At 36.5% G+C, this 561269-nt stretch overlaps 4 protein-coding genes and 1 long non-coding RNA gene across 26 annotated transcripts; 2 read left to right on the top strand and 3 right to left on the bottom strand.

Annotated features, from left to right (window-relative positions):
* The first annotated feature begins 48937 nt into the window (after positions 1–48937).
* Positions 48938–298649, top strand: MYO1E (myosin IE). 3 transcript variants are annotated; one of them, XM_056809198.1, is made up of 29 exons: positions 48938–49360; positions 74628–74667; positions 134053–134196; positions 146795–146884; positions 149110–149204; positions 165885–165972; positions 170350–170439; positions 175956–176087; positions 177903–178037; positions 180977–181109; positions 186545–186741; positions 188289–188369; positions 188691–188777; positions 190371–190457; positions 192103–192270; positions 193432–193517; positions 195472–195553; positions 215104–215210; positions 223025–223123; positions 231004–231148; positions 245963–246077; positions 246295–246464; positions 249633–249778; positions 265031–265177; positions 269471–269628; positions 272620–272712; positions 275005–275209; positions 293935–294104; positions 294487–298649. In XM_056809198.1, exons 2-29 carry the CDS (start codon positions 74665–74667, stop codon positions 294561–294563), a joined length of 3330 nt encoding a protein of 1109 aa, XP_056665176.1. In that variant the 5' UTR covers positions 48938–49360; positions 74628–74664; the 3' UTR covers positions 294564–298649. The 3 variants fall into 3 exon arrangements, with proteins under 3 accessions (XP_056665176.1, XP_007479721.2, XP_056665184.1); XM_007479659.3 differs by lacking the exon at positions 74628–74667 and having other exon boundaries at positions 48939–49360; XM_056809206.1 differs by lacking the exons at positions 48938–49360; positions 74628–74667 and adding an exon at positions 49402–50395.
* Positions 298650–300756: 2107 nt separating this feature from the next.
* On the bottom strand, positions 300757–368154 carry CCNB2 (cyclin B2). Of its 3 annotated transcripts, none has more exons than XM_056809283.1 (9): positions 368023–368154; positions 321523–321651; positions 321315–321428; positions 307222–307392; positions 306972–307130; positions 305771–306007; positions 305053–305193; positions 303845–303955; positions 300757–302748 (listed from the first exon to the last, which is right to left on the bottom strand). In XM_056809283.1, exons 1-9 carry the CDS (start codon positions 368080–368082, stop codon positions 302638–302640), a joined length of 1233 nt encoding a protein of 410 aa, XP_056665261.1. In that variant the 5' UTR covers positions 368083–368154; the 3' UTR covers positions 300757–302637. The 3 variants fall into 3 exon arrangements, with proteins under 3 accessions (XP_056665261.1, XP_001368039.1, XP_007479722.1); XM_001368002.4 differs by lacking the exon at positions 368023–368154 and adding an exon at positions 328499–328992; XM_007479660.3 differs by lacking the exon at positions 368023–368154 and adding an exon at positions 328642–328970.
* Positions 365341–449533, bottom strand: RNF111 (ring finger protein 111). 13 transcript variants are annotated; one of them, XM_016427863.2, is made up of 15 exons: positions 449061–449452; positions 448440–448508; positions 417308–418200; positions 402877–403003; positions 398694–398857; positions 396943–397134; positions 389909–390228; positions 388170–388422; positions 381848–382199; positions 379550–379675; positions 379176–379302; positions 373018–373110; positions 371859–371954; positions 370638–370741; positions 365341–368273 (listed from the first exon to the last, which is right to left on the bottom strand). In XM_016427863.2, the coding sequence occupies exons 3-15, from the start codon at positions 418179–418181 to the stop codon at positions 368156–368158; spliced, it is 2946 nt and encodes a 981-aa protein (XP_016283349.1). In that variant the 5' UTR covers positions 418182–418200; positions 448440–448508; positions 449061–449452; the 3' UTR covers positions 365341–368155. The 13 variants fall into 13 exon arrangements, with proteins under 13 accessions (XP_016283349.1, XP_016283347.1, XP_016283348.1 ...); XM_016427861.2 differs by having other exon boundaries at positions 370638–370765; XM_016427862.2 differs by having other exon boundaries at positions 388170–388425.
* Positions 449534–500690: 51157 nt separating this feature from the next.
* Positions 500691–502599, bottom strand: LOC103093391 (uncharacterized). The gene is made up of 2 exons (XR_001626032.2): positions 502033–502599; positions 500691–501855 (listed from the first exon to the last, which is right to left on the bottom strand). It is a non-coding gene; the product is annotated as an uncharacterized LOC103093391 (long non-coding RNA).
* On the top strand, positions 502595–543707 carry SLTM (SAFB like transcription modulator). 6 transcript variants are annotated; one of them, XM_007479665.3, is made up of 21 exons: positions 502595–503106; positions 504733–504823; positions 517010–517074; positions 519059–519253; positions 519749–519796; positions 523837–523864; positions 525290–525758; positions 526332–526381; positions 528323–528441; positions 531903–532052; positions 532162–532271; positions 532373–532536; positions 533421–533506; positions 533714–533871; positions 535531–535711; positions 536293–536417; positions 537032–537202; positions 537799–538113; positions 538210–538366; positions 539941–540101; positions 542683–543707. In XM_007479665.3, exons 1-21 carry the CDS (start codon positions 502939–502941, stop codon positions 542789–542791), a joined length of 3120 nt encoding a protein of 1039 aa, XP_007479727.1. In that variant the 5' UTR covers positions 502595–502938; the 3' UTR covers positions 542792–543707. The 6 variants fall into 6 exon arrangements, with proteins under 6 accessions (XP_007479727.1, XP_001377604.2, XP_056665278.1 ...); XM_001377567.5 differs by having other exon boundaries at positions 502703–503106; positions 538222–538366; XM_056809300.1 differs by having other exon boundaries at positions 502703–503106; positions 525344–525758.
* Positions 543708–561269: the final 17562 nt, after the last annotated feature.

Raw genomic sequence — 561269 nt, forward strand, 5'->3', positions numbered from 1 at the left:
CTGGGCAAGTCATTTAACCCCAATTGACTAGCCCTTGCCTTTCTGTCTTAGAGTGTTACTAAGACATAAAGTAAAGGTTTTAAAGGGGGAAAATTTTTATCAAAAAGGAAATCAATATAATAAATATTTTAGTGCTCTAGTATATATTGTCCAATAATGAATATTCTCCAGCCCCCTTATATTTATCATTTTTTCCATTTCCTTACTGCCTGTCTGAAATTTGTATTCTTTTCAGGCTGTAGTTTTTGATAATTAGTAGCCAGATAACATCACTCATAAAATATTGGTGCTAATATATATGAAATAATGTTCAAGGAGAAAAGTAGAATATATAATGATTTGAAAACATATGAAATTATATAAAAAGGATTTAATTTTTGGTAGGTTTCTTGTTATGGATATTTGTTTATGCTATTTTTTCCTGTGTATTAAATTACTTTAACTTCATACTCATATCATACAATATGGTTATTTTCTCCATTGGTATAGATTGTAATACATCTAAGGCTTCTTCTCTTGTATAATTCTAATCATAGAACTTCCATAGGTACCTTCCTCTAAGACTTCTTACAGTTTGTGAATACCAATATGCCATTCAGATTGTCTGCCCTTCCATCCCTCTTTCTGGACCATCTCTTTCCAATCATACATTTTTTCTGTAGAATATACCTTAACTCTACTTCTTGTACACCAGTCATCAACAGGAATTTATTCCAGTCAACTTAAATTCATGACTATATATGTAAATATTCTGCAACTCCCTGTTAAATTTAATTGTGGTTGGATTCTGAATATTTATATAGGTGGTCACCAGGGATTTAATTTCTGAATCCCAAAATGAATGACTAAAGTAAATGGAATTTATGGCAGTTTATTCATAATAGAGGGAAGCTATTGAGGAAGAGAGAAAAGGGGAGGGGGGGGGGCGGACTCCAACTTCCTCTGAGCCAGGTAGAAATACTAAGGCCCTAATCAGGGAAAAGAGTCTCAAGACAGTGGGCCTTTCTCAGAGGTTAAACCTCTGAGAAAGGCAGGGTTCCTAAGTCAGCCTTTCATTCACCAAGGGTGACCATCTAAAAGGAAAAGCAGTCTGAGGTCTCCTGCACAAGTTCCTCCAGGGGTTCAGTTCCTTTAGTCCAACTCCAAGTCAGAGAATCCTCCATCCAACTCAAATCTTGAATCAAATATTGAAATGAAAATATCTTCTTCTGGCCTCTGATTCTCTTTTTAAAGATCTTTTTCTCTTGTATCACCTCCCCTAAATTTCACCTAACTACCAAAAAGAAAGATGCAATGACATTTAATGATATTATAAATATAACTGCAAATTTGTAGCAATCTGAAAGCACTCTAAATAAACTTATTAAAATAAGTATACCCTTTAAGCCAATAATTCCAATCTTGATTAAAAAAAAAAACTTTAAGAGTTTTATCCAAAAGGTTATCTGTTCAAAGAGTTTCATAGTAATAGCAAAACTTGGAAACAACCTAACTACTCACATTTATGAAATGAAAAAATGAAAATGAAATGAAAGTGAACAAAGCACAACTAGACAATCATTTAGAATTTGCACTAATGAGGGCAGCTGGGTAGCTCAGTGGACTGAGAGCCAGGCCTAGAGATGGGAGATCCTAGATTCAAATTTGACCTCCAACACTTCCCAGCTGTGTGACCCTGGGCAAGTCACTTAACCCCCATTGCCTAATCCTTATCACTATTCTGTTGTGGAACCCATACACAGTATTGACTCCCAGATAGAAGGTAAGGGTTAAAAAAAAAAAGAAAGAATTTGCACTAACCACAACCTTATAGAGGAAAACTAAATTGGAATGAATGAACAAAGAAACCTAATAGTGACTTAGAAAAATTATTATAAATGACTGTTGAGTATATTTGCTTGGTTTTATTTGTGTTCAATGTTGAATTTTTAATAAAACATTTAATTTTTTGAATGAACTCAATTTATCCACCTCCAGAAAAAGAGCAAATGGAGTCTGGATGCAGATTTAAGCATATTATTTTTTACTTTATTTAAAATTTTTTTTTCCTTTGGTCTGTGTTATTTTTCACAACATGACAATGTAGAATTATGTTTTGCATGACTGCACATATATAACCTGTATCAAAATATTTGCCTTCTCAATGCAGGGGAGAGGAGGGGGGAAATTTAGAGCACATAATTTTTTAATGAATATTAAATATTGTTTTTAGATGTAATTAGAAAAATAAAATATTATGCATTTAATGATGGGAAAATTTTAACTCAATGACAAATGATTTTTCAGTACATGGAGAAAGTGACCAGGAGAATTCCTATTTTAAAACTGATTCTACCCAATAAGGTAGAAATGGCTAACAAAATAAAAATTACAAAAACTTTAGGAAAGAGAGATCACACCAAGAAACCAGCAAAACTTTCCAGAGTGTTAAACTACAAATGTTTGAAAAAACTAAAGCAAACAAGGAAGTTACTACGGTATTGGAATGAAAATGAGCAATTGTCCTACTGTTCAAACAGATGAAGATAGATTCTCCAAACTGTAGACTGGTGAATTCCACTTTGATTCTTGGTAACAATTTAGACTTTATCACTTCTTTAGTCAAGGAAATAAGGATCAGTAAGAGCCAACAACACTTCAAGAACCAATCAAATCAGACTAGTCGAATTACTTTTTGAAACACAATGACTAGACTGATATATTGGGGAATATCATTTATACTTAGCTTTTAAGCCGAGAATTGGACAAAGTCTCTCACAATATTCCTGAAAGATAAAATTTTTAGGTATATTCAAAGCTGGTTAAATCACAGAGCCCATTTCCAATATAAGCCAACAGGGTAACAGGGTAATTTTAAAAGTTTAAAATATCTTGGACTGCACTAATAGAAGTGTAGTTACCAAAACAAAACAAAGAAGGTTATAGTCTTTCCATATGCTATCCTGCTCAAACCATGCCTACTAGAGAAGAATATGTTCAGTTATAGGAGACACGCTTAAGGATAGACACTGTCAAGCTGTACTACATTTAGAGGACAACCAGGAAGGTGAGATGATGCAAAATCATGCTATATGGAAATTACTTGGAAAAACTTGATATGTTTAACCTAATGAAAAAAAATACTTGAGGACATGATAGCTGCCTTCCGTATTTGGAAGAAAGGTTAGACCTTTTTGCAAAGAGAAGACTAAGAGCAATGAATAGAAGTTGTAAAGAAACAGTTCTCAGTTCAACATAAGGAAAAATTTCCTAATAATTAGAACTGTCCAAAAGTAGAATGAGTTTGTTAGTAGTCAAGAGTTTGGGGTTTGTTTGTTTTTTAACCACTTGAGACCAAAGAGCTAGATAACAATTTCTCAGGGAAACTGTAGAGAAGTTAGAGTTAAATTAGATGGACTTTAAGATCCCTTTCATCTCTGATATTCTGTGATAGTCAGTGTTATTGGTAGTATTAAATGAAGTTATTACTATGTTTATTTTATATATATATATATATATATATATATATATATATATATATATAACTGTCAAATGATTTGCACATTCTCAGTCTAAAATCTCTAAGTATCCATTCATTTTTCATTCAACAAACATGCAAAGCACCATGCATACACTCTTTTTTTTTTTTAACCCTTACCTTTCATCTTGGAAGTGTCTGAGGTCAGATTTGAACCTAGGACCTCCCATCTCTAGGCCTGACTCTCAATCCACTGAGCTACCCAACTGCCCCTCATGCATATACACTTAATGGTACCTAATTTTCATATTTAAATTGTTTAGCACAATTTAACTAACATGTATTGAGTATTTACTATTTGCAAGGCACTTTCCTAAGAATTAGAAATTCAAAGATGCAAATGACAGAACAACCTTTGTCCCCAAGGACCTTTCAATCTAATAGTTACCTTGTAATTTATTTGATATTTGCCATTCTAAATGTCCTAACACTAGCAAAATGTATTCTTAAGTCTTCTACAGAATTATTAAGTAACCTATTACAAGCCACCTAAAAATGACCTACGAAATAAAATGTTCTATTTTTAGGGGGTTCATTCCACTAGACTGAGCATTTTGGAATTTAGTGGAGTAAGAAGGCACTATGATTTGAAGGTGGAAAAAAATATGCTGGAGGAAGGAAAGTCTTAAAGAATATAAGCATAAAATATAATTGCTAATTTTCAAACCAAGTTGATTTGAAATTAGAATCCTATTATTTATATTCTATTTATAAGAGAAAATGTAAAATTCTCTAAAAAGTCTTAAGATTTACTTTAATTTATAAAATAAACATGCTGCATAGCATTGCTAGCACAAGGAGGGGTGTCATAAAATAAAACAAATAATAATAATTTGGTCACAATTCTAAAAGGTTAGAGAAATTCTACTATAAAATTTATATAAGGTCAGCTAGGTAGCTCAGTGGATTGAGAGCCAAGCTCATGGATGAGAGAGGTTCTGGGTTTAAATGTGGCCTCAGACACTTCCTGGTAATGTGACCCAGAGCAAGTAATTTAACCCCTATTGCCTAGCCTTTACCTCTTCTGGCTTGAAATCAGTTGATTCCAATGCAGAAGGAAAGAATTTTTTTTAAAAGATAAAAACAGAATCTAGTGGCATAATCAGTATGTTAGGAGGCTATATGTTCCCAAAAAATCCAGATTTTAAGGATGAGATCAGAATGTCACCCAGTTAAATTCAAGCTAATTAAAATCCACAAGAAAATGGATAAGATTAGCTGGGTGCAGAGGCAATCCATTCTAAGACACTGTTTATAATAAATGTTTAAGAGCAGGTTGTCTCTCCATACTTATCAAAGATTAAGCTATATCCCACATCACATCAAGAAGATACTGATCCAATGCAATTAATGTAAAATAACTGTAATTTTGAAAATTGTAATTTGTGAATGGTAATGTAATATAAATGCAAACAGAAGGGTGAGTAGTCTAGAGTCTAGAAATAGGAAAGCCAAAATGTAATAATTTGTCAATGTGTCTCAAGCAGCGTCCAGGAGAGTGGGTGCTTTGATTCTTATGACTCATAACAGTTATCAAACCAGAAATATCCTTAGAGTAGAGAAGGGCAATTACCAGCCTAACAACCATAGCTTGATAGAAATGTCCCTTAAGAACATGAACCTAAAGAAATTGTACTCCCACCCCAATTTTAACAAAATTTTATCTTTCCTAAGTAAACTTTCCTAATAACTTTCTATTTGAATTGTTATTTAGACTTGTACTGGGGTGGAGTATGCTTGGCAAGTAACCAGGACTAGTTGTCTTGAAATTTTTAATTCCAAAGTAAAAATGGAAATATATTCAAGGTTTCTTTTTCCCCCTCCACTTGCTATTAAAATATTTCCCAAAATGGGAAAAGACCTGTTTGTACAAAAATATTTATAGCTACTCTCTTTGTGATGGCAAAGAATTGGAAACTAATGGTATGTCCCTCAAATGGGGAATGGCTGAACAAATAGTGATAGAATACTGTTGTGCTATAAGGAATGATGAACCAGATGATTTCAGAAAGAGCTGGAAAGACCTACAAGAACTGATGCAGAGTAAAATAAGCAGAACCAGGAAAACATTGTTCATAGTAACAGCAATATTGTGGAATGATCAAATGTGATAGTCTTTGCTACTAACAGCAATATAATGATAGAACAATTGTGAGGGACTTATGAAAAAGAATGCTCTTTACCTCAAGGGAAAAAACTGTTGGAGTAAGAATATAGATGGAAGCATATGATTTATCACTTGTGTATTTGGGTATATGTTTTAGGGTTTGAGTTTTATAAATAATTCACTTATAAAAATGAATATGGAAACATGTTTTATGTGATAATACATATATAACCCAGATTGAATTTCCTGCCAGCTCCAGGAGGAGGGGAGAGAAGAAGGGAGGGAGACAATTTGGTTTATATAACTTCAGAAAACCCATGTGGAAATTCATGAAATTTTTTTTAAAAAGACAAATTTCCACATTTGAAAAAATAAACTTTTGTAAATTAGTTCAATAAATGATCTATATAATACCTTATAAATAAATTTATACTGGTAAACTTTTATATATTAAAGGAAGACCTTCATTTTACCAAATATACCAGTTTGAATAAACCTGGTAGCTGTTAATACATTGCTTACTAATAGTTGATGTTACCAAATGTTTAATTTGGAACCATGCCCAAAAGGCCATAAAATTGTACCCTTTGACACAACAATATCATTACTAAGTCCAAATCTCAAAGAGATCAAAGATAGGGGTAAAGGACCTATTTATACAAAGATATCTTTTTGTGGTGGCAAAGAATCCACAATTGAACATATCCACCAAATAGGAATTGGATGAACAAGTTGTAATATATGATTATAATGGAATATTATTCTGCCATACAAAATGATGAACAGAACAGGCTAAATAAAAATTAAAACAAACAAACCTGGAAATACTTGTATGAAGTGATGCAAAGTAAAGTGAGCAGAACCCGAGGAACATTATACCCAGTAACAGCAATAATGTATGATGATCAACAGTGAATAACTAAACTATTATTAACAATGCAAGGATACAAGACAATTCCAAGAGACTCATGATGAATAAAAAACTATCCACTACTATAGAAAGAAATGGTGGACTCTGAATGCATATTGAAACATACCATTTCCCACATTATTTCCTTCATTAATTTTTTCTTATATAAGAATTATGTCTTCTTTCACAACATGATGAACATGGAACAATCTAATGCTTGATAGTACATGTTAAATAGAGGAGTTTATTTTTTATCCTAGAGGACTAAAACATCTTGATCATATCTGTATTTTAGGATGATAGGCTAGCAGCTGGCAGAAGAATAGACTGAAGATGAAGTGATTGGAGGCAGAGACCATTAGGAAAACTATCACAATAGACTCTAAATACAAGACATATGGGCAAAGAGGAGATGGCTATGAGATATCAAGGAAATAGAATTGATCAGACTTAAAAATTGATTGAATATTGAAACATAAACAGTAGAATGAGTCCTAGGTTGTAAACTTGTAGAACAAAAGGATGTTGTTATTAGCGAAACCGTGGGGTAATTTGGAAAAGAGGTGAGTTTGGGGGAGAAAGACAACAAGTTCTGTTTTGGATATATAGATTTTGAAATGTCTATAGAAATCCAATTAGAGGTGTCCAACATACAGTTGGTAGTATGGTATTGAAACTCAGTAGAAACTAGGGCTAGACCCACAGATATCAGAGTCATCTACATAATGATAGTCACTGAACCCATAAGAACTAGTGAGATCACTAAAAGAGAAGATATGTAAAAAGAAAAGGAGAGGAACCAGGAAACAAGGCTTGTGCAGAGCCACTGAGCAGCTGTATTCAATGCAGTATTTTAGGAAAACTTAAATGGTCATTATGTAGAAAAATGTTAGAGAAGGAAAAGATTGGAAGCAGGAAGACCAATTAGGAATCTACAACATGATGCAATGAAAAAAAGAACTGAATTTGTCATCAGAAGACCTAGGTTTAGTAAAACCCAGTGGAATTGTGTGTTGGATATGGGAGGGGGTTGAGGGGAGGGGAGGGGAAGATCATGATTTTTGTAATCCTGGAAAAATGCTCTAAATTAATCAATAAAATAAAATGAAATGAAAAAAAAAGACCTAGGTTTAATTCTGATTTTCTAAATTTCTACCTGTGTGACCATAACATCTCTGGTCTCTAGTTTCCTCATCTATAAAATGAGTATGCTGGACTAAATGATATTTATGGTCCCTTTCAAGTTGAAATTATGCAAATCCATTTTTATATTCCAAGAATTAAGTAATAAGATCCTAACTAGTGCTGTGGCAAAAGAAATAGATTAAAAATATATTACAGAGGCAGTTAGGTGACTCAATAAATAAACCCATGCCTGGAAATGGGAGGTCCTAAGTTCAAATTTGACTTCAGATACTTTCTAGCTGTATGACCCTGGACAAGTCACTTAACATCATTTGCCTAGCCCTTGATGCTCTTCTGCCTTGGAACTGATATTTAGTATTAATTCTAAAGCAGAAGGTAAGGGCTTTTATTAAATGTATATATATATATACATTTAATAAAAGCCCTTACCCACATATATGTGTGCGTGTATATGTTACAAAGGACTTGGCAAATGAGGAAATCATTGCTGGAAGTTATTGATAGCCTTTAAGGATTCCAATAAAGTGACTGGGGCGTAGAATAAAAAGGGGATGGATTGCCTTTGACCCAATGATACCACTGCTAGGCTTATAGCCTAAAAGATGCTAAAGAAAGAGAGAATGGGCTTATCTGTATAAAAAGTTTATGGTATCATTTTTTGTTGTAGCAAAGAAACAATAGACCTATTAATTGGGAAATGGCTGAACAAATTATGCTATATAAATGTAATGGAATATTATTGTACTACAACAAATGTTAAACAATCCAAAACTGATACAGAGTGAAGTGAGAACAATTTATACAATGATTAGAACATTGTAAAAAAACAACAATGAAGGACTTAAAAATATGACCAACAATGTAATCAGTTATCACTCCAGAAGAATAATGCATAATGCTATCTAGCTCCCAGAGAAAGGTAATGAACTAAAGGTACAGAATAAGACAAATTTTTAGTCTCAGAAATGTATGGATTTGTTTTACACAACTATATTAATTTGTTACAAGGTGGGGCTATTTTTTTTTAGAATATTGTGAGAAGTGAGAGGGAATTGTAGTGACACTTTTTTTAATGAGCACCAATCAGTTATTTTAAAAATAAATAGAAGAGAGCAGTATGAAGTTCAGAAGGGGACACAAACAAACAGGGACTCATCATATTAAGTTTAAATTACACACACAGAAGAAAACCAACCAATTTGTATATAGTGAGGAGAAAAAGATAAACTCTACGTAAGTAAAGTTAATACTTTCATAGCCAATCTCCTTTTTGTTTTTATGTCTTATTTTGGGCAAATTTAGAGATCAAGCTATGTAACAAATTACTCTTTGGTTTATAGGTAAACAAACTAAAAGACCACATAGGTAAACAAACTAAAAGATGTATCAACCACAAGTTGATACATCTGACAGATCATTTTAAGTGAGATTTTATTGTTATATTTTATCTTTACATCAACTACATATCCCTTTGATTCCCCTCCCTACCATCTATTTTTTAGTGATCCACCTGTTAAAATCGTTTTGTTTTGTTTCTCAAAAGGGGAAAGAGGAATTCAGGAAAATTAATCAAACTATAAAAAAAAATCTGCCACTCTTAATGGTTATTGTTGATGGATTTTTTTTTAGTGTTCTTGTTGATAGAAACATCTTAGAAATTGGGAAATCTGATTTTTTCTTTTTTCTTTTCAAAAGCATTGTCTTTTTTTCTTGTGTTTTGAAATGTGCTGAAATAAATTTAATTGTTTGGGTTAGCAACTTCCCCTTATATGGAATGTAATTGTGCCAAACACCTGGGTTTGTATAAAAAAAGATTTAAAAAAAGCTGCTTAAGAATTGTTAAAACCAACTAATATTATTGCAGAACCAGCAGAGGGAGCACCAAATGTAAAAATGTATTTTTGCTGGTCTTTTTGACATCATGCATAATCGCTGCTATATATATATAAAGACAGAATTAGCCTTGCCTGGTGCTCTTGTTGACTCTGTGATTCTATGCTTTCTCCTTTTGAAAATTCCGTTGTAGGATATTTAAATAGAATAAAGTAGAATCTTGTCATAGCAATCCTCACAAGAGAAGAATTTGGTATTAGCTGAACCTTAAGTAGATTTTATTACTCAAAATACCAGAAAATCTTTGTTAAAAACTGGTTTACCTGATGCACCCAGAGAGAGGAGAGATGTTCACATTTATTTTTAACCCAGAAAATTTCTCCATCAATTTGCAAAAATTTAGGTAGATTTTTTTTTTTAGGCAACATTTCTTTTGGTTGTTCTAGGGCTCCAAACTTAATACCACAATGTGAACAATCAGTTTCCCAAGACTTTGACTCTTTGACTTTCTGTTTTAGATATCACCCATCTTTTCAGTTTCCAAGGTTTCTAAGTTTGGCATTATCCTTTATTTTTCACTGTCCCTCACCCCCACCCCAATCCAATCAGATGCCAAATCTTGTAATTTCTACTTCCATATCATTTCTTACCTCCAACCTCTTTCCTCTACTCACATAGCTACAAATTTAGTTCAGACCCTAGTCACCTCTCATCTAGATTATGACAATAGCCTGGATAACTTATTCCCCTACCCTTAAATCTCTACCCATTCTAATAATGCTTTTCATTAAATGTACATCTGATCATGCAACTCCCCTTGTCAGTAATTGCAAATGATTCTCTGTTGCTTCTAGGATAAATATAAACTCTTCTTTTTAGTTTTTAATGACTCTACTGTACTACCACAGTCCAGCTAAACTGATCTCTCCATTCCTCACACAGGATGTTTCATCTCCCAACCTCTGCACCAGCTCTTCTCCATGTCTATAATGCCTTTTACAATTACTTCTACCTCTAAAGTCCCTCTCTTCAAGATGCAGCTCAGGCACCATCTTCTACATGAAACCTTTCCTGATCCCCCTAACTGCTTGTCCTCCCTCCCAAACCATGTTGTATTTTATGATTTCTTAGATATGTATATTCAGTTTATATTTGTGCTATATACATTTATATATGTTCTTGTTATCTTCCTCCATGAGCTCTTTTGTATTTGTAACTCTAGAGTCTAGTCCTATGTCTGGCACACAATAGGCACTTAATAAATGATTGTTAATGGACTGATTGATCTTTTTTGAACTCTCAATCATGGTTTCAGTACAAGACCAAGTGGCATGTGATGATTTTCTCTATTAAATTTTTCTTGATGTCACTAGGTAAAAGTTATGTCTCTTTCCAAATTTCTTATCACACTTTGCCTAGACTCTTCTTGTGCAATATGATACAGAGGAAGCAGCACTGATTCTGGAGTTAGAGAACCTGGTTTCAAATCCCAACTCCAACACTTATTTCTATGATCCAAGGCAAGTCAGTTAACCTCCCCATCCTAGGCTTCATTTTCCTCATATGACAAATGACTGTTGGACTAAATGTTCTCAGAGGTCCCTAATAGCTTATGATCTGTGATTTCATTCTCCTTTATATCATAGTTATTCATAGAATATGTCTTTTCTTTCATCAAATTATACTGTCTTTTGAAGTAGGATCTATATCCTTGAGTAGAAAGTATGCTTTGGCTTACTATTTGAAAACTAGATTGGCAACATCTCCCTCTCAGCATTGTAGAAGTTCCTCTAAGGAGATGGTTGTATCTCTTTTCTTATGTCACCCATCCAAGCTTCTTTATTAATTGTGTTTTCCTCATTGTTAAATACTAGTAACCAGTACCTCTGTTCCATTTACCCAATTAGTATCAATTAGTTTACTAAAGGATATCTACTTTGAAGATATAGCAAGAAAATAATTCAAAACTTTACCCTCCAATACCTTAGAGGCATGCTTTTCTCCATACCATATCAGTCTTTAAAAAGAATGGCACAGTGGTAGAAACTTAGCACAGTTTCTATATAGACTTAGTACTCTCCAAGTTCTTGTCCAAATGTGGTAACCCTGCCTGATGTATTTTCTCTCAGCTACTACTAGGCCAGATCCCAAAGATCCTGGAGTTGTATAGGCTGAGTTGGCCACTAAACCTAGCATGGACTCCAACTCCCAAATTCCCAGAGTCCCAGACTTACTGAAGCTCATTTGCTTAATCTTTTGGGATTCACAAGATTGGATTCCCCCAGAAGATTAATCTCCTTTAGCAGAACCAGGAGAACCTTATACACAGAGACAGATACACTGTGGCATAACTGAATATAATGGACTTCTCTACTATGAACTTTAAAATTACTCCACCCTAAGTTCCATGGAGCCTGGAACAACCTCCAGAAAGTGATGCAGAGCGAGAGGAGCAGAACCAGGAGAACATTGTATACAGAGACTAATACACTGTGGTATAATCGAACGTAATGGACTTCTCCATTAGTGGCGGTGTAATGTCCCTGAACAACTTGCAGGGATCCAGGAGAAAAAAACACCATTCATAAGCAAAGGATAAACTATGGGAGTGGAAACACCGAGAAAAAGCAACTGCCTGAATACAGAGGTTGAGGGGACATGACAGAGGATAGACTCTAAATGAACACTCTAATGCAAATACTATCAACAAAGCAATGGGTTCAAATCAAGAAAACATCTAATGCCCAGTGGACTTACGCATCGGCTATGGGGGGTGGGGGGGAGGAAAAGAAAATGATCTATGTCTTTAACGAATAATGCTTGGAAATGATCAAATAAAATATATTTAAAATTACTCCACCCTACTTAGACATACTTTAGGGGAAGATAAAGTTGTAATCTCCTGATTGAGCAATGAAGGTACTTAGTTCTCACCTTATAGTGAAGCTAGAACTTTAAGTTAAGTCTATTTTTAGATCTAATACAAAAAGGTGTTAAGTACTTATAAAGGTTAAATTAATCACAAAAAGATCAAGTAACTCACAAAAGGTGAACTTAACAAAGAAGTGTTAAGTAACTCTAAAGATATAATCAAATCAAAGAAGGTGAGAACTAAAAGTATGGGCAGTCCTGGAGAAAAAGCTTTAATGTGATTGGTAGATGTAAAAATTTAGAGGAGGAGAGACAAGGATGAAAGGTCTATATATTTGAGATTTTTCATACCTCAAGGCCTCTCTCTCTCTCTCTCTCTCTCTCTTTCTCTCTTTCTCTCTTTCTCTCTCTCTCTCTCTCTCTCTCTCACTCCCTCTCTCTCTCTCCCTCCCTCTCTCCCTCTCTCCCTCTCTCTCTCTCTCCCTGATTGGTAGAGAGTTAGCTGAGAGATGCTTGCTGAGCCTTTCGATATCTTATCGTGGCTACAAGCTTTAGTCTGGTTCAGTGGTGAGTTTCTGGCTGAATTTTCCTCCTTTACTTTCTAACTTTTTCCTCTCAGAAGCTTCTAATCTTCTTCAGAGACCTAGAGGCAAGGAGTTTAAAACTCTCCCTGGCATAGGTCAGGTAGGAGAAATCCTATATCCTCTTTCTTCCTTTTCCTTAAATTCCTTTCCTCTATATTAATTAAATTACCACAAATTTCCAGACTGACTTGGGTATTTTATTTGGTGACCATTTAAATCTAGATTTAAAGTCCCAACCCTAAAATTATACTAGCAGCAATGCAATGATCCAGGACAATTCTGAGGTACTTATGAGAAAGAACACTATCTACATCCAGAGAAAGAACTGTGGGAGCAGAAACACAGAAGAAAAACAACTGCTTGATCACATGGGCTGATGGGGATATGACTGGGGATGTAGACTCTAAATGATCACCCTATTACAAATATCAATAGTAGGGAAATAGGTCTTGATCAATGACACATGTAAAACCCAGTGAAATTGTTCGTTGGCTATGAGAAGTGGATGAGAGGAGGAGAGAGAAAGAACATGAATCATGTAACCATGGAAAAATATTCTAAATTAATTAATTAAATAAAAATTTTCAAATTAAAAAAAGATTAATATCCTTTGCTTAAAATGAAGGAATGAAGGGCAAGGCAAAAAAAAAAAAAAACCAAGGTCCACTTTGAGGAAGCAATATAGCCACAGAAAGGAGAAGGGCCCAATACCTTTCCTCTTAAAACATTGTCTCAAACCAAGTCAGTCAAAGAGCAGAAATCCACCATCAGGGAATAGTTGAAAAATGCAAGGCTCTGATCATCTGGTGCCTTGGGAAGACACTCCTAGGGCCAACACAATCAAAAAGGTCATTTCCCTAACCACATGGATAAGATTGGAACCTGTTACAGAAAGTTCAAGTATACTCCAAAGTCTCTATAAAGCAATCATGTTGTAGATAATCTCAATACTTCCAGAAATAACTTCCCCAATCTCTTCCACACAAGGAGTAATGTCTATGCTTATATCTTTCTCTCTTTATTGTACATTTTTTAGTGTGTCTGATTCTTTATGCCTCCCCCCCCCCCCTTTAGGGTCTTCTTGGCAGAGATACTAGAGTAGTTTGCTACTTCCTTCTGCAGCTCATATGACAGATGAGAAAACTGGGGTAAACAGCATTAACTGACTTGCCCAAAGTCACAGAACTAGTGTCTGAGAACAGATTTGAACTCATGAGAATGACTTCAGGTCCAGTGCTCGATCCACTACACCACTCCGATGCTCTTCTTCTTCCTTTACACTTAGATATTGATATTTAGTACCTGACACATTTCATCACACACTTAAGTATTTGTAGAGTAAATGAATGAATGCTATCTTTGGCATCTCATTGGTAGTCACCTGAACATTCTTTTTGACAAATGCAGAATTAATTTGTTCTCTAACCTAAAATACTGAGTCAGAATGGGATTGCTTAAGAGAAGTGGGAGTTAGAAGCAGTTGGAGATTTCCCATGAGACTCAAACCCTTACTATCCAATGTGACTGAAAAACTTGGCACCAACCCTCATTAAACATTGGGGGAGAGGGGAGGAATACTTTATTATTTATTAATATTCTTTGATTCTAGCCTTACATGCCTAGATAGATCATCCCAGAATTTCTACAGGGGAATTAGGGATTGCTGCAAGGAATGTTTGGACCCCACCAAGGTCTTATGTTAGAAACTAATCCAAAAGCTTATATTTTGGCTTCATTTAAACTTTATTGGATGTTTAGACTTACCTGCTGATATACATCTCATGCAATCCACTTGCCTTATCTGGAAAATGCCTCATCTAATTATATTCTTGTACTTGTGTTTGAACTCTATCTAATGTAAAACTTACATAGATTGGGAGGGTTAGGAAGAGAGTTAACTACATCTTTTTCCAACTCTCCCTTCTGCTGAATGACTTAATCATCATCATAACTAAGCTTTTGGTGCTTACTATGTGCCAGGCACTGTGCTGAGCACTTCATAATCATATCTCATTTGATCTTAATAACAATAATCCTGAAAGGTAGCTACTATTATGATCTCCATCTTACAGATGATGAAACTGAGGCAAATAAAGGTTAAGTGACTTACCCAGGGTCACACAGCTAGTAAATGTCTGAGGCCAGATTTTAACTAAGGTCTTCCTGAAGCCAGATTCAGCCTTCTATTCACTATGTAATAAACTTTCTAAAACTTTTTCAGGTGTGGATTTTGTTCTTGATAGATAGTACCCCTCATGCTGATGGCTTTAAGGAAAAATATCTTTTAGTTACCTTCTTACTATTCACTTTGCCATTTGCACATGGAATTTACTTCTTAACATTGACATATTTCTGTTTTGAGTATATATACAACAATCCTTTACCCTTAAGGAACTTAAAAACTAATTGTGAAGATAAGACTTAGGCACATGAAGAAGGCAGTACATGTATAAGGCAGGAAACAATGCACACTATAAACATTCAAAGCAGAGTTTACTTTTACTAAAGGAGGTTTCGTAGAGAGTTAGGATTTGATCTGAGCTTTAAAAGATGTGCAGAATTTCAATAGATGGCATTCCAGATTGGAAGAAAAGAAAGAAGAAAGACAAGGTGGCAAGAATATGGACATAGATTTATGTTCAAATGTCTTCATTTTCCAGGAGAATGAAACATTAAATGAAATAACATGGGAAGTACTTTGCAAACCTTAAAAGATCATATAAATGCTAGTTTTCATAATTGTTAATATTATTATTGGAGGCAGCTAAGTGGCTCCATGGATTGATAGCAGACCTGGAGATAAAAGGTCCTAAGTTCAAATATGACCTCAGATACTTCCTAGTTGTATGACCCTGGACAAGTCATTTCACCCGCATTCCCTAGCCCTTTACTGCTCTTCTACCTTGGAATCAATACAGAGTATTGATTCTAAAATGGTAGGTAAGGGTTTTTTAAAATAAATAAATATAGTTGCATTACAGGAGCTTGGTTTTAATTTACTTCTATGGTTCACTTCTTTGCAACGCATTGGTAATATTCACAAATTTTACCTCTAGTGGAAACTATCATAATTTGTTTTTTGTCACTAATCAAAAACATAATAATTTAGGTGGGTAGTTATTCTCTCTGCTGACTTCACTATTTTAATATGAAATATATCATCAGCTCCCCCAAGCTAAGGAATAACATAGAGGGGTGGATACCCCAAACCTAGACTATCACAGACCTGCAAAAACCCTATCCTCACCCCAACAGAGACACAAGGAAGAAAAATCCAGGAGATCTAAAATGCCAAACCACTTCTCCCAAACTCATTGCCCTTTTCATTTCTATTTTGCCCATACACTTTTCTTTTCTCACATACAGGAAAGTTTGATCAATTAGATATCAATTCTGTTTCTTCTTTCTCACTCTCTTAAATGCCCTGGCTAACTTCAGATCAGGGCAAAAGTGTTTCTGAAATCAGCTCAAAATTTACCCCAATTATTCTGGCTCCCCTGACAAGGCAGAAGTGTTCTTGGCAAACATCCAAAACAAATTTCATGCATTTCTCCCTGATCTTTCTCCACCCACAAGCTCTACTGTGTTTTTCTCTAACACTGACTCTTCATAATCATATGATCAAACTATCTACAATGACAATTACAGAATTTTAAGTTAATTTTAGTGGCAGTATTTATATTATTGCAAGAAGTTGTCTTAGAAATGGCTTTAGAGATAGCAATATAACCCAGTAATTCCATCTAAGTCTAAATAATCAGATGTAGATTTCTTTATAAATGAAAATATAACCCTCAAACCAGACCAATCATGGAGAATAGCATTAACCAAGGAGTCTTTCCCCAATTGTCCCATTTTTAGACCTTTCCTTGTTCATCTTTCCTTTTCCCTAGGCCCATTTCCTTATTCACTATGTTTTTCTTTTATTTAAAAAAAAAAAAAAAGCACCCAGGGGAAGCTATGTGGCTCAGTGCATTGACAGCCAGGCTTAGAAACAGGAGGTCCTGGGTTCAAATCTGATCTCAGATATTTCCTGTGTGAATTTGGGCAGGTCACAATCCAATTGCCTACCCCTTTCCACTCTTATGCTTTAGAACTAATACACCTTATTGATTCTTTTTTTTTAAACCCTTACCATCCATCTTGGAATCAATATTCTGTATTGGCTCCAAGGCAGAAGAGTGGTAAGGGCTAAGCAATGGGGGTCAAGTGACTTATCCAGGGTCACCCAGCTGGGAAGTGTTGGAGTCCAGAACTTAGGACCTCCCATCTCTAGGCCTGGTGGCTAACCGGCTGCCTACTTATATCTTATTGATTCTAAAGCAGAAGGTTAGGGTTTTTTTTTTTTAGCAATCAAATCAATAGTATCAAAGTAGAAAAACTACTTTGAAAAGGTGTCATTACCTAAACAGTTCAGAAAAAGAGAAAGGATCTTATTCAAAACATCCTCTTCAATTAAACAAGAGACCACACTAATAATATTTACAAAGCATTTTACCCACAGTAGTTCAGTGGTAGGGCAAGTATCATTATCTCCATTTCATAGATGAGTGTAAATCTTTTTTTTTTTGTATTTTCAGTAGCTTTTTAAAGAGTAGAACAAAAGTATATTCCTTATAATTGTATGCCCGGCCTCATTACTGTAAAATTTCAAAAATCTATCATTTCATTTCCTGAATTCTGTCCACCCCTACAAACCATAATCCTTCCACACTGGAGCAGATAATTTCAAGAATTGCTATGACCAAACCAAATCATCTGAAAACCAACCTTCTGGTGATAGTCTCCCTGGACTTAGGTAAGTGTAGACAACAGTCTCTCACCAGCCCATATCCAAAGGCATTTTGATAAGACCTTTAAGAATTTGTACTTCCCAAGTATGTCCCTTAAGAATTCAGAGTCACTTTCAAGTTAAATGAGGCACTAGAACAAGACTTTAATGGAAGCCAAGCACTATCCAAAAAAAGCTGAACGTGGCCTATATATTTTAAAATCTATAATCTCATTAGTTGATTATATCTGCATGTCATCAGATTCATGTACAAATTCAATTATGCAGATATTCTGGGACAGGCAGCAAGGCTTAGTCAATAGAGCACTAGACTTGGCGTCAAGAAGACCAGAGTTTGAATCTTTCCTCTGACACTTTAGTAGCTTTATGAATTTTTATAATCATCTACTCTTTCTAAGTCTCAGTTTCCTCACCTCTAAAATAGGGATAGTAAGAATAATGCCCTTCTGAATAGGGTTGTTATGAGGATCAAATGAGATAATGTATGTAAAGCACTTCATAAATAATTAAAATGCTATATAAATGTGAACTATTATCATTATTAGCATCAGCAGCAGCAGCAGCATCATTATAGAGAAAAGCTACAATTACTCCTGGCAATCTGAATTCTGAAGAGTGAGGCTCTGGGGATGCCAAGTTGAAAAACAGATAGCCATTTAGGGAAGAAGAAATGGCCATGTCACTGCCTACAGTACAGACAGATGATTAATTAAGTCCAAAAGTTTCTGAGGAGGGAGAAGTGAAAATAAAAAGAGGAATATACTCACATAGAAACAATTCAGAAGAAGGGAGTGGAACTTGCTATTTTTCATAACTGGGTATGATGGGGAGTAGACATCAAATGAACCAAATTCTCAATTTAATGAACAAAGGAACATCCTCAACACTCAAGCACATGTATGTGCAAAGACTTTGGTAAAGGAATATATCAAACCCAACAGAGAAATGGGCAGAGATGGTGGAAGGGGGTTAAAAAGAAAATGAACTTCCTAATCAGTAAAGGAGGAATTAAAAGATGGCGAAGAAAAAAGCTAGGATCTAAAGAAGTGCCTTAAATTGCTTCTTAGGCAACTGGGAAATGTATGAACTCATTGTAGCAGTGGGATATAATGGAATATATCCATATGATACAATAAAAATCCATGAGAAATTATAAAAGAGCCAACTTCAGAGAATCCTGTATAGTATGAACTGACACAGAGAGGAAGTGATCAGAATCAGAACAGTTTTAAAAGATATAGCAACATTGTAAAGAAAAACAACTTTGAAAGATTTAAGAATTCTGATTGATAAACAATGATAAACATTCTGATTGACTGATTGATAAAAATTCTGATTGATAAACAATGACTAGCCAAAAGACCAGTAATTAAGAATATTATCCTTGGCCAGGAAGTGATGGACAAAAAGGCATAGATATACATTTCTGGGTCCAGCCATTGTGTGAATTCACTTTGTTTTACTATGCTTATTCATTACAAGATTGGGTTTTGATTTGTTTTGTTTTGGTTTTTCTTTTCTTCCTCTTGGTTAATGGAGGGTAAGAGATAGGGGAATTGACAATAGTGCTATCCCTTCTCTACCCCCTCCCCCAACCAAAAAAAGAACATCATTGAAGCATTTTTTTTAATGCACAGGGGGAAAAAAAGTCCAAAAGGAAGTCTAGACAAGCAGGACAGCTTTTAAAATTGCATTTAAAATTTATAATGTCCTTTTTTTAAAAAAGCAAACAGAATGAAATGGAGATTTATAGCTTAAAATAGAATCCTCTTTTTTGTGTTCTGCTGTGTGTATAGAAATGCTCTCTTTTGGGGTATTTAAGTTTAAAATAATAAGGAAAAATAAGAAAGTGATGAATACCATCTGCTGAGTAACAACTGGGAAGTCAGCAATGGAGATGAAATACCAGAGACAGAATTCCAAAGGACAGTGGTTCTTAGTGGATCTTAGATATAGAAAATAGAGCTGTGGAAGATAGTTAACAGGCATACCAGCAGCTACTTGATTTTGCTGATAATGTTGTGAGGTTCAGAGGTGAACCCCTGGGGTTTGGGAAGGATACCTTTTCCAAGAATGCAAGACTCTGAAACTTGGCTTAAAAAGAAAGAGAAATTTATTAATTTGGCAAATAATGTTGAATCTGACCAGGAGGCAGTATAGGTGGAAGCCTGACTCTTAGGTGGAACAGCATGGGTGGAAGAGCTACTCCTCAAGAGGACAGCAAGACAGCATGAGAGGAACAACCAGGAGGGTGGCTCCCAGAATGCCTCAATTCCTGGATTTTTATATTCTTTTACAGCAGTGAAGACAGGACTCTGGAGCTAGGGGTTGGGGAAAGGAGGTTTGCCCAAAGGCATGGGGTGGTTCTCCTAATTTGGAGGACAGATGGATGAGATAGATATGTCTTTGTGGATCTCAAATCAATAGGACAATAAAAGGAGGATAATCCTCTCAGTCAGATGTTTTGGTTTGGGAGTCAGAGGGTGTAAGGGAGCAAAGGAATTTCCCTGATAATAGTTTGCCTGAGTTTCTAGGGGTACAATGCCCATGCCAGTAACTCCTGAAGGTAGTGTGAAGTGTAATTTGGAGCAATGATGAGTGATGTCTAGAAAGATCTGCTTGGATAAGAATAGTTCAGTGGACACAAAGGTTTCTGAGTAGAGCAAGGTCATAAAAGGAGCAAACCCTTGCTGGAAAGCCACTAAGAACAATACTTTAAATCTGAGAATGTATAAATACATCTGAGAGAAAGGGTTGATAAACTGGCTATCTTGAGTCTCAATAGGTTTAGATGTGTCTTTTCTGTATTCTTTTACAAAACTGTTTTTTGTTTTAAATCAGAGACAAGCTAAATATCTCTGAGGGAAAGGGTTGATCGACTGGAAAGCTCAAGTCTCAGTGGGCTTAAATGCAAGTCTTTTCTGTGTTCTTTTACAAAACTATTTTTTTCTTTTAAGCCTTGTTAGTATGTACTTGTAAAGGGAGCTAGTGACTATCTTTGTAGGAATGCCAGATATTGACATTCTCAGTTTCCACCTGGGTGGAGGAGAAGAGAAAAGTCTTCTAAGTATAGTCTTTTTCCTGAAAAGAGCTTCTGAAAAAAGAATTGCTCTTAAAAATTGTCAATTTGTTGCTTTGAGGCTGATGAATGATGAAATCTGTTGTATTTAGAATGGAACAGAGAGCACTATTTCAATGTACAAAGTAAAATGACCAAAAAAGTGATTTGTTAGTTACACAACTATGTAGAAGTAGAGAATAAGTCCTAGGAGGTAAGGTGACTGCATTAGAAAGGGCAGTGGCCAATGTGGTGCCCAGTAGTTTGAAGTGGTTTAACAGGGGGCTTACAACAGCATCTGCAGTAGCTTAAGGCATGTGAGGATCAGAGAGATCAACAGAGTTAAGGATATGTAACTAGAGTACATGGGAAATTCAAGGATAACTAGAACCTCTGATATGAGGGCTTCAAGCCCTTTTCAGGTCTGCTTTCCTCCTTTGATGTCTTCTAGCCAATTGGCTCTCACCTAGGGCTGGGAAGAAGCTGTAGAGTGAATAGCAGCCACATCCAGGTAAACCAGTGGTTCTCAACCTTTCTAATGCCGTGACCCCGCAATACAGTTCCTCATGTCGTGAAGACCCCAAACCAAAAAATTATTTTGGTGGCTACTTCAAAACTGTAATTTTGCTACAGTTATGATTCTGAATGTAAATACCTGATATGCATTATGAATTTTCATTGCTACAAATCAAACATAATTTAAATATAGTGATTAATCACTAAAACAGTATTTAATTATATGTTGAGAAATATTAATCCAGCAGGAGGCAGCCTGAGCCCTGGGGCGGGAGGTAAGTCCTGCTTGGGGAGGGGGCCCGCAGACGCTGCCTTCTTCTTCCTGTCGTCTCCCTCCAGCTTGAGCTGAAGCTTCACTTTGCTGCGGTTACTCGGCTCCATTATCCGCTCCAGGAGTTATCTGCTCCAGGACTCCTTCTTAACCCCTCGGGAGCCAGCACTCTCTCTAGGTCTCTGTTTGAGTCTGGTCTCTAGGCAACAGAGTGAATCCATCACCCCTCATAGGGGGAGGGCTGCTGATAGGTAACTAATATTAGTACAATGTGGGGGCAGCAGGGTCCCTGTTCTTTCCAAGATCTTGCTGTAAAGTAGCGCCATTTCTCAGCGGCTAAAGCCATCGGAAATATGTATTTTCCGATGGCTTTAGTCGACCCCTGTGTTTTGGTCATTCGCCTCCCCCCAGGTCACAACCCATAGGTTGAGAACTGCTGAGGTAAACCATCTTGGTAGGCAGGCTAAATCAAGTTGAGTGTAACCAATAGCCCTCAAACCATCAGTTTGTTAGGAGGGAGGTGTAGCAGTCCACCCCTAGCTATGGGCAAGGGGAACAGTTGGTATATACAGATTGCCTTAGAAGAGAGCATGCTCAGCCTTGAGCATGCTCAGTATTGCACGTGCATGTGACCCTTGACCCCAGGTTCCCCCAGGTTAGGCAGGAACACAGGTTTCTTTGTGCTAACCTGGTTAAGAGAAACCACACCTATACCTTGTCATTAACCAATGAGAATCATTCCTATGTACTGTGTATATTTGCATATCAAAGATTATAGATAGCCCAGCAAGCTCCTGCCTCTCTCTCTCTCTCTCTGTCTTTCTCGCTAGCTGATGGCTGTCCTGGCAGCCTTTAAACCTTCTCTATCTCTCTTTCATCTCTCCAACCTGTGTGGTATTGAATCTGGATCTCTGGACTGGTAAAAGCCTTCAGAAGGGTCCTTTGATCAGAGCTTTGGCTGTGGCTTATTGGTAATTAATAAAGACTCATTCCTGCCACCTCATATCTCTACTTTGACTCCATCATCCCCCTCATGGTATCTAAAACTTCTATCCTGTCTCTATCTTCCTACCTTAAAGCTTCTCTCCCCTCTGAGGAAGCTTTAGGAGGGTAGTCTACTCTAGGTATGTGAAGACTTCCCCTGGGGGAAATAGGTAGATGAAAATAATTTGTTCCAGCAGCCATGAAGAAAGCAGAAGCAGGCACTATAGAGCACTACAAGTTTGGTTAGAAAAGTCCTAAAGTTGTGAATCCATGTGAGAAATGATGTGATGTATGAACTGAAATTCCTCTTTAAATAGAGATTTGAGACTCCTGGCTCTAGTCTCCAACCAGAGGAACAGAGGGTGATAATGAGGTGGAGTCTCAAGGCTGAAGGGATATTACAAGAGGTTACAGTTTTCCCAATAAATGGTGCAGCCAGGTGAAAAATGAGGAGTATCAACTCATCAGATTTGGTCTTGTGCCACTTCCCTGTATCAATATTTTCTAATTCTGTTTCATATGCAAGGAAAAGAAAGATCCAGGAGACACAAGTGAACCTTGCATTTAGCATGTGAGCTTGAGAGTAATAAAAAGTAAATTGGTTTCTAGAATAAATTTCATGCTGTTTCATATCTTCAATGTCCAAAATGTCCCAGCCACTGTTTTTTCATTTCAACCTACCAGATACATGTATAGACTTGTGCATGTACACACACACACACACACACACACACACACACATACACACACACACAGAGGAAACATGGGATACCCAGGAATGTCCTTAGAATTCAATGTGCACATGTCTTCACATAAAAAAATTAATATAAGGATGTTACCAAGTTCACTAAATACTTATGTAGAGGGAAAAGGTAGGTTTTGTTTGCCAAAACACAAATGCCAAATCCTAAGAATGATCATGGATAATAAATACTCCATGATTTTGTCAGTGTGGGTATGTGCCTTGCTAATAAAGATGGCAACTTCTCCATTCTTTTGTAAGCAATTTCATGAGTTTCTATAGGTGACAGATTTCAAAATCTAATGACCACATATTTGATGATGGGCTTCTCTTAATTTATTTAGAACAGTTCTCAGAAGACAGATAGATATTATATCACTATACTTGAAGCTTCCCCTGGCCCTCATTGAAAGAGTTTGATAGAGCTCATATTCTGTTGACATGAGAACCCAGGATAACCTCCACACCATGGCATCAGAAGACTTTAATGAAAGCAACACAGGTTACACACATGCATACAAACACATATGTATGTATATATATGTGAATATATATATATTAAATTTTGAAAATGTTTAGGGCACATGGTTTAAGTCATCTATTGCTACCTTTCTTCCTAAGATCAATAATTTCTATATTTCTTTCCAAAATATATTCAAGATACATGTTTTACAAACTGGAAGTCTTACACATATTTATTATGAAATTCTATTTTAGAGGTTTTCAGACATATTATCATTAAGTAGAATAATCTTATTCAATAAAATATAAAACATGGTCTACATAGTAGAGAATATGTTTTAAATAGGTTTCAATAACTTTTAACAGACAAATATCAATGAATGTTTTTACCATTAGCTTTAACCAATTAAAAACCAATCACGGCAATGAATTTCTCATTAAAACATAGTCATAGACTTTTCCAGATTCATAGAGCTCCAATTTAGAAAATTATTCTTTTGGAACTATGCTAAGATTTTAGAGTAAAGGAAAAAAGAAAATTATATTTAAGTTTTGTAAAGGGTTATAGAAAAGAAAAGACCAGTCTAATTTTGTTTCAGAGCTCAATCTAAATCAAATGATTACCTACCAAACAAACATAAATTGTGATTTTTTTTCAAAAAGCCCAACAATTCTCACATATGGGAAATTTTAAAATAAGACAAATTACTTTATTCATTTGTTCTCTTTTTGTTAATTCAACAACCATTAACCAACTTGATCACTTATTAATATAGAAATCACAGTGTTTAAAACAAATGATATATTGGAGGAAGCTTTTCATACAAAAGGAATCTGGGTATATCACATACCAAGGACATCAGATAACAGACAGACTTCTCCAGAAAACAGATTTCATCACATGGAACCATCAGTGGGTAATTAGACAGCTGATTAATCTGTAGAATGATACCATGACTCATCTATTTGGATAAGGATGGAAATAGACAGCATAGGATTCTTGATTACTGGTACTCAGTGGATCTACTGGACAAATACTTATCAAAATATATGTTACCTATCCAGAGTCTTTGATCTGAAGCCCACTGTCTTCCTTCTTTTGAGCTGGTTTTGATTTTTTTCAATGATGGATATTTCTGTAGGGGCTTAAATTATAACCCAACATCTCCCATTTCTTAATATTTAATTATCAAGTTATCAAGCATTTATTAAACACCTAACATGCACTATGATAAGTCATGAAAATACAACTATAAAAATGAAACCTAGACATCAAAGAACTTCCATTCTACTAGGAGGATACAACATGTTCACAAATACACAATATAGGATATAAATACAAAATAAAATACGCAAATTGATTTGGATGGTGAAAGTCTGGGGAGATAACAACTGAAGGAACGAATAAAGGTTTCTTGAAGCAACTGGCTCTCAAGCTGAAACTTGAAGGGAGTTGGAGGTTCCAAGGAAAAGAGATGAGGAACAACATTCCAGACATGAATGACAGAAGATAAAACCCTCTTCCATCTGGACTAGGGGTGCCAGCCTAAAGTCCTTTGGCCTTTTCTTGTTTTCTTGTTGGGTTTTTTTTTGTTGTTGTTGTTGTTTTTCTGCCAGGCTACCTGGCACACAGGTCATGAAAGTAGGGTTGAGAGTAGGAAGGACAATCACTGGAGGTTCAACCCCAGAGACTGTGGGTTTGGACACTGCCACAGACCCTACCCTCATAAATATTTACTCCTTTATAAAATACTTGCAATGCCTATCTTAGCAGTGGCTGAAAAAAAAACAGGTTTTGAAAACTGAAAAACACTACCTAAGTATGAGTTTAATGTGTCACAAATTCAGCTTGTGTCCAAAGTCCGTCTGCAGTTCTTAGATGTTTATTTATACAATGTGGATTACTATTTTAAAAAAAAAGCTTTTCAGCTTTATAAATGACATAAATGTCCTTAAGTTTATAGAGAATTTGGAAATCATCTAGACTTGACCATTCATTTGTAAAATAAGGAAATGATTTCTGGAGTGGTAACTTAACTAATACTATGGAGCTAGTGAGGGCATAGGACACAGATCTAGTAATATCCCAATTTTCCAGTCCTAGATCTGTTATTTTTAGTGCTCCTATCATCAAATGCATTAGCTCTCTTTCCCTTTGTCAAATTCCTCACCCCCTTGCATTACCACCTCCAAAGAACTGTAAACAGAAGCAGGGCTTTGCATGAGATTGATATTCAATAAATATTTGTGGGATACAGGAAAACAGGTGAATGATCAGATAGTTACAGGCAGAAAACTATTTGTTAGAATGTTTATGAAGAGCTTGAAATAAAGAAATTCATCTTATCATTACCAAGAGAGAATCTGAAGTTGACCTAGAAATAACTCATCCTAAGCCCATTGTGATGAAATATATAAAGGAACTAGGCACTTTTTACTACAACTCCTATGCAAACTATAAGAAAATAGTCTCAATAAAGGCACAATGCAGTCCTTTTCACATTTAAAGTTAATCAAAGTAACCTTTGATTTAATTCTAATTCCTATTTTCCTTTCTTTTATTTAACCCTTACCTTTTATGTTAGAATGAATACTGTATATTGGTTCCAAAGCAGAAGGGTGGCAAGGGCTAGGCATTTGGAGTTAAATGACTTGTCCAGGGTCATATAGCTAAGGCAGTGTCCCTGGTTATATTTGAACCCAGAACTTCCTGTCTCCAAGCCTCGAAGCCACCTAGCTACCCCTCCCCCATTTCCTTTATTTCAAAACAATTAAAATGTATTTATCTTCTACCAAGGCTATGTTCTACTGGGACATGAAAAACAAAATAATCTATCTATGCCGAAAAATAGAAAATATGAGGGCTTATTACAAGGAATTTTTAACTTTGAGACTTCAAAGATTTATGACTACATTGATGAAGGTGCAACCAACCTTCCATGGACTTTAGTAGATCTGGTCTTTGAGAGTTATTGTGGCCCAAAAATTCATTATCTGCAGCCAGTCTCATGATGAGTCTTTCTGAACATAGCTAGGTTCATTCTTAAAAAATAGACATATATATCTTGCATAACCTTATGTGTATATTTGATATATTGCTTACCTTTTCAATGGATGTAGGAAGAGCAAGAGGGAGGGCAAGAATTTGGAACTCAAGAAAAATGTTTTAATAAATTAAAAAAAAACCCAAACTTTTCCTGGACCACTATCACAAAGTCTTACTCTGAATCCTCACTGAGTGTGGAAGTGACCTTGATTTCCAAAGACTTTGCCAACATAGGGCAAACTCTAGCAGGTCCTATCCCCTAGATTAAAAAAATGATAAAAAGAAATCTCTTATTTAAAATTCTGCAACTCATGAGATGCACAGGATTGCTAGAATTCAATATTTATCTTTATGTCTAAAATTAGGATTCAATTTAAATAAGTCCATTAAGAATTTTTTCAGTAATGACTAATAAAGGAAGAGATGCCTATAGTATCAATTTTTCATCTTTTGTGTGTGTTGGACCCCTCTGTCAGGTTAGTGAAGCCTACAGACTCATCAAAATAATGTTTTGTTTTGTTTTTTTTAAAAACCCTTCCCTTCCATCTTGGAATCAATACTCGGTATTGGTTCCAAGGCAGAAGAGTAGTGTGGGCTAGGCAATGGGGGTTAAGTGACTTGCCCAGGGTCACACAGCTAGGAAGTGTCTGAGGCCAGATTTGAACCCAGGAGCTCCCATCTCTAGACCTGGCTTTCAATCCATGTTTTTAGAGACAAAAATAATGTTTTTAGAGACAAAAAATAGAAGACATAGTATTACAAAGGAAATCAATTACACCATTTTCAAATGCCATTTTCAAAATATTTTTAAAACAAGTTTACAGACTCCAGGTTTTAAACTCTGGCTCTATAGTCTCCCTTTCTAGTCCATTCTCACAGATACATAATCAACTACAGCTCAAGGCAACATGTGATGCCATTGTGATTGGGGGAGGGGGGGAGGAAGAGGGGAATAATTCTGCGCCAGGGCTAGCAAAAGGACATGTAAAGCTGAGAGGTGAAGGAAAAGGTAGGTCAGAGTAAAGATAGTTGCTGATAAAAGATCACTCTGGATCCTTGTTTTTGTCATCTATGAACTTCTTACAAATCTAGGTGGTACGGTAGATAACACATTAGGCTTGGAGTCAGGAAGGTTTGAAGTAAAATTCAGCTTCAGACACATACGCTGTGGGTTACTGGGCAAGTCATTTAATTTCTGTCTGCCTTAGTTTCCTCAACTGTAAAATGGGCATAACAATAATATCTACCTAACAAGGTTGTTATAAGGATCAAATGAGATAACATTTGTAAAGAAATGCTTGCTATTGTCATTATCTTCTCTGACCTCTTTGAAGCAAACACTCAACAAGCATTTATTCAGCATCTTCTCTCTATCAAGTCCTCTACTGGTGCTGGGAAAACAAAATAAAAAATAAAATAGTTTCTGCCCCCAGAAAATGTATATTCTTTTGGGGAGAAACAACACAAATAACCTAGCCTCCCTCCTGTTGTAAGGAAAAGAGGATTTGAGCATATGAGGAGGGTCTGCAGGGATGCAAAGAAAAGATTCAAGAATGTGGGAGGGAAAGTGTGAGACAGTTAACGGAGGTTGGAGCTGGTCTTTCTCTGGTTTGACCTGGAGGGACTGGCTGCTTCCCCTTGGTGGCTGTTTCTACCTTGTCTTTCCCATCCTACTTGCTTACCTGTTGGCTTGTTGTCATCTACTGAGCTTCCTGGTGTGATCCTGAACCATTTGGCCATCTGTCTGTGAGATTAGGTCTGGGGTCCTTCTGGATCCAGGAACTCTCCTGGAGTCCTGTCCTGCCTAACTGCCAAACCCCACTAGCTCTATTACCACCAAAAGGGGGGGGGGGTTGGGTTAGTGTAGGTCTATATATATTAGGGTCTGGGATCTTAGACAAATAGGTAAGGATCAGTGTAGTTCAAATCAATGAAGACTCTTGGTGACAGGACATTTAGATCTGGGGGGGTTTAGGTAGTTGACATTAGCTTAGAACTATCCGAACCCCCTTTTCACCTTTCTATATACCACATAATAAATACAACCTCCAATCCTGTTATATAGTGGTCTGTGTTTGTTACCTCAGGACAGGCTTTGCCTGGACTGGACCTGTTAGCCTGTCAGTCCACAATTCGCCTTCCCAAAACAGTTATCCTTCTGATACTGACCTATAATTAAACATCTAATCTCATTTTCAAGTCCCACCATTGCTACCTAGTCTATCTCAGTCATGAATTGGAATATTCATATGTTGGGCACTCTTCCACTTTCACACCTGACTTTGCCTCAGTTGCCAAAATTCCTAGATGGCTGTCTAGTTCACCTTTCTCCATCTTATCCACACACAAAAAAAGATGGAGAATTTTGCTAAAACCTAGATGTGCAGATCTTCAGTATTCTTTGGATCTAGTTAGATTATCACAAACATTCTGTTCTTGATAAAGCTATTTTTGCTTCATTTGCAATCATTTTTCTTTGTGATAATTGTTGTCTTTTCTAAATATTGGCTAATCATATGCATAAGTAGTAATAAACTCTAGACTTTTCCTAAGAATCAAAGTCATCTTTACCACTCTGTAGTTTGAAGAGTACCCTCTATGTTTTTGGTTTTGTTTTTGTTTTTTTTTCAAGAATTGCGGCACTATTTCTGCTGTTCTCTGTGATTCTTCAAAGATTTCTGTCAGTCATTCAACAAAATCATATTTGCCAGTTTTTCAGTTTTACAAATCTAGTTCATCTGGGCCTAGTGACTTAAATTGATCAAAAGAAGCTAGGATCTCTCTTACTATGTCCTTAGTTTTCTTGAGTTTCAACTCTTGCTTATTCTTATTCTGCTCTTTCCAGGTTAAAAAAAAAAATTCTCTTTGACAAAGAAAACCGAAGCAAAATAACATTTGAGTAGCTCTCTCCTTTGGTCCTCCTCTTTCAGACAGTAATTTTTTTAAAATACAAAACCCTTACTTTCCATCTAGGAATCAATATTCTGTGTATTGGTTCCAAGGCAGAAGAGTGGTAAGGGCTAGGCAATTGGGGTCAAGTGACTTGCCCAATGGCACACAGCTAGGTGGTATCTGAGGCCAAATTTGAACCTAAGACTTCCCATCTCTAGGCCTGGTTCTCAATCCACTGAGCCACTCAGCTGTACCCTTTTCACATAGTATAATAACAAAACCTTTTTGTTACCTATATCATTCCTAGACAACCTGTGTTCTTTTTGAGCTTTTGACTCATATTAGAAGATTGTGACACTAGGTTTGTGTATTCATTTTCCACTATCCATCTTTGATTCACCTTTTCTATATGTCTTTTAAAAATCTGAATTAGTTGATAAAAATCTGTGTATCCAAATCTTTCTCTTTAGATAATGCCTCCTTTTCTCCTTCATCAGAATTTTTTCTTTTTGTATTATCAAATTTTCATTTTTGAGAACTTCCCATCGTTATTTAGACTTCCCCAGTAGAATTTTAGGCTATGAGATCCTGCCTTTCTTTTCTCTGAATCCTTTGACATCTGATTTCCTAAAATCTAAGATACATATAAGATTATGTGTCCCTCTCTAGGTCTTATAACAGATTCTAAGGTGGAGTGGTTGCTTCCTTTCAAGGATCCCATTGTTCTACTTTAAAAAGTTTTTCCTTTTTATGGAGAGTTAGATCCAGAACAGCGGATCTCCACATCACTTCCTCTGCCTTTTGAAGGATAAAATTATCATTAATGAAAGCCAAAAATGCATCAGCTTCTCCTCTTTTGGCTTAGACAAAGAGATGACCAGCAAATAGCTACATAAAGTCTCCTGCCACTATTGTGTCTCCATGTTAAGCTTTGATCACTTTCCAGATTCCTTATTTATTTCCCAATTTTGTCTAGGTAGCTTTTGGTATACCTCTAAGAAAATGCTATTTCTGTTTCTTCCTCCATTAATCATAACCCAAACACTCTCTACCAGGCTTCCCGTCTCAGGTTCCTGTATTTCCTCATGACTATATCTTCCACACCTCCTTTTTGTTAATTCTGTTCTTTTGGAGTAAGGTATATATTTCCAGATCCATATTCTGGTCAAGGGCCATATCTCATGAAGTTTCAGGGACAGTTATCAGGTTAAATTTGCCTCTTATATTAGGATCTCTAATTCATCTTGCTTATCTCAATCCAAAAAATACATACTGCTATCTAGACCTCATTCATTTATATAGTTTTTATTATGAGTTTTACTTATTTATTATTTATAGTTTTATCTATTATGAATTTCATTCCTGGTTATTTTATTTGTTTTGGCTCCTGTGAATTACTGGTCACCTCTATGGTCATTCTTTTGCCTACTTTGTAGTTTCTCATTTCTAGTTTGCTAGGTATATATCAGCAGTTTTTACCCTCTCCTTTATTTTTTCCCTTCAGTTTAGAGTCTCTTAAACTAGATCTCCAACATTCCAATCAAATTTCAATGACACTTTGTAATAAGAATTAGGCAGGAATGACATAATAATTTTCAGGTCTACATGACCCCTTTTTTCTACTATTTTATGGAGTTAATATTAGACAAAAATGTTATTAAATCAAATCATAGAAGCTCTGAGCCCCACTTAAGAAACTTTCTAACTTAGTATCAAAGATGTATAGTTTTAAATCTGAAAGAGACCTTAGGAGTCATCAAACCTGACCATCTCATTGTACAAATGAGAACAATGAAACATAGAGAAGTCAATTTATCCATGATCACATATCAAGTGAGACTTTGAGGCAGGATTTGAACTGTATTCATTTTGACTCCAGCTGTATCAATATATCCATTATATCAAGCTACACTTCCAAAGTATTATTGTCCCCATTTTACAGATTCATTCATTCAAGAAATATTTATTAAGGCCAGGAATTGTGCTAAATCCTGAGGATACAAAAAGAGACAAAAGACAGTTCTTGTCCTCAGGAATCTTACAAACTAGGGAAGAAAACACATGTAAATAAATATATGCAAAGCAAGCTATAAATAGGAAATAATTAAAAGAGAGAAATCACTGGAAATAAAAGAGATTCGGGAAGTCTTCATGGGAAATGTGGAATTTTAGTTAGGGATAAAGGGAGTTAAGGAGGTGGGGGACAGTCAGAGAAAATATCCAGAGCCCAGAGATGGAGTATCTTGTTCTTGTATAGCCAGGAGGCCAGTCACTGGATCAAAGAGTATGTGGCAAGGAGTATGGTGTAAAAAGACTGGAAAGGAGGTCATTGAATACCAAATAGAGGATTTTATCATTGATCTTAGAAGTCATAAGGAGTCACTGGAATTTATTCAAGAGGGGATGGCATGGGTGGACCTGAGCTTTAGGAATATCACTTTTGCTGCTGAGTGGAGGATACCTGGGAGTTGGGAGAGACTTGAGGCAGTCCAACCCACCAGCTGATTATGGCAATAGTCCAGAGTAGTGGCAGTGTTAGAGGAGAGAAGGGGGGATAGCCAAGAGCTGTGGCAGAAGTGAGCCCAGCAGACCTTGCAAACATACTAGACAAGGGGTGGGGAGTGGGGTGGGGCAGATGGTGAGGAATCCAACATAATTCCTAGGTTTCTAGGACAGTTGAACTCAGAGAGGTGAAATGAATGGCCCTGGTTCACAGAGCCAGGGTATAAGAGGCAGGACTTTAGCCAAGGTCTTCCTAATTCTGAGACCAGTTCTCTGTTTTGGTATTACACTGTCTTTTGATTTTAATCAGAGGTTTCTGTCTGCAATTTTTATATTCTTTTTGTTAAGCCTTTTTCTTAGTGTGTACTAAGTTTATCCATATAGAAGCTAAGCATGTAGATCATGACCAAACATTGATTTTGATATGAAACAAAATGAAGACAAAGGAAATAGCTTAGATTTTTAAAAAAGTTATAAAAATGTATATGGGAAGGGGCAGCAAGGTGGCTCAGTGGATTGAGAGCCAGGCCTAGAGACAGGAGGCCCTAGGTTCAAATCTGGTCTCAGATACTCCCTAGCTAGGTGACCTTGGATAAGTCACTTAAACCCTATTGCCTAACCCTTACTATTCTTCTGCCCTGGAACTAATAGACAATAAAAATTCTAAGATGAAAGGTAAGAGTTGGGTTTTTTTTGGGGGGGGGGGAGGTTAAGTATATAGGAGGCAGCTAGAGGGCATGGTAGACAGAATACCAGGCTCAGAGTTCAGAGGACCTAGGTTAAATCAGATACTTCCTAGCTGTATGACCTTGGGCAAGTCACTTAACCCCATTTGCTTAGCCCTTGCCCTTCCATCTTAGAGTTGTTGCTAAGACAGAAAGTAAGGGCTTAAAAAAAAAAAGAGTGTAGAATATAATGCCTACTCTCTGAGAAATATGGGGAGAGAAGTTAAGGAAATAATGACCTTTTGGAGCTTCCATCAGTCCTTGAAAGGTCATCACAAGTAGCAGCTTCTATTCCACTCCTTTGTTCCAAGATCACTATGCTCCACCCTGATTTCCCTGGTCTTTGTCTTTGATCATCCTTTGCCCTAAATTCACAAGCAAATATCTATAAGAAGCAAGATTTGAACCCAGGTCTTTTTTTAAATATATATTTATTTATTAAGTTAATTAGTTTAGAATATTTTTCCCAGCCCATTTCAGCAGCAAGAATTAGAAAGAAAAATTCCATTTAAAATCACCCTAGACAAAATAAAATACTTGGGAATCTATCCGCTGAGACAAACACAGGAACTATACGAACACAACTACAAAACACTCTCCACACAATTAAAACTAGATCTAAACAATTGGAAAAACATTGATTGCTCGTGGGTGGGATGAACTAACATAATAAAAATGACAATCCTACCCAAATTAATTTACTTATTTAGTGCCATACCCATTGAACTACCAAAAAACTTCTTTACTGAATTAGAAAAAAAAAACATAACAAAGTTCATTTGGAAGAACAAAAGATCAAGGATATCCAGGGAAATAATGGAAAAAAAAATGCAAAGGAAGGAGGACTTGCAGTCCCAGATCTCAAACTATACTATAAAGCAGTGGTTATCAAAACAATTTGGTACTGGCTAAGAGACAGAAAAGAGGATCAGTGGAATAGACTTGAGGTAAATAATGTCAGCAAGACAGTCTATGATAAACCCAAAGATCCCAGTTTTGGGGACCAAAACCCACTTTTTAATAAAAACTGCTGGGAAAATTGGAAGACAGTAAGGGAGAGATTAGGTTTGTATCAACATCTCACACCCTACACCAAGATAAACTCAGAATGGGAGAATGACCTGAATATAAAGAAGGAAACTATAAGCAAATTAGGTGAACACAGAATAGTATACTTGTCAGATCTTTGGGAAAGGAAAGACTTTAAAACCAAGCAAAAGCTAGAAAAAAAACACAAAATGTAAAATCAATAATTTTGATTACATCAAATTAAAAAGGGTTTGTACAAACAAAATGAATGCATCCAAAATTAGAAGGGAAGCAACAAATTGGGAAACAATCTTCATAACAAAAACCTCTGACAAAGGTCTAATTACTCAAATTTATAAAGAGCTAAACCAGTTATACAAAAAAAATCAAGCCATTCTCCAATTGAAAAATGGGTAAGGGACATGAATAGGCAGTTTTCAGCCAAAGAAATCAAAACTATTAATAAGCACATGAAAAAGTGTTCTAAATCTCTTATAATCAGAGAAATGCAAATCAAAACAACTCTGAGGTATTCCCTCACACTTAGCAGATTGGCTAACATGACAGCAAAGGAAAGTAATGAGTGCTAGAGGAGATATGGCAAAGTCGGGACATTAATGCATTGCTGGTGGAATTGTGAATTGATCCAACCATTCTGGAGGGCAATTTGGAACTATGCCCAAAGGGCGATAAAAGACTGTCTACCCTTTGATCCAGCATAGCACAGCTGGGTTTGTACCCCAAAGAGATAATAAGGAAAAAGACTTGTACAATAATATTCATAGCTGCGCTCTTTGTGATGGCCAAAAACTGGAAAATGAGGGGATGCCCTTCAATTGGGGAATGGTTGAACAAATTGTGATATCTGTTAGTGATGGAATTACCCTTGTGCTCAAAGGAATAATAAAGTGGAGGAATTCCATGGGGACTGGAACAACCTCCAGGAAGTGATGCAGAGTGAAAGGAGCAGAACCAGGAAAACATTGTACACAAAGACTGATACACTGTGGTACAATTGAACGTAATGGACTTCTCCATTAGTGGCAATGCAATGACCCTGAACAACTTGGAGGAACCTACGAGAAAAACCACTATCCACATTCAGAGGAAACACTGTGGGAGTAGAAACACCAAAGAAAAACAACTGCTTGAATACATGGGTTGAGGGGATATGGTTGGGGATTTAGACTTTAAATGAACATCCTAGTGTAAACACCAACATGGAAATAGGTCCTGATCAAGGACATATGCAATGCCCAATGAAATTGCACGTTGGCTGTGGGAAGAGTGGGTGGAAGGGAAGGAGGGAAATAATGTGATTATTGTAACCAAGGAATAATGTTCTAAATTGACTAAATAAACTTATTCAAATGGGGAAAAAAAAGAATATTTTTCCATGGTTACATGATTTATATTCTTTCCCTCCCCTCCTTCCCCCTCCAGGAGCCAATGAGCAAACCCAGATCTTGAAATCAGTTCTCTTCTCCCTGTAGAAGCTTAACTTTTTTCCCCTGCCTTCTTTCCTCCCCCCTTGTCTCTCTCCCTCTCCCAGTCTCTCTGTCCCTTCCCTCTCCACTGTCATGTCTTATCTCCTAACTTTCCTCCAGATAGGCATATGTATATGTGTATACACACACATAGACACACACAAGTATATACATTATACACATATACTCTTAGACTATAGACTGCAGAGAAATCATTCAGTCAAATTTGCATATGTAAGAAAAGAAGAAGGAGAAGGGAAGAGATGGAGATAAAAAGAGAATAAGCATTTATAGAATACCTACTATATGCCAGGAACTATGCCCAGGGCTATTCCCCTTACTGGCATTCCCACTGGCAGAATGCCCCTGATTTGGATTCTGGGGTACTCTATGGGAACTATTGTTTATGAGCTCTCACCAATGAGTTTCCAAATTAATAATCAGTCAGCTGACATAATTAGCTCTTCTTTTTCTTTTAAACCCTTACCTTCTATCTTGAGAATCAACTGTGTATTAGTTCCAAGGCAGAAGAGCAGTCAGGGGTAGGCAATGAGGGTTAAGTGACTTGCTCAGGGTCACACAGCTGGGAAGTATCTGAGGTCACATTTGAAGCCAGGACCTCTCCTCTCTAGGCCTGGCTCTCAGTCCAGTGAGCTCTTCAACTAATAGTTGAAGGCTTAGTAAAATAAGAACTTTGAAACATTCCCTCCTATAACCTGGAGTGTACAGTAAATATAAGTAATGTCTCTGGCAAAATTGAGTACAAACTGAGAACCTGGTGGTAATAAGGCACATAAGTAAGGAACATAGGAAGCCAAGGTAACACAACTGTGGTCCTGCTGGACCCTAATGTCATAGCTCTACTTGTTGAGTTCTTGTGTTGCTCCTTTCTCATTTATCAGAGCCAGCTCTCTCAAATCCACAGCTCTAATTTGAAGGGGGGGGGGGGGTTATATATTAACACCTTGTTAATATATTGACACCTAATTATCTGGGATCATTTCCTTTGTCTACATCAACTGGGTGGATGGGATGAAAGTCCCCCTTCCCATACACTATGTCCTTCCATAGATTTTTTTAAAGAAATTAATTCTAGTAATATATTTTGTTTTATACCACCTTCATTACTCAGGATGTCCTTCCCTCTGTGTTACCCAGAGAACCATTCCTTAGAACAAAGAATAATACAGAAAGAGAGGGGAAAAAAAGCAATTTAGCAAAACTAATCAACACAACAATCAACTCTTACTCTCCGATTTTCCAGTAAGAATATAATGATTTTATTACTGTAAGGTTTGTGTAGGTGGTGTTCCACATCTATAGCCCCATCTGCATATCCCCTACCTATAAAGAAGGGAGAAAAGTGTTTTCTAACAACTCTTTTTCAGGGTCTAGCTTTGAATTAGGTTGCCTTTCTTTGTTTTTGTTGTGATTCTATAATTGTGTACATTGGGGGCCGTTGGGTGGCTCAGTGGATTGAGAGCCAGATCTCCTAAAAATGGGAGGTCCTAGGTTCAAATCTGATATCAGACACTTCCTAGCTGTGTGACCCTGGGCAAGTCACTTGACTCCCATTGCTTAGCCCTTACCATTCTTCTGTCTTGGAACCAATACACAGTATTGATTCTAAGAGGGAAGGAGAGGGTTATTTAAATAAATAAATAAACAAATAAATAAACAAACAAACAAATAAATAAATAAACAAATAAATAAACAAACAAACAAATAAATAAATAAATAAATGAATGAATGAATGAATGAATGAATGAATGAATAAATAAATAAATAAATAAATAAATAAACAAACAAATAAATAAATAAATGAATGAATGAATGAATAAATAAATAAATAAATAAATAGTTGTGTACATTGTTTCCCATTATGGATGGAATGTAGACCAAGTAGAGAGGTTATATGACCTGTCTGGAAAGGAAGGCTGGAGTTAGACTGTAAAAGGCTTTATATCATGGGCAGAAACTTTAATTTGCAATAATAAGGAGCCACTGGAAATTCAAATTGTCATAGTAGGGAATAAATAGTGGGGTGTTGATATTTCTGATAAATACAGATATTTCTTTCTTGAAACCAATTCTATATTTGCCTCTTTGCAACTTCTACCCATTAGTTCCTGAGTCTGCCCCCCAGGGCAAAACGGAACAGGTCTAATCCTTCCTCTATATGATAGCTCTTCAAGTACTTGTAGATGGTTGCCATGTCTCCCTTCAGTGTTCTTTTCTTCACCTTAAAAAGTTCCTTCAACTGATCATTATATATCATGGGTACTCTCCAACTTATCAATGTCTGTCTCAAATTGTGGTATCCAAGACTGATTATAATATTCTAGGTAAGGTCTGACTGTTATGGGGTGCTAGAGGTGAACCCCCAGGGTTCCAGAAGGATATTTTGCAAGAATGCAAGACTCCAAAACTTAGCTTAAAAATAAAAAGAGAAATATATTAATTTAGAAATTAATGTTGAATCTGGCCAGGAGGATAGTATAGGTGGAACAGCAAGATGAAAGGCTGCTCCCAGAATCCATCAATTCTGGGAATTATATACTTTTTATAATAGTGGGGATGGGATGTTGTGTCATGGTGTGGATGTGATTCTAGAGTTGTAAACACTCAGGCATTTGGTGGGGGAGTTTTGGTCATCTGACTGGGGTCTTCCTGAAGACCCTCATAGTTTAGGGGACAGATGGATGCCTGAGATACCCTATGGTATCAAGGTGTAGCCTGGAGGTGCATCTCTATATCCATCTCAAATCTAAGGGTGATCCAAAGATGATAATAATCTCAGGGTCTTATAGAAGTTATCAGATGTTTTTGGGTTAGGAGTCACAAGGACAGAAGGGAGCAAAGGAATTGCCCTGCTTACAGTCTGCCTGGGTTTGGGGGGTATGATGCCCATGCCATGACAAAGGCAGAGTTTAGTGAATTATCACCTTGCTAGAATCTATACCTCTTCATAACTTTTAGGTTTGTTTGGTTTTTTTTACTTCCACATCATACTACTGACTCTTATTGAGTTTGCAGACTATCAAAAAGCCCCAGGTCTTTTATAAAACCAGTACAGTCAACCCCAATACCATCTTAAATTTTGGAAGTTGATTTCTTGTACCCAAAAGAAAGACTATACATTTGTTCCTATTGGATTTCATTTGACTAGATTTAGTCCAATGCTCTAACCTGTCAAGACACTTTTGAATCAGGATTCAGTCATCTAGTATGTTAGCAATGAATGAATAAAAAAACATTTATTAAGTGCTTACTGTATGCGAAGCCAAGATGGGTGGCAACAGGTGGTAAGAAGGGTAGGCAATATGGTTATACATGTAGTTTATGGGAGTGCATGATGGTCCCTAAACTTGGTGAACTTTCACCAGTTAGGAGCATATGACCACAGGGCAGAAGCTGGAATACCCAGTCAGAGATAGAATGTGGAACAAGGTAGGATGATATGAAGATGACTGGAGAGGGTGGTGGTGAGTCTAGGGAGTACCTAGTAGTCACATCCCCTAAAAATTCCCATCATCTTCACCCAACAACCACTTCCTCCCTATTAGCAGGAATCTGAGCCAGAATAGGATTTCATCTTGTTTGTTCCTTAACCTTTTTTTTTTTTGCCTTCAAATTGCTTTTAATCCTTTCAATGTCTTAACAAAAGACAAAAGGTTCCAGCCTAATTTGATAGCTTGGGGCCTGGGAGTAACCTTATCTTGGAAGCTGGCTATTTCAGCCTGACCTCGGGAGGCTAAGGGGATTGGGGAAATGATTTCACATATAATAAATAATACAAATGTTTAGATAATATTATGCCGCCATGACAGGATTGTAGCCTATTTTTCAAATTCTCAGGTGGTCTATAGTATGGCCAAGTCACTTTTGTTCTCTTTGGGGTTTTTTTCCCCCCTTCTTCCTTTACCCCAAACTTTGTGTCTATGTTTGGAATATATTCTGTTATTTTCTCAGAGCAAAAAAAAAAAGCAAATAAAAACTAAAATATAGAATCACTAAATATAGGAATGTTTCATTTGCAGTGTCATTAGGGAATGAGATATTCTATATAAGTGATTTTGCTGATTAACTAAATTTGATATTTACATACCTAAACCTTTAAAATTTTGAAAGGACCTGAAGGTACCAAATCAGTAATAATAAGAGAAATGCAAATCAAAGCGACTTCAAGGTTTCACCTCATTTCTGACAAATGGCTACAGATGTAGTAATGATAAAAAATGGAAATAGTGTTACAGAGACTATGAAAATATAGACACAGTGTTTTATTGGTGGAGCCTTTGAACTGGTCCAATCACAAGCAGTTTGGAACTGTGTCAAGAATGTGACCTTTTGACCTAGAGATTACTTTCAGAAATATCCCCCAAGGAAGAAAAAGCTAAAAAAGAAAAGAGACTATACATACCAAATATTTATTTTTTAAAGATATTTTATTTTCCCAATTAGATGTAATAATAATTTTCAACATACATTTTCTGAAATTATGAGATCCAAATTGTCTCCTTCCCTTTTCTCCCTCTCCCAGAGATGGTAAAGCAATTTGATCTGGGTTATAAATGTATTACTGTAGAAAACATACTTTCATATTGGTCATTGTTGTAAGAGAATATTCATATAAAACCAAAACTCAAAAAAAAAACAAATAAACTAATGTGAAAAAAATGCTTTGATCTGCATTCCAACTCCAACAGTTCTTTCTCTGGAGGTGGATAGCATTCTTTATTATGTCTTTCAGAATTGTCCTGGATCATTGCATTGCGGAGAGTAACAAAATCTTTCACAGTTGATCATTGCTATTACTGTGTACAATGTTCTCCTACTTCTGCTTATTTTGCTTTGCATTAGTTTGTGTACATCTTTCCAGGTTTTTCTGAAATCATCTTGTTCATTATTTCTAATACAAAGCACAATAGTATTCCATTACCATCAAATATGACAATTTGTTCAGCCATTCCCCAGTTGATGGACATCCCCTCCATTTCCAATTCTTTGCCACCACAAAAAGAGCTGCTATAAATAATTTTGTACAAGTATTTTTTTATGATCTCTTTGGGATACAGATCTAGTAATGCATACCATATATTTATTGCAGCATTTTTTTTTTTGCAGTAGAAAAGAAGTAGAAACAAAATAGATGTCCATCAATTGGAGAATGGCAAAAAACCAAAAGACCTGTGGTATGGGATGTGGTAAAGCTGTTCCTAAAAGAAACAAGTAATATGAAGAATATTGGGAGGCAAAGAAAGACTTAAATGAACTAATAGTAAGCAGAACTAGGAAAATATTGTTTGCAGTGACTACTAAAACAAAAACAAAGAATAATAACAAAATTGAACAACAAGAATGAATGCAATGTAATTTTTCTTAAGCTTTTACCTCCTGTTTTTGTATCAATTCTAAGACATAAGAATGTCAAGGGCTAGGTAACTGGAGTTAAGTGATTTGTTCAGTCACACAGCTAAGAAGTGTCTGAGGTCAAATTTGAACCCAGATTCTCCCACTGTGCTACCTAGCTGCCCCTAATGTGGTAATTATAATGACTAAACTTGACCCTGACAGAAGAGATCAAAGGAAGTAGGAAAGGTCTATATGTACAAAAGGCTTTTTCTAGAAGCTTTTTCAGTGATGGCAAAGAATTAGAAACTGAGAGGACGTTAATTAAGAAATGGAAAAACAAGATATGATATATGGATGTAGTGGAATATTATTGTGTTGTAAGATACAATGGAGGGGATGGTTTTAGGAAAATCTGGGAAGACATATAAACTGATGTAAAATGAACAGACTAGGAGAACAATTGATACAATAATTAAAAACTTAGGAACTCTGAACAATACAATGATCAATTTTAATTCCCTTCTCTCTCTTCCCTTGGCTTTTGGGATTATATACTCTTCTGGTTTTCCTTCTACCTCCCTAATTGTTTTTCTTTTGGATAGCTCCACTTCTTTCGTTTCCCTCCTAAAAATGAGCATTACCCAAGTTTCAGACCTCAGCTCTCTATTTTTCTCTTTTTATACTCTTGTCACTGGAGATTTCATTTATCTCCATTTTTTACTATATAGATCACTCCCAAATCTGTATTTCCAGTCCTGATTTTCTCCTGAACTCCAGTCCTATATCTTCTTATTGGATATTTCCACACAGATATCCTAACAATACATTAAACTCATCAAGTTCAAAACAGAATGCCTTACATTTTCTCCAAAATAGTTTTCCTCTCCTGACTTCCTGCTTTTGTTAGTTGTAATTACCGTTACTGGGAGCTAGTAGAGAGGGAAGCAAGAGAGATTAAAAATCTCACATTCAAATGTTGATAATGTTTCTCCCAATATGTCTTTTTTCTATATATCTATTAAAGTTCACTTGTACGAGCCAATCCTGGTCCTTATCATTTCATGCCTGAAATGCTATAAGGCCTCAGAATTGATTCTCATTCTCCTCCCTCCTTCCATTTATCCTGCCCACCATAATCAAAAGGCCAAGATTTGGAACTACAAATGAGCCTAGAGTTCAGTCTTCTCATTTTACAGACTTGGAAACTAAGGTCCTAAAACTTTAAGTGACTTACCCAAGGTCACACAAGTAGCAGTTAGTAGAGAAGCATTTCAAATCTAGATACCCAAACTCCAAATATGACATCCCTCAAACACTATTCTGATCATGTCATTTATTTGCACAAATACACACAATGGATTCTTATCATCCTTTAGAGAAATCCCAGGTTCTTTAACCTGGGTTTCATGTCCTTTAATAGTAATGTTCCAACCCACTTTACCCATCTTAATTTTCATCACACATGTACACAAACCTTATATTTTAACTTAAAAAAAAATTAACAATTAGCTTTTTTCTTTCCCTTCTTTCCTTTTCCCAATGGAAAAAAAAGAAAAAAGAAAAAGAAAAGAAAACCAAAACCCTTGTAACAAATATTCATACATAGTCAAACAAAATAAATTCCTTCATTAGTTACAAAAACTCTTTCCTCTACCTAAAACTGAAATGTCACTGTTCCCAAAACATCTCTTATACTTTCTTGGCTTCACTTTGCTCCCATTCCTGTTCTATTGACTACCCACCATGTTGGCCGTCTCTTTCCTTGCATTCTATTCAAATCCAGCTTGATCTCTTACATTATAGATCAACTTCTACTTCCTGCTCATTTTCCTTCACTAGAAAAGAATGAGTGTTCTCTCCTCAGAATTTTTATAGCATTTACTTGGTAAACACAACTTGACATATCACATATATTTGGCTTTTTTTAGATGTCTTTTAAAGTGATTCCCTTGTTACAATATGTATCCTGTCTCCCCAGTTAAGACTGTAGGGTCATCAAAATCAGAGACCATATCTTTGTATCTTCCAAGGTGCTTTGTTTTGACATGACATTTTATGGACACTTGTACAACACATTTGAGAATCTAGCAATTCTCATTCTCACTATGTGATGGACCTGATTTCTTTTCTCATCATAAACCTTTCTTACAGCATCCTTTATAGGGTTTATCTGGTGTAATTCTTTGTTAGTAATATATTGCAGCCTAATTATGTCCATCATGTGCCTCTCCATTGCTCTTTGGACAACCTGAAATACAATCTGAAATTGGCTCCTGTTGCATGGGAAAGAAGAAGGTTCCATCTTAAAATCAATACTGTGTATTGGTTCCAGAGTAGAAGAGTGGTAAGAGATAGTCAATGGGGATTAAGTGACTTGCCCAGGGTCACACAGCTAGGAAATGCCAGAGGTCAAATTTGAATCTAGGACCTCTCATCTCTAGGTCTGGTTCTCAAATGACCAAGCAACCCAGCTGCCCCCATGGACCCCTTTAAGAAAATTACAACAGCTTACATTTATAAAACATTTTAAGCTTTGTGAAGCATTTTGTGTATGTTATTTATTTATTTTTTGAAGCATGCCATTCTTCACTTTATTTCCTCTATGAATTTTTCTCTAGTGTAACAATATGTATCTTCTTGCACAATTTGATGAACATGGAAATATACACTGCATGAGAGCACATGGACTATCTATATATATCATATTACCTGCCATCATAGGGAAAGGGAAGGGGGTAGAAGGAAGTGTAAACTTTAAAAATCATTCCACCCTACTCAGACAGTACTTTAGGGGAAGATAAAGTTGTAATCTTCTAATTGAACAAGGAAGGTACTTAGTTCTCACCTTATAGTAAAGCTAGAACTGTTAAGCTAAGTCTATTTTTAGTATCTTAATACAAAAGATGTTAAGTACCTATAAAGGTTAAATTAATCACAAAAAGGTCAAGTAATTAACAAAAGGTGAACTTAACAAAGAAGTGTGAAGTAGCTCAAAAGATATAATCTAACCAGAGAAGGTGAGAACTAAAGAGTGGACAGTCCTGGAGAAAATCTAACCAAAGAGGGTGAGAACTAAAGAATGGGCAGTTGTGGAGAAAAATGTCTGCTGTGATTGGTAGATGTGAAAATTTAGAGGAGGAAACACATGAGTGAAAGGTCTATAAAAGAGGACGAAAAGTTCAAATTTGGACATTCAGAGAGACAGGCAGTTTGATATTCAGAACTCAGCCTGGAGGAGCTCACTCAGACAGCTTCCTTGAGAAGGTCTTGTGGTGAGTGATAAGACTGATTCCTTTTCCCTTAGGCTCAGGGAGGCCACTTTGGCCTAGGCATTTAACTCCTGCCTGGCTCAGCCTGAACCTGAGCTGGAGCAGTTTAGATTAACTCTTTCCTCTCTCTCTCTCTCTCTTCTCCTTAATTCCTTCTCTCTATATTAATTAAGATCACCATAATTTCCAGCTGACTTGGGTATTTTATTATTTGAGATTTTCCCTGGCGACCAATTAAATTAGATTTTAAGTCACAATGCTAAAAATATCCTTACAGAAGGGAGAGAATATGTATTGTGAAATGCCAGAAAAATAATGAAAATTGTATCAGCCTTCATTTTTTGTCATGTTAGCAAGTCTGGTGGATGGGAGGTGGTACCTCAGAGCTGTTTTAATTTTCATTTCTCTAATTAATAGTGATATGGAGCATTTTTTCATATAACTAAAGCTAGTTTAAATTTCTTCATCTGAGAATTGCCTGTTCATATAATTTGACCATATATCAGTTTGGAAATGCTTTGCATTCATATAGATTTTTTAAAAGAACTTATTTTTTCCGTTTTATTTATTTAATTTTAAGCCTTTAAATTAATTAATTAATTAAGAACATTTTCCCATGGTTACATGATTCATATTCTTTCCCTCCTTCCTCCCTGAGCTGATGAGCAATTCCACTTGGTTATACACGTGTCATTGTTCAAAACCTATTTCCATATTATTAATATTTGCAATAGTAATCATTTAAAGGCAAAATCCTCAATCATATACCCATCAACCCATATGATCAAGCAGTTGTTTTTCTTCTGTATTTCTACTCCCACAGTTCTTTCTCTGGATGTGGATAGCATTCTTTCTCTTAAGTCCCTCAGAATTGTCCTGGATCATTGCATTGCTACTAGTAGAAAAGTCTGTTATATTCAATTGTGCCATACTATATCAGTCACTGTGTACAATTTTCTCCTGGTTCTGCTCCTTTTGCTCTTCATCAGTTCCTGGAGGTCTTTCTAGTTCACATAGAAATCTTCCAGTTCATTATTCCTTTCAGCACAATAGTATTCTATCACCATCAGATACCACATATGTTATTTCATTTAAATACTTGGATCTATTATAGAGGGAAATCTTTTTACAAACATAAATTGAACTAGATTGACACAAAGGTCCATTCCAATGCTGAAATTCTGTGATTATAATTCTTAACTTTAATCTTGTAGAGATTATGGTATTCTATGACTCACAACCACATAGCATTATTAGAAAAATATGTCATTCTGTTGCCAAGTCCTGTTGACTACCTTTGAAAGATTTCTTATATATGCTCTCTTTCTTTCCTCTGATATGGCCACTACCCTGCTGCAGGCCTTCATCGTCTCACAACTGGATTATTGTAATACCCTGTGGATAGGTTGACCTGCCTCAAGTCTCTTCCTTCTCCAGTTCATTTTCCAATCAGCTATCAACAAGATATTCCAAAATTCAGGTCTGATCATATCACCCTCCTATTCAAACAATTCCAGTGTCTTCCTATTACTGCCAGGATCAGCCATAAAACCATCTGTTTGGCTTGAAAAGCCCTTTAAATGTTGGCTCTTTTTTATTGTTTAGTTATTTTTCAGCTACTTTAATGACCCCATTTGGAGTTTTCATGGCAAAAATACTGGAGTGGCTTGCCATTTCTTTTTCCAGCTCATTCTACAGAAGAGTAAACTGAGGCAAACGAGGTTACTTGATTGTCCAGGGTCACAGAACAAGTATATGAGGTCAAATTTGAACTCAGATCTTCCTGACTTCAGGCCTAACATTCCATCCACTGGGCCACCTACCTACCCAATGATTTAGTAAAACCTCATTACCTAAAGTTCTCTCCCTCCATTTTTTTCACTTGCTAGCTTCCTTTTAGGTTCTAACTAAAATCTTACCTTTTGCAAAAAGCCTTTTCTCACCCACCCTCAAGGCTATTGCCTTCCCTTTATTGATTATCTCCAATTTATTCTGAACATATCATATATCTTGTTTGTATGTAGTTGTTTACATGTTGCCCACACTGGACTTTGAACTCTTTGAAAGCAAGGACTGTTTTTGCCTTACTTTGTATCTTTAATGTTTAGTACAGTACCTGGCACATAGCAGCAGATAATTTTTGACTTGACTTCACAGTATTGATATAAGGTATCCAAGACTAATTATAGCCCTAGTTCTGGGTAAAAGTACCCATCTGTCTTCCTGTTATAGTTATATGTTATATGATGGGGACCCCAGAAATAGAATTAATGCTGCCTCTCTCGTACACAGAGAATCAAAATCACTGAAATTAGAGTAGGAAGAGATGTCAGAGAGCATCTAATTCAACTTGTACCTAAGCAGGAATCCTTCCTGCAACATCCCTGGTAAGTGGTGATTCAATTTTTGTTTGAATATCTTTCTACTACCTCCGAAGGCAGTTCATAGAATGTAAAGCTGAAAGAGACTTGCAAGAGCACCAGGTAAAACATCTTCAATTTACAAAGGAGGAGACTGAGGCTCAGGGATGTGGAGTGATTTATCCAGTGAAAAGAGCATTGACTTTGGAGTCAGAGGATCTAGTTTCTAAACCGTCCTCTGCTATTTATTACCTTTGTGACTCTGGGAAAGTCACTGAATCTTCCTTAGCTTCTATTTATCTATAAAACAAGAGGAGTAGACTGAAACACCTTCCAATTCTAGATATATACTCTCCCCACATAGCTAGTAACTAGTAGAGGCAGGATTCCACTTTTGTCCAAAAACTGTCCAGCTCTAGCTGCTAACTTTTTCCTTACATGAGTCAAAAAACCACCCCCTACATTAGTACAAATCATTGAAACAAATAATCAATTCATTCAATTTGTTTAGAAATGTCAGTTGCATCCTCAGTCTCAGACAAGCCATGTTCTCCTCTCCGAAAAGCACTTATTAAGCACCTATGTACCAGGTGGAGATAAAAAACAAAAATGAAATAGCTTCTTCCCTTAAGGAAGGTTTTTTTAATTGGGGTGGGGGTGGGGACAGGATACCAGATAGGTAAAAAACTAAAGGCAACATAGATACAAGTCATTCTAGGGTGAAGGTGCTGCAGAATACCATTTGTAAGATTGTTTCCAGCTTCAGAGGGTAGAACTATGGTACTGAATGAACTAAGTAAGCCTTAGGGATACACTAGAGATGTTCTCTTTTGCAGGGAAGATAAAATAGTTGCAAAAAGTAGTGTTTAACTAGGGACAATAAGTTAAAAGTGATAACATTGATATTTATTTAACAATGATTTATTTACTATGTGCAAGTCATTGTGCATGGCACTAGAATTCACCTTTACCTCTAAATCTACACCTACTCCGAATTTCCATTTCTCTACCAATGCCTTGAAAAATGGTCTACCAGCACTATTCTCCAAATCATTCAGGCTCATAATTTCAATTATTTTTTCTTCTTCCTCATACTCAGACATTTTAAGTCTCCTGGAATTCACTTTCACAATATCTCTTAAACAGGTCCTCTATTCTAGCCATCACCTTTACCATCTCTGGCTTCTATGTTTCCAATAGCCTCCTAATATGGTCACCCCCTTTTTTTGTTGTCTGTCTCTGCCTCTCCCCCACCCATACTGCACAAACACAGCCAGATTCATTTTCTTAAAAGTACAGTTCTCAAAACATTCTATCTCCAAACCTTCAATAGCTCCATATAGCTTACTGATTAAAATGTAAATACTTTAACTTGGTTCCCCTATAATCTGGCTCCAAAATGTCTTTCTTGGCTCATTTTGCTATTTCACCTTCAGAACTCTATAAACTAGCCATTCTGAACTGGGTTCTGTTCTCTTAGCTCCTTTCACTTTCCCATCTCCCTGACTTTGCACATGTTGCTTTCTCTGTCTGCAGTAGAATAACAGAATCATGGAATATCAGAAATGGAAAGTAGCTGAGGTCATGTAGTCCAATACAAACCCCTCCACAGTGCCCCAACAAAGAGCTTTGTAGCCATTACTTGAAGACCTTTAGTGATGATGAAGATGATGATGGCAACTAGGTGGCGCTGTGGATAGAGTGTTGCCCTGGAGTCGAGAAGATTCATTTTCCTAAGTTCAAATCCGGTTTCTGAAATCTCATAACCCTGGTTGCCTCAGTTTCCTCATATATATAATGAACTGGAGAAGGAAATGGCAAACCATTCCAGTATTTTTATCAAGAAAACCCCAAAAGAGGTCAGAAAGAGTCAGACACTATTGAACAACAGAGATGATGAACTCATTGTTTCAAAAGACAGTGTACCCATTTTCTAAAAAGTCCACTTCTAGTACTTTCTGGCTTTCATATTTACAACAATGGTTAAGAGCTAAGGGAAGGCAGGGGTGGGGGAGAAGGATATGGATCACCATTTTGATTTCCCTTAAAATCCTAGACCTGGGAAAGAAAAAGGATTTCCTCTGGGCTTCTGCCATAACTCTGATCTTCTTTGCTGATAAAATATTTTTCTTCTTTTTCATTGTTCTGGTTGCTTCTCTAACCTGGAAGATAAGCACAGCTCAGACTTTCATGTTGAAAGAAGTTTGAAGCTTTTCTTTTTTTCTTTTTTCTATTTTGATGAACTTTTATCTTCTAAAACTACCAAGTCTTTTAACTGGGAGCTTAGGTCAACAAAGTTCTTTGGAAGCTGAAGGGGAGGAGAAAGGAAAGGGCCAGAGGACTACAGGATCCAGAAACCTTTGGAATCCCTAGCAGCTCCATGCTTGTTGGCTGCTGGAGTTTCCCTGAGGAATGACGCTATGAAAATAAACCCTGATTCGTCAGGGCCGAACTGAATTCTCCATTTAAGGACAGATTGCCTGGCCCCAACAGAGGCTTAGCCTGGGGAGTACATAGTGAGAGAGTAAAGAAAGAGGAGGAGCAAGACTGGCGGTGGAACTGCAACTGCCGAGACTGCCCCTAGCTAGCACTTCCAAGTCCGGCGGCCGGAGGAAGCTTCAGCTTACTGCCGAGTCCTTACTGAGCTACTCATAGGATGAACAGGGTCTGCTAAAGGAGACCCTCCGTCCCCAACCTACCCTGCGGATCCTGCTTGGATGGAGTCCTCTCACTGTTCCCATTGGCTCCTTTGAGTGTTTGGGGTGTTGGGAGGATTCTTTTTTTTTTTTCCTCCAAAAGGAACCAACTTTTGAAGTTTGAGAAGGAAATAACATTCCAGACCCTCCACTCCCCCACCAATCGGTTTGAGGTGGAGGAGCTACCGCGACTTTAATTCACCATGGTAAGTTGGCTGGGGCTTGGAGCTGTCGGCGGCGCCGGGGTGGGCAGAGAACCCGGGGGCTGGAGCAGGCTGCCCAGAAGGGAAGTCCACCTTGCTGGGCCACTTACTCATCGATCCCGGAAAGTCCATCTCGGCCGCTTATCCTCCTGGGAAAGGTTGAGAGAAAGGAAGTAGGGGTCCCTACTCCTTTCTCCCACCTTTTTTTCAACAGGTTTCCGGGAAAAGAGGAAGCAAAAAGTGCCTGAAGTAGATTTCTTCGTCTCTAAACTTGTGTTTGTATTGTGTGTGGTGTGGTGTGTGTGGTGTGTTTTTGAGTGAAAAGCTGACTGTCTGCATCTGGTCGCTGCCAGTTGCTGAAAGTGTGGGGCTTGAGCAGGAGGGGAACCAACCACATGTGTTTTCCAGTGGGCACCGCGGGCACGGCCCCTCTCTCGGTGCGTAAGTCCCCTTTCTTCCTCTTAGAGAGCCTGGAGAATCCGCAGGGTGCAGCTGCGCTCTTAACCTGGCCACTTCTGCCAAAGGCGAAGTTGCAGTCTAACCTCAGCCCACCGGCCCCGAGCCCTGGGCATGGTGCTTTGCGCCGGCCGCCTCGGCTTGGGGCTGTTTCTTCCCAGAGCCTGCTCTCTCTCAGGGAGCCCGGATTCTCTTAGTTCCGCCGGGGCCAAGACAGGCTTCCCGATCCGGGCTGGCATTTGCGAGGTCGTGTGGGAAAACCAGTCTGGAGGTTGTTTGTCGGCCTGTCCTGAAGAGAGAGAAAGAGGGTGGGAGAGAGAGAGTGGGAAGGAGAGGAGACAGCGCCACCGCCGCCGCTGTAGCCACGGTCACAAAGGGAGGAGGAGGAGGGAGAGTCCAGGTAAAGAGTACCTGGAGATCAGCTTATGGGCTGGGCTGGACGCACCAAGCGAAAGTGACAGACTGGCAGAGTCAAAAATCCTGTGGGTTTAAGAAAACTGAGCTGGCAAATTCTATAATCAGAAATACAAAAATAGCTGTTAGTATTTCCTAAACTGCCGCCCGGCTCCCCACAACTGCAAGGTAACAGTACTTCTGTGTGTATATATAACCGCGAAAGTTTTGAAGGTTCTTCCCTCTTGCTCAAGTTTTGCATTCTGTCTGTCCTTTTACATATCTGTGAAAGTGTCCAATTCTTCACTCCCTACCCCTAAAGACACAACAGTGTCTTGGACTTTTCTTGGATCTTTTCCCCTCCTTGAACCGTACCCCCACCACCACCACGTGAAATATTTATGGGAGGAGAGTGTAAAAATAAGACTGGAAATACTACTGCTAAAAGATCGGAAGACTAGAGAAGTTGTACTAATGCCTTCATATTGGGTATTTTTTTATCGGAAATAAGTTTGGACAGGTTAGATGGGCTGGACTCCTGTGTGTTGTTTGCTACCACTGTGTGCTTACAATGATTGTAGAAATGGAGTTAGTTGAAAATCATCTATTTGGTACTGTAGAATACTTGCTTAAAATGTAGATACTGTAACAAAGGGCAGGGAAATGTAAAGAAAGCCTGTGGGCCTACATTTGCTGCTTCTTGTCTCTACTGACTTGGAGGTTGTGCTTATTTACAAAAGATTCATCTTTATCCTTGGGAAAATCTCTCTAGTCTTGAAGGGAACATTCCAGAGCCCATTATCAATAGGCAATGAAAAATAGCATCATATTTGTCCCTAAAGAAAAAAAACATTAAAACGCACATCAATTTTCCTTTCAAGTATCCATATTCAAGAATTCAGTTAACCCTAAATTACTTTGGAAATAGTAGCTTATTTAAGTAGAGAGTATGTTTGGGATTTCTGCTTCCTGGTTAGAAGTAGAGTTAAGAGAAATGATAGTTTTGGTATTTGGGAATTTCTGAAATTGGTTTCCACAGTTCAATCTAAAAACTGGGGAAATGAGATTATAACAAAACATAAATATTCTCATAATGTTTCAACAGAGGGGCAAAATCTTGAGGGAAAATCCAAAATGTTAGATGCTTTTTAAATTTTTTAGAAGATGTCCCTATTTAACCTTTTCTGAGTGCCTGAAAAACCTATATACATTGCTGGATAGAGGGGCCTCATAAGTATACTTATGCAAAGGAAGGATATTCCAGCAAAAAAAAAAAGATATTTCTAAAATTCTATAAACTATTAATTTTAAGTCTTTCATTGTTTAGTGCACATGGCAGCAGCAGGCAGGAGTATGACTTACCTATTAGTGGGCACTTTGCCATGGACACAGATGGGCATGTCTGTGGGCAGCCAAGAGACTCTGTGTATCAGATATGGTTGTTGAGGCCAAGGTTCCCTGTCAGAAAAGTTGAAACAGCTGGCTGTCCTGAAATAAGAGATGGGCCATCATGAAATCAACAATAATCTAAATTAATTTGCAAAAATAAAATAAAATAGATTTTTTTTTCTATTACCACAAAGAATTTGGTGTGCTCGTTTTTATAAAATGTGGAGTTGTGGATTTGTTATTAAAGGTAGTGAGACTTTGTTCTAATAAAAAAATATGATATTTTGTTTACATTGGATCCCATGCCAACTTGGGCACTGTATGTGGATTATGTCATCTGATGCTGAAACCTCAAAATGCACCTTTGTTCAGCAGGGCACAGCTGCACCCCACTGTAATTTAGGGCAGGAAGGGAAGAAGCATTCAGTGGTCAAAAGTTAGGATGTAGTCAGTAATTGGTAAAACTTCAGCCAGGATCTAGGGATAACACCAGAGCTGGCCAATTTTTTAAGTGAGATTTTTCAGGAAATATTGTTAGAATCTTAGTCTTACACCTCATCAAAAAGAAGCCCCACCAGTCCTGAAATCCTGACCAGACTGATTCATTCCTGACTCATAGAGAAGATGGCCATTTTCTGACTCACTAGGATAAGCGACTTGCTTTTGGTATTCCCTATTAATGATTTTCTGGCTTATGAATTTTCTTTATCTTTCGACCATTTGATGGCAGAAACTTATATCTACCTGGTAAATTTGAATGTAGAACTAAGATTATGCAATCCTATAAAGGCATGAATATCTCCTTCACCTAGTGGCCATTTAAATTAAGTATCCTCTCTGCCTTTTGTAAACTTCCTTGGAGAGACCATGTGATATGGTGGATAATGGGGCATATCAGTCCTAGAATTAAAGACTCTGGGTTCAATGTTGGCTCTGTCACATTTACTGTGGGCAAGTCATTTCACTTCTCTTGAATTTCAGTTTCCTCATCTATAAAATGGGAGGGGAGCTGAGGAAAGGAAATAACACTTCTGTCACTCATCTTAACCTTGTCATGGAATTCAAATGAAATTTATGTAATGTGAATACCAGATATCCCAGATTTTTTTTTACCTTTGCCATCAATGATAGTTATGCTTCTTTAATCTTAACCTTAGGTAAATAGGTGTACATTCATTGGGTTCCCAAAAATGGCAAAAATCCTGTTTTACTCTTTGTTATCAGTTTCAGTAAATTAAATAGTTAAATCTTTTGGGTCCAAATCTTCACACAAATCTTTCGGCCATACTTCTATAACAATGGAGTATTCCATTGTTCCATAATGCCAAAAATCATGCAGAACATATAAAAGATATCCAATGTAATCTGCTGTTTTACAGGCAAGACCCTGATTTTTGCTCTAAAGTCTTTTATAAATTAGTTTAGTTTCTCAGAATGTAGTTTCCAGTATGTGTATAGGTTTTTGTGAAGTGATATAAGGATCTGTTTAACACATACTTCTGTGATGATAATACTCAAACCAAGTATTCATATATTGAGGACTGTCAATTCTAGATAGAGAAATATAAAACCTTTTTGTAGGCTTGTTAACTTATCTCTTTGCCAGTGATGAAAGTTGTGGATTTTGTTGCTTGAAGTAGGACAACTGAAAGTCCTATAACATTTTAACTCATTTTGGAAAGAATTCCTGGATGGGATATAGTTGAAACTTTGAGGGGTTTTTATAGAAAAAAAATGTCTCTTTTAAAGAAGGGAAAGTAGTGGCCAATTATAGATTAGAAACCCATTAATTATGGGCAGAAGTACAGAAATATTGTAGTAGGAAAAGTGGAATGGGATCCATCTCTACCTAGAGTAAAGGGGAGGAGAGAGTTAAGCTTCTGAAAATCAAAGATTAGTGCTCTCCATGTTCACATCCAGAAACATATACTCTTAAAGGCTTAAAAAAAAAAAGCCTTAAAGAAGCCTTTATAGTCCCCTTTCTGATCTCATTCTGCATTAGTTAGAAGAGAAAGAATCAGAATACTTTTGCATGAGACTTTCTAATGCATTCAAAAATAGGATCGGGAAAGTACTTCTCTTAGAGAGACTCTTCTAGGGCTTACATGTTTGAGAAGCTATTGTAGTTGACCTGTAGTTTTGTAACATTCTCTAATTTTAACTAATAACTGTCACACCCAGCAGCTAGGGAGGTATCTTGGTGGATTAAGAGTCAGGCCCAGAGATGGGAGGTCCTAGATCTGATCTCAGATACTTCCTAGCTATGTGTCCCGGGGCATTACCTAGCTCTTACTGCTCTTCTGCCTTAGAAGCAATACACGTTATTAATTCTAAGACAGAAGGTAAGGTCTTAAAAAATAAATAAATGTCACCCAAAAGGTACCCATAAAATCAAAGTAAAGTAGAAATCTAAAACTCTGGATGAAACAGGATATGGCAGAAACTATATAAGGAACTTACTCACTACTATGGAAATGGCTTTGATTTTGAGCTGTTTTATCTTTGGTAATTTTTTCTTGTGGCCAAGAATAAAGCTTTTAGACTATTTCATTGTTATATGCCCAATAGTGATTTTTAAAAATTACCTTCCACCTTGGAACCAATACTTAATATTGGTTTCTTAGGCAGAAGAGCTATAAAGGCTAGGCAAATTTGGGGTTAAGTGGGTTCAGATTTGAACCTAGGACATCCTATCCCTATGCCTGGCTCTCAATCCACTGAGCCACCTAGTTGCCCCACAGTAGTGATTTTAATTGCTTACTAGGTTACATTCGAATAATATATTGATAGAATGCTAGATCTAGAAGATAACTAAGAGATAATCTAATAGAATGTATTCAATTTATAGTTGAGAAAGCAAAGAACTCAAAGTGGGCAAATGACTTAACCAAAGTCATTGTTGGTAGCAGAAAATCAGGACTAGAAACCAGGTTTCCTGACTTACATTTCATCTTGCCATTATGTCACATTGTACCATTCCTATGCATAGTCATAGATCTAAAATTCAATTTAGCAAATTCAGTAAACATTTGTTAAAAACCTACTATGTGCCAGGCACTGTGCTTATCAGCACTGACTGAGGATACAAAAAGAAGCAAGAGACAGCCCCTGACCTCAAGAAGATTATACTCTAATGGTGGGGAGATACCATTCAAACAAATATACAAAGCAAGCTATATATAGGATTAAAAGAGAATAATTAAAATAGGAAAAGCCCTGGAGTTAAGAGGAGTTGGTGAAGGCTTTCTGTAGGAGGTAGAATTTTAGTTAGAACATGAAGCCAGAGAGGTCCATAGTAGAAAAAGAAGAGCATTCCAGGTATAGGGGAAAACTGGAGAATACCTAGAGCCAAGAAATGCACTGTCTTGTTCAAGAAACAGTCAAGAGGCCACCAGTGGAGTACATGTTGGCAAGCAAGGTTTAAGAAGACTAGGAAGGTAAGAGAGGGCTAGATTATGAAGGGCTTTGAATGCCAGACTAAACATTTTGTATTTGTTCCTGGAGGCAATAGGAAACCACTGGAGTTCATTCAGTAAAGGCAATGGTGTAAACCAGAAGGGAACTTAAGGGCTATTCAGTCCAGCTCCCCTCCCCTGTTTTTCGGATCAGAAAACTGAGTCCCAGAGAAGTTAAATGACTTACCTAAGTTACAAGTATAATGTTAGAAGCAATATTTGAATCCAAGTTCTCTGACTTTAGAATTGGAGCTTTTTCTTCTACAACACACTGCCTTCATTTGAGCAGATAGTATAGTATTATTTAAAGTATAGTATTATTTAAAGGGAGGGAGGATACTGAAGGTTTCTTTGGCAAAAAGTTTTTTTTTTCCACAGAAAAATTTCCTGGAAATTAAGTCATGTAGATGTCACTTTAATGTTTACAAAGTGCTTTACTCACAATAGCCCTTTGAGATAGATTGCTTACATATTTTTCCCCATTTTATGATGAGGTAACTTCTCTCACACTCATTCTGAGTGACTTATCCATGGTCACACACTTTCAGAGCCAAAATTCAAACTAAGATTTCCTTCCTTGAAGTCTAGCACTTTTTCTACCACATACTTACACCAGGAAGTTAAGAATCCTTAATTAGTTTTTTAGGTGACTTGGAGATTCTACTTCTCTCTCTCCTGTGACTCCTCCCACCTTCCAACCTCTTCCTTCTCACCCTCCCTTTGCCCATCCTTTGCCCATCTCCATCTCACATTCAATTCACCTAGTGACCCATAATGTGGTAAAAAGCTGACTGGAATTATATCCATTTTGAACCTTATATACGATTTTTTTTTTAAGCCCTTACCTTCCATCTTGGAGTCAATACTGTGTATTGGCTCCAAGGCAGAAGAGTGGTAAGGGCTAGGCAATGGGGGTCAAGTGACTTGCCCAGGGTCACACAGCTGGGAAGTGTCTGAGGCCAGATTTGAACCTAGGACCTCCGGTCTCTAGGTCTGGCTCTCAATCCACTGAGCTACCTAGCTGCCCCCATATACGATTTTTAAAAACCCCTTTCTGTCTTAGAATGTAAGTTCCAACGCAGAAGAGCAATAAAGACAAAACAGTTGGGATTAAGTGACTTGCCCAGGGTCACACTAAGAAGATATGAATAGAGCTTATATGCTTCTAAGTCAATACGCCTGTACCCTATTTGATATCATCCAGACTGCAGATGGAATAAGGGTATTTCCCAAAGGACTCAATTTATTCTGTTTCTTGTCCTTGATTTTGCATTTTTTTAAATGAAGTCATCCCCACAGTTCACAGAATACTAGAATCTATCAGAAGTCATCTATTCCAATTCCTTCAGTGATTTCTGAATCATCTATGCAACATATTTGACAATTAACCTTACTTAATAAGGTAGCTCATCCCATTTTCTGACAATTCTAATTGTTAGGTAGCTCCTTTCTTTTTGAGCCAAAACTTCTTTCCCTGGACCTTCCATCCCCTCATCCTAGGTCTGCCTTCTAGAACTTTCTCCTCAGTATATAATTCCCCCCCCAATAGTGCAAGATAAAAAACTTATTTCTTACTTCCTGACTTTAAAATATCAAATTATTTTAAGTTCTGTTTTTTAAATGACATATGGAGCTAAAGAGAGTAGAAGCTTAACATGAACTGCATGAGACTTTCATATAACTTCAGTACTTTGTATTTTGTATTAAACATAATATGAGTGAATTTTTATGAGTCTGAACTGAAGAAATTGCTAATCACTTTGTGTTTCATAATTGGATTCTGAATTTTATACTCCATGAAAATTTATAATGACTCCTCATCACCTTTGAAAGGTATTGGAGTATAAAATCCCACATAAATGGGAGGTACTATCAACTGCATTGTGGAGATTATAAGATTCTTTGTGTGACTTTTTGCAATTTGAAGTCCTGTTACTTTTTTTTTTTTTTACAAAAAATGTGGTTAATTTATTATTATGCCTTGCATTTTTGTGAAGACAATATTTACTTTTTAAACATGTTTTTCATTCTGGCTTCATTTTTTTGGCTTCTTATTAATCTTGCTGACTAAGACTTGATATTTACAGAACAAAGAAGAGGTTTTCAAATATCAAAAGCATTAAAAAATGTCTCAGCTTCTGGGCACATTTTGTGCTACGTTAAGCAAATTATTTTTTCAAACTTCAGTTTCATCATTTAATGTGGCAGGCAAGAGGTTCTGCTACAAGATGACTTTAGGAATTTTGCATTTGGACACCTGTGGATTATGTTGTTGTTCAGTTGTGTCTGAGCTTTGTGGCCCCATTTGGGATTTTCTTGGCAAAGATACTGGAATGGTTTGCTATTTCCTTCTCTAGCTCATTTTATAGATGAGGAAACAAGTCAAGTAAGGTTAAGTGACTTGCCCAGGGCCACACAGCTAGTATGTGTCCAAGGTCTGATTCAAACTCAGATCTTTTTGACTGTAGGCCCAACAATCTGTCACTTTATTCACTGCCATCTAAATGCCTAGGGTTCTGATTCTCCTATTGTAAAGGTATCCCCAGTTTTTCCAGGATAATTGTCCTCTGGAGGGATAGGTTGAAGGAGTTTGAAGCAGATTGCATAGCATGATTATAAAGTAATGGAACAGATTTTTTTTTTAACAAATAAACCAGAACTTATATATCGAAATGAATGTTGTTTTTCAGTGCAAGTTACTGTGGGAAGCTGCCTTTTCAGACCTTTGGTACTTTTGCTGTTGCTTCAAGCATCTTTAAAAGTCCTGTGGAAAATTGCTCATTTGCCTTCAGAACTACAGAAAAAAAGTAGTTTCATTATTTTGTAAGAACAGCAATATAGAATTATTTATTCTATAGTTTGGTCATCCACCTCATTCTTAGGCTTAGCATTAAATAATTTTGAGTACTTGAAAAAATTAAATTAAACTGCAGAGCCTGAAAAATTGTGATCTTAGAGAAAACTCAAAAGAATGTGTGGTAGTCTTTGAAGGCCCCTCTGGAAGAAGAGGTTCCCCCCCAAAACGTTTTGAGCAATGGAAGTAGTGTTATATTGAATGTACAGGACCACAGAGGAAGAGACAGCACCTATTTAGATTTACTTTATATACAGGCATTTTGTTTAAAAATCTATTCACATTGCTTTGTGGTCATGCATATCTCCAAATTAAATATAAAACCATCCCATTTTAGAGTAAGATGGGACTCTTAGAGGTCATCGAGTCCAACATTACTTAAGGATCTAAAACTTGATGTTGAGATTGACTGTGACTTGCCCATGATCATATAGCAATTATTTTAGTGATGGATCAGAACAATAAGTCATATCTCCTACCATAACTCATTGCTGTTTCTGCTGTACCAAGCTAGTATGAAATCTTAGTCCAAGGTGGGTAAATAACTCTGTCCGTTACAGTAAGAGGAGACCTTCCTGGACATTGAAGAATGGACCAGAGAATCTGGCATAGTGAAGGGCTTCAATAAACTAATTCTCCAATTAGTAAATACAAGAGGTGGCATAGAGTGGATAGAGTGCTGGACTTGGGAGTCAGGAAAACCCAAGTTCAAATACAGGTTCAGACACTTTACTAGCTGTGTGACCCTAAGCAAGTCACTTAAACTATCCCATTAATAATACCCCTCTCAGGTTTGTTGTGAAGTGTGCTGTAAATATTTACTGTTATAAGAGGATTTAATGGGAATGATGCCTTCTCTAGGTTTAGGTGTTGGAAAAAATCCTCCCTCCATTCTGTATTGCCCCTGCAAAAGATATGCTTACTCTGGCATTACATGTTCTGAGATTATTGCTAGGAGTATTACCCAGAATGCATAGTCAGGGTTCTTTGTACTCAGTATCAAGTCCTCGGTGTACAGTGATCCTGATGGGCCTTCACACTCTGTGACATTGTTCCTAAGCAGACAAATATGTTGGAGCCAAGGATTGTTAAGACTTCCAGCCTCAATTAAGTAAACATAAATCTGATTTGAGCAGAGACTTGAAGAGGGCTAGGGGAGAGGTTCATTTCCCTTTGTATGGCTTGGAGGTAGAGTCCATAAGAGTTGAGCAAGATGATCATGTTTCAGTTAACATGTCAAGCATATATATTCTGAGAATGTGATTCAAGGAGCAGCATGACTACATTATTTTCAAACTTAAGAAATTCTTGATCCAAGGGGTCTCATATAATATATGGTAGGTTTCAGTTTATAGGCTATAAATATCCTTTTTTTCTTATTAAAAAAAACACAAAAAACTTAGCTCTTGGCTTTTTGACTTTTGCAAAGGTATATTTTTTTTATTAATATCAACATTTCAAATGGTTTATGTAACGGTTATTTAAGGTGTAAATGTTCCCAGGCAGACGGGTTTATATTAGTATTTACTTTTTGATATAATTTTATTATTTTTTAAGTAACAAGTTTTCAGATTTTATCTGTCCCTTCTACTCTCTCCAACTGGGCAAATTTTTAAAGATAATATAAGATAGTTATTGATGATACAATAAAGGTAAAAGAGCAAAAAATTATTATACACAGTTGAGTCCATCTACATTAGACAGAAAACTGAACAAATTAGAATGACCAATAAAATCTTCTTGGATATTCTGATTTATTTTGGTCAGCACTTATGCTGCCAGTAATTCAAGTTAACGTGGAATTTGGTAATGGGATATTTTGGACAATACAGCTCTGCCTCTGAGGAGTAATGTTCAAGCCAATAAATAAGGTTTGGTTGTTTCCTGTTTCCCAGCAGGTAGAAGTAGGCTCTTATCAAAGGACATTGTGGATTTAGACATGGAACCATTTGTTAAACTATTTTGAAGTTATGAATGGTTTAAAAAGGATATTCAAGAATCATTTCCCATGAAATGTGGACATATCCCCCCTCCCCCTGCCATTATTTTAAGAGCCATAGCAAAGGTTAATTATTCCCAAATATTAGAGTATTATTCCCTTCCCTTTAACATGTTAAGAGCTTTGCAATTCAGATTCCTATTCCTTCAGATTTACTGTTCTATTTTCCACAGTGACCCCCAAGGGGGGGGGGTGATAACTGGGTACATTTGTCCTCACTGACCCACATATTCAAAGTTAAGACCCTAGATTGGGGGAAGCTCGGTGGCACAGGGGATAGAGTACTAAGTCTGGAATCAGGAAGACCTGAATTCAGATTTGGCCTCAGAAACTTATTAGCTGTGTGACCCTGGGTAAATCATTTAACCCTATTTGTCCCATTTTCTTCATCTGTAAAATGAGCTGAAGAAGGAAATGGCAAACCACTCCAGTATATCTGTCAAGAAAATTCCAAAAGGAATCATAAAGAGTCAGACAGGACTGAAAAACTACAAAACAATAATAATACCCTAGTTTCTATTAATAACTACTTATTGCCAGGATTCACATCTATTTGGCAAAAACCCTTATGTTGATTTGGTTTTCGTAATTTTAGTGTACCTGAGACAAAATTGGACTTTTCCTGAATATGTATGGTGGACCAAAATTTCCCATCCTTTCTACCTCCCTTCAGGAGTGTCAGGAAATTCAAAAGTATTTGGCTTCCTACTAGCACCCACATTCTTCATAAGTTGTGGGAAAATGGACCCAATAGATGCTTTGCACTTGTATAAACTCAGCTATTAAAACCAAAGCTGAGACAATCAAGAAGGAAAACAATATTTAAACTTTTTTTAGAGTTAAAAATAAGAGCACATTTTACACTATACATTTTCATAATAATGAATCATACCTAACCAGAGAGGACTATATGATGCTGGAAAAATAAACAATTAGGACTGACTGCTCAACTTCACATGTAGCTGGAAAATGAGTCTCTTGCTAACATCTTTCTGATTGGTGACAAAAGCCAGCATTTCTTTGCCCAAAGGAAAAGAAGTCAATCTATGAAAAATAAAATTTAAGTGGCATAGTTTTTAAAAATCTGCTATGACTCAAGAAAAAAAAATAGTAGCAATTTGCCAACTCTGCATTATGTATAGATTATGTTCTGTGGGCATGCATTTAGGCATAATGTAGGTTTCATACCCGAGGAAGGAAGATGACAAACTATAGTGAGTGCAACCTCAGCTAATGAGTGTCATAGTAAAGGGCTGGAAACCTTGTCAGAGGAAGAATTCTTGAGGAATTTGGGGAGGTGTTTAAGATAGTGAAGAGAAGCGTTGGAGGGATTTGAAGAATTTGTCATGTGGAAATGGGTACCCTTTCACATTGTCTCACAAATAAAGCAAAAATAAGCCTGTCCACTGTTGTCATCACTGGCTCAATGCTAAATTAAAGACTCTTAACCTTGGGAAAAGAGTTGGGGGGGGGGAAGGGGGAGAGACATAGACCTGTTCTATAGTCTTGTACAGCCTGTGGACCCCTATCAGAATGATATTTTGTTACAGTTGCATTATTTTGGTTGTATCTGACTCTTTGTGATTCCATTTGGAGTTTTCTTGGCAAAGATAATGGAGTGATTTGCTCTTTCCTTCTCCAGATGATGAAATTGAGTCATATAAGTGTCTTGCCCAGTAAGGGTCTGATTTGAACTCAGATCTTCTTAACTCTGGTTTCCACATTCTACCCACTGCCCCCCTTTTATGTTTTGTTTTATTTACCTACATTCATAATTATAAGAAGTATTATATTTCAGTTAGAGGTTAGTGAAAATGAGGGTGTGATTTTTTTTCCTATTTGGGTCCTGAGACCCTCAGAAATCTAGGAGTCCATGGACTGCTACTCTTTTTTTCTGGGAATTTGTGTTCTATAACATTCAAAATGTTTGTTTGTTTTTTTAATTCTGGAAAATTTAATTAACTAAGAATATTTTTTCATGGTTACATGATTCATGTTCTCCTCTTCCCCCACAATAGCTGACACACAATTCCACTGGGTTTTATGTGTATCATTGATCAAGACCTATTTCTATATTATTAATATTTGCACTAGAGTGATCGTTTAGAGTCTAAATCCCCAATCATATCCCCTCAACCCATGTGATCAAGCAGTTGTTTTTCTTCGGTGTTTCTGCTCCCACAGTTCTTTCTCTGGATGTGGACAGTGTTCTTTCTTATAAGTCCCTCAGAATTGTCCTGGATCACTGCTTTGCTGCTAGGAGAGATGGACTGCTACTCTTAAATATAAGTAGCAGAATCCTATAAAACCAGAGCCTCCTTCAACATGCATGGCTCTAGCCTCCCAGGGCTAATCTTACCTTTACCATGCTTTAGAGGGCTTTGAAGCTATAATTGATTAGTCAGGTAGGAGAGAGCCACATTCTACCGCAAACCTACATCCATAAGTGCACGTCAACTATCCTACAAAAGCTATGTTTAAGTGAGTGGTGTGTGCAGGGGTAAAGAGTTCATTCCAAGGCTGCTTTTGTAGCCTGCAAAACTTTCATTCTTTGTCATGATACTTATTAATAACCAGGATACATCATGAGCAAAGGCCTTAAGTCAGATTTGAGGATGTAAAATCCGTATATGGGACTATTAATGTTGTCTAAGATTCCTTCAGACTTTCTAGAACTCGCCCCTCTATGGACCATTCCACCTTTGAACCCTTCACCTTTAAAATCCATTCTCCAACTTGGGACATTCAGAAAGAGAGGAGAGGCTGGAAAAGGAAGTTGTGAATGAAAGGCTAGAGGGAGAGTTGTCTGCTTTAGAAACTAGAAAGACCTTAGTGAGAGCTCTGAGGGTTTACAAAGTACTCTGAATTAAAGAATTTAAGATTCCAAAGGAGCATTCACCTGTCATCTCAGATACTCTTTCTTCTACCTTAAGTTCTATCTATTACTAGTAGGATTATGGAATAGTAATATAACCTATTGTCTGTACTTTGTTTTGCATGGTTGTTTGCATGTCATCTATGAGCTCTTCAAGGGCAGGGACCATCTTACTTTCATTGTACTCCCCATCTCTTAGCACAATGTAGCAGAATAGGCTGGTGCTTAATAAATGTTAACTCGCTGGCTTCTCTCATTTTTTTTTTAATTTTATTTTTTTAATAAACCCTGTCTTGGAGTCAATACTGTATATTGGTTCCAAGGCAGAAGAGTGGTAAGGGCTGGGCAATGGGGGTCAAGTGACTTGCCCAGGGTCACACAGCTAGGAAGTGTCTGAGGCCAGATTTGAACCTCCTGTCTCTAGGCCTGGTTCTCAATCCACTGAGCCACCCAGCTACCCCCTTCTCTCATTTTTTTAATACCCTTATCTTTTGTCTTAGAATCCATACTAAGTATTGGTTCCTAGGCAGAAGAGTGGTAAGGGCTAGGCAATGGGGGTTAAGTGACTTGCCCAGGATCACACAAATAGGAAATATCTGATGCTTAATTTGAATCTAGAACCTGTTGTCTCTATGTCTGGCTTTCTATCCACTGAGCTACCTAATTGTCCCTGGCTGCTTGCCTATTAAAACCACTTAGGGGAAGAGGAGGAATTGATTCTAAGATGGAAAATTAGAGTCATTCAATTGAACAAACAATGGATTATCATTGTCATTGACATATGATTGTCAAATTATGTGAATACATGATTTTTCTCCACTCTTGCATATGTCATTTGAAAGGTGAAGAATTTTCATTTCCTTAGTAAGAAAATCTTTTTCTAACCTCAGACACTTCCCAACTGTGTGACCCTGGGCAAGTCACTTAACCCCCATTGCCTATAAAAAATATATTTAAAATGGGGACAATAATTTGTTTGGGAAATAGGCTGATGAGAACCATTTGTTCCAACAGCCTTGCAGAAAACACTAAAGTTGCCAAAGTCATCTACTGCATCCTGGGTCATTGCCAGCTGCCCTAAATTTTGTCTTGCCACTGGTCTTTGATGCCTTGAAGAGAAAGTGAAGCTGTTGACTTTATGCAACTCTGCCTCACTTAAGTCCAGTTCATGCATGAGTCAAGACATCACCTCATGATGTCATGGTCCTCTTAAAAAACAAAAATCAACAACAACAAAAAATAATAATTATATCTGCAATGTCTGTCTCCTAGGATCATACTTTGGAACTTTAAGGACCCTTCAAGAGGCCATCTAGTCTGACCCCCTCACTTTGCAGACGAAGTATTCACCCAGAGAATGAAATGTGACTTGTTCATTGTCACATGGGTAGTAGGGGGAAGAACTAGAATTCAACTCTAGGTCCTCTGACTTCAAATCTAGGACCCTTTCTTCTGTTCTGGGAAAGCAGAGGGTTGTATAAATGTTAGCTTGAGTTATTATTACTACTAGAGTTATTGCTTATTATTATTACTTATTATTTCTTGAATCATTATTATACCCCCTAGTGATAGACTAGTTATTTGAGTAAACTATATCTAGAAGAGGAGGTTTCTCAGATTTTCTGTAGTTAATCTAATGTTTAAAAGTATCCTGAGACCCTTATCTTTTGGATAAATGTAGTGGAGTGAGGAATTATGTAAATAAAGCTGCACTCAAAATCTACTGTTAAAAGCAGCTTTTGATTATCCAGCCTAGTGAAATGAGAAGAAATTTGGCTTCTATTAGTCAAAAAACAAAAACAAAATCCAACCAAACAACTGGTGACACTCAGTAGTGCTTCTGCCTTTGGTTGGGGACACTACCAATTTACTGCTTCTTTAGAGATTGTGGATTGATGGAAGGATAAATTGGGTAGGAAAGGAAATGGATAAGCTAAATAGAATTACTCATTGTATTCACCCTTGGGAGCAGGTGACAGTTGATTCAGATTGGTGTCTTCCTCAGTCATTGGTAGTATGCTTTTTTCACTCTGGGAGGTACCATTGCAGTTGAGCTCAAAATAATTCAAGCAGTGACCTGCTTTGGAGCATTTGTCAACAAAGAGCTTCTCTATGACTGTTAGGATTAAAATTCTCTGTAGTCTGTATCTTAATTTATAATCATTTATTAAACAAAATAAAAGGGGAGGCCAGAGAATGAAGAGGCCACTTTGGCCAGAAGTTAACCTTCCTCTTCACCTAGTTAGGGTTTACCTGAACTTAACTAGCTCATCTCACCATTCTTAATGGGCCAAAAAGGCTTTCCTTTCCCCAGACCTGAAACTTATATTATAGCCTCCCTAATGCCACTTTTCTGGATCTTTCTGATTGGCTTGTCTTCCAGACACCAGGAATCACCTGGGAGAAGAGGCAAGTGTCTTTTGGGTGTCTGGGAGCCACAAGGCTTCTGGTGTCCTCCCAGAGTGCCCATGTGCTGCCCTTATCCAGATAAGTTTCTTGCCCCCTGTTCTTAATCCAATCAAGAGATGGGGGCTGAAAGGAAAGCCAATTCACTAGAGAAAGGGTTTTCAAATTCAGTTTAAAATTTTCCTTTTACAACCCCAAGAATGATCTTAGGGTATCAAGAAAAAGGGTGCAAACTGGTGTTCAATTCTCACTTAACTAACTGTTGAGAGCACTACCAGTCATCTGGATTCACCATCTATTTCATTCTCTATTCATCATTTGCTGTCTTTCACCCCCATATCCAATGTGTAGCCACGACGACATGTTAGTTTTATCTTTGTAACATCTCTTCTATATGACCCCTTTTCTCCTCTGATTTCCACCACCCTGGTGCAGGCCTGCATTGACTATTATAATAACTGCTGATTGGTCTTCCTGCCTCAAGATTCTCCCCACTCTAGTCCCTCTTCTACTTGACTTCAAACTGATCTTCTACAGGTCTGATCACATCATCCCCCTATTCAGTCCACTCACTTGGCTCCTTATCACCTCAAGGCTCATTATAAAATCCTCTGTTTGGAGTAAAAGATTTTATTAGTTTTTATTTTTTCAATTATATGTAGAAATAATTTTTGACAATCATTTTTTGATATTTTAACATTTAAGATTTTCTCTACCCCCAACAATGAATAGTCTTCTTCTAAGTAATTACTGATATTTTCCTGTAATACTATTTCCATATGAGAATGGATTTTAAAAAACTTTTTTTCCATACATTGTTTATTTGTTTTCTCTCCATCCAATTGTAAGTTTCTTGAGGGCAGGGATTGTCATTTCCTTCTTTTTGTACCTGGAGCATAGTAGGCACTTAATAAATATTTATTGAATGAATGAATGAATGAATGAAAATTCTGGCTTTGCTCCTTATTACATGGGAAAATCAATGAATAATGATAACTAGTAAGTATATGTGTGTATAAAACTTTAAAGTTTGGATAGCACTTTTATGTATATTGTCTCATTTTATCCTCACAACAACCATATTAGGTGCTATTATCATTCCCATTTTACAGAGAGGCAGATTAGGACTGGAAGAAGTTAAGTGGCTTATCTAGGACCACAGCTAATGTTTGAGGAAGGATTCAAGCCCAGGTCTACTATACCGCCTACCATTCTGGGACTCAATTTCCAATATATGCAAAAGCACAAAACAAAAACATGATGGTCTAGAATATGTCTATGGTCCCTTTCAACCCTAGATTCTGTGTGGAGAAAAAGGATTCTTTAAAGACCGTATTAAGTCCCACCAGATGGCAACAGATGTTCTTCCTTTTTAGTTTACTTTTCCTCTTAGTAGGACAGGATGATAATAAGTTAATCTCAGTTCATGCATGAGACAAGCATCATCAGAGGAAAGGAGACTTGGTACTTCTTCCCCAACCACTTTTCCTAAATTACCTTGGAAATCGTTAAGCCTCTAGTTTCCTAGTTTAACAGGTTAAAAAACCAAGTTCTAAGATTGAAGTGATTTTGCTTAAAGCCACACAGTTAATCTAGGCAGAGCTGAGATTAAAACCCAAGCCTCTGACCCTCCAATGCTTTAACAGCTCACCAGCCTATTTTTACTGATACTTTTCAGTGGTGGAACACACCCCCACCTTAAGGCTACCATCATAGTATGGACTTTATTTAAACTGTTTTTATATATACACTCTAGCTCCTAGGAGAATGAGCCTCCTTCACCCTGGGGTCAGCTGGTATTGATATGTATTCACGCTTGCTATACAGAGCTATGGTTCAAGCCCATTTCTTTTGGTCCAAATCTTCCCGATGTGGTGGGGAAAGAAAATCCTTTCTTTTGCTGATACAAGAACATCCGACTATTGCCTACAAATCTTCTAATCAGCAAGGGAACCTTGACTCTGAAGGAATATTTGTGATACTGGCAGAGTTCCATAGACCTTATCTAAATGTAGAGGATCCTTTAGAAAACCATTAAAAACCATTAGATTCAATGACTGACTAAAGCTAATAGTTCACTTTGTATAGAGACTCAAGGGTTAATGGAATAAAAAAACTGGTTTCCCTAGTGGGAACTAGTTAAACCATCTTTCTAACTGCAAGAAAACCAGAATTTCAAGCTCATAGAGGATGTCTTGGTTGTGTGTGCATGTGTGTCCGTCTTTTTTGAAAACTAATTTCATTATCATGAATGTAGCTATTTCATATTTGCATTTTGACAAGACCTTTTTCAACGAGTGATTCATTTAACAAAGATTTCATTGTGTAGAGAGCCCTGTGTACAGAGCACCTCTTGGGGAAGATATAAAGTTTTGTTGTTGTTCAGTTCATCATGTCTGACTCTTCCTGGTCCCTTTTGGGGTTCTCTTAGCAAAGATTTTAGAGTGCTTTGCCATTTCCTTTTCCAGTTTATTTTACAGATGAGGAAAGTGAGGCAAGCAGGGTTAAGTGATTGCCCAGCATTACACAGCTATCTGAGGGCAGATTTAAACTTGAGTTTTCCTGTCTCTAAGTCCAGCTCTCAATCTCAAGTTTAGCAAAAAGTAATATAACTCGTGTTCATAAGTACTTTCTTCATGATAGCCCATTTTATTCATTCATTCATTTTTTTTAACTCTTACTTTCCATCTTGGAATCAATACTATGCATTGGCTCCAAGGCAGAAGAGTGGTAAGGGCTAGGCAATGGGGGTCAAGTGACTTGCCCAGGGTCACACAGCTGGGAAGTGTCTGAGGTCATATTTGAACCCAGGACCTCCTGTCTCTAGGCCTGGCTCTCAATCCACTGAGCTACCCAGCTGCCCCCTATAGCCCATTTTATGAATGAGAAAATTTTCAGTTCATAGAGATTAAGTGATTTGCCCAGAGTCACACAGCACCAGGACTTGGAATTTTAGGTCTGACTCCAAGGCCAAACCTTTTTCCTATGATACCATTAGATCACAGAGGAATAGTAGTTGGAGAGCAGATCTTGGAACAAGGCAGACCTTCATTGAGTCCTGCTCTGACACATCTGTAACTGTGACCCTAGGTAAATCATTTTACCTTTCCATGTTCTAGACAACCCTGTAAGAATGAGTTACAGTTGGGGCAGCTACATAGACTCAGTGGACTGAGAAGCAGGCCTGGAGACAGAAGGTTCTGGGTTCAAATATGACCTCAGATACTTCCAAGCTGTGTGACCCTGGACAAGTCACTTAACCCCTATTGCCTAGCCCTTACCACTCTTCTGCCTTGAAACCAATACAAAGATGGAAGGTAAGGCTTTTTGTTTTGTTTTAATGAATTGCAGAGAAGATGCTAAATTGATTTCATAGTAGTTTTATCCAATTAAGAGTTCCCTATGCCAATGAAATCATAGGTCCAGTCAGTCCCTCTATATATAGCTGACTGCCTCAGAGTGGTGGCATGAGGTTCCCATAAGTCAAAATACTTGCTAAAAAAATACTTTCTTGAACATTTACTTAAAAGTAGCTTATAAAGTAATGGTTTCCTGTCCAAAATATTGAAAATTCGCAACAGATTTCTTTACCTCAATATATTCAAATGAAATGTGGATAGTGGAGGCTGTTACACTTGCAAGTGTGCCTTGCTTTATGTAATGAATATTTTTGCTTGTTTGTTTGGTTTGATTTGAGTTTAAATTAATAAAACAAGTTTTACACAGTGGAAAGAGTGATTTGAGCCCTGGAACCTTGGTTCAAATTCCACCAGTGTTGCACAGTGGGAAGAGCATTTACTCTCAATTCAGAGCAACATAATACAATGAAAAGAGTACCAAATCCACACAATGAAGTTTTGAGGTGGGGAATGGAAATTGATGAGATGGCTGTCCTGGGCTTCCTCCTCTTTGAATCCTGATTCAAAAACAAAAGCTGTATGGGCAAGTCCTTGAACATCTTTAATTCAGTGAATATGGGTGGTATAAACGTCAGTCTGGACAATTGTAGACCACATTAGTTGGTTTATTTTTTAATTATCTGAACAATGAAATATTTCTTTTTCTTTTTTTCTTAAATCCTTACCTTCTGTCTTAGAATCAATACTGTGTATTGGTTCCAAAGCAGAAGAGTGGTAAGGGCTAGGAAATGGGGGTCAAGTGACTTGCCCAGGGTCACACAGCTGGGAAGTATCTGAGGCCAGATTTGAATCCAGGACTTCCTGTCTCTGAGCCTAGCTCTCAATTCACTGAGTCATCTACCTGCACCCTTAAATATTTCTTAAATTTTATTTTCCCTTTCCTATATGGAAAGATTCTTATTTAGAAATAGTGGGGGGGAGGGGGTTGTGGGAGGGGAAGCTTCCTCTGCCTGGCCTTAACTCAGGATTAAGGAGAGAATTTAGAGTGTTTTTTTTAGACGTTTTTTTCAGCCATATTAAATACTATGCATTTTTAAATGTTTAAGAAGTAGGTTCCCAATCCACATTAAAAACAAAAGAGGAAGATAATCTCTAGCAAAAGTGTTGTGTAGTTGGATGACCTGAATGATGACTCCTGGGATGATTGATTACTCCCACTTTAGGCAATAATATCTCTGTAATCCTCCCTTACCAGAATTAGAATGCTATTGGAAACCTGGAAGTACATTCCAGGAAGTGTGATAAGGTTGGGTTCCAGTACAAAATAATGAAATGCTAAGTGGATAATATCAACCAGGCAGGAGTCAATATGTATCTGGGAGCCTTTAGTCTGAAGGCTGGAAGAGCAAGGTTTAGATTTAATTTAAGAGGTTAGAGATATGACTAACATGGTTTGGGCAGGGAAGAGAAATAGGTCCATTTACTAACTTTTGTAAGGGTAATGTATAGTCCAGTTTCTTGAAATAAAAGGCCCTTTGGTCAGGCAGATCAATCTTTTAAGTTGCATTAGAGAAGTGGCTTTCTCCAAGAAAGTAAGGAAATATTGGGTAGTCAAGAGTGGGGGAAACCCATAACCATATTTTGTGACCCTCCACCATCTATCCTAAAATAACAAAGTCAATTTTGTCTTCAGAGTAGCCTGAGTAGGTCTTATTTCAGGGTACCCCAGCTTTTTTCTCTTGTTTGCTAAAATTCTTTTGACTGCTCGTTTGAGGTGAGAGGAAGCCTTTTATTTGAGAATTGAGATAAAAGATTGACAGCAAATGTTGGTTGGGGTAATATTTCATCCAGCCTGACTGAGTTTGCCTGCCATTTGAGTATAAATGACATATTAGATTCTTGTCTGTTTTGATGGGAGAGGTTAAGAGAGGTTTTAGAGTCAAGAAAGAATGCAGAAAGGAGATAGAGGAAGACAAAACTTACTCATTTTCATGATTTTTCCCTAGGGTGAGTACTATTTGCTTTCATTTAGGTGGAGACATAAAAAAGCATGCCTTGAGATATAATTATCATGCAGCAAGCAAAGGCAGGAAGCTCTATTTGGCATGATTTATGAAGATATATACATGTACGTGTGTTTATTTATAGCAATCTGACTTCCCCAATTCCCAGGGAATTTTAAAATCAAGATACTGCTCTATGTAAAAGCCTCTATATTCCTTAGACATACTTGGAATCATAGATTCAAAACTGAAAAGAAGTAAGCCAGCAAGCATCTATTAAGTACTTAAACTATGTGCCAGTCACAAAAAAAAAAGGTAGAATATAGTCACTGCCAGGAGGAGTTTATAGTCTAATGAGGGGAGATATCATGAAAATAGGTACAAACGAGATACAAGATAAATTGTAATAGAGGGAAACTTTAACATTAAGAAGGATCAGGAAAAGCTTATAGAAGAAGAGATTCTATCTGGAACTCAGAAGAAAATCAGGAAGCAAGGAGGGACAGAATTCAAAATGCCTGGATGGAGTCAGGTGATGAAATATGTTGTTTGAGGAACAGCAAGGAGATGATTATCACTGAATTGCAGAATTTGTGGGGATGAGTAAGGTGTAAGAAGACTGAATAAAGAAAAGTGGGAGTCAGGTTTTGAAAGGTTTTTGACGCCGAACAGAAAGTTTAATATTTGATTCTAGAAGTGACAGAGAAGGAGATACTGGAGTTTATTGAATAGGAAGATGATATGGTCCATCTTGTCTTGCACTTAGAAAGATCGATCAGATAACAGAGTAGAGGAGAATGGTCATTTAGTTCAACTCCTAAATTTTACAGGTGAGGTAACTGAGACCTAGAAAGTGTTAATAATTCCCCCATCATCATGGGGAGGAAAGTGGAAGATTCAGGATTCAGACCTATGTTCTCTCTGCCTCCAAATCCACTATTGTTGCCATTGCACCATGTTTACTTCCTGGTAACCATTGTATGAATGAAAAAGTTTAGAAAATTGAAACAAGTCTGATCATTTTGCTTCCTAAATACTCTGGTTCATTCCCCTTTTGGTGAAGAAAAGCTCAGGGAGGAAAAATAGAAAATTGCTCTGAATGGGCTAGTTTGTAGAGATCTAAATTGAAGATAAATTTCAGAGTGAAATAATCTATACCATTTGAAGCTAAGAAATATTTTTCTAAAAAATCCATAGTGATGAAAGTGAGTCACTTTTTTAATTGTCTTGGGATATTATTCCTTCCTTAACACCTTTCCTTCTTACAGTTCCCACTTGAGAAATTTCCTTTTCTAGGGGAACGCTAGGTGGCTCAGTGGATTGAGAGAGCATCTTCACGAGGTCCTAGATTAAAATCTGAGTGACCCTGGGCAAGTCACTTAACCCCCATTGCTTAGCCCTTACCATTCTTCTGCATTAGGGCCAATATATAGTATTGATTCTAAAATGGAAGGTAAGGGTTTAAAAAAAAAAAGAAAAGAAATTTCTTGCCAATTTCCCATGAACTTTGGACCACATGTTAGAGGATCTAACAGGATACAAAGTGCAATGAAATTTGAATATAATTTCTTTATATAAGCTCTTATAGGAAAAAAAAAAAGGTCTCATTTCCTTAAATAGGTAAGTCAGTCTGAACTCAAATGAAGCCAATGCAGGAAAACTCTGCTGGTCTCAAGGTACAAGAAGTTTTAGCTTAGGCCATCATGAGCTTTCTGAATAGATCCCCTTTACATTGTTGAGCCTCAGATTGCAGCGTGTAACTGCATGATGTCCTAGATACAAAGCACGGGTGATTATGGGTCAACAAATACATATTTTTTTAATATCCAAGAAAAAAGTGAAAAGCAGTAGCATTGACATTCCCACTCCTATTTTCTTTGACTTCTTCCCCAATATCATCAATTGATATGTTCTCTTTGTTCAGTTAGGCTAGTTTATGCCTATTGGTGTCCATCTGGAAATCTTCCTATTCCTGATCACTTGAAGAAGTTGCACATGGAACTTGAGAGTGGTTTGGGGGCAGTTAGGTGGTGCAGTAGATCAAATGCTGAACCTGGATTCAGAAAAACCTAAGTTCAAATTTAGCCTCACTTAGTAGCTTTATGACCTGGGCAAGTCACAACCCTCTTTGCCTCAAAATTTAAACTATTTTTTTTTTAATTAAAAAGGAAGGAAGGAAACATTTGGGGCAGTTAGTAGGTAGCATAATGGATAAAGCACCATATCTGGAGTTAGGTTCTGGTTTCAAATCTAGCCTCATATTTCCTAGCTATGTGACCCTTGGCAAGTCAATACACCAATTTACTATATTGATTCTAAGTCAGAAGGTAAGGGACCACTTATTTGTCTTTGGAATCCTAACATTATCTATACCTATCCATACCTCAGGAACTATATATTTACTCATGTTCCATTCTATAATTCAACATATTCAGAGTTCAGTTTTAACATGCACTGTGTTTGTGTGTAGGTATCCCTTCCATATCACAAATTTCCCCATTGCAATTTCAATATTGCCAGTTGGCATAAGAAATTAAATGGGAATTTGGGGAGTATTTTGTGGAAGCCACAGATGACAAAAGACCAGCAGATGTCGTAGAAAAGGTTTAGAAACTCAGAAATGCATGAAATATATGTATAGTATTGTATAATTTTTATCTTTTAATACCATAGTCATAATTTCCCAAATTTTACAACAAGGTTCTGCAAACACCCCATAAAAGAAATAATTCAGATTTCTCTGGTAATAAAGGAGGGGCAAAAATTATGTAGATTTTCCAGATTACAAAGGTCCCTAACCCCACATTCCTAATCCCCACAATGTAAAAGGGATACCTAATATGTGTATGTGTATGAGTATATACATATATGTGTATATATGAGATAACATATGTATACATTAGAGAATATTGTATACATATGTGAGTATACACATATGAGAGAACACTTAAGATTATATAGTTCAGGGTGTATTTGTTTGGTTTATTGTTGTTGATTTTTTTTTCAGTTAATAAGCATTTATTTTCTCTCCTTTCTACCTGTTTCCCACTGGGAAAAAAAATTCTTCAAACATCCATGGTCAAGCCAAACAAATCCAACATTGGCAATATCCAAAAATATCTCATTCTACAAACTTTTTTTAAAAGCAGCTCACCTGGTTCTGCTCACTTCATTCTGCATCAGCTCATACAAGTCTTCTGTGGTTCCTCAGAAACTGTCCTCATCATTTCTCTTTTTTTTTCAATTTATTAGTAAAGTATTTATTATTTTAAAAAAATTTTTAATTTAAATTAATTTATTTAGTCAATTTATAACATTATTTCTTGGTTACGAGAATAATATTCTTTCCCTCCCTCCCCTTCCAGCCTTCCCATAGCTGAAGCACAATTTCACTGTGTATTACGTAATGTCTTTGATAAAAACCTATTTCCATGTTGTTGGTATTTGCACTAGGATGTTCATTTAGAGTCTACATCCCCAACCATATCCCCTCAACCCATGTATTCAAGCAGTTGTTTTTCTTCTGTGTTTTTACTTCCATGGTTTTTCCTCTGAATGTGGATAGTGTTTTTTCTCGTAGATCCCTCCAAGTTGTTCAGGATCACTGCATTGCCACTAATGCTTCTCATCATTTCTTAACTAAAAATAGTTTTCCATTATATTCATAAAATGTAATTTGTTCAGCCATTCTCCATTTGATAAGTAACTCCTCATTTTCCAGTTCTTTAACACCATGAAAAAAAATGCTTTAAATATTTTTGGGCATATGGATCATTTAAAAATGCTTCTTAATTGATCATTGATCCTTTGCCTTTGGTTAAAATTATTTCATAGCTACCTTATTCATCAAGGTGGCCAATGTCCTATGACTTCTTCCCTTAGAAATCCTCTAGCTGACCTTTTCTTTGGTTGTAGGCATTGCCATCTAATGCTTTTCCCAAAATGAACCTTTCAACTGGATCTGCATATCCTGGATTCTCCTCAGTCTCTCTTTCATCACCTTCTCTCTCCTGACCTTATCTTTAATGTGATTCAAGTGGACTTTTCAACTCATCCTGTGTTTCTTTTCTTTTTGAACCAGCACTTTGTCTTTGAATCTAGCTCACAGAGCTGGGCACATGGTAAGTGCTTAATAAATGTTGATTGATTGGTTGAACTCACCATTTGTTTTTAAAAAACCTCTTGATCCTTCTGCATGTCTCAGGACTGTCTTCTCTTCATTGCTCAGCTAACTGATGCTTATAACACCAGCCCAAAGTTGAATTTTTAGTACATGGGCTCTTTAATTTCTTTGAAACCTGAGAAGCAAACTGTCGCCAAGACACATAAGCCATTGGCTAGAAAGAGAGCTCACTTTACACCCAAGAATGGCAAGAAGCATGTTATTTAATATTTTTTCTGCCCTTTGAAGAAAGATACTAGGTAAATTCAAGTATCATTCAGCACAGCCTTTCTGTCAATTTCCTAACTTCCTTCTATTAATTTCCAAATGGTTATTGGACCTGGAAGTCAGTAACCCACAATTTACTAGTCCCCAAATTCTGTGACATTCTAATAGTGTTCTACACATTTTTAGGCTTGCAATGGGTGTTGACTAGCTGACTCAAATAAGCAGTCTCAACATATCTGGGATGTGATGGAGTGATTTTATATATGACTTGTTTCATTACAAGTTGTGTATGAGGTTGGAGGAGCAGTAAAAGCCCCTGAAGTCATCCTTTACTGATCCTTCTAGAAGCCTCATTTATTAATAGAAAAATTATATAAAATTCTTAAGTGGAATATTTTTAATATATTAATATTATAAAGTCACAAACATAGAGGCTCACTCTCAACTTTGTCAAGAAAATCATTGTGACTTTTGGATAAAATATTAGTGCTAGATTTGATGTTGGAAGGACCTACATCCAAATCCAGACTCTGCTACTTATTACTACTTCTTAGCCATTTGACTTTGTTGGGCATAGTGATTCATGTCTCTGGGCCGCAGTTTCCTCATTTGTAAAATGGAGTTAGACTCGATAATATAAATATATAACCCTGTAATCTCTTGCATTCTTCAAATGTTTTACTAGATAGATGTTTCTGGGTTATGGTTTATGCTTTTTAATTTAATTTATGTCATTCTAATTTCTCCAAATATTCTTGGATTTGCATGAGAGGTTTGCTGTGATTTGATTGATGGCATGCTCATCGAATTTACAGATGACACAAACCTAGGAGGGGAAGCCAAAACATTTGAAGACTTTCAGTAGCCCAAAAGGTGATAGACTAGAATGATGAGCCCCCACCTATAATGATAAAATTAAATTGTTGTTGTTTAGCTGGTTTTAGTCATATCTAACTCTTCGTTGGGCCTTCTTGGGGTTTTTTTAGCAAAGATACTTGAGGGATTTGCCATTTTCTTCTTCATTTTACAGATAAGAAAACTGAGGCCAACAGGGTCAAATGACTTGCCCAGGTTCACATAGGTAGGATGTGTCTGAGGCCAAATTTGAAACCAAGTTCTCCCAACTCTAGTCCTGGCATTCTATCTACTATACTTCCTAGATGTCCCTCTAGCTAAAGAGAGAAGCCTCCAGAGAGAGAGTGGGAAACTGAGGTTTATGCCATGCAAGATTGAAGAAACTGAAGATATTATGCTTAGAGGAGAGAAGACTTCAAGTATCAATCAACAAGTATTTATTAAATGCCTACTATGTGCTAGACACCGGGGATACAAATACAAAGAATTGAACTATCCCTACTCTCATAGACCTTGGACTGTCTTCACAGGTATTTGAAGGGCTTGGCCCCAGAGAACAGAATTAACCTAGGAGCAGTAGGTAGAAGTAGAAGAAAATATAAATGTAAGAGAAAATGTGTGGGATGACTAGATATCTCAGTGGATAGAGAGTCATGCCTGGAGGGAAGGTCCCGGGTTCAAATCTGGGCATAGACACTTCCTAACTATGTCCCTGGGCAAGTCACTTCACCCCAACTGCTTATCCCTCTTCTGTCTTGGAATGAATTCTTAGTATCCATTCTAAGACAGAAGGTAAGAGTCTAAGAGAAAAAAAAACATACTAACAATTATGGCTACCCAAGAGTGAACTGGAATACTTTGGGAGATCATGTGCTCTGTCTGTTTTCTGTATGCTAGCCATCAATATGCTTTATTATTTGTGCTGTCTTCCAGCCTGAATTGATCCCCTCTAAGGAGCTCCCTTGTTGACTTGTTTTCTGTCTTTCAGCTCTGAGACTTCTTGAGTCTATTTTTGCCTTCTTTTGGTAACACTTTAATTACATGTCCAGAATCAGTGCTTAATAAATGCTCGTTGATTTGACTTGACTTCTCTAAGATTGTTCAAAGCTCTAAGTCATGCTTATATGATCTTACTTGCTTTACCTCTCCATAGATCATTGGGATTATAATATTGGCTCATTTCAAAAGGATATAAAAATTCACTGTTGATTGTAAAACACTTGTAAATCAAAAAAGGCTATTAAATACCAAAAGAGTAACAATTATATTAATAATAGTTGTTGGTTTTCCCAATAGTATTTGAGATGTGTGATTCATTCCATATGCTAGCTTCCTCATTGTTCCTATGTTGTATTTTGGTTGTAGCAAGCAGCAAATTCTATGTAGTGGCACTTTATTTCGTGTAGAAAATTTTAGTTTCATTAATTTATGCTCTTGGGTATATTTCTCATTTGATGGGAAGATAAAATTAGCTTTGTTTGACCACATTGGCCACATTATGGAAGGGAAATTTTAGGCAATGTGTTTAAGTGATTTGCTTTAGGATTTAAAGATCTTTATTTCTGAGTTTAGATTTTTACTTCTCCCTAAAATAAGTTTATAAGCAAGATGTTTTAGACTTTGGTGGTTGGAATACTCTTTTACATCTGTTGCCATCGACTGAGGCCCCCATCTTTTGCCAAATGTGAAATTGTAGAATAAAACCAAGCATGTGCTTTACATTAGGTTGAATTATATCTGTTAGAGGTACATGTGTGGAAAAACCCGGAGAGTTCGAATTTGGCAGATATGTGCACTACAGGATAAAAGTACATATTCACCAATGTTTTTCTTTCTTTAAGGAATTCATACTGGGAACTCTTTATTGTGTTTCCTAGAACTTCAACCCTGTGGTGAAATCCTGTTGATATTTGTGTGTGTGTTTATATGTATATGTTCATATAGTATTAAGTGACTATAGTTTTTTTCTTATTTTCAAGGATAACTGTTAATGGAAAAATGGAATCTATTTCATTTTTTTAAAACACTGACATTTTATTTATTAAAACTTCTGAGAATATAGGCTTGCTCAAAATAGTGACCTTCAAGGTAGGACCTAAAAAGTTTCAGGTGGTTCTAGGTACCAAATTTTTGGTGAATAAAAATGCTTCTTCTTGGTTTTTTCCCCTTAAAAATGTCTTTTAAAAAAGACATTTTTCTTAGACATTTAAAAGCACCCAAATGAACCTTTAAAGGATAAAACTATGGACTAGACATTTACCCAAACAAAAGTTCCAATATTTTTCTTTTCTTTCTATGATACTGCCATTTAATTCAAGAGTTGCCTGGCTAAGGAATGGATCCAAGTTGCCTTGTGTCCTATCAAAATGCTTCTTAAATTCCCAGGTCTGGAGAAAACTTGTACAAAAGAAAGATTGTTTTGACAAGCCTACAACTAAATTGAGGCAATCAACACAGCTTTTAATCTAGTATCATTGTAGAATGGTAACACTTTGCAGGACTGGTATGTTGTTTCAAATGATTAATGTGTTGTTACCTTTGTTGGGATTTATTGACCAATAAATGATAAGTGTAACTATCAATGTGTTTCTCCAAGGCACAATAAACAGTTGAGTTTAAATATTGTTATAGTGTAATTACTGAGGCACTTTATAGGTAGAAAGAAGTCTCTGATATTGAAAAGAAACCTGGAAACAGGACTAGTATAATACTTTGGTGGAGAGTCCCTTAGAGATAATCTTCCTTTATTATGAACACTGGCATATGGACATGATTCAGACGATAGGACTGGAGTCAATCTCTTTTTTTAACCACATGACTTTCATTCAATAATGAAAATGTTTCCACTTCAGAATACATATATATTCTTTGAAAAACTATTATAGGGCAACTAGGTAGCTCAGGCGATTGAAAGCCAGGCCTAGAGAGATGGGGAATCCTGGTTTCAAATTTGGTCTCAGACACATCTTAGCTGTGTGACCCTGGGCAAGTCATTTAACTTCCACTGCTTAAGACTTACCACTCTTATGCTGGAGGGGATGTGGCAAAGTAGGGACATTAATTCATTGCTGGTGGAGTTGTGAATTGATCCAACCATTCTGGAGGGCAATTTAGAACTATGGCCAAAGGGCAATAAAAGACTGTCTGCCCTTTGATCCAGCAATAGCACTGCTGGGTTTGTACCCCAAAGAGATAATAAGGAAAAAGACTTGTACAAGAATATTCATAGCTGTGCTCTTTGTGGTGGCCAAAATTTGGAAAATGAGAGGATGCCCTTCAATTGGGGAATGGCTGAACAAATTGTGGTATATGTTAGTGATGGAATACTATTGTGCTAAAAGGAATAATAAAGTGGAGGAATTCCATGGAGACTGGAACAACCTCCAGGAAGTGATGCAGAACAAGAGGAGCAGAACCAGGAAAACATTGTACACAGAGACTAATACACTATGGTACTATCAAAGGTAATGGACTTCTCCATTAGGGTCAATGCAATGTCCCAGAACAATCTGCAGGGATCTAAAAAACACTATCCACAAGCAGAGGATAAACTGTGGGAGTAAAAACACTGATGAAAAGCAACTGCTTGACTACAGGGGTGGAGGGGATATGACTGAGGAGAGACTAAATGAACACTCTAATGCAAATACCAACAACATGGAAATGGGTTTGAATCAAGGACACATGTGATACCCAGTGGAATTGTGCATGGGCTATGGGAGAGGTGGTGGGAGGGGGGGAGGGAAGAAAAGAAAATGATCTTTGTTTCCAATGAATAATGTTTGGAAATGACCAAATAAAATAATGTTAAAATTAAAAAAAAAAAGACTTACCACTCCTGCCTTCAAACCAATAAGGGTTTTTTTTTTTAATTATTAAGTTTAAAATGCTACAAATAAAGAAAAATAATGTCATTCTCATTTATATAAGGTAGGATCTCAACCCAGGCTTCCTAATGCCAAGTTCACATTCTCTGTACTATATAATTCACTGCATCTACATCATATTCAGTCCCAGAAGACATAGCACAATATAATGGGAAAATACAATAAGAGTCATAGGCAAAAGATTATACTAGTTAAAAGAAAGGCAACACTACTTCCTGCAGGGACTATTTTATGGGCAAGACATCATATGAACTGTGCTTGGAAGATAAGCTGAAATTGGACAGGGAACATTTAATGAGATTGCTATTTTTACCTAGTTAATCTTCTCACCAATCCTGAGTAACTTTCTGTTAGTGGGGTATACTTAGATGCTTTTAAAGTAGTCTCAATCTCTCCTTCCACATTTTCCTTGATTCCACTGGCTCCTGGGTACCAAAGGAAAGCCCAAAGAGATGGGCTATATATGCTTGTGCTATTAATTGGAGAACAGGTTGCAAATAAGCTTTTTTTCTTATTAAGACAAAAAGGGGTGGGGGACTATTTCAATACAATTTATTTTTTTGAAAAAGAGAAAACTTGTACAAGTTTAAATATGAAAGGTTGTTTGTTTTTTTCAAATTTACATCTGATCCTCAGTGATCCAAGGCTCAGGTCTGGGGACAAGATTTTGGAAGTAGCACAAAATTTGGAATCCTGGTACACAGTAATTTCCCAGTTATTGTACATGCTTAGTCCTTGCAAAAATATTCCATATTTCATAGATTCAAAGTATCCTGAGGTTAGAAGATATCTCTTAGAAGTCTTCTGGTTGTTTCCTGCCAAATGATTAAATCATTTAAATTTCACCTTAAATCAGTACATTTATCATTTGGAACTCTGAATTCAAAGGTGTGTAAAAATAAGATAGTGAAAGATGCTTATTAATATTATCTGGTATCCGTTTTTGGTACCAGTAGAAGTCAATGCTGTCCTGTTTTTATGAGAATCAATTCCAGTATTTTGGTTTTTTTTTTAATTCTAGAGAAATACTTTTGAGTCACTTCAAACCATGCGGAATATCTATTACAGCTAAGGAATTTGTTGTGGCTTTCTTTGATTGTGGTTTCAGTCTCTGGTATATGTATTAACTTATCTACACAGAGCAGATGGACCTGTGCTCAGAACAAAGAGGATTTAATTTTTACATAGTTGGCATTAGTTAATGTCATCTTAGGACATGATCTGTTGACACTGGTAACTTTGAATACTAAAGAAATATTTTGTAGTTGCTCTTTAAATATTGAAATTCAATTCATTTTTCCTTTCTTGTCTTGAAGAAGTTTGATTTCCTCTGCACCCCATTTTTTTAGGAGACTTTCCTATTGGTAACTTATTAATCATCATTCTAGTGTTTTAATGTTTGAAATACCTGTCCACCCTGTCCATGGGGATTAGTTCTCTGTCTATAATCGGCAGAGGGTTCTGGAAAATGGGAATAGTTGTGGCTTGCTCTCTCACAGCCTTTCAGAAACAATCAAAAAGCAGTGGTTATTAAGGAAGTTTGCTTGTCCAGGATTTGACAGTTACCAGTTGTCAAATAGCAGTTTCCATATCAAACCATGTGATATCATGAACTTGGAAGGAATAAGATTGTGGGAAAGTTTAGGGGCTGGGGGTTTTGTTTTTTGTTTTTTTCTCAATGGTTTTCAGAAAGCCTGGAATGTCCTTTAAAAGTTTTCCTTGCAGCTCAGTGAGCTTTGAACATATTTCAGGATCTGTCCAACTTTGGGGCTGGTCTGAATATTTACATGCTGAGTGCTGTAGATGTTTTTCTCATAGTTTGTACTCAGTTTCTTATTTGGGCAATTAATCAAATAGGACAGTCAAGTCAACAAGCATTTATTAAGTACCTACTATATATCTGGCACTGTGCAAAGCACTGGAGATACAAAACAGCCCCTGCTCTCAAGGAACTCAACGTCCAAGAACCTACTTGTAGGTAGAACTCTGGCCCTCAAACTATTTCTGACCCCTTCCACTTACTGGATGAATAACTCTGGAAAGTTTCCCTTATGTTTGTGTTTTTGCTTCCTCTAGCTCTAAGAAATCTCTTAGTGGTATCAACAACCCACTGCCCTATTTCACAGCTACATTGTAGGTAGATGTTTGCTTTCTGAAGTCTGCATGGCATGGAGGAGGACTGGATTCAGGGTCAAGGGATCCTAGTTATATTCCCAACTCTACAACTTTATTATCCATTTGATCTTTGGGCCTATCACTTGACCACTCACCTTGGATTCCTCATAAATAAAATGAGAGGTTTAGATGAAATGGCTACTGTAGTCAGGTCTAGTATGGTTTGTGAAACTTAAGTGGTAAAGCTCTCTCTCTTTTTTTTCATCTCAAGCTTTGTTTTATTTTTGGTCTCCTCCAACAAATGGTATTTTTTTACAGCCTGGGGACCACATTAATACATATTTTCAAGAGACAGATCTACAAATGGCTAGATTACTCTATCCAAGTGGAGAGAGCAAAGAAGCAAAATTCTACATACGGTCCACAGTATTAGACATAAATGTACTTGTCAGTTTCTCCAACTAGTTCAATAATTATATGTATACATTTATGTTTATTCTGTAGCCTATATTAAATTTTTTTCCGAAACCTTTCCCTTCTATCTTAGAATTGATACTAAGTATCTGTCCCCAGGCAGAAGAGGTGTGAGGGCTAGGCAACTGAAGTTAAGTGACTTGCCCACGGTCACACAGCTTGGGAATGTCTGAGGCTACTTTGAACCCAGGACATTCCATCGCCAGGTCTGGATAGGAGTCACCTAACTGTCCCTGCTGCCATTTAATTATAAACTCAATGAGGCCAGAGATGAGTTATATATTCTAATTACTTTATAACTTCACACAGGCTTTATACTATGGATCTGCACATAATACGTCCTTGAATAACCTACCCCTTTGCAGATAGACATGGCCTTCTTTAGCCTTCCCTGTCTACCTAGCATCATTCTGGTTTCCATTCCACTGACCAAGATGCCCTCCCAGGTTAAGCTCATCACCCCTAATTTCTTCCCATACTTGTAAATTTAAGCCTTGATTGGCACCACCTCCCTAGCTTCCTCTCCCCTCTAATTGGAGGGCTAGGGGGTGGAGTACCAAATAAATGCCTTCTTTTATAGAAGACTGACAGCTCTGCTCCTTCTACTGCTCCAGGTGCTTTCAGTACCAACTTCCTTTCCCCACTTCTTTCTTGTGTCTATTTGGGTATTGCCCTCCCCCCCATTAGATCGTGAGCTCCTTGAGGGCAGGGACTATCTTTTTTATTAAATTGTGTCCCCAGTGCTTTGCACAGTGTCTGGCACACTGTAGGCAGTTAACAAATGTTTATTGGATTAGATTAGAATAACTCATATTTAGTTTGCTTTATATGTCTTCCCCTTCAGCAACCAAGAGGCAGCTAGGAGGTGGCTCTGTGGATAGAGCCCTCAGCCTGGAGTCAGGAAGACCTGAATTCAAATCCTGATTCAGATTATCACTAGCTGTGTGACCCTGGACAAGTCACTTAACCTCTATTTGCTTTAATCCACTGGAAAAGGAAATGGCAAACCCACTCCAGGATCTTTGCCAAGGAAACCTCCTCACAGACTCACAAAGAGTTGGACATGACTAAATAACAGAAACCAAAAGGAAAAACAAACTTTCCCCAATACACTTGGAAGCCATATTCCTGGGATTATAGATTTAAAGGAAAATGGCAAATCACTCTAATTTCTTTGCCAAGAGAACTCCAAATGGGGTCACAAAGAGTCAAACATAACTGAAAAATGACCAAACCACAAGTAGATATAAAGCTCTAAAGAACCTAAGACCCTTTTAATCAAACTGACATTTTATAATTGGGAAAATGAAGCTTAAAGAAGTTAATTAACTTTCCGTGGTCACACAAATACTGGCAGAGTTGGGATTTAAATGCAGGTTCTTTGGCTACTCATGTTTTATAAAGGAAAGAGATAAATGGAAACAGGGAAGTGATCTGCAAAAGACAGATCTGTAAGTTAACAACTTGCACTCTGAACCAAAGAATCAGGCTTGCTTATCAGATCATAAAGAAGATAACTTATTAGTAATTTCTCTTAAGACAACTATTACTAGAATTGGAAAATATAGATCCTAAAGGTAGGTTAAAGACTTCCACAAAGAAATGGAAAAGACTGTATGAGAGTTTAAAATTCCTTTTTTTTAATTAAAGCTCAGCTATAAAAACAATTAATAAAATGTAGCAGTGCATTTCATCAATAGAAGAGTGTGCATGAAATTAATGATGGGATGATAGAATCATAAATTTACCATGAAAAAGTTCTTCAGTCTAAGCATTTTAAAGCCAACAATTCAGTTCATATTTCTTGATGGAAGTGACATTGAAAAATATGCTGTGATTTTGGAAGCGTGAGCCAATCTATTAAGGCTGCCCAGTGTTCTGTGTTCTGTGGTTGAATTTTCCAGAGGAAGAGAGAATCATTTGTGAACGAATAGAAATAAAGTAATAGCTCCTATTTATGTAGGAAAAAAATTATGGTTAAGAAGCTCTTGACAGACATGAATTAATTTGATCTCAATGAAATTTACTGAGTTGCCAGGGTCAGCTAGTTGGTTCAGTGGATAGAGAGCCAGGCCTGAAGAGGGGAGGTCTTGGGTTCAAATATGAATTCAGACACTTTATAGCTGAGCCTAGGCAAGTCACTTAACCCTTATTGCCTAATCCTTACCATTCTTCTGCCTTAAAATCTATTTATAGGAGAAAGAAAGAAGAGAGAGAGAGTCTTGGAGGTCATCGTCATTAGTGTTCTCATCTAAAAAAAAGATTTAGACAAACAACTTTAAAGGTCTCTTCTAGTTCTAAAACTATAATCCCATAGCTCCTAATTTTTATAAAGTGAAGCAACTACCTCTTAGCTGTTTGGGAAGATTGTACTATTGTTTCCTTGACCATAGTCACCTACCTATTTACATTATTTTTCTATATTTGTAGCACAGACAATTGGTCCTCCTAGTTCAGTTCTCGATTTGCCTTTGCTTATATAGTTCTACTATCTGTTGAAGAAACATGAGAAACATGAAACAATAATAATAATAATGAGTAGCTAGGTGATTCAGTGGATAGAGTATCAGGCCTGAAGATAGGAGCTCCTGTGTTCCAATCCAGCCTCAGACTCTTCCTAAGTGTGTTACCCTGGGCAAGTCACTTAAGTCCATTTGTCTAGCCCTTATAGCTTGTTTGCCTTGAAGCCAAAATTAGGATCATTTCCAAGACAGAAGGTAAAAATTAAAAAACAAAAAAAAACAACTAATATCTTGGATCTGTTTGAGTTCTTGACAGAAGCTCCCTCAATTCTTTGTAAGTAGAGAACTGAAGAGGTTTAAAGAGATGAATAAAAGTTATAGCAAAAGATTGTGCTAGTTAAAAGAAAGGAGACATTCTCTAACTCTAACCCTAACCCAGAAGAAAATGCTGAGTTACTATATCATTCATCTCAATTGAAAGGATTTGGTAAACGTAATTCTATAGGTAAATCACCCATATTTATTTTTAAGGATTTTGCTATTGGGCATTTGGAAACACAGAACAATATAGAACCAGGAACCAATGTTTTAAAGACTGTTACATCTAGTCAATGATTTATCAATTCCGATGTGTACAGTGCAAAGAATGCTGCTAGTTTTGGTATCACAAGTCCTGAGTTTGACCCCAGCTCTACCATTGACTTTCAGCCAGGTATTTCACCTCATTTGTAAAATGAGATAGCTCCTATGGCCCTTTCCAGCATCTGTGGTCTTCATGTAGAACCACAGTTTACTGGTACCATCCAACAAGAATTTGACTTCCCGACCTGCAAATCAGTAAGTCAGAAAGCATTTATTAAGTGATTTTCATTAACCTGGAATGGTGGGATAGGACATGGGATATTAAAGAAAAACAAGCACAATTCCTGCCTGTAAGGCATTGGAGAGATAACATATGCAATGAATGTATAAAGGTTGGAACACATTAAAAGCTGTGGAACCCAGGAAAAGCTCCCTGGAAGAGGGGGGCAGAGCTGATTGTTGAAGGAAGCCAGGCCATTCTAGAAGATATGAGGGGTCACGGAGCATTCCATCTATAGAGGGTAGTCAGAGCAAAGACACAGAAATAAGAGATAGATTCATTCCTATAATATTCTCAGCATTGGATATCTTGAGATGAGAAGGGAAAAGTTAAATTAAGTAAAGTTACTGAAGTAGAGCTTAAAACCAGAACAATAGAAAAAATTCCACTCTATAACCTTTCTTTCTAAAAAAGCTTAAATTGCTCAAAATGAATTACAATTAACATTTTATAATTTCTTTCTAAAGGAAGCATCTTGTGGTTATACTTCCTTTATTATTATCTTAGTAAGTCAGATTCTCTCCAATACTTGTTACCTCCAAACAGAATCTACATGTTAGAGGAGGCATTTAACTACACTGTGAGTGTTCATGGAGTACTACTGTGTACAAATCATCAGGAAAATTTAAAAATTGGGTGGTAAGAAGAATCCTTTTTAAAAGTTTACATGCACATGTTTTAAAGCCCCCCCAATGTTTAAGTCACAATGTTCAAAACTGCTAGTGTATATATGTATAGAGAGCACATCCATATGGTAAGGGACCTTATGTTACATTAGTTGCATGAGAACCAATAGGCTTATTCTTTTGTTCATGTCCCAGAATAGAGACCATCCTGTTGCTCACTAAGTGCCAAGTAAATCAGAAATGGTAGAGGCAAATAAGGGAATGTGGCATTCTTGATTGCTCATTTAAATGATGTCTTTACCCTAAGTCTACTGAGCCTGAGAACCTACCTCTTCAGCAAAAAGTTAAAGTCTGGAACATAACTACAGGCCCCTTTTGAAGTAATAATATTTGGCCAAAGAATTATGTTTTTTCCTCCAGTTGACCTTCCACAGAAAATGATAGTAAGATCTAAGAGTTAAAATCAACCTTGTTATTGTTTAGTTGTGTCCAAGTCTTTGTGATATGTTTTGGAGAGTTTTCTTATCAAACACTGGAATGGTTTGCCACTCTCTTCTCCAGCTCATTTTACAGATGAAGAAACTGAGGCAAACAGGTCAGAGAATTGCCTCCTCATACAGCTATTAAGTGTCTGAGGTCAAATTTGAACTCAGGTGTTCCTGATTTTGAGCCACTGTGCTACCTAGCTGCTAAAATCAGCCTCAGAGAGTCACTCATTCAACTTCTTGCCTAATGTAGGAACTCTAGAATATCCTTAGATTGTGACTGTTCACGATATTTGAATATTTGTCATTGCTGAGTGCTCTCTACTTCTCTAATCAGTCAGGCAATAAATCCATTCCATTTAGGGGCAAGCACTATTTGTTTTGTTGTCATCTTCATGATCAGGAGGCAAGAGATTGATTATACACTTTGGTTTTTGTGGTCTTCAAACTATGTGCACACCTACACACACACAATTGAGCCTATAACCTACACAAATCTCTCAATACATATTTACACAATCAAGCAAAACAGAGTCCTACATGAGCCATGTCTGAAAATGTATGTCTCTTTGCATTTTAATTTTTTCACATCTGTGTCAGGAGGAGAGAAGTGTGTCATTTTCATTCTTTTGTACTCTTAGTTTATCATGGCTTCCAAAAGCTTTTTGTGAGAAAGCTTTTCCTTACATTGAGACCAACTTATATAACCTACATCCAGAATAAGTGCAATTCTTCTTTCAGATAATAGGTCTTCAGTCAGGTATCAGCAGTCACAGCTCTCGTGCCTACTCTCTGCCAAATTAAAAAGTATTTTGAGTTCCTTTAACCGTCCTTTATGATCTGCTTTCCACACTACTCACTCACCATTTGGATGCTCTCCAGTTTGTTAATGGCTCTTTTAAAAGTTTTGGCACCCAGAAGAGAATGAAATACTCCAGATGTTATTTGGCTAATGAAATATTCAATGGGACTGTTGCTTCCCTTATACTAAATTTATAACAAAGTTGCATTAGGTTTGGGGGGGGGGTATAGTTATAGCATACTATATATTGAGCTTTTATATCAACCAAAATCTTCACGTGTTTTTCACATAATCTGTTATGAAGTCAGGACTCTTCACTCCTTTACTTAAGGAGATTGATATTTTCCATGTATGTACACCTTTATTGTTATTAAATGTTCTTGCCTTAGTTTGGGTCCATTAACTCAGATCCTTTTGGATCCTGGCTCCATCATCCATCTGTCCCTCCCCATATTGGGTCATCCATACATTTGGCATTGGAATACTGCAGGAAGTAGGGAGAGATCATTTTTGGCTGAGATTATCTGAAAAGAATTATCATTTGAATTGCAAATGGAGATGGAGAAAAGAAAGCGAACCAAGGTAAAATAGTAAAGATGTAAGACTTGTTATGGACAATAGTAATTAAACCATCTTGACTAGAGCATGATGTTGACTTTGGTAGCAGCAGGAGATAAGACTGGAAAGGTAAATTAAGGCCAGATTTTAAAGGACTTTAAATGCCAGCCTAAGGAGTTTGTATTATGTGAAGCATGAACTAATGTTAGCTTCAAACATGTATTACCTGTTGACTATGTGTAAGGAAGGAACTGATAGTTTTTTGGGGGTGCAAAGACAAAAAAGAAGTCTATTCTGTTCTCAAGGAGTTTTCATTCTAAGATAAAAAACATGTTCAGATAAGTAGGCATAAGGTAAATTGAGATGGGATGGCATCAAGAATGTCTGCAAGGCAGTAGCTTCTAAGCTGGCAAGATTCTGCAAGGTAGAAAAGACAAAGAAATGCATTCTGGGTAGGGGAGGATATCTTATTGAAATGTGCTTAATGGAGATAGGGAATCAAATGTCAAGTCTGGTAAACCATTTCATTGGTGTAGACTATATGAAGAGGAGTAAGATGATGAAAGTCTGGGTGTGAAATGATATAAAATAAGCTTCTCAAAATGACCTAATTTCAAGGGACTTCATTTTTAAAAAGAGAAGTAAGAGCAATGACTCATCTCATCATAGATGGTCCTACTTTCGGTTCCTTGGCTAACGTGGATGTAAGTGCATGGTTGATCTCCAGTTTGTGTCTTCCTAGATTTTGTCCACTGTCAAGGGATCTTCCTGATCTCCTTCCTACCAGTCAGACATTAAGGTTTTTTTTTTTTTTTTTATCAATTCCATCTTTGCTAGAATCTAAACAAATAGCATCTGTAACGTTTTCATCTAGGATGATGGAAATATGGCTTCTGGTAGGACAGTATTTACTGGTCTATGTGGACCACAAAATTCCAATCCACAAGCAAAGTGAAGCAGAGCCCAAGGAACCCTAAGCAATTAGGGACCCTGGTCCCTAAGCAATTGGATCCAAGACCTTCCTCACTGCCAAGGATCCTTCTGCTTTATCTCGATTGTTTTTTTACACACTGTGGGAGAATGAAATAGAATGAAGCATTACAATTCATTGATAGTCAGTTCCCTAAGTAGGGGAAATCTCATCATTGGCTAAAGGAAATGTCCATCAAACACTACTGTTTGGTCAAGGTCAGTGTATGACTCTGGGACTTTCCACAATCAATTATGAACATTAGGCATAAAAGAACAAAAAAACAGGGAAATTTTTTTTTTCATTATTCTCAAAGAAATGGGGATGGAGGGAGGTAATGCTACTGTAGCAGATGTCTATCTCATTAACACAAATTAATATAGGCCTAGCAAATAAAACACAAATCTAGAAAGTATAAATCCTATCCTATAAACCAATCATAAATAGTATAATCCAGAATGGGTTAATTAATTGTAGATTACATAATTCCTATTCTAATATATTAACTAAATCAAGCTACTTAATTCACTAATACAGTCATTGATACTCAATGAATCACAATAAGCTGAATAAATACTGATTAAAGTGAGTAGAGGTAGCAAAATTATTCTCACATCAAGGGTCTCCTATGCCTATCCAAGCAAGTAACCAGATATTTGAACCAATGTAGAACACTTGTAATGCTCTCTATCCATGTAGGTCAGCTAGTCTAAAACTGGCACGAGTCTGGGAGGCAGAAAATCTGAGTTTGAATCCAGGCTCTCCTATTTGGGATCTTGTGTGAGCTAGTCAATAAGCAGATCATTTCAGCACTCTGGGTCTGTTTCTTTATCTGGAAAATATGTGGGTTGGACTAGCTCATTAAGTAAGGTCTCTTTCAGATCTACAGCCCTATGAAAATAAGATGTCTAGCCACCTTGAGTAACTTGTACTTTCTGTACTATAAAAAGGAGGGAAACTGCCTTCTGGCCTGTCATCATGGAAATGATCCCAGCCTGCTTTGTGAAGGTCCTTGGATCCTTGCCTTCATCTCACATTCTTTTCTCCTTTGATCCTACTTGGTAGCTGTGATATCAGTTTGGGATTTGCCACAAGCATTTTATTTGACCCTGAGACTCAAGTTTATAATTCTGTGTGTTTCCCTCCTTTTCTTCCTTCTAAATTTCTTTAAATTAGGACTTCTTAACCCATGGTCCACAAACTTTAAAAAAAAAAAAGAATTTGGAAACTTTCGATATAATCGGTTTTCTTTGTAATTTTATGTTGCTATTGTTTAGTCATTTTGCAGATGTGTGTGATTCTTCTTGACCCCATTTGGAGTTTTCTTGGCAAAGATACTGGAGTGGCTCACCAGTTCCTTCTCCAGCTTATTTTACAGTTGAGGAAACTGAGGCAAAGAAGGTTAAGTGACTCACCAAGTATAATAAAGCAAGAAACTATCTGAAGCCAGATTTGAACACATGAAGATGAGTTCCTGACTCCAGGCCTGGCAATCTGTCCACTGTGTTGCTATTTCTATCTCCAGGGTGTCCTCGTTTTATAGATTTGGAATGGAGGCAATTAGGAGTTAGTGATTTACCCAGAGTCACACAGCTAGTAAGTGTCTGAGGCCAGACTTGGTGTCATGAAGATGAGTCTTCCTGCTTTCTCTTCCTGCACTCCCTAGCTGCCCTCTATCTTGGGAAATTTGTTTTTAAAAGGAGTATTCCTAGAAGGGCTTCCAGGCTTCACCAAACTTTGAAAAAAGATGTCAGTGACAAAAAAGGTTAAGGAAGCCTCTTTTAAAGCTTCCCATCTTTGATATACATTATTGCTAAAAAAATTACAATATTGATAAAAAATGATTTATTTTACAGGCAGCATGGCATAGTGTGGTTAGGACATTGGACTGGACTTAGAGGCAGGAAGACCTGAGTTCAAATGTGGCTTCTGTCCTTTAGTAGCTGTGTGACCCTCAGCAAGTAGGTCTGCCTCAGTTTCCTCTACTATAAAATGAGAATAGTAATAATAATAGCATCTACCTCTCAGGAGGATCAATAGTGTGAGGATCAATAAGATAACAATATTTGTAAAGTACCTAACACTATGCTTAGCATATAGTACTAAATGCTGGTTTCCTTCCCTCCGCCTGTGACATACAAAACTGATTTTTAAAAATGATTTACTTTAAAGGCAGCATGGCATAACTGACACAGGGCCCTGGGTTTGGAATCAAGAAGTTCTGGGTTCAGATCTCACTAGCTAAGTGACCCTGGGCAAATCACTTAAATCTTCTTGTGCCTCCCTTCATTTTATCCTTGAGGAAACTGAGGCACAAGGAGACTCAAGCATAAAATGAAAGGTTAGACTCAGTGACCTATAGGGTCCCTTCCAGCTCCAAATCCATAATCCAGTGATTTTTTTTTCCTCCTACATCTAAGCCAGGTTTTAGAATCTCTACTTCTGGGCTGCTGCTACTATTTATTCTAATCTCCTGCCTGGAGAACCGTAAGACAATTTGGGGCATTTAAGAAAAATTCTCACTATCCTCAGCCTTCAAAGATATTTGCATTAATGCTAGCCTCTTATTATTTCATTTGCCCCAGTTTTAGAACATTATTCAGTGACGACAAAAATGAGACTTGAAAATCTTGCTCCAAATTTACATAGCCTGCCATGTAGAAGGAAATTATGTAGACACCTCATAAAGTAGTTTATGTAAGTGGAAGGACAGGTGCTCTATGTAGATGGAGTCAAGTCATTTGAAATTTTCCCTTATTTTCTGCTGAAGATCACTAACTATCCATAGGCTGTTCAAGATGGGATCAGGAATAAAAGAGGATAAACAACAAGGAAAAATATGCAAAAATTCTTGAGGAAAACTTGCTGCCACTTTTTCTACTCTGCCATTCCTTTTCTTCCTTTCTTCTGACCCATCTCAGGGAGAGGAAGCTTGACTACCAATTCTTTTGGCTGTTGTTGGCATAAAATAATTAGAATTTGGCCACCCGACAGAATAACAAATCTTACTCTTTCCTTTGTATGTAATAAAGTGCCATTAAGAGCCTTTTCCAACAGGGGTGAAAAAAATGGCACCCACTCCCCTGAGTTTTATGAGAGCCAAGTAGACATTGACAAGAATCCAGCCTGCAATGGACTTGACCTCATACCCAAAGAACACAGGACTTTTGACTGTTTTAGGGCTGCCTATGAGGACTGAGAGGCTAAATTCTTAAGCTAGTGAGAACTTGTTGGAGCTCTTTAATAAGAACTGCTTGTATTCTTTTCTTCTTCTCTCTTTTTTGACATATGTTTGTTCCCCTCTGGTCTCTCACTCTGCTAGGAATCGAACAAAATGAACTGGATAGCCTCACGTACACAGTTTTAACACATTCTTTAAAGAATAATGGCCTGATATCCTACAGGATGAAATGTATCCTCACCAATCTACCAAGTTACTCCAGGGAAGGGACTCTTCTGGGCCTTGATCTATTTTTATTTTAATAAAAAGAAAACTGTCATGAGAAACATTTAGTAGGATGTCTTCTTAAAGACTAGAAGTCTTTGGATTGGGTTTGTAAAAGCTTCTAAAGAAAAACCAAGGCCTTTCTCCTATGGGTAAAATTCAGAATTTGAGATCACTTAGAAAGACAGCAGTCGCTGGTTTTACTTCACATTCTCTCTAAAGAAAAGGCTTAAGAAAATTACTACAAATGATTTAGGCAGTAGGTGGGAGGGGTTTTGAAGGTCCATTTTATTTATTTCTTGCTAGATAGAGGTTTAGTTCCCCCCGTCATGAAATTTAATGCTAAAAGAGACACACTAAAGGATCCTCTCTTCCAATCCCTTCATTTTACAAGTGAGGAAGCTCAAACCCCAAAAAGTAACTTGCTGATCATCACACAAGTATTCAAAATCATGGATAGGATTCAAATGTAAGCCTTCTGGTAACAAATCCAGCAAAATTTATATAGGAATTTTAGCTTTTCTAAGTGCCATTTGTCAATTCACTTAATCCTTTATGTGCCCCAGTGAGAAAATATAGGCCAGATTTTTTATTATCATCTTTATTTTATAAATGGGAAAATTGAGGTACAGAAAGCACAAATAGCTTTTTTCTAAGGTCATGCAGCTAGAAAGTCTCAAAACCAGCCCTGGACAGAACCCAGGCCTCCCCAAACTTGGTCTTGTGTTTTCTCCTCCCATAATAATCAGCTTTCAATTTAGTACTCAATGTCCACAGTGGGTAATTTTAAATTTATGAACAAAAATCACTGAACCCGTGTGTGTGTGTGTGTGTGTGTGTGTGTGTGTGTGTGTGTGTGTGTGTGTGTGTGTGTTGGCCATGGTTGAGCTGGCAGCAGGATGCCTCTGTCTGACTCCTGGGGCACAGCAAGTTGAACTGCTCTGGTTAGTCTGGGTGTAACCCAGCTATTATGGCTTCTGCTGGGTTTCTAATACACAAGAACAATTAAGGCAGTGGCATAATTTAGTGTGGGACAGAGAGTCCAAAGCCCAAAATATACTCCTTGCTTCCTACTTTTAGAATTTGTAACAATTCCCTCTCCATCCAGCCCCCTCTTTAGACATAAACACAGGAGCATTTTTTTAAAAATTCTTTTGGCTCTTTTCTCCCATTTTTTTCTTGTAAGTAGGGGAAGTTTGGTTCAGGAGACTAGAGTGAAGTAAGTACACCAAGCTCAATAAGATCAGGGCCAAGGACCTGTCAAACCTCACATCTCCACCATCACCCAACTTGGTACTCTGTATCCAATATAGGCTTTAATAAATGGTAGTTGAATTTGAATCTGAAATAAAAATAATTCTTTCCTATAGATAAAATAGGGACTCTTGAGGCCTTTAAATATATAATTCTGAAACAAAAACAAATAAACCAACCATGACTTGACCTTTTGGGTCATGTGTTAACATTTCCAATATTAGTTGGGATTTCACTAATTCAGAAATGATGAATATTGAGATCACCATTCTTTCCCCACCCCCCCTTTTTTTAAGACCAGAGTTCTTACCCTGGATTTCATGAACTTAAAAACATTTTTTTAAATTTTATTTCAATATATGATGAGTTCCATTTGAAGTCCTTTATGTTTTATACATTTAAAAAACATTCTGAGGAGTCCAAAGACTGCCATGTGTCCATGACACAAAGAGATTAAAAACCCCTGATATTGGTAATGGCTAAAGTTTTTTTTAAACTATTCATTCTTTCTGAGGAAAGGACTTACTGAAAAAAATTATTATAAATTTTTAGAGAATGTTTAAAGTCCATAAGAAAACAAATTCTTATGAGCACCCTTAAGAACTTCAGAAAAATCAGTTCATATAGAAGTAATTGACATACTGATTAGGAATTCTTATCCATTAAAACTTTTTTCATACATTTCCTCTGCTAGACAATATAGTGCCAATTTAAATATATTATTATTTTTTTTTAATCTGAAGACCCTAAGAATTGCCTTATTCAATCTCCTCATTTTCCAAGTGAGGAAGTGTGGCCTATGGAGGTTAAGTGGCATGTTGGTAAACCTATGGCACACATGGGGAGGCTGCCCCACTTCCCCCTCTTCCACTCCCACCTGAGGACATTCTTCACATCACTCATCCCTCTGCCCTGCAGCCTAATGGGAGTGCTCCCTCCCTCCCCTGTCTGGGGTAAGGGGGAGCCTCACATGCAGCATGAAGTGCAGTTTCAGCACTTGGTCTCTAAAAGGTTCGCCATCACTGCTGTAGAATATTCATGGGACATATTATCAAAGAGATTCTTGTTCATTCAAAAATAGTTGCCTAGAAATCCACACAGGAAAAGCTAACTATTCTTATTGCCCAGTTATGATATATAAGTGGATGGCAGATCATAGAACTAATCAATTAGCAAATATATCTTGGATAGACACTGCTGAGGAATGATGAATTGGGTCCAGAATTAGCCCAGAGAAAAGAGCAGAGTTATTTGCATTTTCAAAAAAATTCTCAACCCACTTCCTGCCACAAGAGCTCATAATTTTAACACTATTATTTGCCTGCTGATGCTACATGACTGTAACTAGTCATACAACCACCTTAGCAGAGTCAAAATCACAGGTGACTCAAAGGGAATGGAAAAAATGCAGGGAAGGTATAAGTAGGCTTACATCCTTACCAGGAGGCAGCTTGGTAGTTCAGTGGATAGAACGCTGGTCCTGGAGTCAGGAAAACCTGAATTTAAATCTGGCCTCAGACACTAACTGTAAGACTCTGAACAAGTCACTTAACCTCAATTTTCCTTGATCCAGTAAAGAAGGCAATTGTAAACCACTCCAGTATCTTTGCCAAGAAAACTCCTTGGACAATATGGTCCTACGTGGTCCCAAAGAGTCTAATACAACTGAATGAACAACAATGCTGATATTACCATGAATAATAAAAACTGGTATAAAAGAAATCCTCATGGAGGACATGTCTGATTAGAGAAAGGGTGGGCTTGTCCTGTAGCAAGAACGAGTAATAATAGCACATAGAAAGCTTGATGACTGCACTAATGTCTTCAAAATATGAAAAGAACCAAAGGAAGTCCCACTTGTGCATTGAGGACAACTCTGAAAGCTTTAGATTCTTTATAGGGGATTAATAGAAAGATATGGATAAAAATCCTACAGGATGAGAAAACAGGTGTGTTTTCATCTATCTACACATCAGTGGGAGGTCATGGATCCATTGGAACAAAACAATTACCTTGCTCTAGTGGAAAGAGCACCAGACCTAACTATGTTAATTTAACTGCGTTAAAACCTTCTAAAACCTAGTATATAGTAGGGAGAAGGAGGTACTACTGGACTCAGGACGAGGGTTGAAATACTATTTTGTACAATGTGTAAGATTCCCTGGGGTTGTTTATACAAAGAACAGGTGGGTTGACTTGATGCTAGCAGGATTCCTTGGATCATTCCAATGACTCCTTAAGAATAATAGCTTTGAGTCAAACTGTGTCACAGTAATGGATTCATGTATCAAGAATACGGAACTATTTGTTTTGCATAAACAAATAATAGCACAGTGGATAGAGTGCTGGCCCTAGAGTCAAGACTTGAGTTAAAATCTCAGATATTTACCAGCTGTGTCACTTGTTGGCCAGTCACTTAACCTCTTTGTGCCTCAGTTTTTTTAGCTATAAAATAGGAATCATGATAGTATTTGCCTCCCCAGTTTTTGTGAGGATCAAATGAGATAATATTTTTAAAGCTCTTAGCACAACACACTTTCTCTACAAACTGATACTTAACTAGCTATCAATAATGGGTAAATTTCTCTCTGTAAACCTCAATTTCCTCATCTATATAAATCTGGGATAATTTTCCTACCATGAAATTAATGAATAAGAAGTATTAATTGAGCACTTGTTGTATGCCAAGTGCTGGGTCTATAAATACAAAAATTAAGAAATCCCTGCCCTGGCTACCAGAAAGTAATCTCTTTGACATCTGCCTTGATATCCACGCCAGAGAATATACATTAAAGGAACTTATGCTCTTGGGTCTTTCTGGATTTCCTTTTAGGAAAGCCCCAGCCAGGGCTTTATGACACTTCTTCCTCTCTAACCTCCACATTTGTCCCTACCTTTTCATGACTAGTCTTGGAGGAACTTCTCCTTGGTGGCTATGTTTTCCTTGCCACCCCTCCCTTTACTCTAGACCTTTTTTTTTTTAAATTTAATTAGTCAATTTAGAACATTTTTCCTTGGTTACAAGGTGCCTCTACGTCGCCTGTGTTCAATGCCCTGTGCCTGGCACAGCTTTGATGCCAAAGTACTCCCTCCGGACTAGTGCCCTTGCCTGCCCAGAGATTCCAGCCACCCCTGGAGGCTCAGGGCTGTAAGTAGGGGAGGGGTCCTGGGACCTTCCTTCTTCCTTCCCCTTAAACTCACATGTTCTAGGATTCAAGCTTTTGGGGGGGTACTTTTTAAGTTGGGTCCAGGAGGGAGGGTTCCCTAGCTCAGTCCTGTTGTTAGATGTGGTTTTCAGTCTCTTGGAAGCATTGTGTTTTTAATCTGGTGTGGAAGGGTAAGGACTTCTGAACTGGTGCTGTCTTTAAGCCTCCCTCTTGACTCCCTAATCTAGAACTTTTGAATCTTGATCCAATCAATTCTGTTTTTGTTCCTGGATAATTCCTTGTTGTCCTCTCCTAGGGATTCCTCCCTATTTGTGGTTGCCTCTATTGGTACTTAAAGTTCCTTAAGCTCTGAGACCATCTTTATTTTTCTTTGAGATCTTTGCATTTGAATGTCACCATTTAGCACCTAGCCTGGCACATTGAAAATCCTCAAGAAATATGGTTTCATATAATTATTCTAACTGGAGGAGACCATACCCCGAGTTGGGTAGTAGCCCAAGAAAGATACTGTGACCTGAAAAGTTATGGAAGTTGTTTGGGAATGGTAGGGAAGTCCATTGGTATATTTCCAAACAATATTGATGGTATAGCTTCTATCAATAAATTCCTAGAAAAAGAAGTGGAAGGGCATGTGTTGGGGCAGAGAGGTATGGATAGCTAGAGATGTCAGCTGGTTGGACTTTGAATGATGGTCTTAGTGGCTTGGGATTATGTGAGTTTGTCTCATTCCTTCACCCATTGGGACAGTAACAAATAACCTCCATCCCCCACCCCTCACCTAGGCTTGGTCTCTAGAGCTCCAGAGATACAAAATGTACCATGGCAGGGCAGATGGCAGGAAGATTGAGGTGGATGGCTGATGGAATGTGAAACAAAGCAGAGTATGGTTCAGAGTTGTTTTCAGGAAGGTACTAGGCAATCTCCAAAGCATTATATGTTTGAACTATTCTTAGTAGAAGAGGCTGCAGTAGAAATCAGATCATATGACACCGAGAACCTATACTCTTTTTCATGATCAACATTTAAAAAAACTAGCATATGACTTTAAAAGTTCTGCTAACTCAGACTGTCCCTTTCCCCTTCCCTCAGTTCTTTTGACTGACAAAGAAATCCACTGCATTTATATCATTTGGGAGCATGCCAAAGAGAAGATGTGGAAAAGGTTAATGCTTAACAGTCCTCCCAACTAGGGCTTAGGTGTTTACCTAGCCTAGTGGATACTTCCTTCATCTTTCTTTGGGAGCTAAACCCAGATCTGCTCAACTTACACAGTACGACAAGATCACAGAACCTGAGACGGAATGAATAGCTGTGTATCAAGGTGACTTCACACATTCTTAATGAAGTCAAGTGAAGAGGTCCAGGCATAAATGAGCAGATCACTCCAGCTGGCAGCCAAATCTATTTCTGCTGTCCATTGCAGGTTTTCTGTTTGATCATTTGGAGGTAATCCTTCAAACTAGTCTAAAGAGTTTGTGTTAGCCTTAATCAAGGATTTATTAAATGCCAGTGTGCCAGACATTCATTATTAAGGCACTGGGGAAACAAAGCAAAAAGGAAACAGTCTCTGACCTCAGGGAGTTTACATTCTACCTGGGGAGGCAACATGTATATGGGGTTATAGGACCCTAGATCTAGACCTAGAAAGTACCTCCTTAGAAGTTACCTAGTCTTACCCCCTCATTTTAATAATTAATAGCTATAGCAAACATTTGTGTAGCACTTTTAAGATTTGCAAAGTGCTTTCATATGATTAAATGGATGAGTAAATAAGGCTCAGGGAGGTTGTCACTTGACTAATATTGAATAGCTAGCAAATGTAGGAGTTGGAATTTGAAACTGGGTCCTTTGATTCTAGTCTCTTTATAAAACTAAAACAGATCCAAATAAATTACTCATGCTCAAAAGCAGCTATGTAACAGCTAGGTAATCCCCTATCTCTAAAATATATATTTTTATTTTATTTATTTACTTATTTTCAAAAACTTTGGTATTGGTTTCAAGGCATAAGAACATTAAAGGTAAGGAAATGGGAGTTAAATTACTTGCAGGATCACAGTGCCGGGAAGGATCTGAGGTCAGATTTAAACTAAGGACATTCCATCTCTAGGCCTGGCTCTCATCCACCGTGCCACCTAGCCACCCCCTTAAAAGATGTATTTTTAAACATGAGCCTTTATTTTTCTGGGCTCCTTAAATTTATTCTACTCTTCCTACCCTGCTATTCCCATAGACTTCAACCTCCATGGCTCACTTAATGGGCTTGCATTTCTGCCTTGATATGTATGGTTTGGTAGAAGATGGAAAGGAAGATTATAGAATCTCAGAAGTTTAGAGTTGCAAGAGACACATCTCTTTGCCATCCTCATGCCAGATAAATGGAATGATTTTCCCAAGTTCACAAGCCTACTTAATTAATTGTTAGAGCTTGGACTGGAACCCATGATGCTTGAGGGTAAAAAAGACAGGCTTTTAATTGATACAGTAGTTACTGATTACCTTTGTTATTGGTCACTCATTTTTCAATCATGCCTGATTCTTTGTGACCCCATTTGGGGTTTTCTTGGCAAAGATATTGGAATCGTTTGCCTCTTCTTTCTTCGATTGAATGCCTACTCTGTGATTAATATTGTGTTAGGTACCTTGGAATTTAGAAATGGGTATAGAAATGTGAGAAAAAATGGGTATAGAAATCTGAGGTTCCTTGAATGGTGAAATTTGCCAACATATGATACAGTTTCTGACATCACAGACTTTGTAATCTCAACAGGGAGTCAAGATATATGTGTGAGTCAGAGGACAATACAGAGTGGTATCTAATTAAGTGTGGGCACACATTGAAAGCATTATGATAGCTTGGAGGAAAGAGAAAAATCATTTTTGGAAGTTGAGGATAGTTTCCTGCAGGAAATGGAACTTGAAGGATGGATAAGATTTACACAGGAAGCAGAGAAAGAGAGTGATGCTGGAAAGGACTTTTATTATATTTATTATATATAAAATATATAATATATATATTTGTCATTCCTTCCCCCCACCCGCTTTTCTAAACTTCAGTGATTATCACTTCAGCTCAAATATAAAATGCTTAGTCAAGCTTCTTACTACTTGGCCCCTTGCTACCTTTCTAGTCTTTTTATACCTTATTCCACACACACACACCATGACCCAGTGACCTGAGCTTCTTTGCTGTCCCTTAAATTAAATATTCCACCTATAAGCTCAGGCTTTCCTCCTGTCTATTCCCCATGCTTAGTATACTCTTCCTCCTCATCTTACCTCCTAGTTTCCATCAAGTCCCAGGAAAGGCTTCTACAGAAATACCTTATTGACAATGCTTGTGGTTTTTTTTTTCCCCTATTGATTACTTCCATTTAATTCTTTAAATACATCCAGGCCCAACACAATTCAGATCACCATGTGGTTTCCCCTCTACTATTGCTGACTTATTTGATATTAGATGCTGGCCTGTTTGCCTTTAGTCCTGACTATTTTAGACTCTGCCTCCAGATTCTTCATATTTTTGTTTTGCCAATGTGACCTGTAAGGACTTTCTTGCCCCCTGTTCTTGACTTTAAAAAAACAAACAAGCAAAAACCCTTACTTTCTGAATTAATAATAATTCTAAGATAGAAAGGCAAGGGCTAAGCAAGTGGGGTTAAGTGACTTGCCCAGGGTCACATAGCTAGGAAGGATCTGAGGCCAGATTTGAACCCAGGTCTCCCCAACTCAAGGCATAGAACTCTGAGCCACCTAGTTGCCTCTGTTCTTGCTTTTCTAACCACTTATGCTGTCATCTACTTAAACATTGAAGTTAGGGAGACCTGAGTTCCAATCTAGCCTTATATACCTATTCTAACTGTCACAACCTCTGGCTATCCCAGTCTTCTCAACTATAAAGTAGAGATAATAGTAACTGCTTTCCGGGGTTATTGTAAGGATTGTAAGGATCAATGAAGTAATATTTATAAAGCACTGGGCACAATGTCTGGCACATAGATGTTTGATAATTGCTTATTCTCTCACCCTTTCTTCCCCCCCTCTTTCTCTCCCTTACTGTCTCCCTTTCTTTCCCTCCATATCTCCCTTTCTATTTCTCCCTCCCTATCTTCCTTTCTTCCCCTCCTCCCTCCCTCCCTCCCTCCCTCTCTTTCTTTCTCCCTCTCTCTCTCCTCACTCTCTTTCTCCTACCCCCCTTTCAGACCAACCAGATTATGCCTCATGTCTCATCTAGCTGGCCACATTGCCACCCCAATCCCCTTCAGCTTTTCTTATGGAAAAGTAAATCATCCGTCCCACAAGATCTGAAGATCAACTATGTGTGGGAGGCAGCATGATGTCACCTGGAGTGTTGATTTGAGAATAAGGATAATCTGTTTCCAAATATTGCCCCCATCAATGACACTTGCTGTGTCACTGAAAAAATCATTTGCCTGTCAGAGATTAATAATAAATGTAACACAAATTTCATAGGGTTGTTCTGAGATATAATGAGATAATATATGTAACTTTTCCTCATCTCTTAAGCTTCTGTAATTGTTGGTTATTTTGAGATTAGTCAGAGGAGATTAAGCCATTTCACAACCCTAGTCATGGCACAGAAGCCATAGAGGAGACCTTGACCAATTGTAGTTTGTAGAAAAGCCGCCTTCTCAAATGTAATGGACTTCTCCATTAGTGGCAATGCAGTGATCCGGAACAACTCGGAGGGATCTACAAGATAGAACACTATTCACATTCAGAGGAAAAATTGTGGGAGTAAAAACACCAACGGAAAACAACTGCTTGAATACATGGGTCAAAGGGATATGATTGGGGATGTAGACTCTAAATGATCATCCTAATGCAAACACCAACAACATGGAAATAGGTTCAGATCAAGGACACGTGTAAAGCCTAGAGGAATTAGGTGTTGGCTACGGGAAGGGATGGGGAGAGGGGAGGGAGGGATAGAACATGATTCTTATAACCAAGGATTAATATTCTAAATTGACTAAATAAAATTTTCAAAAAAAAAAAAAAGAAAGAAAAGAAAAGCCACCTTGGCAGAAGATTGTGCACGTGGTCCTATCATTCAGTCAATTTCTTGTGCTACTAAGTGCCCTGGCATTGCAGGCCTTTTTCCACAAATGTCTTTAAATATATCTGAGCATGCTCCCATTCTTTATCTTTTAGGTTAAATCAAGTTTGTAATCCTTCTAGGGTCTATCTGTATTCTGCCTTTATTGAAATTTTTTATTCTAAAAGTGTAAATTTCTGGTTAAGTAGGAAGGGCAGGTTAAAGAAGAAAGTCAGTTCTGGACTTTGGCATTATAATGAATCCCATTAAATATATCTTACTGAGACACTTCCTAGCTGTGTGACCCCGGACAAGTCACTTAACCCTCATTGCCTAGTTCTTACCATTCCTTTGTCTTGGAACCAATACACAGTAATGATTCTATGATGGAAAGTAAGGGTTTGTTTGTTTTATTTTTAAATAAAAATAAAAGATCTTGCTGGCACTTTTGTGGTGGCAAAGAACAAAAAATAAAATAGATGCCCATTGATTAGGAAATAGAGAAGTAAATTGTGGTCCATAAACATAGTAAACAGTTACTGTATTTTAAAGGATGAATATAAATTTAGAAAAACCTAGAAAGACTTGTGAACTGATACAAAGTAAACAGAACCAGGAAAATTGTATATATTTGTGCACGTGCGCATCCACACACACACACATACACACACACATACACACACACACACACACAAAATGACTGTACCATGTTAATGGAAATACTCTTTTTAAATGAAAAAAACTGAATCCCATATAATAATCAAAATTCTCCCTCTTTGTTACAAGGGATAACTCTGAATGACGAGAAATCTATTCAGAGTTTAAACATATTAAAACAAAATAAATCTGTAAAAGTCCTATTAGAGTGGGGCTACTTTATTTCACTTTGTATTGAAATTATGTTCCTTACTCCAACCTATCTTCTGTCTTTTTGCCAAGATTTACTACTTTAATCATATTGCTCCCTAATTGAATTGCTCCCCTTCTGAACCAAAAAGGTACAGATGCCAACTCTTTAAATCCACCATTCAAGGCCCTCTTCAGTTGGCCTCCATGCTTCCCTTCTACCTTCATCTACTATTGGTCCTTTTTCCCCTACCCACTGAATGTAGCTTGGGCTTTTTCTAGCCCAGGTGCTTTGGCTTACATTGTTTCCTACAATATTTGCTGTATGCCCTCTTTCATGGTATAGAGGTCCTGTGATCTAACTCCTTCATTTTATAGATGAAGAAGCCAAAGTTTTGAGAGGACAAATTGACTTTCTTAAGGTTTCCTCAAAGTCAACCCAATAGAAACCCTAACCATCCTCTTTGGGACTTGGATCAGGTCCTACTCATTCCTCTTCTTCCTTCTGCCTTCTTGCCCTCTCCTGAAAAGAGAAACAGAAATTTTCCTTTCTCTGGACTCTCTTATTATCTAAAGCTTCTTTGATGACTATCTTAGAGTGAAAATTGTAAATTCTTGAAAGGCAAAGAAAGGTATGTTTTCTTCCTCGTATTTCCCACGATTCTCAGAATAAAGTCAAATGAGGTCAACACCTAATAAGATGTCAACAATGCCATTTTTATTCATTCAGCTAATATCTTTGCCTCAAGAGGACTATGATTGGGAAAAGGAGAGATTATGGGCAGCAAGGGAAATTTAAAGAAAGCAGAGTATACTTTTGAGCTGTGAATGGGAGATCAGGGAAAGCTTCTTGATGTGGGCAGGAATAAAAATGGGAAAGCAGGAAAGGAAGAGATTCTTAATTTCTATTTAGATAAATTGTATTTTAGGTGAAATCAGAATATTCAGAGTGGAATGTCCTTTGGCAACTGTGGGAATGGTGCTTGAACTTGAGTTTGCTCTGGAAACTGAGGAGTTATGAATAATGCTTAGCCCATTTATCCCGAGATCCAGGTTTTAGATGTTGTTCTCATGACTTAACCCCCTTGTGTGATTAGCATTTGAATTTCCTTGTAAACCTTTCTTGAACATCACTCAACTTTTGTTTCTCAGTTCAAAAAATTAGGTGATATCTAGAGAAAGAAGTCTTTGATTTGGAGTTAAGAAGACCTAAATTTCAGTACCAGACTTGCTATTAATGAATTCTGATAGTCAGGAAAAATCACTTTATATTATCAAACCTCAGTTTCCTCATCTATACAATGGTTCCTTATCAATACAATGGTTAGGGAGTTCCCAACCAGTGGTAAACACTTTACTATCCATTGGGAAACTTGGGAAACATTGGCCCAGGACTATTCAGCATGATCTGTCTGCATCAAAGAAGGCTCTGGGAGCAAAGCAGAATTGCAGTGGATCAAAAGAAATTTGAGATGTGTAAATTTAGAGATGTTTCCATTCCAAATGTTCATATGAACCATTTATGCCTGTATTAGAGCCTTCCCAAGTTCACATTGGTCTGATCAGCCACAGTTAGGCACACTGTATGTTAACCCTGATATAGTGATGTCTTTTTGGTCCTCTTCCAGTAGGAAGTACAAAACTAGAGCATTCATATCTCTAGAGAACCTTGGAACATTCTGCAAATAACTACATGATTTATCCTATTATAACAGGAAGCATCTATGTGGCTCAGTGGATAGAATGCTTGGCCTGGAGTCAGGAAGACTTGAGTTCAAATCCAATCTCAGCTATATGACCTTGGGCAAGTCACTTAGTCTCCGTTTGCCTAAATACATTGAAGAGGGAAATGGGAAACCATTCCAGTATCTTTACCAAGAAAACCCCATGGATATTGTGGTCCATGGGGTCATGAAGAGTCAGACACAACTGAACAACAAAAATCCTATTACAATAGTTAGTGGGGGAAAAAATGTAGGTTGGAGAGGGAAGGTTAATCAATCTCCTTTGGTAACTGGAAACTCAATGAATTTCCAATCAATTTACAAAGTTACATAATTTTAGATATTACTTTGGAGAAACAGTTCACTTCTTTGTTAAAGTCTCTCAAGGGCTTTTATTCCATTTATTATATCAATTTATCTCTATGAACAACTGGAGGCTGATCTAGATAATGCAGATATCTTACTAAAAACAAAACAAAGCCAACCATGCTGATATCAAAACTGTTGGTTACATAAAACAAAATCTCAGGACTTACTAATTTATTTGGTTATCCTGATAAACATTTAACAACTTAGACGACAAAAAATATGTACAAAATATGTATGTACAGAATAAAATATTACTTTTTGCAAATTAGTCTATTTTATTTCTAACATGCATATGCATGGAAAACTCTGGGATTTAATTCATTTCCTATTGAATAGTCAATAAACTTTTATTAAACTCCTGGTATATTTCAGGCATCATGTTAAGTGCTATGAATATAAAAATAGATAATTGACAGTCCCTGGGGAAAAATTATCAACAGTTTCTCAGCTAGAGATTAAAATGATGAAAGGGCAAAATGACAGATGTTGGAGGGGATGTGGAAAAGAGAGGACACTGTTGGTTGAAACTGTGAACTGACCTGACCATTTTGGAGAGCAATTTGGAATTATGGCCAGAGAGTTATAAAACTGTGATACCTTTAGACACAGTAGTTCTTTTGCTGTTTCTGTTTCCCAAGGAGATCAAGGAACCTATATGTTCCAGAATATTTACAGCAGCTCTCTTTGTGGTGGCAAAGAACAGGAAGTTAAGGGGATATGCATCAATTGGGGTATGGCTGAACAAATTGTGGTATATGATTTTGATGGAATACTATTGTACTATAAGAAAGGATGAACTGGTTATGAGGAGTGAAAAAAGTAGAACCAAGAGAACTTGGTTATATATAACTACAGATTTAATATTTGGAGAATAACTTGTGAATATCCATCTCCAGAGAATGAACTGAAAAATGGAAATGTGAAAGACACTACATATCCATTTCTTTTTGTCAGGTGTACCTTCTATTGTGCAGAGGGAGAGAGGGGGGCTGAAATAACTAGAAATAAGTTCTACCTTAAATAATTTTTTTTAATAAAGGGGAAAAAAAAGACAATCCTTGCCCTCAAGGAGCTGATGAGTAATGGGAAAAGTTTCCTAAAAACCAAGGGGGTTAAAGGAACCAAAAATGATTGAGAGCCCCTATGCTATATGATCCCTCAGCTGTCTTCCATCTCTAATTCTTAGAAGTAGAGGATTAGTTACCTTTCTTCAACTTCAAAAGGAAGTATTGTCTGCATTAAATTAAATGATGCTTAATTTTTTTTAATTGATTTTATGGCAAGCAAAGTTTTCTCTTGGTTTAGAGCAATTTGTTTTTTACAAGATATCCTCCCTTGAACCTAGATCTGATAAAAGGATGCTTGCTCTTTCCCAGTAAGTAGGCAATTTCATATTTAAGAGGAGGAAATATGTTCTTTACTACCTGGAAATTCCCTAAGGACAAGTGATATAGATCAGAAAGGATGACATTTCTGGAAGTCAATTCGGAAACAACAATTTTTTTTTCTTACTAGACCAGATCCTTTCAATCTGCAGACTTACTGACTCCTGAATATTTTTCAACTGGTATATTTAGGTGGTAATTCTATTGATATAAAGATATGGTTTCTAAGCAGATATTTCACAAGCAAAAGCTGCCTTTGGAGTTGTTTTTCTCCTATGAAGAGGAAAACAAAATATCAACAGACAAATGTGAGAATTCTGAAAGAATTTCTAAAGCAATTGAGCTTAATTTACATTAATAATATCACTTTATGTGTATTATTTCAGAACATTTTAAATAACTCAGGTCAAATCTTCATAATTCCTATCTTAGAGAAATTTTTATTGAGGAAAAAAGGTTTGGAGACTGCCTGACTTAATAACAAAAACACTGGTTTAGAAATCAGGAAATGTAGATCCTACTCCTGGCGCTTCCACTAATTAACTGTGTGATCTCTAGTCAAAGTAACTTTACTTCTGGGTCTCCACCAGAGGAGTGTTGGAGTTGGCTCATACAGGGTATAATTTTAAGATTAAGCTGCATTATTAACACTTGTTTCATCACTTTCTTAAATCTGGACAACAAAACAATTTATCAAGCCCTGATTTGTAGCATTTGTCAATTTAAAATAAATTTCTTTTGGAAAGTCTGTTATTAAACATTTACAAGCATGCCCTAATACAGTTTTCTCTCATTTGTAAAGGTAGAGTTCAATAATCTCAAAGGACTTCTAGCTCTACCATTCACTGATACTGTAGAAGATAAAGGGTGCTAGAAATAGATGAAGACATGCATGCATTATTAATCAGATGTTTATAAACAGAGAACCTACTATGCTTTTAGTACCATGCTTACATGGGATGCAAAAGAAGGATTCCTGCCTGGAAAGACTACCTGGTGAGACAGGTGTACATGCATAATTAGTTTTAGAGTTTTCATGATGATTGGATGAAATTGAATATTTTATCATTTTAATGTAAATTATAATTTGGAGCTTTGCAGAGGGATTATCATTGTAGTCATGGTATGAATAGTTAAGTAAATTACCGTGAAGGGGTTTTTTTGTGGGTTTTTTTGCTTTGTTTTGTTTTGGTTTGGTTTGGTTTCTTTGTGGAACAAGGAAAAGTTAGGAACCACTTGATGGATAGGGAGATCTGTAATGGGTAAGTAGATGATTTTATAACCAAGAAGATTTGGATTCAGGGCTGACTTTGATCTTTTTTTTTCTTTTTAAAAAAATTATTTAATTGATTAAGAAAAATTTTCTATGGTTACATGATTCATGTTCTTTCCCTCCCCTCCTTCCATTCCCCTCCCATAGCCAACCCTCAATTACACAGTCACCAGTCCATCTTGACTGTTGACTTGCCACTGGACTTTGATGACTGGGCAAGAGAATGAGGTTGATGACTGTACAATTCTGTCTCATTTAAATCCAATTCATGTTCAAGTCAACCTGGTGATGTCATTGGTTCTCTCTGAAAAGCAAAGGAGGAACATGTGACCCTGTGCAAGTCATCAGTCCCAGGCCCTAGACAATTCTAAGATTAAATTGCCTTGAGAAAGTAGTGACCCACTTTGGAAGGAGTCTGCTGCCATTTAGGAAATTTAAAAAAAAAATAAGAGCAGGGACCATTAATCTTGGTATTGCTAGGAATTTTAAAAGTTTTTATTGTTCAAAGGCAGACTTTCTTTTCCTGAGTGAGTTATGAATTCAAATTAATGTAACTATTTAATACTGATGGAGAATGGGATAAGACTAGTCCTTTCCAAAAAGTATAACAACAATAATAACTCATTTACAGAGCACAAATAGGTTTATAAAGCACTTTACAAATATTATTTCATTTGATCCTCACAGCTTCACTGTGGCATAGTTGTTATTTTCTACTATTTTACCTACAAGGAAACTAGGACTGAAAAATTCAAATGACTTTCCCAGGGTAAAATAGCTAGTAAATTTGTAAGGCAGGATTTGAACTCAGATCTATCTTGATATCATGTAGAGGTGCTCTATGTTGATACGACCTAGGTGCCTCTCATCCTACATCTTTGATTTATGATGATAAAAATAATAAAGACATCATTTCATATGACTTATACAGGAGAAAAAGTGAGCTTTTGCAGATGGTTTTTAATTCACCCCAAATTTCTAGATAGACTGGTCTTGCCACACATACTGGTTGAGAAACATTGCTCTAATTTCTTTTCCATGAAGAGAACCACATATGAAACTTAAAATACTTAACTGTTTTGACTGAGGATTTTCTGTCAAGTGGTTAACTGGTCTATAATTACTGTATTAGTTTGAATATAGACCATCCAGCCACATTCCTAAAATTAGATCTCTGGGAAGAGGAAAGAATACATAGGTAGACAGTTGCGGGGTGAGGAAATAGCAATGATCATGGACCATCATCAGGTTTCTTAGAAGCTCGCTCTGGAGGAAAAGTGTGACCTCTGTTTGGACCAAGATAGTAATAATGGGCTAGTTAGAGTTACAACAAAATATGCTTGAGAAGATCTAAAATTCATACATCAAATATTTCAGGACTTCAGTTGTATTATTTAAAACCTCTAATAAAACTCTCTGATAATGACTCCAATTGATCATGTGAAGGGTTAGATGGCTCTCACGGCATCTATCACATCCTTTCGATGTTTCCCCAGTTTCTTAGGATATTGGCTATTGAGGGTCCCCAAAAGTTTTGAACATCTCTTTAATATGATGTCTTGGGTCTGGAGATGAGTCTATAGAACTCTAACTGACCCTTCTAATAAAAGGGAATGTCTATAACCAAATTCTTTAATTAGTGTCGCTTTTGTTGTCAGCTATAATCGTTTGTTTGAACTAAGTTCTCTATGTTATTAATGTCATTACTGTCTGACGGTAAGCAGTACTATTTCACAATTATAAGAATTATTCGTTTCCTTTGAGGGACTGATGCAGTATTTTTACATAATGAAAAGGAATCGAGTTTTCTCAACAAAAGATAATTCTTTACATTGTTATGACAAACAAAACCAAATTAATTAATTTCTAAATAGTTCTTCACTATTTGTAGTCATTGATTCAATTAAAAAAGCCTCAGGAACACAAGTGAAACAGTGAATATTGCCAGTCATAATTGAAGGCATGCTCAATGAGCTAAGGCCCTGAATTCACTAGATTTTCTGCATAGTAATCTCAAGGGCATGTCTGGCTGTGTACTTATTAATTATATGAATTTACTTCTAAGTCTTGTCCTGTGGGGTGGGGAGATGAAGAAGTCATTTGGGGTAGGAAAACTATATTTGATAACCCACATGTGTCCAGTGGAAAAAGTTCAATTTTTTCACAATGCAACCAGATTTGTTTTGTGGGTTTTGAAAATCCATACATGTAGACAAGATCATAGATTCATGGAATATGAATTTTTACCAGTTGCTATTAAAATGTTATTTTAATGGATAATTATCTGAATAAATCTCCAGACTTTTGCAAAAAAAAAATTACTGGAATATTCTTAGGGCAAGATGTTTAATCTCCTTGGACATAATAGAATCTCCCACTTCTGAGTTTCCTCTCTTTTGGATGGTAAATTTTATATGTGCTTTTTGTTTTCTTTTTGTAATTATGGGCAGATATAGAGTAACCATTCCAACACTTGGGGGTGAAGGGAAATGTTGGCTTGTATTGCCCGGTTCTCTGTCTTCCTGATTTCCAGCAGGCAGAAAAGGCTGCCATATTGTAGGTAGTCTGCAACAGCATCCAAGTAATTCTCTTGGAGGTGTCCAAACTTGAAAGGTATAGAACGAAAAAGAGAGGGTTTTCTTTTCATGGTTTTGGAGTAGGAGTTGCATTGGAAAGATCCCAGGAAATAAAGTCACATCTTGGTTCAAATCCCTATAAGGATCTTTATGGGCAGCAATTGACTTTGGGGTTTATTTTGTTAAGTAATTCCTAATTATAATTTTTTTTAAACCCTTACCTTCCATCTTGGAATCAGTATTGCATATTGCTTCCAGGGTAGAAGAATGGTAAGGGCCAGGCAATGGGAGTTAAGTGACTTGCCTAGGATCATATAGCTAGGAAGTATCTGAGACCAGATTTGAACCTAGGACAGTCCATCTTTAGACCTGACTCTCATTCCACTGAACTACCTCACTCCCTCCTAACTATATTTTAAGCTAGTTTCCCCAGACACACAAAAAATCAGGAATGTTATGGGTCTTTGACACATCTGCTCTAGACCAAATTAGTTGTCTCCTCTGGGTTTCTGTTTCCTTGCCTATGAAATAATGGAGATTGGAATAGATGATTGTCAAATAACTCAGTGGCTCAGTAGATGGAGAACTGGGTCTGGAGTCAGGAAGATTTGAGTTCAAATCCAGCCTCAGATACTTCCTAGTTACATGTCCCTGATCAAGTCATCTAATCTCTGTTTGCCTTAATCTGCTGGTGAAGTAGATGGCAAAGTACTCCAGCATCTTGTCAAGAAAATCCCATAGTTAATATGGTTCATGGGGTCATGAAAAGTAGTTCACAACTGAATAGCAACAAAAATCCTATTGTAATAGTGTATAAAATAATAGTTAGTGGAAAAAAATTGTTTGTTGGAGAGGGAAGGCTAGTCAATATCCTTTGGTAACCAGGTGCTCCAAATGGATTTCCAATCACTTTACAGTTACATACTTTTAGGTATATGTTGGAGAAGCAAATCCTTTCCATTCTAAAAGTGTTCCAAAGGCATTTACATCAATAACAAGAGACTTTATTTATGTATTCACTGTTTTAAATTTACCCATCCCTTCCTCATTGAAAAAAAATGATTTATCCCTGTTAAGAATCTACTTTGAAACCTCTCTGGAAGAGGTCAGTTCATAAACTCCCTTCAAATAAGAGTACCTTCTCCAGGAAGGAGGAAGTCATCTTGGTAAAGGATGTGATAGAATGTCAAAGAGAAATGTTCAAAACTTCCCAATTCATCCTAATAGTGCATTCTGGTCCCTATACCACGGATATATTCTGTTACTTGTACAAATGTACATTTGTATAGCATTAAAAATTTTTTTTAATCCCCCAACATCTTGTTTTTACTACATCATTTCAAAACAATCCTTTCCTCTTCCCCAACTCAGCTATCCAACCCTTGTAATAGAAAAAAGAAGAGAAAAGAAAAGAATGCAAATTAGCAAAACTGACATATATATCTACTGAGTCTCCATAGCAAGAGTCCCCTCCAATGAAGGAAGAAAGGAGCATCTTTTCGTCTCTGAGCTGGGTCATTATAATTACACTGCATTCAATTTTGTTCAGTTGTGTTCTTGTTGGACAACCCCTTGTGCTAAGGAGGGAGACAGGTAGATGTGTGAAGGGAACACCTAATAGGTTGGTTTGACTGGAATAGGGTGTGGATCAGTTATGATATTAGGAAATAAGAAGGTAGGTGGAAGCTGGTTTGAGGATGGCTTTAAATGATCACAGTCTGTCATTTATTGCAGGAAAGACACTCAAACCCACATTCTGTTCTTATTTATCCTGAGTTTACAATGAATTCCAAAGCTAGGTTTCTAGTTAACAACAAAAGAAAATAAAAGAAAATCAGAATTCAGACCCCCCCCCCCCCAAAAAAAAAAGACGGCATCCTTGGCCTATATAGCAGACCTTAACATCCCCTAAGGACAATTGTTTTTATTCTTACTTTTCTGTCGTAGAATCCGTACTGTGTACTGGTTCTAAGGTAGAAGAGCAGTCAGGGATATGCGGAAGTTTTAAGTGACTTGCCCAGGATCATATCAAATCTGAGGCCAGATTTGAACCCAGGTTTCCCCAACTCCAGACCTGGCTCTCAAACCACTGATTCAACTACCTGGTTCCTCCTAAGGATATTTTAAGATGCTTTCTACAGAGCAGTACAATAGCTGAGGTTTATAATTCTACTCAAGCATTAAGAAAAGATTAAATTATATTCAAGATGGCCTTAGTAAGAAGATTGAGAAAGGAATAAAATATTTTATCTATTTATTACCTTCTGTGTTTAGTACCAGTTCTTTTTAAATTTTTTAAAACCCCACCTTCTGTCTTGAATCAATACTAAGTCTAGGTTCCAAGGCAGAAAAGAGATAAGGACCATGCAATCAGGGTTAACTGACTTGCCCAGCTAGGAAATGTCTCCTGACTCCAGGTCTGGTGCTCTCTCCACTGTGCTACCTAGTTGCCCTGGGAATAATATATATAATATTATATTACTATATTATATAATATATATTATAAAGTTTATATATTATAAAACATATTTATATTTTGTAGAGTTTATATATTATAATATATTTATATTTTATAAAGTTTATTAATAATCACCAGAAGTAAGAGAATAAAAAAGTAATTATCTAACAAAATAAGACCATGTGACCAAACTCTCCTTGTCTGTTTAAAAAGTCTGTGTATATTTCTGAAAGGCCAGCTTAAACACTCTGCTTTTCATGAAGAGTTAAAATTGTTTTGTTTTTCAATCATTCAGTCATGCCCCCATGAACCATAGCTATCCATGGGGTTTTCTTGGCAAGGATGCTGCCTTTTCCTTCTCGATCCAGTGGATCTCTTTTAGTATTTAGAGCTGCTTCAAGGTTTCTGAATAGCTGGGGATTGACCCATAAATAGTATTTTCCCTAATACCTTCAAAATGGTGCCCCAAACCTCCCTTTTGGTTTGGAGGAGATGCTGTTTTCATTTACTCCCTCCCTTTCTGAGAACTTCACCTCAAGCCCATGATCTCTGCAGAAAGGAGCTTTCTTCTTTGTCAGTAGGAATGGCCGCAGGAGAGTCCTGGATGAAGGGGACAGTTACTCTCTCCAGCACTTAAAACCCCTCATGCCTATCTCTGCCCTGTGGAGTCAAGAACTCCAGCTCAGTGATTGGAATAACAGCCCCAGATCGGGGTCAGTAGGAAAACAGATCTGTTTTCAGTTGTAGTAAATGCACTCAATGTGATGAGTGACCAGAGAAGAATGTACCCCAGTAAAATGATGGCCTGTGAATCGTGGGTTTGGTTCTGAAAATTCATAAGATACTCAAGCAGAGAAAACAGGAAACATCAGTTAAAATGGGAAATAGCTGTGGGCAGAATTACTGTAATTCCCCATTTTACTTTGTAGTTGGCATCGGATGGCAATGTACTATAGCCGAGTGAGTGACTGAGACTGTATTACAGCGCCTTTCAAGTCTGTCTTTTCTTCTGTGGAAGGTCATACACAGCCTGGCTGATCATCCTCAACCGATGCCTTTTTAGAACTCATAGAAGCTGTGATTCAAAATGTCATTGTTGCATTGTCTTATAGCAGGAAAACAGTATAGGTCTGTGCCTGGCTCTGGCTTCCTCTTCCTATCCCTTGTCCCTTTCTTAGCAGGCAATATTCAATATGGTGAGAATCCCCACACAGTCTGGCTGCTTTTATTGTTTTGTAAAGATAGCTTTTATTCTTAGATTTTCCCTAGATCTTTCTCCTTCCACCCTCCCAACAAATCATGTTGGATTTCTACCAAAGAATTGACAAAGAAAGAAAAAAGGAAAAGGAAAAATAGCAAAATCAATTCTTAACATTGAAAAAAATCTGGTATTCCACACCTGTGGACTCCTACTTCTGCAAGAGAGAGAGGATGTGTATCTCTTCATCTCCCTTTCTCAGGAACATTTGTTCTTTAGAGTTTCATTGCTTGGATATTGTTAAACTAACCCTGACTTTCTCTACCCAACTTCCCTCACCAAAGCAGCTGAACTCAGGAGAGGATAATGCCCCATTTTACAATTCTTCTTTTTTTTTTTTTTCCATTTTACAGAGGTGGAAAACTGGAGATTAAATGACTTCTCCATGGTCCAAAAATATCTGAGGTGGGATTAGAACCCCAATTTTGTGGAAATATTCTTTCCTCTCTGATATTTAATTTCTGATGGTATTTTCATATTTCAACTCTTCTGCTGAATTAGATGGTAATTTCCTTGAAGATAGATACAATACTATTCCTTTTTTTTTTTACAATACTGAAATAAAAAGCTTAAGGTTTTTTTTTGGGGGGGGGCATCTCTCATACCACCTATTATAGCATTAGGCCACAGCATGTACATAAAAAATATTTAGTGGGAGCTGCTAAGTGATCTTGGGTTCAAATCTAGCCCCAGGCACTTCTTAGCTGTGTGACCCTGGGCAAGTCATTTAACCCCCATTGCCTAACTCTTACCACTCTTCTGTCTTGGAACCAATATTTAGTATTAATTGTAAGACAGAATGTAAGGTTTTGTTTTGTTTTTTTAAAGATATTTAGTTATATGAATTGCTGGAAAATTATATATCTCTTATAAAACATTATGTGAAATTATTGAAAAAATATTTTTGCTCCTTAGAGATGTAGCTTATAGGTTCAAACATCAGAATTAGAAAAAACCTTAAATATTGTCTAGTCTAGGAAAGAATCAAATTCCCTGAAGCTAAGTTACCCAGAGTCAAAACAGCTATCTTTCTGAGCCTTCTGATTGACCATCATCCCAGTGCAGTACTATGCCTTATTTATTCCAAATCAATTCATAAGCTCTTTGCCATTATTTTATAAATATAGTTTTCTGGAATTAGTTTCAGGTAGAAAACTATTTTTTTGAGACAACTCCTTTTTTTTTTTAAGAGGTGTAAGGGCTTGGGAAATTGATGATTAGAGCTGACCAGCAAGTTATCCCTTTCAGTCTTTAGAAAACTGTGTAGTTATTGTGGATAGAAAAATATATCACCCTGTGACCAACCTGGTAATGAACATCTTTTACAGTAGCCTGGTTGATCCTCTGATGATAAGATCTACAGCCTATCCACCTATTTTCAACATCTTTCCCACTTGCCTTAGGACCTTCTAGACCTTGACTTCTATAGTTATGGACTTTTAAGTATCCAGAATTATCTTTACATCTTAGTAAAATATCAAAGTAATAGAGTTCTTCCTCCAGTCTGGAGACTAGCTTTGGCATTATGACGGTCCTTGATGTTTATTTAGGTGCCTATCTACCCAAGCCTTAGGATACATACTTTATCATTTGGTCTGGCTCTTGTGTTCCTATCACCCAGCACCATGTTGTTTTTCTATGCACAGTTGGGGCATAATAAATGGTTTAAATGAATCTAAATGTCAGTAACAACCTCACTTGTTTTGGTTTGGTTTTTTCTCACATGGGATAGTCTAAAAGGTATTCTTTTTAACTTAAAAATTAATTTTTAAATTAAAAAATTTTTTTTCAGGTACACCTAGAAAAAATTTTGGACAGTTGTTTTGTGATATTTTGTGATTCAGATTCTTTCTTCTCCCATTCCCCGAGGCAGTAAATAGTCTGATATAGTTTACAGTCTCCCTCATGCCATAAAAAAAGACGTATATCACATATACAATAAAAACTCATTAAGGAAAATAAAGTGAAAAATGACATTTTGATTTGCAATCAGCTAAAAGCAGTCTTAAAGCAACTACTTGTCAGAGTTCCATGTTGGCAAAGCTATGGCACATATGCCCGAGCGTGCCAGAGTGGGGGGGGGGTGCTCCCATCCCCCTCTCCACATGTGCCTGAGACATTTCTCGCATCATCCACCCCTCTGCCCAATGGGAGTGCTTCCTCCCTCTCCTGTCTGGGATAACGCAGGGGGCTCACATGCAGAGTGAGGGTTGCAGTTTGGACACTCAGTCTCTTAAAGGTTTACCATCATTGGCATAGCTGAATTTGGACCCAGGGTCATAGTTTAAATCCTACCTTAAACATTTACTAAGTCCTGGGCAAGATGCTTAACATCCCTCAGCTTTGGTTTCCTCATCTATAAAATGGGGATGATAATAGCACCTTTGAAATAATTTCAATAAGGCATTTCGCAAATCTGAAAGCATTGTCCAAAGATTAGCTACTAAAATTAGCAGTCATAATAATTATAAAGTATGACATGCACACAAAAAATTTTGAGATAATAACTTTCCAGGTCTAAAGCATAATTTTATGTTTAAAACAAATTACATAGAATGAGACCACAATTCTTTCTAACAACAGAGGAAACAATTCTTTTCCCTGACCTGTTTACTTATGTGGAAGTTCTGCACCAGTCATAATAATTCCCTTCCTGGCATGACTTGTGTACACTGTTTTTCTTTGGCATTGACGTCTTGACATCAGGTTGAACAGGCTTCCTGGGCCCTGATTAGCATGGGCCAGATTTGTCTGAGTGGGAAGATTTTTCTTATTTTAAGGCATATTTCTTGGTTGTCCAATTAAGAGCCTCCCCCCCCCCCCCCCCCAGCCAGAAGTTGGAGCAGATAAAAGTCAGGGGATCTGAGCTCTTGTTCCTTCTGAGCCACTCACCTGTGACCTTGGAAAAAAGGCTTTCTCTCTTCCCCACACTTACCATCTCAAACTCCTTGGAAAGGTGTTAGGAAGAGTGACATTATCAATAGAAGAAGTTAAAAGAAGCAACAAGATTTATTGTTGTTTTTTATTCTATCTTGTAGCAAGTTACATTCTTGGTCAATCCTGAGCTATTTGTTCCCAGCAGAGCCCATAATTAGAATGTTACAGTACAAACAGAATAGGAAGTGGTCAGGAATAGATGTATTTTTTGGTCGTGGTATTTGATTTATCTTTGTAGTTTTTCTTTCCCAGAACTGAGTATGCTAAGAAGAAAACAGATAAGAGTTGATATGGTCAATTAACAAGCATTTTTTAAGCATATCTTATGTGCTAGGGACTGGGGATACAAAGACAAATAAATCCCTGCCTTCATAGAGCCTATAGTCTATTAGAGTAAGATGAGATGTGTGTCTTTGAAACCCAGTTTCACTGGTTTGGCAGGTGGTGCCATGAGTTGAGTGCTATGCCTAGAATCAGAAAGACCCAAGTTCAAATCTGGCCTTAGACATTTACTAGCAGTGTGACCCTGGGCAAGTCACTACACCCTGTCTGCCTCAGTTTCCTTATGCATAAAATGAGCTGGAGAAGGAAATAGCAAACCACTCCAGTATCTTTGCCAAGAAAACCCAAAATGGGGTCAAAAAGAATTGTACATAACTGAAACAACTGAACAATAACAAATGAATAGTCCTACCACTCTGTCATCAACTGCATCTCAAGTATTTGTCCTTAGTTCTCAGTACCACAATTTAGGATAGACAGTAATAAACTGGAGAGCATCCAGAGGAGGACAGCCAATGGAAAGACCTTGAGTTCATGTCATATGAGAATTGATGGAAAGAAATGAGAATGTTTGGCCTGAAATGAAGAGATATATCCAAATATCTGAAGGGTTGACCTTACTGGGTTTATTCTGCCCTTACCAGGAGCAATGAGTGGAGACAGCAGAGAAAAAGTATTTAGACTTGATATAAAGGAAAATATCTTAACAAGTAGAGAATTATCCAAATATGGAATGGTTCACCTCTGAAGATAGAAGGTCAAGTCAACAAAATTTATTAAATGCTTACTATGTGCTAGTAGGTACTGGGACAAATACCAGCATTACAGAGAAAAGCAATTTTTAAAAATTACCCCAGTCCTTCCAAGAGATGCCAGCCTAATGGAGAAGACAACATGAAAATAACTGTGTACAAAGGAGATAGAAAGAGATAGAAAATATCTTTATCCAGTAAATTGGGAATAACCCACAAAGAGAAGACACTAGCATTAGGGGAAAGGCTTCTTGAACAAGATGAGATTTTAACTGTTAAGAAAACCAGGGAAGTGAGCGAGTAGAGATGAAGAAGGGGAGAAATCTGGGGATCGGGAATAGCCAATGAAAATGAAGAGTCAGGAGATTAGAGTGAGAGGAACAGCAAGGAGACTACATGAAAGGATGGAAGGTGTAAGAAGATTGGAAAGGAAGAAAAGGACTGGGTTCTAAAGGGTTTTGAATATCAGACAAATTATTGGAGTTTATTGAAAGGTAGTGGGGAGTGACATGATCAGACCTATACTTTTTAGGAAGTTCAATTTGACAGCTGAGTGGAGGATGGATTGGAATGGGGAGATAGTGAGTCTAGGAAGGAGGTGACAAAGACCTGCACCACAATGGCTGATGTTTCAGAGGAAAGCAAAAGGGAAGAGCAATAGGAAGGTAGAATCACAGAGATTCCAGTCCTTTCCACTGGGGCTTTTTTAAATCAATTTAAAAAAAAATTTTAAACCCTTACCTTCTGTCTTGGAATCAATACTATATGTGTATTAGTTCTAAGGCAGAAGACTGGTAAGGGCTAGGCAATAGGGGTCAAGTGACTTGCCCAGGGTCATACAGGTAGGAAGTATCTGAGGCTAGATTTGAATCCAGAACCTCCCATCTCTGGGCCTAGCTCTCAATCCACTGAGCCACCCAGCTGCCCCCTCCAGTTCTTTTTAAAAGGTTAGATAACCATTTGTGGAGTGTGCTGTAGGGGAGATATTCAAAAACTGGTAGCCTCAGATGACATCTGAGGTCCCTTCCAACTCTCAAAATTCTGTGGTCCAATTCAAGGAATACTCTGCCCCACCCGATGTCTGACCCATACTCCCAGGGGTCAGCCAAAAGGACCTATCCAACCAATACACTTGCCATAGACTTCACAATGAATTCATTATCTTGCCCTTTTTTATTTCACTCATTCATCCTCCGGTTGTAGCCACTGGAAACACAGTGGCATGTTGGCCCGTTCAGATTACCCAGGTATCCTAAAGGGGTAGGCTTGTGTCTGGATTGAGGAAACCCCCCCTTACCCCTCACCTACCCCCCAGCAGTGTGTTCATTTTGCAGCCTTATTTTTTTATGGCCTCATTTGCAACTATAGTAATCCCACAATACAGTTGAGATTTTAATCACACTGGTCAGGAAATTCATAGTGAAGGTTACTACAGCAACCTTAAGTCTGCTCTGGTAAGCATATTCCTTACAATGGGGCCTTTCATTGCTGTTCTCCCTCAACTGGGCAGTGAAACATGCTATTCAAAAAACAATGAGACAGAGTAGAATGGAAAGGAACTGGGCATTATACTCTCCCCGCTAATGCCATATGTTGCATTTTGTCTTACAGTCCAAGCTTATTGCAAACATTAATTCCATTTCCCAGTAATGTGCTTTAAGGGTCTTCCTAACTCGCATGCCTAACATCTAGAATAGGTTGTGTTGAACTATTATCATAAAACTTCCAATAATTCCTTCTGAAGTAAGTGCATTGTAGGAAAAGAAGGTAAAGGAATCCAGTGAGGCATCCAATTGTGGTTCCCTCATGTGCCTTTAAAAACTACACATGTGTGCACTCATGTACAAATTCTTCCTGACTCAATAATGGAGTTTACATTACATTCCCAGATTTTTTTTCAAATTGCATTTTTCCAAATAAAAAAAAATTTTTTTTATTCCCTCTGAATAGCATATAGGAACTATCTGTGAAACAGTTTGGGCTGACTCTTGGAGAGATGTTTTTTGTTTTTTTTTTAAATCTGGGTTTCTCATAATAAAGCATTACTGACTTTTTAGTTTTTAGTTGATTTTGTGAGTTGGCACAAAAATGCTTTCTGTGTACTTCACATTTGTACCAACCCCCAAAGATCTGTAGTTTTCTTTAGAAAAGGAGTTAGATTTAATAGGAAAGGGAACTGAGAGGAAATCATTTTTTCCCTTCTGCTTTTTCTTTAGAACATTTATGGTATTTTATTTTATTTATTCATACTGTCTGCTTTATAACCAAACAACTTTTCTCTATTGTATCCTCAGTTCTCTAGGGTTGCTTTTATTTCCTTCCTTCTTTAATGTTTCCCTCATGTATAATTTAAATCATTTGCCTTTTATCTTTCCCAATCTCTTAAGCTATTTCACCTTCTCCCTCTCTCCTCAGCATGTTTCTTTCTTGCTTGGCTCAATTTTTGAAAATGAAATTATATTGCTTTCCCTTTATTTCTCAAATAGAAATACAGCCGTTAGTTGGACTACCCCTCCTCCGCCTTCCATTTTGTCTTTCTTTCCTGATTCCCATGAACCCTAATTGATGTGCAGTCACTCCCAAATATCTGGGTGTTGGTTATTTGATTAGTAACTAATCTGTAGCCTTGGCATGTCTCCCGGGAAGGGATCCGGGTCAATGCAGTGTGAAGAACCTTACTGCAGTGCAGAGAGCTTGGAGGAATCCGCTAGAGTTGTTTCCCCTCTGTGCAGCTTTCTAGACTGGAAAAATGGTGAAGAGGGCTATTGTGGGAGTTTTATATTACTGGATCCTAGCAGTGTTTGTCAACTAACCTCTATGCAAATGTCTATGCAAAGGCACATGTGAGCCTCATAGAAATTTCATACAGACTGAAAGAAAACAGGCCTCTGATTCATAGGGACTCTCTGTGTCACTCTGTAGACCAATCGTATCCTCACTTTGGGTCTCAGTTTCCTCATCTAGAAAGGGGGAATTGGACTAATAGCAGGAGTTTTTAACCTGGAGACCATATCCATAAACTTAAAAAAAAAGTTTTATAGCTTTCAATGACATTAATTTTCCTTTGTATTCCTATGTATTTTATTTTATGCATTTAAAAATATTGTTCTGAGAAGGACTCCCTAGGCTTCACTTGATTGCCAAAGGACTCCATGTCCCAAAAGTCAAACCCCTGGCATAGATGATTTCTAAGGTCACTTTTGCTCCAAAATTCTGCAATTCTGTGACGCTTGACGTATAACATCCTACTTAAACTCTCTCTCTCTCTCTCTCTCTCTCTCTCTCTCTCTCTCTCTCTCTCTCTCTCTCTCTCTCCCTCTCTCCCTCCCTCCCTCCCTCCCTCTCTCTCTCTCTCTCTCTCTATTTCTCTCTTTCCCTCTCTTTCTCTCACACATTTTCTCTCTCCCTCTCCATCTCTCTCTCTCTCTCTCTCTCTCTCTCTCTCTCTCTCTCTCTCTCTCTCTCTCTCCCTCCCTCTCTCCCTCTCTCCCTCCCTCCTTCCCTCCCTCCCTCTCTCTTTCTCTCTCTCTATTTCTCTCTTTCCCTCTTTCTCTCACACATTTTCTCTCTCCCTCTCTTTCTCTCTCTCTCTCTCTCTCTCTCTCTCTCTCTCTCTCTCTCTCTCTCCCCCCCCCCCCCCTGTCTGTCTTCATCTATGTCTCTGTCTCTATTTGCCTCTCCCTCTTCTTCTCTCTCTCTCTATCAAAGCTTTTGGAGTGATTTTCCTTCCAGCTCATTCTACAGATGGGGAGCTGGGATAAACAGGGATAAGTGAATCTACTGTATCACCTAACTGCCCTTAAGATCTTTTTCAAGAATGTGCTGTAACAAACTTGAAGATGGATTCTGAGGGACCTTATAGCAAAAGGCAGAATTTAGGGCAAGACTTTTTCAGAGTGAGAGTGTTATAGTCATTTAGGGATCTCCTAGTTGTCTCTATATATGAATTAATCAACAAGCATTTACTAAGCATCTCCTGTGTGCCCAGAGGGCATCCAGGTGGCATAGTGAAAAGAGTACCAAGCCTGAAGACAGGAAGATAAATCTTAAGTCAGGAATATATCTTCTTGAGTTCCAAAATGGCCTCAGACACTAAGTAGTTGTATGACCCTGAGCAAGTCACTTAATCTTCTTTGCCTCTGTTACCTCATCTGAAAAATGAGCTGGAGAAGTAAATGGCAAATCACTCCAATATCTTTGCCAAGAAAACCCCAGATGGGGTTACAAAGAGATAAAACTGAAAAAACAAAAAACAAAAACAAACTAAATAACTGTGAGCCGACAATGTAAGGTATGTGCAAAAAAATTGTGTAGAGAGGTGTGCACAAAAGAAGTAAAATAATCTCTGGTCTCAGAGTGAGAACAAAAATATTGTTTACTTCAGACACGTCCCAGCTGTGTGATCCTGGGCAAATCACGCAACCCAATTGCCTAGCCTTTACCACTCTTCTGCCTCAGAACCAATACAGAGGCTTAAAATACACACACACACGTATATATGTGTACATATATACATTTACATATATCATATAGTTTTCTGTGGAGGCTTTCAACAGATTCAATTCAATTCAGTAAATATTTATCAAATGTCTTTTATAGGCAGGGCACTTACTGTGTGCTGGGTGTTAGGGATGCAAGGATGAAAAATCCCCGAGTCCCTGCCTTCCATTAAGGACTTTACAGTCTAGTGAACTTTCTTTTTTTAAGTGATATTATTTGGTTTTTACATAACCTTCATTTCTGAACAAATCCCCATCCACTTAACCTACCTAAGCAAGATGCCTGCGATGGTACCAGCGGGATACGTCGGTGAAAGAACGTGGGCATTTTTTGGCCAGCTCTTTCTTCCCTCATTTGGCTTCGCAGTTTGCTTGGGAATCACAGGGGCAGCTCTCTGAACCAGCACTCCAGTCCCAGGAGACTTGGCTAGGCACAGACTGAATTTTGCTGGGCGGTCTGCCTCCTGTTCAGGCAGCCATGTTGGCAGGAAGCAAGACACTTGAGTTTTGGCTGGTCCTCCCATTGCAAATACTTCTGCAGGTCAACCCCACTGGGGCCCATCAGCTCAGATCTAGCAGCCAGGACTCTGTTCTAAAATGGATTACAGTTGGCAAATAGAAAGCTCCGGCGTTCCCAAACTCCACAGGCTCATTTTGGACAGTGTAGTAGAATCGATGTGATCCTAGACTGTGTCCCAGTCCCAGCAGTCTAATGAGAATCATGAGCTGCTGAGGGTTGATAGTTTGGCATCTGTAGGTTCTCCACTTGCCTGCTATTAGTCGTTACTGTTTTTCCCTGATCTCAAAGTTTCTCTTTCATTGAATTTTAATTAATTAATTAAATTAATTTAATTTGTTAATCTGGTCAAAAGACTTTATTTAGCATACTTCAAAGACATTTATATTTCATTCCACCTTTCTGATTCCTTTGAAGCAACTATGCCCCATGTCCAAGCTTGGGTCTTTGGAAGTTCTCATCTTTTTGAAGATCCTAATGGTTTTAGTATAATCTCTCTTTACTTTTAACTTAATTTGTTGGGCTAATCAGGAAATAACTGGATTCAGAGGATGCCTCTGATAACTCAGAAAGTAAAATGGGTTGAGGGGGAAGCCTAGAGACAGGAGGTCCTGGGTTTAAATTTGTCCTCAGATACTCCCTAGCTGTATGACCTAGGGAAAGTCATTTAACTCTCATGGCCTAGTCTTTACCACTCATCTGCCATAGTACTGATTCTAAGATGGAAAGTAAAAGTTGTATAAAAAATAAAATAAGATTAAATGGATCTAATAATGTCTGAAGTACGTATGTCAGTGTTGTTACTAGGTTCTAATTGGATAATGTATGAAAATGCTATATAAATCTCCATATCAGGGAATTCTGTTACTTTTATATTTGTTAACCACTTCTGAAATCAAAGCTTTCTTATTGTTTATGAATCTGATGTTTGCTGACTTCCTATATCTATGTGTTTGAGAGCTGAGATTATAATACTATGGTCATTTCGTGAATCATCCAGCATTCTGATGAGAATAATCTCATGTTCCATTTGTAATCCCAGTTCTCTTGGCAAAAAGTCACTAAATAATGACTCTAAGAAAATCTATTTTATTCACCAAAATGGATGGAAATCATTGATAGATTTCTTTTTATTTAGCCTCCAATTCACTAAATCTTTATTATAAATCTCCTATATTCCAACTATGCTAGACATTAGGAATACAAAGACAAAAGGTTGGCAGCCTTTACTCCCAGGGAGCTTTTATTCTAAGGGATTACAATATATAAACAAATAAATTCAAGGTAATTCCAAGAGTGAGAACTTTACCAATCCTACTCAAAATGGAACAAACATTGAAGATCCAAATTAAGGATTTAACTTGGAATGTCCATGTGACTATGAGCAAACCATGAGCTTCATGGATCCTCAGTTTCCTCATCTGTAAAGCTAACTTGATAATATTTCTACTACCTATTTGTAGGGCAGTTGAGGAAAAGAAGGATCAGAGAACTGAAATGACTTGCCCAAGGCCACACAACTAGTTATTGGCAGAACCAGGAATAAAACTCATTTGTTCCCAATCCAATGACTTGTTTATGTATTCTTATAGTTGTTTTTTTGTTTGTTTGGTTTTTTTTGGTTTGTTTTTGGTTTGTTTTTACCTGAAACAGGAATGGTATGACCTATTCAAAATGAGTACATTTGGCCATTTAGTTGGAAAGTTACAACTGAATTTGATCAGATCCATTTTGCACCTATTAATGGACACAGGATTCTTTATGTAAAGATACCTATAATAGTGTACCTCTTTTGATCTCCTTTCTTTATCAAGATTGATTGTGATAGGAAGCTTTGATTGGTCTGTCTGAAAAAGTATGTCACCTGAGGACCATTCTCCCCTTCCATAGGCCACTCAGGGATGGGGAATTGGTACTTTTGACCTTTCTTCTCATTATTGGAATGACCAGTCTAATCTGCACTTCATTGTTGGTCATTGTTCCTTTCTGAAGAGGGAATGCTGAGGGTGTGTTTTCCTCTCCTTATATCTTATCTCTCTTCCACTCCCATCTTCCCTCAGTCCAGGCTTCTGGTGAGAACCACTGCATGTAGTAGCTTTCATCCTCATGAACCACCTTTCCCACTCTCAGAACAAAGGCATCTTCTGCATCTTGAGTGATTAGTTGGGGCAGCCTGGAGAAAATTTTAACTTCTTCTGAATGGATGCCTTTTAGGACACACCCAAAACAATAGCCCTAATCCTAAGTAGGAGACAACTCCTACAAAGTAAAAGCTATTGATTATATACCAACTCTGTAGGTAATTTATTAGAAGATCAAGTTGTAGAAAGCTTCTAAACTACTCACAGCTGAAATTGAAAGCAATTAGAAGGTACTACATAGGTGGTAGCTTAATGTATTAGACCTCTGAACTTGGAGTCAAGAAGACTTGGTTCACATTCTGCCTTAGCTCCTTACTAGATAGGTGATCTTGATCATGTTACTTCTCAATTTATATATAAATTGGGAATAGTAGCACCTACCTTATCAGGTAGTTGTGAGCATAGATGAAAGATTGCATAGAGATAGAGTGGCAGGAACAGGAGTCAATAAGACCCAACTTTGTGAGTCCAAATCTACCCTTACTAGCCACGTAAACTGATCAAGTCACCTAGCTCTGTTTGCCTCTGTTTCCTCATCTGTAAAATGAGCTGGAGAAGGAAATGGAAAATTATTCCAGTACATTCACCAAGAAAACATCAAATAGGGTCCTGGAGAGTTGGGGACACAACTGAAATGCAACAAATATGTGACAGCACTGCATACAAGTTAATAATATTGTATGATTTTTATAATTAAAGGTCAGGAAATGGATGGTATATTTGTTTCAAATCATGTCTGGAAGTCATATTCCACAGATTTCAGCTATGCAAAATTAACATAAACTGTAACCCCTTACCTGGGCATGAATGTTGATTCAGGATACCAGCAAGTCACTAAAGTGTTATGTGGGTACCTGGAGGATCTGACTTCTGGAAGGGGCTGGTGGAAGTCCCTGTGTGGCATGTCCAGAAGTCAGGACTCTGATCTGGACTGAAGTTGAAGGCTGGTTAATCTGTGATGCAGAAGGAATGACATCATTGACCATATGAGAAAATATATGGAGCAATAATGTGCTCTTTCACTGAGGACTCTCTCTCTCTCTCTCTCTGCCTGAACATGAGACTTGCTCCCTTCTCTGGAGCGTTTAACACTTCTCTTAAGCCTCAGAGGAAGTGTGGAAGTGTTTTTTTTTTTTAGTTAGGGTAACATGATTCTCTCTCTCTCTCTCTCTCATAAATAATTTAAGTTAGCATATAGTCTCCAAGGATTTTTAATCATAACACAACAGAGACTAAGAGGCAAAGCCATACTCAGAGGATGCCTCTCTCAAAATTGGGGCTGTTGCTGTCATCTGCTTACTTGTGACTTAAAAAAGGAGTTGATCTAGGAAGAGAAACAAAAACATTCAAATTGGATTATTTAAGTATCTAGGCCATGTCTAGCTCATTGATCGATTATCATCTACCATTTGTAGGGAAATAGCTGTGTGGAGATACTGAACTCAAAAATGATCAATAGAAAAAGAAAAATAACCCTTATTCAAAATGGAATGTCTCATCCTTTGTCACATTGAAGCAAGAACTACTGTTTTTAAGAAGATAAAAATGGAAGAGGGGAGTAGAGAAGAGAAACTTTTTGGGGCTGCTTTATGGCCACAGAGGCAGTAGCAGCTCTATAGAGCTTCTCTCCTGTGAGTAACACTGAAACGATTGGAATCCTATGAAATTGTAATGTTTATAATGCAGCATCCAGGGTTCCAACTTTTGGTCAGTGTATCTTTGATCTTTATGGATTGGTTGGATTTCAGACTGATGGGGAATTGAAAATATGTGTTGTTTCTTTGCCTACTGAGGCCATTATTAATTAGACAACCCTGAAATAATAGAATGTTAACCCAAGACTGGTGGTTTAAAGGGAGCCAGAGAAGCTAGGAGATGAAGAGGAGGGGAGAGAGTATTCTAGATGTGAGGGCCAGCCAGTGAAAATATACCCATCATAAAATATTCTTTACATGCAGCATTTAATGGCTTATGCTTTTTTTGGGACTGACCAGAATTCCCTAGCTTTGCCAGTGCACATGGCTGTGTGTACGTGTCTGGATGAAGAGAAGAGTAAGTTGTAGGACACTTGCAGAAGTCCAATTGTTCCAAGAGTTGGTTTCTGTAACTGCTCTCTTTCTGCTGCCCCAGTTCCAGCACAGAGTTTATACTTTCAATGAGGGAATAATCATAGCTTTGTTGAATGATTCACCTTTCCTCTCCTTAGGTCACACCCTGGTAAACACACACCATTTAGTGACATTGCACCAATGAAAGTCTACCAGGGAATCAGCAGAGGCTTTGGCTCTATTTTTAAGGGCACCCACAATTGCCTTTACATGCCTTGGTGAAAGCTTGTTCTCAATGTATGGGGAAGAACTGACTCACGATGAGTACAAGCTGTACTTCATTTTATGTAATAGGTGTGTTCTTTCAAAGTCATGCATAGATCAATTTTTTATGTGTGTAGTTATGCATTAAATTTTCTAATCAAAGAAACTTTGTTCCAAACCCTTCCTCTAAGTCAGAGATTCTTAACCCTTTTTTGTGTCATGGATCCCTTGGGATCAAGGCTTACAGACTCCTCAGAATAAAAAATTTATGAAATAAATATATGAAAATAGAATACATGAGATTATAAAGGAAACCAATTCTACTGAAATTGAATTATCAGAATGTTTTCAAAAACAAATGTACAATAGAGACTGATACACTATGGTAAAATCAAATGTAATGGACTCCATTTACAAATCTAATTGCTACTAGTAGCAATGTAATAATCCAGAACTATTTGGAAGGACATATGAGAAAGAACTCTATCCACATCCAGAGGAAGAACTGTGGGAAAAGAAACACAAAAGAAAAACAACTACTTGATCACATTGGTAGATGGCACTAACTGGTGAAGTAGACTCTAAATGATCACCCTAGTGCAAATATTAATAATATGGAAATGAGTCTTGATCAATGACACGTTCAACCCAGTGGAATTGTATGTCAGATACGGGAAGGGGTGGGGTAGGGGAGGGAAAGAACATAATAGAAAACAACCCTTTTCTCTAAGTGAATGAATAATCATTACAAATTTTGTTTTAAATAATTTTCTTAATTTAATTCATATCATTACTGACTGGCTATGAAACATATGAAAAGTCAGAAAAACTTTTTTTTTTAAATTTCAGAAATGACACTTAGAATGAGTTACATAGAAGAGAAATCATATCCTAAGATATCCTGAATCTAGATGTAGATGGTTGGAATTAACAGATACTGTTTCCTATTTAACCAGTATCTTTTAGCTATCCTTCCCAAGCTTCTGCTCCCCTATATCAACTGCCTTTCCCAATTAAATTGTCACTTAGTGACTTAGTTGCCCAACAACTATTTATGTATTTATTTAAAATGTGAGAAACACAGAGAATAAAGGTCCTAGATCTCAAGTGCAGGGATATTAGGACTGAAGGGAGGATCAGTGGCAGCCAATGATATCCTTTTCCTCAAAGCCTCTTTATTATCACTGACGTTTTAAGTAAAATTACTTAAGTAATCGCCTAACTCTTCTACCAATAAGCATTTACTAAAATAGCACTAAGTGCTGGGAAAAAACCAAGTCCCTACTTTCACATTATGGGAGAGACGAGATGAGCACAACTCTACTTACAGACAATATATATGGAGGCTAAATTGAGGATAGTCTCATAGGGAAAGTACTCATTGTGAGTGTCTTTCATTTGGGAAATGTCTGTGCTTTTTTTTTTTTTTTTGGTATCTCCTCCAACCCCCTTTCTTAGCACATGGCTTGGCCCCATAGCAATTTAGTCAATGCTTTTTCTTTCATTCATTAGTTCCATTCATCATGCTTGGCTATTTGTGCTACAACTCTGGGAGGGGGACCTGCAATAGTTCCCTCTTGCTCCCAATCCAGCTCTGAATGTTAGAACTAGAAGGGTCTATAAAGATCATATAGTGTTGCCTAGTGATCAGCCAGCCATCTGTGGCCTCTGAGCTCAATATGGCCTGCCATCTGTTTTTTGCATGGCCCGTGGGTTAAAAATGGTTTTTGCATTTTTGTAAAACTACAAAATTATTCTAATTTTTTAAACTGTAAAAAAAAAACATTCTTGACTTGCAGGCCATATAAAAATGGGCAACAGGCCAAATATGGTTTGCAGGCCATAGTTTACCAAACCCTGGATTGTAACCCCTTCATTTAACGTGTAGAAACGAAACCCAGCAAAATGAAGTAATTTGCCAGTTCCCAAGGTAATACTACTATTCTTTCCATTTCAGAAGTGGTATTCAACCTTCTCTCTCCTCCCATGACAATTAATGTTTAATGAATGAATAAATGGAAAATATCCCCATCTACCAGGTTCTTACATCAAGGTGCTTTCCAGAGTCCCTCAATTCTCTGTCTACCTACTTGAATGATGAATCATTTTCCCCCAGGAAGTATCTTGTCCTGGTTTCTTACAACCTTAAATAATGACCATGCATTGTACATACAGCACTAATGAGCAATTCTGCTTCCAAAGTAACAGGAGGGTCTTTTCACTACATCATCCCGGGTTGGGCTGGGTTGGGCTTTTTGCCCCTATGCTTCATGTGAAACAATAACCAAAACATTACACGAAACATTTATTATATGTGCCATAGGAATTCAGAAGGAAGATCCAGGGGAACAGTGTGGGGAAGGTGGGCACTTTGCAGGATCTTGAGAATTCTATAAGTAAAAGAGAGAAGGGAAAATAGATCATATATAACCTCAGTTTCCTCATTTGAAACATGGGGACTAAATTAAATGATCTCTGGGGCTGTTTCCAACTCTAGATTTAAAATTAAAATCCCTCAAAGGATCAGAAATTTAAAATAATAGGGAACTTCAGAAGTCCATTTTCTATTCCTCATAGCATGTTGTCTGACTCTTTGTGGACCCCGTGGACTGTGGCTATCCATGGAATTTTCTTGGCAAGGATACTAGAGTGGTTTGCTATTTCCTTCTCCCAGGGAGCCTTTAGTTGGGCATACAGATGTTAAGTGGCTTGCCCACACAAAGCTAGGAACTGTCTGAGGCTTCTTGACTCAAGTCTTCTTAACTCCAGGTCCAGTGCTCTAACCACTGAGTCACAGCTGTCTCTCTTCCTCATATTACAGATGAGGAAACTGGGATCCAAAGAGGTTAAATAACTACTTTTAGGCTGGTACTGCTAACAAGTGTTAAAATGAAGACTCTTTTAAGTAACCACATTGACTTATGGTGGTAATGCATGAGGCATGACCCAGGCAGTGATAGTGAAGAAGCCAAATGGGGAAGGGATAATGAAAAATAGGATGGGGCAGGGGTCAGATAAATGGAGCAGACTGTGGAGGACCTCAAAAGCTAGACAATGTGGAAGGTGGTGATATGATCAAAGCAACAGAGTTGGGAAGGAATATTAGGAGAAAAGTTATTGCCAGGGAAGCTTGAAAAAGTTAATGAAAGAAGAGACAGAATGAGCTCATTTTTAAAAATATCTGTATTATTTTAAAATTTGTCATTAGATCAGATAATTTTACTGTTTTATTGCAAAAAATGGTACTGATGGATTTGAAAATTGAAGTATCACAAACCAAAAAGAGAGAAGGCAATCAATGAAAACAATATTATTTTTTAAAAGCCTTAACTTCCATCTTGGAATTAATACTGTGTATTGGTTCCAAGGCAGAGTGGTAAGGGCTAGGCAATGGGGGTCAAGTGACTTGCCCAGGGTCACATAGCTGGGAAGTGTCTGAGGCCAGATTTGAACCTAGGATTTCCTGACTCTCAATCCACTGAGCTACCCAGCTGCCCCCAAACAATACACTTTTAAATTGTCATTATGAACTAGGACTGGTTCGACATTTGAATTATTATTAATCAAAATTAAAATCCCATTATCGTATTAGTGAAGTCCAAAAAAGGCTTTTAATAAAACATTGTGTGGAAAACCCTAAAAAGCATAGGAATAAAAGAATCTCTACTTCATATGGTCAAAGCATTTAAACCAGCTCACATTATTTGTAAGTGAAGAAAACCTGGAAGTTTCCTCAGTAAGATAAGGAATAAAAGTAAGAATGCTAAATACCTTTTATTTAGCAAAGTGTTGAGGTGCTAGTTAGAGCAATACCAGAAGAAAAAGACAATAAATACAGGTAAAACTACCTCTGATTATATTAATGGCTTACTTAGAAAAATTCAAAGAATCAACTGAAACAATAGCTTTAGTAAACCATCAGAATGAAAAATAAATCCACAACAATTATCAGCTTTTCTACATGCAGTAGATTCTTGTCATTTGGGGCAGTTATGTTCTACAAAGTCACGATGAATATTGAATTAATGAATATTGTACGGTTCCTCCTAAGGGAAATACAAGATTAAGTTCCTTTGAGTCTCTTGTCATAGGATTTATGTTAGCCTCATTTACAGATCAGTGAATTTCTTCTTCCTTTTACTAGATGTGCCATATTATTCATTTATTAGCATTAAACTCATGGCCAACGGCATTATAACTCATGCCTGGTTGAAGCTTATCTAACACATATTTTCTTTTTTTTTTTAACCCTAACTTCTGCCTTGGGATACATACTAAGTACTGATTCCAATGTAGAAGAGTGGTAAAGGATACGCATTTTGGGTTAAGTGATTTGTCCAGGATCACACAGAAGTCAGATCTGAACCCCTGTTTCCAGGCTTGATTCTATCCACTGAGGCATTTAGTTGTCCCTGGAGTTTTAATATTTTAAAAGAGGAATTTGACAGGATTTCAAAACATCCCAGCTCTTCCCTCTGCCCCACCCTTCCAAGTATGCTGCTCCTTTTTCCTTCCTGGAGGTGATGTGTCTGGGCTAGAAGAAATATCAATGATTACAGGGGTGCTAAGGAGCAACCACAGAACAAGAGAAGCTTACAAAGGCAATGCCAATAAAGCACTTGGATTAATACGAGGCAATACATGATCACTGAATACATTTGCAAAATGGATGTTCTAGAATGATATTCTTATTCCATATGTTGCATGTATTCAGTGTAATAAATAAATCTCTAATAAAGTAGTTTCAGCTAGGTCCAGATCAGTGGGAATAATACATTTCCCTAAGTGGTGGCAGGTATTTGAATTCACATTATTTGAAATTATAATTATGCAAAATGTTCATTGATTCCAGTCCAATGGAAATACACAATAAATTGTTTGTGTTAATTAGAACTTAATTATATTTTTATACTGAATAAGCCACCTATGTTCAGGAATATAAGCAATGACTTATTGCCCACTATGTGCCAGGCACCAATGGGGGACATAAAAATAGTGGCCCTTGCCTTCAAAGAGATTATAATGTGACAAAAGTGTGAGGGGGGCAATTTGGACAAGAGAAGTAAGCACAGATTTATACAAATAAAAAATTATTTGGAGGGAATGGCAGATAGGTGGTACAGTGGACAGAGCACTAGGTCTCTAGTCAAGAGGACCAGAGTTCAAATATGACCTCAGATATTTGATAGCTGTGTGACTCTACACAAGTCACTTAATCCTGCTTGCCTCAATTTCCTCATCTGTAAAATGAGCTGGAGAAGGAAATGGCAGACCACACCAGTATCTTTGCCAAGAAAACCCCAAATGAAGAGTCAGACATACCTAAAAAACAACTGAACAACAACAGAACAACAGTGCTGATAACTGGGGGGATTGGAAAAGGCCTTCTGTAGAAGATGTCACTTGAACTAAGCTTTGACTGGAACCAGGGATTCCAAGAAATGAGGCTGAGAAAGGAGAGAATTTTAAGGATCTGGAAGAGCCTGTCCAAACTCATGGAGGCAGGAGGTGGCATGTCACAGTCTAGGCAGTAGCCAGTAGGCTAGTTTGGAGATTAGCATATGCAATAGGGGGAGACATGAAATTAGTCTAGAGAGATAACTGGGAGCCTATGAAGTCTTTCTTGATCTCTATCTAGAATTGACTTACAAATAATGCTCCCCTCCAAAAAAAAATCACATTTATTTTGTAAGTATTTCTGTGCACATATTATCTCCTTTAATGGCACATAAGCTCCTTGAGAGCAGGGACTGTTTCATTTCCAAACCTTGCCATCAATGTGCTCCAGCCTTACTCTTAATCTTCCTTCTCCTTCTCCCACTAGAACCCTGGGCTCTTCCTCTGGGACCCTGAGTTCTGATAAATGAGCTTTTGCCTTATCTTAGTCAAAGCATGCTCCTACGTGACTTCAGTTATTTCCACATTAGGCTGCCAAGTATCACTCTTTCCAGCTTCCTTTTTTAGAATGGAAGCTCCTTGAAGACAAGACAATTTTTTTTTTTGCTTATATTTGTATTCTCAGTATTTGTCACAGTACCTGGAATATAGTAGGCACAAATTTGCCCCAAGTGAAAGTGGGTACTAAGATAAAGGTAAAGGTTTTTTTAAAAAGAAATTCTGTGGACCACTCAGACTCATTCAATCTCAACAGTTGGCCAGCATGCCTCTTTTCCAATCATGCATTTCTTTATTTTTTTAATGAAATTTCTCTCAATCAAGTCCTCATTGGTAATATACTTAAAGTATGTATTGGTTATATAGGTTTCTTCTCCATTTTCATGAAATCATGGTAAATTGTGGCCTTTAGTTTATATAGTGTCACTAGAGGGTATTTACTGTGAATAATGAATCTTTTAAAATGCCATTTTATTGACTATTTTCACTTAAATGTATATGCATATAGAAGCTAAGTGGCACAGTAGATAGAGTGCTGAACCTGAAGTTAGAAAGACTTGAGTTCAAAGCAAGCTTCAAACACTGAGCAAATTGCTTAACCTTGTTTGCCTCAGTTTCTCATCTATAAAATGAGCTGAATAAGAAAATATCAAACCACTCCAATATCTTCACTGAGAAATGGGGTCATAAAAAATAAGAACTAAAATTCAGAAATATAAAACTCATTTAGCACAGTGCCTGTGTAATAAATGTTATTCTATTTCATTCATTCATAATATGCAAATAAATCTTTGTGGAAAAGGCTTGGAAGTCAGAAAGTGATCATATTTTTGATAATCATGTTTTGGGGTTTTTTTGTTTGTTCTTTCAGGGAAGCAAAGGACACTACCGATACCACTGGCAGAGTCACAATGTCAAGCACAGTGGTGTGGATGACATGGTGCTCCTGTCCAAAATCACTGAGGACTCCATCGTTGAGAATCTGAAGAAAAGATACATGGATGACTATATTTTTGTATCCTTTGAGGGTTTGATCAGTATGTATATAAATAATTTTGTAATGTCCACAATATTAGAAGGAAGATGATACTGAATTCTGCCCAATTTTCTTGATATTTAAAAATGTAAGTTTTAAAGTAATTTCCAATAACTCCAAGCAAAATTTATTAATAATCACTTGAAGTAAAAGAAATATAAAAAGAAAAATATAAAGCTAAGTAAAACCAAGTGAGTAAATTTTCCTGCCAAGCTCTCCCTGCAGATTCCACAAATGCATTCTGGGAAGAAGAGAAAAAGGGCATAGCTACTGAAAAACTTTATCTCCAAAATATAAGGATATAACATAAGAATGAAGATGGGATGCTGGGAGAGAGAGTCCTGGAAAGACAATTCTAATTACACACAGGATAAACACAGATTCAAGTTAAAAAAAAAAAAGGAAACAAGGTTAGAAGCTTCCTTCAGTGTAGCATCAAGGGGACCCAATGTTTGTTGTTCAGTCATTTAGTTGTATCCAACTCTCCTTACTCCATAGACCATAATACCCCAGCCTTTTCTAACCCTAAGTCTGTCCAAGCTCATTTTCATTTCTTCTATGACACTGTCTTTCCATCTTTCCCTCTATCTTCCTCTTCTTTTGCTTTCAATCTTAGCATCGGGATCTTTTCCAATGATTTCTGCTTTCTTATTATTGTGGCCAGAGTATTTAAGGTCCAGCTTCAGTATTTGTCCTTCCAAAGAATAATTTTAATTTCTTTTAAGTATTTACTGATTTGATCTCGTTATCCGAAGGACTTTCAGAAATCCTTTCCTTCCAACATTGGAAAAGAGTCAGTTCTGTGGTGCTCACCTTTCCATAGAGTTCAACTCTTACAGTCATACGTTGCTACTGAAAAAAACCATATCTTTAACTAGTCATTTTTCAGAAAAGTGATGTTTCTGCTTTTTAGTATGCTGTCCAGATTTGCCATAGCTTTCCTTCCAAAGAGCAAGCACCAGAAGTGATTTTTGATTCCTGAGAACTTAAAATCAGACATTGCTTCTCCCACTCTATTTCCCAGGAAGTGCTGGGACCAGTTGCACAATGAGAGACCTTTTAAAATGACTTTTTACAAATTCACTTAACTTTAATGCCAGAAAATTCTACTCTCCATGGCATTTATTTTGTGATATCAAGTCATGTGTAATGTTGAGATTCAAATCCTTTATGCACAATAGTGCCCAAGATACGAATTTTTTTAAATGTGTTTTATAATATCCTTTGTCTTTAAATCATTTAAAACTCCTTCCTCCATCCATCGAACCCTTCCCTATGACAAGAAAAGAAAAGCAATTAAGTGAAAACCTCTAGAACAGTGATCACATTTGCCAGTCTATAAAATATTCTATCCTAATGGTCCTCTGCCATGAGAGGGAGGAGGTATGTTTCATTAGCCATTCTCAGAGACCTTCACTGATTTTTCAATTAATCAGTTGGACTTCCTTTTAGTATTATATTCATTGACTTCATAAAAGAATGTCAAATATGTATACTTTTAAGACAGTTAATATTTTTTTTAATTTAGTTTTCAAAATTATCCCCTAGCAAAAAAAAAGGTAATTTGCCAGTTTTTCTGTATTCTTATGTTTGTCTAAGGAAACCTCAGCAGCAAATGTATTCTGAGGAAAATTCTTGTCTTTCATTGTATTTCACTATTGACATGCCAAAAATAACTTTTAAAAGTTTTTTTTTTTAAGCAATGTGGAATTTTAATACAAACTTGAGTTACCTTTATTATAATGGAAGATCAGCTAAAGCTAGCATCATGGGACTGGGACTGGGTCTCCCAACATCCAGGGTGGTACAGTTCTTTCCTCTAGGATCATCCCTTCCCCAACCTCACTGCTCTTCTCTTTTGAGCACACTTTCTATAAACCTTACTCTTGTGATACTGTGGCAAAATCAATGAATTTAGAGTCGGGGGATCTGAATTTTCATTTAATTTAATTTTTCCTACCTGTGGGAGTAAGTCACTTTTTTTCTTTCCATTTCCTCATCTGAAAAAATTGGAAGGCCATTTTAACTCTTAATCATTGATTTTTAAAAACATTTATTTTAATATGATTTTATTTTATTTTTTTATATTTTTCCATGGTTACATGATTCATATTCTCTCCCTTCCCCTCTAGAGCTGACAAGAAATTCCACTGGGTTATACCTGTATTATTATTCAAAACCTGTTTTAAAAACTTATTTAGGTTGCTCTAATTATAGATAATTAATTTCACTTTGATTCTTTCCTTGGGTGATTTCAAAGTTTAGTTCTTAATTTGTTTTGTTTAGAAAACTGAAATTTTTGTCTTTATAAGGTATATAAATACTGGCCACTTACACAATGGGCCCTGCACTAAAGGGTCTACAATTTTGCCTATATTTCTGGATTATGTCCTGAAAAGACATTTGCAATTCAGCTGTTTGGAAATGGGAATGTATTTTCCTATATATCTCTAGTGGTTAAGTTAGTTCTCAAAACAGCCCATAAAATCAGCATGTCAGCTCCTATTATGGATAGCTCAGCAAAAGGGAATACTGGATGACTGGCTATGTGGCTCCCCTGAACCCTGGAGATCTCCTGCAGTAGCCACACTGGTAGTTACTCTTACAAAGAGAAGGAAACTCGGGAGCACCTTCTTTGCCAACAATGATTATCTCCCCCAAGGGAGATAGTAAGTTTCTTGAAGTCAGAAACTGGTCTTATTTATCTTTTATATTTTACCCCCTCCTCACCCTCCTATAGCTTCTGGCTCAGTGGCCAACCATTTGTAGATTCTCAATGAATATATCTTTTTTTTTTTTACAATTAATTTGTTTAGTCAATTTAGAACATTATTCCTTGGTTACAAGAGTTACATTATTTTCCTCCCTCCTCTCCCCCCACCCTTCCCACAACCGAAGCTCAATTTCTCAATAAATATCTCTTGATGGATTGCTTATCAAGACATAGTCTTTAAGTTGACATAGCAGGATGGAAACCATGATTCATTTCTGTGGGCTAAAGTATATACCTTTATTTCAGTTGCCTAAGTTTCTGCTGACTAAGAGTATGTTCATCAGCATGTGCCCACTTGGATGTTGAATTCTCAATGAAAAAGGAAACGAGTTATTTGAGCCCTGTTGCCTTTAGGGGAAATTTTTTTTATTGATTTCCTTTTGTTTTTGTATCACAATCATTTTCAGATATATCATTTCTCCCTTCTCTCTTCCCATTGCTCCCAGAGGGATCCTTCCTCTGTAACAAAGAAAAAGAACCAATTAAACCAAATTAACCTATATATCTGCTGACTCTGACAATGTTTACAATATTCCATGCCCATAGAATTTCCATCCTTATTATGAAAAGGGATAAGGTGCATTTACTCATCTCTTCTATGGGGCCAAGACTGATTATTTAATGACATAATATTCAGTTTTGTTTTGTTGTTTGTTTCATGTAAATTGCTTCATTCTTTTTATCTCTCTCCTCATTCACTTTATTACTATTATTTTTGACTCTTTTTATTTCTCTGAATTCCTCAAATTTCTAGTTTCTCACAGCACTAAAATATTCTACTACATGTATATAGCATAATTAGTTTAGACATTTCCTAATCAGTGGGTATCTCCTTTCTATTTTTTTTAAACCCGTACCATTTCATCTTAGATTCAATACTATGTATTGGTTCTAAGGCATAAAAGTGGTAAGGGCTAGGCAATGGGACTTAAGTGACTTGCCCAGGATCACACATCTAGGAAGTGACTAAGGCCAGATTTGAACCTCCCATCTCTAGGTCTGGCTCTCAATCTACTGAGCCACCCAACTACCTCAAAGTATATTTAGGTCCTTTATTTCTCTCTTCAACTTCCTTGAAGTATATGCCAAACAGTGGAATTTCATTCTTAATTCAAATATTATAAATAATTTTGCTACATATTTTCCCCATATAATTCCTTGTTATTTCCCAGAATGCTTGGACCAACAGTGGTATTAGTGACACTTTGGATTTTTGAGAGGCTGAACAGAAAGAACACTGTACTCATAATCATAAGACCCAATGTCTAGCTCAAACTCTTGCTACTTGCTAGCTATGTAACCATGGGCCAAGTCATCCTTGAGTCTCTATTTTCTCACCTGTAAATTGGGCTTTTGTGAAGTTCAAATTATATGCTGTACAATGAATTTTCCAACCTTAAAATATAATATAAATGACCAAAAAAAAACCCCAAACCATCTTTAATTGCATCAGTGTGTCAGTTCCTTAGGCCAAACCCACTGCTTTGCCTGTTTTTTTTTTATCCCAATGAGCAAATAGTTTCTATATTTTTTACTACTAGAAAACTTTTATTTATTTTTTTAAGTTTTGGTAAATTTTATTTAATTAATTTAAAATATTTTCCCATGGTTACAAGATTCATTTTCTTTCCCTACCCTCTCCCAGTCCCCCTCCTGTAGCTGACACACAATTCCACTGAGTTTTCCATGTGTCATTGATCAAGACCTATTTCCATATTATTGATATTTGCATTAGGGGATTGTTTAAAGTCTATATTCCCAATCATATCCCCATAGAACCATGTGATCAAGTAGTTGTTTTTCTTCTGTTCCCACAGTTCAGAAAAACTATTTTAAAATGTAAAAAAAAAATAAAATAAAATAAAAAATATATATATATCCTTAGTTCCTGGGAGGTAGGCCAATAGTTTACCAACCCCAAATGTGATATAGAGAACACTGGGAGGGAGTCAGGAAGATTTCAAATCCCACCTCAGAGATATGTGACCCTTGGCAAGTCTCTTTGTGACTTCTTTAGACCTTAGTTTCCTGACCTGTAAAATGAGATGGTTGTATATAATTACCTCAAAGTTTTTTTGCTCTAAACCTGTAATCCAATGATCCTTATTTCTAAAATGAGAAGATTGCCCTCTGAGTTCCCTTCCAGCTCTGAATCTAGGATCTTTGGATCCCTTCCATGGTACAGAATAGAAACCATCCACACTGTCCTGCCTGTATGACTCCCATTTTTATCCTCTGAGAATAAGATCTCTACAGGGGATTCTCCCAATATTCTAGAAATCCCCTCCACCCTCCAGTCCTCTCCTCAATGCATGCAGATGCTCATGGATTTCATTGCTCTTGATACATACTCAGCCCATCTTCCTCACTCATGCAGTTAGTATTTATGTTATAGAAATTAAGAACCATTAAACAATAGTGAAACAATAATGAAAGACAAGAATTTTAGATATTTCTCAGAATCCATTTACTGCTGATGTTTCCTTAGACAAACATAAGAATGCTGGAAAACCGGCAAATTACCTTTTTTTTTAATGGGATAATTTTGAAGACAAAACAAAAACTCCTGTTTCTATAGCACTTTAAGGTTTATCCAGTGTTTCATTTTACAGATGAAAAAACTGATGCTCAGGAGAAGTTAAATGATTTGACCAGGGTTAAACAACTCCTACATATTGGGTCTGAGTCTTCTTGCTCCATATATACCTCACTGCCTTAACTTCAGTAGATGTTCATATAATAATACCAGTAGCTGGGTAACATTTTCTCATATAAAGGCTTATTTTATTGCCTTTTCTAATAAGGTAACGGAGATGTCATAGTAATAAGAAGAGCAGGGACAGTTAGGTAGCACAGTGGATAGAGAACCAGCCTGGGAGTTAGCTGTGTGACCCTGGACAAGTTACTTAACCCTGTTTGCCTAGCCCTTTGCCACTGTTCTGTCTTAAGAGGGATACTAAGATAGAAAGTATGGGTTTAAAAAAGAAGAAAAAAAGAAAAGAAAAAAGGAATCATAGAGCAGCATTACCTTAAGTCATTCATTTGGGTTAGGTTCTAAAAAAACAAACATTAATGATTAAAGCCAGAATGTACTATATTTCACATTGAGTTTGAAGCTGCTCCCAGCAGCCCCTTTCCTAGGGCATTTTTTTTTAAATTGGAGATCAGCATTTGAATCAATCATTTGTTAATGCCTCCCTTCTGAATGGCCATTTCTTTGGGCCACATCTGAGCAGGATTGCCTGGGAAAATGCTGACCTTGTTTACTAACAAAATCCCAACATTTCAGCTGTTAATGTTCACAAAAGCATGCTCTATCATCCATATTTATTTCCTGGAAAAATTGTCACGGGTCTTGAAATTTAAATTCTACATTCTGTGAGAGAAATATTGCAGCCTCCCCCACCCCCAACCCCACCAAACTGAACTTGTCTGGCTTTCCCTGGACATGCTTGGAATGATTTAATGTCTAGCTTCTTGGCTGCAAATACCAGTTACTCGTGAAAGTCACTCAGTGTTTTATATTGGGCACTTCTTTCCATCAAGGCTATTTTTGCTCTTCACCAACTCAAGTTATATTTAGCACTTTGAAATATTTACAAATGAGGATTTATAGACTTTGCACATAGGTCAAGTTAAAAAACATTTATTATTTGCTTGTTATATACCAGCCACTGTATAAGTACTAGCAGTACCAAGAAAGGCAAAAACAGCCACTGCCCTCAGGGAACTCACAGTCTAATGGCAGAGATAACATGTAACCATGTACATACAGAATATACTGGGTGAATTGGTGTTTCTCTCAGAGGGAAGGCATTAGCCTTGAAGGAAGACCGGGACAGGCTTCTTGGAGAAAATAAGACTTTAGCTGAGACTTTAAAGTCACTAGGCTAAAAATGAGAAAGGAAGGCATTCTGCACTGAGTATGAGCAGCTAGATGGATCAATAAGTCTGCAAGTCAGTTCTAGGGACAGGAGGTCCTAGGTTCAAATCTGGCCTCAGGAACATCCCAGCTGGGTGACCCTGAGCAAGTCCCTTAACCCCCATTGCCCAGCCCTTACTGCTCTTCTGCCTTGGAACCAATATACAATATTGATTCCAAGATGGAAGGTAAGAGTTTAAAATAAAAAGGAAGGAAAGAAGGGCAAGAGAGAGTGAGAGAGAAAGCATGGAATTGGTATATAATAATATTCAGTCATTTCGGTTGTGTCTAAGTCTTCCTGACTCCATTTGAGGGGATTTCTTGACAAAGATAATGGAGTGGTTTGCTGTTTCCTTATATAGCTTATTTTGCAGATGAGGAACCTAAGGGAAAAGGGGTTAAGTGACTTGTCCAGGGTCACCAGGCCAATAAATGTCTGAAGCCAAATTTGAACTTAAGGCTTCTTGAATCCAGGGCCAGCACTCTCCACTGCCCCATATATGAAAATATACTCACTATTTTTCATGAAAAAGTTTACTTTTAACAAACTTGCAAGGTAAATAATTTGAACATCACCCCCATTTTACAAATAAGGAAACAAAGACCCAAAGTCACAAAACTAATGGCATGGTTAGATGCACTTACCCTGTCCAGGGTGTTTTTATCCACTGTATCCGTCGATCCATCCATCCATCCATCTATCTATCTATTGAACATTATTACTCTATCATCAGTCAATCCACAGAAACTTACCAAGTGCCAGTCACTATGCTAAGCACTGGAGAAGAACAGAAAAAGTCCCAACCCTCAAGGAGTTTACAGTCTAATTAGGGGAACAATATATGTGAACAGGTGATGCAAGATAGGAAATAGAAGAAGTAGAAGATTTAACCTGAGAGGGGAAGGCTCTGCCTTTTCAAGGTCAGCTGAATAAGATAAGCCCAATGAAGAGCCAGAGAACTCAGCAAAACCATTTGTGCTGACAAAAATGGTTATAATTTGTTTTCTCATTCCTGTTTGAGATTTTGGGGGAAGCAATAAGATATAGTGGAAAGACTGAATCAGAAAGCTGAATTATTAGAGCTCTGTTGCCTACCAAGTGTTCTTTCCTCCTTGGGCAACTCATTTCACTTATCTGTGGCTGTTTTCTAACAGCCTACATTTATCGAGTTTGGAGGGTCAGTTTATAGGATACTTCATACCATATTTTCCAAATACGGAATCAGAAAGATGAAGTGTCCAAGGCGACCCAGCTATTCTGTAACAAAACCGGCACTGAACCCACATTTTTTGGTTCTGCCTCCAGCCCTCTCTCTTCCATACCTTCCCTGCCATTTTTAATTTGTCCATCTGTAAAATGAGAGGAATGGTTGAGGCACTCTTTTTCCAGTCTAAAATTCTATTGAACCTGATCATCATTTGGCATGTGGTACACCTTGTATTACAGAAAAACACACTTTACAAATTACCCTTTTAGACCACACCTATATAGGTAAAGGTTAACCAGTGGGCTGAAGCAATTAACTGGATCTTTCTGAAGGACCACCTGAATTATGCAGTGGGATGTGGGAGTAATGGATTATATCGATGGTTATCTTAGATTTCCACTTTGCTTACTCTCATCCTCTGTTTCCCACCCACCCCACCCCCAATAGTCAATCTGCTGCCAAGGTCTGTCTATTTTACTTTCATAACATCTCTCATATACTCCTCCTTGTCTCTTCTGACACTGCCACCACCCTCGTGCAGGTCCTTATCACCTCACACTTAAACTACTGCAATAACCTACTTATGGCTTCTCTATCTCAAGTCTCTCTCCATGGTAATCCATCTTCCATTCTGCTGTCAAATTAACCTTCCTAACATATTGTATTGACCATGTCTATAAACTAATGGCTCCTTCTCACCTCCAGGGTCAAATCTAAAAGCCTCTTTGGCATTCAAGACCCTCAGAAACCTCACCCCCTCTACCTTCCAGTCTTCTTGCACCTTGCATCTCTCCCCGCCACATCCCAGCAATAGTCATTAAGTCAGTGACACAAGACACTTCACTTCCTAGTCCCTGAAGCCTGGAATACTGTACTTTCCTTCCTAGTTCCTGCTTCCTTCCAATCCTCTCCAATCCTCCCTCCCACAGGAAGCCTTTCCTAATCCTCCTTAATTCCAGTACCTTCCCTCTGTGGTTTGTCTCTTTTTTATTTTTTATCCCATCTGTATTTGGTTTATTTATTAATTATCCTATCTATACCTTGTTTATACTTAATTGTTTTCATGTTGTTAGATGAGAGCTTCTGGAGAGCAGAGATTGTGGTTTTGCCTTTTGTTTTATTTTAGCACAGTGCCCAGCACATAGTGAGTGGTTAATAAATGCATATTGATTGATGATTGACTGTGTCTGTCTATCCAGTTTAGTTCTGTAGACAAAACCACTGAAGACTGCAGAAACTTATCCAAATAATTTAGGTCAAAATCTTGTTGGCAAAATCTCATCATCCTCCAAGATCCCATCAGCTATGCTATTCCACCTTCTCTCCACCCTCTCTGATTTTCTCGTAGGAGGGTGGAGGCATGAAATCCCAAACTGCCATTTAAGGAGAGAGCTCAACTCAGAACACTTCCTCATTTCCAATCTTCATTACTTTTTCTGACTTTTTTATTCTATGGTGACTCCAATAGGAGATACCTTCCCCACCCCTACCTTTCTTGCTTTTCACCTTCCTTTTTTTGTGACATTTTCCTTCTTTAGACTATAAGATCCTTGAAAGAAAATAGAGTTGCCTTTTTATTTTTATCTCCAGGGCTTAACACAAGTGCCTTTGGCACATGATATGTGCTGAATAAATCCAGATTTATTAAAAACCCCTGGATTTTTACCCTGGAAAAAATCTAAACCTTGGGCCAATGGGTCTGGTAGACCCACTCTGTTCTGACTTCTGATGTTGTCTTTGTTGCCTAAATCATTCTAGTAACTAACTGAACCCAGCCCTGGTAGCACCAGAATAAATTGATACGGTCAATTTTTTTGATCCAGAAGGAACATTAATGATGATCATTTTATTGATGAGGAAAATGACCCTAAAGAGGGTTATAGACTTGTCTAGAAATATATTGGGGGGGGGGGAGAGATAGGATTAGAACTCAACTTAGAGATCCAAGTTTAATATTCTTCCCACTGTACCTACTTACTGGAAAGAATTTTGTAGGGATGAAAGCTAACCAAGTTCCATCTGTAATAGAGGGGTTTTTGAGATAGGACCAAATGGGATATCAGTGGATTTCTTTGGGGCACTATCAAGGTTTCCACACTGTAGTTTGAAGGGCCTAACTGTTAGCCCTGACCAGGCCACAGCTCAATCATAGAGCTGGATATAGTAAATGGAAGAGAGAGAGGTTTGAAGGGTTTCACTACCTGCAAAACCCAGACATGAAACCTCCATGGAGGGTCTTCAGAGATTTAATAGTCTATACTTATCACCCTCTCCTCTCTAACCTATAAACCCAGTCCCTGTTCTGAATACCCTGCACTAAAACCCTCTCTTCGTGCTGATCTGTGACAGATTTGGCAGGGACCCCAGGGTAGGTTCCAGGTCTGAATGGACCTGTACCACAGCTTATAAACAGGGCAAATAGCTGGTTCAGCCTAAGGTCAGGATCACAGAGTTTTTCTCCCAAGGAAATAGCCACAGGATAACAACAAAAACAGCAAGCAGAATAGGAAGTAGAATAGGAATCAGAAACCTCAGGACAGGCAGCCACCCTCCCCAGATTATATCCCAGCTTAACCCTTCCTTCCAGCATTCCAGAATCTTTCTCTGCAAGTCTCATGCATCTATCCTTTGCAAACCTTCATTTTCCTACTAAACTTAACTCTTCCTCATAACACATCTCGTGATTTCAGAGGAATAACTTTGCTCTTACACACATTTGCTCTTACAGCACAAAGTATATACAGAGGTAATATCTTAAGTCAGATTGAAACAAAGAAAAACTAGCATTCAGAAACTACCCATTAAACATCCCAAAGAGATACAGAAAGAGGTAGATGAAACATTCAGGTTGCCTACACCTATAGATAGAAACTCACTGGGATATTTAATTAAGTAAATTAAGACAATCATTAGGAGTTATTTTGCCCAATTATATGCCAATAAATTTGACAATCTAAGTGATATGGATTAATATTTACAAAAATATAAATTTCTCAGATTAGCAAAAGAGGAAATAGAATACTTAACCCCATTTCAGAGAAGAGAATTGAAAAAGCCATCAATAAACTCCATAAGAAAAAAATTCTTAGAACTAGATAGATTCATAAGTAAATTCCAAACATTTAAACAACAATTCATACTAATACCATATAAACTATTTGAAAAAATAGACAAAGAAGGGTTCCTCCCAGATTCCTTTTATGATACAAATATGGTGTCATATTTGGATAGGAAGAGCTCCTGGGAGAGCAAAAATAGAAAATTATAGACCAACTTCCTTAAGGAATACACATGCTATAAATTTAAACAAAAGTCCAGCAAGGGGACTCTAACAACATATCACAAGGATCATTCATTATGACCAGGTGGGATTTATACCAGGAATGCATGGCTCATTTAATATTAGGAAAACTATTAGCATCAGTGAAATAGACAAGTAGCTTGAATATATATGTAGATATATAAATCAACTGATATATATATGTATATATATATATGAATATATAATCTCATTGGAATGTTTAATATTTAGTTTCTGAATGTTAGATTCTCATTTCAATCTGTTATTTCATATTCAGATAATACTTTTGCATATGCTTTGTACTCATCTATCTATCTGTTATATACTATCTTCCTCAGCAGAATATAAATTATTTTAGCATCAGGGTTTATGTAGTTACTAGGTCAGATAGTTAGTAAGATACTAGACCTAGAGTCAGAGAGATCTGAATTCAGAAAATAACCCCAGACATTAACTAGCAGTGTGACCTTCGATTAGTAAATCACTTAATCTCTTATTAGTCTCAATTTCCTCATCTTAAAAGGGTATAATAATAACACCTACCTCTCAGGGTTGTTGTGGAGGGTAAAATGAAATATTTGTAAAGTGCTTCGCAAATATGAAAGCATTTTATATATATGCCTTATCTGTTATTGCATCATCTAGTATTTGGCCAACAAGAGGGAGAGAGGGAGATGAAATATTTGATTTGCCTAGTGAATTGATTCAAGAAGGAAGCTTACTAATAAATATAGACTGTCATCTTTGGCATGAACTGACATTAGGGATATTGCCTAATTGTCTTTGAGTTTTATTAATCATGAAATAATTGATGTTCTTTTTTCTCAAGTTATTTTCATCTGAGATGATAGCCATAATTTGTATAATTTACAAAGCATTTTCCATTCATCTAATTTCACAATAATTTTATAGAGTTAAAGAAGGCTGATTATAGATCAAGACAGCAAAGCTCTGAGAGATTAAGTTACTTGTGAATTTAAGGCTAGTATAGTAGGTGGCTGAGCCAGGACAAGGACCCAGTTTTGCTGATTCCCAGAATCCTAAGTGGCACAGTAGATAAAATATTGGATTTTAGTCATGGAGACTTGAATTAAAATCCTCACTCTGAAATTATCTATATGACCTTGTGTAAGTTCTTTAAATTGTAAGGGCAATTAACTCACCTTTAAAATGAAGGAGATAGAATTAATGGCCTCAAATGTCCCTTCCAAATCTAAATCTTAGTATGATACAAAGTATAGCTGCAGAACAAAGTAATATTGAATAAATAGGAAGAATGAATAGGTCTAAATCAGATTAATAATATACTGGGGGTGGGCAAGGATTCACTTTAAAGACTTCATAATTATAAACCTTAACTAATGTAAATACAGACATATATTGGATCTGTATTAATTTCTGTCAACCCTTTCAAACAGATGCCATACTTTGGGGAAAAGGAAATCGAGATGTACCAAGGAGCTGTAAGTAACATATTCCATATATAACTAATAATACAAAATTTTTTCCTTAAAATTAGCAACATATATAATTATATGGTCTTACTATTCCTATGAATTAACTTAACATGGACAGTATTAGATGATAGTGTTTGATCTTAAACATATGTTTTTGTCCTATTAGAAACAAAAAACATAGAATTCTCCAGTTTGACTTTAGTGTATCTGGAATTATAGATTTAAAATAAAAAGAATGTCAAGGGTCATCAGATAGGACCTTTCAGATTAGCAGACTGTGACTAAAGTCACCCAGGTAGTAAGTGGCAGAGATGGAATCAGACCTCAGGCTTCTGACTACAAATTCAGAGCTCTTTCTCTTTTACCTTGCCTCCTAAAACAGAAAATGCTCAATGAAATTTGATTTGGGGATCTAATATATTTTTCTGCTCCAGAAGTTATTCCCTTTTCCCCACCCAAAAAAAAAAAAAGTCTTAAGAGATCAAATAATTTACTATTATTGCAAAATTCTAGACTAAATCACAAAAAAAAAAAGTCCTCTTGCCTCGTTTGAATAGGATTAGGCTGTGTTTAAATGCTATTTCCCCACAAAAAAAGATGAATTTTTGTTTTTATTTTTTTAATTTTTATTTTAGAGGCAAGTGTGCTCCCTATTTAAACTGCATTCTATAGAAAAAGGCAGTTAAAATGGTTAGGGGAGTAAGATACAAAGTGGAACAATTAAGATAGGACATTGGAATGTGCATGATAATGACACAGAGCCCCAGGAAAAAATGTATTTTACATTTCATTCAATTGCTTCCTCAACCTTTCTTTTCACCTTTAGACCATCTTGTTCCCTTTTCCACACTTTCTTTTTTCCTTCCCTCCTTTTCTTTCTAGGGCAGAAGCTCTAGATCCTGACCTCTGGAAAAGGAGAAAAATATAGCCCCCAGAAATTCCTTAGTTGAAATGGAGAGCAATTTACCTAAAGCTAGAACCCTCCCCATTGTTGGTTGATAAATGGGCCCTGGACATTGAGTCTAAAGTAGACTGCCTTTGAAAATTCTGCCTTTTTGGCTTTATGACTCTAGACTAGTTACTTAACTTGTCAGTGCCCCAGGCAAACTCTGTTAAGACTCCTTAAGCAGCCAGGAATTTCCTTCAATAAAGAAATCATCAGTTCAAACCAGAAGATGGGACAGACAAGATAGACCAAAAAGTACACTGATCACTTTTTATTTTCACTACACTTTCATCTCAGTTGTCTCAACTAATCTCATTACTGTCCTGAAGGATGATCAGAAGTTATTATCCCCCTTTTACAAATGAGGACATGGGATCTGAGGGCTCTGGGCACCCTGCCTAAGCTGGTGACCCAGATCTCCTGTCTCTTCATCCACATTCTTCCCTTGTCCTGGATTTAGGAGTTAGTGTTTGTGATTGAGTCAGGGTATTGTTTTGTTTTTAAGCTAGAGATGGGACAGGAACAAGTTTCCAAGCCAGATGGGAATTGGTATAAAAAGATGAATTTGGTGGGATAGGTAGAATTGACTTATGTCCATTTTGAAAGATAGCAAAGATGCCCATAATATCAGACAGCACAAAACAATCAAGAGCCCTGGTTGTTAGTTACCCACTAGAGATAAAAACAAACCGGGCAAACCAGTTTGCTCCCTCTGACAACCACCCCCTCTTCCATCCAGAAAGCCCTACCTGGTCCACCTAATTTCCTCTCCATCCCCCACTCCATATCTCCTCCAGAACCCCAAGTGTTCTCCATATATCTCTTCAAGAAAATTAGCCATTCTGGAAGTCCAGGTCAATAGGATCTCATGACCAGCTTCCTGTTTCCCATTTAGCTTAGCCCAAAGGCCACAGGTGGGCAGTCTTAATGGGCAGCTCTTATAAAGGTGTGGCTTTAAGGTAGGGTGTGGCTTTAGAATATCTGAAGACTTGGGTCATGTCTAAGGGCTGAATCATGTCTGCCTATTAGAGATTCCTGCCATTCAGTTTCCAAAAAAGAAATGACTGAGTCAAATTCTACCTTTAACTGGGTCTGGGTAGTTCCTATTGATGCAACCAAAGATATGCATTTGCAAGCAAGGCGTGCTCTAGAGCAGAGAGGGAAAAGGAATGTTTCCACACGACCGTAGGGCAATTCACTTTTCTCTCTAGTTCTGTCTCATGTTTAAAATCTGTTGTTTTACAGTTGATGTATCATGGTTGCCTTTCCCTTTCCTCCTCTCCAGGCACAGTATGAAAATCCACCCCATATCTATGCGCTTGCTGACAACATGTATAGAAATATGATTATTGACAGAGAAAACCAATGTGTCATCATCAGGTATGATATTCATACATTCCATTCCTGGATCTGTCTGGCAAAGCTCCCTACTAAACCATGCCAAATACTTTCTCCAAAAGGAATACAAGCAAAATTTACGTCTACAACGTTGGTTTAATTGTAGGATCTTGTTCCTAGGCATATAGCTCAATCAGTGGCATTTTTCATGTCAGCAGGCAATGCCTCGGGCTTGTTCACATGGTCGAGTCCTAAGCCTTCTGGTTGCTTTATCTTGTTTTATTTCAATGTTTTCCTAAAAGTAGCACTGACTAGCACAGAAGGAGCTCTTACAGTATTGGTGGTTGTCCCATGTGGTTAAATAAAAACAATTGACTGTTGGCTTCAAGCCTCATGATGTCGCCCAAGATTACTTTAATCAAGAGAAGAAAAGGCTTTCCGGCCATGTTTTGCACCAAAATAGTAAAGCAGCTGCTCTTGGAAATGATGATTTCCTTGCTCACCTTCAACTTCCCTTGGTTTAGAGAGCCTGTACTTCTTTGTCACAATATTACTAATCTTTTTTTTTTAATTAGCATGTCAAAGAGGGCCTTTTTGCTCAGTTCCATTTTTCTCTTTCCTCTCATGAAAGAATTTTGTCTCTTACCAGCTTGAAGGTTCCTGGTATTCTTTGAATTTTGCAAAAGAATTACAATTGAACTTATCTGTGTGCCCTCCCCTACTTCCATTTCATCATTCTAACCCTTGAGATAAAAGTCAACATTTGAAGTTTAACTGCAGGAAGATCAAGGGCTATGTGTTTGAGATGTGGATCAGAGGATAAAAAATAAAATGAATGAACAAAAATTAGAGAAAGGAAACTTTTAAATTTCTTACCTTTTAAAAACTGTTTCAACAGTAAGCAATGAAATTCAGCATTCTATCTGACTTTACTTCCCAACAGACTTTTTTTGGGGGGAGTGGGGTTTCCAAACCCTTACTTTCTTTCATAGAATCAATACTAAGTATCAGTTTCAGTAAAGACTAGACATTTGGGTTTAAGTGATTTTCCCCGGGGTCACATAGCTAGGAAGTGTCTGAGCTGGGACTTGAACCCAAATCCTCATGACTCTAGACCTGGTGCTGTTTCTTTTTTTTCTTCCTTTTTTTAAAATAAAAACCCTTACCCTCTTTCTTAGAATCAATACTACATATTGGTTCTAGGGCAAAAAATCTGTAAGGGCTAGGCAATGGGGGTTAAGTGACTTGTCAGTCACATAGCTAGGAAGTGTATGGGGGTCAGAACTGAACCCAGTACTTGACTCTCAATTTACTCAGCCTCCTAGTTGCCCCTGCCTGGTTCTATTCCCACTGTGCTACCTAGCTGCCCCCAATAGGTCTTTCGAATCGTAACTGAATTAAGTTGTAGAAAAGTCTCCATCAGGTTCATTAATTAGTGGGGATCAAGTCACAGACTAGGGAGGCTAATCTCAAAAAGGAAGTTAAGACAAGTTTGAGGAAGAGACAATGGAGTTTGGCAGTAGGGATGAATTTTATTAATGAGCAGTTTTCTTTTCCTCTAAAGTTGCAGTTAAGGGAAGAAGCAAAAATAACTTCTGGGCCTCAGTTTCTTGATCTGTATGATCTCTAAGCTCTCTTCTAGTTCTGAATCCAAAATCCTACGAGCCTTTGAGAGAAGAAAGCAGGGGGGCTTTGTTCAATTCTTAAAGGAGCATTTATTCATTTACTACTATATATACTCTGCTCTGTTAGTGGGGGACAAAAATAAAGAATCCATAGTCCTTGTCTTCAACATACCTTTAATATAGTGAGGGAGAGGAGACATGAATGTAGAGTAAAAACAATGCTGAATATTGCCTTTGGAAAGACAGAGAAGGATCTACTAGAAATTTAAAGAAGGCATAGAATATTTCTTCCTGATTTGGAAGAACAGGAAAGATGATGTTTGAATTGGGCTTTTGCCTGGCAGGAATGGGGAAGAATGATGAGGAAGTAGCATGCACAAAGATAAAAAAAGGAACTTTTTGAGTTGAGATGAGTCAGAGGATCTAGATTCAAATGTTATCTCCAGAATAATTTATGTGACCCTAGACAAGTCACTTAGGAGGAGGCTGGATTAAATGGCTTTCCAGCTCTAGATATGGGATTCTTTTTCTCACAGAGGGAATGAAATGAAAAATGCAGGAAAAATAGTAAAAGTATCTGGGAAAGCCTAAATAGCCCAGTTTGACTAGAATGTATGGATTTCCTAGGGAGAAATAAGGCAAGAAAGGGAGCCTGAAGCAAGATTATGGAGGGCTTGAATGATATTCTAAAAAGTTGATTTTATTCAAAGGTAATGAAGAACAATTAATTATTTTTGAGCAGAGGAGTAATATAATTGGGTCAGCTAGATGGTGCAGAAGATAGAATAATGGGCTTAGAATCAGGGAGGTTAATCTGCACGAAATGGAAAACTACTCTAGAGTGTGTGTGTGTGTGTGTGTGTATATATATATATTCTTAAACCCTTACTTCTATCTTAGAATCAATACTATGTCTTTGTTCCAAGGTAGAAGAGTGGCAAGGGCTAGGCAATGGGAGTTAAGTGACTTGTCCAGGGTCACACAGATAGGAAGTGTCTGAGGCCAGATTTAAATCCAGAAACCCCCATCTCCAGGTCTTGTTCTCTATCTACTATGCCACTTAGCTCCCCTACACTATTATTTTTGCCAGAAAACACCAAAATGGGGTTATGAAGAGTCTGACATGACTGAAGCAACTCAACAATAATAATGCAGTCAGAATTGTGATTTTCTAAAGATTATTCTGAAGTGAGTCATGGGATCTTTATGTTATTGTGTAAGATCTTATTTATATGAATAATTAAGTTCTTATGTATGTGAATAACTCTTAGCTCAGGACACCAAGGACATATGCTCTCACAGCCCAATGAGCCTAATAATATAAGGCTATAAGCGCTTTCAGCAAGCATGAACTGGAGCTGCTTCTGTTCATTCAAGATTAAGTTCCTGCTTCCTGCCAGCTGTTAATCAGGTGTTCCAATGAATTAATCCAAAAATTAAATGTTGTTGCTTCTTAGGGCCATTTCAATGCTACCATGGTTGGACTCCAAATGAAGAAGACTGTTTCTGGAAGGCTAAGGTTGATTGGGGGGCACTCTAGTAGCTGCCAATGTCCAATCTCATCCTATTTTTTCTTCTAAGCAGATTGGATGTGGGTGAAGCAAAAGCTGAGTAGCAAGCACAGGATTTAAACACCCAAATGCTGACTCAACTTCAAATGTATCTCTGACCCCCAAAATAAACAAAACTCAGATCTCTCTGACTGACTTAAAGGAAATGGGTTTTAGCCACTTCCAAGTGCCAAGGGCTTCTTGCTAGATGGTAGGAGTTGGATGGAAATCTAATAGTAGGAAATAGGGTTCATCTTCAAATGAGATGAGAAGGAAAAATAAGAAAAAATAGTGTTCTAATCTTCATGGTACCCAGCCAGACCGCTGTCACCCAGTAGGTTCCCATATGTGCCAACTTGTGATATTATCATTTGCTTTTTATGAGCCAGATGATGTCAGTGTATAAAGACAACATGTCTAACATAGTCTTCCAGTCCATGTTCATTTCTTTTAAATAGAAGCAGAGACCATAGTAGAATAAGGCAAAGATGATGTTCTAGGTAGAAAGTCAAGTCCCTGGAGAATAGAGATTATTTCATTTTTCCTTTGTACCACTCCATTGCCTGAGGGGGACCAGGGCCTAGTAGATTGAGTAGATAGAGCCTCAAAACCAGAAAGGCTTGTGTTAAGGTCCTGCCTCTTATTGTAGGACCCTAAATATGTCCCTTGACCGTTAACCTTTGAATTAGGCAACTCTCTAAGACTGGATGGTGGAGAAGTTGCTAACTTTCTTTGGGGAGGGTTCCAATCCCTCAAGCGTAAGACTTATAGGTCAATTGATTGATTGGTTGATATATTGATCTGAAATAGACCTTAAACATCATCTGGTATGGGACACCTATGGCTTAATGGAGAGAGAGCCAGGCCTGGAAATAGGAGGTCTTGGGCTCAAATCTGGCCTCAGAGACTTCCTAGTTTTGTGGCCCTGGGCAAGTCACTTAACTCCAGTTGCCTAGCCCTTACCACTCTTTCACCTTAGAACCAACACGGAGTATTGATTCTGAGATGGAAGGTAAGGGCTTAAAAAAAATCATCTGGTCCATACACCTCATTTTATAGGTCTGTATAAGGGGGAAAGGGGGGCTTAATTATAAAAAAGGTTGGACTGGATTATTTAAAATAGAGTCACCAGGAATTTAATCTGTTCCAAAGAGCTTCATTTACAATTTATTTACAAAATATAGAAAGTGAAGTAAGAAAATCAGAGAGAGTTTAGGGTAAGATATCTAGTCTAAGCACTAAGTAATTTACTTTCGGCCCCTGGTTTAACCCAGGCAAGGGAGTTTAGTCCTTAACCAGAGAGTCCTTGGCCCTTGTAGCCGAGGACCTGGGGATACAGGGAGCCTCTCTCGAGGATAGGTCTTTCCTGAAGCTAGTCTCTTCGTTAGAAAATCCATGAAAGGAGGCAGCTTTTTCCCTCAACACATGAAGGTCTAAAGGAAGAGATTTAAGAACAGTCTCACCAGGAATAGGGTCTCAGGTTCAGTCAGCAGATTCTTTTCCGGTCTCAACTCCAAAGAATGAAGAACTATGTCTCACAGGAAGTTCAACTCCAAGTAGAACTCCAAGTAAAAACTGCATTCAGGACATTGTAACTCCCTTTTAAAGACACTTTCTTTTGTATCACTTCCTGTACCTTCCCCTAATTTTAGGTCTACCAATCACAGTTGAAGCTTTGCTTTAGGACTGCCCAGGGACAGTCAATTTAATTCAGATTTGTCACCCACTATTGCACAGGTGGGTCACAGACCTCTCCCACTCAAGTGTGAATGGGGTATTTACACTTTTGGTGATTAAATCTAGAAATGGGCAAATTATTTTAATTTTCACAATCAGGGGAGAGTTAAATTTAATGTTTACATCAGGAAACATAAAGAAGCCCATTATGGGAAAGTGACTTGCTCAAGATCACGTTTCTAAAGTAGCAGAGCCAATACTTGACACTGGCTATGGTAGAAGGACCATTGGCTTTGGAATCAGAAGACCTGGGCTCAAATTGTGCCTTTGCCACTTATTATTGTTATGATGTTGAATAAGTTACTTTATCTATCTGGATCCCAGTTTCCTTCTCTGTGAAATGAGGAGTTCAGATTCAGTGCCTCCATGGACCCTTCTTGCCAGAGGTATGATCTCACATCTGGTCAGACCAAAGCCAAAGGCTCCTTCCACTACATCTACTTACTTTTCATTATCTTCAGTCCCAATCTGAAATCTGAAATTCTTTGGTTGAGTTCCTTTCATCTGATTCCCACATAATCTAATGGAGTTCATGATACCTGTCATCAACCATAGAGCAGGTTGGCCACTTCAGAAAGATGGCATTCGTCTAGGACCTGAGATCAAAGGTCTCCTGCATATATATGCCAGGTGTGATTGTTATGAGTCATTTTGATGTTGGCTGTGGAAATTGTCTGTGTGCCCAAAAGGCAGAAAGAGGCATTTGCTTCTCATTACACAGAGCAGTATAGTCAATGAATCAAAAAGTCAATTATTAAGCACCAGGCATTGTGCTGAGACAAAGCAAAAATTGTCCCTGCCCTCAAGGAACTGACAGTCTAATGGGGAGATCACATGCAAACAAGTATGTACAAACAAGATATTGGCAAGATAAATTGGATATAATATCAGAGCCAAGGAGCTGATTTTGAGGGGGACCTTGGAAAGATTTCTTGTAGAAGGTAAAATTTTAGTAGAGACTTGAGAGAAGTGAAGGAAACTTGAAGGCAGAAATCAGGAAAGAGAACTTTCCAGGCATGGGTCGTTATGATATCAAAGAAAGGGGGAGAGAGAAGGGAAAATACACTAAGACACCAGATTACCATGAGGTTGAGATAAGGAGATCTGACTCCATTCCCATAACACTTCTGCATTAGTCTCTAGCAGCTGGGAGGGTTCCTTGGCATAGTCCTCATCCACAGAGAACAGGTGTGAGTGGGGCACTGCCAGATTTCCATACACTGGCAGTGTTTGCATCTTGCCACAATGCACTCCTAGAAAACATGTGGTTAAAAGGATTATATTTTTCCCCTAGAAACAGCGTTGTAATTGGGGGTTGTGGTCCTGACCAATAACTATCAAATAAATTATAACTATGAGCGAAAATGGTATGTAAAGCTATAATAAATATGAAGCTCTTTCATCATTTTACAAGGGTCCTCAATGTACTATATAAAGTATATGATTATGTGATTTTGGAGAAGGAGAGATAAATGTGGCCTTGACTAGTCAGAAAAGACCTATGAGTGTAAAATGAAATACACATTGTGAGACATGGTCAAAGCATTGATTTGTTTTACTCAGGTGACCTTTGTTATAAGGGATGGTTCCTTTATGATTGGGGAAGAGAAAGTCACTGGAAGAAAATAACAACAAAACTGAGAGTGCCAACTGAAGTTTGACATCTAGAATCAATATGTCACTTTCTTTTTTGTGTTTTTGTGTTTTTTTATTTTATTTTTATCTTACAAAACACACTTCCAGTTTGGTCATTGTTGTTAAGGCAAGCTCATACATAACCAAAACCCCAAAATAAACCCATAAATACTCTGATGTGAAAGATAGTGTGCTTTGATCTTCATCCATCCAACTCCAACAATTCTAGCACATCACTTTCAAAAAACAAGGAGGAGAGGGGCAGCTACGTGGCCCAATGGATAGAGTGCCAGGCCTAGAATCAGAAGGACCTGGGTTCAAATGTGTACTTAGACACTTCCTAGCTGTGTGATCCTGGGCAAGTCACTTAATTCCTTTTGCCTAGCCCTTGCCCTTCCAAATTAGAGTTGTCACTATGACAGAAAGTAAGAGTCAATCACACATAGACACACAAGATCAAAAAAGAATGGTGTGAGAACTGCTGCTGCTACTGCTCATCTTATTCCTTTATTAGGCTATAAGTATCCTTAAAGATAGGGATTATATTTCATTTCACCTTTGCAATAACATAATTTATGTTTACATGCCACTTTATATTTTACAAAACTCTTTGTACACATCATCTCATCTAATCTTCAATACAACTCTGTATGGTAGATATTTACAATATTATTCCCATTTTATAGGAAAACTGAGGCTTAAAGAGAGTATTTGAAACCAGTCTAGTGCAGGGTCTTTGGAAGATATAGTAGTAACTTTTAGTTAAGTTTACAATCAATTTTTTATTTTCTTTATATTATTATTGTCATAAATATCTCAGAGACTTCTAGTGGTCACCCAGCTACCATGAATCATACATAACTGGTACTCAAAAACAGATCTTTTAATTATGTGTAGAGCTCTCTACAGCACCACTCACCTCCTCTCATTTAAAATTTAGTTGTACAGGGGGAAAAAAAACACAAAATGAATTCCTTGTATGACTGAGCAGCCATGCAAGCAGAAGGCAGCAGTGCCATCATACACCTCAAGGGACCAACTGCATAGCCATAGGTCAGAAGAAAATGGCAGCTTCCACATTAACATCTAGGAAACAGTCTAATAATGGAATTTTCATGAAACCCAGGTCCAGTTGTCTTTGAGAAGACCTGGAATGTTTTCCTATGTTACCTTACAATTTTCCATAGCCTTCAAAGTTATTTCTTCATTCACTTAAATTCAATAATCATTTATTATTCACTTTATATCTACAAGACTGTCAGTGAGATGTCATTCAGCTGAAGTTAATGCAAAATCCCATCACTAATATATCTGACATTTGTGTCTATAGTTTGCAACTTCTCCTTTTCAGGACGAGGACATTCAGGAGGAAGGATGAGTTGGGAGGGTTATTTTTCTTAATGTTTTAGCTTCAATAAGCTTTTTCTAAAATGATTTTAACTGGTCAATTCTGGGTAGAGCTTTGCATCTGAAGGGAAATGTCCAAAATATGACTGTAAGCTATGGTAAACTTTTCTTTTTTTATTTCATCATTTATTTATTTTTAACACTTCCTCCCTCCCCCCCCCCCACCTCCTCCACCTACTGAAAAGGCAAACAATAAGATATCAGTTATACATGTGAAATCATGCGAAACATTCATATAAACCATTTCTGAAATTTTTGTTATTTAATTTATTTTCAGGATTAACTTTCATGTGGTAAATTATTAACTGTTTGAACAGGAATGGGGAAACTGGTTCACTTCTGACTGAAAACAGAGAGCTTGGTTAATTATCTGATTCTAACAGACTTCCGAATGGAGGCAGAGTTTGACTGAGCCACATACATAATTTAGCTGTTGTTGATGGTGTTGGAGTTTTACTAAGTGCCCACAAGCAAATACTGCCTAGAAAGATGTCTACCATGTCGATTTTCTTTGCAGACTAAAAGTATTTATTTGTTATTTGGATGAGGAAGCACTTTTATGGGCATGGTCAGTCCTCAAAATGCCAGAAATAAATTTGTTGTGTTTTTTAAAAATTATATATAATATTTAATTTTTCATATGATTACATTTTATTTAATTTAACAAGCATGTATTAAGCAGCTATACTTACTGGTAGGGTCACAAAGGTTGTTATTTTTTAATCCCCACCTATAATAAATTTGAATTCTACTAAATTTTTGTTGAATGAATGAAGAGATTCTATTAGGATATATACCATATAGCTAATATGTATTTATGTGATATTTTTAGGAGGATAATGTAATAATAATGTAATTATTAATAATCTAGCTAATATTAAATAGTGAAACAGATAAAGTGCACGCCCTGAAGTCTGTAAGTTATGAGCTCAAATCTGGCCTCAGATGTTTCCTATTCATGTGAATCTATTACATAATCATGTAACCTCAGTTTCTTTATCTACAAATTCAGGATAAATATCAAATTGTTTACCTTCTCAGGGAGATGATAGTTGAGAGAAATTGGATCATAAAATATCAGAAAAAGTTAAAATTTTATCATCGTTAATTAGGGAAATGGGAAAACATAATTGGGAAAGTAATAAAATATCAATGGAGAAACTAGTTTTTAAATAAAATAGGGATGATGATGATGATAATAGTGTCTACTACAGGGTTTTGAGGATCAGATGAAATCACATTTATAAAATTCTTTGAAAACCTTAAAGCTCTAGGTAAAGGCTATCTATAATTGTTATTATTGTTATTGTCTCAGTTCTAAGATTCTGTGGGGTAGGTACAATTGTATGTTCCTTTTTATACATGTGGAAATTGAGATGGAGATTCATTTAGATTTTATATATATAGCAAGTATCACAGGCAGAATTCAAATTCAGGTCTTCTTGACTCTCAATTCCAGCATTCTGTCTAGTATGACACCTAGCTAAGAATAAAGGGATTCAGGAAAGGCATTCCATGAAAGAGGGTAGGGAATCCGAAAGACAACATTAGAAGGGATTGCATTCCAGCCATGAGAGGACAGCTTGTGTAAAAGTTTGGAGGTGGGAAAAGTAGATTGCCATTTTAGAAGCATAATAATTACATTTTAATTGCCATATCCAAGATTTTGTATAACTCCCCTCTTATTCCCTCCAAGATAAGCAGAAAAGATGTTTTGAAGAAAAGCAATAAATATCTTTCCTTCAGATACTTTAGTTCTGCCAAGAAATGATTGCATGAACCAAGTTGTTAGTGATTTGGGACTGGCCAGAACCCTTCTTTGATGTGGTTTCTCATTCCCTTGAGAAAATCTTGTCTTGTGATCATTGTGGTGCAAGGCTATTATTTGTTATTTCCGACTTTGTGTGAGATAGCAAATATTTTTGGCAAAATGATGGCTGAAGGGGTGGGCTTCCATGAAAATACAGAGAGAGTTGGAGTCATTGAGAGGTTGATTCCTGTAGAAAAGAATCCTTTGCCAGTGCGGATTACAAAATCCTGTTCACATTGGAAATTTCTTGATCAAGTTCACCTTTCAAATTTCCCCTCCTTTAAAAAAAAACAAACCCGATTACCTTCTGTCTTATAAACAATACTATCATCAGATTCAAGGCAGAAGACCTTGAGCTACGTGACTGGGGTTAAGTGACTTGCTCCAGGTCATACAGCTAGGAAAAATTTTCCCTTTTCTGATGGCATTATTTATTACTTTATATTCTGGACCAATGATGTTATACAGCCATGCTTTGGCCTTGGATAACCTCAGAATTTGCAGCCTTGTGTTTATTTTTCATTAATCTGAATATTTTCTTACTTGAGAAATCTCTCACAAAGTAAAACAATTTAGATATCAGATAGCCTCACACTTCTGGAGGCAGCATGGTACAGAAGAAAGAACATTGAACTTGGACATCCCAGGATCTGTGTTTAGATCCCTCCTTTGCTGCTCACTATTCCTTGATCTTGGCAAAGTTATTAAACATTTTGGGCCCTCAGTATTATCTTCATAACCTCTAAGTTCCAGATCCATGGTGCTGTGAATCTACCCACCATGATTCTTAGGTTGAGTTTTTAGAAGTTCTTCAGTAGGCTGCAGTGCTCCATCAGACTCCAGAAATCTCTTCACCTAGAAAATCACTTCAGCCCTGGAACTCAATCTCTCAAGTAACCTCTGCTTCTAAGGTCCCTTCTGCTATTGAATGACTCCCGCCAGAGTCTCCATTTAAAGAAGGTACTCTGCCTAACCATGTCTTCATTTCCCACCTGGCAATACTCCTCTGGACTTCTTTGTGTCCCTTTGTTGAGTACCTTTTCTTTCCCATAAGCTTCATTTTGTCTGCTGTCTCCCCTATTGGAATATAAGCCCTGTGAGGGCAGGGACTATCTTTTTGTTTATATTTGTATTTCTAGCCATTAACACAAAGTCTAGCTCATAATAAATGCCTATTAACTGGCTGATTGACTAAAAAGTGAGTCCCATCTAGATCAAGTCCCTCTGGGTGGATTAATAAGATTTTTAAAGCAATACAGCTAAGAAGAAAGCACCTTTATCTTTTTCAAAAAATAAAGAAGGACACTTGTACTAGGAGCAAGTACTGTCAGAATTACGAGCACTGTTGTACAAGGCCAGAACAAGAAATATCTGGGAGTAGAGGATGGGAGAGGAGATACATCTCAATTATAGATGAACTTGACTCCTGGATGAAATGCATTGTGATATCAAAAATTTGTATCTGATAGTAAAATTTTGTTATTCAGTCATTTTCAGTTGTGTCCTACTCTTTGTGAACTTTGGGGTTTTCTTGATAGAGATAATGGAGTAGCTTGCCATTTTCTTCTCCAGTTCATTTTATAGATAAGGAAACTGAGACAATCAAGATTAAGTGATTTCTCCAAGGTCATACAACATGTAAAGTGTCTGAGGCTAGATCTGAACTCAGGAAGATGAAACTCTGCACTCTATTAAGTCACCTAACTACCCAATAGCAAAGGAAGGAAGAAATATATTGAAATGATTTTATTGCTCTTTAGTGCAGAATGACCTTGTACCGGGCTACAAAAGATGTCCTTGAAGCTAATAATTAATTTACTGCCATACGTAGTTTATATTTCATAAGCCACTCTTCCCATTTCTTGTTGAATTTATACCACATGTTCCAATTTCTGTAATGACTGTGTACGGAAATGTTAAATTATGTTCCTATTTAAACTGACATTTTGTATGAAATCTGTGAGAGTTTTTGTTCGAAAGTGTCTTAAAGCAGTTTAGCAGCTGGTTTTCTAAACATAAAGAAAATAAACTCAAGATATTTTTTTCATTCAGTTAGGAGTCAATTTATGAAAACTAAGTTAGAAAACGAGTTCAAATTACCTCTTGTGATGACATTTGTTAGATGCTGGTTAATCATTTCACGTTCTGTTCACCGTAACTTTACTTTAGTAGTTTCTTTGGTGCAATGCCCAAGAAGAGGAAAGCAATTTACTTTACCTGGGAGAGTACCAGGTATAATTATAGCTCCATATACTTACTATACAATTCAGGTAATTGTAACACTCCATCATCGTACAATATTATGAGCAAATTACCGGTTCAAATCAATAATACTTTTTCAAAATGTATGTAAATTGAAACCCAGTGATGACAATTCAGATCAATGTCTAGACAATTTCTAATTTCAATTGAAGCTACTGAAAGAGACAACAAATTGCTGAACATTTGGAGGTCTTCATTCTGGGCCTTCTACCAAAAACCCTTACTTACTCTAGAAAATCAGTTGTTTTCCATTGTGGTTGTTTTCACTTACCTTCAGGAGAGGGGAAACACTTCAGTTTCCATCATTTTCTCTACTACAGTCATAAGGAATGGACATTTTTTCCCCTTTTTTCTCCTTTTAATCTTAATCCAACAAGCACTCATTAAGCACCTTCTATGTACCTCATTCAGATGCTGAGGATACAAAGTTAAAAGAAAAGACAATGCTTGTTTTCAAGAAGCTGACAGTCTACTTAACATATAAACTTTGGGTGTTTGTTTCATTTTGTTTTGTTTTGTTTTTAAACCCTTACCTCCTGCTTTGAATTCTAAGGCAAAAGAGAAGTAAGGGCAAGGCAAGTGTACTTAAGTGACTTGCCCAGGGTCACACAGCTAGGAAGTATCTGGGGCTAGATTTGAACCATGGCCTCCAATTGCAGCCCTGGTTGTCTATTGAGTGTTCTACGTAGATTCCCTGAGGATGTAAGCTTTGGCAATGAACACTTTTTACACATGACAGTGAAATACTTTCAGAATGCAGGATTTCATAAATGAAGGTGAATATGGCTACATTATGTCTATTGACACAAACACTCTTTACCTTCAGAGTGGGTTTGCTAAAATAGAAAAACTGATTATCTCTGGAAAATTTTGTGTTGAACTTCTCCAGTCTCCAATCTAGGCTAGGCAAGTCTTCAGACAATAGACAGATACCCAAAAACACTCTCTCTCTCTCTCTCTCTCTCTCTCTCTCTCTCTCTCTCTCTCTCTCTCTCTCTCTCTCACACACACACACACACACACACACACACACACACACACACACACACACTTAATAGCTTAAATTGCAGGAATTAAAATTCTTGAAGGCAGGGACCGTTTTTTGCTGCCTTATGTATTCTCAGCCATTTGGTACAGAGCCTGGCACAGAGTAGGTGCTTAATAAATGTAATAAATTTTTGATTGATTGACCTTTGTACATATGTATGAGTATATATGTTTAATAGCTTTGAACTGCATTAAGACACACAGTTCTTTGCTAGGCAGGTAAATGAAAACTTATGACTTCATTTGTTTGTAAAATTAAGGGATTGAGCATTGAGGTCCCTTCCAGCTCTGGATCTAGGATTCTGTAATCCCAATTATCTCTCTTCTTCATTTTTTGATGCCTAAATGACAAAGTACATGTTTTAGATTCATAGACAAGTCAGAAACTGCATATATGTCTTGACTGTAAAACTCCACACATATACTCTTCTTTTTTTTTTTTGAACATTATTTTATTTGTTCATTTCCAAACATTATTCATTGGAGACAAAGATCATTTTCTTTTCCTCCCCCCCTCCCCCACCTCTCCCATAGCACCTCTGGGTATCACATGTGTTTTTGATTTGAACCCATTTCCTTGTTGTGGGTATTTGTATTAGGGTTTTCATTTAGAGTCTCTCCTCTGACATGTCCCCTCAACCCCTGTAGTCAAGCAGTTGCTTTTCCTTGGTGTTTTTACTCCCACAGTTTGTCTTCTGCTTGTGGATAGTGTTTTTTCTCCTAGATCCCTGCAGATTGTTCAGGATCACTGCATTGCCATTAATGGAGAAGTCCATTAAGTTCTATTGTACCACAGTCTCTATGTACAATGTTTTCCTGGTTCTGCTCCTTTCGCTCTGCATCACTTCCTGGAGGTTGTTCTAGTCTCCATGGAATTCCTCCACTTTATTATTCCTTTTAGCACAATAGTATTCCATCACCAACATATACCACAATTTGTTCAGCCATTCCCCAATTGATGGGCATCCCCTCATTTTCCAATTTTTGGCCACCACAAAGAGCGCAGCTATGAATATTCTTGTACAAGTCTTTTTTCCTTATTATCTCTTTGTGGTACAAACCCAACAGTTCTATGGCTGGATCAAAGGGCAGACAGTCTTTTATCGCCCTTTGGGCATAGTTCCAAATTGCCCTCCAGAATGGTTGGATTAATTCACAACTCCACCAGCAATGAATTAATGTCCCTACTTTGCCCCATCCCCTCCAGCATTCACTGCTTTCCTCTGCTATCATGTTAGCCAATTTGCTAGGTGTGAGGTGATACCTCAGAGTTGTTTTGATTTGCATCTCTGTGATTATAAGAGATTTAGAACACTTTTTCATGTGCTTATTAATAGTTTTAATTTCTTTATCTGAAAACTGCCTATTCATGTCCCTTGCCCATTTATCAATTGGAGAATGGCTTGATTTTTTGTACGATTGATTTAGCTCTTTGTAAATTTGAGTAATTAAACCTTTGTCTGAGGTTTTTATGAAGATTGTTTCCCAATTTGTTGCTTCCCTTCTGATCACATATATTCTTCTTAAGAGTTACATTGTCGGGGAAGCTGGATGGCTCAGTAGATAGAAAGCCAGAACTGGAGATGGAAAGTCCTGGGTTCAAATGTGACCTTAGACATTCCTAGCTGTGTGACTCTGGGCAAGTTATTTAACCTCCATTGCCTAGCCTTTACCACTCTTTTGCTTTAGAATCAACTCATAATATTAGTTCTCAAATGGAGGACAAGGGTTGTTTTTTAATGTTTCCTCACTTTATAGATAAAGAAACGAAAAAGATCATTTAGTGAGGTCATATGGTTATCAGATTTGAGTCCTGGCCACAGATCTGAGTGCTAGGATTTTTTAATCATATCCAACTTCTTCCATTCTACTTGCTCATCAAATCTTTAAATTAGAGAGGGCAGCTAGATAACTCAGTGGATTGACCTAGAAACAGTAGGTCTTGGGTTCAGATGTGACCTCTGACTCTTCCTAGCTATGTGATCCTGGGCAAGTCACTTAACTTTTATTGCCTAGCCCTTAGCAGTGCTCTGCCTTAGAACCAACACATAATATTGGTTCTAAAATGGAGGATAAGGGTTGTTTTTTAAATCTTTTGATCAGAGGAAGTTAGGTGATGCATAGAATGGGGTTCTGGACCTCAAATTGGGAAAAATATGAGTACAAATCCAGCCTCATGTGTTTATTATCTGTGTGACTTTGGGGAAGTCATTAATCTCTGTCTCCCTAGCTTCTTCATCTGTAGAGATTGGTTGTTGTCCTTTGTACTTGAAAAGGACCAAAATGACATCCCTGTGTCAGAGTCAAAGGATAGTGTATCAATCTGTGGCTGATCAGACTAACATGAGCTGAGAAGGCTCTACCACAGTTCAGGCACAAATAGACCATATGAACATTTGGGATAAAGATGTCTCTAAATTTGCACATCTCAGTGTTTCCTCTGAGCTATGGCAATTCTGCTTTGATGCAAGCATACCATACAGGATGATCCTGTGCCAGTGTCTCCCATTTCTCACAACTGATACTAAAGTTGTTTTGGGGGACCTTGGGAATATCTTTATATCACTTCTATAATACCTACCACCAAGGTTTTTTTGTCAGAGTAAAAGAATATTTTTAAACCTCTTTGCAAGCCTGAATGGGCTATATAAATATTAGTTCTTCTTGCTGTTATTGTTATTTTATTTACATTTCCCTCTTCTTTTTATAGGGAATTTGTGCCTTCCACTGTAAAATATGTTGGTAGCAGCAATAGGTTACATCTAGATACCTTTGAAAGCAAAGAGTTCCTGTTCTCACTTCCCAACCAAAAACCTCAAGCTCTATTTATAAGCATGTCACAAACCAAGGTTTCCAAATAAAGTTTGGGGCTAACCTTAAATCACTGAGGTCCCTCTATTCTAACCTCCTCCATTGTGCTAACTCTTTGGCCAGTGGTAGAAAGAGTATACATCTGACTTGATTTCAGCATATATAGTACTGATGTCATTATTTCAGACAGGATAGAATTATGAAGAGTAGATGGTGTTATTAAAACACACACACACACACACACACACACAAAGAAGCCCATGCCATAAAACTGAAGAACAGGAAGGCAGTTCTTTGTTATTCAGGATGTGATTAATATTGCCTCATCATTTAATTTTGGAACGCCTAAAATAAGGAAGCCTACAACAGTTCTAGCAAATAGCTTGGAATCTGAGAATATTTTTTTCTAACCCTTTAAAAAAATGTAAAGCCTAATCTGAAGGATGTTTGTTTTTGTTTTTGTTTTTGTTTTCAAGAAAGAAAGTAAAAAAAAAGGAAACACAGAAAGATAGATTGATTCACAGAGTACTAGTGCTATTGCTATTGAATCTCTAAAACCCTAAAGTAAGAAATCATTATATCTTTCTGTGCAGAATTTTGTAGCAGGTACATTTGATGGGCATGACATTTCTTCTCTGTCTACTTGAAGAGATGAAATTGTTTTAGTTTTATCCATCAATTAAATGTATATTAAGCCTTTCATGGAAACCACTTGTTTGGCAGAGTCCTAGTGTTTCTCACTTCTCTATTCAATTTCACACATTTTTAATCAGTTCCTTATTGGTGTTATGTCATGAGTCACTTCATAGATGTTTTCTCTGTTCTTTTCTCTCTTCAGTGGTGAAAGTGGTGCTGGAAAGACTGTAGCTGCCAAGTACATCATGAGTTACATATCCAGAATTTCTGGAGGTGGACCTAAAGTCCAGGTGAGTTGACTGAGGCCACTCAGGGTAAGAACAAAACATTCTCAGGTCATGAAGTATGTCAGGATTCCAGAAGGAGTCCACAAGAATGTAAGAGGATAAAAAGGATTAAAAATCATTTGTTGCTCTTCTGACCAGAATTTTAGTGCAGACTCACACAAGTAACTAAACAGCTTCACTAAACTTCAGCCTATCTGTAAATGAGCACAAATTTAAGGCAAATTGGCAACTTTTGGGAATTCATGGTGGCCAACACTGTGGTTTATATCTTACTTGTGATGGTCTGCTTAATGTGTTCTCAAACATTAAATTCCAATGAGGTTTTGTCTAAAATCCAAAATCTTTAAAAAACAGTTTTTAATCAATCAGTCTGAGGATGACAGAATTTGGGAAGTCAGAAGGAGAAATCTGATTTTTAGAAGCATTCAGAAGAGAGAAAATATATGATAGTACATAGAGAGCTGGACTTGACTCTGAAAGACTTAGGTTCAAGTGTCACCTGACCCAGACAACATTCTAAGACTATAAATAACAGATGAATTCTTGATACTAAGAAAAGACATGGGGAAAGAAAAAAAGGAAGGAAAGAAAGGAGGAAGTAAGAAAAAATACATACATCTATTCTTTTTTAAAAAAACCTTTATCTTCTGTCTTAGAACCAATACTGTGCATTGGCTCCGAGGCAGAACAGTGGTAAGGGCTAGGCAATGAGGGTTATATGACTTACGTGCAAAGGGTCACATAGCTGGGAAGTGACTGAGGCCAGATTTGAAAGGAGGACCTCCTGTCTCTAGGCCTGGCTCTCAAACCAGTGAGCTACCCAGCTGCCTCCAAACAATACATTTTTGAATTGTCACATCTATTCTTAAAAAAGGAGGAAGAAAGGAAAAATACATGCATATATTCTTAAAAATGTGTCCCACATTGTGCCTCCCTTTATCGTACTTTATAGACAGACATCTCCCTAGCCTGCCTTTTCCTTGTACTATCTGATGATGTGGTGTCCAAATTGAAATGTCTTACATTGAAAATATGCATCTAGAGCACCAGAGAGAGGTCAGGACTGTAGATATTATTTTGAGAATCATTCACAAAGCTATGAAAACAGATGAGCTCTCTAATGAGATGCATATTAAAAGAAGAATAAATGACTTCCTCTTGGAATATGTCCACAATTAGCACCCAGGAAGAAGGTCAAACTAATAAGAAAACGGATAGATATTTATAGCAAGTGGAAGGAGAACCAAGAAAAAGTAATTGTCATAGGAGCCTAGAGTGGTGAGATTTTTTTGGAAGAAGTGAGACTAGTCAACAATATCACAACAGTGTACGTAGAATTAAGAGGATCCAAAAGCTATTGAGTCTGTTGAATTGAAACCTTTTAAGAAAGCAGTTTCAGGAATATTCCTGGATAAAAGCCATAAGCAAGTGTTTAAAGACTACTTTATATGGTTATATATGCTTTATGTGGATTGAGATAAGAAAGTACTGAGTATAAAACACCACAACTTTCATAGTCAAACAAGAAAAGAGAAATAACATAGGAATTTCATGATTCAACTTAAGGTGAGAGGGTTTTTTTTCCCCTTTTGTAAACAGGGTATTCTGTGTATACTGTAGGCACAAGAGAAAGCCTATTGAGAAGAAGGGTGCTGGAGGATAAAGAGGATAGGGGAGACTAGTTGAGAGAGCCAGATCCTGGGAGAGACCACAGGAAGTGACTAAGAGCACCAGAAATTTGGTAGGGAGAGTCAATAGTCAGGTAGAAATAAGAGAAACTATGGAGCTGAAGAGTAGCCTATTGAAGGTTACAGATAATAAATGAAGACAAACCAGTATTCAAATGGAATATAACTATACAATGATAGGGGCTTTGAAAAATATAGATCTTTTTGACATTCTGTTGGTTCATCAACCCTAAAACCTGACACTGATTACCTATTAGACAATATAGTTTCCTGAAGCACAGAATATACAGGGAAAGGGGAAATGGATTTGAACTAGTCTCCTCTGAGGGCATAGAAAGAAGTAGAATCTGGGCTATATACTTCTTATTCTCTATTTTCATAATTAGATCAGTGCTAAAAAAGATGTTAGAAGTCATCTACTCCAATCCTCTCATTTTCTTACATATTTGGAATCAAGAGACTTGCCTATCCCAGGTTCTCTTACATCCAAAACAGTGTAATTTACACTGGACCATATCCTCTGCCCTAAAATATTCAGTGACTTAACTAGTACAGAATTGATATTTCAACAGGAAGCGGTGACACCTTCATGTTGTCACTTTCTGATTCCATTCCTTACCAATCATCCTTAAAATGTCTGTTCTCTTTTTTGAGTCAGATTGTCTCATTTCCCAAACCAGTCTCATTTCCCAAACCAGTATAACATCATGTTCCTCTCCCTACTTCCACCATGTTGAGGGGATGGGGGAAGAGAGAGAGAGAGAGAGAGAGAGAGAGAGAGAGAGAGAGAGAGAGAGAGAGAGAGAGAGAGAGAGAGAGAGAGAGAGAGAGATTGAAGCATGAATTGGATCACACATCCATTAAAGTATGAGAATACTGAAGAAAATTAGGATTTTTTTGGCTATACAACTTATAATACCATTTGCAAAGGCAAAGAGCCTTTGCAATATCCTAGTGGAGTGACTAGCCATTCATTGGAGGTGTCATGATAAGGAGAAGCAGCATGGTACTGTGGAAAGAGTAGTGACTCTGAATTCATGGGTCCTGGGGTCAAAATATACCTCTGACAAATACTCCCTTGTGAATTTGAGTTAATCTTTTAATCTTTCTCAGTTTCTTCATATTGCTTCAGTCTTTCGAGGTATAGGCATAATCTTTCAGGACAACTTTGCCCTCCCTCGTTGCCATTTTTTGAGACTACTATTAATAATAATTTTAAGATTTTAGTATTTATTTGTTACTTGCTAGACTACAGACTTGTAGTTTTAATTCTTCCTGTTTTTCTATGAAAACAATGATAGGGGATTCCTGACTTAGTATTAGTCAGTAGCAAAGAGAAAGAATAATGCAGAAAATTGTTTTTTCTCGAACATATTTGTCCAGAGCCTGTAAATAATTAAAAGAACAAGAAATGACTCATTTTTGTTTCAGATACCTCATCAACATTAATTAATGCCTATTCAGCTGTCTCATGGGCAGGATGGGAGGCTATACATCACCATGCAGACTGGCATTAGGCTATGTAGTATTTTGGAAACCAAATTCAGTTTTTTTAGTGTAGGACTCTCCATTCTTTGCCTGATTGGGGATCAGGCAAATTGCCTGATTTCATAGATTCCATAGATTGTGACTTTTACGCCTTTAGATAAAAAAGACACATATTTTACAATGCCAGTGTAAAAAAAAATGAGCTGTCCAAACCTCCCAAAAACTCTTTGCAAAATAAAATGTGGCAGTTTCAGTAGTCTTGGAGGTGTAATAGCTAAACCTTGTGATGTACCAGTATATCCTCATCTCATAGGATCATATATTTAGAATCAGAAGGACACTTGATATTTCCAATTCCAACCCTCTCATTTTCTAGATGAAGGAATTGAGACCTAGAGAAATCCAATGCCTTACTGGAAATCACATGGGTAGGGAGTATCAGAGCTGGGAATAGAACTATGTCTTTTTACACATCTCCACAAAGCCAGTACTCCTTCCCTTGAGTCACACTTTCCTACCTAGCGACCTATTCTAGTGTATCTTTCAATGAATAGAAAAACAAATGATGAAAATAGTAACTAGAAGTTTAGGAAAGTTCAGATTTAAGTAGGTTGTGTGTGTGTGTGTGTGTGTGTGTGTGTGTGTGTGTGTGTGTGTGTGTGTGTGTGTTTAGAGGTGGGTTTGGGCAAGTTTGGAGCATTCCATAGTTCCCCATCTTAGTTCCCCAAAGCCAGAAACCATTTTAAAGAATAAATTCTATTTTAATGTCTATAATTTGGTCCATTCTTAATGAATTGAGAAATTTTGGTATTCCCACCACTAGGTCTATATCTCAAGGAAAAAGGAAAATAGAGACCACCAATTATAAAAATTATGAATAGCAATTCAACTGGTGATAATATAGAAACAAAGAACTTTGAAACATTTAGTATCGTTAATCAACCAAGTTACCAACTGTAATTTTGTGATACTCATGCTGAAACATACCACATAATAATAAAATTTTTAAAGAAAGAAAACTTGCTATTCTATGCAGGCTTAGATGCATTTTTTAAAACAATGGAAAACAAAATATACATTAACAAGCATTTTCTTTTTTCCCTCTCTATCCTGCTTTCTATCTATCCAACTCCTTACCCAATAAGCCCTGCCTTGTAATTAAGAATTGAGTAGACAAGTATTTTGGTTTGTGTCTCATTTTTAGCACGTAAAGGACATCATTCTACAATCCAACCCACTATTGGAGGCCTTTGGAAATGCCAAGACTGTACGGAACAACAACTCAAGCAGATTTGTAAGTCTATTTCTGACCACTCAAATAGTTCTATTCAATCAAAACTTGCTTTCTGTTTCTGACATCTCTGAATTGGGTTTGGGCTCTCTATCCATCCCAAAGAGAAAATCTGACGTTTTTTCCTTTTCATTTTCTCAGGAGACATCCTCCTTGATTATTTCTTCCCTTTCCAGATCCAATTTTTGGCTAGCTTCATTCGCATATTGATTACTTATGTGATAGCATTTCATTATGTAAATAAGATTATTTTCCAAACTTTGTTGAGCCTGAAGCCTCATTAAGGAAATCAGAATTCGTGAAGAGAACAAATTGGGCCTGGAGGGAAGAATAAATCAATCTTGATTTTTCTGTCAAATAGATTTATCACAAAGAGTAGGCTTCACCACTAAGTCGGATTGATTTAGTTGCCTGGAAGTTTATTTGGGGAGCACTGAAGGGTGAATCTATCTTCTACCTGGATATCTGGTAGAGCCTGTCCAGCTGTCAGTGTCAATCTCAGCACAACAGTGTTGTGTCTCCAGTTCTTGGTATTTATTTGCCCTTGGGTTTGTTTCTCCTAATTGTTGTTATTATTCATTTGTTTTTGATGTGTGGAGCTTTTCAGGACCCCAATGGGAGTTTTCTGGGCCAGAGATACTAAAGTGGTTTGCCATTTCCTTCTCCAACTCATTTTATAGATGAGGAAACTGAAACAAATAAGAGTTAAATTACTTGTCCAGATCACACAGCTAATGTGTCTGAGGCCTGATTTGAACTCTGGAAGATATCTTTCTGATTCCAGACTCAGCACTCTAATCCACTGCAGTACCTGATCATTTCTTCAGAGCAATCTGAGGCTAGATTTGAACTTAGATCTTCCTGACTCCAGGCCTAGTACTATCCACTATGCCTCCCACCTGCAAATATTTTCATACTTGGTATTTAATGTCAAGCTGTATTATGGAATCACATTTCTAAGTAATTATGACAACCTTACAAGTTGTCTTTTACCTGTTGGAAGTAAAATAGCCTAATTTGATGGGGTTCTTTGTTGTGGGTTTGTTTTTTTTTAAACCCTTACTTTCTGTCTTAGTAAAATAAGACAGAGGAGTAAGGGCTAGACAATGGGGGTTAAGTGACTTGCTCAGGGTCACATAGCTATGAAGTATTTGAGGTCAGTTTTGAAGCAAGTTCCTCCTGACTCAAGGCCTGGCTTTCTATCCTCTGAGCCACCCAGTTGCCCCTTGTCTGATGTTTTATACAGTCCAGAAGGCTGATTTCATATCTAGGCACCTTCTAGGATAATGTACTGATAACTTTAGAGCTAAAATCTTTCTGTAGGTTAGTTGTACAGACATGTTATTTCACTAATACAGAAAAATAAAAAATTTCCAGTGTAGAAACTCTACTAATGCCGGTCTATAACTGATCTACAATTTATTTTCTTAAAAAGTAGACTGGGTGCAAGGGGGTTGGGAGGGTGAGAGGTAAGGGTATGTAAGTGATTTGCCCAGTATAAAGCAGAGGCAGTATGTATAAAAATCAGGACTTGAATCCAGGTTTTTCCTGGCTTCAAGTTCTGCTAGTGCACACACTGCTTCTTGTTGATAGTGTTTTCAAGATCTTAAGTATCAGCTTCTCTCTTTTGGCTAATAATGTTTTTGTTCAGGCACTTTTCAGGAGGGTCTGACTCTTCATGGCCCCATTTGTAGTTTTCTTGGCAAAGATATTGGAGCAGTTTGTTGTTTCCTTCTCCATCTCATTTTACAGATGAGGGAATTGACATCCATAGATGTTAAATGACTTGCCTAAGATCATACGTTTAGTGTCAGGGGTCAGATTTGAACCAGGGTCCTGTGACTCCAGAGCCAGTGTGCTTTGCATGAAGAGTGTTATATTTGGAGTCAGAAGAGCCAGTTCAAATTCTAACCTGGTCTTTACAACTTGTGTAAATGTGGGCAAGCTCTCTAGAACGAATTCATTTATTAAATGAGGGAATCGGACTTTCTGTCTTCCTTCATTTCAGTCATGTCCAACTCTGTGACCCTATTTGAGGTTTACTTGACAAAGACATTGGAATGGTTTGCTTTTCCTTCCCCACCTCATTTTACAGATGAGAAAACTGAGGCAAACCAGCTTTAAATGACTTGCTGGTCACACAACTAGGATGTATCCTGATGCTAGATTTGAACTTGGGTTTTTTTCCTTACAGGTTGGACCCCCTAGTTGCCCATTGTAGCTCATATGTTATACAAAATACTTTCCTGGTATTCTCTCATTTGGGTCTTCCTATATGTCTTCCAGCCAACAGACTCATCTTGAACTAGAGGACTTGATGGCTACCATTAAATATTTTAAAACCTGTCACAGGGAAGAAGGAATAGACTTGTTCCACTTGGCCCCAGGGGACAGAACTAAAAGCAATAAGTAGAAGCTACAAGCAGGCAACTTTAGTTTGAGGGGGAAGTAGAGTATCCTAGAGTAGAATGGGCTGCCTCTGCAGGTAGTGGGTTCCTCCTTACTGGAGGTCTTTTAAGCAAAGGCTGGTTAACCACTTATACAAGATGCTCTAGCTAGGTGACACAGTGGATAGAGGGCTAACTCTGGAGTCAGAATGACCTAAGATCAAATCTAGCCTTAGACATTTACTAACTATGTGATCCTGGGCAAGTCACTTAACCACTGTTAGCCTCAGTTTCCTCTGCTATAAAATGGGGATAATAACACCTTTTTTCCAGGATCTTTTCAGGATCAAATGAGGTATTTGTAAAGTGCTATTTTAATGCCAATTCATCCTCACCATTGATTTAGATTAATGGCTCTGGAGGTCCTTTAGGACCCTTCACAGAAACTTTGAAGTAGGAAGTATAGGATAAAGTGGGATTAAATGACCAAATATGGAGAGGGTGAGGTTCTTTGAAAACTTTTAAACAAGTGAGCACAGTTATTGTTTTTATTATTATTATCATCCCATTGAATAGAAAACCAGAGTGAGACATGACTCACCCGAGGTGACACAGTGGCATGGCAATGCCCATGCTCAGACTTGAGATTCCTAACTGGAAAGGGCCCTTGCTCTTTCTGCTACATTGTACTGCTGTCTCCCAAGTGAAGTCATTTCTGATAGAGAACCCTCTGTTCAAAAGCATCAATGTATCATGTTGAGGTTTAGATAGTATCTGAACTATAGTTTATTCTTGGCCCAGACGCTCTGTGGAAAAGCCAAGAAGACTCATTCTGAGCCTCTTTCATGAATGAATGAGACTTTTAAGGAGAAATGTCATCTTTTTTTTTTTAAATCAGCATAATGGGAAGTTTCTAACTTAAAAGAGTCCCCCACGACTCTCTCATTCCCTAATGATTTATGCCTGTCAGTTTAATGCCCTTTCACTCCCCTCAGCCCAATGTTATTTGAGATATTTACCTCACATCATAATGTTTTTTTTCCTGCTTGGGGCCTGCACTCCATTGATGTAGAGAGGTTGGAGGGGGCCAGGTCTAGGTTAGGGGAGGAAATAGGGGTTGGGGTGAGAAGTGGGGAACCAGGATATGGACCAATTTCCTCCATACTGTTTTAATATATTATTTTATGTATTTGATAGCTTATTTCAATCTTTTAAAGAAATGCTGAAACTTTACCAGCCTGTTCAATTTACGTTTCTTTTCAAAACAGCCTGCCTTTCCCATAGGGGCCACCCTGGCAGTAAAACCAGTGAAGTAAGCCTTCTTTCCTCTTTTCCCAGTGTGTAAATTGTACTTGACTTAGGAAAGTGGCCAAGTGTCTGTGATGGTCTTGTTTGCATATTTACCCTCTCCGCATGCCATTTTAGGAAGAAGTACAAGATTTTTTTTTCCTTGAAAAAGAAAAAAAAACTTGAATCTTTGAAGCCTCTTCCTGAAATAATTGTGATTCATTACGGCAGTCTGTTGAAATAAATTTTCCTTTCTGGGCTTCTTGTTTTGTTTGGTTTTGTTTAAGATCAACCTGAGGTAATGAGGGGCTGATAGGTGGCTCCATGGAAGAGAGCCAGGCCTGGAATCAGGAGATTCTGGCTTCAAATCTGGCCTCAGGTACTTCCCAATTGTATAACCCTGGCTAAGTTACTTAACCCCACTTGCCTAGTCCTTGCTACTCTTTTGCCTTAGAACCAATATTTGTATCAATTATAAGACAAGAGGGTAATTTTTTTTTTTATTGTGGTTAGGAAATGAGGTCAAGGTAAGGAAGATTACGGTTGGCACCTAAGGATACTGCCTGGATGAATTCTCACTTTTTAGCCTGGATGAATTCTCACTTTTTATTTTGTTTTTTTCCTTCCCTTCACAAGTATACATGGAGCATCACACTGGTAGATGCTAAGAACAGATGTTAAAAAAATACAAGTCATGATCCCTGTCCTCTAGTAGCTTGTAGTCTAGTTTCTCTTTAATAGGAAGGAAAAGAAATACTAAAAATTCTTTAAGTTTGAGCTAGTCACTAAAGGTTTATATAACTAAAGGAATCCTTCCCTCATAAAAACAATGTTAGGTGATAATTCCCTATGCTCAGCTAAATAAAGTATAATTCTAGTCTGTTATTAAGGTTTCTAATACCCTTAAAAACTGATTAGCTCAATACTCTTTAATTACTAAAGAGGTGGCATATTTTTGCTTTTCTTCCATCTATTATGTTCTTGGATATTATTATCATAATTATTATAATTACTAATATCTAATACTAAAATCCTATTTATATGGTACTTTGAGATATGCAAAGTGCTTTACTTATGTTAACTGCTCTTGATGGGTGTGATATAAAAGGGAACAAAACTGGGTTTTTGGGGGGAAAACCCATTTCCTTTAAAAAATGTTAAGCTCAGTACTGTTTTCCCTTTTTTTATCTTATCTTATCTTATCCCAAACCTAAGGGCAGTATTCTAGATAATAGCCAAAAAGCCTGCCTAGGAGAAATCTGTTATCAGTTGACTAAGCTACCAGAGTTCACCATCATCTGGGGAATGACAATTCCTAATCTGCTCCACCCTTTCCCTTTTTAGGATTAAAGTATCTGTGAGGAGGAATGGGGAGGTACTTCATGTGAATAAATACAGTATATAGTGAGCCAGTGAGGTTAGAAGGATATAGATGGTTTACTCAATATAAAATACTGAACTGGAATCAGAAAAGGGGTGATTGTTTCAGAGGACAAGGTGAGGAGATCCAAAAACAGATGTAGTTGGGATGAGTGGCTGGATTTGTAGTAAGGAAGACATATTTGAATCCTGCCTCTCTTATTTTAGCTATGATCACCCTGAGCATCACTTAACCCACCTCAGTTTCTTCATCTGTAAAATGGTGGGGTTTGCTCTCAGAAATTCCTTGCAGCCTTGATTCTATAATCCTATGATTTGGGCATGGAGTAACTGAGAAAATATATGTATTTAATCAGTTTCCTCAAATTATCCAGTATCATGAGCTAGCTAAGGACTTGTGTTTCTATTCTTTCTTCAAAATAGTCTTTAACCTTCAAAATAATCCAAAACAATTCTTTATTGCAGGGGAAATACTTTGAAATCCAGTTTAGTCCAGGTGGAGAACCAGATGGTGGAAAGATCTCCAACTTCCTTCTGGAAAAGTCCAGGGTGGTGATGAGAAATCCTGGAGAACGGAGTTTTCACATATTTTATCAGGTTAGAATATATTTTAATGAAACTTTTTCCTCTTCTTTTTCTTTTCCAGATGAATTTTACCTACATCTTGCAGGACTTCTAGAGAATGTAGAATATACAACCAACCAATACTTTTACAAATACAAAATATTCAAGGGATTCACCCTTATTATAAATGAATGGTATTGTGTTAGACTTGATGAAGGCAAAGAACACAAAGGGCCATAAGAAAGTCTTTGCTTTAAAGTAGTCACAAACTATCTGGAGAGACAAAATACAAATGCAAAAAAAATTAGAAATTAATTCCAGATTTATATCCTTCTAATTGAAAGGAGAAGAAATGTCACAAGACCAAACATAATCTTTTTTTAACCTTTACTTTATGTCTTAGAATCAATTCTCTGTTATTTTTAAGACAGAAGAGTAGAAAGGGTTAGGCTATGGGATTAAATGACTTGCCCAAGGTCATATAGCTAGTAAGTATCTGAGGTCAGATTTGAACCCAGGACCTCCCATCTCTCAGCCTAGCTCTCAACCAATTGAGTCACCTAACTGTCCCCTACCATATGTAACTTTTTGCCAAAAGAATGGTCTAGACAAGTGGTGTCACACTCAAATAGAAATGGGTCCACTAAACCATATACTATTGTAATTTTGTTGATTTTGTTAAATATTTCCCCAATGAAGTTTAATCTGCTTCAGGCTACACAGAGTGTTGAGGGTCAAAATTTTTGTCTAGACAAATAAGTAACACAATGAATGCTTGGTAAGTAAGCAATGTAAATGCAGACATGGAAAGCCAAGGCCAAACAACACATTTGAGAGTTTAATATACTGCTAGCTCATTTTACATCAACAGTATGAGAAGGCAACTGAAAATGCTAATATCATCTTGATCTGCCTTAAAGAAATATATAGTGCCCAGAAGGTGGGATTTGGTAGTTCCATTGAATTATGCCCTTCTAGGGCTACTTTTATGTTCATTCTTTTAAAAGCACAATAAAATATATCTGCATAATACCAAATTACGTATACTATGTTTTCAGAAATACATCAATAGAGTGGAAAGCATCCAAAGGAGAACAAGTAGAATAGTAAAGGGTTAAGAATAGTTGAAGGAATTGGATATATTTAGCCTAAATAAAAGAAGACTTAGTGGGAGATGTGACGACTATATTCAAGTATTTAAAGGACTGTCATATGAAAAAGAGAATGCGATAGAATCAGCAGCTTTTGTTGTTCAATCATCTCAGTCGTGTCTGACTCTTTGTGACCACATTTCAGATTTTCTTGGCAAAGATATTGAAGTGCCAAGTGTTTTGCCATTTTCTTTCTCCAGGTCATTTTACAGATGAGTAAACTGGAGCAAATAGGGTTAAATGGTTTGCCCAGTGTCTCACAGTCAATATGTGTATGAGGCCGGATTTAAACTTAAGAAGATGAGTCTTCCTGACTCCAGGCTGGGTACTCTATATACTATTATCTTATTGCTCTCAAAGGGCAGAACTAGGGGCAATAGGGAGAACTTGAAAAGAGGAAACTTTGTATGTTTAATGTAGTAGAAATTGTCCTAATAAGTAGAGCTATTTGAAGCTGAAATAAGTAATCTTGACTTGACTGAGTGTTAGGGGCTTCTCCTAATTAGAGCTCTTTGAAGCAAATCCTGGATGACCACTTACTGGTTTAATTATAGAGGGGATTCTTGTTCAGGCATGGGTTAGCTAGATGGCTTCCGCACATCCTTCCATGACGTAGATTCTGTGTAATTTTAGGATGAAGGGAATGTATCCAAGACTCAAGTGTACATTAATCTATCATGTCATTTTTCTACTGCAGCTCATTGAAGGTGCTTCTGCAGAGCAAAAACACAGCCTTGGCATCACAAGCATGGACTACTATTACTACCTGAGCCTTTCAGGATCCTACAAAGTGGATGACATTGATGATAGGCGTGAATTTCAAGAAACATTGGTATGAATGAACTTAAATTAATATCCAGCAACTCCAAGTTTATTAATAATCACTTGAAGTAGAAGGAATAAAAAGGAAATAGAAGTAAAAAGAAAATCTTAATTATTTAATAAAATTAAGACCATGTGGCTACGTTCTCCTTGCCTGTTTAAAAAGCCCACTCCACCAAAGCCTGGACAGGAAGACAAATGAGCTAGAGGCGAGGCTCCACAAAATTTATATTCTCCCTATGTCAGCACCTAATGTGAGAAGAGTGGGGCACTGGGAGTTGTAGTTTTAGGGTAAGATCCTGATTAAACAATTTCCACTGTGATTCCCATGGAAAATGAGCATGTACATATCTCTCAGATTTACATGCCTACTTTCTCCATGGAATCAATACACATAACCAACTTATATCTATAACTAGAGGTAGATACAACATTGTACTTTCTAAGGGGAAATCACAATAATTTGGGGATAAGAGGAAAATAAAAGAGAACAAAACAAAACTAATTTTTCCTAGGTGCATTGACAAAAAGTCAATCTTATGGGGCATTCCCCTTTGGCATTGTAGCATTTAAAAGAGTTGTCTGCCATAAACTGTGGCAGTTAAAAGACTTAATGCCATAAACTGTAATAATTAAAATGGTTGAGGTTGTAAACTGTAGTGAGTAAAATAGTGGAAGATATAAATTATAGTAGATATAAGAATGGGTGAATAAATTTGTGACCTCAGAAAATATGTTTCACTACAGTGTCTTGGTTTTAAATCAAATATGAGGTGGTCGCCAGGGAAATATTCCCAATTATGAATATACCCAAGTCAACTGGGTTTTATAGAGATTTTAATTAATAATACAATGAGGAATTAAAGAAAGAGAGAAGGAGAGAGAAAAGGAATTAATGAGAAAAGAATAGACCAGCCCAGGGCAGCCCTGGCCAACCCAGGCCTAAGCCTTAAGAGAGAAACCAGTCAGTCCTTAATCACTCACCATAAGATTTGTCCAAGCAAGGGATTCAGAGGGACAGAGTCTCCCCAGAGGGAGTTCCAGCCAGAGTCAGCCTCCCTTGAGAGACCTCCTTAGAGATTTCCTCTAAGAGATTCTTTCTGAAGAGACCCTCCTTAGAGCCTGTCTATCAAGAGCTTCTTCTCAAGAGAATCTGTTTTTCAGATTTTCCTTTCCTTATAAAGGGAAATTTTCCTTTATCACCTCCCCTAAATTCTTACATCTACCAATCACTGTAGATGTTTTCAAAAAGACAGCCCATTCTGATTTCACAGCTGAGTAGATTAATCCTTTTGGTAATCCACCCCTGAGTAGGTTAGAATCTCTGAGTAAGTTTCTCACCTTTTTGTCCTGGCAAGTTTACAAGTTGCCTGACCTTTAATAGGTACTTAGCACCCCATTGTATTAATTCTAAAAATAGGCATGGCTTAAGTATGGGTGTAAGCATTTCTCATTGTTCAGCAAGGAGTTTTCTCCCCTAAAGCAGTCCTAAGTGGTGAAGTAGAGGTCCTCCCATTTCTGATCCAAGTAGAGTTCTCACATTTTAGATCTAAGTAGCTTCACTGTTTAAAATGGGGAATGGTCTTAACCAAATGTTCTAAGGTAGAGTCTGAGAATCTTTTACCATTCACAAGTCTGAGAAATTTCAAGATTCACAATCCCCCCTGATGATCATTGGGAGACTAGTCTCCCCATTGATCATTTAACATAGTCATTTTGTAGTTCTAAATGCACTTCTAACTATAGATATACACAATATTCAATTTTCTAAGAGAAATTAGAATAGTGAGGGAGGAAATAGAAAAGAAAGCAAAATTTACATTCAGAATAAATGCCTTCAATCCTCCCATAGTTCAATTTCACAACATTCCAAAGTCCATTCTGGATCTTGGTGTAGGCATCTTCATCATGCCTACTCCAAGAAGTTCACTTTCTTGATCCAGGGAGGTAGTAAGTTCTTTATCCTAAAATTTCTCTCAAAGAAGAAAAGTTTTTATAAAACCAGAATTTTATTACAGTTACACAACTGAGATGGTTCTCCTCAGTGAATCATGAGTGGCAGAGGTGGCCAGCATGACAAAGAGAGAGAAGATGCAAATTTCAGTCTGAAGCTAAGGGATAAATATTTTTGCATATAATTTATTAGATATGTAAGGCCTGATTGATTAATTATTTGAGACCTACAGAGAACAATCAGTTTTATGTATTCTACTCTATTCCTATCCTCTTTGATTACTAGCTTGTTAGGGAAGTTTCTTGGGTGTTGGTTGGTGAATAGATTGGCACACCTTATTCAATAGCAGGGGCTATACTGATCTGATCAAGGATTGGAAGGGACTGATAGGTGTGGAGAACCAAGGAGTAGGTGGCCAATATAGAAGGTAGCATGGCCAGATTTGGTTTGATAGAGAGATCCACATGAGTCACTCACCTATTCAGACTAGGAGGGCTAAGAGTTAAAGGTCCATTTAGCCTAATTCTTGGAGCACCTATCATTGTTTCCCATACCCATATATTAATTTCTTTTCATTTCAATATAATTGGTTTCCTTTGTAATCCTATGTATTTTTAATAGATTTTAAAACAATATTTGTAGAAGATATCCATAAGCTTCACTAGACTGCCAAAGGTCAAGAAATTCACTCCATCATATCACTGAACGATACATTGAGTATTATTCCAGTTATGACCAGGAGAGGAAGTGGCAGATTAGTTCTTTTCTTAGGGGACAACTTGAGTTCTCTAACTTTGATTCCCTTCCAAGATTTTATAAATGTGACATCAAGCTGTTAAGCCAAATTACGTCCTTTTCCCTTATAGACCCAACACTGTTTTCTCTAAAGCTCAACCTGGACTTACTCATTTTGTTTATGACTTATCTCTGAACAACTTGAGAAATTGATGGGGAATATGATTTGTTTGTGTTACTCAGTACATTTCCTTTTGTAGCATGCAATGAATGTGATTGGGATCTTCGCAGAAGAGCAGGCCCTGGTGCTACAGATTGTGGCCGGAGTACTCCACTTGGGGAACATCAGCTTTAAAGAAGTTGGCAATTATGCTGCTGTGGAGAGTGAAGAGTGTAGGTGGCTCTGAAAATATGATTGAATGAATGTATACAGTTTAAGTGTTCTGAATTGGCCAGCAGCTTTACCTAGCAGTCACTGGAACTCATGACTTCAGTGCTTATTTTTTATTGACATCTTTTGTTTTTATGTGTCTTTCATTTCCTAACATATCTCTTTCCTATACCCTACCTAGCAAGCCATCCCTTATAGCAAAGATTAAGAAAGAAATTCAGCAAAATTAACCCACACATCCATTGAATCTGAGAGTTTATGCAACACTGCACATCCACAGTCCCCAACCTTTGGAAATAAGGGAGGGAAGTGAACTTTTTTATGCTTTTTTCCAGTTCAGACATGTTTAATATTATTCTTTTTTTTTTAAACCTTTGCCTTCCATCTTGGAATCAATACTGTGTATTCATTCCAAGGCAGAAGAGTGGTAAGGGCTAGGCAATGGGGGTTAAGTGACTTGCCCAGGATCACATAGCTGGGGAGTGTCTGAGGCCATATTTGAACCTAGGACTTCCCATCTCTAAACCTGACTCTCAATCCACTGAGTTACCCATCTGCTCCCTAATATTTTTCTTAGTTTTTGTTCGACTTCTTGTTTTTATTCTTCCTAGCTATGTTATTATGGTTATTGTGCAGTATTTTCTTGGTTCTTCATTGCACATCAATTCACACAAGTCTTCCCCATTTACAAAATTATTAATATTCATTGTTGAAAATATTAATATTCATGGAACAATACACTACTATTATGGTCATGGGCCACAATTTCTTTAGCCATTCCCAATTTAATGATCTTTTATTTTGTTTCTAATTTTTTCTCACTACACAAGTGACTATTTGGCTAAATATATACATATAATCCTCTCTTTGACCTCTTTTGGGGATATGCTTTACAATGATATCTCTAGGTTGGAATATTTTAGTTGCATTCTCAACATATTTCCATGGTTGGAATGGTTAGAAGAATTCCCACGATGAGCAGTTAAGGCCATGGCCTATGTCCCAGTTCCCCTACCTTCAACATGTATACAAACAGCAACTTTGTTATAAGATAAAGGAAAGCAATCTGGGGCCCTGCTAACCATGGAACATCATGGCAGAATTTCATCTCTGAGTAAGACACTTTTTCTCTATTAAATATTAAAAGCAAATAGCAGAAGGAACTTTATGCCAACAGATTCACCTAAAGGGATTCATCTCCCTGTGAAAATCTTAGCTTCTTACATCCACCTGCAAAACTTCTGAATACAGTGATAATTAGGTTTGATATACATTCATTTGTAGTCTATACACAATAGCACTTGGAATGTATATTTATGTAGTGAGGTAAAAATTAGCATAGCAAAGGTTCTTTGCACATCCACTCATGTCTTTTATTCCCATTTATTGGAGGAGAGCTAAAAGTGGATATGAAGATTCCAAAAAGGTTCATTTAAAATTTTTATCTTTTTACCTTTAGTGTTCACCCAGCAAACCATCCCTAGTAGTAAAAACCCATAAAGATAAAAGGAAGAAAAGAAATTCAGCAAAACTATCACACACCTTTACTGTGTTTGGCAGTATATGCATTTATTTTATATCCATAATCAAAGAAAGGAGAGAAGAGCATCTTCCCAGGTCTGTCTGCTTCTGATGACCTTCTTCAAGGAATGAATTGAATGGTTATTTTTGCTTTATAGAGAGAAATGACAGTTCTGTAGTACAAAGTCACCAGTTACCTATCCTTTCAATCCATCTAAAACTACTGGGGAGCACACCTAGAATTCTGAATTGGAAGCTGTTGAGTTTTTCATTGTTAAATGTTCTTGGTCTTTAACATTAGACTTCCTAACTAGATGACTCTTCAGTCTTGTTAGAGAACCCACATCCCTTAACCACCCAAGAAAACATTTCTTTGTATATCAGCATTCTTCAAGGATGATAAATTTAGAAATTTAGAAATAAATAGTATCCTACTCATTGCTGACAATGCAGTGGAAAATTAGGCATGGGGATATTTCCATTCCAAATAAGGATTCTTTTCTGTTTTTCTTTTTCTGATAAAATAGGAAATAGTGCTCATTCCCTAATTTCTGATATCGTCAATCTTGATAAAGTCGATTATACATATATACATTTCATGTATAGCACTGTGGGAGAGAGGTAAAAACAAGAGTATTTCTTTATTGGATTAGTTTTTTTTTCCCATACAGTACATATACATAAAAAGATATGCCACCACAGAGAAATATATACATATAAATACTGGAATATTGCAGATAGCAGAAAAGTTTTCTTCATGATCACTAATACTTACAATACCTAGGGTTTGAGGTTCATTGTGATTTTAAAAAGATAACATTGTTTTCCTTGGCTTTGAAGATATGCTACATTTGCATTCTATTTATACCCCAAAATAAATAAAATCATGAGACTGCAATAATTTCTCTTAGTGTTTGAGCCAAAATGAAGTGATTTGTTACTCGCTGATGATAGGAGGAAGTGACTTCCTCAGTCAACTTGGGTAAGACCCAGTATTGGCAACTACTGGAGAATTTCCCTAACTGAAGCAGATGATAGGATGGGATCAGATAGTTCCTCACTAATGTATCCAGCAAACTTCCTCATAACTATCCTGTAATAGGAAGCTCTTGGGTTCTCTGAACACCACAATCTCCTGATTAGCTTAGAAAAGCAAAATTCCCCTCAAAACTGGCAATGTTTGATCCAGATAACCTTTGACCAATGAAACTTTACTGTAGATATATTATAAAAATTTCATATCCTGCATATTTCAGAAGTGGTAAGTCAACAAAAAATGCCAGGAAGCCGTCCTAGTCATATGAAACACAATTTGTCCTAGATGAATTTGATCCAAGAGTATGTCACAAAAATGGAAATAAGCAATTTACACTTAAAATTCTATTGAGAAGTCCCCTGCCCTCATGATGTGAAGTAAAATATGAAAGTTTTCCTTTCTCAACCCTGCCCCCTACTCTAATTTCTCACATTCATAAATTAGGTACATAAAACCTCTCAAAAAACCTAAGAAGTCTACATATATCATTCTGCTCCATTATTAAAATTATGAAGATTGAAATAAAAATGGGATTTTGCTATGCTGTATTTTTCTGCAAAATCTTACCACTGTTGGAGTTATGATTAAGGAAGCTTACATGGAACAATAGATAGGACTGATAGAATTTCACCGTGGATGCTTACTAGCTATGTTACCCTGGTGAATACTTTGAGCCTTAGTTTCCTCAAGTGTAAAATGGGAATAGTAATTGCACCTACCTCTTAAGGTTGACCTGATATCAAATGAAAGGCAAACCTTCTAGTGCCATATAAATGGGAATTATTATAAATTTAAATAAAATAATTATAATCTAATTTTCATATTTCATAAAATGATTAAGTATAAGTGAATAATTATATGTATACATACACACATTGTATACAGACATGCAATCACAGTAAAAGAGCCCCTTTACTTTATATGAATACAGAGGGCATAGCAGCCATTAGGAAATTATAGATCTATAACCATGGACTTTGTAATTGCAAAATATGACATGAATTTTCCAGCAAGTGGATTGAGTCACTTCTCTAAACTCAATTGAATAAAATGTGAGATCCAAATTGTAGATAAAATCTATGCTATATTTTTTGGGTGAATGATACCCTTAATTATTTTTTCTCATGCTAGGGAGATATCTAATATGTTGTAGGTATGTGATTATTATATATTGTCTTAATAATATGGGTAGTAACTAATTGTCTTCTACTTCATATTTCTTCCACAGTCTCTCCCTCTATGTCTTGGTTCATCATATTTTTCCTTATCTCTTCTTGGTTCTGTATATATATATATATATATATATTTTGTATTCTGTATATATATATATATATATATATTTTTTTTTTTACCCTTTTACCCAATCCCAAATCTTATCAGTTCCCAAGGTCTATGATTCCTAACTCAATAACATCTTCCATCTATTACTTCATCTCCAGTTGTACTACCCATATGATTATAATAGCTTTCTAACTTTTTTGCTCTCCTTCATCCTCTCCAGCCTTAACATTGCTACTAAATTGATCTTAATACATGACTCTCATTTTCATTCCTGACTTTAAACGTTTCAATGTGCTTCCATTACTAATCTAATTCCAAATTAAAATTTGGTATTCAAGGACCCCAAAGTCCAGCAACAGTCTGACATTTTATTTTTCTTTCACATGACACCCCTTAATAAATCTTTGCCAAATTACTTGTCATACTATGAATGAATCCCTCATTTCCCATGTCTTTTCCTAAGATTTCCTTTACCTAGAAAGCATTCTCCCTTCTTCTTTGTATATATTTGTGTTAATTCCCTTTATATATTGGATTGTAGACCCTTAACAGAGATAAGTTATACAGAGGTTTTTGTTTGTTTTTCTCCCAGTAACCTATTTCCTTATCCTAACTGTACTGGTTTTATTTGTGCAAAAGCTTTTAAATTATATTTTACTCACATGAGTAAGTTTTTTTTACCTGTGTAATCACCTCTAACCTACATTTATTTAAGAATTTTTTCTCATAGCTTTAGCTTACCTGATTTCATTTTCTTAAATTTTTTTGATGTGGGTCTTCATCCCCTTCTAAGCTTATTGTATTACATACACATTATTAATATATTATTCTAAGCATAATTTTGGCCAAAGTACTCTCCTTTTTCCTAATGGTTTTTGTCAAATAGGTAGTTCTTCCCCAAATAATTTATGTTCTTTTTTTTTTCAAAAACATGTTACTGGGGGCAGCTGGGTAGTGGATTGAGAGTCAGACCTAGAGACGGGAGGTCCTAGGTTCAAATCTGGCCTCAGACACTTCGCAGCTGTGTGACCCTGGGCAAGTCACTTAACCCCCATTGTCTAGCTCTTACCACTCTTCTGCCTTGGAGCCAATACACAGTATTGACTCCAGGATGGAAGCTAAGGGTTTCAAAAAAAAATTAAATTAAATTAAAATTAAAAAACAAAAAAAACCTGTTACTGAGTTCAGTTTTTTTATTCTTCTTTTTGACCTCATCTATTCTGTAGATATACTTTTGTGTTCTTTAATTAGTACCAAATACTTTCAATGATTACTACTTTATAATACCATTTGAAGTATAAAATTGTTATTTCCCCCTTCATTCTTACTTTTTCCCCAACATCTTCCTGGAGCTATTTGACCTTTTATTTCTCCAAAGAAGCTCTGAGATTATTTTATCTAGTTCTATAAAGTACTCCCTGGGTAGCTTGATTGTTATAGTACTAAATCTGTAAATTTATATGACAAATATGTTTTTGTAGATTGACTCCCAGACATTTTAAACTTTGTGTAGTTCTGAGTTCTTTCAAAGAATCCATTTAGGTGAAAGGTATTATATTTTCATTCTAAAAAAATAAGAAAGTGTGTTTGTTTCAACAGTTTTGGCCTTTCCTGCTTTTCTCCTGGGGATAAACCAAGACCGACTAAAAGAGAAACTGACCAGTCGCCAAATGGATAGTAAATGGGGAGGCAAGTCAGAGTCTATTCATGTGACTTTGAATGTAGAGCAAGCCTGCTACACCAGGGATGCCCTTGCCAAAGCCTTGCATGCTCGAGTCTTTGATTACTTAGTAGATGTAAGTAAACACAAGTTAAATCTCTTTGGGGTCATGTCATTTGTTACTTGATAATTTTTCTTTATTGTAAAGCTATTAAATACTCATTTTTCACTTTGAATCCTATTCTTCCTCACTACTTTTTTTTAACCTTTTCCTTCCACCTTAGAATCAATACTCTATATTGGTTCCAAGGCAGAAAAGCTTTAAAGGCTAGGCAATTGGTTAATTGACTTGGCCAGGGTCACACAGCTAGGAAGTGTCTGAGACTAAATTTGAACCCAGGACTTCCCATCTCTAGGCCTGACCCTCAATCCATTGAGCCACCTAACTGCCCCCTCATAAATTCTGTATATCCACCATTCCAGGGTCCATCTACCTATTTACTTCCAAAGCTGAGTCCTGAGTGATATAACTCCAAATTGATATGGTTATGAATTCCACCAGGATGGGCAAGTGGTTGGGTTGGGACCAATGCACCAGAAAATAAGAATAGTATAAATGTGGTGGTGTGTACTCCTAGTACTTAGGACCTGATCCCTCCAATACTTCAGTCAGACACAAGCTGGAAAGCTAAATTAATTTCTCAATAGTTATTTTGATGTGGATGCAGCTATGGTAATCAGATTATCTGGATTATTTGCTACAAGGAAAATGAGCTGAAATTTGTAGAAACCTCTCCCCAGAATATATATTGTGTGATTTCCTGAATGGTTCTCAATTTGCTAAATCTATTAAAGGGTTAGCCACTCTCAGCCAAGTCCTAAGGCCTTTTGTTTCTTTGTTAGACTTCTACCTCTTCAGAGGTATCAACTTTAAACACGAAAAATGCAAAGTTAAGAACAATAAGTTACAGAAAGAATATTTGTTTCCTGAATATCAATAAAGCCCTTCCTTGAAAGTCATATTTTTATTTACAGTCATAGACTGTCAGGTATATTGATGATTTCTATTACATAACTTCATGAATTCAGGTATACTTCCAATAACATTAAACCAGATCAGAATCTATTCCAAGTTAAAGGACTCTATAGAAGAAATTAGTCATGCCAGAATTGAATGACTTTCATCATAAAGAAAGGTCCAGCCTTTCCCTCTTTCTTTATATTTTAGAGCCTACATGTGATTTTTTGGTTTTGTTTGGAATGATTTTGCCATTTGGAATAGCAACTTCATATTGTGAGGAAAGAGCCCTAGGATTGGAGTCAGAGAACTTAGTTTTTATAAACTGGCTCTCCCATTTATTTGGTGTGTCAACTTACCTTAATTTCCTTGCTTCAGTTTTCTCAGTCCTAAATGAGGATGATAGGACTTTTGCTCTACCTATCTCACCAAGTTGTGAAGAAAGTGCTTTGTGAAACTCAAAGTTCTATATGAAGGCAAAGTATTATTTTTACCTGAAGTTTTTGTGAGCCTAAATGTCAAATGAGGTCCTCTGGTGTAAAGATAATATTCATGGACAGAGATTCCAGTGAACTGAAACTTTCCTATTTGTCAGAGAAAGAGTGGCTTGTTTGTTCTTCTGAAGGAAAAGTTGTCGACTGCAGTTTTCTCTTTTTTCTGTCTAGTCCATCAATAAAGCAATGGAGAAAGACCATGAAGAATACAACATTGGTGTCCTAGATATTTATGGCTTTGAAATATTTCAGGTAAGAGTTAATGGAAAAGGCTGGGTGAATGGTTGGGGAGAAGGGTAGAATATTTCATTGGAGGTACAAAAGATGGTTCTAGCTAATGAAATGCTAGTCTTTTTTTTTTCTGAGCACTATCTGTTCCATTACTTCAATAGTTTCTCATAAATACAAATAAACCTGTGAGAAATTAGACCTCTAATGTCTTTTTGTTAAGATTCAAATGATACAGTTTTATGTTATATACTGCTATAGAATTGAAATGACTCACACTCACTGTTCCAGAAGTGACTTTTTAAAAGCCTAACAATAAAATTATCAATTTCATTTATCTTCCAGAAAAATGGCTTTGAACAATTTTGCATCAATTTTGTTAATGAAAAACTACAGCAGATTTTTATTGAATTGACACTTAAAGCGGAACAGGTAAGTCCATGGTTCCCTTCTCTAGATTTTTGGGTTAGTTTGTTTATATTTGAATTAAACAAGTTGTAGTTTAGGAATTATTGCTCCCCTCCCTTTCTTCAGGTTTTCTGGAATAAGTGGAATGCCTCCTTAGAGAATCAAGTAGAGAAACCCAATGATAATTGTCAACTTAGCCTATGAAATGGCAACACCATCTGTTACCCTTTTTTTTCCCTCTCCTTAAGCAAAGATACAGTGAGTCTGGTCTTATGACTGGCTGGGCATTTTTTTTTTTACTACTTTCTGACTCACTGACCAAAGTGGAAAATCTAAACCTGGTTCCAGTCCCAATTGTCATTGTCTATGGCACACACTGTGTTCAAAAGGAAAAACTTGGTTTTTCTCAAACTTGTTCCACGCCCAATTTTCCCTATAAATAAGTAAATCTGTAACAGAGACAAGAATTTGGAATCTGACTTGAGGTAGTCTGTTTTAGCTTCTTCTGCAGAGTTGCAAGATTCATTTTCCTCATATCAAAGGAAACTGGCACCTTAATTTAATCATGGGACTATGATGTCTTTCGATAACTCACTCCTTCTTAAAAATCCTTAATGGCCTATCACTGACTACAATATTAAGTGGAAGATCCTTATCTTCATAATTGAGGCCATCTATGAGTTGGATCCACATTACCTTTCCAAATTTCACTAACTTACATAAAACCTTCATGTCAATCATTCATCATTCCATGATTCCATTTTCACCTTTAAGCTTTTCCACATAGATTAAATTCAAGAAGCATTTTAATTACTAGTCATTGTTACTGGTTGTACATCACAATTACCCAACAGTTGTTTATTTTAATAATAACAACGAACTACCAAGCCTCTGTGTTAAATTTTTTCTAGGTATGTATTTTTAGTCAGACAAAATCAACAAAGGTTTATTAAATACTTATGCAACTGGCTTCTTTGTTCTTGTTTGTCACTTTCTTATCAAAAAGAACTAATGATTTCATAGAGTGATTCATATCTTGATAGGCACTGTGTGAGGCACTAAAGCTACAATGATAGAAAGAAAGTCACTGACTGTCCTCGAGGACCTTACATTCTAGCAATGATGTGCATAAATAAATATATAGAATATAAACAAACACAAGGAAAATTGGGGGCAAGGGCATCAGCTTAGGGAAGGCTTTGTGTGGTAAGTGTCATTTGAATAGTGTTTGAAAGAAAAAAAGGGGAGGTGAAGAAGGCAGCAGATGTACAGAAGTGGCCAATGGAGTATTGTCTATGAGGAATAGCATTTATAGAACTGTGTTCATCTCTGGGCACCACACTTTAAAAAGGACATTGGCAATCTGGAGAGTGCTCAGGAAAATATAGACAACCAAGGGAAGATGGTAAAGGAAATTAAGTCCATTTTATACAAGGATTGATTGAAGGAACTGGAGATATTTAGCTAGAAAAAGAGAAGATAGGTAGGAGATGAAAAATGGAACAACGAGTATGAGAAATGTCAAGAAGGTCCACTTCAATGGTATGCAACTGGCCTGATCTAGTTACACAGTTAGGGAAACCAAAGAGAGTCATGAGAATTTTGCCTTTCTTGCAGGAGGAGTATGTACAAGAAGGAATTAGGTGGACTCCAATTGAGTACTTTAACAACAAAATCGTGTGTGACCTCATAGAGAACAAAGTGGTAAGTGTTGGCCCTGAGTAACGTTTCCTTTTTCCCAAGTGGATAATAAGAGTTTGCTGTATTGTTTTTTTTGTTGATTTGACAATCAGTCTTAGGATATTGCATATAGCATAGGTTCTGCCAATGTGCTATTTGGTTATACTGAACTCTGTCTCTCCCTCTCTTGCTATTTCTCTCTCCTATTATTCCTCTTTCGCTCTCATTCTCTCTTATTCTTTCTCTCTGTCCCTTCTTCTCTATTTCTGTCTGTCCCTGTCTCCCTCTTTTTTTCTCTCCATCTCTCTCTGGGTATCTATGTAGATACACACACACATATCCCTCACTCCTCTCTTCTCTTCTGCCACCTTCCCTTTTTATTCATTTTTTTTCACCTTTACCTTCCATCTTAGAATCAATACTAAGGATTGGTTCCAAGGCAGAAGAGTGGTAAGGGCTAGGCAATGGGGGTTAAGTGACTTGCCCAGGGTCACACAGCTGGGAAGTGACTGAGGCCAGATTTGAACCTGTCCACCATTTTAACTCTTCTTGACAAAGGCTGTCCCTCTAAAGAGGGGTGGAAGAAGGATATATTTGGAAAAGAAGGTGATATTAGAAAAAATTTATCAAAAAATTAAATAAAATCAGTCTTTAAGATTCAGTGAGGCATAATTCAGTAGAGATGAGTATTGGATAGTATGAATATGTGAATATAGTTAGATGGATAATCAGGTAAAAATTTTTTAAAGTAATTTGGTATTTTCTTATATGAAGAAATTTTCAGTTAGCATAATCAGAGTTAACTGCTCATCTCTGACATGCAATAACAATTGTTCACATAAACTATGTGAGAATGGTCTTATAGAGTTGCCTAGAATACCAAGAGGTCAAGTCACCAGTCCAGGTTAATGCAGGCAGTAGATATTGCGGGCAGAATTTGAACCTAAGTCTTCCTGACTTTAAGACCACTTCTCTGTCTGCTTTGTCAATTTGCCTCTTAAATATGAATTATTATAATAAAAATATTTCAGAGAGGACAGCTTAGTGGCTCAGTGGCTTAAGAGCCAGGCCCAGAGACAGGAGGTCTTTGTTTCAAATTTGGCCTCAGACACTTCCTAGCTTCGTGACCCTGGGCAAATCACTTTATGTCTATTGCCTAGTCCTCACAATTCCTCTGCCTTAGAACCAATACACACTCTTGATTCTAAGACAGAAGGTAAGGGTTTAAATATATATATAAAGAATTGAAATAAAAATTTGGATTGAATTCAGTTCATCAAATTCCTATCACCTCTGGTCACAACTTCTGGTTATCCTTTTCAATTATCACATGTTGCGGGGATGTTGGATGTTGCAGGGGTGTGGAATAAGGAGCATTCTAGTTTTCTGAAGGAAATAATGTGTTATCTCTATGTGTGATTTCAGTTAAACCTAAAGGGAGTTGAATAGTTTTTTTCGTGAAAAGTCTTTTTTCTCATTATTATCCCTAAGATGTGGTCTTCTCTTTAAGGGTCATGAATCGAATTCTTATTTTAAGAGATAGTCTGCCTTTCTTGATGTTATCGTACCTCAACATCTACACATTATTTCTTTTCTCAAGCAAGAAACTAATACCATGAATATAATGTTGAACTCCTTTTGATCTGCCCTCTCTGTTTTGTCAAACTAGAATCCCCCTGGGATCATGAGCATCCTGGATGATGTTTGTGCCACCATGCATGCAGTGGGTGAGGGTGCCGATCAGACACTGCTTCAAAAACTTCAGATGCAAATTGGAACCCATGAGCACTTCAACAGCTGGAACCAAGGATTTATCATTCATCATTACGCAGGAAAGGTATGGAAAGAAGCTTTGGTTTCAGAAGGAAAGAAAAAATGATTTCAGCATTGAGCTGTCCCATTTGTCTTTCATGACAGAGTCAGGTCACATTTTTAAATATATGTGTCAAGCATTGTGCTAAGCACTAGGGATTCAGAGAAACCAAAGACAGTCCTTACACCCGGGGAACTCACAGTGTAATATGAGCTTCATTGTGTCCGGTTTGTGTAGTGGCTTAGTCAGTGTGTAAAATGATGAAAATGAAACCTTCTGTCCTAGTTTGCCAGTGATCTCTGAGATCACTCCCGATTTATTTGTGCTATAGTACAGGCAGAAGGAGTGCCAGATAGTGAATATACTCAATGCCATGCTGTCATCATTATGGGGAATTGAGGGAGACTCAAAACCAGTGGTTTCCAGGAGAATGTTATTGACATCATGTTTTTGAATGAACTAACAATACATTTTTGTGTTCCTATTAAATTGAAAATTATTTTTAATTAACTTTAAATTTAATCAGTTAACTAACTATAGAAATTATGTGCAAGGATCAATAAGTAACCAAGGCATTTAACTTTTCCAGGTGACCCCAAAAGGGATTCATTTGCCTCCAGATGATTTAGAGAGAAATTTGTCTAGCAATTTTTGCAAGGAAAATATTGGGGGGAGTGGGGTGCAACTAGTTGGCTCCCCAAGAGATGGGATGTCCTGCATTCAACTCTGACCTCATACAATTGCTAGTTGTATCACCCTGGGCAAGTCACTTAGTCCCCCTTGCCTAGCTCTTACCACTTCTTCTGCTTTGGATCCAATACACAGTATTATTTGTAAGAAGGAAGGTAAGAGTTTTTAAAAACAAAAACAATGTTAGTTGAAGAATTTAGTTTTTTTTTTTCAATTAGTTATTAAAGTATAAAGCTCTTCTGACCCATATAAATCAAGTTACCTATTAGAGTAAAAGTCTACATTCTTCTAGGGTCAGGCATATCACAATGTTGGGCAGAACTGTCTGCTTATTGTACCAAGTGAGCTGACAGAATATACCAATAAATTGATGCCATTTGCATATAGCATGTGCTCAGTTCCAGTACAGAGTCTACTCTTATTAGGAAAATGCCTTCGTTGATTGTGAAAAGGTATACCAAGATACGAGGCTAATCACTTATTTATTTTGACCAGGTGTCCTATGACATGGATGGCTTTTGTGAGAGGAATCGTGATGTTCTCTTCATGGATCTGATTGAACTTATGCAGAGCAGTGAGCTGTGAGTGAGAATATGCACCTATGATCAAATTCCTGGGATTGTTGATTTAGCTCTCTTTGGGAATGTGGAGTAATCTAGTTCAAAGTTAAATGAGGACCCTGACACCCAGAAAGATCAAGAGACTTGCCAAAGTCAAGAAGGTATAAAACAGGATTTGCATGTAGGTCCTCTGACTGAAAGCCAGTTTACTTTCCATCATACAATGGAATGGCTTAGTCAACTTTTAGAAGAGCTTTCTATTTGTCTGCAGTGTTACCCATTCCTTTTGATTTATGTTCCTACTCCAAACCTATATTTCTGTGATCCTGCTCCCATGATCTCTCCTTTTCCCACACATCAGAAGTTAGATGGGGTAGAGCTCCCCTAAGCCTCTCATTGAGGGATTGTACATGAGAGTTCTTAGCATCTCTCATCATTCCTGGCTTAGCCATTCTTGACCATGCTGGAATATTTATCAGAAAAGCCTAGATTGCCTTTCATCCTTTATTCTACCTCTCTAGCATCATAACCATAGAAGTGAAAGGGGGAAAAAATGAAGACAAAGAAAAAAAATCCTAGATGTATCAAAAGTCCAAATGGAGTTTTTTCACATATTTAATTCTGGCAAAAGTGAGTTTCTGTTCCTTTTGTTCCTTTAAAAGTCTAATTTTCAGAGCAGTCAATAATTTTTCAACTTCAGCTTCAATCACATCTTTACATTCAATGCTTTCTGTCTCCCCGCATGGGAATTCTGAGTATTTTAACCTATGAACTCCTATTCATTCTGCCCTTAAAAGTACAGGCAAACCACATTTCCTGCCTGGTGGTTTTGAGACAGGTAGGTTTAATTTTGCTTTTAGAGGTTTTCTAGCAAAGAGTGCTGTTTCTCTCTAAATTCTCTGGAGGGAAGTGAATTCCTTTAATGGTCACCTGTAAAAGCAAAATGCCCTGGGTACTTACTGATCCTTGCACATAATTTCTAGAGTATAAATCTAGCCAATTTTATATTTTAGCATATAACATAATATTGAACCTCATACTAACTAGCATTTTATATTAGTGCCACAAGTTTTGCAAAGTATTCTACATATATATATACTCTCCTTTGATTATCACAACCCCATGATGTTAGCATTTGTCTTATACCCATTTTACAGATGAGAAAATTGAAGGTGAGCGAAATTTAGTGATTTGGCTCAGGTTACAGGGCCATTAAGTGTCTGAGCCATGACTCAACCTGAGGTCCTCCAGACTCCTATCCACCTCAGCACATCATCTGACTATGCTTATACTCTGCCCTATTCAAGTAGAACACCAAGGAAATTATGTGGATAATTCCATCAGCGTCAAGTAGCCATTTGTAAATAATAAGGATTTGGTCCTACTGTACCAGTTTCACCAAATGATTGCTTATCTCTTGATTTAAATCAGTTCATAATCAATAGCTTTATAATATGAAAATATAAATGGCATAAAATGTTCATCTTTAGTCAGTCAGCAAGCATTTATTAAATGCCTATGGTGTGCCAAACACCACACAAAGATGCTGTAAAAATATATAACCCTCAGCTACTCTTCTGCTTCTAAAATATACATTATAGACCCTTTGAGTTCACTGGACTAAAGCAGAGTAGGTCAAGTCAAGACAGAATATTTTATATTCAAGCTTTAATCTCCAGGGGATACTGAATTGCAAGGACAAATAAAAGAGAGGAGAAAAGTAGGGAAACAGGTTTCAAAATTCAGTTCTCTGGCTTTCCATTCCAGTCATGGTTGTTGTAACTTAGGATTCTGTCTCATGTCCATTGTTTGCTATGCCCTGAGCCCTCTAGCCCAAGGGATGTATCTGTACCCACCCAGACTGTCCCACCATATCAGAACCTGTTCATTTTTCTAGAACACCACTCTAGGAGGACAATTTTAGCCACTAAAGCTCTTCTCTGATTTCCTTCTTATTCTCTTGCTCCTCTTTCAGGCCTTTTATAAAGGCTTTATTTCCGGAAAATCTACAAGCAGACAAGAAGGGACGCCCAACCACTGCTGGCAGCAAGATTAAGGTATGTTTTGTTTTGAGTTGTCACTTGGACTATGGCAAGGAGAAACTTACCCAAGAGCTGGGGACTGGGCTTCACGGCTCCAGGGCAAAAGTGAAGCCAAAGAGATAGGAGGGGCTTGATAAAGAAAACACTTGGGGATTGATGAAACTGCTTGAATGGGGGTTACAGGTCATCAGCTGAATTTGCCTTGGCTGAATATAAATCCCAGATGGATATTAAGTACCTCAACTGACTAGTATTCAGCAGATGATAATCAGCTGCTCTCTAAGAGGAAGTGGATTTTAGCTGAAGCTGGAGGAATTTTTGTTAAACCTAAGAGGAAAGTTTCTGATTCAGAGCCATGTCTGGAAGTCTAGTTCCAAATCTGTATTCCAAATCAAGGCCTGAGACTGACCAGTTTCAGAGCTTTATGGACACAAAATTCTGCCTGGCTACATAGAGCAAGTGCAGTCTATCTTTTTTTTTTTTACCTTCACAAATTATGTGTTGATTATCTCATTTGTCTATTTGGATGCTCCAAGGCAAAGATTTCAGTATTTATCAGCATAAATTTAACATGCAGGTGTACTAGAACAAGGAAGCAGAGAACAATCGAGAAGCGTGTTGGTGTGGTCCAGTAGACTGAGCTGTAGAGTTGAAGTTCATAGTGACTTTTGTTGTTCAGTTGTTTTTCAGTTGTTTTGTCATGATCCCATTTGGGGTTTTCTTTGCAAAGATACTGGAGTGGTTTGCCATTTGCTTCTCCAGCTCATTTGACAGATGAGGAAACTGCCTCAAACAGATTCGAGGGACTCGTCCACAGTCACACAGCTACTCAGAAAGTATCTGAGGCCAGATTTGATCTCAGAAAGATGAGTTCCTGATCTAGATCCAGTGTTCAATACCTTTTTAGCCCTGCGTAAATGACCTCCACGAGCCTCAGTTTCCTCATCTGTCTAGTGAAGTTGTTGGACTACCTGAACTATGAGGTCCTTTTCAGTTTGAAGCTACAAATAAGGGCTTTGATTAAGAGACGAATTAAATGCATGTGGCAATATAGGAGCCCTTTCAAAGAAAGAACGGACCTGAAAGTTAATAGATAATGTGCTAATTAAGCATCTTTTTAGCTTTGTTTTCCATTCCTTTCTAATACAATGTGGGCTATATATATATATATATATTTTTTTTTTAATTTCTGTACTGTACTGTATACTGGTTCCAAGGTAGACAATGAGGCTTAAGTGACTTGCCCAATGTTACATCCAAAGGAAGTGTCTGTGTAAGTGTCGTATTCTGCTACTAATTACTTTTGATTAGGTAAATCCAACTGTTACCTAATCCCAAAGTTTAATTTAAAGTTTTAAACTCCAAATCTCCCTTCTCTGGATCTGGCTCTTGCCATATAGCCACCCACAGAGGCTAAATTCTTGATCTTCCCCCTCCTATTCCTTCCATCCTGCCCCACTACAACCATCCCATACGTGTGCTTCATTCTTTCCCTATGTGGCACCTGAAATATCTTCTCTTTCTCTATCCATCTTTCAAAGCTTCTTTCAAAACCCAGCCTTCCTCAGTGCCTCCAGCCAACATTTCTTTCCTTTCTTTATGAATATCCCCTTATGCCAGCGTTGGCAAAGTATTGGCACACGGGTGGAGCAGGGAGCTGCTCAGTTCCCCCTCTTCCTGAGGACATTTTTTGCATGCCCCACCCTTCTCCCCAGCCACCCAAAGCAAGCACTTCCTCTCCTCTCTTAAGTAATGGGGTACCTCCCAGGCAGCTTGAAGTTGCAACCTTCTCCAATGCTGCCTTATACTATATAGAAAAGAACAATAGAAAGGTTACTCAGAAATACTAAAATCTACCCACAAATTTAAACAAAAAAGTATCATCATTTAGATCTCGATCATATTCTGTCATATCTTTTAAATAATTCATTTGTGTTTTCTCCTTTCTCCAAAGGAATTATAAACTCCTTACTGGCACAGGGCAATGCTATATGCTCCTTTTGTTGCTCTGAAATGCCTAGCACAGTGCTAGTCATATCATCATAAGAACCACCAAGTACTTTCCCATGCTTTCTCATTTTCTCATTTGATTATCACAACCACCTTGTGACTAGGTAGTCTAAATAGTTCTGTACCCATTTTGTAGATGAGCAGATTAAGGCTCAGAGAGTAAAGGTCTAGCTGGGATACAAACTTGGGTTATGGCACCCAAATGCCTTCAAGCTCTTTATGCTCTGCTTCACTATGACATCCTCCGTGAATAAGGGCTCAGGGTGTCAGGCTCAGGGACCAGATTAGAGTCATGTGGATTCAGCAGGCTTCAGGAGGAAGTGAGGGGTGATCTGGCTTCCAAGGGGAGGAGAGTCAGTCAGCATGTGTTAGGGCTAGAAGGAGGAGTGAGTAGTAGACCATGGACAGTCGTCAGAGGAGGCTGGCTGGAGCAGAGTGTCCATGGCAATCATATTCATCAGGAAATAAGGGAAATTCTCAGAAGCCACAAACATTAATATCTGCATGCAGCTTGTGACTCATGAGTTCAGTTGTAGGTCCAGACTTTAGCTCTGGGGTGGAAAATCTGGTCACACGACTCTAAAATTCATATTCAAAGCCCCCGAATCAGCAGAGGTGCACATGACCCAGCTTTGAAACAAGCTATATTTTTCCCAAGTCTGTTTCACGCTCTGTATGGATGCCTTTTTTAAAAAGGTGATCATCTCTTTCTGACTTGGCACTGCCCCATCCCAACCAATTAAAAAAAATCTTACTTTCTGTCCTAGTAACAACTCTTAAGACAAAAGGGCAAGGATTAGGGAAACAAGATTAAGTGACTTGCCCAAAGTCACACAGCTAGGAAGTGTCTGGGGCTAGATTTAAACCCAGGTCTTGGCACTCTATTCACTGTGCCACCTAGCTACCCCAATGAATACCTTTTATTTTAAGTCTGGGGTTTAATAATATTGCCATTAAACAGTGCTAATGGCTAGGATTACTGACCAGTGAACGGAAGGTCTTTGTTTGGTATCTGGTTTGATCTCCAGTTTATCTAGTAACATTTGCAATCTGCTCACTTAAGTCCTCTATCATACCCCACTTTCTATACCACGTGGTTCACTTGACTTTCAATTTTATTAATTTGTCTTTTGATTTTTAGGATTTTTAATTTAGTGTTTAAAATGGGAGTTCAAATTTGTTTTTTTTTTATTTGCATGTCTGATCTTTTCTTTTCTCTCATCATGTCATTCACTGGAAAATACTGATCACTCCCTTTTGTAGAGATTCCTTTTTTAAAAAAATTCTTTATTTTCTATCATAGTATTAATTTCTAATACAGGAGAGTTAAGGGCTAGGCAATTGGGGTTAAGTGTCTTGCCCACAGTTAAATAGCCAGAAAGTGTCTGAGGCTACATTTGAACCCAGAGCCTCCCAACTCTGGGCCTGACTCTTTGTGCTACCTAACTATCTCATGGTTCTATTGTTTTGAGACAGCATGGCACAGCGAATAGAGTGGTCTTTAGAGTCAGACTTGGCTCTAAGTCCTACCTTCCATTCATACTAGTCATCAAACGGTGGGCAAATCAGTGTCCACAAGCAACTTTCTGAGACTATACAAAGTGTGTTGCAGATCTTTATCAGGGAAGAGATTTTCCACCCTGAGAATTCTTCCAAACTGATGAAATTACAAGTCCAGATCAAAATGAAGCAAAACATACTACTGGTATGTATTGTAAAATCATTTTAAGACATTTCTTCCCATTGGGTACATTGAAATTTTAGGATCTGTCTGCAGATTCATCACTTTCCATTCCCCCTCTTATAACTATTTCCCTGGTTAAGAAATTCCTTGAAAAACATTAAAAGGATTTTAGTGCATTGCATAATGATGTACGTGGCAGTTGGGAGATGATTTCTCCGCCACGGTTGTAGGGATATGAAGTAAGAACACTGTAGAAATCCATGCCAATGGCACTTGAATACCCATTTTATGAGACAGAAAAAAAAATGTTTCCTTTGGTTCCCACCGAGCCAACTATAAATTAGCAGAAAAACATGGTGAAACTCTCAGCAGAGGCTTAGTGAAAATCCAGATGCCGCTGTTCCCAGTTTGTTTTCTAGGACACGATAGAGTAAAATGATCCTTTCAGCTGATCAAAGTCCAAAGCAGAGGTTGGGTGGAGGATGACTGAACTTTGAATTCTCCAGAAAAACACAGCGTCTCCCACAGGTTGGTTACAGGTGCCAGTGGCTTCATCACACTCAGCTTCTACTTCCTTTTTTTCTCTGATATTGTCTGCCCTTGTAGACCTCAACTATAAAGCATCATTTGGGCTAGATTCTAATGTGTTCCCCAAAGTCCTCCTTTTTCTCCTTCAATTAATTCTTTTTTTATTTTATCCTGACTCCCTAAATCACAGCTAGGACAAGGAGAATAGCCAGAGTCACTTAGCATTGATGGTAAAATAGTTCTTCAGAGTGGTATAGAAACAGCTGAGTAACACCTTGTTTGGCAGAACTAGGAAGCCACGAGATGTCAGCTGTACCTGAAATGAACTTTTCACTGACTATGCCCCAACTAGCTCATTCTTGACCCTCTTAATTCTCTACCCAGCCGGCATTCCTAACAATGTCCAGAAATCTCCCATCATCCTACTGAATTTGTCTTAAAACTTTGACTTGAGGTCATGGTCAGTGTCTTGTCCTCAGTGTCAAAATTGCTAGTCATAGTGGAGTTTAGAAATCAGTGCTTTTTCACATAACTGAGTTTGACAAAGATTTTTCTCCTGTTTTTAAAAGTACATAAAAGGGCAAGGAGGGAGCACGGTAGGTAGAGTGCCAGACCTTTATTTAAATCTGTGACCCTGGGCACATCACTTAACCTTGATCTTTTAGTCCTCACCACTCTCCTGTCTTAGACTGATACTAAGGCAGACGGTAAGGATTTAAAAATAAAAAGTGAGCTAGGCAAAGTAGTGGTAAAACGTTAAGACAGGTGGTGAGGGAGGTCTTTTTCATTCTTCAGTCTCCAAGCTATGCTGCTTCTGTCATGTTTACCGAATTTCTTCTCCTGAATATTCTCAAAGCAAAAACAGATTTATTAATTTATTTATAAAAATTCTTACTTCCATCTTAGAATCAGTACTGTATATTGGTTCCAAGGCAAAAGGATGATAAGAGCTAGAAATGGAGATTGTGACTAGGCATTGGTTGGTTGGCCCTGGGCAAATCACTTGCCTTCTCATTATTTCAACTAACTGTCAAATGTTAAATGTTGTAGGCATCCCCTGTCATGATAGGAATTGTTTCCTATACCAAAAGAATCTGAGTTTTGTTCCCCTTTCTCCCTAAAAAAAAGAGGGAAAAGAAAACGAATGACAACAGAGTCAATGTTGAAAATTAATAATAATAACTACACTAAAACATTGTATTACATATTATTATATGAAGATGACATTGTAAAAAGAATATTGGCTCTGAGACAAAAAGCCTAGATTCAAATCCTGCCTCTGATGATGACTACCTTTGTGACCTTGGCAAGTCATAACTTCCCTGGGTCTCAGTTTCCTCAAATATAAAATTAAGCAATTCAAGTAGAAGTCTCTTCTACCTCCAGACCTATGGTGCTGTATATATGGATCACATCAAGATATATGGATAGACAAAAAAAGTACATTAAAAAAAGTTTTTATTTCTTAATCTCAAGACAATTTTCTATTATAATAGTAAAATGTCCTTTTGACTATATAAGTAAAAACTCTCAATGAATGCTGAGGAAAATTAGAGAAAAGGTTTTCAATCTGAATCCAGGGATCTATTAGAATATTAATAATATAAAAATAGGTTTTGAATAATGCTACATGTATAATCCAGTAGAATTGCTTGTCAGCTCTGGAATGGTGAAGGAAGAGGAGTGAGAAAGATCATGTAACCATGTAAAAATATTCTAAATAAATTCATTAATTAAAAATAAACAACAAGTTAATAAAGGTTATACCTACAAATATATGAGGCAGCTAGGTGGCACAATGGATAGACTGCTGGGTCTGGGATCGGAGGATATGAGTTCAAATCTAACCACAGATACTTACTATCTGTATGACCCTAGGCAAGTCATTTAATCTTATTTGTCTCTGTTTACTCATCTGTAAAATGATCCAGAGAAGGAAATGGCAAACCACTCCAGTATCTCTGCCAAGAAAATGCTAAATGGGAGCCATAAAGAGTTAGACATGATTGAAAATGACTGTACAACAATAAATATCTTAAGTCTTCCCTAAGTGGCACATGAACATAAAGCTGTCAAGGAGTAAGTTGTAGCTATACATGTCTAGAGACTCAGTGGCTATTCTGAAGTCAATGTTTTTATGGGAAGAATGTGCTCACAGCAATTAATTTCTTCAATGCTAGTTTTAATGTGTAGCTTTGGAATACTACAATGGAAATTAATTATTTTAAGGAAAACCTATGGAAAAAACCTTTATACTAATCAAATATAGGGTCCTCTACTCCAAAGCATCTAAAAATAATAAGACTATCTCTTCAGAAAGGAGGAACAAGACAGATAGTCTCATGCTGTATAATAAAGTTTATAAGTTTGCAGAAATGATGCTTTGTCAAACCCTATTTGACAGAGCAAAGGCTGATCTTTGTATAAGAGTGAATATTTTGAATGTCCCAAATAGCATGTATTAAATGACTAAGATCCAAGATGGAACCAAAAGCCCCATCCCTGCATAGAAAACATCCCCAGGAACACAATCAATAATTTGTAGCAAAACCTTAAACAAATGATTAAGTGAAAAGGATCTGTTGATAGAAATAAGAGGCCACCACTTTCACAAAGTTTAAGAAGTTCATTCTTAGAACTTAAACATCAGTGCAAATTTTTCAAGAAAAAAGAAAAAACTATGCAATATACCACAGAATGTTGAAAAGGTTATAGAAATAATTAGACACTGGAAATCCTCATTGTTTGAAAAAAATTAATAAATTCCCCTACTACAAATATAAAGTATCCTTGAAAATAGGACAAATAAACTGTTCTCTGGGCATTATTAATGACAAAACTGAAGCCTACCACTTCCCAGACCTACTGACTACCCAAAATTCAATAGCAACTTGTTTGGAGACATGGAGGGGCAGTTAAATCCTTACCTTTTGTCTTTGAAAGCCAGAAGAGCCACAAGAGCTAGACAATTGGGGTTAGCTGACTTGTCCAGGATCACACAGATAGGAGTGTCTGAGTCCAGATTTGAACACCCTCAAAACTTGCTGCCCTAAATCATGCCTCCTACAATAAAGGTCCCTCAGGATCCGTCTTCAAAATTGTTACAGCACATTTATTTTCTTCTTTTTTTTTAAATTTTATTTAGAATATTTTTCCATGGTTACATGATTGATAATCCTCTCTTCCCCCCTCTCTCTCCTTCCCACCCCCCCCCCAAGCTGACAAGAAGTTCCTCTGGTTTATACATGTATCATTGTTCAATACATATTTACATGTTATTCATGTTTGCAGTAGAGAGATCTTTTAACATCAATACCCTAATCACATCCTTATTGTATTATGTGGTCAATCATATATTTTTCTAATGCATTTCTGGCTCCGCAGTTCTTTCTCTCAATGTGGCTAGCATTTTTTCTTCCGTGTTTCTACTTTCACAGTTTTTCCTCTGAATGTGGAAAGTGTTCTTTTTGTAAATCCCTCTGGGTTGTTCAGGATCACTGTATTGCCACTAATGGAGAAGTCCATTACATTCGATTGTACCACAGTGTGTCAGTCTCTGTGTATAATATTCTCTTGGTTCTGCTCCTTTCGCTCTGCATCAATTCCTGGAGGTTGTTCCATTTCACATGGAATTCCTTCAGTTCATTATTCCTTTGAGCACAATAGCATTCCATCACCAACAGATACCACAATTTGTTCAGCCATTCCCCAAGTGAAGAGCATCCCCTCGTTTTCCAGTTTTTGGCCACTACAAAGAGCGCAGCTATGAATATTCTTGTACAAGTCTTTTCCCTTGTTGTCTCTTTGGGGTACAAACCCAGCAATGCTATGACTGAATCAAAGGGTAGGCAGTCTTTTAGCACCCTTTGGGCATAGTTCCAAATTGCCCTCCAGAATACAGCACATTTCTTGAAAAAGATTTTAAGGGCAGCTAGGTGATACAGTAGATTGAGTACTGAGCCTGGAGTCAAGAAGACTCATCTTCCTGTGTTTCAATCTGCCCTCAGACACTTTACTGTGTGACCCTGGATGAGTTACTTAACCTTGTTTGCCTCAGTTCATCAGCTTTTAAATGAGTTGGAGAAGGAAATGGCAAACCACACTAGTGTCTTTTCCAAGAAAATCCCAAATATGGTCATGTAGATAAGACTGAAAAAACGAAAAATTAAACCAACTCCAATGCCTCTTGAGAAGATCCAAAGTCCATCCAAGGCCAATGGAATTTGTCTGGCACAATTAACCTTTTGAGTAAGAGGTTATAAAAGACGAATACTGCCAGGGTCATGAGAAAATAAGAAAATGGCAGACATTTCACCTTTTGGAAAGAAGAAATTTGACTTTTTTGGTTTTAGGAAAAAGAAATATGTGATAGAAAGGACAACATTTAGGGCAATTTGGAGATAGTTGTGGTAATGCACAAATGAGAGAAGTCAAAAAAATAAAGATGGGGAAAGATTTTGTACATGAGGCTGTAACAGCATAGGGCTACTTGAAGTGCCCTTCTCCAGACATAGTATATAGCCCTTTAACTTGTTGCCCCACATAGATAGGAAGTATATTGGATAGTGTACTGAACTTGGAAGCAGGAAGACATGAGTTCAAATCTAGCCTCTGATACTTAATTGTGTGTGAGTATAGGCAAGTCACTTAACCTTTGTTTGCCTCAGTTTCTTCATCTATAAAATGAGAATAATAATTATACCTAACTTGCAAGGTTGATGTGGGAGGACCAACTAAGGTAACATAGATAATCCTTTATAAACCTTAAAGCACTGTATACATGCTAACTACTGTTATTGTGCAAAGGAATATAACAGATAAGTAAGTATTTGGGAAGAAAATCTAAATTTTAGTATAATTTAGTAGTATAAATCAGTGATGGTTAACAAAGGTATTGGGGAGTATAGTGGGAAAAGACTGATTCAAGTTAAGCCTGAGTTCCGATACAATTGAATGTTTCATATGAGTGCTGTCAGTTAACAATTATTTAGTCTGATTCCAGTTTGGTCTTTGAAAGACACAAGTTTTCTTATAAACACATTTAATTCAACTTAGCCAACATTTATTATGCTGTCCTAGTCAGTGAGGTGGAAATAAAAAGGAATTAGACATGTCCCCAATGCCTTTATGGAGCCCACAGTCCAGCAGGGGAATTCATTTGACCCAAACAAATGTCTAAATAAACAATGGAGTAGCAAATTGAATAAATCATAGATTTAAACTTGGACTTACAGCCCCTTCATTTTCTATCTAAAGCAACTGAAACCTAGAAGTTTGATTGACTTCTCCATTTGTTACTCAAATAATACACTGACAGCCAGATATGAACCTAGATCCCAAATTCAGGGCTCCTTCCACAACAACATGCCACACCTTCATCAAAGGTGGGCTAAAATACTCTGAGAGTTCCAAAGGGGAAAATCTATCTATCTGTTTGAGTGCTGCTATAGTAGAGTCAAGAATATCTGAGTTTAAATCCTAGTCAAATTTTTTTCATCTGTAAAATGGGGATAATCATTAGTAACTACCTAGCAAGGTTTTTGTGAAGATCAAATGACAACATTTGTAATGTGCTTTTAAAACCTTCAAGTTCTACATAGAAGCTAACTAATATTGTTATTGGGGAGAATCCAGAAGTAGCTTTTGAACTGGCCTTGGGGAGCAACGGGTAAGATTTCAGCTGGTGGCCATGGCAGGCAGGGCATTCTAGTACTGGAAGTTGCTCATTAAATTGGTCAAGTCATTTTTAAAGGACCTATTTTGAATATACCCTTGTATTTTTAAAGTCTAAATCAGGTAAATATGTAATAAAAATCTGGTCTGTGAAAAAGCAATCAGATGATCACAACACTGTAGGAGGGAAAATCTGTGAGACTTTTTTAGGAATGTCATTGCTGATGATCACCATCTATGCCTTGAGTTATTTCACGTTGGTCATAAAAACCAATTTACTTGGATTTCTCTCTGCCAGATTTTCTCCTAGAAGATGTAAGTGTCACCAGTCACCAGTTTTGAGCAGGGTACAGAGAGATCAACTGATCCTATACTAACTAATGCTTTGAGGCCAAACATAGAAAGCCTTTGGCACTGAGATCATAGTACTACTATAGGCATTTCAAATATACCTTACGTTCAACATTTTCTTTCAAACCACCATGTCATAATGGAAATGAGCAAAGCACTTTTTTATTTTTTTGGACTATAGATGTCCCATGTTTTTGTATCTACAATGCAAGTGCAGATTAGAAAAATAGATTTACTCTAAAAATGACAAAGCCTGTGAATTGCTAGCATTTTTGAGAGCATTCCCTAAGGTTATAAGCTTAATTTGGCCATCTTCCTATGGTTCTGGGCACTCTTATGAATTCAAAAAGCTATTACAAAAGGCATTTGCTGATAAAGTTGATCTACTGAATAATGTCAGATATTCCATCTCATTTAATAACTTTGAAGGCAAAATTCTTAATTTGCCTGTCTAAAATTCTGTGATAACTGAAATAAGAAGGGGAGCTCTTAGGGAGAAGTAGTAGCCTAGTATTGTGGGGTATCAGTATGACTTATAGACTCATAGATTTAGAAATTACCTTAGAGGTAATTTATTCCAAATTTCCATTTTTCACATATTTTAATTAAGTAAGCAAAAGTATGCTGGTAACTATTTTACAACCAGTTCCCTCCATAGAAAATGTGGGCAGGGTATATGTTTAAGTTTAACCTATATCATTCACATTTTCTCCATCACTTCCCAAAATAATTCACAAAATAATAAATTGAGCCCTGATTTTTAGTATTATAGATATCTGAGACCACTCTCCCTGAAAACTTAAAAATCATTTCTTTTAAGGCACTATTAGCCAGCCTCTAGCATACCCCTGCTTCAAGGTCCACTCGTTAATGACTGAGCTAAGAATTGAACTTAGGCCCTTTGACTCTTAAATTCAATACTCTTTACACTCTACTTGCACACTACCTTGTTGATGAAGACAAACTCAGAGGTTCTATAATATGTTTTGAAAGAAACCAAGAGTTAAAATCCCAAGATGGCAAAAGATATTCCAATCGAACAGATTTTAATTCAAATGAAAAAGAGTGGGTTGAAGCTGTTGACAAGGTGGTGGAAGTGGCATAATGTGGTACTTACAATATGAGACATAATGGAGAATGATTTAAATGCTGAAAATCAAAAGGATGCAGACAAAGACTGTGAAGATTTTTGCCTCTTTGGTATAGGAATTAAGGCTGCAGAGACATAGCTCAAACGCAGTGCCCAGGAGGCTTTGCCTTTTTAAATTCTTCTGGGTGAGAAAAACAAAACTTTGATACATTAACAAGAAAGCCAAAATGCTTAAAGAAGCAAAGAACAAGAAATGATTCTTTTTTTTTTTAATCTTTACCTTCTGTCCATGGAAATTTAGTAAATGTTAACTGTTATTATTTACAGTTGTTAAAAAGAAACTTAGGTATATACATTTTAAAAAATATCTCAAGTGCTTCTGATTTCCTTATATTTTCTATTATCAGTTTTTGTGGCTGCTACTATTTTTATATCACCATAAGAAGAGTTTATTTTGAACTGATTCCTTCACCTTTCGTGACCATTGAAATTATTACTTATTAAAGAACTGAGATATAAGTGGGATGTGTATACCATGGAGATTTCACACCAACTTTATCTGTGCATTTTTATCTATTATTCAAATAAGCACAACATAATAGCTAGAGAAAATAATATACATATATGGCGTTGGAACTAGAGGTAAGACACAGAGGAATGCCCATAGTTTTCACCTATTATTATCATAATTGATTACTATATTGGTACAATACTTGTAAATCTAGCTCTTGTTCAGTAAAGAGATGGGGGAGAGCCTGGTCCTGAAGGGATGAGAAGCAAAGGACAAGGAGGTATCACTGGGTATGGGAGAGATTGGGGGGAGGGGGGTCTCAGATGAGGAGAAAGGAATTGAATGAAAAGAGAGAGACCTACATGGAGATGTGTTTGGGATAGTGTTGGTGTAGAGCAAGACTGTACTCTCCCTGGATTTGATTTACCTCCAAAGTAAACGATTCATTATTAAATAGTGAGTAATTAAATTCCTACCATTTTCTTTAACAAGTTAAATCAAGTCTAGATAGATTCATTTCTCAGCACTCTTGGCCCTATACTTCCTATATCTACAGTTCCAGGGAATAATAACTTTTTTCAAAAGTCCTTACTTTCTCTCTTAGAATCAATACTGGGTATTGGTAACAAGGCAAAAAAGAGCAGTAAGAGCTAGGCAGTGGGGGTTGAGTGATTTGTCCAGAGTCACACAGCTAGGAAGTACCTAAGGGCAAACCCAGGATCTCCTGTCTCTAAGCCTGACTCTATCCACTGAGCCACCCAGCTGGCCCTCAATTTATAGTCTTAGGGAGCTGTCTGGGACATTGAGAGTTGAATTGACATGAATTGACTGTAATATATGGCCCTGACTCCTAGGCTGGCCCTTTATCCACATTGTCAAAATGCCCTTCACATAATTATATACTTAATAAATATTTGTTTAATGGTAATGATAGAATCATTAGAGCTTAGTTCTCTAAAACTCCCAGATTCCATTATCCTGGAATGCCTTCTGAACCATCAAAGAAAGATAATGTTCATTATGATCTTAGTGCTAAGAATTAAAATGTATGCATTGAATTTTGAGTGCAGGATATTACTGTGTATAATATTCTTTAAAAATTAATAAAGCATGGATGGTAAATATCATCCCCTAGCTAAACAGAAAATTGAATTAATGGAGCCCATCATGCCCCAAAGATTCTGGTTATTGCAGAGTGTAACTGCAACTTAAGAGCTAGTTATATCAAGACCAATCACATGTAAAATTATCAAATAGGCCAAATGAAGAGAAATGTATAAGGCCCTTTTTTGCGTGTTTCTCCTTCAAATTAATTCCTTCTGTTCCCAAGACAATTCCTTAAAGAACAAGATGTAATCTCAGTATGTGTTCATACTGCACTTTGTGGTTACCTCATTTGATCCCAGAACAACCTTGTGATAATGTATTAATCAATATTATCCTTGTGTCAAAATGAGGCAGTGCGAGTACAGAGTAGAAGACCATCTTCAAGTCAGAAAGACCTTTGGTTCAAGTCCTGTCAGACACATAACCCAAAGGAAAGCCACGTAACCTCCCAAGACTGAGGCTGTTCTTTGCTGGCAAGCTATGGATCTGTTTGCTTACCAAGTATTTCCCACTGAAATAAAATCAAAGGTTTGCATAAATACATATTGACAAGGGAAGTAAAGCTCTGAAAAAGAGGTTTTAAATAAGACCTACTAAGTGTTAGAGATCAGGTTTTCTGATTCCAACTCCACAATTCCACTCTGGCAAAATTTAATTCAAGCAAAAGAATCCATTGGTCAGTAGCTCTGCTAATGACTCGGGAGGGGAGGGAAAGTTTGAAAACACTGGGCATTAGTGAGACTTTGGGCCCAGGCACTGGATTTGTTTGGGGGGCATCATTTGCCCATTCTGGCCCTAAAGGAAATAAACTGACTTTTAATTCTGTACCATTTCTGGAGTATTTATTTATTTATATTATATTATATTATATTATATTATATTATATTATATTATATTATAATTATATAATATTATTATAATATTATATATTATATTTATTTAGTACTGGACTTCAGTACTAATCACCAAGTTATAGGTATAACCATTGACAAACGATTGTTCAGAAGATGGTAGCCAGATTGGTGAGGGGACTAAAGCTAAAACCATAGGAGGATTGGTTCAAGAACTAGAGATATTTAGCTTGGAGATTAAATGGCTTGTGAGAAAGAGAGAAGAGACACAATCACTCTCTTGCTCTGCTTTGCTACCAAAGGCAGAATTGAGAACAATGAGAAATTCCATTAAATCCATATAAACAAGTTTTAGTCTTCCATGTTTAATATCCTGTGCTAGTCTTCACTGTCAAGAAATTCATGTTGGACTACAAAGAGGAAATTTTTAATTCAATCAAAGAATATATTTTGTAATAACAAATCATTCAAAAGTTAAAAAAGACTATTCTGGGAAGTAGTGAGTTCCTTTTCATTATAAATCTTCAGAGCTTGCATAATCATTTGTTGGGGGTGGGGAGAGTCAAGCCATGTGCCACTTATATCCCTACCTGTTTAGAAATTTTGCAATTCTATCCATTTCAGTTTTCTTTCTATTCCTCACATCTTTTCTTACCCCCTTTTATTAACCTATTCCTTACTAATTCCCATCTGTGGTCCTTGGATCTGTAGACCACTTTCCCAAGTTTTACATGAATAAAATATTCCCTTGTTATGTACTTCCCTTGCTACTTCTTCCATTTATGGCCAGAACCCCATCCACTTTGGACCTTTTGCTGAGGAACTAGAAAACTACTTTTTGCCCAAGAAATAATAGATTAATTGCTCTATTATGCTACATAAAAACTGTATGTTATTACCTAACTCTCTTGACTTCTCTCACTTTCCCTCCCATAAACTTCCTCCCTAATATGTACTTTTGTGATATATTCTAGAGTCAATATTTTGACTCAGGAGTGGACAAGTTTCACCCAAAGGCCTATGGGGGATTTTTTTTTAAACTATCTACTTCTCCCTCACCCAGATCACTAGAATTGCCATCATAAAAATGGAGAGTGCTTGGATAGGAATTGGCTCTCTGCATCTCCTCTCCTCCAGGTGAGGCTTCTACTTAATTCATCAACTTCTGACAAAATAAAAATTTCCAGAACCTCACACACTAGCTTACATGATCAGGGATAGCCTTATAGTTTAGGGCCAGGGAGAGCTCTAACGATGAAGGCTGACCAAGGGAATTGCTGCTGTTTATTGTCCCTTACTTGTAGCTTGGAAGGAATGACCCAAGTGGCCCTAACTCCATTCTTCTACTTGAATATGCTTTTTGTCCACCCTGAATACCTAAATAGACACCTCAGACTGTGATTTAATTCAGATGGCTACCTGGCAGCCCCAATCAAAAGCTGGTTCTGATCTACGTGCATCAGTAAAGAAGCAAAGTGGTCCAGTGTGGCATTTAGGATGCTGAACTTTCTGTCAGGAAGGTCTGGATCTGAATTCTACCTCAAATGCTTACTAGCTCTGTGAATCTGGCCAAGTAAATCACCCAACTGACCCCTCTGGGCCTCATTTCCTCATCTGTAAGATGGGCTGCTAAGTGGCACAGTATTGACCTTGGAGTCAGGAAGACTCATCTTTCTGAGTTCAAATCTGGCCTCAGATACTTACTATCTGTGATGCTGGCCAAGTCACTTAACTGCTTCAATTGCTCATCTGCAAATCTTTGCCAAAGAAAACCCCCTAAAGGGGTGATGATAAGTCAGACATGGCTCAAAACAAACAAGATTTTTAAGTACTCAAATCCTCTATGGTCTGGGACAAGTCACTTAACACCTCAGGGTATCATTTTCCTAATGATGGAATTGGACAAGATAACCTCCAAGGTTCCTTCCTGCTCTTAATCTGTGATTTTATAATTCTTTCAATCCATAGATGACACAGACACCTTTTCCTGATTTCAGAATGTTATCTAATATTTAACTAACAATCTATGACAAAGAACAAATTCCATCGGTACAAAAACTAAATTCATTCAAAATATACTTATTTGAGATGAGGTCAGACATTAATTTATTTCTTAACTTAAACTGAGTTCTCATCACAAATAACTTAATGAAGAAAATGAATCATGTAAACATGGAAAAATATTTTTTAAAAATAAAATTAAAATAAAAAATAAAGGTGCCAGGCCAAAAAAAAATAACCTCATGGGCAAAAGTTGCACTCAACAGAAATTAACATTAATACTGAATTGCATGATGGAAGAGAGGCAAGTTAAAATAGTCTTGGATATGTCAGAGAAGGGGGATGGAAACCTACTTTTTTTCTATATTTGGTTAGTACCTAATATAATGTTCTGTCCAGATTGGATAACCATGAATTGGTGTGACTGAAAATTGGAGCCCTGCTAATAATAATAGCAATTAGTTTTTATGTAAAACTTAAAGAATTGCACAATTCTGTATAAATATTATATCATTATATCTTCACACCAACTCTGGGAAGTAGGTTCTTTATTATCCTTCTACAAATGAGGAAACTTGAGACATGTTAAGTGACTTGTCCAAGGTCACACAGCTAACAAAGTATCTGAAGCCATATTTGAATTTAGGTCTTCCTCCTCTAGATTTAGCACCCTTAACTAAATTAAGCACCTACACCTACTTGTCTAATCTTGGGTTATAGAATTTGGAAGAGTGGATTCTAACCTATACTCTTCAGTTTCCCTGTGATCCAGTGGGAGGACCATCTCCTATAATTTTCTAATTTCTCTTAGAGAGGCCTAGTAGCTCCATTTTGGAATCTCAATATGATTTTATAGTTATTTTAATAAAGATAAAGATGGCTTTCTCCATTTCATTATTGGACCCTACCAAAAACTACCTCACTCATTTGATGTAATTCATTGTGTTTTAATCCTCTAAATCATACTTAACTGATACAGAGCCAGGGTTTTGAGTCATGCGACTCATAAGTCCTTTTTGTCTGACCTTTTGGCTTTTTCTAATGCTAATATGTGGGAGTTTTAATGTCAAACCACCACTTAAAATCTTTCTAGTCTAGTCCATCTCTTCACCAAGAAAAGAGAGTGGGGAGAGGTGGAAGTGGGGGGAAGGAAGAGAGATTTATTAGAACCAGCCTCTGAAACTGTTCACTCTTTTCTCCCTTTATTATTCTAAATGAACCAGCTTTGAGTCCAGAATTCATTTCATATTTAAAAGAAAAGGATGATGTTACTTAATTTCTTAAAAAATAAATGTCATTTTGCTTGGATGGTAGGATAGGATTATGGATGCTTAAGTCTCTCCTTTTACCACTCCATCTCTCTTCTATCCCTGACTGCCAAATATCTTTTAAAAACTTGTCTACCCCTAAGTCTTTGCACTCTTAACTTCAATCCCTACCATTATCCTGAAGCTGCTCAAGGGAAAGTCAATACCAACTTCCTAATTGCCTGATCAAATCAACTCTTTTTCAAACTTCATCCTCCTCATCCTTTTAATAATTTCTGACATTGCTGACCACCTTGACATTTTTTTGCTTCCCTTGGTTCCTGGTTTTGTTATGGGCATGCCCATAACAGTTTTACTCCTCCATCTCTAAATGAGACCTCTCTTTTGCCTTTCCTGGATGATCTTTATCCCCCACCTTTCAAGGCAGTTATTCCTCCAAGGATCTATCCTTGGCAATCTCTGCTTCTTTCGACATTCTTTCTTAGCAATGGTTTGCCCATGGTCATCTCTACTACGTGCCAATAGTAAGATAGGAATTGTAGTCTTCCAAACTTTCAAATATAGCACTGCACTATGCTGCTTCTGGAATTGGGAGGTGTTAAATGACTCCTAAATCTGTATTTCTAGTCTTGAACTTCATGGGAGTGTCACAAGCATCTTAAATTTATCATGTACAAAACTGAGTTTCTCTTTTCCCTAAACTTGCTTTCTTCTTATTTAATTATTTCTATCAGAGGCCCTCTGGTTTATCTGTTGAATCTTCTCCCTCAATTCTCATGTCTAATAGTTGTAAAATTCTATTGATCTTACAACTGTACTATTTGGGGGATTTATTTATTCTCTTTTTTAACCACTGGGACAATCCCTGCAAATTAGACCTCATCCCAAATTTCCTGGATTGTTGAAAAAATACTCTCACACATTTATTTTTTTTGTACAAAATGGACAAGATCATTTATTTATGGCATTAAGAAGAAAAGGCCCTTTAAGAAGGCTGCCTAAAATATGTTGTGTATGTTTTTTCCCATCTTTCTGTCTCACACATCTATTTGTCACTATTTTCTTTTCACTACTGTTATGATTAAAATTATTTCTAGGGACTGATTTTGGGGTAAGGATATCAGTTTACTGAATATTCCCATTTGTTGATTAGGCCAGCATCAGAACCAATAGTGACATTCATATCTATGTCCCTCTAGAATGAGGCCAAACCCTGAATTCTGGTTAGGCAGCTTAATAAATAGTTTTTTGGAGCTCATTATTCAGCCCGTCCCTTAAACATCTCCAGGCATCTCTAATTGGCAAACTAGTGGTACTTCAAAACATTCACCCCTACCCTTTCCCTCTTGATGGAGAACAGGTCCACAGGAAGAGAATACTTGTCCTCTTCATTTATTAACCAAATTCTCTAAAAAAGGATTGGGATTCCTAAGAACAAAGAAAATGCAAAAAAGTGGTTGACTGGATGTAATCTCTGACCCTGACCCCAGACACAGGAATACACAGTAATTCTCCCTAATATGCCAGAATTGGGGCCTTTCTACCCTGAAAGAAGATTTAAGAGTATGTGGAAAATAAATTCTCACATTATCCTTAAGATCATTGTCATCTGATCTGAACATATAATGCTAAGAAATCTTTGGTGGATTCCTACTATTTATTAACTTCTAACCTCTTTTTCCTGGCATCCAAGTCTTTCCACAGGCTGAAACCAACCTACTTTTGACCCTGATTTCAGTCTATTCCCTATCACATCATCTTCAGCCAAACTAGAGTCCTGAGCATAACATATACTTTCTCACCTTCAAGAAATTGCTCAAGCTGCTGCTCCCTATTCCTAAAATGTCTTCCTTCACCAGTTTTGTCAAATTTCCTCCCATCCTTTAAAAAACAACCAAGATATTACCTCCTTCATGAAGTCTTTCTTGATTGGCCACTTCCTCTTCAAAGCTCACTTTTATTTTTTTGGTACCTCTCTTATGCAATAGGTCTATCATTATTATCTGAGTCTGGATCTGTTTCCTCTTTAGACTGTAATTCCATGAGAGTAGGGATAGCTTCTTTTACAAACTTTGCATCCCTTCTATTGTCTTGCACAATTAACACTATTCACTATAGGTATCTGATACATATTTATCATATTGAGTTTGGTTGTTGGGTTTGAATTTTTTCAATGAAAATGGGAATTATCAGTGGTATTAGAAATGTCTTCTTGACATGAATGTGCAGAATTCAAGAATATTGAGAAACATTCTAATCAGCATGTTTGGTAGGAGGATAATAAAAAAATAACAGGAGTGTTACAGAAAAGAGCAAGAAAAGTCAATGTTTATTATTTGTTAATAAAATGTCTAGTGCCATATGAAAATATTTATCAATGTCTTTATATTCAACAAAGTTTCTTTTAAAATACCTTGTAATGGATCTGAAATTTACTATACATTAAGGCTTTTCTATGCATCTAAAATTATATCCTTCCTTTTCTCCCCAGAAACAAGCCAATGACCTTGTCAGCACCCTGATGAAATGTACACCCCATTACATTCGCTGCATAAAGCCAAATGAGACCAAAAAGTCCCGGGACTGGGAAGAGAGCAGGTAATATGAAGTCAAAGGATGGGGGAAGGAAGCTGGCTATAAACAGTGCTTTCTTTGAGTCATGTCTGCTGAGAGAGAGAGAGAGAGAGAGAGAGAGAGAGAGAGAGAGAGAGAGAGAGAGAGAGAGAGATTGTTGCATAAGTACTGCTAAAGGTAAAATATAAAGGTATCAGAGAACATGCTCATCCTTCTACTCATTCTATATCATCTTACCACAAAGATAGTTTGAAATGGTTTCCAGATATGCCCATCATAAGTTTTTTGTGAAATTTTTACAATTTCAAACTTATATATTCTCTCTACTATCTCTGAAAATTAAAGCAGTGCCATTCTTCTCTGAATTTACAATTTGTTGTGTTGATTTTGGCCAGTTTACATACAATCTAGAACAAAAATTCTTCAGATTTGACAATACCACCGGGTGGTGATGGGTTTTAAATTTAGTTCTAAGCTATATGTAGGCATTCTTCCTTTATGTACTCAGATTCTTAAAGGCACTAACAGGATGTGGCATGAAATGCTTAGGTTCTGCCTCGAAAACATTGATCTGAGAGCTGGTTTAAAAAGCAGGCTGCCCTTTACTTTTCCTCTCATGAATCAGCCTGCTTATAAAAGCAGCAAGGGGAAAATACTCTATGTTCTGTCTCCCAATCCAAGGAAAGTACTGATGTTCAAAGAGTGTCTGTGTTAGAGGGGAAACAGCTCTAGGAGAGATGTGGAACATAGATGGCATTCAGAGATCCTCGCCACAGTTCCTTGGCTTCTTCACGAGCCCCATGTCACACAGATGCATAGTTGCAGTTGCCCAGATCCTTCTCCCTCATAAATATCTCTGAGGGAGCTGTCCAGTTCAGGATATGTAAAATACTTATTTGAGTATAGATAGCGCTAGGAGGTAATTCAATGTTGCAGTCATTGTCCCAAACTGAGAAATCCATTTCAAAAGCCCTGACCCTGAACCTAAGGATGCATGAAAAGAAAAATAAAACAACCATGAACTTTAGAGAGAGCACCAGTTTCATCCACTAGATAATAGGTTCATAACTTTTGTGGTCCTAGATCCCTTTGGCAGGCTGGCAAAGCCTCTGGAGCCCTTCTCAGACTATTTGTAAATTCATACATTATAGTAGATTGGATTGTAAAGGGAACCAGTTATATTGAAATATGGTTATGAATATGAGTGTTTGTATGTGCTTATGTAGATACACATGTTGAAATTTGATTATAAGTGGGTATTTATGTTATATATTTATCAGCAAACATTGGTCAGAAGGAACCTTAAAGTTCATTTAGTCCAACACTCATTTTATAAATTTACGGAGTTTAAGAGATTTGCTCTTAGCTAGGCAGGTCATAAGTGTAATATTGAGGAATGAACTCTGTTTCTTCTAACTTCAAGTCCAATCCATGCCATTATAAAGTGGTTGGTCACAGACAGAGCTAGGATAAAAATGTTCCAAATTGCAAATTCATTGCCCTGTGAAAAAGCTGACAATAAACAGCTGGGAGTCAACTATTCAATTTTAAGACGCTCCAGCAAAGGAATTCTATCATATCCCTCCCATGTTCACCCACTCTTGGTTATCAATAAGTCATTATCAAGAAATTTATCTTTAGGTATAACCTAAATGCAATGTGAGAGCATCAATTTTTTAAAAAATTTGAATTCAACTAACTTTTTTTTTAACTTTTTAAATTTCTGTTTTTTTATGTGATTGGTCTGTTAAATCACAACAAATGGATGACTGAGGTTATAGCATCAGTTTACTCCATGGATCTTTATAGGATTTCTTTAAAAGATTTTTGACCTTTAAGGAAGCAGATTGGTTTTTCATGGCTTCCAACATATTTATTGAGCAAATAGTTATTTAGCTTCTCAGTGGATCAACTTTTCTAGGATTATCCAACCTGTGTCACCTATGAATTGTGAGGAGACACAATAAGGGTATTGAATGTCAGTGACTAATCAAAAGACATCTGTATTGCTGGGTGTCCATATCCAGTCAGATTTTAGTTCTTGGTGGACTTTGTAACTAGACCAGAAATTGTGTGCAGTTTGTGGGTTTGTGGGTTTGGGTTTTTTCATCTTCCTTGAAAAATGTGTTTCTCTTTGGATCCTGGCAAAACCACTTGGCCTGAAATCTGAAATGCTGCCATAGCACAATTCTCAGGCCTTGACCTACTTGAGGTTAATGACTGATGGAGACTTGACGAGAAGACTCCTCCCCAGAGGAGAAAACAGTGCAGGGTCTGGAACAATGTGGTGTTGCCAGAAAATGGCTGATGTTGGTAAGGAGGAGGCAAAGGGAAGAATAATGGAGCTTGGCAGGGTTTCTAGCTCATGTGAACACAAGAGAAAGCTACAAACAGGAAAATATAATTTTTAAATCTCTGATCTTTACTATAAATGTGATGTGGCTACTGTTAGGAGTTCGGAGTCAGACATAGGGCTACCTTGAATTCCTTGACTGCAAAAAAGATGTTTACTGATTTCTGGTGCTCTCACAGGAGATGTGATCAGCAAGTCTGTTTTACCACAGATCTGTCTTCTCTGACAGAAATCACTTAACTACCTGAGTGAGTCATAACAAAATTTTTAAACTGAAAAATATTCTCCTTTTTATGTGTGATTTATATCAAAGGAATGTTTTCATTTAAATCTATGGACAGTAGCTCAAGAACTCTCAGTGAAACAATTTGAAAATTATGAAATTCCAATTAAAATGAGCAAATAGAAAGGAAAAAATGGAAACTTGTTTACTCTGAATTGGAATAATTGAATCCTTTGAAAGTCAGAGTATGCAGCTGCCATTACCCAGATATTTGGGATGAGAGGAGGTTCTTTTTCTTTTTTTTTTCTGAATTGTCTAGACAGTCCTCATTATTTAGTCTTAAACCAATCACATTTATACAGTTCTTTATAAAATATGCAAACATCTTTCAAAGCATCCTATTCATCTTGGACATTTTAAGATGAAGCCCTCCCAACCCCATTCATGTTAACTGTTAGAAAAACTAGAAAAATAATAATTCTTTAAATTGAAATTTTTTGCTGAAAAAGCACCTTCCTGATTCTCATGTTCCATTTGTAATCAATAGCTAGGTTTTATGAATGACAGTATTGATAACATTATCAGATTTTGCACAAACATTATTAATTACTTACTTTGTGCCAAGCACTGTGCTATGATTCTGAAATAATCTCTTCTCTCAAGAAGCTTACAGTTTTGCCCGAGAATCCCACATGTATGGGCATATATATTCTATTTATTTATATATCATATATATACATATGTTCTATTTATATATCACGTCTATTCCATTTATTTATATCATATACACACATATATTCAATTTATTTATATATCATATGTACATATATTCTATTTATGTATCTCACATATACATATATTCTATTTATATATTATATACTTTATTTGATATTATATAACATTGTACATGATACTTATTGTCATAGATTATGTTATAGAATATATTAGATGTACTAACACATTATATCCATCATAATGTATATATTATATATAATCTGTGTATATACATATTATTGATAGGGAGGCACTAATATCTGGGGAGATGATGGAAGGCTTCATGAAGGAGGGGACTTTTAAAGGTGAGCTTTAAGGTAACTAGGGATTCCGAGCTGCAAAGGTGAGCAGGGAGGGTACCCAAGACAGGGAATAACACTGGCCTTATAATCAGGAGACCTGCGTCTGTGGCTTAGCTCTGCCACTCATTCCTATACTCTCGGCCATCTCTCTGGACCTCTTTGGTTTTCAGGTTCATTGTCTATTAAACAAGGCAAGTGGGCCATGTGGTGTCCGATTTCTAATAATAGTGGTGGCCCCCACAGTCATTAGCTCAAATGATCCCAGATTTGTGTTCAAAGTAAGTTAAGTTGGCCAGTTTTCTGCCTAAGTAGACTCTAGTATCTCAAATTTTAAATAAAAAGAAAAAGATTTCACAAATTGATATTTCGCCATTCTTTCAAAACTCTGAGCTATTGCTTTAAAGCACTTTTCACAACACAAACCCGCCTAACCTTGACAGTCATCTTACATGTTACTTCCCCCCCATATAATCTGTTGTCCAGCCATTCTGGCCTGCTTTATATTCTACTCTTATCTCCTACCTCTATGCCTTTGCCTTGGCCGTCTTCCTTCCCTGGAATTCATCCCCTCTTTAGTGCCATTTCTCAATCCCCAGTCTCCTTTAACACTAAAATTTAAGAACCAATTTCTACATCATCATCATCATAGCTAGCATTACAAAGCACTTTAAAGTTTGCAAAGCACTTTACAAATATTATCTTTTCAAGCCCCATAAAATTAAATATTATTATCTTTGTTTTACAGTTGAGGAAACTGAGGCAGAAGAGGCTAAGTGACTTGCCGGGGGTCACACAGCTAGTAAATATCTGAGACAGGATTTAAATTCAGGTCTTCCTGACTCCATGCACAGCACTATCTCCTGCCTGAGTGGTCCTCTACTAGGGAAAACTAGCTTCTATTCTTTCATTTCTCTAGTATTCTGAAAATATGACCATTTTGTCTCCCACATTAGAATGTAATCTCCTGGAAAGGAGGTGTTGTTTGACTTTTATCTTTTATAATTTTTTTAAACCTTTATTGTCTGAATTAACATCTATACCAAATAGTGGTTCCAAGGCAAAAGAGCACTGAGGGCTCCCAGGGTCACACAGCTAGGAAGTGTCGGAAGCCAGATCTGAACTCAAGTCTTTCCAAATCCAGACCTGGCTCTTGATTCACTGAGCCCCCTAGCTGTTTCATAATAGGTATTTAATGAATGGTTGTCAATTGATTGATCAGTAAACTAATGAAGCCTTTGATATGCATTGCCTTCGGCTTTTGTTTCTTCCTGTCTTGTCCTAGGAAACATCTAATAAAATTAGCAGCAGAAATGATCTAGGTATTTCCAAATGTGTGTCTATACAAGTCATGAGAAATTATTGCTGTATCAAAAATAGTCTTAGTTTACCCAGTGGAACATTAGGTGGTAGATTCTAGGATGATTTTCTCAACATCCACTATATTCCTTGCATGTTCCAAAATACATTGTTAGTTTTGTGCTGTGTACTGACAAAAAGAAAAATAGAGTTACTAAAAAAAGGATTTGCAGAACAAAGATGTTCGAGTTTTCATTGGTCACAAGTACTTTGTGTGGGCATTTGTAGTTAAGAGCTTTTATTAGTCTTCTTCTAAATTTAGATGATGCCAAACTTGCATCAAAATTAAACTTCAGTTAAGAAAACACAAAAGGAACTCATTCTGGGTCCGGAATCTTTCTACTGAAGTCAAAAAGGAAGCTAGCCTAATAATACCTAACCAGAATTTACATAGCATTTTCATATTTGCAAAGTGTTTTACAAATATTATCTTATTCAATAGAAACGACAATCCTGGGAGATAGGTGTTATTATTTTTATTTTTAAACTCTTACCTTAGAAGAGATTCCAAGTATTGGTTCCAAGCAGAAGACTGATAATGTTTGCTAATGTAATGCCTGTTAAGAGATTGCCCAATGGTCACATGGCCAAGAAATATCTGAGGTTGGATTGGAACCCAGGACCTCTGACTCTTAAGTCTGACTCCCTATCCAATGAGCCACTAAGCTGCTCCCAAGTCACTGAAGCTTCTTAAGTAGTTATATACTTGCTCAGACTTTCCCTTTAAAAATATCATTTTGGTAGTTATGTAAAATAGATTGAAAAAGGAAAAAGGATAGAAAGAAGTAAATCAATTAGGAGTATTGCAATAATTTCGGCAAGAGGGGGACCTAGATAGCATAGTAGATAGAGCACCAGGATTGGATTTGGGAGAATTTGGGAGAACCTGGGTTCAAATCTGACCTCAGAAACTTCCTGGCTGTGTAACCCTGGGCAAGTCACTTAAAATACATTTGCCCAGCCTCACTGCTTTCCTGCCTTATTAATATTAATAAATATTTAGTTGTTTGGGGAACAGTAGCCTTTTTTTCTTATTGGTCAGTTGACAAGTCAGAAGGTAAGGGTTATTAAAAATCATCATAATTTGGAGCTAGAAAGATCTGATGCAGAGCAAAATAAGCAGAACTGGTAGAACACTGTACACAGTAAAAGCAATATTATACGATGAATATCTATGAAAATTTGGCTACTCTCAGCAATGCAATGATCTGGGACAATCCTAAAAGACATAATGAGGAATGCTTTCCACCCCCAAGAGAGAACTGTTGGAGTCGTCTTTCACATCAGTGAATTTATGGTTTTATTTTGACATTTTGGTTATGTCTGAGTGTACTCGTAATACAATGACCAAAATGGAAATGTGTTTTGCATGATGATGATGATGATGATGATGATGATGATGATGATAATAATTTGGGCCAAAGATGATGAAAACCATAGTAGGCATGGTGTAAGTGAAGAAATGGAGAGATGCTAGAGATATTGTGGCAATCTAATCAATAAAACTCTGAAATAAAACAAATGAAAAAGAGGAGAAAAAGGAGAGCTAGATTGCAATCAAGGATGACTACCAGATTATGATCCTGGGTGACCTGAAGAATGTTAACATCCTTAATAGAAATAGAAATAACAGGAAGAGGCAGAAAACGAAGATAAGACAGTGTAGGTAATTTGAGATGCCTTTTGGGTGTACCTTTGACAGTGAGGGACTATATAATTCAAGAAAGGGATGAGCTAGATATGGAGATCTGAGATCACCAAGACAGAGAATGTAGAAAGAAGAGGAGAGTCAATGAGTCAGTAAGTGTTTATGAAGCACCTACTGTGTTCCAGGCACTGAGCATACAAAGAAAAGAAAAACACAATCCTTGTACTCTAGGAGCTCACAGATGGGGGCGATAACATGCATACAAAGGTGTACAAACAAGTTTTATACAGAATAAATAAGAAGTACATAAGAGAGGGAAGACACTTGAATTAATAGGAGTTGAATCAGAGGAAATTATTTGCCATCTCTTAGAGGAGGTAGAGAAAGAAGAGAGATGCACAATTTGGACCTTACCATTTCAGAAAATGTTTGTTGTGGGGGCAGCTGGGTAGCTCAGTGGATTGAGAGCCAGGCCTAGAGAAGGGAGGTCTTAGGTTCAAATGTGGCCTCAGACACTTCCCAGATGTGTGACCCTGTCACTTAACCCCCATTGCCTAGCCCTTACCACTCTTCTGCCTTGGAACCAGTACACAGTATTGATTCCAAGAAGGAAGGTAAGGGTTTAAAATAGAAAAAAATAAAATGTTTGTTGAAATAATTTGTTCTTACACATAAGTGGGAAAATAAAATAACTTTTTAGAAATAAATTTAACAAGAATTAAGACGAGTGAGGAAAGGTTTTCTATGGAAGGTGGCATTTTAGCTGAAACTTGTAAGATTTATCTAGAGCTGTGTTGGCAAACCTATGGTCCATGTGCCAGAGGGGGCTGCTCCCTTCCCCCTTTGTACAACACCTGAGGCCATTCCTCACATCACTCATCCCTCTACCTAGCAGCCTAATGGAAGCTTTTTCTCCCTCCCCAGTCTGGGGGTAAGGCAGGGAGGTTGCAGCTTGGGTACTTGGTCTCTAAAAGGTTAGCTGTCACTGATCTAAAGTATATAATGCATACTTCCTGGTCTAAACAGGGTCAGAAATAAACATTTTATGGTATTTCAACATTTCCCTCCATTTAAAGATGGGAATATATTATGGAAGGGAAATAATTACTAAGAAATGTAAAGTATAGGACCTTTAGATGTTATTTAACTGTATATCTCTTGCTGTTCTTTTGCTCCTTTCAGGGTGAAACATCAAGTGGAATACCTGGGATTGAAGGAAAATATCCGGGTTAGAAGAGCCGGTTATGCCTATCGTCGAATCTTCCAGAAATTCTTACAGAGGTAATGAACAAGTGATCTCACTGTGCACTCTGTGAGCGATTTGCAGTAAGGTACTAATGTTCTGCTAAAACAAGGGCATAGACTGTGCCCTGCAGGTGTTCAATCTACTTAAGCATCACCAATTCAGCGATCATTGTAATTGATACCCTAGCTTTGCTGGTCTGTGTTCTTACTATGAATGGAAAAGGGTTTACTCTTCAAGTTAGCAGTATATATCAAACAAGGTTTCAGAAGAATGTTAAACTTCTTTTAGAAATATTTTAATAAGTCAACAAACATTTGTTAAGTGTCTACTATATGCCGGACACTTTGCAAAGGGCTGGAGATATAAGGAAAGACAAAAGATAGTCTCTGCCTTCATGGAGCCCACAATCTAATTGGGGAGACAACATGCAAACCGTTAAATAGAAACAAAATATATACAGGTTAAGTAGGAAATAATCAACAGTGGAAGGTACTAGAATCAAGAGGGATTGGGGAAGGATGGATTTCAGCTGGGTCTTGAAGGAAGTCAGAGAAGCCTCTGAAGAGCACATATCTAGGGTCAGCTGATAGCCTAATTACCCACAATTATCTATGATTGAGACTCAGACTTCACTGAAAATAACTGAACACAAGGGGGGAAAATGCATTAGTTCAGAGATGACAGGACTTTGACTTTGTTGATATTTCTTGTTGGGGTATATATAAAAATAAAACTACAGTCCTCTTTTTTTAAAACTTCTATCTTCCATCTGGGAATCAATTAGTTCTAAGGCAGAAGAGTGGTAAGGACTAGGCAATGGGGATTAAGTGACTTGTCCAGGATCACACAGCGAGGAAGTATCTTGAGGTCAAATTTGAACCCAGGACCTCCCATCTCTGGGCCCAACTCTCAATCCACTGAGAAAAACTACAGTCCTTTTTGATAACTCTTCTATAGTTCAGACTTTAATTCAATGTGTCTTCTGGCCCAAGTGACTCTCCCAGAGATTTCACTGCATTTTCAGCTTCTCTTCCATCTCCTTTCTTACCTGGAATTTGTAATATAGCCATATTCTGGCTTGAGAATGATTGCATTCTCCTGGAAAAGTTTCCAAATAATTAGTTCTAGTAATTTAAAAACAGGATGTAAAGATATGAGGTATTAGAGAACTAGCAGACTCTGGAAAGGCTCAGCTCCCGCCTTTGAAACCTAATATTTCCTAGAAGACCATTTTTCCTTTTGGGCTCATGTTCTATTTCTGGTATCATATGTTCAAGACTGCCTGGAAAAATTACCAAGACTAGCACAAGATGTCAATTGAGGCTAAAAAAAAATAGCGAGGCTGGCAATGACAGCTTTTAATCTGAGTGAAATAAAAGTAACCACACAGTGGCCTTTTCTGTATATAAGCCACTTGGCCAACAACCTAGTAGGTATGTGCTTTATGGAGACATTTAAATAGGGTAAATGCCTGGACTTTATATAGTGACTGTTACTTAATTGATTGGGAAATGCAAGTAGCTCATCTGGTATATGAGATAAACTTCATGTCTCATCTAGGGTCAGTATAGTAATCTACAAGTAGTTGGTGCTTAATGCATTTTATTAAACCTTTACCTTCTGTCTTAGAATCAATACTGTGTATGGATTCCGTGGCAGAAGAGCAGTTAGAGATAAGCAATGGGGGTTAAGTGACTTGACCAGGGTCACACAGCTAGGAACCCTGGACTTCCTGCCTACATGTCTGGATCTCTTTCCCCCTATCCGCTCCAGTGATTACTACATTTTTGTTGTTATGAGATTCTAGTATGAGATCTGCCCACCAACTAGCTGCACCTTGGACAAGCCACTTAACTTCCCTGGGACTGAGTGATTGGGTACCTTCCAGCTGTGGATCTGTTGAGCTCCCTTAGCTCTCATAGTCTATGAGTCTTTAGCATTCTCCTGGAGAAAGGACCAAATCCCCATTCCTTCATCTTCTAATTTGCAATTGGTTTTGCAAAAATGTGAAATATCCAATGTGAATTAAAGGGTTTTCCTGGAGCAAATGGAGTTACTCACATACTCTTGGGGGTTTGAAGTTTTTAATTTGATAAAGTTTACAATTTTGCCAAAACAATTTCTGTGAAATTTCAAAAAACAAATAGAAATTTGGGCACAGCCAGTCCAGTGGACCATCCTATCCCCAACATTTGGCTCTCAAACCACTTAGCCACCCACCTGCCTGTCATGATTTTGATGGCCTGTCATGATTCAGTCTTTTTTGTGATTTTATAAGATTGAATAGTGGAAGGAACTCACTCTTTTTTATTCTGATTTGATTAAACAGGGAGTGGCTAATATCTACTCAAAGTAAGGACAAAAAGAGTATATAGATATAAAAGGTTGGTTTTTTATATCTAGAAGGGCAGCATGACTGAATAAAGAGATGAACTCTGAAGCCAATAAGACCTTGGTTCAAGGTCCACCTCTGACATATACTGGCAGTGTGGTCCTTAACCTCCTCGTGCTCTAAGCCATTCTCTTTAGACTATAAGTTGCAGCACATAGCTAATAAGGCAATACGTTTTGTATTATTTCACATGTAATTGATACCATAATGCTTGCCTTCTCAGTGAGGGGGGCTGAATGGAGTGGAAAATTTGGAACTCAAATTTGTTTAAAATGAAGGTGAAAATAAAGTTGAACATGTGTATATATGTGCACGCACACATGTAAGTACGTGTGTGTTTGTTCATTTGTGTATTTAAAGACCATAAGTTGTAGAGAAGGTGCTGACATTTGTTGAGTTTGCTCATCCCAGAGTTTCCTGTGCCAGTGAAATAGCTGCTCCAGTTCCTATCCCTCATCCATTCATAGTTAAAGGAATTCGCTGTTGGATTATGGAAGTCATACAGAAATGTACATATTTAGAAAACCATTTGCATGATATCATCGTTCACGTAGAAGACCACCCTTCTTGTACATGTATGCTCAGATGGGTTTTTAGCTTAGTTTTCAGTTACTTTTATGACTAGTCCTTGACCAATGAGAATGTTTCCCTCATACAAGGAGAACTAGGAAACCAAAGAAGTCTGGGCCAAAAACCTGGCACGAGAACCTACTCAACCAGATTGTCCTCAGATCATTACAGGTGAAATTGGAAAAAGAGACAACCTACAGACATGAGATGAAACAGACAGATGATCACGATACTAGAACCACTGCCCACATTTGAACTCTACCATTCTGGCATGCATTATGCTATGGAAGAGGTAGCAATGTTACTTAATTGCAACAAAAAACTGCATACACTGTGAGTGACTAACATTTAGAGAATGGTAGGAAGAAAAATGTGGTAAATGAACATAAATGTATATTATGACATAAGACAGGACAAATGTGAGGAATTCAAAAAAACCCAGGATGTGAATGAACTGATGAAGAACAAAGTAGCAAAACCTAGAAAACTATACAGAACAACTATAATAGCACATAGGAAAAATAAACTCTGAAATTAAGCTAGTTGCTGCCCAGATATAATGAGCTATCTTCACCCCAGAGAAAAGATGAGGAAATGTACCTCCTTCCTTTCCTTGAATTGGTAGGGAACCAAAGGTATAGGATGTTACATATGCTGTCAGTTGTGGTCTTATCTGTTAATCAGTTTTCAACATTATAAAGAAGGACATCAATAAAATGTTAATTTTTAAAATAAAAAGAGATCCAAAAGATAAATTCTTTAAAAATAAATTAATTGTGGAGGCAGCTAGGTAGCTCAGTGGATTGAGAGCCAGATTGAAAGCTAGATATGGGAGGTCCCAGGTTCAAATCTGGCCTCAGACACTTCCTAGCTGTGTGACCCTAGACAAGTCACTTGACACCCATTGCCTACCCTTACCACTCTTCTGCCTCAGAACCAATATACAGTATTGATCCCAAGGTGGAAGATAAGGATTTTAAATAAATAAATGGATGAATGAATGAATGAATGCATTGAGAGGGCAGCTAGGTAGCTTAGTGGATTGAGAGTCAGACCCAGAGACAAGAGGTCCTGGATACAAATCTGACCTCAGACACTTCCTAGTTGTGTGACCCTGGGCAAGTCATTTAACCCCCCCATTGCCTAAAACTTACCATTCTTCTGCCTTGGAACCAAAACACAGAACCCAACTTCAATTTTGAATTCTGGGAAGAATATCCTTTCATTTTACTGCTGAAAACTTGTTTTATGTATGTCTAATTATTTTATATTGTGATATTGATATTTATTAGATCATATGATTTTTTAAGAATATGACCCCTTTCATCAAGACATGGTCAAAAGTTAAAAACAAGATGCTCTCAAAAGGACATCTTCAAACAGTATATTTTTTAAGTGTTAATAATTGTGTGAGGGAAAATAAAGAAATTCATATTTAAGTAATTCTAAAGTATTCAAAAGTTTGCCCAAGAAGATCCATCCAATGTGTTTGAAGCCTTACCTGTTTCTCCTCACAACGTGAAGTATCAGTGGTGGACTCTGGCTGCCACCTGTGATCACTCACACTTGCCACTTGTCAGGTCATCTTATCATACATTCTTTTAATGACCTTTTTCCCCTCTTCTTAGATTTCTTCATTGGTAAAATGCTGCAGTCACTCATACCAGAAATGGTAAAAAAATGAAAAAAAATCAATGCTGACTGATGGGAAATCTTCATGCCAATTCATTTCTGCTAGCACGAAGAACTGATTTGGTCATGTTGGAAAACAATGTAAACTAGAATAACTTTTATCACAGTGCAACAAAAGTTGCAAAAATCCCCATACTTTTTGGATCTGCCATCCCATTTCATATTCTGTTTGGGGAAAAAGAGCTAGAAAAAAAGGACCTATTTGTAGATAAATAGTCTCAGTAATAGCAAAAAAACCCCAAAACACCAATACTAGAAACAAATTATGTGTCTATAGGGAAGTGACTAAATAAATACTGGTATATGAATAAAATATAATTACCACAGAATATTTGCTATACCATAAATAATATTGAATATGAAGAATGAGGGGCTGCATGGAATAATAAGTAATGGAGGTAAGAGGGCCTAATTTCAAATCCAGCCTCCAGACAAACTCACTTAATTCTGTGATCCTGCACAACTGTGTTTGTTCTAAGTCTATGGTTCTATGAATTCGGAGAAACATGATAAAACTTACAGAAAGTTTTAAAGACTAAAAACTACATAAAGAATAATATATACATTGCTTTCAGGGAAGAAAACATCAAAAAGCACCAAATCTAATAGTATAACATGGACAATATAGATGAGAGGCAGCTAGGTGATGCAGCGATCAGAGCATTAGACCTGGAACCAGGAATATATGTGTCCAAAACCTGCCTCAAATATTTACTTAGTTGGGTGGCCTTCAGCAAATCATTTGACTTAGTTTTCTTATCTATAAAATGAGGATAATAATAGTACTTATTTCCTTGGATTATTGTAAGGATAAAATGAGAGAGTATTTATTCTTTTGTAAATCTTAAACTACTTATAAATACTAGCCAGTAGTAATAATAATAATAATTATTATTATTATTATAATGTATAAACATTCACAACCACATTTTAACGTGTTTTTTTCATTGTTTTATGGGCCTTGGGGTTTTTAACTTGTTGATGATGTTTTGTTTGAGAAAAATCAATCAGTCTTAGGAAAATAATAATTGCATTGAATCTTAAAATTCTACATTCTGCTCTTTGTAATCTCTTGTCACTCAAAAAAAGATGAGCTTAACTACCTAAAATGGAAAAATGGGAAACATCTGGAAGCAGAGGTTCTGAATCTAGCTCTGGTTTATTGTCTTTTTAACCTTGAGCACATGATCTCTTCAATTTTCAGTTTCCTCAAGCATAGAATGGGGGCAATTGGAATACCAATTTCTCAAGAAACCTTGAGCCTCTGAATGATAATCTATATCTTGTTCACGTTATGGCCTGGATTTCAATGGACAACCCCTTGGGTTTCCATTAGAATTGATCGATGGAAAAAAAAAGAGAGAGAGAGACGGAGACAGACAGAAGGAGGGGGGAAGAAAAGGGAGGGGAGAAAAAGGGTGGAACACAGTGGATAGAGCACCAAGCCTGGAGCCAGGAGCCAGGTCCTAGGTTCAAATCAGTCCTGAGATACTTAGCTGGACAAGACACTTAACCCTGATTGTCTAGGCCTTGCCACTCTTTTGTCTTAGAATTAATATTAAGACAGAAGGTTAGGATTTTGAAAGAAAACAACCTCAACCCAGAAGTGAATGAGAAGAGATGCTTAACCCCTTTCCCTTATTTGATAGCATTTTGGAAATCGTACAACACTTTAAATGATGCTGAACTGCTTATGGTTACAAAACTTCTACTTCTAAACACCAGCATTCTCCCAGCATTGCTGTTTGGCCTTCAATCACAATGTGCTTTAATCTCACAGGGATTGAAATTGCAAGCAGCCCAAGGGGCAGTGGAAAAGAAGTGGATGAGAATATATTATGTATAACTTGTACTAACATGGCATAAAAATGTCATCATGAATAAGTATGATTAGAAAAAGTGGTGAAGCAGTAATGTTTTCAAATGAAGACTAATAGATGGATAGAGTACCTTAATGTTACACTGATGTCCTTAAAATAAAATAAAAAATCCCAAACAGAGAAAACCTTCTACACATTTGGTAGGTCCTTAAAGCATGATTTATAGAAAAGCAAAATGGAAGAGTTAGAATATGCAGATATAAGTTGACAACCACAAATATCAAAGTCTCATTAACAGACACTTATTGATTTAGGCAGGATTCAGGATCATCTGGACTTGAGGAGGGCTGGAATTTACTTCTGAAACTCACAAGATGTGATGTACACTCACAGTGTAATAGTATAGACCAGACATATGCAGGGAAATATTAAGGAAGGAAAAAAATAACTTTGGGGATGTTTTTACAACACTTGAGGCAGCAACCATGCATACCACAATTTCATTTGCCAGTTGAAAGCGGTACCTAGTAATGTTGCCTTTTGAATAATGGATCTGTCAGAAGCAAAATGAGTTTAGAGAACCAGGGAAATAAGGTTGAGTAGGAAATTCAGATCCAGAGTAAATGGGAGGCTAAATACTAAGGATAGGAATTGGAGTTGAATGTAATGGGTAGTTGGGAGGAGGTGTTGCAGGTTTGGGGGCAGGGGGATGCATTATGAGAGCATTGTTTTATGTAGGTTGAGATGGGGATATTCAATGAAGATATTTTGTAAGTAGTTAGATTTAATGAAGTAGAATACAGGTAATGAGAGAGGTCAGAACTGAAGATAATTTGGAATTTATCTTCATTCATGTGAAATCCTGTATAGGAGATTAGGATGTTGGGAGGATTTAGTGAATATAACAGAACAAAAGTAGAGACTCAAAGATGGCACCTTTACAAATACCCCCTACTGCAAGAATAAGAAAATGGAGGGGCAAGATAGGGGCAAGACAAGAGACAAAAGAAGAAAAGCAGGACATCAAAGTGCTCAGTAGTCAAGAAAAGATAGCATTACAATAAAGAACAGTGTACTAACAACTGCCAAATAATATCTAAGATATTTAGATTTTCCTCTTAAAAAATGTATTATTATTGTTAAGAGGACAGGAGAAGATTCAAAGCTAGGTTTCTGAGCCTCAAGACAGAAATGCTTAGGTAAGAAGGAGATTGTAGCTCTAAAATTGATGCTGATTACAGCAAAGTGCTTTCTAAACACACTCCATGTAAGCATTTTCCCAATCATTTTCAAGGCATTCTCAAGTTTCTCAGCCCTTCTTGCAACAGTAATAACCACTGGACCCTGGGAACACTTGGGCCATGAATTCTACCTTCTTTCTTATGGAAAAGCCCTTTCAAGTCTGAGTCCTTTTCACTTTTTATCTCCTTGATTTTCTCAGATATGCCATTCTGACCAAAGCAACTTGGCCATCATGGAAAGGAGATGAGAAACAAGGTGTCCTCCACCTGCTACAGTCAGTCAACATGGATGTTGATCAGTTCCAGCTTGGGAGAAGTAAAGTCTTCATCAAAGCCCCTGAATCTGTGAGTATGTGTTGCTGAGCAGTACATGGTTGAATGGGGAACGATGTATTGGTCATCTAAGCAAGAGGACTTATAAAAACCTAAATGACCACTAAATTATTGAAGGTAGGACTCACACATCTGCCAAATCTTCCCATGCCTCTTCCCAGAAGGCTGTGCAAAGCAAAGGATGCTTAGATGATGTATCACCATAGCTTAGAGAATTTCACAGGAAAGTTATCAACATGTCAAGATGGGAAGAAGGGAAGAACCTTCCAAATAAAGGCAGGTTGAAGTTAATGGATTTAGCATGCTTTGGAATCACTCGTTTAAAATGTACAGAAGATAGAAATACATTTTACACAAATACATGTGTATAACATATCAAATTTTTTGTGTTCACAATGAGTGGAAAGAGAATGTAGGGAGGGAAAGAATTTGGAAATCAAAAAAATTTTTTTAAAACAAATGTTAAAAAATTGTTTTTACATGTAAATGAAAAAAATGGTTTGTTTGTTTTTTAAGGTATTCAAGGGGCTCACTCTGGGATTAAATCACTGGGTATCCTTTGTCAAAAGTCAATTTAAATCCTACCTCCTACATGAAACATAAGTCTCCTCTCTTCCCTGCCCACTAATGTTCATCCCTCATGGTCCCCCAATGAATTTACTTTTATTTAATTTGTGTATATATATATATTTTTACTTATATGTGAAAATTTTGTTTCTCTTCTCCTGATAGATGTAAACCTTAAAATTTCTTAGACTTATGAATGTTGGAAAAGAATATAAGCTCTTTGAGAGCAAAGAAAGTTTTTTTTTCTTTGTATCCCCAGTACCTCCTAGTACATTACATTGCACACATAGTAGGCACTTATTAAGTACTAGTTTTGAGACAGCTAGTTGCATAGTATGTAACAGTACCAGACCTAGAGTCAGGAGGGCCCAGATTCAAATGTAACCTCAGATAATTCCTACCTCTGTGGCCCTGGGCAAGTTAATTAGTTAGCCCCAATCGCCTGGCCCTTACTGCTCTTCTGTCTTAGAATCAGTTACTTAGAAGGTAAGAGTTAAGAAAAATAATAATAAGTACTAGTTTTTTAATTCATTGGAGAACAAAAAGGAGAGAAAAGCTCTTTTGACAAGGTTGATAGAAATACTAATTATGCAAGTAACCCAGCCAAGCAAAAATATTGTGTAGTTCTCACGCTTGTCAGACCTCAATGTGCCAATTTAGATAATTCTCTGTCATTTCTGTTGAGGAAGTTAACTCTGTGTTAGAGACTGACATAAAATCCCCCACTATAGGGGAAACCCCAATATGGTCACAAAATTTTCAAAAAGTAACTTTGAAATTAATAAATTCTAGGTCAGAAGATTTGTAAGTGACAATGTTCTGACTGTTGGGGCTCTAATGTCCTACTCTGCACTGTAAAATCCCCTTTTGATGAAACCCACAGATTTTGTAAACTATATTACCAGACCAGACTGGATAACATAAATAAAAGATGCATCCAAATAGAATTAGACACCTAGGTGGTTTAGTGGATAGAACACCAGAGCTAACTAGAGTCACGATGTCCTAGGTTCAAATGTGGCCTCAGACTCTTCCTTACTGTCTGCCCTGGGCAAGTCACTTTACCCCAATTGCCTAGCCCTTAGTGTTTGTTTGCCTTGGAACTGATACTTGGTAACAATTCTAAGATATAAGATAAGGGTTTAAAAAAAAAAAAACGGAATTATGAGATGGAACTCGGCAACTTGTTACAGGAATGGGTGAGCACCAGGCTGACATTGTTAATAAGCAATTATTTATCATTACTTTGTTCTTTGGTAATTTTTCACTAGTGTCTGAGTCTTTGAATCCCCATTTGGGATTTTCTTGGCAAAGATACTAGAGTGATTTGCCATTTCCTTCTTCAGCTCATTTTAGAGATGAGGAAACTGAGGCTGACAGGGTTAAGTGAAGTGGCCAGAGTCACACAGCTTGCAAACATCTGAGGGCCATATTTTAATTCAAGAAGACAAGGCTTCCTAATTCTAAGTCCAGTATTCTATACATTGTGCCACCTTGCTGCCCTTATTAGGTTCTAGGTTCCATCTTGGAGAAGGTTGCCCTACCTGTTTTATAGAAGACTTCTGTAGGTAGGAAGAAATATTCTCTCTGTTGATAGGAAGCAGAAGATAAAGACTATACCATAAATCTATTCCTAACCCCAAAAGCAGACACTTCTGCATCAGTGTTTGCATCCTGGACTGGACCAGCTAAGCCCTTGAGAAAAGCATTTAAAAATTACGTGAAAATTAGGCTATTACATTTAGTCATGAAATTTTTTACTAGAATATCATAGACTCTTTTCTGTGCTTTACAGCTTAAGAAGAACATGAACTTGGGAAAGGTTCAGATATACACAGTAAAGGAAAAGATTTAGAAAATGGAATCTAAGAAAAAAAATAAAATCTCCTAATTGGGGCAAACTGAAAGGGAACACAGGCAGTTTTTTAAGTCATAGCATCAGAGCATGTTCAAACTGGAAGGGTTTTTAGAGAACATTTAATTTAATTTAATTCATTATTTTACAGGAAATTGAGGTAAATAGGGATTAAATGATTTGCCCAATAGCAAACAAATAATTGGCAGAGCAAAGAATGGGGTACAAGGCTGCTCGATCTCAATCCAATATCCATTGCATCCCAAGGGAACAGAAAATATAGTTGGGATAGCAAAGCAAATCATGCCTCTTTCAATTCTCTAAAGGAAGAGAAAATGAACTGAAACATTCTTTTCTCTCCATGTACCTGTGAACACCCTCAGATGTGAGAGAACAGGGGTGTCTTAAAGCCACAGTGGGGACTCTTTGTTACCCAATATAAGGTTTTTCTCTTTTCAGAGGGTCATATTCTTTCCCTGGGAAACATCTTTTGCACTAATTATGTAGTAAGTCATTTTATTAGACTCACACTATTATCTCCTTTTCCATCATTACTAACTTATTGAATACCATTTTGTTGCTGTCTATAGCTTCATTGCCAAGAATGGTGTTGTTTTTATGAAGTATTGTACCCCAAGAGGAAGGAAGAAAGAAGAGAGAGAGGGAGGGAGAATGAAAGAAGATTGGGAAGAAGGCAGGGATTCCCTCTGTCCTTCAATGTACACAGAAAGCTGCAGTGGCTCTTCCTTCCCTCTAGGATTAAATACTAATTTTTCAGCAACAACAACAACAACAACATGACCGTTCCTGCTTTAGATCATCAGCCTCTTTATCTGCTTCTTAAAAATAATGTTTTATAGACATTTCGACCTTGGGATTAGCTCTGATTCTTCGTTCACCCTCATCTCATCAGTCTTCTCAATATTCATGGCCTTCCTTCAAAGTAACTCTCCCATTCACCCCTTTCTCTCTATTCCTATTGTTAAGATCCAGTTCCACACTTCAGCCTGTGTTACCATAGCAGCTTATGTCTCTGCATCCTTTTCTATCCCCTCTCTAGTCAATCCTGTATATACCGCAACCAAAGACAATGTAGTTAGTGGAAGGAACAGTAGACTTGGAATCTGCATACCTTGAACTCACAAGATCTGGTTCTGCACTCATTTTGCTGTTTAATTACTGTTCCTGTACACTGGCTTTATAGTGTATGTGGTTTACCTTCCCAATGCAATCGGGTGCTCCTTTAGCAAAAATAGGGTAATTATTATTTCTTTATAGCCTTTCCTTTGCATCTATCAGAATATTGAGCACCTAAGCTCAACCTTCTACGTGTTCTTTCCTAGACTCAACCATTATTATCCTCATTCTCTACTTGGTATTTAACTATTCTCTTTGTATTTATTCTGCATATTCTCAGATGTCTATGCTGTTTTCTACATTAGAAGTTTCTTCCTGATAGGAATTTGTAGCATTTTTGTATCTAGCTCTTAGCACAGTACCTGGTATATAGTAGACACTTAATAAATACTTGTTGATTGACCAATATTCAATAGATTCTTCTTAAATTGAATCATTCCCACAAGGGCAGCTAGGTAGCACAGTGGATAAAGCTCCAGATCTAGAGTCAAGAGGACTTGAGTTAAAATGTGGCTTAAGACACTTTCTAGTTTTGTGACCCTGGGCTAGTCACTGAATCTTGTTTGCCCATCCCATGTCCTTCTCACTTCAAGTTGGTACTAAGATAGAATGTAAGGGTTAGAAAAAATTTTATCATTATTCATCAAGTAGTAGGTGAGAACTCTGGGTAATGTTTCTCCCTAAGGCTATAATAGTAAGCCAAAATGAAGTCCCTGATATAACCCATGTAAATGTGAGATACCTGTTCCATGATGGAGTGGAACTTGGTTCTGGAAGAACTGAATCCTATTAATTTTTACATTCTCACTCTGGATATAAACCAGAAGATCAAAGGAAGTCATGGTGAAAGGAAAAGATGGTGCACGGGGTCTCCTTGGAAAGACTAAGAAAGCAAGTGAAGCTGACTTTGATGTCTGTGTACCTGCTAGGCAAGATCATATCATTGGGCATCTGATTGTTTCATATTGCAGTATTCTTAGTAGGATTGGTTAAAAGACCAGAAAAGAGTTAATTTCATCTTATGGGCCAACAGGGGTTATAAAGGGATAAAGTGGAGAAATTCTGTGCACTCCTTTGGGACTTTCCAAATCAAACATAAGTGACTTCATGTCAAAGGTGGAAAGATGTTGGAAAGCATATACCTATTCAAGTAGTATAAGATTGGAGGCCACTGTATGGCTCAGTCAACTGAGAGCCAGGCCTTAAGATGGGAAGTCCTGGGTTCAAATGTGGCTTTAGAAACTTCCTATCTGTGGGACCCTTGGCAAGTCACCCCAATTCTTCTGCATTGGAACCAATACACAATACTGATTCTAAGATAGAAGGTAAGGGTTTTTATAAAATAAAATTTAAAAAGGTGTAAAATTCCCCCAAAGATGTATCAAAAGCTACTTTTGATGATCTTCTGATTTTAAATGTGAAGCAAGGCATAAAAATAGAGAGATGTATGCTCACTGAATGGAGAATGTTGATGAAAGGGTGAAGTTCCCTACAGACGAGTTCCCTCTATATGTTCCTTTTTGCCAATGACATTGTTCTGATTTCATTAAACCCCAAATCATTGCTGAATCTCCTTAATGAGATCCATGATTGCATTTTTTTTCTTTAAACCCTTTTTTAAAATGAATACTGTGTATTGGTTCTGAGGCAGAAGAATAATAAGGGCTCGGCCATAGGGATTAAGTGACTTGCCCAAAGTCACACAGCTAAGGAAGTGAATGACTTCAGGATTTGAACCCAAGACCTTCTGTCTCTGAACCTGGAGCCATAAGTTCAATCTAACCATTCATGCATGAAAAGCCATGTGAAAAAATAATGCCTATTGTCCAAAATGATGTCATTTTATTGGGCATCTATAGAACTGATCCATCAGCACATGATACCATTCAATGGCTATGGGCTGGGCCCAGAGCTAAATAGGAAGAAAAGAGTAGGTTAGATTGTCTTTGGAGAATTTTACAATGCTTTCAGTGACTCCAGTCTTCTCCCTGCAACAAAGACCCACCTATTCAAACTCCAGGTCACCCAATGGGCATTGGAATGTCGTATGGCAGATGGAAGACTATAGCAGCACCAAGGAAAAAACTGTACATGACAAGAAATACAAAGAATGTCATCAGACAGTGAGTTGGGCCAGTCATGTAATGAGCATATGGGTGCTACCATTTTCCATTGTTAGTCAGGTCCCCAGAACATTGTATATTAGCCCCTATGGAGGATCTACCAGAAAGTATCAATTAGTTGATCAACAAACATTTGTGTGCCAGGTCTGCAGACACAAAGAAAAGTAATTACAAGCATGATCCCAGCCCCCAACAGTCTCTCTCTTTCTCTCTCTCTCTCTCTCTCTCTCTAATGGGAGAGATGACACTGTGCAAATTACTATGAACATACAAAATAATAATAGCTAATTATTCATACAGCATTTGTTATATCCTAAGCATTTTACAATTATTAACTCATTTGATCCTCACAAAAACCCTGGGAGGTAGGTGCTATTAGTTCCCGATTTTATAGATGAGGAAACTGAGGCAGAGAAAAATGAGGTGATTTGCCCAGGGTCACATAGTAAGTGCCCCACTCCCAGTGCTCTATCCACTGCTCCACCCAGCTACAGTAGGAAGGGAGGAAAATATAGCCAAAAATTGAATGGGATGAGAAAACATAATGTATTGTGGTCTACCCCATTGGAAGGAGTATCCACATTGATGAGTCATCAAATCCTTCCAGGTATTAATATAGGTAGCTTTTATTAAAGATGTCCCTTAGCTCCCCATCTTGGAATTCTTCTCTTCCTTCATAGTTCAGCCCATATGCATCCATGGTCAGTTCTCTGAACTCCCCAGTTTTCAGGTTTCTCTTCCTCCTCAAATCTTTATACATATTGTTTTTACCCAGTAATGTATGCCCTGGAGAGCAGTTACCTTTTTTTTTCCCCAAGTTATCAGCACAGTGTCCTACACATAGTAATTGCTTAATAAGTGATTATTGAATTCAATTGAATGACTGCAAAGGTTGCTTTCTATTATAAGGGAGCCGCAAGGGGGGAAAAACACATTCACAATCATCAGTGTTTTCAGGAGAGGAAAGAAAATGGTTATGAGGCGAGTGCTGTACCAAGTTGGAGCCTGTGGCCTCTTTGCTTGGCAAGGTCTCATTTGTCTGTCTTTTAAGTAGTGACTGCCTAGAAGAAAGTCACAAAAGTCACATTAATATTTAATCATGTCTTTGTGCAATCGGTTTTTTTGTGCATCAGAGAATCTTTCATAGGGTTTTGAGATGCTTTCCTAAGGCTGAAGGATTCAAAGTGTTTTCATCCCTTTTTGTTCCAATTCAGAACATCTGCCTTTTAGCCTTCAAAATATGAAATTAAATGGCACATATCGATAAAATGCATTTATGAAAAGGATGTGGTAGCATTCTGCACTTTGGGTTATTTGTAGCATCACAGCAGTGACTTCATTTCTATATTTAAAATTAAAATGTTGTGTCATATCATTAAGCAACCCACAGAACAGTTCCTGTTTTGTTTTGTTTTTTTCTAATTTTTCTAAAATGAGACCAACTGATTTATTGGTCCAATGAAGAACATCCTCTTGTAGTTCTAGATCCCCTTTTGCTTTTCAACTTGCAGATTTTTCTATGTAATTAAATCAGCCAGCACACTTTATTGCCCTTTTTGCTTTCACCCTCCTTCTACCCTTTGTTGATTTGGGAGGTTCAGCTCCAAAATTCCAAGGGTTTATTTTTGTTGTTGATTTTTTTTTCTTTTCAATTTATCCCTGTGACTGACATTATTTGAACACCCCTAGTTCCCGCCTCCAGCTTCTGCACACGTTCATCCCTCCCTGGCCTCCCAGCTCTCTTGCAAAGGCGTCTTTCAACATGTGACTTAGAACTTGGCCCTTCTGGTGACTCTGCTGAATTTGCAAAATGATCTATTTGCTTTGAGAAGCCACATTGGACAGTAAAGCTCAAAGATGGAGATGTTTTTCCTTTTGCTAACCTCCCTGGTTTCTAACCCCAGGGGTTTTTTGCAAGCAATACAAAACTGAGCTGATCTTGGAGGGAAAGATCCCACTTGGCATGGCAACAGCCTTTAGGCAGTTGTGAATTGGTAGCCTCTTTGTTCTGTTTGGTGACTCACTAGTGTCTTTTCTATGGTACTCTCAAAATAATTCCCAAACCAAAAGGAAACCAAATGTATTTGCTTTAAAATGCTCGATGTGATAAGAAATACTCATTTATCCTATTTGGAAAGATTACTTTGGACAACAAACATAATCTGAGATCACTTAAGAAAAAGGCTAATAAAGCAATAGGTACAAGTGAACTCTCCCTTTGGTTTTCTTCGGAATCTGGCCCTCTGTTTTCTTATGGCTATGCAATCATATTTTCTTTCATTTTAAATTTTTATTTTTTTTATTTTATTTAGTCAGTTTAGAACATTATTCCTTGATTACAAGAATCATATTCTTTCCCTCTCCTCCCTTCCCGTAGCCGACACACAATTCCATTGGGTATTACATGTGTCCTTGATCAGAACCTATTTCCATATTGTTGATGTTTGCACTAGGATAATCATTTAGAGTCTCTATCCCCAATCATATCCTCTCAACCCATGTAATCAAGCAGTTGTTTTTCTTTGGTGTTTCTGATCCCACAGTTGTTCCTCTGAATGTGGATAGTGTTCTTTCTCATAGATCCCTACGGGTTGTTCAGGATCACTGCATTGCCACTAATGGAGAAGTCCATTACATTTCATCATGAACATTACATGTTCAATTGTACCACAGTGTATCATATCAGTCTCTGAATATAATGTTCCTCTGGTTCTGCTCCTTTCACTCTGCATCAATGCCTGGAGGTCATTCCAGGCCCCATGGAAATCCTCCACTTTATTATTCCTTTGAGCACAATAGTATTCCATCACCAACATATACCACAATTTGTTCAGCCATTCCCCAATTGAAGGGCATCCCCTCATTTTCCAATTTTTTGCCACCACAAAGAGCGCAGCTATGAATATTTTTGTACAAGTCTTTTTGTCCATTATCTCTTTGGGGTACAGACCCAGCAGTGCTATGGCTGGGTCAAAGGGTAGATATTCTTTTGTCGCCCTTTGGACATAGTTCCAAATTGCCCTCCAGAATGGTTGGATCAGTTCACAGCTCCACCAGCAATGAATTAATGTCCCAATTTTTCCACATCCCCTCCAGCATTCATTACTGTCCTTTGCTGTCATGTTAGCCAATCTGCTAGGTATAAGGTGGTATGTCAGAGGAGTTTTGATTTGTATTTCTCTGATTATTAGAGATTTAGAATACTTTTTTATGTGCTTATTAATAGTTTTGGTTTCTTTATCTGAAAATTGCCTATTCATGTCCCTTGACCATTTATCAACTGGGGAGTGGCTTGATTTTTTTTTGTTCAATTGATTTGAAATCCTCAGATGAAAACTAGCGATCCTAAAAATTAAAGGAGAAATTAATAAAATCAAAAGTAAAAGAACTATTGATTTAATAAATAAGACTTTGTTTGAAAAAAACAAATAAAATAGACAAAGTACTGGTCAATCTAATTTAAAAAAGGAAAGAAGAAATCCAAATTGACAGTATCCAAGATGAAAAAGGAGACCTCACCTCTAATGAAGAGGAAATTAAGGCAATCATTAAAAGCTATTTTGCCCAATTATATGGCAACAAATATGGGAATCTAGGTGATATGGATGAATATTTACAAAATATTTACAAAAATCTAAATTACCTAAGTTATCAGAAAAAGAAATTGTACAAGCCATCAAGGAACTCCCTAAGAAAAAATTCCCAGGTCCAGATGGATTCACAAATGAAATCTACCAAACATTCAAAGAACAACTAATATGAATATTATACAAACTATTTGACAGAATAAGCAAAGAAGGAATTCTACCAGATTCCTTTTATGACATAAACATGGTACTGATTCCAAAGCCAGGCAGGTCAAAAACAGAGAAAGAAACTATAGACCAATCTCCTTAATGATCATAGATGCAAAAATCTTAAATAGGATACTAGCAAAAAGCAAGTGATCACAAGGGTTATTCATTATAACCAGGTAGGATTTGTACCAGGAATGCAAGGATGGGTCAATATTAGGAAAACCATACATATAATTGACCATGTTAACAATAAACTGACAAAAATCACATGATTATCTTAATAGATGCAGAAAAAAGCCTTTGACAAAATACAACATTCATTCCCATTGAAAACACTAGAAAGCATAGGAATAGAAGGGCCTTTCCTAAAAATAATGAACAGTGTATATCTACAAACCTCAGTAAATTTTTATTTTTTAAAAAATATTTTTCCATGTTTCCATGATTCATTTTCTTTTTCCTCCCTCATCTATTCCCACTCCAAGAGCCAACAAGCAATTCCACTGGATTGTACAAATGTTATCACTTGATACCTATTTCCATATTACTCAATAGTCATATTTTTCTTAAGCTTATAAGAAAATGTAAGAACATTAAAATTACGCAGGGGGGGTAGGAGAGTGGCACACTGAGTGTATGTAGGTATGACTTCTTTTGAATTTGTTTGTTACATTAAAGTTCCCATGTGTCTTCCTCCCAGACCTCCACCCCACACGAGAGAAGGCATCATTTGATAAAATATTTGTTGACTAAATTTTTAAACCATATAATTTCTGAATTTCAAGTCCTGCTAATTATTGCCATTGTGACCTTAGGTAAGTCACTTGACCTCAGTTTTCTTAATTCTAAAATGAGGCAGTTGAACTAGCTGATCTCCAAAGTTCCTTCAAGCTCCAAATAGAAGAGCTCTGGATTGCTTTGAACTCTTCAAGATGCCTTTTGGGGTCTTCTTGGCAAAGATATTGGAGTAGTTTGCCATTTCCCTTCTCCAGCCCTCAACTCTCCCCCCCCCCCTTTTTAATCCCTTACCTTCCATATTAGAATCAATACTGTGTATTGGTTCCAAGGAAGAAGAGTGGCAAGGGCTAAGCAACTGAGGTTGTGTCTTGCCCAGAGTCACACAGCTAGGAAGTATCTGAGGCTAGATTTGAACCCAAGACCTCCCATCTCTAAGCCTGTCTCTCATTCATTTTACAGATGAGGAAACTGAGGCCCTGGGATTAAGTGGCTTGTCCAGGGTCATACAGCTAGCAAGTGATGGATTTGAACTCAGGTCTTTCTAACTCTAAGCACAGCACTCTTATCCACTGCTTCACCTAGCTATCTAGTATATAACAGATAACAGAGTCATGAAACAGTTTTGAGCAAGTGGGTGACCTGAGTAGATGTTGTTGTAAAGAAGATGCCTGTCTACTATGTGAACAACAGGTTGGTTGAAGGGACAGAGAATGAAGGTGAAAGAGTTTTCAGGTTGACACTTCAAGATTCTAGCAGGGTGGTAGTATATTAAGGTGGAAAAATGAAAAAAAAAAAAGACCTGGTCAAGGAAGCAAGAAATATTGCAGAAGTAAAGTGGGTGAAGCTTGGTGGCCTACTGGATGGTACAAATGAGAGCCAATGTATCCATGAGAACACCAAAGTTTCTATTGTGGGAGATCAAGTGAATATTCTTGTCACTAAACAAGCCAGTCAAATCCAAAGAAAAACCGCTTTTGATTGATTATTTATTTATTTAGAATTTTTCTTTAATTAATTAATTAATTTAGAATATTTTTTCATGGTTATAAGAGTCATGTTCTTTCCTTGCCCTTCCCCAATGCCCCTCCAATAGCTGTTACACAATTCCTCTGGGGTTTTACATGTGTCGTTGTTGATTGATTATAAGAGGCATATTGGTTAAAGGAGTCCTTGATCGAGAAGTTCTAAATTCAAATCTGGCTTCAGATGCTTATTAGCTATCTGTCCCTGGGCAATTCACTTAACCTTCATCAGCTTCAGTTCCTCAACTGTAAAGTGGAAATAATAGCTTCTACCTCATAGAAATGTTGTGGGGATCAAATGAGATGATATTTGTCAAGGATTTAACACAGTGCTTGGCACACATGCTTAATCAATGCTCATTCACATTTTCCTTCTCCTCATGATGCAGTGCAGTAGAAAGAATATTGGGTTAAGAGTCCAAGGATATGCATTACCACTTACTCTCTATGTGCGCCATATTGGGCAAGGCATGGAGTCTCCAGACCTCAGTTTCCTTCTATAAAATAGGTCAGTTGAACTAGAACTCTTTGGAAGAGTTCAACTCTTCCAAAGAAAGAGCCATGATTTTATGACATAAGTTTAAGGTGCTGATGCAAGACACTGAGCTTTTGGGATGCCAAGTCAGTAGTTGACGTTCTACGTCCGTATTTTGGATACATACCTCCATATTTATGTGTGTTGGTATAGATTTTTGAAGTGATCTATATCCAGATAATAGCAGGATCCATGAGAATGAATGAGTTTCAATGAGCAGAGTGTAGGAAATATAGAAAAAAACCTAGGACAGGAAAACCAAGGACAGAACTTAGGGACACATAAAGCATTAAGGCTCATAGGAGAAGAGATAAGATAAGTAGGTTGTTCAACAGATGTGGGCCAGACCTAGAAATGAGAGGACCTGGGTTCAAATACTGCCTAGCTGTGTAACCCCGGGCAAGTCATGTAACCCCAATTGTCTAGCCTTTATCACTCTTCTGCCTTGGAACCCATACATGGTATTGAGGCTAAGATGGATGCTAAGGGTTTAAAAGAAAGAAAAAGCAACATAAGAGAAAAACCTAAACAAGTTTTGGTGTCTCTGAAGACAGGCAAGGAAAGAGAACCCAATACAGTGTTTACACATAGTGGGTGCTTATGAGTGATTTGCTGAATACCGGATAGGTTGAGGGGAACAATGATCAACAATCTCTTTATCACTACCATGGGATTTGGTAACTAGGAAGTCATTGGTGGCTTTCAGAGAACAGCTTCAGTAGCACAGTGGGTACAGAAGACAGATTGCAAGAAGTTGATGAGAATGTGGGTGGCGAGGAATATAGAAATATGAAGCAAGAAATAAAGTCCTGTTCCTTCATAACTAAGCCCAGTTATTTATATCAGAATATTTTTACTATGGTCTTTTAGTTTTCTACATTGTGGGATTTTATTCTTCCCTTCAGTTTCATTCTGTGAAGTCAGGGATATTGGATTGCTCCATGCTTAAAAACTTTGATAAATAGTTGAAGAAGAACAGCAAAAAGCAAGGAAATCATTTTGCCCATTTAATATGTGCTTTCATGATTGATTAACCCATGCCAATCATCCTTTGCTACAGTGGCCTTAAACTGATGGAGTGTACAGTGGCAAAAGTGCTTACCATCACACATTTTGTGTTGCATCACTTTCAGTCTGGAGATCATTTGCAAAATCACATGAGATGGGAAGCTGATGTTTTCACATAATGAAAAGTTAGTCACTCATTTTCAGGACCTCAAAATCTACCTTGTATATATTTTGAAATGAAAACTCTTCAAATTCCTTAAAGGGACTACATATAAAACCAAAGATCAATTACTTCTAAAAATAGGCATTTTTTAAAACTCTTACCTTCTGCCTTAGTTTCAGTTTTTTTAAAAAACCTTTACCATCCATCTTAAAATTGATTCTGAGTATTAGTTCCAAAGCAGAAGAGCCATAAGATCTAGGCAGTTGGGATTAAGTTACTTGCCCACTATTGTCACATAGCTAGGAGGTATGTATGAGGCCAAATTTGAACCCAAGTCCTCTTGCCTTCAGACCTGGCACTCTATCCACTGTACTAACTAGCTATCCCTTGAATAGGCATTTTTAAAACATCTGATGTTTTACGCACTTTAAGGGACACCATGTAAGACATGATCATTACCCTCAAAAATTTTACCATGGAATTGGGAAAATAAGAAATGAAGCAGTGGGGTGGCACAATGGGTAGAGCATTGGACCTAGAGACAAGGAGACCCAAGTTCAATTCTGACCTCAGATATTTACTACCTGTGGGAACCTGGACAAGTCACTTAAATACTGCATCCCTCAGTTTCCTCATATTTTAAACAAGGATAGCATCCAATCTCTCTGGGTTTGCTGTGAGGATCAAATGAAATAATATTTGTAAAGCACTTTATAAGTCTTTAAAGCTCTATATAAATCCTAGTTTTATTATTTTTAATAAAAACAAAATTACATGAGAATGCTAAATTCCATAATATTAGATATACAATCAGCTCTATTTGTCTTCTATAAGCTCTTAATGAGAAAGAAATAATTAATCATTGAAATATTTTCCCACCTATTTGAGGAAAAGCAACTGAGAAATAGCATGGCATAAAGGATAGAGAATTGGATCAAAGTTCAGGTTCAGGTACTACTTATCACCTAATGATGTTGTGACCTTTGGCAAGTCATTTAACTTTATAAAGTTCTAGACAGTTTTCTAAAACTATAAATAACAAAAAGGTGCTAAGCTGCCATAGTAGAGAAAACTCACTCCCCTGGAAGTTCATTATATCAATAAGATCATAAACCCAGTCCCAATCTCTACCTCTTTATTGGGTCATTGATTCAGAGCTAGAAAAAACTTTGGAGGTCATATAATCCTCATTTAACAAAGGTCACAAATGTAGTACTTATCAGAACTTGAAATTCAACTCAGAATATCTGACTCAGAGAGTCTTCTTTTCATTGTACAATGCTGCCTCCCAAAGAAGAAGAAGCATGTGAGTCTGATTCAAACCCTTAATTTCCTTATCTCAGGATGAATCACAAAATTAAAAGTTCCCTCAACTGAGTAATTGAACTGAATGTAATTGTTAGTAAAAACAAAGATGTGATTTTTCATAATCTCTATGATGACTTGTGGGAACCATCAATAATGATACATGCCTTCAAGTCCCTGCCGCCAGGACTCTTGAGATTAGTGGGTCTCTTGAGTTCAGGAGTTCTGAGTTCAGAGGTCTATAACACTTAGTCTGATACCAGTATGTTGAGACTTTGGGAGCTGGGAGCAGTGGACCATCCATCAGACAACCTATATAAGGGGGACTGGCCTAGTTTGAAAATAGAGCTTGGGAAAACTAGGAAGACCCAGTCTCAAAATAAAACCTAAAAAAAGGTGGATTATTGTATATGTTTTCAGAAACTCTCGATATGTCTACCTTGATTGACTTTTTTGTTGTTACTAGGAAGAATTCACCAGGGGAGGGATGAACAGAGAAATGTCTGGCATAAAAGAAAAGGCATCAATAAAACTCTTTATAAAATAGCTGAGTCTGTTTTCTTCTTCATTTAACAGCTATTTCTTCTTGAAGAAATGAGAGAGAGAAAATATGATGGATATGCTCGGGTGATACAGAAAACTTGGAGGAAATTTGTGGCCCGAAAGAAATATGTCCAAATGAGAGAAGAAGGTATATAAATTTGACCATGTATTTATCAATATCTTGAGACCATTCCACCACCATATGGATCTGGAACTTAGCATTAAATTTGCTAGGATATTAACATACAATTCCCCTAAAAGAGTCATACAATATTCTCTATATTTTCATGTTAAGTTCTTCCCTACTCCCGTCTTACACAATCATTTCTTTGTTTTGTATTCTTTGACTTCTGGGGAAATCTCAGCCTCTGACCTGCTCCTGAACAAGAAAGAAAGAAGGAGAAATAGCATTAATAGGAACTTCATTGGTGATTACATTGGGATGGATGAGCATCCAGAACTCCGGCAGTTTGTGGGCAAACGAGAGAAGATTGACTTTGCAGATACAGTCATCAAGTATGACAGAAGATTCAAGGTAGGCACCAAGGCCCAGATGTCAAAAGATTGTCACTGAATTTTTTTCTTTTTTCTTTTGTAATTCCCCAGCAGCTTAACAAAATATCTAATAATTCCCCTTCAAGAAACTAGATTTTTGCATTTTTAAGTGTAAAAAACAAATACAAAGGATGAAAAAGGAAACCAATTGATAAGGGAAACAACCCCAAGATAAGAATCCCTGAATAATCTCTTCAGGTATTTTCCCATTCTAGATTCAAGATCCTATGAAGGTTGCTGGGAAACTAGGCCAAAGGCAAACTACCCAGAGGCAACCAGGACTGATAGTAGCCATGTTCATGCTCATATCATCTGATTTATGCCAAGTGGTAAACAAATGTTCATTTGGATTAATTTTCCTACTTATATAAAGTAATAAATAATAGTTGGGTAAATGTTTTCAAAGCTGCTGAATCCAGCAAAAAGTATTAGAAGATAACCATGTCTATGAGAGAGGCAGATTTAAGCTTGATGTAAGGGGAGAACTCCCTATCAATCAGAGCTTTCCAGAAAGGGAATGGACTGCCTCAAGTGGAAGTGGTTTCCCCTTTATAAGATGTCTTTAAGTTGATATGATATGAGTAAGTAGAGAGGGCTTGAAGTCAGTAAGACTTGGATTCAAACACCATCTACATCACTTCCCACTGACTGCTTTCTGGTCCTCAGGTTCCTTACCTATAAAGTGGGGTAAATAATAGCATCAAGTTCACAGAACAGTAAATGGGATAAAATATGCAAAACTCTTTGCAGCCCATAAAATGCCATCTAATTGACAGCTAAAATTGCTATGATGTTGTAGAGGAGATCCTTGGTCAAGGCTGGGCTACAATGGATAGTCTCTGGGGTCCCTTCCATATCTGAGATTCTAGAAATTCCAATGGAGTAACCCACTAGAAGTTAAACCAGGTTGTTCTGCCAGTTGTAGATTTCAACACCTCTACTGTCATGGATGCTTTTGAAGTGTCTCATTTTAGGGATACTCCTTTCTTCTCTTCTATAATTCTTCTCAACCTCTTCTACCATTCTTTAATCATTAAAAATGCCGTGGGGCAGCTAGGTAGCTCAGTGGATCCAGTGCCAGGTCTGGAATCAAGAGGTCCTTTGTACAAATTCGGCCTCAGACAGTTTTAAGTTGTTTGATCCAGGATAAGTCACTTAATTCCAGTTGCCTAGCCCTTACTGCTCTTCTGCCTTGGAACTGGTACTTACTATCAATTCTAAGGAAGATTATTTAAAAAAGAAAAAAATGCTTCCATGTAACGATACCTGGGCCTTAACAATCTATGAATTTAGAAAATGGCTCTAGATCATGGAAGGCGTGGTGCCAGTTGGAGACAATCATAAGAAATGATGAGGCAGGAGAGGGGGATTTATAAAAAGAAAGTAGGGAGTGCCACAAAAATGAGACACCTCAAAGATATTCATGGCAAATGAGGTAGTGTCCCTGATGAAATCCTAGACTGGCAGGGTGACCTGGATTCAGAGGACTTCCTCTGCCAATCCCAGATCACTAGCATGATCACTTTTGCTTTTCTTGGCTTTTTTTTTTTAATCCATAAAATAGAGATATCTCTGACCTTTGCTTTTCTCTCTTTCCCAGGTCTCTTTAGTGAGGATCAGTCACAATCAACCCCAAAAAGTTATCCAGCATCCTTTGTATCTGTAATTGTAATGTTGTTACTGAATAATAGCTAATATTTATATAGCATTTTGAAGTTTGGAAAGTCCTTACACATCACAGCACCCCTGTAGGAAATTATTATTATCCCCACTTTACTGATGAGAAAGAGAGACTGAGGGGCTATGTGAATTATGTAAAATTCCACAAAGACAGACGTAGAATTTTATCTCGGGTCTTCCTGACCCCCAAGACAAACATTATGCCCCATACATGCTGGCATAATACCCAGGCATGGAGAATTAGGGGTTGATAATTGCAGTTGAGACACTGAAGGTTAATTAAAGAAGGTTCTTTCACAATAAGCAACTGGGTTTACCATCAGCAAATATAGAGCTTCTTTCCGTGTGTCCTCTGCAGCTATAAACAGTTTCCTCATTAGGAAGAAATGTTTTTCCTGTGAAAAGGGGCACAACAAATCTTGATAATTTGGGGAGTAATGATCCAGTGTGAGGGTGTTCTGAATGCTCTGCTCCGTGGTGCCATCACTAGCCACAGTCTTGTTATTTCACTGCCTGTTAGCCCCTTCCCCAGAGACTGACTGGGAAATAGCTTAAGCTCAAACCACAAACCATGTTGCTTTATGTAGATGCTCCAGTTTTGGTTTTATTTTTTTAAAAGTTTTAATTTTTGCATTGCCATGAGATTTTCTACCACCAAAACACCACAGGCGATCAGGAGGTAATTATAAAAGCTGCTGTCTTTGGATGCTGACCCTGCTGCTGATGTGGGCATGGGAGAGCCACTTTCAGTCCCAGGAGCCTCTGAGTAGTCTGCCTTTGGCCTAGTTTCCCAGCATCCTTAATAGGATCTTAGATCTAGAATGGGAAGAGATCATTGAGGGATTCTTCACCTTTTTTCTTTGCATAAATCCATTTAAACATAATTAATCTCCTTTATTTTTTGCACTTAAAAATGTTATTCTGAGTAGGGAGTCCAGAGATTTTTTTTTTTAACCCTTGCTTTCTGTCTTAGAAACAACTCTAAAAAAGACAAGCTAAGGGTAGAAAAAAAGGTTTAAATGACTTGCCCAGGGTCACACCACTAGGAAGTGTCTGAGGTCAGATTTGTACCCAGGCTCAAATATGGTGGCCATCTAGCTGTCTCAGTGTCCAAAAATTTTTCACCAGACTGCCAAGAAGTCCAAAACACACGCATACACACACACATGCACACGCACACACACACACATGTACATGCACGGTTAAGAAGCTCTACCTGGTCCAACTCTCTTATTTTTCTAATAAATAAAGTGAAGGCCAGAATGGCTAAATAAGTGAGCCAATGTCCTACAGGAAGTAGAAGAGTCCAGCCAAGATTACATACATGGTAGCTTCACGTATGACGACTTTACTACCCCAAAGCTAAACCGTTCAGGATATTCCTGCTCACGTCCCTTCCAAGAGTGCCCATCATGGTGAATCACCACCAGCTCTCCCAGACTCCTAACTATGTTCAAACTCTTAACAGGGCATAAAGAGAGACTTGGTTCTTACCCCAAAGTGTTTGTATTTGATCGGGAGAGAAAAAGTGAAGCAGGGGCCTGACAAGGGCCTGATGAAGGAGGTGTTGAAGAGGAGAATTGAGATGGAGAGAATTCTGTCTGTGTCTCTCAGGTGAGTAACAAAATCCATCCTAAATCCAGGTGACCCCATCTCTCCTTGCAGACTGCCAGGAATGGTCAATGAAAGGTTAATGGCTGCTTTCCAGGCATATTAAAATCATAGACAGGGATAGCTAGGTTGCTCAGTGGATAGAAAGTCATGCTTAGAGATGACAAATCCTGGGTTCGACTATGGATGGCCTCGGATACATCTTAGCTATGTGACCTTGGACAAGTCACTTAACCCAATTTCTGAGCCCTTACAGCTCTTATTTCTTGAAATCAATATTTAATATCTATTCTAAGATAGTTGGTAAGGATTAAAAAAAAAGAAAGAATCATAGACAGGTAAAGCTGGAGGGGGACTTAGAGAATACCTGCACAAACAGTATGGCAAAAATGATTTCTTTTTTTCCTTCCTCCAAAAATGGAAATCTTAACTTCATGAGCAGCCACGTGGTGCCTGGTACAATGGGAACAAAACACCAAGAAGCTATTTATGGCCGTGGATGTAATAATAGCAGTTTGCATTTGTATAATGTTTCATGGTGTATAAATCATTTTGCATATGTTACCTAATTTGATCCTTAAAAAGAACCCTGTGAATTAGTGCATGTGTTGTTATCCCTACTTTATAGCTAAAGCTGAACGTTGAAGTGTCTGACTCAAGGCCAAACAGCTTGTTAAATTGGGTAGAGATGATATCTAAACCTATTTCTTTGACCCTTCTTGTTGTTGTTTGTTCATTTCAGTGGTGTTCAATTCTTTGTGACCCCAATTTCTTGGCAATGATATTAAAGTGGTTTGCCATTTCCTTTTCCAGCTCATTTTACAGAGGAAGAAATTGAGGCAGACAGGGTTAAGTGACTTCCCAAGGAGTGATTTGTCATTTCTTTCTCCATCTCCTTTAACAGAGAGGTAAATTGAGGGAGACAGGATTAAGTGACTTGCCTAGGAATGGTTTGCCATTTTCTTAATCTCCTTTAACAGAGAGGTAAATTGAGGCAGACAGGATTAAGTGACTTGCCTAGGAATGGTTTGCCATTTTCTTAATCTCCTTTAACAGAGAGGTAAATTGAGGCAGACAGGATTAAGTGACTTGCCCAGGAGTGGTTTATCATTTCCTTCTTCATTTAGTTTTGCCAAGGGAAAAACTGAGGCAAACAGAGTTAAGTGATTTGCCCAGCAGTGATTTGCCATTTCCTTCTCTATTTCCTTTTAAAGAGGGAAAACTGAGGCAAACAGGGCTAAGTGACTTGCCCAGGAGTGGTTTGTCATTTCCTTATTCAGCTCATTTTATAGAGGAGGTAACTGAGGGGAAAGGGTTTAAATGATTTGTCCAGGATCACACAGCTAGGAAGTTTCTGAGGCCAGATTTGAACCCAGGTTTTTTTACTCCAAGCCTGGCTCTCTATCCACTGTGCTACCTAGCTGCTCCTACATTTGGCATAATTGAAAGGTACTCCTAGAGAAAAAGCCACAGTAGCTGGTGGTAGGATGGAGAGAGGAGCAGGAAGAAAACAGGATTGGGAACAGCCTCCTTCAGAAGATGACATTTGAGCTGATCCTTAAAGCCAAGGATTCTGTGAGGTGAAGGTGATCTGTGCAATTCAAAACCGCAGAACACTGTCCAAGGCCACCCTGCAGACTGAAGGGAACAAGGCTGACTAACCACAGCGATGCCCACAAGGACCAGCTTTTGCTGCAACATGACCTACAGGCGGGGGCCAGCCCTCCCTAGCAGCTGCCTTGCAGCCCATTTTGGCTGACCAGCTGGGTTACAGAGAGCTTTGGGTCCTGAAACCATCACCAAGTCATCCAGGTTGACTCTAGGGACTAAAAACTACACCTGGAAAACCCCTCATCCTCATGAAGCCCTGATGAGAGGAAATAGCTCATAAGTGCATGGAAAACAGGAAGAGAAGCTTCTGATCCCCATAGCTTTCCATTCTAAGTCTTTCCTCTTTGAGTCATATTTCTGGGACCTTCTGGAGGTTATTGATTCCCCCTATGGGGGAGCTCTTTGGTCCCCATTTTACAAAGAATGATACAAGGGATGAGCACCAGGGAACTGCCTGTTTATACAAATGGGGTTGGGGAGCTCTCAAAATTCTTAAAGTGGAATCAACACAAACAGCAGAAACTTTAGTACTGGGGAAATTCAAAAGCTGCCTGTGCTTAAGTGGCTGCCTCACTAGGCTCAAAATCCTGGCACTAGAGTGATTGCCGCATAATCTAAAGCAGATTTCAGTTTTTGCCTTTCTTTTCTGTGTCATCGCAGTTTCCAATTCCATACTTAATTGTCCCAAGCCAAAAGGTTCTAGGGAGCTGGAGAGACTTGGGATGTGTAAAAGATGCCAGTTTAGGATGTGGTAAAGTTTCTAGACAGATGAGTCCATCAATTTCCTGTCTTTCCACCTAATTCATATCTGATTATATTTTATTGCTGTGGATTTAATAGGGAAGACCTAAACCCATCCCCAGCTTTCAGATGCCTTTCATATAAATGACACATATTATGAGTCCTACAGAAAGATTTACAGGGGCAGCTAGGCGGCTCAGTGGATAGAGAGGCAGCTCTGGATTTGGGAGACCCTGGCTCAGATCTGGCCACAGACACTTTCTAGAGAGGTGATCCTGAGCAATTGCCTAGCCCTCGCTGCTCTTCTAAAAGAACCAATACTTCATATTGATTCTAAGACAGAAGACAAGGATTTTTTTTTTTAAATAAAAGGAAGACGTGATGGGGAGGGAGACAGAGACAGAGAGCGGGGTTGGGAGGAAGGGAGACAGAGAGATCAAAAAGATGAGGCAGTGATTACAAATTGCTAAGCATGTTGCCAGTCAGGTTTATGGTTCTTTATTCAGTCATGTCTGACTGTGCATGACCCCATTTGGGATTTTCTTGGCATTGACAATGGAGTGTTTGCTATTTCCAGCTCATTTCATAGATGAGGAGACAGGCAAACTGGGTGAAGTGACTTGCCCAGGGTTACACAGCTAGTAAGTGAGTGAGGCTGGATTTGAACTCAGGAAGACAAATCCTCTGGATTTCAGGACCAGCACTCTATTCACTGCACCACTCAGCTGCCCATGGCTGCTAAATAAATACCATTACTGTTGTTGTTGTTGTTAAGGCTTCCTATTCTCCATTCTTAGCACAGCTAACTTTTAGATAGCTACAGCTCACTAAGGGCCTCTCGTGGTCCACTGACAGCATTATAGTTCCTTTTTTTCAGTGATGAGCTGAGCTCTGCATTCTTGGCTGGAATGTGTTTTCTGTATACTTGATGGTAGCCACAGAAGAAAACTGGGGGATTAGACACTCTGACTACGTGTGGTTCATTTCCTCTGGAAAAAGAGAATTCCTTTCCTAAAACTTTCACATACTTGTAGCCAGAGTTTGACATTCTTTTTTGTTAGTATATTTTTAATGCTATTTTTTATTTTTGTGTCACCTATACCTCCTTTCCTTTAAAAAAACACCCTTTTATTAAAAGTGATATTTAAAAATTAATTCAGCAAACCTAACCCATAATTAGTCTTATATTATTTGCAGTGATCACAGGGGATGAAAAACCCTTACTTTCTATCTTAGAATCAACACTGCATATTGGTTTCAAGGCAGAGAAGCAGAAAGGGCTAGGTAGAGGGGTTAAGTGGGTTAAGATAGTGGAGTGTTTGCCATTTTCAGTTTATTCTATAGGTGAGGAGATGAGGCAAACTGGGTGAAGTGATTTGCATCCAGGAAGTGTCTGAGGTCACTTTTGAACCTAGGGCCTCCCATCTCTAGGTCTTACAGCCACCTAGCTGCCCCGGGGGATAAAGTTCTTACAGAGTCATTTAGCTGTATCATAGGGATTTATTCCCCAGCCTAACCTTTTGCTTTGGGACTTACATTCTTGAAATGATCCCTCCCAGATTGCGTACCTTTAGGTTGTTTTCCTGGTCCCCTAGGAGAAGTACAGCACCTGTTGATAATCCTGACTTGTTTGTGTTTCAAATCCTAGTTTGCCCCTTGTAGAATGAGCATCTGGAAAATGAGGCTGGACTCTCCCTTGCTAAATTAAAACCTATTCTAGCTTTAGGTACAAAAAGAAGGCCTTGTCCTTATTGAAACTGTTTTTGCTTGTAATTAATACAGGGGGGGATCCAAGATGGATATTATTCTCACATCTTCCTCTACCTACATTAGAGCAGTAACAAGAAATCTGTTAGAAAAGGAATTAGGTGGACTTTTGTTGTGTGGAACTGGACCTGGGGAGGAGACAGATGTGGAAACACGATTCTCTGCATTCTCAAAATTGTTTCAAAGCATCCAGAAATAAAAGCTCGGTGGTGGTCCTGTTTCTGGGAAGACACGGACAATAGAACAGTAGCTGCCCACCTTTAGAATGAATAAGGCTCATTAACTGTGTTCTTCTGCTACGATTTTTTTTAACTGTTACCTTCTGTCTTAGTATCACGTCTGAGGGGAAAAAAAAGAATGGCAATGGCTAAAGAATTTGGGTTAAATGACTTGCCCAGGCTCACACAGGTAGAAAGTATCTGAGGCCAGATTTGAACCCAGGTTGGACTTCTAGAAATCCTCTGTTATAGTTATAGAAGGTTGATAGTCCAGCATAAGCTGTGCCTGGCCACCAACTAGTACACTTGTCATCCAAGGAGGACCAGCTTTGTTGAGTTTAGGGATCTCCAGAGGCAGCATTTTGGCTACAAGAATCAATCTTTTTCAGTTCTAGATCCTCAGGAAGACACAAACTAAGGTAGATTATGGCTGTCATCTGCGTCAGTGGAAGTGGACACCATTAGACAAAGTCACAGATTTCTAATATTATATAGTAATATATAATAATATATATTTAAACCTCACACAACAGTTGCTTTGAATGGACAATGCAGGCTGGATATTTAAATCACTTAAATCCATGATTTCAAACTGAAATAGAAAGATCCCAATAGACTGTATATTAACTTAGAAAACCATGTTTTATGTGTCTTTTTTAATGAATATTTCAACACATTAAAATCAGACAGGAACTGATCCACTTCAGGCATCACTTGGGAGTGTTGTGGCCCTCATGGGTACACAGGCCACGCGCTGACCCCTCCAACAACTTATGTTGCAAATAGTTACTGTGAGTGGTGGCAGGGTCACCAGAGGATGTCAAGACGTCCATGCGAGGCAGTGAACCCCAGGCGGAGAAAGCAGCAAACATTCTCAGACAAGGACATGTTGATTGTTGTACACACTTCTTTGCTCTAAGACATTGTTCGGGGGGTTGGAGTGAAGAAGTGGGATTCATTGTAAAGCAATTTATAATTTTTTCTTCCAAGATCATCAGTAAAATTTTTGAAAAGAAAAAGGAGAATGTAAATGGCACTGTTGCCAGGGTTAATTGAAATAGGAACAATCCTGTCCTAAATAAAAACTTGAAGGCTGATGTCAACAAATCCTGCCATTATGGACAGCTTAGCAGGATGTAGAATTGTCAGACAGTGTCAATACGCCCATACATAGATTTAGTCATCTGCAGATTTCAGAGTCCTGGCATGTTTCCTGAGTCCCAGATGATAAAGTCATTAATTCCTCTTTCATATAGCAGTTTTACATCTGGTCTGTGTATTTTACCTATAAAAACTCTATCACTCAAAGGACAGCCATAAGCTGTGATATCTTAGCACCTTTTTGGTTCTTGTTGTTGGTGGGGTTTTTTTATTATTAATTTATTTAGTCAATTTAGAACATTATTCCTTGGTTACAAGAATCACATTATTTCCTTCCCTTCCCTCCCCCCACCCTTCCCATAGCCGACACCCAATTCCACTGGGTATAACTTGTGTCCTTGATCAGAACCTATTTTCATATTATTGGTAATTGCACTAGGGTGATCGCTTAGAGTCTACATCCCAAATCATATCCCCTCGACCCATGTAGTCAAGCAGTTGTTTTTCTTCTGTGTTTCTACTCCCACAGTTTTTCCTCTGAGTGTGGATAGTGTTCTTTCTCGTAGATTCCTGCACACCTTTTCATTTTTTGTTTGTTTGGGTTTAACTTTTACCTTCCAACTTAGAATCAATATCTTATATTGGTTCCAAGGCAGACTTGCTATAAGAGCTAGGAAATTGGGGTCTGAGGCCAGATTCAAATCCAGGACTTCCCCTCTCTTGGTCTAGCTCTATCCACTGAGCCACCTCGATGCCCCATTTTCATTCCTATTGTCAGTACTGTTAAGTGTCCCTGTAGGACCCACAGTATGTGAATAGGTGAAGGAGAAATTATGAGGGTCAGATAGAAAGTTTGATTCAAACTCCATGTGAGTATTTAAATATAATTTTATTTTTTATAATAAATTATATTTATTATGAATATAATTCAGTATAATTGAATATAATTTTAAGGAAGGCACACTCTAGGGGTGAGTGGCATAAACCTATCCCTAGTGAACAGCTGACTCCTGGTATTGCTGTGTAGGTCTCAGAATGTCAGAGATGGAATGTAATCATAGGTAATCTTAACTGCCCTTCCTTCTCCCCATTTCTGGATTATCTTTGTGAAATAGGAAGCAAAATCCATTTAGATTCTCAGTCTCAAGTCTTAAATCTGGTAACTATTCAGGTCCCCAAAGAAAGAAAAATATTAGTGGCCTTTGTACTTTACACTTTATTATTCTTTGTTTTATGGGTGGCCATCACCAAATAAGTCCCCACTTAATGAACTAATCTGCAGGTAGTATTCAAAACATAGACAAGAAAGATGAGAGTGGGTGTACAATGATTGGGTCACATTAAAGATGTATAGTTTGGAGGCAGCAAGATGGATCAGTGGATTGTGAACCAAGCCTAGAGTCCAGAGGTCCTGGGTTCAAATATGATCTCAGGTACTTCCTATCTATATGACCCTAAGCAAGTCACTTAACCCTATGGCCTAGCCCTTACCACTCTTCTGCCTTGGAACCAATACCTAGTACTGATTCCAAGATAGAAGGGAAAGGGTTTTGTTTTTGTTTTGAGGAAAAACAAAAAAAGCGGATGGTTCTTTTTGTTGAACTTAGCATAGCATGTCTCATATTAGGGTGAGTATATGAGCTGAACGATGAGTAATGAAGGGAAAAGTCAGTTGTATAATTATGAAGATGTTTTTTGCACTTAAAAACTGCAAAAGTCTTCCTGCTCCCTTTTCATATCCCTCAATTTATGCATAGGTCATTCTCAAAGATTCCAGAAATGAAGTTGGCAGAGTAGCTATTAATGCTGTTTTATAAATGGCAAAACTGAGAAGCAGAGAAGCTAAGTCAATGGGGCCATGGAGCAAAATGATTTAAGGAGCTTTAATGAGACCTCGGGTGTTCTAGATAATAGCACAGTAATGATTCTAAGATGGAAGGTCAGGGTTTAAAAAAAAAAAACAACCAGAACAATGAATTACCATGACCTTTGGTCAATAGCTTTGACATCTTGGGCATCTGGCACGTTAAATACCTAGTGATAAAATGGGAAAAACACCCCGTAAGACTATACACAATTCTTGTTTTAAGTAAATTCTCATTAGGCAAATTTTACTTTGGGCAAAGAATTTTGAGAGCAATCTGCATTAAAAAAAAAAACAACTCATATCCACTTTGCCCTCTGCTTCTTGTGGCGTAGCCTTCCCACTCCACTCTAAGACCTCATCAAAAAGACTTTAAAATCCTCCAAGTGAAAGTAGAACAGATTGCTGCCCTCCCTCATCACTGCTACACTGGATGGGCTGCTTGGCTTGAGACCTTCCCACCCACCTGAGCGACGAGGCCCCATGTGTCTGTCTCTGCACTCAGCTACCTCACTTCAGTCCCCACCCCATATCATCCCTCTTGTGTCCAGCCCCCATGTGTCTGCCTTTGGTGTGTGCTTCCCCTCCATTTCAGCCAAGCCCCCACATGGCTGGCCCCAACGCCTGCATTTCCCTCCTCCTGCTCTCGCTTCTCTACCCCCGGTCCTATGTATCCTTGAACCATATGCTGACCCCACTCCCTCCATGGGCTAGTGGCCCCCTTACTGTCTCTAAGGCCAAAAAGGAAACAAAAAAATTTAAATTTTGTAAAGATATAAAATTGGGTCACACTAAAAAAAATTATTTTTACAGTTTGGAAAAATAAGTGGTTTCCTTTGGACTTTTGCTTGATAACCACTCTTCTTGAGAAGAAGCAAAAAGAAGTTAGGATGGAAAACAATCTTTTCAAGTCCTATCAGCCATGAGCCCCAGAGACGAGAGAACTGAATACGTAGCAGATTCAGGGAAAGAGTAGAGGAGGGCATCTTTCAGCACCGTGTAGAGATTCAAACATCTGTAAGAAATTGCAACTAGAGCATACGAACAAGACAGTGGTGAGTTCCAAGGATAAGTCTGATTTTTAGAAAAAACAAACTTTTAAGATTTTCTTTGGGGATCATGAGCCTGAGTTGAGGAAAGGCAAAGGAGAAGAGACTGGTGTGAAGCAGGGTAGCATTGCCAATTATCCTGCTAGGTCTTGGGAGACAGGGCTTCAACTAAATTGTTCTATACAGAAGTTCCAGCACATGCTGTAGTGGAAAGTGTTCTGGAAAGAGGGTCAGAGTTCCTTCGTTTATACTCCAATGCTGCATTTTGCTCTTTGGGAGAAACTTAGTGAGTCAATATCTGTAATACAAAAACAGTTGGCTGAAATGATCTCAGAAGATCCTTTTCATCTCTTGAATCCTGTGCTCCTGCTGCCTCTCTTCATGATGAACAGATTAAACCACTTGAGGTTACTTGCATTTGGTTCATCCAGCAATGACCCAGAGACACCTTCTTACTTACCATGTCACCAAACAAGCTAGAAACCCTTATTTCCATGGACTCTCCCAATAGGAGCCCTCTAGCGAGAAAGAATCAACATGTTCATTTGCTCTCATGACTGAGGAGCTGCTGAACATAAAAACTAAACATTTGTTTTCTTGAAACTGTCTTTTCCTAGACACCCAGGTGGACAGAAACCAACAGAATAACTTTATTTGATTTATCTCTACATGAGATGAAAGCCTTTTAATTTTATGTGTAATACTTATTATATGTTACTTGCTCTTTAGCAAGTGACCTTAGGCAAGTCATATACCTTCCCTAGATCTCAATTTCTGAATGAGCAGTGGGCTGGATGGGACGTTTTCTAATGTGTTTTTTTCCCCCACACCCTTACCTTCTGTCTTAGAATCAGTACTAAATATCGATTCCAAGAGTGGTGAGGGCTAGACAATGGAGGCTAAGTGACATGCCCAGGGTCACACAACCCAGGACCTCTCATCTCCAGGCTTGTCTTATCTACTTTGTCAGCTGCTAACTACCCCTAATTCACTTCAAAGTTTATCATTTCTACAAAATGATTCTATTTAAATCCTATTAAAACTAGGATTTAAGCTTCTTCAAGGCAGGGAAAGTTTTTGTTTTGTCTTTGTTTATCCAGCAACTGGCACAATGGCAGGTGCTGGACTGATCATTGTTGATTTGAATAGATATCTCACCCCACTTCACCTGCCTATTGATTATTTTGAGGATGTTGTCTTCCTCATATTAAATTATAACCTCCTTGATGGTAGGCATTGTCTTTTTTGCATTTGTATGCATAGTACTTAGCAGTGAAGTGGATAGAGCCACTCCTCTCTGGCTTCAAATGTAGCCTCATATACCCACTAGCTATTGTGACCCTGGCCAAGTCATTTAACCTTGTCTGCCTCAGTCTCCTCACCTGTAAAATGATCTAAAGAAGAAAATTGGAAACCACTTCAATATCTTTGCCAAGAAAATCCCAAATGAGGTTACAAAGAATAGAGCAGACTGAGAAACAACTGAACAAATCCCTGGTATTTTAGCACAGTGTCTAGTACATACTAAGTGTTTGATAATGTTTATCCACTATTGAACTGAATAAATCAATAGTTCTAATCAGCTGAATTACTATCACAGGATTCAGAGTACAATTTCAGACTTTAAGTATGCTCATAAATTGGGAAGTCAGTCAATAGTCCCTTTCTGTGAGGAATTTAATCTTTTGAGTAAGAGGGTAGCTGATATCTTTGTGATGCTTTAGTAGAAAGAAGACTGGCTTTGGAATGAAAATCTTAATTCTGACACTTAATAGCTATGTGGCCTTGGACAAACCAACTTGATTTCTCCAAGCCTCAGTTTTCTCATCTGTAACAAAAACTTATAACATTCATAATTAGTATTTTAATGTTTGCCAAATCTCCTACACATCCTCAAAACTAGTAGTAGAGGAATCACTGTCACTCTTTTACAGATGGGGGAACTAAGGTTAACCCTTCAAGTACTTAAAAGCTAGCTAATAGGAATTCTTATCCAGGGAGTTTTCAAGTGGATTTCTTGCTCAATTACAGGTTGGACTGGGTGGCCTCCCAACTCTTACATTCTAGTCTTTTGCTTCAAGAAAAGGTGAGTTTTGACTCACCAATTTAGAATAAAAAGATTAAGTGACTTGCCTATGATCACACAGCCAGTAAATGTCAGATACAACAATTGAACCTAGGTCTTTCCTGTGTCCAATGCTATTTTCACTATACCATATTTGCCTCTTTAAATTTTCTTTTTCTGTTTTATAAACCCTTACCTTCTGTCTTAGAATAAATACTAAGTATTGATTTCAAGGCATAAGAGTGGTAAGGGTCAAGCATTGGAGATTAAGTGAGATAGCTAGGAAGTGTGTGAGGCTATATTTGAACCTGGGACCTCTGCTTTCCATGCCTGGCTGCCTATCCGCTGAGCCACCTAGCTGCCCCTTTGACACTTCATATTTTTACTATCTTTCTGGAGGATTGTGAATAAATTCTTTTATCAACCTTTAAGCATTGTAGAACTGTGAGCTATTTAAATAGATAAAATAGATATTATCTGCACTATTTGACAAACCAAATAAAGGGTCAAAAAGACCTAGGCCCAAATTCTGCCTCTGATACCTACTAACTGTATAATTCTGGGCAAGTTACTTTACCTTCATGAGCTTCAGATCTATCTACAAAATCATATATATAAAGCAATCCACAATAGTGATGGAGGATTCATTTGACCTTCATAATCATCCTGCAAAATAAATTAACAAATAGGAAATTCTCATGATGAGAACTCTATCTACTAATATGGATATGACAAAGTCTACGATAAATTTGAAGCAAATGAAGGTTAAGTGACTTCTCCAGAATTATACAGCTAATAGGTATCAAGCAGAATTTGAACCCAGATCTTCCTGAGCCTTATCTCTTCTTGACCTGTTATCAACATTGTACCAAGTCTCCTATAAGGCAAGGCTGGTATATTATTCCCATTTTACAGATTTTCTAGAAAACCAAGACTAAAGGAGGTTATTATGTAGCTAAGGTTGTATAGCTAATAGGATGAAAGAACCAGAAATTGAATCCATGTATCCATGAGGATTTAGAAATAGTGTCAATTTAGGGGGAGTAGATTAAATCCTTTCCTCTAATGCCAAGAAGGCACTGAGTCAGTCACAGGATAAAAAGGGTCCCCACAACTGGTAGAGAAAAACATCATTCATGATCAGCTCAACAGGAAGCTATTCCTTATTTCCAGATAAGAATGAGATGATGGGGGGCAGCCAGCGGGGAAAAGACACCTGATACTGCTTGGAACTCATCCTTCATACAGTTGAGTGACAGACAGCCCCAGGAGCCTTGGCTTATGCAGGTTTTCTCTCTGTCATCCCCTGGGCTGGAAAAATGGATGATGGAGGTTAGCTTTCAAACATGGTCAAGTTTTTCAAATAGTGCATACCAGGTTTCAGAAGTTAGATCCAAAGCAAAGTTTCGTTGCTTTGGTAAAGTAGGCTCAGCCCCTGTGACCTACCTTTCCTTGTTGGATCCTAGTAGACAGCCAATGGAAGCAACAACAAGGATTCCTAGGACACTGCCTACAACAAAAGATCATGGAGGAGGGAGGGCTACCATGGTACAACAGAGCCTGCCAATTGTTGCTGTGGCAACCAGCTTTTGGTTATTTCCTATGCTGAGACTTCACATTTTCACCCTCAGCAATTCATGAACACCACATTGCACTTAATTCATTTATAATAACAGGAAAAAACAATGTTGTTCTCTCCTGACAAAATGTCCTTCCCAGAGGAGGCTCCTTCACTGGTCCTGTTCATTTGTTAAGTGGTACTGGGAGATCATTGGAAACACATGTAACATGGAGCCTCTGAGAAGTCTCCCTGCTGAAAAAAAAATGACTTTTCTACATCTATTGCAATGTTAAGCTTCCTATATAAAAACAAATCTATTGCAGAATTTTGCCACAGTTTTCCTAAACCCTTGTCAAATCATTCCATTTCTGTTTCTCTCAAGGCCATGTTGGATCTCAGCCTCCCTCACTTCTCTTCTTCCATGATGGTTGTCTCTTCTAACTCATCAGGAGGTGGTAGTGTGGCTGTAACAGTGAACAGGGAGTCACTGGAACCTGAGTTTGAATCCTACCTCAGAAGCTGACATGGATTGCTGTGTGACCCTAGACAAATCACTTAAACTCATTGAGCCACAAATTCTTCATTTGTAAAGTAGAAATAATGGCAGGGGTATTGTGATAATCAAACTAGACATTCTGCCTAAATTACTTTTTTGCTTTTCATTTAAGTCATATCTGACTCTTTGTGACTCCATTTGAGGTTTTCCTGGCAAAGATCCTGAAATGGTTTTCCATTTCCTTCTCCAGTTCATTTGACAATTGAGGAAACTGAGACAAATAGGGTTAAGTAATTTGCCCCGAGACACATAGCTAATAAATGTCTGAAGCCAGAATTGAACTCAGGAAGAACTCCCTGACTGCAGACCTGGCCCTCTACTCACTGTACCACAAAGATGCCAACTTACTGATTAGCTATCATTATTTATCCATAGAAACAAACCCAGTCTAGACAATACATGAATTTGCCCTATAAGTATGGCTTGAATTTCTCTGGTGCTTTACTTGGAATGTAGAATAGCACACAAGGAAAAAAAGCAATAGATTTGGATCCTGGCTCTGTTTACTTGTTAGCTGTTTTGACATTAAGTCACTTCTCTATCCGGACACTCAGTTTCCTCATCTCTAAAAATGATAGGCTGAGTTAGATATCCTCTAAAGCAGTGGTTGTTGTTGTTCAGTCATTTCTGATTCTTCATGACCCCATTTAGGGTTTTAATGGCAATGATATGGAAGTAGTTTGCCATTTCCTTCTCCAGTTCATTTTACAGATGAGAAAACTGAGGCAAATGGGGTTAAGTAACTTGTCCAGGGTCATACAATACTGTTTGAAGCTAGATTTGAACTCATGAAGATGAGTGTTCCAGATTCTAAGCCCAGTGCTCTATCTACAATGCACCACCTAGCTGCCCAAAAGCACTGGTATCAAATTCAAATAGAAGTGGAGGACACTAAATCATACATATTGACTTAGAGAACCATATGTTAATATGTATTTCCCCAAATGCATTTTTTAAATCCTTAAACTTCTGCCTTAGAATTGATATTAAATATTGATTCTCTCACAGAAGAGGTATAATGGGTAGGCAATTGGAGTTAAGTGACTTGCCCAGGGTCACACAATTAGTAAATGTCTGAAATCAAATTTGAATCCTTCCCATCTCCAGGATTGGCTCTCTATTCACTAAGCCATGTAGCTCCCCCCCCCCACCCCCATCCCCCATTATAGTTCAGTCTGATTTGTGCTACTGGATATGGGAGGCTGCTGCATGTTTGACACGTCTACTCTAAAGTGTTTCAAAATGCCAAACACTAATCTCTGAAAAGTTGTTTTATTTATTTTTGCATGTTTCTTTTTGTGTTGAATGTCATAACTGTGATCAAAATTTTTGTTTTATTATGACATTTTGTGATATTGTGGATAACTATTTCCTTTCACTAAGTAAGACTCCAGCCCTATCGACACTTCCACAATTGCATGTGTATGTATGTAAAGATTTATTTCTTAATGAAATACTATGTTTAGATCCAAGATAACCAGGATTTTCCTTATTGGTTGATCAAGCAAAACATTTTAACAAGGTTCTTTTATGAACATTATGTATCTTGAGCTTTTATTTCTGATTTTATTCATCTTAAGGCCACAGATCTTGAAATGTAGTTCATAAAATTTTAGGGCAGACCTTAGAGATTATGTGTTCCTTGCTTTGTAGAGGGGGAAACTGAGACCCAGGGGAGGCACAGTGATGTGCCCAAGTCACATTCACTACTAGCACTAGGGATGGAATCTGGTTCACTTGTCCAGAGCTCCCTCCATGGCATAACACTGCCAACTTATTTTAAAAAGCAAATTTTACAAGTATTATAAAGAGGGAGGGATTGTTTTACATTATCAAAGATCGTAAAAGCAGAATGTATTGCATATGGGTAGCATAAAAATTGCTAATTAATGATGCCAAATTCCATTGGGACTTGAGAATGGATCAAGATTGGCTGGCAAGGGGCAACTAGTTTAGTTGGCCTGGTGGACAGAAAGCCAGGTCCAGAGACAAGATGTCCTAGGTTCAAATCTGATCTCAGATACTTCCTAGCTTTGTGATCCTAGGCATGTCACTTAACCTAATTGCCTAGCCCTTAAGACTACAGTAAGATGAGTTGATGGGGATATTTTTGAGGATGTAGACTCTAAATGATCACCCTGGTTCAAATATCAATAATATGGAAATCGGTCTTGATTAATGATACATATAAAACCCAGTGGAATTGCTTGGAGGGAAAGAACATGAATCTTGTAACCATGGGAAAATATTCTAAATTAACTAATTCAATAAAAATTTAAAAATAATAATAAATTGACATAGTGATAATATCCTCCTAAGGGGGGAATCAGATATAAATAAATATGTAACATTAAAATTTCACCAAAAAAAAAAACTACAGGAAGGAGTTTTTTGTTTGTTTGTTTTTTGGTTTGGTTTTAAAAGAATGTCTGGAGAATATTTTACATATTTTATATGTGTGGATATATTATCTCCCCTGATAGAATATAAGAATTTAATTCTTGAGGCCAGGAAGTTTCATTTTCAGCATGGGATTCTCAGTGCCTAGCACTTAGTAGTCTTGTTGATTGATTGATATTGAGGGGATTGGACAATATGACTATTGGAGTTCCATCCAACTAGAGATCTGAGATTCTTTAATAGTATCTTTAATAGTATTTAATACTATCATCAGAAGGGCAAATCCTTCCCTTCCTTGATCTTTTGTCTACTTTCTTCACAGTACACTGCAAGATGATATATTTATTCTCCATGAACAAGAATATGACAGTTTGCTTGAATCCGTCTTCAAAACAGAATTCCTAAGTCTCCTAGCAAAGCGTTATGAGGAGAAAACCCAGAAGCAACTACCTCTGAAATTCAGCAATACGTAAGTTGCGGGGCCTGGGAAGCAAGTCTTTATGAGTCCACCAAAGGGATGGCTCCTTGTCCACAGAGGCAGGGAAAGCAAGACAAATTCCCTAACTCCTTCAATCTCTGAAAAGACTGAATTCTTTGCCTATTCCCTTCCATTATTCCCGTGAGAGCCAACTGAATGATAATTGAAACTTTGGGGTAAAAGCAAAGTAAATTGGGAAATAAATAGAATTTGCATGGCAGCCTCCAAATATCTATCTTTGTTAATGGTATCACCATCTTTTTAGTATCTCCATCTCAAAACCTCAGAATCTTCTCTCTCTTTCACTACACCCATCCAATCAGCTATTACACCTACAACATCTGTCAAATACAGCCTCACCTCACCATTCCCATGCTTGCTCAACAGACTTTTAGGCTCCTAAGTAGGTTTTCCTGACTTCCATTTATCACCTTTCCCGTCTCTTCTATAATGCCACCATGACCATCACTCCTTTTACAACTCAATTGTCTTAATTGTCTCCCCATTGCCTTTTCTCCTCTGGAAACTCAGTATTGGCCTCTAAGCAAAAGCAGAATCTTTGATGGTTGGAATCTTTATAGCTAGACTTGATTGCTAATCCCTCATTACCCTTTAGAGATTTTGGACTGGATGTTCTATGAGAATCTCAAACTCAACATGGTCAAAACTCTGTCTTTTCCCCAAAAAATCTTCTCTTTTGAATTTCCTCCCTTACGGAAGTTCAAAGTACTCCTCTGGTGTACAACAAATCATCCTTCCCATCAACAAGGTTCACAACTCAGCATTATGTTCCCTCCTAATTGATATCCCTATCTCATGACTTTGTTTTCCTCAATCCCATTTATATTACTATGAATATGATATTCCTAAAGCCAATAGGTTAAACTCTTATGACTCCTCTGCTTAGGAAGTTTCAGGGGCTCCCTGCTGCTTCTGGAATACTGTATTAACCCAAAGCTAATAGTATGGCATTTTCCCCCCAATATGTACCTTTGAAAATTGTATATTCAAGCACTTCCAGCTTTGAAACCATAAGTTGTATATTGTGGGCCTCAGCATATATAAAAAGCATGGCTATCTCCTGGGGCAGATGAGAAATGCCAACCAAACACCTGTTTGTTTTAATATTCCGTCAAATGTCACCATTAATACAAAGGCACCAAATCAGTATTAATTAAAACTACTAGAAATGAGAAAACTAGAACGACCGTGATCACTGCTGATGGCCAAAAACTGCCTTTTTAAGTAATTTTAAGGTGTAAAACATTACCTAAGGAGTAGTTACCATCAGGAGTAATCTTTTGTGTGCAGGAAAAGGAATGGATAAATGAAGAACTTGTGTTAGATGGGTTGAATGTGGTCTGGGGCAGGCATCTGGGTGCATTACTGCATCAGAGAGGAATACTTATACTCTATATGTTCAAGGGTCACCTGACTAAAAATGTGAAGAAGAAAATTGCTGAAATGCACACGGACCTAGTTGTTATTCCAGGAGAAATGACTCTGCAATTACAAGTGTTAGATGTAGTAATTAATAAGTCCTTCAAAGATCATTTGAGGAAAGACTATAATGAGTAGAAGTTGACTAGAAACCATGAATTTACACCATTGGGGAAAAATAAAGAAACCATCAGTCACTGTTTTAGGGAACAGGATCAAAACTACTGGGGACAAAATCTCCACCGAGACCATTGTGCTTGGGTTTTTTAAATATTGTATATCAATTGTGGGAAGAAGAGGGTGACTTGATTGATGTTTCCACTTTGGGAGGTGATTAAACAAAAGAGGAAGAAGAACATGGTTAAATATTGGAAGGTAGTTTCTCAGTAGTATCCATAAAAGTAATACATTTAATAAAAGTGGCTTTAAAACTTCTTTAACTTGTTTTTAAGACCTTGAAAAAACTTCGTATGTAAGGTGCCTGAGTTAAGAGAAATTTGTAATTAAAAAAAAAGAAGACAATAAAATGGATGTTTCCTCTCTCTAAGTTACCCTTCAAAATACTTGGGCTCACACTATATTTGGGGTCATATTATATTTGGGCTAATAGGGTAAATTATATACTTTTGGCAGTCAGCTTTTTTGGCCCATTTTCTCATGATGATTGCACTGTATTCCTTCCACATACTCTATTGTTCAATCAAATGAGTCTCCATACCAACATTGTCTCCCCAATCTTTGCCTTTGCATAGTTTGTGGCCCATGTCCAGAATGGCCTCCCTCCCCTTCACCTCTACTCTTAGAATCTCAAAAAACTTAACTCCTGTGCCATCACTTGTCATAGGAAAGACCCTCTCTACTGTTGGTTCCACCTTTCTGCCTCATTTGCTTCTCTGTGCATATATTATTTCCTCTGATAGAGCATAACAGCTCTTGAGCAATAAACATTTTGTTTTATTTTTGCATCTTTTCATACCCAAACCAGAGTCTGGCACATAAGCATCTAATAAATAAATCCTTATCTTCCCAGATGAGCCTGGTTTCTCATCACATCTTGCCTGGTATTAGTTGCATTCATCCCATGGTCTCTTATGGTCTAATTATTACTGTAAGTGGCCTTGTCCCTATTAGAGTCTAAGCTTCTTGAAAGCAGGTTGTTGGTCATATCTAATAACAGGTAAAAAGAAGGGTGACCAGTCCACTTAGCTTATTCTACATGACATGGTCCATCCCCTCCCTACTGAGGTACTTTATCCATAGAAGGTAGGGCCTGGACTATTGCTTTCCCTGGAACAGAAAATTCCAAGATAAAGAAACCCTCTCTACCAATTGAGGTCAGCATTATCTCTGCCATGGAAAATCTAAAGAGAACCACTGGGAGCACTGAAAATGACTTGCCAAAGATCCCACAATGATAGGTATTAAAGGCAAGACTTGAACCTAGGGCTTTGAGTCTGGTTCTTTTTATACTATACCACAATGCCTTTACCTTATCCATTATTGTTGTATGGTTATTTAATCATGCCAACTGTACATGACCTCATGGATATTATCCATGGGGTTTTCTTGGCAAAGTTACTGGGGTGATTTGCCATTTCTTACTGCATTGTGTCTACATTTTCCAGATGAGGAACTAAGGCAAATAGGGTTAGGTGACTTGCCCAGGGTCACTGCTAATAAGTGTCTGGGGTCATATTTTAACTCAGATCTTCCTGACTCCAGGCCTGGTGCTCTATCCACTACACAATCTAGCTGCCTCACCTTACCTACAAAAGATGCTTAATAAAAGACTTGTTAAAATCAAGTGATATGTTTTTTCTGGAACCTCCAGTTGTGCTTTGAGGGGTCTAAATCTGATCCTCAACTTGTATAGTGTGGCAGCTTCTCATAATTTGGGGCACCAGCTCGATGGTACAGTGGATAGAGTGCCTGGCCTAGATTCAGGAAGATATGAGTTCAAATTATTACTCAGACACTTAGTATCCGAAGGCCTCATGTTACTTAGCCAATACCAACCACCCAGCCAACACCACATGACTCATTTTCACTTGAGGATCTCAGGACAGAATCATGTTGGCACCTTCTGCTTTGCCCTATTTGTTTTTCACTCTGGCAGAAACCAGAATCCAAAGGGCCAGGGCTAGAATGCCTCTACTTTTGGCACTGAGCAGATGCTGAAGTGCCAACCAGGCCTTTAGGAACCCCAGACCATTCCCCCATAGTGCTTGCCAACTTTACTACCTCAGCTCAACTTCTTAGTGAGGACAGGACAGGCTTCCCAGTGACAAGGCTCCATGATACAAAATGGGTGGTTCTTTTCATTTCCCTTCTTATTGTCCTTGTTGCTATTCTTATTATTGTTCTTGCTCTTGTCCGTCTCCTTGTTTTTCTTGCTGTCCTTGTTACTATTTCTGTTGTCCTTCTTGTTCTTGCTATTCTTGTTGCCCTTCTTCTTGCTCTTCTTGTCCTTGTTCTTTTTGTTCTTGTTCTTGTTGTCCTTCATGTTCTTGTTCTTACCTGTCATTTCATTATTATCTGGAACTTGTTTAGTTTTTTTTCTTAATTCTTAACCAATTCTAAGTAACAGTTATAAGGCAGAGGAGCAGTATGGACTAGTGTGGAACTTCCAGTAAAACAAGACTCTCTCCCTGTGGTCAGTATTCCATAACATATAGTCTTAGAGAGTTGCCCGAGTTTATCTGGAGGCAGCCTTACCAAGGTCACACTTCCAGTATGTGTCTGATGCTAGGCTTGACGCCAGGTCTTCCTGGTGCTCTCTATCCACAATGCCGCACTGCCTCTTCTCAATCATTTAAACCCTCTTTGTAAATGTGCTTGTCACAGGCTTGAACTGAAGTTGAAAAAGGAGACCTGGGGCCCATGGAGTGCCGGGGGCTCCCGCCAGGTGCAGTTCCACCAAGGCTTTGGAGACCTTGCCATTCTCAAGCCCAGTAACAAAGTGCTGCAGGTCAGCATCGGACCAGGGCTACCCAAGAATTCCCGTAAGTGTGTCTTCTCCCTGGCCTCTTCTTCTGCTCAGTTTTTTAACCCATTCTTTTTCTAGTGATCTCTATAATATCTATAACCCATAATAGTGTCAAGAGGGACCCAATGATCAGCTTCTTATTCGGGATTTTCATGTTGAACACATCTGGTTGGATTTAACTGAATTAGCATATTTCAGACTGATTCAAGAAAAATAATGATATGCTTATAAGTTTTACTTCCCATAAGTATATTATACACAGCAAAATAATGCTTCCCATATAAAGCACTTTATGATTTCAGAAGAATTATACGTATGGTATAGCACTTGATGTCAACTGTCTGAAATAGTGTAAATGTTATTGTCATTATCATGGACTAGAAAATTGGATCAGGAAGACCTAGGTTCAAATCCTACCTCAGATACTTGACAGTTGTGTGACCCCAACCACGTCACTATTTTGAGGTGATTGGATTCAATGATGCTTCCAACTCTCACTCTGTGATCGTATAATTGAGCTCTAACATGTCAAGCACAGTGACTCAAGCTTGGACTTATTGACGAGGATATGGGTTCAACGCCCACATCTGACACTAGTCATGCTAACCTGAGAAGACACTTAACCATTCTGTACCTTAGTTTCCTCATCAATAAAATGGGATTGTAATAACAGCTGAAATTTTCAATCTTACACTGTTGTCATGAGGATCAAATAAGTTCTTATCTAAAGGACTTTGTACACTTTAAAGCATATGTAAACATTATCATTATTAGCAAAAGTGATACTTCAGCACTCTTTCCTCTATATAAGAGCTATCTCTATTTTAGTGCACCCTATTAATTAGCCATGAGAATGGATTATCATTCGTTTGATCCCTGGCTTCCTGCCCATTTTCTTTTTATCTAATGTTTCCATTAGCTCCACCAATCATGCTACGAACCAAATCCAACTTTGTCGCAGAGTCCCCTGTGTTAATTTAGCTCTCTAAATGATCTAAATTCTTCAGGCCTTCTGAACCAGACACTTCAAATCTCATATTCCTGCCTATGACCCCACCATGTAACATCACAACCCAAAAGCATGCTCTTTGCAAGAGCCCATCCAATTATTGTCCTATCGCTTATAGACAACCAAGCCCTTATAGATTAAGGAAGTAATAGCTTTCCTGGTTGTCACCCTACAGGAGGATTCAGATCTCAAAACTTCTTCATCTTGACCACTACAATAAACCTCCCCTTAACATGCACTTGTATTTTTATGATTATATTTATATATTGCTTTGAAGTTGGCAAAGTATTTTCTATACACTATCTAATTCGAGGCTCAACAAAACCACTTGAAGTGTTTGATCATTTTCATGCACTATGTGGGAAAACTGAAGCTAAGAGAATTTGTTACTGGCCCAGTATTGAGTCAGGATTCAAATCCACAAATTGTACTATTATAACATTCTACTTCAAAAGGGACCATCATAATGGTCTCATATGAAGTAGGATTAAAACCAGGCACAGTCACTGTGTCTCAAAGCCCTCCTCACCATCCTACCACCCTCCCGGCTATAATTATACAGCCATTTATTTCCTGAAGCTCCTCTAAACATACCCAGTGACTAACCAGGCTGCCCTCTTCCCTCCTACCCCCACAGAGACAATGTTTATGCCTGCCTCTTTATCTTTGTTTCACTTGAAATGGACCCCAACCTGATTCCCTGAGTCATTTCCTCCTAATCACATCCTGCCTAACCTTCAAGACTTAGCTCACTGCCTCCTTAAGAAAGCTTGTGCAGGTAATTGAGATGACCATTAATCTTTCTGCATCCTGTTCGCCCTAAACTTTTTGACCAACATCTATCAACATATAATAATACTTTGTTTATTTTGTTTATTTATTTTTTTTGTTTTCTCATTATTTCTCAGAAGGGGTACATGGTAGCTATTTCCCACAATGCCAAGATTAGGTTACCAGGAGAGTACTTTTATTCCACTGTCAATAATTTTTTCGGTTGATGTCATCTATCTTATGGCAGTGGGGTGGTATTTTTTTAAAATGCAATGTAAACAGAAAGAACTTCAACAGGAGACAAAAATAAGCAAGACAACTTTGAAATTAATGTTTTGACTTTTATTTACTTTTTACTATTTTTTTTTAATTTCCAGTTCTGAATTCTTTCATGCCCCTCTTCCCCCCACTTATTGAGAAAGGAAGAAATACAATATACATTATTTGTGTGTGTATGTGTGTGTGTTTGTAAAGTCATGAAAAACAGTTGCAAAAAATAGTATACACTTTTCTGGAATATGTACTAAAGATTTTTACTTCATATCGAGAATAATTGAGCAGGAATGCTTTCTGATGGTCAAATGAATGAACCTTCGTATTCCCAGTTGTTATATTACATGAAATCAAGAGTGTGAAAGCTTCTGAGGAAATTCTGTCCTTCTCTATTAGGAGTGATACTAAGTATAGATTCCAAGGCAAAAGAGTGGCAAGGACATGGTAATTGGGGTTAAGTAACTTGCCCATAGTTACACAGCTAGGAAGTGTAAGGGGTTGGATTTGAACACAGATCCCCCAGACTTGGTACTCAAACCTTGAAGACACCTAGTTGTTCCTATCTTTCTCTTTTGACAGTCTCCACAAATAGCTTCATACAATCATTTTGGTCTTCAGATTTGCTGGCAGAGTTTCTATTTATACTTCAGTCTTTCCTTCCATTGCCTTATACCACAGCCAGTTAAATTTGATGAAAGAAAAGACTAGAATTCTCAAAACTTGTTGAAGTTTACATATATCATAAGTAGCAGAGCTAGGATTCTGTGGTCTATGTATTTAAAAATATAGTGCTACTAATACCTTCTTCCTTTGCAAACTCATTTGGAATTTTGGTCACAAATTCTTCCAGATGTTTCTTTCTGGAAATCAAATGAATTTATTTGGCTCATTCAGCAAGCAACATTCTCCTGCTTCCACTCCCTAACTTCATGCTATTCTTTATATCCATTTTAGGCCCCACCAGAAGGAGTGTTACCCAAAATAGAGGTTATTCTCATAGGCCTCAGAATTCAAGCTACCCCATGAGAGCTGCTCCCCCACCTCCAGGTAAGCAGACCTGTTTCTCCTACTTAAGTATTATTTTTTTAGTTAGTCCAAATAAATATGTTCTTCTTATATCTGTAAATTTCATTAATGAATAAAAACCATCAGTGAATATACTCACATTATTTACTGAGTCACTTTGGAAATTTGGGAACATGGTCCCCAGGATCATAAGATTATTGCTTCATTGACCACTTGGGTAGCATCTGAATTCTATAGCTGAATTAACTATTTGTATTTCATTATCTAACTGGAGGAAAACATCTCTCCATTAATTAAAATGGAAGAAATTCCTCATTCTTCGCACCCAGATTCCCACCCAGCAACTAAGACCCTACTCACAGTTTACGGGCCCTAATAAGAAGTAAGGAAAGAGTCATTCTTAGTCAAACATTACCCAGGAGACTACACCCTTCTAGCAACCTACAAAGTCCAGAGGGTTAAAACATAGTGACAGAAAATTTAGAGGCTTTGGGGAACTTAATAACCAAAATGTTTTCTGCTTTTCTTGTAAAATAAAAATTAACATACCACTCTTCCAAAATAAAATCAAATCCTTTTCCTTAAAGAATCTGATTAATATTTGAAAAGAATCCACTATTTTTCTAGGCCTTTTCCATTATTTGCATTCAGAATTGAAACTGAATGCTGTGAAATTAAAATGGCCAACCTTGCCCCCAAAGAAGAAATATAAGAAAATGCCTTCTTCCCACTCACCCCATTTTTTTGCAGAAGTGGAAGAATGTGGGGAACATTCCATATGATGTCAGTCTTTTTTTTTTGGATGTATTGGTTAGTTTTGATAAATATTCATTCCTTCTCCCTGCCTTTTATTTATTATAAGTTGTGGCTCTATTGCAGGGCAAAAGGAACGACATGTTGAGAAATGTATGTATTATAAACCTTCCCCTTCCAAAATAAAAATTTGTTAAAATTTTAATTTTTTTCCTAATTTAATTCTAGAAAATATACAAGGACTTTTGAAAATTTGGGAAAGTTTGGGATTTCTAAGGGATTTCTTCAGAAGAACCCAAATTATCTCAAATAGATAAATGCAACCTTTTCTTAAAAGAATCTTAGAGGACAGATACTTAAACTGCTCCTTGTTATGTAAGGGTTTTCAGCATTCTATTGAATATTGAGTGTGAATGTAAGAGATGTGGCTCCCACCTCCCTTTGCAAAAAGTCCCACAGATATTGGGACCTGTCACTATTTAGAAAAGAAAGTTTTCTCTAAGATGTTGAAAAGAAGGAAACAATAAATATTCCTATATTGTAAGAGCTAGAAGGGATATGAGACATTGTCTAGTCCAACCTCCCTCCACCAGTTTTTCAGAGAAGAAAACAGAAACGAGTTTCCAAATGTAAGTGGATGCCTCAGCAAAAACTACATCTCCTTAAGCATCATGTGAACACCAAAGTGTATTTTCTTCCTGGCTTCCATAAATTTGTTTAAGAGGGGATGAAACCAACCCAAGTAATCCCAGCCTAAGACTGCCCCTTGTTTCTTCTCCACCCCAGAGCAGGAAGCTGAATCAGAGGAGGCCCAAGTGCAGAATAACACTGACCCTCATTGTGTATGGGAGAAAGACCAAGAAAAAGCAGACTGGCATAGGTTCAATGAATAGAAGTCACATAGGATTGAAATTTGATCTTCTTGACAGCTAATTTGTATTTGGATCAGATAGTTTCCCCCAGTCCCAAGAGATTGAAGCAAAGGATATTTGCCACTTCATGTCTCAAACTCATTTAAGAGAGAGAGAGAGAGAGAGAGAGAGAGAGAGAGAGAGAGAGAGAGAGAGAGAGAGAGAGAGAGAGAGAGAGAGAGAGAGAGAGAGAGAGAGAGAGAGAGAACAAGAGTGACCTCTAAAGAAAATTTGGAATTTGGCTCTCAGGAGAAAACGTATGGCCTGCTGATTAGACAACTGCCCACTAGCCTGCCTTTTTTGGCCAACCCTTTTAAGAAATAGCCATTTATTATTTTCTGTTAGGCCACATGAGTACATATAACCAAACAGCTGCAATTGTTGTGCAGTCCTGCCCAGACTTCCTCCTATCCCAACTTCCAATACCCTATTGTTCAAATGCTTTTGTAGGGCCAATATAAGAAGATAGTAACTGCCTGATTTGTATCAATCCTCAAAAATTGGGTGCATCCATTGAGAGCTGGGTGTGAGCATTTTAAATTATGGAAGGTCCTTTAGACACTTCTAGAAAGAGGGATAGACTACAATAACCAAAGTCAGAAAAACTAATCAGCGTTTTCTCCTCCTTATCCTTTCTCTTTCTGTCTAGGATATCATCAAAATGGAGTTATCAAAACGTCCCAGTTTGCCCCTCATTCCCAGGGACTTGGAAACACCAGGTCCAATCAGAAAACCCTTTACACATCTATGGTGCGTCCACCCTTACCTCGGCAACACTCAACTGGTTCTGATCGAGTTTCCCAGCAACCTGAAAGTTTGGACTTCTTAAAGGTCCCAGATCAAGGAGCTGCTGGGTGAGTCTCTACATATCACTTACTCAAGAAGGCATTTTGACTTCCTTCAATAGCAATGCAAATTCTGAAATATTTTTTTCCTGTCTTCATATACCACATTCCCTTCAGGAAAGTATCCGTCTGGGCATAATAAAGAGAGTATTGACCAGACATTGTGATTTAAGTGATACAAAGAACTCTCAGTTGAGGTAACATCTACTAATTCAAGATGGCACCTTCCCTGATATTTACAGTGTCACAGAGTTGTCTAAAGCACTGAGATATTAAATACCTTGCCAAACACATACATCTTATCCATCAACAGGCATTTATTAATGATTACTTGGTGCCAGCACTGAGGATAAAAAGAAAGGCAAAATATCATCCTTGCCTTCAAGAAACTTCTATTCCAATGGGAAAGGCATAACTTATCTGGGTACATACAACATATATTCAGAGTATATGAAGGCAATCTGAAAAGAAAAGGCATTAGCTGCTGGAGACACTAGGAAAGGTCTACTAGAGTAGATACAATTTGAATTGTGATTTAGAATTGTCTTTAAAGGTCCATATTTCAGGGGCTGTCAGGTGTCTCAGTGGTCAGAGAGTCAGGCTTTGCGATAGGAGGTCCTAGGTTCAAATCTGACCTAAGAGACTTCTTAACTTTGTGACCCTGAGCAAGTCACTTAACCCCAATTGCCTACCCATTTTTCTACCTTGGAACCTATACTTAGTATGGATTCTAAGACATGGAAAAGTTTTTCAAAAAAATAAAAAAGATCCATGTTCCATTCCAATGTCATCACAAATGAGGCTGATTTGGAAGTTGTTTCAGTTTGTTCTTGAGTTAAGGTACTAATTTGGTGTTAAGTGGGTCCTTTCAATCTTCCAAAGAGCATAAATCATGGTCTGCTGGTTGTATATGTATATCATACAAAGGCGTTTTAGCTGCATAAGGGACAAGGCAGAGATGCCAGCAGTGTTAGTGCATTTAGGACATTCCTGAGGAGATACCCTTATTTGACTTTAGCTTCACAAAATTCCTGGTGAGTAGGAAGAGATAAGGATTATTTGCCCTATTTTACTTATGAAGAAAGGGAAGTGCTTATGTTGCAAAGTAAATCAGTAAAAAGGCTAAGAACTTCACTCACTTGATTCTTAGTCAAGTGGTCAAAAGGAAAAGTAATCATTAGTTTCAAAGTGATTCGATTATTGGATGACTTTTTTTTAAACATCATTCATTTCCTGATATTCCCACACGTATTCTAGAACTCTCCCCCCAGTAAAACAATTAACTATATGTGTGCATGACCACATATGTCACTTTCTTCATCTGTGGTTCCCCAACCTCCATAAGGAGAAGTAACCATGTTTCCTCATGAACAAGTTTGGTAATTACATTTAATCATCATTCGGCTACTTGTTAATAATGGTTTCTTTCCACAGTGGTTCTACATCAGTTCCTATAGATTTTCCCACCGTTCTCTGAATTCATTATATTTACCATTTATTTTAGCACAAAGATAGCTGGATTTTCCTCTCTGAGCTTGTGCTTTGGGTAGAGTTATATGTCTATAGTGTAAAAATAGAGCATGCCCAGTTACTAATAGGAAGTTTTTGATTCTTAACTTCCTATGGCTTAATTGGAATATCCTCAAGGAGACCTTTGATCTCACTGATTCAGGAGATCCCTTGTGAAGTAGAGATTGCTACTTATCTATATCTATATCTGTTCATATTCCTATAAAAGTTAAACACATATGGTTCTCCAAAAATGCTTAAGGACTTCCTTTATTTTTCCAGATATTGCAAGAGTATAAATGGATCATTCTGGTCATCCACTTTTCATGTCTCATACCCATTTTCTTTTCTTTTAATTCCTTGATGAGTTCTTTCATCTTGTGCTTCATCAGGATTCTTTATTGGTTATATGTGGCAGCTTTCTCCTAACCACCATGCACTTCTCCATGGCCATGTAAAACTCATCAATAGTTCTTTAGAATAAGTTATATTCCTGGGTCTTGCTACCATGAAACACCAGAAAATGTTAATACTGAAAAAAACAAGCCTTTGCTTTCATGAGAAACTTGGCATCTATCAAAGGCTCAGGTTCCTGCTCTGCCCCCTGCAACATGAGTTAGGTCCTAAAAGCAACAAAGAAAGGACTTGATTTGCCTGGAGTTTGGGGTTGGGACTAGCCTCACACTCTGCCTCCCTTAGCACACCTTCAAGGCAGACTCTTCTGACTGTGTTGATGTGATTTACTGGTCACTGAAGGGCACATGGAAGGTTCCACCCACATGAGACAGGGACTTTTAGATTTGGTATAAATCAGAAGACCAGAATCTGACTTGTTGAAGCCACCTTTCCATATGGAGAGGAGAAGGGTCTCATCATAACAGTTAAAATGCCGCTCTATCCTTATTGCCTATCCTTGCTATTCGAGCTAAATAAACCTCCATTTGTTAATTGTTCAATGGCCTATGAATGTCTCATTGCTTCCCAACAATAAACCTTAACTAGCAGAGTGACAGTGTTAGGTCTGTTCCTAATCTAAAGCAACTTTACAGTTTTATCCCCCCCCCCCCAAAAAAAAAAAAAATTCAAGCTTCTCTCCTTCTCTTCCTGTTCTTCTATGGACCCAACTCATTGCCCATTTGTATGGTTCCAAGGAATCTTGGATGATTTTGATGCATAAATGAGACACCTTATTTTATAAAGGAGTCTATGAGTTGGTGTTTTACCAAATTGAATGCTTTTTCATAATCCATCAGCATAATGGGATCTTATGGGTCTCTTCTCTGGCTTCTTTTTCTGGCTTCATGCCAATTCTAGCCCCTCAGAAGCATAGCTGGATCTATGTTTTGGGTTCAAATGAACTTTAACCCATTAAAATTAGATTTAAAGCTTTTAAAACAGAGTTTCAATGGTTTTGACAAAAAAACACTTTTATTAAAATCATTTTCTACAAATCTCCATTTTTCTCGTTAATAGTCTTTTCTTTTTCTTTCTCATGTGCTTTTGGGGTGATTTTACTTATTTGGATATCTTGCCAGGATTTCTTTGAATTGGTTCTACCTTCTATTGCTTCTTGCTGTTTTGGAACAGTCAGTACTTCTCATAATTATCCATGTTTCTCTGTAAAAGATCTTGCAAATTAATTTATATTCTAACCCAGTATTGCATTTGGCTTTCATCTCTTCCTTTGGGCAAGTAAATCACATTTGCTGACTAAAGCACTTTTTGAGCTCTTCTCCTTATCATAACAATTAATATACATTGGTGAAATTTCTCAATAAAATTACTATAACCATTGTCTGCATTGTTTTTGTTGTTGCTTTCTCATTTTTATTTTCAATTACTTCCTTTAATAGTTGAGTTATCAATTATACATCATATCTTTTTCTCATTATTTCTCTTTTTAAAAACTAATTCTCATCTTAGCTGTGTCAAGTTAATGGTCTGACTGTACACAGAAAGCTTTTTCATAGATACATATCAAAAACAAGTCTTTTCCTTTCTGTGAAAATATCTCTTTTATTCTTTATGGTGTCATTTGATGTTACCCATGTCTGAGGACTGTCGATTCTTTTTTCAAAGAAAATATTCATGTTACAGAGGCATGAAGCTTTGTGTGTTTTACCAGTCTTTTGAGTCTCATTCCTTTTTTCCTGAACTATCCTATCCCACATACATCTAGCCTTTCTATGTCTTTGAACTCAATAAATATCACAAAGGAAATATTGATTTAAAAGGTTATATCAAGTTCTTCAAAGAGCTTCTCTTCTTTCTCAACTAGCATGTTGTCAAACAAGCTGTAAGTATTTTTATGGTTATCTCTCAGCAGGCGTTTATTATCAGCACTACAATACATAAGGATATACAATATCTCATGCAATAAAGTTTCTTGTTGCCTATGTGAACAAATATACTAAAATCTACCCAGATGACTTTTCATTATATTTCCAGGGAGTACCATTTTGCTGCAGCTTCTTTCTTCTGCTTTTGTTTATAGCAAGAATTTCTATGATTCAGTTGCTCCAAGGTCATGTATATTCATTGATCACTGCATACAAAGATCTCACATTTAGAGTACTAAAAGTCAAAAGAAAGCTTATTGATGTCCTCAAATTTTTGATTCTCCATAAAGACCCACTTTGAAGATTCATTGTGGCATAGCAGTCACCCTGGGTTCTTGAAGGCTATACTAATAGATTGTACACTCTTGTAGGTTCTATCATGCTGGGAAGACTTCAAATATGCCTCCAGTAAGAGAAGAAGCAGCATAGCTAGTTGTAGAAAGCATGACTACCAAGTTAAGCTAAGACTCAAATGCATTTCTTTTGCCCCTAGTGATAATAGCTCACAAATGCATCTTTAGCTGTTTCTACTTTATATCCTTCTCCCAAATGAGCAATAACCTTTACTTCATTTGAATTTAAAATTTCGCTTCAATTGGCTGAATCCAGACATTAACCTTCTTATTTCTCTGGCACTTTCTCCCCTATTCCAAAAGCCATAAAGGAGGCTTTATATTTCTTTGCATCATGGATACCTTTGGCAATTTGATGAAGCTTATTTTCAGAACAATATTTTTAAATGCATCAAACTGATTGCAAAGGAAATTTATTATATTGAAATGTAATTTCTTTTTTTTTATATATATATTTTATTTGATCATTTCCAAGCATTATTCGTTAAAGACATAGATCATTTTCTTTTCCTCTCCCCCCCACCCCCCATAGCCGACGCGTAAGTCCACTGGGCATTAGATGTTTGAAATGTAATTTCTAAGATGTTTGAAAAATCAGTTCTTGACATCAAAAACACTTCCACTGGATGATTAGCCATCTTCTCTTCCAATCCTCCATTGAGAAGTGGTCAGTGTTACACAGATGGGAAAAGTGTAACTAGCAGGTATTTGCATTAGTTCCCCCTGGAACAGGCTCTCAAGATTGTTTCCCCAGATATTATGGCATAATTTTATTGTCTTCTGCCATGGCTTATGCTAGAAAGTGACTATTTTCTGACTGGGTTTTGCTTAATCAAACCAAGGGATTTTTCCTTGTAATGCTGTTGGTAAAGTGATGCCACTGACACAGTCAAACCTGCACTGATACAACCTGAAGTTATGCACATGTAAATCACCAAAGCTCCAATTGTGCTTCACAGCCCATCCTTCAGAGAGCAATGGGAGATGCTACTATTGCCAGGGGCTAATGGCATGAATATTGGGGCTGCATATTGCATCTCTTATTCATGTCATGCCATTCCAAGGTAGTCGGGGCATGAAAACTAAATAGTAAATTAAAAAAAAACTAAATCCCTTTGCTCGTTTTCCTGCTCATTTCTTGTTTTAATGTTGGCAGCCCCCAAAAGTCTCTCCTGCCCACTTTGCAAGTTACAGGCTTATACATTGGACAGATGGCAGCATCTGTCAGCCAAATGTAAGCAATTTGGGAACTTTGTATCTTCACCCAGCTGGCTCACATATAGCCTTCAGCTGCCTAGTGCCCCCTGGCTATACAGGATACCCTTTATCTCCAATGAGGCCAAGGATCACACAGATGTGAGCTCATTATCTCAGCCACTGCCTATGCCATTAACAGGAAGACTGGCATCTTCATATATTCATCAGCCAATCAAAATGCATGGTTTGACTGCCTACTGTGTGCAGAGCACTGTATATAGCACAGGAGGCTTGGCATCTAAAGAATTAGTCTTTTTCTTCTTTTTGAACTGAAATCTAATGTAATAATGTCTCTGACAGAGAGGATACTTTGGCTTAACAGCTGAGCTTTTTCTAAAACCTTATAAAAGGACAATTGAGTGAATATCTCTGTTGAAGCCAGAGAGCTTATACCGGATGTTTCAAAAGCTATAAGATTACTTAAAGTTAATGGTTTCTCTTGTGCCAAGAAAAATTGAATTTAGTTTCTATCATGGGAGGTAGTTATAACATCTTCCTGGAAACCAGAAGGGAATTGCTAGGTCCTATTATGGAGCTAGATTAGGATCGTGGTGATTTAAGATGGGGTACCTCGGTAGTACTTCAGAAACAGGAATTTCTACATATCCACAGATAATCGTCAAGTACTTTGCCAGCCTTAAATGCTGTACACTTTATCATTAACCTAATAAACAACTCTGAAGAACAACCCAGTCCTTACTATTTGACAGAACCAAAAATATTCACTCATTTCTTTTCTTATCTCTATCGCTCATCTCTTATATTTCTTTAGGAGAAAGAAAAAGCAACTATATAACTGGGTAAACTGACATTATCTTGGTTGGCTCATCCACTTATTATCTGGTTTCAATATTTCAAAAGATCTGTGATTTTAGCAGTGTGGGCAGTCATGATAGTAATTAGAATGCTATTCTGCCTTAATGGAGGGACTTTGTATGTTGCCATGACCCAAAGTTATTATCTGGTAGCTAGCTTTCTAGTGATGGCTCCCTCTAAAACTTAATAGGGCTGAGTGTGAGAAGGTAAACATTCAGGCTATCTCCAGGCCTGCACTCAAAGCCTTTCTCTTTTAGTAGGACCTGCCTGAGTAACATAGAATAACACCAATGTTATCCTTAACCTACAACAAAGCAGGAGTGTGGATTTACTTGGTTCCTTCAAAAAAGCTTTGCACTATGACAGCATTATTTTTTATAAAAACCTTTGGGATCTGTCAGCGACAAGGAAAAAAATGTAACTCCTCCATCCCCATAAGATTCAGTCCTGATAAAGAGAGGGAAGGCCAATCACCAGACTCATAGAAACCTGACCTAGTGTACAGCAACAAGTTCAGAACACAGCTTTCAATGTAAATCAGAAGCAGTTGAATGAATCGGGAGTGATATATTAAGAGTAGAGACAAATACTGGCAAAGGAGTCAGACGGGCAGCATAATCCAGAAACCAGGCCAAGGACCAGGAACACCGCAAAGGGGTAACAGTCAACAAAGGAAAATCATAGAGGCTCAGTGGGAGTCTAGAACCCGGACGGGGAGACTGGGCAATTGGGTAAAGGGCACCAGCCCAAAGGATGAAGCTTTTGTCAATCCATACCTTTAGTACAGTAATCCTGTTGTTCAGATCCTGTGGCCGTGGCCGGGAGAAAGGCATTGAGTGGCACTTAGCTGTAGCATAAACAAGGAGTCACATTTGGAAGGGCAAATTCATCTTTCAAACACTATTTTGCATTTTGCCTTTGGCATCCCTTACCAAGCTCAAAGTCAACTCCTTTGCCTTGTTTATACTATGCAGTGTCTCCATCTAGTGGTAGAAAAGGTAACTTTGAGCTTTTTGCCTACAAAAGCCTATGTGACCGCCATATTACACACCATCTAAGGGCAACTAAATGAGCAGTTTCCAGGAAGGTTTTGAGGGGAAATACAGATACAGTCTATAGAGTTAACTCTTCACTAGTGCAAATCACCCACAATCCCAACAAGAAACCCAGGTTCCAGAAGGGTCAATTTCTCAATGGGATTGGCCCAAGTAGCTGAAGATCATGTGCTTTGCTAAGAACAAGGACAAACTGAATCTCCCTCCATTTGTATTATTTGTTAGAAAGATAGATATATAAACATATATAATTACATTTTGTATATTTCCACTTTTCAGTTCTTTTTTTCTGGAAGTAGCCATTCACAATATTTATGTTGCTTTATTTATATATATGTTTTCTTGGCTCTGCACATTTCACTCTTAATAATTTTATTTGGATCCTTCCACCTTTTCTTTTGTTTTTGTTTTCAATCCTCACCTTCTCCCTTAGAATCAATACTAAGTATCTGTTCCAAGACAGAAGAATGGTAAGAGATAGGCAATGAAGGTTAGGTGACTTGTCCAGGATCACATAGCTAGGATGTGTCTGGGGTCAGGACTTCCCAACTCCAGGCCTAGCTATTTATCCACTAAGCCACCTAGCTGCTTCTTTTTTCTTTTTTTTTTTTAATTTAACTTGCTCATCATTTATTAGGGCACAGTAGTATTCCATTGCAATCATATGCAAGAACTTGTTTAACCATTCCTCAACTAATGGGCATTCTCTCAATTTCCAATTTTTTTTTGCCACTACAAAGAGAGCTGCTGTAAAATATTTTAGAACATATAGGTTCTTTTCATATAGTCATATATGAAAAGAATATAGAACCTATATAGACTATATGTCCATATAGAACATATAGTCCTCATTTTTCCACCTCTCCAAGGTTTGTCACTACTCTTTTATCATTTTAGCCAATCTGTTAAGTTCAAGATGATATCTCAAAGTTATTGTGATTATTATTGCTAACAATTCCAATAAGCAGGGGTGACAGAAGAGATTGCATTTGAGGTATAAGAAGGACACAGAAAATGCAAAAGCTTGGAGGTAGGAGATAGACTGTCATACAGGAAGAACAGCAATGCCAATTCAGGTGGAATATAAAATGCATAAAGTAGGTTGGAGCCAGATGGTATAGGACTTTAAATGTCAAAGGAATTTATATCCTTGAAGTAATAGGAAGCCACTAGGATTCTTCAAAAGAGTAAAGGAATAGTCAAACCTGTACTTCGGAAATCTCAATTTGGAAGCTGTGAGAAAAAATATAGTTGAGAGCAACTTAAAAAAGAAAAACTGATCAAAAAGCTATAATAATAGTATGGGTTGGGGCAAATTGGTGGCCATGGGGATAGAGAATCAGGCCTACAGATGGAAGGTCCTAGATACTTTCTAGCTGTGTGACCCTGGGGAAGTCACTTAACCCCAGCTGCCTAGACCTTACTGCCCTTCTGCCTTGGAACCAAATGTTAGTATTCACTTGAAGACAGAATGTAAGGGTTTGTTTGTTTTTTTTTAATAATATAGATTGGGGGCAGCTGGGTAGCCCAGTGGATTGAGAACCAGGCCTAGAGATAGGAGGCCCTAGGTTCAAATCTGGCCTCAGACACTTCCCAGCTGTGTGACCCTGGGCAAGTCACTTAACCCCCATTGCCTAGCCCTTACCATTCTTCTGCCTTGGAGCCAATACACAGTATCAATTCCAAGACATTAGATAAGGGTTTACATTTTTTTTTTTAAATAGTATAGATTGGTCACTATATGTGTGGAGAGAATAGGGTCAGATGGGAGAAGTATTATGGAGGTAGAAATGATAAAACTGGGCAAATGATTAGATCTGGGTTGTAAGGGAGAAGAAAAGATGAGTCTGAGAGCAGGAATGATCATGGTGCAAAATATAGGCATGTTCAGAGAAGAGGCCTCATCATGGATGCCTCAGGCATTCATGTAGAAATCTTGGATTGGTAGTTTATTGTATGAAACTGGAGCTCAGTAAGAGACCTAAAGGTTATCTGAGTAGAGATGAACTTTGAACCCATGGACATGGATGAGGCTGCCAAGTCACAGATAGAAAAGGGCAGAGCCTTAACTGAGGACATTCGCGGATAGAGGGTTGAACATGGATGATGAGCCTGTGAAGGAGAGAGGAAAAGCAAGAGAGCACAGGATCATAAAAGTCCAAAGGAGTATCCAGAGAAGGCTACAGTTCTTGATCTTCTCTTAGGAATACCCATACAAAGCCAAGCTCACAAAGTGTTCTTTGCTCCACTACGTAATATGCTTGACCAATAAGCTTGCTTGGGCTGGTTAATACTTAGGTGGCCTCTGCATATTAAGTATGTTTGGTTGCATCTTCTGTTCTGCCCTGCCCACTCTACTAGGTCAAAGCATAGGTGACATGACCAGCATAAAGCCCCGGGGCTCTGCTTGTTGGCTTTTCTCCTCCATTATGACACCAAAGCTAATTAAGGAGCTGATTTACAAGCAGTTAGGAACATAAAGTTTCAGCCTTTTGGGTTGTTTGCAGGGAGAGGGGTATAAGCTCCCCAGTGGACAGCAGGAAGAAGTGGCAGTTCAAGGATGCAAAGAGTACCCAGATCTCTGGCAAGGTGTCCTAGAAAATTTGCGCATCACACTGCTCACTCATACACTATGTGATGTGTCGTAGATCAAAGAACATTTCTTTTGCATGTGTTTGCATATATTTTTATGTGTATATGTAATTGCCCCAACAAAAAGGAAGTGCCCTGAGGACAGCAACCTATTAGGTTTTTGTCTTTTTTCTGCTTAACCTCAGGAGCTGGCTCCATATCTACCATACAGGGAGAAGTATTTAATAAATACTTGTTAATTGATTGGTAGACAATTGGATATGTCCAGAGGAAAGCAACCAGGAACAAGAGGGGTCTGAAAAACATGTGATAACATGCAGGTAGAGGAACCGTGGATATTTATCTTGAAGCATAGAATATTTCAGGTGGGGAACACATTCAGGGAATTTGTGGAAGAGGGGTAGACAGTCTGTATAGCACCAAAGTGCTTAAGTTACAAAAAGGTCCATGTAAAGAATTTTCTAATAGTCCAGCAGTAAAGTCACTGGAAACATTCAAAGGCAGAAACATCAGACTCATGCCATGCATGAATGTCACAAAACTCCCAAATCTGACCAAGTTGGACTATATAATTAATTGAAAAATCATTAACAAAAATACAGTAAAACATCAATGATGCTAATTTGTGGCTTTCTACATTAATATGCAGCCCAGTGATTTTGACACCACTGGTATAGGCGGGGAGAAAAGATTCTTCCCCAAGTTGAGATTAGGCTAAATATCCTCTAAAGTTGAAAAAGTTCTGTGATTTGGGGTAGTCATCCCTAAAAGGTTGGTTTGACAGATTTATGATTCTGTGGACCAACAAACTTTGGTTTAGTATAGAATGGACATAGTCAGAGAGGGTATACAGAGATAGTGCCAAACTTTGTCACCAAGAAATAGGCTTCCTCCTAATGACATGGAACAGAATCTGAAAGGGGAAAGACAATAGTATAATCAGTGAGTACCTGCTAATTATCCCAGCAATGCCAAGTGTAAAGCTCTTTTCCCTCTCTATCTCTTCTCCTCTTTCCCTTCCCCCTACACATATGCCTGGCTTTCCATCAGTGCAAACACATGCCTCCTCTCAAGGCATGGGCTCAGCTCAATGGTAAATAATACTCCATTATCTCAAAGCTGTGATGATTCAAAAAGAGCTCCAGCTGCTGAATGACGACTGTCTTGCTTAGCCAAGTAAAATGACTCAGAACAAAGGGAGTGCTGGGTCAACTGACACAGTCATTTTGCTTGAGTCATTTTGGTTAAAGTAGGGATTTCAGGCAGAGTTCTGCTGGACTGTCTATGCTGCCTTGATAGAGCCCATAAATTTTCAGCTTTCATTTTTCTTTGGTGTAGGAAACTGTCCCGAGGAAGCAAACTGAGTCCTGTGATTTTCATGAATTTCCAACTATCACCTTATGCCATCGGTCAGCCAATCCTCCTTTCTAACACTCTTCTTCAAAGCATGTTTGTTGGCAGAGGTCATGTTTGGTAAATAAGGTTCTCATTGCACAGCCCAATGAAGCTGCTCTGGCTCAAGAGCAAGAGTGACTGAGTTCTTGGGTAGTCCATCTTTTTTAATATTTAGTGGATACCTTTTTTTTGAGTCATCTCCAAGTTTAACTACCTTCCATATTGAATTCTTCTTTGCTTGTACCCATCCATGGTCTCCCATCTCTCAACAGCAAACAGGGAAGTGGATACTTTCATTTGTGCTCTGAGATGAGCACTGCCTCAATTCATATACATTCTTCCTTGTTTTTCTCAATTCCTCCTGCTTAAGTATTTCTTACATAAAAATAGTATTCCATTATATTCACATAGCACAATTTGTTCCATCATTTCCTAGTTAATATGTGCCTATTTGTTTCTGGCTTTCTGCTTACCACAAAAGGGTACTGTAAGGAATTTATTGTCATAAATAGTGGCCTTCTTCCTGTCTTCGATTTCCTTGAGGTAAATGCCCAATAGTGAGGGGTATGAACAGCTAAGGGACTTAACCTCACATAATTTCAAACTGCCTTGTAAACAGATGGAAAGGATTCACAGTTTTAGCTAGCCAATCTTTAAAATTTGAAAAAAGCTGGAAACTTTGCCAATGATGTTGTAGCCAAAGCCTTCCTCCACATGCTGGATCCACCTTTCAACAAGTAGGTTGTGGCAGACATTTTAGGAGTTAAAACGGTCTTTGTTCTTACAGGTTTTACAATCTACCTGGGGAGACAAGGTGAATTTTTACACACACGGGCATCATTCCCCCATTCCAATGTGAAAATATTCTAAGAACTTGTGGCATTCCTAAAAATCATTCTTATAACTTCAGTCACTTGAGAACATTTGGGAGAAAAAACAAAAGCCAACCAGAAACAAGTCAGGTCAATAAGATGATTCAAATTAAAATTAATGTTATCATTTTGGGTCCCAGATCAAGCATGACTATAGAAGAATTAAATTTTGATTTTTTTTTCCTGGGGTTCATAATATATCTGGCTGAAGGGTAATACTACAACAGGAATGAGCCATGTGTTTTGAACATAGTGACTTTGTTGAATATAAAACTTTCCAGGGGAACTATTTTGAAAGAAACATTATTTTATGATCATCACCTCTCATATATGTGCCCTTTTTAGCATGGGGAGGCTCACCTTTTTTTCTGTTCTCCTCTTCACATTCTCTAAAGTTATATCATAGTATAATTCAAACTCTCTCCCACCCTGAGCCAAACAGCAGCATTTGGTTCCCCACCCTGACAGCACAGATTTGTCCCAATTTGCCATAAACTAATAACAGTTTGGCACCCTAATATAAAGAAAGACAAAGCTAGGTTTCAACTTTTATGTCAGATTCCAATAGGTCCTGCATGTGTCTCCTCTTCACTCTAATGACCACCCTGGTTTGGGTCTCATCTCCTCTTAAATGGATTACTGTAATAGTCTCCTAATGGGTTTCTCTGGTTTTCATCTGTTCCTTGTCCTACCATATAGCTGCTAAATAATATTCCTAAAACACAGGTGTGATCATTTTACTTTTGCTCAAGAACATTCAGTGGTTCCCTATTGTCTCAAAGATAAAATAAAAACCGCATACTGGCAAAACTAAAGGTCTTGAGGGCAACTGGGTAGCTCAGTGGATTGAGAGCCAGGCCTAGAGACAGAAGGTCCTGGGTTCAAATCTGGCCTCAGACACTTACCAGCTGTGTGACCCTGGGCAAGTCACTTGACCCCCATTGCCTAGCCCTTCCAAGGCAGAAGGTAAGGGTTTAAAAAAAAAAAACTAAAGGTTTTCATGTTCTGACCTCAGCCTACCTTGCCAGACTTCATATTTCTATCTTTCCAACATGATGATCAGATACATTAATCTACTATCCCCCAATCTCACTCCATCTCTTGAGAATGAACCTTTGAAAAGGCTAGCTTGAAATATACTTCCTCCTCTTCCCTCTGCCTCCTTGATTTCTTTCAAAACCAAATTCAGGTGAAACCTCTCCTGATCCTCCTACCTGTTCAGGAAATTTTCTTTCTTAAAATTTTGTAATTAGGGGAATTGCTTGTCAGCTCTGGGAGGGGAAAGGGATATAATATGAATCATGTAACCATGGAAAAATATTTTTAAAATAAAATTATATTGAAGCACAAAAAAAAATCTACATTTACTTACATTTAGGTGAAACTTCTCCTCATCCTCCTGCTTATTAGTATATTTTCCCCTCTTAAAATTCTATATTTATTTTAGAACACAGACCAAGAACTAGAAAGAAACTTGCACTCTCATTTCATAGATGAGATAAAAGAATCTCAGGAAAGTCAAGTAAATTGTCCCAAGGTCACACAGGTAATGCACTTCAGAGGCAGAATTAGAACCCAGAATCCCTACCTAGAGAGTCACTGTTTTCTGTTTCTTCTTCTTCAGCATAAGGTAACCTTAAGAACAAGGGTGATCCCCAGCACCTAATATAGTGCTTTGTATATAGTAGGTTACCTCGAAGTTTTTGTTGAATTCAATTTCTTTCACTTCTTTTACCTACTGAGAGGAGCACCAGATGTGTTAATTGGGCATTTTTCCTGGAACACAGAACAAACAAAATATTCTTTCTTCCCCACAGCCAGTATTCAGTTTGTTTTGTGCGCTCTAACCTGCTTTAATGGAAATGTTGGCTGTATTTTTCTTATGATAGGAGTTGCCTTTCCATAAGTGGAAAATACAATAACTACTTCTTAGCTTCCCCTCCCTCCACTACCCTGAAACCTCCCATCTCTCCTTCCTTTTTATCATTTGCTTATTGCAGAGAAATCAGATGACTCCTCTAATACCCAGGCTAATGGCTTTTATTAGCACAGTGCTGACACAGTCCCAATATAGGTTACTTTAATTAAGAAAGCACTTATCCTACATACTTTCACAGTAAGCATTTCTCAGAACAGGAAAGCTGGAATTTTCAATAAACATTAAGTAGGAAACGATTTAATGCCCAAGATGCAGAGCTGGTGTATTTTCCTCTCAAAGGAAAGCAGAGTCGTTGGGGTATATGAAAAAGAGGTCAGTTCCAGGGAGTAGATATTGAGTGACCTTTAAGTTCTCCATCCTCCCAGGATGGAGAGGACTCTCCCACATTCCTGGTTTGTTTCCTAAGCTATGAAGGAGTGAATTTCCTAGCAGGAGGAACATCTCCCCCTGCTGGTTCTCAGGGCTTTTAAAGGGAGCCAGGTGTGCTTGTCTGCATTTACTGGTCTCCCCATCGAACCTCAATATTCTCTGAAAATGGGAGCACGAGATGTATAGGACCCTGTCGATTTTCCTTCCTTCATAGTAATAAAAAACAAACTTTTATATAGACTCTCCTGTAAAGTATGCAGTAAAACCCTTTGCCTACATGATTCTATCTTATCAGGAAATATTGATTAAGCACCTACTATGTGCTGGTCACAGGGGATACAACAAAACAAAAATGAAAATCTCCCCTTAAGAATCATACCTTGCATTCTAGGCAGACAAGTTAAAATATACTTTAGTTCAGGAAGTTTAAGCAAGAGAGGAGAGCATTTCTTTCTATATAAAGTCTAATTTCTTCTCCATAAAGTCTACTTTATTGTAATATCATAGATTTAGAACTTGAAAGGACCTCTCTAAGGTCATCTTTTAAGTTACAGACTCCTTCTCATAATGGATTACCAAGAAAATTCAATTATACTGACATAGTTAGCAAAGTCTTTTTTAAGATTTTTAGAACTCAAAACATATTGATACTCATGTTCAGCACATAACGAACATTTAATAAATGTTTCTATTCAATCAAAAAGTAAGAAAAGTCACCCCAAAATATTTCTAAATTTTTTTGTCATTCTGAAAGGAATAAAAAACAACATAAAGATTTCTATATACAAAGAATTATAAAAAAAAAAAAAGGAGTGCATATGAAATTAAATTTCAGCACATTTTCCCCAAATGCATATATATAAAGTTTATGGATTATCTAGATAAACTGATATATGTAGGGGAATATGCTTATTGTCAAATATCATCCCTAAAATATTTTTATATGCCTATAAAGAGATGAAATGGGAAAATGAAGGAGAAGCCAAGAAGTGATAAGATACATATATAAGTGGAGCAAGCAGAGAGTGTCAGACTTATTTCCCCTAGTTCAAATCCAAACTGACACTAATTGGGTGGCCCAGGGCAAATCACTTTTCCTCATTTTCCTCAGTTTTCTCATCTATAAAATAAGCTGATAAAAGAAATATCAAATGACTCCAACAAAATTGCCAAGAAAACCCCAAATGAGGTCATGAAAATCAGATACAACTGATAAATAATCACATATTGTAATATATATTATACACACATGAACATCTCGATAAATTCTTTATGAGAACAACATACAGAGGCATGAGTAGGAAAAGAACAGGGAGGTTTTGTAAATGAAACACATTTGTAACACGTTGTTTTTGTAAAACACATTTTGACAACTGAAAAGTAGGGGCAACAAGAGTCTTTTTTTTTTAAGCATTTGACTGAGTAATAAAGTCAGGTACAGAATAAATTTTTATCCCACGTAACTAAAGCAGTACTAAAGGGATCAGGCTATCACCTGTCTCCATAAGTTTGCACAGGTCTAGAATGCACATTCTATTCCCCTTTGTCTCTTAAAATCCCTAGCCTTTCTTCAATGTTCAGCTCATTAAACTGCTCCCAATTCCCTCAGCTGCTAGTGCCTCCCCCCTTCCATCCAAAAACTTTTATTCCCTTGTATTTAATTTGTATGTTGTTGTTCATTCCTTTTAATCAACCCTTTGTGACCCTGTACTGGGGTTTTCTTAGCAGAGATACGGAAATGGTTTGTTATTTCCTTCGATAGATAGATAGATAGATAGATAGATAGATAGATAGATAGATAGATAGATAGATAGATAGATAGATAGATAGATAGATAGATAGATAGGATAGGATAGATAGGATAGGATAGATAGATATAGATAGACAGATAGATGGACAGACAGACAGATACAGAGTTAAGTGACTTGCCCAGGGATACACAGGTAAATAAGTGGCTGGGGTTGAATTTGAACTCATGAAGAGGAGTGTCCCTAATTATAAACCTAGTGCTCTATCTACTGGACCACCTGGTTGCCTGACACATTTTATTTTATTTTATTTTAACTGTTACCTTCCATCTTGAAATTAATACTGTGTATTGATTCTGCAGAAGAGTGATAAGGACTAGGCAATGGGGGTTAAGTGACCAACCCAAGGTCATATGGATAGGAAGTGTCTGAGGTCAGATTTGAACCCAGAACTTCCTGTCTATAGCCCTGGCTCTCAATCCACTGAGTCACCTAGCTGCTCCCTCCAGCACATTTTACTTAGACTTTTAATTATATATTGTTTCCTTTCATCAGAATATAATAAGCCCCTTGATGGAAAAGATTTCTATCTTTGTATCCCCAGCATCTTGCCCATAGTAGAGGCTTAGTAGAGGTTTATATAGTCTTAGAGTCTTGCTAGAAGCACTGACAGGTGACATTTAAAAATATATAATCTTGGGGGCAGCTGGATAGCTCAGTGGATTGAGAACCAGGCCTAGAGATGGGAGGTCCTAAGTTCAAATCTGGCCTCAGCCACCTCCCAGCTGTGTGACCCTGGGCAAGTCACTTGACCCCCATTGCCTAGCCCTTACCACTCTTCTGCCTTGGAGCCAATACACAGTATTGACTCCAAGACGGAAGGCAAGGGTTGGGGGGGAAAAAAAAATATATATATATATATAATCTCTGTATAAACTATAAATTTAAAATTAAAGACTTTCAGCCAACATGAAAAAAATTAAAGTGTTTAATTATGTAATCACTTTCATTTTTTTCCATTCTATGAATAGACTGGCAGAAGAAAGATAAGTCGTGATGCTTACTATTTTTCAAATTAGAATCAGTTAGTCCAAAGAAACCTGTATGTGTGTGTGTGTGTGAGAGAGAGAGAGAGACGGGGGGGGAGGGGGGGGGGAGACAGAGACAGAGAGAGACACACACACACACACACAGAGAGAGAGAGAGAGAGAGAGAGAGAGAGAGAGAGAGAGAGAGAGAGAGAGAGAGAGAGAGAGAGAGAGAGAGAGAGAGGTTCACATTATCTGGAGATAATCTTTGGCTTCAGAAATTAACAAGGTTCTAAAACAACCACTGAGCACTTGCCTTCTCTAGCCTATGTGGAAATAACTGTACAACCTACTCCCTGATAATTGACAGTTGACACTACTCCTGGGACAACTAAACAGATAGATATATGATCATCATCAGAAATTATTGTTTTGTAAGAAATGACTAACCAAAAATTCAAAGGCTAATGGGAAGATTTTATGAATTATTCCAGATTCGAATCAGCAGGTCAAGGAAAAGAATTTATGTCATGAACAAAATAATGTAAATAAAAACAACATTCAGAGAAATAACTAATCAATGCAATAATCTGGTGTGACTTTTGAAGACTGATGGGAAAAACGTGCCACTTGCTTCTTGGAAGAGAGGTGGTAGGCTCCAGGAATGGAATGGGGTGTCCATTTTCAATCATAGAAAGTATATTGATTTGTTTTGCTTAACTGTATTTCTTTGTCATGAGGAAGGGGCTACTGGAACATGACGGTGATATTAGAGAAAAAGGGAGCATCGATAAAACATTACATATGTAATATCATATACAGACCCACATTCATATAAGCATAATTTCTACTAAAAGTGTGCTTGAGACAAAGCTCTAGAATTAGCTACCTCCATCTCTGAGGACAGTCATCCCTATGTAATAAGAATAGCTGAAAATAAATAAATAAAATAAAAAAGCATAGGGGGCATCTGGATGGCTCAGTGAATTGAGAGCCAGACCTAGAGACATAAGGTCCTGGGCTGGCCTCAGACACTTCCTAACTAATTGACCCTGGGCTTGTCACATAACCTCCATTGCTTAGCCCTTACCACTTTTCTGCCTTAGAACCCATTCCCAGTATTGATTCTATAAGAGAAGGTAAGGGTTTGTTTGTTGTTTTTTTTTTTTAATAAGATAAAATAAAATTGTAGTCTTAAGGGGGCAGCTGGGTAGCTCAGTGGATTGGGAACCAGGCCTAGAGTCGGGAGGCCCTGGGTTCAAATGTGACCTCAGATGTCTATTTTCCAACTGTGTGACCCTGGGCAAGTCACTTGACACACACACACACCCCAATGCCTAGCCCTTACCACTCTTCTGCCTTGGAACCAATACACAGTATTGATTCTAAGATGGAAGGTAAGGGTTTAAAAAAAAATTGCCCATAGACTATGTACTCACCATTCTCTTGCTCCTCTCCACAGGGCCCGGAGGCAGACAACAAGTCGGCCTCCCCCAGCTGGGGGCAGACCCAAGCCCCAGCCCAAACCTAAGCCTCAGGTCCCACAGTGCAAGGCTCTGTATGCTTATGATGCTCAGGACACAGATGAACTCAGCTTTAATGCCAATGACATCATCGACATTATCAAAGAAGGTAAGGGGATGGCCCCCCGAGACTTTCTGGAAGATCCTCTCATCCCCCCAGGCTGACTGGCAGTTACAAGGACCCCGGGGTGGGGGGAGCGGAAGTGTTTGGCAGGAGAGTCAGGTCTTGGGATCAGAAAGTCAGGAGGTAAGAGAGGACTCGAGCTCAGAATGTGACTGGCTATCAGGAGTCCCTGTCGTCCAATGGGATTTGGAGATCTTGAAAGGTCAGGAAAGTGGGTGAGTCACTTAAATCCGGGCTTCAGAAAACCCTACTGTGAAGACGTCTCTCCTAAGATGCAAAGGGGTACTTGCTGGCTCAGCCCCCACTGTCCAGAGCGGTTCTTGGGGACGCAATGGCCGCCTAACGCCATCTTTCTTTGAACTTACAGATCCCTCAGGCTGGTGGACAGGCCGATTGAGAGGCAAGCAAGGACTGTTCCCCAACAACTACGTGACCAAGATCTGAACAAAGACGGATGCTGGACCATGTTTAGGGAGGAGTCCTAGAAAAAGATGGAGCCCAGAACCTTTTAGGGGACTCCCCTTCTAAGTGACAGCGAGCAGCGTCTTCTCTGTAGTCTGGCATTCCTGACTGTTCCTGACTGCCCTTTCGCTAGGGAGGTTGACAAGCCAATGGGAGGGGGGTGTGGGGGTTGGAGTGGGCAGGGGAGTGGGTTATAAGAAATGACTCTATCTAAAAGGCAGCCAAGTAGCCTATGTCATAGGAACCCAGAACGACCAGATGTAACCCACCAAGATTTATTTATTGTATTTAAACTTGGTCAGATGGAAGGGGGAGTCTACTCTGTCCTGGTGATTTCTGTCGAAGCAGCATAGTCACTTTCCCATGCAGGCCCAGGAAAGCTTTAAGGGCTGCTGTTGACAAGTGCCTTTTAGTTGGAGTCTTTGTCTTAAACACACACACACACACACACACACACACACACACACACACACACACACACACATACACACACACACACACACACACACATACACACACACACACGAAAAAACCCCAACCTTTGACTCAGCCGCCTCTCTGCCAATGCTGCAATTCTTCCCAGAGGGATCCATCCCAAAGACCATCAAAAGGAGGACTGACCATGGAGTGTGTGAGTGGGCAGTTTCCATCCAAATGCCGAGGCTCTCCAAAAAGAGCTGGTTTGCACTTGGCCCCAAACCCTCCGGCTGGGCAGGAGCACGACGGGGTGTGGGGAGCGGGGAGCGGGTATGGGGGTGGTGATCCATGTTGCCTTCTTTGCGTCTTAAATTGGAATGTGGCTGGCCCATGTTGGTTTTACGTGTAATGCTGTACCTATTACAAGAAGGATGTCTCTTCCTCAAGCTGTACATTTATAAAAACAGATCATATACTGTATATACAAAATCCTAAAATGGTAGAAACATGTATGAATGTATAATGTAGTATCCCACTGTACTTAGTCATAAGGTAGTTTTATTATATGACTTGCACCAGGTACTATAAATATGCACTATTCCTTTTCAGTTATAGAATCAGTGTTACTCTTCTAGCCCATGCCCTTCCCCAGACCCATTTGGCTATCGCTTCTCATCAATAATCATCTTCATCTCCTCCAATCCACTCCCCAGTTCTCACAAATAAACATAGAAATGGGGGAGCTGCCTTGTTCATTCATGGGTTCAAGTGCAGGTTGGTATTTCTGTGATTCTTCCTTCTCTCCCCAACTTGTAAGTCGTCTTTGGCATTTGGGAAACCGAGGCACAGATACTGTATGTCCTGAGTCTGTAATTTATTTTCTGTTTGAGAAAATAAAACACGAGACCACAAACTAGTATAAAGCACCTTGTACCTTGAGAACTGGAAACAAAACCCAATTCAATAAAAGCGCTTTTTAAAAGCTCTTTAGTTCCATATTATGAGCTTTTAAGGAAAAGAAATAAACAGAAAATATAAAGGGAAAGAAAATAAGAAAATGAAAAAAATGAAACCTTTCTATGTAGAGGTAGACAACACTTGGGCTACTGGCAACAAGGTAGGGGAAAACCAGAGGTTCTCCTGCCTGCCTGGTGCTTTCTTCTCACAATATCCCTGGACCCAAAGGTCAAAATCGATTCCTTTCCCGGACACCTTATCTGTACCAACAAACCTCTCCTGCCCAATCAATTCTCACTTCCCCAAGACTAGCCTTTTTACCCAGTATCTTCACTCCAACTCCCTTGCCCAGGACCTGACAGTCATGATCATCCCCACCATTAGGCCTTTCCCTCTGGGCAAACCACCCCTTAGCATCCACTCTCCCTCTAGAGAATTTGTGGAGGAAGGGGAAAGAAAGATTGTTAAAGTTTACAAATCACTTTACCTACATGATTTCCTGTGTGCACTATTATTACCTATTTATAATTGAGGAAACTGAGGCTGAAAGATGTTAAATAACTTGCTATGGCCAAGCAGTGTCAAAGGTTGAATTTGAACCCATTATATCTTGATCTTAAGTCCATTACGCAATCCCCAGTAGCACTGCTGAGAGATGGATCCTTAATTCCTTTGTTATGACTCCAGTACAATTTATTTACTGAATGTGGGAGATAAGGGTGGTATTTTAGGAGACTTATTCTAGAAAACTTGAGGTGAATTTAAACAGGGTCAGGAGGCAGCTAAGTAGGTGGCTTAGTGGACAGAGAGCCAGGTCCAGAGCCAGGTGGGCCAGTGTTCAAATATGGCTCCAGATGCTTTCTAGCTATGTGACCTTGAGCAAGTCATTTATCCATGTTTGCCTAGCCCTTGCTCTTCACTTAGAGTTGTTAATTACAAAGCAGAAAGAAGGGTTTAAAAAAGAAAACACTGAGGCTGGATAAAGCCCATCAGCCAGCAATTCCCACTTCCAACACCCAGAAAAATCTATAGAAAAATCTTTAGATAGTCATTGGCTAGGAAGATGGAGATTCTACAGAGCAGGAGGGGACCAACTACTATTCACTTTCTTCTGGGGCTATTAGCAGCTACTCCTTTCTGTAATCAAGTGTGTCTCCCTGGGGTCTAGCAGCAACTGCCCAAAATGAAACCACCACATTTGAAGATCTCTCCTGGGTAGTGTTTTTATTGTTAGGCTTGTCCAACTTCTTATGACCCCATTCGGGTTTTCTTGGCAAAGATATTGGAGTGGTTTGCCATTTCCTTCTCCAGTTCATTTGACAAATGAGGAAACTGAGGCAAACAGGGTTAGGTGACTTGCCTAGGGTTGCACAGCTAATAAGTGTCTGGAGCCAGGTTTGCACTCCTAGCTTCAGGTCTAGCACTCTACTAAGCCACAAAACAACATATCTCCTTCTTCCTAGACCCTCACCCCACCACCCACCACCACCCTTCTAGTCTGGGTAAAGTACTTGAGTTTTAGTCATTTCTTGTGACAGATAAGCATTTGACTATTTTACTTGAGAATTTTTCTTTTTGTTCAACTTCCAGATTCTCAGTCATAATCCAATTAATTGAGGTTGGTAGATCCACGCTGGAAACATGACACCTTTCATAACAAAATCCCTTGCCAGGGAGCTGCTCTTATCCACTCATCAAGAGTCTCACAATTACTGCCCAGAAGTTCTCTCTGAGTCCTCCCCTCCCCAATGTTGCACCCACTTTTCCATACGCTCCTCCTCTGGCCCTTCAAGGGGACAAAAGAGAAGCCCACATCTATCTGCTTCCTCTCCTTCTTCCTTCTAGATCCTGTTTTTGGACTTTTTCCTGAGTATCTTCCCCCAGGGCTCCAGCCCTGAACTGTGTTCTTGGACCAGGGCCATCCTGCTACTGGGCTTCAAGCTCCCTAGTGATAGCCATGCTGCCCCCTTCCCAGCATATATTACTTCCTCATACAAGTGAACAACACCCTGGAAGCTGTCCCTATTTGACCAAAAAAAAAAAAAGGAAGCAGCCAAATGTCTGGGCCAGAATCACAGTCCTTTACAGATAGAATCAGAACTAGAACCTTGATGTTTCACTCTCTTTCCACTGCCTCCCCAAGGACAGAATTAGTCTCTGACTTAAGCCTCAAAAAATGAAATATCTACAGAAGGCTAATGGATGATAAGTTGCAGCCTAAAAATTGTAGGCTGTCTAAAATTTGAAGAAAGACTGTGAAATCTAGGAATTTGAATTCATTTCAGACTTTTAAGATTTCCCATTTTCTTCCGGTTTTCCCCATGAATTTTAGAATATGGTTTTAGAGCTAGAAAGAATTTTCTCATATTCCACTGACTTTGGTTTTTTGAATCAACTTATTGATCATGGAACTCTACACTATCAGGTAACTGAGTACTTTCCCCATTTTTTTCTATTCTACACGAACCCAAAGTCTGACTGCAAATTAATTTAATATCAAAATATGTATAAGCTGGTGTATTATATTATGGATAACAACTCAGTTATCTAAGTAACAACAAATGTCAGATGTAGATTGTAAGCTCGTTGAGGGCAGGGACAATACATGCATCTGTTTTACCTAGAGCTTTGTAAATAGCAGGTACTCATTAAGTGTTGGTTAAGTGAATAAATAAATGCATACAGGTGGACAAAGTGGAAAAAAGCAAGATTTGGGGGAAAGAAGTAAAGTTTGGGTGAATTGTAAAGCCATAAAAAGGCAACGGTATAGTAGTCAGACCTTAAGGCCCAAAAGAACCTGAATTCAAGCCTAGTGTCTGATCTATCTTAGCTGCATATCCTTGAGCAAGACTAATGAGTACTAGAAGCAACTCTGAAATTCTCCAAGAGGGCCCTCACCTACCTTAGTAAAAGTTGTTTCCATACCAGGAATTCCCTATACAAATAAAATTAGAGAGGGGGCAGAGCCAAGATAGCTGCTTAGTAGCAGCAAAAGCTGAAACTGCTCTGAGAATCCTTCCAAAGCAAATAAAAACAGAGATCCTCTGCTATTTCTGTCCAAGGAAGAAGCTAGAGAAAAAAATCTTTAAAGAAAGTTGAAATATAGGCAACATTGGGTTTCAAGCAACTTTTACAGAAATCTAAAGCCATGTTTTAGGAAGATGTAATTTGTAATTCAGTTTGATATATTTACAGGGATAAAACACTCCCAGTAGGGGTGAGTATAGGAGGTACAAAAAACTAGAGGGAGCAACTTCTTTTCTGATTTCAAAGAAATCCTCGGGGGGGGGGGGGGGGGGGAAGCTTTGGGGCTTTCTTTCCCACATTTCCTCCCAACCAACAATTGTTTATTGAATATTATTTATTACATGCTCCATGTGCTGGCAACTAAAGGGACAGCCTGCAGAAAAGCCCTGACTTTGAGAAAGAAGTTTGTTAGGAAAAGTAAAGTTACACAAATGAGAGGATGTGGTTAAGACAGTGCTATCTATCCAATATTGATCCCACCAGCCATCAATAATGTTTGAAAACACTGGACGTTTCTGAAAAGTGGCAGCCATCTCTAATTAGGACCAGCTACAGAAGGCAAACTAAGTTGTACTTGGAAATTCTGACCATTTGTTTTTGAAGAGTTACGTCTAGTGTGTTTCATAAAATTCAGTTTCAGGACTGGCCTGCCTTTCATGAACAGAGCCAGGTAATAAATTTGGCTAGGCCACAGAGTAGAGTATCCAAGGGGAAATGGTCTGCTTTTAAAAAACATTAAAATGCTTCTTTTGTCTTTGTTCTGTTTTTCCAAAAAATAAGGTTAAAAAAGCCAGGTACTGACATCATTCTTTCTTCTGATTAAGTTGTGCCAAATAATGAAAGCAATGTTTCTATGGCACCCTCACCTAATGGCTTAAGCCAAGTTGCCGTTAATTAAGTCTAGAACGTTAATTAAGTGAGTTGCCATTAATTAAGTCTAGAATGTAATGGAACCCCTTTTTTAGAAATCAATCATGGTGGGTAAACAGAACAGTTACTGTATTGGTAGCACTTACTTGGATTGCATGGGACAGTTTAACCCTTCACTAGATTCACGTTAACAATGAACATGTTATAAAAAGGGGTTCTAGGGAGGCAATGTGGCAGATATGGGGCTAACTTCATATCCTGCCTCTGATCCCCTGAAGGCCACAAACAACTCTCAAGAAAAATAAAAATCAAATAAACGGGATCCTCCCCTCCTGAGAAAACAACTCCACAAGCCTGCCTTGGCTGCAGGGGGCAGAGGGGTGGGAGGGGAGGACAAGAGAAGCAGTCCTTGGGGAAGACAAAATGGTTCAGGGGGGCTAGAGTTTTTACCCCTAGTACAGTATGCATCCCTGCACAATGATTACTCTAACCCATTTCTAGACTAGGAGCATTCACTTGTGTGCCATTATTAGCTGCCTACTGGGTGCAAACACAGCTTTTAATTACAACCAGGGAAGGAAGACTGCAAGTCAGCCTCATCCCCAGTTGGCAGAGGGCCAGGGACACTGGAATTCCCTCCCAGAACTCATTTATAAATTACATTCCTCTGCCACCGAAAGATAGGGAGGCAGAGTAATTTTTAAAATGAAGAGATTTCTATAGCAATGTCGATAAAGTGAAGTTAGCAGGCCAGATTGAGGGCAGGTCTGAAGGGTTTCCCTTTCCATTGTACAATAGACTTCCAAGCACAACCCATAAATTGAATTTATCAGTTCACCCAGGGGTGACCAGGCTCTGGTGAATTGATTCACAATAACTAAACTCGCAAAAAAAGACTCGTATATAGATATAAAGCAGAATGGAAATTTATTGATTTACAGAGGGCAACATTGGTACAATATACCCTTCCTGGAGGAAAAGTACTAGAGAACCAAATTACAGATCAGAAGGTTGCTTAGTGAATAGAGAATCAGAGTAAAGGAAGTCGAATAGTCTTAAAAGGTATTTTCATCAAGATGAGAGAACCCAGTAAGGCAGCCCTTTCCACTTCCATGTTATTTCTCTTAGAACAACCAGGATTAGTTGCCTGATCCTGCCCTGGACAGTGCTAGGAACAGATTCCTACCCTCCTTCTCGATTCTATTGCAGACCATCACCATTCTGTTTGTACATTTCATCATAATACCCCTCCCTCTTCATTTAAATTATACTTTGAACAACCTGGGTTCTTTCCAAGTTTATAATTTATTTACACTGATTACATTTTAGTTACATTGCCTCATGAGAAAAATACTATTGAAGGATCTTTAATTATTACATCCTAAAACTACAAACTGAGCCAGTCTAAGTATACTATATAAAAAACGCTATTGAATAATCTTTAAAACGTGTTTCATTTGATAGTCTTCCCACAGCATGGAAAGCAGTATAACCTAGGCAAATTATCTTGTTTTGGGTACGGGAAAGACCCATTAGGATTAAAAACATTTCCTGATCACATACATTTTGACTTAGCAACAAATGGGCTGCCATGGTGATTTTTTTATCTATTCACAGTTTTTGCCAACTCAAAAAAAGTGAGAGGAAGCCTCCTTTAGATTTTTAAGTCTCCATAAAGATATTCTACTTCAGCTAACCCTCAACTTGTAGCTGAAAGCTCAAATGACTCTGATCTGCATAAAGTAAAAAGGGCACTGCAGAGAGCATCCCTGAACTAGAACTATAATAACTAACCCCCATCAGCCCAAGCATAACGATTCTTCCTTTGATTCAAGAATAAGCAGAGAATCTTAATTTTGTAAATAAGATGACAGAAACTCTTTCCTAGAATTATGTTCTGGAAATCCACTAGGCGCACAGGATGATTTTCATATTTGTGACCTACCATCACACACTGTCATAATGCAGAAAGTCTCAGACCTATTGATTACATTCCAAAAGTTCATTTGTAAGTAGTTGTTTGGCGATCAGAAAGTGTTCCCATGGGGAAAAGGAGAACAATTTAAATAGTGGTTAGCAGATAAAAGGCCTTTTGCCCAAAATATCACTGAGAAACATTATTCTAAATTACAAATCTGAAATGTGCTAGGAATAAATTTTCCCTTCTGGCAGAAAGAACTAATCCCCCTATCGCACTAAATGCAACATCTGCTAGCTGCCAAAACAAGGGGAACATAAAGAGTCAGGGCCATTCACTCCCAACTCACCTCTCCAAAGGTTGCCTGGACACTTTCCTCCTAACTACTCCCTTAGGTCAGCCATTCCTGTATGTAAAGTCAAAAACCTTTGGGTACGCCTAAGAGAAATCCTGCTTTTAATCCATCTTGGACTGATCAATAGTGAAACCAAAAATCTGCTCCCATGCAATTTTTTAAAAAATTCAAACCTTACTCTATTGAAAAGGTTTTGAAATTCAGTGGTCTTTGGGAGAACAAAAGGAAGGCCTGGATCACATTTAAGTAAAAGAAAGCTCATGACTTAATTGTTGTGTATAACAGTCAAATAATAGAATATCAAAGCAAATTTACAATGATTGAGCAATTAAATTCTGAGGGAAAATATACACAAGTTTCCTTAAGGAAAATTATGATTTTATTTTTCCTCAAAGTACATTGAGCAAACAAAAGGGAAAAGATTCCACAATGAAGGCCGAAAGAGTGTGCACAAAAGCAGACGTGCCAAATGAATGCTGACATATAAGACTGTATGGCTTCTTCCAATCATCTCATGACCTTCCCAATAAAGGTGATGCAAGGTCTTGGACAATTTTCGAATTGAGCTGAGGAAAGGTGCTGATCTTCATGAGTTTGCTACTTGCATATTTATTCTTGATGGCCTAAATAAAGCAACGTTAAAGCAATGTTAGTTCTGGTCATTCCAAAAGCAATTTATAAAACATAAAAGTGTGACCCAACATTTATTCTCCAAAAAGAATTATTACCTTCTGAGGCACGGGACACATGGAAGCTCTAAGACAATACAACAGACATTTTTGTGGCACTTTTAGTTATAGAGAAATTATTTTGTTTAACCTGCACAATCACCCTGTGAGTTCAGTAACACCAAAGATCCTCGTTTCCTCCCATATTCATTGACAGGAAGAAAAAAGACTCTTGAATTAATGGAGAGAAAGTAGACTAGGCTCCCAGAGAGCAGAGATGGCATACATTTCCTTTCCTAGAAATGAAGGCATAGGCCTAAAGGGATAGTTATTTTTTAGCTAATGATTATCAGGGCCAAAATCATCAAGGCTCTCGGTCTGACATACTAGCACCAATGGGGCCTGGCAGTGCCTGACATTCCTATCAATCACAAATACAAGAGAGTGAATCAAGTCTTGAGACAAATAGTACTCTTCCTTGGCTAACTAGAAGAGAACAACAAAGGCAAAATAAAGGATAAAATGAGGCAGACAGACTAGAACGTGTCCATACAGACAGTTCAGGTATCTGCTGACCTGCCCTATGGAGGCCCCACAGCTCTACCAGCCACTTAGAAAGGCTTCCGGATATATTTCTGGTCACTTGTCCACTACATGGCTCTGCTGGGCTTTTGGTCTGTGCTTTCGGAAGCCCAAGATACTAAAGTGGTATAAGGATAAATGTAAAAGAATAACAAATGGAGAAACCCCTTAGACATTCAGTCAAAGCTTCTCATTTTAGAGGAAACCAGAACCAAGTTTTCTGCCTTGGGTTCTTTCCACAATACCAAGATTTAGAATAATGAAGTACTGTGCCTATAAAATTCACTCTGTTAAGTCCCCAATACTGCTCTATCTCCAGAGCTGACTTAGGGAATTTTCTCCCTGACAAAATGCCACCCTAAGTCTTTATTACAAACATGCAAAAACCTTTTGCAGGAATGGCCTTCTATATCTACTGAGTAAGTCATTTCTTTAAAAATCCCAAGGTTGAAGAAGGAATGATACTTACAATAAATTTTGTCAAGTTTTCATTTACTTTCACTATATTCTTGGCCATATGTTGCATGACTTCCAACACATCGTTCTCAGTGTAACCGGTATAATACTGTTGCTTTAGGCTCTAGAATATACACGTAGAATAAAGAGATGAGCAACTGTCCTAAGGAAGGGAATCTGTTATACTTCAATATCTTAGAATAGCTTATTTTACAAAGATAGATTATTCTAAATAAGAATCTCACCATTAAAAAATAGACTGGGGGGACAACTGAGTAGCTCAGTATATTGAGAGCCAGGCCTAGAGACAGGAGGTCCTGGGTTCAAATCTGACCTCAGACACTTCCCAGCTGTGTGACCCTGGACAAGTCACTTAATCCCCATATATAGTATTGGTTCTAAGCCAGAAGGTAAGTATTTTATAAATAAGGACCATGTTTCTTTCCATTCTGAGGCAATAAACTAAGTGAAATCTTAAAATGTTTTAAAAGGAATTTGCTATTTTCCCAGGTGGAATGGTGTAGAACTTTATTTCTATAAATAAAGCTTTCATTTTAGATATTCAGAAGAACATTGCGTGGATCAGAAATGAAAAGGCTAGGTAGGGCTGGGTCACGTCCCCTCGCATCCCAGACTGAGGAGTTCAGGTCTCTCTCTACAGCTGACAGCTAAGGTCTCTGGCCTTATGTGTCTCATGACAGTTTAACTTACAAGATTTTATCTGAAAAGATGCAGAAATAGTAAATGGAACATTGCCAAAAGCAGCCTACCCAAGGCAGGAAAACTTTAAACAAAATGTTATCCTCCAGGGATTTTTGTTCTAGCCTATTTAGGGCATAGTAAACAGGACACCACTAGACCAAACAACTAAATTCAGCCAGGCTGACTGGTTTCCTGAATGTTAATAGGGCCTACCATTTAAGTCCTAAGATAACTTCTCAAAAGCCCATTCATACACAGTGAGAGCTCTGAAAATTATGCTGAAGCAATGCAAAAGAGCTACTACTTTTGCAACAAACCCTGATGAAGAACAATTAGGATTTAAAGACTAAAGGCGGGGTATATTCCACAGGGGTAGGTTACAAAATTTGAAGCAACTGAGATGAAATGAGCACGCCCTGGAAGGCACAGTGAGCCCTTTTCCCCTTTCACAATGGGAGGCCCCAAACTGTATCATAAACTTCTTTGGAAATCCTGCACCAACCAGAGACTGACACTCACCCATTTCCCTTGACCTAAAACCTTTTGAGATAAGCAAGAAGCAGCAGCAGCTATCTCAGAAGGATGGTAGTGCACCATGTCGTAGTCAACAATCGTCAGCTCCATCAGATATTTGGCTAACGTATGCTGTTCGGCATCTGCCTGTGAAAGAATCACATCCATTAAGGAGTCAGGTTTGTTAACTCTGAAAAATCAGTCAAGAAAAACAGCATGGAATAGTGGATAGAGAGCCAGCCATCAGGTCAATAAGATCAAAGTTCAAGTCCTACCTCTCACAAGATAACTGGCTATGTGACCCTGGACAAGTCTCTTAACCTCTCATGGTGCCAGGCAACTCTATAAGACTAATATTACAAAACGGCTGTTGATCTGCATTAAAAGAGTTTCTTTACTGGATCTTCCCTACCCCAATGAAACTGCAGGTCTGAATTGAAAATCAATAAATAAGTAGTCTGATCAACACTATATAGATACAAACCGGCACCGAAAATTACATTTTATAAAACAGGAGAGAAGAAATGGAAAAGGAAGGTTCCCATTTTCACAAATAACCTTATATGCTTTTCAAAGATTAAAAAGACATTTCCTAGTAAATTCATAATTTCCTATCATATAAATGCAGGTTAGGCAAGGTGTATCATTTTAAACACTTCCACATTAGCGGTCAAAATAGCAGTCATTTCAAATCTGTAAGTTGTAGCAAATTGAAGTCCCTCACCTCACCAGCTTTTGATGCTCGTCTTAAGAAGTGGAGTGGAAGTGGTCGGCCCAATTCAAACTTCAATTCTTTCAGAATTAAAATTTCCATTTCTCGGATTTGAGAGCTAGTATATGCATTGTCTGTGATGTAAACAAAATCCTCAACATTTGGACAGAATATTTCCTCATACTTGGAAGCTAAAAGCAGTGCTGTAACTCCAACCAACTGAAGCTTCTTCCGAGAGACTGGCTGAACCTACATGAAACGATAATGTTTCATCTGTTAGGCATAAAACAAGAAATCAACACCTCCCTCCTGCCTCCCAAAATTAATAAAGATTCTATAATCTAGAAGACCTAAGTGGGAAATACAATGGGGAAAGGGATTTCTCTAAGAACTGGAATATGTCCCCTCATTCCTCAAGGTATAAATCATATTTATAAGTTATGGGAAAAAAGAACATTCCACAGAGAAGGAAAACCTTCAAGCTAAACTCTTAAAAGATTAAGGTATCTAAATATCATAGTCAAAAATGCTACAGACCAGCATTGGTGAAGTATTGGCATGCGTGCTGCCCCTGGTATGGGAGAGCTGCTGCATTCCCCCTCTCCCCAGCACCCAAGGACATTTTTTGCATGCCCCGCTCCTCTGTCCAGCAGCCCAAAGCAAGCACTTCCTCCACTCTCTGAGGTAATGCAGGGGATCACAGGCAGCTTGAAGATGCAGTTTGGGCATGCAAACTTGAAAACCTTTACCAATGCTGATTTAGACTTTGGAATTACTTTTAAAACTATGATCTGTTTAAATTATCTGAACTATAACTTTAGGTCAAATATGGCAGCATTGTTCGTCTGTGTTGCTAAGAACATTCTAGCAAAAGACCATAGAAATTGATCAGAGAGAGTACATATGCATTCTGATGAATAAAAAGATCCAAGTTCTTGGACCACCACTTTCACACTTGACTCTTTTTTCAGTTACAGTTAAAAGTTAAAAGAGTTTTTTCTGGCCTTGTCTTTAAAAATTGTGAAAGGAGAACAGACTCCACACTTACTCTCCAATTTAACAAATATTAGTTAAGGCCATGATGTAAAGGGCACCATAAATTATGAATTTATAAAACTCCACTTTCTTTCTAGGAAGCAGGTTCATAAAGGATAGCAAACCAGCCCCAAAATTAACCAAACTACTGGTGTAAAGTTCCTACTATAATACCTACTTGTAAGAAACGATCCATGATTGCAATACACATATAAAGAGTTTCCTGTAGAAGGCGAAATTTGGAATGGACTTGTACCAACCAATCAACCAGGATTGCACGCATACGCCCATTGATGTCTTTTCCATCTAAGAAATGTGGGTTTACAGATTGCTGAACCTATAAAATTTAAAAATAATAATAACCCTACTGTCATATGGATACAGGCTTCCAAATTACCACAGTACTCTATGCACGTAAGCAGGTGTACCTCAAGTTGTCTAAGATACTGGTAAATATCCTTAACATAGTCACTGCAAAGCTGAGGATTCTCCCAATCTTCATTATCAATGTCCTCAATCTTACATAACAATGTATTAGAGAAAGCTTGGCACAGGTCTTCTTCTTTCATAGAAACATCCATTGGGGTTGGAGATAGACCCTAAAACAGCAGAAATTAAAATTATACAGTGCATGAAAAATAAAAAGTAAAAATAAAGATTTTTTTAAAGAGATTTTACATTTGAAACTACTTTTTAGCTTCTTTTCAAAAACCAAAAAGAGTAAACAAACTTCTCTTTTTTTAGTTTTAGTTGAAAATATGTGAATGAAAAATAATGGCATGAATCAACTGCAATAATTTTCAGGGCTAAGAATGAATCATTCAAGTCACTGTTTGCTGACAAGAAATTTTTTTTTTTAAAAACCACACTAGAATAGTGGAGAAAATTATCTAAACATCTGGATTCAGAGACTACTAAAGTGATAATCCACCATCACAGAGTAAGTTTCCTCTGCAGGTTAAGAAAGAAGATTTTCTTCCTTTAGACTAATTCATTCTAAACTGAGAAATCACTTGGGAACTGAAAGATCAGGAAAGCTGGTTTTTCTTCTTTTGATCTATTAGGTAAAACATTAAGAGGAAAGTGAAGACTGAATAAAATGCCTAACCTAAAATTTCAATTTCACCTATTGAACTAACAGGAATTTCCTCTTTTATCAAGAAATTAATACAGCCAATATATTTTTAAAATTCTAAATGTATACACATCTGTCTAAAATAAGAGATTGTTGAGGAGTTTGACTAGAGCCACAGCTACCTGACATAAATCCTATAAGTATCTAAGGTAAATGAGAGGCCAAACTAGTTTAGAAGTATCAAGTGATACTACTGAACAAATGTTCCCTTTTTATTATTTAAATTTAGCCTAGTAATTTAAATCTATCCTAAACCTTAATGGCTTTTCCACCTATTTTTTTACAACTAAAAAAACCCACTAAATGTCTAAAAATCAAAGGCCCAGATTAGCTTTCTAGGAAAAGAAAATTTTGGCTCAAATATTTTATTTATTTTACATTTTAATAATAGAGTAGCCAACGGCAGCAAGGTGGTTCAGTGATTTAAGGGCTAAACAGGACAACCTGGGTTCAAATTTGACCTCAGAATTCCCAGCTGTGTGACCCCGGGCAAGTCACTTAACACCCATTGCCTTAGCAATTACTGCTCTTCTGTCTTAAAACTTATACACAGTATTGATTCTAAGACAGAAGGTAACAGTTTTAAAAAATAAATAAAAAATAATACAGTAGCAATCCATACATACACACCTGGAGACTTATCATATATAAAATGCAAGATGTTATTAAGAAGTGGGTCTTGATTTTTGTCAGTCACTTGAAATAAAATATCTAATTGTAAGGCAAAGTCTGAAACTGAGGTTAACTACAGGAATGGCCAGAAAGGGCCATTTTTCAGATTTCTAATTAGAATACCGCTTCTCAAAGTTTGCTTATGTAAGAAGAGAATGGCTCATGGAAAGAGACTATTGACTTGTCCACTCTAAAAATAAAACTTAGACTCTTTTCAGCTCAGGCCTCTATCTTTCTCCAATCAAAATCTCCTCATTCTAAGGATAAGATTCATCATCTTTGCCAGTTTTGTGATGCAAGGCACATAATTAACTTCTCATAACCTATCTTCTCATCTACAACACAAGAATAGTAATAGTCATCCTTTCTCATAAAATAATGAAGAGGGGCAGCCAGATGGCTATGCATCCTGGCTATGTGATCTTGGGCCAGTCACTTAACTCCAACTGCACAACCCTTAGAAGGTAAGAGCTTAAAAAAAATAAGATTATGAAGAAAATGCATGGTAAAACAACACACCATATTTGTCAACTAGTGGGTTACCCAGGAAACATGGATTTAATTGTGGCTGAAGGGATGGAAGAGTAATCACACCCATGTATCAGATTTATATATTGTCCTATCAGTTAGAATCATAATGAAATTATTCTGGTTTATGTTGGAGATAGACATATATAATATATGTATATATATGTGTATGTGTGTGTGTATACAGTATATGTATACACACACACATATATAAAAAATAATCTTGAAGGTTCCTTTCCATCTACAAAATTTTTATTTAATCCAAGTTAACCAAATTCATGTCACAAAAGTGTGACAGAGATACTGCCCTGTTACCTTTTTTTTTAATCCATAACTGAGTGGGGCAAGGGCTAGGCAACTGGGGTGAAGTGACTCGCCTAGGGTCACATTGCTAATAAAGTGTCTGAGGCCAGATTTGAAACCAGATCCTCCCAACTCTAGGCCTGGCACTCTATCCACTGGGCTACCTAGCTGCCCCTTACCCCTTTACCTTAAAGTTCACATCTAAATTTTTCAGTTCAACTTTTTCAAAATTAAAAACTTGATTGCTCAATTTCAAAAATAATTTAATAATTCCTAGAAGATCTATTTACACTGCTAGATAGAAAACTCATTAAGAAACAAAGACTGGATAAGAGCCTATTTTGAGCACAACAATTCTTCAAGACCTCTGGGCCAACTATTCTTGGATGAACTTTTGAAACTCAGAGAATCTGGGACCTTTGGAAGAATCACATCAACCAGTTACAGTAAAAATGCTTTTGAAAGATCAAATATGAGTAGAAGAAAACTAGTATGGTAAAGAGAGTGTGCTTTAGGGAATGACTGAGTAAATAAAAGTTAGACATAAAGAAAATAAGTATGAAAAGTTGCTATATTTTGAAAGGTGACCTATACAAAAAACTAACCAAGAGGCTCAAGTTTGGTATGAGTATGGTAAGATCATGAAATCATAGGTCTACAACTGGAAGGGACATCATCAATCATCTAATCCAATGTGCTCATTTTAATAGCAGTGAAAAGAAGTCCAGGAGGGATAACTAACTTGTCCATAGTCACAATGAGAGATAAAAGGAAGTAAGGATTTGAACTCAGATCCTTAGCTACCAAATCTAACACTCTCTACTCATCAGATTGCTTCTCAAATATAGTAGAAAGTTATAGGAATAACTGCTGGGTAGGGTCAAATAGGGATAAAAAGTCAAGAGAATTTGTAAAATTAAAATTTAATGAAATATAATAGTTTTAACAACAGATTTTCCTTTAGTTATTAAACTTACTCTAGGTATAATATACTGAGAAGTTCACTAAGAAAAAACTGTCTATCCCCCAGTGGTTAACATTGTTATCATTAGAACAGATGAAGAAATCATTGGCAAACAAGTAAATATTATGAATGTTACTATCAAAAGGATGACTTATATCTGCAGCTAGATTACAGATCAATGAACATTTCCACTAATCACAAATGTAAACAACAAACATTGATTATGAGAAGTCCAGAGGCTTCAACACATTATCAAAGAGATCCATGATACCAAAAAAAGTTTAAAAATTCCAAACCTAGAAGGATTTAACCCTATAATACAAGTATGCTAGAAAATTTCCTCAATAAGGCAGCAAAGTTAATGAAGGAACTCCAAATGCAAGAAAAGCCTCAAAGAAAAATGTATATTAGACACAAATCCATCAAGAATTCCTAGAAAAAAATCTGGAGAAAGCTTTAAAAGGGGTAAAAAGTTATTCTAAAACTCCAATAAGAGTAGAAGAGGAAAAATTGGGGAAAGAAATGAAAGGTAAGCAAAAAAATTATGAAAAGAGAATTAACAGGTTGGTAAGGAAACGACACAAAAAATATTGAAGGAAATAATGCTTCAAAAATTAGGCTTGGTCAAATTAAGACTAAGAACTCCAAGAGACATCCACAATAAACCAACACCAAAAGGCTGAATAAAAGAGAAGAAAATGTGAAATATTTCATAGGAAAACAACTGACCTGGAAAATAGATCAAGGAAACAGAACTCAAGAATTATTGGTCTACTTGAAAGTTATGAGCAAAAAAGAAAAAAACTTATGTGTGTGTATACATATATATGCACTAAATAGCAGTGCATCCAAATTTTTGAAAGAAAAGTTCAATAATTTACAAGAGGAAACAGTTAAACTACACTAGAGGGGCGGGGCCCTCAATTTACTTCTCTGAGTCCTAGATAAGTCTATCCCATAAAATAAACAAAAAGAAACAATGAATAGAATTCTAGAAAAATTAGATATAAAAGACCTCTGGAGGATATTGAATGGAAATAAAAAAGGAATAAATCTATTTCTCAGCTGTGTCCAGCAACTTCAAAAAAAATAACCATGTGTTAGGGAATAAAAATCTAACAAGTAAGCCTACAAAAGCAAAAATACCAAGTGTACTTTCTCAGACAATAATATAATTAAAAATCCAAATCCGTAAAAAACCTTTTAAGCAGAAATTTAAAATTAATAGAAAACAAAATAATCTAATCCTAAAGAACAAGCACATCAAAGAATAAATCATAGAAATAATCATTGATTTCACTTAAAAGGATAACAGTAATTGGACAACACATTAAAATTTGTGGGATGCAGTACTTAGGGTAATATTTTTACTTCCAAATACTTATATTAATAAAAGTGTGAAAGAACAAAACAAATGGGGGCATTCAAAGAAAAAAAAATTTAATCCCCAATTAAAAACCAAAATAGAAATCCTTAAAAAGTAAAGGGTAAGTTAATAAAATTAAAAGTTTTAAAAAAAGTTATTTAACTAATTAGCTAGCAGCTGATTTTTTTTAAAGGGGGAAAACAATAAAATAGATAAAGCACTGGCTAATTAGAATTTTTCAAGAAAGAAGAAAGCACAATTGCTCATTTGAAAAATGAAAATACGGCATACTTTTTGACATAGACTGGTGGCATACAAGTGGAACAACCAAAGAAGAAGAAATTAAAGGAAAAATTAGGAATTATTTTGCTTTGAATGTCAAAAATGAACTCTTTAAGAAAAAGCCCCTGAGTAAATAGGTGGCCCAGTGGATCGGGAGCCAAAAGCCTAGAGACAGAAGATCCTAAATTCACATCTAGCCACAGATACTTCCTACCTGTAAGATCCTAGGCAAGTCACTTATCTCAATTGTCTAACCCTTACCTCTCACTTTTTTTTTTTTGACCTGGAACCAATATAGAGTATTAATTCTAAGAAGAAAGGTAAGAGCTTTAAAAAGAAAAAAAGAAAAACCTCCAAGACCTGATGAATGTATAAGCAAATTCTAACAAACATTTAAAGAACAATTAATTCCAATATTATATAAACTTTGAAAAAACAAAGGAGTCCTATCAAAAACTTTTCATAACACAAATATGATCTTGATACCTAAACTAGGGAGAACAAAAGTCAAGAAAGAAAACTATAGATTAGTTTCTCTAATGAAAACTAATATAAAAAATTTAAATAAAATATTGATGAGATCACATCAATATAGCACAAAAGCCATACATTATGCAGACAGGATTTATACCAGAATGCAGGACTGGTTCAATATTAGTTAAACTATAAGCATAACTAACCACATCAATAACAGGAACAACAAAAGTCATATTATGTCAAGAGATACAGGAAAAGCTTTTGAAAAACATGACTCCCATTCCTATTAAAAATGCTAGAAACAGGAACAAATGGGGCCTTTTTTTAAAAAATGATAAGTAATATATCTAAAACCAAGAGAAAGCATTATCTGTAATGGGGATAAACCAAAAGTTTTTCCAGTAACATTAGGAATGAAGCAAGAGTGTCCATTATTACTCAGCACTGTACTAGAAATGATAGCTACAGCAATAGGAATAGAAAAAGAAATCGAAGGAATAAGCATAGGCAATGAGGAAGCAAAACAGTTAATTTTTCAAGAGTTATGATGTTATACTTAGAGAACCCTAATCAGTCAACTAAAAAACTATAATGATTTTAGTAAAATTGAAGGATATAAAATAAGCCCACAAAAACTATCATCATTTCTATATATTATCAAGAAAACTCATCAAGAGATAGAAAGAGATAAAAACTGCTGAGAAAATTGGAAGACAGTTGGGGAGAGACTAGGCTTGGATCAACACCTCACACCCTACACCAAGATAAACTCAGAATGGGTGAATGACTTGAACTTAAAGAAGGAAACTATAAGTAAATTATGTAAATACAGAATAGTATACATGTCAGACCTTTGGGAAGGGAAAGATTTTCAAACCAAGCAAGAGTCACTAAAAGTAAAATAAATAATTTTGATTACATCAAATTAAAAAGGTTTTGTACAAACAAAACCAATGTAACCAAAATTAGAAGGGAAGCAACAAATTGGGAAACAATCAATTACAAAGAGCTAAATCAATTGTACAAAAAATCAAGCCATTCTCCAATTGATAAATGGGCAAGGGACATGAATAGGCAATTTTCAGTCAAAGAAATCAAAACCATTAATAAGCAGATGAAAGTGTTCTAAATCTCTTATAATCAGAGAGATGCAAATCAAAACAACTCTGAGGTGCCACCTCATACCTAGCAGATTGGCTAACGTGACAGCAAAGGAAAGTAATGAATGCTGGAGTGAATGTGGCAAAGTTGGGACATTAATTCATTGCTGGTGGAGTTGTGAATTGATCCAACCATTCTGGAGGGCAATTTGGAACTATGCCCAAAGGGCACCAAAAGACTGTCTGCCCTTTGATCCAGCCATAGCACTGCTGGGGTTATACCCCAGAGAGATAATAAGGAAAAAGACTTGTACAAAAATATTCATAGCTGCACTCTTTCTGGTAGCAAAATTTTGGAAAACGAGGGGATGCCCCTCGATTGGGGAATGGCTGAACAAATTGTGATATCTGTTGGTGATGGAATACTATTGTGCTCAAATGAATAATAAACTGGAGGAAGTCCATGGGAACTGGAATGACCTCCAGTAATTGATGCAGAGTGAAAGGAGCATAACCAGGAGAACATTGTACACAGAGACTAACACTCTGTGTTACAATCAAATGTAATGGACTTCTCTACTAGCAACAATGCAGTGATCCAGGACAATTCTGAGGGAATCATGGGAAAGAACACTATCTACATCCAGAGAAAGAACTGTGGGAGTAGAAACACAGAAGAAAAACATATGATTGATTACATCGGTCGAGGGGATATGATTGGGGATATAGACTCTAAATGAACATCCTAATGCAAACACCAACAACATGGAAATGGGTTCTGATCAAGGACACATATAATACCCAGTGGAACTGCGCGTTGGCTATGGGAGAGGTGAGGAGAGGGGAGAGAGGAATAGAATATGATTTTTGTAACCAAGCAATAATGTTTGAAATTGACCAAATAAATTTTTTTTAATTAAAAAAAAGAAGATAGAGAAATTCTATTTTAAATAAATGGAGATAATGTAAAATACTTGGAAGTCTACCTGTCAAAATACATACTACATGAACACAATCACAAAACACTCTTCGCATAAATAATGACAGATCCAAATAACTGGAGATATAATTGCTCATGTGTAGGCCGAGTCAATATAACAAAAGTGACAATGTTACCTAAATGATTGTATTTATTCAATACCATGTCCATCAAACTAGCAAAGAATTACTTTATACAGCCAAAAAAATAACAAAATTCATCTGGAGGAATAAAAGGTCAGGAATATCAAAGGAATCAATGGAAAAATACAAAGGAAGGGAGACTAGCAGTACCAAATCTCAAACTATACTACAAAAGCAGTAATCATCAAAATAATTTGGCACTGATAAGAAATAGTGACTATTTAATGGAATAGATTATATAAACAATATACAGAAGCAAATGAGGACAGTAACATGGCATTTCATAAACCAAATGAAGGAAGCTACTGGAGTAAGAACTTACTATCTAACAAAAACTGCTAAGAAAACTGTAAAGTAATCTGGCAGTAACCAGGCAAAGCCCAACATCTAACAGTATATACCAAGATACCAAATGGTACATGATTTAGATATAAAGGGTAATATCAAAGCAAATTAGAAGAGCATGGAAAAAATTATCTATAAGATCTATGGACAGAGGAAGAGTTCATGGTCAAACAAGACATAGAGAGGTTCATGGAAGGTAAGATAATTTTGATTACATGAAATTAAAAAGGCTTTGCACAAATTAAACCAATGGAGCCAAAATTAAAAGAAAAGCCAGAAACTGGGGGGAAAAAATTACCGCAAATTTCTCTGATAAAGGTCTCATTTCTCAAATGTATAGGGAATTTGAGCCAAATTTATAAAAATAAGAGCCATTCTTCAAATGATAGTCAAAAGATATGAATAAGCAGTGTTCAAAGGAAAACATCTAAGCTATCAGTAGCCATATTAAAAAAATGTTCTAAATCAGGCCACAAAACTATGTATAACCCTTGACCCAGCAATATCACCACTGGGTCTGTATTCCAAAGAGATAAGAGATAAGGGAAAATGACCTATTTGCTCAAAAATATTTTAAGCACCTCTCTGTGGTGGCAAAGAACTGGAAATTGAAGAAGGGGATGTCCATCAATTGGGGAATCAACAAACAAGTTGTAGTATATGGTTGTAATGGTATACTGTTGTGCCATGGGAAATGATGAACAGAATGAGTTCAGAAAAACCTGTAAAAACTTATATAAACTGATAGTAAATTAAGTAAGTAGAGCCAGGAGAAGAGAATATACAGAAATATTGTACAAAGATCAACTGTGAAGGACTCTTTACCAACAAAACAAGGTCCCAAGAAAACCCTTATAATAAATTGCTATCCAATGATAAAAAATGCTGTCAAAAGCCAAAGATGGAACTGTTGGAATGTGATTGCAGATCAAAGCATGCCATCTTTCACTTTATTCCCCTTCATAAGTTTTTTTTTATTGTATGTGTAATATGGAGAATACAGAAATATGTATTGCATGAAAGCCTCAGGAAGGAGTGAGAAAGAGGGAGAAACTTGAATCACAAAATATAAGAAAATAATTGTAAAAAAATGCTACATCATGTAGGGGGCAGCTGGGTAGCTCAGTGAATTGAGAGCCAGGCCTAGAGATGGGAGGTCCTAGGTTCAAATCTGACCTCAGACACTTCCCAGCTGTGTGACCCTGGGCAAGTCACTTGACCCCCATTGCCTAGCCCTTACCACTCTTCTGCCTTGGAGTCAATACACAGTATTGACTCCAAGACAGAAAGTAAGGGTTTAAAAAAAAAAATGCTACATCTAATTGAAAAAAATAAGAAGAAAAATTTTAATGTTCTAAATCACTAATAAAGAAATGTAAATTAAAACAACTCTTCAGTACCATCATCATACCTGTCAGATTAGTTAAGAGGATATAAAAAGAAACTGATAAATGCTGGCAGGAATGTAGAAAAATAGGTACACTAATAATGCACTATTGATGGAGTGATGAACTAATTCAACCATTCTGGAAAAAAAAAAATTGGAATTATGCCCCAAAGACTGTTGGGAGGCTTCGAAATAAAGAATTAATAGTCCTGCCATACTCTGCTCAGGTTAGATGAGATCCATGGAATTGTGTTCACTTCTGACAACCACATTGAAGGAAAGATATTAATAAGCTGGAAGGTTTCCTCAATAGATTAGTGAAAGGGACTCCAATCAAGAACCTCCAATCAATTGAAGATCAGCTGAAAGAACTTAAGATGTTTAGCTTGGAAAAGCAAGTATTGCATGTTCAGGTATATGAAAGGCACACTGATATACAGAAATCATTAAGGGGAGGAGTCAGTTTCTAAATGTAGGAAACAATATGAACAACAATACACAGAAACAAAAAAGGAGAGGATGAGAATGAGGAACAGCAAAGGCACCCATGGTAGGTTATAACACGGAATATGTAAAGATAACAAGTGTAAAAGGCTACAAAGGTAGATTAAAGATATCTTTTGGTGGCCTTAAATTCAAAGTCAAAAAAAGAATATACTGTATCAAGTAAGTGATTGGAAGCTACTGAAAGTAATTAAACGGAGGAACAATGTGACCAGATCAATATATTAAGATGATCATATCAGAAGCAGCATGAAAAATGAATTGAATAGATTTGATTCAAAACCAATTATGAAGTTACTAGTTCAATGACAGAAAAGTGCCCAAAGTAATTGCTCAGTAAATATTCAAGTTGTATATACATGGAAAAAAACAGCCTTCTCCTTGGCCATGATCATTAGCATTTATATACTAATTAAGCTGCCAGATAATTCAAAGAACCATAGAGCTGAGACTTTACAACTCATTACAGGAAACTTGTGCACAAAGAAATTAAGGGATTTATTCAAGTCCTATAGTTAGTCAGGAGCAGAGGCAAGACAGATCTCCTAACCCCAAAATACAGGACATGAAACTTCCTCTAACATATATCGGTATTTTGGTGCTGATTAATATTAATTTAAGGATACCACATAAACTTCAGTGTTCTGAAGTCCTCATGTGCCAGCTTAGTATTTCAGTAGACTTGTATCTATTACAAACAGTCCAGTGTACTTAAGTTGTTTTGAGATTAAAAATAAATATGATTCTAACACTAGCTCAAAGCATGGTAGAGTGGAGTAAGAGGACCCCGGCTCACAACTTTTCTGGGCCTAAATTTCCTCATCTATAAAATGAACAGTGATCCTTTTTCAGCCCTTAATTAACAATCCTATGATCCTAAAGCATACCATGAATATTATGTACATTGATTTCTTTTAATCTAATGCTCAAAAGCAGGGATCTAGCTGTGAATCTCCATTTTTCTTCAGGGAAAAGAAGTTTCTTTTCTTTGGGGGGGGGGGGGAATTTTATTTAGTCAATTTAGAACATTATTCCTTGGTTACAAGAATCATATTCTTTCCCTCTCTCCCTTACCCCTCCCCTTCCCAGAGCCGAAATGCAAATCCACTGGGATTTACATGTGTCCTTGATCAGAACCTATTTCCATATTGTTGATGTTTGCACTATGATGAACATTTAGAGTCTACATCCCCAATCATATCCCCTCAACCCATGTAATCAAGCAATTGTTTTTCTTCTATGTTTCTACTCCCACAGTGTTTCCTCTGCATGTGGATAGTGGTTTTTCTCATAGATTCCTCCAGGTTGTTCATGATCACTGCATTGCCACTAATGGAGAAGTCCATTACATTTGACTGTACCACAGTGTGTCAGTCTCTGTGTACAATGTTCTCCTGGTTATGCTCTTTTAACTCTGTATCAATTCCTGGAGGTCGTTCCAGTTCACATGGAATTCCTCCAGTTTATTCCTTTGAGCACAATAGTATTCCATCACCAACAGATACCACAATTTGTTCAGCCATTCCCCAAATGAAAGGCATCCCCTCATTCTCCAATTTTTTGCTACCACAAAGAGCTCAGCTATGAATATTCTTGTACAAGTCTTTTTCCTTATTATCTCTTTGGGGTACAAACCCAGCAGTGCTATGGCTGGATCAAAGGGCAGACAGTCTTTGTTATGGTTTTTTCTAATTCAGTAAAAAAGTTTTTTGGTACTTCAATAGGTATGGCACTAAATAAGTAAATTAATTTCGGTAGGATTGTCATTTTTATTATGTTATCTCATCCTACTCATGATCAATATTTTTCCAATTGTTTAGATATAGTTTTAATTGTGTGGAGAGTGTTTTGTAGTTGTATTCATATAGTTCCTGTGTTTGTCTCGGCAGATAGATTCCTAAGTATTTTATATTGTCTTGGGTGATTTTAAATGGAATTTCTCTTTCTAATCCTTGCTGCTGTGATGAGTTGGAGATATATAAAAATGCTGATGACTTATGTGGGTTTATTTTGTATCCTGCAACTTTGCTAAAGTTGTTGACTATTTCAACTAGCTTTTTAGTTGATTCTCTAGCATTTTTTAAGTAGACCATCATATCATTTGAAAAAAGGGATAGCTTGGTCTCCTCATTGCCAATTTTAATACCTTCAATTTCTTTTTCTTCTCTAATTGCTTCTGCTAGTGTTTCTAATACAAAGTTAAATAACAGAGGTGATAATGGGCATCCTTGTTTCCCTCCTGATCTTATTAAGAATGCTAGTTTATCCCCATTGCAGATGATGTTGGCTGATGGTTTTAGATATATACTGCTTATTATTTTTAGGAAAGATCCTTCTATTCCTCTGCTTTCTAGTGTTTTCAATAGGAATGAGTGTTCAAAGTTGGGACATTAATTCATTGCTGGTGGAGTTGTGAATTGATCCAACCATTCTGGAGGGCAATTTGGAACTATGCCCAAAGGGCGATGAAAGACTATCTGCCCTTTGATTCAGCCATAGCACTGCTGGGTTTGTACCCCAAAGAGATAATAAGGAAAAAGACATGTACAAGAATATTCATAGCTGCGCTCTTTGTGGTGGCAAAAAATTGGAAAATGAGGGATCCCTTCAATTGGGGAATGGCTGAACAAATTGTAGTAAATGCTGGTGATGGAATACTATTGTGCTAAAAGGAATAATAAAGTGGAGGAATTCCATGGAGACTGGAACAACCTCCAGGAAGTGATGCAGAGTGAAAGGAGCAGAGCCAGGAAAACATTGTACACAGAGACTGATACACTGTGGACTTCTCCATTAGTGGCAATGCAATGACCCTGAACAATCTGCTGGGATCAAGGAGAAAATAAAAACACTACCCTCAAGCAGAGAACAAACGGGGGGAGGAAAAACACCGAGAAAAGGCAACAGCTTGACTACAGGGGTGGAGGGGATATGACTAAGGAGACTCTAAATGAACACCTTAATGAAAATACCAACAACATGGAAAAGAATTCGGACTGAGGACACATGTGATACCCAGAGGAATGACACATCACCATTGGGAGGGCTGGGGGGGGGGGGTCTGGGGGGGTGGAGAAAAAGAAAATGATCTTTGTTTCTAATGAATAATGTTTGAAAATGACCAAATAAAATAGTGTTTTAAAAAAATAGGAATGAGTGTTGTATTTTGTCAAAGGCTTTTTCTGCATCTATTGAGATAATCATGTGATTTTTGTCAGTTTGCTTGTTAATATGGTCAATTATGTGGATGGTTTTCCTAATATTGAACCATCCTTGCATTCCTGATATAAATCCTACTTGATCATAATGAATAATTCTCGTGATCGCTTGCTGGAGTCTTTTTGCTAGTATCCTATTAAAGATTTTTGCATCTAAATTCATTAAGGAGATGGGCCTATAGTTTTCTTTCTCTGTTTTTGACCTGCCTGACTTTGGAAGCAGTACCATATTTGTGTCATAAACGGAAACTGATAGAACTCCTTCTTTGCTTATTCTGTCAAATAGTTTGTGTAATATTGGGATTAGTTGTTCTTTGAATGTTTGATAGAATTAATTTGGAATCCATTTGGTCCTGGGGATTTTTTCTTAAGGAGTTCTTTGATGACTTGTTCAATTTCTTTTTCTGATATGGGGTTGTTAAGGTATTCTATTCCTTCCTCTGTTAGTCCAGACAGTATATATTTTTGTAAATATTCATCCATATCACCTAGATTGCCATATTTATTGCCATATAATGGGGAATAATAGTTCTTAATGATTGCCTTAATTTTCTCTTCATTAGAGGTGAGGTCTCCCTTTTCATCTTGGATACTGTCAATTTGGTTTTCTTCTTTCCTTTTTTTATTTAGATTGAATAGTACTTGGAAAATTACTTTCAAAGAGCAGTGACATATGATGATAAAGAAGATGATAACAATAACAACAATGTATTTTACAGATATAAAATATTTTACTCAAATCCATATGGGTTTGTAGTTAAGAGAGGAAGAATATCAGGAGAGTCCTCAAAGAAATAAAGTGTAAATGAATAAGAGAAGCAAACTAGGTAGAGGGCACTTTAATGGGAATGCCTACTGGGTATAAGTGTAGCTGAATGGAAGATAAGACAATACTAATAGTAGTTAAATTGGTTAAATATGACCTCAATTTTAAAAATGAGGAAATTGACCAAAGTCATAAGACTAACCTCAAAGCAGCACCAGAACCTAGTTCTTTTCTGACTTCAAGTCCAGAGTTCTTCCTATTAAGGTATGTCAGCTAAGGTACACATTAAGGAAAACCAAGTGTTTTGATTAAAAATTAGCCACCCTGGTAGGTTCCATCTATGATTTCCTACCTTTGGAGCTAACGTTTCCTTTGGCACTGGTTTCACAGCAGCTGTAGGCTTCACTTCTCTTATGACATTTGTACTTTTGGTTTTTTTCACAAGTACTTTGGTTTTCTCAACTTTCTACAATAAAAAAGTTATGGCATTAGTGTTAATAATCCAGTTTTTCCAGTAATTAACAAGTATACAAAGACATATATAATTCTATTAAAATTACCTTTGCAACTTGATTTCCCCTGGTTGTAACTTTATTTCCAATTTCTTCCAGAGCAGCTCTTCTAACAGTAATTTGCATTGTGCCTTTTGAATTAACTCCTTTGTTCACATCCTCTAAACCACTAGACACCTAAGGAAAAGATCATTTAAGCTTTTGAGACAATAAAATATTTAACAGTCATTAACAATGCTCCAAGAAATTGAAAACTATAATTATAATGTTCTTAAAAATAATGAGAAAATATCCTCATTTCTTTGGAGGTAAACCTGGAGTAAAATATTTCATATATTTCATTTCATCAGAATCAGCCCATGTATTGATTATTTGGCTAAACTCATTTCCTCTTCTTTTTTAAATCTATTTCTATAAGAGATGGCATTCAAGGTAGAAGGAAGGAGCATACTCAGAAAAAAAAGAAAGCGATATAAAAACAAAAGACTAATAAAAATTATTTTTTTAAATACAAAATAAGAAATGGCCTTTTCCCTCAGTATCCTCTTCTATGTTAAAGAGCTCCTTCCACTGCAAGGATATTTTGAAGATATAATATAGGATATATATATATATATATAACAATAAGGCTCTGGTCTGCAAGAGAATTTGAAGGTTTCATAGAAAAATGATTATGGAATATAGCATCTTATTTTAAAGCCTATCTTTTAGAAATCCTATTTGGAAGCAATATTAGAAAGCCATTCTGTCTCACTATTTAAAAGCACGTATTGGGGGCATCTGGGTGGCACAGTAGATTGAGTGCCAGACCTAGAGACTGGAGCTCCTGGGTTCAAATATGGCCTCAGATTGTGTGTGATCCTGGGTAAGTCACTTAACCCCCATTGCCTAGCCCTTGCCACTCTTGTAAGGGGTTTTAAAATAAATAAAGTGAAAGTACATTTATCTTGCTTCTTAACAAGTCTTTCCAGGCACCAGAAATATTTCATTAAATTGGACCATTTAAAGTTATAGCACTTTTACATCTTTCTTATATGACAATAATATTTAGAAATATACTTAATTATTTAAAAAACCAAAGGGTATAAGGGCTAAGGATAATATATTTCCCTCTATGCAATAAAAATATAACCATGAATGGAATTGGCTCTATACAAACTTGCTTAGGAAGGGGAAAAAAACTAACTTCCTGTGCATAACAATAGTTGTACTGTGAAATCATGAAGTTATAATATCATTGCCTATCAGATTGGCCAATATCATAGTAAAGGAAAGTGATAAATGCTGGAGGGACATTGATTGCCAAAGTTAGGACACTAATGCATTGTTGGTGGAGTTGTAGTTGATCCAACCATTCTGGAAGATAATTTGAAACTATACTCATAATGTGGAAAACTGGATGATTCAGTGGACTGAAAGTCAGGCCTAGGCATGGGAGGTCCTAGGTTCAAATCTGGCCTCAGACACTTCCTAGCTGGGTGACCCTGGGCAAGACACTTAACCCCCATTGCCTAGCCCTTAGCACTTGTTTGCCTTGGAACCAACACATAGTATTGATTTCAAGAGGAAGGTAAGTGTTTAAGAAACAAACAAACAAACTATACTTAAAGGGCTATAAAACTATGCATATCCTTTGATCTTATAATACCACTACCAAGTCTGTATCCCAAAGAGTTTTTTTAAAAATGGGAAAGGTCAGAACCAAAAATATTATAGCAGCTCTTTTTGTGGTGACATAGAATTGGAAATTGAGGGGATATCCATCAATTGGGGAATGGCTGAACAAATTGTGGTGTGTGATAGAGCTATAAAAATTGATGAACAGGATGATATCAGAAAAAGCTGGAAAGACCTACTGAACTGATGAAGAGTGAAATAAGCAGAACCAGGAAAACATTGAACACAGTAACAGCAATGTTGTATGATGATCATCTGTAAAAGACTTAACTATTCTCAGTAATATAATGATCCAGGACAATTCTGAAGGGCTTATGACAAAGAATGCTATTCATCTCCAGGAAAAGATGTTGAAGTCAGAATGCAGATCAAAACATACTATTTTTCACTTTAGTTTATTTGTGTTTTTATTTTGGGGTTTTGGTTTTATATGAGTATTCTCTTATAACAATGAACAATATAGAAGTATTTTTTGCATGATAATACATGTATAACACAGATCAAGTTACCATCTCCAGGAAGGGGGGAAGGAAGAGAGGAAGGGAGACAATTTAGATCTTATCATTTCAGAAAAATATATGTTGAAAATTATTACTACATGTAACTGGAAAAATATCTTTTTTTTAAGTTATAATGTCATTATTATCAGTTACTTTTTTTTTGTCTTTTAAAAACCCTTACCTTACATTTTAGAATCAATACTGTTTATTGGTTCCAAGGCAGAAGAGCAGTAAGCTAGGCAATGGGGGGTTATGACTCTCACTGTGACCTGCCCACGGTCACCCAACCAAGAAGAATATGAGGCCAAATTAAACCCAGGACTTCTCATATCTAAGTCTGGCTCTAAATCCACTAAAGCCATCTAGCTGTACCTCTAAGATAGCTTTTTCAAGAATAAGTTTTGGCAAAATGACTAAGATAATGTCTGACTAAAGAGAATCAGGCTAATTAGAAATTTTGACTATTAAGAAGACTGCTACAAGAAGAGCTGAGAAGATTACCAACTTTCCTTCTTTGCACAATTAGGAAACAGGGTTCTAAAGATATGGAACATTGCATGTACACAATCCTGTCTTCAAAGGGACTTCAGTACATGTTGATGTTCCCACAATTACTCTAACTTCCTAGTTACTCATTCTCAACTCCCATGCTCTTCACACAGTGATACCTTTTCTGTTATTTAAGTGTTCTACTTCCATCAAGAATTCCAAAGTTCCTTTTTCCCATCATAATCTTCTATCACTAGATCTCTCCTTATGCCTTATTCCATCTAAACCTTTTGAATCTCATTGTGGCCTCGAAGCCCTCCATCCTATAGTACTTTTCCAGGTCATTAGTCCTGCTCAGGCTAAACACAGTCTTCTCTCCTCCCACATAAAAGCCAATTCAACTTTATACTATCCTCTACTCTTGAATCCCTTTGCCCTGTTACCAATCAGGTCTTGCCAAACTCCTACCCATTTGCCTTAGAGTTCAGACTTTTTTGCTGCTTTCAAAGTCCCAAGACCTTACTGACTGGATTCACTACAAATTTACACAATCTAATCTTATCGGAGCCCTTATCGGAGCCTTATCGGAGCAAGAAGACAGTCCTACTCCTTCCCTCATCCATTCTCTATTCTTCTCACCACAGCTCATGCTCCAGACCTGAAAATCTCTCCTCAAGCCTCCAGTGGCATCCCTGTTCCAAAAAACTTACATCCATCATGGAGAGCTCCTTCTCTTCTTCTCATCTCCTATCACTTTGATCTCTTCCTCTAGTATCTCCTTCACTATGGTCTCAAATAACAAGGTGGTCCTTTTTACCAAGGCAAATTCTTCTACATGAACCCTTGATCCTAGTTCCTCCTACAAGTTCCAGAAGATTATTCCAATTAGCATTCTTACTCTCAGATCTTCCTACATACCAGTTCATTCCTCACCAGTTTCCCCAATCCTTAAAAAAAAAACTTACTTCTGACCTCACCATTCAATGGAAAATGTCCCTTTCAAAGTTACCTTGGTCTCTTAACTACTCTCCAAAATTCTCAACTGTTCTTTTAATTGCCAAATCTAATGACCTCTTCCTTAATCCTGATCCTTCTTGATCTCTTCAGGATTTTGATAATAAATTACCTCTTCTTGGATACTCTCCTCTTTAAGTTCTCCTCCTTTCTACTCCTCAGTCTTTTCCTGGTTCTTCCAATAAATGTTATCCCTCGAGGGTCCTCTTTTCTTTCTCAACTATCTCACTTGGTGATCTCATCAGACTCCAAGGGTTCAATTATCATCTCTATGCAAATAATACCTAGATCTGTATATTTAGCCCTAGTTTCTTTCCTGAGTTCCAGACAAGCAACAACTGTTTTCCTTTCAGAAATCTTGAACATTTCAAATTCAATATGTCCAAATCGGAACTCATTACTTTAAACTCTCCCTTCCTCTAAACTTCTATATTACTTTTGAAGGCATCACCTCCCTTGTGTGTGTGTGCACACATGTGTGCACACGTGTCCAACTCACACAACCACTACCATCCTAACTAAGGCTCTATCACCTCTTGCCTAGATAATTGCTATAACTTTCTGACTGGTTTCCTCACTCACCACTAAGATGATTTTTTTCTAAAGCATAGGTCTAATCATATCATTCACTGCCCTCTCCCCATGAGCTCCAATCAAATATAAATTCCTTTGTTTGACATTAAAGCTCTTTTTAATCTTTCTTCCTACTTTTATACTCTTTTCACACCTTCCCCTCTTCTACACTTTGTTAAAGCAACTAACCTATTTATTGTTCCTCTTGTTTCTGAAGCCTTTGAACTCTCCATGCCTAGAAAAATTTGCCCCTTAACCTGGATCTCTCTAAAGATTCAGTGCAAATTCTGCAGGTCTTTCCCAGTCCCCCTATTTTACTGCCTTCCCTTGGATTATCTTCTACCTAGTCTGTGTGTACATCTGCTATGTGTCTAGTTATTAATATGTTATCTCTCCATTAGAATGTGGGCTCCTTAAGGGCAGGGATTTTTATGACCTTTCTTTGCATTCCCCAGTGCTCAGTTGCTGGCATTTACTAAATGCTTAATAAATGCTTGCTGACTATTTCTCCCCCTTCCCCATTTCTGGCTGATTGCCCTCACTCTCATCCTAATTCCCTCTAATCTCCCATCTCTCTTTAGATTTCTTCTAACACTGAAGACTTTGCTCTTTCCCTCCCAGACCAACACCTTCCAAAGCAAGACCTGGATTTTCCCGAATCCATGCCCCACACCTTGAGAAAGTTGAACACTTTATCTTTAGTGCTCCTGCCTTAGTGCCCACAGAAACTGATTGGTGACTGAGAACATATAAACTAGTCCACAATTGTAAAGGGTGAAATTATGGTTGAGACTGAAAAAAATCTAAATTTAAGTGGTCTCCAAGGGAAATCCCAAATAATAGCCAACAGATACCACATCATAGAACAACTTCATATCCCATAGGTTATCCACTCAGGATGTCTCACAATCTGTCCATTTACATTCACTACCACCACTTTTCCCCAAGTCTACATATCCAGCCTATCTCTTTTATAAAGGTCAATCCCCCACCACCAATTGCATACTGCACATTTCAAACCAGATGTCCCCTAAACATCGCCAACTCAAAATCTTCCCCATAAAACCCACCTTTTTCAAACTTCCCTGTTGTCAAAGGTACCACAATTTCCTTTCAATCATTCAGCCTGACAATCTCCAGAGTTATCTTTTGACTCTTCACTCAAACCTCATATACCTACTCACCTGTTAAAATCTGTCATTCTTTTTCCACATTTTTCATATTTGTCAATTTATCTCTATTCACACAGCTACCCTCTTAGTTCAGGCTGTCAACACCTCTTTAATGAACAACTGAAATAGCCTGTTAATTGTTTCTCCTACTTCACTCTACTCTATACAACTGCCAAAATGACTTCCCCAAAACATCAGTTATTCACTCAACAAGCATTTATTTACAGTGTTTGGCACTGTGTTAAGAGCTGGGTGTACAAAGTGATATAAAAACACAGTTCCTGACCTCAAAGAACTACTAGAGCCTTCCAGCCAGTTATCCAGACTCATCTAGCACCATTCTAATAAAGAGGAAGAAAAAGCATTTAATAAGAACCTACTATGTGCCAGGCACTAAACTAAGTACTTCACAATTTTTTTTTATCCTTACTACAACCCTGGTAGTTGGATGCTATTATTTAGATGCTATTATTTCAGTGGAGGAAACAGGAGTACAGAAGACAGGGATTTCCCCAGGGTCACACAGCTATTATGTTAACCTGGATTTAAACTCAGGTCTTCCTAACTCCAAGCCCAGCACTCTATGATGGTGACAATATGCATGCACACACCACACACACCACACACACCACACACACACACACACACACACAATTGTGCATGCATTGTAAGTGAAAAGTGATATCAGAGCCAGCCTCCCAAAGGAAGAAGCAGGAAAGCCCTCTGGAAGAGAATGTGGGGTTTTGAAAGTTGAAGTCAGGGAAGTCAGTGGGTAAAGAAAAGCCAGTGAGCCTTACCACCATGGGAAATAGTTAGGGAAAAGGCACAGAAGAAAGAGAAGTATTACTCCTGAGAAACAAATAGCTGAAGGGCAGGATGGGGAGTAAAAGGTAAGAAGATTGGAAAGCTACGAAAGAGGCAGGTTGTAAAGAGCACTGAATGCCAAACTGGGTTTTATATTTGATCCTGAGAATAACTGGGAGCCAAAGGAGTTTACTGAACAGGGGAGTGAAAGTGTGGACCTGTGCTTTGGATACATCACTTTGGCTACTGAATAGAGGATGAATTGGACCTGGGAGAGACTAGTGGCAGGGAGACAACCCAACAGGCTATAGTAATCATACAGTTTTGAGGAGGAGCTATACCCTGGGGTAAAAGTCAGTGTCAGAGGGCTAAGGGGGCTAGGTACTAGAGATGGCAGGGAGGGAACATGAACGGGACTAAGTAAAAGATGACACCAATGTTGGGAACCTAGATTACAGACCCCGCCAAAGAGAACGTGAAGGGCCTGAGGTAGGAGAACCACGAGGGCAAATGTTCCCCAAACCTAAAGAGGTATCCAGGAGATGCAGAGCTCTGAAGGGGATGAACTGAGATTCGAACTCAGATCCCCCGACACCAGATCCTGGGTTCTCTCCACAAAATGACGCCGCCTCCTTCGGGAGACAGGGATTTCGGGGTCAGGATACGAAGCGGGGAGGGGTTACGTTAGCAACCCCCAGAAAAGAACCAGACGGGTGGGAGAAGGTAGGTGACAGTAACTGCCTGGGAGCGTCCCAGCTGGTGGCAAGGGGAATCACCGCCACGCCTCTGACTCACCGCGGGGCGTCGGAACAGAGCCATGAGGCCCGGGACAGGCCAGAGCAGGAGCCGTAGGGTCTCCTCGAGAAGTAGAGAAGCGATACAACCTCACCACCAGAACCGGCTTCCACGATCACGCCGCCGTCACCTCTCAGACCTACCTCAGGAATTCAAATACCGCACCACTCGCGCTCTAATTGGCCCTTCCGCCTGGCCATGTGCTCTTTTGATTGGTCGCGACGATCAGACACACCTCTTCCAGCACACATTCATTGGCTGTATCCGGTGACCCGTTGGGCTGTCATAGCAATTAGGTATTGTTTTCTAGCGTATATATGGTTTTTAAAGTTTAAAAAAAATCGTATTTTAAAATTAAAAGTGGCTGAGTGGAAAGAGAAACAAAATGAATCTGAGTCGAACGGAAACAGAAAATTGAAAAGATTTTCATCTGTTTGGATAAATGCAAGGCCAGATGACATCTCGCGATGTTTCTATCACAGTGGGCGGAAACTAGAACTTCGGAGCATTCTGGGAGTTTCACTTCTTACCTCTGTGGCCTGCGCCGGAAATTGGAGTTTGGCGTTTGGGGTTCTCTTTCCTAGATTGTTGGGTTACCTCTTTGTTGTAGTATTGGTGAGGTCTTCGGAGTGATGTACCTTCTTCATTAGCCCAGTCAGGGAAGAAGGACGGAAACTGATCCGCCTAGAGTGTGCCTTCCCACCTACTTTCCATTGATTCCCTACCCGGACCTGAGAATCAGAAACTCGAAACACTAACGGACTCCTTCACTCATAGAGAATATCTAATCTCGAGGAGGGATGCCAGGAGATGAGAAGGGCTGAAGGAAGTGCTGCTAAAAGAGTCTAATTAGATTCCCTTCTTCAACAATGAAGGAGTTAATCTAGGGGCTGAGGTCGTGAGATGAAGCAGAAAGAAATAACTTGGTGTAGTTCAACTAGCATTTAATGAACGCGTGCTATTTACCAGTTGTTGACAAGAGCTGCTGAAGATACGAAATCAAAAACCAAACAAGTGAGGGGGGGAAACAATACCCTACTCTCAAGGAGATTACATTATGCTGGAGAAAAACCACACGTCCACCAGTTGGGTGATGATAAAATAAACCCCAAGTCTCACTTCTAAACAGGATTGTATTTTCTTTCCGTCAAAAACCCCTAACCGTGGATAACTGTAAATGTAGCATTTTTCTACTACTGCCCCTTTGTTGGGGTATTTTAATAGCTATGTGATCATAGCTAGGGAATTCACTTCACCTCTTTTCACTTCTTTTCTGATCTCAATTTGGGGATAGTGTTATGCTAACTACTTTCCAAGGTTGGTGTGGGGAAAGTACTTTGTAAAGTTGAAAGTAACCTTTACCTGGATTTTAACTACAACAAACATTTCTCCAAAACTAATTATCTTGAGTAAAGTGATAAAGATTAATTCATGTCTCCAGGCAAAATAGATGAGAACAATAGAATTATAAATTAATTTGTCCCTTTCAGAGGGCTGTGGCTGATTCTTTTGCTTCATATTCAATAAACATTCTTACTATGAGCAACTATGCTACCAGATCAAAATAATACAAAAGTAATTGAGATAGCCTCTGTCCCCTTCCTTCCCTAAAATTAGTACCTCCAAAGATAGGAATGAACTTTTAATAGCCAAATCTGATGTACTTTTTGCAGCCCTTCTTATTCTCAGCCTGTCTGCTACATATGACCTTATTGACCACATATTTATCTTGGTTACTCTCTTGTAACAGAGTTTTCATGAAACTGCTCTCTTCTAGGTCTCCTATTTTCTGAATGCTTCTCAGTCTCCATGGCTAGACCATGTCCATATTGAGTCCCCTAACTATAGGTGCTCCCCAAAGATGTATTCTAGGCCGCCTTCTCCCTCTACTCTCTCAGTAACCTTATCAGCTTATGTTGAATTAACTATCATTTCTATGCAAATGAGTCATAAAATGGACAGATAGAAAGAGATGCATATATATGTACGTGTGATTTATTTGTATAGAGATTTCTTATATGTGTATATATTCTTGTATATTTAAAACGTGCATTAGGATATAGGAGAGTTCAGATTCCCCCATAAATACTCCCAGCAAAGCTTAAAAATGTAAACAAAGAAATTGAAAAGTAATTAAAGAAAAAGGAAAATCAGCTATAGATTCCTTCACTCAGTCCAGGCCTACACAGAAGGATAGCTGGAATCCTATAGAAATTAAGTAGACAAAAAAGGATAGATAGAAAGCAGAGCACAAAGCAGGCCCATAGCATCAGGAAAGAAGGCCAGGAAAGGAGTGCCCTAGACTATAGTGCCAAGAGAAAAGCCCTGGGCAGAGCCCAAGGCAGGGTCTGACTGAATCCCAGGCAAGATACTTCACAAAGTTGTTTCAAAGCCACTTGTCAAGAGAAAGGCCTCTGGCAGAGCTAAAGGAAGCTGCCACTGAACTTCATGCCTAGAACCTAGGAAAAGATGGTCTCTGAGTCCAGCAGGAAGAGGAAGGCCTCAAACAAGAGGGGATGGGAGACCCTAAACCATATTAGAAGATAAGGACAAATAATTGCTGGAGAAAGTGTGATTCAGTTCTAAGCATCACCCTCAGGACCAAACAGGGCTTCTCCATTCCAGTTAGGAATACAGGAGTGGATTTTGATTCAAGCTCAGGCCCTTGCAACTCAGATACTGAGGTTCCTGATATGAACAAACCAAAGAAACTGCTGAATGCTATGAAGAAATATGGATTAAGAGATACCTAAAGGGAAATGAAATGGGGTGCAAAGTGGAATCTGGAGCAAGGACAAAGAAAATAACATAGAACAAATGGAAGCAAATTTCACCCAAGAACTGAATATCCTAAAAATTAAAATGTATTAAGTGGAAAACAATGATTCAATGAAACCATGAAAAATATCAAAGATTTTTTAAAAGCAGAAGAAATTATGAATTATTAAATTAACCTGAAAACGGGTCAAAGAAACATACTTATCAGACTATCCAAAAATTATGACCAAAGGAAAAAAGCAAAGCTAAGAAATCAAGTTCAAGAAATCGACTCTACAACTTTCTAAGAACAAAAATGACAGGGGACAGTGAAAATGATGGAGAAAGTACACAGATCCACCTGGTCACTACTAAATTGAATTACCCTCCAAAAACCTGTAACACCTCAAAATGAATTCTGGAGCAGCATAACCCGCCCCTCCCCCCAAAAGACAGGATGAAATAATTTTTCAGTCCAAAACAATTTAGAAGGTTGTACAAGACACAAAAGCAGCTAGGCAGCTCAGTAGATTGAAAGCCAGACCTGGAGATGGGAGGTCCTGGGTTCAAATTTGACCTCAGTTAACTTGTAGCCCTGAACTAGTCACTTGACCCCAATTTCTTAGCCTTTACCACTCTTCTGCCTCAGAATTACTACATATTATTGATTCTAAGACAGAAGGAAAGAATTTTTTTTACAAGGCTGGTACAAAAGATCTAGTGCATAAGGATGGAAATAGAGCCCAAAGCAGCATGCCAAGGCAGGCCCCATTGCAGCAACAGACCTTGAGCCCAGGTAATCAGTCACAAAAGCTTCCAGAGCTCTCAAATCCAGATGGTAAAGGGGTTGGACAACTACTGAGTAGGAAATCCGCAACTTTTGTGGGTTCTGGGTAAAAGACATTTCTTGCATTGGCCATATGCAAATCTAGGTAGTGGTCCTGGGGTGAGTAGGAGCACTAGCACATATTCATACTTGTAGCCACAGGGGAGGAGGGGATCCTAGACCCTGTTCCAAGGGGAAAAGAATGCTTATGGTTACTCACAGGGCAGAGCACAGACCAGGAGAGTATTAAACACACCTCTCCTTACATCATATCAGGTAGGAAAAACTGAAAGCAGATAGATCCTTAGAGCCAGCTCTGAGGGCAGCTAAACAAAGAATATGAACCTTGGAACATTGCTCCCTTCACCATAGTTACAGAGTCCAACATAAACAGTTTAATTAAAAGGGGGGAAAGGGCTGAAAAATGAGCAAACAAACAAAAAAAGAAAAACACAACATAGAAAGTTATTTTGGTGACAGGGAAGACCAAAACACAAACTAAACAGACAATAAAATCAATGCTACCACATCCAAAGTCTCCAAGAAAAAATATAAATTGCTCTCAAGCCCAAAAAGTATTAAGGGAGCTCCAAAATGATTTTAAAACTCTAGTAGGAGAAAAATTGGGGAAAGAAATGAGAATATTATGGGAAAATCATGAAAAAAGTCAATAGATTGGTAAAGGAGTCACAAAAACTAAAGATTTTAATACCTTAAAAAAAACAGAAAAGGTCAGTAAGAGGCACAAAAATCCAAAGAAGAGGAAAAACTTCTTAAAAATCAGAATTTACCAAATAGAAAAAGATATACAAAAATTCACTGAAAAGAAGAACTTTTTAAAAGGCAGAATTGACTATATGGAAAAAGAAGTACAGAAATTCACTTAGAAAAAGAATTCTTTACAAAGTAGAATTGGCTAAATGGAAAAAGAGGTACAAAAGTTCACTCAAGAAAATCATGCCTTGAGTCAAGACTTTAAAGGAAGACAGGGAAGTCAATAGTCCAGGCAGAGGAAAGAGAGCTTTCCAAATCTGGGGGACATCCAGAGAAAATGCCTGGAACCAAGAGATGGGGTATCTTGTTTTTGGACTGGCCAGGAGGCCAGTGTCACTGGATTGAAGAATATGTATTGGGCTGGAAAGGCTGAAGGGGTCAGTGGTACCTGAAAAAGGAACACACCTGGCAGGCTATTAAACTGAGAAACCAGCAGTGTAATCCAAAATACCCTTGAGAAGAGCTAAGGAACCTTTTCAACTAGAATATAACTCTAACTGCCTGAACCAAACTAACCACTCTTCCTTCCTATCCCTATTTTCCTTCAGGCATCTTTGCCATTGTCTCCTCCACCAAGAAAGATTGAACAAATAAATAGCTTTTTGGGAAGGGCTAAAAAAAAAATCATGCCTTAAAAATTAGAATTGGGTAAGTAGAAGCTTATGACTCCATGAGATATCAAGAAACAAAGTCAAAAGAATGAAAAAAAATAGAAGAAAATATGAAATATCTCATTGGAAAAATAATTGACCTGGAAAATAAATGCATGAGAGAGTATCTAAGAATTATTGGACTACCTGAAACCCATCATCAAAAAAGAGGTTTAGACATCATCTTTCAAAAAATGCCCTGATATTCTAGAATGAGTGGGCAAAATAGAAATTGCAAGAATCCACCAATCACCTTCTGAAAGAGATCCCAAAAGGATAACTCTCAGGAATATTATAGCCAAATTCCAGAACTCCAAAGTCAAAGAGAAAATGTTGCAAGCAACAAGAATTCAAATATCATAGAGCTATAGTCAGGATAACACAAGATTTAGCATCTTCTACATTAAAGGATCAGAATGCCTAGAATATGACATTCCAGAGGGTAAAGAAGCTAGGACATCATCTAAGAATCATTTCTGAGCAAAACTGAGTATAATCCTTTAGGGGGAAAAAATGGTTTCAATGATATAAAAACATTCTTGATTAAAGGACCAGAGTCAAATGGAAAATTGACTCTCAAATACAAGACTCAAGAGAAGTATAAAACAGGTAAACAGGAAAGAAAAAATCAAAAGATTCAATAAGGTTAAACTGTGTACATCCCTCCCTGGGAAGATGGTACTTATAACTCCTAAGAATTTGATCATTATTAGGGCATTTAGGAGAATACATAGACAAAGGGCAAAGGTGTGAGTTGAATATGATGAGATGATAAAAAAAATTAATACATTAGAGAACTGCATTGGGAGGAAGGAAAAGGGGAAAACAGATCTGGGCAAATTTTCTCACATAAAAGAGACATGAAAGAGCTTTTACAGTGGAAGGGATGATGGCAGAGATGCAGAGGGGAACATATAAAATTTATACTAGTCTGAATTGGCTCAGTGAAGGAAGAACTTACATAATCAATTGGGTATAGAAATATCCTATAGGAAAGTAGGAGGGGAAAGGGAGAGGAAAAAAAGGGGAGTGCTGCTAACAGAAAAGAGGGACATTTTGGTGAGATTGAAACTTACAGTAGAAATAGGATGGAGAGTGATGACAGTAATTATCAGGCTTCAAAAAAAATTTTACAAGTTTTTATAAAAGCCTCATCTCTCAAATACATGGAGAGATGACTTAAACATATAAAAATACAAGTCATTCCCCAATTGATAAATGGTCAAAGGATATGAACAGGAAGTTTAGAGACAAGGAGCAGAAACAGGAGAACACTCTACACAAAGACTGTTACACTGGCACAATTGATTGTAAAGGACTCCTCTACCAGCAGCAATGCAATGACCCAGGATAATCCAGAGGATCTTATGAGAAAGAATGCTATCCACATCCAGAGAAGGAACTGTGGGGGGAGAAACACAGAAGAAAAAAAAATATGATCAATCACGTGATTCTATATGATTGGGGTTTTGGTGCTAAATGATCACTCTATTAGAAATATTAATAATATGGAAATAGGTTTTGAACAATGATACATGTATGACATGTATAGCCCAGTGGAATTACTTTTCAGCTCCTTGGAAGGGGAGGAAAAAGGGGAGAGAAAGAACATGAATCATGTAACCATGGAAAAATTCTAAATAAATACATTTAAGATGAAAAAAAATATCTAAATTATTAGTTAGAGAAATGCAAATTAAAACAATTCTGAGATACCACCCCACACATATCAGATTGGCAATTAGGACACAAAAGGAAAATGACAAAACTTGGAGGGGATGTGGGAAAAATTAGAGATTAATTCACTGTTGGGGGAGTTGTGAACTAATTTATCTATTCTGGAGAGTCATTTGGACCTATGCCCATAGGGCTATAAAACAGTGCATACCCTTTGAACCAGAAATACCATTACTAGGTTTGTAACCCCAAAAGATAAAAAAACAAAAATGGGAAAGGTCTATCTGTATAAACATATTTAAACCAGATGTTTTTCTATGGGAACAAAGCATTGGAAAGTGAGGACATCAATTGGAAAATAAATGTTATCGTATATGATTGTAATGGAACACTATTGTGCAATAAGAAATGGTGAACAGAAATAACTCAGAAAAGCCTGAAGAGACATACATGAAATGAAACAGTGAAATAAGCAGAATCAGAAGAACACTGTACACAGTGACAGGAATACAGTACAATGAACAACTGTGAATAACTCAACTATTCCTAGTAATATGATGATCCAAAACAATGTCAAAAATCTCATATTGAAAAATGCCATCTGCTTCTAAGGAAAGAACCAATGGAGTCTGAATCCAGAACAAAGTAACTTTTTTCATTCTTTCTTAAATTATTTTGTTCAAATTTTCTTCTACAAAAGCATTAATATTGAAAAATGTTTTACATGATTGCACATGTAAAATCTGAGACTGCTTACCACCTCAACAGGAGATGGGATTGAGGAGGGAGAATGGGAAAGAATTTGAGACTCAATATTCTTTTTCTTTTTTTTTTAAACCTTATCTTCCATCTTGCAATCAATACTTTGTATTGGTTCCAAGGCAGAAGAGTGGTAAAGGCTAGTCAATGGGGGTTAAGTAACTTGCCCAGGGTCAATAGGTGGGAAGTGTCTGAGATCAAATTTGAACCTAGGACCTCCTGTCTCTAGGCCTGGCTCTCAATCCACTGAGCTACCCAGTTGCCGGGGGACTCAATATTCTTTGTAGAATATTTGAAATTCTTTTTATATGTAATTGGGGGAAATTTTAGTTAAAAAAAATTTTTTTTTTATCAAAGGGCAAAATGAAATTAGAAGGGATCTACTGGTCACCTTCTGAAAGAAATCCCCAAATAAACTCCCAAGAATGTCATGGCCAAAATCCAGAAACTGCAGCTGAAAAAGAAAATTTTATCAGCAGACAAAAAAAAGTTCAAATATAAAGGAATTATATTAATTTTCACACAAGACTGACAGCTGCCACTTTAAGGAGAAGAAAATGAACTTTTTTTTAATTTAATTTTTGTTTTATTTTTTGTCTCAACTACAAGTTTTAATATTTTAACATTTATTTTTTAAAGTTTTCAGTTATATATTTAATAACTACCACCACCAAAAAACATTTAAAAATAAATGCATAAAAATTATGTGCATAACTAGAGATTCCACATTGTTTACAATTTGTTTTAAAATACATAAATTATATATGTGTGCTTAATATAAACATTCTCAGCTTTTGAGTTCCCTTTGGATTTGTTTTACTTTCATATTTTTTCTCTTGATTTTATGACTTTTCTTTTAATATCTATTATTCTTAATCTAGTTTCACTATCTATTATTCTTAATCTAGTTTCATCTCTTCATATATTTCCCTTATTTTCTTTATATTTCCAATATTTGTTATTTCTTTTGAGGCCTGACATCCTTTCATACTTTCCTTTGAGGCTTCACATTCCTTTTCTGGCTTTGTTGTCCTCTTTTCAGTTCATATCTTGGTCTTCCCTTTCACTACAGCAACTTTCTAAGACCAGAGTTTGTTTGTTTTTGACTTTTGCTCATTTTTCTAGTGTTTTTTTCCCCATTACCTTTTCTATCTGTAGAAGTTCTCTGTTCTTAGGGTGGAGGGCACACTGCTCCAAGCTTGTACTTGTTAATTGGGGTACAACTGACTGCCCTTGCTCCTCACAGTATATCTATCAAAGAAGTAGTCCTGCTGGCTTGCTCTGGGGAGATTTATAGCTGGTTTTTTCCAGTTATATCCAGCAATCCATGCTACCAATTTCCCTGTTATTTTCTGGGCTTGTCTGGTCCTCACTCTGCTGCTTCCTTGCCCCTGCCAAATGGCCCAGGCTAGGCAGGTTTCCTGCTTTGGCCTCTGCCACCTCAAGCACTCTGCTACCATGTGCCACTGATTAGGTTCCTTCACTCTAGTCCCAGTTCTGCCCCCCTGCTCCTCTGTATCCCAGAGCTCTGCTGCCATGTGAGAGTTTGTACATTTCTACCTTCTCTACCTATGTGGAGTGGTTATAAACAAGCCTTCCATGAACATTATAATTCATACACAGCTTTTTACCCTCTCAATATTGCCCAGAGGCCCAATTCTAGTAATGGGATCCCTAGGTTGATGAACATGAACATCTTGACAACTCTTAATCTATATTTACATCTTATTTTCTAGAAAAACAATTTACTGCTGATCTAGCAATGATATATTATTCCTGTTTCTCCATCTTCCTATCAGCATTTAATTTTATCAACTTAGCCCAACTGATTCTTAACATACATCATGAAGGTCATATTCAGCTAGAGTGGGCCTTGGGCTAGACACAATCTGTTGGCAGAGTCATATTCTTTTCAAAACCAAGGCTTTCAAGCTTAATCATACCCAGTGGAACTTTTATTTCAATACCGAAACTCCTCAGGAATGCAGGATTACCTTTATAGTATGAGTAAGTGTTAAAGTGAGAAATTTCCAGAATATTTATGCTCTCTAAACCACTATGGTTCCATAAGAAACTATGTTTGGATTATGTATATGCTCAGGCTTAGATGTACTACTAACCTCATCCAAGTGTGTGGGGAATGGACTCTCCAGGTATCTATCATATTTAATTTATCTAAGGATCTATTCATCTCCTTAATTTATTTTTTGGTTAGATTTTCTAGTTCTGAGAGGGGAAAATTAAAGTTCCCTGCTATTATTATTTTCTTATCTATTTCCATCTGTATCTCATTTAGTTTTTCTTTTAAAGATCTGCATGCTATAATACTTGGTGCATACAGGTCCAATACTGATAATTCTTTATTGTCCGTAGTACCCCTCCATTCCCAATGTAATATAGTTATCCTGTTCATCCTTTCTAATTATATCTATTTTAGCCCCAAATCTGTCAGAGATCATGACTACTACCCCTGCCTTCTCTGAATCTGCTGAGGCATAGTATATTCTGCTCTGGCCCTTCTCCTTTACTCTGTGTGTCTCTCATTTTTCATTGTGTTTTTTGTAAACAACACAGTCAGGTCCTGGTTCTTTATTCTTTCTTCTATTCATTTACTTCCCATGAGTGAATTTATCCCACTTATACTCAAAGCTTTAGTTTCTAGCTGTATATTTCCACTTATTCTGTTCCTCCTCATTCTTTGTTCTCCTCTTTCTTTCTATCATATCCCTCCTCAGAGGTCCAATTTCCTTTGACACATTTTCTAGTCCACACCCTTTCCCCTAAATCCTCTCCCTTAGCCCTCTTAGGTCCAAATTGACCTATATTTCCAAAAATCCCTTCCTTATACCCCCAACTGTGCCATCCTACTTTTTTTGGATTCAGTTCTAAATATCACCCATTTTGTCCTAAAATTCTTTATATAGCCCCTCACATTCCCACTACCTCTTGACATATAATCCCCCTAGGTACTTTGCACTTTTAGAATATTTTTTACTCTTCTAATTGTGTAAATTGCTCTCTCCTTATTCCAGGTCTGATGATAGGAGGGCTCTAGTATTACCAGTCCTCCATCCCTTCTTCTACTTCCTCTGTGGCAGTTTCTATATTCATTCATCCTCCATATGAAATAGCTATTCCACCCTACTTCATCCCAGTCTATTCAACCACCATTTTGGCTTATTTCATTACATTTTCCTCAATTTCAAGTCTTCCATCCATACATGTCTCTTCAAAATACCCAGTTAGTGATGCATTTCCAGGGGCCATAGATGACATTTTCCCATATAGGAATCAAAGAATTTCATCTTTTGGGCTATTTATTATCTTTAGTCTTTCATGACTTTTGTACATTTCTTATAGATTGTTTTCTACTGCATTCTAGGTTTTCCCCCAGAAATAACTGAAACTCCTTTAGTTAAATATCCATTTTTTACATTTTATAATTATGCTCATCTTTGCTGGATATATTATTCTTGGTTGCAAGTCTGGATCTTTTGTTTTATGAAATGCTATGTTCCATGTACTGCATTCCTTTAATGCCAAGTCTTGTATTATTCTGACTATAGCTCCACAGTGTTTGTTTTTTTTCTCTTTACTTTTAGTATTTTCTCCTTAACCAGAGAGCTATGGAACTTAGCAATGATGTTCCTTTAATTTTCATCTTTATATTTCTTTTAAGTGGTGATCAGTGGATTCTTCCAGTTTCTATTTCACTAGTTGATTCTAGAATTTCATAGAGTATGATATTGAAACTTTTTTTAAACATACCTTTCCAGGTGAGTTTTTTTTGGGATGAGATGTTTCATATTAAATTATGATTCTTTTGATTTTGCTTTACGATTCCTTATTATTTTAGGAAATCATTAACTTTCCCTTGTACAATTCTTATTTTTAATAAATTATTTTCTTCTGTGAGTATCTGGATCTTTTCCCATTTTGGTGATATTTCATAATCTTCTTGATTTTCTTGCACTTTTTTATTTTCTAATTTTTCCTCAACCTCTCATTTGATTTTTGAGGTGTTTTTAAAGTTCTTGCAAAAGCTCTTTTTGAGCTTGAGGCCACTAATTTAATTTCTTTGCTATTTTTAAAGTATATATTTTACTTCACTGTCCTCTGAGTTGAAGACAACGTTTGCTCTATCCCCATAATAATTATCAATAGTTGGGTTTTTTCTCCTTTGCTTGCCTTTTTTTTTTAACTTTAGCAGCCAGGCAGGCCATAGACTTAATTGTTGTTTTTTATTTTTGTTTGTTTGTTTTTACTGGGGTCCCACAGTTCCTAAGGTACTAGGATATGTTATTTCAGGTTTCAAGGGATTTTTGTGTTGGGTTTTTTTTTTCTGGGTCCTATTTAGCTATTCCAGTTTTTATAGTCCAGGGTCTGACTCCCATCCTCCTCTTGAGCCCTAAGTGCTCCTGATCCTGCTACAAAGCCCATGAACAGTAGTTGTAACTACAAGCTTCCAGTCTACTTCTCTCTGTGAAAGCAACCAGGGACTCTACTCTGCTGGGAATGACCACAGCTGATAGGGCACCAGTCCCTCAGCAACCATACTCAGCTGTTCATGCTCCTTCCTTACTCCTCTCTCCAATGGCTACAGCCTAAAATAAAGTATCTAGTCTGTAAAAATAAATTGGCAAGTTATAAGAATAAAATATTTAGATGGAAAAACTGTTGCAAAATAGTTTTAAAACTGTTTGGGTACTTTTGATAGATGTAATAAAAAGTATCCTCAGTGATTAAATGAAGCTTAAATGTGAACTTCCCTTCAGGGCCAGGCACAAGGACACCAAAGAAACTCTTATTATAAAAATAAAGTATTTATTGAAATATATAAGGATAAATAAAGGATTTCTAATTCTAAGAGATTCTAAATCTACTCAAATAAACTCCCAGGTTCCACAAGGAACTGCTTCTCCTGTGTTTCACAGGCTACACTAATCCTACCTGATCTGCAATTCTCAGCCAAAGAAATCAAAACTATTAATAAGCACATGAAAAAGTGCTCTACATCTCTTATAATCAGAGAGATGCAAATCAAAACAACTCTGAGGTATCATCTCACACCTAGCAGATTGGCTAACATGACAGCTATACAAAGTAATGAATGCTGGAGGGGATGTGGCAAAGTGGGGACATTAATTCATTGCTGGTGGAGTTGTGAATTGATCCAACCATTCTGGAGGGCAATTTGGAACTATGTCCAAAGGGCGATAAAAGACTGTCTGCCCTTTGATCCAGCCATAGCACTGCTGGGTTTGTACCCCAAAGAGACAATAAGTAAAAAGACTTGTACAAAAATATTCATAGCTGCGCTCTTTGTGGTGGCCAAAAATTGGAAAATGAGGGGATGCCCTTCAATTGGGGAATGGCTGAACAAATTGTGGTATATGTTGGTGATGGAATACTATTGTGCTAAAAGGAATAATAAAGTGGAGGAATTCCATGTGAACTGGAACAACCTCCAGGAAGTGATGCAGAGCGAAAAGGAGCAGAACCAGGAAAACATTATACACAGAGACTGATACATTGTGGTACAATCGAAGGTGATGGACTTCTCCATTAGTATCAATGCAATTACCCTGAACAATCTGCAGGGATCTAAAAAAAAATACTACCCACAAGCAGAGGATAAACTGTGGAAGTAAAAACACCGCTGAAAAGCAACTGCTTGACTACAGGGTTGGAGGAGATAAGACTGAGGAGAGACTCTAAATGAACACTATAATGCAAACTCCAACAACAGGGAAATGGGTTCGAGTCAAGAACACATGTGATAACCAGTGGAATCATGCGTCGGCTATGGGAGAGGGAAAGGTGGGGGGGGGGGGGAAGGGGAGGGGAGGAAAAGAAAACGATCTTTGTTTCCAGTGAATAATGTATGAAAACGACCAAATAAAATAATATTAAAAAAAAAACTCTTCCACAATCTTAAATACATTATATAAAATTCTAACTTCCATAAAAAAAAAAATCCTACCTGATCTGACTAACCCAAATTTATACTATCTAAATAAAAACTCACTATTCTCCTTATAAATCTTAACTTTGCCTTCAAATTATAAAATAGCAAAGGCTAGCTGGTTGAGTCTCAACAAGAATCAAGTTGGGACTCTGAGTCTGTTAAATTGGGACTCAGAGTCCCAACCAAAGACCAGGTTTTTCTTTGGTCTTCTCAGAGTTAAACCATCTATAAAAAACACAATAGATATTCAATAGTGTTTCCCAAGTTGGGAAAGGAAAACACTGAGCTCCTTCAGATCTTTCCCTAGGACAGAGAGAGAGGCAAAGATGTTACCTCCTCCAGTCCTGAGAGAGTCTCTGAGAGTAAGTCTCTGCCAACCACCAGAGAGAGTAATTGACATAGAAAAATGGTTATAACTGTCACATCTGAAATTAACACACTCTCTCAGCTCTGCTCCAAACTCCAGTTCTTTTCTCAAGCCAGCTACGTTACTTCTTATCCCTAAACTAATAAAACAATACTTATTTTCTAATATCATCCTTACAAGTCTGAGTTCCTTGAGCCTCCAAAGTCCCTTCTTTGTTACCATTTAGGCTTAAGTTCCTACCCTGAAGACCTGGGGGCCAAAGATTCCATAGTGTCTGTTCCTTCAATCCCCAGCTGTGGACCAGAGTGGGGATCTCTGGAGCCAAGGCTGAAACAGACAAAGCTGTTGTCAGAGCTTTCCACCTGTGGACTCTAGTAAAATCCTTGGGATTGCAAGCTTGGGGATCAGCAAACTAGATGAGGTTACCTCCTTCCCCCAAGGAATGCCTTGATTCTTTGTTTGCTCTGCTTCTGCCCCAGAAATCTTCCTCCCTAGTCTCTCACTGTTCAGCTCCACTCCCAGCTCCTATCTGTTTTTAGCATCGATTCTATGGAGTTATTTTTCATTGTTTGTGGAGAATATTAGGAAGGTGAAGACACTTCAAGCCCTATTCTGCCATCTTCCCTTATCATTCATTTTTATATATTTTATTTTTTCTGAAATATATGCAAAAACAACTTTTACATTTGATTTCTAAAATTGAGTTCCAAAATCTCTTCCTTCTTCCTTCTCCTACCCCTGCTCTTTCCCCTCTTTTGTATTTGTTTCATCACATTCATTTTCTTTCTTTCTTTCTTTTTTTAAATATAAACCCTTACCTTCTGTCTTGGAGTCAATACTGGCTCCAAGGCAGAAGAGTGGTAAGGGCTAGGCAATGGGGGTCAAGTGACTTGCCCAGGGTCACACAGATCATATTCATTTTCTAAAAAGTTTTGAGTTTCATATTCTCACCCTCTCTACCCTCCCTTTCCTTGAGGAAGTAAGAAATTTATATCAATTTCAGTCCTACAAAATATTTCCATATTAGCAATGTTACAAAAAAAATTAAGACAAAAAAGAATAAATAAAAAAGTATGCTTCAATCTACTGTCAGCTTTCATCCATTCTTTCTCTGAAGGTAAATAACATTTTTCATCTTAAGTCCTTTGGAACACTCTTGGATCATTGTATTGCTGAGAACAGCTAAGTCATTCACAGTTGATCACCATACAATATTGCTATTGTTGGGTATAATGTTCTCCTGGTTCATTTCATTGTACATTAGTTCACATGTTTTTCTGGAAGCATCCTGCTTGTCATTTCTTATGGCATGGTAGTATTTCATCACAATGATCTGCTATAACACAGCTTGTTCAACTATTTCCCAATTGATTCTCCTCAATTTCCAATTCTTTGCCACCACAAAAAGAGCTGTTACAAATATTTTTGTATATTCTAGTCGTTTTCCTTTTTCTTTGATCTCTGGGATACAGACCTAGTAGTGGTATTGCTGGGTAGGCACGGTTTTGTAGCCCTTTGGGGATGGATTATGATATTTCACAAGGCAAAATATAAAGCCTTAAAACCAAGAGTAATCTACATTCATACATACAATCTACAAAACTAAGTATATGTAATAAGACAAGGGGGAAATGGACCTTTAATGAAAGAGGGTTTTCAAGCATTCTTGATGAAAAGATCAGAATACAGTTTACATTTAGAAGTAGAAAAACAGAATCTAAAATAAACATAGAAAGGTAAACATATTTATTCAATTGGAAGACGTTATGTGTAGTTGAATTGCTTACATGCTAATGGGGGATGAAAAATAAATGTCTTCTTGGAATCCTGATATATTTAAGGATCATAGAGAAAGGTAAATATGGCAGACGAGAGGCTCTGAGATGGTTTTATTTTGTTTTGACAACTTCAGGAGAAGACAGAAATAGGAAGGAGAGGGAACTATACAGGGGAAGAAAAGAGGAGAAAGATAAAGGAAATTATTTCTCTTACATAATATAAGCCTATAATAATGGAGTGTTCAAAAGTATAGACCAGTGATGACAGACCTTTTAGAGACCAGAGTGCCCAAACTGAAACCATCACTCAGTATGTGAACCCTGTACCTTACCCTAGACAGGTGAGAAATGAAATTCTTGGTTCTCTTTGTTCACTTTGAGTTCACACTTGTGAAAAAGGAATTCTTTATTCTCTTTGCCTAGTTGGGTGTTAACACTTTGGTTAATAATAACTTTGAATCCACACAAGCTTGAACTGGGTGGAAGAGCTCAAAAACCACTTAGTGAATTAACACCTAGTGCTAGGTGAGAAGCCAGCAAGATACTTGGGAGAGCTCCACCCTTAAACAGTCAGAAACTTGTGAATGCTGTTAAGAGTTCACATCCTCCAGAAGGTGTGAATAAGTTTCCACAAACACTGCCCCCTGGGAAGTGCTAGACAATTTGGAAGCTGTGATTGGCCCATGTGAAGAAGGGAGGAGACAAGAAGCCACTATAAAGGCCCTGAATTTCTGAGGAGAGAAAGAGTGGACTCCAAGAAGAGAGTCACTCCAAGAAGGAAGCTGGTCTTTGGGAGTCATCTTCAGCTCAAGTCATTGTCTTGACCTGCCTCTTAAAGGGAACTTGGGTGAGCAGATAGCTGGTTTTCCTTTCCTGTCTTATGGAGATAATTTAATCCTGATTGAAGGTTAATAAGTCCTGGCTGAGCCAAGCACTGGAACAATACTTAGTTAGATAGGTTAATGTCTTCTCTACCCTTTTGTATTCTTCTACTTTCACTCTTTCTACCACTTTTGTAAATAAAAGATTAATTGGACTGAGAGGGAATACTTGTATCTCTGAAATACAGATTCCAGAATATTTGTTGTCTTTCAACTATGCCCCAAAAGGCATTAAATTGTGCATATTCTTTGACCAAGTGATAATAATCCTAGGAATATACTTCAATATCAGAAAAAGAAAATTATCCATATATTCAAAAGAATTTTTTTTTTGGTAGTGATGACGAACTAGAAAATAAAGGGGTCCCATCAATAAGAGAATGGCTGAACAAATTAAGGTTTATAAATGTAATGGAAGATTATTGTACTCTATGAAACAGATGGTTTCAATGAAATTCAGGAAGACTTCTGATGCTGCTGCTGAATAACATGAGCAAAATTAAAGGAACAATTTGTACAATAACATTACTTTAAAGAAAAACAATTTTTAAAAGATTTAAGAACTCTTATTAATGTAACCACAATTCCAGAATATCAATAATGAAGCATACCCCCTACCTCCTGAATTAATAGATTCTCTTAACATAAAGAATGATCCTACATTTTTCAGAAATAAATAATATGGAAATTTATTTTACTAGGCTTTGAATGTCTCCTCTCACAAATCTTGAACCTTTCAACTAGTTCCTTCCTTTGTAAGGGGTAAATTTAGGGGTTATTGATTGAATATATTATACTGGTGGTCACCAGGGATTAATTCAATCCCAATAAAAATACTCAAGTCAGTTTGGGAATTTTATGGTGTTTTAATTACAATAAAGGGAAAGAATTAAGAAGAAGAGAGAAAAAGGTATAAGATTTCTCAGGCCTACCCTAAGCCAAGGGAAGTTCAGAGAACTCAGCCACGAGGCCTCCTCAGAAGATTAAAACTAGCTTGGCTTCCAGCCATGAGGTCTACTCTGAGATGAGGGGCCTCCTAAGAGGATAGTGGTTTTAGGAGGTAAAGGAAAAAGTAATCAGCCTAAATCACTCACCCAGGTTGCTTAGGGAAGACACCTCACCTAACCCACGCTACTGAGCTTCTCTAGTCCCTTACCAGCAAGCTGCAAATGCCAACCGCCAAGACGCCAAAACGTCACCCAGCACTCCCCACACTGCTGACAGAGACCAACATCTGTGAGAGCAAGAGCCATCTCTCTGCTAGAGAGGCTGGAGAGCATAAGTGACACGAAATATATAGACTGTTCTTTACATCACTTCCTGCGTCTCACATGTACCAATGGTAGCTTAAGCTTGACTTATGACTGCCCAGGGGTGTGTGTCAGTTGTTTCTTATTTGTCACTTTCTAGCACATGTCTGTCATAGGCCTTCCTCCTCAACACTTAATCTTTAAGTAGGGGTGTATACATTCCTGGTTGCTAGGCTAAGCAGGTTGGAGTAAATCGAAAACTCACACCTTACTGGTTTCTAACATATCCATGTATTTTCATTCATGTGTAGGAGGGGAAAGGTGCTGAGTAAATTATTCAAATTATCCCATTCTACCTAAAGTAAATGATAAAATGGTATAGTCCCTGTTATAATAATTAGATGGGAATTCATCTCTTGAATCAAATCAATCAGTCATACCAAGTGTAAAAAAGACTTTATTAGTTTAGATGTCTCTGACATGCTTTTTGAATATGGCCAATATATGAATACATTTGATTATGCAGATTTGTTATAAGGGTTTTGTTTTTCTTTTTTTCCCCTTGGGAAGGTGTAAATCTTTAAATTTCTCAGACTTGTGAATGTTAAAAATTTCCACATTGAGGAATCCTCCATTGGAACAAATTCCCTACTGGAAACATTCCCCATTTTGATGTGAGAACTCACCAGGATCAGAAATGGGAGGACCTCTACTCCACCCGTACTTAAGACTGCTTTAGGGGAAAAAACTCCTTGCTAAACAATGAAAGTACTTGGACCCATGCTTATGATGAGGCAGGAAGTTCTTTGAGTCATGCCTGTTTTTAGAATTGATACAATGGGATGCTAGGTACCTATAAAGGTTGGGCAGGTTTTCTCTTGATGGGATTAGTCGACTCAGCTGTGTTTTCTCTGGTTCAGATTTACTGAGAGGATTAGTCAACTTAGTTGGAATTCAGATGGGCTGTCTTTTAGAAAACATTTACGGTGATTGGTAGATGGGAGAACTTAGGGGAGGTGACATAGGAAAAAAAACCCCTATATAAGAAAGGAATCTCTTGAGCAAGGGAGGCTTGGAGATAGATTCCTTGGATCCTTGGAGATAGAACCTTTTGGAGGAGGCCCTTTGAAGATCTCTTGAGAAGAAGTCCCTTGGGAGGCTGACTCTGGCTGGAACTCCCTCTGGGGAGACTCTGTTCCCCAGACATCCTTGCTTAAGACAAATCTTGTGGTGAGTGATAAAAGACTGACTGACTGATCTCTCTCTCTTAAGACTCAGGTCTAGGCCATGTTGGCTTAAGGCCCTTCATACTTATTTCCTCTTTCTCTCTTTCCTTTAATTACTCATTGTATTATTAATTAAATCTCTATAAAACCCAGTTGACTTGGGTATATTGAATAATTGGGAATATTTCCCAGGCGACCACCTTATATTTTATTTAAAAACCAAGACACTGTAATGAAACATATTTCTGAGGTCAAATTTACTTACTCTCTCTTATATCTATCACAATTTATATCTTCCACCATTTTAACTCACTACAGTTTACAACATCAACCATTTTAATTATAATATGGCCTTAAAATGCAGTTTATGGCATCCACTTTTTTTAAATGACACAAAGGTAGGAGAGAAAAAAATAAATGCTTGATAATTTAAAAAATTTAAGTGCTGAGAAACCATTAGATAAATTGGAAGTGATGTGACTCAGGAAAAGTTTAGACTAGCTGAAGAAAAAAACTACACTGTCTAAGGAGAACTTTTTAAGCATCTTATAAAAGAGAGAAAAGAACTTTCAGTGACCAGGAGCCAAGTTACCCCTTTGCTGAAAAATGTCCCTTCTAATCTTATGTTTACTTTCTCTTGAACTCTGTATGTACTGATGGGAGAATGTGTCCCTAGTTCATGGGGATGTTTATGTTTCAACTGTTCTAACTAATTATCATTTTAGTTAATATCCTTCTCTAATTGAGCCTGGTTGACTGATAACAACTGCAATCTTGGCAAGATGTATACCCTTAGGGGTTTATGAGGATTAGAAAGATAGCTCTACTCCCTCACAACTACCTTGAGAACCCTGAGGAAGGTTTTAGGGGCTACAGTCTAGGGCCCTGATGGCAAAACTATGGCATGCATGCAAGAAGGGGGATAGGCACAAGCAGCACTTCTGGGGAGGGGCACTACACACAGTCTATAATAGGTTAGCCATCATTGCTCTAGGGACTGAACTTATCAGTGCAACTGGGAGTTGCTTACAATGTGCCAAGCACTATACTAAGTGCTGGAGACACAAAGAAGGCAAAATACCAGATGGGCAGGATCTATATTAATAAGATCTTGGATCTGTTGAAACATTGAAATTGACTGATGTATAAAACATAAGAGAAGAGAGTAAGAACTTCTAGTCTAGGGGCAGTGATTAGTAGAGGAGTAAGTAGTGCCAGCAAGATGGAGATTATAAATTCAGTTTGGGGAATGAATTTAAAGGGTTTATAAGATATCAAAGCAGATACAGATAGTTGTTAGTTAGAAACCTGAGTCTGCAAATCCAAAAATAAGTCAAGATGGGAATCAAATTTTGAAAAATAAAAAATCATCACACAAATAAAGGCAGATCTGAGCAATTGAAAAATATTGGCTTAAGGAGTATGAGATTAAAATTAAATATCCAAATACTCCAATTATTATTTTTATAAGATTATTAATAATAATAACCCAAAGTAAAGTGAGAGAAAGAAAGAGCATTTTTCTAGCCACGTTACTAAGAAAAAAGATGATAAGGGCATAATTACAGAAACTTTCTAATTAGAAAAATTAGAAACTTTCTAATTAGAAAAATTAGTCAATAGATAAAGCGAGGAAAGTAAATAGGGATAAAAAGGAATATACCTTCTTTTCAGCAGCACAAGGTATATTTACAAAGATTGACCATGTACTATGATGTAAAAACTTTGCAAACAAATACAGAAAAGCAGAAATCATAAATGCAACTTTTCAAATGATTATGTGATAAAAATTATAATTAGTAAGGGTACATGGAGAGGCAAATTAAAAATTAATTGGAAATTAAATAATCTAATTCTCCAAAACTGGTTGGTTAAAGAACAAATCATGAAACAATTACCAATTTCATTGAAGAGAATGACAATGAGGAAACAACATATCAAAAATTTTGGGAAATAGCAAAAGCAGTACTCAGGAGAAAATTCATAGCCCTGAGTGTCCATATTAACAAAAAAGAGAAAGAGATTACCAAATTGGGCATCCAACTAAAAAAGCAGAAAAAGGACAAATTAAACAACCTCAAACAAAAGACCAAATTGGAAATCCTAAAAATCAAAGATTTGTATCCCAAAGAGATAAGGAAAACTACTCGTACAAAAATATTCATATCCACACTCTTTATGGTGGCAAAAAAAAAAACCAAAAAACTAGAAAATGAAAGATTGTCTCTTGATTGGACAAATGGCTGATCAAATTATGGTATATGATTGTGATGGAATACTATTGTTCTGTAAAGTTTGATGATCTGAAGGATTTTGATATGAACTGGGAAAACCTCAATGAACTAATGCAGAATGAAATGAGCAGAACCAGGAGAACATTGTACACAGAAAGTAAAACACTGTGGAAAAATCCAATGTAATAGACATTGCTACTAATAGCAATGCAACAAATCAGGACATTCCTGAAGGACTTATGTGAAATATTGCTATCCACATTGAGAGAAAGAACTATAGAAATAGAAATGCAAAAGCAAAACATATGACATCACTTATCACATATATATGTATATATATATATATATATATATGGATATATGATTTGAATTTTAGGCTTTAATAATTGCTCTATAACAAAAATGAATAATATGAAAATAGAAAGCAAGTGATAACATTTGTACAACCCAGTAGAACTGCTTGTCACCTGGGGGCGGGGGGGGGGAGGGAAGAGGGGAGGAAAAGAAAATGAATCATGGAAAAATGGAAAAATATTTAAAAAATAAAATATATATTGTTCAAACCTAGGCTGAGCTAATAAAAATGACAATACTACCTAAATTGTTTCTTCAGTGTCATACCAATCAAACTACCAACAAATTATCTTACAGAACTAGAAAAAATAATAACAAATCTCATCTGGAAGAACAAAAGGTTAAGAATATAAAGGGAATTAATGAAAATAAAAATATGAGGAAAAGTGGCCAATGAGTACTGGGTATCAAATTGTAGTATAAAGCAGTATTCATGAAAACAATCTGGTACTGTGATAGAGACTGGCACTAGACAAAAAGTGCCAGACTGAAGAGTATGTGAAATTGATCACCTCGACAAGGGATGGGCCCCAGGAGTGGAATCATGAGGAGAGACTCTGGTGAGGAGAGCAGTGAGGGTCTCTCTGTCTTGAGAATCCTAAAATTTCTCAGATTGTGAATCTTAAAAATTCTCAGACTCTACCTTAGAATATTTGGTTAGGACCATTCCCCATTTTAAAACAATGAAGGGACTTTGGTCAGGAATATAGGTGGAAACTCGAACATTATTCCACCCATACTTAAGCATACTTTAGGGGAAGATAAAGTTGTGAACTCCTTAATGAACAATGAAAAAGTACTTAACTCATACTTATACTGAGGCAAAAGCCCTTAAGCTCAGTCAATTTTTATATCTAATACAAAAAGGTGCTAAGTAACTATGAAGGTCAAATTAATCACTAAAAGTTCAAGCAAGTTTAGCAAGAGGTGTGAGGTTTTAGTCTACCCAGAGAAGGTGATAACAAGGTGTGAATTAGGAATGGTCAGTCCTGTAAAAATGTCTACTGTGATTGGTAGACATGAAAACTTAGGGGAGGTGACATAGGAGAAAATTCTCTTTAAAAGGAGGTCAGAAGGCCTCTAAAAATTTAATTCAGCTATGGAGCCTAAATAGGAGGCTGGTCTCTGTCTCGGTGGCTGAAAGGAAATGCAGCCTTGGAAGCTGAAGTGGAACTCAGGAACTGAACTGGTGGGTCTTTCTAAACACTAGAATCTTACTTGGGACAAATCTTGTGGTGTTTTTATCTCCATAAAAACCCAGCTGACTTGGGTATTTCATATTTTGGGAATTTTCCCATGGTGACCACTTTATTTTTTATTTAACTCAAGACGCTGTCTTGAAACCATATTTTCCCAGTCATAGTTTATGTCAACCACTCTTTTATCTGTAACAGTTTATGGCAGACCACGTAGGTTTGTGACGAAAACCCTCAAAAATTTCTGTGAAATCTCTTTCCTTTCTCTCTTTATTACTTGCTCTATCAGTCAATCTTTTTTAAACATTGCTAACTCAGCTTCAAAATACAGCTGCAAGAATGGGTGAGTAAAAACATTTTGATTCTCCTTAAGTGAAATAGAATACAGCTGTTTTAAATCTTAGCAACAGGGCCCTAAGGTCCTTGCTAGGAGAGCTGCTTCTAAGTATTCGTTCCTTTAGGGAACAACTGCCTAAATTAGGATTAAGGGATACCTGGGGAAAATTTTGGCTTTGCCCTGCTCCCCACGTGTTTAATTTAGAAATATGTGGATACAGCCAGTTCACAACGTACTTAACAACTGGCTATTCAGCTCCATGACCAACCTTGTAAAATTAGCATTCGTTGCATAGTACTCCCCCTTGGGATTTTGATTGTTATAGCTGTAATATTGTATTTCCGTACAAAACCCACTTCTCAGTCAAACCAACTGAGTGTTCCTTCTACTACTGAACAAAATGCAGAACTAAATACTCAGCAGGAGCTTATAGGGGAGCTTATAGAGGAAAGTCATGGGGAGATCGTAACTTTTATGAGAAGCATTAAAAGAGAGTTAAGAACATTATCAGAATCTCTGTCCCACCTGCTCTGGACATTAACCCTCCTGGCCAACCCACTGCTCTTCCTGCCCCCCTCGGCCTCAGAAAACCCTACTTCTAACCAACCCACTCCTCCCCCTGCCCATGTTTCCAATCCCACATCCTCCACTCCAAATTCTCACTGCACCCATGCTTCTGATCCTACAACCTCCATTCTAAGTTCACACCCCACCCATGCTTCCAACCCTACCACCTCCACCCTGAGTTCACACCCACCCAAAATATGAAATACCCAAGTCAGCTGGGTTTTTATGGAGATTTTAATTAATACAAATAAGGAATTAGGGAAAAAGACAGGGAGAGAGTAAGAGGAAATAATGGGAAAAGGGCTAGGCCAGCCTAGGCTTAAGCCTTGAGAGAAATCAGTCAGTCTTTAATTCACTCACCAGAAGATTTTTCCCCAGCAAGATTAGATTATTTAATTTCCAATTAATTTTTAATTTGCCTCTCCATGTACCCTTACTAATTATAATTTTTTATCACATAATCATTTGAAAAGTTGCATTTACATTTTATGCTTTTCTGTATTTGTTTGCAAAGTTTTTACATCATAGTACATGGTCAATCTTTGTAAATATACCATGTGCTGCTAAAAAGAGGGTATATTCCTTTTTATCCCTATTTACTTTCCTCGCTATATCTATTAACTCTAATTTTTCTACGATTTCATTCACGTCTCTTAGTTCTTTCTTATTTATTTCTTGGTTTTATTTATCTAGCTCTGATAGAGGAAGGTCGAGGTCTCTCACTAGTATAGTTTTACTATCTATTTCCTCCTGTGTAGTTGGAGTTTTATACCCCAGGACTAAGTTCCCCATAATTCCTTTAGTATTCCCCCAGAATTCCTTTCCTTAGCATCCTCAGGTATGTCCTGACATTTTGTTAAAAGTTTCTGTAATTATGCCCTCATCATCTTTTTTCTTAGTAATGTGGCTATAAAAATGTTCTTTCTTTCTTTCTTTCTCTCACTTTACTTTGGGTTATTATTATTAATAATCTTATAAAATAATTGGAGTATTTGAATATTTAATTTTAATCTCAGAGAGAAAGTCAGGTTGACTCACCCCCTGGGCAACAGGAGCTGAGGTAAAGTCTGCTCAGGTTTCTCTTCAGAAAGTCCCTTCAATTGAGAAGTGTTGGGGGGAAGGATTTCCAGTCACCTGGGAGAAGTGGGTAACCCTCAGGAGAAAGTCTTTATCCACCTTATCTCTTCGACGTCTCAAGATGGAGAGACCCTCACTGCTCTCCCAGTCAGAGTCTTCTCTCCTCTGGAAATTCACTTCCTGGGGCCCTTCCCTCATCGAGGTGATCAATTTCATATACCCTTCAGTCTGGCACTTTTTCTCTAGTGCCAGCCTCTATCACAGTACTGACTAAGAAACATAATGGTGGATGAATAGAAAAGATATCAAAGATGAAACGGGAGACCTCACCTCTAATGAAGAGGAAATTAAGGCAATCATTAAAAACTATTATGCCCAATTATATGGCAATAAATATGGCAATCTAGGTGATATGGATGAATATTTACAAAAATACATACTGCCTGGACTAACAGAGGAAGGAATAGAATACCTAAACAATCCCATATTGGAAAAAGAAATTAAACAAGCCATCAAAGAAATCCTTAAGAAAAAATCCCCAGGACCAGATAGATTCACAAGTGAATTCTATCAAACATTCAAAGAACAACTAACCCCAATATTATACAAACTATTTGACAGAATAAGCAAAGAGGGAGTTCTACGAAATTCCTTTTATGACACAAACATAGTACTGATCCAGGCAGGACAAAAACAGAGAAAGAAAACTATAGACCAATCTCCTTAATGAACATAGATGCAAAAATCTTTAATAGGATACTAGCAAATAGACTCCAGCAAGTGATCATGAGGGTTATTCACTATGATCAGGTGGGATTTATAACAGGAATGCAAGGATGGTTCAATATTAGGAAAACCATCCACATAATTGACCATATTAACAAGCAAACTGACAAAAATCACATGATTATCTCAATATATGTAGAAAAAGCCTTTGACAAAATACAACAGTCATTCTTATTGAAAACACTAGAAAGCAGAGGAATAGAAGGACCTTTCCTAAAAATAATAAACAGTATATACCTAAAACCATCAGCCAAAATCATCTGCAATGGGGATAAACTAGAAGCCTTCCCAATAAGATAAGGAGTGAAACAAGGATGCCCGTTATCACCTCTACTCTTTGACATTGTACTAGAAACACTAACAGTAGCAATTAGAGAAGAAAAAGAAATTGAAGGTATTAAAATAGGCAATGAGGAGACCAAGCTATCACTCTTTGCCGATGATATGCTGGTTTACTTAAAGAATGCTAGAGAATCAACTAAAAAGCTATTTGAAATAATCAAACAACTTTAGCAAAGTTGCAAGATACAAAATAAACCCACATAAGTCATCAGCATTTCTATATATTTTCAACACATCTCAGCAGCAAGAATTAGAAAGAGAAATTCCATTTAAAATCACCCGAGACAATATAAAATACTTAGGAATCTATCTCCCGAAACAAACACAGGAACTATATGAACACAACTACAAAACACTGTCCACACAATTACAACTAGATCTAAACAATTGGAAAAACATTGATTGCTCATGGGAAGGATAAGTTAACATAATAAAAATGACAATCCTACCCAAATTAATTTAATTATTTAGTGCCATACCCATCGAACTTCCAAAAGGCTTTTTTACTGAATTAGAAAAAAAACATAACGTTCATTTGGAGGAACAAAAGATCAAGGATATTCAGGGAAATAATGAAAAAAAATGCGAAGGAAGGAGGACTTGATTACAAACTATACTATAAAGCAGTGGTCATCAAAACAATATGGTACTGGCTAAGAGACAGAAAGGAGGATCAGTGGAATAGACTTGGGGTAAGTGACCTCAGCAAGGCAGTCTATGATAAGCCCAAAGATCCCAGCTTTTGGGACCAAAATCCACTATTTGATAAAAACTGCTGGGAAAATTGGAAGACAGCATGGGAGAGATTAGGTTTGGATCAACACCTCACATCCTACACCAAGATAAACTCAGAATGGGTGAATAACTTGAATATAAAGAATGAAACTATAAGTAAATTAGGTGAACACAGAATAGTATACATGTCAGATCTTTGGGAAAGGAAAGATTTTAAGACCAAGCAAGAGTTAGAAAAAAATTACAAAATGTAAAATCAATAATTTTCATTACATCAAATTAAAAAGTTTTTGTACAAACAAAACCAATGCAACCAAAATTAGAAGGTAAGCAACCAATTGGAAAAAAATCTTCATAACAAAAACTTCTGACAAAGGTTTAATTACTCGAATTTATAAAGAGCTAATTCAATTGTACAAAAAATCAAGCCATTCTCCAATTGATAAATGGACAAGAGACATGAATAGGCAATTTTCAGTTAAAGAAATAAAAACTATTTAAAAAGCACATGAAGAAGTTGGGACATTAATGCACTGCAGGTCATACTAGAGGGCTATTTGGAACTATGCCCAAAGGGCACTAAAAGAATGTCTGCCTTTGATCCAGCCATATCACTGCTGGGTTTATACACCAGAGACAATAAAAGACCTGAACAAGAATATTCATAGCTGTGCTCTTTGTGGTGGAAAAAATTGGAAAATGAGGGGATTCCCTTCAATTGGAGAATGGCTGAACAAATTGTGGTATATGTTGGTGATGGAATACTATTGTGCTCAATGGAATAAAAAGGAATAAAAAACTGGAGGAATTTCATGAACTGGAATGACCTCCAGGAATTGACGCAGAGTGAGAGGAGTAGAACCAGGAGAACATTATACACAGAGACTGATACACTGTGTTAAAATCAAATGTAATGGACTTCTCCATTAGTGGCAATGCAGTGATCCTGAACAACTTGGAGGGATCTATCAGAAAGAACACTATCCACATTCAGAGTAAAAACTGTGGGAATAGAAACACCGAAGAAAAACAACTGCTTGATTACATGGGTCGATAGGGATATATGATTGGGGATGGAGACTCTAAATGAACATCCTAGTGCAAACATCAACAACATGGAAATAGGTTCTGATCAAGGACACATGTAAAACCCAGTGGAATTGCAGCTCCGGGAAGGGGTGGGGGGAGGGGAGGGAGGGAAAGAATATGACTCTTGTAACCAAGTAATAATGTTCCAAATTGAATAAATAAAATTAAAAACAAACAAACAAACAAAAACAAACAGGTGTAGACCATATGTCCCTTATCCCAAGATAAAGTCAAAATGTGCAATATGATTTAGACATAATGGGTGATACCATAAGCAAATTTGGGGAGGTAATTTAGTTTAATTTGAAGTTAAATTAGTGAGTTCACCTGTCGTCAAATTTATGACTAAATGTTAATATTTTGAGATATAAAATGCATGATTTTGATTATATTAAATTTAAAAAGGGTTTGTACAAACAAAACTAATGTAAATAAGATTAGAAGGGGAACAAAAAAATTTTACAACAAATTTCTCTGATGAAGGCCTCTTTTCTCATTTATATATGTTCATATGTATACATAATTGAGTCAAATTAATAAGAATATAAGTATTTCCCCAATTGACAAATGGTCAAAGAATATGAACAAGCATTTTTCAGATATGAAAATCAAGGCTATCAATAATCATGAAAAAAATATTACAAATCATTCTTGATTAAATGGATGCAAATTAAAACAAGTCTTAGGTATTACCTCACACTTATCAGATTGGCAAAGGAAAAAACAATAAATGTTGCAGGGGGACATGGCAAAATTGGGACACTAATGGTGTTGTGAACTTATCCAACCATTCTGGAGGGCAATTTGAAATGACACCCAAAAGATTATAAAACTATGCATACCCTTTGATCCTGTAATACCACTAGATCTCAAAGAAACAAAAAAAAAATTGGAAAGAACTTATTCATATAAAAATATTTATAGTGGCTCTTTTTCATGGTAGCCAAGATTTAGAAATTATGGGGATGTCTCTCAATTGGTTATTGGCTGAACAAACTGTGGTATATGATGGTGATGGGATGTTCCATAAGAAATGAATGATTTCAGAAAAAGCTGAGAAGACCTATATTATGCTGAACCAGAACATTGTACACAACAACAAAAATATTGTTCTATGATCAACTGTGAGAGCTTCTCTCAGGAATACAAAGATTCAAGACAATTCTGAAGGACTTATGACAAAGTGCTATCCACCTCCAAAAAACTGTAAGACTCAGAATAGAGATCAAAGCATCGTGTTTTTCACTTTTTTGTTTTTATTTCGGAGTTTTGATTTCATATGAGTATTCTCTTAAAACAATGGCCTATATGAAAGTGCATTTTGCATGTTAATAAATATATAACCCAGATCAAATTGATTACCATCTCTGGGAGGAATGAGGAAAGGGAGAAAGTGAATTTGGATCTTACAATTTTGAAAAAAATCTAAAAATTATTATTACATATAATTGGGAAAAAATTTTAAAAAGAAAAAAATCAGAGAAGGGCTGAAAATGTTTGTATTAGGTGGTAACATGATAGAAGAACCATCATATGAGATAAAGATGAATCAGAGAGGTATCAATATACCCAAGAGATTACAGATATGTAAGCCAAAAGAGGAGACAGTATTAAGAAAGAAGTGGTTGGGAGGCTCAAATGTTTTTAGAAAGGTCAATTAGGATGAGGATTGTAAAAAATGCACAGTGTTTGCAATTTGGATCTCTTGGAAAGTGTCTCCAGTTCATGGAGAGGCTAGAAACTAGACATGAGGAAGAGATAATAAAAAAGGGGAAAGAACCTTCTTGTAAAAAATATTTATAGTTGCTCTTTTTGTGCTAGCAAACAATTGGAAATGGAGGGGATGTCCATCAATTGGGGAATTTCTGAACAAATTGTGGTACATGTTGGTAGTGGAATACTATTGTGCAATAAGAAATGATAAGCAAAATGATTTCAGAAAAAGCTGGAACAATCTGCAGGAACTGATGCAGATTAAAATAAACAGAACTGGGAGAACATTGTACACAGTAACAGCAACACTGGATGATGATTATCTGTGAAAACTTGGCTACTCTCAGCAATGCAATGATCTGGGACAATCCTGAAAGACTTATGACGGGGACTGCTATCCACTTCTGGAGAAAGGGAACAAAGGAATGGAGATACTGATGGAAATTGTTGACACATACAGAACTAGTCGAGTATAATAAGGAAACAGTAGGTGTGAGAGGTCAGAATGTCAATGAATCAAGCTAGATCTAGATGATAGGAATTGTGGGAACAGATACAGGGAGATAGGTTTTTCTTTATTTTGCTGGTGCTTTCCCCCTTCATAGGTTCTTCTATTGCTGCAAAAAAAAAAAATTATGGATTTTTAGAGTTTATAGATGCAGTGTTTTTCTGGAAATAGGTTTCCATTAATTCAAAATGATGGAAAGTGAGTTGAGAGATCTAGGAAAAACTATTCTGGAAAATGATTAGGAATTATACTAGACAAAGTCACTTTGATCCAGCAATACCATTATAATGTATATATTCTATGTGTGCCAACAGAAAAATTCTCAAAAATATAAAAATATTTAGAGGAACAATTTTCCTGAAGTAGATGAGTGCCTACCAATATGGGTATAGCTGAGTAAATTATGGAATGTGAACTCAATTAAATATTGTATGACGCAAAAGTAGGATAATTCTAAATGTATTAACTACTATAAAAACAAAGCAGAATCAAGAGAACACATTACAGAAAAGTTGCAATACTAGTAAAGGAAAATGACATCAAACAACCTAAGAATTCTGGTCAATGCAGTGACTAATTATCGTTTGGACTGTCGGTGAAGTATGCCTCCTCATCCAAGAGGAAGTGAACTATAGGAACAGAATAAAGCTTATTTTGTTAGACATGAACAATGTGTTGATTTGCTTTAATTAATAGTAATTCTTTGTGACAAGGGAAACTTCTATTGGGGTTAAGAGAAATCACAGGAAAATAGCAATGATACATCTGAAAAAAGATTATCAGTAAAATGCTTTTAAACAGAAAAGATCCAGAATAAAGGGGATCTTGTTAACAAAATAACAGGGTTTTCATCCTGGAGGGTACAAAGGAATGGTGGAGCAGAGGCAAATATGAGCTATAAGGAGGAATTGAGGTGAATAAAATATTGAGGAGTTAGAAGAGAATAGGAAGAAACTTTTAGCAGAGGACGACTGAGTCACAGGACTAAGGGGAGCAGGGACAAGCAATTTGCTGGTGATTTCACAGGAATTACAAGATCCTATAAAAACTGGGGGCCCTCAATGCTCCTGAAGACCAATGCTGAACTCCCACTCCTCAATTCTCCAGAGATTTATTATAAGATGGTAAGAGATGAAGCACATGTAATAGACACCCAGAGGTCTGGTTTTTGATCTGAGGCATTCCACTGCATGTGTGCACATGCCACACAAACATACATCCCACCACTGCCTTTAGTCTGTGCCAAGGTCCAGATCTATAATGACTCAAGAGACCCCTTTAGAGTAAATCATTTACTAATTCACCTTGCTGAGGCCTGGGAGCTGAGCTTTGAGTTCTCGTCAGAAATAATTGATCCAGGATATCCTTGATCCTTTGTTCTTCCAAATGAACTTTGTTATGATTTTTTCTACTTCAGGGAAATAATGAAAAAAAAAATACAAAGGAAGGTGGCCTTGCAGTCCCAGATCTCAAACTATACTATAAAGCAGTGGTCATCAAAACAATTTGGTACTGGCTAAGAGACAGAAAGGAGGACCAGTGGAATATACTTGGGGTAAGTGAACTCAGCAAGACAGTCTATGACAAACCCTAAGACCCCAGCTTTTGGGACAAAACCCCACTATTTGACAAAAACTGCTGGGAAAACTGGAAGACAGTGTGGGAGAGATTAGGTTTGGATCAACACCTCACACTCTACACCAAGATAAACTCAGAATGGGTGAGTGACTTGAACATAAAGAAGGAAACTATAAGTAAACTAGGTGAACACAGAATAGTATACATGTCAGACCTTTGCGAAGGGAAAGACTTTAAAACCAAGCAAGACATAGAAAGAGTCACAAAATGTAAAATAAACAATTTTGATTACACCAAATTAAAGTTTTTGTACAAACAAAACCAAATGTAACCAAAATGAGAAGGGAAGCAACAAATTGGGAAACAATCTTCATAACAAAAACCTCTGACCAAGGTCTAATTACTCAAATGTATAAAGAACTAAACCAATTGTACAAAAAATCAAGCCACTCTCCAATTGATAAATGGTCAAGGGACATGAATAGGCAGTTTCCAGCCAAAGAAATCAAAACTATTAATAAGCACATGAAAAAGTGCTCTAAATCTCTGATAATCAGAGAGATGCAAATCAAAACAACTCTGAGGTATCACCTCACACCTAGCAGATTGGCTAACATGACAGCAAAGGAAAGTAATGAATGTTGGAGGGGATGTGGCAAAGTGGGGACACTAATTCATTGCTGGTGGAGTTGTGAATTGATCCAGCCATTCTGGAGGGCAATTTGGAACTATGCCCAAAGGGCAATAAAAGACTGTCTGCCCTTTGATCCAGCCATAGCACTGCTGGGATTGTACCCCAAAGAGATAATAAGGAAAAAAACTTGTACAAGAATATTCATAGCTGTGCTCTTTGTGATGGCCAAAAATTGGAAAATGAGGGGATGCCCTTCAATTGGGGAATGGCTGAATAAATTGTGGTATATGCTGGTGATGGAATACTATTGTGCTAAAAGGAATAATAAAGTGGAGGAATTCCATGGGGACTGGAACAACCTCCAGGAAGTGATGCAGAGAGAAAGGAGCAGAACCAGGAAAACATTGTACACAGAGACTGATACACTGTGGTACAATTGAACATAATGGACTTCTCCATTAGTGTCAATGCAATGTCCCTGAACAATCTTCAGGGACCTACGAGAAAAAACACCATCCACAAGCAGAGGACAAATTGTGGGAGTAAAAACACCAAGGAGGACATGACTGAGGAGAGACGCTAAATGAACTAATGCAAAGACCAACAACATGGAAATGGGTTTGAATCAAGGATACATGTAATACTCAGTGGAATTGCGCTTTGGCTATGGGAGGGGTGGTGAAAAAGAAAATGATCTTTGTTTCCAAGGAATAATGTTTGAAAATGAACAAATAAAACAATGTTTAAAAGTTAAAAAAAAAAAGTAAGTTGAAAAGCAAGTTTAAAAGAAAAAAGAAACAAAGGTATCAGGATTTTGTAAGCCTAGTTGAATTCAAAAAAGGATGAGTAAATAATTTTTTTTTGTTGATCCTTACTAGGCTTTAAAAAAAAATTAGTGTTAGAACTTTTATCAGTATAAGACATAAATGGGTTAATGGGGGGGTGTTGTTGGATATTGAATGATTCTTGAATATTCATTAAGTGATTTTAGGGAGCAAAAACCCTACTATAGCAGCTCTTTGAATTAATTCTAAGTTAAGAATATCTTCCCTCCCCACCAAGAGAGCACTTCTCAGAAAGAGGTTCCAGGGAAGGTGGAAAGATTTCTAGGTGGCACTGGAGGCCCTTTGTCCTAGCAAAGTTATCTGTTTGATTAGAATATTTCTTCATTCTATGGATTTGTCAGTGCATATCATTTCCCCTGATCCATCAGTGGCTCATTCTTGGCTATGAAGGGTAAGAGAGGAGGTGGAAAGTGGTGGGTCAGAGAATAATCATTATTTCTAAGGTACCTTTCCAGGTTTGCTTCTTCTCTTACTAGAGAAAACTATTCTACATCTTTTAATTAATGCTGTGTCAGTATTATTTACAAGAATGAAAAGTTGGTCCAGAGGGGAAGCTATAGTCTTTAGGATCATAAGGCTTCAGGCTAGAAGGGCCCTTAAAAATCATTAGATCATCTCACTTAATTGGTGACTTTGGATTTGAAATATAAGACTTAGGTACAATTAGTTATTGTCTGTTAATGGGAAATAAGTTTTGTGAAGGCAATTTAAATTTCTTTGCATCGGGGTCCTTAAGAGAAAAAATGTTGTTTGCATATTAGTTCTCCTTTCCAGATTAAATATGAAAGATTAGAGTATAAAATAGGGTAAACAACCTGGGTCAAGAAGGAAGAGATGAGCAATTAAAGACCACGCAGTGTGTAGAATAAGAGGGCAGTGACTTTGTGTGAAGAGAGAACAACATTGAGACTGTGGTCAGGGGTGAAAGAGATCCTGAAAGACAAGCAGTGCAATGTGATGAAGCAAGTTAAGATGATAGAGAAGAAAAAAAAACAGCCTTTAAAAGGGGGTCTAAGGTAGCTCATGAATATGGATATCATCAAGGAGAGGATAGAGACACACATTGAATCTGACCAAGATCATCTTCAATGGTAGAAATTGGAAGACAGTATTTCACAGCAATGATTTAAATAGGTTGGTGTAAGTGGACAGAAAAATGAGGGAGGATCAATGTTCCAAGTGATAATGGGAATAAATTTGAGCCAGCTCTCAAATAAAACTAAAAGCCAGGGATAATCTTTCAACTTTTTTGTTGTTAGCACTCGTGCTTAAATGTTTGTTCAACAACAGATTATAGCTACGATTGTTATTACAAAATTCTACTTTTGTGGGTTTGTTGTTTTATCTCAATAGAATGTAAGAACTTTGAAGGTAAGGACTATTTGTTTTTCTTTCTATTCCACTAAAAGATGAAAAACTGGCTTCAGAGCCAAGAAGACTTGGGTTCAAGTCTGCTTTTGACAGATAGAAACTGTGATCCTGGGTGATTTTTCTAAGTTGCAGAGAAGATACTGACCTACACTGGTAGGAGTTTTTTCTTTCTCTTTTTCTTTCTTCCCTTTTTTTGGGGGGGTAGTTGTGGTGGTGGAACTATACAGCTAATATTTCCGTTTTGCATGATTTTACATGTATAACTGATACATTGCTTGCCTTTTCAATAAAGGAAAAATGAAAGGGAGGGACTAATTTGATACTCAAAATTTAAAAAGAAAAGAATGTTCAAATTATAAATTTAAAGAGGTCAGTAGAGGAAGTTTCCTCATCTGGGAGCTCCCTCTATAATATTAGAGGTCCAGTACCAATTTAGCCTTAGAAATCTCCCACTCTCAAATTACTGGAATTCCCTCCTATACTGTAAGCAAATACTGTTGAGAAAAGAAATAAATTGCTCTCAAGGCTGTATTCTCCAAGTTGAGGATGAACCCAAAAGCAACTTGAATTATCTAGGAAAATAAGCATTGAGAAAGAGTTATCTAATAGGTAAGAGGCCCAAGGAAGCTTAATTAGTAATGGAATCCACATCTTTCAGCTTCCCTAATCCTTGCATACCTTTCTCCTACCTTACTTTTAGGAGGAAAAAATGATTACTGGGCTGATAATCAGTATCTAGTTCCAAGAGGGATGACCATTTTGACAAAAGACTTTCCAGGTATAGAATGGGCCCATGAGGAAGGGGTACTAGCATATTCAAAAGAACTGATGAGTGGTGGGATTATGGGAAAGGGCCTCTGAAAGGAATGGGAAGGTAGTATGATATCTGAGGTTCTGCTGAGATAGAGGTATGAGACAAAGGGAAGATGAATAAGCACCAGAACCAAGTCTGCTAGATAGAGAATGAAGGGTAAAGCTAGAATCTTCTATGCTGGGAGCTATAGGTTCTGCATTTACAGAATTACTGGAATTCTGATAAGACAAAGTGCAATTCTGATCCCCACAGCCAGTAAGGAGAACACTTAAATAGGCAGTTGAGAAAATAAGTCAGGGTTCTATCACACAAATGATTACAGGGCTAGTCTAACATTAGATGAGAAAAAACTGGAGAGTTCCAGAGTGGGTTGGCAGGTCTACCTTTACCAAGGATGATGGGCATACAGCCACTATCCTCCCAGTTCTCGGCTTTCTACCTGCATTTATGTCTGATACCCTATTTGTTGCCAAATCTATTTAAACTTGCACAATATCTTTCCCATGTTTCCTTTCCTCTCATACAGCTGCCCCCACCCCATGAAGATCCTTATCATAATATCAAGACTACTTTGTTGGCTTTTGACTGGTCTCTCTGCCTTACCTTCCCACTTCAGTCTATTCTCCATTTAACTGACAAGGTGATTTTCATAAAGTACAGGTCTGTTCAATACCTCTTAACTCAGTGAACTCCAGTGCATCACCATGACCTTCACAACCAAAAATAAAAATCTATGTGGTGTTTAAACATTTAAAACCCTTCACAACCTGGCCCCTTCCAAACTTTCCAGTCTTCTTCCATGTACCTCTACTATCTAGTTGCATGGGTCTCTACCCTCCATTTCCCAACTCTGTGCTATCTCCTATTTATGAAATGTTCTCCCCTCTTCACCTCTGTCTCTGGTCTCCCTTCAAGACTTGAAGTAAATACCACCTTCTGGAGAAGGCCTTTTCTTGGTTTCTCCACCCTTAACTACTTTCTATTTACACTGTATATACCTTACTTGTATAATTTTTTGCACATTGTCTGCCTCATTAGAATGAGCTATTTGAAGGTACATGGTAATAAATTTATAAACAAACAATAATAAACTGAATGAGTGGAGTGAGAGTGGAGGATATAAAGTATATGTTTAGAAATGAAATAATATAAAAGTCAAAGAAATACAATTCTTATGTTTTCTGGAATTTCAACACACACGAAGGAGTCTGACTAAATCAATTAGCTTAACTTCAAACCTAGAGAACAGTGTTTGGAAAGGTTTGAGTGACTTGACCAAAGTCAAACGACAGGAGTCCTTCAGGCCATTTTCCTTACACTATCCTCTGAACTGCACTATGCTGTGCTAATGGATTAACAGTGCTAATGAGCAACATCTGTTGTACATTTATTTTCCAACCATGTTTTATGTATATGTTAACCATTTACACATATAAGGAAATGAAAGAATAATGTGTTCTTTTGACCATTCTATCTCATAAACCTTCAATTTAGAATGGCAAAAGTTGCTGTCCTAGTTCATCCAATTAAAACTATAATGTGGTTTTATTCTTTCTAATTATTTTTTAAATTTATTCCTTAAAAGTACAAATTTTTTTTGCTGAATTGAAGAAGACCTGGCAGGACAGGAGAAAACATAAAAGAAGCTGTGACCTTATGAAAAAATGTATTCCAAAACATCGTTAATGTTTTTTTTGAGAACTTGGAAACAAACTACTCTCATACACAAAGAAAAAACTGCTAATAAACTGCTAAAAATAATTGGAATATTTTAATATTATTGTTTAGTGTTCAAGTTTCATAGATCATTAGTTTTAATAATAAAACTATTCTTATTATAAACAATTAACATGTTTCATATAGGGAAGTCTGCAAGCAATTAAAATGCAAAAAAAAAATTCAAGTGGAGGAAAAAAGAAGTCAGGTCATAAAAGAAACCAGTGTTACTGATCTACACACATTTGTTGACAAATATTTTTTCCATCAAAATGATAGATGGCCATTCTTACAAATTTTATTTTGACATTACTGGATGCAAAGAAATGAAAAGTACCAAAACATAGCACAACAAAGTGAAGAAATTCTTGCAATATATTTTCTCAATGGATTGTTTTCCTCTAAGGGCAGCATTTTAATGCTTTTCAATATTAACAGTAATGGAAGCTAACCCCTCATGAAAAATTTATTTTATGATAAATTGTAATATTCTAAATAGGGATAATGAAAAATCAACAGTAGCCATTATCAAACAAATCAACATGTACCTAATTATGATTTAATATTATAAACACTTTAGCCCTTTACTAGGAACCCAGGTTTTCTAGTAACTAGTTAAGAGAATATTTCCCCACATTCTTTATATCATCACAGGAATAATATATACAAAAAGGCCACTTGTCCTTGATTCCATTAAAGTGGAAGCTTGCCTCCATCTTGCCTTTTTGTAACTGTAGCTTAAAAATCATACAGCCAGTTTCTGAAAATATCACCATGTTATTTGTCTGCACAAGGCAATTACTTAAAAAAAATCAGCTAACAAACAAACAATTTTCCCTCCCTAAATACAGGCATCAAAGTGAAAACAAATTATGATATACTACAGATTAAAAAAATATTTGGCTGGGTGTGTGGAGGTAATGGAGGTGAGATATACTAGTACTTTGATATCACTGGCTTGGGGAACATCTGTTGTGGTAAATCCCTCTAGCAATAGAGACTGTGAACATGGTCAAACAGCTGATAGGCATTATAGATAGAACTTGAATCAAGTCTTCCTGATTTCAAGTTGTATCCCTTATCCACTATACTGCTGTTTTCTTTTAACTTTAAAAATTGCTACTGCCTCCCCTCTATCCCCAAAAATAAGAGGATGAAAAAAATTAAGTAGCCTTAATTTAATAAAGACAAAACACCAATTGGGCAGATTCAAACATGAAGTTATAACACAATTTAAAAAAGCATTCTTTATCCCATGATTTTTGATATTGCTTTACACACATTATGAAAAAACAAGGACAATGGAAATTGAAGGTATTTATTAATCAATCCACTTACAAAGCAGGTGGCTTAATGCAAGCTTATTGACATCTTCACATATGATCCATAGGAACATGTCTTCCACATTATGACAGTAACACTGTCTGGATGCATTTGCAACTTGGGGCATTACTGAGCACATTTAAACAAATAAACTATGCTATTCTGTAATATGAAAGTATTTTGATAAGGAATCTGCATCCTGAAGTGGATTAAAACTTCCTCCAAAGGAGAAATGTTAGTACATTAACTTAACTCTATATACTATATTATTCAGCAAATCTTAACTATAGAAATTAATATTTTTAAACCAGTGATTGACTGTTGGCAATGTATACAGTGGAATTCTATAACCAGAGCAACACTAGGTAACAGCATAATTTGTGCCTCACAGTATTCTGCAGATTTATAGTTTTTCAAGTTTAGTGAGAAATAAAACAAGAGACATGTAGATTTAGCTAACTTTATTTGCTTTTAACTAATAAAAATCCCTTGAAAATGATTCTGGGACCTTTAGAAGTTCTATGAATGCATGGATACCTGCCAACAATTGCAATTCTAAATCTTGATTGAATGTGTTTACAAAACCAATGTAAGCAGATATCTTAACTAGACGTGCTTTAGCTAAAGACTGAAGAACGAGATTCTACATGTCTTTTTTCAGTTTCCCTAAAAATTCATTAAATCTGCAAATATGTACAATCCAGCTAATGGAAATTAGTATTTAGTGTTCGTTAGAGCTGTTTTACAGCAGGGAAAATTAAATCAAGGACTCAAATTTCTAGACAATGTGAGAAAAAAGTTAAATACAATCAGAACAGCAGTATAAGTGTATAATATTGATATTCATCTATATCTGCATTGTGCTGAAAGGAAATTTAAAAGGATACACCAAGATTCAAATCTTTCACTCTGGTGATGAATATGCCACCTGCATCTGACTGAATATAATTTGTATTCTGTTCCCAGTATTAAGGATGGTTTTTAACTCAGAACTCATATTGTAAATATACAGCAGCCACTTTGTCCTACTTAAGGAATGTCTTAATACACAATATTATCATTTTCTAGTTCATCTCTATACAGTAAACTAAAATACATGATTGATTAAATTAACAAATTCAAGGTTAGTAATGTATGAAATCATAATTCTCAAAGCCTGGTACTATGTAAAAACAAAAGGACCACACAATTCTACTTCCTAAAGCAGCTAATCTTGCCTGCAAGTTTAGGGTCACAAAGCCCATAATATGTGCAAAGAAATGCAATCAATACAAGGAACCATGCAAAAATACAGTAAAATAAAAAGGGAAATGTAAAATCTAAAAAAAAAAGCTTTTATAAATACATTAAATCAACTGTATACACAAACTGTAGATCTAGCATTAGTTGTACCATGTAGCAGAGCCAGCACTCTTTAAGTTCAATGCTTCCAAATCTGCGCAGGTAAGTCATGCCATCTTTGGTTGACTGCAGTACCAGAAAGGAGAGGAATGGGAAGGAGGGCAAGAGTTCTGGGAAAATGGTGTCAACTTTCACTTGGCAGCTGAGCTTCAATGTCCACTCTGCAAATGGGGCACTTCTTATTAGTAATTAACCATTGGTCAACACACACTTGGTGGAAAAGATGCATACATGGAAGACGCCTAAAATTTAAAAATAATAAAAATAAATGTTAGATGAAAACAAATGGCATTTTGTAAAGACATTATTGAACTTTTGTTTCAAAGTCATAGAACTTGTTTTATTGTTTTAATATTTTAAATATTATATTTTAGATAAAAGGGATAGGTACAATGTAAATTACTAAGATGGCTCATTTCTATAAAGAAATATACAATACCATTGTGAGTGATTGTGATAATTAGAACTGCACTAGTAGTTATGCTCCATATCATAACATCTATTTTTTTTCTGAAGATGGATTAGAATGCTCTATCCAATAGTATTAAATTGCAAGATTTATTTTGATGGTATAATTCCTACATCCTCTTAAAGCAGTACTACTTTACCACAAACATGTTAAATAAAAGGTGTCCACTTTAGTGACCCAAACCAGGTTTTTAGTTACCAAGTCATGGGAGCTCAAAGAAGATTTCCACAATACTAGGAGAGAAAGATGGGATAGCATTAATTTGTCATTTTAAGAAGAAAATCAAGTGACATTCAAGGTTAAGTATTGACAATGAAGTCACTGAGGCAATTTTTTCACTCAGACTTGCTTATATTTGTATAAAACAAAAGATTGGTATTTCTATGCCTTTAAGTCTTTCTCAATGAAGGCAATTATCCTATGAGTTAAGATAACAAAACAGACTTCAACATGAGTGCTCCCATCAATAATACAATTCAATGCAGATCATTGCCAGTAACCACCTCCAAATTACTATGGTAAGGGGGTGGTTGTTGGTGGATTACATAGTGGTCATCGTATGTGATGAACCTCTTCAATTACAGTTTGGGGGGCAGCTAGGTAGCTCAGTAGATAGAAAGCCAGATCTAGAAAGGGAAGGTCTTGGGTTCAAATCTGACTTGGACACATCCTAGCTGTGTGATCCTAGGCAACTCACTTAACCCCAATTGCCTAGCCCTTACTACTTACTGCCTTGGAACTGATATTTAATATTGATTCTAAGACAGAAGGTAAGGGTTTACAAACAACAACAAAAATGCAAGTAAGGATGGTCCAGGGATGATATAGAATCTATTGCCAGGTACAGTTCTTTTTAAGTTTCAGCCCTATCTGTTTGCTTGCACTCTGCTGGCAAAGCCTCTAAAAACTAAGGCAAATACCACTCCACAGTGAAGCAATGGAGAACTAGATTGAAAGCAATAAAAAATTATTTTTTCATATAAATTTACCTGAAAGATGCCCCAACTGTCATTTGGGCTCACTATTGTAAGCTATGTTTAGCTCAAAATCTGAGGAACTTCAGTTCCACTATCTATTTAAGTTCCTAAAATTATCATATTATGTTGCTCTGGGCAGATAAAAAGACTATGAATCTATTATTTGGGATTTCAGCTCAGAATCTCAAGTAATTTTAATTAATTTTACTCACTAGCTTATTTCAAGTTAATGGAAATTACATTCCACTTGTAAAACAGAATTGCTTTTGTATACCACAAGAGTTCAACTGGTCACAAAAGATTTTTGTAGAAAATGAATTCTAACTCTTCAGTTGGTTCAATATGGGCTGTCCTGTCTCTGGACTTCAGTTTCCTCATCTGTAAAATTGAGAAAGTGAACTAGATATTGAAGGCACCTTCCAGTTTAAACTGTACACAACGGAATTAAGGAAGATAAAACAGTATGGCCTCAAAAGGAGAGAAAAAAATCAGTTTCCACCCCATTTCTCCAAGAGGGCCAACTGAAAACTTACTTGGCAGGGAACTGTTTATCTATCATTTCTACACATCAAAAATCTAGCAATGGGATGCACTGAGGTGGTACCAGTGCATAATATGACAACTATATGTTCCTTTAAATTTACACTCTGCCTCCTAAGAATCCTGTAAGTGAGGTAGACACTAGAATTCTTGCTTTCTTAAAAAGGAACTTAGGCTCTGAATGGTGCAGCCACAGTCACAAAACCAGTAAGTATCTAAGGACTGTTTGCAAATGGGCTGAACGTAATCCCTTCACAGAGGAAATGGAAAATAGTCATGGGACAGGAAGGTGCCTGAGACAACAACTAACCCAATACCTCATTCAGAGATAAGAAAACAAAGATGCAGACAAGTGGCAATGATTTGCTCAAGGTCAGAAACCAATAAAGAGCAGAGTTAGAGGCAGAACATTAATTTCTTGTCACCCAGTGCAATGTACTTAACTTTACCACTTGTAGAGGTATGCACCCTTCTCTACTCTCTTTTCTCTCTATCATGCTCTACTGCAAAGCCTGATTGCAAGAACAGGTTAAAAGGATGGACAAATCAGGCATGATATTTAGTTTCTCACTCTTGTTAAAAACGTTGGGATTTTGAAAATCTGATTAATATTTAATTACCTCACATCTTCACCTTCCTCTAAAATAGACAAACAAATGGTACATTTCTCCTCTGTATCTTCCTCAGTTCCCTCTTCCCCATCTTGTTTGCAGTGCAGTTTCCTCTGTGAGAACCAATCAGTTGTTACCTTATTAGTAGAGATGACATTATTGACAACTGAGTAAAATCTGTTTTTAAAAAATCAACATCATCAACAAAATAAAACATTGAACATTATTAAACATAAGATTTTTTTAAAAAAACAAATAGCCATTGATGACTAATAAAGATGAGCTCAATCAATAAATATGAGGGGGCTAGCTAGCACTCATATTCTTTTAAACTTCAAGATTTAACAAATTAAAGGTAGTATCATCAATTCAGTGTACTAAGGAAGGTCTTTAAATGCAGCACACAAATTTAAAAGATATATACAACATTAAGTATTATCTGATTTCCATCACTTTAAACAGTCACAAAGTATTTGAGGGAAAAAAATTTAAAATAATTGTACCTCGTCCATTTTTAAATTAATATTATTTTAAAATACTGTGCATGTTTATTGATGTTATTACCATCAATAGCTGGGAAGGAAAAGAAATAGTTCTATATTGTAGAAGGAGAAGAAATATTAGTTATTCCTCATTACTGTTCTTAAAAGTCAAAATAAAAAAAACCATGGTAATTATGGTCTTATTTCTCTTTCAATTGTCATTGTATACTGTGATTCATCTTTAGGAAACCTTGATGATTGTGTTTAATTTTACCTAGTTGATCAATTCCATACTCAAAAAAATTAAAGATTTTTGGGAGTCCAAGGTTTAAGAAAATTAAGAGTTCCACTTAACTTTAGAGCATTTGAAAATTAATTTCTGTTATCTTTACAAATTTCAAATGGTAATGTTGTCTTTATGCCATCTATACATGTTACTTAGAAGTGATACTTAATAATCTGCATAATTATGGCTCTTTTCTTATTCAATTAAAATTTTCAGAGTTTAAAATAGATGGCAGATAACATTTGACCAAATAAATGGCTAAAGAATTTGCTAATTTGACTAAAGGACCAAAATTTATCTCAGGAATGCAATAAAAACTTGAAACTAATACTAATTTTAACTTAATCTACACTAAGAACCAGTTCTAGCAAGGCTAACTTGGGAAACTTAAAAAAAAAAAACCCTTAGAAATATTTTTCAAATTTCCCACCAAAGATATTAAAACTTAAAAGAAATTCTCACCTTTTTGTATTTGTGTGGATATGTACATCTTTCAATTGTTCCCTGGGAAGCTCCACGATTAACATTTCCTAACCTTTCTTCCAAATGAATCAATTCCTTAAAAAAAAAAAAAGGAAAAATATCAAAATCCCAAATTGATAACCCATAAATCACAAGGAAGATGATTTAATTTAAAAAGCACAATGATTTTAATCATATCCCAGTTTCTCAACTTGGCACAATGAAAAGAAAAAGCTAATGTTTTATTATAGCTTAAAAGCATGAAATAAGGATTTTCATATATAATAAGAAAACAAAAATATAAGACTATTCTAATGTCTTTTTATACACACACACACGGAAGATTAAATGACAAAGAACTTCTAGATATGAAAAGAATTATTCTGGTTTCTTTTTCTGCAGCAATGTGTTTCCGGAACCTTGAACTCTGCGAACCATATTGTTATTATTATTTTGTAGATTATTTTCTGATATTTAGGTGCCTTAGGTTCACTCCAAACTGAGGATTTCAGAGTTATTGCAAGGGTCCACAAATTCATATATGAACCAAGCACTGACATTTATTTTATAGTGGCAATAACATAGGCAATCTAATGCAGAATGTCATAAATGAAAATACTTTTACTTGCTTTGTATTCAGCAAATATTAGTATTAATATGAATGCAGTTTTTGTATTTGAAAAGTCTGGGGAATAATGGACTAATTAAACTTTGTATCTGATATACAAGTAGCTTTATGTAATTTCCCCACAGTTTGTTAAATTCTTTACTTCTCTTTTAACAAGTTCGGAGTGCTGAGATGGAAAGATATAGAATCAAGAGAAGAGAGTTATAGCTCTTGCCCTTCCTCTAACTTATCTGTGAAACTATGGGTCTCAGTTTATTCTCTGGTAAAATGAAGGAATCAGGTATCTGTTTCTGTCTCTCAAATTATGTGAATTATTATTCCCCACTCTAAACATGTACAATAATTATGAATTCATACTTAACAAATGGTAATAATTATCTTGAAAATTTGGATAGTTTGTATGCTTTTCATTCTCTTTGCACCAAATACAGTATCATGCCTCAAAAAGATACTGAAACTATTAACAGTTATATACTATCTCCTTTATTAAATACAGTTTGGCTAACAACTATACTCATTTTTATTACAAACCTCAAAATTGCCCCTGAAGGGGCCTCTAAATGACGTTCCATCCAATCCTGATGAAATGTAACGGATGTGAGGATAGCCTGCCATGTCTGGAACCTATTTAAACACAAGCATAAGTTAAAGTATTCAGAATAATTTCACTGACTTATTTTACATGATGGGAAGGTGGGTGGGTGGGTGGGTGGAGGATGTTACTGGCATTCCAAGGCATCAAACAGTTGGAGTAGGGACAGCTGCCAAATTCAAGCTCTAGCCTACTTTTATAGACAGTAAAATAATTTACGTATAAAGGTAAGACAATACCAATTGGCAAAAATATTAATGAGTTGGGATAAGTATCATCTCAGCTGCTCCTCCCCAGTAGAGTGCTATTGGGAGGTGATCATAATTCTCAAGTGATAGGAACAGTCCTCAAGAGGACCTTGCCCTCTCCTGAAGTCTGGTTGAGCAAGGTTAAAATATGGGGATCACTCAAGACAATATTTTGCCTAGTGGTCTGGCTTTGCACAATCCTCTCGTGTTAACCATATATTTACAACATGGCATCAAAATCAGACCCCCTTGCCTAGCCCTTACCACTCTTCTGCCTTGGAACTAATACATGATATTGATTCTAAGGCAGAAGGGAAGGGTTTAAAAAAAAAAAAAGTAAAAATCTGGAATCCCTCTTGATTAGAAAAATTTAAAGAACTCTGAGTACCACCTCCTACCTATCAGACTGGCCAATATGACAAATAAAGGAAAATGACAAATGTTGGAGGGGATGTGACAAAATTAAGAAAACTAATGCAATGTTGGTGGAGCTGTGAACTCCAACCTATTTTGGAGGGCAATTTGGAATTATGCCCAAAGAACTATAAAACAATGCAATACCTTTGATCCAGTAATACCACTACAATACTGTATCCCAGGGATTTTTTTTTTTAAAGGGCAAAGACCTACTTGTACAAAAATATTTATAGCAGCTCTTTTTGTGGTGGCAAAGAATGGGAAGTTAAAGGGATGTCCATCAATTGGGGAATGGCTGAACAAATTGTGGTATATGATGGTGATAGAATACTATTGTGAAATAAAGATAATTTCCTAAAGAGCTGGAAAGACCTTCATGAACTGATGTAGAGTGAAATAAGCAGAACCAGAGGATGTTTCAATGACACCGCTGAACATGGCCTTATGCTAACACATTGGATAAGAGCACTAGGCCTGGAGCCGAGAGGACCTGAGTTCAAATCTGGCTTCAGAAAATTCCTAGCTATGTGACCCTGGGCAAGTCACTTAACACTTATCGTCTAATCCTTGCTGCTCTTCTATCTTAGAACATAAGAGAGAAGGTGAGGGTTTAAAAAAAAAAAAGCAAATATATGAATTTTAACATTTATAGCTTCCTGATTCCACAAACCTATGATCACAGGATCACAGAGCTAGAGCAGACCACAAAGGCCATCTGGTCCAACCTTTTCTTTTTTATAGAAAGTGAGTCAATTGGATGCAGCTAGGTGGTTTAGTGATTGAAAGCCTGGCCTCAGATATTTCCTAGCTGGTAAGTGTTGGGGGGGGGGGGGGGGGGAGGGAGATGAATGCCTAATAGGACGTTAGGCAGTGCGTATAGAAAGTCAAGAATTATGTTCTTTACATTATGTACTCTTCTTTATTATGACTTCAAAATTCCTATCAGTATTATAAGAATGGCCCACTTATCCATGGTTGACACCTTGCTGCTATTTTGGAATCCTTATCCCTCACTTTCTCCATCTAGTTAACAAATCTATTCTATCTGACTTCTGAGCTATCTCTTGTCCTGCCATTCCTATGTGCTCTCTCACCTTTGCCATTACAGTACAGGACCAAAATATCCCATGCCAGGACTATTATAATAACTTCTTTACTATTCCTTCTACCTTAATTTTCTCTTTCCTTTAATATCATTGTTAGCCTAATTTCCCTCACAAATAGGAATGACTATTTAATGTCACTAAGGAAAGCCCTCTATAATTTGGCACTTCTCCATTTTTTTCCAACCTTAATTCATATTACGGCCACCCACATATTCTATACACCAAGCTAGAGTGGACTGGTTTCTGTCCCTGATAGGTTCTCCTCAGGCTGTTCCCTACACCTGGAATATCTTCTCTAATCTTCTCCTGCTTTATTCTGACCCATTTAAGACCTACCAGAAAATATTTAAGTTAGAATTTCTTTGGAATTTTTATTCTGCTTAACTATTTTTATATATAGGATATCCCCCTCCATCTCCCACCCTCACTGTACTATTGCTGTATTAAGGCAGGAATCATTTCAAACCTAAACTTTTAATCCTATGAAGTCTTAGGCATAGTTTTTGAAACATTATTCACTTATTTGATAAATTTAAAAGTCAAGTTAACAAATGCTACAAAAAAATCAAGGATTGTTAATTATTTGGTAGATTTGGTAATTGAGGGGACATTAATGATCTTGGGGAATGCTATTTTAGCAGAGATATGATATGGACTTCAAGGGAAAAGATTAGTGAGGGAGCATCATTTTCAAATTTTTAAAAAAATAACTCTCACTTTTTGTCTTAGTAAGAACTCTAAGAAAGAAAGAAGGGCAAAGGCTGGGCATAAAGAGTTAAGTGACTTGTCCAGGATTACACAGGTAGGAGGTATCTGAGGCTAGAATCAAACCCAGGCCTACTTGATTTCAGGCCTGGCACTCTCTCCATGGAGCCACTTAAATGCCCTGAAGCATCACTTTTGAGAATATTGGTAGTAAAGGGAAGTTAACTTTTGTTTGTTTTTTAGGTTTGAATACACAATTGCATGCATAGAAATAGAAAGAAGAAATGAATAGGCAAGGCTTTAATTTTCCTCATTTTGAAAAGAAGGAATTATTCTAGATATCTCCAGTGAAAATTCTTTTTCTAAAATCTCACCATTCCTTTGAAAGATAGTAACTAATATGTTTTAATAAAATTTTAATTTTTTCACTCTGTGATTTGTTACAAGACATACAGTGAGAAAGCATTCATATAAGTGGGTCTTTTATACTGTGCAAACTTTGTGAAAGCAAAACTCTGAAATCACTAGTGTCAAAGGCACTTGCTTATTTGAAAATGAAAATAAAAAAATAATAAATTGTACAACTTATGTGAACCTATATTAGCTGAAAGCCTACATGCCTTTCCTATGTTTAATGAATTTTTAAAAAGTCGACATGAAAGAATTCCACTCAACAGAAAAGAGGGATTAAGTACAGATTTTCATGCGCTATCAGATGAGATTGCAAAATTAGTTTTGTGTAACTTTTTTATTTATTTTTTTGTTTTTTCCTTTGTAAATGCTCTTTTTAAAAAATTTAAATTAATTTATTTAGTCAATTTATGATATTATTTCTTGATTACAAGAATCATATTATATCCCTCCCTCCCCTACCGCCACCATTCCCCTAGGTGATGCGCAATTTCACTGCGTATTACATGTGTCCTTGATAAAAACCTATTTCCATGTGTAAAGGATAATTTTAGTGTTGTGAACTAAACTATATTAATTATTGGTTGCCATGGGATATCCCAAATTAAAAAAAAAATACCCAAGTCAGCTTGAAATTTATGGTGATTTAATTAATATAGTGGAAAGAAATTAAGAAGAAGGGAGAAGGAAAGGGTGTAAGATTTCTCCCGACTGGCTTGTGCCAGGGGGGAAGATTAGAGGCTCTAGGAAGATAAAAGTTTTGGAGAGTAAAGGAGGAAGGAATCAGCCTGAACTCCAAGAGGGCTCAGCCAAGATGCCTGAACCTGAATTAGCTCAAGGGCAAACTCACTGCCAAAACCCAGACAAATAGCTGCCACCAGCCAGAGCCACTTCTCCGGGGAAAAGAGACCAACGAGAGCAAACCCCACGAAAAAAGCTAGACAATTCTACCTCACTTTCCTGTGTCTCCTCTGCACCAATGGTAGCCTAAGTTTGATTCAGGACAGCCCAGGGGTCTGTCAGCTGTTTCTGATTTGGCAATTTCTCTATCAAAGGCCACCCTCTTAAAACTCAATCCTCAAACATGGTTACAGACATTCCCAATTTTGTTAGACAAAGTAGGGTGGAGTAATGCAAAGTTCCCAAGACATCCCTGATTTTGTTAGAATAAGCATCTTCATTGTTACAAATCAGGAGATAGCTAAATCCAATCTTCACACATATTGTTGGTGTTTGCATTAAGATGTTCATTTAGAGTCTACATCCCCAATCACACCCCCTCAACCCATGTATTTAAGTTGTTGTTTTTCTTCAGTTTCTATTTCCAGTTTTTCCTCTGAATGTGGATAGTGTTTTTTCTCCTAGATCCCTCCAAGTTGTTCAGGATCACTGCATTGCCACTAATAGAGAAGTCTATTACATTTGATTGTACCACAGTTTATCATATCAGTCTCTGTGTACAATGTTCTCCTGGTTCTGCTCTTTTCGCTCTGTATCAATTCCTGGACGTCATTCCAGTTCCCATGGAATTCCTCCAGTTCATTATTCCTTTGAGCACAATAGTATTCCATCACCAACATATACCATAATTTGTTCAGCCATTCCCCAATTGAAGGGCATCCCCTCATTTTCCAATTTTTGGCCACCACAAAGAATGTAGCTATGAATATTCTTGTACAAGTCTTTTCCCTTATTGGCTCTTTGGGGTACAATCCCAGCAGTGCTATGGCTGGATCAAAGGGCAGACAGTCTTTTATTGCCCTTTGGGCATAGTTCCAAATTGCCCTCCAGAATGATTGGATCAATTCACAACTCCACCAGCAATGAATTAATGTCCCAACATTGCCACATTCCCTCCAACATTCATTACTTTCCTTTGCTGTCATGTTAGCCAACCTGCTAGGTGTGAGGTGATACCTCAGAGTTGTTTTGATTTGCATCTCTCTGATTATAAGAGATTTAGAACACTTTTCCATGTGCTTATTAATAGTTTTGATTTCTTTGGCTGGAAACTGCCTATTCATGTCCCTTGACCATTTATCAATTGGAGAATGGCTTGATTTTTCTGTACAATTGGTTTAGCTCTTTATAAATTTGAGTAATTAGACCTTGGTCAGAGATTTTTATTATGAAGATTGTTTCCCAATTTGTTGCTTCCCTTCTTATTTTGGTAACATTGGTTTTGTTTGTACAAAATCTTTTTAGTTTGATGTAATCAAAATTGTTGATTTTATATTTTGTGATTTTTTTCTAACCTTTGGTCTTAAAATCTTTCCTTTCCCCCAAAGATCTGAAATGTATACTATTCTGTGTTCACCTAATTTACTTATAGTTTCATTCTTTATATTCAAGTCATTCACCCATTCTGAGTTTATTTTGGTGGAGGGTTTGAGATGTTTATTCAAACCTAATCTCTCCCATACTGTCTTCTAATTTTCCCAGCAGTTTTTATCAAATAGTGGAATCTTTGGGATTATCATAGACTGTCTTGCTGAGGTCACTTACCCCAAGTCTATTCCACTAATCCTCCTGTCTCTTAGCCAGTACCAAATTGCGTAACTTTTTTTTGTATAAAAGTTTTACTTTTAGTATAGGGGGAAATAATTCAGGAAATGAATGGACAAAAAATCATCCATAAAACCATTCCTGTAGAAACATATGAACCAGCATCTACATTTTTTAGCTAGCCCACAAATGAGAAAATTTTTATTACTGAACATTAACTGTCAAGTGAAGAATATTCAAAATGACAAACATTAACATTTTATACTTAAGTAGTCTTAGTTGCTAAATCAATTTCAATACAGTGCTGGAGATAAAAAGGTAAAAAGATAAGTCCCTGCTCTCAAGAAGCTTAAATCTGAAAAACCGTTCCCCACCAACATTGGGTCAGAAGTAGTAACTACTTCATATATGAAAGGCAATATAGGGCAATATGGAAGTTTCATCTCATAGCTAACAACATTAAATTTTAAACAAGATGGAAGTTAAATCTAAGTTCAGTGATTAAGTATAAACTGTAGCAAATCTGCTATCTTTCACAGAGCATTTCCAGCAATATTTATGTAATTATTAAAGTAATTGTTACAAATTCTAAAAAAAAAAAAGGTTGCCTTTGGCACACACAGCTTTCAAAGAATTTAACATAAAAAAGGAGAATGTTTAAGGAAATGATTCTAATAATAAAAAATTAACAAGGAGCTATCTTACCATTAACGGAAGAGCTCCTAGTTGTAAATGATGAAGTCGAGGAGGTGCATGGTAATGAGCCAAGTGAGGATGTAATGCACCTGGAGGGTATGTCCCTGCAGTCACTCCAGCTTCAATTCCCAATTCCCTGCCAAAATTAAGAGTCAATACTTTAAACGTGAGGCACCATTCTTCTCTATTATTCAGAATTAAGATCATTTGCTTTAAAATCCAAAAGTTTTCTTAGAGTGCAAAAAAAGGGGGGGGGGGGGAAGGGGTACAGGCCAGTGTTAAATTCCTACAAGGGTCAGAGATATACAGACTTGGGTCAGGAGGTGGGGAAAAAGCACAGGTTTGCCACATAATGCCTAACAGAAGACCAATGAACAACTTACCAAGCAGACCTTTCTGGAGCTTGTCGAGGATGTGAAGACATTGTCTGAGGCACATGGATGTGATGCCCATGACCATAGTTTGGGTGCATCCGATGTGGATGAGGTGGAGGGCGCTCATGTGCCCTCCTAAAAATAAAGACCAAATAAATACGATTCAATACTTACTGAATTCTCCACAAAGAAAAAGATTTAAGTATGATTTTAAAATCACATTTAAGTTATTCATATATTTGATTCTCCTGATTGATAGTATCATAGCTTTATAGAACTGGAAGAAATTTTAGGTAAGCCATCTATTCTAACCCACTCTTTTGAGATGACAAAACTGAAATCTACAACATTTGTTGTGATATGCCTGAGGACAAAAAGGTAGTTTAAAGTCTGAACTCTGATTCTAAATCCAACACTATTTTGACTGTAAGATTCCCATGCTCTGTCTTCATACCTAGAAAATCTTCTTACTTTAATACTCAGGTAAATGTGACAATGATTTTTATTTACTTGCCCTTTCCTTAATCCATCCTCTCAAAATATCATCCAAACACAAAAATAATTTCAGATTATTTTGTCTAATACTGCAGTCAACACATTTGAACTATTAAAATCTATCTTATTATCTTTTTCTATTTTTAACCAGCAAACATGTTAAATGTTTTAAAGATAAGAGTGGGGAGATTATCTTTGGAAACAAAAATGATATAAAAATAAAATATATGTAATCACATATCAGGTTCAAGATAGAGGCGATTGAGAGAAAATGATGAATAAAAAAATGGCAACAATCAAGTTTAAAGTTAAAAATTATGTTCATAATTTTTTAAAATTTGCTATTCAATGTTTAAAAAACCCAAAACACCTCACTGAGCACAAATAAAAAATAATTTCCCTAAAATTCTTACATTTACTGTTTTTTAATATTCTTCACTATATTGAGGAAACAGCATCTCAAGACAGCAGAATTCAAAAGAAAGAGCAGAAAATTTGAAGCCTCAAATCTCAGGTTCATCTCCTAACTCTGATGTTTGTTACCAATGCGGTCTTGGGCAAAGAACCCACTTACCTTCCCCTAGAGATCAGCTTCATTAAATGTAAAGGAAGTACCAGACAACCTTTGAAATCCTTTTTAACTCTAACTATATAATCTTGTGATTTTCCTATAGATATAATGCATCAATGGATACATGTCTATAACATCCTAAGCAGAATAAAATTAAAGGGTGTTTTGGCACTCTTACTGATTTTCTCTAAGTCTTGGTATTTTCAGTTGGATACCATCCACACAACTGAATCTTTATGGCTACTTTAATGTTTATATAACCAACTACATTTTTCAGATGTACTTGGCACCAATATTTATTAATTTGGAAAATCTGTGAAAAGTTTATGGAAGGAGCCACCAAAAGTAGTTAAAATGACTTCTAACATAAACAGATGACCATAAATAAGGATCATTTCCTGAACAGGCAAGATGAGCAAAATTTTCATTATCAAAAATAGGTAGAGAAATCAATTATCTGGTTCCATTTTAATTTCTAATCAATTAAAGATTAAGTACAAGTATTTGTTTCAACTTTGTGAAAATCCAACTTAAATGTTTTACTATACTTTTCCACTTAATAGTTGTACTATACTAAACAAAATTTCAGTGAAAAGGTCACTTTTTTAGTACTTTATGTCATTTCAAATATATAATGGTGTGAATGTAGGTTGTAAGAAATTATACAGATTATATTTTTGTACATTAACCTTATCTCCCCTTTATATTCCCATCAAAATGAATTACTTGCCATCGAGGTTCCTAGGTTTTATAATCGCCTCATTTTTGAGTAATCCCAAATTCCATAGCTTAACAACTGCCTTGCTACCTGACTCTGAAGAAAGATCCCTAGATTTTTTCATCTTCCCTAATGCTGAATCCTCCTCCTACATAGCCAATCTTTCCTTATTAGAACATGAATAACTTTATTTTGCTTTTATTTATTTATTTTTAGGGAGAGTACTTTCCACAGAGAAAATGCTTTTCTCTTCCTCCCTTTCTTCCTTTCATTCATATGCTAAAACCTTTGAAATATAGTTTGGAATTTATTTTCCTTTAACTAAAGTCCTTAGATGAAATTATTTTGTGGCATGCATCTTTTATATAAAAGGAATCAATATGAGTGGTTGAGAAAAGAAGTGATTAAATGGAGAGTTCCATGTTAGCCATATATATTACTTCTTATATTTTTTAGTTTAGAGATTTAAAGAGACAAAAAGAAAAAGCTAAACATGACTTTCTTGGGCAAGTTTAGGGCTTACGTTGGATGTTGCATCATTCTTCTCCTTTGGACCTCCATCCTTTGGATCACTTCATGAGGATGCAGTCTCTGTGCTGAAGGTGCTGTAGCAGGGATATGATGTGAAATTGGCTGGTGTGTAGGGGGGAGATGCTGGGGGATTGGAGCAGCTGTACTGCTTAAATGGTGAGTTGGTGGGGGAGGAGGCACAGGATGAGATGCAGCATGAGAAGTCATCTGTGTATGGAAGGGATGTACAGGATGAGGAATAACATAATCTACTTGAGTTGGGGGTTGAGGCTGAGAAGGAGGGTTCCCATGAGAGTGGGGGCATGCAGAAGTTTGATGATGAAGTGGTCTGGTCAAAGAAGGATCTGAAAAATACAATTTAAAGGCACAAGGGATTATCTATTATTTGTCATTAACAAAATTAAAGAAAAGCAAAACAACACTGCAGTTAAAGTAGTCACTAAATCAGAAAAACTGGTGTTGAAATCCTACTTTTGATAAGCTGTGTAATGATGGCCAAGTCAATGAACCAATCAGTGTCTAAGAAGTTCCATAACAGAGAAAGCAGCACAGATAAGTCACTGATTCCATCTACAGAGGGTGTTGCATACACATTGATGAGATTGAAAGATAGGATAGAAAGGGATAGTATCCTTAAAGGTGTGGCCAATGTATATATTCTAAGTCAAATGGCATGTCATGAATTACTTGAACTGGGTTCAGTCCTACTTCTAATCTTATCTAGCTGTAAACCACAGTATATGTCATTTAATCTGGGGGGGGGGGAAGAAGGGGGGAATAATTTTTTTATCTAGAAAATAGGGGAATTGGATCAGATGGTCAATATAGCCTCTTACAATAATAAATTGAGACAACATAAGACACGACTATAAAATAAATCATTCTACCAAACAAGTAGAGCTTCTATCTGCCCAAATAATATTTGTTCTCTTTGAAACTTTATGAGGCTGTCACTATCCAAATGATGCTGCTATTTCCCAAACTATTTTAAAAATTAATTTTTGTAATTATCCTAAGGAGTTTTATCTTGTGTTTTTTTTTTTAAATATATCATCAGGGGTTGTAAATCTTTGTCTTCTACAGGTAGATTTATATTCTTTCATCCTTAATTCTAAATCTTCTTTGGCTAACAAAATGGTTAATCATCATGGTACTGTTTTTTTAGAGCATTTTCAGTGCATAACCTAACACGCACTTTCATCCCTACCCACCTTCTCTCTCTCTCATCTTTACCTACTGTCTTAGAATAGATAATATCAATTCCAAATTAGAAGGGCAGGAAGCTCTATGCAATTAGGATTAAGTGACTTACTCAGGGTCACATTTAGGAAATGCCTGAGGTTAGATTTGAATCCAGGGCCTCTCTGTATCTGGACCTGACTGACTAACCCTGAAGCCACGATCTTTGGAATCATTTCAATCCTTTATCATTATGCCACTGGACTAATCCTTTATTACAACCAGGCTTGTTTCACTCACTATTCTGCCCAAGATGCTTCATTCATTTCTATCTCTATGCCTTATTTTAATTCCAACATGAAATACACCTTTCTATTCACCATACTAGTTATTATGTATAACTTGAAGTGATTCTGCCAAAAAAAGAAATATTCTACAATGTATCTCTACTATGATCATTCTTCCTGATTCAACAAACTATACATCAAAACGAGCTGGATAGTTTTGTAGTTATACCCTGAATTACCAAATAGAATATAACAGTTTAGGGATTGAAGATCACTAATGAAGAGAACTAGGACAAAACTCTATGACTTAAGTACTAGATCTTTATTCTTTTCAATAAATATTGTGACAATAATTGGTCAAATTATATTAAAGATAGATAACAAATATTTATTAACTTATACTATGTGCCAGATTATCTGCAGAATGCTTTACAGATATCTCATTTGATCCCCTGGGAGGTAGGTGGTATTATTATCCTCATTTTACAACTGATGAGACAAAATTTTACCAGGACCATAAAGCCAATAAATATCTGAGGCCAAATTTGAACTTGGGTTTTTGCCGACTCTAGACAAAGAGCTCTATTCACTAAGCCACTTAGCTGCCTCTAGATCCCTATTGGTGGACCTATGGCACACATGCTGGAAGGGGCTATTCTCTTCCCATCTCCGTCTGCACCTGACAATATTTCTCCCATCACCTGCCCCTCTTCCCAGCAGCCCAATGGGAGTAATTCCTCCCTCTCCTGTCTGGGGTAAAGTGGGAGAAGGGCATGACAGTCCCTCACATACTGGGAAATGGTGGCCGTTTGGGCACTAGTCTCTAAAAGATTCACCATTACTGCTCTAGATTGTCACAATCACGGTACATACTGTTTGTAAGCTGGGGAGGGGCCGTGTTAACAGAGTAGATAAAGTATAAGACATGGTCTCTATGATTAATAATCTTGTGATGTAGCTGGGTACACAAGATAAACACAGAAAACACAATAATTAAGTTGAATTGTAAGTATGGAGGAGCAAGAGTTCAATGACAAATGGAATTGTAAAAGAATTATTCACAAGACTGAGTTGAATCAGGTCTTAAAGGACTTTCAGGATATTTTATTTTATTATTATTATTTAGGACATTTTAAAAGAGGAGAGAATTCCAAGTAAAGCTAATTAGATAAGCAAAGGCAGAAAGAAGGAAAGGAAAGTATGTATTCTCAGGATGAGAAGGAATTGGGACAACATTAAAGACTAGAAAAGACAGAATTATACACTTTTAGAACTGGAAGAGAGGGATAAAGATCATTTTATGGTAGAAACCTGACTAAATACAGAGTTGCTTTAGCTTTACTAATAATAACCCTTTCAACTTTTTCTTATTTTTAAATGTATATATATATATTTTTGTTGATTAAATTTTCCTTGTCTTCTTAGAGTGTGAATACCTGATATATGTATAATCTTTTATATTCAGGGCACATCCATTATAAATTTATTATGGAATACAGTATAAAAGTTGGTCTGAACCTAATTTTTGCCAGACTATCTAGTTTTCCTGGCAGATCTGAATATAGAATTCTTTCCTAGGCAATTTATGTTAGGGGGTTTATAGAATATTGGGTTATTGAGATCAGTTATGTCTAATTGCTCTCCCTTCTAACTTCTGTCCAAAAGCTTCCCTCAAATTTCAGCTTAATCCCATCTTTTGCAATGAATTTTTCAATGTTATTCTCCTTTCACCCCTCCACTACTAGTGCCTTCCCTCTGAGATTATGTGATCTCAGATCTCCCAGTTAGACCATGGGACTCTTTGAGAGCAGAGACCATGTTTTAACCATTTTGTGGAATCACCAGTAGTCTCTAGCACATATTTAATAGGTTTAATAAACTGATTGATTTCCACTAATCTTTATTTTTTAACCAGTATCATGGTTCTGAAGACCCCTGCTTTGTAATACAGTTTGAAGTCTTGAAGCACTACTCTCTTCATTCCTATCTTTTCTCATTATTTCACATGATATTTTAGATCTCTTGTTCTTGTGAATGAATTATTTTGTTTAGCTCTGTATCCTTTGTAAAAATGATAAAAGTATCCCTTTTATGATGTGCTTGTTACACATTAGATATATAAAAACTTCTGGTAGCCTTTATCTCCTAATTCACAAATGATTCTCCCTCTCTTCTCAAGGAATTTAGAACCTTGTTGAGGACTCTTCTAAATGATAATCTGTGTCCTAATAATAGGAGACTTTATCATACACATTGAAAATGGTCCTTCAGTCACCATGATCTACTCTTACATTCTACCTCAGTCACACATAGGGCATCCCTGATCTTTGCCATCACACACAAATGTTCTACTTACGTGATTAAGAATTCTGAAAATATTTTATGTAATCATAAGTCCCTAAGATTCCACCTTTTCCTATACTTCACTCCTCCTATAGCATATCCCTGATCTTTGCCATGACACACATGCATTCTACTTCCACAGAGTAGTAGAGGATAAATTTGAACTTATTGTTTCTGAAAGCAATGATTTAAATTAGGAAAGCGCTTAATTATAAGTCCTACTGTTTAGGGATAAGCCATTAAGATATAGCAGTCTGGTATAAATATGCAATGTAGCCCTTATAAAGATGTTATCAAGCATCTCATTGATAATCTCCCCTGACAATTCCCATCTGTTCCTTTTCAAAGGAAGTTAAAAAGTAAAGAATGAAAGATGCATCAGAGTTCTCTAATACTGAAATGCATCCATGCACTGGATCTAATCATCCAAATAAGCAACCCAGTTAACTTTATTATATCTGGAAAAAATAATTTAAGCAGCAGGGTAACTGGAAGAGTTGGCAGCTTTAATGCATTTTACTGAATGCATTCTCTATCTAGTTCATGTCAAGAATTCCCTAAGTGGTGACTCTCAATAAGGCTCAAGGAAAACAAGAACAATGGGACACATTTGGCTAATTTTAGTCTTTATCTGTTATGTTATCCTTTGAGAGGAAAAAAAAAACCTTTCTATTGAACCAAGCTGATGAAAGCCAGAGAAGGGTTCTGCATACCTCTGGAGAAAGGAAGAAAGGTGGAGAAGCAAGAAATTTTGACTATAGGTTGTTAGCAAAAGATTAAGGACATTTTTTCAGCAATGTATATGACATGTTTCCAGATCAGAGTAAATAATGATACCTGAGAGGAAAGGGATTCTAGAATACTGAGAGTTAAGATAAACTGGGGTTAGACAAAGAGTTAAGGATAGCATAGCTCTGTCAAGACTATGGAATATCCTCAAAAGAGAAAAAAGAAGAAGGCAGCTGCATAACTCAGTGGATTGAGAGCCAGGCCTAGAGACAGGGGGTCATAGATTCAAATCTGGACTCAAGAGCCTTCTTAGCTGTGTGGCCCTGGGCAAGTCACTTAACCCCCAATGCCTAGCCCTTACTACTCTTCTGCCTTGGAACCAATAGATAGTATTGACTCTAAGGTAGAAGGTAAGAGTTTAAAAAAAAAAGAAGGAAAAGAGATATTTCATTTTATGATAGCTATATAAACTATGGAAAGAAAATTAATGGCCAGAAAACTGGAGCTATAAACTTCTTTACTTTGAGAGTAAATATAGGTTGAGGCTAGAGATGAAACATGGTCCGTTTAGGTAAATTAATCATCCTTCCCCTCCTTAAGCACAGAGTAGAGCTCAGCTTGTTGGTAAATAACAGGAAGAAATCAAGGGCTATTCTCCCTTTTACACACACAGACATTACTGAATACATACAGGTAAAAACACAGATAAAAACTGTCACTGTTCCTTATATATTGAGAGGAATAGGCAACATATATACCCTAATTTAGGAGGTCTTATCACTGAAGAAACTTATTCATATTTAAAATATCTAGTTTAAATATATTTTCATTGATATACTTTATTTTAAAATCACCTAAATTTCTCAATTTCTCCTCTCCTCTTCGAGTTATTCCTTATAATAAATTAAACAATTCAGCAGTAGTAACTAACACATCACCCACAAAGAAGATTTTTAAAGACTATTATTACATATCAAAAATGGTTGATAAAAGTAATCTCTTCAAGTTTTAGAGAAGTAGAGATTCTAAACTACTTTGACAACTAAATGGAGGCTTTAATAAAGTTTTAAAAAATACTTTCTGATTTCTTGGTAGTTTACTCCACATTTCACAAATCATCTTTATATTTGCATGTCACTTTTTTAGTAAATGGAAAATACCTTATTTCAAAGCTGGAAAAAATGACCAAGAAGCCTTTTCTTTTTTCATATACCTTAGACAAAGAACAATATTTTCATCTCTGGGATAAATTTAAATTTTTTCAAACCTATTTTCATGTATAAGAAGCAGAATCACATAGTAAATAAAATACTAAATGTGAGTCAGGAAAGACTTGGGTTTGAACTCTGTCTCAGATACTTACTAACTCTATAACCATGAGTAGGTAGGCAAATTGACTTCTTTAAGTGTCCTATAAAAAATAAAATATAAACTCATCCTATAAAATGGGAATAATACCAGCAATAGCTCGCTCAGGTTGGGAGACTCAAAAGAGATGATGTGTATATAAAGTACTTTTTGAACTCCAAAAATATATGAGTTTTTAAAATGTGAACTACATTCTAACACATTATTCTTCTTGTATTTTCCTAAATCTTCTAAAATTTTTAGCTGAAATTTGATTTAAAAAGAAAAATCAATTTAGAAGAACCCAAGAATATTCATATTAAGCTAGCATTGAATAGTGCTAATAAATAATTCCATGTAGTATAAAAGAAATATATTACTAAGATTAAAATATATCTTTAAAATATGCCCAGTTATAATTATACTTACAAGGGGGTGGCATATAATGTCGACATGATGAAAGGGAGGCTTGTGGAGGAGCCTGGGGTTGAGGCTGTGCAACCACACTTGATCCATAACCATCCATTGATATTGGCTGGCTTGGGCCAGCACTAGCTTGGTGGCCAAAAATTGCAGCTCGTGAAGAAGAAACAGGGCAGCAGGGATCAAAGGCAGATGCTCCATGAAAACCACCATTTCCATGACTTCTGATACCATTGTTGCTCAGGTCCACTGGTAAGGCCTGCTGTAAAAAAAAAATTGTTTCCAAATGATCTTTACAAAAAATATCAAAACGTTAATTCAAATGATTTCCCAAGGATGATGGGTACATAGGAGTACAAGTTACAATTAGTTTCATAGTGACATTTGCAAAAATGCACGAGTAATAAGACTATCAAATGTCCTATGAAATTATATTCCTTGTTGCTTTTAGACACATATCAACTCATGAAATTCAAAATTTACTTTAATATTGTTGTCAGAAACCGATATAAAAATTGTATTTGCATCATTAAATCGAACAATAAAAGGAATTTTACCTATAGTTACTCTAGAACAAACTATGTTATATGGATATAGTGAAATTTATTGCAGTAAGAAACAACAAATATGGGGACAAAGAAGGAAAAAAGTTGGATGGAATATATATAGTAGCCTCAAAAATATAAAGGAAAATAATATTAAAAGAGCATTTGTGGTTCTAGTGCCTAGCACAGAGTATAAATTTAATAAATGTTTCTTAAATTAATGAAAGTAACTACAAAAGGAAAAAAATTACAAAGAACACTCCAGAAAGGACAATGAGATTATATAAGAAAATAGTGATCACGTGTAATGGTTGTTATCACCCATTAATAGGAGAGTGAGAAAACACACATTCATGTGTGTCTGAATGTGCATATGCATGTAGGTTTATCCAGTTTAATAAAAAAAAAGTCTATAATCATGTTGGTCTGAGTCACTTTTTACTACTTAAAGAATGTTGTGGTAGTCTAGAAGACAATCTAAGTATAGTGGAAATAGGAGAAAAAATGTTTTCCATGAACGTCATATACAGAATTAATATAATTTTACTTGCCTTCTTTGTGGGTGGGGGAAAGTCAGGAGGGAGAAAATTTGGAACTCAAAATTTAAAAAGAATGCTTAAAAATTTTTTTCTTAAAGGGAAGGGGGGCACCAAGGTAATAAGTAGAGCCAGGCTAGAGTCAAGAAGACCTGAGTTTAAATCTGGTTTCAGATATTTCCTAGCTAAGTGACCACAACTAAGTGACTTAACCAGATTGCCTAGCAGCAGCTGATCTTCTGTCTTAGAATTAATACTAAGACAGAAGGCATGGCTTAAAAAAAAAAAAAGTTAAGTTAGAGAATCTGAGCTCAAATCCAACTCTGGTTGTAAGATGTTAATTTTAAGAAAAATCAAAAGATATTAGAAATTCTAAGCTATAATCCAATAGAATAGAAAATTCAATGACCAGGCTTGTTTTTTCTTTTTGTCTTTCCATCTCTAACACTTAGCACAAAGAGTAGATTACACCTAGAATAATATTGTTGAACTAAATAAATATGTTGAACTTTTAAATTAGCACCCAAAAAGTTTCCACTGCAAGCAGTTATGATATGGGCTATATTAATTTAACTCATTAAGTATATATTATGAAAGCAATCATTTTTGAAAGCTTCTATGCTTTTCAAGAAAAAGTAAGTAACATTTAACAAATTATACATACCTGGTCATGGTAGCTAGTAGCAGAACTATTACTTGCTCCACACGGTGCCTGCACTTGTGGAGGCCTTTCCACAGGACAACTAGGCTCACTGAACGAAGGAGAAATTGGAACAGCTGGGTGAGGAGTATGGTGGTGGTGGTGATGATGTTGAAAGTGGTGTCCATGTTGTTGAAAACAACTTGTGTGGGGATGCCCTATTCCATGGAGATTCTGTGATGACCCTCCACATGGCGAGTGCTGGGGACAACAGGAAGGTAGCCTTGGCATTGCAGTAGGTCCAGTCTCCATTACAGTACTAGATGTGGTTCTCCTTATATCATCTTGAAACAAAAATTAATGTAAAACATTATTAAATAATTGTGAAATATCACCCTGAAACTAGAAATGACAGTTGAATTAGCTAATAAAAAAATGCTTAATACTACTGAATAGTAATTCAATAAATTGATCACATTATGAAGACAATAATGCTTTTACAACTTATAAGATGGTCAACAAGTTACATGGCAAAAAAAAAAATAAGCCTCATAAGCCTCTCTTAACTTAGCTAGGCTAGTTGTCAGACCACATATATACACAGTCTATTTGTACTAGGGTTATATTTTAACTGATGGTACTCAGATGGTAGTCCAGTGACCTCTAAGTGTCCCTGAGATTCTCCTAGGGAGAATTCAAGTCAAAACGCTTTACATAATAATACTAAGCCATTTTGATTCCAATGTAGTAAATATTAACAGATTTAAACAAAAGTTATTGGGGGGAGGTCTTCAATAATTTTTAGGAATGCATCTTGAGATAAAAAATTTTGAGAACTCCTGTTTTTAAAACAAACACAATAAAGACTTTGACAGACAAATTATTTTGTTTTTATATTGACCCTAAAGTCCATAGGATTGTTTGGAGGCAGACTTCAGGAAAAAACACATTCAGAAAAATATATTTAATGATAGGTTTACACAGATATGATTAAAAGTCATATGCATATCTCTACTATGAGTATACCCCTCATAGTAACCATGAACCATGCCTGGTTCAAAACACAAAACCCTTGACATATCTTTGGTCAGTCACAAATTTAAGAGACAGACAACTCAGTCAAAAACCTAGTTCTATGTTTCTGCTGCTATCAAAAATATTCACTTTTACCAGTACACATCAGTTAACCTTTTGTCTGCACAAAGTGGTTAAGGAACATGAACCAGGAAAGAAGGACAAGGATTTCTATCCCATTTCTATATTTCTATCTTTGTCTTGTTATTACTATCCCCTCCTTTTTATCTGTTTGAACATTCCTACACATTTTGATCTCCTGCTTTCCTGGGTCCACATCTTTTTATCCAGTTTATAGTATATAGTTAGGTTCTTTGATCTTGCCACTGCATTCCTCTCTAGACTGTATAACTTGCCTGCTTGGATCTTCTTCTCATCAAGGCCTATGTAGATTCTCTAGACTACTAAATTGGACCTGTTTACTGGATATTTATCTTGCTCCTTCCTATCTCACCTTTCTAAAATCCACCTTTAACCTACCCTGTTTAGAAGGGGATGCCCTTCAACTAGAGAATGGCTGAACAAATTGTTGTGTGTGATTGTGATGGAATACTATTATGCTATAAGAAATGACAAGATGTTCAAAAACACCTGGGCACTTTTACAAATTGATTCAAAGTGAAGTGATCAGAACCAGAAAGCTGTACATAGCAACATCCTTATAAATCTTATAAACACTAATGGAGAAGTCCATTACATTTGATTATGACACAGTGTGTCAGTCTCTGTGTACAACGTTTTCCTGGTTCTGCTCCTTTCGCTCTGTATCACTTCCTGGAGGTTGTTCCAGTCTCCTTGGAATTCCTCCACTTTATTATTCCTTTGAGCACAATAGTATTCCATCACCAACATATACCACAATTTGTTCAGCCATTCCCCAATCGAAGGGCATCCCCTCATTTTCCAATTTTTGGCCACCACAAAGAGCACAGCTATGAATATTCTTGTACAGGTCTTTTTCCTTATTATCTCTTTGGGGTACAATCCCAGCAGTGCTATGGCTGGATCAAAGGGCAGACAGTCTTTTATCGCCCTTTGGACATAGTTCCAAATTGCCCTCCAGAATGGTTGGATCAATTCACAACTCCACCAGCAATGAATTAATGTCCCAACTTTGCCACATCCCCACCAACATTCATTACTTTCCTTTGCTGTCATGTTAGCCAATCTGCTAGGTGTGAGGTGATACCTCAGAGTAAAACATGGGTTTTTAAAAAGGGGGAAAGAGGGAAAAGTATATAAGTAAAATACCAGTTAATTTAACTAAGGGGATGGGAATGAGGAAGGTACTACAATTAAAATATAGATATAGATGTAAAAAACTTGCCAGACATACATTTCAGAGAAAAAGCTAACTTGTTCTGAAGCATAAGCTTAAAAAAATTCCAATTAAGTACTGCTATTAAAACAGCAAATATGATGCTGGAATGCTTCATGAAATATAAACTCAATAAAATAGCAAAGAACACAGAAGATAAAGTGGGCAATTTTAATTAGTTTTTTAAAACTTGTATAAACAAAACAAATGCAACCAAAATTATAAGTAAAAGTGTCAAATCAAATGAGGAAAAAAGCTTTGCAGTTGCTTTTCCTTTTACTTCCTTTTACCTTTATTCTGACTTTGCATTTGCATTTTAGTTTCTTTAGTGAGGTTTGCCATCCTGGATTCAGGATTCTCTGTTCTGACAATTATTTCTACTGTTGAATCCATACATTTTTCTTTCACAATTCCATTTTACTTTTAAGTCATTCTGGTAAATCCTGTTTTGGTTCCTTGTAAATTTAAAAGATACCTTGTTCCAAGTGTTGATTCATTTTCCTTTGTCTTGTGATAGTTATTAATAGACATTTAATCTCATATAAATGACCTGAAGGACATACAGTCTTTCTTATTAATATCTTCCTTGATGGTTTACCTATTCATGCTCACTTAAAGTGTTTTCTTCATCAAAAGATCTTTGATGATCTCAGTCTTGTCTCTCCCTATAATCCCTTCACTTATTTTGACTCCTTTCTCATTGCTGATGGTCACCCCTAACCTTAGTCTATGCCAGTGATGGTGAACCTTTTAGAGAACAAGTGCCATGCCCCAACTCACATAGAGGACGGAGAAAGTGCTCCCATTGGGCTGTTGGGCAGAGGGGTGGATGATGTGAAAAAATGTGGTCAGGCATGGTAGAGAGGGGGAAGAAAATAGTTCTGCCCGAGTCCCTCTACATTTTTAGTAATAAACTGGGGGGCACACAAAGCATACCATCTTTAACATGTGTGCCATAGGTTCTCCATCACAGGTCTATGCTCTAAGTTATTTGTGGTGGAATATTACTGGCCAAAGCTGAATATCAGTGCCTTTTTCCTAAAAGTCTAGTGGGGATTCGCACTGGCGTATCCTGGCATTGTTCCCACTGCTCTTCAGTTCTCTGATTGAGCTCTGATACAGTACAGAATACTATTGTCTCAGCCAGAGCAAACATTTATCTTTTGAGTTTTGCTTGGTACAAAGAAATAGGGATAGCAGAATATGGCTTCAGTGGTCCTGCCAGAGAATGGAGGCAAATGGGGGTGCTGAGTGAAAACATTAGGGATTAGCCTTCTCTGATGTTAGTTCATTGGGCTGTTTCCCAATTAGATTTCTTAATATTTCTGGTTGTGGAGATAGCTTAAATAATTTGTTTAGTGCATAATTCTTACTTTGGAAAGATCTGAAGAATCAGGGAAAATGTCTAGTCCTTCTTGAAGATCATAAAAAAAAATCTTTGTAGCAAGCTTCTCTGATAGCACTCTCACTTCCAATATGTAAAAAATTTATTTAAATTTTTAAGAATTGTATAAAAGGAGATTTTGAACCTGAGACTTCATTCCCTAGAAGTCCTTGGTATTTCCCAGAATTCCCTATAATCTCTCCTGCATCTCCATGTTGGCAAGATTATGTTATTGGTATTTAACTGGCAGTAATGCCTCCCTCTCTCTTCCTTTGCAGTGACGCAGCAGGTATGGTGGTAAGCTAAGTGCGGGGATTTTAAATTGGCTAATCAGCCATGGACACATGGTTTTTAATTTGCATCCTCTTTATTCCTTGATTTCTAATGATCTTTAATAAACCTCATAAAATATAATATTTTTATTATTAGAGATTATACATTTAATTTTTTACAGAAGAATCATTTTCCATCCTGTTTTAAAATTAAATTTTATTTTGTAATGCAATTTTTAAAGGAAAAATCAAAGCTATCAATGGTCATTTAAAAACATTTAAAATCAAAGAGAAATGCAAATTTAATTCTGACATTCTACCTTCCATTCATCATACTGACAAAGCTGACAAAAAGGAAAATGACGAGTTCTGGGGAAAGAGGAAACTAATTCCCTATAAAGCAATTTGGAGGAGGCAGCTGGGTGGCTCAGTGGATTGAGAGCCAGGTCCAGAGATGAGAGGCCCTGGGTTCAAATCTGGCTTCAGACACGTCCTAGCTGTGTGATCCTGGGCAAGTCACTTAACCCCCATTGCCTAGCCCTTACCACTTTTCTCCCTTAGAACCAATAATATATATATGTTCTAAGACAGAAGGTAGGGTTAAAAAAAGAAAGCAATTTGGGACTATGTTCAAAATTTTCTAAATTGTGTATACACTTTAAATAAGTAATACCAATACAAACTCTATACTTCAAAAGATCAAAGAATGAGGAAAAATGTACCATATTTAGAAAAGCAGCAAGCTTTTTTGTGGTGGCAATGAGCTATAAACTAAGGAGAAAACCAACAGTTGAGGAATGGTTGAATAAATTATACTATATGAATGTAATGGAATACTATTATAAGGACTGGTGAAAAGGAGTTTCAGAGAAAGCTGGGAAGATTTACATGAATAGATATAGAATGAAGCGAGCAGAACCTGAATAATTTGTATTAAAACAATACCACTGGAAAGACAAAAAACTATGAAAAACTTAAGAATTCTGATCAGTGCAACCAACTATTATTTCAAAAGAGTAATAATGAACTATGCTACCTACCTCTTGACAGGTGATGGACTCCATATACAAAATTAAACATAGCTCTGTGCACCCATCCAATGTGGGAATTTATTTTGCTTCACTATATATTTGTTAAAATGGTTTTTATCTTTATTTATCAATAAAGAGGGGAATGTAGAAAAGGATGGAAACGGGGAAAAAATAAATTCTTGTTAATTAGTTAAAAAAAAAGATATACCAAAGCCCTGAAATGTGTTATAGTCCACATGAGCCAGAAAAGGAAATTTAAAACTTTGGTTGAATGTCTATATTATAAAAGAAATATGAGGAGAAACAGATGGTATATCAAGAAAATTATTAAAGTGATAGAAAAACAACCTTGAAAGAGATAATGGGTAACAAATACCTTCACATATACAAATCATCATTCACAGGACTGTAAGCAGTTCATCTCCAAAGAGGTATGAATAAGAAAAATTAACTTTTAAAGGAATAATTATTTTAGATGTTGTCACCAGTAGTTACAACCTGTCATTTAAAAAAAAAAAAGCCCAAAGTATTTCCAAAGTCCATTAGTAGAGAAAACAAAATTCTGTTCATTGGTTTGCTGACTATTAAAAAAAAGCCCTTGATTTGATAAACCAAATGCTATCTTAAAGGTTCTCTTCCAAAAAGTATCTATGAAAGTGTTACAAGTTAAAATTCTTTTGAAAATAAAAAGAGAACAACCTTGTCTGACAGATCTTTTTTATCATTAATTATAATGAAGGAAAAAAAAACACCACCACCAACAACAAAAACCCAAAAAGGGCTGGTTGCAGTGGCGTCAAGTGATAAGTGAGGAATAGTCATCATGATGTCACAAAAATTGAACACTCCTTTTCCCGACCATATTTGGGGGATCCCCTAGGGAAAACGTATTGAAGGACAAAGATAAAAACTCCATAGAATAGAGTGGCATAGAGGGCTGGTTGTTTAGGAAAATCAAAATCAAAGAAATCACAGGAAACTTCAAAATCACAACTAGTTAGACTTTATATATATAATACGTATATATATGAAATACCAAATCTTTTCACATTATAGAACAAAGCCTATTCTTGAGAGCTCTTAATTTAATGTTAATGGATTAGAATTCCTTTTAATCTTTGAGTATATTTTTAAATGCCATTATATTATTTTCTTAATTAAAAATTATGTTTCTGGCAACAATTTACTAAGCACCTATTATACATTAGGAAGTTTTATTAGGTACAGTGGACAGTAGTATGTCAGTTGACCTACAATATTTTAGTCAACATTTAATCATATATATATATAGTAAAAAAATAGACTCGAATACAGGATGCCTCAGTCTCCCCATCTCCCCTAAATTTTAATCTTTACAATATATATATATATATTTTTTTAAACCCCTATCTTCTGTCTTAGAATTGATACTAATTATCAGTTCTAAGTCAAAAAAACAGTAAGGGGTAAGCAAACTAAAGTTAAATGACTTGCCCAGAGTTACAAAGCTAGGAAGTGTCCGAGGCCAAATTTGAATCCAGGTCCTCCCAACTGTAAACCTGGCTCTCTATCCACTGAGGCACCTAGCTGCTCTTGAAGATACATTCTTTAACATTAAATCTTTAATTATGGTCTACTTCCAATATAGTTACCAACTATTATCCAAAAAAGGTTAAAATGTAGATGCTTACTGATGTATCTAAAATTTCATTTAATTATATTTTAAACAGTGCCAATATTTTCATTAATAAAACTAAGAAATGAACATCCTAGTGCAAATACCAACAATATGGAAATGGGTTCTGATCAGTGGAATTGCGCATCGGCTATGGGAGGAGTGGGGGGAGGGGAAGGAGAAATAGAAAATGATTTTTGTAGCCAAGGAATAATGTTTGAAATTGACCAAATTAAAAAAAAAACAGAAAGAAAAATAAAACTACGAATTAATTTTAACTTAAAAAAATAAAGAAATTTAAAAAGAAATCTTGCATTTCACATACCTCCTGTTGAAGTACCAGCAGTGCTATTGCTAGGAAGAATGGAAGCTTCTGACACTGCAGAGGGCTGGGTACTGGAGATAGCTGAAGTAGCTTCAGAGGCCTGCTCTGAGGTAGATGCATTTGAATTGTTATTGGAAGAACTCACAACCTGGGACTCCACTCTAGCAGAGGTGGTTGGTACTAATGTGGGTTCTATGAAACAGTGTAAAATATTAATTTGTTATTTTAAGTTAAAAAAAAACTTATTTCAATTTTCTTTGTTAAAGTTAAATGCTTTTCATGAATTTATATCTAATAGTATTAATTATATAAACATACCATTTAAAGAAATATAAGTTCTGCCAAAGGACAAGTAGACAGACATGGTAAAGAAAACTTCTCTAAAACTGAGCAACCAAATCAAATGAAAGAAAGCAAAGTAAGCTGAACCACAAAATGTAAAGGAAAAGGACAAAAAAATTTCAGAACATTTTAGGTAGTAATTATTATGACTTCAATGAACTGATGGATGAAGTATTTGTAAAGATTTTAGAAGTATTAGATTACTGGTAAAGAATGATTTATACATTTTTGGATATGGCCAATGTGGTAATTTATTTAATTCTACTTATGTATTAGAAGGAAGCAGGCAGGGCAAAAGATTCACTAGGATAGGAGAAGTAATAATATCAGATGATAAGAATGCCCATGTTAATCAATAAATAATAATTAGAGTACAAATGGCTCTAAGAGGTCCATTTTTATGACAAAATACTAGACAATATATATGGCCATAGTAATTTCATAGTTAAAAGGCACAAATTCCCTGTTCTGTTAAAGTAACACAATTGAGAGGAGGTGGCAAAGGAAACCAAAGTACAATGTTACATAATGCCATAAAAGAGGAAGAGTGAATATTAGATCATCTGTGCTCATCTTTTTTTATTATCTTATCTTACCACGCATGAATAGTTTTACCTATAATAAATGTTTACCATTGTTTACGTGATAAAATTAAGCAAATGTAGTAGGGAAAAAAACAACCCACAATCTCTAGCTCATAATTAAGCTGTATCTAGGTTCATTTATAATCTCATGAAGATTCTTAGAAGTCTCCCCTCTACAAAACTCCCACAAATACCTCCACATATTTTTTTAATTTTGTTTTATTTAAATTTCCCTATACTAAAATACCAGCATTAAAAATAAACCATTGGCGGGGGTGGGGGGTGGGGGCTCTAGGCCTAGACACAGTACATCCTAGGGTTCAAATCTGGCCTCAAGACACTTCCTAGTTATGAAACCCTGGGCAAGTCACTAATCCCCATTGCCTGATCCTTACTAGTCTTCTATGCTACAACCAAAATACAGTATTGATTCTAAAACTGAAGAAAAAGGCTTAAAATTAATCATTTAATTCCATTTTTCTATTTAACTACTACTTGTGTTAGAATTGTATTATTTACTACTTTTCCTTATAAATTTTATTTATACCATAGATTTTATTTTAAGGAATAGTATAATTTTAAGTTGACATTCATAACATTGTTTCTGGAGGAAATATCCCTAAAATATAAACTTTCAAAACACAACTGGTCTATAATTTGGGACAGTCTTATATCTCAAACATATACACATACATAACACATAAACAGGAAAGATGAGAATTCCTTTGTATCCTACAAACATATACCTAAATTTCTGTTAACTTATTTAAGGGAATCAGCTCAAAAACATCTTTTCATGTGTTACTGTACACCATTCTAACCTACCATCTTCATCCACAGTAAGGTCCACAACTTCTGCGGCATTCTGCCTCAAGGGCTGTATAACTGTAGAAAGTCTACTCCGGTTTCGTGGCTCCTGTGACCGAGTAGTATGAGAATTGGAACCTTGACTCCAATGAGATCTGGAGTGTCCGACTGATGAACGAGACCTTGAAAAGTTAAATTTTACTCTGATGAAATTAATGTGACTTATAAGCTCAAATTGAAAAGACTATTAGTTTGACCATTCTGAAGTTAAATGCCCATTTTTCACAGAATTTCCACCAGGCAATCTTCCCACAAGACCTCCCCTAGGATATGACATATCTATGATTAATGAGGAAAACTAGAGTCCACTAAAGTGTTTATGCAATGACTAAGTCAACCAGTGGCATAAGAATACCAGATGTATTTGGCTTCAGAGATAAAAATAAGATTCAACTATTATTTGCAATATTCACTTAAGTTTTGAGAAAACTTTTTTATATGATAGCTAATAACTATATTTATTCACTTAAATTAGTATACATCTAAAGGTTCTGAATTTCAGAAAAAAGAACATTATTTGTATTCTTACTACTACAGGTCAGAATGGTTGAGAATGAGGGTACTTAAAAACAAAATCAGGATCATGGAGGTCCTATTTTAGAGATGAGAGAAAAATATCTAGGAATTAGACTGACCTTCAGGAGTCAGAAGTGGTGATATTTTTTGTAGTGAGGGACAAAAATAATAGGACCTCACACTCTGAAATCTTGTATTTCTCACCAGTTAGCACTAGTTAAATATCAATTGAAAAATTTGTAGTTTTGGCATTGGTTAAGCATGAATCGCAGAATCTGTACTGTTGAAGTTACCCATTTTGATTCATCAATAACCTGTACTGAATCTGTAATGTTCTATTATACTAAGCATCAGCTTTGTGCTGCTTTGTTTTATTAATTACTCAGATGGTTCTTTATTTACCTTAGTTCTGAACTGTTAAAACTGTGTTGTATTCCAGCCCCCCATGCCAATGTTCCCATTCCAGAAGGGGAGTGAGATCTCTCCCACATTGACAAATGAAGATAATGTGACAGTGGAAGGACATACAAACTGGGGACTCTGGCATTCAATCTCCCAAACCTATGAATGCTCCTTATTCCCTTTCTGGTGATGTATACCCCAAAACACAACTCCATCTGAATTTGGCCAAGACCATATCCCAGGGTTTGGGGGCTGTAATTAGAAAAAGGTGGTTTCTCAGCAAGTCCCCAGATCCTAATAAATATGCAAACCCCGATCTACACCAGAGGCTGTGACACCTATATCAATTGGGGTATTTCACCAGCCCAAAGCTATGGATATGCTAACCAACTACCCAGGGCTATTTCATTAATTTCATTAGGAGAGTTGCTATTCCTTAGCTTCAGAGAGGTTTACTCAAATAGCCCTGGGATTATCCATAGTCCCTAAAACTGTCTGATTAGCCCCCAGGCTATTCCTCCAGGAAAGAAAGGCAAAAAAAAAAAAAACCAACAAAGCCTCTGACCTCAGGGAGTTTACATTCTTTTTTTTTTTTAACCCTTACCTTCCGTCTTGGAGTCAATACTGTGTATTGGCTCCAAGGCAGAAGAGTGGTAAGGGCTAGGCAATGGGGGTCAAGTGACTTGCCCAGGGTCACACAGCTAGGAAGTGGCTGAGGCCAGATTTGAACCTAGGACCTCCCGTCTCTAGGGCTGACTCTTAATCCACTGAGCTACCCAGCTGCCCCCGGGAGTTTACATTCTTATGGAAGAGACAACAATAAACCACAAACTAAAAAGGAAAGGCACAGGCAGATGAGGGAACAGAAAAAGGCCTCCCCAAGAGGCCTGGGATAAGAGCTGAATCTAGGAAGTCAAAAGAGCCTCTACCTCTATTTTGTGGAGGAGCCCAGACTGGCCTTCATTTCCTCCCAGGCTCTCTCATTCTGGAATTTTCTTCAAAGCTTGGGATCTTCTTCCTAGAATCTCTTAACCATTCCTATGGCATTCTCAACATGGAACCACTCTAATCCTGTCCCTATCTCCTATTAGCCAATTCCTCCTGGAACCTCTGTTTTGTGAAAAGGTTCAGCTGGTCCCTGTTCCTGGCTTCTGGACTTCAAAGCCTATGCCCCTCTTCAATTTCCTTTTTTGTGTTGTCTTCCTCCAATTGAATAAAAGTTGGTTAAGAGCAATAACTCCCTTTCTTTTTGCTTTTAGCACATTATAGCTAGCACATAGTAAGTGCTATATAAATGCTTCTTCCTTCCTTCTGAAGTTTGGGGGATAGTGAGAACAAAGGAAGAGATTAAATAATGTTCCTGTTGGAGAAACTCCAGGTAGGTCAGTGTTGCTGGAATATAGAATATGTAGAAGAGAATAAAGTATAAAAAGACTAGAAAGGAAGAGGCAAGGTTATGAAGAGGCTTAAGTTTAAAAAAAGAAATTTATATTTGACCCTGAAGGTAGCCACTAGAGCTCACTAAAAAGAACTTTACTTTAGAAAAATTATCTTGGCAGCTGAGTAGAGAATGGATTGGAATGGGGAAAAGATGAGGCAGGGAAACCAACCAGGTCCATGAGAGAAGTAATAAGGACCTGAATGAATAAGGGTTGTGTCTTCCTTAGTGGAGAGAACTACAGGGAAATGCAATGAAGGTAGAATCAACAAAACTTGGCAAACTAATGGACATGAGGGCAGCTAGGTGGCTCAGTGGATTAAGAACCAGACCTAAATTCAAATCTGGCCTCAGATATTTCCTAGCTGAGTGACTGAACAAGTCACTTAACTCCAAAAGTCAAACCCTTATCACTGTTGTGTTCTAAGACAGAATGTAAGGGTTAAAAAAAAAAAAGATTGGATATGGCTGAGGGAGAGAATAAGGAGTCAAAGGGTGAAGAGAGAGGAGTTTTGAGCATGGATAACTGAAATGATAGTGTGGTCCTCAATAGTACCAAAAAACAGTTGGGTGAAGAAAGATTTGGAGAAGCAGAGAAGATAATGAATTTTATTTAGAGTATATTGAATCTGAGATGGCTATGGCCAATTCTAGATGTCTAAAAGACAGGCAGTGATGCAAGAATAGAATTTGAGAGATTAGGACTTAATGCACAGATCTAGGTTATCATGTGCATATAGATGATAACTGAACACTATCAGAAAATAAAATATATTTTCAGCTATGGTCTCTGTATCCACTATTTTCCTTAACTTCTTTTATCAGGATCTTAATCTATAGGATCCTCCCTTTCTCTGAAAAATTTTAAATCTGTTCTCTCAAAAGTTTAGATAATGGCACTCCTTTATCACAGTCTTAACATATGAGTATTCAATTTCCCTCAAGTTTTTCTTCATTTCTACTTCAGTTACTTCTTTTTTATTTTAATCATATCTAAAATAGGAATTTCACTCAGGGATTCCTCCATCTTTTAAAGGATGAAATGACCATTAAATCAAGTTAGCAATGTATTGGCTACTCTGATTTGAGCAGATAGCTACAGGAGCTGCCTAGATTACTTTACCCCAATACCATCACAACAACACCATGGCTGTATAATACCAGGCTTTTGACATACTTCCTGAACTCGTTTATTTTCTCCTTTCCAAATGATTTGTGATCATCTCATATGATAATATCACTTCTTTCTCTCTTCATTCATCATCACTCAAATACCCTTCTTACTGGCTATCTCTGAATTTTGTAACTTTTCACTACTTACATTTTGGAGCTTTATTAAGTCCAAAGTAATGGTTATTTTCCTTCTTTTAATTAAAAAAAAAAAACTTCCCTTAAATTTATGTCCCCTAATACAGAAGCCTAAAATAAACTCACAATAACAAATACAAACCAAACAACCACCTAAAATTATCAGCACTAGCCTCTAGCTTCTCTAATCTTTATTCTTTTTTTTCTCTTTGCAGTATTTCTTTTACACTTTTTCCATACTTCATTTTATTCCACATTTTTTTTACTCTTAATGACAAACTAATACTTAAGGGTCAATGGCATTAGCCAAAAATTACTCTAATTTTCATTCTAATATAAATATGCTCTTATTGTAAACACATCAATTTTGCCAATCTATGAATAATTTGTTTATCTACTTGTGTGCAGGATCCTGCTTTAGATCTGTATCCATTTATTTCTATTTACATATATATTACTTAAGACAGTAAATCTTACCGGTAGCTTTCACCAACTGTTACAATCTCCACCTCACTGTCAGTTGAGGTAACATTAATTTCTTCATTGGCAGTAACCTGGGGAGTGGAGGATGCTTCGATCACCACAACATCCTCATCGATATTTCCTGGAATGAAAATGAAAAATGTGTAAAAGATAATTCTGACAAAGTAAATATTTATTCCAAGCATTTCTTTAAAAAAAATTACAAACTTTAAAAGAATATAGCTAAGCAAAAGTTTGGTTTGATTTTTTAAATTGAGGGCAAGACATTGAACTGCAACAAGATCAGTCCATTAAAGGAATCAAAAATGTGTGACATCTTATTCCCAAACAAAACCAGATTTTAAGTTTCAAATTAGTGAAGAATTTCCAATAAGCAAGGTATTTCCAAATAAGGCATGAGATAGGACCTTCTATATTTAAATAGTAAATTTCATAAACATGAAAGATTCAAATATGTAAGTTAAAGATACAGTATAAGGGAAGTGTGAAGTCCTATAGTCCAAGAGTAAAGTTTTACCCGTATTATCATATGGTAGCTCCATCATTCTTTCAAATGTCACAAAAATAAAGAACACTGAGATACTGTTTTCTAGCAGGCCTACACTCTTTATAGCTTTTACACTGGCATGGGTCACTAGATTTCCCATGTACAAAACACAAGAGCATTGTGGTTCCCTACTACACAAGGAAAATGCACAAATGAACAAATGCTGAACTAGGCTCTAATGAGAAAAATGAGATTTAAAATAAAAATATATACTTGACTTCCCTTATAATTTTAAGCACAACCTTTATAATAAAGTAAATTACATGAGTCAAAGTTTGAAATGGAATATTCTTTTCTTGCCTGTAAAAAAATTTTATCATCAATTTAGTTCTGATGTCTATAGTTCAGTTACCACAAAACTGAAATCAATATGGTAAGGTTATCAGTAATGGATGAATATACATTTTGAATCTTCTGTATGTACAAGAACACATTCTTCATTATATTTTCCTTATAATTGGGAAAATTTGTACCCACCATGAAAAATTTCCAAATACTCAGGAATATTATTAGTTTTAACATGGCAAAGTAGAGGTATTAAAGACTTGGGAGCCAATAAAAAGAGTTTGAATTATGCCTCAGAAACTAACTAGTTTTTGTGACTCTTGGCAAGTTACTAAAACTTCCCAATCTTATTTCCTAATCTGTAAAATGGGCAGGAAGGTGGAGGTTAGACCAAATGACTCCCTTCCAGCTCTAAATCTATGATATTATAAATACTTGGTAATATATATACAAAAGTTTTAAAACAATCCTTCAACTATAGCATTATTATTTAAACTCTTAAATCAATTGTGTTCCTGCCAAAATGGTCTGGTTCTTTCCTGTGAAGAAAACAAAGTTAAATTTCATAAAACAGATAAAGTCTAAGGCAGTGATAGCATATCTTTTTAGAGACTGACTGCCCAAACTGCAAAGTGCATGGAGAGGGGGAGGGAGCAGCCCTACCCTGCCATTCCTCTGGCTTTCTAGCAGCAAACTCTGTGCTGGGGCAATGGCATGAGTGTCCACAGGGAGGGCTATGAGTACCCCCTCTGGTACATATGCCATAGGTTTTCCAAGATGGTCTAGGGGGTAGTGGTGGTATTTTAGTCTTAATTAAGTTTAAATTACCATGGGAAAAAAATAGTACAATCTTGATTTATCTAGCCACTACCCATTCAGAAGTATTTGGAAAGTCAAGGCCCTTCACTCAAAACTTGTGTGATGACTAGCTGGAATTTGGATTTAGAAGAGTTAAGAATGTAAGAAATGCTAAGAAGCATAATGGCAGAATTTAGGATACAAGATTATACAGATTTTCACCTTTTTTAAAATTTCTCTTAATATATAATAACATAAATCATCAAGTTTTACTGCATTTAGGAAACTTTCAACAACCTGCTGGAAAGGATGACTGGGAAGAACATGGTAATTCTAGGATTCTATGGGTAAAAAAAAATTAACAATTTGTTTTTTACTTTATAAAGATAAAAATATGAAGTTTTCATTAAATTGTTTAAGAAAGAATATAAAACTGTACTAAAATAAAAGATATTTCTTCTGGAAATATTTGTATAAGTTAGGAAGAGAAAGAAAAAAGAAGAGAGGGAAAAGGAAAAAAATATGGAAAAAAGACAAACAATTAAGAAAAAAGCCTATTGGAGACAGAACACTAGCATATACATATACAGACTTCAAAATACACAAAGGTAGCAGAAAAGGGAGTTTCATAAGGTGTTTAGTATATATAAATATACATATTTAGTATAATATATAGTATAGTTGAGCATAAGGTTTTGGTATATATGTTTCATATATAACTTATTAAACTGTATAGAAATAAAATTATCATCAGTTATCAAAGCCCTTTGAAATATTAATGAGTATTATAGTTAGGATATTCTTTCCTATAACTGAGAAATAGGTTTTCCAATTTTATTTTCTTATGGATTCTCAAAGTTCTGTTAATCTTTGAAAGAATAATTTAGGCTTTATAAACTTTCTTTGGAACCAAAGAGTGATCAATTTGCTAACAATCTGTGAAATTCCTTTTGGTCAGGAAAAGCACTAGGGCTGCCTTATCACACTATTTTCAGTAAGCCAGAAAGTCTCATTCTAGGATACCTAGAATATCAGCATGTAGTTTCATTCTTAGAAAACCTTTAAAAAAAAGGATATTGAATTTTTTGTTTCTCGTTTGGTAGCCCATAAAATAACAGTGGCAACTAAATTGTAATAAAAAGTTGCAATAAAAACCAACATCAGCTTCTCTAAACCCCAACATGAGACATAAACCACAAAGTGACTGCTGCTTCAAGAAAAACTACTTTGAAACATTGCTTGTAGTCCTTCAATGATCATCAAACATTTAGTCTGAACTAAAAAAAAAAACAACTATTCATAGTCCAGCCTCCATGACTCGATAGGTTGCTGTGAGCTAAATGGGAAAGAAGTATTTTCCCCATTAAAATCCAATAGCAGGGAGCACCTTACTGGTTTTTTGTATCCACTAAAGCTTCTCAAGTAGTAGCACACAAAAAGATTAAATAAACCCAACTGTTAAATGAAGTAACAAAAAGTAAATAGCCAATTGTGTGACCCTGAGCAAGTCACTTAACCTGTTTGTCTCAGTTTCCTCATATATGAAATGTTGATAATAATAGCCCCCAGCTCCCAGGGTTGTTCTGAGGATTAAAGGAGATAATAACTGCACAATACATGGCATATAGTATAAACTCTATATAAATGATAAAATCAAAGCTTTGCCAAATTGTTATTATTTAAAGAAAAACAAGAAAATGACAGTGTTTAGAGTGGCAGATTTGGAAAAATATTCTGCTCTCAACTTTCTGATTAATACTACACCAAAAAACAAGCTACTAGGCAAGACAATCTTGCAGTGACATATGTACTGTGGCTGGAGGTTAAAGCACCTCAACCAAAAACCATAATCCTGATTCAGACTATGGACATTTTCACAAACATTATTTTGCCTAGGGAAGACACATGAAAAGAGGTTTTACCCACTTTATCATGAATAAACTAATGATGGTTGTAAAACAAATAGCTTTTAGTATAGTATTAACATACAGATTAGATTTTGTTGTTGATAATTCAGTCATTTTCAGTTCTGACTCCATCACCTCATTTAGGTTTTTCTTAACAGAGATACTTAAGTAGTTTCCCATTTTCTTCTCCAACTTATATGGAAACTGGGGCAAGCAAAGTTAAGTGACTTGCCCAGAGTCACAGAGCTAGTATCTAAGGCCAGGTTTGAACTCAGGAAGATAAGTTCTCCTGACTCCAGGCCCAATACTTTATTCATTATTTACCAAGCATGCCCGAACAGATTGTTTATAATTTAAAATTTAATTTAATTTAAAAGTCTATTAAAAAGGCTAGAATTTTCAAAAACTTTGGCCATGATTCTTTTTATATTGACACTTGGACATTTTTTCTTAAAAAGAAAATAAAGTCCTAACTTTTGTTCAGTTTTACCAGATATGCAAAAAGAAAATATCTCAATGTTCTAGTTTTGTCAAAGCAAATATTCCATCTATAAGTAACAAAGAATTCAAATCCAAAGTATATTTAAAATGTGATTTACAAAAATGACATTTCCAAATATCTTTTCACATAAAGTGGTTATATTAAGGCTATTGAAAGTAAAAAGCAAACTAATTGATATTCTATTATTTTACTACTTTAAAAAATTTATGAAAATAAGCACATTTACATTAATCCTAAAATTCAGTGAATAAAGATGGCTTTAAAAATTCTATGTTTTGATTTTGAAAAGTATCTTACTCCTTTAAAAACAAACCAAAAACTCAAACTGTTATTTCTAAACTGATCTGAAAACTAAAGATAAACCACAACATTCTGTTTAAAATACTTACATGACCTATACTTTTTAGATGCTGATTTCAGCTATTTCTCCTCAATATGAATTGAAGGCAATAGGATTAAGAGCTTAATAAAGAGACTGCATACATAAGAGTCAATAACTCAATAAGCAAGCATGCATTAAGTACCTATTTGCCAGGCATTGTGCAAGGCCTGGAAACACATATAGAATCAAATCCTACTCACAAGAATCTTACATTCTAATAGTCTAACCACGAGAATGCAAAAGTAGTTAAAAAGAAGGTAGTTTGAAAGCGAAGGCACCAGCAGTTGGGGAAAGAGAAGTCTTCATGTAGATTGACATGGCATATGAGCTATGTCTTAAAGGAGAGAAAAACTATGTGGTGGAAAAGAACCAGTGCATTCCAGATTCCTGAGACCATTGGTCCAATTAAAAGGGATGGAGAGGTTTGTGTGAAAAGATAGGATAATTTAGTTGGATTGCAGAGAATAGTAGGATGAGTACTGTCTACTGTCCAAAGAAACTGGACAGATATGTTGGGAATAAGTTATGAAGGACTTTATAGTCTAAACAAAGGATTTCCTATATGATCAAGAGACAAATAAGAAGCCATGGGCATTGGCATTACAGAGTAAAGTGATCAGAATTCCCAGTAAAGAAAATCACTTTAGCAGCAATAAGGAGGTTGTATTGGAGGATAAACTTGAGGAAGACCAATAAAAAGACTGCTATAATAATTTATAATAGGCAGGAAATGATGAGATCATGAATGAAGGTGGTAATTATAGGAAAGGTGTCCAATGTAAGACACATAGATAAAAATGGAAAGATTTGGCAACTGAATATCAGATATACACAGTGAGAGAAAGGAGTGGAGGTTAATACCAAGATAATCAATCTGGAATGATGGTACCTTCAAGAAAATCAATAAAGTATGAAAGAGTGAAGAATTTGGAGAAGGAATAGAAAAATGTGTTCAGTTTTATACATGTAAAGTAGGATTTATTTCTAATACAACTTCTATAAATTATCTGTCCAAATAATATACCAACATTTACTAACTTAAATCCATTTGTCTATACCTCTGAGGAATGAAATGACAAAAACTTTTGTTCATCACAGAAATTCTAAAGAAAACTCTAAAATAGATAAGACTAAAAATAAGATAAAAAGGAGGGGAAAGAAATAATTTCATTGATGAATAACGATTGTTTTTGAGACTAGTTACTTCCTATTGTGGAACAAAAAATGTGCCTAAAAATATATTTGTCATGATTGGCATACATTTGTTACAAAAAGAGACTCAAAATATATCAAAAAGTGGCTATGTTAAATGAAAAAAAAAAGACTTTCATTTGCCCACTGAAAAGACTGCTAGTAAATGTCAGATAAAGGAGTTTAGCCAAGAAAAGTCCAAGAACTTCCTCACGGCAAAACCAATCTATTTACAATTATGACAGATTGTCTCACCTTACCAAAATATTACAGTTTTAGATATCTTCTAAAGCAATAATCCTAAACTTTGATGGAAGGAAAAATGAATTCTTTGGGGAGTTTTTTCTGGTACTCCTCTCACAAAATTATAATAGACAACCCCTTATTAAGAGGACAGAAAGGGTACATGCCCAGCGAAGAGCTAGAGTAATTCCTTCATCAAGTAGTAGTTGTTGGCACAACAAATAACTCCAACTCTTTCTGGAGCAAAAAACCATTAAACTCAGATCTATGAAGATGGGATCAAACAATGAAGGATGAAATCAAGATCCAAGAAGATTTCAAAAGCCTGCAAAAATAGATTAAAGTACCCAGTATTAAATGCATCAGAAAAAAAAAATGTCATCTTGTCTTTAGCTACCCAAAGAAATTTCCTTCTCAAGCATGGTATGAGAAAAACAAATTTGCAGCACTAGGTTTTGCAATCTTAGCAAAAATTACAATATTAGAAAAAATATGATGGAACTGCTCTGTAAAACTCATAATAAATATGGCTTCCAGATCATCATAAGTACCACGCAGATTTATGAAAACAAAATGACTTAAAATGTCCATATCCTTTGGACAAGAGATTCAGCTGCTAGTTATAAGCCCCTAAAAGGTCAAATAATCATTTAAAAAAGAGAGGTCATAATTCAGGTTTTTTTAATAGCTTTACATTCCATCTTAGAATCAACACTGTATATTGATAATATAGAAGAGTGGTAAAAGCTAGGCAATGGGGATTAAGTGATTCGCCTAGGGTCACACAGTTAAGAAATATCTGAGGCCATATTTGAACCCAAGACCCTCTATCTCTAGGCTTGGTTCTCAATCAACTAAGCCAAATAGCTACCTCTAAGAGCTTCATTTTAAATTCAGAATGAATGGCCTAGACAGCCTTTGAGTACTCTTTCAATTCTGATATTCTCTTGATTTGATTAACTCAAAAAGCAAAGTTGTCAGGATGGTAAAAATTCTAGAAACCAAGAACTATGCAGAAAGCTGAGGAATCTTCACACCAAATAACCTGAATCAAAGAAGACTATGGAGAAGTACATTAGAATCACAGTGAATTAAAACTGGAAGAGTCCTTAAAGAACATATCTTTCAATTTCATTTTAAAGAAAGAAAACTGAAGCTCAAAGAAGTCAAGCAATTTGCTGAAGCCCCCACAAGAAGTGAGTGGCAAAGACATAAAGAACTCTTTAAAAGTTTTCCTAAGAAGTGATAAATGTTGAGGGGATATGACAAAATTGGAATACTAATGTATTATTGGTGGAATCGCAAACAGATCTAATCATTCTGGAGAACAATTTGGAACGATGTCCAAAAGGCCATAAAATCCAGCATACTCTTTGAACCTGTAATACCACTAACTGGGTCTATATCTCAAGGAGATCATAAAAAAGGGGAAAGGGTCTACTTATACAAAAATATTTATAGAAGCAAAGAATTGGAAATTGAGATGTCCACCAAGTGGGAATAAATTGTGGTGTATGTTGGTGATGGAATATTATTGGGCTGTAAGAAATGATGAACAGGATGATTTCAGAAAAAGCTGGAAGATCTACATAAACTGATCAAGTGCAAAATAAGCAGAACCAGGAGAACATTACATACAGTAACAGCAATATTGTACAATGATCAATTGTGAAAACTTGGCTACTGTCAGCAGTGCAATGATCTGGGACAATTCTGAAGGACTTCAGAAAGGGAATTTCACCTCCAGAGAAAGAACTGTTGGGAGTTGCATAGATAAGGATCAAAGCATAACTATCTTTCACATCAGATATTTCCTGTCTAGGATTTTGATTTTACGTAAGTATGCTCTTACAACAATGGCCAATATAGAAGTGTGTTTTGCATGATACCAAATATATATATATATGGCCCAGATAAAATTGCTTACTATTTCTGAGTGGGGAGAGGGAAGGGAAGAAGGATCTTATAATTTTGAAAAACCTATGTTGAAAATTATTACACGTAATTGGGAAAATAAAATATCTTTGAATTTTTTTTAAAAAGCCTTCCTAAAAGTGTTTAAATAATTAACACAGTGCTAGTGCATAATAAACTGACTGACACAAAAGAGGGAATATATTATTTTGCTCTAAAGAACTATGGTATCAATGGATGAAAATTACAAGACAAGGGAATTCAAATCAAGAAAGAAAATTTTAAATTAAAATTCTAAAAATTATATTGGACGGCTACAACAGCCCAACTGGTCTAACTGCCTCAATCTCCCTCCATCCCCCATTCCTCCCACCTCCAATCATCTGTCAAAATTATTTGACTGTGTTGCTTTCCTTCCCTATTACCTCTAGAAGTAGTCTCCTAGGTTTGGCATTTTAAATCCTTTATGACCTATTCCCACTTATCTTTACAACCTTGTTTTCACATTATATTCTTTTGTACATGGTGCAATGCGGTCAAATTTCTCTGTCTTTTCCCTATACATGACACTCCACCTTCCATCTTTGTGCATTTGCATTAGCTGTCTTCCATGCTTAAAATGTACCCCTACACCCCTTCTAACCCTTGATTCAGGATTCTTCAAAATTCAGTTCAAGCACTTCTCTCCATTTTGTCATTTTGTATCTTTTGTATCAAATTATGTATGTCCACACAGGCTTCCCTAACTAGACTAAGTTCCTGCAGGGCAAGGCCAGTTTTACTTTAGCATTTTGTACACCCAACACTTAGTACAATGCCTGGCACCTTGTAGGTGGTTAATAAATACTTGATGATTGACTCTAGAACCACACTTTCTTCCAGTATTCCATAATCCAATGACATTGGTCTCTTTGCTGTTCTTTTAACACTACATTCTATCTCCTGTATCTAATCATTTTTTACTGAATGTCTCCTATATACCCGGAATGCTTTCTTCTCATCTCTCCATCCTAGCATCTCTGTGTTCCTTCAAGTCTCAATTCAAGTCCCACCTTCTACAAGAAACCTTTCCTAGTACTTAATTTGTTCTCTTTGTATATTTTGCCTGTGCATTACATTCACCCTACCAATAGCAACATGAATTAAAGAGTAAAACATTTTTTTAAATTATAGAACTTCAATGTTCCAGAGCCTTTGAGGAACAAATTGATTTAAACAGAGGACTTACTTCTTGAAATATTAAAATACCTTTCAGTTTGGACAGATATCATAACATAATAGATTTATACACTTCCTTGTCTATCAAAAAACTCATAAAATATAAGTTTTCTTGATGACTCAGGATTATTAGTAATATAAATTATATTTAGCTATAACAATAGTGCCTTTAAGTTTAATGAAGTTATAGGGCTATGTGGCCCCATACCAAATGACTCCACACTGCTCTACTTTATTTTGAGCCTCTATATCTTTTTCTATTTTTTCAAATCCTTACCTTCTTAGAATCAATACCATGTATTGGTTACAAGGCAGAAGAGTGGAAAGGTTTAGGCAATGAGGGTCAAGTGACTTGCCCAGAGTCACAGAGCTAGGAAGTATCTAATGACAGATTTAAGCCTAGGCCCTCCCATCTCTAGGCTTAGCTTTAATTCACTGCGTCACCTAGCTGCACCCCTCTGCCCTGTATCTTTTTATAACAACATATTTTCTTTCTATATGGCTATCAATTTTTACTTCTCATTACAACTGTCTACCTGAAGTTTTCCTTTTCTAATCTGCTACTCATTTGGAACCAAAATATACAAGTTTAATTAACTAGTGGGTTGTAAGGAGCTCATCAAAGGGTAAAGAAATGAGCAAATTCATCTTATGACATCTATTTGTGCTGCTTAACAATTTTTTTTCTTTCTATTAGATTCTATGTAGGTGAGTAAAAAGGCAGCTGTAGCATAATTTTAATAAATCAATGGATCTGTGATCTCATTGTGTACTTCATCCAATGGTGCACCCCATTCCTGACTTCACATCCTAGGCAAGGCACAATCACGTGCTCCCATAAATTAATATATAATTATTGAAGTACGATGAACACAGTACCTGCACGAGTTCTTTTTGGCTTCATTATTTTTCTCTTCTGCCACAGTAATCTCTGCTCTTTTGAATTTTCTTCTCATATGTTCTTGGTTACTTACGAGTTCAAACATGTAGCAACAATTGCACTTTCAAAGAAAGTCAAAAGTTCAATGATATATGAGGAAATGAACCAAATTTTTAATGGCACTTTGAGAAATGTTAAGTGAAATTAATTTTTGGATAATTTGCTTCTAAAGAATTGGGTTTTTATTTAAGTTTTGTTGTCTAATCTAATGCACAGATTAATTTTACTAAAAGATAAGCTCAGAGTAAAAATGCTAATTTGCTATTAGTAGCTTTGATAAACTAGGCTCTATCTACATAAAACCACAGCTGCTAAAACAATTTGTAAAATCCAGTGGAACTGGCAATTTGGTATTATCTAAAATTTTCTGAAAAGTGACTTCAGTCTATTATTCCTCAGTTATGCAAGAAAAAATTAAAAGATGAAAATATAATTCTGCGTGACTATACTCAAAAGAAAACAATAAAAGCAATGTGCTTCCTTTTTCAAAAGACATCTGGAGAAAGAATTAGGTACCTTAATAACTATAGTTAGACCTAAGTGACAAATAGCAGAGTTCCTCTACAAACTATAAAAGAAATGTTCAAATCAAGTATTTCCTATATAACCATTCTATAAACTAATTAATCCCAAAAGAATAACTTATAGGCAGCTTTCAAAGGTTAGGTAAAAGGATAATAGTTAAAAGAAATAATCACAAAAAATGTTGGTGTTTTGCTTGCCAGCTCTGGAAACAGAGAATAACAGAGGGATAGAAGGAGGGAGGCAGTTTGGATCATATAACTTCAGAAAACTTAATAGAAAAACTTGGTATTACATGTAATTGGTAAAAAATAAATAAAAATAAAATGTTGGTGTTTGTAACAACTAATATTCAACTTTACCATGTGCTAAAGTTAAATACATCAAGCCAGTGTAAGAAATATAAGTAAATGAGGCAATTATAAATACTTTAAGTAATAAATTTACAAATAAATCACAATGGGCCCACAGGCTACTTTATAGATTTGTAGTAGTAAAAAAAAACCATCTCATGGAAATCAATGTTCTTTCTCCATCTCCTAAATTCCTATATCTTTCTCTACCATTTTTTTGGCTATTAAATTTACCTATATATTTAATCCAGATCAAATGCTATTTTCTCCTTTAAGATTCCTTTAATCCCATCATTTGGTACTGACCTTTTCCCCCTTTGGACCTTAGATAGTATCCTCTCAATTACTCAAACCCCATATTTCTCTTATTCATTTATCCTGTTATTTTTGTGTTCAGTTATTTGGGTATGTAATATCTATGCCTACTAAACTGTAAGCTTGTTAAAGGATAGCTATCATCTTCTATGTTTTGCATTTTGAAGATCCCAGCACAGTAAAATGCACATAATAGACACATAGGATTTACTAATAGTGCACTGACTTATAACATTTATTCTACTGATGAACTGCTATGTAAATCTTGTATTATTAATTAGCTTTCCACAGTTAATGGTATCAATTAAATCAGATATTAAGTTCCTGGATGGCAGGGGCCAAGTTATATGCGTCTCTGAATCCTTCAAAATGCTAAATAAATATGTTTACTTGAATCTATATGCAGGTACAACTAGAACATCCCAAAGGATATTTGTTTTCCATTCTGAATCTCTGGATTTGTGTCTCCAGAGATAATGCTTGTTACTTGCAATATATACAGATGAGAAAAAATATCCAGAATACAGGTAGTCAATCCCCTACTTACCAATGGTTTGAGTTCCCAAAGTTAATTTATAAGTTGGCTGTTTGGAACTTGGAATGCATTTTCCCATAGCAACAATGTTAGGTTCCCAGAATAGCCCACAAAAGCCTATTTAACCCACAACATGACTAGAATACTATACATGAGCAACTAATAATAGTAGAAAACAATACTATTTTAATACCAGAAGAATTTAATACAAAAATTAAAGAAATTAGTTTTTATATATTTTAAATATTGATATTTTAAGATCTATTTAAGCCTCCTTTGGTGAAGTTGACTTTTCTCTATCAGCTGGGTTATATATTAGTCCATATTGGCTAGCTTTTCCCTCCCAATCCTTAACAGAGATCTGATCTGAAAACACCTTTCAGTCAAAATAAAAGAGTATCTGTACCTATGATTCATATTCAAAGTAAATTAAAGCCATAGCCACTATATTATTTTATCAGTATAAGTCAAGCCTAGAGGTTTCAAGACTCAGTTCATTCCCAAACCAGGTGGACAAGGAGTTTATCATTAATAGTAAGACCCTTCTTTACCCAAAGTCTCCTAGGAGTCCTTCCAGTAAACTTATGTGCTTACGATCCTTAATTCTTTCCCCTACTTAACATCTATCTGAATAAAGGGACAGTAGATAATCAGAAAAGCATTGATATATATCTCCCTAGTCCACTAAGTGTGTTCAATCAAGGGAATAATTAAGATTTAAGTAAGAAGATTTTCTTCTCTATGATCTTTATGGGGTAGAAAATTTTTTTATTTACAAAGTTTTAGTTATGAGAAAAGATGGAACAATAATGGGGTAACTGAAATCTAAAGAGGTTTCCCTTTAAGGGCTAGCTGCTTTGGCATAAAAGAATACAAACAGCACTGATGAGAAGAAAAATGGAGCTTCAGAAAGGAAGATATGAGAAAAGAGATTAAAAAAATAAAGTCCTGTCCACAAGGATGGGAGTTATTAAAACCTTACAAAAATTTAGAAGCCCAGATTCCAGACAAGAAGAGGCAAGAATCAGTGCTAATTCAGTGAATGCATTTTTGGAATATATTATCTTTCTTAATGCATATTTTCTTTAATTCATATTATATTTTCAATGAGTTCCAGATATATCTCTATTATGTAATTTGTCCTTAACTACCCACAATCGATTACATATCTTGACAGACTGTTATATGATAATAATAGTGGCCAGCAATCTTAACATAGTTCTTTAGTTTGCAACTTTCTTTTTTCCTATCTTCTCATCTGATCCTCACAACAACCATGTAAAGTAAGTACTATTACTATTTCCATTTTATAGATAAAGAAACTAAAGTTGAATGGTTAAGTTAAATTACCCAGCATCAAAGAGTAAGCATCTAAAAATGTTAAACTCAGAATTTTCTGACTCTTGAAACTAGTAACTTTAGTCCACTGGACCACTTATTTGTCTCTTTCTTACTGCTAGGTATAACAAAGAGAGGAAGTACTCAAGAGTTATAGCAACATGGAGACTATATGCAACTTTGTCACTTCAGTGAATTAAAATTAAAATAAGTTTAGGAAGAATAACAGTTCCTTTCCTTATTCAAATACATGTACATTTTTGGAGTTGTATCCACTGATAAGTCTGGAGGGAATACAAAAGTATTAAAAACCTGTAATACAGTATGGTGCAAGTTTCATAGGAGAGTCACAAAAATTTATTTCAGTTAACTTTGGTATAGGAAATAAATTTATGTTGCTCTTATACAGCTATAAATTTAATCTGAATAAAAACATAATGAAAATATATCCATTTTGAAATGTATGTAATCTAATTTCTAAAAGCGAATCAATCAACAAAGATGGTTAAGTCAAGTCCCTACTATGTTTATTTGCCAGGCACTATGCTAAGTGCTTGGGATACAAAGTCAAAAATGAAACAAATAGTACCCGTCCTTGAAAAGCTTACAATTTGGCTGGCAAGGATAACATCTAAAGGAAACACAAGTCTGTTTAAAAACATTTTAAAGAGGCAATGAAGAGAAAAAAAATGCTTAATTGTTCTGTTTCAGGTTACATATTTTATGGGCTTATGATTCAAGATGCACATAATTTCCATTGCTTTCTTTATTTTTTACAGCCAACTCTCAATTATTAAATGCATTAAAAATCTACTCCAATATTATTTTGCACTAAAGAAACAATAAATATGAGTAACTGAGAAAATATTTTAAGGAATGTATCAACTAATGCAGTGAAATAAGCAGAATCAGAAGAACAATATGCACGACTACAACAATGTATATTAAAATATCACTAAAAGGAAGCCAAATTCTGAGAAGTTAAAAAATATCAACAATCCTGGCAGTAGGGAAGGACTAAAAGTACAAAAATGTTGCACCCATTGTCAGAAAAGGTCACTTCAATGTCCTGGATGGTTTTGCTTCCTTGTTTGTCTTTTTTAACAACAGAACATTCAATTCCCTTGACACCCCAGAAATGAAAGGGATATAAAAACAAAATACAAAGTGTTTTTTTTCCCCCAAAGAAAATGAAAACTAGAAAAAATATATAAACCTATCTTAGAATTTATTTCACAATTTGTAACTATGTTTACATATCAATGTATTCAATATTAAAATGAATTCCACAATGCTGATTCTCTAATAATTTTAAAATACACTAAAATCCCCTTTTAAAAACATATTCATATATATAGGTAATACCCCAAAACATTAACAGTTCAACTACTCTAATGTTTTTTACTCACTTGAGTAAATTGAATCTTAGTTTTACCTGAGGGAATGGTTGCACTGTTTTGATGATTTTCACTGGTCGACACAAATAAGTCTTCTTCTCCTTCAGTGGAAGAGCTAGAAGAGGATTCACTACTGAGGTCATTCTCACTAGAACTGCTAGAGCTAGGGAGCAATGCATACTTTCGCCGGACCTCCCGTTTTTTCCTCTGCATTAAAATTCTCTCTTTTTGTTTCTGTGTCCTCTGTGAAGAATTTTTCACAAATCTCTTTCTACATGGAAGTCTCCTTAATGAATTAGTATGAAAACAGGGCCTTTTCATCAATAATCCTGAGACAGATTCTGTCTCAGTCCGAGGCCACTTTTGTGACCGAGAACCATGAGTTCTACTTTTAGCATTCAATATTGCCTGGGAATGCCTAACAGAGACTTCCTTGTCTTCATCAGATGTTACCGTGTCAGAATCTCCAAAATGCAGACTAGATGAAGGGGAAGAAACACAATCGCTAAAAGAGGAATCATTATCTTCGTCGCTTTGTGTTTCTAGGTGTTGTCTCAATCCTAACATTCCCTGGCTTTCTTTAACAACACAGTTTTGAGTATATGAAGGGCCAGCCTGCTGACTCTTCCGTTTTTTCCTTACCACAATGCCTTTTTCTTGGTCTTGTTGGTTACTATTCATGTCTTTCTCTTGTTTTTGAGAATCATCACACAAGTGAGAGAATTCATTCTCTACTTTACTAGCTATCATCTCAACTTCTGCAGGGAAAGTTTTGGCTGCCCCGATGGGCTCAGGGTGCAAGAGGATCCCTTTTAGACTTTCCGGTGTCTTTGGTGCATCAGAAGGTACCTCACTCTTCATATCCGCTTTTAAGGTATAGAGTCTGTTACAATCAGGAGTCCATTGAGTCATGGGAAATTGTAAGGAAGTCCTAAAAAGACAGAATACAAAATATTTTTAAAATATGCTTTATCAATACTGTGGAAATACTATAAAATTATGAAGATTTTAAATTCTGCTAAAACATTTTCACGAGAGGATATCACCACTTTCAAATCTTTTAATTTTTCTATTATTGAATTAATGCCCTTTTTTTTCTAATTACAAAAGCCATTTCAATGTTAGACACTTTCAAAATAATGAGCTAGATCATAATTTCAAATTAAAGCATATATATATTGGCACCGTTTAATAGTCTCAAATTTGGTCAAAATTGGCCTATTCTAAAAAAAACAAAACAAAACGATAATGAAACAGACACAAATGAATACAAAAGACTTAGCTATTGAATTGAAACTGAGACCTCAATTCAGTTAACACAAATTTCAGTTTATTCTAAGTTGGTATATATTATACTAAACAATGCCTAAAGAACACTTAATATTCATTATCATTTTAAAAATCTAGCATGAATTGGAAAGACCTACAAGAAATGATATGGAGGGAAATAAGCAGAACCAGGAAAACATAACACACTGAAACACTGTGGGATGATCAAATGTAATTGATTTTGTTACAAAAAAGCTACAAAAAAGGCAACTCTGAGGGACTTATGAGAAAGAATGCTATCTACCTAGAGAGAAAGAACTATGGGAGTAGAATCAATAGTCAGGAAACAAACAAACAAATATATGATTTATCACTTTTTTATATGGATATATGATTTGGGGTTTTGGTTTTAAAAGATTACTCTCTTACAAAAGTGAATACTATGGAAATTGGATTTGAGTGATAATATATGTATAACCCAGTGAAAGTGCTTGACAACCCCAGGAGGGAGGAGGGAAAAGGGAAGGGAAACAACAAGAATAATGTAACCATGGAAAAATTTTAAATTTTAAATGTTAAAAAAGGAAAAAAAGAAAAAATATGTCTGCTATAGTCTGAGCATGGTAGCAAATCTCTAACTTCTGTATTTGTGCCCACAAATAAAATCAGATCTTTGACTCAGAAAAAAAAAATCTAGCATGATTAAGGCTCCTTTTTCCTATATAATCCAAGAGTATCTTATATATGTCATTTCATTTATTCTCATGATGTCATTTTAGAAAGCATTTCTTCTATTTTAGAGATAGAGATATAAACATAGTAGGTAAGGAATAGCTTGAGAAATGAAGATGATGAAAATTATTTTTAAAGTACATGTGTTCAATTGTACACAATAACAGCAATATTGTGGAATGACCAGATCAACTCTGATAGACTTAGCTACTCTCAGCAATCCAGGACAATTCTGAGGGACTTATGACAGAGAATGCTATCCAACTTTTGAAGTTGGAATGCAGATGAAAGCATACAAATTTTCATTTGTTTATTTGGATTTTTGTTTGGGAGTTTTGGTTTTATATTATTACTCACAAAAATGAACAATATGGAAATGTGTTTTGCGGGATAATGCATGTATAACAGAGTGAATTGCTTGCCAGCTGCAGGAGGAGGGAGGAAAGGGAGAAAGGGAGACAATTTGGGTCATACAACTTCAGAAAACTTATGCTGAAATTTGTTATTACATGTAATTGATTTTAAAATTACAAAAAAATAAATTGTAAGCGTGGTCATTATAACTTTATTAGAGACAAAAGCAAAACTTTGTAAGTATATATAAAGAAGAGATCAAAAGGAAACAAAGAACAAGGTTAGAGAAAGTAATAAATATGTATTAAACTATTATTAATCTCATTTTACAGTTAAGGATACTGAGGCAAACTGTGACTCACTTGAATTACAATCCAGCCAGACACAGCTAGTGTCTCAGGCTGGATAGGAATTTAAGACTCCCCAACCCCAGGACCAGCATTCTACCCACTGTGCCAGCTACCTGTCTAGAACAACTACATCAAGATTTATTTTATAATTTTTTACAAAAATGTAAGCCATCTGAATTTATATTTTTGATGAGATAGTTAAGTAGATAACAAAATTTACAAAGTACAAATAGTTCAAATATTTGTATACTACAAGCATCTTATTTTAAAACTATATGCCCGGCCAATGACTAATTTTCTTTCTTTCATTTCTATAAAAGTTTATCATGTATAAGTTTAGCACTTCAAATCAAACTACCAAACTGACCAATTACTTTTGTAGAATTCTACCATACAAAAGGGACCTCAATTCCCTCATTTAACAAAAAGAACAAACTGAGGGTCCAAAAGGTTAAATGACATTCCTTCAATTGGATATTTAATAACTGACAGTGTCTGGGAAAACTGATTACTTAAATTTGTCAGATGCCACTACCCATAAGCCAATACTCCTTTGCATATACACAACTAATGGGGAATGAAGGTGATGAAAATGCAACATAGTTTTGGGCACAGAGTCCTACATGGAGCTCTAATTCAATGGTAATAAACAACCTTTGCCTTCAACTTTTTATGTGCCACTGAAAGTCCCTGTGAAATACCACAAAACTGTACTGAAGAGGTTCATACAAAAATTATGTCACCTTATATCGACTGTATCCTCAACTGCTGCCTGGCAATCCTTTTTTTACTCTTCTGAGTGACCTTCAACAATAATCAATATTTCTATATAGCACTCCACTGTAAATCTCCTTCCAAGCTGATATTGAACTATTAATGACAACTCTTTGGATACAGTCACTAAAAAACTAATTCCAAATCCACCTAATTGTAGCCCACATATCTTCTTTTGCACAAAAATAACATCTGAAATTTTATTAAATGCTTTGTTAATATCTAAGGAAATCATCTACAAAGTATTTTCCTGATTTATCAGTTCAGTAATCCTAACAAAAAAAGGAAATAAGGTACTTCTGTCAGAATCTGTAAAAAGTTCCTTGAAGAAGAGACTGTTTTAGAAGAGTTCAGGTTCAAGTCCTACCTTTGGGCCTCTGACACATCCTGGCAAGATGATCATGGGAACCTCACAACCTCAATATCTCATAAAACACTAAGATTTAGCAGCTAAACAGCCAAATTAATAATTATGGACCCAAAAAATGATCATAGAGAGAAGCTAAATGACTCACCTAAGAACATGCTGCTAGTATATGGTAGATTTGAACAATAACTCAAATTTCCTGATTCAAAACCCAATACTCCCCATACTATACTATGAAGCCTCTTAACCTATGGCCTATACTCACCTAAGGGTTTTTGATGCACTGCCTTTTTAAAAGAGTAGAATTTCCTCTCCAAGGTTTGACTTTTTATAATTAGCAGTGTGTATTTCTTGGCCCTATCGTGTCTGATTTGTCAGCATGATCATTAACTAGTTCTCCCCTGTTCCTATTTGAATCAACTGCATCATAAAATTGTGCCACAAGACAGATGGAGGGGGAGAGGGGGGAATCAATGCCAAATCAAATAATAGCCTAAGATGAGACTGAATGAAAAACCATTTATCAAGTGCTTAACATGCATAGGAACTGTGCTAAGCTTAAGGGAAACAACTACAAAAGCAAGAAAGAGCACTGAACTCAAGAAGTCTATTAATGTTAACCAATTACACAACCTTCAATGTTGCTTCTGTAAACATTAAGGAAAATTTGAAGAAAATTGTGATCTGCTATCATATTTGCAAAAGTATGATCATCCATAGGCTTTAGAGTAAGTTTTCTCCAAAATAAACCAAAACGAATTCTTGAAATAGTGTGTGACATTCATTCAAAAAACATTAACAAATTTAGTCCAAGTGAGAGAGTATGACCTAATATTTAATATGATCTACACTGTAAATGTATGATGCAGAAATGTTTTGAAGAATACAAATAAACCAAAAGGGAAACTGATGCTTTCTGTGAGTCAAGAAGAACACTTTGTCATTTGTTGAAGTTTCAAGGAAATTCCTAAAGTTAATATGCATTCAATCTCATTCAGTCTCAAACCATGAATGTCTGATGTACTATTACATTTATAGCAAAACACTATTAACTTATTTCAGAATAATGATGGTAATAAAAATGCCAAATTCCATTTATTCTTTTTAAAAAGTCAGTTTAGAAAAAAATACATTTCAGTGCTTCAAGGTTTAATTAAATTTCAATTATCTAGAAAATCAATTTATCCCAAATACATAATTGCTCTATGATGTGAGGGATCTGAAGTATTATTTTACTAGACAAATTGTGAAAAGAAGGGGGGGAAGTGACAAAGATTTATCAATTGATTCACTCTGATACCATTTCCCACAATATCTTATTTATTTCATCTAAGACACTTTCCTTCATAATTAAGGAACCTTGTCTAACTCAATACAACACAAATTTATAAAGGATCTACTGGGGGCAAGTAGGTGTCTCAGTGAATTGAGAGTCAGGAGATCCTGGGTTCAAATCTGACAACAGATACTTTCTAGTTGAGTGACTCTTGGCAAGTCACTTAACCAACCCCCCCCTTGCCCGCCCTTACCACTCTTTTGCCTTGGAACCAATACATGGTATTGATTCTAAGATGTAATGTAAGAGTTTAAAATTAAAATTTATTTTTAGTTATTTATTTTTAAACCCTTACCTTCTGCCAGTGAATTTTGCTACTAGGTCTGGATAAAAACACAAAAATAAAACAATATCAGTCCTGAAGAAACTAACATTTGGAGGAGAGGTGGTGACAAAGAAATACACGTGTACATTACTAAATTAACTTCAAGATAATCTCAAGAGGGAGAGAGTATAAAGGTATGTATGTGTATGAGGGAGTTGGGAAAATTTCAAAGAGATGGCAACTAAGCTGAATCTTAAAAGAAGAGGGTTCTAGAAGTAAAGATCAGGAGAGAATATAACAATACATTTCTTTGCAATGGAATAACACAAGCATTGGAAGTACCTTTTGAAACTGTGAGATGACAGAGAACAAGGTATAAATAGCAGAAAGTTCATTGGAATCTAGGAACACTTGAAGGGGCGGTAGGTGAAATGAGAATGTGGAGGATCTTACACACTCAACTGGCATTTAATCTTTTCCTACATCTAATAGAAGGAAAAAAAAAGTTTTTAGCAAGCAACTGATATATCAGTCCGTTTTCTTAGGAAAACTATTCTGCTTACTATGGATGGTGAATTGGAATGTAAAGAAACCAAGTAAGAAATTATTTCCAGGTAAAGAGGTGAAAAAGGTTTGATCTAAGGCAGTCACTATGTCAGTGAAAAAAGGAGATGAACTCAACAGATACTATAGAAGTAGAAGGAACAAAGCCTACTTCAAAAATCAGACTTAAAAAACGTAAGTCTTCTACTGTCCTTATCTTTTACCTTCTTGATTCTTAAAAACAAGCAAGGTATGATATTGTAGCATTTAAGGTTACTATTCAATGCTCAATTATATAATTTTATGCTTCTTGTTCCCATAATTGTCCTAAGCCCAAGAAGTATTTCCTTTTTCATTTGAACAGCACTCTCCAAAATATAATATTGGTCTGACCCTTAAGAGCTGTGTGAATAAACAATTTGGAGGTGGGAAAAAGACTTGAGTACTACTCTTCCCATGAGAATGAAGCTGGGACCTATCTCCAAAACAACCAAGCCTATCCTTATCCCACTTCAATAATTCTCCCCCCTACATACTTCTGAAACTAGTATGGGTCCCTTAGGGCAGTTATAACTCAAATCCAACCCAGGACCCACAGGCAAGAGTTTAAGAAAATCCCAAATCTGTCCCTCTAGTAGGCCTCTCAGATCTGCTCAGTGGCTACAAAAGGCACTTTCAGAGACTAAACTCCCAAGGAGTAAAAGTCTTGTGGCCCCCTTTTGCAATTTGGTTGGAAAAGTCTTAGAATGAACTGGCATGAATGGGTTACAATAGATCTCAAATTTCATTGTATCCTCTTATCCTCAAAACCTATTCTCTCTTCCAAACTTTCCTATGATTATCAAGGGCATTGCTATCTTTCAAATCATCAGGTTAACAATCTTGCTTCTAGTTCTGCCTTTTATAGTAAAACTACGCAAATCCAATCACCTCATCACTTTATAGCACTTTAAAATTTGAAGAGAGCTTTGGGGCCCATTCCTTGATTATTTTTTTTTTGGCAGATCCATCCACTGACTTAAATAATGAAATCTTGTGGGCCTTCAGTATCCTGCTTAAAACTTCTTCTCTAGTGCTCTTATCAAATATTCTTTTAAAAGTGCTGCTCCCCAAACTGAAAATAATTATTCAAAATTGTATTCAATGTACAAAATATTATAGTAATCTAATGATATGGTTAACTTTACAAAACACTGTATTTTCATAAATGTTAAAGAATAATTTTGAAGGAGTAAATTTTAAGTAAACTTAATCCATCTCTTTCTAATGTTCTTGCAGTCACTGAGGATCAAAACTCTGGAATCATTCACTCTCCATCACTCATCAAACATTGTCAATTACAACTCCAAAATATATGTTCCATTCTTTTCACTCACACTATTAACCACAGAATTCAGATCTTTCTCACATTTCCCCCAACTATTACAAATGTCAACTAACTGGTTTCTAATCTCAAGTCACTACCTCAATTTATCCTTCAAATAGCAAACAAAGTAATATTCCCAAAGAATAGGTCTGACCATGTCACTCCCTAGCTCAATGATAGCAATAGCTCCTGAATGCCTCATTAGATCTATTTGGCATTTAAAGTCTTTATTAATCAGGCTCTACCTTACCTTTCCAGGACCACATTATTCTCCCATACTTATACTACCAACCAGGCAAACATACTTGCTGATCCTAGAATACAACATTTCACTTCCTGTTCCCAGAGTTTAGAATACACTCACTTCTCAACTCTTAATTCTTTGAATGACAAGTTGCCTTCAAAGTCAAGTTCAAGTGTTTTTTCCTAAATGAGACATTTCTTGCCCCTAGTTAAACTGTTTATACCATATGCTAAATTACTTTGTACAAATGTTCTATTTATATGTATTTATGTTGTGTCTTAAGAGTTTAATGGGGTTCAGGCAAACAGTAATTATTTAACAAATGCTGCTTTACCTTTTTATTGTATCATTTTTTAATTTCCAAGGAAAATTTATTGTGGAAACTGTATCCCATATACTTTTTTTTACATCTTGAGTTACAATCATCCTCAACTTCATATACAATGTAGAATGAAGAGCAGAAAATCAAATACTGCTCTTCTGAATGAACATTCCTGCCATTGAGTTGTTTGGAATCTGAAGCAAGTAATAAAGAGTAAAAAGTGAAGTTAGAATAGGAAAAATCCCAAGAGCCATGAGGAGGAATCAAATGTGGGGACAAATTAATAAGTACTTATTAAGCACATACAATGTACCAGGTAGCAGGCATAGGAATACAAGTACAAAGATGGAAACAATCCCTACTCCTTAGGAGCTCATTCCCATGGGAAGACAAAAACATATACAAATTTGCATAACAAATATAAACTGAACACAAATATGTATAAAGTAGTTAAACACAAAGTAGCTAAGGAGGGCAGTTACTATCAACTGGGGGGAGGAGCAGAGATCAGGAAAAGTTTCAAGCAAAAAAAAAAGTACTTCTTCAACAGTTACATTAAAAAAATGCTCTAACTCACTAGTAATTAGAAAAAGGCACATTTTAAAAACTCTGAGATTAACTATCTCAAACCCCATCAGAGTGACAAATGCTGGAGGGATGTGGGAAAATAGGTACACGAATATACTGATGGTGGAGTTGTGAAGGTCCAAGGATTCTGGAAACAACATTGAAAGGAGCATAAAATTATACATATGCTTTGATCCAGCAACTACTAGGATTTTACCCCAAAGAGATTAAAGGAAAAAAGAAAAGGACTCATGTACAAAATATATTTATAGCAGCTCTTTTTATGCTGGCAAAAAAATTAGAAACTAAGGGGGAATACTCATCAAATGGAATAGCTGAAAAAGTAATGGTATATGAATGTGATGAATACTAATTGTGCTATAAGAAATGATGAAGAGGATGATTTCAGAAAAACCTGGAAAGGCTCTTATGAAATGATACAAAGTGAAATGAGAAGAACCAAGAGATCACTGTGCACAGTAATATCAATGATGATCAACAGTGAAAGCCTGTGGATCAATACATTGGTCCACAATTCCAAAGAACTCATGATGAAAAATACTATTCACCTCCTGAAAGAGAACTGATGGTACTGTGTAGATGGAAATATATTTTTTCTTTTTCTTGCCTTTTTCTAAAATAATGTAGCAAATGTGTAAATGTTTTGCATTATTTCATATGTATAATGGGTATCATAGTTTTTGCTTTCTCAATAGATTTTGGAAGGAATTGAGGGAGGAAAAATGAGAAAATAAAAACAAACAAAAAATAAAACAAAAGTAGTTTCAGTTGCTTCCTCAATAAAGAGAGGGACTCTGCGGAGGAGGTAAGATAAAAGTTCATTCTAGAAATTTAAAGACACCCAATGCAGGGCGTCAAGGAGAGTGGGAAGTAGGAAATAATTAGCATATATTATTTTACCATTCAGTTCAATTAAAATATTCATTTCAGGTTTACCTGGCACAAGGTACTAGAGGAAGGAGGAATAAAGACATGAACAAATCTCTAAAAGAGAGGCTTCTAACCTAAAGTAACTAAACTTAATTTTTTTTTATAACTATGTATTTCAGTGTAACTGATTACCTTTAACCATGATTCTGAAGAGGAGTCTAAAGGCTTCTCCAAAGAAGCAAAAGGGTCTATGACACAAAAAAGGTTAAGAACCTCTACTCTAAGAGCTCCCTTCCCACTAATCTCTCAGTTGGGAACTTTGTCTTTAAAAAAAAATTGAGTTCCAAATTCTCTTGCTTCAGTTCAAATAGTATTTTCTGAATGTTTTTCTGACACAGACCCCCATCTGGCCATTTCTTAAAGCATAATAGTAGTGCATCACAATCATAATGCCACAACTTGGTTTATCCATTCTCCAAATGATGGACATCACCTCAATTTCCTATTCTTTGCCTCCACAAAAAAGACTTACTACAAATACTTTTGTGTGTGTATATGTAAGTCCTCACCTCATATTTTCTGGAAAAAATTGAGGTCATTTTCTGAAAGCTCCCTCTTCTCCCATCTCATTTAACACAGATGTTTTCTGTCACCTTCACCCTGGTCTTATATATAATGAGGTAATCTTTCTGGCCAAGACAAACTCATCTACAAGTATAAAAATTCATCTACATGATATCCATCCCAACCTATTCAGCAAATTGCCCTCTCTATTACTCCCACCCTCTCATTGGTTTTTAATCATTTCCTGCATGCTGGGTGCTTCACTACTGTCCATGCCTATGTTTCCTCCATTCCTCAAAAAACTTTTACTTAATCCATCCATTTATGCTAGCTCTTTTCCTGTACCTCTTCTTTTATGTCTAAAATCTTTGAGATGGTCATTTATAATGGCCTTTACTTCTTTTCCTCTCATTCTCTTCTTAAATCTTTAGTCTAGTTTTTTACTTCAACATTCAATCAAAATTACTCTCTCCAAAGTCACTGTAGATCTCTTAATTGTTCCCCCAAATCACTGAAGATCTCTTAATTACCAAATCTTTGCTCAAGCCCTTTGCTCAAGCTTTGCCAAGCCCTTTTCAAGGCTGCTTTCTTCCTTTTAGTGTCCACTTGCCACTCAGCTCTCATCTATGGCTCCAAGAATCTGTAGCATGCACAGGAGTCACACCCTGGCAAACCATTTCAGCAGGCAAGTTAAATCAGGTTGAGGGTAATCAGCAAGTCTTAAACCTGTCAAAGAATGAAGGAAGTATCTATTCCAAACATGTTAAAGACTTTCCCCAGCAGAGTGAGTGGAAGAAAACAATTTGTTCCAATGGCCATGAAGGCAGTGAAAACTGGCACGGTGGAGTAGTCAAGGTCATCCACTGCAGCCTGAGTCACCACTAGTCATTTTGACTTTGTATTGCCATTGGACTTCAATAACTCGGAAAAAGAGTGAGACTGACAACTATGTGCAACTCTGCCTCACCCAAAACCAATTTATTCAGGAGTCAAGCCATCACTAGTAATGTCACTTTGTTCCTCTTCCAATACAATGGACAACAACCTCTCTGCAGCCTTTGACACTGTTAATCACCCTTTTATCCTCGATTCTCTTCTCTTTCTAGGTTTTTGGGACACTAATCTCTCTTGCTTCTCCTCCTACATTTTTTCACTCTCCTTTGCTGGATCTTTATTAAAATGATATCAAATAATAGTGGGTATTCTACAGGGTTCTGCTCTAGGCCTTCTTTTCTATTCACTTGGGGCCTTCTTTTCTATTCACATCAACTCCCAAGGATTCAATTCTCATCTCTAAGCAGACGATTCTCCAATCTAATCCAGCTGAAATCTTTCTCCTGACTTTGTAGTCTCACGTCTTCAACTTAAAATAACCAGAAGTAGAGTATCTTCTTCTTCCTAATTTCTCTAGTACTATTGAAAGTACCACCATCCACCTAGACACAGAAGCTCACAACTTAGGTATTTTCCTCAACTCCTCACCCTTTCCCACCACCCATATCAAATTTGTTGCTAAGGCCTGATAATTTCACCTTTATACATGGTTGTCATTCATTTCTTCTCTGTCTTGAGTTTCCCTATCACAATAGTAGCACTTTCCAGTTGGGTTCTTTTTTGTCTGCTCATTCTTCCAGCCTACTTCTTGACTTTAGTCTGTTAGTACTGAGCTCTGCTCACTTCTAGGAAAATGGGGTGTATCTGGCCCAAGCATCTATCTTTTTATAACCTGTTATTTTCACAGCTTATTCTAGGACCTCACAAGTTTTCAGTGTTTTCCAAGTGGTATGATCTGGATCGAGGTTTGTTCACTGCCCTCATGTTTTGTCCTCTACAAGTTTCTGACCCAGGTTTGGATCTGTTGGATTGTGTAGGGTTGTGTTGCAGTAAATTGCAGCTGAATTCCACCTCAGTTAAGACACTGGGAGGTTCTGTAGGCTCAGAGCACTGCTTGACTCCCAGCTTTGGTGTTGACTTCCTGCCCTAATTATTCCACCACTATGGGCTTAGCTACTAGGCTGAGTCCCCTTATCTGCTCTTGGACTTAAAGCCACAGTTCAACTACCTATTCCTGTTTTCACTTCAGCTTCAGACATCCCCCAGGATCTCCTCCTGTCCCAGTGCTTCCAATCCTGGTGGTCAGTCTCTGTCTTCTTACTATCATTACATATCCAAAATGCTCCCTCTATCATTGCCCTGCCTCTGTTGCCACTGCACTGTGCTCCTGACCAGTCCCCATCTAATTATATGTAGAACTCCCTATCCTTCTAAGCTACCCTGTGACTTTTTCTTGGCTTTCCCATATAGCATATCTTCCAGGTTATTATGGAGGCAAGTTGGGTGAGCTGGACAAAAATGCTTGATTTTCACTGTCAACCAGACTCTGCCCTGAAGCATCTCTTTAATATGACCCTTCTCCCCTCTGACACTGCCAACACTTTGATAAAGGGCCTCAGTCACTGCCAACACTTTGATAAAGGACCTCATCTCCTCATTCCTGAACTATTACAATAGTTGGCTGGTTAGTCTGATACCACAGGTCTCTCTCCACTCCAGACCATCATCCACTGCACTACCAAATTAAACTTCTAAAAGTATAAGGACTGACCAGGTCACCTCCCTACTCAAAAAATTCCAGAGGTTCCCCATAGCCTCCAAGATTAAATATAAAATCTTCTGATGTTCAAAGACCTTCAAAACCTCCTCCTCACCCCTCCATCTTTCCAGACTTCTTACACCTTACGTTCTTTAATCCAATGATATTGGCCTCCTTGCTGTTCCTTGAATAACATACTCCCTCCCTCTCCAGACTTCAGGGCATTTTCATTCTATCTCCCATGCCTGGAATGCTCATTCTCATTTCTTATTTCTGCCTTCTGATTTCCTTAAGCTAACATCGCACAATCTTTAACAATCCACTTTAATTCTTGTTCCTTCCTTCTGTTGATTATTTTTAATTAACAAATAATTTATCCTATAAACAGTTTACTTCTACATAATTAATTGCATGCTGGTTACCTCATTAGACTCTGAGCTCCTTGAGAGAGGAGGGAGGACACCTTTCTTGGTATCCACAGGACTTAGTAAAGTCCCAAGGCACATAGTAGATACTTATTAAATATTTATTTGCTTACTGATTGACTGTACAGTTACATGTACATGTTCAGTTAACCAAAGAAAAACTGTTATAAAATAGACAGGAAATGTGCTCCCATTTTACAAATGAGAATTCAGGCTCAGAGAAGTTAAAGTGACTTGCCTATGGTGAAACAATTAATATAGACTGTAAAAATGAAATTTGAATCCAAGTCTTTGAACCTAGAACTCCAAAAGTCTGGGCTCATTTCACTATATTACACTTCTACTAAGTAATGCCTAAAAATAACTTAAGAAAGCATGCTCACAAGTATAATCTTTATCAAAATGCTTTCTCAAGAAAGGAGAAGGGGTGTGACCCTGGGCAAGTCACTTGACACCCATTGCCTAGCCCTTACCACTCTTTTGCCTTGGAGCCAATACACAGTATTGGCTCCAAGATGGAAGGTAAGGGTTTAAAAAAAAAGAAAGAAAGGAGAAGGGGAAGGGAAGGAATTTGGAACTCAAAAATGAATGGTAATTTTTGTTTACATGTAACTGAGAAAAAATAAAACCAAAATTAAATATTTAAAAAAAGCTTGCTTTGGGAAAGTTATTGTTAGAGCTAAAATACCTCAAGATTAAATGAAGGCTAATAGATGGCAGGAGAGGCAGAATTAAGATCTAAGTTCAATTAGCTTTATGAATTTGGATAACTCAGTTAAACCCTTGGAACTTTCATTTCCTCATCTATGACACAGAGATAATGATAGCACCTATCATAGGTTGTTTGAGGACAAAAGTTCTTTGCAAAACTTAAAAGCATCATATAAATGCTAGATATTATGCTGTTATTAATTTTTAAGGGATTCACTAACATACTATTTAAATGTCTAATTAATGCAGAGGAAGTGATTCTTCATTCTCCAAGTCAACAGTACAGAGGAAAGACTGTATGTAGCAAACCACACAACCAAGCCAGAAATACTGAGTGTAATATCAACTTATTGTGGCAATTCATATCAGCATTTTCAGAAGTTCATGAAAACTGTCTACTAAGATGTTGAGAGACCAATATCTACGGAAAGAAATAGAGACTAATTCTGGGTCATTGATTTATTTTTATTCTTGGAGCTCTAGTACAGAACTCCCTCCATAAATTCATGTCAGCATCTTCTCTCCAATTCATAATATTGAAAGACTTGCCTAGAGCACTGAGAAGTGAAATGACTTGCACAGAATCACAAAGTTGGTGTTTTAGCATGTGTCAGAGGCAATAATTAAACTTAGGTCTTTTGCTGTTGAAGGACTAAGTTCTAATTCTTTTCTCTGCTACTTCCCATGTGACCTTGGGCAAGAGATCTTATCTTCCTAGACTTTAGTTTTGTCATCTGTAAAATGAAGGGGTTCAAGAAATGGCCCCAGAGGTGCCTTACAACTCTAGATCTATGAGTCTATGATCCTCTATCCTAGGACTGCCTGACTATAAAAATACAGAGTCCTAGAAAACAACAAACTAATTGTTTGAAAAAGCACTTAAGAACTTAAAATGTGCCAAGCACTTTCAGCATATAAACAAAAATACAGTCCCAGGACTGAAAAAAAACCTGAATACTAATAGAAGATAACCTAAATGGGACTCTGGTGGTCAGAGACTGATGTTTTGGTTTGGAAAATTACAGGGATAATTGGAGCTGGAGGGAAATATACTGACACACCCTTTCCAATAACAATTAAAGTATCTGAGTAGAGATGGAGCATATAAATAATATATTCTTGAAAAGTTATAGGCAAAATATATGAAAATAAAATAATGACCTCTAAAAATATCAATTAAGAATTAATTCTTAAGCTATTCAATTCAATGAATAATTGTTCAAGACTCTGGGTTTCCAAAAAATGAAAAAACAACATATATCCAAAAGTAAGCAAGGAGTTCAGTAATGTATGTCAGACAGGTACATAAATCAATGACACCTACACTAAGTATTAGATTATAAATTACAAAAGAAATTAATATGCAACCCTTGTTTGTCCTCTGTATACAGGTGTACAGAGTTGAAAATGTTCAGATTTTTGATGTCTATCAAGTGCATAATTTCAAAAGAGGATAAAAATTAAATTACAGAAAGTAGTTATATGGTAAAAGAAGAGGGGTAAAGAAGAGATCGCAACAAAGTATTGGAAAGTATTATTGGAAAGTAAAAGGAAAGGGATAGCTTTACTTTTAGTTGGGAAAATCATGGAAGTCTTTATGGAGAAGATGGTAGCTGAATTGATGAAAGAAAATTATTTTAATAAGCAAAGGGAGCCATGGATAGAGTACATTTTAGGTAAGTTGAATGGCTACAAAAATAAAAGGTGAGGAAAAGACAAGACAAGAATAGGGAAGAGGTAATAATGCAATATGTCTAACATTTCATTCTCCTCCAGATTGCACTAGTCTTTTTTTCCCCTATGCCCCAGAAACCTCTATATCCTACAAGCTCATTTCAGCCTTGAAATTCACACAAAGAAAGTACTCCATTCCTGCAGACTCCCTCTGATTAGGCAGGTCCTCCAGAACCTCCATTTAAGAAGGGCATGCAGGTCAATCATGTCTATTTTTCTCCAGACTCCCCCTACTATTTCCCTAGGTAGTTTCATTCCCATCCCACATCCCATCCTCACCACAATCCTAGCTTCTTTTTATGTGCTATCTTCCTCTATGAGAATATAAGCTCAATCCCTGGCATTGAGCTTATAAATGCTTTAAAATAACTATTGACTGACTAATGGTGAATAGCACAAAAAAATATCTGGGAAGGCAGGTTAAAGTCAAACTATGGAAGCCTTTAAATGACAGAAGGGACTGCTTTTATTTTTAAATCCTATAGCCTTTGGGGGGAGGGGAAGCACAGGCAGCAACTAGGTGACTAGCTGGACTGAAAGCTAAGTTTAGAGATGAGGTCATAGATTCAAATCTGAACTCAGACCCTTCTTAGCTGTGTGGCCCTGGGTAAGTCACTTAACTCCCATTGGCCTGCTCTAACGTTCTGCCTTGGAACCAATACACAGTATTGATTCTAAAATGGAAGTTAAGAGTTTTAAAATAAATATATTTAATAAATAAAAATATCCTATAGACAACAGAGAACCACTCAATGTTTTGGAGCAGTAAAGTGACCTGTTCATATCATCTTAAGAAGAAGATTATTCTGGAAGCTATATAAAAGACAGAATGAGGAGGAAGAAAAAAACAGACTTTTAAAATTGTAGAAGTGAAAAGCATCTGCAATTCGGCCTAAGGCAGCTTTAGTGGAGAGGAGAGGGCAGATGTGAGCAATCATAAACAAGACTCAACAATTTACTGGATGTGGAAAAGAAAAAGATAAAAGAATAAAGTACTCTCAAAAGAAGTCCACAAATTTAAAAATTCCTATAAAAGGACAAAGTCATGAAAAATTCAAGAAAGAGATCGGAAGAGGGAGAGGCATTTGGGTGAAGCCTTGAAGGACAGGAAGAATTTCAAAAGAAAATAAGAGAAAACAGAAGATTATATTCTAAGAATGAATGAACACAGCACAAGAAGATGCAAGAAATGGGTTAGAGGAAGGCAACATTCAGTAACAATTTTATCTTACTTTAGTTGAAATGTTAAGTGAAAAGGATTTGAGATTAGAAATAAATCTGTGCTTTTCTAGGTAGAGGGAACTCTTCCATAAGGAAACTCCAACTCACTAGTTTAGGTTGGTAAATTCCTGTTAGCCTCAGAGTAGTCTATATAGAAATGCTAGCTAAAGCAATAAAAAGAAATTGAAGGAAGAAGTACAGAAAAATAAAAAACTAAACTATTGCTTTATTCAGTTGTCTAAATGTACCCAGAAAAACCTAAAGATTTCACTAAACAGTTCATTTCCTACAAAAATTCAAAAAAGCTGCCTAATAAAAATTAAATATATAATTATTTTTAGTACTAATTGAATATAGAAAATTAGTTCAGTGGAAGAGGCCAGATGAGGAATAAGCAGAAACAACAGAATTCAATTGCCCAATGCTAAATAAATGCAATTTACACTGAGGAAAGATCTCCCTATTTGACAAGAACTTGTGGGAAAACTGGAAAGTAATTTAACTGAAAACAGATTCAGATCATTATCTTATACAACACTCCATATTAAGTTCTAAAAAATACATGACCTAAATATAAAAGACCACATGATTTTAAAAAGGGATGAGACATTTCCTAGCTGTGTGATGCTGGGCAAGTCACTTAACCCCGACTGCCTAGCCCTTACCACTCTTCTGCCTTGGAACCAATACATAGTATTGATTCTAAAGCAGAAGGTAAAGATTTTAAAAAGGGGTGGGGGAGGAAATGGGGGTCATAGAAGATGGAACCTTCTAAAACTATAACCAAAGGAGGGAATCTTTCTTTTTAAAGAGTTGTTTAATAGTAATTTTTGGTTTTACATGCCTGAATCCATTCTCCCTCTTCCAGAGAAAAATCTTTTATGACAATTTTTTTAAAAGGGGGAAAAAACGGTAAAACCTATCAACACATGGAAAAAAAGTCTTATGTTAAAAACAATATTCCATACCAATGGGACTAATCCCTGAAAAAGAATGGGAGAAGTATCTTCCCATATCTCTTCTTTGAATCATCCAAGCATGGTTTTTCTAATTCTGCAATACAGACTGTTTTAAGGCTATTGCTTTCCATTATACTGTTATAGTTACTGTGTACATTATTTCTGGATCTGCTAACTTCACATTTTTCAGTTCAAATAAATGTTCTTTCTTATGCTTATTTATCATGTTTGTTATTCCTTACAGCACAGTAATATTCCATTACATTCATGCACCATTCACTTTATCCATTCCCTAACCCTAGGTATGTATGTTGCTTCTAGTTCTTTACTACCACAAAAGGTGCTGCTATAAATATTCAGGTGTTTATACAGTCTTTCTTTTTGTCTATGATCTCTTTGAAGTATAGCCTAAAAATCCAATCTCTGGATCAAGGGGTCAGGACACTAATAATAATAATAGTGATGATAATAATAATGATCACTAATAATCACAAAAAAATTTCCAGAATTGCTTTACCAATTTTCTGAGTACAAGTTAAAACCTCAGAGTTGTTTTGATTTGTATTTCTCTTACAGGTTATTTGAAATATCCTCTGACCATTTCTCTATTAAGGAGTAAAAAGAAAATTCTTAACCAAGGAAAGAACAGAATATACAGCATAAATTTTTCAATTTGTCTACAATTTAACTTTTATTAAAATCAATGCGGCTATGTTAAAAGAAACTCAAACGGGAGAAATCTAGAATCTCACATATCCAAAATAAATAGGGAACAGGGAATTAATTCAAATATTTAAGAGGAAACACCATTCTCCAATAGGTAAGTGATCAAAGGATATAGTTTTCCTAAGAAGAAATGCAAACTATACAATCCAATGAAAGACTACTCCAAATCACTAAGATAAAAGCAAATATGAACAACTCTGGGATTGCATATGACATCTGACAATTTTATAGGGCTACATTTAAGACAGAAATAGCCAATACACTAGAGGAGCTATGGGAAGCCATTATATATGTTGTTGATGAAGCTGTAAAATGATCCAACCATTCTGGAAGCTCAACATGTTAAAACATTCTGAGTAGCACTGTAAAATTATCCAACCATTTCAGAAAATATTTTGGAATTATGCAAGAAAATAACCTCTGAGATCTTACTGCTAGGCATATATCTTCATGGTCAAAGAAAGGTTCTACATATACCAAAATATTCACAAAAATACTTTTTGTTACTACATTTGAAAGGACATTTGAAAGGAATATGAGAAAACTTTTATGAACTGATACATACTGAAATAAATAGAACAAAGAAAACTATATACAATAACTAGAATAACATATATAAAATCACGAAAATAAAACTAAGTGAATTGGTTTTATAATACCTAATCTAGGCCCAAGAAGGAAACAGAAAATGTACCTCATTTCCTTAGAGAGATGATGGGTGGCTATGCTATCAGATAGTTTCACAGTGTTACTAGGTTTTACTGTTTATCTTTACAACAAAGGCATTGGTTAAGTGTTTAGTAAGTACTAAGTACTATGCTAATTCTATGAATTCTAAATTAAAAGGCAAGTTAATTGCGCATCTAGGTGAAAAACAGTCCGCTTTATTATGAAGGCTATTTTTGCCCAGGGATGATAAATGGAATCACAGAGCAACTGACTGGCAAGTTCTTTCCAGGAAGGACAGTCTGATTTGACTACTTTTCTCATCTCTAGAGGAAGGAAGTATATAGAAGGATAGCACAGGCATGGCATGAAGATGGTGGGAAGGCAGCACAGTAGGACTCAATTGGACTAGATATAAAGAATTCTCAACAATCAGGAACAGGCCCATTTGGAGGCTAACATGAAAATAAGGCATAAATATGGCCAAGAGCATAGTAAAGGTAAAGATGACCGAGCCTGGAGGGGTGACTGCTGGTAAATGATAAAAAGGAGAGGGATTTAAGGGCAAGAAAGAGAACTAAGGAAGAACTAAAAAAAAAGTTCTCTTAGGATTGCAAGGTGGCCTTGGAGAAAACAGTTTTTTAATTCAAGTAGTGGGAGTTAGAAGCCAGATTGAAAAGAGTTAAAGAATCTAACAGCATTTTTTGCTTTTTTCTAGTCTGGTTGTGAAAGGAACTGAAAAGACATGAATCAACACTTAGATAGAAAGATCAAGTGTGAGTTTTTATTTTTAAGGATAAGAGAAAAGTAGGACTGTTTGTAGGCAATAGGGAAGGACTTACTGAATAAAGATTAAAAATTAAGGAGAGAAGAGGATCAGAGGTAAATTCTTGTAAATGGGACATGAAAGAACTAAAGGATGGATAGATGGATAAGCATTGGTCACTTATTCTTTTGAAATATGCAGAGGAGGAGAAATTGAGACAGAATTAAGTGCCTACTATGTACAAGGCTCTGGAATCTTAAAGATATAAAATACCAGCTTAATATTTGGAAGTAGGGAGGAAAGTGGGAGAAGACACGCATACAAATAAAGATAATCAAGATGCAAAAGCAAATCATACATCTATCCAAGTTTTAGTATCATAGCTTGTTTCTGTCACCCACTAAATCTTACAATAATAATAATAATAGTCTACATGGTAAAGAGCTGGTGAAGTTAGATAAAGCAAGTTTTATTTTATGTCAGGGTTAGATTGGGCTTTTTTATTCTGGACTTGCTATTTCAGCTACTCATGTTGAAATTCCCTCTATTGATGCAGGAAAAGCAAGTCAGTTTTTTAAAACATTAATTTATATTTGAGACAGAGACTGTTAAAAATGTAAGAATTAGACAATAATTTAAATGACAGTGGTCTGGGTAAGGCAGTATGTTGTGGTGGCTAGAGAGCCAAGAAAGATGACCTGCATTTCAGATCCCCTCTGATACATATTGGCTATGTGATCTTGAGCAAAAAAAAATCATTCAATCTTTTAGTTTACTAGGCAATTCTCTCAGAGGCCAAGTTGCTGATGTAAATTATAAAGGGAGAATCTTTACTTCAATAATCCCTATGAAAATAACATCACAGGTTCAGTCCCCACTCCAATTCCGTATCTATATCTCAACAAAATTACAGAATGATTTCAAGTCAACAAATATTTCTTAAGTACCTACTATATATAAGGTTCTTTACTAAATATAAAAGTTTCCTTCTTCAAGGAGTTTACATTCTACTCAAGGAATAGAGAATATACAGATAAGGAAACACAAAATATATATGAAGTTATACATAGTAATTTCAAGAGGCAGAATGCTAACAAGGGGCACAATGAGAAACGGTCGATGTTAAAAAAGGTGACAATTACTGATACACTGTGGTTCAATCGAGTGTAATGGATTTTTCCATTAGTGTCAATGCAATATCCCTGAACAATTTGCAGGGATCTAGGAGAAAAAACACTGCTCACAAGCAGAGGACAAAACAGTGGGATTAAAAACAACGAGGAAAGGCAACTGACTACAGGGGTTGAGGGGATATGATTGAGGAGAGACTCTAAATGAACACCCTAATGCAAATACCAACAACCTGGAAATGGGTTCAGATCAAGGACACATGTGATACCCAGAAGAATCACTCGCTGGCTATGGGAGGGGTGGCGGGAAGGGGAAGGGGGGAATGATCTTTATTTCCAATGAATAATTTTTGAAAATGACCTAATAAAATAATATTTAAAAGGAAAAAAAAAAGGTGACAACTGAGCTGTATCTGAAAAATCCTAAGAGGCAGAGGAATACATTCTAAATATGGGAAGCATGGCAGAGAAGCAAAAAAATGTAATGTAGTATATAGGGAACACTAAACAGGTCAGTTTTAGTGGACTAGAAAATGAATATAGAGAAAGAATATGAAACAAGTCTAGAAAGAGAAGTGAGAGCTATAATTGTGCAGAGATTTCTACACTGGGTACTAAGCTGGCTGAAAGGATATGATGGTTCCTTCTAACTAAATTTCTTTCCAATTTTATAGTTCAAACTTGTTATTCTTCAATTTCTTAACTATAAAAATATATTTCTTAATGTAAAACATTCTACACTAGTAAGGATCACTGTTAATACAAAAAAAACCCTCGAGGCAACATTTAATTTGGTAAAAACCACTATCACAATATTAAAAAATCAAGACAAGAAAGGGTTTCATGAATTAAGTGAACATATTGGATATTAACAGAATTCTTAAAAATTCTCATGGTATTGACATTGGTATTGAATATATAATCTAAATAAAAATGGATTTATCTATAATATCCTAATTTACAACCTGTTAAGTTCTACCTAAATGTAATGTGTTTGTTCATTATATGGATGAGGAAAACAAGGCCCAGAAAGTTAACTGCCCAAAGTCACACGTGTAGTAACGTGGAAGCAGCATCATTTTGACCCAACATATAAAAATAATTTTTAATTGATATATCCAATCAACACACATTCAAAAATACATAACAAAATTTACAAATAAAGCACCACAAACATTGCAATTTTGATAATTTGGAATTTCATTCATTCAAGAAATACTCTTGGAAGGGTAGGGCCAAGATGACAGAAAAGGTACACAGACTCCTCTAATCAAATTACCCTCTAAAAAACTATAATACCTCAAAGCAAATTCTGGAGCAGCACAACACATAAAAAGGCCTGAAATAATTTTCCACCAAAAACAAATTGGAAAGACAGCATGAAAGATGTAGTGCATCAGGGTGGAAGTGGAACACAAAGCGGCATGCCAAGGCAGGCCCTACTGCAGTGACAAGCCTTGGGGGCAGCTCAAGCAGCAGCAAAGGTTTCCTGAGCTCTCAGCCACAGATGGCAATGGTTGGGAGGCATAAGGAGGTTAGACAACCGCTCAGAAGATTACAGGGTCCCTTTGCTAGCTCTGGGTACAAGATGCTTGTTATGCTGTCCATATGAAGAATCAGGTTGAAATTGTGAGAGTATGGTCGGTCTCAAGGTAAGGAGAAGCACCAGTATGCACCAGTGCTTGTGGCCACAGGGGGAGCAGGGGACTATCATCACAGTTCTAAAGCAGAAGAGTGCTTCTGGTTGCTCAGACAGTACAGGCCAGAATACTATTAAATGCACCTCTCCTTACATCAGACCACCTAAGAAGAACTGAAATAGATAAATACCCAGAACTAGCTCTGAAGAAACTGCAAAAAGGACCTGAACCTTGGAACAGTGTTCTCTTCACCACAGTTACAGAGTCCAACCTAAATAGTTTTTTGTTTGTTTGTTTTTAATTAATTAAAAGAAAAGAAAAAAGCTAGGAAATGAGAGAACAAAAAAAGAAGCTCAACAAAGAAAATTATTTTGCTGACAATGAAAAACAAAACACAAATTCTGAAGATGACAACAAAGTCAATTCTGCATCCAAAATCTCCAAGACATGAATTGCTCTCAAACCCAAAGTAATGGAGGGGCTTAAAAAAGGATTTTGAAAATCAAATAAAAAAGTAGAAGAAAAATTGAGAAAAGAAATGAGAGTGATACAGAAAAAGCATTAAAAAATGGCCAATAGCTTGGCAAAGGAGACACAAAAAAATACTGAAAAAAATTAATATAATAAAAAACAGAATAGGACAATAGGTAAAAAGAGGCACAAAAACCCAATGAAGAGAAAACAAACTTAAAAGCAGAATTGGCCAAAAAGAAAAAGAAATTTAAAAATACACTGAAGAGAAAAACTTCTTTGAAAAGGCAGAATTGGCCATATGGAAAAAGAGATACAGAAGTTCAATAAGGAAAAAAGCTCTTTACAAAGCAGAATTGGCCAAATGCAAAAGGAGTCAAAAAAGCTCACCCAAGAAAATCATAACCTAAAAAAAATCAGAATTGGGCAAGTAGAAGCTAATGAGAGTCCTCAAGAAACAATCAAAGTCAAAAGAATGAGAAAAATAGAAGAAAATGTGAAATATCTCATTTGAAAAAACAACTTACCTGGAAAAAAAATCCCTGGGAGATAATCTAAGATTACTAACTACCTGAAACTCATGATCAACAAAAGATTTTAGACATCATCTTTCAAGAAATTATCAAGGAAAACTGCCCTGATATTCTAGAATAAATAGGTAAAATAGAAATTGTAAGAATCCACCCATCACCTGAGATACCAAAAGGATAATTCCCAGGAATATTCTAGCCAAATTCCAGAACTCTCAGATCAATAAGAAATTATCTAGTAGCCAAAAAGGAACAATTCAAATATCACAAGAGCCAGTCAAAACAAAACAAGATTTAGCAGCTTCTACATCAAAGGATCTATGTTAAAAGGCTTGAAATATGATATTCCAGAGGACAAAGGAGCTAAGACTTCAATTAAGAATCATTTACTCAGCAAAACTGAGCATAATCCTATAGGGGGAAAATGGGTATTCAATGAAAAGGGAACTTTCAAACATTCCTAATGAAAAGACCAGAGTGGAAAATTTGACTCTCAAATGCAAGACTCAAGAGAAGCACAAAAAGGTAAACAGGAAAGATAAATCAAAAGACATTCAATAAGAATAAACTGTTTACATACTGACATGAGAAAATGATTCTTTAAGCTCCTAAGAATTATATCATTTTATATATAGATAAAATATGATGGGAAGAAATTAAAAAATAAAATTAAGACATGAGAAAGAGGAAAGCATTGGGAAGAGGAAAATAGAATGGGGTAAATTATCACACATAAAAGCATGAAAAGTTTGTACTGTAGAGGGGACGATGGAGTAGTTGGGGATTGGCAGTATGTGAACCTTACTCTGATCAGAATTGGTTAAATGAGGGGAAAACATACATAAATCAAATTCAGTATAGAAATCTCATATCGTATAGGAAAATAGGAGAGGAAGGAGATAAGAGAAGGGTTGATAGAAAAGGGTAAATTGGGGGTGAAGGTAGTCAGAAACTAAGCAGGGGTAAATAGGAAGGAAAGTAATACATAGTAATCATAATAGTGCAAAAATTTTTTACAAGTCTGTTATAAAGGCCTCATTTATTAAATACATAGAGAAATGAGTTGAATGTATAAGAATACAAGTCATTTCCCAATGACAAATGGCCAAAGGAAATGAACAAGCAGTTTTCAGACAAAGTTATTAAGCTTTCTATAGTAATGCAAAAATACTCTAAATCACTATTAATTAGAGAAATGCAAAATCCCATACCCATCAGATTGGCTATTATGACATAAAAGAAAAATGACAAAACTTGGGAAGGGGATATAGGAAAATTGAGACATGATGCACAGGCTGAGGGACGTAATCATGGGGGCATGGAGGGGGGTAGCAATTTGGATCTATGCCCAAAGGGCTATAAAATAAAATACCCTTTAACCCAGTAATACACCATTACTAGGTTTGTATCCCAAAGTGATGAGAGAGAGAGAGAGACCTACATGTGCAAAAATATTTAAAGCAGTCCTTTTTTGTGGCAGCAAAGAATTGGAAAGTGAGGGGATACCCATCAATTGAGGAATGGCCAAGGAAATTATAATATATGATTGTAATGGAATACTATTATATTATAAGAAATGACAACCAGTAGGACCACAGAAAAACCCTGAAAAGACTTAGGCGAAGTGAAACAGAATAAAATTGAGCAGAACCAGGAGAACATCATATACCCTGACTGGAATACTATACACTGAACCACTTAGCTAGTCTCAGCAATACAATAATCCAAAAAACACATGACAAAAAATGCTACCTGCTTTGAGAGAAGGAACTGATGGAGTCTGAATATAGACCAAAGCAAATTTTTTTCACTTTCTTTCTTAACTTCTGTTTGAATTTCCTTCCACAAAAGGATTAATATGGAAAAATGTTCTATATGATAACACATGTAAAAATCTATATGAGACTGATTACCATCTCATGAAGGGAGAGAATTTGAGATTCAAAATTCTTTTTAAAATGTTGGAAACTGTTTTGCATGTAATTGGGGGGGATCAAATAAAATATTTTTAAAGAAATACTTACTGGGCATCTATGAAGTTCATAACAATGTTTATGTATAATTTTCAGTGTGCTACAGAATTCAAGGTACTGAACAAAATACAGAAAATTTAAATATATACAAGTGAATATGACTGGTACTAAGGGACAAAATATCTGAAAGATGCAAAAAACAAAAAGAGTAATTTAGCATAATATAAAAAAACATAACAAGGAGTAATAAAGTTTCATTTTGAATACCATTTGAAAAATTATAAATGGCATCTGTAGTGTCAGAATAATTTACTTCATTCAACTAAGATGCCTTCACTACATTAGTTATCTTTCTCCTTACTGCATATGTGAACTATTTTATTTTCTTAGTATATTTTCTCTTCCCAGAAGGTATGAGCACCATAAATATTAACAAAAATCTACTATTTCAACTGAAAAAGGCTTTTTATAAAGCACTTAATCTTGGTGCTAAGACAATGAATATAGAAAAATTAAAAAAATAAGTACTCTCAGACCTCAAGGAGCTAACATTCTAAATGAGAAGACACAACAAGGAACCAAATAATCAAATACACTTTAATTTCAAATGCGATAGAGCCCTAACAAATGCAACAGATCAGAAAAGTTTCCCATAGTAAATGGCATTTGAACTGAGCCATGAAAAGTAAGAGATTCTAACAGCAGAGTAGACCAACAATCAATCAGCAAGCATGAATTTAAACTAAAGACCAAAGTTTTTTTTAAATAGTTCCTGCCTTCAAGAAGCTTCTATTCTAATGCATGTGGAATATCATCCCATACAAAGGCACAACAATGGGAAACGGAATGTCATTTTAGAACAGTGAGTAGGCTGACTTGACTAGAATACAGTATATGAAGGGAGTGATATGAAATAGAGTTGGAAAAGTAGGAATGAGTCAGATTGTGGAGAATTTCAAGTTTTGGATTAGAGAATTTGTATTTTATTGTGTAAGCAATAGACACTGATATGTTTTGAGCAGAGGACAGACACATTTTCAAACTTCTTTTTAAAATATTCATTTGAAATCTGTGTGAAGGATAGGAGAGAGGAGAAACAGGTAGAGACCAAGTAAAATAAGAGGTTTAAGCCAGAGGTGATAAAGATCTGAAAAGGGAACAATATAAAGAGAAGCAGACACCCTGACAAGGAAAAGCAAAGAGTTAATGCTGACTCTAAAGTTTTTAATCTGGTTGATTAAAAGAATGAAGGTATCCTCCAGCGTATGTATACATATGTACATGAGTGTTAATTTTCATTCTGGACATATTGATTTTTAAAAATTGATCCAGATTCAGGTGAAGATTCCCAGAAGCCACTTGACAATTTGAAAGATTAGAACTAGATACATATATCTGGAAGTTTTCTGTGAAGAGATAATAAATGAACCCAAGAGAGCTAAGATCAAAGAAAGTGAAAAGAGAGAAAGGGACCCAGAAGAGATCCTTGAGTCTCATACTTAATGGGCAAGAGATGATGATCCAGAAAAAGAAAATTAGAAAACTAGTCAGACAGCTAAAAAGAGAGGAAGGAAAAAAGAAGGCAAAGGAGATCCAAGAACAATCAGGGGTTCATAAAGTATCAAATGCAGAGAAGTCAAGTAGCATGAGAGATGAGAAAAAGCCATAGGATTTTGTAGCAAAGAAATTTACAAGTCATTCATCTTGGAGACTAAAATTAAAAAAGAGAATTTAAAAGCTACATGGATAGACAACATGAAGTCTTAACAGCTTTATCTTACAGATGAATTTAACTGAAGTCTTAAAAGATCAAACAATTTGCTCATGGTCATTCAGCTAATTGGAACAGAGCCAATTAGCTAGAACCAAAATAATACTGTCCCCCAGGCAAGGACTCTATTACTGAATCAACCTACACAGAATTTGAGTATGGAAGAATTTTACATATTAATCCTCAAAATTACAAACAGTGAGACATGTTTTTCTATTAAGAAACACTGACCAATGGGGAAGAGGAGAGAATCAAAGAACACAATTATGCTTTTAATAAGGCACAATGAAGGAAACTCCTCTCTGACAGAAGGATAACCTTAAATTCAACTTTCATGGTCTTTGAATAAAGTGTTTCATGCTTCTGAATTTGAAAAAAATGTGTATGCATGATTTACCAAATCACAACAGAAAGTCTTCTTTTTCTTAAGGGAGAGACCCCATACGATTGGCTGTGGAGCTCTATCATTCTTCCAATACTATTTTAGCAAACTCTGGAAATTGAAACGAAGCCTAGCTAAGCTGGTTAAAATAATCACAGAAGATAGGCTACCAGATGATAAAAATTTCAGCAATGGAACCTGGAAAACTTGAGATATTCACTGGAACAAAGATAACCCATAAAAATGAAACCATAGATTAGTAAAATGTTCATCTCCCACTTTGTTGTTCTCAAATGGATTTGTAACATCATCTATTCCCTAAATGATATATATATATTACAACCCATCCTGGCACAAGAAGGTTTACACCTCTTGTGTGATTCTTATCCATGCCTTCCCATATAGTTATCATATATTTCCTTTTTATTATGGCATTAAAATTATTTTATTTATGTGGCCAATTTCTGTAGAAACGAAATGTAGTTTGCAATGTGTAAGCAAAATTCACAGAATTAGAAAAACTTCACTTTAAGTTTTAAATTTTATCCTCAAAGTAGTCACTGCTAGTATGAAAATTAATTGATGAGCATTTGTTTTCTTTATATTCAAGTCTAATCTTTCATATCCCCCAAATCCCATTACAGTACTCTTGACTAAAAAACCAAATGACTCTTCCCTTAGCCCAGTCTCAGTTTTGACTCACATAATCACTAGCTAGTATATGAGTAAGACTATAAAAGCTGTTTTGCCTAATTCTGAGTTCTTTAATTTAGTAAAAGAATTTTTCCTAAAAAGCTTCCAACATAAGAATGAGATGTTGCTATTAGTATGTCTGCTATTAGAATGCCTCCTTCATTTAGTACCTTGCTCAGTCTCCTTGATCTCATCCTCTATCCTCCTACTTGGGAGTTCAATCTTCATTTATTATGCCATTGAATATGCTAATCTTCCAACTCATTAACCTCTTCAACTCCCAAGACCTTTTTCTCTACCTCAGCAACCTTCCTAGGTGGTCATACCCTAAACCTCACCATCTCATGAAATTATACCAGTTCCATGATTTTGAACTCTAAAATTTCACTCACTCATCATAACTTACTATCCAACCTTCTGTTCCTCAATCCTTTCCTCTTCCTCACACTTCTTCATTGTATTCTCCAACACTTCCTATCCAACATCCAGACTCTGCCCTCACTTTCTTCCATTCATACATTTGACACTAGAGTTGACTAGTTCACCTATGCACTGTCCTCTACCCTTGAATCTCTTGCCTATTACTAAGGGTGGATCAACCCTTATATCAATCTCTCTTTTCTAACTATTATTCCAAAACACTGAAGTCATGTAATCATATTAAGTGAATGCACTTTAAATTCAAGTTATATAATTTCAACTGGTCTCACTGCTCCATAGCAATACTTTTTTCCTTCCCAGATGTCTATCTTATATCTCATAGAAGCTGTTCCAAACCTCCTCCTCCAGTCTCCAACTACCTATCTCATAGATGACCTTGCTTACCACTCCACTGATAAAATTGAAGTGTCATGGGAACCCTTGACTTCCTTAACCCACACTTCCAAAGTCCAATAACACATTAAACTGTTCTTACTGTAGTCACTATTCTTAGTCTAATCTAAGGACAAGGTGATCCTACTACTTTCCAATATTATTCTATTTGTGCCCCTCATCTCATACTTCACTGTACCCCTGAGGAATTGGCCACACCAATCATTCCTTCTTTTTCGTCTTTGATTTCCCTATATCTACCTGTCTCCCATCTACAAAGAATGTCTACATGCTTAGGACTCCTCACATGCTGAAAAAAATCCTTTCCTTGACCCTGTCATTCCAACAAGTTATGGCTTTACATTTATCTTCAATTTCACTGCCAAACTCCTTTAGAGAACTGTCTATAGTAGCAGCCTTGACTTCCTCACAACTCATTGCTTGATCTTATTTTTATCAGGCTTTTAAACTCATCAGTAAACCTGTCCTTCCAATTATCCTTAGCCTCTATATCCAATGGTCTTTTGGAGTCCTCATCTTGAACTGCTAACACAACCTATTCCTCCTATACACTGTCTTCCCTGGTCATTAGTGACATTGTGCCTCCCGGTTCTGCTCTCTGACATCTCCTGTTCCTTTGCTTAGTCATTAAATAATCATAGTTTAAAAATGAATACTTTTGAGATTTATCAAAAAATCTTACAAAATAATTGGAATCATCTAGGTGGTACCAAAGTTAGCAATCAACTTATAAGTCAGGAAAACCTGAGTAGGAATCTTGCCTTAGACACTTACAAAATAGCTTTGAAACCCTGGACAAGTCACTTAACCTTTCTTAGCTCCAGTTTCTTCTATAAAATGAGGGTATTCAACGACCTCTAAGATCCCTTCCAGCTCCAAATGCCAGAACAATAAGATGTACTGGAAAGAGAAATGAATTTAGAGTTCCAAGACCTGGAAACACTAGTCTAGCATTGTGACATTGTTCAAGTTTCTTAAAATCAGTTCCTTTATCTGTAAACTGAAACTAATAATATCTTTATTAAACTACCTCTCAAGGTTGTTTCACTGCCCGGACTAGATGTAAAAAATGGAAGCACTTGCTATTAACATTTATGTAAAAACAATGCTACAAGTATGTGATGGTAGAGTACTAAAATAAAATTTAATTATTATTAATTAAAACATTTTAAATTCTGCATTCCCATTAGAAAACATCCCAATTGTTTTCTTTTTTAATTTCATTAAGGAATATGAAAAATTTCTCTAAATTCTAAATTATCTTCTCCAAGAAAAAGGGAAAAAAATTACTCTATTCATTGGTACCACTTAACAGATTCAAATTATTCTCCCCAAATTTTTTATAAATCTCAGTTTTCATTTTGCTGTTATGACCAATTTTTCAAATTCTGGAATTCAAAATCGATTAGTTACTGTTAAATGAATAAACTTATTTACAAGTAACTTAATAACTTCAGAATTTCCTTTGTTGCTGCTCTACAAAACACTTTTCTTTTTTAACCTAGTAAGGCAAAATAAAACTAGCATGAGAACAATTCAATGAAATGTTAAAAGTAAATCTGTAAACAATAAATTTAAAATACCAGAAAAGCCTAGCTTACATAAGGCTTTTCAAGACTCAGATAAGCTCGCTCAATAAGTGCCCTCAAATTGGGAAATTAAGTATAAAATGCCACATAAAATGCAAATTTATGTTTTTTCTTTCATAAGCTTTCTACATTATAACAACTCTTATAAAATGAAGTACATTGCATTTAAGAAAACTTACCTCAGATAAATGTTCACTCACATTACCCACATACATAAATTCACATGAAATCTTTGAACAATACAATTTATTCGCTCAAAACTATATATAAGCCCTAACAAGTTAAATAAATGGCCTATATTGCCTGGGTTATCGTCGTTGTTGTTGTTGTCCTGAGGTGGGGGAGCTATAGTTCTGATATGAAATGTCCGTAAAAGGCTAGGCTAACCTATTTTAGAAAGACTGACACAAACCTCTTATCCTGCAGTTGAGGGTAGATATTCTCACTGCAGCAGCACAGCCACTGACTTTGGCAAAAATCTCTACGGACAATAACAGAAATATTAACATTTATCTACATAAGCATAATCAACAATACACATTTTATGCGTCTATATTTCTGACATTGTGTCATAGTCCCCTTGGATTTTAGAAAAAGGCAACCCCTCTAGTCAGACAGAAGGTTATTTTAACATCTTCCAACTCCCTCCTCCTTCCCAACCCGGTTACCTTCATTAGTCCATTGTCAAATTGTACTCCCACGCCTCAATCCTCCGACCCCAACGAAGTCTTAGGGGAGACCAGAAAATGTAAGCTAATTCCCTTCCCCCATTACTCCTTACTCTGGGGTGTGGGTGTGTCTATAGACTGCTCTAGTTTCCCACAAACTCCAATGCAATCTTGCTCAAAGACCCAGAACCAAGCTCCTTCCCAGCCCCAAGATAACCCGCCAGTCGCCCGACGACCCCAGCCATCCCGGGCCGCAACCCTTCCTCTTTCTCCCCTCCCTGACGGCCCCTCCCCCGCCGCGCGCACGCGCATCTTGCGGTCCCTCCCTCTCTCTTTCGCCCCCTCCGCCCCCCGTCCCCCCTCACCTTAGGCACCGGCCACCCCCTTTCCCCGGGTCCAGGGAATCACCAGCCCATGAGGAACGACAGGGAATGGAAAGGGGGCGTTGGCAGCTAGGAATCCGGGCTGCTCCCCTTGGCCCCACAGGCCCCGACGGCCCCGAGCAGCGTCTGTCACTGGCACTTCCCCCAGACAAGCCGGGAAGCGGCGCTGTACAGGGCCAAACCAGCAAGCCCAGCCTGGCTCGGTGAGGAGTCCAGAGCTCTGTCCCACCGCCGCCTGCGATCGTTTCTGTCTTAGACTGCGCAGTCTGTGCACCGCACCGCCGCTACCGCTGCCGCTGTCGCCGCTGCTGTCGCCACCGCTGCCGCCGCCTCAGCCGATCCCTCCCCCCACCATGGCCAGCGCGACACTTGGGCAACTTTTCGACAATCCGGAAAGCGAGGACGCAAAAGGCTTTCCCTCCTCCCACCCCCTCCGCTGCTATGCATTTTCTTCTGCGCTTGCGCGAGCTCCGGTTTCTCATACCGCCCCGCCCTTCCCCCACCTAATCTTGCTGCATAGTATCAGTTCCAAAGCTCAAAAATTTCATTTTCTTCTCTAATAATGATTATTTCTTCAGCTTGTTAATTTTCTAACTAAAAACCAGAGCTAGATAAAAAGTATCTTGCACAATAATAATACTAAATATTAATGCTAATAAAAACAAGACATATCATAATAAAATTTCTTATTAAAATTTTTGTTGCATAAATTAATTAAAATGCTTGATGATACAAGTTAATTTCCACGAAGGTTGTCAGGGAACATTTGCCAATGGTATAATGCAGACGGCCATAATTTTTGAAACTGAGGCAAGCACCACAAAGCAGATAAGGCTCACAGCTAGGAGGGGAACTCCCCGCCAGAAGACAGATCCCAAACTGTGAGGGTGCTATTGAGGAGGTCGATCACCTTCATCCACAGAAGAATCTAATTATTTGGTAGCTTCCCATTTAAACTATTGTTGATAATACAATCCACACTATAAACCTGCCAAAATGGCTGCCCTGCTATTCCTCACAGGACATTTTATCTCCCATAACAGGGCCTTTGCATAAGCTATCAACTGTGCTAGTGTCAGTCTTTCTAAAATAAGTTAGCCTACACATTTAAGGATGTTTCATATCAGAAGTATAGCTCTCCCCACCTTAAGACAACAACAATCCTGGCAGCATTAAATGTTCATTTAACTTGGTGGTGTTTGTAGCTTGATGTAAATAAATTGAATCATTCATAGATTTCATGTGTATTTATATATGTGTAATATGAGTATATGTATATTTGAGGTCTTTCCTCATTTAATGCTTATAATCCTTGGTTTCCTTCAGAGTTTAGTTCTAATATCATATAAGGCCCGGTACCTCTGGCAGCTAGTGCCTCCCCAGTCCAAATTTACCTTTTATTTATTTAGTATATAACCATAAGTGTTCATGTCTACTCCACAGGCTGTGAAATCCTTTAGGATTGTTCTTTTTGTCTTTGTGACCCTATTGTCACCAGTACAGTGCTGGGCAACTATGTAGGATCTCAGTACTAAAGCTTTCCTTCCAAAATTACATTCAACTTATACTGTATATATCTTGTATAAACAATTTTTTGCATTTGTTGTGGTTGTTATCAGTCATGTTCACTCCTCATGACCCTATGGACCATCATAGTATGCCTGCCCTCCTCTACCTCTTAAAGTCTTTCCAAGTTCATGTTTATTGTTTCCATGCTATTATCTATTCATCTCAACCTCTGCTGTACCCTTTTTCTTTTGCTTTCAGTCTTTCCCAACATCAGAATCTTTTCCAGTTAGTTCTGTCTTTTCATTATGTGGCCAAAGTATTTCAGCTTCAGCTTCAGATTCAGGCTTTGACCATCCAGTAAATAGTCTTAACTAATTTAAGACCTTATTTTACACAAATAATACATTCCAAGACTTTCCATAAGTGGAAAATCATTTATAATTGTGAAACCCATTATTTAACAAGTATTTATTATACAAACATATGTAAGTACTTGATGACTTTTCTTAGGCTTATCAGAGCTACCAGCATCACAACTCTTATACTTAGGAGCCAATATTAATAACTAAATAGCATTTATGAAACAAAGATAAGCACTGTTCTGATGGGGATGCAACTTGTTAGAAGAGAGAATTCTGGACAAAGACAAGATGCAGGAGCTTATATATGGTGCAAAACAATGTAATGATTCACATTAACTCTTCCCAGACGGAGAATGAGCTTCATTGGGTGAACTGCTATATGATTTTATACCACTTGGAAAAATGACATGGATTTAGTACATGTGAATTGAAGTGTTTTGAATCACTGTATAACAAGATCCTACTGTATTGAACTGATTTGATCACCTTAATGTCCAAGGGAGTCTCAAAAGCCACATTACAAAAGCTTCAATTCCATAGCACTCAGCTTTCTTTATAATCCAACTCTTGCAGCCATATATTACTTCTGGAAAAACTCTAACTTTGATTATTTTTGGACTTTTGACTTGGACCTTAGTCAGCAAGGTGATGTGTCTGCTTTTTGGTATGTTGTTTGAATTTGCCATACCATTCGTCCCAGAAGTAAGAGTCTTTTAATATCATGGCTTCACTCATCAGCAGCAATGATCTCAAACTATAACATTAGAGCTAGAAGGGAACTTATTAATCATAGAGGCTACTTCCTAGATTTTACAAAAAGAAGAAAGATCTCAGAAAGAGAAGTGACTTGTCACTGAAACGGAAAAACTATTTATACTATCTCAATATTATAAAAATGAACAATTTTGAGGACTTTTATAAGTTAAGAATGAAATTATTAGAACCAAGAGAACAATTCATAAAACATATATGCAATTGTGAAAACTATTAAGAATTATGATCTATACAGTGATCATTCATGATTTCAAAAGATCACTGATGAATCCATACAGACAGATTTAGAGCACAGAATGAGACATAACTATATAGTTAGATATAAATATGGGTACAGTCATTGGAAGAATTTGTTTTGACTATACAATTTTGTTAAAAGAAATCTACATTTTTCCCTCAATGGAATGCAATTGGAGAGAGGGAGAAATATATATATATATATATATATATATATATATATATATATATATATTTAAATCAAAGGTGTAGAGTAATACAGGCATGAAATGTTGCATTAATTTTCAGATCAGGCAAGAAATTACTTAACTGATTTACTTTGTTACAAGAGATCTACCAAGAAACAAGAGTAATCTGTAAATGTCTGGAATGTAAAAAACAATACACATTAATAAAACTAATTTTTTTAAAGCTGATTGGCTTGTCCAAAAAAGATACTATTCTCTATCAAGGAGCAAGCTCAGATGAGCCGCTGGTCCAGGAGTTGAACTGTGCATGAAGAACCAGTCCAACTTAACAGTAGATAGACTTGTACCAAATATTCCAAAAGAATATAGAGGCCCAGTTATTTTTGGGGTATGAGTGGCCTCTGCTCAAGACTATTCCTTACACATGTCCCTCACTATCATTATATTTTAATTAATGCTCACTCTCCCCAATCACCCAGCCCCCAATATATTTGTGTAAATATCTGGGTATATTTGTAGGAAAAAACACTTCTAGTGTTGAGGGGAATACTTTGTAATTAATGCTCTTTCTATGCCATTTGAGTAAATGATTTGAAAAACAAAAAGAAATGAGAATGAGGCTGGGCTAACATAGTTAAATGTAACTCAAACCTTGATAAGTCACATACTATTATAGCAAAAGACCTTTTACAGAGAAACTGAAGCCCAGAGTTACTACAAGAAAAAGGATTAGGAAATAGTTCTCTTCACTCCCAGACTAAATCTAAACTAGAAAGTAACCCCTTAGTTCTTTCAGAAAAAGCCTTAACTCATCAGAATGTTTAAAACACCTTTTAAAACACAAAGCTTTGAGTAAAAGAAAAATCCCAAGGATGTGAAATAGGGCACATATTCTTCATGCAATAGCACTACCTCTGATATACTCCAATCCATCTGACCATTCAGTCTACTTTGCTGATTCATCATCTATAACCATGATGATGAACCTATGGCATGCGTGCCAAAGATAGCACACAGAGGCCTCTCAGTGGGCATTCAAAGGCCCCAGGCTTGGCCACTTGGGAGGCTGCCCCCATCCCCAAATGCAGGGGGAGGGGCATTCTAGCCTTGTTCTACTGTTGCAAGGGCCAGGCAGTAGGCATGCCCTAAGGCCCCTGGAGCAGCTAAGTGGGTAGACCATTACCCTTAGATTGATGATAGATTCTACACACCTACTACCCTGCAAAAGGCAGAAGTCGTTTTAGTCTTTGTAGACCCTTACTGGTGTAAAGGTTAAATTTAATGGTTGGCTTTAAATGTAATGATTGTGGGAAGGCCTTTAATCAGGGTTCAAATTTATTTGTCCATCAGAGAATTCATTTTATTTACCAAAAATAGTTTATTTACCAAAAGAGAGGGGAAACAATAAAGTAGAGAAATATGAAAGAGGTTAAAGAAAATACCTATACTAGTCCTCAGCCAGGAGGGCCGATAGTGAGTAATCACATGGCCTCCTCCAAGATGGAAGCTAGTCTCTTAGGAAACTAGGAAGGGAGGCAGCCTTTTCACTCACCCAACCAAATAGTCCAGGAGTCTGAGTCCAAGGTGAAGTCAGGATCCATGGTGCAGTCCTCAATGAGGTTCCCTTTAAAGACTATCTCCAGGAGACACTCTCCACAAGGCTCAACTTCACCAGACTACCAGCCCAAGGATTTTTGTGGCTTTTGTGGTGGTTTCCTGTCCCCACCCCTCTTCACAGGGGCCAATCACAGTTTCCAAAATTGTTACCCCTCTCCTCCTCTGAAGGTGGCAGCTCTCCTCCTAGGATTCACACCTTTGGATTCACAGGTTTCTGAGTGTGTGATCTCTAAAAAGAATTCAAAAGTTTCGCTGTTTGATTTTTTAAAAAAGGGTGGAGCTCTTCCAAGTATCCTTCTGACTTCTCACCTCTAAAGGTGTTAACTCTCCTCCTAAGAGCTCATGGACTTCCCTTACTTTAGAATTAAGTATGGGTATATTCATTTTTGTTAATTAATTCAAAAGCAGACAAAAGAGAGTTAATCCTGACTTCAGTCTTGTGAGGTACTAAGTAAGGGTATTTAAGTTATTGTTATTCCAAAATGTTAACTCCAAGGAGGCAAAGAGAACAACGGATTCAGTTTTCACAAGTGCAAACTCAATAGACAAAGAGAACCAAGAATTTCCTTTCACACTGGGTGAATTGCACAGGTAACAGTCCTACTTTTATACATACTGGTATCCAAATGGAACATTGATGGCAACACCCCTGCATGCAGTCAAGGAGTGGCACATGCAGTGGGAGGGGAGGGACAATGGGGGGAATGGGCACTGGCACCCAGTGGGGGGGGTGTAGGGCATGGCACAAAGTCCATAAAAAGTTCTAAAAGATTGCCCATCACAGATCTATAACATGTCCCCTAACTGTGATTATTCATATTTCAGTCCAAGGAGTCTTCTTCATCTCCACTCTCTAGAAATGGGAGGGACATAAGAATAATGGAGGGGAAATCAGGTTTAAGAGGGAAGCTAAGATAGAGAAAGAAATATTCATAAGCAAAAGAAATTCCAAGATTTTTAAAAAATAGGAGAGTAAAAATCTGGGATCAGGGATAGGGCAACGGGAAGAGAAGAGAGGCAACTGTACAAAAATAGGCCGCTTAATTTGCAGATGATGTTTTCAGCAAACTCTTATCATTTTCATTGTATTTATAAATAAGAGGGTGGGAAGAGGAGAGAAAATCAAGAGGATAAGATGGAAGAAAATATGCAGTACTCAAAACTAAACTTGAAATAAATTAACTCATACATAAAACATGAGAGCATATTATTATGACTGAGAAAGCATTCAACCATGTTATTTACATGAAACACCTTTGAAACAAAATAAATATTCACATGGAGTTAAAATAAGGAGCTACAGCAAAATTATGTTCCAACTGAATTGAAAAAACTGAATATAGCAATGATAATTTTAGATAAGGCTATAGTAAATATAGAAAATAGTAAATACATTAAGCTTAAAGGAACCATGGATAATTAATTTATAAATATTTAATATATAGAAATCAAATGTTATCTAAATACTTAAATGAAAAATTAATTGAATATCAAAGGGAAATTGTGAAACCATATAGCAGAAGACCTCAAAGTACCCCCTTCATACCTGGCCAAATCTAACCAAAAGATAAGCATGAGAGAAGATAAGGACATGAATATAACTTTAGAAAAATTAGAGATGTTTGGCAATTATTGAATGTGAATAAAAAGGAATTTATATATTTCTTCGCTATCCATGGAACTTTTGCCAAAACAGATAATATACTGGGACATAAAAACCTCACCCAAAAATGCAGAAAAGTTAAAATACTATATACATTATTTGTAGATCTCAATGCTATAAAAATTCAATAAAAGGCTTTTGGAGAAATAATTTAAAAGTAATTTGAGACTGAAAAAAGTCAATTCTAAAGACCTGGTGAGTCAAACGACAACTTATGGAAACTAGGAAAAATCTTATGAGTTGAAATGATAATAATGAGAGACAACATGCCAAAACTTATAGGATTCGTGTAAAAGAAAGGACTATAGAAGGAATCTATAGAAGAAGAAAAAAAATCAATGAACTGAGGACACAACAAAAAAACTAGCACAATAATAACAGAAAAATCCACAATTGAACAACAAATCTGAAATTCTGAAATTTAAAGTGGTTAATAAAATCAAAAGCAAAAAAAATTTGAATTGACAAATAAAACAAAGAATGGGAAAACAATAAAAGATTAATTGTTAGCTACTATGATTTTTAAAATTGTTTTATTTTTCTCAATTACATGTAGAAACAATTTTAATATTTCTTGTTTAAAAATTTTGAGTTTCAAATTCTCTTCCTCCCTCACCATCCCCTCTGAGAGAAAGCAAGCAATTTTATATAGACTATACATATGCAGACATATAAAATATATTTCCATATTAGCCATGTTGCAAAATATATACACACAACCACCACCACTACCACCTCACCCTGAAAAATAAAGAAAAATTTTAAAGTATCTTTAATTCTGCATTCAGACATCATAAGTTCTTTCCTTGGATTTGGTAACATTTTTCATAACTTCTGAACTGTCTTGGATCACTGCATTGCTGAGAATAAGTCATTCACAGTTGCTAATCATACACTATTGCTGTTATTCTATACAATGTTCTTCTGGTTCTGATCGCTTCACTTTGCATTAGTTCATTTAATTCTTGCCAGGTTTTTCTGAGATCATGCTGCTCATCATTTCTTATAGCACAAAAGTTTTCCATCATAATTATGTACCTCAGCATGTTCAACTATTCCTCGATTGATAGGCATCCTCTTGATTTCAATTTCTTTCCCATCACAAAAAGAGGTGCTATAAATATTTTTGTACATATTGCTCTCTCTAGGATAAAAATCTTTTAGTGGTATTGCGGGACCAGAAGGGAGGCACAATTTCAGAGTTTTTTTCAGAATAGTTCCAAATTATTCTCCAAAATGGTTTGATCAGGTCACAATTCCACCTAGATTGCATTACTGTCCCAATTTTCCACATTCCCTCTAACATGTCATTTTCCTATTCTTATATTAGCCAATTTAATAGGTGAAGCAGTATTTCAGAGTTGTTTTCATTTGAATTTCTTTAATCAGTAGTGATTTAAAACATTTTTCTATTTGATTAAAGATAGCTTTGATTTCTTTTCCCGAAAACTACTTGTTCATATCCTTTGACCATTTATCAAATGAGGAGTTATAGTTTTACAATTTTTTACTTAATTCTCTATATGTTTGAGAAATGAGGCCCTTATCAGATAAATTTGCTGTAAAAATATTCTCACCAGTTTCCTGCTTTCTTCCTAATCTCGCTACATTGGTTTTACTTGTGGAGGAAAAAAAACAAACTTTTAATTTGAAATAATGAAAATTATTCATCTTATATCCCATAATGCTCTCAATATCTTGTTTGGTCATAAATTCTTATTAAAAATATAAATATCCATAGCTCTGACAGATAAAATATTTCATGCTCCCCTATAATTTGCTTATGATATTACTCTTTATGATAAAATTATGTCTTCTTTTTTTTTAATTTTAAACATTATTTTATTTGGTCATTTCCAAACATTATTCACTGGAAACAAAGATCATTTTCTTTTCCTCCCTGCCGCCCCTCCCACCACCTTTCCCTCTCCCATAGCTGACACATGATTCCACTGGTTATCACCTGTGTTCTTGACTCAAACCCATTTCCCTGTTGTTAGTATTTGCATTAGAGTGTTCATTTAGAGTCTCTCCTCAGTCATATCCCCTCAACCCCTGTAGTCAAGCAGTTGCTTTTCATCGGTGTTTTTACTCCCACAGTTTATCCTCTGCTTGTGGATAGTATTTTTTAGATCCCTGCAGATTGTTCAGGGACATTGCATTGCCACTAATGGAGAAGTCCATCACCTTCAATTGTACCACAATGTATCAGTCTCTGTGTACAATGTTTTCCTGGTTCTGCTCCTTTCGCTCTGCATCACTTCCTGGAGGTTGTTCCAGTCTCCATGGAATTCCTCTACTTTATTATTCCTTTTAGCACAATAGTATTCCATCACCAACATATACCACAATTTGTTCAGCCATTCCCCAATTGAAGGGCATCCCCTCGTTTTCCAATTTTTGGCCACCACAAAGAGTGCAGCTATGAATATTCTTGTACAAGTCTTTTTCCTTCTTATCTCTTTGGGGTACAAACCCAGCAGTGCTATAGCTGGGTCAAAGGGCAGACAGTCTTTTATCACCCTTTGGGCATAGTTCCAAATTGCCCTCCAGAATGGCTGGATCAATTCACAACTCCACCAGCAATGAATTAGTGTCCCCAATTTGCCACATCCCCTCCAGCATTCATTACTTTCTATAGCTGTCATGTTAGCCAATCTGCTAGGTGTGAAGTGATACCTCAGAGTTGTTTTGATTTGCATCTCTCTGATTATAAGAGATGTAGAGCACTTTTTCATGTGCTTATTAATAGTTTTGATTTCTTTGGCTGAGAACTGCCTGTTCATGTCCCTTGCCCATTTATCAATTGGAGAATGGCTTGATTTTTTGTACAATTGATTTAGTTCTTTGTAAATTTGAGTAATTAAACCTTTTTCAGAGGTTTTTATGAAGATTGTTTCCCAATTTGTTGCTACCCTTCTGATTTTGGTTACATTGGTTTTGTTTGTACAAAAACTTTTTAATTTGATGTATTCCAGATTATTTATTTTGCATTTTGTAACTCTTTCTAAGTCTTGCTTGGTTTTGAAGTCTTTCCCTTCCCAAAGGTCTGACATGTATGCTATTCTGTGTTCTCCTAATTTTCTTATAGTTTCCTTCTTTATGTTCAAGACATTCACCCATTTTGAATTTATCTTGGTGTAGGGTGTGAGGTGTTGATCTAAACCTAATCTTTCCCACACTGTCCTCCAATTTTTCCAGCAGTTTTTATGAAATAGTGGATTTTTGTCCCAAGAGCTGGGATCTTTGGGTTTGTCATATACTGTCTTGCTGAGGTCGCTTGCCCCCAATCTATTCCACTGATCCTCCTTTCTGTCTCTTAGCCAGTACCAAATTGTTTTGATGACCGCTGCTTTAAAATATAGTCTGAAATCTGGGACTGCAAGGCCCCCCTCCTTTGTATTTTTTTCATTATTTCCCTGGATATCCTTGATCTTTTGTTCTTGCAAATGAACTTTGTTATGGTTTTTTCTACATCAGTAAAAAAAATTTTTGGAAGTTCCATGGGTATGGCACTGAATAGATAGATGAGTTTGGGTAGGATGGTCATTTTTATTATATTGGCTCGTCCTACCCATGAGCAGTTAATGTTCTTCCAATTGTTCAAGTCTAGTTTTAATTGTGTGGAAAGTGTTTTGTAGCTGTGTTCATATAGTTCCTGTGTTTGACTGGGGAGATATATTCCTAAGTATTTTATTTTGTCTAAGGTAAGTTTGAATGGGATTTCTCTTTCTAGTTCTTGCTGCTGAGCTGTGTTGGAAAATTATGTCTTCTTTTTGACCTTATCTATGGTATGCTATGTAAATCAACGCCGAGGCTTGTCAATTTGCTTTAGTTTTCCCAGCAGTTTTGTCAAATAGTGAATCCTTGTCCCAAAAGTTTGGATCCTTTAGTTTATCAAAAACTAAATCATTGTGATCATTTTTACCATGTAATGTGTATCTAGTCTATTCCACTGACCTACCATTTTATTTCTTGGCAAATACTAGCTTGTTTTTATGATTATAGCTTTGTAATACAGTTTGAGATCTGGTAGTGCGAAGCTACCTTTCTTCACAGTTAGTTACTCTGATTTTTACAAGAGAGAAAAACCAATTTGTTCATATCAAAAATGAAAAATAGTATATACAGCAACTCAGGAGTAAACAAAGGAAAAAATAAAAAAAACTATTATGCTCATTTGTATGTAACTTTACAATTTAGAGGAAATATATTAATGCTTATAAAATATTAAATACTTGGATTAACAAAAGAAGAAACAAATTTCTTAAACAACTAAATATTTTAAAAATTAATTGAAATGAATTTCCAACAAAAAATTTCCAGGGTCAGATGCACTAAAGTTAATTCTATCAAAAATTCAAGGAATTCTGATATTACACAAACTATTTGCAATAATAGGAAATGAAAGCACACTTGCCATCTCATTCTATTACACAAATATGATCATGTTACCTAAACCAGGGAGAGTTGAATCAAAGAAAGAAAATTACAGACTAATATATTCAGTAAACATTGATAAATAACATTAAATTAAAAAATTTAAAATGGGCTGCAACAGCATATTGGAAAGATTATATATTCTGACTAGGATTTAATCCAGGAATTCAGAGTTAAAAGTAAAAACAAATCAGTGAACAAAAAGGCTAGACATGGAATCTGGAAAAACTGATTTCAAGTCCTTTTTCAGACATTAGCTGTGTGATTGTGGACTTAGCCTCTTAACTTCTCTTTTCTTTACCTTTTCTATTTGCAAAAGGGAGAAAATAACATCACTTACCTCTTAGGATTGTTAAGAAGATCAAATGAGGTAGCATGTAAAGCACACTTTGCAAACCTTAAAATACAATACAAATGCTAGATATTACTACTAATATAAGTGAAACAATAAACTTAAACCATATTAATAACAAATAATTAAAACAACCTATTTCTATCAGTAGATATTGAAAATACTTTTTTTTTCCAAACCCTTACCTTCCATCGTGGAATCAATACTGTGAATTGGTTCCAAAGCAGAAGAGTGGTAAGAGGGGATTAAGTGACTTGCCCAGGGTCACAGCTGAGAAGTGTCTGAGGTCAGATTTGAACCTAGGACCTCCCATCTCTAGGCCTGGCTCTCAATCCACTGAGCTACCCAGCTTCCCCCTTGAGATTGAAATTGAAAATACTTGAAATAAAATTCAACATCCATTTTAAATCACATTAGAAAGCATAGGAATTAATGGACCTTTCATGAATAAAGTAAATAATATCTAAGACTAAGAATAAATACTACATGTAATGAGAAAGATGTGAAGGCTTTCCAATAGGGGTAAAACAAACATGTCCATTATCACTACCACTATTTAAAATTATATATTTTTATTTTCCCCCAATTACACCTAAAAACAATTTTTGATTTATAAGTTTATTATAATTTATTAATTAAATTTGAATATTTTTCCATGGTTATATGATTCATGTTTTTTCCCTCCCTTCCCCTCCTCTCTCCCTTCTCCCTGAGCCTTTAAGCAATTCCACTGGGTTTTACATGTATCATTGTTCAAAACCTATTTCCATATTATTAATATCTGCAATAGAGTGATCACTTAAAGCCAACATCCTAAATCATATGTCCATCCAATCATGTGATCAATCATATGTTAAAAACAATTTTTAATATTCATTGAAAACATTTTTTTTAGTTAAAAATTTTTTCCCTCATTTCCCCCCTCACTCCCAACCACTCCTCACCCTTCCCTGAGAAGGTAAGTAATCTGATATAGATTTTACATGTGCAATCATGTAAAAAAGTTTTTCATATTAGCCAATTTGTGGAAAAGATCTCTAAGGAAAAAAGAAAGAAAGAAGTGAAATACAGCAGTACCTTGAAACATGAGCACCTTAAGTAACAAGCAATTTGAGATAGGAGCAGTCATGATTGGGATTTTCTTGTTGTAAGTCACAGCAGATATTTGAATCACCAGCTTCTGCCACCCTCCACTAGATAGCCTGCCAAATGTTCAATTTCACAAGTTACACAAAGCTATTTATCTGGCCTTGTGAGCATCTATATAGAATTGCTTTTGTTGTCTTCTTTATTTTTGTCTTTATTATCAGTTTTTTTGGGCAAATTTCTTAACTTTTAACCATGGGTCCTGATGATGGAGGAATTGAAGGAGTTACAGCAGCATAAGGAGGTGTTGCAGGAAATTAGTATGGAGGAGCCTGAGATGGATGAGGTAATCAGTACACATGAGATTAAGGAAATGTTCAGGGTTTGGGAAAAAATTAAACAGTTTATTGAAAAGACACACACAGAAAAAATTGCAACCGGTCTGCATTGGAGCTGTGTAGTGCCACTTGTTTCACACATTATCATGTGTAGAGAGTAAGTTATGTTAAGCAATAGTGCATGAAATTCAAGCCCTCTCCATCAGCATCTTCACCTGACTTTGAAGGTAAATAACATTTCATAAGCAAGTTTGTGTCTTTACATTCTTTCTTATTATCTATAAATCTATTTATTTGTTATTTTAAAAGTACATTTTCATATTTAAAAGTATATAAAACAAAAAATTTGTGTGTGTGTGTTTTTGGGCCAGAAAGGATTCATTGCGTTTCCATTAATTTAAATGGGGAAATTCGATTTGACACTGTAGCAAATTGAGTTATGAGCTTGGCTGTGGAACAAATTAAATTCATGTGTCAAGGTACCACTGTACATCATTTTGGTCTGCATTCAAACTCCATAAGTTCTTTCTTTTCAGGCAGATGGCATTTTTCATCATGATTCTCTAGGATTGTTGTGGATCACTGTTTTGCTGAGAATAAGCCATTCAGAGTTAACTCATAAAAAAATACTGCTGTTACTATTTACAATGTTCTTCTGGTTCTGTTCACCTTACTTTGCATCATTTCAAAATATTGCTGTTACTATGTACAATATCCTTCTGATTCTATTCACTTCACTTTGCATCAGTTCATGTAAGCCTTCCGAGGTTTTTATGAAATCATCCTGCTCATCATTTTTTATAGCAAACTAGTATTCCATTAAAATAATATACCACAATTTGTTCAGCCATTCCCCAATTGATGGACAACCATCCAGTTTCCAATTCTTTGCTACAACAAAAAGAATTGCTATTAATATTTTTATGTAAATAAGTCCTACCTATCCCCTTAAAAAAACCAACTCTTTGTGATATAGACCTGCTAGTGATATTGCTGAATTAAAGGGTATGCACAATTTTAGAGCCTTTTGAGCATAGTTTCAAATTGCTCTCCAGAATGGCTGGATCAGATGACAACTCCACCAACATTGTACATGTCCTATTTCCCCACAATCTCCAACATTTATCATTTTCCTTTTTTTGTCACATTGGCCAATCTGATAGGTGTAAGGTAGTATGTCAGAAATTTTTTAATTTGTTTTTTTTTCTAATCAAGAGTGTCTAGAGACAAGCCTAGAGAAAGGAGGTCCTAGCTTCAAATACAATCTCAGATACTTCCTAGCTGTGCAACCCTGGGCAAGTCATTTAACCCCAATTGTCCAGCCCCTACCACTCTTCTGCCGTAGAATACAGAAGGTAAGAATTTTTCATATGACTATAGATAATTTTGGTTTTTTTAATCTAAAAAAATGGCCATATTCTTTAAATGTGTAAATTGGAGAATGACTTCTATTTTGACTTTCTTCTCTATGTATTTAAGAAATGAGCTTTATCAGAGATACTTATTGAATGTTTTCCCTAGCTTTCTGCTTTCCTTCTAATCTTGGCTGCATTAGTTTTGTTTCTACAAAAGCTTTTAAATTTAACATAATAAAATTTATCAAATTTTTAATGTAACACTTATTTGTTCATAACTTCTTCCATTATTCAGAGATCTGACAGGTAAACTATTCCATGCTCCCCTATTTTGTTTATGATATCACCCTTTATATCTAAATCATGTACAGGTTTCTTCCTGGCTGCTTTTAGTATTTTCTTTTTGGGACCTCTGGAACATGGCTATAATATTCCTGGGATTTTCATTTTGGGATCTCATTCTGGAGGTGATCATTGGATTCTTTTGATTTCTATTTTACTCTCTTATCGTAGGATTATCAAGGCAGTTTTCCTTGATAATTTCTTGAAATATGATGTCCAGGTTATTTTTTGATCATAGCTTTCAGAGTGTCCAATAATTCTTAAATTGTCTCTCCATTTTTTCCCCAGGCCAGTGATTTTTCCAATGAGAATTTTTCCATTTTCTTCTATTTTTTTCTTCTCCTTTTGTTTTAGTTTGATTGTTTCTTAATGTTTTATGGAGACATTAGCTCCCACTTCTCCAATTCTATTTTTTTTTAATTCTTATCTTCCATGGTAAAATTAATACTAAGTATTGGTTTTAACTCAGAAGAATGGTAAGGGCTAACTAGGCAATGGGAGTTAAGTGACTTGCCCAGGGTCACACAAGAAGTGTCTGATGCTAGCTTTGAACCCTGAACTTTCCTTGTCTAGGTTTGACTCTTAATTCACTGAGCCACCTAACTACCTCTACCCAATTCTAATTTTTAAGGAATTATATTTTATGAACTTCTTTACTTATTTTTCCTTTTGATCAGTTCTATCTTTTTATTTTTATTTTTTAAAGCTTTATTTAGTCAATTTAGAACATTATTCCTTGATTACAAGAATCATATTCTTTCCCTCCTTCCCCTCCCTCCATCCCTTCCCGTAGCCAACATGCAATTTCACTGGGTTTTACATGTGTCCTTGATCAGAACCTATTTTCATGTTGTTGATATTTGCACCAGGGCGATCATTTAGAGTCTACATCTCCACTCATATCCCCCTTAACCCATGTAATCAAGCAGTTGGGAGACTGTGATTGATTCCTGAGATGTGAGGAGGAAAGCTGATGTGTGGAGAAAACTGTATATAAGGGGGAGCCTCTGGGACCCTGGGGGTTCTTTTTCTGGTCTTTTGCCTCCTTGGCATGATCTCTGGTGAGATTCTTTGAGGTCTTTTGGCATCTCAGCAGATCGAGCTCTTGGATGGCTCAGCATCTTTTGGGGCTTTGGATTTTGGCTTTCTGATTCGGACTTTGGATTCTGTTGAAGATTTAGCTTTTTGAGTTGGAGCTTTGGGCTGAGAAGGAACGCTTCCCCTGGTAAGATTCTTGCCTCCTTGGTGTGAAAGATTGCCCTTTGTGGCTCAGCCTCTTCTGCATTGGTCTTTGGTTATTGAAATGCATGGTTGGAGATACTTTCATGGGCTGGTGAGATTTGTATTCAGATTCCCATTTGGTCTGGAGGCAACCCAACCTTAGGGCAGTTTTAGCTAGGCAATATTTTCTACCTCCTTCTTACATTTCCCTCTCTTACTATCACTACTTTGCTGTAATAAAGCTACTAAAGCTACTAACAGATTCATGACTTAATATTTAATTATCATAAACAGCTACCACAATTTTTAAAAATTCTTATATTTGTCAAATCCATTTTAATTATTACAGTTTATTATATAAATTTTCACTATATGTAAAAGCATAAAAGTTGGGCTCTATTGCTGGGTTGGAGAAGGCACTGTCCCAAGGTTTAATGAGGGGCTAGAAGCTTTGCTTTTAGCTTACATGAGCCTTGAGGCCTACCTGCTGGCTTATATTGGGGGTGGGAGTTAATTGGTGCAGAGCCTTGTTGCTAGCTTTAACAGTAAGAGACCTTCCTGATGGAGGAGCCTCATTTCAGGTTAATACCCGTGGGGAGGGCCCATTCCTGGCTTTTACTGGGGATGGGGTCTTGCTGCTAGCTTGAACAGTAGGGGATATTTCTGGTGGCTTGGGGGTTTAGGCATTGTCCTTCCAGAGATTTAGGTCTGGTTAAAGTCACTCTGCTGATCCTTACTGATAGTGGAGCCTCACTGGTAGCTTGGACCTGGTGGTGGCCTCCCTGCTGTGGGAGCTGGGCCTCATCCTTCCCATGTTGCAGTGTGGTCTTCCTCTGTTCAAGTCACCTGCTCCAGACTGTGCTCCCCTCCTACTTCAGGGACACTAACCCTTTTCTGCTCAGCCTTCAAGCTTTTCTGGGTTGGAAACCTGCTTCACTGTTCCATAATTCAGTAAGAGGTCTTGTTCCAAAGTGGTTTGGAGGGGAATTTGGATGAGATCAGGCATGTCTCTACTCACTCTGCCATCTATTCGTACTCCTTTCAATGTCATGCTAGAAATATTAACTAATGCAGTAATAAATCATAACAATAATAAAGGCATTAATATGGTGCTTTAAGATTTGCAAAGCACTAAACATGTTGTCTCATTAATTCTCACAACACTCTAGGTGTTTACCCTTATTATCCTCATTTTGCCAATGGAGAAATTGTGACTTCAGGGCAAAGAGCTATTAAGTATAGAATTAGGATTTGAACTCTGTTCTTCTTAACTCTAAGTCCAACACGATTATGTACTATATCACCTATCAGCTTCCAATTAGACAAGAAAGAAAAATTAACAGAATAAGCACATGCAAAGAGAAAACAAAATTATCCCTTTTTCTAGATGATGTGATTACTTAGAAATTCAACATGACCAAAATTAATTGAAATAACATATACAGAAAAATTATAGGATACCAAAACAAATGCACAAAATCATAAGCATTCCTCTATGTTACAATTAAAACCAAGTAGAAAAAAATAGAAATAAAAATTCCTTTCAAAGTAACTATAGAAAACATAAAATACTTGGTTGTTTCTCTACAATGAGACCCAGGAATTATATGTATGCAACTGTAAAATACTTCATGTACAAATGCAAGCCTAAATAATTGGAGAAGTATTAATTGCTCATGAATAGTCTGAGGTAATGTAATAAAAATGGCAATACTACTTAAATTAACTTATTCAGGGGAAAAATATTTGTAGTAAGTTTCTCTGATAAATGTACTATATCCAAGGTATTAAAGAACTAATTCAAATTACTTAATTTTATTTTCAATAGATTTTTTAAAAATTATTTTATTTCTTGTGTCACCATAGTATTCTATGTATCTTTCCTCTATCCCCTCCCAGAGAGTCACTTCATATAACAAATAATATTTTTTGGAGAGGGAAAAAAAAACTTCAGCACAACTGAGAAATGATTCAAATTTTTAAGAATAAAAGTTGAGTTAATAAGTGGGAAGATACATGAATAAACAGTTCTCAAAGAAAGGTATGTAAGTTATCAACAACTACATGAAAAATTATTCCAATTATTAACAATTCAAGAAATACAAATTTTTTAAACTTATGAGGTTCTATCTCATACCTAGCAGATTGGCAAAGATGACAAAAGAGGAAAATGTTGAATGTTGAAGGGCTTAGGGGAAAACAAGCATATTAATATACTGGCAGAGCTATGAATGCATCCAACCATTTTGGAAAGCAATTTGGAATTATTCTCCAAAAGCCACTAAATATGCATACCCTTTAACAGTTATATCTCCCCATAGCATATATTTTTATATAGACAACACATATTATAGTTCTTTTTTTAGTAATAAAAAACTAATAACTAAGATCTTATCTACATATTGAGGAAAAACTAAACAAAATATGGTATATGAATTGCTTCTCAGGGATTTGACTAGACACTATCACTAAGGTTCAATTCTAACACAGTCCTTCAATTCCAGATAAGCTTCTTTTTTTTATATAAGTGCCATAGTATATGACCAGGTCCATCAACCAATTCTAACATATTTCTTATATATCTAGTTGATATTCCTTGAATCGAAATGCATAAGCTGTGTGTTTGCCTAGTTCATACTTCTGATTAAATCAATCAAGATAAATTCTTACTTAATAAAGATATCCTTAATTTCATTGGATCATGAAACTGAATTATATTAAAGGTTTTCCTTGTACTATACATATATATGTATATATATGGGTTTTTTTTAACCCATACCTTCTGTCTCAGAATCAATACAGGGTATTGGTTCTAAGGCAGAAGAGTGGTAAGGGCTAGGCAATGGGGGTTAAGTGACTTGCCCAAGGTCACACAGCTAGAAGTGTCTGATGTCAGATTTGAACCCAGGACCTTTCATCTCTGGGTCTGACTCTCAATCCACTGAGCCACCCAGCTGCCCACCTTGTACTCTCTCTCTCTCTATATATATATATATATATATTTTTTTTTTTTCCATTTGAATAAGTTTACTTAGTCAATTTAGAACATTATTCCTTGGTTACAATAATCACATTATTTCCCTCCCTCCCCTCCACCCACTCTTCCCTCAGCCAACACACAATTTCATTGGGTATTGCATGTGTCCTTGATCAGAACCCATTTCCATGTTGTTGTTTGTACTAGGATGTTCATTTAGAGTCTACATCCCCAACAATATGCCTTCAATCCATGTATTCAAGTAGTTGTTTTTCTTTGGTATTTTTACTCCCACAGTGTTTCCTCTGGATGTGGATAGTGGTGTTTCTCATAGATTCCTCCAAGTTGTTCAGGATCACTGCGTTACCACTAATGGAGAAGTCCATTACATTCGATTGTACCACAGTGTATCAGTCTCTGTGTACAATGTTCTCCTGGTTCTGCTCCTCTCACTCTGCATCAATTCCTGGAGGTTGTTCCAGTTCACATGGAATTCCTCCAGTTCATTATTCCTTTGAGCACAATAGTATTCCATCACCAACATAAACCACAATTTGTTCAGCCATTCCTTGAATTATCCCCTCATTTTCCAATTTTTGCCACCACAAAGAGCACAGCTATGAATATTTTTGTTGTACTATATTTTTTAATGAGTAAGCTATAATCACAAAGTACAGGTGTAGAATACCTAAATAATCAAGAAAGATAATATTCAATAGTAAATTATGTTCAGTAGTAAATTATGTGTTGCACATGGCTTAACACCAGAACTTGATAAAAAAAATGAATGGATATTTCTAGAGTGTAATAATATCAGATATGAAAAAAATACATAAAATATATAGATGATAAATTATATGGATTTTTTTGGAGCCATATTACTTGACATGTCTAGAACAGTGTTTAAATGCCTGGCACATTTTAGGTCCTGGAAACATTTTAATAATAGAATGAATAAAATACAAGTGAACATGCTTATTATGTGCTGCTCCAACAATAAATTGGTATCTAAATTAATGGATAATAGTGGAAATTAGATTTGCAACAAAAGAATCACTGAAATATTTTTAATCTAATAATTTTCTGACAGATTTGATTGCAAAATATATAATCATCATAAAAATTAAAATATACCCAATAATTGAGGGAAAATTAACCAGGCTAAGTGGGGTAGGATAATTATAATGTCTATCATAACAAAGGCATTAATGAAACTTTTTAAAAATACTACTTCTTTATTTTATTAATTTTTTTTCAAGAAAAACTTTCATTTCTCCTTTGATCTAAGTAATTTCTTCTTTTATGTTTTTTTTGGAAGCAGTAATTTGTCAGTTTTTAACTTTTTTAACTGCATATCCAGGTAATCTCTTTTTCTCTTTTGTTAATCATATAGATGGAAAAAAACCAAAAGGAATTAATACATGTTTATTTTAAGAACAAAATGTTCTATCAAAAAAATATATTTCAGAAAATAAAGTAAATAACCATATGAAATATACCTAATCACTAATAATAAGAGGAATGCAAAATAAACTAATACCTCACATTCTTCCAAGTAGCAAAAATAATAAAGGAGAGAAATATCCAGTGCTAAATGATCTGTTGAGCAGATAGACCAACAATCTATTGGAGAAGTTGCCAATTGGTCCAAGCGCTCTCAATGACTTTGAAATCACGTAAGAAAAGTCACTGTTATACATCCCTTTGAAATAAGAAACCCACTTCTTAGCACATATCCCAGGGAAATGAAAGACAGAGGAAAAGGTCCCCTAATCACCTAAATATTTCTAGCAGCGCTTTTTGTCATAGGAAAAGAGTAATGGAAACAAAGTAGATGTCCACTAATTGCAAAATGGCTGATCAAATTATGGCATTTGAACATAAGGGAATATTTTACCATAAGAAATTATGAATATTAGTAATTAAGATTAACAAAAGAAAGTTTGTATATACAAGTGTTATGCAAAGTGTATGGGGTGCTCAGGGAGGAGTAATATCTCTGGTATGGAGGGCTTGTCGTGCCCTCCTAGGGCAGCTCTCCAGCCTCTGACCCTCACCTGACACCCAGCTCTCACTTGTGGCTTCTAGTAGCTGCTAGCATGCGGCAGCGGCCACACCCCGGGGAACGGCTTCGACAGGCTGGCTAAACCTTGTGAGGGTAGCCATCGGGTCATTGTGGACCCCTGGTGAACCAGGGCTTTGCTCACCCAGCATGTGAAGACTGCTTTGGCTGAACAGACAGAAGAAACCAATAAGATGGTTCAACGGCTGAGATGGCGACGCAGCAAAGCACTGTGGAGTGCTCAGGGAGTGTCAGAGCACAAAGGACAACATGGTCATCCAATGTAGCTGAGGAAGTCTCCAGGTGTAATGACTTTTCGTGCCACTGGACCCAGGCTTCCAACGCCGAGAGAGTGGGACTGTCTCTGTGCAACGACTTTTCCACTTAAATCTTCATGCACAAGTGTCTTTGTGCACAAAAACACAGAAAGACAATAGTCATCCTCGGTTACCCAGAGACTACTACTACTACTACTACTACTACTACTACTACTACTACTACTACTACTACTACTACTACTACTATGCAAAGTAAGTAGAATCAAGAATAATTACACATATAATTACACATATACACTACTTCCTACCTATATAAGACATAGAAATTTTGATGATTAATTTGTTTGATGTATATATCCTACTTTACTAAAGTTATTTCAAAATTTTTTTATTGAGTCTATAGGTAAGATAGCTGGGCCGTACATTGTATAAAATGCTATGCTTAGAGAGATAATAATGCTAATGACTAATGTTTATAAAGAACTTTCTACGTACCTGGCATTGTGCTAAGCAGTTTACTTGTTTCATTTAATTCTCATTCTAACCCTAGGTGCTATTTTTATCTGTGTTTTGCAGCTGAGGATACAGAAGCAACTAGAAGTTAAATAATTTGCCTAAGATCACACGTTAAGTAATTTACCTAAGGTTCAGTGTGTGAAGTCACCTTTGAACTCCCATCTTCTTGACTCCAGGCCCAGACATTCTACCATCATTTAGTCTTTACCCATTGTTGAATCCTTTCTTCAAATTCTGATTATTTACTGCTATTTTTAGTATGCTTTAGACATTAAAGGATAAATTAAAATTTTTTGCTTACATTTTTTTAAATGTCTTAGCATATGGTCAAATTTGTAAAGTTTCAAGCAAAGCTGAAATATATATACACTTTCTACAATTTCTATTCAGTAACTTCTAGAGGTCTATTCAATTTAAATTTGTAAAACTCTCTTCACATCCTTAACTTCTTTCATAGTTGATGTTTTTTAAATTTCTCTACACTAATCCTAAAATGATGAATTGATGAACTTTTATAGTTTTGTTTTCAATTTCAATTAGTTTTTCCTTAATTTTCTTAGATGCTATGCTATTCAATGTATGTATATTTAATAGTGATGCTTTTTCATTATCTGTGGTGCTTTTAAAATGTAGATTTCCTATTTCTCTTTTAATTATGCATATTCTTATTTTTATTTTTCACAGATTTTATTTTATTTTTTAATCAACCAACACTTATTTTCCTTTTTTTAAAATAAGTTTTTATTGATGCCTATGATCATCATGGTTTCCCCCAATATCCTCCTCCCTTCCCAGAGAGCTATCCAAAAAATTTTTTTTTAAAAGACAAAAAAAAAAAGATCAACTGAATTGATGGATTCATCAAAGAAGTCTGAAAATATATGCAATGTGCCACATTTGTGAACCTCCCATCTCCTCAAAGGATGAGATGGAAATGTCTTTTCTTATTCTAACAGTGTGTTTATGATGTGACATTTTATATGTTATGTAACCATATAATTTCTGCTGGACTGCTTTCCAGATTTCCCAGAAGTTTTTATAGAATAATGAGTCTCACCCCAGTGACTGAGGTTTTTGGTTTTATTAAAACATTAGGCTAATGGGTTCATTTGCTTCTGTAGTATACATACCATGATTTTTATTGTTGCCTTGTGTGGGATCATGATTGCTAACCCTGCTCCTCTCATTTTATCTGAGGCATAAAAGGTTCTACCAAGCTCTTCATTTTTACTATTTGTGGCAAAGAATAAATATGATGTCAGAGAAGAGATGACAAAATATAATTCCCTATTTAAGTGGAAAGGTGGGAGATTATTGTTATGAAATATTGCATTATCTATTAAATGTGATTGAAATGTCAGTTTTACAGGTGTTATATGACTTTTGAAAGTCTTTGATATAAAGGAAAGTATGCTAGGAGAGGGAAAGATACATGGAAATTAATGTGATATCAAAATAAAAGGCATAAAGAAAACTAAAAAATATAAAATTATCTGTTCATCTAATGACAATTTATCCAATGTTTACTAAAAGTTATTCACTGTTCATTTTAAAGTTTTAAAATATAAATTATAGCTTTTATCTATCATATTTGCAATTAATATTTTTCAAATGTTATTTTTGTTTAAACAATTTTTAAAACAATTTTTTGAATTTAACAAATCCTTAAATCATCAAATTTGGACATTATCTTTTTTACAATTGAGATAAAAACTTTATATTCTGTTTTATTCCTCTTTTTCCTTATAGTTTTACAAAACTAATTCTCTTCTGTAGTTGGAATTCACTGGGATATATGATGCAAGAGAAAATCCCTTTCCTTCTAAAATACCAAATAAATTTCTCACCTATATTTCTATTTAGTCTGTAACTCTTAGTCTTTTGACAGGGAATTCATATCATTCAATTTTATTTTTACACATAAAAGACTCTGGTTTGCATTCTGCATTTTCTTATTATTTGTAATTATCTAGTGGTGGAGCTAAGATGGTGTGGAAAAGGGAGAGGCTTGTCTGAGCTCTCCCAAATTTCAGTGCATTTGGGAGATACCTTAAAATGAATTCTAGTGGGGCAGAACCCACTAAATGATAGAGTGAAGCAATTCTCTAGCCTAAGACAGCTCAGATGGTTGACAGGAAATGTCTGTCACACTGAGGTGTGAATGGAATGCAGTCCAAAACAGGCCATGCTAGGCAAACTAGCAGCAGATCTTGGGAGCAACTGAATCAGCAGCAGTGGTTTCCAGAGTTCTCAATCCAGGGGGGGATAAGGGAGGTCAAACGATAGATCAAAAGAAGATTATAGATTACTTTGCTGGGACTAGGTGCAGGACTATGTTGCATTGCCCATATGTAAATCAGGATCATAGTCCTAGGCCAAAGCCTAGGAAGAACATTAGTATACCAAAGTTTGAGGATGCAAGGAAGCAGGGGCCCTGGTCACTTTTCCAGGGGTGAAAATAGAGCTTGCAGTTGCTCAGAGCCCAAAGCACATTCTAGGAGAGAAATAAACTCATCTTTTGTTAGATCATGCCCCTTTGAAAGAACTGAGAATTTACAGAGACCAAAAATTAGGTTAAAAAATTTTGAATAATCAAATAAGAGGCAGCTAGGTAGTAGAGTGGATAAAGTGACAAGGTGGGATTTGTGAGGACCTGGATTCAAAACTACATTCAAATACTACCTAGCAGTGTGACCCTGAGTGAGTCACTTAACCCCTATTGCTTAGTTCTGGCCACTCTTCTGTCTTGGAACTAATACTAAGGTAGAAGATAAGGTTTATACTTAAAAAAAAAAAACAAATAAGAGAGATAGAAGAAAAACTGGGGAAAGAAATGAGAGTGATATAAAACAATTGAGAAAAAAAATCAACAACTTGGGAAAAGGGGCACAAAAATACTGAAAAAAATGAATAGGCTAAATAGCAAAATAGGTACAAAAATCCATGGAAGAAAAGAAATCCTTTAAAATCAGAATTTGCCAAATGGAAAAAAACCCCATAAAAATGCACTGAAGAGAACTCCTTAAAAAGTAGAATTGACCAAATGGAAAAGGAGGTACAAAAACTTACTGAAGAAAATAATTTCTGAAAAACAGAATTGGGCAAGTGGGAGCTAATGACTCCAAGAGACATGAAGAAACAAAAATAACAAAATCAAAGGAATAAAAAAAAAACACCAGAAGATGTGAAATACCTCAATGAAAACAAATTATCTGGAAAATAGATCAAGGGGAAATAATTTACTTTTTAAAAAGATATTGTTATGCCAATTAGATGGAATAATAATTTTCTACATAAGTTTTCTGAAGTTATAAGACACTAATAGTCCCTCTTCATTTCTTCCTTCCCCCTTCTCAGAGACAGTGAGCATTTTCATCTGAGTTATAAATATATAAATATATTATCATGCAAAACTTATCTCTTACAACAATGAATACTCTTCTAAACCCAAAACCCCAAAGTAAACTAAAGTGAAAGATTATATGCTTTGATTCATTCTGACTATACTAGTTCTTTCCCTGGAGGTGAATAACATTCTTTGTCATAAATTCTCCAGATTTTTCCTAGATCATTGTATTGCTGAGAATAGTTAAATCTTTCACAGCTGTTCATCCTATAATATTGTTGTTACTGTGTACAATATTCTTCTGGTTCTGCTTATTTCACTCTGTATTAGTTCATGTAGGTCTTTCCAGCTCTTTCTGAAATCATCCTATTCATCACTTCTTATAGCATAATAGAATTACACCATCATCATATGCCAAAATTTGCTCAGCCATTCAAAGGAAGATAATTTTAAAATTATTGGGCTACCTGAGAACTCTGTTAAAAAAAAAGTGCCTAGACATCATCTTGCAAGAAATTACCAAGGAAAACTGATATTCCAGAATATAGGGTAAAAGAGAAATTGAAATAATACACTGATCACTTTCTGAAAGAGATCTGAAAATGAACACTCCTAGGAATATTATAAATATGCCAGAGTTCTCAAGTCTTTCAAGAAGAAAATATTGTAAGCAGCCTAAAAGAAATAGTTCAAGTATTATGAAGCCACAGTCAGGATAACATAAGGCTTGGCAGCTTCTACATTAAAGGAATGTGTTATTCCAGAGGGTAAAGGAGCTAGGATTACAACTGAAAATCATCTACCCAGCAAAACTAAGTATAATATTTCCATGGGAAAAATGGATAGAGGACTTTTGAGCATTTCTGATGAAAAAAATAGAGATGAATAGAAAATTTACTTTCAAATACAAGACTCAAGAGAAATATGAACAGATAAACGGGAAAGAGGAATCATACGGGATTCAATAAGGTTAAACTATTTACATCTCTACATTGGAAGATGATACCTATAACTTCTAAAAATTTTTGTCATTAATAAAAAGTGAGCATACATAGGGAGAGGGCTTGGGTATAAGTTGAATATAGTGATATAAAAAAGTTAAGGGGTGATAAAAAGAAATACACTGTTTGAAGAGGGAATGGAGAGGCAGAATGGAGTCAATTTCACATAAAAGAGACACAAATACCTTTTACAGTGGAGAGGAAGATAGGGGACATAAAGGTGGGGAGTACTTGAACCTTATTCTTATTAGAATTTTCTCAAAGAGAGAACAATATAGACACACTCAGGTATAAAAATCTGTCCTAACCTATAAGAAAGTAGGAGGGAAGTGGATGAAAGAAGGAGATGGGGACTGATAGAAGGGATTGCTTTTTTGGGGTAGGCAGTGGTCAGAAGCAAAACACTTTTGAGGAGGGACAGGGTGAAAGGAGAGAGAGAGAATAGGATAAATGGGGGAAATAGGATGGAGGGAAATACATAGTTATCTTAACTGTGAAAAAATACTTATAGCAAATTTCTCTAACAAGGTCCTCATTTTTTAAAAATATAGAGAACTGAGTCAAATTTATAAGAAAACAAATGGTTCCTCGACTGATAGTCAAAGGATATGAACAGGGAGCTTTCAGATTAATTAATCAATGCTCTCTATAATCCTATGAAGATGCTCTAAATCATTATTGAGTAGAGAAATGCAAATTAAAGCAACTTTGAGCTATCATCCCACACCTATGAGTTTGGCTAATATGACAGAAAGGGAAAATGACAAAACTTGAAAGAGATGTGGGAAAATTGAGATACTAATACACTGTTGGTGGAGTTATGAAATGATCAAATCATTCTGGAGAACAATTTGGAACTATGCCCAAAAGGCTTTGATACAGCAACACCATGATGATATCTGTGTCCCAAAGAGATAAAAAAAACAAAAAAAAAGAAAAGGACTTATATGTACAAAAATATTTATAGCAGCTTTTTGTGGTGGCAAAAAATTGGAAATCAAAGGAATGCCCATCAATTGGAGAATGACTGAACAAGTGGTAGTACAGTATATCATTATAATCCAATACTATTGTGCTATAAGAAGTGACAAGCAGGATACTCTTAGAAAAACCTGGAAAGATTTATGTGAATTGATGCCAAGTGATGTGAGCAGAACCAGAACATTATACACTGTAACAACAATACTGTACAAGGATCAATTATAATTGACTTAACTATTCTCAGGAATACAATGATACAAGTCAATTCTGAAGGACTTATGTTGAAAATCATATCCACCTCCAGAGAAAAAAAACAATGCAGATCAAAGCATACTTTTAAAAACTTAAAAAAATTTTCTCATCTGTTTGTTTTAGTCTTTCACAATATTACTAATGTAGAAATATGTTTTACATGACTGCATATCTATAACATATTAAAATTTCTTGCCATCTCAGGAGGGAGGAGGGGAGTAAGAAAGGAAGAGAATTTGAACTGAAACATTTAAAAACATGTCAAAAATAATTTTAAATGTAATTGAGAAAAATAATATAGATACAATATATACTTAATAATAATACAATATATATTTATTATATTATTTATATAAATATGATATATTATATTATCACTATAGAATACATAAAATATTAAATTCAAATTTTAAAAATTATTCATGTTGTCTAGAGGGAGAAGACTCCGAATTAATCTTCTATAGCTTTTTCAACTGTTATAACTAGTAAATGAAACAGGCTACATTGTTAATTCTTATATTTTCCTGTGGTTCAATTCCTTCAGAAGAAATGGAGGAACATTGACTTTGTGGTTATTTGTTCTTTCTCCTTTCTAATTTTTTGGTTGTGATTGAATAAATATCTTCTTCATTGTAGATAAAGGTTTTTAGTGGTCTTTATCATTTTTTCTATTTAAAAAAATCCTTACATTCCATCCTATAATCAATACTTTGAATTAATTCCAAGGCAGGAGAGTGGTAAGGGCTAAGCAATGGGGATTAAAAGTGATATGCCTAGGGTCACATAGCTAGGAAGTGTCTGAAGCCAAATTTGACCCCATAACCTTCTATTTCTGGAGCTGTCTCTCAATCCATTGAGCCATCTAGCTGCTCTTAGTCTATCTTTTTCTGCTGTTATACCATATATTTTTATCCCAAATTACACTGTTATTTGTTGTAGTTAGAAAAGGTTTTGTGCTTTATTCTTAAATCTCTAATTATTTTGAAACCTTATCTAAAGTTGATAAGTTTAAAGCATATTATTATTTTTTTTATTTGTAGTTATTGTTCAGTTAGTTTGGATTTCTTCTTCCATAGCTTGCAATCTTCTCTTTAGACACATTTTCATTTATTGGTTCTCTTGGGTTTTATTTGTCTTAGGAGTGAGTTCTTCCATTGTGAAAAATAAAATCATGTTTTAAAATATGTAAATATAAAACTATATAGTTGGAGATGTCAATGAACACCTATTGGACTTAGAGAAATATAACAAAAGATAAAAACAAAAGAAATTAAGAACTTGAAAAGAAAATTTAAAAAGTTAGAAATGATTAATCTCTGTCATTTGCTACAGGGGAATAAAAAGAAATAGTAACATTTCTCAGAAGTCCATAGTATAAAAAAAATTACCTTGTATTGGGGCATCAAAACCTCAAAAACAAATACAGAAAAGCAAAAATATGAAACAAAGTCTTTACTGAACACAAGTCAGTAAAAATTATATTCAGTGATAGAAAAAGGACTTAAGAATTAAAATTCTTTTTATTTTCAATTGTGGGATCAAGGAACAATCATAACAATAGATTATTTCACAAAAGGAAATGATAATAATAAGATAACTGACCAAAACATCTGACTGTAGATAAAGGTGTTCTTAGTGGGAAATGTATATACTTTAAGAAATCCATCATATAAAACAAAGATAAGTAAATTAGGCATAAAAGGTTTTTTTAAAGTAAAAAGGCAACAAAGCAAAGCACACCAGTCTGAACTCCAAATGAGATATTCTAAAAATAAAAAAAGGCATTAACAAAATCGAAAACTAAAAAATCAACTGTACTGATAAATAAAACTAAGAAATCAAAGACAAAAGAGATCAATACAATAGATACAATATTAGCTAGTTCAATTATTTTAGCCAGTAGTACAAAGCAAAAGGGATAATTCAGAACTAATGAAGAAGACATAAAGGAAATTACCAGAAACTAGTTATCCTAATTTTATGGGGGAAAGCTAACAACTTAAAGGAAATGAATTTAAAAATATATAAAATATGCATATTAGTAGAACAAAAATAGAGTATTTAAATAACTTTTAGAAAAAGAAATTGAGTCATAAAGAACTTGCAAAGAAAAAAATTAAAGCAGTAGATTAATTTTTAATACAAACAAATTCTATTCAAAATATAATTAACTCCAATGTCATATAATTTATAAAAATATGAATACAAGCAGTCTTACTAAATTCCTCCTATGATATAGTCTAGATACCTAAACCATAGAGAAAAACAAAGAAAGAAAACTGTAGACCAATACCCACAATAACTATCAATACAAAAATTTTAAATAAAATATTAGATGAGTGACTATAACAATATATTTAAAAGATTATATGTACTATGACCAGATTGATTTATATGCTGAATGCAGAGTTGTTTTGTTACTGGAAAAATTATAATCACAGTAGCCACAACTAAAGATTCAAAGTTGAATAATATTAAGGGATACTGTAGAAAATAGATAAAGTACAATTCCTTTTTTCTTTCATTTTTCTTTTTAATTTTTTTTTGAATTAACAAAAATCTATGTTCTTTGGCTCTCATTGCTCCCTAACCACTGGGGGAGGGGAAGAGAAGGATAAAGAAACAAAACTTTTATTACAAATATGCATAGTTTAGCAAGAATAATTCCAACATTTACTAGTTCTAAATAATCTATATTTTGATCTGTACCCTGATTCTATTACCTCACCATCAAGAGGTAGGTTAACCATTTTATTAATCACCATTCTTGTTCAGGCTATCATCATCTCAAACATGAGTTATTGTATCAGTCTGCTAGTAGAATTGATAATTGGTCAAAGCATATGAATAGCCAGTTTTCAGATGAAGAAATCAAAACTATTAAAAATTATATGAAAAAATGTTCTAAATTCCTGTTAATTAGATAAATGCAAATTAAAACAATTCTGAGGTATCACCTCATACCTATCAGATTGGCCAATATGACAGTAAAGGAAAATGTTGGAGGGAATGTGGCAAAATTGGGACACAATGCATTGCTGGTAGAGTTGTCAACTGATCTAATCATTCTGAAAGGCAATTTTTAAATTATGCTCAAAGGGATTTAAAGAATGCATAGTACTAGGCCTATATCTCAAGGAAATTTTTTTTTTAATGGGAAAGGACCCATTTATACAAAAATAGTTATAGCTGTGCTTTTTGTGGTGGCAAAAAATTGGAAAATGAAGGGATATTCCTCAATTGAGGAATGGCTGAACAAATTGTGGTATATGATGGTGCTGTTCTGGAAAGAGCTACATGAACAGATGCAATGTGAAATAAGCAGAACTGGGAGAACATTATACACAGTAACTAATATTGTGGGATTATCAAATGTGATAGACTTTGCTACTAACAGCAATAAAATGATTCAGAACCATTTTGAGGTACTTATGAAAAAGAATGCTATCCATCTCCAGAGAAAGAACTGTTGGAGTAGGAGTGCAGATAAAAACATATGATTTGTCACTCATTTATTTGGGTACATGTTTGGGGGTTTTGGTTTTATTAGATTATATTCACTTACAAAAATGAGTAACATGGAAATTTCTTTTTAATTAAAAAATTAATAAATGAAATTCTGGTGGAAAAAATAGTTTACTGATGGGTCTTCCTACCACAAGTCTTTCCCCATTCCAATCCATCCCCCATTCAGCCCCTGAAACTATTCCTAAAACAAACTTCTGATCATGTCATACTCCTTTATCCAGTAAACTCCATTGCTCCCCAATCAGGTACAAAATTTTATGTTTGACATTCATAGACCTTCATGATTTAATCTCCTCCTTCCTTTCCAGGCTTTGTACAACTTTTGCTCAAACATGTACTCTTTGATCCAATGACACTGTTCTTTTGACTGTTTCATGAATAAGACACTCCATCTCTTATATCTGGGCATTTTTTTTAGGCTGTCCCCTATATCTGGAAAGCTCTCTCTCCTCTGCCTAATGATCTCTGATTTCCTTTCCAGTTCTAAAGCCTCACCTTCTATGGGAAGCCTTTCCTAATCTCTCTTAATCCTAATACCTTTCCTCAATTATTTTATATGTATCATGTATTGTTTGCTTTTTATCATTGGGTCTAAGGATATGCATAATTTAATAACTTTTTGGACCTAGTTCCAAACTGCTTTTGAGAAAGGCTAAGACCAATTCACGTGCCTATTCATATTCTTTCACCATTTATTAATTAGGTGGATGGCTCTTATTCTTATAAGTTCTTTATAGATCTTGAAAATTAGATCTTTATTAGAGAAATTTGCTTTAAAAAAGTGTTTTCATCTGTCAGTCAATAAGCATTTTTGTCACCAGGCAATGTGCTAAGTACTAGGGATACGAAAATGAGAAAAAAAGATAGTAGGTCCCTGTCCTTGAGGAGTCAATTGTAGAAAACAATAAGTAAATATGTATGAACAAGTTATATATAGGATAAATAGGAAACAATTGAGAGAGAGGAGGTATAGGAAATGTTTCATGCAGACAGTGAAATTTTAGTTGAATCTTAAAGGAAACCAGGAAAGCCAGTAGGTGGAGTAGAAGGAGAACTTTCAACATTGAGCACAGTTAGAGAGAAAATGCCTGGAGCAGAGAAAGAAGGCCTCTGTCACTGTATCAAAGAGTACATGGCAAAGGAGTAAGGTGTTAAAAGGCTAGAGGGGTAGCAAGGGACGAGGTTATAAAGGGTTTTGAACACCAAACAGAGAATTTTGTATTTGATCTTATAGGTATTAGGAAGCTACTGGAGTTTTTGGAGGAGGAGGAGGTGATCAGAGCTGTGCTTTAGGAAAATCATTTTGATAACTGAATGGAGGATTCATTGGAATGAGGAGAAACTTGAGGCAGTCTGATCCATGAGCAAGTGGGCCTTCCTTAATATATATTTATCTAAACCTAATATCAAGAATTATACGTAATAGAGATTATATAGCTTGCAATAAAATCAAGAGTAAAGAAATCCAGTATTATTACTATAATTGGATTTAGTACTAGGAATGGCAGAAGCAAAGAGAACACAATTTTTTTTTGCAAATATGAGGGTTTACCTAGAGAACCCTAGAGAATCAACTAAAAACTAACTGAAACAACAACTTCAGCAAAATATCAAGATTTCTATTGCCAGTAAAACTCAACAGAAAGAGGAGAATTACCATCCAAAATAAGAACAGAAAGTATAAAATGTTTGAGATTTTACAAGATATATATAAAGTCAATAAGAACTTAGGTTAAAATCAAGGTCTTACACCATTCACTTATGAAGATAAGCTCCAAATGGATAAATATCTTGAACTAAAGAGATTATATCATAAGTAAGTAGAGGAGTAAGGAAATAATATGAATTAAGGGAAGAGTTCATGACCAACAGAGGAAGAAGATTACAAAATCAAAGTGGGAATATTTGATTAAGATAAAATTAAAATGTTTTTGTACAAACAAATCTAATGTTGTTAAAATGAGAAGGGAAACAGTTGACTGGGAAGATTTTTTTTACAGTAAGTTTCTCTGACAAAGTTCAGATATCTAAGGTAGATAAGCACAGAATAAGAACCATTCTCTGATAAATAAATGATAAAAAATAACAAACGTTGAATGAATTTTCAAAGGAATGTCCAAGTTATCAAAAACCATTTAAAACAATGTTATGAATTATTAATAATTAGAAAAATGCAAATTAAAGCAACTTTGAAATTCCATCTCATACCCATTACACTTGAAAGAAATGACAAAAAGTGAAAACCATTGGACAGGCAGGGGAGAAACAGGCATCATTGGTGACATGTCTATAAATTGGTCCAGTGTTTCTGGAAAGTAATATGGAATTATATTTAAGTATTCACTAAACATTCCATACTCTTTACTCAATGATACCACTATAAGATATATAAAGAGAGCAAGGAAAGAAGAAAAGGATTCATACATGTAAAACAAGGCAGCCCTTTTTCAGTGTCAAAGAAATGAAAACTAAGGGACTTATTAATTGGGGTATGATTACACAAATTATGGCATATGAGTATAATTGGATACTATTGTGCCATAAGAAATGGAGAAAGGAATGATTTCAGTCATATCTGGAAACTCATGTATGAAATGATGTGGAGAAAAGCAAGAAGAACCCAGAAAACAATTTTATATAATAACAACAAAATTTAGGGTTAGGGTTAGACATGGGACTTGACTACAACTCCAAAGAACACATGATACAGGGTACCCCCAACCTGAGGGAAAAGTGATTAATTCAAGTTTCACAATGAGACAGATTTTCAGACATGTCCAAAATGAAGATTAGTTTTGCTTGACTATAAAAATTTGATACAAAGGTTTCATTTTTTTTCTTTCAATTTGGTTTGGTTGATATCAAAATGATAAGATTACCAAAACAAAAAAGAAAAGTAAGAATAGAGGGTTATTGAAGGTTATTCCTTTTACAAAAGGAAAGAAAGGCGGTCATTAGGAAAGCAAGAATAGGATATATGCCTCAAAACTAACGTGTTGAGTTTCTTGTATATTTGGAGGATGAAGCAAACTGTACATGATAGAGATTCATAATTTCATACACAATCTTATTTTTATGTTCTGCTTTATTGTAGGAAATGCTATCTTATAGATCTTTTTAAAATTTAGAATAAAAAAATTAAACCAACAAGTTATATAAATGTGGGGTTTAATCCTAATTTTTAATAGGCACATTATTATCTAATTTAATGTTTGTTCTTAGTTATTTTCTAAAGATCTGATGTATTAGAGAATATTCTGAGAATAATATGAATTTCCAACTTGCTTTTATGTGATTTCTTTTTTTTTTTTTGGAAAATTTTTATTTAGTTAATTTAGAATATTTTCCCCTGGTTACAAGAATCATGTTCTTTCCCTCCCCTCCCCCATCCCATCCCAGAGCCGACCCACAGTTCCATTGGATTTTACATGTGTCCTTAATCAGAACCTATTTCCATATTATTGACATTTGCACTGGGGTTATATGATTTCTTCTGCAAGAAACTGGGAGAGAACTTGGAAAAGTATACCACTTCACAACTTACAACCCTTCCCATACCCATTTCCACAAACAAACTTTGTCAAGGTTGAGTGCCATATTTGTTGCAAATCTTCTGGTGCAATTGATGGTACAAGCAGACAAGAGCTGGTCCATATTACCCCATGCCCTTCTGTCAAAGTCAGGCAGCCCAGTTACAGCCTGTCTAATTTATTTGGATAACTCAGGATGTAGGACAAGTAGAAATGACCACTACTCATTATAGCATTTGTGTATTTCTTATTCATTTAATATCTAAAGGTTTTATTAAATTCCTTTCTTTTTTGTTGTTGTTGCTGAAGTTTTTGAGTAACTTGTGCCTAATATTATTTCCCCCAAAAGATTTTTGGTTTTTATAGTGTGATTTTTCATTGTGTAGTGCTTTTAGTGAGTGCCATATTATAGCAGAACTACCTGTAACTTTTTTTCTTGATGTTCAGATAATTTTTTCTTTTTCTTTGTCTTTATAATTCTATATTTTTATAATTTGTGTACCTTGTTAATGGCATTTGTCTTTCCTACGGTTCTATGTATTCTCTTGAACTCTTGGTATTTCTTGTTCTTATATACTATGGAAGAATTTCTCTAATTGGGTACTAAAATACAGTTGTCTAGTGACCCTGGGCAAGTCACTTAACTCATATTTCCTAGCCTCTCTTCTGCTTTGGAACCAATACACAGTATTGATTGTAAGATGGAGGATATGGATTTAGGGAAAAAAAACAAATGAGAAAAAAATCCAGTGTCTACCCATTTTTCTTTTTAACATCTTCTGTCTGAGATACCAATTAATATAGGGTTTGTATTTCATTTTATCTTAAATATCTATTATGTTGTCCCAACTCATGACTCTTATTTTCCTGATCTAAAAATGAGGAATTAGTTCAAAACAGCTATTTATTTACAATAAAAGTGAAATTTTCTATTTGTTAGACAAACTAGTTTTATATCAATATCAAACTAGTTTATATCAATGAAAAATCTGCTAATAACATGTACCATGCTTGGTAGTTATTTCTTTCAGACCTAAGGATTAACAAATTCCATACTTTTAAGTTCTATAAACTTGCTCTCCTCTTCTACATGTCAAATATAATAAAATATTCATCTGGATATCATTTCTCTATAATTTTCAATTATTTAGACAGAGGGTAATTTTAATTTTTTTTAATTTAACCTGTTTTCCAAATTCCAATTTCCAAAAGAGGGTTTTGCTAAGTAAATAAATGAAAATCAGAAATAAGACCAAAAAGTTAAGAAGAAAAGAGACTCATTTAATCTACCAAACTGTTTCCAGATTTTATAAGCACTAATCTGTACATAAAAAAATTCATATGGTTTTAAAATACATAATATGGCTTCTACTCTTACTTCTTTGCTAATGTCTAACAAAATCTATTTATAAGTCTGAACTTTAGCTAAAACTATATATAACTAACATATATCTACCTACCTAATAAATATTTCTACTATGCTACCCCAGGTTGAGTGCCTCAAACCAAAGTCATTATCACTAGACTTCAAAGTCCATTCCATATACCAATTTACCTTTTAAAAAATAAATTGTGACATCATGAATCTAGGTGCTTGATATCTCAAATGCTAAACTTGATACCTCAAAGTTATTCTATTCAATTTAATTCAACAAATATTTATCTATTATGTCTAATGTACTATAATAGGCACTTGGGATTCAAAAGCAAATAGTACCTACAAATAATTTTTCTGACATTATATGTACATATAAATAAGTATGAGAAAGCTAGATGGTACAATGGGTAAGGGCACTGGACTTCAAGAAGACCAGAATTCAAATCTTTTCTAAACACTTATAGTTGTATGATTCTGGGCAAGTCACTTAACTTCTCTTGGTTTCTTCATCTGTAATAAAGGGTGTGTAAAGATGTATGGAATGTCCTGGAGAGATGATATAATCTCCATACAAAAGAATCTAGTGAGCCTGTTTCCAGAAAGGCATGATGAACTGTAATTAAAGGGGCGTGCTCCTCAATTTTGGAGCATGTGCAGACTTCTATAACTAGTTCCAGTCTGCTTTAATCATGTGTTGATGAAATAGATTCCTTTGGCTACTATGCTGGAAATGGAGCATATTCATAAGGCATTAAAGACTAATTAATCCATTAAAGACTTCTTCCTCTTTTCATGCCTAGTTGTATTTGAGCTCAAAAGCAAGGAATGTTGAAAGCTTTTGAATAGGGAGAAAGGCCTTCAGCCTTTATCTCTCCACCCTGGACATTTTCATGTGGTCCATGAATACATGGTACAGCATTGTTTCTATCTCTGTTGATTCTATTCTTTCCTGGTTTTAGGTGGAGGAATATTGGAGATGACTATGACCTTTGTGAGTTATGAAAAGTCAGAAGAGTAAACAATTAGAGGTCCAGACGCTAGAGTTCATGCTAGGATTTGCCAAAACTTGATTGTGAGAGGCAAAGTACTGAGTGCCCTGTTTTATAGCTCAAAGGCAGCCATGATGGAGATATGGCAATTATCATCAGTTATGATGTCTTAGGAAGCAAATCTGATGAGGTAAATTTAAGTCCACTCTCCAGAACCAAGGTAATATTGGGGAAAGTACATATCACATGTTATATGAAAATGTTTACACTTATCTTCATGCTATATCATTAAAGAAAATATCCCTTTGTAAATTTTTGTTAATTGGTTAAATGCAAGTAGGATAGTAATCTTTGGGGTTTACCATTGAGGAGGAGATGCTAGAATAGGGACTTAAGCTGGTAGCACTGGACAAGACACAGCCTCTCAGGTGGACAACCAGGATCCTGAAGTAAAGACACAGTTAAGTCTTTGGTTATGCCAAGTTTGAAGTGATCGGGTTGTTTTGAGTGCTTTTTCAAATGGATGTTTCAGAGGTTATTAAAGCAATTTAGGTAAAAAGGGATAAGATCAAAATTGTGGCAGTCTTTTGAATCAATACAAAGGAAATAAATACTAGAGACAGTGGTAGACTCTAAAGAACTTTTTAATTGATTAGATATGAGGATGAGAAAGAGGGAACAGTTGGAAATGTCTCTGGTTACGCTTTAGTTTTATAAAGCTATATGACTTTAAACAGAAACAGGCAAGTTTTTAGGAGTAGCAGATTTGCTAAAGAAAAGACTATTGTAAAGAAAAATAGTTGCTTGAAATGTGGACAAGTCATTTTGGAAAAGATGATGATTTAAGCCTGGATTTTTGAAATGGATAAGTTTCTAACTTTGCCAGGCATTGTGCTAAACACTTTACAAATTTATCATATTTGATTCTCACAACCTTTGGAGGTAGGTTTTATTATTACCCCCAATTTACAATTGAGGAAACTGAGGCAGTTTCTGCCTCAAACTAAGTAATTTGCCCAGGATCACATAGCTAGTGAATGTCGGAGGCCAGATTTAAACTCATGTCTTCCTGATTCCATGTCCAGTGCTCTTATCTATTCACCTAGATCAAAGGGAGATTACCTAAAACTGGGGGCAGTAGAGGATGGGTGGTAGAACAAGTCCCCTTCTGGGTGGTAGAGGAATATGGAATACTTAGTGAAGCTCCAGATAACCAGAAAAGGAATATAACAGCACCACCAGGAGAATTACCTGGGTTTTTATTTATGAAACTCTCTTGATAAATGAACTGAGATTGGGAGTGACCAACCCCAATGCATTTAATCCTATTAAATTTCATGCCCTAGATGAAATTATTTTGGATCCTGTCACACAACATTTGAGCTACACTTTCTAGGGTTTTTTTTGTCATCTGAAATTTGATAAGCAAATTTCATATGTCAAGTCATTGATTAGGAAAAAAGACAAAAAGAAAAACATTGACACAGGGTTAAGGAGAAAGTTCTCAGGAGTGCTCTCCAGAAGAGGTTACCTTCTGATTGGATGTGAGACCAATGATAATTACCCCTTAGTTTCAATCATTCTATTAATTCTGAATCAACTCAGTATGCCTACACTGTAGTCTCAAATCTCTCTGTAATGGGGGCTTTGCTCATGTTCAGATCACATCACTTAGAGGATCCTTTCTGCTGGAAGTTAACATCCTGTGTGTTCTCCTCTACCCCATGAGTGGCAGTAGCCTCTTTCTATTGACTACATTATCAGAAAATACTGCATTTTTTTAAAACTACCAAACTTAGACACTTTCATTTAATATTCAAAGATATCATCCACAATGCAGGAGTCCCTTTTTTTCATCCCTCCTTTTAACCTGTGTCCCCTTTACTTGGGGCTGGGGTTTTGTTTTGATTTTATTTCATTTGTCCTTTCTAGTTCTAGGTATAGGGGGTAGAAACCCTGGACTCTGGAATTGAGCCATGGCAACCTTAGAAGCAGGATTTCAGGTGGGATATGCAGCCAATCAGCCCACCAGAAAAACTCTGAGAAGTCTAGGTACCTGGAACTCAAGCCCAAGCAGAGCCTTGCATTTGAAGCTGAGTTAAATTGTTATCCTTGTACCTTGACCCACCTTGGGGTACAAGGTGATATGGGAGGTGATTGTGTTCCTCCCAAGAGTTTATTATTGTTTAACTTTTGAAATATTTCCTTATAAAAATTCTTAAATAGTTAACTTAAAATGAGTTTTGAGAGGTTTAATGGAAGTAGATTCCCTCTACAATTATCATTGGTGGGGCCTTGAATTGATGGCAGAAAGCCTAGTCCTTTGAAGGTACCTTGGAATCCTAAAGGAAGGACATAATATTCACTATTGGGGGCAGCTGGGTGGCTCAGTGAATTGAGAGTCAGACCCAGAGATGGAAGGTCCTGGGTTCAAATCTGGCCTTCCTACCTGTGTGACCCTGGGCAAGTCACTTAACTCCCATTTCCTAGCCCTTACTGCTCTTCTGCCTTAGAACCAATACTATGAATCTTAAAATTGCTCAAACTATACCTTAGAAGATTTGGTTAAGCTATTCCCATATTGTAACAATGGAGGTACTTGATCAGGAATGTATTGAGAACTTTTAAAATTACTCCACCCTACTCAGACAGTGCCTTAGGGGAAGATAAAGTTGTAAAATCCTGATTGAACAATGAAAAGTCCCCAACTCATACCTATAGTGAAGCTGGAACCTTAAGCTAGGTCTATTTTTAGATCTAATACAAAAAGGTGCTAACTACCTATAAAGGTTAAATTAATCACTAAAAGGTCAAGCAACTTACAAAAGGCAAGTTTAACAAAAGAGGTGTGAAGTACTCAGAAGATATAATCTACCCAGAGAAGGTGAGAACTAAAGAGTGGTGAGAACTAAGAATGGGCAGTCCTGGGAAAAAGTGTCTACTATGATTGATAGATGTGAAAATTTAGGGGAGGTGACATAAGAGAAAATTTCTTTAAAAAGAGAATTCAGTTCAGTTTGGATGTAGTTCAGTTTGGAAGTTGAACTGGAGGGGAATCTAGGAGTTCAGTGGAGAACTGGAGATTGCTTGAGACGATCTTGTGGTGAGTGATAAAGACTGATTTGCTCTCCCTTAGGCTCAGGCCTAGGCCATTTGGCCTAGGCCCTTTCTACTATTTTCATTTTCTTTCTCTATCTCTCTCCTTCCCTTAATTCCTTCATTTGTATTAATTAAAATCTCCATAAAACCCAGCTGACTTGGGTATTTTCATATTTTGGGAATTTTCCCATGACGACCACTTAATTTTAGATTTTAAATCAAGACACTAAAAATTATCTTTACAGTTTGGCCAAAACCTTTACATTCTTGGCAAACCACATTTTTCACGGTTACAATACCCAGCACTGCTTTTAAGACAGAAGGTAAGGGTTTAAATTAAAAAAAAAAAAAGAATATTCACTATTACATTTCAATCATGGTCAAAGAGATCACGACTGACTTTGTCAAATATACTGATAGCATTCGTCTGATCTTCCAGCCTAACAAAGTTTCTCATTCTCCAAGAAACATCAACAATATCAAAGATCACAGAACTTAGCACAAGCCTAGCACAAACCTTTTAGAGACAGAGTGCTGGGTTCTGCCCTCCCACCCCATCCAGTGTTATGTGTGTCCCAGCCCCTCCTTACCCCAAATGGGAGGGAGGAAGCACTCCCATTGGGGTGCTGGGGATAGGGGTGGTTGAAGTGAGGAATGTCCTCAAGGAATGTAGAGGAGAAGGGGAGTTGCCCTAGTACTCCACTCCTCATCCTGCTCTACTGCCTGTGAGCCACCCACCTTACCTTTTGTGTGCTCCCATTGGGCTGCTGGGAAGACAGGCAGGGATGTGAAAAAATGTTGTCAGGCATGGTGGAGAGGGGGAGGGGAGCAGCTCTGCTGAAATCCCTCTGCCTTTCTAGTAATGAACTGGAGGGAAGAGTGTGTATGTGTGGGGAGCTTATGCCCACCAAGAACTCTCTGAGTGCCCATCTTTGGCACACATACCATACGTTCACCATCACTTGCCTAGCACATAGTAGATGCTCAATGTTTATTGATTATTTTTAGAAAAATAATAGTATTCATATGGAGGATGGCAGGTTGATAATCCTAAAGATAATCATAAGTAATGGTGAAGAATGGAGTTTATCAACCCAGATTTAGAACTATACTATAAAACAGTAATCATCAAAATGATTTGGTATTAGTTAAAAAAGAGAGAGGTCAATAAGTGGAACAGATTTGGTACTGTGAGTCTTGAAATTTCTCAGACTTGTGAATGTTAAAAAATTCCCCATTGGGGAATTCTCCATTGGGACAATTCCCTATTGGGAACATTCCCCATTTGGAATGTGAGAACTCTACTTAGATCAGAAATGTGAAGACCTCTACTCCACCCATACTTAAGACTGCTTTAGGGGAGAAAACTCCTTGCTGAACAATGAAAAATACTTACACCCATACTTAAGCCATGCCTATTTTTAGAATTAATTACAAAGGGGTGCTAAGAACCTGTAAAGGTCAGGCAACTTGTGAATTTAAAAGGAGCAAAGAGGAAAAAACTTACACAGAGATTCTAACCTACTCAGGTATGGATTACTAAAAGGATTAATCTACTCAGGTGTGAATTCAGAATGGGCTGTCCTTTGGAAAATGTCTCCTGTGATTGGTAGATGGAAGAATTTAGGGGAGGTGACATAGGAGAAATTGCCCTTTAAATAGGAGCTCAGAGGACTCATTCTGAAATATTCAGATTGAGGATTGAGCTGGTGAAAGCAGCTGAGATGATGCTGGCCTGGTGTCACTAGAATCCTTGCTTGGGCAGATCTTGTGGTGAGTGATTAAGATATAAGGACTGACTCATCTTTTCTTTTAGGGCTTAGGCCTGGGTTGGCCAGGGCTGCCTGGGCCGGCCTATTCTTTTCTCATTTATTTTCTTTTTCTCTCTCTCTCTCTTTCTTTGATTCCTCATTGTATTATTAAAATTCTCTATAAAACCCAGTTGACTTGGGTATATTCATAATTGGAAATATTTCCCTGGTGACCACCTTATATTGATTTAAAACAAGACACTGTGGTGAAAACATATTTTCTGCAGTCACAATTTACTCACCCACTCTGATATTTATCACAATTTATATCTTCCACTATTTTACTCACTACAGTTTACAACCTCACCATTTTAATTATCACAGTACACAACATAAAGAAACAAAAACAGCAGGCTAAAGTTCAATAAGAGCAAAGATGCCAGTCACTGGGGTAGGAATTCACTATTAAACAAAAACTGTGGCTAACACTGGAAAACAGATCCTTTTCAAATCTATGGATAGGAGAGTTTATGACTGAACTTAAGCAACAGAGAGTGTCAAAGAAAATAAAGTGGAAAAATTTAATTATATGAAATTTAAAAGTTTTTGCAAAACAAATCCAATTCAGTTGAAATGAGAAAGAAGTGGAATAAACAACAACAAAACTTTTGCAGCAAGTTTCTCTCATTAAGTGCTCATTCAAAAGAAATTATTAAAATATATAAGAATTAGAGCTATTCTCCAATTGATAAACTGTCAAAGAAAACATAAAAATAGTTTTCAAGCTAACACCAGACATATGAAAAAATGTTCTAAATCATTAACAATTGCAGAAATGCAACTTAAAAGTAGTTCTGAGTTTATAAATTACACCCAACAGATTAAGGAAGGTGATAAAAGAGGAAGGTTAGAGTAGCTGTAGGAAAACAGGCATACCAATGTATTACTGGTGGAACTCTGAAATGACCCAGTCATTCTGGAAACCAGTTTGACGTTATGCTCCTAAAGTCATTAAATTGTGCATACTCTTTGATATGATTATGCTGCCACTAGGCCTATAAACTAAAGAGATAAAACAAAGAAGAAAAAGGTTCATGTATATCAAATTATTTTTAGCTGTTCTTAACATATTAGCCAAAAACAAACTGCTTACTTATTGGGAAATCATTAAACAAATTGTGGCATTAAAATGTAATTGGATATTATTATGCCATCAGAAATTTAAAAATGATTACTTTTAGAAGAAACTGGGAAGACATCTGAGAACTGACAGAGTAAAGTTAGGAGGACTAGAAGAATAACATTACAGAGAAAATCAACTTTGAAAGACTTTAGTATTATGAATAATGCACTGACAATCCATAATGCATTGACAAATCATTAGTACAGAGGATGAAGCTAAGTCATGTCATCCACTTTCTGCCAGAGAAGTGATAGAATTAAATGAGACATAAAATGCAGATTTTTAGAAATGGTCACTGTGAGAATTTATTTTGTTGGGCTATACATAATGATTGTGAGGGTTTTATTTTATTGTTTAATTGCAAAGAGGCAGTGGGAGATAGAGATAAATGCTTATAAAAAGTTGAAGAAAAAGAAACCCAAAGCAAAAATTGGGCTTTTAATCATATATTTTAATTAAATTTACTTATGATTTTATATAGCTGTCTAACTCCTAATTATAACATTGAGTTTTTAACCATTTTGGTTTTCACTGTTTTACAGATCTAAGTCAATTTAATATCAACAGGAACCTCTAGAGGGACTTGGTGCAATGTTAATGATTTACTCTATTCCATCTAAGTATCTTTTTCCTCATAGTATAATTCATTACATTAGACAGAGACATTCTTGTTATTTAAACAATAAAAAACAGAAATAAACTAATTCTATAATTGCAAAAACCTCAAAGCTAGTAACTGATAAAGGCCTAGAAACTATATGACAGTTTTTAGTACCCGAAATGTAGTTGGTCAGGGCTGAGAATCTGAAATTCTATTTTTGTATATGTTTTGTGTATACTTATATGTGTATAAATCTCTTCCAGCAGAATATTAATTCCTTGAGGGTAGGAACCTTTTCACTTTTGCCTTTTTATCCTTTTTTTATCCTTTTTATCCTCAGTGCCTAACAAGATGGAGGGGCAGATTACTAAACGCGTTTTGACCGAAGGAGGATAAATAGGAAGGCAATGGTATGGTATAATGCAAGAAAAATAGTCATGTTATAGAGGCTGGACAAAAATATCTGAATTCTAATTGGTAGGGAAGAGGAAAGGACTAAATATTTTGGAATAGTGGAGCAACATTACTAGATCTCTGCATAATGAAAAGCAATTGATATTTTATTAGATTTACATATGAGGAAAATTATTTTGATATGAATTTGTATTTAAGAGGAAAGAAAGAGAAAGCAAAACAATCAGTTAAAAGCCAATAACAGCTGGGGTCTTAATCAGGTGGTGGTTGAAATAGAGAGGAGTGGCTGGATATTGAAATATTTTTGAGGTTAAATTCAAAGGACTTGGTGTCTGCCTGAATATGAAATGTCAGGGAAATTGAAATTGTTATTCATGCTTCAAGAAGCTATTTCATTAATGTAGGTCCTTTTTGCTTGTGGATTATAACCATGTTTACCATAATGACTTTTGAGTATTTGTGTAGCCCAAACATTCATCTTTCTGTGTCTGACCTAGTAGTCAAACTAGTTATGAGTTGTTATATCAGGACTAAATGGTTTTTTTTTTGTGAATTAGTTTGGGAACTTGATCAGTAATACTTTTTTTTTTTAGCAGAATTCTAACACAGATATTGGGACTTATAAAACACATTCTTTTCTTGCTATAGATCTTAGGATGGGAGGATTGGTCACTTCTTATACATAATGTCTCTGGCCCTGGTATCAAGAAGTTAAGGTTACAGTCAGTGGCTATCAAGATGAATGAAAAGAACTCTCTTAATGACCTTAATGAGGTGAGACTTTATCCTACTCCAATATGGAAAAAAATCTTGTTCTTTCTCATTCTTTAGATAAAACATCATCAGTTTTCACTAATTTATATGAAGGAAGGCTTCAAGGACTTTATGGGATTACAGCTGGACTTTGATGTTTGGAAAGTATGATGCTACAGGAAGCCCTTGCTTTCTACAAACACATAACTTTTTCTAAAGATTTTACTTTACTTTTTTTACTGCTATACTTTGTTTTATATCACTTTCATTTCCCAATATAGTGCTCCTCTCTCCCCCCTTAGAGACCATCTCTTCTCAGAAAGAAGAAACTTACCTCAACAAAACTAATCTATTTTACATATAGTGTTCCATGCCGTTAGTCATCTATTTTTGCAAAGAAGGGTAGTGCCTTTTGATATTCCTTCTTCTGTATAAGACTTGGAGACCGTATTTTCAAAGAACTTAATCCTGCTTTTCTTGTTGTTGGTTGTTTTTTGTTTTTTTTTAATAGGGTAAAAGGACCATAGTTTCATAGCTGAAAAGTATCTTGGAGGCTAATGGGTACAGTATAGTGGGAAAAGTACTGGGTTTAAGAGTCAGAGGACTAGCTTTCAAAATCTGTTTTTGTCACTACTTGTGTGATCCTAGAAAAGTCAGACACAAAGGATGGACCTCAGTTTCCTTGTCCATAAAATGAGGGATTTGGACAAGATGACCTGTAGGGTTCATTCTAGCTCTAGATTATCATATGATCATCAGTCTGTGACTATAATCTTTTCCCTTCATCAGCAGAAGAGGATGAAGCCCAGGAAGACTACGATTTCTTTACATTTATATTGCTGACAAATATAGAGCTCTCCCTCAGATTTTCAACAAAGAGGTAAGTGGGTCACCCTCAACTCCCTCCTATTCTTCCTCTTCCTCTTCCCCTCAGAAGCTCTGGTGGCTGGTTACACATACATGTTATTGTCTAAGTGAACCTGAGACTAGATTTCAAGGCCTGGTCACTTTGTTTGTTTTGTGTTTCTTTCTCTGAAGCTACCAGCTTCTGATGTTAGGGCTCCTGATGTCAAACTCACAAATTTGTCACCAAGGATCTTGAGATGTATATTCTTAGCCTTGAGTTTGAGATCAGGAGCCCTAACATCAGAAGCTGGTAGCTTAGCATGAGATGATCTCAAAAATTTCTTGGAGGAGATGACCCCCCCCCCCTCATAAGCATGTTACAGATGAAAGGTTGCTGTAAAATGAAAGTTTAAAATACTTATTCAAGGGGGCAGCTAGGAAGCTCAGTGGATTGAAAGTCAGGCCCAGAAATGGGAGATACTAGGTTCAAATTTGGCCTCAGACACTTCCTAGCTGTGTGACCCTAGGTAAGTCACTTAACCCTCATTGCCTATCCCATACCACTCTTCTGCCTTGGAACCAATACACAGTATTGATTCCAAGATGGAAGGACATGGGTTTTCTAAAAATAAATAGAAATAAAATATTCAATGGTTCTACAAGGTATTTAAATTTTTAAATATCAACCTTTCAGGGAGAGTTAAAAATGCAATAGGTTACTATGCCATGAGTTAGGTGTTTGTTGAGGTAAATTTATGAGTCTCTTGTATATTAAGCATTTCTTTTGTAGTGGAGGGAATAAGTAGCTGTCCTATATCAGATATACTTTGTAAAATGAATTATTTTTCTGAGTTACTCTTTTAGTCATCCTCCTCAGGAGAAATATTAGATCTGTGTTGGCAAAACTATGGCATGCATGCTGGCACATACGGCAGGGAGCTGCTCCCCTCCCCCTCTCCACACACACACCTAAAGACATTTCTGACATTACCCACTCTTCTGAAGCCCTATGGGAGTGCTTCCTCCTTCCCCTGACTGGGGTAAGGCAGGGGCTCACGTGAGGTGTGAGGATTGCAGATTGGGCACTTGGTCTCTAAAAGGTTTGCCATCACTGCCCTAGATGAATTAAAACGAAGCTTTCTTTAAAAAGTTTCCTTGTATCTCCATGGTGGAGTCATAATGTATGAAAGTTTGAGAAAAGTCTACTCTCATCATTTTGAGGTCAGGTTCCCAAGTATGGCCCTTATAAACCTAGAGTTGGAGCCCCATTGAGAAAAGAGCACTTCTATCCCAGGCCATGGATATGTGCATGCGTGTGTGTATGTGTGTGTGTGTGTGTGTGCATGTACACTTACTTTCCTGTTAGCAAGCATGTGGTATTGGGACACTATTACTACTACAAAGATATGTTCCAGAGTGACAAGAATACTATCCATATGTTGAAAGGATACCACTCACAGAGAGATGTAAGGTAGGTGATCTCACTTAGATCATCCATAGATGGAGAATTCAGATGAGTCAGGATTCAAGGTTGGGCATCACAAAAATCAGCGGTCACTGGCTGAATAGCTTTATCAGGCCAACATGGAGCAAAGTTCTTATTGTTTTTTTTCCCTACCCAAATGGTTCTTTCAACTTGTTAATGCAGTTTCCTCAGTGCTTGTAGAATTAATATCCTTACTAGGCAACTCTAATCAGTCAACCAACTATACTACTGATAGTAGATCGTGGCTAATGAGATGGGAGCAAAAGGAGAAGTAAATACTTTTGCAGAACCCTCTATTGGCCAAGCTGAATAACTGAAAGAAGGCAGAGGCTTTGGGAGTAAAGCAAAGAAGAACTGGGAAAAGAATGGGGTTAGACTCTCAAATAAGGAAGAAGCTTGATTGTCTCACAAGGTCAAAACTGGAAAGCCCCAAACTGTAACCCAGGTTAAGGGTGGGAAGAAAGGCTCAAATCCAGTCCTGTGAGATGGTTTCCTCTCAGTAGAGAAAGTACGTTGTCATTCCAGGTCTATCTGGAAGCATATTTTGCTCTTCTAGGAGAAACATCCCCTTCTCTGTCAATGATGGGCCTGTGAAGGATCTCTTTAGGTAATTGATTATACAAGTTGGTATAAAGGAGCTAGCACTTCTGCCCATATAGGATATGTCTTTCTGGGGATACTGTCTACTTTAATCTCCCACATCTTTTCTTTTCCCTGAAGTTTTCCTTCTCTGATTTCTTGAGGTCTAGAGCCATATGACCAGGTAGGAAGAATAGTGTACTTCAGTGTGGGAGGGACACTTCAGAGATCTCTTTTCCCTCAGGGGAGAACTGAGCTAACTCTCAGAGGGGCCTAGACATTCTTAGCAGTCTCTCAACAAGGCCTACTTTGGGAGAAGGGGGCATTTCAGGTGAAACAAAGGAAAAGAGAATCCAATCCCTTAGTCCCTGCTAAGGTGTATGTCGTCGTTCTTCTCCAGAACTTTTCATTCCCTCAAAGCTTGCCCCATACTGCTTAAACTTTCTTGAAATTGTTATACTGGTGAGTGTGGGTCTCTGGTATCCCTGAAATGACAGATGGAAACCTCTTCCTGCATTGCTGCTAGTCCTAAGTCCAGGGACACTGTTTTGGAAGGTCTGATCCCTTTTCAACAAACTTGAAGAGCTAAAGATTTTAAGCCAGAAGACCTAGATTTTAATGCCTACTCTGATATTAACTCTGGACCTGTGTCTTCCTCTATAAAATGAGAAGTTTGAATAAGGTAGTTTATAAGGCTTGTTCCAGGTCTGATAGTCTCTGAGTATTTAAGTTTGAGCTTCATGTATCTCTAACTTAGCTCAGTCTCCATTTCACAATGAGCTGAATAAGCCTTCCTCTGACTAAAACATAAGTCATCTATAGTGTCAGTCACCCCATTTTCCTCCTCTATAAAATCAAAAAGTTGAACTAGACTCTTAAAGTCCCTTCCAACTCTAATATGACACTTTGTTGAGTGTTTTTGCATCTATGGGGGGGGGGTCCTCATCCTGCTCCTAGGTGATCAGATTTCTTGATTGTTAAGCATGACAAAACAATTATTTTAATTACTAGGTTGCTAAGGTTATTTTAAATGAGAAGTTATCAAATGGCTATCTTCTTTTTGGAGTGGGAAGCCACCTCACCAAGCAGTGGTTTCTTGGAGTCCTGGAAACTCACTGTACCTCCATGGTATGATTATTAATCTTCTTTCCCCAAGCAAAGCTGCACTTGCCCTGGGCTGGGCTTGTGATGCTTGTACCAGGTGCAACAATTCCTAGTTACAGGTCTGGTTCTACTTAGCCAGCAGATTTAAGTTTGTTCCTACAGTTCATTTCCCCAAAGGTTAGCTTTAAGTAGAGAGAGACTAGTATTTAAATTGAATTGATGGCATTCCAGACAGGGGAAATAGAAGGAGCATAACCAATGTTGCATACAAAGAACAATACAGGCTCTATATAACATCAACAAAGGACTTGAGACAAAGAACAGTTCAATATAAGAGTAGAAAACATACTAGAGAGAGAAAATAGAAGACCTTAAAAATTCATCTGAGTTTGGATTTTGCAGGTGATGGGAAACCATCAAATAAATGGTCCATATGCTAGACTCTTCTGTGAAAAAAAAAAGGGTCTAAATCATCTTTAGGGAATATTTATTTGAATTTTATCTTATTTTTATTTTGAACTTAACAGCAAATAAAATAAGCATATATATGTAGTAGAACAAGAAAAGAGCATCTTATATAAAAGTGTACATCACTATTATATATAGACTACCTTTCAAAAATATATATTAAATTTAACATGAAATCTTCAAAGCTATCCTGCTTTTTGGTGATTCTTTCTGGCTCTCCTTTCTTTTAAATTGAATTCTGACATTTTGGGATTCAGATTCTCCCCCCCGCCCATATAAGTCATATCAGTGTTTTCATATAACATATTTCCATATTTTCCATGTCATGACTAAAGACATATATCACATATATAATAAAAAATTCCTGAAGATAATAAACTGAAGGATGGCATGGTTTTGATCTACAACCAGATTCCAACGATTCCGTCTTTGGCTGTGGCTAGTATTTTTTGTCATGAGTCCATTGGGGTTAAACTTTGTTTTCTGATAATAGTTTAGTTCTTCACCATTGATCATCATACAACATTTCAGTTACTGTCTGCTCACTTCACTCTGCATTGGTTCATATAAGTCCAGGTTTTTTCTGAACTCATCTTGTTGTTTATCATTTCTCATGGCTCAACAGTTTTCCATTACAGCCATATACCACAGTTTGTTTAGCCATTCCCTAACTGCTGGATACTCCCTTGGTTTCTAGTTCTTTGCCACTACAAAAAGAGCTGCTAAAAATATTTTTGTATAAGTAGGTCCTTTCCCACTATCACTGATCTCTTTGGGATACAAATCTAAGTAATATTGCTGGATCCAAAAGTATGCATACTTTTATGACCCTTTTGGTGTGGTTCTATATTGTTCTCCAGAATGATTGGATCAGTTCACAACTCAATCAATAGTCTGGCTGCTCTTTTGTTCTTTTGAAGACATGCTTCAACGACTTTTTTTTCCTTAAATACCCATGTCTCCTCTATCCTGAAAAAAACCTTCACTTGATCTTTCCATATCAACTTTTTCTATCCCTTCTGCCCAAAACCAAAATCCTCAAAAAGGCTTTCTACAATAGCTACCTCTACTTTCTCTGCTTCTATCCCCATCATTCCATCAAAATTGTTCTCTCCTAAATTACTAAACTCTTAGTTGCCAAATCTGATAGTCTCATTCTCCTTGACCTCTCTATGGCCTTTGACACTGTTGATCATGCTCTTTTTCTCCTTGATACTCTCTTGAATGTTTTCAAGACATCACTCTCTCCAGATTCTCCTCCTTCCTATCTGACTCCTCCTCTATTTTCTTTGTTGTATCCTCTTTCAGACCATACCCTTGATTCATAAGTGTCCCTCAAGTGTCTTTCTCCCCTAAACTACTTTACTTGGTAAGTTTATCAGCCTCCATGGATTTAGTTTGATTCTCTCCCCCCAACCCCATGTACACACACTCATTTATCTAAGGTTTCACTTTCTGTGTTTTTGGGTACTTGTAGTTAACTGAACTACAGGTTCAGCTGAAGTTCTGGGAGGTTAGGCCCCATCCATCTTCTGCTTCCACTTTCACTTTTAAAAAGTTTTTTGGGGAGAGAAGACCTCAGAGTGTAGAGCTGGGGCACTACTGGGAAGAGAGCACATATACATGAGGTCAGCAGATTTTCAGTAATATCCACAGTTTCATCCATCTACAGTAGGTCTTGGAGGGTATCCTTTGAGTATACTGGCATCCTTACCACTACTATACAATCTTTAGGCTGATGATTATCAAATCTCCCTTTCCTGCCACAATCTTCTCTGCTATCTTCAATGTCCTATCTTGAACTGTCTTTCAAACAGTTTATACTGAACTAGATGTCTAGTAGATATATGAAACTCAGCAATTCTAAAACAAAACTCATCTTTCTGCCTAAACCTTGTGCACCCCATTCTATTCCCTCCCCCCAAAATACCTTATCCTCAGTATCCCTCTGACTTACAACCTTGGAGTTAGCCTGAATTCCTTTCTATTTCATCCTCACCATATCCAATCTGTTGTCAAGGTCTTTCACTTCTGCAGCAAATTATGAATACACTCCTTTCTCTCCTCTGATACTACCCCTAGTCTAGTGCAAGCCTTATCACCTCAATCTTGGGCTATTGCAATAGTCTGCTGGTGGATTGGTCTGCCTCAAGTTTCTCCCCATTCTAAGACATCCTCCAGTCACTACTGTGACCTAAAGGGCAGGTCCAGTCCTATCACTCTCCTACTCAATAAACTCAGAGGTTTCTATTGCCTCTAGGATCAAATACAAAATGTTTTGTTTGGCATTCAAAGACTTTTATAACTGACTCCCCCCAACCCCATTACTTTTATAGTCTTACATCTTACTTTTGAATCCATTGACACTTGCCTCCTGGCTGTTCCTTGAACAAGACACTTCAATCTTGTTCTTAACTCTAGGCATTTTCTCTTAGCTATCCCCAGTGCCTAGAATGCTTTCCCTTCTCTCTGCCTACTGATCTCCTAGGTTTTCTTTTAAGCCCCAACTAAAAGTCACTTCTAGAAGAAACCTACCCCAATCCCTTAATTTCAATGCCTTCCCTCTCAATTATTTCCTATTTATCCTGTATATAGCTTGTTTTGTATATATTTATTTATAAACTGTTTTCCTCCTTAGAATGTAATTTTCTTGAGGCTGGGGACTGTCTTTTGCCTTTGTATCCCCAACATTTAGCACCTGGAACATAGAAGGCACTTAATAAACGTTGACTGATTGATTTAGGGGAGGGTTGCCCTAACTTTAACTATTTTCTTTCACCTATCCCACTTTGGGAAAAATTTAACTGCATTTTGTGAAAAGGTTATAGAATATCATCGTACTGGTAATCAGAAGATAGTCTCAACTAGCAATGTAAAGTGATAACTTAAGTCTATAAAGCAGGGATGCACTCAATATCTCATGGGATTGTTTTAAGAAAGGCACATTGTAAATGGTACAATGCTATTTATAAACTATTACCATAACTATTATTAGTTAAGAGCCACAATGTATCAAAAGCAGCTTTATTGCAACAAACATGCACAACAAGTAAAACTCATATATAACTTACTATGTTCCCCTTCCTCCTTCCAGTTTATGCAGTTCTCAACTGAGGGCTTCTGAAAAGGATTTATAACTTCAATGCTGGGGCTTGTTTCTTCATAAGAAACTCTTTTAGGATGAGCTCTCTGAGTGTAAAATACTCACCAATGCTTCTCCCATCATTTGTTTCAAAGTCTGTTCCTGGTTACCTACTACAGCCCTCTGATGCCAGCTTTCTCCTGCATGCTTCTCTCTCCTCCTTGGCTTCTGTGCTGCAGATCTCTCTAGCTTCTGAGTCTAGGCTTTTCGAGCTCTTTGTCTTCTTCCCATCTTCCCCATCTCTTTTTGTTTTGCCCTCTTCTCATATTCTTTGTGACATACTTCTAATTGTTTCTTTAATCCTGTCAGTTCAACATTTAATTGGCTTCTGAACTTCATTAGCATGTTTTGAGAGTCACTTAAGGACTAATTTCTGATACAACCATTCCTAGGATAGTCCGAAGATTTATCACATGGATCAAGAAATCTCCTTAAATTTACATGGGTTCATAGTTCATCGATTTAGACAAGGTACCTTAAGCAGTCACCTAATTCAAATTTAGTTCATAGATGTATATAACAGATCATAGATTTAGAGCTAGAGATGACCTTAAAAGATTTTATAGATAAGGAAACTAAGGTCCAGAGAAGTTACTTGCTAAGGTCAGGTAGGTGATAAATAGCTGAGCTGGGATGGAAGTCAGTTCCTGTCAGACTCCAAATAAAGTACTCTTTCTAGTCACCAAATTTGGTGGCAGTGTATAAAATGACCTCAAGGGAATAACCTGGATATGGAGTTTATAAGAATGGAAAGGATGAAGGTATCACTGGCAGGAATCACAAGACTTCTTGATTTAGTCAGTAGAGACAAGTTAAAAATGACCCCCTGGTTTAAAAGCCTGACCAATTAAGAAAATAATTATGCAGCTAACAGAAATTGAGAATTTTAGTAGGTAAACTATTTAGGGGCATTTGTATTCCCTTAGATAATCCCTCTTAAAACATACCTCTATATTTGAACTAAATCTGATAATTTCATGTTCCTCTGCAAGGGTGGATTCTTTCAGCTAGAGAATTGACCCACCAACTCTGCAAAACAAAAACAAAAACAACCAACCAAATAAAAAATACATTGCAAAGGTCCACAAAAACTCAAATATTTAAGCTTGAAATTCGAGTAGTAGATCTGTGTTTAAGAGAAGTGACATAGCTTTTAGTTCCAGAAACCTGATAATTATGATTAATAATCTAAGAATAGATACTTACCTGTTAATGTGGCTCTTCAAAGAGGAGATTATCACTGTTCTTGAAATCTTAAATTCCTTGGAGTAAAAACAATGATCATTGTCTGTGAGGCAGCAAGAAATCCTAGTATTTGACTTTTAGGAAGCATATTTCTTGATTCTGCAGAGCAACATTTTTGGGGTTGGGCCATCACACACACACACATATTATAAATATACATATACACACTCAGATGGGTTGGCAAAGAAAGCAGTGACTCCTAACTAAACTTTCAATCTGTCCCACAAGTTAACAGCAGAGGACCTAGAAAAGACTACTAAAGCACATTGTTTAAGGGTGAGGAACAGTTGGGATCATGTCACAGCCAATTCAGTCATTCAACAAGCATTTATTAAGTGCCAAGTATTTACTTATGTTTTATGGTGTTCGGCATTTTGTTGGCACTCAATGCCTTTCTTGCTTTAAAAAAAAAAAGAAAAGAAAAAGGAAGAGAAAACCACAGAATCAATGGAACGGTGGCTCAATGAACGTTACTGCAGTTAAAACTTGTCTGACCTCACACCTCGCGTAAGGGCGTAGGAGGGCAGTACTCTTCAGGTAGCGGGGCTGGAGGGGGTTGGGCTCCCCAGCCTAGAGGCTTCAGTGCGCAGGTACTCCTCAGGGACAGCGGGAATTGCCCGCCAGTGCGCAGGCGTTCCCTTCCATCCGGGTGCTGCCCGTGGCTGGTTGCGGCGGGGTGGGACGAGGGGCGGGGCCAGTGGTTCATTGTGCGCAGCGGAGAGGGACTGGCTGGGATCTCGGGCCGACTCGAAGTTGGTGAAGCCGCCGCCGTCGCCGCCGCCGCTGCCGCTCCCTCCGTCGCCGCCGCCGCCGCCCTCCTCGCCCTGCAGCTCAGGAGCTGCCTCCGCTGCGTTCTCCCTCTCTAAAATGGCCGCCACCGCCTCTGGTTCCTCTGCTGCCGCTTCTGCAACCTCGGGGCAGTCGGAGAGTAAGAAGATTAGCGACCTGCGGGTGATCGATCTCAAATCGGAGTTGAAGCGGCGGAATCTGGATATTAACGGAGTGAAAAACGTGCTCGTTTCCCGGCTTAAGCAGGTGAGGCCCAACCGGGGACGCTACCGGAGAGGGGGCGGCGTCCTGCGCGGTCTTAGGCCGCGCCACACGTCTGCTCCCCTTTTCCCTTTCGACGCTGCCGTTGGGCTTGCCGGGAGCTCCCCGAGCTGTAATGGATCTGGTGGTGTGGAGGGGCCCTCGGGGGTTGCTGCGCCCCCTCCTCCAATCTCCGTCCTCATCCCTACCCCCACCCTCCACCTGGGGCCATCGGGCGTCCTGCTCCCCTCCCCCCACCCCGCCTCGGGTTCACTGGCCCGGCCATGATGCTCGCGGGCGGGTTCTAGGATCTATGGCCCGGGGCCTCGCAGCATCCGCACCGGAGCGGCCGACCTGGCTCTTCCTGGGAACGGTGGGAATTTAAGAAGCAGTGAAGAGTCTTGTGCTAGAGGAGAGCGCATGGCATTCTCCAGTCCTGAAAGGGGACGGGCACTTTGGGGGCTTTCAGTAAAGTTAACATGTTTGGCTCAAATGTCTCTCAATGAAATTGATAGTTTCGAGGAGGGCGGGGCGGGGTGGGGGATAGCTAGACTTCATCTGGGTACATACACATATTAGAGTGCTACGTTTGCTATGTAATATAGACTTTATTATATAGGTACATATGAAATAGACATAGTTCTTAGATACATATGTGTACACATACTCAGAGATACATATTCTATAAAATGCATGTCTTAATGTTTAGTATGTTATGTGTATTCCTTATATAAACAACAATACATTTTAAATTATTACATACAAAGATTTATATAGAGATTTTTGTCTAGAGAGAGGTCTACATAAATTTATATAGAACGATCTATATGTATGTGTGTGTGTATATATATACACATGGGTAGATCTGCATAAATCCATGTATATAGAAAGGTCGAACACATCATTTTATGTGTGTGTATAAATAAATCCACTTAAGTCTATGTATATAGGTTTTTTTTTTTTTTAAATTCTCACATCCCGTAATAACGGTTGAGCTTTCAACGGTTGAGCCTCTGATTTATTTCTGGATATGTCGGAGAGGAAAAAATATTGCATCACAAATATAAAGGAGACACTTTTTATTAATTTTAAATGGCTCATGATATACAATACTTATTTAGAATTTAGTAATTTTCCAGTTAATATTCATCTGCTTCCCCCTCCCCCCCCTTTGGGTCCAATTCATATTTATTTGCAGCCTTCCCTTTCTCGTGGCCCTTTGCCATCAATATATTTTGGTATGATTTTGTTAATCATGTATATTGGAGGTTTTTCCTGCCAGTATGGATGCTTGTTTTTGTAGTTCAGTCGGATCTGACCTCTTTTGGGGTTTTGGCCAAGATTCGGGAGTGGTTTGCCATTTCCTACTCCAGCTTATTTTACTGATGAGAAACCTGAGGCAGTGGGGTTAAGTGACTTGTCCAGGGTCACATAGCTAGGAAGTATCTGAGGCTAGTTCTAAACTCAGTCTTTTTGACTCCAAGCCCTGTTTTCTAGCCACTGCTACACCTAGCTACCTTATAAGCATAGTTAAGTAATATATTTTCAAGAGATTTGAAATTTGTTATTTTTTTTTTACTGAAACATCAATTTAAACATAATTTGTATATTAACCCCCCCTTTCTAACACAGGCGATTGAAGAGGAAGGAGGTGATCCTGATAATATTGACCTATCTTCTTCTGGTGATACTTCGAACAAGAAAGCACCAGCCAAAAGCAAAGGTTGTTAAAAGCTTTGAAAAATGTGTATGTTATATAACCGTCTGTGCTCTTGTACTATTTGCTCTGTTTATATAGTGCTATGCTTTGCTACTTGCCATTGGCATTCTGCCTTCTCAGATCAAGGAAGACTTCATAGTAATGATTGCCAGAGTGATGGTGACTTTCAGTCTGCATATAAGATTCATGTGACACAATCTTGACCTAAAACCTGAACTTTATTATTATATTACAAATTAAACTTCATGATATCTGTTTAGAAAATGGATGAGAGGAGAAAAGGGAAGAATGGTTTAACTAACTTGCTTTTCTGCAAATTGCTTTTTTTATTTAAATTTTTCTAGGAAAATTTATTTTCACCAGATAAGCTTGTAGTGGAATTCAAATTAGTTCATTTATACTGTAATTATCAATTTGGAACCCTTCAAAGTCTCCTTTATTTTTCTCGTTTGTAATCAAAATTTGATTTTTTGGTAATTATATCAAAACATTTCATTAATGTGAGACTTTTAAGTAAATTGGGGGAGGCATCTTTTAACTTTACCCCTGTAGACAACTAAAATTTTTGCTTTTCTTTAGCAAGTTCTCATGTTAAAAGCTGGATTGTCCTCTTCATGTCTATGTTCCTAAAATTTATTTTTTGATTGTCAGTGCTTAGTAAAGTTTATTTCAAAATTCAAAGTTAATTCCTTCTAGTGCTATTTTGAAAGTCCTGCAAATTACCCTCCCCTCCAATAGTAAAATGATAATTGGAATTTCAAATACTTCAGATATTCTTTTTGTTATTATGAAGTAAAACATTTTGAGTTTTTAGTTTGCTTTTTCAGTTTCTCATGAGAAGGGGAATTTAGGCAAAAATCAGTGCCTGAATTAAGGACACTGAAATTAAGAATTCCTTGGATATAATTTCAACTTTTGGACCTGGCAGTTAATTGCCATGTAAAGTACTTGACTTCTTTCTTGTCAAGACTTATGTTTCCTGATAGTTGATTCTTTTTCTCCCCTCTTCCCTTCTATCTTCCTTCCAACCCCCACCCCCACCCCCCCATCTCTTTAGACTCAATTTCCCTGTTTGGAAGTGCTACCACTCATAGGCCTAATCTTGTAATTTTTCACCTTGGAAACTTTTACTTAATGTTTACTGACCCAGGCTAGTTCTACTATTCTTGGGCAACTTAGTGGCTCTTTGCTATAGAGAGCTTACCAAATTGGTGCTGGACTTGGAGTAGACCCCCAAAATTGGTTTTAGCCCTATCATAGCTAAACACTGAGCTTAAGCCATCCACCATCCTTGCCCTCCTGTTAGTTAGGAATATAGGTGTGTGCCATTTTGTCTGGCTTAGAGATTTTTAATTTCTCATAAAAATGTTCTGTTAACAGTATTTCCATATAATTGCTTTTCATTGTATTAATAGCATTTTGTTTTAGACATTTTAAGGAGAGATTTAATGCAAGAAAAAAATTAAAACCCTAGTGTTTCTAATTTTATTGTATATGCTTGTGAAGATAAATATACAAAAGCATGTCACTTAGCCAGAGGTCACTTATTTGATTACTTTAACTTCAGAATACAGCTAAGAAAACTAAAAAATCAGAATCTGCAAAGTAATAATAGAATTTCCATTTATATAAATGCTTTCCATTATTTCATTTGATAACTAAAGTATTATGAGATAGGTATGGCTACTATTCTCATTTAATTGATGAAAAAACATGCAGAATAATTAAAAAGTGACTTGACTGGGTCACATGGTTAGTAAATATCTGAAACAAGATTTTAAACATTTTCCAATTACATATTTATGTGGTCAGTTGCTAAGATGTATGTGGGAAATATACCAAAACTGAGATTATTTACTTACAGGAAAGTCCTTTCTACCCTTAGAGGCCTAGTTAATCCTACTTTAGGTAGTTATACTAATTGGGTAATCTTTATTTCCCCCCAACCCACAGCAGGTGAAAATAAGAATTACTAGAGGAAGAGGCTGTTTGAAAGCAACAGAAAGTGACAGCAAAGAGCTAGGGAAAAGACAGAAACTCCCCAAAGATGGCAACTTACATAATAATAAGCCATTTAGTATAGAAGAAAACTGTTAAACACCATTAATAGTCCCTGAGAGCAACTGAGTTAACAAGCATGTATAATTTTTCTTTTTAAAAAAATGGATTAGGCTTTTGTCTAAATAAATCAGGGAATGTATATTTTAATCTAAACATAAAAATTAGTAATTAAAGAGAAATTACAATCTTCTATTATCTGAGAAATTCGCTTATTTTGAAAAGTTTTCTTCAGGATGTCAGATAAATGATGCCTCTTTATTTATCTTAAAATCAATATTACTAAATATACTAAGATACGAAGTATTGATTCCAAAGGAGAAGAGTGGTAAGGGCTGGATAGTTGGGGTTAAATGCTTTGCCTAGGTTCATCCAGCTAGGAAGGTGTCTGAGACAAGATTTGAACCCAGACTTTCTATCTACTGAGCTATCCAGATGCCTCATGTCCTTTATTTTAAAACACTGTGGTAAAACTTCATGTAGTTAAACCAAATGAAGGAAAGCTCTTATAAAAAGTAAATTTGTTTTTTGAAAAATGCAATAATGTACTAAGTTGTGTTTAATGTGTTAACATATATACTTAGTTGCCTTTTTGAGATCTGTTTAAACCATTCTCTTCAATGTAGAGGTGAAATTTTATTTTTAATAATTACATTAATACCCTCCATTTACATGTAATTAGTGAACTAGGAGACTATAGATTATTTCTCTTCATTCTTAACTTCTTTTTACCCCAAAGACATGTTAAAGGAGAACTTATAAGGGGCAAGTGTGGTTTTACTGAAATCTTATTTGTTGCTCCTTTAATATAATGCTAATCAGACCCTATTCAAAAGCTTTTTTAAAATATCTATTAAAAGTTTTTGAATACACAAAGCAATAGTTTACCCTTTCTTTTGGCTTCTTAAACTTGTTTATTAACTTGAGGCTTAAGGAAAGCAACTGCTAGATTTTTTAAAATGTTTAATGAATTAAGGAACATTTACTTAAGGAATTACTCTGCAAAATGCTGTATTAAACATTAGGAATACAAATTGAAAAGCATAGGCAGTCCTTGCTCTCAAGTACCACAAATTAATTTAATTAGTTTAAGTAACATTTAGGGTAGTATCACTACCTACCTATTACAATAATTTAACACTTGTCATCTTTGATAGTGTTCTTAGGAAAAGTTCTATAACCCAATTATGCAAATCAATTTCTGTTAAAAAAAACTGTACAGAGCAGTAGTGGGGGTTCATTATTGAACAAAGATATGCTATTCTATTTTTTAAGGAAATGACTATAAACATCACATTTAATTAAATACAAATGATATGCTTTGTGGAATAAGATTTTCTAAAGTTGATCAGTTTATTAGGGCAATAGTAACCTGTCACAATTATATTTAATATGATACAGTATCATAATGTGAAATACAAAATTCTTGTATCTTATTCCACATTGTTGTAAAATTCTAGGAAGGTTTTTTGGGGAAGATTTCACAGGTATTTTGGTCTGCTTGAAAAAAATTAACCTAGAAATTTTTGTCTTGTTTGTCTGATTATAATTTTTTTTTAAATAGGTATCAATTTTTTAAATAGGTATTTTAATGGAAGAATCTGTGTATTTTTGAGCTACCACCATATCTTACACCCCAGTACCTACTTTATTTTAAAATACATGAGCTAAATCTCACTCATTTGTGCTGAATAAGTCATCCCTTCATCTCTCAAAACATTGTTTCCTAGAATTCTAAAAGTTTTCCTTTCCACATCTTATTGAGTTCGAATGATTTGACTGACAAGCTGCCCATTTTTTATTTTTTGTGCTTATGTTAGCAACCCACGTGACAGTTCAGTTTTAGATTTCCTTTATGCAACTTCCTATGTGTAAGACATAATTTATAATATGCTATATACCCATTACATATCTTTCCATGTTCCTTTGGTTTACCCCTGGTCTTGATTTTTAAAAACTTATTCTATGATTTGGCTACAAGGCTTCAGGAGAATAGTCCCTTGGTGACTGAGGAGCTTGGCTCATTGAAAGTGGTGTGGGTACATTTCCCAAATAAAGTGTGGCCCATTCTCTTTCCTTATATTCAGTTCTGGACTCAGCTCACTTTTCATCTTCAATATCTGTTGAAGAGAAACATTTCTACAACAAGCATTTTATTAGCACATACTGTGTTCCAAACAATGTATTTAGTGCCCAAGAGAAAGCAACACAAGAATAGTGCCTGTCCTCAGGAAACTTAGATTCATTTGGACTGAATAGGAAATAGATAACTTGTACACTAAATACAAAATGTAAGAAAAGAAAAGAAAAAAAGTAATATTTGGAGTGATTTTTGGGTGAGAGGAGCACCCAAGGCTTTTTGTAGGAAGTAGCAACTGAGCCACACCTTGAAGGAAGTTAGGGATTATAAGAGGCAGTGATCAACAAGAAATGCATTTTACTCCTGCAAATGGTCAGTACAAAGGCATGAAGGTTTTTGTGGTGATGGAATGTCATGTATAGACAATGACAAATAGGTCAGTTTGACTGAAAAGTGGAGTGTGGTAAGAGAGGTGTATTGTGTGTTATACTTTTAGAGTAAGATAGAGTCAGATTGTGAAGGTCTTTCAGAAGTTCAAAAGAGGTGTGTTTTTTCACAGGCATGAGATCGTAGGGAAGCAGTGAATTGATGTAGTTAGGTTTGTGCTTTAGGAATGTCACATGATCATTGTGGAGGATGCATTTTGAGAAAGGAGAGGCTGGATTCAGGGAGACTTGAGGCTGCTTTGAGTCCAGGTGGTATGTGTAAGCTGTGAATCAAGGAGATAATAACAAATGGAGAGAGTAGCCAAATGTCACATAGGATTAAGGAGAATAGACTGAGAAATGCTAATCTTGGCAAGAATAGGTTTTTTTTTTTTAGTTTGTAAAATTTTATTTAATTTAGAATATTTTTCCATAGTTACATGACTAATGTTCTTTCCCTCTCCTCCCATCCCCCCTCCCCCCAGCCAATGAGCAAATCCCCTGGGTTTTACATGTGTCATTGATCACAGCCTATTTCCATATTACTAATATTTGCATTAGGGTGATCACTTAGACTAAGTCCCCAAACTTTTTACACAGGGGGCCAGTTCACTGTCCCTCAGACCGTTGGAGGGCCAAACTATAAAAAATATTATGAACAAATCTGTATACCACTGGCTGGGATAGCAGAGGCTGCAGTACTGGCTGTGATGGACCTGTCACACCTTGCACAGACCCTTCACTGCCACCACTATACCGGGCAGCAGTATACACATTCTCGTTCAGTTACTCTCAGAACAAGGTGCCACCCAAAGGATTATGTCACCGGAAGTAGTACTGTATGTGAGTGACGCTGCACTTTGCGGTCCCGCCACATACAGTGCTCCTCTCACTGACTACCAGTGAAAGAAGTGCCCCCTTCCGGAAGTGCAGTGGGGACAGGATAAATGGCCTCAGAGGGCTGCAGTTTGGGGACCCCTAACTTAGAGTCTACATCCCCAATCATATCCCCATCAACCCATGTGATCAGGCATTTGTTTTTCTTCTGTGTTTCTACTCCCACAGTCAAGAATAATTTTTAAAAAGCAAGAATGTTAGAAATAGAAATATTGGAAAGAAGAGGAGCATGTAAGATGTTCAAGCTGTGGCAACTTACTGAATATGAGGAAGGAGGTAGAAGAAGGAGTAAAGACTGATTCCCAGGTCATTAATAACTAGGAAGGTCATGGTGTGTAGGACGAAAACCAGCATAGAGTTTTAGGGAGGAAAATAAGGAATTTTGTTCTGGTTGTGTTGAGTTTGATATATCCACCAAGTATACAATTGAAAATGTCCGATAGGCAGTTGATAGTACAGGAATGGAGTCTGTTTTAGGGAAATAGGTTATGGGAGCTATCTGCATAGTGATAACTTAACCCATAGGATCTAAATAGATCATAGAAGGAGAAAAGAAGAACCAGGTCAGAGCCTCAGATTGCACATAGATTTTGAAGCCTGGCATGGAAGATGATCCAGCAAGGGAGACAATGGCCAAACAAATAGGAGAAACTAAGAGGCAGTCACAGAAACCAAGGGATGAGAGTGTTGGAAGGGTGGTCAGCATCATCTAGTACAAGCAGGAGGTAAGTACCAAGAGGTAGCAAGCAGTCCAAAAAACCTAGGAAAGAGAGTTTATCAAGAAGAGTGCTTGGTGGAGTGAAGAACATCAGGAAGGATGAGAATTGAGCAAAAAGAATTGGATTTGGCTATTAAGAACTTAATGGTAACTTTGGAGAGTAGTTTTAGTGAATGAGGGGGGGAAGCCAGATTGTTAAGAAGCTGGACTATGAATGGAAATAATCTTTTTTTAAAAGGAAAAACAAATTTGACTACTAAGATGCAATTTATGCTGGGGTTTTTTTTGTTTGTTTTTTTGTGCTTTATCAAGTGCCATCAAACTTTACATTTCTATGTATCACAGGGTGATTTGGTTTGAAGGATTTTTTCAGAGATTATTGGTAGAGTTTGTATTTTTTGCATTCCTAATTTTCCGTTATAGATATTAGAAAATAAGCCCTGGTTTTGAGTTTTAAGTTTTCCAATTGCCTTTTTGTTTATTACATGGTGTAAAACTGTTTCAGCAAAACCACTAACAATAGCATTTGCATCTGACAATGTATATTTCAACCTATATCTTTAAATCCCCCCATCTTTGAAGTGTATCATCAGTTTCCTAGAACTAAAACTAATCATTACAATTTGACTGTAGCTATCTTTAAGTATTTTATTTGTATTATTATGATCCTCTAATAGTCACTTAGTTCTTCTCTTTTTGATCTATACCACTTCGTGTATTTCTATGTGTTTTTGAATGTTGTCTCTTATGGTTGGAATGTTCTGATATATTCACATACCACCATTTGTTTATCCATTCCTTAGATAATGAACATCCATTTTGTTTTCAGTTTTTTGCTACGACAGTACCGTCATGATTTTTGTCATAGATCTTAGTAGTATCATTGCTGGATTAAAGGATAGTAAGAGTTTAGTGATTTCAAATTGATGTCCAGAATTGGTAGACCATTGTAATTATGGCTATGCTATCTTCTTTTTTTTCTTTTTTTTTAAAACACTTACCTACCGTTTTGGAGTCAATCAATACTGTGTATGGGCTCCAAGGCAGAAGAGTGGTAAGGGCTAGGCAATGGGGGTTAAGTGCCCAGGGTCACACATCTGTGAAGTGTCTGAGGTCAGATTTGAACCTAGGACCTCCCATCTCTAGGCCTGGCTCTCAATCCACTGAGCTACCCAGCTGCCCCCTATGCTATCTTCTTAATGAATGCTTAAATCATGAGTTCTAATTATGAGGGAACCATATGTAACAACAGCAAAAGGTGATTGTTGGCTATAAAATTAAATCTACCAAACCTTAAAAAAATTTTTTTTTAATTTTTCTAGTTTTGCAAGAATATCTACATGAATGTGGTCAGTTTTTCTCCTTGCTTGTTGAGCAAGTGGCTTACAAGGGTTAATTTGATGCATGCACATAATCTGAAAGTTTATTTTGTGCTTGGCACTTTCTGCCTCTTCCGATTATTTTGTTATTGACCATTTAAACTGAAGAATATATAAAGGCCCAACTGTTTTTTGTGTATTTATCTTTTTTTCTTGGGTCAATGTGGCCAAAGAATCAATTATAGTGGTCAGCCTACTTGTGATAAGCTTTTCTGTATTTAGTTTAAGCTGACTAAGCTGGTCCCTGGCAGACAGTCTTTTGCTAGACTGTGTGTGAATCTGATTTCCCTTCAGTGTTAGAAACTTTCCTCTATTAATTATCTCTAATTTATCCCACAGATTGTAATCATACATAGTTGCTTGTATGTTACCTTTCCTACATGTGAATTCTTTTCAGTTTGAAAATCATCTAGATAATATCTATCCTTTGAGAACCTAGTTACTTCCACATCTCTACTATTGCAGTATCCTTTTCACTAGTTTCTCTACTTACTTGTCTCCACTTTATTTCATCTTCTCAGCTCTGTCTGACCCTGACTCTATGCGTCTGTCTCACAAGTGTATGTGTGCATTCATGAACATATATGTACCATTTAGCAAAAGTTAATGCCTCTAAGATCAATATAAAATCCTCTGACCTTGGGCATTTTTATAGGCTATTGTTCTCCCTCTTTCTCTAACTCCTCCTGTCTGAGCAAGGGTTTTAAAAGAAGCATTTCCCAATTCTTCCTTAATATCAATCTTCCCAAAGAATTTTGTGATAAACTTTTTGTGAACCTTCTAGATTACTGTCATAAAAGATCAGTACAATTAAAGTTTCATCAGCAATGTGTAATGTGCCTTATAACTAAGTAGGCCCTTAATATATGGCCAGGATTTGGAATTAAAAAGAACATGTCACTGAGTTTTACTTTGAATCCACAAAATCAATTCTTTCATCTCACCCACATATCTTCCACATGTTCTAGAGACCTATAATCTGTGTTCAGAGCTTTTGCTCTTCTCCTCCATGTGCCATATAATGCCTTGTTCATTTACCTGTCTATAGTAAGTTGCTAATTGTATGGCAAGTTGGAGTTAAGAGAATAGATCATGATGTATTCAGGATCTAGAATTTAGATTTTCTGTAGCTTGAGAAGAAAGGAAACTCCTGTGTCTCCTTGATTCTTACTCCATGATTCATGAAGTACTTGATTCTCATACTTGTTCAGCATCTTCTGGGGTTTGTTTGATGATGTTTTTTCCTTATAAGACAAACTTTTTACCTTGGAATCGTATTTGGTTCTTCCCTCTTACTTGAACCCTTGTCTCTTTTCCCTCTGCCGCCAGCCTGCATAGAGATGAGATTTGAATGCAGGTTTCAGTGTTTTTACTAATCCTCATTGCTGCTGTACTACTTGATAGAGGAGATTCTGGCTTTCTTGAGAGGATCTTCTTTTCCATTTCTTCTTTTATATCTTCATTCATTCCTCTCTTTTGGTCTCAAGAGAAGATTTTTGTTAGGACTCTCTTTCCCATCTACTTGTCTCTCTACCACAAAATTGTAATTTATAGACTTACAGATATAGAGCTGAAAAGTACCTCAGAGTTGTATCTAATCCAGCTGCCCTCATTCTGCACCTGGGAAGCTGAAGGTCAGGATGGTTAAGTGACTTGTACAAAGTCATACAGATCATACAACTCAAAGAAGAGAATGGGAAAAAGGAGTGGGACTTAAACTAAAACCAGAGGTCACACTAGATTTAAGAATATTTTAAATTGTTAAAACCTAAATTGTGGTATAGGTCATCTCTGAAATAGAAAAGCCCTTAGATAAAACTAATCTTCCTAAATTATCCTTAATTTTGGCATTATTTTATTTGAAGCTAGTTAGTGCCAGTGAAATGAACCTCTCCCTTAATATTTTCCAAATGAGTCTCCCCTGTTCTTATTTCACTTCCTTCCCTCCCTCTCCAATGTTCATCAGCTTTTTTTTTACATTCCTGAATCCCCTCACTTTTATGTCTTTCATTTCTTTTCTTCCAGTACAGGGTTATACGCTGTCCTATTCATGTTTCTACTCTTGAACATCCAGAATACTACTGGATAATAGGACAAAACTTGCTGAATAGGCCCCGAGAATACTCTCAATGTTGCACTAAATGTTCATTTTTTGATTACTATTATGTTCCTCATAATGGTTATTCCAATCTTTGTTTTCGCTTAACTTTTTCCACGTTTTTTGTAGCATGATAACAATACTTGTTGACTCTAGTATTTGAAGAGCACTTTACATATACATTACATATGCCTCACAACCTGGTCTGTGAAAGTAGTTATAAATAACACTATTTTACAGATGAGAAAACTAAGGCTTAATTCATGTGATTTGTCCATGGTCATATATAGCTAGTTTCTGGGGTTGAACTTTGAATTTAAACCTTGACTGACTTCCAAATTGAGTACTCTCCATTATTCCACACTCTGCTACATAACTAAAAAAAATCAGACTATTTAAAAATTTCTAAAGCATTTTCCTTCTATTCTTTGCCCACTCTTTTCACCCATACTCTTCTTTCTTTTGGTTTCAGAGAATGAGATGCCATCTGCCCTTGCCAAGGCTTAATCATTCCTCATTTCTCCCTCACCTAGCTTACCTCGTCTTCTCTTTTGAAAGACGGTATTTACTCTACTGATTCTCCATATCTTGCAAATGTGCTTCAAAACCCCTTGTTTTAAGAAGAAACAGCCAAATTCTTTGAGATTTGCTTCCAAACTTACAGTAGTGCTCTTCGTTGTCTTTTCACTTTCAAAATAATTTTTAATTGATAGTTTTTTTACACACTCTAAATTTCTTCCATGTCCCTTTGCTTCGCTTCTCCCAGAGAGTATTCCATTCCTTTTCTTTCTTTCATTTCTTGACCTTTTTGCTACTGTATTTGAAATCCTATTGTAAATGTTTAGTTGTAATTATATTATGAGATTTTGAGTTTTAAAGCGGGTTCTTAGGAACCTAAATATTTATAACATTGTTTCTACGAAGCCATACATTATAAGTTACAAATAATATAATCTATTGATAAATTGGGGGCTATTTGGTACTATACAATAATTTCATAAGACCATATAACTTGGTCCATTGAATGACAATTTTGCCATTGTGGATCAATTTCTACATCTATTAGATGTGTTTGATCAGTCACTTTGACATGCAATTAAGTGCTTATTTTGTGCACAGCATAATTGTAACAATTTAGAAAAATAAAAGTACATGATAGTCATTGATTGAACTCTGTGAACTTAAAATCTACTTGGGGCAATTACTTACATTATCTACATATTCTTGAATACAAAGTAATATGAAATGAAATGAATTATATATAGTATAAATGAAATGGCCTCGAAAAATAAAGCAAGTGATTGCTTAGCTTAGGGAAGGCTATCATGAAGTAATTGTCTTAAGTTTGGGCATTGCTTTCTTTATATAATAGAGTTTCCCAATAAGGCAGTGACTGCAAAACCAAAGAATTGGTTCTATAGTAATATGAAAAGGTCTGTATATGTAGCAAATTAATTGATGTAAATGATTATTATGTTATTGAAATTGCATGGTATTCATAGTATACCTTGGGTTGCGGAATGAATCTGGTAGAGGTTTTGTAATTGTTAAAATTAGTACTTCTGGATCAATTTGGTAGTGATTAGTGAATCCGTTATGGAGGCATTGTTATGTAGTGGATAGAGTCAGATTTGAACTAGGAAAATATTTGAGTCCTGCCTCTGACTATACTGAGCAAGTCACTTAATTGCTCAATACCCCAAATAACTCTTCTAAGACTTTGTTTTCAGCACAATTACTGATCAGCATTGGAAAGGGGTAGAGGTGGTTTTTTTTTCCACTGGGACTTCCCTATCTAATAAAGACACCGATTAATCTAAGAGTTATAGAATCTAGAACTTCAAGAAACCTTAGATTATCAGCTCTGAGCTCACAAATAGGAAATTTTAGGTTTAATAAGATGTTAAATGGCCTACTTAAGGTTACAGAGGCATAGGATTAGTTTTAAACTCAGTGGATTGAGAGCCAGACCTAAAGAAGGGAGGTCCTAGGTTCAAATCTGGCCTCAGACACTTCTTAGCTATGTGACCATGGGCAAGTGACTTAACCCCCACTGCCTAGCCTTTACCACTCTTGTACCTTGGAACCAATAATTATTTTTATTTTTAAGTCACCTTTATTTCCCAGTGTATCTTTTCACTGCTTCCCAGAATCATCTATAACAAAGAATAAGTAAGGAGGAAAACTTTTTCAACTAACCAAGATCAGAATAAGTTTGTGTAGTATTCTATATCCATACTTCCATACCTATACTACCTTAACAGAGGTGGAGAGGGTAGCAGGGGAAGGGGGCTGCCTTTTGTTTTTTCTCTCTAGAGCCATGTCTTTCATTATACTTTTTACAACATTGTTTTAATTTGTTTTGTTCTTTCCATTTAAGTTGTAGTCACTGTCTGTGTTTTCCTGGCTCTCTTTTTTTAACATATTCCCATGCTTTTGTATTCACCATCCATTAATTCTGTATCCTATTACCTATTTTCTGCTCTTAAGATGATAAAACACTAGTCGCTAGCCCAGTTTGATTTTTCCCTTAGGTAAGAAACAAGAAACAGATGAACTAAGTGGAGATGCTTCAGTGGAAGATGATACATTTGTCAAGGTAAAGTTTTAAATACTCAGTTTGAGTAGTTAATTTCTCCCCATGACAAGGACCAAAGGCTGAAGGCAGTTGTGCCATTTTAAGGAAAGAAGGACTGTTACTGTGTTTATTTTCAGATACAATAGGCTACTTATTTTTTTTTTCTTAAGTGAGCACAATAGAGACAAAGTTGCTGATACAGTGCTACAGTATTGAATATATTTTGTAGCTTCCAAAGCATTTTACATAAAGTATCTCCTTTGATCTTCAAAACAATACTGTCATAGTATAAATTAATTGATTCTCAAAGCAGTACTGTATCTTAGAATGAGCAAACATTTTCCTCCATTTAGTAAGTGGAGAGTGAGCATCTTATATTATCTTTGAAAATGGAATATTTCTACTATAAAGAGCTCCTTCTCTTTGAGTTGAGCTATACCTGGAGAGAATAAAGATGGACTTCAAAACTGTAATAAGCCAGGAAACTATTCACATTGGTTTGACTTGTAGAGAGTACCCCCTACATAAACCTTTTGGACCCATTTTGTGAGGCTCCCATATACAGAGAGGGACATATGTGGAGCTTATAGTCCTTAGGACATTTTGAAAAGTGAAATTTCTTTGCTGTCCTTTCATTTCCCTTCATGCTTCCAACCTTGGGGCCAATTTTCTTTCAAGGGCTAGCTGCCCTTGAGTTAACCAGGGCCCTTCCCTTAACTTGGCCCTCTTTGGAAGTTTCCTATTTTAAGCATTTCACCTATGAAAGTAATTAAGGGTTGAATTATATTGCCCTTTCTGCAAATGAACTTGATGGAGTTTCCCCCTTCCTTTGCAGGGGTGATTTTCTCTTAAAACAGCATTATGTCTAAATTTTAGGAGTGAAAAAAATTCTGTGCTTCTTTCTCCCTGACCCCTATTTTCTAAGATGAACAAGGCCTCTAAGTCAGTGGCCCAGGTTGTCTGGATCTGGGGCTCAGAAACTCTTTTTATACCCACACAACCCACCCTACCCCCACCTTTCTTCAAAAAACCCTCACATACCACAGATAAAAGTTGTATTAGAGATACTGGCTCCTTTCTTCAAGAATGGTGCCACATCCACTGTTCACGTTCCTTTACTGAACACCTGGCCATGGCACTCCCTTCTGGCTTAGTTGGGGACTTTTCTAGAACTAGATAGGGCTGATTTGTTGAAGGATCTTCTTCCACTTTCTCCCTTTAACATGCCAATATCAGCGTAGTATTAATAGCACTTATAAGACCCGCTTAGTATTTAGTATTTCTGCTTAGTTGCTATGTATATTAATTATACATATCATAAATTGTCAGATTAACTGTTTTACTTCCAACACTAAACTGTTTCATATATGCTCAGTCTTCATAGTTTGTTCAATAGCATGGTCATCCATTCACAACATTAAGAAGAGGGAACGTTGTTTGTGAGCATGTATTGAAAGAGGTAACAATGTCCCAAACCAAAGTGGTTAAGATTAATTGAAAAAAATGTGCCATACAACAAACTTTTGTAACCATTTACCGCATTTTCTCACAGCCAAGATTTGCACATGGTTTATAAGATTGAATCTTGAACTATGGCATGTAGGAATGATGAGATTTATTTTCTGTGGAACTGTATCTTTTTTTTTCCCACAGCACCAAAAATGTGGCTTGGGAATTATATAATAATTTTTTGGAATATCAATATCTGAAGAAGTTTAAATTTTGTTTTTCCACAGAAATGAGAGACTTGGCACTCAAAACAGATAACTTCATTTAACTTGATAAATAATATCTGTCATTTTAAAGCTGCAGTAGATTTGGAGATTTAAAATATTTGAACCTTGTTTCTGGAATAAACGAATTGTATTAATTCAAATTAGTGGGGAGGGAAAATTCCATTAAAAGAATAAATGAGAATATTGTCCTATCTTTTTTCTTAAGTAAAATAGTCCATGGTATTCAAGCTAATGGCTGTGGTTGTACCAAATGTTCTTGACATTAAAAGGAAAGTGAATCAGAGAATCAAGAGACCAGTGATCCAGATGGAAATGATGAACTGAAGGACTCTGAAGAATTTGCTGAAAATGATGAAGAAAATAATAATTCTAAGGACTTGTCTACTGTTGAACAACATAAAAAAGATCATGAATTAAAACAAGCAGAAGCAGGACAAGGAAAAGAAAAAGACCTTGAAAATCAGGTATTTTACCACTTTTGTTAATTAACTATTACTCAAACCACTATCCATCCCCTTTTTCTTTTTAAGTTAAAAGACTTTATTTTTCTAGTCAATTATGTATAATAATTTTTAGCCATCAAATAGTCAAATACTTAACATTTAATTAATTTAGTATTCAATCTGAACTATTATATTACATCTATTTCAAATTGTCTTTGAAGCTGGTTGAACCTGGAACCAGCTTTGAAATCTTTTGATACTATTAAAAATCATCCCTTCTCTATCTCCTTAATAGAGATTAAAGGAAATTTTTCTGATTTCCTAGGATAATTAAATAACTTGTAAATTTTGTAGTGAAAGGAGTTGTAATTATTATTCAATGTTGATTTAGTGCCTGTCATAGATGCTATAGAGAGCATATGATGCATGCATATTTTATTTTAAATTGCTAAAATCATTTTCATAGCACCCCAATACTTTATTTTGCCAACTTTATTGTGTTCTCTTTCAACTTAGGAAAATGAAGGTCAAGAAGGTGAAGATGATACCTTTCTTACAGTCCCAGTAAGTTAAACATTTTATTCATTTGATTTTTTATGAGTCTAAAAGCTTATAAAGGTGACCTCAAAATTCTATTATTTATAAAACTTCCATGTTGATTTGGATTTATGTATTAAAATTTCACCCTTAGAAAGAACAAAATTTCCTGATTTGCTGAATAAATGACTGAATTACTGAGTCCCATAGAGAGATTTGTTCCATTTTGCATAATGTGCATAAATGAGATCATAGTTTCGACTATGAATGTCCCTTTAGTTACTTTTTTTTAGTTCTTCTGAAAGTACTATTTTAGTTTTTTTATGTTTAGTTTTTCTGCTTCTTAAATTTTGAGAAATCCTTAAAAATGTGCTATACATTTATTTGACTTGTGCTTTTAGAAATTCAGTTATGGGAATTTTAACACTTATGGGGAAATATTTTTAATTAATTAATTTGGAGTATTTTTCCATGGTTATATAATTCATGTTCTAGGGGAAATGATTTTTAAAATAAATTTTATTTCCATCAGATGTCTAGAAACTCAAGCACTAAATTTGGAGTTAAATTTGGAGTTTTCCCAATTCTGTTTCTTTCTACCCAGGCCTGCACTTCATCATCTGTGAATGAGGATATTGCATGAGATGATTTCTTGATTCTATAAAATATCATGAATTTTGTTTGCTTGTTTTTCTACATAAAAAGTTTATTCTGGTTAGAGTGGTTTCCCCTGACAGTGGGAGAGTTGTCTCTGACAATTCAGCAGAGTTCCAGTTCTATCACAAGGTGATATGGTGAACTTACCAAAACAAGTTAAAGATGTGCTTTTCTTGGGGTAGGAAGTCTACATAATTAGCATCTTATGTCCTATAATTCATAAGATTGTATCAATCTTAGCTCTGTGGACAGACCTTTTGTATAACCCCTCTTAAAGGATTATTTGAGTATATAGTGTCTTGTTACCTTTATTGTATGTGTCTTTCAAATAATCCATATCAACCAAGCCTTCCATCTTGAAGAGATTTGGTTTTTTTAAGTAGCTGTATTTTTCTGAATTCTAAGTGACTCAAAAAATAATTCCAGAAAAGGCTTTCCAAACCAGTTATGAGCAGTACAACTCTCAATTGCCTTTTAAATAGAAACTGGTTATTTTTAGCTAATCATTAAAGCATTTTAAAACTATTTTACAGTTAAGTTTATCATTCTACAAATAAATCACATATTTTTCCTCTATGATAGTACTTCTGCCTAGAAAACATCCCTGTAGTAAAACCAGCACCATTTCAAATTTAAAAAACTTTCACTCTCCCCTCCTTCAATAAAAGCAAACAGAGAGTTCTGTTCACTATTCCATTTACATTTTTATCCATAAGTCTTTCTTGGTCTAGTCTTCTCATGCTAATTTCTTTGATTTAACTTTAGCTCTTACAGTTAGTACCATACATTTGTTGTTTTCTAAATCAGAATGCAAGTTCTTCTGGGGCAAGAAAGTACAGTAGTGCTAGACATTTAATAGATAGCTAAAAAGAATTTTATTTTTCTATTTTTAAACTCAATTTTCCATCTGTAATTTGTAATATGTTAGATCATAGATTCCCATGCTTTCTAGAAAGCCTACCTCATTTTCCTCTGAGGGAAGAAGATTTCTCTCCTTCAGTGAGGGTACAATCCCTTTTGCATATATAATCAACCTGTAGGACAATTCTTCAGGAGGTGTTTAAGAAGTTCTTTGTAATGGACTATCAGAAAATTATTTTTGGCTTCATTGTGCTAATAGACTGATTGTATCTACCACAGCCCTCAAAACCCAGGGTAAAAGATAGCATACCAGGTGGAGAGGCTTTGTATATGATCTTCAGATCTGTGGCTAGATATTGGAAAGTCAATTTTATAATAAAACAGGACAAAATTGATATGAATAGAGTAAGGTGTCTGGTTTTTTGTTTTGTTAATGTTTTTATCAGCACTTCTAATTTGCACCACCTTGAGTTTGGCATAATTAATGAATGGGCTCTGAGTTACTTGGTGGTTACTTGGATGGAAAAAGGAGAGCTTGGATTCATGTCTTCCGTTGGCCACAGAAACCTAAGTCAGACTGATTAATCATTTTGCAGATGCATTGGTTATTAAAAGTCAATCAAGAAACCATTAAAGTGGCTATCTGACTTGCTTAGAGTGGATCAATTGTTTAAATATGTGAAGATACCTGTGTGCCGTCTTCAGATATTAAATTCCATATTGTTTTAAGATGTATTTAAAAGGGGTAACATAAAATAGTATTCTGTTAATAAATCATTATTAAAGGTACAGTTCTTATAAACTATGATACTTGTCATATGTATGTCTGTAACTAAAACAGTCATGCTTTTTGTTGTCTTTGTTAATTATTTGTTTCATGTGTTTAGGACCATTGTGACTTTAAATAGTGGTTTTGTTTTGAGCCACCCTCATGGTCAGGAAGATTTTGGATTTTTAGGTCCTAACTTCTACATGTAGAGGGTTTGTGACCCTGGGCAAATAAATTGATTTCTTGAAGTTGTAGAAAATAGCTTGTTTGCTTAGAATCCTTGATAAAGAGCTAAGAAGAAGTCTTAAATATCATCTAGTCTAAACTTTTCTTTTTAGGTTTATTATTTTGCCTCAGATCTCAGAGAGGTTAGTAATGGATAGCACAATTTATTTGAAACCAGACTTTATGCCTCCAAATCTAATACTTTTTTTCACTACAATGCAAAAAGCGAGTTTCTTTTGGAGAATTTTGGGAACCAATGAGCTATATATTTTTAAATTTTAGAACTAGGCTCTGTTCAATTGCCTCATGTTCTCAAATAGCAGTCACTTTGAGTTTTCCTCATTCCTTTTCACCAGCTCTCAACCACCCAGCTAAGTAAAATAGAAACACATAAAAGGGGAAAAAAAGGGTTGGACATACCATGTACTTAATGATAACTTCCTTTTTTCCCCAATAGGTTTAAGCAGGGTTTGTTCGTTCATTCGTTTGTTTGTTTTTTCATATCAATTTCTCTTCAGGACTTTACAATGATTTCTAAAAATATATATTTATAGCTAAAGCATAACAGAATGAAATTACTACAAGATTTTGTGAAGTTCATCATAGTGGAATTTCTTCATATAATATTGGTTAAATAAGTTGCATTAACTGTCACTTTGAATCTATTAGCATATTTCCTTAAATTTTGCATTAATTATATTAATTTTAGTGATTCCTGATCAAGCTTTAACTGGATAATTTGTTTTTAGCTAATTTACTTTTGAGATAATAAATGTGATTCAGTTACTTAGGTGTCATTTTTAAATCTTTGATGAAATCTTGGCATTTTTTAAAAACAATTTAGTAGTTGAACAACATACATTAAATTAATATTTGAATCTATATATGGATTTCCTGAATTGCATTATATAGAGCAGACTTTTTCCTTGTAGGGTGGCTTCCTATAGCACCTGTTCAATGTAATAAAAATGAATTTTCATAAATAGATTGAGGTAAGATGTGCTTCACATATATGATGCACTTTAAATAAAAATTATTTGGCTTTTTTACTCCCTTCTATGTTTTCTTTTGTATGGGTATGAGTTGAATGTTTTTTTTTTTATCATATTATATCTAATATTTGAGGTCTTCAAATGACAGATATCTGTCTGATTTTTATTTTGTTCTCTCCAGAGACATTTCTGACCCATGTAAACAGACAGGCCTTTGGGATAAGCTCTCTGATACTATTCTGAACATTATAACCTTAAAGTAACATTTGCACTGTTGAGTTGCAAGAGGAAAATATTTCACAGCAGTCATAATTTATTCTCAAAGTGATTATTCCCTTATACGAAATTAATTTTGTACTTTATTTGAATTGTTGAAATGTCCTTGAGTTTATAAGTACCTTTCTCTTTCAAATAAGGTGTACTTGCAACAATCTGCATTTATTTTAATGGAGCATGGGTCAAAAAGTACTTCATAAAAATTAGCAATTCTTATTTATAGGGTGCTAGTTTATAAATTTGACATAGGTATTCATAATTACATTTGATTTTTTTTTTAATTTTAGGATGGTGAAGAAGAAGAAAAGGAAAAAGGTATGTTTGAAGTTAAATAGGGTTAAAGGGTTGCAGACATTCTGAAAAAGGAAAATTATGAGGAAGTGATTAAAGAATTCTTGACTTGAACCTTTTTAAAAATGGGTTTGTCTTATGGTAATTAGTTAGGTGAATTAAGTACAATATAGTAATGAATTTTTCCATGTTTATTTTTAAAAAAACATTTAATATTTCTTCTAGCTATAAATAGTACATATCAGTTACTGTGGCAGATATGTCACTCAATGTGCATTTCATTAAACTAATTTTAATCCTATTTAAAAAAATTTAAAATCATTTCTAGCAGACGGTAAGTTGATGCACATAAGCTATACTGCAGTAACTCATACGTGCTTCTGGATCCCTAGTATATGACTGTATTTGAATTTTACAACTATTCCTGAAAGAGGTGGATCACCATCAAAACTTGACTTTCATTTGCTGCTGCTTGGAAATAGCAACATACTTTGCTTAAAGAGCAGCTTTTCAGAAACTTCCATGCAGAATCTTCTGAGAGTTTCAGTGGCTTAAAAGAACCATCAGATGAAACCACAAGTACAGCCACACCAGGATGCTACACATCTGGTCAACAAGAGGTTTTAGAAGACTTCTTGGATAGAAATCAAAGGATTCTACATTCTTTGGACTAGAAAGGACATGGAACAGTGTTTTGAGCAAGGCAGCCTGATAAATATTGAAGCTATCGAGTAAAGCTGCAGACTGAAAATGTTTACCAGGGACCATTTACCTGAATGAAGTCTTTCTGTTTTGGGGAGTGCAAGAAAGAAATCTTTGAAAATGATAATTGTGGGACTGACTGAACATTGTTGAATATCTGTGAAGTGTGGAGGAAGACTGAAAATAGCCATTTTTCTCTTTTGGAGAAGTTCATCTTGGGAGCCTTCTACAGCATCTTTGTGTATGATTCTGGACTGCACCAGTCAACAGCTGAATTAGAAGACTGAAAAGATAGTACCCTGAAATACTTTGGCCAATTTTGACCCTTATCTTAGACTGTAAACTTTTTCAAGGAATCATGATGCTGCATAGTCCTGAAGGTCACAAGTCTTAAACTCTGATGTCTCGAACATTGAATGGGCAGTCTATACAGTTAAAGTCCTATTGGAGGAAATACATTCCATATGGCATTCATTTAGAAGCAGATGTGAAGAACTGGTATCTCCTGGCTGGAACCGTTTTCTCACTATTGTTGTTTGATGGTATTTGTATGTAGAAAATTTTATTTTTTCTCATGAAGAATGAGTGATCCTGGGTAAAGGATTGTTTGTGTTAATACCCTTGTGTTTTTTCTTACCTTCCATCAGTGCTAATAATTTGTATTTTCTAGGTCCTAATCTAGCTTATGAATATGAAATTGTTTAAACTTCTTGTTTTGCCATATTTATTCCTGTTAAATCCTCTTAGATATAGCAGGTTCTGGTGATGGTACACAAGAAGTATCTAAACCTCTTCCTTCAGAAGAGAACCTAGCTGAGGCTGATCAGACAGCTCATGAAGAGATGGAAGGTAACACGTCTGTGAAAGAAGCTGAGGATGACAACATTTCGGTCACAATCCAGGCTGAAGATGCCATCACTCTGGATTTTGATGGTGATGACCTCCTAGAAACAGGTAAAAATGTGAAAATTACAGATTCTGAAGCAAGTAAGCCAAAAGATGGGCAGGATGCCATTGCACAGAGCCTGGAGAAGGAAAGCAAAGATTATGAGATGAACGAGAGCCATAAAGATGGTAAGAAGGAAGACGGCGTGAAGGGTGATGCTGTCGAGAAGGAAGCCAGAGAAAGTTCTAAGAAAGCAGAATCTGGAGACAAAGAAAAGGATACTTTGAAGAAAGGGCCCTCGTCTACAGGGGCCTCTGGTCAAGCAAAGAGGTTTGTTTTTCTATGTCAGTTCTTTACGATACTGAGTTCCAGCATTCAATAAGATCACTCTACATTAAGGGGGTAGCATCAAGAACCTTGTACAGTAATTAGTATCTTATGATCCTGCCTATAATTTTTTGAACGTCATAAGTTACTTTTTAAAAAAAAAAATTCAAGATCTTCGTATATACAGTTTGTCCTACTGATTGCATTGTCGAATTGTCAGCATTTATTTGTGTTTTTTTTTTTCAAATTGACAAGTTTTTTGTGTTTTATTTTTAAAATCCTTGTGATGATGGTAATGAACAGCTATCAGTTCTAAGAACACAAAATGAAGTCAAGTCCCATTCCTGAAATCTGGAGAAGATGGCCATATATCCACTGAATAGAATTGTCAGAAAATCTAGATCTTCAGGCATCTTGGGGAAAATCAGTGCAAGAATCCCAAGGGAGTCATTTGTTCAAATAACCCAATCCAGCCCTTTGGAATTGTTAATTTGTATCAATAGCAGTAGTTTAAAATGCAGTAGCTAGCAAGTAGTTCAGTTTTTTCAACTTTTTTCTGGTGATTTGCTTCTTTAGCTCTTCAAAGGAATCTAAAGAAAGCAAGACATCATCTAAGGATGACAAAGGTAATGACTTTTATCATTTTATTGGCAATACAACAATTTTCCAGAGTTAACAATTCCTTGGCAATTCCTACCATAACTGAAATGTTACTAGATTTGCAAAGCCTGGGACCTTTTATCGGTAGATGGCCCTTTGTAGTATTTCCATCTTCTAATTGTTTTACTCATTTAAAAAATAATACAGTATTAGACACATAAGAAGTTTTGTGTAAAGCTCTTGATTGTCAGAAACAGTACACATTAACTTCAGCATGTTTAGGAAGTGGGTGTCATTACATATATAATTCAGTAATCTAAATGCATACTCATTAGGAAAGGCTTAGATATATTACCACTTCAGAGGTGATATGTTAAGTCTCTTCTGTTCTTGCTTTGTAGTATTTCATGGAAACATTATTTCTGCCCCTTTTCTTTTTCATCATTTTATCAATTCTTATGTTAGTTACAAAATAAAAATTAAAGTACATTAGAACTCTCAAAATTCTACTTTTTGTAAACTTTGACCTTATTTTAAATGGAATGTTAGGTTATGTCTGAATCTTCTAAATTTTATTATTTTTTTCCTTGGTGGAAGTGTTTTATACAAAAAAAAAGTAGAAATGGAGCAAATGTATTTTTGTGAAAGGAAGAGAAATTTGGTTTTATTTTGTTAGATCATATGCTTTCTATTGCTCATGAGTTACATCTTTTCTAGAAAACATTTTTCCGTTTGAGAATTTAAGGAGGCCAGTCCTGAACCTTATGATAGTTCATAGTGTTCATAATTATGACCCTGAAACATCTGAAAATTTTAAAAGCATCTTTTTAATAATTACTAAAAATAATTTTGTTTGCAAGATTTTGCAAACCGTATAATACAAAAAATTAATAATATGAAAATTAGTGATATTTGTTTATATATCTACACAGTAACTGAATTATTGACAATAGTTGGATTAACCATAATTCTCCACTACTATTCTTCCACTCATGATAGTTGTATTGCCTTTTTGTATCACATTTTAAGAGGAAGAGATGAGTGATAAAATTTCTATTTACCTGGACATTGCATTCAAATCTGATAAATGATCATTTGAATCTAGGAATGCCACTAAAATATCTCCATACATTATTGTATTCACTTGCAGTTTAATAGCTAGCACTTATACAGTGCTATAAATTTTACATGTTTAACAAACATCATTTTCTTTAATCCTCATGGTAATCCTGTGAAGTGGATGCTATTATTTTCATACCATTTTACAAATGAGGAAGCTAAGGCCCAGAATGTTTAAGTGACTTTCCCAGGGTCGGAAAAGCTAGTAATTATCAGAGACTAGATTTGAATTCAGGTTTATCCTACATCAGTTTAATGCTCTTATCTATCATGCCACCTAGCTAGCTTCATCACTTGTCCATAAGATTATATAGTATTATACTATCTTTGAAAATATTCCAAAAGATGCTTTCTCTTTACTTAGAGTCATCTTTCTTCTGTTAATGTCCATTTTCTTTTGTCCAAAGTAGTAATTTAAATTAACTGGTTACCAGATTTAGTTACTTGGTAACAAACATTCCTTAAATCAGTCGTCCCATTTCATATACTTAATCTTCACAGGAGAGATGCGGCCAATAATTGCTTTTTCCCTCCCCTCCCATTCCACTTTTACTTACATGTTGTTGGAATAGGAAGTAGGTAATATTTTACATTCATATTTTCTGGACTAATAAGATTATCTAGGGTTTTGTTTGCCTTTCAGAAAATATATCACTTAAATCCTCAGGTTATTTACATTGTTTAGCTTGCCTGTGCCCCTCCCCCAATGGAATTGTTATGTTTATAAATTGTGGTTTTGAAGACTTGTCCATATCTTGCTTTTTGTAAATTAAAATAATACATAACTCATGCATACATACACAATTTTCATTACTATACTTCAGCATTTGATATGAAATCTATTTCAGGAAGTACAAGTAGCACTAGTGGCAGCAGTGGAAGCTCAACTAGAAATCTCTGGGTTAGTGGACTTTCTTCTAATACCAAAGCAGCTGATTTGAAGAATCTCTTTGGCAAATATGGAAAGGTATTCTTTCACCAATTTAAGCACATATTTCTAGTGTATATTTACGCTTAGGTACAGTGTAATATATATATATATATTTGCACACAGTAGTGATAAATTGGGATGCCACTTAAGTATTTCAGAACAGTATATTTTCAAAATATTAAACTATTAGATTACAAGTAACCATCATTGGATGTAATTATTGAGCTATTTTATATTGGTGTTCAGTGCAATGTTTTGGTGATTAAGCTCAGAAATCATTTTTAATTTCATAGTAATTTGGTGGAGGAGAACAATTGATCAGTCAGAATTAAATTTTAGTCCCTTTTGTAAATTAGAATAGCTAAAAGGAATAATGATGTGGGCTAGTTTTAAGTGATTCCCTCCTAGTGATCTTTTGGGATTGACATCATCAACTCCTTAGAAACTGAAACTGAGAAACTAACAGGAGTTGTGAAGCTCTAATATAATGACTTCTCAAAAAACTTCCATTTCCTTAAACTGTACAAGATAGGGGTGACCCTTTTCTGTGTTAAGTGACACGTCTAATGTACAAATCTTTTCTAAGCAGGAATCTTGGGTTTTAATTAGTCGAAAATGAGACGATTGCAGCAACACTAATGTTTAAAACATGTTTTATAACGAGCCATCTTTAGATTTTTAAAAACAAAGCCTAGAGAATTATATTTTTTTCAAAGAGTGCAGAGGTTGCTTAAATTGAAGCTATCTTGTCACATGATATACTGACATTAATTGAAATATGTTGACAAAAGCTTCTATCCTCAAGCCACAAGCCTATTTAAAAATTTCTAGGTGGATTTTTTTTTCTTGGAGACCATTACAAATATAGTCACTAAGAAGAGTGGTAAGAAATTTTATTTCCCACTGCTCATCCAGTTAGAGGCCTCTTCCTTAGTTGCCCTCTTTTATCTGTTTCTTTCAAGAGTATCAATTCCTTAATATGGTATACGTAAGTGAGCATTGATTGTTATGTTAGAATAAAAGTTCCATATGTGATGTCATTTTGAATCATAAATGAATCAGGTGGCACCAATCATAGCAAACACCTAATAACATGCCAAGAATAAAATGGATTACATCTTAACAGACCTAGAAATGATTGCTTTTTTATGACATCAGCTATATGTATAGTTGAACCACCAGCTTGTTAGAATTAAGGTCAAAATCAGTACCAAATTAGAAGAAATTTAGCCAACTTCAACCCAGTTTATTTGTAAAAGCATGATATGATAAAGAAGAAATGGGTAGAAAAAAACATTGACACATTCTTCTAACACCATTTCCCAATGAAGTCTAACATGTAAATAAATTGTTACAAAAAGAAAAAAAAACCTTAGAAACTTAAGTTAGACTACAAACATTATCTTGTTTTCAAACCAAGGAATAAGGCATTTAAGTAACCATACTATTTTAGTTTATAAACTGATTTGTAAAGTCTAATATAAGCATATAGTTGAAAATTATCATTTGATAACAGTGAAGAAATAGGGAGAAGAAATTAGTTTTTATAAACCTCAAAATCCTGTTAAATCAGTTCATCCCAATAATATTTAAACTTGAAACTAAAAGGATAATTTTAGGAAGTTTCTGTTAAGATTACTGTGATAAACTAAAACTTAATTCTCTTCATCGATGACAAGCCGCTAAATTTGGGTTGGAATACATTTAGAAAAAAGATGGGAACCTTGTCTGAACCAGAGAAAGATCATGCAAAGGAGATCCTTCTTCAGGGGGGAAAGAATTCTGTGCATGTTCAGGGATTTTATTTTCAATCTACTGAAAGAGGGATAACAAATATTTGGAAAACATCATGAACATTATTTAAAAAAACACATTAGCAAGAAAATAACAACTAGAGTCTTTATAAATCCATTCTCTAATCCCTACAAAAGTCTTTGAGAATTTATACATATTTCAAGGGCATCCTTGAAGGTATGGGAAGAGGTCAACCATACATTTGCAAATGATAACCTAAACCAGACCACATCTTTATAGGCATGTTCATATAGCTTATGAACAGCACAGACAATACAAGATCTCACTGTGCTTATTGTTTACTGATTATTTAAAAATAAATTTCATTTGATTATAGCAAAATGCTACCCTTCAGGCTCTCTTTCAACAAGCTGTCTCCCCTTAATGTGTTTAAAATCATGCTAGGTTTTTGAAATCTGTAACAACAAAGATAATTTTATTGAAAAAAGTCTCTACTCCCCCTGGCTCCCTGAGTTAAAAATCAATATAGGGAGGTGTATGTTTACCAGAGATGTTTGCCACTGTCGCGGATGATGTCTAAAATGAAGAGGAATTCCCTGTAGATGAGGAAGGTCCTCTGGATGCATTTTGTTTGTGGATGACATGCTGATTACCTCAAGTCCTGGAACATTGCAGAATCTTCTAAACGAGATCTTTAATCATTCAACAGAATTCATTCTTAACTATTCAAACAGAAGAAACCAAGTGGATGAAGAGTACCTATTGTCCAGATCCTGACATAAAATTAACAGGACAAGCCTTAAAACTTGCTAGGCACCACAGATGCATAGTGAACTGGGCCCTGGAATGAATAGCAGGAGGAAAGCCGACTGGATTGCATATGGGAAATTGTGAAGTGCTTTTTATGACCTAGAGCTTCCTCTTGAAGTAAAGGTCCATCTTTTTAACACCCTTATCCTCCCATGATGGTATATAACTGCAAAGGATTGAATACATTGAAGAATTAAGATTACAGGTCTCCCAAAGGGCAATGGAGAGAGGTGCATAGTGAGCATAAATAGGCCTCAGCGTATTAATCAACGAAGAATTGCAAAGGACATATGGCATAAAATGTCAGAGAAATATATGGCATAAAATGTCAGAGAAATATACACCTAGAAAAAAGGTATGGCTGATCATGTAGCCAGATTGCAAGATTACCCATGGACAGCCCCTCTGGGCTAAAAATAGGTACTCATGCAATGCCAAGATCAAGAATAAAACTCCCCAGCAAATTGGGCAAGGACCCCTTGATAAGGATTTATTGGAGTACAGTACATAAGCAAGAATTGAACAGGATGAGAAGGTATGGATGAGTTAATAATCTTTATCATTGAAGGATTCCACAGGCTCATAGCAGATAACATCAAAAATTTAATCTTATTATTGTTAACAATTTTGTTACCAGGAGATGGCTGGTTAAGCATGTTTTCTTTCCTTTTAAAAATACTTTTATATACACATATAAAATACATAGATTATATTGGAAATGCTGTGTGTCAGTTGCCATTGAAGTAATTTTAAGCAAGGTGCTTTTAATCAGTTCCATAAGTTTTATATAGAAAGTTTTGAGTGACATTTAAAGTAATGAAGAATGAAACATTCTTTTTCAGAGTTGAAAGGAACATGATTTTGTTCTACATTTGTACCTGTCTTAAAATGGTTTAATAATGCTTTCTAAATATTTAACCTAATTCTCTTAGGTACTCAGTGCAAAAGTGGTTACAAATGCCCGAAGTCCTGGAGCAAAGTGTTACGGTATTGTAACTATGTCTTCAAGTACAGAGGTAGCTAGGTGCATTGCACACCTTCATCGTACAGAACTTCATGGACAACAGATTTCTGTTGAGAAAGTAAGCTTTGCGTGATGCTGCAAATTAGTAATAATTAATATCAGGGATGATAATTTTTCTTGATTTAAAGAAATTTGCCATAAGATTGATTTTTTTTTTAACCTTTCAGGTAAAAGGTGATCCTTCTAAAAAAGAATTAAAGAAAGAAAGTGATGAAAAATCAAGTTCAGGGAGAAGTACTGGAGATAAAAAATCTGCATCAAGTGATAAAACTAGCAAGTAAGAATTATTTGTCTGGTATAAGAGCCTCACAAATTTTCTGGCACTGTATAATGAAATATTTCTTATTTGATTTTTCTTTTGTGGTGGGGTTTGACTAGGACTCAAGCCTCTACCAAAAAAGAAGAAAAAAAATCTGAAAAATCTGAGAAAAAAGAAAGTAAGGATACTAAGAAAGCAGAAGGTAAAGATGAGAAAGGTGATAATGGATCAAGTGGCCCAACTTCAGAGTCAATTAAAAAAAGCGAAGAAAAGAAACGAATAAGTATGCAATATACCTTTATTTTTTCCATCTGTTCATCTCTAATGCATCATTCTGCATAATTTTATTTATAACAATGAAATTGAGATTAATATTTAATGTTTTAAAGTTGCTAGTTATCAAGGTAAAACTGATCAAATATTTGTTTTTTTCTTACCCAACCATTATTTGTCTTTAAAAAAAAAGTTTTTTCTTTCCATATTTAGACCCTTGCTATGATCACTGAGTTGTTTTGATTAAGGGAAAGGGGGCAGAATGGTTTAGTGCAGAAGCAACAAACTCAAGGCTTGGTTTTACTTCCTCAAAACACTGGAGTGCTGCTAATTAAAATGTAATTGGGAAATGTTTAACAAAATAAATAAAAATACCATATGACGTAGATAATGTTACTTTGTGTTTTTCTAAGTCAATATATGACCTGACACCATTGGTTTAGGAGATAGAGCTATAATTATTTGGAGGCCTGGATTTGGGGTCCATATATTAAGTTTGTCACCAAGGGCTAATTATTTGATCCCTTGGTCTAAGACCCAAGACACCTCATTTTAAGACTTGTTAGAGTTGATTTGTAATACGTATTGGTGGATACTTTAAAATACTAAGAATTCCATATATTTATGAAATGACAATTCTAATGTAGAAAGATAGTTATTATATAGGGTTGAACAATTTAAGGGGGGAAATTTGTCTATATCTTAAAGACGTGCTTGCCATAAGATTTAGTTTGTATCCTAGTGAATATTCCATATATGTGATGCAGATTGGCTAAGTAACATTACACAGTACCTTTTTGGGAAAGATTTTTTTTCTATTTAAATAAAATCAAAATATTTGTTCTGTTTGGGGTAATTCATACTTACTTGCTTTTCTTCTTTTTTTCCCATTAGGTGCAAAGAGCCCAGGTCACATGGTTATTTTAGATCAAACTAAAGGAGACCATTCTAGATCCTCAAGAAGGGGGAGATATGATAAAGTAAGTGTATAAAAGTAAAATCTACTTCTTCAACTTTTATGGTATTAATAGTTCACAAACAGTTCTCTGTAGCTTTGTATTCTTAAAGTTCTTGGATTCCATTATGTAGAGTAAGCCAAAGTGAAAGAGAACAGGAACTATCTTTTTTTCTAGCAATCCTCTTAACATGTAATAATGTAATTTATCAGATTTTGTCTAATCATGTAGGTGGCAAGGAACAGGGAGAGGGCTAGTCAAGATAAAAAGAAGGACAAAGACTACAGAAGTCGAAAAGATATATTGCCTTTTGAAAAAATGAAGGAACAGAGAATGCGAGAACATCTAGTACGCCTAGAAAGAATACGACGAGCAGTAGAACTTAGAAGGTAAGGAAATATTATAAATGAAAACAATGTTCTGTACTTTGCTGTAGGTCTAAAGAGTTTGAGAGGATTTAGAAAACCTTCACTATGTAGTTCAAAGCAGTCGTTTACATTTTAGGAAATTCTGAGGTCCAGAATATTATGATTGCTTTTCTAAGTGTAGTAGGTAGCTGGATTCCAAGATCTGTGCTTTTTCTAACAAGTAACACCACTGTCTTATTATGGCTCCTTGTAGTGATATAAACCATTTATCTCAGATCAATTGATATTATTGATTACAAAATTATAAAATTGAGGTGTATTCCTACAGACTTTTTTTGCCCCATCATTGAAAGCCAGGTCAAAGACAATAATAAACATCATACTGTCTCATTAAAAGATGGCAAGTGTTATTAAGATTATTTAAGCCCAATCCAGAAACAATAACTATTTGAATATTTAAAATGTCATGAGAATATCCATTGTGGCCTAAACCACAGAAAGGGGAGTGGTGATGTTTCTTAGGTAGGGTGTTAATTCACTCTGTCTTTTTCTTTAGCCCAAGGCCTCTTTTAAAATTCTAAGTTAATTTTTCAGCTACACCGTTTTAGCTGTTAATAATTTAGATTTTGTGTTTATTTAATTGTAAAGGCTTTTTTTTTAACACTTTAAAAGTGTTACTGGTGCAAGTAGGTTTAATTTGCTATAATAAGATTTCACTTTTCTACAATTCATATCAGATCATTTAAATCATCCAGATTAAAGCTGAAAATCAAGAAGAAAGAAAAGACCCTATAGACATCAAAATAGATTTTACAAAGGTCTTGTACCAAGCTTTATGAAATTCTGTTGATAGAAGGCAGGTTAGGTGGCTGAGTAGATTGAGGGCCAGGCCTGAGAGGTCCTGGGGTTAAAATGTGGCCTCAGGTACTTAGTTGTTTGACCCTGGGAAAGTCACTTAACCCCCATTACCTGGCCCTTATTGCACCAATGGTTTGGAACCAATGCACAATATGATTCTAAGATGGAAGGGTAAAGGTTTTTTTTAAATATATATTTTTAAATTCTCCTTATAGTTGATCTATTCAGTCCACTCTTCCTCTTCCTAAGCTTATAGAACTACATTTAGTTTTCCAGCTCTCAGATTAGAAAAACACTTGTTTCTTATTTGTCAGATTGTGAGATAGGTGACAAAATCTTTTTTTTTTTAATTATAGTTATCTGAGGCTAATTAATTCACACAAAATAACCTTCCCGACACATCTAGCCACTGAGGACATACCATATTATAACTAGTTTATAATAATGCCACTTAATCATCAAGAAAAGTTTAAGAAGGTTGAAAATTATATAGAAGTATATTTTTAATGGAAAATTTTGCAAAGTTTTGGTCCTTTAAAAAAACAAATAATTATCTGGAAAATTTACTTAAATTGGCTTTCTTTTCCCTGTAAATGAAGTGTTGTTACTGTATTTTGAGTCCTTTAAAATAGATCACTATAGATGTTATTAGCAAAATGCTTAAACTAAGCTCTTTAATTTCTTTTTTTAGTTCTTTTTCCAGTTGTAGTAAAAGTACAGAAATTTAACACTAAATTTCAAACACCAAAAGAAAAATTTAAAATTCAAAAAAGATGTTCTCTTTCACATAATATTAAACTTCTAAATACTGATTTTTGTTAGACGAAGAGAGATTGCAGAGAGAGAGCGTCGAGAGCGTGAACGCATTAGAATGATTCGCGAACGGGAGGAACGGGAACGCTTACAGAGAGAAAGAGAGCGACTAGAAATTGAAAGGCAAAAACTAGAGAGAGAGAGAATGGAACGTGAACGCTTGGAAAGGGAACGCATTCGAATTGAACAGGTGCATTCAGTAAAGCTTTTCATATTTGATAACTATTTGGAAGTAAAATTTACTTTGCTTATAGCAATCTAATGTTAGGACTTAAATTCAGCTGCTGAATATTCAGTAGTAGGGATCATTTCAATGACAATAAAATACTTATATAGTTGTTTGGCAAACTGGAAGTGATAGATCTCTGTAGCAACATGTCCAGATAATTTGATAATCTGATTATGGGACCGAGGATACAGTTGGAAATCCACATTCTGTCATTTTATGATCTCTTAAATTTATGTCTTAGTAAAATTAAGTATCGATGATCATATTGGAAGAGAAGAAGGGTTCTTTTCCATAAACAAATGCTATCAAATGTGACACATTTTGGATTCCATTTAGCTACTGATATTTTAGCCAAATGAAGTTCATAGGCACAAGGTAAAAACCTTTCACTTTAAAGTGATTTGCCCCAAATCGCATATTAATTAGTGGTAAAACTGAAATTAGAATTCAGATCCCTTAAACTCGTACTTTTAACGTTATTTTGTGCAGCCATTATATTTTGCTTAATTTTACCTTTTCTGTTTGTCACCTTCTCTTTTAAGGAGCGTCGTAAAGAAGCTGAACGTATTGCTCGGGAACGAGAAGAACTACGAAGGCAACAACAGCAACTTCGCTATGAACAAGAAAAAAGGAATTCTTTGAAACGTCCACGTGATGTAGATCATAGGTAGTTCCTTGCTTTCTTTTTGACCACTTAAGTATTTCCTTTATTCCCCTTTATTCCAAAAGTTAGACAAATAGGAAGTGGACCAGAATGCTAATACATTATTTCTGTATACTTGAAGCAAAAAGTAGCAAAATAATCCAGCTGTCCTGAGACTGACTGTTAACTGTGGTGTTTTGTACGTGCTGACACTATTCAGTAGAAAACTTATTTTTATTTTACAAGTATACATATTTTAACCTACCAAAAAAAAGAATAGTTAAATATAAAAAAGTTATTGTAATGGTGACAGGTGGAAGGAGAGAATTAGTTGAGTAAATAATCCTTGGAACACTGACCCTAATAAAGAAAGTGGTCCAAGAACTGGAAGGTTTGAGAACCACTGGCTAGAGAGGGCCCACAATTCCTAACTGAAGACATCACTATTTTAAGTGGAAGGATTCTCTGTAGGTAACATAAAGAAAATCTAATATTTAGAAAATGAGGAAAATCCTTTGTGAAATGTTGGGCTCCTATGTTTCAGGTTTATATATATCTATATGTTTATATACATATATACTTTTCCATTTTATAATGAACATTTAACCCAACATTTTTCTCTCCCTACTCCTCACAAGGCGAGATGATCCTTATTGGAATGAGACTAAAAAACTGTCTCTAGATACAGATGCACGATTTAGCCATGGATCTGACTACAACCGTCAGCAGAACAGATTTAATGACTTTGATCACAGAGAAAGGGCCCGATTTCCTGAGGGTACAGCAGTACAGTCTTCATCTTTTGAAAGGTAGGTTTGGCTTAATTTGTTGGCTTAATTTTTCAGTGTACAATCTGTTTTAACTGTTGTTGATTTTGTTTGAGTATGTTTGTGTTTAATTAAAAGATATGACAGTATTTAGTATATAGGAATTGCTTTATTGCCTAATGAGAATATGATGTAGTATTTGAACTAAATTAAACAGATTGACTAACAAGTAATGGGATCATGGGTCATTTTTTTTATCCAGTTGAAAAGTGAATGGCTGTTATGCTTTTATGACTTTTTTTTGAGGGGGGGAAGAATGTGGTGTTTGTCAGTAACTGTGTATTTCAATTTCTCTTGAGTACTGAGAATAAATTCTTTGGCCAAAAAGTATATTTGACTTAGTTTGAGTGGAAATGGTCAATTATGTATATTATGATAATATTACTTTTTAACAATAGTGGGTTTAGCACTAAGTTAATTTTTAAAGAAGGCGATGTAGGTTATATGATGAATTGAGACAAAGCAGCAGTTATTTTTGGTGGGGGTGAGGGGGAGAAAATGAATATATTTCTATGGGTGTGTTTAGTTCTTACTGGGCAAGAAAAATTGAGATATTTGACTATTTTAAAACTCAACAGGCGGGAACGCTTTGTTAGTCAAGGTGAAGGGAAAAAAACACGTCCAACTGCACGAAGAGAAGATCCGGGGTTTGAAAGGTACCCCAAAAATTTCAGTGATTCCAGAAGAAATGAGCCGCCTCCACCAAGAAACGAACTTAGAGACACGGATAGGCGAGAAGTACGAGGAGACAGAGATGAGAGGAGGACAGTAATTATTCATGACAGGCCTGATATAGCACATGGCAGACACCCAAGAGAGGGTGGTCCAAATCCTCCAAGACAAACTAGTTGGAAGAATGAAGGTGGCATGAGCACCGAAAAACGGGACACAAGGTATTCTGCTGTAGTTTCTAATATTCAACTAGATTTGTTTCTCTAATAGAATTAGCACTTGCTTTTCAACTTGATGACCAAGATCCTTATTGCAAGTTTTTCTTTAAGGGGTGAAAGACCAGAGAGATCAGGAAGAGAAGTTTCTGGACACAATGTAAGAGGCGCTCCCCCCGGGAACCGAAGCAGTGCTTCTGGTTATGGAAGCAGAGAGGGAGAAAGAGGAGTGTTAGGCGAAAGAGGAAGTGGGGGACAGGTGAGTGTCTTCTCATTTTACTTATTATATTTGTTTATTTTCCATGGTTACATGATTCATGTTGTCTCCCTTCCCCCTCCTGGAGTTGACAAACAGTTCATCTGGGTTATGCATATATTATCACTCAAAATCTACTAACCATATTCATTTTTATAATAGAGTAATTTTTAAAAACCAAAACCCCAAATCACACACCCATATAAGTAAGTGATAGATAAATCATATGTTTTCTTCTGCATTTCCCCTCCTACATTTCTTCCGTTAAGTGTGGATTGCATTCTTTCTCATAAGTCTCTCAGTAGCAAAATCTATTACTGTCATAATGGCTAATCTAGTAGATGTGAGATGTTGTTTTGATTTGTACTTCTCTAATAAAGAGGCATTTAGAACATTTTTTTCATATGCTTATTGATATTTTTGATTTTTTCATCTGAAAACTGCCTATTCATATCCCCCCCTTTTTTCATTTTATTTATTTTTAGATTAAATTAAAATTTTGGGGAGTGTCTTTATAAATTTGGTATGAATTCTTTATGTTTAGATTGCTTTTAAATTACAGCATGACCCTACATAACCATACCCTAACTAGCATTATTTAATTGAAATTGTAAAAATTAAATCAAATTCTGCTGCAAAACCCTGCTTTAATATATTTCATTTATTCTTTAAGTTCTTTAAAAATGAAATATCCCTCATGCTCTCTCCTATTATGATTTTTTTCTGGAATAAGTTAATGACCATCATGACCTATACTGAGTTTTATTTTTAAGAAACTTCTACCTATAAAGAAATGTGTTACAATCAATTGTGTAGGCATAGTGTTATTACATAGGGAGATACTCTGATTATTTCTCCCACTTAGATAAATTAGATAAAAATCATGTTAAATTTGTTCTCTATATTTACCATGCTTTGGTGATGGGACCTATATCTTAAAACTCTTAAAAATTAACAATCATTTTGTAGTGTTACTGTATGTTTAAAGATTAACTTGCCTTGGAACAATTAAAAAAGTCTTTGCGAGCAGATTTTAAAGTTTTTATTATTAGGCTTCCATAGCCCAGAAAGTACAAATGCTGTATTTCCACATCAGACATCCCAAAGTTAAACAAAGAATCACTCATGCTTTATCTCAGTACTTTATCTTAGGACTACAGCCTCTGATTGTAGTATGTTCCCCTTGAAATATTTGATGGTTACTAAGAGTTTTGAAATCTACAGGGAAAGAGCAAAGTCTATGAATCACTGGCAGTTTTGAATGTCTGCTAGCTGTGTTGGGAATGGGCACATGCTTTGAGATTGCCTAGTTTGAAATGCTGATGGTATCTCTCTCTTCAACACCATTTTATGTAGCTTTGGTACATTATTGACCCAGACCATTTAGGGCTTTAGTTAAGGAACAGGTGGTGGTGACACATGAAAGGTAAAGCAAAGGAGCTCTATTTTATTATATACTACTTTCTGCTTATCATTTAGAACTTTTCTTTAATATTTGGTGCCTTAAAGGTACATCATAGCAACTAACTTGGCAGTACTGGCATGACTTTAGTTTTCTTTAATATACTTGCTTTCAGCATTATTCTGAAGATCGACATGTGGTTGAACGTCATGGGCGTGAGACAAGTGGACCAAGAAAAGAATGGCATGGCCCAAGTTCTCAGGGCAGTGGATATCATGACACAAGGAGAATGGGTGATGGCCGGGGAGGAGCAGGCATGATACCCCAGCATACAAGGTAAAATAACTTAATAATGATTTTGTGTTTTGTGTCAAATATTGTTGAGCACTGACTGTGTATATATAGTACATTTCTGCTAGCTCTTTTTTGGGGAAAAATAAAAAAGGAACAAGGGTGTTTATTTCTTCCCACAAATTATATTTGTTTAAAAAAGTACTTGTTTTTGTTGACTTTCACTTTAAAGAGTGAATGTTTAGGGGGAGTGAGTCCACTGGCTCAGTGGATTGAGAGCTAGGCCTTGAGACCAGAAGTCCTTTGGTCAAATCTGGCTTCTGGCTTCTGACACTTCCTAGCTTTGTGACCCTGGACTTCCTGCTCTTCTGCCTTGGAACCAAAACACAGTATTGATTCTAAGATGGAAAGTAAAGGGGTTTTTTAAGTTTCTTTTTTTTTTAGAGAATAAATGTTTATCCATAGAAGAGTATTCTTCTACAACTTATTAAAGGGAAGAAAAAGTAGAAGTCCTTTACTTTAAAAAGTAGAAGCTTTATCATTTTGGAAATTCCTAGAGCACACAAAAACAACTTACTTAACTAGATTATCATTACAACCTATGTGTGTAAGTCAGCAGGATGATCAAGAACTAGCCTCAGTTCAGATCCAGGAAGACTTCTGATAGATATTGACTGTATGATATGTAACTTATAGAAGCTTTCAGTGCTCTTAGCAGTTCTTCAAGACTATAACTTGCTGAAAATGTGCCACTCTGCATTAGTAGAGAGAGTTGCCTCATTTGGGAGCTCCCTGTACTAATGAAATCACAAGTCTCGTCCTGATCTGGGATACTGTCTCATCTGCCTGTATTCGTAGAATCTTAGAAATGGAAGGGACTTCAAAGGTGGCTAATTCAATTTGTGTGTTCAAATAAGAAACGTATGATATTCAACAAGTAATTATCTAATCCAGCCTTAGCTTATAGACTGATAGGAAGAATCAAGTTGGCCTTGACACCATTTGTAAATCTTAAGCATTAGGAAGTTCTTCCTTAAATCAAACCTGAATGTGTGCCTTTGCAACTTTTATCTAATGTTCCTAGTTCTGTCTACTGGGGCCAGTCCAACAAGTCTAATCCCTCTTCCTTATAACATCTCAAAGTTATCTCACCTTTGTCAGACACATCTCTCCCTTTTTTTTTTTTGGTCACTCTTTAGTGAGCAGAACTCTGACCTTCCTGGTTCGAGATATAGTACTTGTCAGGGCAACTTAATATTGTATTAGCTTTCTTTTTTTGACTGCCATTGTGACAGTGATGACTTAAGAAACTTTTAATACACTTTAATCCCCTCATTTAAAAAAAATGAGCTGCTTTTTAGGGTCATTCCACTACCTTGTATTTGAGAAGTTGTCTTATTTTTTTTTTTGAAAATTTTATTTAATTTGTCAATTTAGAATATTTTTCCTTTCTTACAAGAATCATATTCTTTCCCTCCCCTCCTCCACTCCTTCCTGTAGCCGACACAATTCCACTGGGTTTTGCATGTGTCCTTGATCAAGACCTATTTCCATGTTGTTGGTGTTTGCACTGGAATATTCATTTAGAGTCTACATTCCCTAATCATATCCCCATTGACCCATGTAATCACGAAGTTGTCTTTTCCAAACTAAAATTTTGTTTATGTAACTAATAATGCTTATCTTACTAGATTTTAGCTCAGTATTATTGATAATAATAACTTGTTGAAATATTTCCAATTGTGTTGATTTCATACTATGTTATACTCCACTGAGACCAAACTGACTATCTCACTATCAGTGTCTTTAAAACCAAATTTAGCATTTCCTTCCCCACCATAATCTCAGTTTTAAATTATTTCTCAATTTAATAAGTGGCAACATGATGTCATAGAGAACTAGGCACAAATCGGGAGTGCTTGAGTTCAAATCCTCCTTCTGAAGCATATTGATTGTGTCCTTGGGCAAATCAATAAGCCTTATATAACCTTTTGATGACTCTTTAAGGCTATAAGCCGCCAAGAAGATGCTGTGATAGGTTTTGGTACAGGGAATTCCTTAAAGGAAATGCCCTATTAGTGAAATTATAGGTGTCTGTCCTGCCCCCTACCTCCCTAAAAATAAATCAAATCAAAACTCTCCAACCTGGCATTTCAAATTTTAAGGTCTTTTTTATAAACTTGCCACATTCATCCAGCTGCTAGGCTCGTTTTCCCCAGAACTCTCCATTCTGTCTAGCCTCATTATTTAATGTCCTACAAGTGCACTGTACTTGGTTTTGGCTTGTACCTCTTCTGTCTAAATCTTTCCCATCTTTTTAGGGTCTAGCTTTCATGACAATCTCAACCATAAGGCATATTAAATCAAAAACCAAATATTTCACACCTTACTTAGCTTTTTCAAATGTTTCAAACATTCATTTTAGCAATTATTTAAATAGTACTTTAAGTTAAAAACCAAGTGGAGATCCAAGTCACATTTGTTTTATATATTCTTTGGTTCCTGTATTAGCTGCTTAATTTCTGAATATATGTATGCATCATGGATACATTCTTAAATAAACATGTTTTTATTGTTGTTTTCTCCTATATGATCTTTAACACTTCTTTTAAAAATTTGTTTCCAGTAACTCATCACCAATTAATAGAATTGTGCAGATAACGGGCAATTCTATGCAAAGAGGAAGTGGCTCCGGATTTAAGCCATTTAAGGGTGGACCTCCGAGAAGATTCTGAATTCAGCTGCTTGACATTGTTTCAAGATAATTTATTAAAATCTCTTGTAAACTTTTAACAGACAAGTCAGAGGACATATGACTTACCTAGGAGTTTAGTCAAACTCCTTTTTTCCCCCTTTTCTTTTTTAAAAACATGATTGCTTTCCTCAATTTGAGAAGGTATTTTCATAGTTATGTTGTAAATTTAAATAGTTTTGTGTATCTTTTGAACATTTTTTTCCTTGCAGCACTAGAGTCCCATTCAAGAGGCAAAGAAAAATTGGAATGGAAACCATTTTGTTTTAACACTGTGTGAATATGAAGAGTAGTTTGCAACTGTGTAATAGTCATTTAAGTTACCAGCATTAGCTCTGTGGTGTCAGGCTTTAGAGTTAGCTACTTTGTCACAAGATACATATTTATGACCTCCGTTTTGAAGGTTATACAAGCTAAGAAAAACATCTGCTGTCTAATTTGTAGAAAATAAAATTGTTCCTTGCATTTCTGAGTATTATGTAACCTATTTTTGCAGAAGGTACTGTTACATTAAGTGCATCTGTGTATCCCGGTAAAAATATTCCTTTTTGAAATAAACCTTCATATTCTGTATAGTTGCTTAAGTGTTGAACATTTTTAAATACACAATGAATGTATTTGTTTGAGTTTGTGTGGGAATATATAGTAGTAAGTATAATGAGGCCTTGAGCTATGAATGGAATTTTTGCTGAATTTGTACCAATAAGTTTGTGTCTGGATAATCAACCAGGAAACTATTATCTAATGGGTAAATTCCATCTCTCAGAATTGTTTCCCATGTTCCCAACTTTGTTGAGATGTAGAAGAAATCCATGCTTGAAATCAGTGAATCCACTTGAGTTTTATATGTAGGAAGAATTTGCTGCCTTTGGTAAAAAAATAAAAATTCACACCTAGAATTCTATGAGTCTTTGTGTTTCCACTTTTAGGTCAGCATCACAATGTCCTACTGCACTAAGATAGCCAAACCCCAAATTATGGTAGATTACTAAAATTTACTTTAAAAACTGGTTTATCTTCTTAGGAATTAGAGCTACCACCCAAGAAGAAAGCAATTCAGTTCATCCAAAATAGAATGTGATGCAACTTCACAATTTTGCTTTTCTAGCACCACTACTCTCACTCATTGGAAATGTATTTTGATGTAGAGGAAGGAGTCATTCATTTAGAATCCTGTTGGTTCTGCCTCTAATTTCCAACATAAAGCACTACAAATAATGGTAAAGGAAGAAAAATCCTGTATCTATAAAAGATGTGTGTGGAAGGTGACATTTATAAAATCTTAGCTTTTAAAATTTCATCACTTTAAACACTAAGCAAGGGCAGGTGGGTGGTTCAGTGGATTGAAAGCCAGGTGTAGAGACACGGGAGGTCCTGGGTTCAAATTTGACCTCAGACACTTCCCAGCTGTGTGACCCTGGGCAAATCACTTGACCTCCATTGTCTCAACCTTACTTATCTTCTGCCTTGGAACCAATACATAATATTGATTCTAAGATGGAGGGTAGGGAGGGGTTTGAAAAAACACAAGCAATTGATAATAGACCCTTTTAGATTCAAAATTTCCTATATTAATAAATTCCTATATTATTCCTAATATATTCCTATATTAATAAATTAAAAATAAGACAAAATTATGCAGAACCTGTGACAGATGAAAAGAAACAAATCTTGATTCCTAGATCTATGTCAGTTTCCTCCCTTGACCACCCTTGACCAAGATTGCCTCTCAATCTCAGTAAAAATACATTTTGGCCCATAAAACCCAGACCTCAGCAAGATCTTCCTGATTAGTCCAGTCGCCCTCCTCTCTGCCTTCAGCTTGGGTGCTGTTGCTGTATTTAAAAATATGAACTCTTTAAAAGTATTCCAAACTTTCCCCCCACCCCCTCTTTTTTTAATCCTCATCTTTTGACTTAGAGTCAATACTGTGTGTTGGTCCCAAGGCAGAAGAGTGGCCAGGGCTTGTCCGAGGTTAAATTTGAACCCAGAATCTCCTATCTCTAGGCCTGGCTCTCAATCCACTGAGCCACTTAGCTGCCCCCACCTATTTTTCGAGTTTCCCTTGACACCTCAACTGAAGAGTTAGGCTTCCTTCTCTTCCTGTTTCCTGATTGCTTCCTACAAAGATCTCCCACATTGGTAGTGTAGAGGACAACCCTGGCACTGACTTTGCTGAGAAGTCCCTTTTCCTATTGCCTAAGGGCTTCAAGTGTAATTTCTAGATCATTCTGGTGCCAACCTCAGGGTTTGTGGATTTGTCAGAGCTAGGCACTGTCTCCCGTTCAGGCAGCAGCCTTGGCCAAAATGACCACATTCAAATGTTGAAATCCCAACAGTAAAGAAACTACGTGTGAAGCCCTATAATGTGGTGTTTGCAAGTGTTGCTTTGGGTTTGGTCTCAGCAAAAAATGATGTGCAAAATCTGAAATGTATTTCAAGGTTGAATTTAGTCATTCCTTTTATGTTTATTTCATAATTCTTTTTAAAGTTATTTTTTATTTTTGGTTCTGAATTCCTCTCTCTTCCCTCTCCCCCCATTGAAAAATTACGAAAAACAAAACTTATTGCAAATATATATTGATGCGAAACAAATTCTTGCATTAGCTGTCTTAGAAAAGAAAGAAGCAAATAGGTTTCTGTGTGCTCTCAATCCATCATTATCTGAAGATAAACATGAGTCCTTTTGAGGCTTGGTTGATTATTGTGTGATTCAAGTTCCCTAGTCTTTCAAAGTTTATTATCTTTACCATATTGTTATTGTTTAAATTGTTTTGGTTTCACTCGTTTCGTTTTGCATCATTTCATGCAAGTCTTCCCAAACATTTTCTACTTTATTCCTAATATGAAAATAAAGCATCAACTTTGTGCATATATTGTGTATATCATTGTTAATGATTTTGAAAAAATATTTCACAAATCCCAGTGATTTTATCGCCTTGTTTTTTATTGTAAATTTATCAAAAACATGATTGAATATTAATTTAATGAACTAAGATACAGCATAAAATTTTATCGTGATCTTGACATTTTCAAGCACTTCAAAATGTTTTCTCCTGAGTTTTTGTGAGACTTGTCTTTGTGTTTAATCATTCCTTTGTTCTTTGCTTATTTACCATCTTTGTCTCAACCCCTTTGCATACATGTTCTTTAGTCTCTGTTCTGACCCTTTTCTGACTATTGCTCATTTCATAAGTTCATTTAGCTTTAATTATTCCTAACCTGATGTGGATCAAATCATATCTCTCAAGTTCCACTCCTTTAATCACCTGATAACCTTTTGGACTTGTCTGCTTGGATGTTCCTTGCTCAAGAGGCTTCATTGGCTCCCTATTTTGCCCATAAGCTAAAATATTTTCTTGGTTGGGTATTGTAAACCTTTCAGAAACTGGCTCCAGCAGACATTTTCAGGAATATTTCTTATTTCTGCCTTACATGTCCTCTGCTCCAGCTAAAATGGCTTTCTTGGCTGACACTCCATCTCTTAATACCTTTTCACTTCCCTCTGCTGCCCTGATGCCTGGAATGCCGTTCCCCACAACAATTGCTGCTCTCTGAGAACTTATTTTTACAAACTGGGCTGAGCATGCCGGTTCTAGGAGATCACAAACTTCTTGAGGGAAGATTGTTTTCCTAGTTGTCTTTGAATATAGGGACCAGTGCCTAAATTGAGCCACTTCTGTTAAGTCTCTGAGCTATCATTGTTTTTTTTTCTTTCAACCCTTATCTGTCTTGGAATCAATACTGAGTCCTAGTTCCAAGGCAGAAGAGAGAAGGTTAGGCAATGGGGGTTAAGTGACTTGCCCAGGTTCACATAGTAGCTAGGAAGTGTCTAAGGCCAGATTTAAAACCAAGACCTTTTCTCTACTCACTGAGCCACCAATCTACCCCCAGAGGATGGACATTTTAATCACTAATTTCAGCACGCCAAATTGTTTTCTAAAACGGTCATACTGATATACAAATCCACTAACAATATGCTAGTTTGAATGCCAACAGTTCCTCCAGCTTGACTATTCTATGTTTGCCCTCTTTGCCAGTTTACCTGGTCTGAGGTAAAACCTCAGAGTTGTGTGGCCAGAGTGCCTGTCCTGGAACCATGAAATCTCATTCAAATCTGGCCTCAGAATTGCTAGCTAGGTGAACTTGGGCAAGTTACTCTACCCTTTTTGCCTTGAATGTCCTTATCTATAAAAGCTGGAGAAGGAAATGGCAAACACTAGTACAGCATTGGTGAACCTTTTAGAGATTGTGTGCCCAAACAGCAACTTAAAGCTGCCTATGAGTCCCCTGCATTACGCTTGATGGGAGGAAGGAAGCACTTGCATTGGGTGGCTTTGCCAATATGTCTCTATTATCTATCAAGAAAACCCCAGATGGAGTCATGAAGAATTAGACATGAGAAAACAAGGCTGTCTCACTGATTTATCTCTCATTTTTTTTAAACCATTACTAGAACATTTTGATGACTTACTTTACAGTATAGTTTGAAGTCTGGAAGTGCTGTTAACTCTTTGTCTATCCATTATTTCCCTTGATGATATTCGAAACTTTTTCTTTTCCCTTTTTTTTCCTTTTTATAATGCTTTATGTCTCCCCATCTACATGTAGAAACAGTTTTTGGTGTTTTCTAACATTTTGAGTTCCACATTCTCTCCCTCTCTCCCCTCATTCCTGAGGTGGTAAACAATTTGATATTGGTTATTCATGTGCAGTTATACACAGTATATTTCCATATTTGTCATGTTATAGAAAAAAACATAAGATAACTCATCAAGAAAATAAAGTGAAGAATGGTCAGCTTCAATCTACATTCAGACTATGTCAGTTTAATTTGGAGGTGCAGAGAAAATTGGAAAAACATTGCTTCTTTATGAGTAGGCCAAGCCAATGTAATAAAAATGACAGTTCTACCTAAACTAATTTGCCTATTCAGTGTCATACTGATCTATCAAAAGTTATTTCTAAGAACTAGAAAAATAATGAAATTCATCTGGAAGAACAAAAGGTCAAGAATATAATGAAAAAAAAAATGTAAAGGAAGGTGACCTAAAATTTCAGGCAACTGGGTGGCTCAGTGGATTGAAAGCCAGGACTTGAGATGTGAGATCCTGGGTTCAAATCTAGCCTCATTCCTAACTGTGTGACCCTAGGTAAGTCACAACCCCCATTGCCTAACCCTATCTGTTCTGCCTTGGAACCAATACACAGTATTGTTTCTAAGATGGAAGGTAAAGGTTTAAAAAAAATGCTAGATTTTAAATTGCACCATGAACTGGTAATCATTAACAGAATTTAGTATTGGCTAAGAGTGGTGGAGCAATGGAATAGGTTAAAAACACTATTGTAGAAAATGACCGTGGTCATCTAGTGTTTGATGAACACAAAGATCTAATTTTCTGAGAGAACTCATTATTTGACAAAAACTGTAAAACGTGGCAGAAACTAGTTGTAGATCAACCTCTCATATACCAGCATTTGGTCAAAATAGATATGACTTGGACATAAAAGGATGCTTTCTTAGACATTAGAAAATTAGGGGAGCATGGATTATTTTTTTTTATTTCTCTCCTTCATTTGTGCTTCCCCACTACCCCCAAAAACTCAGCTAACAACTGATGGATTGGCTTGGGAGCATAGATTATTTCACCTGTCAGATCTATGGATTAGTAAAGAATTTATGATCTAATGAAAGCCTTATGAGATATAAAATGGATCATTTTGATTACATTAAATCTTTTTTAACAAAAACTAATGCAACCAAGATTAGAAAGAAAACAAAACATGGGGAAATAATTTACATGTTATTTTTCCAAAAGAATATGATTATTTTAATCAAATTTTATAAAATCAAGTTCTATCCCTTTGACAATTTGGTATTGCATTAAGAAATTGTAAATTAACATTGGTACTATTATTTTTTTTATCAGATTTGTAGTATTCATTCAAGAACACAATATTCCTCCAGTTTTTCAAGTTTTAAAAACTTTTTAAAAGACCATTTTCTAATTTCATCTATAGATGTATTCTGTGTGCTTTTGTTGATGCATCCTATGCTTTTTGGAGAAGGCCCTTACAGACTTTTCACTATGTGGAAGATGCCTTTGCTTCTGTGGCCTCTTACCCCAGAAAATCTCTCTACCTCTTAAGCCCTCTTTTCTAATTGTTGAGTTCTTCTCTGAACATCCATTTTTAGAAAGTATCCAGGTTAGCTATGCTCATTTCTTTGTCTTGGCTATCTCTTGACTTTCTTGGCTTTCTATCATTTCCTTAGTTGTTTCCTGGCTCCCTCCACTGCTTTTCAGCTCTCCTTTTCAAGTTATTTTCTATTCCTTGAGGGCAGAGAATTATTTTCTTTTTTGCCTTCTCAGCACTCAACACTGCTTAGCAAATTGTCAGCTTTTTATTATTAAAAGCTTGTTGACTGGACTCATTCTCAGTTTGGTTATTCTGCCTTTATGACTGAACAAATCATTTTCATTCTTATGGTTGGCTTCCCAAATGTAAAATCAGGATGACAATTTTTGAATTTAGTTGTGTCCTTAATACACTTTCCAAGGCCTTGCCTTAAACTGTAATTTAAAAAAAAATCATTTCTGCCCTGATTTTGTTTTATTTTGTGCCTTCTTCAAATAAAGATGAGTATGTAAAATTCACAAGCAATTTCATTGTCTTCATTGTTATTTTTCTGGTCCATGGTAACAAAATAAGTGTTCTAGTTTGTTCCAAGTATCAACATTTCTTTTAAAAGTTGAGACAATTCTTAGGAAGTTCTTTGATGGCCTGTTGGATTTCTTTTTCTGATATGGGATTATTTAAGAAATCTATTTCTTCTTCTGTTAGTCTAGGCAATTCATATTTTTGTAAATGTTCATCCATATCACCTAGGTTGGTATATCTATTGCCATATATTTGGGCAAAGTAATTTTTAATGATTGCCTTAATTTCCTCTTCGTTGGAGGTGAGGTCCCCCTTTTCATCCTAGATACTGTTAATTTGCCTTTCTTATTTCCTTTTTTTAATTAGATTGACCAGTACTTTGTCTATTTTGTCTGTTTTTTCAAAGTACCAGCTTCTAGTTTTGTTTATTAGCTCAATAGTTCTATCACTTTTGATTTTATTAATTTCTCCCTTAATTTTTAGGATCTCTAGTTTGGTTTTCTTCTGGGGGTTTTTAATTTGTTCATTCTCAAATTTTTTGATTTGCATTTCCAATTCATTGATCTCTGCCCTCCCTAATTTGTTAATATATGCAGCCTACATGCAATTTTATTGGGTATTACTTGTGTGTTTGATCAAAACCTATTTCCATGTTGTTGGTGTTTGCATTATGTGAACTTTTAAAACTACTCCACCCTACTTAGGGGAAGATAAAGTTGTAATCTTCTGATTGAACAATGTAGGTACTTAGCTCTCACCTTATAGTGAAGCTAGAACTTTAAGCTGTCTGTTTTTAGATCTAATACAAAAAGGTTTTAAGTAACTATAAAGGGTAAATTAATCACAAAAAGGTAAAGTAACTCACAAAAGGTGAACTTAACAAAAAAGTGTTAAGTAACTCTAAAGATATAATCAAATCAAAGAAGGTGAGAACTAAACGTATGGGCAGTCCTGGAGAAAAAGCTTTAATGTGATTGGTAGATGTAAAAATTTAGAGGAGGAGAGACAAGGATGAAAGGTCTATATATTTGAGATTTTGGGGCCCTCAAGGACTCTCTCTTTCCCTGATTGGCGGTAGAGAGTTAGCTGAGAGCTGCGTGCTGAGCCGTTTGGCATCTTAGCATGGCTACAAGCTATTGTCCGGTTTGGTGGTGAGATTCTGGCTGAATTTTCATCCTTTACTTTTGAACTTTTTCCTCTCAGAAGACTCTAATCTTCTTCAGAGACATGGAGGTGGTGAGATTAAGACTCCCCCTGGCATAGGCCAGGTAGGAGAAATCCTATATCCTCTTTCCTCCTTCTCCTTAAATTCCTTCCCTCTATATTAATTAAATTACCGTAAATTTCCAGACTGACTTGGAAAATTTATTTGGTGACCATTTAAATCTAGATTTAAAGTCACAACCCTAAAATTATCTGACAATGAGGATGTTCATTTAGAGTCTACATCCCCAGCCATATGCCCTTGACTCATGTATTCAAGCAGTTGTTTTACTTCTGTTTCTATTCCCACAGTTTTTCCTCTGAATGTGGATAGTGTTCTTTCTCATAGATCTCTCTGGGTTGTTCAGAATCACTGCATTGCCACTAACGGAGAAGTCCTGTACATTCAATGGTACCACAGTGTACAATGTTCTCTCTGTGAACAACGTTCTTCTGTTCTGCTCCTCTCACTCTGCATCAATTCCTGGAGGTCATTCCAGTTCACATGGAATTCTTCCACTTTATTATTTCTTTGAGCACAATAGTATTCCATCACCAACATGTACCACAATTTGTTCAGCTATTCCCCAACTGAAGGGCATCCTCTCATTTTCCATTTTTTTTGCCACCACAAAGCGCAGCTTTGAATAATTTTGTACATGTATTTTTCCTTATTATCTCTTTTGGGTACAAACCCAGCAGTGCTATGGCTGGGTCAAAAGAAAAAGTCTTTTAGTGCCATTTGGGCATAGTTCCAAATTGCCCTCCAGAATGGTTGGATCAATTCACAACTCCACCAGCAATGCATTAACGTCCCAACTTTGCCACATCCCCTTAGGCATTCATTACTTTCTATTGCTATCATGTTAGCCAATTAGCTAGGTGTAAGGTGATACCTCAGAGTTGTTTTGATTTGCATCTCTCCGATTATAAGATATTTAGAACGCTTTTTCATGTGCTTATTAATAGTTTTGATTTATTTAACTAAAAATTGCATATTCATGTCCCTTGCCCATTTATCAATTGGAGAATGGATTGATTTTTTGTACAATTGGTTAGGTATTTATACATTTGAGTAATTAGACCTTGGTCAGAGTTTTTTGTTATAAAGATTGTTTCCCAATTTGTTGATTCCTTTCTAATTTTGGATGCATTAGTTTTGTTTGAACAAAAGCTTTTTAATTTGATGTAATCAAAATTATTGATTTTACATTTTGTGATTTTTTCTAGCTCTTGCTTGGTTTTAGTCTTTCTTTTCCCCAAAGATCTGACATGTATCCTATTCTGTGTTCATCTAATTTACTTATAGTTTCCTTCTTTATATTCAGGTCATTCATTCATTCTGAGTTTATCTTGGTGTAGGGTGTGAGATGTTGATCCAAACCTAATGTCTCCCATACTGTCTTCCAATTTTCCCAGCAGTTTTTATCAAATAGTGGATTTTGGTCCAAAAGCTGGGATCTTTGGGCTTATCATAGACTGTCTTCCTGAGGTCATTTACCCGAAGTCTATTCCACTGATCCTCCTTTCTGTCTCTTAGCCACTACCAAATTCTTTTGATGACCACTGCTTTATAGTATAGTTTGAGATCTGGGACTGCAAGGTCTCCTTCCTTCACATTTTTTTTCATGATTTCTCTGGATATCCTTGATCTTTTGTTCTTCCAAATGAACATTGTTATATTTTTTTCTAATTCAGTAAAAGAGTTTTTTGGTAGTTCAATGGGTAAGGCACTAAATAATTAAATTAATTTGGGTAGGATTGTCATTTTTTTCATTCTAGCTCATCTTACCCATGGGCAATCAATGTTTTTCCAATTGTTTAGATCTAGTTTTAATTGTGTGGAGAGAGTTTTGTAGTTGTGTTCATATAGTTCTAGTGTTTGTCTCAGCAGATAGATTCCTAAGTATTTTATATTGTCTAGGGTGATCTTAAATGAAATTTCTCTTTCTAATTCTTGCTGTTGAGATGTGTTGGAGATATATAGAAATGCTGATGGCATATGTGGGTTTATTTTGTATCCTGCAACTTTGCTAAAGTTGTTGATTATTTCGACTAGCTTTTTGGTTGATTCTCTAGGACCCTTTAAGTAGACCATCATAGCACCTGCAAAAAGTGGTGTCCTCATTGCCAATTCTAATTCCTTCAATTTCTTTTTATTCCCTATTTGCTACTGCTAGTGTTTCTAGTACAATGTTAAATAATAGAGGTTATAATTGGCATCCTTATATCACTCCTGATTTTATTGGGAAGGCTTCTAGTTTATCCCCATTGCAGATGATGTTTGCTGATGGTTTTAGATATATACTGTTTATTATTTTTAGGAAAGGCTCTTCTATTCCTATACTTTCTAGTGTTTTCAATAGGAATGAGTGTTGTATTTTGTCAAAGGCTTTTTCTGCATCTATTGAGAAAATCATGTGATCTTTGTTGGTTTGCTTGTTGATTTGGTCAATTATGTGGATGTTTTTCCTAATATTGAACCATCCTTGCATTCTTGGAATGAATCCTACCTGATCGTAGTGGATAACCCTTGTGATGACTTGCTGGAGTCTTTCTGCTAGTATCCTATTTAAGATTTTTGCATTTATATTCATTAGGGAGATTGGCCTATAGTTTTCTTTCTCTGTTTTTGTTGTGCCTGGCTTTGGGATCAGTACCATGTTTGTGTCGTAAAAAGAATTTAGTAGAACTCCTTCTTGGCTTATTCTGTCAAATAGTTTTTATAGTATTGGGGTTAGCTGTTCTTTGAATGTTTGATAGAATTCATTTGTGAATCCGGCTGGACCTGGGGATTTTTTCTTAGGGAGTTCTTTGATGGCTTGTTCAATTTCTTTTTCTGATATGGGGCTGTTTAGGTAATTTATTTCTTCTTTTAGTCTAGGCAATTTATATTTTTGTAAATATTCATTCATATCACTTAGATTGCCATATTTGTTGCCATATTATTGGGCATAGTAGTTTTTAATGATTGCCTTGATTTCCTCTTCATTAGAGGTGAGGTCTTCCTTTTCATCTTGGATACTGTCAATTTGTTTTTTTTTCTTTCCTATTTTTAATTGGACTGACTAGTACTTTGTCAATTTTATTTGTTTTTTTCAAAGTACCAACTTCTAGACTTATTTATTAAATCAATAGTTCTTTGACGTTCAATTTTATTAATTTCTCCTTTGATTTTTAGGATCTCTAATTTAGTCTTCATCTGAGGATTTTTAATTTGTTCACTTTCTAGTTTTTTAATTTGCATGCCCAATTCATTGACCTCTGCCCTTCTTAATTTGTTTATATATGAACTCAAGGATATAAATTTCTTCCTGAGTACTGCTTTGGCTGCATTCCATAGGTTTTGAAAGGATGTCTCACCATTGTCATTTTCTTCAATGAAGTTATTAATTGTTTCTACGATTTGTTCTTTAACTAGCTGGTTTTGGAGAATCATATTGTTTAATTTCCAATTAATTTTTGATTTACTTTCCCCTGTAAGAATATAGTCAGTTTTCATGGGTATTTTATTCTTGGTTGTAGACCTAGTTCCCTTGCTTTCCAGAATATTGTATTCCATGCCTTTCGGTCCTTCAGTGTGGATGCAGCCAGATCCTGTGTTAACCTCACCGTGTTTCCATGGTATCTGAATGGCTTCTTCTTGGCAGCTTGTAATATCTTTTCTTTCATCTGATTGTTTTTGAATTTGGCTATAACATTTCTTGGTGTTGTCAGTTGGGGATTAAATACAGGGGGTGATCTATGGATTCTTTCAATCTCCACTTTTCCCTCTTGTTCTAGGATCTCGGGACAGTTTTCCTGGATAATTTCCTCTAGTATTATGTCCAGACTTTTTCTTTTGTCGTGGTCTTCTGGTAGTCCAATTATTCTTAAATTGTCTCTTTTTGAACGATTTTCTAAATCATCTGTTTTGTGAAGGAGATGCTTCACATTTTCCTCAATTTTTCCATTCTTTTTGTTTTGTTTTATAGTGTCCTGCTGCCTTGTGAGGTCACTTGATTCTAGTTGTTGTATTCTGGTTCTTTAAGATTGGATTTCATCTTTGGCTTTTTGGTCGTCTTTTTCCTTCTGGTCTGATTTTCTTTGAAGATCGTCTTTCATCCTCTTTACTTCATCTTTCATCTCCTTTGCCTCATTTTCCAGCTGGTTGATTTTGGCTTTCAAGACACTATTTTCTTGTTTTAGTTCAAGTGCCTCTGTTTCCAGATGACTTATCTTAATTTTTAAGTTTTTTTTTTCCCAATTGTCTTCAGCCTCTCTTAGTTGTGTTTTGAGTTCTTCCACAGCCTGTATCCAATTCGCTGGGATTTCTGGTTTATCGTTTGCTGATTTCTCCCCCTCTGTTCCATTTGCTGAGTAGTAGCTGTCTATTGTAGTTTCTTTCTTCTTTTTTTCTGTTGTTTGCTCAAATTTTCCCCTTCTTTACTCCCCGTATGTCTGTGCTCTTGTTCCTTTCATTTCCTTTGTTTTTTGGGGACTTCTATCAGTCTCCCCTCTTGGAGCTTTAACAGAAGATCTCTTGGTGTAGTCTCTGGGGGAGGGTTGTTGGGGGTTTGAGCTTCCCTGTCCTCTGGAGGCTTTTGATTGGCTTAAAGTCCATCAGTCAATGAGGATGAGTGGGGAGCCTGGGCTTCCCTGCATTCTGGAGACTTTTGATGGGATTAGATTCAGCTGGTTCTTTCAGAAGACTCTGCTCTCTAAGGGGGGAGGGGTTGTGGCCTCCCTGGGCTCTGATGGGATTAGGTTCAGTTGGTTTGGACTGAATGAGCCCTAAAGCAAAAAACCTCCTCCTCCACAATCGGTATTGAATGCCTGGAGACTGACCCAGGTTGCTTTCAAGGTAATCCCTTTGCTGGCCCTGTTTCTGTTCTTTCAGAATCTCTGAGTGCTCCAGATGGGATTAGGTTTATCTGGTGTAGGCTGAATGATCCCCGAGCCAAAAAGAAAAAAAAGAAAAAAACCAACCTCCTCCTCCACAACCTGTCTTGAATGCCTGGAGACTGGCCCAGGTTACTTTCATGGTAAGCTCTTCGGAGCAACCCCTTTGCCGGCCCTAAGGTTTCTCTCCTTTCAGTAGCTCTGAGGGCTCCTGATGGGATTGGGTTCAGCTGGTTCCCTAAAGCTGGGACCTCCCTTGAGACTCAGTTGGAAGGACCCAGCCAGGGGGCTACAGGCTTCCCCCTTCTCTCTATGTTTCCCTGCCATCTGTATTGGGCATCCCGAAGACTGGCTCAGGTTGCTTTCAAGGTGAGTCCTTCAAAATAGCCAGCCCTGGGGCCCGTTTGCCAGCCCTGAAGTTCCTGCTGCTGCCTTGGGCTCAGCACTCTGGGTTGGGGGGGATGGGTCCTGGGACCTTCCTTCTGCCTGCCCCTTAGATCCAAGTGATCTAGGGTTTTGGCTTTTGGGGGGCCATACCTTTTGATCCAGGTCCGGGAGGAGGGTTCCCTGGGTCTGTCCTGTTGTTCAGCTTGAATTTTGGTGTCCTAGAAGCACTCAGTTTGCGATCAGTAAGGAAGGGTTTCTGAGGTCTGAACTTTCACACCTTCTAAGCTTGACGTTAGTCCTCTTTATGTTCAATTTTTGTGAATGTACCATGTGCTGCTGAAAAGAGGTATATTCCCTTTTGTCTCTATTTTTCTCCACATAACTACTAACTCTATTTTCCCTAACATTTCATTCACTTCTCTTACCTCTTTCTTATTTATTTTTTGGTTTGATTCATCTAGTTCCGATAGAGGAAGGTTCATGTCTCCCACTAGTATAGTTTTTCTATCTATTTCATCCTTGAGCTCCACTAGTTTCTCTTTTAGAAATTTGGTTGCTATGCCATTTGGTGCATACATGTTGAGTACTGGTATTTCCTCATTGTCTATATTGCCTTTTATCAGGATAAATTACCTTCCCTATCTCTTTTAACTAGATCTATTTTTACTTTGCCTTCGTTAGATCTCATGATTGCTACTCCTGCCTTCTTTTTATTATTTGATGCCCAACAGATTTGGATCCATCCTCTTACTTTCACCTTATGCATATCTACCTTCCTTATGTGTGTTTCTTGTAGACAGCATATGGTAGGGTTTTGGAGGGGGAGGGGAAGGAAAGAACATGATTCTTTTAACCATGGAAATATATTCTAAACTAACTAATTAAATAAAAATTTCAAAAAAAAAAGTCATTGGAGAATATTTAACAAAGATAAATTAAAAGATTATGTAACCAAAATAAAATAAAATATGGTTGGTCACAGTTCTTAAATCTTTCAAAGTTTTTTCATATGCAGTATTGTTGCTGTAAAGACCATTTTGGCTCAGGTCACTTCATCAGTTCATACAAATCTCCTCTGGTTTCTCTGAAAATATCTCTTTTAACATTTCTTATGACACGACTATATTCTAATATATTCACTTACTGTAATTTATTTAGACATTCCCAAATTGACCCTCTTAATCTCCATTTCTTGGCAATCTCAAAAAGAGGTCCTATACATATTTGAATACTTATGCTCCTTTCCCTTTTGCTTAGGTGGACATAGAGTTAGCAATAGTATTGTTGGGTCAAAGGATGTGCTCAGTTTAGTGATTTTGGGGGCATAATTCCAAATTGCTTTCCAGAAAGCTGTATTGATTTAAAGCTCCACCAACAGTACATTAATGTGTTTATTTTCCTATAGCCTCTTCTACATTTGTCCTTTTACTTTTTTTTTTCAACTTTGCCAATCTGGTTGATAGAAGGGTCATCCACAGTTGTTTTAATTTGCACTTTTATTAGTGATTAGAATTGTTTTTCATATGGCTTTGATAGCTTGGATTTATTTCCTTGATAGTTGTCTAGTCATATCCTTTGACCATTTTTCAGTTAAGGACCCATATTTTCAATACTAGTATATTACATAAAGTCTGAATCATGCTAAGAGTAAAAAACATCTAATTCCCTGCTGGTGGAGTTGTGAATTGATCCAACCATTCTGGAGGGCAATTTGGAACTATGCCCAAAGGGCATAGTTTTAGTAAGACTGTCTGTCTTTTGACCCAGCCATAGCACTGCTGGGTTTGTAGTCCAAAGAGATAATAAGAAAAAATACATGTACAAGAATATTCATAGCTGCACTCTTTGTGGTGGCAAAAAAAAAAAGGAAAATGCGGGGATGCCCTTCAATTGGGGAATAGCTGAACAAATTATGGCATATGCTAGTGATGGAATACTATTGTGCTCAAAGGAATAATAAAGTGGAGGAATTCCATGTGAACTGGAACAACCTCCAGGAATTGATGCAGAGTGAGAGGAGCAGAACCAGGAGAACATTATGCACAGAGACCGATACACTGTGGTACAATCGAATGTAATAGACTTCTCCATTAGTAGGAATGCAGTGATTCTGAACAACCCAGAGAGATTTATGAGAAAGAACAGTATCCACATTTGGAGGAAACACTGTGGGAGTAAAAACACCAAAGAAAAAACAACTGCTTGCTTACATTGGTTAAGGGGGATATGACTGGGGATGTAGACTCTAAATGAACATCCTAGTGCAAATACCAACAACATGGAAATGAGTTCTGATCAAGGACACATGTAATACCCAGTGGAATTGTGCCTCGGCTATGGGAGGGGTTGGGGGAGGAGAAGGAAGAATAGAAAATTATTTTTGTAACTAAGGAATAATGTTTGAAATTAACAAATTTCAAATTAACCAACCAAAAATTGACCAAATAAAAAATGTCAAAAAAAAAAGGTAGTTGTTACATGCTTTCCATATGTTAGATTTAAAATGGTTGAGGTCTTAAACTGTAGTGATTAAAATGGTGGAAGATATAAAATGGTGGATGATATAAATTGTGATAGATATAAGAGAGGGTGAGTAAATTTGACTGCAGAAAATATGTTTCACTACAGTGTCTTGGTTTTTAAATCAAATATAAGGTGGTCGCCAGGGAAATATTCCCAATTATTCAAATACCCAAGTCAATTGGGTTTTATAGAGATTTTAATTAACAATACAATGAGTAATCAAAGAAAGAGAGAGAGAGTAAGAAAGGAATAATTATGAAGGGCCTCAAGCCAATATGGCCTAGACCTGAGTCTTAAGAGAGAAATCAGTCAGTTTTTTAACACTCACTACAAGGTCTGTCTAAACAAGGATTCTAGTGATACCAGGCCAGCTCCATCTCAGCTGACTTCACCAGAGAGCCTTCCAGCCAGAGACTGTTCCAAAGGGCCTTTCTCCAGAGCCTCTCTCAAGAGATTCTTCCCAAGCGATCCTCATCAGAGATCCTCCAAAAGGATTTCTCCAAAAGGATATCTCCTCAAGAGATTCTGCTTTTTTTTATATAGGAGTTTTTCTCCCATGTCACCTCCCCTAAGTCCCTACATCTACCAATCACTTTAGATGCTTTCCAAAGGACTGCCCATCTAAATTCCTGCTAAGTCGTTCCTCAGAAAGTCTGAATCAGAAAAAATGCTGCTGTGTCGACCAATCTCCTCAGTAGGTCTGAAGGAGAGAAAACACAGCTGAGTCAACTAATCTTGTCAAGAGAAAACTTGCCCGACCCTTTTAGGTACCTAGCATCCCATTGTATCAATTCTAAAAACAGGCCTGTCTCAAAGAACTCCTTGCCCCACCATAAGCATGGATCCAAGTACTTTCTTTGTTTAGCAAGGAGTTTTCTGCCCTAAAGCAGTCTTAAGTATGGTTGGAGTAGAGGTCCTCCCATTTCTGATCCTGGCGAGTTCTCACATCAAAATGGGGAATGTTTCTCAGTAGGGAACTTGTTCCAATTAAGAATTCCCCGATGGGGAAATTTTTAATATTCACAAGTCTGAGAGATTTCAAGATTTACACATACCAATGAGAAAAAAAATATTTCAAGCATATACTGACAATTTGAAACTCCAAAATATATAACTTCAGTTTCTTTAAGATAATTTAGACCGATCTAAATTGCCTACTGCCATTATTGATGTGTATGATGATCTCCATATTGATAAACTATTCCATAACTTATATTTAAAAGAAAAAAAGAGTAAAAGACAATTATCAAAGAATTGTATGACAGGAATGGCCTGTCAATCACCTGGCAACAGTTAGTGTGGAGAGGCAGAATGGCCAGAGTGTTTCAGTGGTACCTTGTGATGTTGACAGTTAGCAAGGAAGTTTTCCTAGTATATTTGATAAATCTTTTTTGAGCATAAATGAGCCCTAGAAGACATTCAGTTTTAGAGGGTGGTTTGTGAGCTGGTTGGTAAGAAGTAACCACTAGGTGGCAATAGAAAACGTATTGGGTTTGGAATCAGGAAGACTTGAATTCAAATGCTGCCTTAAACTCTAGCTGTTTATCTTGGGCAAGTCACTTAATTTCCCTGGGTCTCAGTTTCCTTATTTGCAAAATGAGATGTTGGATTTGATGGTCTCCACTCTAAATTTATTATAAGCTGAGAACAAAATGTCAAATAGAAATAATTTAGAAACAAGTTTATTAAGTCATCCAGCAGAGGAGAGCTAGAGTATCTCTGTTATACATTATATAGGATCCAAACTCAGAGGTAATTTCTAGATAAGACACCTAAGTTACTCAAGGGGTGTGACAGGAGAAAATATCTCCTCACATTCCTTATATTAGTTTTTGGGTCTGATCTGATTTCTAGTCAGCATATCCAAGTTCCTTCGTTAAGCATTAGACAAATCTAATCAAGTCTGGCTTCTGTGCCACATGGCTGGGTTCATACAATGCAATAAAAATTTCCCATGCTATGATTCTATGAACTTCCAAATTCTAACACCTATTTTGGTACTTGTGTTAAATCAAGTTGAAAGAAACTGTAGTATTAATATGATGAGATTTCTTCTGGATTTCAACAAGCAAAAACCTAGAATTTTTGGACCCAGTGACTTTTTTTTAAACCCTTATCTTCCGAGTATAAATTCTAAAACAAGGGTAGGCAATTGAGGGTTAAATGACCTGCCCAGAGTCCCACACCATGGAAGGGTCTGAGGTCATGTTTGAATCCAAGTCCTCCTGACCCCAGACCTGGTACTCTATCCACTGTGCTACCTAGTTGCTCCTGAACCTGGAAAATCTTGTTAAAGTGGCCAACCATGACTCCTGAGTATTGAACATGAAGCATTCTTTTGACAAAAAAAAATTATTTCAAGGTAGAGACACACATTTTCCAGATATACCTAAAGTATGAATGTTTTCCATGACTTTTTTAAAACACAAAAAGTAGTGAGGCAGGAGGCAGCTAAATGGCTCAGTGGATTGAGAGCCACACTTGGAGACAGGAAGTCCTGGGTTCATATTTGGCCTCAGACATTTTCTATCTGTGTGATCCTAGGGTAATAATCCTCATTGCCTAACCGTTACTGCTCTTCTGCCTTGGAGTCAATGCTTAGCTTTGATTCCTTTTATTTTTACAAGTAGGCAAATTTATTTACTTATCTTCATTTTGACCTTAGCAAACAACAAACAAAACAAATATTTTTTTTCCATTTTCAAGAGAGAGGAGAAAAAATACCTAGGAACCACATTTTCTGACAAAATCCCAAATCACAAGGTAGGAGTAGGCAGGTTCAAAGTTTCTATCATATAATTGAAACT

This window comes from Monodelphis domestica, chromosome 1 (genome assembly GCF_027887165.1).
Source record: "Monodelphis domestica isolate mMonDom1 chromosome 1, mMonDom1.pri, whole genome shotgun sequence".
NCBI lineage: Eukaryota > Metazoa > Chordata > Mammalia > Didelphimorphia > Didelphidae > Monodelphis > Monodelphis domestica.

Coding starts and splice junctions, on each gene's coding strand:
- MYO1E (XM_056809198.1), top strand. Junction 181,110..186,544: donor TGCTGTGGAGAGTGAAGAGT/GTAGGTGGCTCT, acceptor TTGTTTCAACAG/TTTTGGCCTTTCCTGCTTTT. Junction 188,370..188,690: donor ATGGCTTTGAAATATTTCAG/GTAAGAGTTAAT, acceptor TTTATCTTCCAG/AAAAATGGCTTTGAACAATT.
- CCNB2 (XM_056809283.1), bottom strand. CDS start 368,082: ATGACTTACCTGCGCAGATTTGGAAGCATTGAACTTAAAGAGTGCTGG. Junction 307,393..321,314: donor AGGAAACGTTAGCTCCAAAG/GTAGGAAATCAT, acceptor CTGCTGTTTTAG/GGTCTATCTCCAACCCCAAT. Junction 302,749..303,844: donor AAAACTTGACAAAATTTATT/GTAAGTATCATT, acceptor TGCTTTATTTAG/GCCATCAAGAATAAATATGC.
- RNF111 (XM_007479661.3), bottom strand. CDS start 418,181: ATGACTCAATGGACTCCTGATTGTAACAGACTCTATACCTTAAAAGCG. Junction 371,955..373,017: donor CCTTCAGGGGCAATTTTGAG/GTTTGTAATAAA, acceptor TTTTTTTTTAAG/GAATTGATTCATTTGGAAGA. Junction 368,274..370,637: donor GAGGAAGGTGAAGATGTGAG/GTAATTAAATAT, acceptor TTTAAATTTTAG/GCGTCTTCCATGTATGCATC.
- SLTM (XM_007479665.3), top strand. CDS start 502,939: ATGGCCGCCACCGCCTCTGGTTCCTCTGCTGCCGCTTCTGCAACCTCG. Junction 519,797..523,836: donor ATACCTTTCTTACAGTCCCA/GTAAGTTAAACA, acceptor TTTTAATTTTAG/GATGGTGAAGAAGAAGAAAA. Junction 532,272..532,372: donor TCAAGTGATAAAACTAGCAA/GTAAGAATTATT, acceptor GGGTTTGACTAG/GACTCAAGCCTCTACCAAAA.